At 41.2% G+C, this 576,716-nt stretch overlaps 19 protein-coding genes across 23 annotated transcripts; 8 read left to right on the top strand and 11 right to left on the bottom strand.

Moving 5' to 3' along the window:
- Positions 1-590: 590 nt before the first annotated feature.
- Positions 591-7,056, top strand: LOC121614414 (vimentin A2-like). The gene is made up of 9 exons (XM_041948257.1): positions 591-1,175; positions 1,587-1,647; positions 4,119-4,214; positions 4,492-4,656; positions 5,507-5,632; positions 5,878-6,098; positions 6,234-6,277; positions 6,371-6,456; positions 6,567-7,056. The coding sequence occupies exons 1-9, from the start codon at positions 649-651 to the stop codon at positions 6,606-6,608; spliced, it is 1,368 nt and encodes a 455-aa protein (XP_041804191.1). The 5' UTR covers positions 591-648; the 3' UTR covers positions 6,609-7,056.
- A 35,077-nt stretch (positions 7,057-42,133) lies between these two features.
- pde1cb (phosphodiesterase 1C, calmodulin-dependent b) lies at positions 42,134-107,748 on the top strand. Its single transcript, XM_041948256.1, has 17 exons — positions 42,134-42,254; positions 47,156-47,182; positions 89,332-89,445; positions 90,661-90,843; positions 92,033-92,099; positions 92,303-92,419; positions 92,950-93,090; positions 95,131-95,231; positions 95,851-95,979; positions 96,492-96,593; positions 100,355-100,475; positions 101,636-101,717; positions 102,643-102,763; positions 104,584-104,759; positions 106,205-106,438; positions 106,902-106,964; positions 107,516-107,748. Exons 1-17 carry the CDS (start codon positions 42,154-42,156, stop codon positions 107,530-107,532), a joined length of 1,896 nt encoding a protein of 631 aa, XP_041804190.1. The 5' UTR covers positions 42,134-42,153; the 3' UTR covers positions 107,533-107,748.
- Positions 107,749-126,951: 19,203 nt separating this feature from the next.
- Positions 126,952-127,953, top strand: neurod6b (neuronal differentiation 6b). Its single transcript, XM_041949783.1, has one exon. The coding sequence runs from the start codon at positions 126,952-126,954 to the stop codon at positions 127,951-127,953; it is 1,002 nt and encodes a 333-aa protein (XP_041805717.1).
- An 18,871-nt stretch (positions 127,954-146,824) lies between these two features.
- LOC121615418 (chemokine XC receptor 1-like) lies at positions 146,825-148,420 on the bottom strand. The gene is made up of 2 exons (XM_041949772.1): positions 148,317-148,420; positions 146,825-148,189 (listed from the first exon to the last, which is right to left on the bottom strand). Exon 2 carries the CDS (start codon positions 148,169-148,171, stop codon positions 147,155-147,157), a length of 1,017 nt encoding a protein of 338 aa, XP_041805706.1. The 5' UTR covers positions 148,172-148,189; positions 148,317-148,420; the 3' UTR covers positions 146,825-147,154.
- Positions 148,421-151,239: 2,819 nt separating this feature from the next.
- xcr1b.1 (chemokine (C motif) receptor 1b, duplicate 1) lies at positions 151,240-154,398 on the bottom strand. The gene is made up of 2 exons (XM_041949662.1): positions 154,347-154,398; positions 151,240-153,297 (listed from the first exon to the last, which is right to left on the bottom strand). The coding sequence occupies exons 1-2, from the start codon at positions 154,349-154,351 to the stop codon at positions 152,190-152,192; spliced, it is 1,113 nt and encodes a 370-aa protein (XP_041805596.1). The 5' UTR covers positions 154,352-154,398; the 3' UTR covers positions 151,240-152,189.
- A 2,113-nt stretch (positions 154,399-156,511) lies between these two features.
- LOC121615368 (FYVE and coiled-coil domain-containing protein 1-like) lies at positions 156,512-175,484 on the top strand. Of its 2 annotated transcripts, none has more exons than XM_041949702.1 (18): positions 156,512-156,573; positions 157,290-157,381; positions 157,714-157,820; positions 159,486-159,611; positions 161,610-161,716; positions 162,545-162,688; positions 163,883-163,979; positions 164,100-166,547; positions 167,264-167,356; positions 167,712-167,830; positions 168,072-168,239; positions 168,486-168,626; positions 169,830-170,038; positions 170,208-170,343; positions 170,886-170,990; positions 171,980-172,190; positions 172,674-172,783; positions 172,931-175,484. In XM_041949702.1, exons 2-18 carry the CDS (start codon positions 157,321-157,323, stop codon positions 173,004-173,006), a joined length of 4,458 nt encoding a protein of 1,485 aa, XP_041805636.1. In that variant the 5' UTR covers positions 156,512-156,573; positions 157,290-157,320; the 3' UTR covers positions 173,007-175,484. The 2 variants fall into 2 exon arrangements, with proteins under 2 accessions (XP_041805636.1, XP_041805637.1); XM_041949703.1 differs by lacking the exon at positions 156,512-156,573 and adding an exon at positions 156,651-156,780.
- Positions 175,485-215,225: 39,741 nt separating this feature from the next.
- On the top strand, positions 215,226-234,110 carry LOC121614664 (pituitary adenylate cyclase-activating polypeptide type I receptor-like). The gene is made up of 13 exons (XM_041948652.1): positions 215,226-215,267; positions 219,123-219,219; positions 223,635-223,745; positions 223,854-223,954; positions 224,039-224,136; positions 224,858-224,990; positions 226,358-226,511; positions 227,021-227,081; positions 227,769-227,838; positions 227,951-228,042; positions 231,588-231,717; positions 233,323-233,364; positions 233,907-234,110. Exons 1-13 carry the CDS (start codon positions 215,226-215,228, stop codon positions 234,108-234,110), a joined length of 1,335 nt encoding a protein of 444 aa, XP_041804586.1.
- A 7,585-nt stretch (positions 234,111-241,695) lies between these two features.
- LOC121614905 (vasoactive intestinal polypeptide receptor 1-like) lies at positions 241,696-270,502 on the bottom strand. The gene is made up of 13 exons (XM_041949002.1): positions 270,422-270,502; positions 269,548-269,656; positions 256,413-256,520; positions 254,364-254,464; positions 253,048-253,145; positions 252,207-252,339; positions 250,795-250,948; positions 247,877-247,937; positions 247,639-247,708; positions 247,183-247,277; positions 242,890-243,019; positions 242,085-242,126; positions 241,696-241,842 (listed from the first exon to the last, which is right to left on the bottom strand). Exons 1-13 carry the CDS (start codon positions 270,500-270,502, stop codon positions 241,696-241,698), a joined length of 1,329 nt encoding a protein of 442 aa, XP_041804936.1.
- A 6,649-nt stretch (positions 270,503-277,151) lies between these two features.
- LOC121614447 (elongation factor 1-delta-like) lies at positions 277,152-288,453 on the top strand. 4 transcript variants are annotated; one of them, XM_041948309.1, is made up of 10 exons: positions 277,196-277,252; positions 277,732-277,753; positions 278,794-278,829; positions 281,354-281,474; positions 283,892-283,948; positions 285,361-285,442; positions 285,537-285,631; positions 286,034-286,243; positions 286,572-286,766; positions 288,327-288,453. In XM_041948309.1, the coding sequence occupies exons 3-10, from the start codon at positions 278,816-278,818 to the stop codon at positions 288,363-288,365; spliced, it is 813 nt and encodes a 270-aa protein (XP_041804243.1). In that variant the 5' UTR covers positions 277,196-277,252; positions 277,732-277,753; positions 278,794-278,815; the 3' UTR covers positions 288,366-288,453. The 4 variants fall into 4 exon arrangements, with proteins under 4 accessions (XP_041804244.1, XP_041804246.1, XP_041804243.1 ...); XM_041948311.1 differs by lacking the exon at positions 283,892-283,948 and having other exon boundaries at positions 277,203-277,252; XM_041948310.1 differs by lacking the exons at positions 277,732-277,753; positions 278,794-278,829 and having other exon boundaries at positions 277,152-277,252.
- LOC121614445 (tripartite motif-containing protein 16-like protein) lies at positions 287,783-295,469 on the bottom strand. The gene is made up of 7 exons (XM_041948307.1): positions 294,872-295,469; positions 293,297-293,383; positions 292,964-293,197; positions 291,621-291,780; positions 291,475-291,525; positions 289,127-289,186; positions 287,783-289,044 (listed from the first exon to the last, which is right to left on the bottom strand). Exons 1-7 carry the CDS (start codon positions 295,451-295,453, stop codon positions 288,518-288,520), a joined length of 1,701 nt encoding a protein of 566 aa, XP_041804241.1. The 5' UTR covers positions 295,454-295,469; the 3' UTR covers positions 287,783-288,517.
- A 400-nt stretch (positions 295,470-295,869) lies between these two features.
- ftr67 (finTRIM family, member 67) lies at positions 295,870-301,218 on the bottom strand. Its single transcript, XM_041948308.1, has 7 exons — positions 300,546-301,218; positions 299,112-299,207; positions 298,688-298,921; positions 298,440-298,599; positions 298,248-298,349; positions 296,665-296,763; positions 295,870-296,344 (listed from the first exon to the last, which is right to left on the bottom strand). Exons 1-7 carry the CDS (start codon positions 301,140-301,142, stop codon positions 296,277-296,279), a joined length of 1,356 nt encoding a protein of 451 aa, XP_041804242.1. The 5' UTR covers positions 301,143-301,218; the 3' UTR covers positions 295,870-296,276.
- Positions 301,219-302,429: 1,211 nt separating this feature from the next.
- si:ch73-52e5.2 (protein THEM6) lies at positions 302,430-305,558 on the bottom strand. The gene is made up of 3 exons (XM_041948315.1): positions 305,489-305,558; positions 304,329-304,833; positions 302,430-303,722 (listed from the first exon to the last, which is right to left on the bottom strand). The coding sequence occupies exons 2-3, from the start codon at positions 304,827-304,829 to the stop codon at positions 303,615-303,617; spliced, it is 609 nt and encodes a 202-aa protein (XP_041804249.1). The 5' UTR covers positions 304,830-304,833; positions 305,489-305,558; the 3' UTR covers positions 302,430-303,614.
- A 568-nt stretch (positions 305,559-306,126) lies between these two features.
- On the bottom strand, positions 306,127-308,849 carry LOC121614448 (protein THEM6-like). The gene is made up of 3 exons (XM_041948314.1): positions 308,753-308,849; positions 306,923-307,430; positions 306,127-306,818 (listed from the first exon to the last, which is right to left on the bottom strand). Exons 2-3 carry the CDS (start codon positions 307,424-307,426, stop codon positions 306,711-306,713), a joined length of 612 nt encoding a protein of 203 aa, XP_041804248.1. The 5' UTR covers positions 307,427-307,430; positions 308,753-308,849; the 3' UTR covers positions 306,127-306,710.
- Positions 308,850-309,556: 707 nt separating this feature from the next.
- On the bottom strand, positions 309,557-321,576 carry LOC121614939. Its single transcript, XM_041949042.1, has 25 exons — positions 321,452-321,576; positions 320,375-320,504; positions 319,899-320,066; positions 319,620-319,757; positions 319,129-319,280; positions 318,377-318,480; positions 318,082-318,271; positions 317,668-317,799; positions 316,865-317,008; positions 316,587-316,722; positions 315,977-316,127; positions 315,397-315,539; positions 314,704-314,815; positions 313,799-313,862; positions 313,485-313,688; positions 313,239-313,384; positions 312,978-313,096; positions 312,484-312,605; positions 312,269-312,366; positions 311,943-312,079; positions 311,305-311,429; positions 311,033-311,178; positions 310,782-310,884; positions 310,533-310,669; positions 309,557-310,303 (listed from the first exon to the last, which is right to left on the bottom strand). Exons 1-25 carry the CDS (start codon positions 321,491-321,493, stop codon positions 310,168-310,170), a joined length of 3,279 nt encoding a protein of 1,092 aa, XP_041804976.1. The 5' UTR covers positions 321,494-321,576; the 3' UTR covers positions 309,557-310,167.
- A 1,453-nt stretch (positions 321,577-323,029) lies between these two features.
- On the bottom strand, positions 323,030-343,700 carry ccdc24 (coiled-coil domain containing 24). The gene is made up of 9 exons (XM_041949001.1): positions 343,652-343,700; positions 342,598-342,759; positions 338,143-338,330; positions 334,127-334,243; positions 333,938-334,042; positions 331,897-331,951; positions 324,574-324,631; positions 323,949-324,066; positions 323,030-323,171 (listed from the first exon to the last, which is right to left on the bottom strand). The coding sequence occupies exons 2-9, from the start codon at positions 342,745-342,747 to the stop codon at positions 323,030-323,032; spliced, it is 933 nt and encodes a 310-aa protein (XP_041804935.1). The 5' UTR covers positions 342,748-342,759; positions 343,652-343,700.
- Positions 343,701-344,152: 452 nt separating this feature from the next.
- On the top strand, positions 344,153-348,872 carry zgc:113531 (uncharacterized protein LOC541359 homolog). The gene is made up of 3 exons (XM_041949414.1): positions 344,153-344,636; positions 345,654-345,783; positions 345,987-348,872. The coding sequence occupies exons 1-3, from the start codon at positions 344,286-344,288 to the stop codon at positions 346,175-346,177; spliced, it is 672 nt and encodes a 223-aa protein (XP_041805348.1). The 5' UTR covers positions 344,153-344,285; the 3' UTR covers positions 346,178-348,872.
- A 4,956-nt stretch (positions 348,873-353,828) lies between these two features.
- On the bottom strand, positions 353,829-502,563 carry b4galt2 (UDP-Gal:betaGlcNAc beta 1,4- galactosyltransferase, polypeptide 2). The gene is made up of 7 exons (XM_041949589.1): positions 502,203-502,563; positions 441,662-441,780; positions 440,408-440,524; positions 388,154-388,341; positions 382,392-382,514; positions 362,971-363,075; positions 353,829-353,979 (listed from the first exon to the last, which is right to left on the bottom strand). Exons 1-7 carry the CDS (start codon positions 502,546-502,548, stop codon positions 353,829-353,831), a joined length of 1,149 nt encoding a protein of 382 aa, XP_041805523.1. The 5' UTR covers positions 502,549-502,563.
- Positions 502,564-526,495: 23,932 nt separating this feature from the next.
- Positions 526,496-537,778, bottom strand: atp6v0b (ATPase H+ transporting V0 subunit b). The gene is made up of 8 exons (XM_041949099.1): positions 537,534-537,778; positions 536,667-536,715; positions 535,137-535,220; positions 531,283-531,360; positions 530,632-530,701; positions 530,392-530,443; positions 528,868-529,058; positions 526,496-528,683 (listed from the first exon to the last, which is right to left on the bottom strand). The coding sequence occupies exons 1-8, from the start codon at positions 537,616-537,618 to the stop codon at positions 528,657-528,659; spliced, it is 636 nt and encodes a 211-aa protein (XP_041805033.1). The 5' UTR covers positions 537,619-537,778; the 3' UTR covers positions 526,496-528,656.
- A 17,447-nt stretch (positions 537,779-555,225) lies between these two features.
- On the top strand, positions 555,226-569,229 carry kiss1ra (KISS1 receptor a). Its single transcript, XM_041948299.1, has 5 exons — positions 555,226-555,877; positions 559,351-559,475; positions 566,805-566,940; positions 567,075-567,313; positions 567,967-569,229. Exons 1-5 carry the CDS (start codon positions 555,625-555,627, stop codon positions 568,345-568,347), a joined length of 1,134 nt encoding a protein of 377 aa, XP_041804233.1. The 5' UTR covers positions 555,226-555,624; the 3' UTR covers positions 568,348-569,229.
- Positions 569,230-576,716: the final 7,487 nt, after the last annotated feature.

Here is a 576,716-nt window from a genome sequence, read left to right as displayed (position 1 = left end):
AGAAAAACACCGATTAAATGCATCAGAAGAAGAAACTCTCAGCAATGCATCATGTCAAATCAGGATAGTGAGGATGAAATCTTTCTGCCTCGGGAATGTCACTTTATCACATCAAAAGCTTATAATCTTCTGTGTCTTGATAAATGCTGTGCTGCAGATCAGACCCACGTGCTACTTGTTCAGAGTTTCCCATTATTAATGGGCAGTTTTGGGCAAACATCCAAAAGAAATCCTCCAAACAACCATCATCTGCCCAATCTGCAACTCCTGACAGTCACGTGCTGTTTGTGCTTTAAGAACGTAATAACCCAAATGTGATTTGAGCTCGCGCACGTTGAGGTTTAGGGTCGAACATCAGGATGTCACTGATATGACAGAACACGTCAGATCTCACATTAACTTTACTGTGCGCAATGATAGTTTAACCCGCTCTCATCAAGGATCTGTTATGGACCTGAAAGGCAACCTTCGCGTGTTCCGCTCTCTGATTGGATTGCCATGGTGTCACTCAAGTCACCGTTGGTTCATTTGCATAAGGAGGAGACCATAAAAAGGTGACGTTTTCGGAAACGCCTTCCCAGGCGCACTCTGTCTATGCAGTCGGAACAGGAGCAACGCTGAGCTGTTGTCTGCAAAGATACGAGCAAGATGTCTTACAAATCAGCTCCACATTCCTCCTACAAAAAGATGTTTGGAGGGGAGAGAATCGCGGCCAGGACCAGCTACTCCAGCCGCCAGTTCTCCAGCCCTGTGCGCTCCTCCCGGGTAACCTACGGTCTGTCCTCCGCCCCGACCATCTACTCCGTGAAGACACAGAGGCTCCGGAGCAGCGCGGCTATGCCCCGGCTGGCCTCCGAGAACCTGGACTTCTCCTTGTCCGACGCCATAAACAGCGAGTTCATCACGAACCGCACCAACGAGAAGGCGCAGATGCAGTCGCTCAACGACCGCTTCGCCAGCTACATCGAGAAGGTCCGCTTCTTGGAGCAGCAGAACAAGATCCTGCTGGCGGAGCTGGAGCAGCTGCGGGGCAAAGGCACGTCCCGGGTCGGAGATCTGTACGAGGACGAGATGCGGGAGCTGAGGCGCCAGGTGGACCAGCTGACCAACGAGAAGGCCCGCGTGGAAGTTCACCGGGACAACCTGGCGGACGACATCGACAGGCTGAGAGAGAAGTAGGAGGCGTGGCGCGTCTCTGTGCTCTACTGTGGCATGATAAAGCTGATAGAGCTGTTGTGATGTTATGCAGGCCTATGAATGAGATCATATTATCAGAATGTACATGCCCTCTTGTTGTTCATAAACTTGTTGTATTGACTTCAGTGCAGGCCTGACTTGATTCAGTTTCTTCTCATGAATGCATGCCAGGCGCTGCGCAAAACCCGAGCTGGAAGTGCTGCTGCAGCTTTGTGTCTGAGTCAAGTTTATTTTACACTCAGATGCTTTCATGCGTGAAGAAGAAGTGGAGGCAGATAAAGGCAAACAGGGCCGGGGAGGCAGAAAAAAGGGGGTCGCAGCAGTTTTTAAGGTGGAAAACTCCCAGTGGCTGTCAAAATAAAATGCCTGCTTTTTGTCTGTCTTTGCAGGTTGCAGGATGAGATATCCCAGCGGGAGGATGCTGAGGGCAACATGCAGAGCTTCAGACAGGTACCGTATGATTCATGCAATGAAATAAACCCTTTTCACACTGTTGGCATCAAGTAAATTTCAGCCTGAGTATTTTATGCAACAGACTGCAAAGAGGGTGATAATAGAGGATGATCTTAGTTTTCAACAGCAGAAGATGCTGACGGCCCCTGAGCCCGTCACTGCCCCACCTCTTCTGCCATCCATGACTATGTAAGGGTTAAAAACCCTAAATTGACGACAAGTGATGTCAAAGTGATTAGATAAACCTTAATTATCTCTATGAGTCTCACTTCTCACAGTTACGTGGTGTGGCTGTCCCTTTAGGCTCGATCTAATTATTGCTCATGAGCTGCAGAGACAGGAATGCTCTCTTCTGATGGCACAACAGCAGATTCTAGCCATGATCCGAAATAGCTGTAGAGCAGAACTGACCCTGGCCTGGTACAAAAGGCCAAGTTGTGGCTGTTGAGTTAAATCAGGCCTGCAATGAGAGGAGATCTTTTTAAGTCTGACTGGTCACACTGAATGAGCTGGACACAAACGCAGTCCACAGTGTGGACCCAATGTGGTTATCAGAGCGAGAAGACAAGCCACCATGTGATCCGGCTGTCTCGGACCGGGAGGGCATCAGCACATAAGAATCTCCCTTGTTATGGGCTTGTCGATGATTGTTCTTTATCACTGGATTTCGTGGTGAATAATGAAGTGGTGGTGAGTCTTGCAAATAGTTTCAAATGGGTCTCATAGTCCCAAAAAACAGAACAAAAATAAGGTGCATATGCGTTGATGCAGACAGATACAGCCTTCTGTATGTATGTAAGAGCAAATTTAAATTCTCCAGCGATTATATGCTTTGTAGTGTGTGCACTTAGTCATCAATACATTGCATTATCATGACCTTGTCTATACTGCATGAATGGCAGGAAGGAAGTCCCTGTGGCCTGCCGTGGTGGCACTGAGACAACAATGCAGGGTCCACAGCAGGCTCTCGTTCAGTCAGGCAGACAGTCAGTCCTCCAGCCTCAGGCCTGTTTGGGAAACCCTGCTGAATAGCGCACTTTGTTTGTGGCATTAGAGCAGGGGCAAAGCTGCTTCATTTGCTGATACCTCAATTACCAGCCTGCCAACGCCCTGACAAAGCACAGCGATGTGGTGCCACAGCCAGTGTATATGCCGAAGAGAGCGAATGGAATTAAATAGAATATAGTAGGATGTTTTGAAACCAGTAACATATTTACACATTACAGTGATTTTTATTCATTAGAAAAAAATGCCTCATCCAATACAGTTAAGTTATGAAATGGTAAGATGAAATAAGAAGAATCAACTAAGGAATGATAATAAACCATGAAGTAACAGAGCTTCTAGTGGAATAACTATATTTCCTGTAGAGATTTTCAGGTTAAGAATGCAGTTAGGTAATAACAAATGGGATTAAGGACCTCTTGAACACGGCTTTGTGGTTGTGGGTGTTCTACAGTGCCCCCTTTATGAAATCAAATTCCTTTATAAAGGGATGGAAACAAGCTCACTGAACTTTGTTGAACCTTTTCCCCTATGTGTAAGGAAAGCCAGGCATGCCACTACAGAGTGTGATTTACTTGTTTTAGTGCACAGTAAGTGGCCTCAGACTCCATTTGCGAAACTCCATCCTGCAGATCTGCAGTGGTGGGAGGAGTCTTCCGATCCTGTCCTGAAGTAAAAGCAGAAATGCCTTTGTTTAAAAATACTCCTCTCTAAGTTAAAGTCCTGTATTCTTATTTAAGTAAAATAAGAAAAATTGTGCTTAAAGTATCAAACATAAAACTACTCATTATGCTGTAACACTCATTAGTGTTATGTTAAAAATGATATGTTGTATTATTATTACTTAATGTTGTAATTTGGCAGCAAAATGTATGTGTTTAAACACGACTGCATAGTATAATAGTAAAGCTCTGCCATATATTTTATGAGCTCATCATAAATTTGTCATGTAAAATCTGATAATTGATCAGCAAGTATAAATGTCAAATATTTGTAATGGAGTGAAAAGCCTAATTTCTCCCTCTGAAATCAAGTGGAGTAGAAGTATAAACCTTACATTAAAAACACAGGAGGAAAGGTCAAGTACTTCAAATCTGTACTTAAGTGCAGTTCTTGGTTAAATATACTTAATTACTTTCCAACACTGCCAATTCGCCTGTGATGCAGTCGAGGACTGTGGCCTAAAAGATGTTACAGTGTATAGAACACATGAAAATCACGAGAAAACACCTAATTATCACCTGCAATGAAACGTGTCATGTGTCTACACTTGATGTTTATTGGATGCATGTGTTCTTGACCTTGGCTCGCTACACAATAGGTCGTTTTGTGTACGTGGGTGTTGTGTGAGAGTGCCTGTACGGCATGTGAAGGAGCATTTGTTTCTATGTCAGCAAACACATAATGCACAATTCATGTCACCTTCACAAGTCACCTTATTAAGAGTCCTTGTTATGACACAGGATGTGGACAATGCTGCCCTCGCCAGACTGGACCTGGAGCGAAAAGTAGAGTCACTCCAGGATGAAATCAACTTCCTCAAGAAGCTGCATGATGAGGTAAGCTTCCTCTTTTTTTGCCTAACAAGGGAAAGACATCCTAAAAATGCTGGGCCATGATTTGAGCCATTTGTTAATGTGCCCAGAGATCTACATTAGTAGGGTTAAATGCATCAGAGCAATTTTAATACAGCCAGGAAAGTCATTGAAAAGTATATACAAGGACATTAAAATAAATTGTCTGTGCACTTGTAATAATATCCTCACTGTATGTCATCTGAGTAGGCAAAAAAATGAAAAGCAGATGTACATGCCAGTTCTATTGATTCTATTGCAGGAAATGCTGGAACTGCAGAACCAGATGCAGCAGCAGCAGCATGTCCAGGTGGACATGGAGATTGCTAAACCTGACCTGACAGCTGCTCTAAGGGACGTCCGTCTGCAGTATGAGAACCTGGCCTCCAAAAACATCCATGAGTCTGAGGAATGGTACAAATCCAAGGTAAAGATTTCCCATTAAGTTGAAGAGGTTTTAGGAGTTGTAGTCAAAAAACAAAGAAACAAGAAATGCAAAAGTGGCGAAGTAAATGGACGACAGCTTGAATATAATCACACATTCTTCTCATTCCAGATCCTTAAAATTTAAAGAGGCTATAATCAACATTTTTTATGATAACAACTGATCACATGAGTACTTGTATGTGAAAGTGATTACTGAGAGTGATGAGCCCGCAGGAAATTGTCTTTACAGTTTTGGTCCAGTGTTGTTTTCGGCTGCAGTAGGCAGCTGTTTAGTGGAAATGATCTAAAACCCGCTGTACACTACCAGCCCAGCAGTAAATGGCAGATAAAGTTAGCAACTCATAGTTAACATAGTGTATTGTTAAGAAGCTAAGGAGACTGAGATTTGCCTCAAGAGTTGGTGGAAACCAAAAACAGAGCTAAAAAGATAAGTGCATATTGGACTTTAGTTCATCAGGTGGCCAGAAACACAACTCTGAATGAATGATAATGTTGCAACCGGTAGGCAACTGTTTGCTTAAGTGATCTTAAACAGAAGCGTTATTTTTTCTTGAAAAGGCATTGAATCATCCGTCAGGATACTAAACAGCAGCGCAGTGATGTTGAATCTTTCCCTCTTCATGACCTTTAAAGAAGCATTAAAACAGCTTCCACCACCAAAATGTGGTGTACCATCTGAAAGTCTCTTTTGTGGCCACATCTTTCATAATTTACACGCTTCACGCTATCTGCCATACTCACTCTCCCTCAACCTCTGACTCATCATTTATTGAACAGTTGATTTCTCACTTCTTCCTCCCTCTCTCCATGTTTGTCACTACGGTTGCCAGTTTGCTGACCTCACCGAGGCCGCAGCCAGGAATAATGATGCTTTGAGAGTTGCCAAGCAAGAGTCCAATGACTATAGACGCCAAGTTCAGACACTTACCTGTGAGGTGGATGCCCTTAAAGGAACTGTGAGTATGCAACTTCAGGCATACACTGTAGTATACAAGATGATGATGCAATCGTTTTCTATAAATATAGCAAGAATCAAACAAATGGAGCACAAAAAGTTCAGAAAATAAGCTGCATTTGTTTGAACAATGACACAGCAAAGAGATTAATATCCACGGAGAGATAACTTTCACAGTTTTTAATTTGAAATGGGTTATTTTCATTGCCTAAGTGTCATTTTGTTCCCTCTTGGCTGCTGTCCCAGAATGAGTCCTTGGAGCGCCAGTTGAGAGAGGTGGAGGAGAACTTCTCCCTGGAGACGGGCGGTTACCAGGATACAATCGGACGTCTGGAGGAGGACATTCACAACATGAAGGACGAGATGGCACGTCACCTCCGGGAGTACCAGGACCTCCTAAATGTCAAGATGGCCCTGGACATCGAGATTGCCACCTACAGGAAGCTGCTGGAAGGAGAGGAGAGCAGGTAACAGATGATGAGCTTGTTAATGCTGCAGAAATCACATTGTCCAATTGATAGATGTGTATACTGTCCAAGAATTAATTAGATTCAATAAAGATGCAGGTAATAATTTGGGGGCTGTACTTTCTCAATCTTCAGAATCACCACCCCTCTGCCAAGCTTCTCATCTCTAAACCTGAGAGGTAACTGTCTGCATGTTGATGTCACACCAGGAATGTTAGTATTGCATGTTATATTGCTACTTTATAATACAACACACTGTTTTTCTTCCTTAGAAACAATGATTGATTCCAAACCTCATATTGAAACCACAACAACCAAGAAGGTTCTCATCAAGACCATTGAGACTAGGGATGGTCAGGTAGAATCCACTTCAAGTGATTTTCAATCAATGAAGTAATTTTCTGACGGTATTTTAAGCTCAGACGCACAACTCATCACCTTTTCTCTGTCCTCTAAAACCTTGTTCAGGTGATCAACGAGTCAACCCAGAACCACGATGACATGGAGTAATAATGTCTTTGTTTTTGCCAAACAACCAACAAAAGCAATATGAAGAAACACAATTCACTGGGGCTACAAGCAAGCAAACAAAACCAACGACACACAAAGAGCAATCAGCTTCAAAAAGTGCCTTTATACTGTGTGTGATGATTCAGTAAGCCTGTTAGTTGACACAGACTGTATTTTGCTTCCTCTCCTCTGCTGAAAGTATTATCTTTTGTCACATTTGTTTAGACACAATAATGAAATCAGCACAACATAGAAATCCTTATTGAGGTCTACAAAAATCTTTCTTTGTAACCAAAGTAGTACTTTTGATCAATACAGCATGCACGCTCCAGGAAACATGTATGCTAAAGATGTCACAATTGCCTGTACGCAGCAATAAACCATTAAGACCATAAATCAATACTGTGCATGAGGTGTAAATCCATTCTGGCAATAAAGTTGCATTAGGTCAAATGATTCCTCATATGAAATGGGAAATTGTCATCATTATGAGTACCGCATAAATTGAAAAAAGAAAACATTTGCGAGTCAGTGAATTGCTTAATCAGTCATAAAATCTTTGATTTTTCTCAATGAGCTAAAAACATGACATGAGATATGAGCTGTTTCAAGAAGCAGAACTGATCAGAGTAATGCTGTATTAATATAACAGTGATTTGAAAGCAGACACCAAAGACCATTATATCATTGTAAATGAGTCGATTCAGGCAGGGGTGAAGTCAGATGAGTAGTCCTACAATATGTCAGGCAAATTACATTGACAGGATGCTATCCATGTAGGCAAAGGGATTCAGGGCACATCTTCAGGACAAGGAGCTGTATGAGAGCCCTCAGATCAGCTCCCAGCTCACCACACCCTGCTGCCCTTAATGTTAGGACATTTATATACACATCAGAGACAAAATATTAGATACACCACACGATATAATCCAGAGCAACACCACCAGTAACTGTCACTCTTTACTGGAGTTAGGAATAAATAGAGTTAGTTGGACACAATGTCAACAAAATCTCAACACAAAGAGGCTTTTTAGCAGGGCTGCTGTCTCAGACTGCATTAGGTTGTACAGGTGTACCTAATAAACAATGTGTAGTGTCACACTTTTGGTTTTATAATAATACGCTACACTCAGTGGATCCATCAGCATCCGAGGTACATTCCTAAATAGAGTCGAGTCATATAAAGTACAGAGAATTAACAGTAGTATAATTACAATATGGAGAAATTACAATCTCAACTGGAGTAAGAGTAAAGAGTATATCAAGGCTTAATTGCTGCTGCTAAATGGACCTTGAGGTGAGTTCATTTTGTCGGCTGCTGTTTTCCAGGAGTGACCTTTAAAGTCTGCTTTTAAGCCAACAAGGATGAGTAAGTGTTCAGAGAAAAAGGAAATTTGGATAACTACAATTCCATGACCAATGCACAAACTCTATCTAATGATGACATGATTGTTACACAATTTTGAGATATTGTGCTACTTTATACCTCTACTCCACTTCATTTTAGTGTAAAATATTCTACTGTATTAGAATTTATATTATATTACCTGACAGCTAGAGTACCCTTTCATATCAAGATTTACATTTAAAACACAATCATTGTGCATTGAGAAGTTTCACCAACCAAAAGTATAGAAATTTGTTAAAATTAGCTCCACCTCAACCAGTTTGCAGTGTTTCCAATACATTTATGCATCAGTAATAATAATGAAGTACTAAAATACATTCATATTATTTTGAAATAAGCCATTCTGTTGCATAATGAGATCTATGTACTGGAAATAAGAAATGCTTTGGTCATAATCAGTATAAAAGTTGGAAATCCGTGGCTTGCTGATATAAGGGGACAGATGTTAATGCAGGTGTAACTAAAAAGTGATCCACAAATCAAACGCTCTGAATTCACTGAGAACCTGCTGTACTTGACTGCCATCTGTCGGTGATTAAGACAACTGTACTACCGCCAGTGGTGGTCATGTACTGTTGGATAGGCTGCGTTTGGTCAGAAGAAGCCAGTGGCTTCACTAAATCCCATTTCAATTTGACATCTAATTTGACCCAGGTCAAATCTCGCGATAGCTAATCCCGCATACGTTGAAACGTGATTTTAACAAAGGGATTCTGCGGGTATTTTTGATTATCATAAACAATACTAGACTAATTTAAATCAGTGCCGTTGTGTTTCTGCTCATTTTAATAATTCGGGACACTTGCCGGTTAATTAATGTCGCTTGTTTTCGCCGGTCTGCCCCGAGAGATCAGCCTGTTTGTCGACAGAGTAACTTTCTCCATGTGACGTGTCTGTCGGAGGAAACGCAAGTCGATGGTGATGCCGTTTAAACTGTTTTTCGGCTCTTTAATCGTTTTTGATATCTTGCTGTCGGTTAATTTAGCTAAAGATGAAGTTTCACGCTAACGGTTTGTGAGTGACAGAGGTGGGTTGTTTTTTTCAGCGCTTTGTTCTCCGGATTTGACGAGCCGAACAAACATGGAGTCAAGTTTCAACAGATTTTGAGTAAAATGAAAATCAGAGGAACTAATTAGGATTGAAGCGTTTAACCGTTTTGGGGATGGGCTCGGTGACTTCTGCTCTAACGAGGACAAGAAACGCTTTGGTGAAAGTGGGTTCCGAGCCGGAGAACCATGACTCGGAGAGGAGCCAGTCCGCTCCGGAGTCGGAGCGGGCTAGGAAGAAGAGCGCACGGTTCAACGTCTCGAGCCAAACCGGACGGCCGAGTTCCCGCCAGTCGCTGTCCGAGGTGCTGAGCAGACAAGACTCCGACGGAGCCAAACAAACTTCGAAGAAAAAGACTTCTGATGGCCAACAGAGCGGTGAGTTGAACAGCTGCAGTTAAAGTCTATACTTGAAGTTAAGTATCTTAAATCGTACTTAGTGACAGTATTTAACTACTTTACACTGTACTCATGCAGTTCATCTGTTTGACTGTGTTCGAGTTGATATAGTGTTTTGACATAGTGAATGACAATAACATTAGGCTATCACGATGATAGCCTAATGTTATATACCGTAGGTGTATAAAGCAAAGTCAAGAACTTCTTTTATTTGCCTCTTATGAAACGGAAATTCCCAGTTTGTGAACTCAGATACTTTATATTGCGCACCTCTGTGGTTCAGTTCATGGATTATCTGTAGATGAGAGCAACTGGTCACTTCAGAGGATTGCTGTGAATATGCCACACACAAAAAAAAGGTATTCACTGAATGAATGCAGAGCTCTTTGAAGACCAGCCTCAATGCAACATATCTCCACTACCAAAGCATCTGTTTGATGTTTGAGGTGTCCCTCAGACTGAAATAAACCAAATTACAGTCCCATTCATCTTAACAAATTCACATGTGACATGGCAATTTTGCAGACATTTGTTGTGTTGCTTTGATTGGAAATACATGGTACGAAGTTTATACTGAATCTGCATGGGTTGTCTGTTGAATACACACCAGAAATTAGGTGCTGGTCATAGTTATGACATATTTGAAAAAAGAAGACCACACACTAAGATCCAATGATTTAATTGTATTTTTTACTTTTTTGCAGATACATGGTACAATTTTTTTTAACACGTTTGTACTTACTGTGTGTGTACTTCACTTCATCCTGTTTATCTTCAACTCTCTCCACTGCTGCCACCTCTAGTTCCAACTCCCTACGTATCTGTCCCAGAGGAAAATGCCTCTCCATGGCTGGCTCCTAAAATACCATCTGTACTGTGGCGTTTCCATGACCGTATGACAGTGTAGACTCCCGTTGAGTTTCCTCCTCGGTCCCCTGTGATGTTCATGTGTGTTGAGGAGTCTCCTCCCTGACTGTACACTCATCTGCTTTCTCCTGAGGGACAAAGCACAGACACTTAGTGCCTGATCAGCTTACCCTGTCGGGTCCCTGTGTTAGACATCCCGGTGGTGAAGTGATCTCAACTGCTGCTTAGTTCTGAGGTTGCAGAGAACAGTTCGACATCAGCTGTAATAACTCTAGATCATGGCTTCTATCTGAGCTTCCATGCCAAATGGGACCACACATTCCAACAATTAAAACTGATGGATTGTTGTAAACAGTGTAAGGGCTGTGTCAGGAAATTGGGGACTTAGGGGAACTATGGGGTAGAACCCAAATGCAGACACACAAGGGGGCGCTTGATTCAAATGAATAAACAAAATTTTACACAAGACAAGAAAATCCAAGACAGCTAGAATTCAGGGGACTAATGACTTACGACACACAAGGGTAACAGAATTCAAACAACAATGACGCAACACAGGGAAAGACAACACATTAACACAAGACACATTATAGCTAGGGACAAGACTATGAATAACTATCAGCGAATAAGATAACGAACAGAAAACGCTGCCGAAGGAGGAAAACACAAAGGGCTATGAAACGGAACTGACCAACTGAAAGAACTAGATATGAAAAACTAACTCAAAATACACTCCTAGAAAACAGAGAAACAAGAATCTAAATAACAAAACTAGTCAAACAGAAAGTCACTCTTTAATGAGGAGAACAAATCTGTAATGCTATAACTTTGAAAGGAAAACAGAAACTAGATTATTAAAAGTTACAAACAAATATTACTCATGAAAGGACTATGGGCTGGAAACTCAACTAACATAAAACAAGGCATAACAGAACAAAGACAAGAACAAGGCAAAAAACAAACCTACGGGAACTGTGGCAAACAAAGGACAAAGACAAACCAAGGAGAAAATCACATAATTCATGGCGCGGACATGAACAAAGAAACACAACAAAGAACACTCACTTACATGGCTATGGCTAGGACTATGACTATGACTAGGGCAAGGTGACGTGGACAACAAGGTAGCGCAGACAACGACCCAACAAAGACTGGGGGGAAGACACAGACTTAAAAACACAAGGCAGGAACACTAATGACACACAGGTGAAACACATCAGACAATCACAAGGGTGGGAAAACACAGGAAGTAAAGTAAACCAAGACACATAACATGAACCTTCAAAATAAAACAGGATGTAAGAAAACCCAGACAAAGACAACACACAATGGGAAACTTAACAAAAACCAGGTGCAGAGCATGGGTCATGACAGGCTGTTTTAGCTGCCCAGAATACATGGGCAGTATAGCGGAAGCTTTATGGGGGATGTCTTATGGTCAGTCATACAATTAGGTGTAAATATGAGCTACCGGAGAGATTCTACAATAATAGTGATGGTGAAGAGCTGCAATTACCCTGCTGTTGATTGCAATACTGGCACAAGAGCTAGGTCACATTCAGAGTTTCCTGTGGCGTACAAGGAGCTGGAGTTGCTCTTGTAGCGTAGTCATAATAAATGGTATTTTAAGAGATAACGCGCTTACATGAGATATAGTGGAGTAAAATTATGTGACTGAAGTGTCACATAATTTTTAGGGGAAAGGTTGTACCACATCTGCAGTGTTGTAGGAAGAAATCATCATGAGACTTCATTCATAAATTTCTGATTCATGTAGTGTATGCATACGATGTGCAACTGTTTTTGAGTAGTTTAGAAAAACGATTTTGTGAAAATGAAATGTTCAACAAATAATATACTAATGCTAAAATCCAAAATAAATAAGTAAAAATAAAGCAGCCCAACAGCAGCACAGTCAAAAGTGTGGGAACGTTATTTATTTAGAAACACACACTTTCCCAAAAGCTCCATTTTGTTGTGGAAATTGATTTTTTAATTCTATATGCATCTTTTAACGTATTATCTTATACACTTACAACTACATTATAGTGGGTAAGAAACCATTTATTAAATACTTGGATGGTGCTTATCTTTATTTCTGCTAAATAGGGGGACATAAAGTAAAATGATAGCAACATTGTCTAAACTTTATTAAGTGATCAACCAGTGAATCTTCATGAGGATCCCAGGAAGGCAATTTACATCCTTGATCACTGAAGGAGACAATGTGTGAACAACCCTTCATAAATGTGTTCACATCTTTGGTAATAGATGGTTAGTGCTTTTGGAATGGCAGACTAATGTATATTGTCACTGTGTCTACTACTATATGATGATGCTTCATTAATAAATTAAGAGGCATCAGCTGGCTTACTGGCTGGAAATATGTTTTGTAATTGGATACCACAGTTGATCTTATGGGACTGTTAAAAGATAATAGAAGCGACACAAACCAATGAAAGATTAATGCGTTCAAAATGTATTAATACAACAAGCCAATTAAGAAGTCTGTTGATCAGTGGCTATAAGCTGGTTCAGAGCTGACTAAACAATTTGAGTGTGTAAATTTTAAATGCAGTTACTAATTAATCAAAATCATCATCATCATCATTCACAAAGCTCTTGATGAATAGTGTTTGGTGTACATGTATGAATCAGTGCGACATGACACATCAAAAGTTTAAATTTTAATGGACACAATACTCACATTTTCATATTATTCTTAAATGTCACATCCTGTGTGTAATGAAATCAAATCTTCTTTTATGGTAATACAAAGGCATGTTACTTTATCAGTAGCAAGAACCAAAACCAAGCTGTGAGACAACGAAACAATGGAAAATATGCTGTCCATCTATTCCTTCATCTTCACATCTCATCCTTTCATCTCTGTCTCACAATGGGAGGAGGACCTATAGACAGCAAGGACAAGATGCAGGTGAAGGAGGAGAGAAGGCATAAATACTGAACCAGAAAAAAAAAAAACCTCTAGTGTGTCTTTAGTGTAGATTTTGCCAACTCCTTGCATGTGAATAATCTTCATGTGTGACTAAAGTGCATTACAGGTTACATTCAATATCAGCATTTTGTGTCAGTTCAGGAAGAAGTGTGATGACCATGTAGCAGTAGGTGAGAAGTGGGTGTAGAAGTGAGCTCCTTCAACATGAGTGGCTCAAGTTCACATCAGATCATACCAGATCTGGCCATTGTTGACATTAGTTATATTCTTAACCTTGTAATGCAGCTGGATTCACAAGATCACAAGAATATCCGTCTTATCAGGCTTCAAGCTATTAAACAGCACCTTGTGATATAGTTGCCACAAAAAGTTATTGGATTAATAGCCAATTGAAAAATACTGGTACTGAACATTTTACAGATAACATTAAGAGCAAATTTGGTGGGACAACGCAATGTGACCTGGGCTCAGATGCTGGTGGTTTTACTGTTTTTTGCAGTTCTTTCTTTTTAATGTCAGAATCAGCAAATATGTTTTCATGTGTCTGAAAAATATGCTGCCAGTTGTTTGATATGAATGTTAGTTACATCTAGGTGTTTTGATATTGCACAATAGCTGTATATGAACATTTGGAAGGGGATAAGGTTTGTTGGTAAGAGATGATGATACTTTCCCATAGAGGCTGTGTATAGTTAAGGATATTACTGTCTTTGTATAAGCATTTTCATGATGCAAAGAAAAAAATGGCAACAGAGCACATGATTTACTGAAGTAGGTGTTGTTCTTACAATCAACGCCAATGACAAGTGTTAAGCTTTGGCGTCTGAGCTGTTACATTGCTGTGTGGCCTCTGTGACTAGTGTAATAATTTGCAGTCTGCTGTGACTCCAACACTACGTATGTGACATTTTCATAAAAAGAGCAGATTTGGTGTAGTTTCTGACTCCAAATAATAATGATTAGTTGCTAGGTTTACACCAATATAGATTCCAGTATTGGTCCCTTGTAGTGTTAAAAATACTCATTTTTAGGGAGGTGTCAGGTAAGTGGCAAAGGAGCAGCGTCAGTGGAGATATTTTCGGATAAGCAATGATGACAAAAGTAGAGCAGACTCTAAAGTATGCTCTGCTAAATTGTCAAGAGGAGGGGTGAAAAATAGCTCCATTAACAAGCAATTTAATAAAACATCTAAAGAACCAACACATTGCAGAGTTCAAGGAGTTTGCTAATGCTAGCATTGGGAAATGCAAATGTATGCTGCTAATCAAAAGGTTTATATTTGTTTGCCCTGCTGACCTAATCACTCACCCAACTGGTTTAGCTTGTTTGATCTGGAACCACGCTGGTGCAAAAATCATTAGCTAAACTTGTGCACTCTGTAACTGAAGACTTTTCTTCTCGGTGCAGCAGGATTCAGATGACAGTTCATGTAGCTCTCTGTTTTGTCAGCTCATTTCCCTCAGGTTTCCTACACTGGCTAACATTACCCTTAAAGGAGCCTCTAATGAGTATTTAGCAGGGGGAAAGGCAAGCTCCCTGGCACCGTGTGTGTCTTAATTACATGACTGTGTCACTGTGGTGACAGTGGTGTGGGGACTGACAAAGCGTGTATCGTTCCACAGTCTAGGGGAGACCTCTAATGAGCTTGTTTTTCTGTCTGATTGCGTAGTTGTTGTCTTGAATCATTTTGTGCTACTGGGACAGATTACACAATCAAAAAGCCCCAAAACTAATTTTATGTTTGATCAATTGCACGATGAAATGATGATGAAATGTCACTTATCTGTGTCCAGGAAATTTGGAATGTGTAGTTATTGTAGTGATTTTCATATGTATATTTGTTTTGATATTTTGGGATCAGTTTGGTGCAAGATGCTATTTCTAATCCCCCAAGTTAGTCCTCACCTCCCCTTTATCTTCACAACCAATTAATATCTATTGGTGATGGTCAGTCCTGGTGTTTGATGACTAGATCAAAGGTTGAGGGATACTCAGTGGACATACAGCAAAGGCAAGCAGGTGTGTGTTTGTGCCAACAATCCACTGCAGCATTGGTTTGTCAAAAAAACAACAGTAAGCTTACTTCTTAAACAGTAAAAAATGCTTTGCGACATTCTCATAATAGTTGTAACCTGTGCAAACATCTTATAAAAACGGAATTTGTTCTTTATATTTTGCATTATTCCAACAAGCACTGTCTGCACAGAGGTGAGGAAGAGGAGGTGAGTAGGTGAGGAAAACAGACACTTAAAATAACAGTAAAATAATTTGATTATAAATACTAGAAAAACCACACTACCATAATGAGTGCTATTTGCCATATTAACCCCTTCTCATGCTCTGAGTAATGTATGCAATATATGTCTGAAAGGTCTTCCTGTTGCCTAGTGACAGTGACGTCGCTATTGACCCTTGAAGAAAATGGATCTTGACAAGGACTCAACAGATGTATGGGTATAGAATGCACCTCTCAGCTGTTGTACTACATGCTCCTTTTGAAATGTGCTCTAGCATACATTCGATCATATGTTGTGTACTTTGCTTGACAGGCATGAACCAGAATTCTGGGGACACATTTGGTATCTGTATCAGCAGCCCGGAGTCACACCTTTCTTATTAAATAGGCTCAATTATGTGGGTTGGTGGTATTAAGATTTATTGAAAACGAGAAAAAGACATTAATTAAACAACGCATTGAAAACTAATATAATTGAAATAATGCATCAAATGAAATAGATTTTAACTTAAAATCACAATGCACGCACCATCTGTAAAAGTATTCTTGTTTGAAACAACTAGGGTCAAATTTAGCTGATAATAGAATTTAAATTGTGAATAAGATGACATTTTTTTCCACTTCTGTGTGATAATTCTGTAGCCAGCAGTTGGGTTTAGGTTAACGTTCTGTTGCTAGTAGCAACCACTACTGGCACAGTTCCATGGCAGTGGAGTCAAACTGACATTTTTAAATCCACCATTTTGTCAGAGCTGTGACCAAGCAAATATTGACAGAAATCCTTTATCTACACCCCAAACGCCCTTGTTGGAGCATAATCTGTAGGTGCTCTTTTTACATTAACTGTTGCTTGTTAATTTGTTACTGTTAGTGTACTGTGTAGTGCTTCCCGTGGGGAGTTACCGTTGTTGATGACACTTGTTTCTTTCTGGCATTAGGGGCAATGAAACAATTTTGCCAGCTAGTCTATGTGAATACAGTTTTCTTATTGTACTTATTTTTGACAATGGCTTTGGTTGAAGTGTTCTTTATGGTGTCTTTTTCTTGGTCTTTAACCAAATGAAAGTTGACCAATAGCATTTTCTCCTTCAAACTAGAGACCTAAAGGACTATGGTAAGGTTGTAATGTTTATTAGACCTTATTGCATGCCTCACTGGAATGAGCAAATAACTTACAGTTTTGCCAAAGGAAGACTGTGGGGTCATTTCACTACACAGGGTTTATCCACTGGGAACATGAATGTCCTCAGTTGTGCTTTTGGCTTCAGGGTGGTGCCAGAGGAAAGCTGATGAAATGTCAAAAAAAGGAAAGGGCTTATTCTGTGGGAAGCCAGAATGTACTCAGTAAGTTCCAGTGCAATCTGCCCATTACAATATCTTGTGCAATTTTGGACATTTTGACCTCATTGTAGCATTGAAGAAATGTCAGAGGGTCACCAAACACATCAGGAATAGTTGGAAAAAATCGTCTTGGAAATCTCACTCCATAATACCTTGTGTGTAAAGCTGACCATAGACCCATTGGTGATGCTTGACAAAAATCTCCTGCAATATCCAATATGGAAAGTGTTCATCCTTTGGGGAGTTTCCAATTAATGCAAAGGGAATTTTCCCACGAGACTGTGGTATCTCTTGCGTCCAGGTGAAATTATTAGCCTCATGGTGGCACTTGAGGAGAACTAGTGGGTTACCATATACATCAGGATTCATTATCCACTGTGCATGAATGTAAGAATCTTGCTCTTGACTAAAATGTTGCACAGACTGACAAACTGGCAGATTGCCAAACGCTTCCACCATCCTTACATTAGTACCTGTTGAGGCTTTTAACAGGATGTTCTGTGAAAAGCCTGCAATGCCACGGTTTACAAGGTAATACGTAAAGTTGCAGAACATCATGTAGCCTCATGAAAATAAAAGCAGGAGCATTTAACTCCTTCAGTTAAGTGTATTATGTAATCTCCTCTAATGTCTGTAACCCCAAATGCATTTGAGAGGAAGCTTTGAGCAAACTGCAGCAAGCTCTGACTCTTTAGCACTTGGCATGGGCAAGAGTACTCACATACTCAATTTCAGTGTACAGAGCAATCTCTCTCACACACACACCCACCCACCCACACACACATACACACACACACACACACACACACACACGCATAATGAACCTGTTCTATATAGAAAGTCAACATTATTTTGAGGGACACAGTGCTGTAGCTACTACCTAAGGATATCTGCACAGATACATAGTAAAAATGATAGAGCTGCCATTGTGGCAAACAACAAATATGAGAGGGAGGCTGAGTTTTTCTTGGGAGTACTTGAATACTCTGTAATAACTTCATGGAAGTACTCATATGGAAATTACTTCATACCCATCTCCGTTGAACACCTGCTCTCACATAATAAACGCTCAATGGAAATCTTGGAAAGCTTTAGCTTCTTCCTACTTCTTTTATTAATGTCCCGGGTAGTTACATTTTTTTAGACTATTTAAGGATGGCTTAAATAACAGTGACAGGACTACTACGACTGCAGTACTATGATGTTATCATTATTCATATTGACACAACTGTGGCCTCAACAGGATATTCATATTTAAATGTAGCAAACAAGGGCTTAAAAAGCACACTGTGACCAGTTTGAGCCTTTCAAACAAATAGTTACCTGGGAGTCTGCAGGCAAAAGGAAAGAATAATAAAGTTGCTATATTCCCACACATGCCCTCATTGACACAAAAGCTACCCTGGAGCAGATGGGCACTTGATGTTGCACAGTGAGAGTGTTGCAAAATTAGGAGCCTCACAAATTGCTACATACAATGTGAACTGGAGGCTGGGGAGAGCAGGGTGACAGAAGAAGGAGAGGGTAAAGAGCTCTTACTGTAGCTCGCAAAACAAAATGAGATGGAGTGTAATTATCTAACAAGTGTATAATGTGTCCGCTGGAACTGCACTGAGTGACTCAAACTGGCTCTGTTATAATTGGATAGATCTCCTGATGGTGATCGATTTCCTTTTCCTCAGACACTTTAACTACATCACTTAGAAATCATGCATTGATTGCCGTATTTAGTACTACTCTGTATGTCCTCATTTGTGTTGTCCATTGTCTTTTTTGACAAATCAAGGATAATTTAATAACTGGCGAATACTCACCCCTTGAGATTACATACTCATTTCAATGTTTAATCACTCACCAGAGTATGATTGTAATACAGATTTTTGAAGTAGGTGTCACCTACTGAGATTTGTAGCCACACAGACATCATGTACCATTTATTAACTGTTTATTAAACTGGGGACGTGTTAATGCTTCAAAATTCCCCACCTCTGTTATCACATTGCTTAGATTCTATGGCATGCCATGGAAGTAAATTACATGTTTTTTTTAATTTAACCTTACGATTCAAAATCCTAGTAGGAAAAATAGCCCACATTCAGAGAGGGAAAAAACAACAACAATTAAACAACAGTAAGGCTACAGCAACCATAAACAACAATAGGTAAATATAGTTAAATGATATAAGTTTACACTTCAGGAGTCAGCAAAACAGGTTTCTACCTAAAATTGAAACACAAATTAAAATTACTAAATGCATCATAAATCATTTACAAATTGAGACCAAATTGACAAAATAGACAGATGACCATAGGGCGGCAAAACATAATTAAATAAATAAATAAAACACAAAATCTTGATGAAGAAATTGAGATGTAGCTTGACATGTGACATGTGATATTTACCCATAATAATAATAATATTAACCTTGTCATATATTTCTTTAGAGAGATTGTCTGTATACACAAGTCAGATGGTGGGATATGAATAGAGGAGATGAATGTACCTTGTGTAATTGACCTTAGCTGTTATTAGTAAAGTAGCTCAATCAAAGAAGTGTAAAAAGATGGGAACAAACACAGACAACATACTTAGTCCAATATTAGATTACATAATGAGCAATTCTGCATAAAGTGTAAGGAAGCAAAGAGGTTTGATTTGCCTTCCTGTTCTCTGTAAATAGAGGAGTGAGCAATATAAACAGGGAATTAAACAGCCTAGAAGTGCACAAGTGATTTGAAGTGTGGAAATGACAAAAGACAGTGTGTCTTCTCATCTGTGTGTGCACATCTACTGAATTTAAGAGATGGTGTGAGGACAACTCAGAATCCTTCATAAAGAGCACTCACAGACAATAATCGGAGGAAAATTAAACATGAAAAATTCCATAGCTAAATGTCAGATGGTGCTAATAAGGGGAGCTTTTCATCCTTTGTTGATCTGGTATGTGCAGGTGTGTGTGTCCATGTGCATTGGTGGGGAGATGTGTGTTGGGTAAATGGAAGGTAGTTTAAATAAGCACGAAGGCAGGATTTTTCCCGGACGCTCAAAATAATGAAGAATGCAGTGTCCTTGCTCCAGTGTCATTTGCAGTAATGAACAGGCATTTAAAAGGGAAAAAAATGAATACATTTGAGGCAGTTTTTGCACCTCTTACAGACATAACCATTCAAGTGGGTACCACAGAGCTTGATTTTCTCTCTCAAAAGAACAAAATGTATGCCGTTAATGGGCTTCATCTTCCTGTACCTTAGTAAATAACATTGATTTAATGACTGGTTTTGACTCAATACACATAATTACTCTCTCGCTATCTCTCTTTCCACCTTGTTCTCTCCTCTCAGTGCTCCAGCATCAGTGTGTGGCAGAATATGACTTAAGAGTCCATTTTTGCTTGTTTGAATGTGTGAGAGCAAAACTAATATAGACTATGACAGGCCAGTGCTATACCAACTCTGAGCTTCCAGTGCTTTTGTTATAAATTCTTGACAGTAGGAGGAGTCACATTCATTTACAGACCTCTAGAGATGTCCTCTCCTCCCATCCACCACCGCCACCACCAGTGCCACCCACCACACACACCTACTGTACCTCTTGGGGAAGAGAGACGAGGAGAGAAAACGGGGAGGGAGGAGTGGAGGGAGAAAGAGAGAAGAAAAACAAATCAAGAGCTATAAGCTCACAAGCTGAAATGAGCTTGTTGAGGTGTGAGAAACGGGGAGACGGAGAGAAGAGATATGCATAGGAAAGACACAGGCGTGGAAAAGGACTTGAGAGAAATTCTTCAGCTCAGCGTCTGTAACGAGGAGTGGTGAGTCTTTGACAGTTCTCCACCAGCGCTCAGCACTAACCGGAGACAGAGGATTACATTTTTTTTTCTCTCCAGGAGGAGAGTTACCCAAACAAAGCTGAAACAAGACGCTACAACTGACAAGGGCAGTAAAACAGATTAAAAGACGCAAGGGTGACCGGAGGGTGCCGAAGCGATGGAAGCTAACTCCAAAAAACATCGATTTAGAAAGGGTCGGAGTGCCACCTTCAGCATTGACGGATTCAACATCACCATCGGTAAGAATTTGCAGGGTAGGCAGAGCAGGAGGAAAGGTTAAGTGCGTTTGCGTGTGAGCTAGAAGCACGAAAGTGTGTGTGACAGGAGCAGAATGCATATGTGTGAGAGAGTGTGAGGCAGAGCAATGAGGCGTTTGGCACCAACACAGTGACATCGTTAAACACATCACATTTCAGGCCTTCTGCACAACTCACCACATTAGTCCATTCGACTGAAGTTGATGCTTGCCTCTGTAATGCAACTACACCATGGAAACAAGAGGGCTTCACACAAAAGCTGTGTGCTGCTGACGTCACCATGAATTCATTCTATTGTCTTGACAACCAGAGTGTCGATGAACTTATTTGCCGCTTTCCTTGTTTTTTGTTGTAGCGCTTGTGAAAACTCTCAGGAGTGAGTGCCGAAACAGCGTCGACAACAGAGCGATGTGTTCTGTTCTGTGCTGGAGACCATAGACGAACTGTGTTCTCAAATGTGCTGTGTTTGTCTTACTCAGTCATGTTTGGTTGTAAAAGAGATAGTTTGCTTTAAACTTTCACTGTGAGTTTCACAGTAAAAGCGTCTTTGTTTACAAAAGAAAGCTTATTTTGAAAAACACTGACTAATTGAAAGTGTCAAGACTGTTAACATGAACATTTTGCTTTTGAACAAGGGCTTTCAAGTAATTCAATCACTTAAGGTGCAAAACTAGCTGCACTAATCAATCAGTGTTGTCACAGAAGAGGTTTTCCCACAGCTGACAGTTAACACCTGCTTACATCACAGGGTCGAGACCAGAAACCCAACAAGCTTCTAAGTTTTCAACCCCACAAATACAACTATCAACTCAAATATTGATTGATGTCAATTATGCTGACTCAATCTGGATGCAGTAGGGCTGGAAATGTATGGATGGTTATTGTTTATCATATCTCTTTCTCTGTTAACAGTGGGCTATGTGACTGTGTAGTGTGAAAGGGGTCACTGATAGAGACAATTGGACAGGGAATTGTCACCCAACTCTAGCTTCTCTCAGCTCATTGTTTTGGTTTCACAGCCTACAACTTTACCCTTTTGGTTCACTGTCACAGTTCTTATCAAACTTGTTTTCAGGTGTAGAAAGCAGCTGTTTTAAGTAAACCTGCACTGATAGAACCACTCAGACATAACTCCAAACAGCAGTCAACGTAAAGTGGTGAAATATTGAACATAGTGGAGCACTTAGCAGCTACAAAGCCATGCATTGATGGAGACAGAAACAGAATTAATAGGAATGAATGACTGTCACTTCAGATAAATGCCAATGTTAGTCCACATCTGCTGAACGTATAAAAATGCAACTGTTTACTAACTCAACTGCCACAACAACTTTTTACAGTGATTGTATATGCCTCCAAGTGACCAAAAAATGTATCCTGCTTTCATTGCCAGAGTGATTTTTTCCAGAATTACTTAAAAAAAAGAATCAAACATGATAATGCGAATTGAAAGAGATGTGCCTATCTCATTCAGCATCAAACCCCTTACATGTGCAAGAATTAACATGTTAAATGTATACTAATTAATAGTGAATATACATACTCATACAATATTTGCTAAAGTAGTTTGTCTTTGTCATGTATTAAGCTGATGTACACAGTAAGTGTTTATAATAGGATGCACACCAGGTACTGTATGCCTTCTGCTCATTAAATTTCTGTCAAGGGCCTCTTTTCTAGATGTTCCGATACAATTGTAAACTTAATACACCCAACTTTTACATATTGATCTGGTCAGTGCCCCCACACCACTGGAATTTAAGCAAGTGTCGTCATAGTGCATCTGTAAAGTTTCACGTGGATTGAACTGTATGTCTGTATGAATATTCACGTATATAATGTATACAAATACATTTATGAGAAGGGGAATGTGTCAGTGTCAAGGGTGTGAGGACACAAAAACAGGGAATAATTTCCAATTGTCTTTTTAAAAGCAGCCCTAAAAGATTTTATGATCCCACAGAAAATAGACTTTGGATTTTCCACTTGCATGAACACATCCTGTTACCTCTAAAACCCAGCCTCGATCACATGTGGCCCATATCACAGCCATACTGTCCACAAACATGGCAGTTGTCATGGTAACCTACAAGTGTCACAATCAATTGCTCACTAGGCCTTGGTTTCAGTCTGCACAGCGTTTTGCCAATCACCTCCTCTGAAGCGTGACTCCTAAGCGCTGGTACCTCATTGCCTGGCTGGACACCTTGTGTTCACTTCTCTATTAAATTCAGAGCCTCAACAGTAGCTGGCAGCCTCGGCTTGGCTTCCAACTGTGATGTTTAGTCATGAGTTTGGCTTGTTAGCTTTGTTATGTTTTTGTTGATGTTACAAAGGTCATATGGGGAATGGATGTGTCTGAATTTGTGTCTTTGTAATGACAAATACAGTTTTCACTTGGTGAAATGGTTTTGCTGGAAACAAGTGTATTAACTGACAAGCAATTTTGCCTCTTTCTTATGTAATATTTTCTAGCAAAGACTAGGCTTGACACATGATTGGTCTTTTCCCCAACACATCTCTCGAAACTTCTACAATAAATGTAAGATTATGAAGTAAATACACATTTGTGTAGTTATTTCTCCAACATGCCTCTCTTACGAAATAAGTATAAAAAATGGCTTGACTAAACATTCTATTATCTTCAGCAGTGTGTCTGAGTGCTTGTAAAACAAGCATATAATTTTGTTTTGAAACTTGAAACATGAATGTACTGCCCCTCTTCTCATTAGATACACATGATATGAGCATACTGTATGTAGATGTGTTATGACAAATAAAGCTTGGTAAGTTATAAAAAAAAGGCTTTGAGAATATTTGAAATGAAGCTCGGATTTTACTTTAGGGTGATGCATCTAATTAAGTATTACGAGAAACATTTGCTAAACGTAGTTGGCAAGGTGTTATGAGCATCACACCTCTTTCTCCACTTTTTTTTATCCCGATAGTTCATGAATTCTTCACTTGTAATTTTGTTTTTAGAGGTCTTCCAAAGGCAGCATTCTGCTAGTTTGTTTTAATTGTGCAATCCTACATTTTCCAGAATCCAGCCAGCAGCATCTTTCTGTTAGAACGTCTTTGCCTCATCAATGTCCTCATCAACTGCACACCCTCCGTTTGTAATGCAGACTTCCTTTTTCTCTTGTGCAAATCCTGTTGTTTAATGTTTTGTTAAAACACTGAAGCCATTATTAAACTGTTTTCATGCTGATTAATAGTCCCTGTTATAAACTGACTTACTGTGTAAAATTGGTAGAGTGCACCTTTTGTTAACAGACGAACATGAGACAACACTTAAATCTTTGTAATTAATGATTTTTGACGCTGTTACAAGTTGATCTTCATTAGTATTTTCAAAATCTGTGAACAGAGGTTATTCCAGGAGGGTGGTGTAGCAAACCATGAATCCTAAACTCTGAGTTGATTAAACCAGACAAGTTTTTGGTTTCTAAACAAGAATGTGTTCAATCAATTCTACATGGGTTCATTCTGACTAAAGCTTATCCTCTGTGAATGTTAAAACCATCGTCATTTGAGCACTCATAAAACAATTTGCCATATGAAAAGGGCAGAGCTTCCTCTTTCACTCCAGTTCAGCAACAAATATTAATGAATGCAGACAACACACACACAGTACATTTTTGAAAATAGTAGCACAGCAGCCTCAGGGAAAGTGAAGTTTGTGTGGAAAAACATCTGTTTCAACATCTAAGTTTACAGCACTAATCCTATAAAGTGTAGTCCACCCTGTCAGCATTCATCAGACTGAACATGCTGATGGTTAATTGGTGGGTTGAAATCAGAAAACATACTTCAGTCTCTGATCTGGCCCACAGTACAAAGGTTTGTGCCTGAAAATTAGGAGGCGACCCCCAATGTCACCCCTGACACAAGCTGAAGCCTTGGTCATACTAGTTTAAAGGCATCCCTGGTGGCACTGACAGCTCATCAGAGCCAGCATAAAACGTAGGTTTGTATTTATAATTAACGTTAACGTTATTACCAGCTCCCCCTTGGAACTTTGGCATCTAACCTCGTTCATCAGTTACTGATGGTTTAATTCACTCTACGTGGAAGTTCTGTGAGAAATCTGATTATTGTCATAAACCTAAATCAACAATATTGCTAATATTCATCACAGGATGATGACAAAGAGGCTATATGCTCTGCCAGTGGGAGAGATTTAATGAGACCTACAAACATACACATACATCTTCAGTATCTCATATTAAAACTTGCACGTCCATGTCCTCTAACACAGCATGGTTATCCATTATCAGGAGGAGGGGCATCACCCCACCTCCACTACACACAAGATGTTCAAGACATTATAAAAAAAATTATAAATGTAAAACTGCAGACTGAAATGATATAAAAAAAAGAACTCCACAACTACCTCGAGTTTAAATGAAGGTCATTCTTATCTGCTCCTGTGCTGCCTGTAAAGATTCATCCATAAAAACACATAAAAAAACACAATTTCCACATGGAGCACAATAGACTCCAGATCACAAAGACAAAACTAGAATTACAGCTACTGGAACGTGCATTGAAGGTGGGTGGGAGAGTGTGGCGGATTTTAATGACAGTCGCAGAATATGAAAGCATTTTGTCACTTAATATTCAGGAATAAAGAATTCCTAGAATGAATAAAATTAAATGAATTAGTCTTTATTTGAAGACAGCTGGTCCCATTAGAAAATGATTTTTGGAAAGTGTGTCTCAGATAGCTCTTTTATCTCAGAGGGGGGCATGCATCTTACACACTTTCCTTCAGCAAGGCCTGGCTCAAACAGTGGCAATGGCAGCTAGCAATGGCACTCAGGTGGCAGCTGCCACTGCTTGTGGCAGCTGTTTGTACAGTATAATACATTGATGATGAGATGACATATTAGGTGATGTTGCTGTTCTGACAGGCAGTTTTGAAGAATGCTGTTGTAAATTACTGACCTGAATGAATATGACACGTTGCCTATTTTTTTCTCCCTCTGTGCCAGCGTCAGCTGTGGCTGGAGGTTTTTGCGACATCCTTCTGTCCGTTCGGCCGCACTTCCTGATATCTCAGTAATTCCTCGAGGGAATTTCTTCAAATTTGGCACAAACGTCCACATGGACTCAGGGATGCACCAATTAGATTTTGGTGGTCAAAGGTCACTGTGACCTCATAAAAAAACATTTTTGGCCATAACTGAAGAATTCATACACTAATTATGACAAAATTTCACACAAAGGTCTCACAGGATAAAATGATGAAGTGATGATATTTTCTAAGCAAAAGGTCAAAGATCAGCTTCACTTTGACATCCTAATATTCTGCTAAAACACTTTTCTGGCCGTTGTTCAAGGCCATCACTCAGGAGCAGAAGGGGAGATTGTGATCATGTTTCACATTTGGTCAGATGCTGAATTGCTGACACTAATCTTGAGTGTCCACCTTAACACTGTGCTGATTGTATAGATCTTCTGTGCTGCCGGCTTGAAGATGTGTGCGAAGCATCCACCTTTCACAATTTGTAGCTTCTTTGCAGCAACATCCATATTTGAAGCACTGTAGTCCACCACAAGCTCATTGGTGTTGCTGATATTGAGGTTCAGGTGATTGTCGTTGCACCATGTGATGAAACTCTCTATCAGCCATCTCCACACCTTTGTAGAAATGGTCTCTGAGTGAAGACAGCGTGTTTCTCACTGGAAATTATTAACTGAAATCATACATGTCAGTGTAGTGATAATTTCACTTCGCCAAAAATTTCACTTGATACCTTTTATTAAATTCCCTCAAAGTCTACAAATATTATACACTGCTCACAAAAATTAAAGGAACACCTTTTTCATTGGCCCTGGCATGAATTGAATTAAACCTGTCTGATAATTTTCTGGTTGGTTAAGCAGCTGAGAGCCTCGTTAATCAATTTCAGCTGTATTGGTGTTCATGGAATAAACAACAGGTGCACTTCAGTGGCAACAATTAGAAAACCCTCAAAACAGGACTGGTTTTACATGTGGAGGTCATTTCAAGTTTCTCCCTCTTCATCTTTTTCGGCTGGTTTTCCACTCGTGCTGATTTTGGCTTGCGTAAATATCCCTACTGGCAGTATGAGGCGATTCCTTAACCCTACAGAAGTTGCACAGGTTGTCCAACTTCTCCAGGATGGCACATCCACCCGTGCTGCAGCAAGAAGGTTTAATGTGTCTCCCAGCACAATCTCCAGAACATGGAGGAGATTTCAGGAGACTGGTGGTTATTCTCGGAGAGCTGGACAGGGCCGTAGAAGGTCCTCAACCCCTCAGCAGGACTGATACCTGCTCCTTTGTGCAAGGCGGAACAGGCTGAGCACTGCTCGTGCCCTACAGAATGACCTCCAGAGGGCCACTGGTGTGAATGTCTCTACCCAAACAATCAGGAGCAGACTTCATGAAGGTGGCCTGAGGGCCCGACGTCCTGTAGTGGGCCCTGTGCTCACTGCCCAGCACCGTGGAGCTCGACTGGCATTTGCTCAAGAACACCAGAATTGGCAAGTCCGCCACTGGCGCCCTGTACTTTTCACAGACGAGAGCAGGTTCACCCTGAGCACCTGTGATAGACGTGAAAGAGTCTGGAGAAGACAAGGAGAACGCTATGCTGACTGCAACGTCGTTCAACATGACAGGTTTGGTGGTGGGTCAGTGATGGTCTGGGGAGGCATATCCATGGAGGGACGCACAGACCTCTACTGCCTAGGAAATGGTGCTCTGACTGCCATAAGGTATCGAGATGAAATCCTTGAACCCATTGTCAGACCCTACGCTGGTGCAGTAGGTCCTGGTTTCCTCCTAATGCACGACAATGCCCGGCCTCACGTGGCAAGAGTATGCAGGCAGTACCTGGAGGATGAAGGAATGGAAACAATTGAATGGCCTTCACGATCCCCTGACTTAAACCCAATAGAACATCTCTGGGACATTATGTTTCGGTCCATTAGGCGCCGCCAGGTTGCTCCTCAGACTGTACAACAGCTCAGGGATGCCCTCACACAGATCTGGGAGGAAATGCCACAAGACGCCATCCGTCGTCTCATTAGGTGCATGCCGCGACATTGTCAAGCATGCATACAAGCTCGTGGGGGCCACACAAGATACTGAAAAGCATTTTGAGTGGCAAAAATTAAGTTTTGGAAAAAATGGACTAGCCCTTAACATCTTCATTTCACTCTGATTTTACGGTGTCTACACAATTGCGCCCTCTGTAAGCTGAAAACTTTTATTTCCATTAAAAGACTTGGCATCCTTTTGTTCCTAAAACAGTGCCCTGTCATTATTGGTATAGATATCCAACTTCATATTTTGATCTGATGTATCTTATGTGTTTCTTTAAGGTGCTCCTTTAATTTTTGTGAGCAGTGTATAAGTCTAGATAGACATGTATGTAAACTGGAACTTGACTGGTTGGTGGAGGCAGACAACAGTAAAGCTTTAATTTTAGTTTTTGCTATCTCTTGGGTTAGCATCGGTCGATGTTCTGGCTCTTGAACTGCTCCACCTGTGAAAGAGCATAGTATGGTGGAGGAATACTGAGCAGGTAAAGCAGACTCTAACAGCAACTGGACATCATCGTCACTTGTTCTGTTGCATTTTGGATGCTTTAGGGCTTTTCAAAGTGAAACAATCCAATGTTCTTTCCTGTGCCATTGATTAACTCCTGTTGCTGACACCGACAGTTCAACATTTGACAGACACATTTTAAAGTTCTTCTTTAAATGTACCTCTGACAGGCACCTTATCATGTGCTATTCATGTGCTATTTAAAACAAATATATAGCCCAGTAGTTATGATAAAACAGCCACCCCTTGTCAATGACTGTCAGGTGCTGCACTCTTACACCCCCCCCCCCCCCCCCCCCCCCCTCATGATGAAAGGGTTTTGTTTCCTTGGGGTTGATATCTCTGTCAGGGCTCACAAATGACGTAATAATGTCACATGACCTCTCTGGGATGAGCATGAATATCTAGAGGTTGTGGAACTAAACTTTGAGCATGCAGATGGGGATGTCGATCCAGGATTTAGTCCTACTGTGGGCCAGGTCAAAGTCAGCGAAGTCGATAGGGGCGCTCTCTGTTACCAACTAGGAATCATCAAGCTCCTGTAATCATATAAGGGCCTGGTTTGTGGTCTCAAAAGTTAGTGATTGAAGGTGTGTACTGACCTTTAGTTATTCTTCTTTTGGTCCAAAGACAATTATTTCTGCTTTATCTTTGTTTAGCTGTCACATCCTGTAACTGAATTGTTTAATGCCCTTGCCGAGTGCTTGTATGGGTCCATAATCACCTGATATTGATATTGTCCCACAAATCTTCTGTATAATTATGGTGAGATACTTGTTGCATTCCATAATCTTCACCAGTGAGCGCATGTAGATGTTGAACATAAGAGGCCTGAGATTTGAGTCTTATGGGACTCTGTATGTAATTTTTATACGCTCAAATGGATAATTACTGACATAATGTCAATGCCCTTGAAATACCACTGTACCACTGCAAAGTTCCTGCTTTGGGGTTAATAATTTAATCAATTTGACCTAATCTATCATATCTTGTCTTAATGTTAGTAATACATTCTCAGGCAAGCAGGGTGACTGCTGTGGAGAATTGAATTGATAAATAATAATAATATCAATAATAATGATGTTGATAATTAGAGCCAGAATGAGCACCGTGGTGGAGTTGCTATTGATGGCCTAAACACTTCTATTTCAGTTTAAATCTTGCACTTAATGAAACAATTATTAATCACTATTACTTAAAATGATTTTGAAAATAACCACCATGAAACCACACCACCATGACACCAAACGACTGTTAGAGTTTCTAACTGTCTGTAGAAAACATTAAGGTCTAAAGTTTTTCTCTTCAATTCTTTACCGTCTGAGTTTGATAGCTCCAGCATCTAGTGGCCGATAGGAGAACTGCATCTTGAAGAACTTTGCCCTCAACATTCAGGTTGCTACTGTGAAATGTGGAGTGTAATCACAAATATTAGCCACAGCTCCTGCTCTTAACAAGCATTTCTGACCATGCTATCAGTGTGTTACAACAGAAACCAGTGCCAGCCGTTGTTCAGAGTCGGGCAGTGCAAGTGTTCAGGTGTGCATTTGTCTTTTATTTCAGACAGCAGTGGAACCCTGCAGAGCTCTCTGATGCTGTTTATCAGCCAGGTCAAGTTCAATGTTTAAGATGCCCTTCTGCATATAAATTTGTTTAAATCTACGAAAGTTTTGCATTCAACACCGCTGCTAGATGTGTTTGTATGTCACCACTCTCTATGAACTCTACAAACTGCATGCAGTGATTAGTGGACAGAGATTCCAGTAGTTTAACAGTGTTTGAAGTGTCAGCAGAGTTAATCAGTTAAAGCAGGCTTCAAGGCAATTCAAGGGTTTAATAAACGGCAAATGACCTTTCTGGCTCTGTTTGTACATATTTGCACAGGACTCAACTCTTTTGTTTGATTTCAATAAATAAAAAATATAGAAATGACCATGTAAAAAGAAATGAACAGCAAAGCCAGTGAGAGCAAGATGTGGAGAGTCTCATTAAAATCAATGGTGCTACATGTAGGATATATGTTTGTGTAATTATGCTTGTAACAGTCTGAGCTAATAACCTCAAAGGAATACGTTCTGAAACAAATATGGAGTCATGCAGAGGAAAATGCGGCTCTTTTATAGTTAGTTAGTACATAGACATCAATAGGTAGTGGATATCTGAAACAGTTTTGTATTCACTTGTCTAAGTGTCTAAATGTGTGTCATGAAACAGAAGTTACAGATAAAGTTAAAGTCAAAGTAATTTGTAACTAGTAAAGAGCTTCACATAAGCGTGTACATAAGTGGCATCACTTGATTCTCTTCCATCTGTTCTTGTTCCTCTAGTGGCAAATGAAGATGGGGACAGCGCCACGAGACCACAAGCCAGTTTTGCACGTAAGTGTCATGTTCACTTCATGTTAGGCATGCTTGATTATTGAATATATTACTTAATTGGTTAATTCAAATTAATTTCACCTGTCAGATCAAAGTTGTAAAGGGTAAGAGTTTTCATATCTCATTGAAGAAAGTTAATGAGATATTCGCTACTAAGTAAAACTCTAGTATTTGTAGTACTGTTGCTACGCTATGTAGTGTCTTCTTTTGAAAGATATACGTGCATTGACAACATACACCCACATGAGGGCAGCATTACAAAGGCACTCAATTCTCTAACCCCTTCTACCGAGATCCTGCATGAATGCTCTGTCTATTCTGTTTGTTGTTGTTTTATTCTTTTTTTTTATAAATGTGTAAATAATGTATACAAAGCACCACCTGGTAAACAAATAAAAGCTTGATTCATGGTACTATAAAAATACCACAAAGACTTTCTTTTTTTTTTTTTGAAGGCTCAAAGTCCCAGAGTGCTTTGTGGAATGCCATCACGGCGGGGATGGGGATCAAAGGCAAAGAGCAGAAGCCCCCCCTGAATGACCCACGAAGTCCTGAAGAGATTCTGGCTGACGATCTTCCTGCAGCTGATGAACCAGATGCCACAGAGAAAACAGCCATCAGGTTTGCTTCTGTCACAGAGCGAGAGAGAAACAAGAAGTTGGAGTTTGCTTTTTGTTGACTATCATGAAGTAAATCGTGTGTCAGGCTGCCGTGGGACATCACAGCCACGTCCAGCTCATTATCTTACAGAGGTGTAATTTACATACAATCGTTATTCCTTTTAGTATGTGGGAAGGAAACAAGGCAACATATAGAATGTGACATAACTGTGTGTTCATTTTGTGTTTTTGGACTGGTTGGTGTGAACTTGATTATTAAGTTTGCAAGATCTGAAGCAGATCCTCTCCTTGCTTTCTGTGGAGAGGATAAGCTTCTGTCTGACATTTACAGTCATGATACACACACATGCACACACGCACACATGCATACACATGCACACACGCACATTGCTAATTGCTATGTATGGCTGCTGACCTCAAGGGATGTGGGCATGATTGATTCCACCTTGATAACAAGGACTTCAAACCCCCATTAACATAATTTGTTGTCACTTTTAGAATATTGAACGTCTTTTAACGCCTGATTCCAATTAACCTTGACGGCTCTGGAGACTGTTACAAATGCCGCAGGTGGCAAGAAGTGAGCATTTGTCACAGGATACTCAAAGCGTGCCCATTACGTGATAACAAGCTTTTGATTGTATGCAAAATAGACAAGGAGTTATGGCAAGCTGATTTGGTTTTTTGTGTGTTTTACATACTCAGAGAGATTCACAGTTGATGGGGTGCTTGGTCAGAGATTGTGGAAAATCATATTCTCCTCCTCTCCTCTCCAGATCTCACTGTAGTAACACATGCTTCTTCTCTGCTGCTTCTCTATGCTATCTCAAATTACAGTGCTGTTGTTCTCTGCCATAGTCCTCCCCCCCAGAAAACAGCCCCTTTTTTTTCCAGAGTAGGCTAGTGACAGGGAGAAAGTGATTTTCCACTTGACTGGACACAGCCTGTTTCCTCATTTAAAAGCTACAGCCTAGATTTGAAAGAAAAACAAAGTCAGCACAGGGCAGCTAAAAGGACTCTCACCTTCCGTAGAGGAAACATTTCATTTGTCCATAGAGATAGTGGCTTGATTCCTGTGTCAAATATTAAGACATGTAGCTTTAATCAGGGTGGGGGAAAAATGCTAAGCATGAGCCAAATTCTGCTGAATCTTTGGCAGAGGCAAAACAATTTGCATAACTGTCTACTAGTGGGGGAATGATTAATTTCAGTAACACTAACAGTTTAAATAAAAGCAAAGTATGCTTCAAAAACACCCCACTTGTCAGTTTCTTGTTTATTAAAGTCATTTGACTTTAATAAACAAGATTGCACCTGGTGAATTTGTTCACATCTTTTGGTTTTGTTACATGCAATCCATATGATCCACACTCCTCAACAAGCAGCCCTCTTCTTCCTTACGTTTTTGTCTGGCAAGTCCCTCGAAGGTCAGCGGAAGTCTTTGGCCAACAGCAGCGGTTAATAGAGGGCAAATCCACAGGGAGTAACAGGGGTATACAACTGAATGACAAATGGTTAGATTATGGTACAAGGTGATTAAATGACCACGGAACTAGCCGTAATCCATAAAGTGATGTAACCAGCGTGTCACTTCCGAGGCCAGAGCTGGCTGTTATTCACCAGGCGATGATAATTAGATTTTATTGGAGAATGGAGAGGGATCACTTGATCTGCGGCGGGCAGGACAGGTGTGAGGGAGTTAAAGTCTACTGAGGTCTCTGTGAATATGGTGAAATTTAGAAGATTTTTATTGTGTTTTTAAAGCGTTCCACCATTTTAATTAAACTCAGTCAATTTCCCTTCAGGTATCCAAAAGGCAAATTGAATGTGCTTGACCGGTTGCAGTTTTCCAGCCGCCCCTCAGTTTACAAAGCTCCTTGATTATCTTTTTACCTTTTTTCTGGATAGTGTGTTTTAGATTGCTTCCTCTTTGTTTACCCCAAAGTCCCACATTTGCCACATGGAGCCATATTCAGCTTTGTATTGCCAGTTGCTACTGTAAGTTTACTAGTTGCTTTGTTGCAGATCAGTGGATCAACTGAAACTTAATGGTGGGCTTGGGGCCAAAAGAAAACACCTGTTGTGTTGTATTGTATTGTTGAGATGTAAAATGGTAGAAGGATCCCAAGTTCCCTTAATTGACTGACTGATTTACCTCAATAAAACTGCATAAATTGTGATTATATAATAGATTTTTTTTTTCACTAGAAACATTTGGTAGGCCAAATCGAACCTTGTGGCGGGCCAACTTTGGCCTGGGGGCCACACCTTGGGCAGCCCTGTTGTACAAGTTGTAACTCTAATGTTTGACTTCTGTCTTAATATATTTTTTGTACCCATTACCTCACTAGCTTCATCTTCACATTTCCCATTAGGCACTATAACATGTAGATGTTTTTTAAATTGTCTCCATTCTGCCTGCTGATGAACCAACATTTTGACTGTTCTCATTTTGATATCAGCATGTGATTTGAATGTAATATTGTCACCATCATTTCCGTCAGCACCCGCTTTTCATCCAGTTTGACTAGTTTGACTGTTTGATAGATTTTTGTTTCCGTTTAAAATTGCAGCTCTGCTGTAACAGCCAAACCCTTAAAGTGGCGAAACACAGAAAGCACAAAAAGCCATTAGGGTTATTTTCATTCTGGCCCCCAAGAGAAGGAGAAGTGAATGTATTGGGCAAGGACAATTTATTACTCATTAGTTAAAATTACCTTTTTATTAGAATTTAATTGCTGTTGTATACCACATCAGTGTATGTTCCATTGTGATTAAAGTCTAGGAACCATCAGCTTTTATCTAATTTGACTACCACGGACCATGGTAAAACTGAAATGTAAGCTGAACCTAGTAATTAATGTGTACTAACTTACTGATAATTAATGAGATGAAAAGCTCATCAATCTATTATGTGTTCCATGGTGACGTGCAATTTTTAAAAACTGCTCGAAATTTTGCAAGCAAGAATATTAAAAGAAAGTGTGTTTCTTTCCACCTGTGTTGTATGCAGTTTTAATTTCGAACAAAACAAAATAGGACAAAAACATTTGAGGACAAAACAGCCATTGTTGAAAGTGAGTATTCACTCACCACAAAACCGGTGTTTTTTTGGTTGTATACAGTAGCATCAAAGCTATCACACAAATAGACATGCAGGAACCAGACACGCTTCAATTCAAACGTTCATGCACACATGACTCAGACTCAGGCACTCTTCTGTGGTCAGCTGTGTGATTTATCTGCTGGTTAATTGGATGCTGTGTGCTGCTGTGAACTTTGCAGTTGATTAAGGCGGCTGTCTCCTCTGTGGCAGCCCACAGTTCTGGAGGCTGACCCCTCCTTTGGCTGCAACCGCAGGTTCACAGACCCCCACTGACATCTGCCGTGCAGCAACAACCTCCATCACTAGCCTCACTAGCCGGCTAATGAGCCTCCGCTGGCCAGTGTGACTGGAAGCACATGGGCAAATGGCAGAGCTATTCATCAGAATGATTGAGGCATGACCTCGCACTTATGATGTTAAGGAGCTGTATCACTGCTGCCTGCCACATGATGCCACATATTTCTGGATCAGACATTTATACACTTTGCTATTGTATATAAATGGGCAGTTTTTTCAGCAACAGATAATAAAGCTTGTATGTGCCAAACCCCTAATGACACGTTTGTCTAAAGTTCAGAGTTTTGCAGCATGAACTCCTGCTTCTGTAGGTTGGCGCATGGAGTATATAATGCTTCCAACCTTTGCTTTGATCAATATACGTATTCCCTTGCGTCCAGCCTACAACCTGTCACTAATAAAATGACTTGTTTTTGGTTATTGATAAAAGTACAGATCAACAGAAGCTAATGATAGTTTTTTGCAGCCTGGTTTAATCAGATATGACTTTGTAATTTATTATTATTTACAAATGCAAAGCTGAATGCAATACGGACGCGTTTCATTTTAGAAAGAAAATCAATTTGTAGTTCCAACGAAGGTGACATACAGACCAGATATTATAAAATGTTACTTTAGTGTTTTTCCAGAAGAACGGTTAAAATGTTCCCACTGACATCTGCTGTGATAACATCAGTCCATTTCCTTTGACTGCATTCACAAATAGGCTGAAACACATGAAGGGGATTTCTTTGAATCTGCCCTCAACTCCTGACCTCACTCAGTAACAGTGTATTCACTTTTCCCACACAGCCGCCTTTAGTACACTATGTGAATTGCAAACTGTTCACCCATGACGTGAATAGTCCCCTCTATGTGGGCTTTGCGCACATCTTATTGTCTGGTTAATATAGTAATAGGATCAGAGCAGTTACTGTCTGGGAGGCACTTTGGGGGGCCGGCAGAGTTTTTTGTCTGCTGGCATAAATTTGCTGTGATGTTTTTGTCACTTTGAGCTGTGTGAGTTACAGTGAGTGTGACATTTCCTGAGCCTTGACCCTGAAGTGAACTCTGGGGCAGAAAATCACTGTCTACTGTGGACTATTTTATGGTGGCCATATGTTGCTGGAGACACACGAGAGAATGAGATTTAACCATGTAGGAATGAACACTCATATCAACAAACTCCTGCTTTTGAATGTCTTTTGAAGATATTACAAAGCTAAAAACTTACTGTCCAAATCTGGAGTGTGACCACACTAGAATGGAACTTTTTTCCAGAAAACTAAAAAGTAACTTTGTCTTCTATGGGCTGGGAAATTTTCAGAACTGGATTATATCAAATATATTTGACAGAGTTAGAAGTAAACCTAAATAAAGCGATATTTTTAACATTCAGTTCAAATCAGACACACACAGAGGGGAGAGGAAGAGACACAAACGTTGTTAATCACAAAGCTAAAGACATTCACAGACTACAAGCTTAAAAAACAACATATGGAATTGTTAATACTGTAATCTTAAAGGACACACAATCTAAAAAGATATTGACCATGCCTAAAATATCTTTTGTGAAAGGGATTCTAGCACTGCCAATTGCAATAAAATGTGACAGCCAACTCCAGAGCTATTTACACCTTTAAGCTGCATTTAGCTTCTCGGTTGGGTTAGTCTGTATTTAGACTATATGGTTGCCTCCCAACGGCTCTCACTCACTAAGACAACCTGTCCTGGAACCATAAGAAGCATTTCCAGCTAACAAGCTCAGACAGACTACTCTAATCAACCTGTTCAGTGTGAATGGTAGATAGTAGAAGGAAACCAGGGGCCAATGAGGACAGTTGAGCATTTAGTAAACAAAAGTGACAGAATTTGTATACCAGAGCTAAAAAGCTTGTTTGTTTGTTTGCTTGACAAGTCATTGTAAAGGAACAATTACATGTTTCCAACACCAGTGTACATGCACCAGTAAAAGATTGTCAAGGTTAACACAAGAAATTGAGGACTTATTTCCATTGTGCTCCTTGTTGTATGTAGCATATAAAAGCACAAAAAACATTAGACAGAAAATAATTTGCCTCAAACATGGCTGGGTTTGTAGTCTGTTTAATACTATTATGAACCTTATTCCAACCCTGGGCACCCGTGTATGTAAGATTACTTTCACCCATCAGGCTACCAATTCTTACCAGTTTTGGATTTGCCACACTGGACCTGGTGTTGAACCTGTGAGCCTGTCTGGCTAGCGGGAAGACTTAATTAGGAGCTACACCACTTACATTTTTTGTGAACCTGACAGAGTTTTAGCTCTCACCCTGGACACCACAGGGAGCCAGTTAAGTTGCATGAACTTGTTCATCCCTTTGTGATCTCATGGGCCGAGACCTTAGACCACTCTGATCAATTTGCTCTGTGCCTGCCGAAGTAGGAGAAATCTAAATAGGTAGTTGTTTGTCCATAAATAGGCACCTGGTAAGCTGTTCGTATATGCCAGGCTTCTCTGAGGTTGCTATCAGGTCAACAGGGCTAAGAGTGTACAGCCATACAAGCAGCTGTGAGGCTGTACTTTGAACTTTTTCCTTGAGCTAAATGCTAACATCATTATGGTAAAAAGGCCACAGATTGAAATTTTGACCCGATGGTGGTGCTATGTCAGACCATCATCCTGATGTTCAGCCCACAAAGGATCATCAGAGTCTTGCAAATTCATCCTCTGGGAAACATGAATGCATGCATCAAATTAAGTGACAATCTGTCCTCTAGTTTTTGTGATCTATCAATCTATACCGTGACAGTGCTGGTCAGTATAGTTTTATTTTTTTCATATGAACAGAGATTTTTTTTTAAACAGTGGAAGGAATTTTTTTGAGAACAAAGGAGGAAAAAAAGGTTTAAAAAAAATACCCTGAACTAGACATTAGAGACTGGCAATACTGGACCCAGGTGTTCGCAGCCCCACCCACTACGTGTCTGAAAAAATAAGACAAGATTGAGACAGATTGACAGGACAGGGAAGGGCAGGGTTCGTCACAGCTGGAAAATAATTGTTTCATTACTGTAACAAAACCTCCTCACCTCGATCTTCAGTTTGGCTGTTGTACTATATGCATCACCTTTGACAATATAAGAATCTCTTTTGGGAATGAAGTAATTGGAAGTTTCTTCTCTGCAGTATTTTCCACCTCCATCACTCTGCAAATAAACGTAGCTTTATTTTTTCCCACCCATCCTTCTATACAATGCAAAAAGAAAAATGAAGTATAGATGGGAAATCATATTTTGTAATAGATGTCTTCACCAAAATGTGGTCATTACTGCAAAGGCGATTGCTATTTTGATGCATAGATATTCTGATCGACTTGCCTGGTAATTTAAATGAGATTTGAATTTTTCATGTACCTCCAAATGGCCAGGGCCGCTCATGTCCTGATTTCAATGTGTGAGCGTTGAAGGAGCTCGAGCACAGTGACAAGAATACCTTAGTAGAGAGTAATTTCCAGCAAGTCCCTCTGTCATAGTCATACGAATAATTTATTTTCCCAAGACTTGATTTATTAGGTCTTTTTCCTGAGCAGTTGTTGTGATAGTAATTAATCAGGAACACATTTTGATGATCATTATGTGAAGGGAAACACTCAGTTTTGGTTCTTGTGTTGGTCGATCATTCTTTAAATTGAATAACATGTTAGCTACGTGTGTAAACTCCATTCTGTTCCTTAATCACTCATTCAGACATTTATTGTTGTTGTGTAGCCTCCCCAAGGCAAAGCTTTTATTCACATTATGCTATATTTGCCTCTCCTCTTTTGAACTTGGTTTTAACATGTGACTATGTTATGAATTTTTGCATGCTTTGTGTGGACATGTTTCTGTTACAATTTGTCCTTCAGACCACTAATTACTCCCCCTTTTGCAGATTCTTTGGCAACAATGACACATAATTTAGAAATGAGCAATAAGCACAAGACCTATATGCATTCCTAATATGCATATAGGTTGTTGTATTTTCCCACTCACCATCTGCTGGTCCAAATAAGCCACATTGCCACAATTCCCGGGTGGTGTTTCATTCATCAGTTGACGATGTGGTTGAAAATATTCTCTGAGATTCCTTGGGTGCAAAGGCTTGGAACCACATCTCTCTCATCAAGACTACATTCTTGATCCTGCTATTTTGCACATTCTTTTTTCCCCTCAATAATATGGGATGCTATAAATATTTTCTCTTGATCTCTTTACAAATATTAAAGCTAGTTTATCTGTGATAATCAAAAGTCTTGGTATTGAAGTTGTCAAGGAAGATGGGGGCAATTCAGCAGGTATTCATATTTGCAATTGCACATCTCACAACATACTATAGTCCAGTGCCTAGAGCTTTCATTTAACATATGCTTTTAAACTGACTGTAGCTTAGTTACTATAACTGTAACTTTCTATCAACTGCAACAACTATCATAAAAAACCTTAATGCAGTGTTTTAGTTGGCCACATTCAAAGGTGGCGTGAAAAGCTTGCCATCACAGAAATAATAAGTATGAGATGATGATGTACTCTTTTATCTAATCTTTTTTCATATTGTCGTGCCCACTCTTTCACCTCCACATACCTGTCCAGTTTCAAAAATGCTGTTATTTATTTGCAATGACCAGTCTTTTCCTAACCTTAGCAGTACTGTAGTTGTCATGTGCAGGTACAGCAGGCGGTGAGAGTTTTAATGTTTTCTCATCTAATCCTGATGTTCTTGTGTGGTGTGTGATTGTGTGGAGATAATTGAAAAATGGCCTGTAGTGAGGAGAGCATGTCTTCTTCTCTTCCCATATCTAGCCTGTACCATCTGATTGTTGAGCCTTCCAATCAAAAGTCAACTCCTGTAAACTTGTAACTACTTCTTCTTCACTCAACACTCACTGTGTAGTTTTCCTTTTCTGAGTAAACACTCGATTCTGAGTGCAATGCTGCTTACATTGACCTTCCCAGTCCTTGCAGTGTTTTTTACAGAGCCTTTCTCACCAGGCTCAGCCTTGTTCAGTGTCACACTTACACGTAGAGTTGACACAGTACAGCAGGTCCCTGGGCTGTAAACCTGTGAACAGCAAGCAGTGAAATGTGAAGTTACTGTTTGGTTTCCCCTCAAGTTGACCTGTCAATTCTGCCTGTGGCTAGATCTCCTGGGGACCAGCATACGTCCACAAAAAGGGAGAAAAACATGGCGATGAAGAGTGGATTGAAGAAAGGCTGCCAGAAAGAGAAAAAACTGAAAGCCAAAGAAAGAGGGAGAAAGAGAAATGGATAAGTGCACCTTTGAAGAGAACATCAGCAGGCTTCATGGCACTCAGGCAGACGTCTCTCCTCCCTCCACATGGAGGACCCATCTCAGCAGATGAAAGCAGGGGCCTCTTTGAGGTGGCGCCCTAGCATTATCCCTGCATCCTGCATCAAGTAATTGAAAGACCTAAGAGTATGGTAGGGGGCTCAGATAAAGGGGGTCTGGGCCGAGTCATCCTTGCAAGTTTTGGGCTTGCAGAAAATGGGAAGACAGCTGTAAGTTCCCAATGGGCTTGGAGTTAGCTAAGGAGGATAAAAGGAGGAGAAAGCAGCAGGAAGTGCTCACAAAGTTATAGATATCACTATCATTCATGATATGGCAATACATTTTAATCTCTCTTGTCAGGTAGAGTGACAGGGAGCCCAAAATGTTGAAATCACTGTCATGGAAACACATTATGGTATATTATAGTAATCAAATCAGTCATTATTTGTATAGCACCTTTCATAGTGGTTATTGCAATTTAAATGCGTCTCAGGTTACGTTAATAATAACACACAGTGCATTAGAAATCTTAGCATTGTAAAAGAAAATGCCCAGACTAGAGAAAACTGCAGACACTACTGTATTCAATATGCAATTACTGATGCAGCTTTCATAATGAAGGGAATATAACACAAAATTTATGCAGGAATTGGTCGTGATGGCTTGTCCTGCTGCCGGTATCATACGACCGTCTTAAATAACTGACCAAATGAAGCAGAAAAGACATTTTTGCCTGTAAAAATGCAGAGGACAACACTGTTTCTTTTTTAAGCTGTAGTGTGTTGTGTATGTTATAGAGAGCAAGAAAAAGAGACAGAGAGAATAAAATGACATTTGGGGGGGATAAAGTATGGCACGGTCCTCGATGTGCTCAATGGATCAGAGTAATCTCAGTCAAATCAGTGTCAATACTCTGTCTGCACGCTATTTAATCCTCTCTGGCATGACATTTAATATGTTTTAAAGTAAATGTATTATCTACATTTCAGATGAATGCATTACGGATCTAAAGCTGCTGCAGTTTCGGGGGAATATTTTCATCACTCTGAATGCGGGTGTACACTGATGATTAAGTCTGTGCTTGTGTGATGACATAAACCTTCACATTCCTGATGAAATAAGCAAGCGTGTGTAAAAGTGGAAGGAAAAGCTGCGTCATTATTGGAGTGTCTCACGGCGAAAGGTCCCATTTTAATTCTTTTCTTTTTTCTTCGACCAGATATTTTCTTAGCAATGCAAGGCACTCACACCTCCGTCTTGTCTCTTCCTAAAGGTGTGCTCCTCTCCTTCCCCACTCATTTTCCTCCCTCACTCCCTCTGGTTTTCCAGTGGATGAAACAGAACATGGTTTCTCATTATCAGCCAGACTCCTCCCTCTCTTTGACTGGTGGCGTTTCTCCTCCCTCCCTCTTGTGTGGAGAGCTCGGCAGTGAGCGTTAATCCCGGATTGCGCTGCCCTGCCGTCTGCATCCCGTTGTTGCTGGGAGAGCATGGCACGGCTCCAGGACCCCTGTGCTCACACAGGAGAGAAGTGAACGAATGAGAGAGAGAGAGACAGAGAGAGAGAGAAGAGAGGGAGAAAGGAAAGAGGTACAGTTGGACTATTTCATGACTGTCACAGCTGCTTGAGCACTGCACTGCACTGAATGTTATTGAGTTTCAGTCACACACACACACACACACACACACACTCTCACATAAACAAGAGAGAACAGAGAGGAAAAGGAAGGATGACGACCGTTTTGTCGCAGCTGTGGGTGCAAATGTGAATGAAGAAAGAGGAAACCTCGGTCACGTCCTGGGTTCCACCACACCGCAACATCTCTCTGCTCTGCGTAGCGTCTTCCTCACCACTCACACTTGAGAGGGATTAAACTTTTTTTTTTTTTTTTTGATCTCTTGTTGGCACATCCTGAACTTTTTGAGCCTCTGACATGGAGTCTCCCACCAAAGAGATCGAGGAGTTTGAAAGCACGGCCCTGAAATACCTTCAGCCGGAACAGATTGAAAAGATTTGGCTCAGGCTTCGGGGACTGTGAGTATATACACTTACTGTTTTCAACAAGTGTGGATGAGGCAATGCTGTGTGTGTGTGTGTGTGTGTCTGTGTGAGTTACATCTGTGTTTTAATTAAAGTTTCATATTTACATGTGAAATCATTGCAATTATTTATGTGTAATAGTTTAATTTACACATGGGTTCTGATAAACAAACCATGTAGAAAGGATACAGGAAATAGCGTGAGCGTCATAATAAAAGCCTGGCTTTGTGCACTTCACACTGATTTTGTTTACAGCATGTGTAAGTTGAGATGTGGGTGTGTGTCAGCTTGTGCCACAGAGAAGGAACCAAGCCAAGGATAGACTGTATGATAGAAGTACAACAAAAACCCCTCACGAAGTATCAAACACACACACACACACACATAAACAGAGAGAGAGCGGGAGAGAGAGAAATTGGAATTACTCAAACAGCTCTGAGCTACTTCCTTTGAACAATTTTGAATGGTTTCTTTCCTTTATTGGACGACAAGGAAGAAAGGGAAAGTAATCAGAGCTTACACTTGCACCTTTACTGTATGCTTATTTAAGCCAAATGAAGTCCTTCTGTAACTCCCATGCAATTTTTTAGAAAGAAACAAGAACACGTCACCTGACATGCAACATACACCTGTTGTCCATGCAGAATTATGATGAAACAGGACTACAAATTTGGATTTGATTGACTGCATCGACATATTTTTGAGATATTGAAGCTGAAGGAAATTCCTCTCTGTCTGCTCACATATTTTGTCCTCTTATGCACTCATAATATTTCTCTTTAAATAATACAGAAGCCGAGCCTCGCATTTCTTATTTCTCCAAGTTCTTTTAGGGAGATATTTTTTTCTTAAACCCACCATACTACAATATCACTTTCTCTCATCCACCAATCAATCAACACTTCAGTGACCTTTTGCCCTGAGAAGAAAAGCCAGCACTCTGTGTATGCAAGATGAAGCAGGAATTATCCATTTTCACTTCGCATCCTTCCTACTCAGCAGGGGGAGGAGACAGCGGTGTTGCTAGGAGGGTTGTGTTAAGAAAAAAAATGTAATGTTACTGCTGGAGGTCTGAATGAAATGCAGCCTTCTCCTGCACCACAGACGACAACTGAGTGAATGAACTGTGCATGGGGCTGCAGTTCATCTATCATCTCTCCTCTGACATCACTCAGTTTTATTTTTAGTTATTTTCATGTCATGGTATTCCTATTGTTCCATGATTAGTCATTGTTTCCCTCTCTCTCCTGTGTCAGAAGCCCAATGCATGGGTCCAGCCACCGTCATCTTCTGCCACATTTAGTTTCCTCGGATGACTTCATTGTCACTTCCATTTGGTCACTGTCATAAATTCCCTATTATAACCATCTGTCTTTTTGGATATTTGATGGATAGGGAGTCAGAATGTTACAGGGGGCCGGACCTTTTTTTTTTTTTTACCGTCATGGCTTCGCTGCAGTCTGCTGGCTGCTCTGAGGGCTCCTGTTGCGTGTCAGAGATCACATTAGCCTTTAATCTCACAAAGAGCCTCCGTCTGAAGAGAGGGAGCTCCAACTGACAGGCAGCCCCCACAGATGATGATGCTTTGCACAGTGTATGTTGTGTGTTTAATGGGGAGGGATCGACACTATGCAGCCAATGTGTGTGTGTGTGTGTGTGTGTGTGTGTGTGTGTGTGATTGGGAAAGGTTGACTGTGCATGTGCTCGTACGGATGATATAGATTGCATGTGTCTGACAGCGTATATGGCGGCTTGGTGACATTTACTGTATGTGCTGCCAGCTTATCCCGGGAGATTTGTTTGGCAGCTGTATGATTTGTGTGTGTGAGTGTGTGTGTGCTTGATGGTTATCACAGCACTCTCTGGCACAGCGGACTCCACACAGTACACCAGTCATCCGTGGATGGACAGAGAGAGCATTTTCTTTGGACAGTTTTCCCTCTGCTCAACCTTCAGTGTCGCAGTCTAAAGCCTGGTGACATCCACTGATGAAAGCATAAACAGCGTGTTGTGTTTTATTACTTCCCTCTGACAAATGGCCCCTTTATGTTTTTGAATCAGTGAATGGATTCCATTGGATTTCCATTGATAAATTAGATCACTGCGGCAGACCCGACCTCTCTGTCACCCACTGATTAATGGAAATCAATGAATTATTTAATCACTTGATCAACAGTTCATCACAGAGAGCTCCCTTAAGGGAAGGACATCTTAGATTTGGCCCAAGGAGGATCAAGGTGGCCAGCTGACCGCTTTATGACACGATCTGATTTGTGAGGCACTGACTGAAACAAAATGAAAGTAATCCAAGAAAGCTGTGAGACATCCACACAGCTATTTGAAAATACCCTAAAAATGTGCTTTCACATGGTTACATTTTGCTTAATAACTTCTCTGTGACCTTCTGTAATTACAATAATTCTTGGAATTTCCATGACCCCATTCATCCCACATCCTCATTATGCCAAGGACATTGCATTAAAACCCTCTAATTAGGAGAAGCTCTGCGTTGTTGACACACACATTTGAATGTAAAGAAAGCTCAGTGATGGGGGGAGGGGCGAGAGGTAGGGTAGATAATAGGAGAGGAGGTGAGGAGAGTAGGAAATATCCATATCTCCCTGTTGGTTGTCCTTATTTATCTGTCCTTCATGTGCTTCTCTTAAAACTCTTCATGTATTTTAGATTTTAATGGCTTAATGGACCTCAAACGGTTGATTTAGTCATTTATTTGCTATTAATCTAAGCTCTTGACATTTCTTCACAGCGACTAACTTACTGAGCTTGCAGTTTCTTTATGCTGAGCTCAAGGAAAGATTGATACAGAAAATAACTGAGAAACAAATTAAGCTAAGTGCTGTGAATTCTGCCTGACTGGAATGCAAATGCACGTTTGTAGTCTAACGCCAGTGGGACCATCCTCCCCTCCACTTTGCTATTATGAGTGCTTTAAGTGTGTGTGTGTGTGTGTGTGTGTGTGTGTGTGTGTGTGTGTGCGTGAATTCAGCATTGAGAGTCACGCTGTGATCGCTTCATGGAGGTGTGGGTGTGTTTTTGGCTAAATGTTTAAGTTAGAGCAAGTGTGCTTTAATGTGTAGGCTCCTGGTCTGTGTGTGTGTAGTAGTGAAATAGGTGGGATGTCAGGGGTGGAGTGGTGTATATATGTGTGTGTGTGTTCGTGTCTGTGTGTGTGATTATGTGTGTGTTTTCGCATATCATTTCACTTCTCTTAAATCCCTGATCTGCATAAGTGATTGTGTGCATTTGCATTCTTCTGAGATTTAGTGTGAACACAACTAAACAATATGCCTGATGTTATCCACCTAAAACAGGAAAAGGAAACAACCACTGCTATCAAGGGAACTTATAATTGCTATAAATCCACACATTTGATCCAGTAGTATTCTCCTGGTGGCTTATTGTTATTTTTTGGGATAATGTCTGTTCTTGGAAGCACATTGGGTCTCATGCAAGAACATTTTCACATGCTCACAACTTACTTTGTTCTGTGAGGTTTGTTTCACCGAGTCGGATTCACCATGTGCTTAAAATCAAGGAAGGCCATCTGTGCAGAAGCAGGTGTGTGTTCATGACATTTGATCATTTGCATAATCAGCGCAAGGGTTGGGTATCAGTTGACTTTCATTCATTCCATTCATTGCAATTCTGCATATCGATTCTGGTTCTTACCGATTCCAAGTTTCAGTTCCAATATGGTATAAAAAAGGTCAATTATTGAGATGCTAGTTATGTTGTGTTACGTTTTGTGTAGTGCCTTCTGCACCTTTGCCTATAGGTGGCGCCATGTGTTTGTAAACTTAATTCTCTAGTTTGATTCAGTTAAACCCTTTTCCCTGTGTTTTTCATTTTGTTGATAGTACATTTTAATATCAGTGATCAAAAACTATTTCAGAACTATATGGAATTTGTAACTAAACACTAAAAATCTCTTGTTTGTACAAAATTCACATTTTTTTATGGGTACGTGATGGGACTGTTCCCACCCCCATTCAACGCCCATGATTGCTGTATAAGGCTAGCTGCTACACTCCATTTGTGGGCAACGTTTATTCACAAAATTGCTACCAAAGAGCAAAAAGAAGAATTTCACATTGCAAAGCTGTTGTAAATCAGCAGACAAAAAAACAAAAGCAAACTCAGTGCTTGTGACGTGTTATCTGAACAGAGCTGTACTGTCACTGAAATGAAGAATGAATGGTTTGACATAAAGTTAAATGTTAAAAATGTTTAAAAATGGATTAGCAAATGATGGGAGGTGTTAACAGGGATGTGAGGGAGGGGGACAAGAGAAAGATATACTGCAGGTGATGTTACACTCTCAGGTGCAACAGAGTATGATAGTGGACTACAGAGACCTGCATAAAGATCCTGAGGCAGCTGTGAGACGCAGAGAATTTTTTCAAACTACCAAACTCTATAAGTTGCTTTGCCAAAATATGCTAATGTATCATGAAAATGTAAAAAACCTCTCATAAAATTGGTAAGCTATTATGATGATCAGAATATTAAGTTTGCATAAAATTTTATTTGAGTTAAATATTTTGTTTTAGTTTATTTCAGTATCATGTTTTAACTCCAAATTCATTATCATTCTTAAGTCAAACAAGTGCCCCCCCATACAGGCAGAGTATCTGTACAACAGGTCTGGACCAACAAAGCATTTCATTCATGAGTAGGAGAAAATCACAAGAACAAGAACATTTTGATGAATCTGACAAAATTCTCTTAAATTGCTCACAGCGATCACTCGGAGCGAATCAGTTTGTGGTTCTTGCATGGTGCTCAATGTCTTTTATGTATCTTTCCATGTTCAAAAATAATCCAACATTTCAATCAATGCCTCACTATTCTCATCTTTGTTTTCTCCGTCGCAGGCGCAAGTACAAGAAGACGTCCCAGAGGTAAGACTTGCTGCTGGGACTCTGGAACTCTTCTTTCTTCTCCTCATCCCTCCCTCCTAGTCCCACCTCCTCTTCCTCCTCCTCTTCTCAAAATTTTGGATTTCCACTCTCCTACATCGCTGGACCTCATCCTGGTCCTACCTGTTTTTATGTTCTCATTATTGATTGTTGCTTCCTTGCAAAGCACTTTGTACCTCTGTTAAGAAATTGCAGTTTTGAATAAAATATTTTATTGTTATTGCTATTTTATCATTATTATTCTGTCTTTTCATCCACCTTCCTGAGGGTCATAGATCTTAGCTGATCAAGTCAAGCACACTTTGTCACACTTGTATGCATTCCCTCTTTCTATCACTTTCTGTCTTGTGTTGATTCAAGTGGCAACATCATCATTACCAGACAACTGGCAGCACAATGGACAGAAATTATGGGATGTTCCACGCATGTTGTCTTCTTTATTATGAAACTTTAATTTGTTTGGTTCTGTCAGAGATGCTCAGGGGAAATCAGGCCCTCTGCTGTTTTAACCGAGATGCAAGTGCATTTATTTACAAGCGTGAAAGCATGAATTAATTCATGCCACTGAATGAGTGGGTAAAACAGATTTAAGTATCATTTGACCATTTCTCGACCGGAAAAGGGTGGCTTGTCCCCTCCGGGTTGGAGGAGAGATCCTGCCTCAAGTGGAGGAGTTCAAGTATCTTGGGGTCTTGTTCAGGAGTGAGGGAAGGATGGAACGTGAGATTGACAGGCGGATCAGTGCGGCAGCTGCAGTAATGCGGTCGTTGTACCGGTCCGTCGTGGGGAAGAAGGAGCTGAGCCGAAAGGCAGTCTTACCAGTCAATCTACGTTCCCACCCTCACCTATGGTCACGAACTTTGGGTCATGACCGAAAGAACTTGGATACAAGCGGCTGAAATGAGTTTCCTCCGCAGGGTGGCGGGGCGCTCCCTTAGAGACAGGGTGAGGAGCTCTGTCACTCGGGAGGAGCTCAGAGTAGAGCCGCTGCTCCTCCACGTCGAGAGGAGCCAGCTGAGGTGCCTCGGGCATCTTTATCGGATGCCTCCTGGACGCCTTCCTGGGAGGGTGTTCCGGGCATGTCCCACCGGGAAGTGGCCCCGGGGAAGACCCAGGACACGCTGGAGGGACTATGTCACTCGGCTGGCCTGGGAACGCCTCGGGGTCCTCCTGGAAGAGCTGGAGGAAGTGTCTGGGGAGAGGGAAGTCTGGGCATCCCTGCTTAGACTGCTGCCCCCGCGACCCAGTCCCGGATAAGTGGAAGACAATGGATGGATGGAAGTATCATTTGAGATGTTTCTGCATTGATCTAAACTTGCAAACAGTATCCTTCATTATTCAGTTCATTTTCCCCTGTGATGATTTTTTTTCTGATGCAAGGAAGCCAAGAGACCTCGTAAAATTGTATAATGTCACATCTGGCCAGATGACACAGATAACGTTTGTGTTCCAATATTTTGAGTATGATCTGATTTTAAAATCAGCCAGGTGTTTAGTGGTAAGTGGTTAATCCTCCCACCACTATGCTCATATTCATACCCACTGGATGTCCAAGTCCTGTCAAAACCTTCACTTTCTGTATCTTCTCTAGACACACTCTGTCTCTGCCTCAAGGTTTAGTTTTAATAATTTTTTTAAAATGCACTCCAAGGATGGATCGTATTCAAGTTTCACAAAAACAGACAGACAACATAAGGGTGCCAAACATAAACTTAAACGTAATACTTTCATACACTGTTGGTAAGCTGGAACAAGAACTGACCTGAGTGTAATGTTTTGTTAGCAAACAGGTGCTGTAGTCTGCATTCAACATAGAACAGATTGAGATGTCAAGATCAAGATGAAATGGACAGTAGAGTGTAAAATGCATTCAATTTTTATAAAATCAAACAGGTACCTTTTGCTTTCCTCTGGGACAGAATTGAAACACCTAACTTTTCAATAGCAGGCAGGGTCCAAGGCAGGAGGGTAGAAAAGACCAAATCCCATGAAGAGACACAAAATTAACAACAGTTTGGTGTCTTTTGATACTTTCTGACTTTGCTTCCCTGTCCGTTGCATTCAATCCCCAGCCAATTTGGAATTTTTAGCAAACATCACTCAAGCAGGAGTATTTTGTGCATTTTTTGGGGACTAATTTTAGAAGTGGATTGATACAGCTGTGGTGCTTTAGTGAATATTTGCAGCAGTGGGATGGTGCATGTGGGACTGACTCAAAATAAACTACCGTGTCCATGTTCATCATGATGATGGAACATGTCACAACAGTGCGACTCATTGATGTTTTTTTAATAGTTTGGATAATCTGGACAACAATGGAACTCTATAGCAGAGAGGAGTACATTATATAAGGTTAAGGCAACATTGTTGTACTTGTTAGTGTTATCAATACATTGTTGGTTTAGGATTTTTTAACAGTAAGAAAAATACAGAATGATGAGCCTTATTCTTTGTGACATGGATGGTAAATGTGCCTAACAACACAAGAAGTACTCAGTTTTGATTTACTTCAGGGTTAAATTCTAGGATTCTTGTGAATACTCGTGTAGACAATTTCCCATTTCCAGAGAAATTTAGTTTCTAAAACATAACATGTAACAACTGTGTGCTGGTTTAACACACTGAAAGCTTACTGGCAAAATGTATCTAGCACTGATGAAAGACGCCATAATCGCTGAAGAATCCATCTCAAATCTCTCACCAAGTTAGTGAGAGCTTTCTGAGAGCTTTGCTTTTTAAGTTTGAGTAATCATTGACTTCATTTTCACTCTATTTTCCCCTACTGCTTCTCTGATGTTGGCCCTTTCGCTCCTCTTCCGATACTTTCATATATATTCCTTGCAGCTACAGTGCAGTTAAAGCTGCATACAAAGTTTATAGTATGTTCATTCTAATGATGATGAACATAAATAGCATTCTTTTGCCTTTATAATCATTAATATCACCAAATAATACACTGAAGTGATCATGTTGGAACCTACAGGTTTATGAATTATTATGAACAATGCATTTTGACTGTAGCTGAAGTTACACAAGTTAAAAAAAAAATGCAGTACTCAGGATTCCTGAGATAGCACGCCTCTGTTTACGGGATCGAAAAGTTCTCCTTTTCTGGACATATGTGAATCCCCAGTATACTTACTGCATCTTCCAACCAATTTTTCTCTCTGCTTTTCAAACACCAGCATCTTTGAATAACTAACATTGGAGACAGTTTATTAAAAAATCTTTGAATCAACAACTGGTCTGGTTACAATCCGGAGAATATATCAGCACAAGTTCTGTTAACTCAATGAAAAGGAAATTGTAATTGCTGCACGGATGAAGATCAGAACAAAAATAGGTTGCCAAAGCCCCACTCCTAATGCATGTTCATGGCATTTTCCTGTGAACTGTGGGACTGCCACACAGTTAGAGTAATTGAACGAAACTCTCCTCATGCTCCTTATTTGCACAGCGTGTGGTCGTTTGGGCTGGTATCGAGCTAGCGGTTGGAGACTCTCATTCTCTCTCTTCTCTCTATCACTGTCTCTCTGTCTCTCTCGTTCTCTCTGCTGGGTGGGTGAGTTCCTGTGTGGAGGAGCCAGGTGATTGACAGCTCCATATGTGTCTGTGTAATTACGGCCGGGCTAATTGGCAGAGAGGAACACTGGGACATTGTCATTACTGACACACCAGTACAACCCCTCACACAGGCAGATGGAGGGAGAGATAGCCCTCTTTACAGAGGGAGGGATGGAGGGATGCAGGAGAGGAGTGTTTGTTAGAGTGTGTGCGTGTGTGTTTCTACGGAAGGGGAGTTAAGAGAGATGGAAGAAAGGCTGTGAAGAAAGATCTGTAAAGGCTTTTGTTTGTGTGTTTAATGTGGGTTTGGTGGTGGCAGTCGGGAAACAGTTTGCCTGTTCCTATTTTGGTTATCGTTTTTTGATCACACGGTCACCATTGTGCTCTGCTCTTCTGTTTCAAAAATTGAGAATTTGCTAAGCCACACCCCCTTAGTTACTGTTGCTATGCCTGTCAAACTTTCCATTCTCCAACAGCACATATGCAGTTTACAAAGATAACGATGGCAGATTTAACCTTTGAAATTCATAGTCATTTTTGAAAGCATGGGTCCTTGATTTCAGACAGAAGTAAAGAAAAGCAGGCTTCTTGATTATACCCTGTGACTGTTAATTTTGCCAGCTGAAATGATAACCGTCACTTGCAGATTTTATCAGCTGTAGCTAGCTTGCTCAGAAGGATAACGTTAGCAATGTGCATTTAAAAAAAAAAAAAAAACGCTGTATGTATGCATATGATGGCTATATAGTACATCATGTACTGTACATCAGTTGTCCCCAACCTTTTTCACCGCGGACCAGTCAACGCTTAATGATTTTACCACGGCCCAGGAGGGGAGGGGGTGGATGAAGATTGTTTATATTGTAAATATAATAATAAACATAAATCCACTGTGTACTCGTATGCAACTTTATTAGCAGCGTCCTCGTAACATTGCATAATATTATGCAGTGTGGGCTTGGTGTGTGGGAATCACCTGTCACGATAAATCCATATTTCAAGTAGGACTCTTGGTCTTGTCTGTTAAAAGCTTTCTTTTTCTTGGGAGTCGTCGGCTCTTCTTCTGTCTCTTTCCAAAAGACGTCTGTTTTTCACTCATTTTGCTAGCTTGTGGGTTAAATTTGAGCGCTCAAGTGACCCAGATGTAACCGAGAGAATCCGGTCATTTTTCAAAGTAAAAGATTTTTCAAAATAAAAGATTGTTCAGACTAAGATAATAAATAAAATGGAAATTTAAAATTAGTTATTTCTTGTGCGGCCAGGTACCATTTGATCCACAGGTCGACTTGGGAGGACAGCTAGTTGTGCCCCAGGAAATAGTTTATAGTAATCTGAGGCCAGACATTGTCTTATGGTCCATGAGTAAAAAGACTGTGTATTTTATTGAGTTAACAGTCCCTTGGGAAAATTCAGTGGAGGCAGCTTATGAAAGGAAGAAGACTAAGTATGCAGATTTAAAGACAGAATCTGAGCAGAGGGGATGGAAGACCAGGGTCTGTCCGGTTGAAGTGGGGTGTAGAGGTTTTGTTGCAGGGTCAGCTGTTTCACTGTTGAGGGAGCTGGGAGTGCATGGGCAAAATTTAAGAAAGACAGTGAGGGAGATGTCAGATGAGGCTGCTAGGTCTAGTCAGTGGATATGGATCAGGAGAAATAATAGTAGTTGGGGGGTGAAATAGGGACAGTGGGGGGGCAGGCAGAGGACATGCATGCCTAACCCGGCAAGAGAAGAGGTTAAAGTCTGAACAAGACACCTCTCCTCTGCTCTGCTTTCCCCGCCCCATCTTCTCGCTCTGCCAATAGGAAGAGAACCAGGAAGTTTAGATAAGGTGGGGGTGTGGCCAGCTAGAGTCTCTCTTTGGGACCATGCGGCCTGTTCAGGTGAGTTTGCGTGGTAAGACACAGAGTTGGCTTGTTTTTTGATCTTTTTGGTTGTTTTCCTGTTTTGTCTGCTTCTTGAAGGAAATGTTAGGGTTTGTTTTCCTGCTCTGTTTGCTTTTTGAAGGAAATGGTAGGGTTTGCTGCTTCTTGAAGGAAATGTTAGAAGAGGCTGTTAAATCTAGTCTGTGGTTTAGGCCTCCACCTTCAGCACCTTCTAAATTTTCCACCCCCTACCCGAACAAGGGTCTGTATCCAATCCCTACTTTCATCTTTTGACTCTACCTCTTTATTTTCTATCCCCTACCCGAACCAGGGTTTGTATTCCCACCCCGCTTTTTCTTGGTGCAGTTGGTGAGAGGCAGGGGTAGATGATGGTAGTGTGGCAATCGGCAGTTACATGTGGCATCTAGGCCTGTGGTAGCATTGTAGCAGCTAACAATAGCTAAAGCGGTGAGAGTATGATAGTATCTTAGCAGTTAGTATTGGTAGCTAGCAATTAACATTAACAGTATAGGTGAATCTAGCGTTATTGTCTTCTTCTGTTCCTCTTAGCAGGTAGCGGTTAGCACATAACATTAGCTAAATGGTAGCATCGGAACGGTATTGTCTTCTTCTGTTCTTCCTAGCGGTTAGCAGTAGCATTAGCAATAGTTAAATGGTAGCATCGGTACTGGCCACTACCTGGAGCATCTCTGGGTCAGTTGAACGTGGCGGTGCTGTTTGGATTGTGTAGGAGCAGTGTGAACTGGCACTAGGGGGGGTGACTCTGGGACGCCGGAGTTCACTGCCTAACCTCCTGGAGGTGTAGTGGGACTAAGTAGGCGAAACACTGTTGAAGGGAGGTTTCCACCTGATGACCCCCAGAGACGTGTTAGGAATCACTGCTCTTTGGCAGGTATAGAGGCAGATTAGAGCTCCAAGGTTCTTCACTGAGAATGAATCCTCTTTTTGAGCACAAGTATCTTGTGTTTAAATTAACTTGTGCGGCCAGGTACCATTTGATCCACAGACCGGTACCGGTCCGTGGCCCGGGGGTTGGGGGCCACTGCTGTTCAGGATACCATGCAAAGAGTTTGGAGCTACAGTTGCATGTCCCAGAAAATAGTCAGCATCCACATAGAAGATGTGGCTATGCAGAAACATCATTATATGTACTATAAGAAGAAAATATATCACTATCATAACGAAAAATGTACTGAAAAATTAACCCTGTTGATGTACAGAGGTTGGATGCTCTAATGTTATAGTTTCAAAGAGTGTGTTGCCGTTTTACCTTTACAAGGGAAAAGGTTTTGAGGAGGACTTACTGATGTGTTTGGAAAATGTTTACATACTCCATTGTCTCCAGTATTGAGTTTGGGAGAAATTGGAGGTCAAACCTCCCTAAATTCATTAAAGAACAGGTTAAAGCCACTAATGTTACCTACTATCGTATAATCCAGGGCTTCTTACACAGTGGATGTGTGTCATGAGCAGGGCTTTTTTTTTACATAACCGTAAAATAGTGTAGTCCGCAAAGATATGCTTACTCCTGCCCTTAAAAGTAATGCTGGGTTAGGCTAGTTAGCCAGACATGCAAATGTTTGCAGTTTTTTGTTTTAAAGACTGAGAAAAAAGACACATCACAATGCTGCTTCAGCATGTGGAGAAATTCCAAAAATTGACAGACCTGCCATGCCCAGTTATGGTTGCTGAGCTGCGATTGGACAGTTGCTTTTCCAAGCAATTTTTTGGTTGATTCAAAATGTGTTACTTCTTTGACAAATCTCTGCTTGACGTCATGCTGCTGAATGTTCCGGAGAACAATTTCACTCTATTCACTTGACAAGAAAAAAACCCCCAGCAGTTTCTCTTGTGTTTACAAAAAAGTCATTGATCACCCAAGCACCACCACTTACAGCAATTATTCACAAACAAAGCAACAAGTAGATAGCTTGTGTGTCTCTTTGTATTCCCTGACAGGTGCTTGAATAATGCACTGAATGAAACATGCTTTTACTTTAGCCTGTAAATATGCTAAATTGGTCACTCCTTGTAGCCCATCTTTTAAAAGCTGTAAGTGTTTTGCCATCTGATCCAGGCAAGCCTCCAGCCTTAAATGGCCTGATGCAGTCTGCCCAGTGTGTGTGTTTTTGTGTCTCTGTCGTACCTCCGAGGACTGCTGTGTTTGTTGGGATTGCAGCCGAGGAAGCTATGCAGGGCTGCAGTTCATGTTTTCAGAAGCAGTGATGACTCAGGCCGCTCAGGCATCTACACCCTGGTCTCGTCCACTTTGCTCCAGTCTTCAGACACTCAATCTGTGTTTGTACGTTTGTGCAGGAAAGTATGGACATTTAGGGGCAGTGTCTCTGTGCTTATGTGGACAAGTCCACTTTTCATTTTTTGCGCTCTTTTGTCTGTGCTTGATCCTGTGGTGGTTCTGCACTTGGTGCAGAGCTACTTTTGAATCATTTTTGTTTGTGTCCAAATCTCAAGTCAATTGAGATAAGTCCAATTCAAGTCGAAAGTCTTGTCAGGTCCTTAAGGCCAAGTCCAGTTCAAGTTGCATGTTATCATATGTTAATAGTGTTTGTACAAAGCTCAGACTACCTTTCTTCAGTGCACTTGCATTAAAGAGATTTTTTTTCTATTCAAGTCAATTTATGTTTTAGGAAGTCAGGTCTCAATCCAAGTCAGGTCTTTTGTGCTGCTAGTCTGACTGAAGTCTCGACTCTAATTAGATTTCAAACCAAACTTTTTCTTTTTCATGTTATTTCTCTTATTAATTAGAAAATTATGTCCCCTTTTAATGGTGATTCCTATAGTGTTAGACTCATACATTTAAATTCGACTACTTTTTATTTAAATTTCTCCACTCCGTTGTATTCATGAAGGTGTGGAGTAGCTTTTACTTTATCACTTTGTGAAATAAGATTATTGAAACTGAATGAATAAAACATGAAATATAAATGAATAAATCCAAATGTTTATGTAATGTGAAAGATTTTCATTTCTTTAGTGTTTTTTGCTTTTTAGGCTGTGAGTAATCCATTGGGAGGACTAATGATCTCAGTTTTTCTAAAATCCTGGCAATGGATGTGGAAAATACAGCAGTGACCATTTATGCCCCCTCACCAGAGTCCCAGACAGTGTAACGTTACCAACACTTTTGTTAACTAGGACTGGCTCTCAGTGAATGGTCCATTTAAAATGTGTTACTCCTTTGACCATCCCTGCATAATCAGCAAAGGCATTGATCACCCATGCACCACCATTACAGTAATATTCACATACAAAGCAACAAGTTGATAGCGAGTGTGTCTTTTTGTTTTCCCTGACAGGTGTGTGAATAATAGGGCTGTCAAAACTGGACAGAAATTATGTTCAATTATTCCCTCTGAAAAAAAACACAGATTTTAGAAATAGGAACCATTGGATTTTTGCACTTAATGCCCATACCAATACAACTAGAGACACGTGTAGGTATGGACCCTACTTTCCCATGATTTTATGTCCAAGGGACTAATGGTGACAAGTTTTTCCAGTGTTGAGCGAGAGTGAGAGCGCCGCGGCCGGCAGACACGACACGGGCAGCGATATAATCCCTCCAGGCGCTTGCACGCCATTAATGCACAACAAGTGTTTGTTTTTGCCACTGACGGGCTCTGATTGTAATTCTATGTGTCTGACAACATTATAGAATTGATCTCTACAGAGATACGTTTTTGTAGAGAGTAAAATCCTTTTTTTTCAACCAGATACAGCCTCTATATCGCTTTTGCCAAAGCCACCAGACTCCATTTACAGAAACAGTAATTTTATCATTGTTAAACACACTTCAGTCAAGCTCACCAAACTCACCTTGGTTCATTTTTCACTGTTCCACCAATCACCACTGACTTGGGTTAAGGTGAAATAAACCCTTCATTCACTAAATCTGGAGAAGAGCGAGAGAGAGATGTCAACATCAGAGAAACAGTGAAAACAACGTGTACAGCCTGAATCTAACTGCAATTATTTTCTGACTTCTTACTAGATAACAGAAACTCTGGTTGTGTGACTCTTGTCCATCATGCAGTGCATTTAGTGCAGCAGCCGTCACCGCTGCTTTTTTTTCTCTTTGAACGTAGCTTGTTCGTTGACAGCCCTACTGAATACTGCACTAGTGAAACAGGCTTTTACTTAAGCCTGTAGATATGCTACAATGGTCCCTCCTTGTAGCCCAACGTTTAAAAGCTTCAAGTGTTTTGCCATCTGATCCAGGCAAGCCTCCAGCCTTAAAAGGCCTGATGTAGTCTGCCCAGTTGCCAACTTTGTTGAGTGTGTGTGTGTTTATGTGAGAGTTTTTGTGTCTCCATTCTCTCTCCAGGGCTGCTGTGTTTGTTAGGACTGCAGTTGTGGAAGCTATGCAGGGCTACAGTGCATGTTTGTCAGAGGCAGTAATGACTCAGGCTGCTCAGGCATCTACAGCCTGGTCTTGTCCATTTTGCTCCAGGCTTCAGGCACTGTGATGGTGTAAATATGTTTGTTTGTGCAAGAGGTTTTGAGATTTAGAGGCAGTGTCATTGTATTTGTTTGTATGTAGATGTTATATAGGTACCTCTTGACCCATGTAGTATACCATGATGGTAATTTAATTCCAGGAGAGACAGTTTGCGTGAAAATACCGTCAGAGGGAACAGTGAATGAAGAAAATCACCACATTGATAGAGAGAAAAAAAAGAGCAAAAGCAATGGCGGGGAGGACAGATATCGTCAGGCTGAGAGTCACGAGGGAAAATTGAACTCTTTGGTTAATGTCAGTAATCAGAGAGCAAATCTTCCAGGCATTGGCTGCCTTTCAAGAACAGCCCATTAGATGCCATTACCCAAGCCTCTCAATCTCTCTTTTCTGTGGTTTGGGGCCATTTGTCAGTCACCACAGCCACTGGGCTATTTATTGGAGATGATTCATTTGAGACAACAACGCAGCACTGTTATTGGTTTCACGTTTGGATTAGCTGGCTTCGGAACAAATACAATCACATCTGATAAAACAAACAAATAATCTGGCCTCCTGGGCAGGACCAGAAATTACAGTGGCAATAAAGATGATGATGTGCTCAGAAAATGAATAAAAAATTAAACACGATTCACACTGTTAATCAATTAAAAATAGTAATGCACAGATGTCACTTCACACGCACTTGGGGCAAGACTCATTTTAAACATCCGTTTATACTATGACACTTTGTTGAAAACAACTCTTACCAATGTTGCAGTTGTAATTAGTTGTAATACTTGCAGTCATAGAAAAGTAGCTTTTGCTTCAGAAGACATCTTCTGTTACACAAAACCAAAACGAAAACTCTTACTCTATTATATGTTCCTCTTTATGTAGCTTAGTGTAAGTCAATCAGGAAGGCTATCTTCATACTTGCTCTGCTTATTACTCTCTCGTTGTTTTCAGCTGACTGAGAGCATTCACTCTTTCAGTTAACCCAATCAGATTTGACCACGACCCATGTGAGCCAATCATCTCGCTGTTGTCAAACGTCCTTTCTCTGCCGCCAGTGTCACATCGATGCAACCCCCACTCACAACCCAGCGTCCATAAGTCCTTCAAAGTCCTACTCCACATCACATCCATCCATATTTTAGTCATTGCTCTTCACCCCTTCACCCCCACCACCAGTGTCTGGACTCCATCGGGGGGATATTCCTGTTCAGCTAATAGCATCACTGCCCCTTAAAATGATGGCATCATGACGGGGCCTAACGGCCTAACTCCTCACATATTTCTCCAACCTTTCCCTATTGTGTGCACTATATTAAATTAATTAATTTAATTACTTTTAAGCCTCTCTTTCAATTAAATCTCTCCTGAGTCAAAGATTTCTAAATGACATATTTTTATGTGTGAAGCTGTATGCCGAATAGCAGAAGAAAGAAAAGAAATATTAAGCCTTGATTTTATCCCAGTTAAAGACTTTTGTCCCTAATCTCTCAGACTTTCTCCAGCTAGCATTTAAGCGTTGTATCCACTAAATTTTTTCTATGCGAATAGCCAACTCAGTCTGCCTGCATCATCTATGTTTAGAAAACGGTCCTGCTTTTATCTCGCTTAACAAAGTATTGCACGGAGAGAAAGAAGTAGCATCATTACCAGTTAGAACTGATTATTTTACTAAATGTCCGTATAAGGAAATCTGATCATTTCCAAGAGGTAGTTGACCAGAAACGTTTTCTTATTTCACCATGCTGTGGCATCTGAAGAGTGAACTAGAGTAAACCAGACTGAATATCTACAGCAGCTTGGTCAGTGGAGCTGTTATGATATCAAACAGATGCGTCCATTCATTCCTCATTTCAGTCTGAGGGAGTTTAGACAGCTGAGAGAGTTCGAGACCTCAATTTCAGCCATTAATGGCTCACTGTTTCATCTGTAATTGTTTTGTAGTTGTGGTGATGAGTTGTGACCAGATTTGGGGTGTGTTTCCATGCCTGCCTCTGCAATGCAGCAGTAAATCTTGTTTTTAGATGTTTAATTATTATAAAACTATTCCTCTTGACTTCTAGTGGGTGGGCAAATGTGATTTTGTATTTCATTTTCGTGCTGTGGTTTCCAGCTCCCATACGCTGATGATTATGCCTCTCGTGCTGTTTCTTTTCTCCCTCCTTCTTTCTCCCTTCTCCCCATCTCCTCCTCTCTCCTACTACCTGATGATTAGAGGGGTAATTGCCCAGCTCAAACGAATCTCCAAGCATGGGCTAATTACATTCTTCACAACTGGTCTTTTTTTCCCCTTTTCCTTCTCCTCTGCTCCACATCAGGTGCTTGTTTCTTTTCGGAGGTAACCGCCTCAGTTCGCATGATTCACTCCGCATCACGGTTTTCTAAACCACGCAGGTGCTGAGAGAGTTTGAGCATCATTACACTTGCACAAACTAAAAACATAGGAGATGCGCATTCTCTAATATACAACACCTGCACACATGCAACTATTTCACAGACGTTTGCACACAAATGGGCAGCTGCCTGTATAAACTGATATGTGACGGATTTTCCATTCAGGCAAAACAATACATCTCAATATCTGCACACAATCAGGTAAGTCACTGACAAGTAGATTTTTTTTCTTTTCTCATCTTAAAGTGACATCACACGAGGCGTAGTGTATGCAGAAGTGCTGCATTTCCATTCTGCGGCAAAGGGCTTCCACACTGATTATTTTATCCCTCTTTGCCCACTTCAGAAGGACATTATTGAGCTAAGTGTATTGCTACTCTGAAGATTGATTACAAAGCCTTTATGATAGGCTTTTATCGTAAGTTGAGGCTACGGCTACGGTAGAGATGAGAACATAAACGTAACAGGCTTTCTTAGTGCCAGCCCAACTCACAAGGCTTCCCCTTCCTGCCGCTTGCAGCAGATAATATTGCAGATTTATGGTGCAGATTGTCTCCTTAATCTGGTTGTTTATATCCACCCTTCCTCCAACCCCCCCTCTCCATCCTCCACCTCTACCCTGGCCCCTGCAGGCTCTTTGTCCAAGGGGTATTACCCCAGGACAGAAGCAGGTAGAGATAGAGATAGAGACAGAGCAGGAACGGAACAGTTTGTGTATTTCAGAGAAAGAGGAAATATTTGGTCACACTGTGTGAGAATAAGGCTGTGAGCATCCTCTAGTGTTTTGTATGCTGAATGTGTGTGCTCATGTGTGATGTCTAGCCATCCAACCCTCTTTGTGTTTGAACGTGTGTGTGTGTGTGTATGATTATGTGTGAGTGCTACCTGTGTTTTTCTTTCCATTCAGCCATCTATCACTTCACCACATTCATCTCCAGCTAACCCTGTCATTGTGGTCCCAGTAGGAGCCATAGACCTCGCATATAGTCTATTCAAATACCCTCTGGCCCCAATGTGAAAGACCGTGTCTACAAAATGGGCTTTTCTAGCTAAAGCAGGAGCTGGATAATGTCAGAAAGAAAGCAGAGGATCGATCAAGGCAATGTTTTTGTGCTATAAGTGATCTTGCATGACCAGAACTTGGACAAAGTTAGATAAAAGCCTGGGTAGAGCCTCTGTCACTGAACGGGAGTAGAGGGTAGCGAGATGTATCGCAGAGAAACTCTGTTAATATACTGTAGCTCAAACTTGCTTTTCCAATAAGGTTGTGGTGACAAACAGAAAGTGTTTGCAGGGCTTTGACGAGAGACTGAGGTTACAGACTGTGGTTTCAGTTTAATGTTAATACACATTTTGTGTCACAAACAGATGTTGTATTGCAAGATCTAATATTTTGTCAGAAAACAAATGAAATATGTCACCAGTGAACACTTACTGATGTATCAACGTTTTGACAACTTCCTGTATATGCTAATGAGTTACAACATTTTCTAAGTATGTTTCCTCCATACAGTATTTGCTGTATTAGTCTGATATAATCAGAGTTTTTAGGAGACAGGGTTGCACTGAAGCAGTCATGTCCTGACACAGTACATCACAGGAGAATCTGGATGTGATGTCTACGGGTATGGTCTGTTAATTTGACATCGTTTTGAGGAATATTTGGTCTGGTGGCCAGTAGTTGCATATATTCATCAAATGCAGTATTGCCAGATGCTATGTTGTCCTGAAACTGGGGGTTGGAAAGTGTGGACGAGCAGTGTAATAAAATCAGACTTGTCAACATGCTAGTTTTTCCTGGCATTCTCCCATATTTTACCCTCCCACTGTCCTCCCGTTAGTATTTCCATTAAATCTCCTGTATTTTTAACCTTTTTAAACAGAAAAAAGTGGCGATGTTGACAAAAGGCACAACCACCGCATCCTCCTGTAACGCAGGTGGTAGTATGTAGAACATCAGCTGTAGCATCTAGTGATGAGAAGTCATGAAGACGAAGATACGGGCTGAACGTGAAAGGGAAGGCTGCAGCCTACCTGCCAAAAACTCTAGATGTTTGTGCAAGTATCTCAACACATGGGAGGAGGCTTATTCACACTTAATGAAGAGCAGCGTTGGTCACAGTCCAGCTTTTTGTAAAATATGCTGCACAGATTTTAGCGCATCAAGGATAACCGTCGAATCTGCCAAACATAAGCGCGCCAAAGAAGCGCAGAAACATGGTCTGCCAATGACTGTTTATACGATCTCTCCCATTTATTTTCAGAATCACCCTCTCTACCAGTTATCTCTCTTGCTAGTTGCCTCTCTAAATATCACAACTGAAGCATAATGTGTAAGTGATAAGTGCTGAATTTATCTGCCCTTTTGTGTTTTCATTTGTATAATGCAGGGATGCTCACAGCATTTTCCCTTCAATCAGGTGTCTGATTCTGACCACCTTATTGTAGTAATTAAAGTAGTAACTAATGTTAGTGAGCCCAGTCCTTGTTGCTCTGATGTTTTATAGCAAATGGTTGCCTTGTGGTGATTTTAGGATTCACTGTGTGTGCCCTTGTCTAAATGTAAGTGGTGGTGGCGGGACAACCCCTGGGCAGGGTGCCAGAAAATTTACCTTATTTTCAAATCCTAATGTTGACAGGTGTGAATAAAACTGAATGAACGATTTTCTGACACATTTACAGCCAAACTAAGACACTGAGTTTCAAATGTTGTGATATTTATTGCAGGGTTTGTTTTGTCTTCTACTTTAAACCAGCTATTTTTATGATAACAGTGTATCAAATTTGAAAGCAACTCTGATATGAAATGCTAATTTCTATTTTGCAGTGGTATGATGAAAAAAAGGAGGGGTGCACTAAGTCAGACACAGTATTTTGGTCTATATTAGCATAGAAAGGTTTTATCCTAATGGAGTAAATTGATTTTTTTTCCATATTCCTGGGTGATGCCTGGCCTTAAATTTCTACTGCCATCTAATTAAGATAAACCATTCAAGTCTTTGTATAATACTGTGCTTGGTTAGACTTTTATATGTGACATCGATGTGAATTATCGCTCCCCTGAAATAATTTGTCCTTGGAAAGTGCTTGAAAAGTCCTTGAAATGTAGCATTACAAAAGCGTGGCTATGATTTTTGAAGCTATTCTAAGAGGAATGCTGAGAATCACAGCAGTGACACAGTTAAGTCTCTGTTTTGTGTCACAGCTTTTTAATCGCTCTGTTGGACACGCTGGACTAAACATCCTTTCCAGAAAATAAACATTCAGCACGGGAGCTCACAGTTAGATCCATAAAGATTTCATGCTGCATGCCTCATGTGCTTCTGTCGCACATATTGTAAACTTCCTCGATCACGTTTAATCTAAGGCCTGACACATCAAGTTCAGACAGACGCATGTTAACACAGTAGGTCTAAGCTCTCCTGCCAAGTTTCACAGAGTTTTTCATTCTTGACTTGAATTATTGAACACAGAAAGCAGCAGAGTTACAGTGTGATGCATCACAACATGACACTGAAATGATTAGATCTTGCAATGCTGGAGGCTCTTACTTTTTTTTATGAATAATAATAATGAAATACAATATATGAATTATGCATACTCAGATACAGATTATTCTTTCAAAATGGAAAATGATTGCTTAACAACTTGTGGCTCATTCTGTCACTAAAAAAGCAGAATTTAAGAAACCAACTACAGGCACAGTATATACAGTTTTTGGAATAGTATTGAAGCTCAGATTTAGCTCACATTGAGCTGCAGGGGTCAAATTGTTGCATCATGATCTTTTGATGACTTTAAAATGGTTCAATTAGGTGAACATTTGCAAAACCTTAGCAATAGTAGTATATATAAGCAATTAAGAAATTCTTGACGACACACAATAATGTAGTTTTAAAAAAGCAGAGGACATTGTTCATGTTTATAGTGTATTTGCCAACAATAGTTATCTCCTCAGAACTTTTTAAAAATGAGATCAAAACTCATGACGACATCTCAGAACATTTATTCTTGACCTTGGAAATAAAGTTTAAAAGTTAGCAGATGTATTGTGGGACTTTTTAGGTTTGAACTACAGAACACAAATCTTTGAAAAAAATATAAATAGTAAATAGGTAAAAGCTTACCACGACTATAGCTCAACCAATCCTGTATTTTTGAGGCAGATACATAAATCGATATTTGGGAGTTGAAATGTATCTAAATCCAATTACAATATATCTGCTGATACTCATTTGAACATTAACACCCAACAAAACAATCACAATGCAGATCCAGATCCCTTAGATTTGGGTTTTGCCAGTGCTCTGTAAAGGACAAAACCCTGTTATGATGACACTGTTTTCTGAATGACCTCAGCACTAGTTTGGCATTTCTGTACTGCAGTTGTTACCTATAGGCTGACACATACACCGATACGTATGTATCTGCATTAAGCTAACACCTAGCAATACATCGTAGCGTGATATAGTTTGTTACAAACTCTATTTAAGCAACCGTTTGTATACTGCATATGAATGCTACACTGTGGGGGTTAAAAGAAAAGTGTTGCCAACAAGACAAGTAGTGGGATGGTACCATCGGGGGTTCTTCAGTCAGGCTTGGACTATAAAAAGTATTGTACTGTGACAAATACTACTTCAGTGCAGAATGAGTCATTATGTATTTTCTCCATTTGTATCCCCCTTTGTGAATGGACGCACGCACATCATGGGGCCAATGTATTATATGACGTACTATCGATTCTTTTTTTGTGTTCTACATGTGCAACCCCATTTACACACCCACAGACACAGAAAAAAAAGATATTGATAGAAGTACACACAAGTGTTTTGTTGAATTAATTATAATCTGATACTGACAGACCTAAAGATGGATGTTTTGAAGTCTTTAAGCACTGGTTGTGTCTAACTGAGACCTCTTTTCCCAGTCTGTCAATCTGATGTAAATAAGTGGCTTTTAGGGAAGCAGCAAAGACATGAAGATGGAGACAATCCTCTCATCTGCACACTGTTTGTTCCTCTGAACATAATGGAGCTTAATTGAGTCATAAAAGGAATGCTAAGTTTGGCAATCTTGGTTTTTGATGGGGACATTTTGGGTTTCTAGATGGATTGAAGGGTTTTGGTGGAGTCGCTTTTTTTCTACTTCTTTGTGGAATGTAAACCAAAGAAATAAAAAATATTGCAAAATGACCCTATAGCAGCTTTTTACGACCAAGACACAATAAGAGAACTGCCATTAAAACCATCTGTATCTGTCTAGCAGACTGTTTTGCATGGCACCACATCAACAACATTATTCTCAGAAATAACAGGAAAGTAATTTTCTATCTTTCAAGGTAAAAAGACTCAGGCAATGTCAAAAATGGTCTTGGCTTGCCTGTTGTAAAAAAATGTTTAATATTAGCTAAATCCAAACAGATCAAACACAATCAAGCTGATATCTCAGTGATCAACAGCCACTGCATAAGGACTTCTGTATACTACATGTATGCTTTATGAATTCCCAAAATCAAGCCTTTAAGGTGAAATGTTTCTTATTAAAACCAACTACTAAACGAGCTTCAGAGCTGCTGGAAGTCTTCATTTGCTGACATGTGTTCGATCTTTTTACATTTATGGTAAAGTGGAATTTTAGGTGCCATTTAATGTTTTTTAATTACATGTCGGGTAGTTTCTAGTGTGTGGGATATCTTCCAGAGTGTTTTCTAAAAGGAGTAAGTTAACATGCTGTTGGTATTGTCTTGGACCACAGTAAATGTCAGGAATTACTTTTTTTAGTGGTTTGTGTACCTGACACATTTATTGTTGTTTATTTACCTCAGCTGGTGATTTCCTGCATCACTGAGACTTGTTTTAGACACCCCCAGAGAAAGGACCTGAACTTATAGCTCTCCTTACCATAGTTGTGTTGTTGTGTGCTGTGTTTTCTTGAGGAAAGCTGAGTGATGAGTATCTTCCTGTGTGGTTACTAAATGAATCTAAGGATAACCAGCAGTGCAAACTCTAATGCACACGTAATTGATGGGTGTGAATGAGAACAAAGTCATCAATGGTCAAAAATGCTAATTTAACTACATTTATGAGCAGTGTACTTGTTACTGGAAAATAATAATTAGTTACAGTTACAAGGTACCTCATTAAAAAGTGACTAAATTACTCTATTCATTACTTCATCAAAAGTAAAGTGTTACTGTGATAAGTAAACTGCGATGGTTTTCGTTTGAATTGCTACCATTAGTAATAGGGCTGTGCGATATGATCTCATATCCCGATATCTAGATAACAAAGCAGGTTGCCATATACCACATTTTCTGTAAATTCAATCAATAAATAGTTAGATAAAATGACCACATGGAAAGGACTATTTTTTTGATTATATTTTGAATTAAATATCCGACAGATAAAAAAGTACTTACTTGTTTTTTCTTCTTTTATCTAGAGTCTTGCAAATTGTCAAATAAGTATGCAACAAAATGGAAAATATTAATATATAAAACACTTTTCAGCAAACAAAATAGTGCATCCTCTGAGGCTTTGTTTTGTGCACTCAACTTTGGTGGCTTCCATCCGTAGACTCTCTGTGTGCTATATGACTTGATTCTTGCGTAGGTGATAAAGAGGCCAGTGGTGTTTCTGCCTGATTTGATTTTGTGGTCCGTGTGCTGTCCATGCAGCAGAAGTAGCCTGTCTTTTAGAATGAGATCCTTGTTTTGTCTTGGCCGGTGTTTGTAATGTCTGTTCAGAACATGGTGGTTTATGTTGGTAATTGCGACTGGTGTGCTGGTTTATAGTTTTAACCATTAGTGAGGTGGCTGCTACATTTCTTGACCCCTGCTGTACTTTGTGATTTGGAGTTTGTCTCCCCTGTGTTGAATGTCTTTATAATCTACTCTAATGGGCTGTGTTTGTCTGCTGTCATGATTAAAGTGAAGCAACAAATCAATGCACATTTCAGTAATTGTTATTGCATTATTTAATTTGTGAAAAAAACTACTTGTGTTTCCACTTGCCGCCAAAAGTGGTGGATTTACAGTAACATGCTACTTTTTTAACACTACTCACAGAACTGCTTGTGAGCACTGACACTCTGTTTTATTTCTGGTTGCTGGTTTGCACTTTTTGGCTGAACTCAACACTATCGATGTCGTAATTTTAATATCTTGCTGTCTGTGAAACACAAGATACATCATGAAAAGCCATTTTTATGTGTTAAATATGTATATTACTGTGAGTTGAAAACTAAACTCTTAGATTTCACAAGAGCTATTACTGCTGAGGTATTTTACTCTCATTACGGGAAAAGAAATATGGTTTCTGAGGGAAAATGGTAAATACACGAATAATCTAACGATTTTGACTTTTTACAAGCTATTTGATTACAAATAGCATTAATTTACATGCTTTTCAGCATGGAAAGAGACACTTTATAAACAAAACTCAATTACCTTTCCCTCTTGTCTGTGGAACTGGCCATTGAGTTGAGAACTTGTAATAAAACCCTGTCCTTTCCAGCTTGTGGGGTGCAGTGGTGAACATTTAGTTGTACATAATACCCAAGGACATGTGAGCAACAACTCAATTCAAGGGGTGTCTTTTTATCGGTTTTTCAATGAATTCTAAAGCTCAGCATAAATTTGGTAACATTCATATTTTATCAGGGACAGTTATACACTGAAATGCCCATATGTGAGGCACTCCAACTGCATTGAATAATGGTTCGTTTGGAATAAAGGCTGTGGTTGCAAGGTCTTTTCTTTGTGTGTGTGTGGCCCTTTGCCAAATAAAGTGCACTCAGATGTCCTTGTTTGTCCAGAGGTTGAAGGACAGACCAGGGATGACCTCACTCACCACAGTGCACCACTTTTCAGCTTTTATTGATCGATGTGTGTGGTTGTGTGTAAATACGTGTGTGTGACGAGCACAAGGACACAGACAGCTGTGTTATCATGCCCCCCCTATCTTTCTTTATTTGTCATAGTCATTCCTTCTCTCTATTTGAGAATTGACCAGAATTATCTCTGCATGTGGTTTCAATAAGGATATCTTTTCTCTCGTAACACCATCAAGACAATCAATCTTCAGATGGTCTGACAGTGATACAGCCCTTGTTTCTTTGCTGGTACACCTGCTCCCATTGTCAAAATAACACTGAGGCAGCCATATTAGGCATATTACTATGTCTGGATTACTGATGCAATAACCTCTGATAGACTCAGAGCTTTATTCTTTATCTGTTGTTATGTTTGTGCTCTGGCTAAGAGTCAAACAGATGATCTAATTGAAAGTGCCATTTTATCTTCCTCTTCTGTTTCATTGAGTTAGCTCCCTGCCCTGTGTTTGTGTTTGTGTGTGTGTGTGTGTGTGTGTTTGTGTGTGTGTACTACTATTACTTACACTGTGGGGACATAACTCTATTTACACAGTCACATTGTCAGGACTCACCTTCCTTATGGGGACAAAACAAGTCCCCGTAACGTATATAATAAAATTCAGTGTGTGTGCGTGTTTGACCATTCAGTCTCCTATGACTGTCACCTATGAAGTCACCTATGCCATTGTTTTGCCTCAGGGATGTGACTACCTTTGCAGTACGCACAATTTATGTCAGCTCAGCCCCCTCTTTATCCATCAATAGCCTTCACATCTGCACTCATCAGGGCTTCTTGGTTTTTACTTGTCTACTACATGAGATTACAAAAACATACTTAAGTAATCCATGAAAGGACAGTCAAAGTCAGTCATGACAAAATTTCCCAAGCTGGACCCTCCCTGGAGTTCCACACAGCATTGTCTTATGTCACATATATTCCTCTGCTAAGGTTGTTGTTGTTACTGAGTTGTACATCCTGCACTGTGTACATTTCCAATCATACATGTCCAAATAAAGATACACTGGAAAAGCTTATAATTATGCACAAAGTATTTCAGATCAGCCTATTTCATTACTGTCATCAACCCTGTGTTTAGACCTCTTCAGTTTCTTAACGAGATTCTTAGCCTCGTTTTGCCCTTTGAGAGTATCACAGATTGATTGAAATTACTAAATATAATTATAGTGCATGGAGTTTATTGAAAACACAAGTTGAAAGGCCATATTTGTCAAGCAGCTGACATTTGAAGCCAGCATGTGCAAAGTTGCCACATTCTGCACATTCAGACATCAGCAGAAATGTTAAAACATCAGGTTCTGAGGTTGTTTCATCCTGTTGTTGTTGGTATGCAGGAAAAATGTCATCTGTACAGTACTGTGTTGTAACAGAATATTTTATATTATTTCAAACAGTGATGTACATTAGTTACACTACATTGGCACTGTAAAACTACCCCACCCCCACACACTCTTAGCAGTCATGAAAAGCTGAACATTTTCAAATGATTTGTATTTTTTTTTTCATTCATTAAATTAAATTTACAAGCATCTTCTCTTAATGTTGCTATTCACTTTGTCTGACTGCATTCATACTTTATTTATAAGTTTTGGGAAATCCAAGTGGTGTATGTTCTCCAAAAGTCTAAATGCATCCAATTAGTATGCAAGACGGATTGAAATTAGATTGAAAGATGCTGAGAGGGTGTAAATGCATCTGCCTCTCTTATACACTTACTGCACATAAGCGTTACTCCTCACATGTGGAACTACATCAGTAAGCCAAAGTGAAATGACACTGAAAATAGCTATGATTCTTCATGGCTCATTAACACGAAAGGAAAAAACACATCCAGCAACTTCAGCATGTAAGATCATATAGACGGCACAGCTTGCTGACTGGTGGAACCATTGAATGATCTGTATGGATTGGAGAGCACCGATCTTTGGAGGTGACCTACTGGCATGAAAGAGAGCTGTAAAGACAGCAAAACTACTGTCCATGCAATTCATTCATTGTAACCTAGCTAATACTACCTGATCTGTTATTGCTTTGTCTAACCTGCTAACAGAAGGTGTTTTTCTTCTGGCTTGGAGTTGGGCCGACCCTATTTTGCGCGTAGAATGGGAAAACCAAGATGGATTGCAATCAGATTTGTAATCTGGCTAACGAAGAGGCATATGTGACTAACTGTAAGTGAACATGTCTTAAATCTCATCTGGATTTTGTCTGTATACATGACAGGTGAAACTGGGGCCAGAGCTCCCCTGAGAAGCATTTAAATCAACATATAAATTAAACTTTATCTAGGCATGTGTGTTTTTATTGCATATTATTAGTATAATGCTATTTTAGGATGTTTGTAATACTATGTTAATAGGCTAAGTTCAATCCTGTGTTCATCTTTGTTGGGGCATCTGGCCTTGTAGCAGAGAGTGAGCACGAGTATGTGATGGAGACAGAGAGTGGAACCAGCAAAGATGATGAAAGTGTTGAGAGTCAGTATGGGACGTGAAGGCTGCTATCAGTGTGGTGTGAAGGATGAGGAGAGGACTGAGGAAGAAGAGTGAGGGGAATACTGAAGAATATTTGTCAGATGAACTGGGACCACGTCTCTGTTTTTTTAATATATAAAATACAGTAAACCTTTCTTTGTGTAGAGGCCAGAAAAGAAATATACACAGCACAGGCCTTTTTTTCTGGCAGTGAAAAAGACTTGTCAGGAGCAGACTATCACCCTTGAAGCTTTTGAGTCTCTCTGCCAAGCCAACAAATCCCTCCTCCAGGACTCCCAGAAACGGAGCAGAAATGAAATGCTTTCCCGACAATGAGGCCCTCACAGACAATAATGCCCTCCTCAGAGACAAAAATGCTCTTCAGAAATATATCAGTGGCAGTTCAGAGACAACCCAGGGTCAGAAAAACAACCTGGAGAAGACCTTTATAATGAAATTAAGTGTCTTTTGAAATGGTGGACATCAACAAAGTCCTCCTGGGAGGGAGGAGAAAAGCCCCATTAATTCATCATGGAACTCAAGGCCTGCAGGTCTTGAGCTGCAGTGATTTGTCCAAAAAGTAAGAAGTAGGTGGAGCTTGCTGTCCTCTGCGTAATGATATACAACATTGGAGAGCAGTACAGGAGAGAGGGTTGTCCGAAATCTCTCCATTTCTGGGATGTGAAGAGAAAACGGGGCATGAAAAAATGATGTGGCCTCCAAAAAAAGAGGTTGTCGAGGAGGATCAATAGGCAATGTGCCAATGCATGGAACAACCACAAGACGTTCAGGAGCTTAAAGGGATGATTGAAGCAGAAAATCACTTGAATAAGGAGTTGTGTGTCTAGGTCTCTGAGATAAAGGAAACTTTACCATGAGCTTGAAGAAGTCATAATGCTCAAAAGGCAGCTTAAGGAGGAAAATGAGATGAGTCATATTTTCTGTTCAAAAATAAAGGACCTCTATGCAAAATAGAGAGTTTCTGTGTTGTGAGAGAACAAATCTCAGATTGTGGAAGTCAGAGGAGGAGAATATAGATGCGCCTATAGATGGAAAAACGACAACAAGGAATTTGTGAGCTTTTGAGTCAGTATGCTTGAAGCAGAAGAGAGCCTGAGTAAAAAGTTGTAACTTGAGGCCTCTGAAATGATGCCAGCTGGAAGAAGTCAAGCTTCTTCAAGGCTTTGATGATCTGCCCAAGGAAGAGCTCTCAGCAAGGAGGTATCATCACAGAACCAAATGAAGTAATGTTCTCCATGCAAAAATGAAGGACTTCGAAGAGCAGTGCAGGGAAAAAATTGGTCCCTAAGGGGGTGAGGCCTTGAATCCTAAATTAGAGAAGACAGAGGAAGACGAAGGACTCTGTCAGCAGATTGCAGGGAACACCTATAATCAGATGGAAGACATTAGCGACAGCAAAATAGTCCTCAGGCTGGAAGAAATGTGTCAGTTTGTTCACAGGGGGATCAAGAAAAATCATGGAGGTGAGTCCCACAAGTGAGTGTCCAACAGGGATATCTGTACATCTGGGACTGGGCTATGAAACAAGGCCTCCATTACCAAATGTGATGCTGAGGAATGAAGGCTCAGGTGTTGAAATTACACATATTTATAAATGTTAGCCCCAAATGTTAGTCTATGTCTCCAGAGGCTACTGCCAAGCCACCAGGCACCTGTTAGCTCAGAAAAGGGGTTCACTCTCACTCCATTTTCTTTAAACACATTTTGGGGGAATTAAACTTCCATGCTTCAGGGAGTTGTCCTTGTCACAGTATGTTGGTTGCAATCATCAGTCCATCTTCAGTCATTATTATCATCATCTTTGGCAAAAAACGACAAAAAATCTTCAGTCTTCCATACAACATTTATGTCATGTGTGTTGTGTCTGTTTATTCAGTTTATTGTGTGCAAGGACACTCTTTCTCTTATACTAATGTTATTTTTTACTGTTTATTATATTACAGTGCAAGCACTGGGTAATCCAGCAATTGTTTTAGCAATTTTGGAACCATAAAGCAAAATGTCTTATGAGGTCAGAACATTAAAATGTCCCTAATTCTTCATCATTCACAGTAATAAAGAGTGTGAAGAGCAGTTCCAACCACAACAAATTGTGTCCACTATACTGTACATACAGTAAATGATAACAATATATTCCTCTAAAAACAGTATGCATTTCAGCTTTCATTAATCATTATGTACTTCATTCTCACATGTAACCTATTACTTTTGGTGTATCCCACCACCTTTTACAGAAACAGCCCTTTTGCAATGCACAGTAGATTTAATTTAATCTAATCTACAATTAACTGAGGAAATGACTTCACATCTGATTGCAATCTGCACAAAACACAAATCAATGGATGTCCTCTCTTTCACGTCGTCTGCCACCTTCCTCCATCTTTGTGATGGCTTTGTTCACGTTGTGCTTTGTGTTGCTTTACCTTATTTACTCCAAAGTCTTCAGCTGTAATTGGGTTTATTATAAATTCCTCTCCAACTCGTCATCCTTTTTTTTCACACCCCTCAATTGGGCCAGATTGGTTGTCATTGTTCAGAGATGTGAATTTGCTGTGCCCACATGGGCCTGGCAGATTGGAAAAAAAATCCACGTTAAAATCATTAGCCTAGCAGTAGCATTTGGCAATGACAACACCTGCTGCTGGCATCCAGTGTGATACGACCTAATCAGTGCTGGAAAGACTCCTAAAAATAACATCTGACTGTGAAACCAGACCGTTCCTGGGTTGATCTCTATTTTTAGATCATTAAGAAGTTTTAAGTGTTGCACAGCAATTACAGTAGATCTAATTGTAGAATGTGATTAAATTGTATTTGTGACTGGGGAGCTGCTTTTTTTAACCCAATTAGTTGCACAGTTTACCAACTCTATTCTGTTTTCAGCAACACCTTATTTAACATTCATGTCATTAAACACATTTGACTTTGGGTAGCTGCCTGATATTTCCACAGTTTTGTTTTACTTTTGGCCACTGAGCAGCATTAACGAAGCAGCTTGGGTTATGTGGTTTCCTCAAGGGCACCCTGATGACAGCCTGGGGAGAAGGAACCCCAACCCTTTCCCAACTGTGATTCATGAAGAGATGAATGGCGGGGATTTGAAGCAGTGAAACGTATGCTGTGAAAATAGCTTTTGCAAATGCTACCACTGCCTGCAGCTTCTCAACTTTATACCAGCGTATGTGTGTATTTTCTGTATGTGTGTGAGCATGTTTCTTTGTGGCTGACAGAGACAGACAGAAAGCCTTTCTTAATCTCTAGCCTGTATGACTCATCTGACATGGGAATTCAGCGACCTTTGAAAATCTGGTTTCACCTTATTAGATTGTTGTAAGTGAATTAGTGGCATTTAATGACATTATTATGAACTGGAAACATGGTGGACAACACTGAATAAGCTGAGAAAACATGACCACATGACTAAACCCAATTAACCAAGGACATAGAAGGCTCATTGCTTGCACTATGGCAAAAGTTAGAATGTTACCAAGAAAATATGTTAGATAGATGAAGTTTATAATTGCATTTTATACATTGTACTAAACGTTTATACAAGGTTTAAATAGCTTCCCTGCAAATCAAGAACATGTCTCTGTTATTTCCTCTTCTATATAACAAAGTGAGGATGCTGACTTTTTGCCCAGGACTTGTATCCTTTAGCCTCTGCCTTTTTAGCATCAATAGACACCACTGAATTATAATATACTGAATGAAGTGAGCTATCAAATTTTTTACCATTTTTTAGGATTTCCATTAGGGTCAGTGAGAAACATGGAAAAGTCAACAGGAGAATTCTCAACAAAAATTATGGAATTAATATTCGTGAGCTACCTAGCCACAGACAGCCAGTGACAGCTGTCATTTCAGCCAGCAAAATCAATAGTTATCAAATAAAAATTCTGCATTTTTCTATTTTGTATGAGGTCAAAGATCCATTGTTTTAAAAATGTCCACAAATTTCGAGTGGTAAAGTTGAGACTGCCAGCATTATGAACTGTATGCGTGGGATGCTGGTTCAGCATGCATGACAAGATTCTTAATGAAGGGTCAACTACACCGCGATCACTTATTCTGTTTTTTTTCTAATATAGACAGTACCATTTGGAAGGAAATAAATGTTTCTTGTTTTACAGTTTTCCGTGAAATTCCAGTTGACTGGTTAAAACATTTACTGTGTTAAATATAGCACTCATTTTAAGGCAACAAATGCCTTATGAGAGTGACAGCATAGAGTTTACTTGATGTCCACACATAATTTCTCTCCCTCTGTCTTCTATAGACCTGTGCTGGCCATGGGATGCATTTAATCTCTCAGATTACGTAACTCGTGCACCACTGCGATTATATTCCGACGCTGACACATGTCATGGTAGATAGCATGTTTAACAGGACAGCTAGTACTGTGGGTATGTTCACTGGAGAGAAATCAAAGAGGGGATTTTTATGTGAGATTAGGGACGCAATGATGTTTATTTTGTTTTACGGTGTTTCGCTTTAATACTTGAGTTTCATAGCTCTCAGAAACACAATTTGCAGGAATTTGTTTGAGCAATGGAGTGACATATTGTCAGTGCATTCAGAGTGCATACTGACTCATATGGTGCAAGGATAAGCTGTCATTATAGATTTAGTGGAAGATATACTATAGAGAGAAGAATACAGAATGTTCCATAAGTGTATATGTTTAGAATTTCCCCATGTGAATTGATGGAGTGGCAGGAGCTGCAGCTTGGTGAGGTCAATTAGTGCAGTTGGGTTGTTTCGTGCCAGGCCACTGAACCTTGATTGCACACCAAGGTTTCTGTAATTTTAAATATCTAACTGTCTGTTGCATTTTAACAAACTTGAGTTGCTGTGCAGTAGCGTGTTGAATGTTTGATAGAGCTGCTTCACTCTGCTGGCTTTGCTAATCATGTATAACAGAAGAATACAGGCATTTTATCTGGGTGCTGCGGCAGCATTCCCAGCTGTTTATGCAAATATGAACTACATGTTGCTTTGCTGTGGTTATTCTTCTCCCCACGCTTCCTGCAGACAAAAGTTTTAGGGTTTGGTGGAAAAAGATGAGACAGATAAAGTCTGTAAACTTGTGACTAATTTCTAAAGCATAGCACAGCATTTTAGGTGAGTTCCAACCTTTCAGGCAGCTACAGGTTTGAGTGCAGAGACATGACATTTCATTGAAGTATACAATCATACAGTAATTGTTGTGTAATATGTTTATTCTGATCATACTGCCATTGCATGGTGATGCAGGTGTGGACCGGGACTCTTGACTGTCTTTCTTGAAAGAAGGGCTACTGATCAGACCACAAACGTTTTTAATACAGGAAAGTTTATCTCATCTAATCTTAAAGTGCCAAATGCACTTTATCTTTATCACAATGTCAATGTTTTTTAATTGTTTGTCTTCAAGGGTTAATTCCTCACCACCGTACCTCTTGAATGCACAGAATTTTGGCAGCTGACTCACATTTGAGATGTCAAAGCTGCACTAAAACACCAAAAAAGTACAAGAACAAAGACATTGGGGGTAATTCTAAAAACTGATCTGGAAAATGGCAATAATGATGACCTGAAAACATGACATAGAGGCAGTTTATAGCGTCACAGGCTTGCAAATCTAAATTGGGTTTTATGTATGGAACACATTCATGTATGTTGAATAGTCCCTGGAAGTATTTCAAAATAAAAGGGAGCTGGACCAAAGGCTGCAAAAAGTATTCTGAGATGTAAGTCAGATAAGAGCTATACCATTAACTTGCATTAGTAGGAGTCTGAATACTGTTTATGGGTGAACCATACTGCACCTTTCTATTTAATAAATGGTCCACTTATTGAACGACGCTGTAAGAATGTCACATTTGTGCCTCTGGCAGCACAGGCCCTCTATTGCTGGTTCCTGTGGTGTGAAATAATAGATTTGTTACAGCAGATTTCAAAAACACGTATTCAAATCTTTCTCCATACTGGCAATTGAGGCCTAAAATGAAAGGCAGACAATAGTAAAGTCATTACTGAGTCCATTAAATCCTTAATTATGTGATCATGCAGTGGAGTCTGTGTTAGTGAGCTTATATTTTTACAGCAAGTTAATTTGGTTCCTTTTGACCTCCTCTTTCTTTCTACCCATTTTTCCTTTTTTGCTTATTAATGCCACTGAAAGGCAGTATCAATTAGCTATATCTGCTTTTTCAGGTTTCATGCGTGTTTGGTGACTTGTGTTAGTCTCACTGACACTTTGGCGGATTTCCTCTTGGGAAAGAGAGGAGATGCTTACTTGATTTTGTTATAACAATGTGATGTTTAGTTAGACTTTATTTGGACAGTCCAGAGCTGATTTTCAACCAGCTCTCTGCTGATGGAAAGTAAACTGTCAACAGGGTCACCTGTCAATCAGACCTTCCAAAAAAATAACGTTGATACATCTGTTTACTTAATATTTATTTATTTTTATTTTATTTTTTTTTATTTATTTAGGACAGTGCACATTGATGAACATTGCTGTAAATGTGCCAGTTTATAGCTGATCAGCTAATTTGCAACTGTAGTCCTTGGGCAGAATGTTAGTTGCCTAATAAAACAACATGGAAGTACACATTAAAAACATGGAAGTACACATTACATAAAAATACAATTACAAAATACACATTTTAAAATTACATTCACAAGCACACAATTTAATACAGTCCAACTTAACCAGATCCAGTGGTCTCAGTCTACTTAATGGACACACTTCTGGGCATCCTTTAACCAGTCTTTAAGCTTTGCTTTAAAAGAGGAATATGTAAGACATTCCCTTACTGTGGAGGGAAGACTGTTCCAGATGCCCCCCCCCCCAAGACAGACAACACATTTCTACCAAAGGTAGTACGTCTGGAAGGGATCTCTACGTCTCCTCTGTCGCAGGCCCTGGTGTTCATACCCCTGACAGTCCTGTTAACAATCCAATAATGTTTCTTTCAAAAAGTAATATGTTTTACTGATCAGTACTATTAAATTGAATTAAATAATTAAAAAACACATGTTTTTCGTTAATAAAATTGCTAATTGAAAAATTTTTAATGTCAGTTTTCTTACTCATGCAGTAGGTGAGATGAAATGAAAATTAATCAAACTCTGCTGATATCACTGTTCTAAATAAACGTAATTATAGGTGTATTTCTTATATTTAAAAATCTGTCCTTGGGATGAGGTGTGTCATTCTGCAGAAACATTGCTGATATTACCATCTCTCCTTCTTCACAATGTTAATTACACATTAACATGGCAGATTTACCATCCGTCTCACTCCCCTTGTCCTGTGCTCGAGCACAAACGGCACCTGTTGCTGATTGGCTGCAATGGTGCTGTGTGACTCGGTTTGAGCCACTCTGTTTGTTTCCCATTTACAGAGCCAGGGCTGTGTACAAAAAAATGATATTTTTTCAGAGCACACACAGGCAACTAGGGAACCATGAGGAGATATTCATTGAATTTTAAATTCAGAGAATATCAAAAATCTTTCTCCAGAATGACTCATTCCACCTTCAAGTATTTTCCAAGCAGGTGTTGCAAGAAAGTTTTCCTTCAGTAATGCCAGCAGTGTGCTGTATGACTTTCCTCTGACTGTTGGCCATGCTCTCATGTGCTCCTGGCAGTGTTGCACGCATAACTCTGTCACATGAGACCTAAATCTGCTGTTAAAATACAGACACAAAACACCCACATATAGAACACATGAGCAGTACACACTGAGGTACACAAAGTTGGATGTTTCTGTGACGCATTGGTGACCGTCATCGTGCTGTAATGCTCCTTGTCTGCAGACTGACTGTGTTCTGTTAAGCTGTTGGCTTTGTTTTATTTCCCTGCAGAACAACTGACTTCCCAGAACTCACAAATTGCTTACTGGGATTAAAGGAAATGTAGTTTGGAATTAGAAAGGCTTTTGATTTCTGCAGGCACAATACAAACACATACACACTTGCTCATTAACACACATACAGCAGAACAACCACTCACACATACTTAACACCCAGCACATTCATATTATATTTATTAGCCTCCCTAAGCTCTGGTCAAAACCTAATGTTCTCTCTCTATGTGATCAGTCTGCATGGAAGAAGAGGTTGCTATATTTTGCACTAAGAAGCCATCTTTTGTTCTGATGGTGATAAAAATTTAAAGTTTGATCATTAGGAATTTTTGTCTTTCTAACAGGCTTTGGTCTGGAGGATATTCTTACAACCAAGTCTCATACCTAAACAAGAACGCAGACCATTCTGCCATTAAATGGCATCATTACTTGCTTAATGTGATGCAAGTCCTGAAAAAAGGATGATGGGATGGGTGGTATCAGAGCAAAGGATCAATCAATCATCACCAAAGTCAAAAATTGTAATATACTGTTTATTACAACTTGGATCATATTCTTGTAGTTTTGGCCATTGTTCCTTTCGGTAATACAAAATTGCACTCAGGTGAAGAGCTGATATCTTGGAAAACAACAAAATTGCTAAAAGAAAATCCAATGCAGCAAGAAACACGAGCAGGAAGATGACCAGACAGGTTGCAGGTCAGCTGAACTTATTTTAAAGAGAAAATAAAGGCACCAGTTACAGTTTACAGACCTCCTGGTTCACCACTGACCTACCATCCATCTTGTAGTTGTATTCATTTACAGCTTTCCTCTGCTGTGGGGTGCACTCACGTCTGGTTTCACTTTCATAAAATGGCTTGGATAATTTGGCAAAACTTTTTTCGTTCACAAGTGTTTTTTTGCTCCATCCACCTTTATTGTAGCAACCTTGCTGTTTGCCCAGATCTCAACAATTACTCTGGATAATACAATGTTACAAGCCATAAGCCAGAGAAATAATCGCTGAAACTACAAAGATAACACCCAAGGGACTGAATTTGTTTCATTTTTGTCATGTTTTCGGGGAGCACAGTTTCCCTTTTTATCATCCAATGTGAAGAAAACCCTCTGTGGACACTGGTGATTACACTTGAATTAAGATTCTTGGGTTGCAGTATGAATTTGTGGTGCTTTATTTCACATTGAGCTTGGAAATACCTACAGAGTTGAGCGGGACAATAAAGGCCCATATGGCAAATGAATGCTCAATCTTTTAAAATGATGACTTGGCTGCTGGTAAATCAAACACCCACCCTTCACTGTTGCCAAATGGTCCGTCACCTCTCATTGAGTCATTGTGTGCAGGCTGGAATTTGCTGAAGCCAGCTTTCTCACAGCTTTATATCTTAATGTCCATATTTCTCTGACCATGGCCACATAAAAAGATGAGCACATGTGTCAAGTTTCAAATGCTCTGTAATGTTATTCTTTGTACTTAGTTAAAATGGTTGATGTTGCTGATAAAGTGCATGAGCAAAACACAGAGAAAAGACTGTTTTACATAACATTCACTTCCGCACACTAAATGCTATGCTTGCTACTACATGTATTAGTACAAAACTCCATCTCAAGTTCGCTCACTTCTCAGAAAGCATCCACCTCATAAAGCTGCCTAGAGCAATCTTTACCATGATTGGCTCCAAAAGACAACAACAAGCAAAAGGCTAAAATGCATTTGAACTTCATATTCAGATATATCAGGCTTTTGTAACCTGCCTGTTAGAGTCAAAAGACTTGTATCCAGTGCTCAAAAGAGAAACTTGAATTTCACTTTGGAGAAGAGAGAGAATTTACAACATGTGAATTAAGGTGCTGAACCGACCTTCTTTGTCCCTCACAATCCTCTTTAGGTAAGACTGATGCATTTTTTTACATGCAAGTCCTGCCTGGAGCATCTTTGAAACAAAGTTCAAACAACATGAAAGGCTTTAAAAAACCTTTATAGCCCTACATGGAGCAGAAAGGCGGTGGAGGTCAAATGATCACTTCTTAGTGTTTTAGCAATATCTCTGCACATTAGTAGTATGTATTGGTACATCGATCATTTGTATCTGCACACTAAATATCACTGGGTCAAAACAGAAGCATTGAAATACTGTGTTAACTTCACCCAGTACCCAAGACTCGAAAACCACACAAAACAATGGGTTGTTTTGACCCAGTGTTAATTCTGTTCTTATCTTTTCGTTGGCTTATTTCCCTGTTAAAATGCACTCTAACCTACTTGTTACACTTACATCTAACTATTAACTATGTATATCCTCTGCACTTATGTTTGTTGAGTGCTCATCATTTTGTACAACTAAAAATAAATTTGAAGAAGTTTTAAGGTTTTAGCTTGAGCCAGTTAATTTTTAGTGTGTGCAAGTTTTTAGTGATTCCAGCATTTTGGACATATGTAGTCTTTCTGTTTGTATCTTTGTTGCGTTAAACTGCTGAATTAATTTCACCTTCTACAGCATGAACAAAGGTTTTTGATTTGTTTTTTTTTTTATGTATTTTGTGCTTATAGCGATATTGGAGGGTTTTTTTTACTTCATCTTGTGAATTTGATTGGCAGACTTTGACATGAGTGGGCTGCATTCAGCCAACCACTGATCTTTTTTAAGGTTTCTTCTGTCCCCCGCCATTCTTGTCACATCTGTCACTTGCAACCTCCCACAGAAAAGGCTTTGTTTAGAACAGATATCAGAAGTTTTTAAAGGATTTACCAATCATTTTCACTGTTACCGTGCAGACCGCTTGCACAGTAACAGTATTTGGAATTTTAACTTGAGCCATCAGCAACAGCAGAAACCTTCAGCATGAGCCTGCTGTTGCTGCTCCCACCCAGAATTGAATGGCCACCAATGCGCAGTGTGGGTGTCACATTAACATTTGTATTTGCATACAATTTAGAAATTTAGCTCACGTTCCACAGCAACACAGAATGAGAGAGGAGGGAGGAGTCGAAGGACATTTTAACAGGACACATTAGCTTGGACTGTCTGTACCAGAGATGTTACGAAATCAGACAATACAATTTGCCCAGAATTATTTGTCAGAATTTGTCAAAAGCCCTGAGGGAACACATTGGTGTATTTCAAAGTAAATCATTTTTAGCTTGCTTTCATGTAAAACTAGACTGGTGTTTTGTTTCTGTTTCCCCATGTGAATGTATGCTTCACATTACTACTGAAAAGTGTTGAAAGGTTAATTTAATATGGTGTGGTAATGCAACTCAAAGTGTGGAATCACTTGAAATACCTACTGCTGACCTATGGTGCATTCATGTGCACATGACAGGATCTCAGTTTCAGACATCAGTGTGGACTGTTGAATGGCAAGCTATCTTGACAGAAAATCGAACCAAGAAGACACAGAAGGATGAAGCACTGACAGTGTAAAATTGAAAGTTTTTCTCATGACAAAGTGCTGGCGTTCTTGAAACTCATGACAGAGTGGAATGCCTTGGAGACAAAACTGCAATTCCAGGTCACATGCTGTATAAAAGAAGTGGACAAAGCCATGGTATCACCCATTGCTTTGTGGACCACTGTTTTAAAGCGTAAAGTTTAACATTTTGGCTGTCTCCATCTTGCTTTTTTGGATTTTTTTTTTTTTTTTTTTACCAGCCTGGTGGGGCCAGGTACCAGAAGCATTACAAATGCTAAATTACCAGCTAATGCCAGTTGAAAAGCTAATGCCAGCACCAGCTCGCTAGCTCGGTTAGTAAGGCCCATGCATAATTCACATCCCTTGTGAATCAGGATGCTAATTTTGGCCAGCGAATGGCTTAAACTAAAATCTACTTGCCAGAAAAATGAACAGCCGACTCCTTAGAGTGTCTTTTAGTACAACCAAATGCTAAACAAGACATTTTTAGGTGACCAAAATGTCCCAGTTAACTTTCATGAACTGAAAACACACTATGACAGGGTGAAAGTTCAAGGACAAAAACATGGCCAACAAACAAAAAGTACTTCACAGCTATTTAAATGTACACAGTGCCATGGAAACACATTGCTGGGCCTGTATCCTGATTTTCAAGCCATTGTGGTAGCGACGTGTTTATTTTACTATTTAAGGGACCATAATTTACAGAATGAAAAGAACATTGTATTGAAGAATACTTGAAATTAGCAATTGAGGCCATATTATTACATAAATTAGTAGAAAAAAGTGTCAGGTAGTAATTGAAGTGAGGAGAAGACAGTCTGACTTATTGTTGTAACCATTGCAATCACCCCTGCTTGCTATTAGAAAGAATGCAGGTTTAAGGCAATTCTGCATTTGCTTCACTTTTCAGACCTGGGAGTTCTGTCCCCTATACATACGTATATATATATATTTCAAATTAGGGCTGCAACAAATGATTGTTTTCATTATTGTTACTAACATCATTCATTTTGCCTTTTGTCTTTTTTGTCATTCAGTTTGTTCATTTGTTGAGGAAAACCGCTGAGTTAAATAGAGTATAATCGAAAGTTCACAACAGCCAATAGAAAACAGGTCTAACTGTTTTCTGTTGAACTGAGGCCAGCTAAAGATTAAACTGTGCCTCAGATTCCTGCTTCACCCCATCTGTCTTGCCAAAATGTGGATGTCCCAGGACTCTAGTATTTAATTGACGAGCCTATTCTCTGCTGCAGTCACAAATCATGGTCGAGACTGCGGAATATATGGTACCAAGGTTTAACTGAGTCATCTTGTTTTTCCAGGCCTAGTACCGCTTATCAGCCTAAAACCCGTGTGTTCCCTGAAAGCACGCTAATCTCCCTGGATGATTACATTGACCCCAGGCCATTGATTACACACCATCTAGGCGAGAATGGCATTGAAGCACAGGCAGTGATCAAATTTTGCATCCTGGCAGTGCTCTCATTCCCCACTGCTCGACCAGCTCCATTTATCCCCTACCCTGCTTTCTGCTGTGCAGAAAATGGGCTGTGACTGTTGCTGCAGCTTCTCAAAGCAGAAATGGGCATGTTTTTATTACGAATTAGGTTGGAATGGGATACATTTCATTTTTACATTTTTTTCCCAGTGGGTATGCAGGAATGTTTTTTTTTTTCACTTGACTGACAATGCACTTGTTTGAGGAAGGAGAAGGCTGTTGCTACGTTACCCTTTGCTGTTTGATTTCCCTTTTTTTCATGTTCATTTTATGGCCGTCACAACAGCTGTCAAGGGGTTGAGCATTGTCAAGCCCAACAGTACACTGCAGGGTGGCTCTAGTTTGACAGTCCGCTCCTTTCATTTTTTCTCCATTCTTCTCTCCGAGCAGGTCAGTCGAGGCCAAAGAGCCAGAGGCAATAAGAATAGAGGAGGGAATTGCTCTCAACCTGAATTCCAACTCTTAATCTCCTCTCTGTGCTCTCTGGTCACCCCTATAAGGGAAAGCAAATAAATCTCTTATCTTTACATATAGAGGCAGACAGCTGGAGGCTCATGTCTTTGCCTTGCTCTGTCAATGGCCTGTTTAACCGAGCAGCCACTGGAATTTGTCAAATCAGTGGGAAAAAAACATCCATGAGACACTTTAATTAAAGTTAAAAACAAACAATTAAAATTTAAGTTAAATTATTTACTTTTCCTAGCCTAAAATAATACTAAAATATTGCTAATAATAAAAATGCATTGGAAAATGTAGTTGCAACTATCAGCGCTACTTGCATTTCTCTTTAAAAGCACATAGTTGAAAAAGTCCTGAACTCTAATATTGCACCTGAAATAAAGGGAAAAGAAATGTGTGTGTTCTACAAAATATTGCTTTTCCAATCATAAGCAGTTTGCTTTTTTGGTTCTCATGTTCTTCTGAGTGCTTGTAACTCTTCTTATCTAAAAAGCTCTCCTACTCTGACCTCTGCAGTTGAAACACCTTTGAGAAAATTGTCCTAGTACACTTCCTAGCCAGCACAGACCCACTTAAGGGGTAAATACAAAACCAAAATGTCTGTGAAGACGTATTCAACATTGCGCTGCGCCCACCTACACATGTCAGGTCAAGCTTTACCAGCTGACCCTGCCTGGCTGCTGTATTGAGCTGTCAAACAGGATACATCACATAGCAAGTCTGAGAAGCACAGATCAAAAAGCCTGAACTCAAGCTATGGAGCTGCTAATGGCTGTGAACTGTCTCCTCTGCTTCTTCAATAAGCTCTTTGTCAAACTACGTAAGTTTGCAGATGACGCTGTATTGTTTAGACCGTGTCCAAACTAAAGGGCTTAGTGGCTGCAGGTTTTTGTTCCAACCAGTCAAGAGGTCACCTAATTTTCAACTGAAGACTGAGATCAGCTGATTAAATGAGCCCAGCCTGGTGAGCTCCTCCTTGGTTGGAATGAAAACCTGCAGCCACACAGCCCTGTATGGAATAGTTTCGATGTGGCTGTTGGAGACCCATTCAAAGTCGTTTCTTCCACCTGTCTTCCCCATAACTAATCTAACTTATCAGCCGGCTCTGTGGCATTATGTGCATCATCTAACGCAGGATCGGGGCACACCCACTCACAGAGGTTGTTGACTGAAACAAGACATGGGTTTGAGCAGCTTGTGTTTTGCGGCAGCTGCAATTTGTTTTTCTATGAAATATTTTTCAGATTTATATAACCCACAATCACGTTTGTCTCAGAGGGCTTTACAATCTGTTCAGAACATATGACACTCTCTATCTTTAGACTCTATTCTCACAAATGAATGTGCTAAAAATTGTTAAGATGATTGCAGATTTCAGGAGAAGTTCCACCTCCTCCATGCTTAACCTTTAAATGATACTCCATCCAAAAATCTTTCTTTGGTGTATCAAACTTTGCTATTTAACATAAAACATCAGTTTTTGAATTTAATCTTTCAGAGAGATTTCAGAGAGAGCAGCAAGTGTGATCAGCTTGAACATGTTGATTAGAATCTATTCAATCAGTGACCAGTATTTGCTGTAGCAAGAGCGTTCAGATGTCTGTAGACCACTTTTGTGCTCCCCTTCTGTATGCTCACTACATTTCAAACATTCATATTTTTGACATATTTTAAGATTTGCTTCTATGTACATTGGAAGTCACACGCAGTAGCAACACTGCCCAGTGCCTTCACCATATTTATCACTGCTGTCAACTATATCTCATGTATATGTATTAGCAATATTCTCTGTATAGTAGTTTGAGCAAAATGTATTTCAAGGCAATACCCTCTATATACACTTACTGTATGTTAATATCTTCTGTTTATACTTTTACACCCTCTAATGCCAATATTTACATTTAGATTTCCGCCTGCACTTTGCTACTCACCAGTATCACTGCTGCATAATTTTATCTGCCTCATTTGTACTTATCTAGTCTTGAATAGCCAGACCTTCACAGATCTCCACACTTTGTTTTAGAGCTGTGCCAGCCCTGGAGAAAGGTGTGGCCCTCACAAAATAGTGTTGGAGGGAACTTGTGTTCTGTCAAGGTAACTGGATGAAATGATAATAATGATGTAAATGTAATAGCTGTGAATATATTTGACTTGGCTTGTGTTGAACTGAACACAATACAGTAATGCTCGCTATAGAAATGAACAATCTGACTGGATAGATAGGTAAATGTAATTTGCTCTTACAATTGGATTGCCATATGTACTTTGTCAACAGCAATCCCCACCGATCGCTCCTGAAACATGGTGGTTTGCACAATGGCTCCCCATCTAATTTCTCTCTTTCGTTCCCCTTTAACTTCCTATGGAACACTTTGCAAACTACTTTTCGATTTGACTTTTTGAAGAGATTAAGATATTTTGCCTTGCATCAAGAGTGAGAAGTTGATATTGAAAGGATCTGAGAAAATGACTTCACTGCCTTACCACTAGATGTTGAGCCACAGCAAGCTGCAAGGCTGTTGCTTCTCCTCCACCCAAGCAGCTTTTTCTCTGGCTTAAACTGAATTTCCCAGTGGGCTCTGTGCCCAAGAGTTACTTGACCCTTGCTATTAAACCAGCATGCTGCCTCCCTTGGTAATGACAGCAGGTGAAATGAGCCAATTTGTTTTGGTTGGCAGAGACATTGATTTATTCAATGTTCTGGCACTCTTCTTGTCATCACAAGTCTTTGAATTTAGTCTTTTAAAAAAGCCCAGTGACTTCAATATGTTACAAAGTTTATTTTTTAATGGTTGTATCAGTTTTTCCCTTTTGTCCTGCAAAATGCAATGCACAAAGGGATGTAAGGACAAAAGAAAAGTCTTTTTTTTGTCTAAATTGCTTTTTCTTTCATCTCAACATTTAGAAAAAGCATGAATTCTCAAGATGAAGCCCTCGTGGATGCTCCATATCTGATAAATTATCTTTTGACTCAACAACAAAAACTGATTGTGCATTCAGTTTAGTCTATTGTTCATCAAGCAAAAGCAATAAGCCTGTGACAAAGCTTTTTTAGACAAGCAACATTTCTTTGCTTTCATGTGCTGTTGTCTTTTTAACATGGTCGGTCCAAATGAGCACAGTGTGCTTTGACCACTGCGATTCAAATTGTGAAGTCAAAGCAAATGACCAAGAGAACATACTTCAACATTGTATACTGAATTATAGTCTGACAAGGAGCTCTCTTGAAGGAGGTAGAGTATGATTTCTGTTCTTGTGTATTAGCAGGAAAGCTCTCTGGCACACAGCTGTTCTTAATAACTGTCATTAGTGCCAACCAAATCACATGTGCAGTGATTCTGGAGTTGCAGCTAACCCTTCATCCATTCATTTCCTTATGATTCTTAAAATAACTGTCAGTGGCGTCAGAGGGAGATTTCAGCACATGAAGCAGTTTCCTGCCGAGTTTTAGACCTCTACTCGATGTTTTTGTGTGAGTGGGCCCCAGTTTTGTTTTATGTCGTGAACAAGGACGTTTGTCTTATCTATTGTGTCACACTATTTCAGTGGTTGGAATACGGGGAGAAACATGAACATAACTTGTAAACATAACTTTTGCTCATCGGAAGAAAACTTGTAACGCATTCATCTTTCCCATGGATGTCAAATGTTTCTGTATTTCTTTTTGGCAACGCTGACGACATGGCTGCAGGATGGCAGTGTGTCATTGGCTGTTGTTTGGTCGGTCCACCACTCTGGTCCAGGCTGAAATCTATCAGATGGATTGCCATGAAAATTTGCACACATTCATGGTTCCCAGACAATGCATTTTTATGGCTTTGGTGATCCTTTCTGGACAACCGGGATAGATTGCTATCAAGCAAGCCTGCTGGAATTGAGAAAATGATGTGATTTAGTACTGTGTAAAGGTTGTTTCACTGCTACTCACTTAATACATTCAGACTCCAACCCCAAATTTTTCCAATAGAAAATAAATAAATTTTACGTAAAAACTTGCAACCGCTGTCAGAGAATGTAATCAATGAGATGCATCTGAAACCTCCTACTCTCCCACCTGTCTGCTTAATAATTCAGCAGCAAGCGTAGCCTCTGTGGGCATTGACTGTGAAGGGGAGTGTGTGACCTCCAGCACAGCAGCAGGAGGTATACTGCAAGAGGCTGCAGTGTGGAGAAATGATGTTGATGTTTAGTTGCTTTTCTCTTAAGTGCTATTTTTGGTGGGCTTTTGCCAGGGCTGGCAACATTTGGAATACACACGCTGATCTATAGCCGCAAGTGAATCAGTGCTGAAAAATGTAACACAGAAAAGATGGTGTTTGATCATGTCAGATATATTGCACTTTGATACTAGCCGGTTTGCAGTGTTGTATCGTTAAAATATTAAATGTATTCAGTTTTGCTGGAAGAATGTACATTATACATCTGATATTTTTCAGTTTTTGAATATACTACAATTTTGGATGATGGATGAAGTTTCCCATTATACTGCAATATGAACTATGCACAGAACACTTTGCAAACCCTACTGTTATATGTGATAATTAAATTGACTTTTTTCATCACACACAGTACCAGCTATGACCTATAAATTCCAGGCACCATGAAAGCTGTAATAACATAAAGCTCTTTACCGTCTTTGCAAATTACTGTTTAAGAACTCAAGATTACAGAAATCTGAACCAGTCAAGGGCAAAACAAGTGACACTGACCCAGTTATGGAGGAAATCTGAAAAATTGGACTTGTCGATGTGACAAAACCCACATAATAGGAGCACCTAACTGCAATATTAAAGCAGCTTTAATTTCAAATAGCCAAGACATGCAAATGAGTCAAAAAAGAGTCTCCAGACATCAAAGATCTGCAATTTTTAGAATGAATAGACCTTTCAAACAGCAGACGTTTTGACTTGTCGTAGCAGGGAAAGCACGGGTGGAACTAATGAGGTTAACGACGGCTTCGTTCCAGTGAAGTGGCCCAGTACCGAGCCAGCATGCGTAATACCAGAGCACTGGAGCTGACACATGTAGATGGAACGTAGTCATTATTAATGTTATTAATTATACCTGTGTTTGACAAGTCAGAAAGACTCTTATGAGAAAGGCTGGATACTATTATATATATGCCAATCAAGACACTTGAGAAGGAAACTAAGACTCCCATCAAAGCTTAAATGGACTAAAAGAAGAACAGAGTCTTCTTTTAAGGGAAATGGAAGTATGAAAACAAAGTGCAGATATAATCCCACCTTGACCCTACTATCTGATCCATAGTGACTCATTTTAGTTTTTGTGCCTTTATGTTTTTGTCCGTCTATCTGCATCCGAACTCAACATCTCATGAAAGTCATGAGGAAATTTCTTCACGTTTGGCACGAATGTCCACTGGATGAACTGATTAGATTTTAGTGGTCAAAGGTCGCTGTGACCTCATGAGACATGTTTTTGGTCATTACTCAAGAATTAATATGCTAATTATGACACACTTTCACATAAATGTCTCAGAACTTCACTGTGACATTACAATATCACAATTAAAGAAGGCGAGATTGTGACCATATTACACATTTGGTCAGATACTGAAAGTCTGACACTATCTTGAGTGTCCACCTTGAAACTGTGGTGATTGTATAGATCTTCTGTGCTGCCGGGTTCAAGATGTGTGTGAAGCATCCAACGTTCACAATTTGTAGCTTCTTTGCAGCAACATCCATATTCAAATATAGCATTGTTGTCCACCACAAGCTCATTGGTTTTGCAGATACTAGGTTCAGGTGACTGTCGTTGCACCATGTGATGAAGCTCTCTATCAGCCCTCTGTTCTCCTCTGGAAGAACAAGCCCTAAGGGAAGACAGCATGTTTCTCACTGGAAATTATTCACTGGAATCAAACATTAATAAACTGAAAGCTTCCATTACGCAAAAAATTACACTTGATATGTTTTAGTGAATTCCTTCAAAGTCTTTACTACATATATTGTATGAGTCCGGTCAGACATGTATGTAAACTGCAAGGTGACTGGTTGGTGGAGGCAAAGAATCATGAGGTGGTAATTCTAGTTTTACTGAAACAAAAAATGTGCCCACTGCAGCAGCAACCCGGAGCAGATTAATCCAATATCGGGTGCAATTAATTTATCATGTCAAGACGGCAGAGGACTAATCCCATTTGTTAAATGACTGTTGAATCTCTGTTTTAGATTAAGATGTCTGGTGAAGCAACTGGAGAGAGGAGAGGCGTCCCTCACTGACCTCAAGAAAAACCTTGAATATGCAGCGACGGTGCTGGAATCCGTTTACATCGAGGAGACAAGGTATGGAAACTGTTAGTCTCTACAGTGGAGCAAGCATTGATACATTTCATTTTTTGAAAACAATGGCACAGCACTGACAAAGGCGATGACTATCGTTAGTACGACAGTAGTACAGTAGTACTGTACTTGCTTACCATTACCTTTTCAGAAGCAAATATTGTACTTTTATTCCACTGCATTCTATCTTATAACTTACATCTGATATCTTATATTTCAGCTATACAGCTTTAAATAGATTAAACTACTACTATTAAGTAAACAGTTAAAATGCATCATATACATATACTTTTCTACTATAATATAATACACTGACTTCCTTCTGTGCTGAGTATAATATATATATTCTGAATATAATGGAGTATTTTTCACAGTGTGTTACTAGTTCTTTAAATTACCTTAATACTTATTCTGCAACTGAATGACATTTATGTGACGAATGTGGGGAGACAACAACTTCTCTTTCCTCAACAACAAAATAAAAACATTTAAAAAACATACAGTTTGTCAGTGCAAAGTCCAAATTGAAAACTGTTTTCCAATCAGCCGTCTTTGTGGTTGAATTTACACAATGAAACCTACTTGGACATGGTCAAGGAAAGATTGTTCTGGCAGGAACAGTAAAGCTATAGTTAAGTTTAGGGTATGTACAGGTGAAAATATTTCAGCAGTCGAATGCAGGTCCAGAATCTGAGATATGAACAGGCTTATGGAATTATGTAAGCCTCTCGTCATCTAGATCCCAGCAGATTAGGGTCAGCAATGGCATGACCACTCCAGGGTGGAGGATGATGAACTATCCAGTGCAGAATCCATGTAGGATGGTGATTATCAGTGTGATGTGAATGCTTTCTCTTTGCCATAAGAACATGTATTCAGTTCAGAGGGTGGAGACCAACAGGCTTTGCTCTTGATCCGCTGTACATGTCAACACAGCAGGGTAGCTGTAGAGAATTATATCACACAATTGGATTGGAATGCTCCCCATCATGTTGTTTCAAGAGGCCTCTGATTTTTTGATGTTACATAAGACGTTACATTATTTGATGGACAGCACTGGGATTTCAGTTTGATCCCCTGTGAAAGTAGATCTACAATAAAGAATAAATATTTTAGTAAGCCTTTAGTCCCTGCATCTGTTTGTTTTCCCTTCCTTTGCTGCTTTTCTATGTGTTTCTGTCTTTTGCCTTATATCCCTCCATTGTCCCCGTGTTTCAGGCGTTTGGTGGACACGGAGGATGAGCTCAGCGACATCCAGTCGGAGTCGGTGCCCTCAGAGGTGCGGGACTGGCTGGCCTCCACCTTCACCCGCCAGATGGGCCTGATGCTGCGACGCAATGAAGAGAAACCTCGTTTCCGCAGCATCGTCCACGCCGTCCAGGCTGGCATATTTGTTGAGAGGTAAACGTGTGTGTGTGATGCAAAAGCACACAGCCACACGTACATCCCGACAAGCGGTCACTTGTGTTAAATAATTCATGTGCATTGTCACCTTTATATTTCCTTCACTGAAGTTCTATCTGTCATTGGTCAACCCAAACACGTGTAGCCTGGAGCAACTTAAAGCAATGCTATCAACATCTTTAATTTGGCCTTGCGTAAAGGATGGGCAACCACATTCTTTCAGGTTTCAGTGCATTTTCTGCACGTACCCTGTACATTAGTGACATTTTGTAAAGTCTTTTGGAGTTTTCTGTATGCAATGCAATGTGTTGCATTTTATTGATGCCAATCCACCAATCATCCATCAATGTTGGCACAAAATGACTTGGTTTGCAAATTGGTACGGCCCCTTAAAATTTCAGTCTGTTGGAAATATGTGTGCATCCTCTGCGCTGTGACTCACTCACCTGAGTCGACCATACATCATCGCAGCCTTGGCAAGCCTGGCTAAGCACTGTCATCCAGAGAGTTGCAAACATCTCCCTCTCCAAGGCCGTGCTTTATCACACGCTAACATGCAACGCACATTTGTTCTAATCAGTAAGCCTCAAGGGACAATCTTTCTGAATTTGTTTTTACAAAGGGCAGTCTGCTCTTAGATATTTACAATGAAGAAATATTCGGAGAAGTGGAAGTTAAAATTAAGTTATGATGCATGAGGTGTCCACCATTTTAAACTTGGAAAAATGTCCTTTTCTCACAAAATGGCTAGCTTGATATTTAGTTGCATTTATGAACACTATTCTTAGACATTTAGTTTAAAAATAATGACATATTTTGTTGTATACTGCTGTGTTTTGGAGATGTTGAATGTTGTTCACCAACTTTGCTGCCTTCCAAGTGACACGTTAAGAATTCCAAAGCTTGTCTTGCATGTTGTGATTAAATTAATCTTTATTCCATCCCTCATATTTGACAAAGCCTGAAACCTTTTGCACCTGGAAAAAAAACAGATTTGCAGGTGCCGTTGCCTTTTCCCAGCTTAACCTTTTCGGCACAGTTTCATACTGAGTTGTGTTGATTCGAAGGTTTATAGCGAGTCTTGGTGGGGAACCTTCGAGGCTGTTGTTTGGGGGTTGGTGTGGTAACCTCTGGTGTTTACACTCAGCAGTGCTCTTCATTTGATGTTTTTATCTCATCCAAACAGGATGTACCGACGTACCTCCAATATGGTGGGACTCAGCTACCCCCCTTCTGTCATATCTGTGCTTAAGGTATTAACATGTGCACACACATCGTTGCAGTAGCACACAAATACGAAATAACAACTTTGTTCGCACGTATTCATGTTCCAAAATCAAGACTACACACCCTGAGGTATTTACAAGAAACTGACCTGCAGCACAATCCATCCTAACAGTTTCTTCTTTTGCAAGTTTTTCTTTGTCCTCATTTGAATTTTTTCTTCCCCACACAGAATGTTGACAAGTGGTCGTTTGACGTGTTCGCTCTCAATGAGGCCAGCGGGGACCATGCACTTAAATTCATATTCTACGAGTTGCTCACAAGATACGACCTAATTAGCCGTTTCAAGGTAAAGCCACAAAGATATAATGTACTGGCCATTGCTATAACTCCTGTTTGCGTTGTTAAAACGATGAGAAACTAAAAACATTCAGTGCAGATCATAATGACCTTCACAGTCCCCCTTCACTGTGCCTGATGTGATGGAAGTGAGCACACTCGCTTCTCTGCCTCTGAAGCGTGTTGTTGTATTCCAACAATAACCATAACATGAGGAGGGTTGGACATACTTCATCTCATCTGATGCTGGAGCTCATTTTCCACGTCGTCTTATAGCTGAGGACACCCCACTTGAAGTGACAGCAGCTGAGAGTAAATGACAGGGGCAATAAAGTGAAGCTCACATAAATATGTAATTGCAGTCTGCAGAAGCCTAAATCATTCACGATCCATGATTTTATGACATCGATTTCAGATACTGAGGGGACTGAAATTGTATGCGCTCATTATTTGAATCACCAGATAGCTTTTAAGAAGTTTCTTAATGTCTGCAGTGCTGTTTAGCTCGCAGTCATTCACTGTTGTTTCGTCTGCCGTCAGATCCCGATCTCTGCGGTGGTGTCATTCGTGGAGGCCCTAGAAGTGGGATACAGCAAACACAAAAACCCCTACCACAACCTGATGCACGCTGCTGATGTCACACAGACCGTACACTACTTGCTCCTCAAGACTGGCATGGTGGTGAGTAGGATCGACTGTAAGCCAACCTTTAAAAACCTACAAACGCCAGCTGAACATATAGTTGTTGGTTTGGTTCCAAGTACGTCAGCTTAGTCTATGTAATCAAGGCGAATTTATCTACATGGTATTCAAAACATCCATGTCAGCTGCTGTATGCCTGCCTAATTGTAGCTTTGCCCGACACGCAGCTGCTAAATATGGCTTTCTTTTTTCTTAAAGAATCCATGAGCCATTCTTTCATGGAAAAAACAAGACACATGAGGAAAATCACCCTTTAATCCTTTGCTCATAACGGGCTTGAGGACAAGAATAACTGTCAAAATGTGACTTAGTAATGTCTTAATATTGTCTGCAACATTTGAAGTCAAATGTTTTCTGTCTTCTCGACATCCTGTTGCTTCATTTTTAGTCTTCATATTTTAATGTTGCTTTTGTTTTGTTTTTTTTCCATCTGGTGACCTATATTTCACTCTTTCCCACTGGAGTGACTTTAGGGCATTTCTGATGCTGCATTCAAAACAAACAAACACCAGCCCCACTAAAGCCGAGTTCAAAGTCCCCAACCAGCCGACCAGCCGGCCGCCCCCGCTTCCAGTGTTTTTATTTAATCACCTTAATAAGGCGGCTGCGACAGCTGTCGACATGGTGTGTTTCTTTGGGCAGTGCCTTGTGGAGTAAAACCACATTACTGCAAGAACCAGGGGCTCCTGGGAGAGCAGGAGAACAGCATCTATCATTTTGCAGGCCCTCCAGACTCCATTAAATCAACAATCAACAGGTCATTCATAAAGCTGGCCCCATGAGGAAAATACTGAGGGATGGATCGGCCATCTTGCCCCTTACCTTCCCCTGTTCTTAATGACTCCCCCATCCCCCATTGTTGATTAGTCACCAATATCGACTGAGCTAAATCCCTCACTCGGTGTACGTGAGTGCACATCTCAGAGGAAAATGCCCACTCACAGGTGTGCAGACGCTGCATACACCGAAAAATAAAAGCACATACATGCACACACATGCAGGTACAATCCATATTATTCAGGAATGGTTGGGAAATATGCTTGATTTAATGCAGAGATATACCACTGTCAGGGTACGAATTTATACTCAATGACATTTGAAGGTTTTGTTAGCGTTGTTCTGTGGTTTAGATGCAACATGCACATCATTTCAACCTGTTTCATATGAGAAGTTGTGCCATAGACCTGCCATCAACCCCCGCATCAATGAAATGTTTGCAGGGAGGTTAACCAGCTGCTGGATGTACCTTCGTATTAACCATACAGACATAAGAGTGGTATTGATCTTTATCTTTCGACAAGAAAATTAATAAGCCTATTTCCCAAAATGAGAGAGAGCCGCAGCTGCTTTCACATCATCCTCTTCTTTGCTGTACTCATAAATCGTGACTAGAAGGGTCTAAACTCGACCTAAACCTTGTGGCAGCATTAACTCGTAATGAAATTAAAGATGGCATGACTTTCTCATTTATATTTAGTAACAGTGACAAACCAGACTGAGCCACTGTCTGAAAGGCAGAGAGTAAGGAGGAGTGTTAAAGTGACAGTTTAAAATGTGATTCTCCATAGGCCTTGTCTTATCTAAAGTTTCCTTTTTGCTTTGCTGACCTTTCCTCTATCTTCCCCTCCCCATTTGTCTCCTTTCATCCCTGACTGTAATGTATTCCTCATGCCAACAACCTCTCTCTGCATCTTTTGTATCACTTTTGTCCTCTACATGTTTATGACGGGATGAACCATTCCCTGCTTTCCCCCTTTTTCCATTCACTGGCTTCTCATTTCTCTTCTCTAATTTCTGTCCACTCTTTCCTCCTGTGTTCATTACTTTCCCTTCCATCTTCCCTGCTGATGTCTCTGTCTTTTCCATCTCATTGCTTCTCCTCCTCCACACTCTTTACTCCTCTATATATGTCTCAATATCCCCCTCCTCCTACCTTATCTTCAACCCCGTTTCCTCACACCCCACCTCTTCTCTTTCCCCCCATCTGCTCTTCTTCGTCTCCTCTTCCTTTGCATCCAGCATTGGCTGACTGAGCTGGAGATCTTTGCCATGATCTTTGCGGCGGCGGTGCACGACTACGAGCACACAGGGACCACAAACAACTTCCACATTCAGACAAGGTAATGGATCATAAAATCAAAAATGCATGGCACCGACTCACCCGATCAATGTTTTCATTTACAACAAGGGGGCTTTACATTGACACTGAGATCGCCTGCAGTGCAGTAATAACACTGAGGCAGGACGGGAGTCCAACAAGCTCCATCCCCTTTATAGCTAAGGGAGAGAACACATTGTGACAAAACTTTTTTGTTATAATTATAATTCGGAAAGTTACTTGTTTTGTTGACAAATGCTGTCTTTATACCCTTTATTATTCTTAAATTTATCTGTATTTTCATACTTTTCACCTTTTATTTACAGTAGAGGTAATACATAAACCTTTCCTTTCGTTTTGTTCTTCTTCATTTGATTTTTCAAACTCTCCTCCTTAATATTAAAATGAATAATTAAGACCATTTAAAGAACATGAATTATTCACATATTTAGGTTCAGGTTCAGGTTGCTTTCTATGTAAAGATGACAAGACAAAAGTAACAGGGCCTGATCACATTCATAATTAAATAAAATGTTTAAAATTAAACTGTAGCAATGTCAAGTTTTTCATTATTTCTCTTTAAGATGTTCTTTCCAGTATAAACCGATGAGACGCCATTGCTTTCTCTTTATCTTTGGCAGGTCGGACACAGCTATCCTGTACAATGACCGCTCAGTGCTGGAGAGTCACCATGTCAGCGCGGCCTACCGCCTACTGCAGGACGACGATGAGATGAACATCCTCTACAACCTCTCCAAGGATGACTGGCGGTCAGTGAGACAGATACATAGACAGACAATGAGGGAATATGAAAGATCTGAGTGACAGCAAAGGGAAAGAGATGTAATTGAGAACAGCTCGAGACAGGCAGAGAGGCGGACATGACAGGTGGAGACCAGGCAGGTCAAGTAGAACAGTTTCACGATGTACACTGAGTGTCACCTGTTCAAAGCCCAATGTGAACTCATCTCTCTTTGCTCCGTGGAGTGAAAATCAGAAAACTTGGATTACCTTCAAGGTCCAACAACTTTGTACTAAATGGAACTGTTATATGTGAAAGTACATTAAAGGAGACAGCAGCAGTCTGATTCCTCATGGCATAAGCTGGGACTTGTCAAAGCAGATATTATAAATAGCTCTCAAAACTGTGTTGGCTGCCTTCATTTACTTAAGGGACTTCCGAAATAAGTCGGCTTACATTACCCGAGAGTTTGACAGTTTATTATACAGAACATGGCTCATGCTTTCCTCTCCTTTTTTCCCCTCCTTTGTTTTCATCCAGGGAGCTGCGGGCTCTGGTGGTGGAGATGGTGCTGGCCACAGATATGTCCTGCCACTTCCAGCAGGTGAAGACCATGAAGAACTTCCTACAACAACCCGAGGGGTCAGTTGCCTTTTCTTTCATCACTGTTTACACTGCTCTCGCCCCAGCAATTTACATCTTCATTAACCCTGCCATCAGATCACTGTGTACTTACCACCCGCTGTTTACAACCCAATTAACCCTGCCCTGAAGGGCGTACTCATACAGTGGAGGAACACAGCAACCATTCATGTTTATATCAAGCGGACTGTTTGAAATAGACAAGGGAAGATGTCTGTTGCTCAGGTGTTGTTTATTCGAAGTGGTATTTTGTTAATAAATAGTACCAAATGTCATGCATCTCACAGTACAGGTATACAGTCGGTTATTACAAGAGAGTGTTTCTGTGCTGCAGCAAAGTTATGGCGCAGTCACACTGGCATTGGCATGGTGAAATTTATTTGCACACTGCGGTGAAAAACAGCCGGTGATGGCAGGTTTGCTGGCACGCTGTACACTGCTCCAGCTAAGACGACCACCGAGAAAACATTCCACAAACTATAACTACTAATGTACTTGCTAGTACTCCTGTTCTGCTGCACGTAGTCTACAATATATGCATGCAAACATAAAATAGCAGCTATAAATACCTTGTACTTATACTTACCACTTGCAGTCACTAGTAGTTCAGTACAGGCATTTCATTTTATTTAGAAAAAAAAAAAAACGCTGCAAAGCACAATAATTCATATGGGTGCTGGGCAAGTGCAGGAAATGTGAGAGGAATCACAAATGTAGAAGGGGATTGCTGCACAGTAGCTCAGCTCTGGACCAACCCAAAGCTTTTTGGTCGGACTAAAATGTACCATCAGTATGTATCTCTCTTCTTCTTCTTCTTCAGAAACTGAAGGTGTTTACGAGCGTTTACAGTTAAGACTTGAATCTGGGTTGTAAAGCATTTTTGCAATGATTCATTTCGGTAGTGTTTATTGAAAATGCTTGTTTTTTCACGATGGGACACTGTCCTCTGTCTAAATGGTTTGTGGCAGTCTGATGCTGGGTAACAGACTCAGACACTGAAGAATTCATGCTTAGAGAGAGTGCAGCTTGCTACATGTCTTTCTTTTTCAAATGTTTTCATTTGCTGTAGACAATTCAAAACATTTTTCATGAACAGTTGTGTCATCCACAGCTTCTCTAATTATGCTCCAACAGTACAAATAGACAAGCTGGCCAAAAAGAAGCCTTCTGACACCTTCCTCTCTGTCTGTCTATCGTGTGACCTTTTCCGTGCAGGTTATAGCAGACCCTCGAGAGTCTCACTTTGTGCAGAGGAGCTCAGCCAGATTAAAAATTAAGCATATCATATAAAGGTGATAAATTATTCTCAAATTCAGCAAGTCGGCCAAAGTTGAACTCCATGTAAGGAAGAGAAGGCCAGGTGTATGTGCAACAGGAAGCGAATGTGTTTCAGTCCAAAAACTCTTTGCTTTTTTTTTTTTGGTGCTGCACTCGAGATTGCAGCCAGAGCTTCCTTTTCACACATTTTAAGCACAGCACCCTCTACAATGTCAAAATGCAGACACAGAGCTGCCGTTCGCGAACAGAAACGAAAGAGCGCCATCAAGCACACTATCGTATGACGTGATGAGTCATCCCTGCTGATGTGGCTGCAACGCTGACACGAGAAGGCTGTAAGAAACTCGTTGACCTTCAGGCTATTCTTTTCACCGTGATGAAACGCAGGACTCGTCACGACTAGGAAACTGCTCTGAAAGCAGTGATATGTAGATAAGCAGCTTCCTGAGAACATGTGGAGGAATCAACAATATTATGCTTCCTATGTTTGTGAACATACCTCTGAAGCAAAGAGTGCTGCTGACTGGAAGGTAATCATCCGGCTACAGTATAGGGTACACACACATGCACATGAATGAGAGATTGCAGTCTGCAGGAAGCTGTAATGCTGAATAGACTCTAATGTGAAGTAATTTCAAACCAGTGTGCTCCAGGCCTGCTTAGAGTGCACTTTAAGACCCAATCTGCCACAAATGGATCGAGGGGAAACTTGAGCTAGTCTTTCTCACCTCTGTTTAACCTTGTGCTCTGTGTGTGTGTGTGTGTGTGCGTGTGTGTGTGTGTGTTTTCATTTGTGTGCCTGTTTTCCATATTGGTCTGCGTCTGTCCATTCATGCTTCAGTCCATTAAACATGATATTTTGATATGGTTATCAGGTGATATCTCAGACACCACGGATGTCTGATGAGGTGAGATGAAGCAGCTTCACACTGTGTCCCAGTGTAGAAAACCGATTAAGCTAATCGAGGCGGTCAGCTTTTTGGATGGAGGTGTTGCTCTGTTTTTAGGTGGCTGTGAATGTGTGTTGTTATCCACATGTTAAATGCACATGTTAATAGATGTCTATGTATATTTCAGCATCTGTTTCATTAACAATAGTGGTTTGACAGTTTGAGGGTGCCTCCATGAGTTCAGTGCCATCACAACACTTAAAGGATGTCTTACTGTCACAAACTTCCATTAAAAGACCAAAGCCAACAATGAATTGATCACAACAATACAATGCTAAGTATTGTCCTGTGTACCATAGAGCGTCATTGTTGGCTGGAAGCTATTAAAACACATCAGTGAGCCACAGTGTTGTACTGGCTGACATGTTTCTTTATTACCATGAACACAAACACTGTGTTTATTTTGAGTCAGTCCCACATATGCCGTCCTGCTGTTGGAAACATCCACTAACAAATGTGTATTAATCCCCTTCTGGAAATAATCCCCAACAAATGCACTATTTACTCCTGTTTGACTAACATTAGATTTAGGAAATTGCCAGCCCATTTAGAATAGAAACAGTATATTTGTGAGCCATTTGTAAAGGTTTGAAACTTCATTTGGAACCAATGGGCCCAGGATCCTGAGTGTCATAGACAGGGAAGGGAACAAACACATTGTTGGTTTTAGTATGAAAATATCACCAGCCTTACCCTTTAAATAGAAATTATTATGTTATGAGGGTACTTACACAGCTTGCACTTCTGACATCTATGCATATTTTGCAATTAAGCAACCTGCAGCAATGTTGACTTTATATTCTGTTGTCTGCTGCTATGCAGTCCATACTGTTAGGGACACATTTTTTGCTGTCCATACAAGCTATGAAGTGACCCCTCTCTAAAGCGATCCAATGTAGTGTATTGTGATGGGTCCTTGTCCTGCTGCACAAAAATACATTCCCAGATTCAGTTTAAGCTAAAACAAGGCTTCAGCATTTGTAAGCTGAATCAGGTTGATGTCCTTTCAACTACTGTGAAGTCTAAAAACATAGCTGTACAGCAGTTAATGGACTATTTTTTTACTAAGACACATTACAATGCCCAAAATGGATACATGTTTACCACAGTGGAAACCCTGAAACAAGGCAGTGTTGGTACCATACTGAGGACATATCAATGTCTATAAAACATGGACAACTTAATGTTTTATTGTGCTGTTTTGGACAGACATTTTCATTCACATATTTGCAGCCCTGCCACATTTTTTTTCCGTTGTTTTTATGACTGACCCTGACCTGTCTCCAGGGACACATGGAAATATTCCTGTCTCCTTCCCCTGACTGGTATTTTTCAATAACCTTGTTGCAGATTAGTCTAGACCTAACCTTAAATCTCTTGTCACCTTGATTGCACAAACCTTTCGGCTCACTTTAAAACAACTCTCAATAATTAAAGAGTGTGCAGGACCATTTAAGAAAACAACACAAGAAATCAGTGGTACTGTCTTACTGACTTCAGTTTTTAAAATTGTGGATCTGCTCTCTTTTGCAGCATTGACAAGCCCAAAGCCCTGTCCCTGCTGCTGCACACAGCAGACATCAGCCACCCGGCAAAAAGTTGGGACCTCCACCACCGCTGGACCACCTCCTTACTGGAGGAGTTCTTCAGACAGGTGAGTGGGTGTACCTGGCAGATCACAGTGTAAACCATGACTGACTGGTCCAGTGAAGATGTGAGGCTCAGATGCATGTAAAATGAACATGGCATGGTCACGTACACAAAGCTGCAATATATACTGTAGCTGGAAAACCTACATGGAATTCATACATTATTAATGTTGTTGTTGAAACATTTAATAGCTGTTTTCTGATCACTTTAAGGACTTTTCTACCATGTTGGCTCAAAAGCTGAGATTGCTGACCTTTAAATCACACTTGTGCATTTCCTGCTATGTGAAAATAAATACTCTACTGGACCAGCTGTGGAGTCTGGGGGGAACTGTTTTCCCAGGATTTCTTAGGCTTGCTAGTAGATCAAACACTTGGTTTGAAGTAGAGCTTATTCATATTTTCTCGCTGGTGTTAATGATTGTACTGCTTCTTGATTTGATGTCAACAGCAACAATTTATTTTCCTAATTTAGTCCCATTTCTTTCATACAGAACACCAAGACTAAAATAATAATGATATTAGTGAATGATTGTTTTAATATGGGGCTTTTTATATTAGTGAGATTTACAGTCATATTCATAAGTTTAATTGCAGGCAAGCTGCTCTTTGACATTTTTAAAAACGATGCCATGACAAAGTGCCCCGGCAGATTAAAATGCAGAACTTTACCTCTGTAATAAAACAATGCATTTGGCTATAAATAATAAATTGTGTATTTGTAAATGTCACCAAGAAAGACAGACGGTTAACTGGTTCCACATTGCTTTCATCTCTTCCATTATTAATCCACATTGTTGTCATTATCAGTGCTATTGTTATTGTGGCTGCTTTCACAAAGCCTTTGTCTCCTGGGATATGAATTGCCGTAAAATAGCTTCTCCAAAGAACATTGCCTCCCGACATCACATCTCATCTGTTTGTGACAAATCAACAGAGAAAATGAAACACATTTGTGGCCTGAAAGCACTCAGGGCGGGGGCCAGACAAATCCAAAACCTGTTGATAGAAGTGTGAGCTTATGGTGTACTGTATTGTGGTGTGTACGTGTGTTGTGAGTGTCAGTCAGTTGTGTGTGTGTGTGTGTATGCCTGGAGGGTGGGGTGCATTTTTGTAGAAGCCAGACAGAGAATGATTTTGATTGAGGAAGCTTCTGTATTTCCAGGGGGACAAAGAAGCAGAGCTCGGCCTGCCGTTCTCTCCACTCTGCGACCGAAAGTCCACAATGGTGGCACAGTCCCAGATCGGTGAGTGGCTCCTCCACCTGTACGTACACCACCTGCACAGTGGTGCGTGTCTGCTGCAGTATGAGTGTATCTGAGAAACAGGACAGCACCCAAGAGCTTCCTGAATTTATATTTATATACATTTATATCGACCTCTTAAATAACAAATTATGATGAAATTGGTTACTGTGTTTCACATGATTATGGTAGATTAACAGGGAGAATTAGACATGATGTGAAATGCTGTAATCTTTTTTCCTGCCTTATCTTATCTTTATCTTATCTTTTTGGTCAATTACACAGTCCTTTCAGGAGAAACAGTAAATGCAAATAAAAAATGGATTCAAAGGTTTTATTTTTTTATTCATTCATTCAATTAAAAAACATGCAGTGGAGGTGGCAGGACTTTTTCAGCCCTGAGCAATGTTTGCCTCTCAGGCTGTAAAAGCCCAAACGACCTCCGCCGAGAAGATTGGACAGCCTTTATGTTGCCTGAAAGGCCAAATCCAAAAGTCTGAACATGAATAGCTGTGAGCCCACGGTAATAATTGAAGGCACCCGAGATGAGCACATTTTATCTGTTCAGAGCTTCTCCCATCTGCATTTTGGCAGCTGGACAGACTAATGACACCCGGAGAGAGATTTTAGTGAGTAAATCAAACTGAGATTTTTAAAGTGATAAAAACAGGATTTTGAAAAGGGAGGGCATGGGACAAAAGGACGAACGGTTACATTACTCCATGGCTGACAGTCTTAGTACACTGACTTCTGTTTGTATCTCAGATCTGATCATTTCATAACATTTTGGAAATACCTGTGGTCTTATTTTCTAACCGTAATTTTAGAATTTACAGATTTACAATGATTGTTGTGGGCTTCATTTGTCAAAGATCAGATATGAATACGTATAGACAGACATTATGTTCTCTGATACCTTTGTCTCCAGGGTTTATAGACTTCATTGTGGTGCCCACCTTCACTGTGCTGACGGACATGATGGAGCGCATCGTCACGCCGCTTATCGACGAGGCTTCCCATTCAGGTTTTGCCGGCTTTAGGCGCTCAAGGTGAGCGGGAGCACTTTCTCTGGGAGAGGGTTTCATAATGAAAAGTCTCTGAATGACTGTATACTGCTGAGTAGCAGGACTGAGCAGATGGAAGTGGGTGATTGTATGTAAATTTTAATCCACCAGCCTGGTCAATCAAAGATGGAAAAATTTTCTGAGTAACTGCTCGCACATTGACGTGGTTAAGGCGCTCCTCTGCAACAGCAGCATATCTAATGGACACGTTGAGAGCAGCAGATGAGTCTTCCATGAGTAATCCATTTCTGTGCGTGGAAATGTCTCCACCTTTCATCAGGCAGAGCCACACACCTTGAAATTGAGATTTTAGAGATGCTAGTCAAGTTCGCCTATCTGTCCCAGATAAGGAATGGGCCTCAGTGCTGGATTGGCATACACAACGATTTTATCTCCACTGGCTTAATTAATTGGCCAAGTACTTGTCCTCCAGCCACATACTAAATCAGATATGTGCCAGACCACGAAACCAAACAAATAAAAAAGTACATTCCACACATATTTAAACTATGCTGAGAATGATCGTTTGAGTCTGTTAGTTGTTCAACTTTGTGTCCTTTAAAGTGAGCTTATTAGAAAACGAAGCAGTTCTTGGGGAGTCTGGCGCTGCGTCTTCCGGTGCACCTGCACATCAATATCAGCCTCCCCGTTCTCCTCAACAGCAGTCATTAGCATCACTCAGTGGGCCTCCAGTCGAAGCTAACCAAGTGGAAATCTCAGATAGTGCTGCCACTTGTGCAGTCTTCTTGTCTATGTACACACCTGCGTGCTTCTGTGTTTCCTTGGACTGTTTCTTTGCAGCGTTTATAGCTGCTCTCAATCATCTGTAACTGTGTCTGTGCTCTGTGTCTGCCTTTGGTTATCTACCTGTCTTTCTTTCTTTTTCTCCATTCAAGCTGCCTCTGCATTTGAAAGCTCATGTTTTTTTAGCCAAACTGGCGGCCTCGCAAAAGGGTGGAAATTCCAGTCTGAAATTAAACTATTTGATGGATTACTCTGAAATTGTGTACAGACATTCTTGGCATTCAGACAATATATCCCTCTGTGATCTACTGACTTTTCCCCTAGTGCCACCATGAGGACGACATTTGTGGTTTTGAGTAAAATATCTCTATGATCATTGGATTGATTGCCATGAAATTTGATACAGACATTCATGCCCCCATGTGATGAATTGGAATAACTTTTGTGATCTCTAAAAAGGGTAGTCCATCAATTTAATATTGCACTTCCACAGTACTGGGAGACTCACAACAGACACATTTGAAAAAGAATGGTCAAAACTGAGGCAGCAGAGGGCGAGATATTCTGACGTTTAGTCCCTAGTCTGACTCAAACTCAATAAACTCTGGATTTCCCATAATGCAACTTGACAGCATCTTTCATCAGACCACCCTGCCTCTTGAATGCCCACTTCTTTAACATCAGTTCTTAAAGCAGGCTTTCTGTTAAAACGCTTTGTAAAGCTCCCTCCAGAGCAGCAAAAGACATTATTCACACAGGCTGAGTAGTACTCTTAATGACAAATAAACTGTGCAAAATAGAGGGAGTGCCCCTTTAGCTTTTCATCTAGCGCCATCATCAGGTCAACATTTTAATTTGTCAAACACTTAAATTTATGTCCAAATACCTACAAAAAGAATGCAGTTACCATCAGCTGTTCTTTGGGTGTAATGCTGAGTAGCAAATGCTAGCATGTTAACATGCTGCACGGAGATGGTGAGCATAATAGGCATTATACCTGGCTGTACACGCTGCATCATGTTTGCTTTCAACTCTCTCTCTCTCTGCACTTTTCTGTCCAGTCTGAACAGTATTACCTCAGAGGAGGCCAAGAGGCACAGTGTGAAGAGCATGGGCTCTGACAGCAGCTCGTCAGGACAAAGCTCTCTGCTGACGGTGGACATAAAGAACTTCAAGGCCCTGTGGAATGAAGAGGTTTACCAGAACAGAGAGAGGTGGAAAGCGCAGGCCGGGAAAGGTACAGTGCATCCATACAACCCAAAGTGTAATACAGTAAAATGGAGGTGATTTGGAGACTCAGGGAACATAAATGCTCTGGTAAAACTGATCTGTCCAAACAGATCATGAGCTCCACCAGAATGGAAAAATTGGCTTGTAAAGCTGCAATGCTCTTAGCGTCTGCAATGCTCTTAGCTGACTCAGAAGGGGATTTCGACTGACCTGTATTAGTGTAGGATTTTATGGGATTCGCAGTGATCAGTATGTCCACATGGATCATTTTTTTATTTCAATATTTAACTAATCAAGTTGGTAGCACCCATTATAAGGGGTTTATAAACTAGCTTTACTTGTTGGTAATAGGCTATTAACTACTGTTTGTACATCAGTTATAATCCATTAATAAGAGCAACGTTTAGGTTGCCAGGTTGTGTAAAATTTCTTTGGTTGGTATTTGTCCTCCTCCTGCGTGACAATTTAACACCAGTTTGTCATTTACAGTTGCAGAGTTGATGGAATATTGTAAGAGGCATTTATATATTAATTATTGACATTTCTAACTGCAAACTTGGTGGCCTGTAAGTGAGGGACTACTGTATATTTATTAGCTGATTACCAGCAATGATTACCAAATTAAAAGGATAAACACCAACCAAAGGAATTTATTCATTATTGGCCATGCAAAAGTTTTGCCTAAGTCTTATTAACAGTCTATAAATCATTCGTAAATACTTTTTGATAATTAATAAATTCATAGATAACCAGTTACAACTTAGAATCCTTTTTTAAAGTGAGGCTTGTTAGAAAGATTATAGCCATCAAAGAGGCTAATAATTTGCAGCTATTATCCATATTTTGTGCTGGCAGTGGATATCATGACAATTTGTACGCTAAAGGTATCGCTTGTTGTCATCAACCCATAGAGAGTTAACAGCTCCCCTCAGCTCTACACAGCATTTTACTATCTTTCAGCTCATTATTTTGGTTTTCCAGCTCACAACTTTACTGTCTTGGTTCACTCACAAGTGGCTGGTGAACATACAGTAGTGTAGCTTTTAGCAGCTAAGGAGCTAGATGTTGGTGGAGAACCAAAAACAGAGCTACAAAAGAGTGATTATTCAACTTAACATTCATCAGGTGGACACAAACATGACTCCAGATGCATACTAATGTCGCTCAGTCACTACTGAATGTGTAAATAGGCAGCTGTTCCCTCACAAGTTTACTGTGTCAACTTAAAGGGTGATGAATGTGTTTGCAGCTTGTTTCAAGTTGCTAAAAGCTCAGTTAACACAGGTTTAAATCAACACTCAGAGAGGTTTGAGGTATCTGCCTCACAAATGGTCCAACGAGCTCCCTCAGCCTGTACTGGCTTTAAGTAAGAATCAAGTAGTGATGAATTAATGCACATGGACACACACTCACACTCATGCTAATCTGGCTCCACGCTCCATGTGACCTCAGAGGCGGAAGAGAGAGCTAAAAGGGAGGCGGAGGAGAAAGCCCAGCAGGAAGAGGCTATGGAGCCCCAAGAGGTCCACACAGAATCAGAACAGCCTGAACCAAAGGAGGACAAATTGGAGGGGGAGGCCCCCGAGTCAGCAGAGACCAGCAGACCACCAGACGGTGACACAGGGGAGACAGAGGAGGGAGCACAGCTTGGCTGCTCCACACATAAGAATCCTCTGCTGCAGAACGGTACAAAGCATGGCCTTGCTTTATAAGACATACGGTGTAATACATACAGTATACTGACATGTGAAGTAATTCTCCCCAGGCCCTCCTCATGGTCCTGTCTCAAGTCTTTTCATGATAGTATCAATGAAACAGTTAAAATTTCTGACATCTCCCAAACTTAAATGCCCATTTTACATGATAAATAATTCTGAGTTTCTTAATGAACAGCCCCTGAAAGGTCACGGCGGGATTTTTTTTCTGAAAAAATAAAAAGTAAAATTGATTCCAGTGGCGATCTCACATTTTTCTGTAGGTTAACAGTGTTTGCCTGCACATAGTGAGTTTGTAATGAGTCAGTAAGGCTGAATGTACAGACTGATACTTTAAATACTTTATTTTCTGGTTTGGATAGAGTGCATGTTTCCTACCACCACAATGTACCTGCGTCGATGTGACGAATAAATCAAATATTCTTACTGTGCAGGAGAGTTGTCTGAAGGGGCTGAATCTCCGGAGGGCGAAGAAAACAAGAATAAAGGAGTGGATGGTGAGTTTGTTCCTGCAGCCCACGGCTATCGACAAACAGAATCAAGTATCTGCACTGCCAGTTTATTAGGTACACCTAGTACCTAATAATGCTGACACAGTCCTATACATCAGTCCTGTCGTAAATCCTCTCCTGTGGTGCCGAAGAACTGTCCTGCTTATACAGAGAGGTCTGGCCAAGTGTATTTCATGTCTATATGAAAAAAAGTTTAAATCAGTATTTTGATTTGCCTTCCCTAAATCTTCTTTAGGATATGGAGAAATAGCATCTGCAAGGAACAACTACTTTGTTATAGGAGGAATACACTGTACTTTTTGTAGCTGTTGATTCAAAGACCGTTAAAGAATATTTTGAATCAGCTGAAGACGGCGTATTAATCATGTGACACAGGGGATTAGACTTTTTGTTACTTGATCTAAGGATTTAACAGAAATTACAATCCATAAGAATTTGCCATCCTCCAAGGAGATTTCCGCACAACAGATTATCAATTTGTTTTATATAATCTCACCTAAATTATTGATATCCCTGTATCTGTCTTCCCAAAACAGAGGAAGCCATGGAATAAACCAGCTGTCTTTCATCTTTGCTGCACTGCTGTCGACCTGAACCTGCATTTACCCAAAATGGGAGAACTCAGACTCACGCCAGAGGGAGGGCCATTAGCTGGACTGTGCTGCCCTCTACAGGACACCAAGAAACTGACAGCTTCACTTCCTTTTCTGTCTCCATGATCTTTTACTTTTCACCATGCTTGTACTCCCTCGCTCTTGTATGCAGAGCTCGCGGCTCTACCCACGTGCATTATTCCACCCTTCCTGCTTAAAGACGATACGTAAGAAGATTTAATGACCTTAAGATGACAGCTGCGATGGTGGGGATGAAGAGGAGCCTTTGAAAGACTGACACTGAAAATGTTGCTTTTCTTTTTTTTTTTTTTGTTCGCCAATCTTTTACTTCACTGTAAGTCGTATGCTTAACTCAGCCACAGACATGTAGCCATTGTACAAGTTCCACTTTTCGCTGCTGTGTTTTGCTTCTCTGTCAACACTCTTAATGACATTTTGGGATCGTCTGGCCACAGCGATTTATTTTGGTCTTTACCAAATAATACAAAAGTGCAGAATAGATGTCCAGTGAGAGTGACTTCTATAACTGCACAGTATGTGCAGCATATGAGTATGTGTGTATAGTACACTGGGGGTAAATTAACAGGTCTACAGCACCACTAATTTACTTGCAAGTACTCCTTAATCAAATCCTCACTATGTAGAAACCTTTTCCATGTGCTTCAGGGGCTCCTGTTGAGAGTCTCATATTTTTCCTGAAGCTACAACAACAACCAGTTTATCCCACCAGTTGTGGCTCATTTTTCCTCATTGACATGTTTACTTTCTTAGTGCTTTCCTCAGACATTGTGCAATTCTAAATGTGTTCCTTGCAGCAAGGTTTATATTGTTTTTTGTGTGTTTTAGTCCACTTTACTGTATATATTCAAAGTTTGTATATGTGTGGATCAGAGGAAGAGTAGAAACCCTGGTTCCACAATCCACCAACAGACGTTTTTTTGGTGGGGTAGGGGAATAGAAGATATCGTAGTAAAAAATGTCCAAGAATTAGAATGCAACTTTTGCATTTCAAACATATCACACACACAGTAATGCATTCAAGTCTTTGTAATATCTAAAAACATTTTGTTTACCTTTTTTTGTATTATTCTTATTTGTTTTGCATTCATTATGTCCTGTATGAATCATGCACTAGATGTGTCTAATATCCTCACACTGTACGTCATTTCTTCATCTAAAGACTTCTTCTCGATGCCTTCTTATATGTATTTAAGCTGTAGCAACAAGTCGACATTGTCGCTGAGAAAAATCCTATATATGTACGTTATTTTCTTTTGCAGTACAGTTATGTTACAGCACCTGCGAGGCTGTCGCCGTAATGTGTAATCTGCGTGTTTACAGTGTGCTCGTGCACCTATTAGCCAGTTGAATACATCAGGCTTTTGTGATGCATCCACGGCTATGAGTCCAAACTGTATCTGCTTCTTGGTTGTTTGCCAGGTTTTTAAGGCTTGTAATGTTGTGTATAGGAGATGCAAATATTGCTTACTGTGCATATGTAACATATTGAACCTCTGCAGTGCTGGTTCAGCTTTTACTATCTACTTAACACGTGTAATTGGAAGAAAAGCATTTTGGCAGTATTTGCATAATGATGATGTTTTCCCTTGATTTTGTTTTTCCTTATGTTCTCAGTTCTACTGGCATGAAAATCCCAAAATTTATTGTGCCAAGATTCTTGGCATATTCTTAGCAAATTTTAAAGGATATTGTACATGTGTATACTGGTACATATACTAATACATATAATATACAAGGGGTTCAAAAAGGGAATATAATTTAACACCTAAAATTTATATAAAACTGTAGGAATTATTTTTTGCATCTTTCTCCTAATACACACTCCCCGCTTTTATATTATAACAGGAACTTTAGTATCGCACTCAGATATAAAGCAGTTTCTCGCATAATGTAACCACATGCTACTTTCTACCTAAAAAATACAGTCAGTGGTTAGCAAGCCAGCTGGCTGAATGTGTGCCTATATCTGTACTTTCCATTTGACACCTTTCAGCTGTAGGAAAATAATATTGTGATGTCATGTGAAGCTGTGCTGATCCAGGTACAGCGCAACAAACCAGTCAATATCTTCCTACAATATTACTAAATAGTCTTGAGTAAAGACTTTTTAGACAAGTCTGTCTGTAAAGTCAGCAGTTTGATGTTGCAGAAGTATTCATAAGTATATGGTATATTTTATGGTATATTTTGCTCTTTTTCATTTAGAAAAACCTGTTTTATAGCTGTATAGCTTTTTTTGTTTTACTGTACCGTCTGTTCCTTTTTTGACTCTGAGGATGGATTGTCAAAAAGTACGTTTTCAACATGTAATGACATTACTTCTTTTTGTGTCTCCTCTCTGGTTTTATCGTACCTTGTGTGTCTGTTCCATTAGTTTTATTCCACCAGCTCTGAAGTCAGAAAAATTCAAGTGGCTCAAAACTGTAAATTTAAAGTGTACGGATCTTAGCAAATTAGATTTATAAATAGAACAAAAACAAATTGCATCCTCAAAATATCCTGCCTGATACTTGGTAAAGCAGAATATATTTTCTGTACCAAGGGACCAACACATGTACAGTCTTGTAGTTTGCTCTCTTTCACTTGCTACTGTAAGCCTACTGTATGAATATTTAACAGGAGTTTATACCAACCGTAATCAGAAACATAGCTGTATCTATGACATGTAAAGACTTCTAATCATGGTGTTTTGTAATGGTTACTATGGAGCAGATTATTTGTTGTTTGTTTCATGCTTTGTTTCCTTGTTTAGTCTCAATCACTCTATAATGACTGATCTCAAAACTGTTGTTGTGACTGAGGTCAGATGGATATAAAGCATCTGTGTGTGTGTGTGTGTGTGTGTATGTGTGTCTATGAGAAACTGCCGAAAAATACTATATGTGCATTTCTGATCTCCTCACTGTGACCCGCTCTATTGATGAGAGTGTGATGAGATGAGTGTGAGTGTGTGTGTGTGTGTGCGCGCGCGTGTGTGTGCTTGATAAAAGTGGACTGTTTAAAGCTGGTTTAACAACCCTCCAGAACCTGAAACATAATAATAAAAAATACTTTTCAGATAATCTTTTTTTTTCCACTTTAAAGATCCAGTTCTTGTGTGTTTTACACACTCAGTCAGGCTGATTCAACTGAATATGTTTACATATATGAAACAGTAGTAGACACATTATAGAGGTCGAATTATGAACAGTTTTGTTGGCCTAAATAGTGGGTGAAACGATTAAAAAACATAAAGGTGGGTAGTCAAATTAGCTGAGAGGAGTGAACCACCTCAGGTTTAAACTCCACTACATCCCTGAGCAGACAGAAGGACAGAAGAGTGTGTGGGTGTGGGTGTGTGTGGGTGTGTGCGTATGCATGTATGTGCATGCATGTGTGTGTCACTGTCCCATGCCGGCCAGGCGGCCGTGTGTGCCACCATGCTCTGTGACTGCACAGCCGTTTCAATAAATCTGGACTCAAAGGGCTCAGATCATGTGTGCCTGTTTTCATTTCTACAACAGCGCAGAGTATGACACATTTAAAGGGGCAGTCCGCCGCGTTTACGCTGAGACATCAGGGAGTCTGTGGAATTCAAAAGATGTAGCTGAGGGTCTAACATGAGAAGATTCAAGCAAGTTGTATCATGGGAGGTGCAGGATTACAGAAAAACTACTGGCCTGATTTTCACTGAACTTGGTGGGGGAGTGTAACACAGGCCATCAAATTTTGGAGTGGATTTGAATCACGGGGCGGATACACAAATTACTTCTGACTTTCATTAATACATCTTTAAATCCAATAGATTTTAATACAGTTGTAGAAAGACGCTGATTCATAACACAATCCATATCCAATCCCTTTTTCCTCAAACTAAAGTGTGGCTATTTATGGGAACATAAATATACACATATCATGCAACTAATTATACTCCTTCTCACACCCAAATGTGAATCATCTGCAATAAACTCCAGGAGAGATATTAAAGACAAAGGTCTGAACTTCATGCCTCAAGAGAACAAGTAATGATGTAAAAGCACATAATAAATGCTGAGATGATGAGGCTTCTATAAGACTCTCTTGTTTATAGAATATCAGGAAAAAGTTAAAGCTGTGTCTTAAAAAAAGGTGACCATATGAGCATCGAAACAGGCTGTTCTTTGCTGGGATTCCTCCCTCTGCTCATACTGACCGTGAAGGGATCTCATCCTGATGTGCTGCTGATGTAAGTGATCTACAGGCCACCTTCAGCAGTCAGAGAGAGTCGAATCAAGAGGATAACTTCCAAAGTTACAGTCTTTTTAACATAAAATCCCCTATTTGGAAAGACAAAAACAGTGAATTTTATTCTATGTATTTCAAACATGATGGGAGAAAGCAGACAATCTTCACATTTGAGGAACTAGAAACAGTTTGCCATTTCTTGCACAATATAAACGGCTGGAGTGCATATTGTGTATATTGTTAAAATGTGTGAAGAATGGAGGCCTCCTGTTGTTGTTTCAGCCCGTCTCTTATTTGTTCACCTGATGTTTCAGTCCTACCACCTGAAGGTCGTCAAAGCCAACTGGAAACACCTGAGCTGCACCAGCTCAGTCACTCACGTTCTCCTTCTCAGCTTTCATTCTCACCTTCATGCACACTAAAGCCAGCTGATGCACCCGCTCAGGTGTTCTTTTGCAGCTTTGTTATATCTGAAGTTGATTTTCCTGAATGCATGACTTTGCATAGTCTTTAAAACGGCTCATATCCATATAAACCTGCAAAACCTCAGGCTGCTCAAGTCCCCTGGAAGGACAATGTTGTACTCCAACTTTACAACATATACGACAAAATATAAACAGTATTAGATCAGATCAGATCAGATTAGCCTTTATTGTCTCTCTTAGGAGACACTTGTGTTGGGCATTCAAGAGACTCAGTCGACATAGCAGAGGTAATCAAACTAAGGTGAACATGCAGGACCAACCAGCTCTATAAACACCAAAACATACATATCAAACTATTGCACACATGCCCTATAACAAGATAGGCCCTACACTAACATATAGCACCTTCTGTTTGGTAACCTTCATCAACTCATGTTCTGTGTATGTACGTCCCTGAAAGTAAGCACCCAAACCTGTCAAAAAGAATGTGTAGTTTGTATGATATGATCCTTTTGAAATAAATTGCAGAAGATTTCTAAAATGCTTAGTTACAGCCAAAGCTTTACACCATGTATTGCTCATTAACTGCAACGTGAACATGTCTCCCAGCCAATAATCCACTAGATGTCTCTGTTAGACTTCAGATTGCACTGAAGCTCCACCAGCATCTCAGCCTCAGGGGCCCCGAGGCACTAAAAATGATCAACGTACGTGATGTATACCGTGACACTCTCCCAAGATAGTCAGTGTATAGCTCTTTATCCACCATATATGCAGCTCCACAAACATTAGACACAGAACGCATATTTATCACAAGCAGCATGCATATTCATGGGCAGGTTGATGGAGCTCGTGCAGGGATGTGTATGAGTTCTCACCACAGTGCTGAGTGCCGAAGCAGAAGGCGAATGTTAATTCAATTATACGGCAGCTGTTCCTTGGTGCCCATGGCCACTGTGTTTGCACTAGAACAGAAATCTTGTATTAGGTCCCTCGCCATAAAAGACCATTGCCAGGCTTGAGAATGGGGACTGCCTGTAACCAAAAGCCATCAACAGAATTGTAAAGAGGTTTTAATGCTCTTTTTTGGCATGATTGAAGAATTTGGTGAGGCTGCAAAGTAAGATTTGTGTTTGTGGGAGGGGGGTTGTTTTGTTTTGGGTCGCTGTTGATTTACGGAGCTTTTGTTTTTGGTCATTATTCTATTAAATAGTCAATCTGCTTGGAAGTAAAACATGAAAATGAGCCTCTGATATTAACTCCAGTCAAGGGTGGTTGGGTAGACGCACGCGTGTGTCCTGTGGTGGTCGCTCCATCTTACAGAACCCACACACATGAACTCTTGTTCTTTTTTTGTGTGTGTGCATGTGTGGATTAACACATGTATTCTGAGCATAAATAAGACAGCGTGTATGTCTACGTCTTCAATTGCTCCCATACATGCAAATGCGGTTTGTCCATGCATTTATGCGACTGTTGGTATTTGTGCTCCACCCCACCGCCTGTCCCAGGCTCAGGCTCAGCTCCAGTACTACTCGGCGGAGGAAGAGTAGGAGGAGGAGGAGGAGGGGGGAGGAGGACAAGGAGGAGGGTGTGAAGGCATCCGCCAGCCTGTCCCTTCATTACCCGGCTCCCTGAGACTCGCTCTGTGTGATTTAATCACATGGCCACTGGCGGGAACTGCTGCTCTGATGTTACCTGGACCTGCTAATAAGTTTGCTTTTCCTTCATCAAAAGGAAAGCAGCCACACCTGCGGGACGGATGCGCTCAGCTGTACATCATGTATGTATAATATATGCACGCATGCAAATGCGGAGGCACCCAAACACAAAAAAACTCCTGGCTGTCCTCCTATCACACACCGAAGGAGTGCAGAGGACAGAGGGGTGCAGCTAAAGATCATTTAATTGATTGATCTGCTGATTTCTTGATTAATTTCTTCCCCCTGTGTTCTATAAAATGACTATTTTCATTGTGGATTAATCTGCTGATTGTTTTATGCATTGATTAATTGTTTGGTTTAAAAGTTCTGAACAAAGACAGAAATGGAAAAATGGTTGACAATTATTTTTCCTGTTCATCAGCTAATTAATTAAGTGACTTGGTCCCGCTCTAAAGCAAAGACTGCGAATGAAATTGGACGTTGTCACACGGGGGCTTCAGGATGACTGGCCTGGTGGGAATCCACCCTCTAACCTAACCGGAGCCGACAACATGTTCCCACCACTTAACTTCACACGGCCACATCGTGCAGCATGTAAAGTAGACACTGCATATCAAGCTGTTTAATAAAAATTAAACCCCATCTATCCACTGGAAAGAGCACAGAGCTCTATTTAGAGTGACTGATCGAGAGCCCAGAATCAAAGGGCCCTGTGGCACGAGCTGCTAGTGTGTCTGGGAATTGGCCCAACTCTTAAAGAGCCAAGCTTCCCTCATCTTGACTGGGGGCCGACCCCCAGAATAGGAAGAAGCTATTTCTGCTGGCGGCCAAGTGGTTCCTCTCTGGAAGCCTGTCAGGTGAGGAGTCGTGGCTGCCAACTGTAAGCCCCTCAGGTGGGCACAGGGAGCAGGGTAGACCCCCATCCTGGCTCCAGCACGGTGGCACACAGCAGATGATGCAAAGGGCTTTGTTGAGCTCGCTGACGCCTCAGACAAAGATCTGCTGAGAAATCACTGCAGTTAACTCCACAGCGCCGATGGATTATGTGTCATTTAGATGGACCATGGTGTCTCACATTAATTATCAACTTCCAGTGGTCGAAAGTAACTGAGTATGTTTACTTGAAAAAATGCATCAAATTAATTGCAGCAGAACCAGTGATATCACCTTTTTTTTCTTATTCCAGGCCTCCTTCTTCTTCCTTGTCACAACCTGCTGCCTACGTTACCCACAATACCACTCACCCACCAGCAGTGTGAAAACACTCAACATCAAGTCCTGCCATCAAAACCCGACTATCAGAAGTACTCATTCTGCAGCAGAAAGACCCCTGTGACTAATACTACTGACATTATGGGATCACTAATATCGATGCTTCACTGTTTTAGCAGCCGGAATTTATTGTTATAGCTGGTGGAAGTGGAGATATTTCTAACTATTTTACACACAGTTTGCAGGTTTTATTCACTCGTTTCTAACCAAGTGGTCATGAATTGATTAATGGGAAAGAAAAGAAGAAAAAAAAGTTCTGCAGCACAAACTGCTATTGATTTTTGAGATATTACTCTAATCTTTGCTTTCTTAGATACTTTTATATACTGCTGTTATTTTTCAAACAAGTCATATGATCAGCTTCTAAACCATGATGCATCAGGCAGTAAAAAGCAACATAAAAGAGTTTTAAATGCAAATCAAATTGTTTAAAGAATTATTTTTGTCATGACCCGTGCTGTGCATGCCGGTTTTTTGTTAAGTTTCCCCTTGTGTGTTGTCTTTGTCTGGTTTTTGTCACATCCTGTTTTATTTTGAAGGTTTATGTTATGTTTCTTTGTTTACTTTACTTCCTGTGTTTTCCCGCCCTTCTGATTGTCTGATGTGTTTCACCTGTGTGTCATTAGTGGGCCCTCCTTGCGTATATAGGTCCGTGTCTTCCCCCCAGTCTTTGTCGGGTTGTTGTCTGTGCTTCTTTGCTGTCTGTGTTAGCCATAGCCCCTTGCCTAGACCTTATGCCACGTTCTTTGTAAGCGTTTTCCTTGGTGTTGTCTTTGTTCATGCCCGTGCCTCTGTTCATGTCTGTGTTATCCATTGGTTTGTCTGTGTTCATGTCCGTGCCTTGTTCCCTGTGAGTGTTTGTTTTTGTTATTTCTATAGTCTAGTTTTGTTTTGTTATTGCTAGTTATAGCCGATTTTCAGTTCTTTGTTAGATTGTCGTTTTGTTTTTATTTCATAGTAGTGTTTTCCTCTGTGTTTTCAGGAGTGATTTTTTTGTTTCTGTTAAGGTCTTTGTTAGCCGTTTGTTTCTTCCTCCTTCGGGAGTGTTTTCTGTTCTTTATGTTATACATTGATAGTTGTTCTTAGTCTTTTCCCCTGCTCCGTTGTGTTGCGTGTTTGTGTTAATTCTATGTTTCCCGGTGTTTTCTTCGTTCTCTGTGTGACCCCTCTTCATGTTTAAAAAATTTGTTTTATTTGAATCTGCGCCCACCTTCCTGACAATTTTCAAATTCACTTTTTCTTATTTTTAGTGCTGCAATCTGCTTCTGTTCTTCACTCATTTCTAGAACATTTTTAAAACCGGTTTAAAAACAGGTTGGAAATATTTTTTTATTTTAGTTTTTTTTTTTTCAACTACGAAGAACTATTACTTTTAAAAACTTCCATCATCTTCTCCTCGTGATGACAAACAGAAACAGAAGAAAATCTATTGGCTGCTGAAGATGTACCAAATAAACCATGAGAAGATGACTTATTTTCTTTGTTTTATTGGCTATTTTGAGCTGCCATTCATCATCATCATGCAGCACTTCCCCTTTGAATCATCCTCAAACCGATTTAACACCACAACACCATGTTGCTTGTTCTTGCTAAAACTGGCTAAACACAGATGGCATGGTGTCATATTGAGATATTTCCAGCATCGTTACAATGGAGTTTAATAGAGTGGAGAACTAGGTGGAGCTCCGCTGAACTGCCAGGGGTGAATTTACTCACTATCACTTCAGAGGTCCGTTTCACAAAGCAGGTTTACTGAAAACTCCGAGTATGTTAACCCTGAAATGAGGGAAACTCTGAGTTTTCCGTTTCACATAGGAAGGTAAGTCAAACCAGAGAAAGAGGGGTAACTCAAGCCTGTTTCACAGACAGAGGTAAGTTAAACTCTGAGTCAGTTACCGCAGTAACTGACTCTATGAAACTAACCTGGTCGGGACCAGGTTTTACTCAAGGAACCTCGAGTTTCTCTGTGTCTCCGCCCTCTTTCAACCACACATCGTATTTCATTTCCTCATTCATTCATTCAGTCGGCAGACGAGTTTTGCCATAGTTCTGCCGTCTGTTATTAAAAAAAATAATTAGAAATATCAGTCAGTGGAAGTCCATTAGGCACAGTAGGTGGTGACTTTTTTCGTTAACATGGCATGTTAACGTCTTTTGATCATGATCCCGTGGATGAAGGTGCAGCGATACTGCGCAGAAAATTAAATATTCGTCGGGAGATAGTTATCAGACCACGATGTTCTTGCTTTTCCAGACAGTTATCGGTGTTAGGCCACCACCCGTTCTTCGTGCATCTGCCTTCTTTCTGTTAGCTGAGTAAAAGTCTGTGTTAGTTTAAATATAGGCTTAATTATTTAACATAACACGATATAGATGAGAACACTTTTTTCATTTTTAAATTTTATTTCATTCGTTAACAAAAAACAAAACATTATATGAACACAATATAACCAATTTTACAATGAAAGGGAGCCACTTAATATTTACTTTACAAGGTAAAACATGATCAAAATGAGGTAGCTACCTCCATGAGATCATGCAGAGGTCTTACCTGTTTGAACCATGTTTTTATATTTCATTTTAAGCTGCTGCCAAGTGCGCTTCTCCCCCGCGGGATTGCACCTAAATGAAATAAATTAATAGGCAACCATTCAAGCAGTTTTGCCCTGTAATATTATTGTGATTTCAAAGGACTACATTTATACTCACGCATTGACCCGAGCAGCAATGTTCTCCCACGCCGTCTCCCTCTCCTTCGCAGCTGCAGCGGTGTTGGACTTCCGTCTAAAAACGTGTTCATATTCGCTGTATGAGCGCATTAAAATGTCTGATTTCCAGTGGCGTGAAGTACGCAGCCTTCCGCTTCCCCGTTGCCATGGTGACTCCTCAAATCGGGGTTCCATTGATGCTGTCTTTTTAAAGTTGCGGCGCACGCGCTTAACTCGAGGTGAACCTACTCTGAGCTAATCAAACTAACTCAAATCTGCTATTGTGGAATCGAAAACTCAGAGTTTCCTATCTCAGAGTAGATCAACTCAGAGTTCAGGGTTACACTCAGAGTTTGTTGAACCTGCTTTGTGAAACGGACCCCAGTTCTTCGTCTTTAATTTTCAGTTTCATTGAAAAACCTTTACAACCATGATTCTAAAGAAGTTGGGATGCTTTAACATGTAAATAAAAACAGTTTAACAAAGTGTTCCTGAGCCCATGTACTAACATCCTTTATACAATCATGTGTTCACAAAGTGGTGAACCTCACTCCATCCTTACTTGTGAACGACTGAGCCTTTCCAGGATGCTCCTTTCATACCCAATCATGATACTATCACCTGTTACCAATCAACCTGTTTACCTGTGGAATGTTCCAAACAGGTGTTTTTGGAGCGTTCCACAAATTTCCCAGTCTTTAGTTGCTCCTGTCCCAACTTGTTTGAAACGTGTTGCTGCATCAAATTCAGAATAAGCAGATATTTGCAAAAATCTATGAAGCTGAAGAGGGAGAACATTGAATATATTTTCTTTGTTCTGTTTTTGTTCAGCATGTGTCAAGACATTTGGTTTGATTTCAGTTAGGGTTGTAACTGCTCGGCATAAAATATTGTGACACTGTATCATAATACAGCTCAGACTCTGTGGTGCAGATTAGAGGGAATGTAAAAGAAAGAAATCCACCATGACCCTTCAGGCTCCGTCTGTTAAGTCTTATATCTGTTAAGTACTCTACAGTGGTGCACATAACTCGCCTTGCTCTCTCCAAACTTCAAAAATTCACCTGAGAATACATCTAAAGGTCACAGATTAACATTTTATTAGTTACATTATATAGTTACATAGAATAACATTTCTCCATTAACAACAATATTGGCCAATCAAACATGCAAACACACATGCCGTGTGGTAACAACAGCCATATTTCCACTGTTTACCTTGTGATCATTGTGACAAAAGTGAATTAACTGCTGCTGCTGTAACTTTACAGAGTTGTGAAACCGTATCAGAGATTTATAAACTCCTTTGCTACGTCTTAGAGTCAGATAAACTTTCAAACTCAGGGAGCTTAAAGAACACGCTCCCACCAAGGCAGCACCTTGCATTGATTTAACACAGAGCTGTTTTCAGCCTGAATGCAGAGCCTAATGAACTTTAGAGAAGCTGGTAGGTGTATTTTCTAACTTTGACTGACTCGCTAGTTTTCCCTCCTGCTTCCAGTCTTTATGCTAAGCTAAGATAGTCCCCTCCTGGCTCCAGCTCCAGATAAGAGCTCACTTATATAATGTTCAGTTAGTCCTTCAATAAAGGATACTGATTTACCAAATGTTTAGGATCGGGGTCAGACTTTGTTATGTCCACATGGGAGAAGAACAATCGTGATGGCTGAGGTTAGGATTAACTGTTACAGTACAGCAACGAAAACGGTTAGAAATCCTGTAAACTGACTCATGAACAGTCCAATATGAGGCCTATTTAAATTCAGCCCAGACTCAAACTGAAAAAAAAAGCTTTTTGTTGTGTTAATTGGTGAGATTTAGCTCGTGCTGGTAGGTGAAGGCGAGCTCATCAATAGCTCTTCTCTACTTCATTCAGCTTGTGACACAACAACATTATGGCCAGAAAAAACTGTTTTAGCCACTCATATAAATGACGTAAACCAGTGATAATTATAATAATAATAAGCCAGGATGCTGAAAACTCTTCTCATGCCACACTTTGGCTATGTTAAGAAGAAGTGGCTTCAAACACAGCAAGGCGACAGGGAGCTGAGGACAGCTGATGAGGGAAGAGGAAGAAAGACATCATATCAACACTGAAAGTGTCGATTAGGTGAGAAAACCACATTACAGCGCTGTCAATCATCTCGGCTTCATGCTTAGAGAGGCAAAAAAAAAAAAGCAGAGCTGCTATTAAAAATGCAGAAAAGTTGGCAAGTCAGTAGAATCACGTGCGTGAGAAAAACAACACTTTTGAAAACTTTGTTTCGTGAGTGTTTTGGTTCTTCTTTGGTTTTTGTTTGGTTTTCGCACAGCTTAAAACTAGAATTGACAGAGATTTCTGTTATGTAATATGTAGTATGTTACAGTAAGTAAAAAACAGATTAATAATAAGCTGCAGCCGACACCTTTCAGCCAATACTTGTTTGTTTTCATTTTCACTTAATACCTTATTGTTATTCATTTATTTTTACGCAATATTTTTGTAAAAATCTGCTTATTCTGAATTTGTTGCAGCGACACGTTTCAAACAAGTTGGTTCAGGAGCAACTAAAGACTGGGAAAATAGTGGAACGCTCCAAAAACACCTGTTTGGAACATTCTACAGGTAAACAGGTGGATTGGTAACAGGTGACAGTATCATGATTGGGTATGAAAGGAGCATCCTGGAAAGGCTCAGTCGCTCACAAGCGAGGATGGAGTGAGGTTCACCGCTTTGTGAATACATGATTGTATAAAGGATGTTAGTACATGGCGACACTTTGTTGACACAGTTTTTTTGCAGATGATTGAATTCTGTTTTTATTTTGGTTACACTCAGCGTCCCGACTTTTTTTTTGGACTCAGGGTTGTTTATATTAAGTGCAGGTTACTGTTGTCAGACACCACCTCCTCTGTTTTACACTGCAGGAAATAGAGTTTATCATACAAGTCGAGATGCGACTGTTACTTACATATAATACTTGGCACATTTTTATTTATCTTATCACTTTCTGAGTATAGAAGTGTCGCATTCAAGCACAACAGATTGCCACAGCCACTTTGAACGCGTGCGAACAGATTGTGCTTTGAAAGAGAAACGGGTGCCTCCAGCAACATTTCACGTCTGCATCCCATCGCTGTCTGAAAACGGGACTAACATCTTTACATTATACATCTTCAAAAACATATCCATTATTCATATGCCCATATTTTAATACTATTAGCACTTGCATGCCACCCACCTAAATACCTGTGTGTTTCTTATCAAAGGAGCGGTGACAGTCACAGTTACTGGTTGGGTGTGAAGAACTGAGCTGGGATTAAGAAAGTACTGCAGCAGCGGACCATCACACAAAATTAAATTTCATCTGTGAGGCGATTTTATGTCGGCGCGTTATAAAATCTCTAAACACAAATGTGCACAAGAGGAACTTTGCTTTTTATGTCTCACCGGAGTGTTTGTGTTGTTTGTACAGACACAAGCAACAAAGGAAAACACACTCACACACACACACACACACACAGAAAAACACAAACAGAGACAAACACACAGTGTTCCCACCTGTGTGGGTGGGAGGTGTGGCCGCTCAGCAGCTGAGTGGGGCAGCATATGGAGTTTCTAATTGGGTAGAACAGCACAGCTGGAGGACACCAGTCCAGGACCTGGCCTCTGGTAATCAGTCCCACAATCCTCAGCCCTCCTCTGCACATCCACCATGCTGCATGTGCACCTTTGCAGGGTGGAGGTTGTTGGATGTGCTTCTCTCCTGCCAGGATGAAACTTGTCCGGTAACAGTGTTTTGCAGCATGTTTTCGCTTTGAATCGAGGTCGTATTTAAAGATTTTTTAGCTCTTTTCAGACAGCACTTCCACCTTCCACCATGTCTTCCTCTCAGTGTGAATCCTCTCACTGTGAGACACTTCGGACAAAATCACCTGCCAAATCGAGTAATTTCCCATTGTCATCTTAATCTTAATCATCTTATTAAGAGCCTCCACACCGCTTATTGATTATCACAAAACACACAAACATAAATGTCTTGTTCCCAAACTCTGACTGTTTGCTCCATAATGAGTCCTGTTGGGTAAACTGTGTACATATAAAGTACTTAAAGTATGTTTCCTTCACATAAATCTGTGTACTCTGAGCTCTCACTGTGTTTTACAGATAAAAGGTCACTTGTGAAACATTGTAGAACTTTGAACATTTGTTGTTTCAATTCAAGTCAGTTTTGAAGTGCTTGGTCAATGATTTAATGCCCGTGTGTGCATTTTAACTGGACACTGTATTCTTTTTGCGGTGTGTGATCATTCAGCACCGTCTCCTAGAAACTATATGTATGTTTCTACATGTATGTCCTACTAATGTGGAACAGAAAATATGTTCACAAGCCACATGCATTATGTTTTTTTTCTTTACAACCCTGATATAGCTTGAAATTATTTATATACAACCAATATGCAACGTGTTGAAGGAAACATAACGACATTATCTATTGGCATAATGAGGAAGTAATGTTGTCAATAAACATATCCGACAAGTCAGTGCAACAGCAACACGTTCACTGACAACATAATTTATTTGATTCCCAAAAGTCGTACAGCACAGTGTCCACTTGTAGTGACGACAGCATCATAAAACATTGTGATGGGCATGTTTAGGCAACCAAAGCACTTTGGTTTAGTTTGAGGAATGATTGCGCTCAAGTTTCATATAGAAAAAGTCTGCAGTGACTTTAGACACAACATATTTATCATCATTTAACTGAAAACCACTAACTTTCCCTGGAATTAACCATAGGGCTAACCACAGACAGGATGCGAACCCCGAACCCTTCGTCCCGTCGTTAGCCCCCCATCGACCCGACCCTCTCATTCACTAATCTGGCAACCACAGCGTGAATAGAAAAACAGCTCATTGATATAGCAGATCCAAAAAATGAGAACATCTTTAATCATCTTTAATCAACTTACCTACCAAGCTGCAAAATGGTCTTCTGTTCTTCTTCTTTTATCTTTACGTTTAGAGTCTCCAGTGTAAAAGTCCTGGTCCACAGAGGACCCCTGCACCAGTCCAGGATGTGGGGACATTTTCCAGCCATGTTTGTGGCGACTAAACTGGGCATTTGAAGCCAAAACGTGATCTTTTCCAAACGCTGACTAGGTGGTTTTTGTGCACGAACATAACCAGAACTTAAACACAACGTTAACATAAATAATGAAGATGAAAACATAAAGAAATGTAAAGTTTCAACATATCTGTGGTTTGCAGAAACGTACAGTGCCAATATTCATTGTGGTGACGGGGCTGCCTGTGCAGTCCTCAACACAGCCTCAACTTCACTGAAGAAATGCTGCAGGTGAACATAATCCAGGCAGCTATTGTGTTTCATTTAAATTAACTAATTAGCAACATTTAAATGGAATTTTAGACAGGCTTTGTAATAGTCTGTTTTATTTTCTGCCCTCTCAGTCAGATCTCTCTTGTAAATCAGATTCAAAGAGACTTTTTCCTGGTTCAGTAACAAATATCAGAGATTTGGTAGCTATTTATCGTAAATAACCAGAACAAATCTGCAGACAACAGGTTTCCGATGTGAGATCAAGAGCCTGAAATGATTTAATAGGAGAACTATTGATGTGGGTACTGGGCATCAACGAGGACTCAAATTAAAGTACTTGCACTTGTATTTGGGAATGCTTAAGCACTCCCATGTTTGGCCTTTGTGTCTTCTCTTCACCTCAGTGGAAAGCAATGCAAAATAAATGGTTCTGTCTGTAGCGTTTTTCTGCCTCATATGGTTTTACTGAAGCAACGACCAACAAGACGTGACTCTAAAGCTGTGCAGGAAATGAGACTTTGGTCAGAATCACGCCGTACTACCACGCCATCACTGCATCCTCACCCACTTCCCTCCCGCACTCATCATCCAGGCACGAACTCCCCTTAACTGCTGACAGCAATTGAGAAACGCTTGCAACTCAGCGTACGATCAGCGGCGCCTTCATTTGCAGCTCAACACCACACAGCGTGCCTATAAAAGCTGATAATGTGATAATTAAAAGAGCTGACAGGCAAGAACTGTCAACGAGACCCCCTGATTTACCAACCTCTGCTATTTGTTGTACCTCTCAAATTACAATGCCTCCACCCTTGACGTATGACACATAACAAATCAATTGAAATAATTAACTGGGTTCGAATTGGTGTGAAAAAAAAAGTTAAGGAGTGTCAGTGGGGGACAGTTTTAATGAAACCGTCTCAAAATCACCACAAGATCGGATTAGGATCTGAATCGAGGATTTGTAGCAGACAAAAGATCACTGCCATGTCTCTGTCTCTCTCTCTTTCTTTCTCTCTCAACCACACCATGATTTATTACCTGAAAAGACAAGAGAACTAATTAGTGGAGTAATTAATTAATATAAATTTGCATATTTGCATTTGCAATTAGTGCAGTCAACTGATTAGTCTGAGATGGGGAGTTTGACTCATCAGATGCTCTGTGTGTGTGTGTGTGTGTGTGTGTGCGCGCGCTGGACCAGAACGATCAGCAGACCAGCTGAGGCATTTTTGGGGGACGTCAAAGATTGAAGGGACTGTTTATTTATTATTATTATTATTTCTCGTGTATTCTGCACGCGCACACACTCACCTGTGTGTGTGTGTGTGTGTGTGTGTTTGCTGCTCTGTCTCACGCACGTCAGGTTGAACGCGTGCACACTCGTCAGCGGGTGTCCGCGCTCACTTGTCGACCACACGCGCGGTCTTACCTTCGCGTGGTCGCCGTGCTCTGAGCTCACACTCGCGGTGTCGTGAACACGCTGGCGGGCGCGCGCTGCTGATCGATGTCTCCCAACAAAGAGATTGATAAGTCGCTTTAATTGATTCTCCTTGCAACAAGGTCATTCACAGGCACACGTGCGTGTTTGTGTGTGTGTGTGTGTGTGTGTGTGTGTGTGTGTGTGTTCCATATAACTGAGGAGTGCATACACCCATATCGAGCGCCAGCTGTGCCCCGGTGCGGAATTGGCAGCGTGCCACTGGGCCTTTTCCACGGGGTGTACTTAAAGTGTGCGGTCGTGAGGTACCAACACTGCGCACGCCCCCCTGGTCTGCTCACACCAGCCCCTGCATGAGAGCTGCCTGCTGGAATCTCTCTACCCAGTTTACACAGAGCTGCAACGATTAGCCGATTAATCGATAAGGTTATCGACAGTAAATTCATCCAAACTATTTTTGATTATCCATTAATCGTTTATGTCATTAATTAAGCAAACATTCTAAATGAACTCTCTGGTGCTCCTAAATGTGCTGATTTTCACTGTTTTAAAGTAAAAAATGTTTGGGTTTTGGGCTTTTGATTTGGTCAAAACAATACATTTTCAATCTTTTCTGGATTTTTTTTTTGACAAAACAGTTGATTAATGGAGAAAAGAATCTGCGGATGAATCAATAATAAAAATAAGTGTTAGCTGAATGTTGGGTATAGCTGTGCTTTGTCATTGTTTTGGTCCCACAGACCCAACATCTGCACTGTATGTAATAGTAATTGCAAAAAGAACCTTTTTTTCTTCCGACCTTATCAAAACCCAGGCAGTCCTCCAAATTAAACCAGAAAATAGGACACATGTCAGTGTTTCCTGAACTGACGCCATCGTCAGCAGGACCACAGCATTCATGGCTTCCAAAACCGCTGTTATCTGATCTATTGAACTGGTAACCTTTCCCTTTCTTACAAACTGGGCTGATGAACGTGACACAATACTGCATGAACATATATATATTCTGTTTGTGTGCAAAAAAAAAAAGTCATTCATAGACAAAGATATGTCCACTAGAGAACAAACATCACTCTGTTATGTATTTAATCTTGTTTTACAGCTGCGACCTCTGAGACCCCAAACAGACCTAATGAGTCATTTTGGCATCAAAATCACCTTTATGAGCATTTCTCATCAGATTTGTGAAAGTCCTGAAGTATCAAGATGAAGAAACAGAGTTCAGTGAGCTTTTTGAAGCTGACACAGCAGTATATATCTGTATCATTTAAATCCTCACGGTCCCAGCATGCCTTTTGTTTCCCTTATCTGTATCTAATTCAGTTATAATTGGTTTAATTTAATTAAAATTAATTATCTGGCTTTGAGTTTTAAGGGAGGTCTTTGTCAGGCTTGTGTGTGTGTGTGTGCGTGCGTGCGTGTGCGTGTGTGTGTTTGACTGTGCACGCCTTAAATCTTTCAGATTATTACTTTTGTGTGTGCAAATACTTGAAAACTTAGAGCTCGGAGTAGATTTAGGCCTATTCTCACATGAAATCTGTGTTTATGTCTCACCTGTTGAGGACGCCTGCAGACTCGCGCATCCCTCGTTTTTATTTTTCAGACAAAAAGACATTAATTCATCTTTCTTACACGCGGAGATGCAGATATTAGTTGTTATCCCTCTCCAGTCTGTGTTTTTGACGGTAAACGCGGGCCTCCCGGTGCCCATTACAGGAGCTGCCAGATGATCGGTACGGAATGGAGGTCCCGTGGGACGCTGAACACGTGGTCTCGGCTGCCACAAGACGTCAGCGGCAGATGGCATGGGTACCCGCTGTTGGCATGAGTGTCATTCCTCAAAGAGAGAGGGAAGGGGAAGAGAGAGCGAGGGAGAGGGAGAGCGAGGGGGAGAGAAGAGGAAGAAGAGGAGAGGAGCGCAGCAGAGAAGAGTTGGAGCCTTTTCGTCTTATTTGCGGTTTGCGGAGGAGAAGCTGCGGATTCAGAGGAGACATCAGGGGACATGCGAGGCGCACGCTGACAGAGGTGAGTGCTGCTGTATTACATGTTGACTTCTAGCCTTTCGGTTTATTGCTTACGATTTTGTGAAGCACTTTGGCTAAAAAAGAAGTCCAAAAACAACCAAGTTGAGTGTCTTTGAAAAGGTAGCAAGCGGTGACATTGGCCTTGCTGCTAATTTGTTCCTCCTCCTCTTAGGAGGACCCATGCATAAGGTAATTAACTGACAACCTTCAAGAGACGTTGGTCTTGCACTCTGTACTCATAGTTTATGTCTTTTTTGCTTTGGTTTTACAGGAAATATGTTGACACTGCCATTCGAGGAATCTCATATGATGTGTGAGCCGCGGTTCAGTGCCAATTATCCCCGCGAAAGCTTACCTGAGAGCCTGGAGCAGGAGCGACAGCACAACCCGGACAGATCCGGCTCAGACATGAGGGAGGCCGAGGACGACATCTCCGACAGAGAGGACGAACGGGAGGACGAGCAGGATGAGGACGGGCTTCCCAAAAAGCGGGGGCCCCGGAAAAAGAAGCACTGCAAGGAGCCGTTCGACAGGTCCAAAGTCCGGCGCCAGGAAGCCAACGCCCGAGAGCGCAACCGCATGCACGGCTTGAACGCCGCGCTGGAGAGCCTGCGCAAAGTTGTGCCGTGCTACTCCAAAACTCAAAAACTGTCCAAGATCGAGACCCTTAGACTGGCTAAAAATTACATCTGGGCCTTGTCAGAGACTCTGAGCGCGGGGAAGAGACCGGACCTCCTCGCCTTCGTACAGACTTTGTGCAAAGGATTATCTCAACCCACAACCAACTTGGTGGCCGGTTGTTTGCAGCTGAATGCGAGAAATTTCCTCACAGACCACAACGGGGAGGTCATGTTCTCTGGCAGATCGCCCTACGATGCCATGTACTCGTACCCAGCCTCAGACATGAACACACCCCCCGGCCACAGCGGGAGCAGCTTGGACGGCAGCGCCAAGCCGTTCAGACACTACAGCTACAGTGGCGCGTACGAGCCCTACTACGAGAACGCGTCCCCGGAGAACGTGAGCCCGCATTTCGACGGCCAGCTGAGCCCCCCGATGAACTTTAACGGGATTTTCTCCCTAAAACACGAAGATCCGCCAGACTACAGCAAAAGCAGCCACTATGGCATGCGCTACTGCACTGCGCCAGGGCGCACGGCTCTTGCGCATAACTCCATGTACCGAGTCTCCCCAGAGGCCCGTTTCCCCTACGATCTGCACGTCCGCAGCCAGTCCTTCCAAGCACAAGGGGAAGTTAATGGCTCTTTCCACAATTAATCAATCAGCTGGACAAAGTTCAAGTTTCAGAAGCGATGCAATTTCCCCCCGCAGATGTCGAGAGTGGAACGAAATGGACTCCAGACACGCCGATGCACTGCAAAAATGCCCATTTAACTAGTCATTTTGTGTTGAATGTTCAGTCTTGTTTTTCTTTGAGACATGATAAAAGTCTGCAAATTAGATATGACGATTTCACTTCTTGTTCCACAAATTTGTTTCGACAATAGGCAGAAAAAAAGACGAACAGGAAAGCGTTTTGCTTTGGAAACAAATGGAATGACTTCAGCCTAAACGCAGGTCTTCTGATTCATTAATAGAAATGTAGATTCAATGGCTCACTGCCACGTATTTGTTTCCAGTGGAAAACCACAAGTGAAGAATAATTCGCTCAAGATGCAGGTTTTGAGCAGACTGTTTACAGTTAAGGTGCACTACAGTATTAGTCAATGGCTGCACTGCAGATGTCGGTCATGATATGGGCCACATAAAGCTGATATAGTGGACAATTAATTCGATGCTTCTGGCTTATTAATAACAGCAGCCAGAAAACTGATTTTCGTGGCGAAATAGAATCAAATGAAACAACCGGGGAAGAAGAACCTGAATACGTTTCACTTCATCAGGGAAGTTTTGCTGAGACATGATTGGAGTTAAGAGATTCAGTCTGTTAGCAATAAAGGTCAATTGAGCTATGCAAGTCAGCCAAATGCAATCTTTGCTTAGAAAAAAAAATGATATATGTATATTTCCTCTGACGGGGCGTTTCTCATAATCTAATAGGGTATCTAATTAAAATCATGACAGTTACACAAAAGTAATTATTAAAAATAAATGTTTGGAGCCGTGCATGTGTGTAGGAGACCTGGTGACGATGAACTGGTCCTATAAATACAGGAAGTTGTGGGGAAAAAACTAAATGCATTTGTATTCGGAGTAAATAGTGTGGTAACGAGGTGGATGTAAATGATTATTGTATTTATTTATTTAAGCTTATTTATTATGAGTCCGTCAATTTGGATGTGGATAATATATTATAAAAAATATTGTGAAATTCAACAGTGTTACCTTTTATGTGAGTTTCCATACATTGAAAGTTTGTTTATGTTGCATTGTTGTATAGTTCACTGCAGCTGAAAGTCGAGGACTGGAAGGAAAATCAGTTTGTGTGAAAGGAACAAAACTATACGAATCCGAGACAACATGCCTTAAAAAAGAGATGATGACCATCAATATGCAACGAAATGACCGTTTTGGATAGTTTGATGTGAACTTTTTACACTTCCTTGTTCCTGCTGAGGAGCAGCTGTGATGCACTTCATGTATTTCTGCACAACGTTGGTGACTGTACTCATAAATTCTGTTGCTTTTGTAACTTTACCCGAATGGCGAATGATTATTGGACTTGATTTCTCACAACACACGCGCGGGCGTGCTCACGCACGCGCGCACACACACGCTCCCGAAAACTCGTTATGGATCGAAATATTCGTGAAGTAATGTGCTAATGTTTTGTGATGTGTTTTTGTCGCAATAAAATGAAGAGGCTGTAAGAGGCTTTATGTTGTAGCCCAGCTTCTCAGCTTTCTGTGGAAATGATCGACAGCAGGCGGAGGGCAATTAAAAAAAATAAATAAACGTTTAGAAAAATAAATCAAGATAAAAACGCCTCGGGCGTAATTTTATTTATTAATTCTGAGAGATTGAATCCTCTAATAATCTAACCTCCTCTGAGGTGGTGGTGACACAGGAAAGGCCTGTTTTTATCACAACCTTCAAGCGACAGAAGTTAAGTTTCAAACCACAAAAAAATCACTTGAATTATTCTAACGATTTAACTTCACCTAAATTCGCATTTTCAATAGAAGAGTTGAAGATTTAAAGCGGCGTAACTGCGAATCTGAACTCGTTGGTTTTCTTTCTTAATTCAACAGAGGCTTGTCGATATAATTTGATTTGATTTCAGCCGATCAGATGGCTGATTTGTGACAAAAATGCCCACGAGCTGTTGGATGTCAGCCAGGGAGCGCAGACAACTGATCCCAGTCCTCCCAGTTAGCAGGGAGGTGGAACTGGTAATCCCTGGAGATCTCCCATAAAAAATGGTGCCACCCTGGAAATGAACTAAAACAGAAGTCCGTTTCTTTTCTCACTGGTTTTAAAAATCCATTTGACTTTCACCCTAGACATTAGAATTAAATGATACGCACCTGTGCTACGTTTTATTTGTGAGGTTACTCACGGTTTTACTGACAGTCTATATGACATAAATTCATATAATCGGTGTTTTGTGGAGAAAAAAAACATTTATTTGTGTTTTAACTTTCACTGTTTAAACATACATATACATATATATGATCATGAAAACCTCTCGAAAACTGTAAAATTCATTCTTCTTTATCCAGACTGCGATCACTGGACAAGCTGAGTCAGTGTGGGAGCTTCAGTGCAGCAAAACAAGTCAAAATCCATGTTTATATGAAGAAAAATAGAAAAGATCAAGCTGTGAGGGATGGTTGGGAGCTTCCTGTAGAAAAATTAAATTAACCAGGAACAAAAAAAAAAAAAAAAAAAAACCTGTAAGGACAAGAAAAACCAGCCCAGCCTTTCAGCACCTGTCTGTGATGACCCCTGACTGGCCTCCTGAATGTTACCTGTTATGTGTGAAATATGTGACCTGCAGGTGTGTATTCACTGTGCAGAAAGCGGAGTCTATCTTCAGCAGTGACAAACACATGTATGACAGATATTCAGGAGCATGGAGAAAGATCCACCTATCAGCTGACAGTGTCATGTCTCTGCTAGAGGTGCTGCTCAGTGCAGAAACTTGTTTTCTCAGCAGGTGTGAAGCCAGCATTCATACATGACACAGATGAAACCATCATGAAATTCTTCTTCTCTTTAATTGTGTAGAAAGTCATTTCAGGGTCATCATACACTGCAATTATTACTTCTATTAAATCTCGCTGTATTTGCCACTTTGTTTGTATGGATGAAAATTAAATGAAGATCAGAGCTGTGCAAACATTTTGATAAAATACTAACTTAACTGTGAAAGGTTAGAAGAAGAAGAAGAAGAAGAAGAAGAGAAATAAAACCAGGAAGAAACAAATTAAGCCTGATGGAAGCTTTTTCATAGGACGAATGAGTCAGTTTTAACTGGTTCCTCAGAGGTGGCACACCAGACTATCATGTAAATTTCACACCATATTTTCTTCCTCTGTGGATGCAACTGCAACCATATTTCAAACTGTGCCGGGACTTGCATCGTGTTGGTTTAGATGATGAAATAAATGCTTCTGTTCTGGAAATATGTGGGACATTCAGCGGATCTTTGACATCACAAATTCAACTTGTTCCCCTTGAAAGAAAATAAGAAACATTACATTTTTTTTAAATGGCTTGTTTTCTTGCCCTCATTCCCTCACTCATCCTTCTCTTCCTCTGCGCCATCATAAAACTGGAAGACCCGGTTTCTGGTGGTCCCTTCGGGGCTCTAAAATCCCCTCTTTAGCCCAGCATCCTTCGCCACCGCCTTATTTATCTCATTCAGTAAAATTCTCACCTTGTCAGTCTTAATGTTTTCCTCCCAGGCTGTGTGTGTGTGTGTGTGTGTGTGTGTGAATATATGCATGCATGTGTGTGAAGGAGAGGTGCCTTCAAATCCCTCTCGGAGCCTCACAGCGAGGCTGGTGAGGGTGAGGAGGAGTTGAGAGGGGAGGAGGGGGAGGAGTGGGGTGTTTGACGCCCACAGGGTCCACGGGGCGGCGTGCAGCAGTTTAGCACGGGGTCAAACGTGTACACGTACCCCTACATTCATGCAGCTCATTAAGCTGTGTGGAGAGCGAGCGAGGGGGAGAAAGAAGTATAGGGAGAGAGAGAGAGGGAGCATATGGCCCGGCTCTGTGTGGGAGGTGAAGGACAGGAATGGAGAATATATATCTATAGAAGTGAATTTGCAGTCTGAGATGTGGTGTCATAATTAGTGCAAAACAAACACAATGTTTCTATAGGCATAAGTTGCAGAACGACAATAATCATCTCAGAAGTTGAGAAAAGTTTTCACCTGTAAGAGAAAGGCAGAAAAAAAACAAACCCATCTTTAGATTATTTTGTAATATATTATGGTAATTTATTGTAATCATGAGCCTTTTCCTACAATGTCTGAAAATCTGAGCACCAGTCAAGAAAAATGAAAATAATGTTCCCCGCCACGTCGGCAAGCATCCTCAAATTTCGTGCCATTCCCAAGCCCCAGATGGTGTGGGATGGGAAACGTTCCCCCATTAAATTCCTAATAATCATTTCTCCTGCGGAATCGGGGGTGGTGGCAGTGGGGTTGGAGGAGGGTGGGGTGCGAGTGTGTCTGCGTGTGTGTGTGTGTGTGTGTGTGTGTGTGTGTGTGGCTGGGAAGTGAGGATTGGGTTGGTGGGTGAGGGGAGTAGAGGGATTTGGTGTTTTAATTAGACAGATTTAAGGAGCTGAACCCCCCTCTCAAAGTGTGTGTGAGTGTGTGTGTGTGTGTGTGTGTGTGTGTGAAGAGACTCACTCAGATTCATTTGCCTTTATATTTCTGTGGGTGTGGGTGCACGTGTGAAAAAGTTACACATATGAGTAAAGGGGTGCATGTGTGTGCGTGCGTTGGATGTGTGTGTGTGTGCGTTGCAGGTCACGGCAGGGCTGAAGCTGCAGCAGAGGAGGCCTGACACTCCAGTACTTTGGGCCAGGATCTCATTAACGTGTCAGATTGGTGGATCAGTCTCTCTGGCAGGCTGCCCGGCCTCTCACAGGAAGTACTTTCTCTCTATCTGTGAACTTGGCACTGAAAGGTTAGACAGGGTGGGAGGGAGGGAGGTGAGGGGAATATATTGGCCTGAAGGCAAGAGGAGAGACATTAATTATAATATTTGGTTAGATTGGGTAAATATTGAGTGTAGGATTGTGGTTTAAGAGCTGCTTTTATCCATCAGGGAGTGGAAACTGATGAGTTATGAATTGTAGCGCTAAAAGACAGCACACCAACTCCTGCAGTTGCACTGTTTCGGAGGTGGAGATATGCTAAGTATGTGACAGGAGCATCTGTCACTACATCACCTTTGTGCTTTGTGCTCTTTGTCTAGGGGTACTCTGACTGGGTGTAGTGTGTGAGAAAGTGTGTGTGGCTACAATATAGAGTATAGTGTTTTGGAGCAGGTGGGAAGCATACAGGGGTGTGATCCTCTGACACCCCAGCAACACCCTATTTCAGGGCAGACTGAGAGACACGGGTGCTACTGGGTGAAGTGGTTTCAATCCCTTCGACTGTGAACACGAGCATCTGGTATGACTACGCTGTGGTGTGATATATACATATATGCATTATATACACACACACACACACACACACAACTATATATATATAATTAAATAGACTATATAGAAATAAATATAGATTTCTAGCAAATATTTAGGCTACTTCCATATCTTAGTGAGCAATGTGTTCATTTCACCAATAAATTGACGCAAGATGGATTGCTAGCTAGCTAGCTAGCTAATTTTGTCTAAGCTAATTTTCATGGCAGGGTTATTGACTTCAAATCCACACATTCTAAGTCCAAATTGAACCTGAATATCTCCCTTTTTGTTGGTGCATTTTTTTTGTTTGTTTTTTAAATGGCTACTTTCTGAGTTTCATTTCATGGATAATGCTGGTTTTATTCCTTTTTTCCTTAACTGGTTAGCAAATTAGCTTGTTTGCTAGCCAGAAAGGCCTACATTTTAACATTTATTCCACAGGTTCAAAGAACATACTGAACATGAAAAGCTCAAAAAGAAAAATATTAAAGCTGCTTTCAGCTAAGCGAACAAGAAGTGTTTGATTTCATTGATATATTCATGGTAGCTAGACAGTTATTTAGCTGAATAGCTGGATCGAGCTAGATAACTTGCTATATAGATGTAGGCCTACTCAAGGTTAACAACTTGGTTTATGTCTAATAGAATGTAGAAACTACCTTTTATTGTCACAGATATTTAAAAAAGCAGCTTTCACACTTTAGTTGACAATGAAGTGTTTAATTTAACGGATAGATGCCAACAACATTCCTGTCTATAGGCCTTGGTGATAACTAGCCAGTTAGCTAGAAATAAAAAACATTCAAGCTGCGCTCACAGCTTAGCAGTCAATTAAGTGTTTCATTAATAGTATGATGCTAGCTAGACGGCTATTGAACTGGATTGCTAGATTGAGCTAGATAGCGAACTATAAAGGCTACCACATATTGGAAGCTTTTGCTGCCTTTAGTGATAAATTGATGCAAACTAGACAGCTCAAAAACATGCATTAATTTGCCAGATTGATCCTTCATGACTTTCACAAATTTATGAGAAATGCTTACATGATTTTGAACTGAGGACACGTTTCATATGTCCACTCCAGGAAATAACACGTTAGGTATGTTTGGGTTGTCAGAAACACCAGGTGTAAACATGAATAAATTTTGTTTGTAAGAGGTCAAACGAGTTGGACCTCTCTGGGGTCCACCTGACTCCAAAAATAAGTAACGCCACGTTGTAGGCTGACTGCTGACAGCAGTGAATGACTTTATAGTTATTCACTTCCATATTTTGTCCGATTCAACAAATGTGCAAGCCAAGTTTGTGGCAATGAAAATTAAAGTTAGAAGAAAAGAAAAAGAATATTTAAGAGACTTCAATTCTTCTTCTTCTTATTATTATTATTATTGCACATCATTGCAGACAGATAGATAGATAGATAGATAGATAGATAGATAGATAGATAGATAGATAGATATCAGTACCTTTCTGTGGCTTCACTGACACTAATGTTATACCACCATCACCAACATTCCCATTTGGAAATGAGAAATCACCAACATTAAACATGTAAGAACAAGTAGGAACTTTCTCGGCTCATCTAGACTAATTATATAGCGCTTTGTGAGGAGTCATTAGGTACATAATTAACTATCTATTAGTATGGAGAAAGAATCCATTCATAATATCTATACTAAAAGGACTGACTGCTCTTTCTTAACTCATAACGTATTGTTTCATAATCACTCCGCCTTATGATTAATAAGAATCTTGATCTATCATTAAATATCACTCGTATAAATCAATTCAGATGAGGTAATAACTGTACTGACACCTTACACTGTACGCAATGAATGCAGAATTTAATAAGAAAATCTCATTTTGAAGTAGTTCTCTTCCCTGAGCAGGATAAAATTTGGTACACAAGCATCAGCTGGCAAAGAGCATCAACAAACAACAGTGTGCATCAGCAAAATCCAATTAATTTTTTTTTATGGAAGAGAATACTTTCTGTGCAGTTTTACATTGTAAGATGCACAAGCGGAGATCTTTTGTGGGGGTGATGACTGTGACGAATGTCCCGACCTGGCAGGAGAGTCATCTCATGGATGTATGATCTTTGTATGTAGAATATCTTTGCGTTTCTTTTTAGTATTCTAGTCCATTCTGCGCCATCACCAATCTGTCCCATACTGCCTTTCAAGCATTTCCTGTGGGACTCATGCTGTGTTCGTAAGGCCCCTCTCTCTAGCTCTCTCTCACACGCACACACACACACGCACACACACACACACACACACACACACATATTACACACACGCACAGACTTTGGTGACTGCAGAGGGAAGTGAGCTGTCTGTGGAGGGTTGGATTCTTGGTGTCGGTCCAAAAATGTGTCACTCGGGACACGCATGGCCTGCTGGAGGCAGGAATTCTGTCGCTAATGGGCCCCGCAGCCGTCGGCACCACCTGGGGATATGGGAGACGGGATGGATGGATGGGGGAGGATTGAGGAGGGAGAGAGAAGGGAGTGTATGCAGCACAATGTGTTAGTAACAAACACAAAAACCCTATCTATCTATCTATCTATCTATCTATCTATCTATCTATCTATCTATCTATCTATCTATCTATCTATCTATCTATCTATCTATCTTGCATCAATTTATCCATGAAATGAAACACTTTATTGTTCACTAAGCTGTGAAAGCAGCCTGGATATATGATTTTTTTCAAAATCTGCAGCAATAAAAAGGAGGGTTTCCAAATTCTATTAGACATAAACCAAGTGGTTTGCGTTCAATATGTTCTTTGAACTTGTGGAATTAATGCATTTAGAAGGAAAAGTCAACATTTTTCCCTGCCATGAAAGACAGCTTATAAAAAATGTGAAGGCATAAACAGGCAGGGCAGGTGTTGACGATGCAAATGAAACGGATGACAGATGGTGAGCCTCGCGATTGCTCACTGTGCAGATAATGGATGGAGGTAATCAAATTCCTCTGAGGCTTTGGGACTTTCTTCAGAACTTTCTCATCAATTGCACCATCAAACAGTACCGTCGTCAAATGCATCCCCCTCTGCCTCAAAAGAAGAGATACAAAGAAGTTACAAGATTTTATTTTCTGATAGACTTGGCCAAGTTCTGTAGCTAATGTTGTTGAAAATACACTTCTCTCTTAATGTTTGCGGGACTGACAGACAGAAGATCTATCTTAAAGGCACGATCCTGATCCCTTTGTTGCAAAGCCAGGTGTCGATTTATCATCATACATGTCTCTGGTAAAACAGGACGGTATATGTGGCTTAGCCGGGGATCAGAAAGCTAGTTTGAACAATAATGTGCTGCAGCTATTAGAAAAAAAGCAACAATCACATCAGCATGCCAACAAAGCCAGTCTGCAGGGGAGAATGTGCTGTTTCCATCAATACAAACCCTCCTTTCATGTTCTATGATCGAAGCCTCCACTGATTTATTCACTCCAGCCGTGAGAGTTGTTACTTCAGAAAGGAGGATCATGAAAACGAGCATCTGATGTGTATTTTTCATATTTCTCACTGGAGGGGAAGAAGCTGTAGTTCTGTAAATTTCCCCAACAGTGTGGTGACAGCCATTTGATTTTCATAGGGCCCAGTTTGAAGGTCAGTTTAATGGTCCATTTGTGTTTTGTATTCGTCTTGCTTCAGTGGAAGCTTCAAAACAAAGAGGGTCAGACAACGCAATAAATGGTATTTTTTTATGAGTAAAACATGTCATTAAAAATGCAATAAGTCTCTCAATAAGCTTGGAATCTTCTCCATCACCCAACTCGTTCTCCAAATAATCTATCAAGGCAGTTCTGGAGAAATTCATTTGCTAACTTGGCTTCACTGTTATCAGTATGGAAGACAAACACTGTTGTGTCAGACAGGACTTGAAAATGCCAATTCTGCATCTGAAAAGCATTTCCCTGTCACAACACTCAAGAGCGGCATATTACTGCAACAATTCTCTTTCACACTTTGAGCTATGATAACAGCTTCAAGTGTCAAACATATGTCTGCAGAAAAAAAGCGTAGGAGAAAGTATCACAGAGGCAAAGGGAAGAAGGTATGCTGAATATCACAAGTTTTTTATGTGTCAGGTGATGCTGTTTTTTTCATATTGAATAAATGTGATAATTGCTCCTCCAAAATCTCAGGACAGAGCACCATATTGGTTATGTTAAAGGTGCAAAAGCATTCACTTTGCATTCCTTTTTCTGTTCGTATAACAATGTTAAGGGTGCAGCAGTTTTCTGAAAGGCTGGTAAGTAACCTGCTGGGAAGTGTCTCTTTCTAACAGTGCTCAGTGGCACCTAATTGGAGGAAAAATCCATGATGACATTGAGAACCATATTGTTAGAGAAATATAATGCACAAGCTTAAAATAAGTTTTCCTGTTGTTCATTGCCCAACCAGATCAAGGGCGCATGCAGCCAAGTGAGTGTAATTAACTTTTTCCAACTCATTTGGATAATCTCTCCCTCAGTTACCTTAGCCTGTGTGAAATTCCCAATTAACTATATCCCAGCAAAATCACAAAACAACGCCATGTGAAATTTCTTAATGAATTCCTTTGTCTCTGACTGGCACAGATGAGGCATGAGAAAGGCACATGTACGGCGAGCGTATTAGTTAGGCGAGCCCATGTGATGGTGCCCGTTCACGGCTGACAGAGCGTTGGTATCCTCGGGCATGGCTGCCAAGCTGCCAGTCTGTGCCGTCACACCTTGCTGCCTTTAAAGATTGCCCTGCAGAGACGGGGAGGGGGTACGGAGGGCCTCACGTTTTTAACAACGCGCAGTCTGGCAACCCAGGAGGGTTTACGACTCAGGATCGGTGCCAAGAACTGCCCACCAGAGAGAAGGGGGGTTGAGGGGAGAGGGGGGGAGGTGGAGGATGCAAGGAGATATGGGTGTAGAGCGCAGACACAGAGTCAGGCCTCCATCAGTCACATTCACGCAAGGTATGTGTGTATGAATGTATGTATGTGCATTTATGAATGCTTCCTCTATATCAGTGTGAGTGTGTAAGAAGGCATGGGTCCAATATTGGGCGGTATATCCAACAAAACAGTATGTCAAATCGATTCATCAAGCTTTCTCTGTGACATGTTAAAGGAAAGAGAAAAGTGTGCACATATCATGTATCCCTCGCGTCATGCGCGCGCACACACACTCACACACACCCACACACACACCCACACACACACACACTTTGCCTTTTCTCAGTAATCCACACAAATGGCAGTGGATGGCAGAATGTAAATGAGCTGGTTATTACACAGCAACGTTCATCAAGCTGAGCTGGAAAGACTTCAATGGCCCTGATGAATATGCATGCAAATTTGTTAATTAAGTTAATTATTCTGCTGAAAATTCATTTGTCTTCCCAAGGACATTTCTGCGATGATTTTAACATGTTTCCACCATTAGTCATGCACGGTGCTATTGAAAATCACCTTTTGGAAAGTTGCGGCCAAAGAGGGGGATAGAACACCTACAAATGAGGAGGAGGAGGGACGAAGCAGGTAGAGGACATCAGATCAGGGGCGTGGAGTGTGGTTGGAGGTAGACGGCAGCTGGTGCAGCCTGAGGATAAGGAAGGGTAAGCCAAAAAGCATGGTCTGTAGGATATTAGCTCAGTGGGTAGAGTGCTGGAGAGTGAGTGCCAGAGCTGGGGGTCCAGTTCTCATTGGGACCATCCAAAAAATGTTTCATTCATAGGACTGTTAAGCACTTTGGAGTAAAACGTATGGTATGGTATGTGATATCATGTGATGTGAGATGATAAACTGGGGAGAGAAATATAACATCTGGTGTGGAGGTTATACTCTCACATGCAGTTTATGAGCTAAATAAATAAAGAAAATCTCCTTGGAAAACAGCTATTTTACTTTATTAGTAGCTTAATGTGTCATTATTTTTCTTAGATACATAAAGGCTTCAGGAGTAGAAAGTCAAAACATGAAGCGTGCAGGGGGTACTAACTGCGGTAGTATGTTTTATGTTCTATCTATCTATCTATCTATCTATCTATCTATCTATCTATCTATCTATCTATCTATCTATCTATCTATCTATCTATCTATCTATCTATCTATCTATCTATCTATCTATCTATCTATCTATCTATCTATCTATCTATCTATCTATCTATCTATCTATCTATCTATCATGCCAGTACAGCTAATATCTATCATTGGAGGCCTTATGTATAATTTCGGCCACATGAACTTCAGGTATATTTCCATCTTAAAATATCTACTGTAGTGCCACGTAATGCAATATTATGCTTCTGTGTTTTGTCTTGTTATGTAATTTTATGCTATGTTATGTCATGTCATGTTATGTTATAGTCTCAAGGGCCTTGTCCTTGTCCAGTCCTCCACAGTGCCATCAGTCATCAAAGTCATCAGAAAAAAGTTACAGAAAATACTTGTAAATGAGCAACATTAAAAGTGGAAGTTGCAAAGTGAGAGATGCTATAAAAAAGTAAAATAAATAAATAAAATAAAGATACAAAACAAGCCAGATGGGAAAAAATTAGCACGGAACATCAGGACGCACTGTTTGATACATCAAATGGCCAGTCTTACAAGAGGCACCTAAGCCTTTGCAGTAGGCCTAGTCTGAATATCCAGATGTTTGATTTGTTAATTAAGTCTCCATGGTAGTTAATCACTGTGTTTTCCTATCTGACAACAGCAGGTAAGTAGAGGAGGATGACCCTAAGATATAGAGAAATGATGGCGTGGGTATGCAGAGACAGGCAACATTTGTTCTATTTGGTGAGTGTTTGTGTCTGAAAACACACCGTCAGCTAAAAAAGTTGTTGACTCAAAAAGAAAAAAAAATTACAGCAGAGGCATGAAAATATATTCAAAGCAGTGCACCTCTTTAGCTCTTTGTAGGAACTAATACTCTTTTTTTTCCAAGAATGTCTTTATTATTTGTGCCTGATATATAGTGTTTCAGATTGTGATCAATAATGTGGCCCAGAAATACTGAAACAAACAGCATTATGCCAATGCCCATGTCCCCTCTAGTGGAGAAATGTAGCACTGCAGTGGCAAAATAAAGGCCAAGATGCAGCATGAGGGGCGCTTGTTTTTTTTGTTTGTTTTTTTTTAAATCTATTGTCAATCAAATGCACATTTTTTTAAGAATGAGCATGTCACCTTCCTGGATTCACGATTGAGCAAAAAAAAGACGTGTGTGTTCACATTTAAGTGTGAGGTAAAGGTGTCGAACGATTCAGGCGAACACTGAATCTCCATGATAAATTCAATTACAATGAGGTGCATTAGAGAAATGTCATACATGCCAGTGTATGTCATACAAGGATTAAGTCATCTATATTTGTTCACTAAAACAGTTGTTTGTAATAATCAGGCTGACACACTTAATCGATTTGCATGCATTTCCCTGACAGTCCAGATTAACAAGCGATGAGACTTTATTAGCAATATGCACAAAGCACACACACATTTACACATTTGCAAGGCATCAATTAAATCCACATATGCTTGGAGTAATTATCGTTATAGATAACTGAAATTAAAGGGGAGATATCGATGTGAAAAGGGAGGCTGATTTGCCCTGAAGAAAAGAAGAGCAGGGAGCGAATGTTAGGGCCAGGGAGGGCTAGTAGCAGAGACGACATAACAAAACAGCAACAGCTGTTTAGCTTGTGGCTAAAAACAGAATTGAACAACAACATCATTTGCTAAGAAAATGATCGAGGGAAAGAGATTCCGACTCCAAGATAAGAAATGGGACGCCTTATATTGTCTTTCTGAGCTCTGTGGGGTGAGTTTTCTACTATATTTGTCTTGTTTGATCTTCTCTCTGTGGTCTCTGATGTAAAGAATTTTAACAACAAACTTCCTGCATATTCTCTCATTTGCATATTAAAAGCAAAAATCCAAAAAACAAACTTTAGTCCATTACTCACCAGCTGACACGCCACAACAAGGTAGATTGGGATCTAACAGAGGTTTGATCACTTCCTCCTCCAAAAACTGAACACTCATTATTTGCTTTTACATGAGGACTCATTTGTGAGATAGCGGGATGGCTGTTCCCCAAACCGCATCACACAAGCGCGATGAAACGTCTCTGCTCATAGGTCGCTGGTATTCTGTGTTTCCTGATTGCATAAAGACACATTTCAGACTAAGTACAGGTCACTTTACATTGATTTGTCCATACAACTTTATGCAAATTGCAGTATCCAATGTTTTGCTGCTATTTCACGCACACAGATAAAATCCGGCACAAAATCCCCTCCCAGTGCCTGCCAGAGAATGTGTGAGCACACCCGTGACTGCTCTGCCCTTGACTTGTATCCATTCATCCAAGCGTGCTGGATGGTTTAGTTAATTAAGCTTAATCTACCCCCAGAGACAGATATGAGTGCTGTTACAGTGGCCCACTGAGCTGTCCCAATACACTCTTCTCTGGACCCCCCGTGGAGCCATCAGGCCTGCGCTACTCAGCCATGTTCAAGTACACGGGGCTCTGGAGAAACACATTACATATAATAGAGTTAAAAGATCTGGACCCTGGAAGAGAAAAAAACGGTTTGTGAAATATTTTGATTACTTAAATAACACGGCTAAATTGCTTTACGGTTGGAGCTTCTGGCTCGCATCATTTTAAAGAAAAGCGCATGGACGGTTGAGTTGGACACACTTGACTGCCTGTGATTTTTATCACAAACATGCAGTCTGTTGTATCATATTTTATTGATCCTGCTGCTGAGAGCTAATTTGTTTATTCTGTGTCACATAGACAAGGTCACTCCAGAGGGAAATACATCCATAACATATCGGCTGATATGTAAAAAAAAATGAAGGAGAGGAAATAAATTAAACAGATTTAGAATAACTTTATGTGCAGCTACAGTCGATGCACGAGGAACATTGCCTGGTTAATTGGTGCTTACACATATGAAGACAAAGACTAAACAGGTGGGGACAGAAATAAAGCATCTGATATACAGGTAATACAGCCTGATATACAATTTGCAAGCCAATACAAAGTCATGGGAATACATTTATTTCACTTTATAAGGCCAAATCTTTAATTTTTGGCATGGAAATGTAAGGTATATTTAAATAAATCTTTATTATAGATTAACAATACATACATCTTTGTGTAATTGATCAGATTTTAAAAACACAGGCTTGTTTAAGATAAAAATATGATTCAATCACAACATAACATCATTAACAGCGTACAGTAAATGTTAGATGATTAAAAAAGCTCTCCTTTTCCTTGGATGAAATATTATGCTTTTAATATTAGATATTATATTGTATATAGTATGCATGGTAGCAACAGCAGTCTCTCTTGAAGGTTGTGCCTTACTTGAAGGTTGATCTGTACTTGAAAGTTGTTCATCACTTGTAAATTGCACATTACTTGAAAGTAGTTCCTGTTCTTATTTTGCATGCCCTTGTGTGTCCACCTTTTTGAGCTGCTGGAACTGCAAATTTCTCCTTGGAGATAAATAAAGTATCTATCTATCTATCTATCTATCTATCTATCTATCTATCTATCTATCTATCTATCTATCTTGTAACACAGTCGCATTACAACTTAAATTGTCTACCCTGTACTTCAGCAGCCATAATCACATTAACATCATGGCATGGGATTAAAATGACTATTAAGCACAATAACCACAAATCACATGGTTTCATAATTATGATCATTTTCTCTTTTTTAACATGTATCTGAAGACACTGCCACCAGCCTTACCTCCATTCATTTTTGTTGCCATCTTGTGGGTTGAGTTGTTCAGTGCAGTAAAATCATCATAACAAGGTCATCTCAAGTATTGATTTTAGCAAGATTTACAGCTGTCACAGTGGTTTTAATTGGCCTAGATTGCATCGTTATGCTGCTGTTTTCTGTCATCACAACTTAACTTTTTTCTGCTTACTCAGCATTTCTTGATTGGATCAAGACACTCTTGCTCTTGCTTTGATTAACCAGATACTGGTTCTGCTGCTTTCTGTGGTGTCCTTCACCACGTCAGTTGTTTATCTCTAATAATGTATTAGATACACAGTTCATCAACTTTCCCATTTCTGCCTGCTCTCTGTTGTAATGATGATGTTAAATTCTTCCCCCGAACAATGATTATCCAACTAAATTTTAGCAGCCGTAAGCAAACCTTGGATTTAACCACATGTTTGGGACGTGAAAAACGGGTCCAATATTTACTCTGGTGACTGTAGGGCAAAAGAATCGGTCATAATCTGGCCTCATGTTCACTCCTCTCATTGGTTTAAATAGACTCAGGGCCTGATGCTAGCCTGCTAAAGGGGCGGGGCAGTGGTGACACCCATGTGACACAGATCCAGGAAATGACTCTGAGTGCACCATCTGCTTTCTGAACCATCTCTGAAAGCAGTCAGGCAGGGCTATGTTAGAATAAAATAACAATCATACATTTTACTTTTACTTAAAATACTTGAATTGGCCTAACAGTCAAATATCATCCACCCCACCAACACAGTCGTGAAGTTTGCGGACGACACTACAGTAGTGGGTCTCATCTCAGATAACAATGAGACCCACTACAGAGAGGAGATACACCAGCTTACCCAGTGGTGTTCAGCCAACAACCTGGTGCTGAACACAGGGAAGACCAAGGAGGTTGTTGTGGATTGGTGTCCAGAAAGACGGATCACGCCCCCCTCCTCATGGACGGAGAAGTGGTGGAGCGTGTGGACAACATCATGTTCCTGGGCCTCCACATCACATCTAATCTTTCCTGTTCCACGAATACCTCCCCCCTGGTGAAGAAGGCACAACAAAGGCTCTTCTTCCTCAGGAAACTGAAACGGGCTGGACTCTCCTCTCGGTTGCTCGTCAACTTCTACAGGGCCACAATTGAAAGCATCCTCTGCCTCAGTGTGACAGTGTGGTATGGCAGCTGCACGGCACAGGAAAGGAAACAACTGGCACGGGCGGTTAAAACTGCACAGGGCATCGTGGGCCGCCCCCTTCATGACCTAGACTCTAAATATGAAGGCCGGGTGAGGAAGAGGGCAAGATCGCCACGGACCCCAGCCATCCGGGCCCCAGACTGTTTGTACCGCTTCCATCAGGAAAGCGGTACAGGAACATCAGCACCACCACTAACAGACAGAGGGACAGCTTCTTCTCCAGAGCTGTCAGAGCTATCACCCCCAGCAGCCCCTCACTGGAGTGAGAGACTGTGAGAACTATGAGCCACTGCACACTGCACTTTACACCTTCACCTGCACCTTTTGTGTACTTAACATTTAAGTACACACATGCTTAACTAAATGGTCAGCTATTGCACTCAGCATATACATTTTAGTATATTTCAACTGCTGTTGGTACATTTCATTGTATATTTTATTGTTTATTGTTAAAATAGACAGTAGTCTTAGTATATTTTCATTTTTGGTATATTTTTATTGCATGTTGGTTTATTTTATTCTTGTATCTTAATTTTATTTTATAATCTTTCTTATCTTTCTTATTATCTTGTTTCTAACATGGGGGTTGCAATGCAAATTTAATTGACATTTCATGCTCAATGACAATAAAGGAATCTTGAATCTTGAATCTTGATCTACATGGCACAGGGAGATGCCTCCTGAACCTTTGTGCTCCACATATATGCAACAGTGGGTTCAGGCAGCAGTGGAAGTAAGGCAGAGTGTAAATGATGGCCTCTGCATCGTACATTGCCTGACTCCAATCAGCTGTGTTGTCCAGATCATCAATAATCACCGAAGACTGTATAAACAGTATGATGTTGTATGGTACAAAACAAAGGAAAAAAACAAGCCTCATGATGTCTGTTTGTTCTGCACTGTTTGATTATCCACATACCGACACAGCAGAATGTAATTATAATGCAGGTTATGAGAAAGAACAGGCCAATCTGCATGTAGATACAAAAGAGCAGAAGAGCAAATGACTATGGAGCAAATAAACACATTATATCACCATACACTTCAATGGCCTCACTGTTCACTAACACCATAATGCTTCCAGCAACACATACCGGCCATATCACAACGCTAGACATGAGGACACAGATTTTTTGGGTCGTTTGTGCAGACAAACGCGGAGCACAGAGCACAGCAACATAACGTCATGATAGTGAGGATCATGTTCAGCTGTTCAGCCCCAGAAAAGAAGCCCCAGTAAAAGGTTCCACAGGCCCAGTTACCCAACCATCCAGCCCTGTGGATGATTGCAGGCCCAAAAAGGCAGGGTCACAGTGAAGCAAAGGTCAGAAACTGTGAGCTGCAGAAGCAGGATGTCAGATGTGCTCTTCCAAGCTCGTTCCCTCAGAAGGGCCCACAGGCGGAAACTGCTTCCAGGCATGCTGATGCAGAGGATGAGGATGTAGCGCGCAGCATAGAATAGAGATTAGATGATGATTTCACATCCACGAGGCTGCCATAAGTATAAATAGTCGTCAGAATAGACACTGTTGATGTAGTCACTGTCGAGGGCCATTGTTTACTTATTGATATCTTATGAAGAAGTGACGATAGCTCTGATAAAGAAATGAGGATATGATGTTAATTCCTTATAATGCTGTGGAACACATTTTCCATTTATGCTCAACTCTCATATGAATTAGTGTATTACTGAATAAATACTGTATATGTCATGCTGTTTAAGACAGGACTCATAGAATAATTGTGGATATGGGATAAAAGTCATAAGATATTGACAGAAACTCTGAAAATATGGAATGAAATGTGTACTCAAAGCCAATAATGACACCTTACTGACATCATGTTTTGACTCAGATATGTAAATGACAACAAGTTTGCCTACCACACAGGTAATAAGAAGTTTACAGAGTATCTGAGTCATTGAGAAATGTGGTGGCAACAAAAGAATGATATGCTGGCTGATGTGTAATAATATAATAAACAACATTTATAATAAACTGAAACGATGCTTACTGTCAATGAAAAAAGCAGAACATTTCCCCAACCCCATGTCTCTGTTTTTATTGTTTTACTGTGATCAGCAAATAAAATTCTTGAATATTTTCTTTGTAAACTTGGACTTTCTCTCCAATAAAAGCTAATCCCCAGCAGACACCTCATTAACATACAGTCATACAGACAAGGATTATGTATTCAGCATATTCAATTCAATTTAATATTTAATTTATTCAGTCCATATTCTCAGAATTTGAATCAATATTCTTAAATTTATTTCTATAGTCTCATATTTTGATCCATATTCTTGATTTTTTATACCAAATTCTCAAGCTTCCGTATAATTATTGCACAATGTCCTAAAGTAAATAAATAAATGAATTTAAAAATGAATTATAAAAAACAAATAGGAAAGAAACTTACCTTGGTTGTGCACCGCAAGCGCTGCAGGCACTGCCGCCGATTTTCTCAGTCATTGTATTTTCATGCAGAAGTTTCATTCTATTTGTGACTTTTGCCAGAGAAAAGTACTTGTTCAGCAGAATTTAAAATCCAGACTGTCATGCCACAACAAGAAGTGAAAACATCTAAATTAGATTTCAGTTTAACTTTATTCAAAAATATTGCATGACCAGCACAGCAATGTTTATTCATAAGGTCTGAAAATGTGCAAAAGTGCATGTCCACACATCATCATACATATTGACATGTTTTAGATTTTTTTTTTTTTTTTTTTTTTTTACATATTCACCATTTACTGGGCACGTTTAAAAGAACATACATACAGGTAGACCAACACATTTTAAGGAACTGTGCAAAACTTAGAATGACAATTAAATAAATACAAACCGTATTGCCTAAAAGCATCTACAGCTCAAATAAATGTTTTGTCTGATGATTTAATGATTATTTGGAGGGTAGTTCCAACATAACAGCAGAGTTTTGAGCTGTAAAAGCTACATTCTGAACTACAGATGTGTTCTGCCCATTGCTCTTCTCTCTGTTCTTCCTCCTGCCATTCTCGCAGTGGAAAAGTTGCAAAAGAAGTCTTCGCAACCTTTGTGAGAGCATGTATAGCAGAGGGTTCATACAGCAGTGAGAAAAAGCAAGTATACGACAAATAGAATAGGCATTGAACAAGCGCTCTTTCGCATAACAGCCTACGGGTTCATACAAAGACATGACGACAAGTAAAATATTGTAAGGTCCCCAGCAGATGAAAAAGGCTGTGACAATGCATAAGACCGCCACTACAGTCCTGAGCCTCCTTCTGTTGGAAGTCTGCAGAACTGTCTTGAGGATGGCAGCATAGCAGAAAACAATGATGGCAAATGGGAGGAAGAAGAGCAGTGACACTTGGAGATAATATCCCAGGTTGACATCAGAGCCAACAGAGGGATCCTCACACTTGAAAAGATTGTTCCATTCGGTTTCCACCTTTACTTTGACAGCATCACTCACAGATGCAGCGATGCTGATGACCCAGGCTGCTGCACAGGTGCCCCCTGCACACCTCTGCCTCCTTGTAGGGTTTATCTGCCAGTTGTGTAGCACCACTGTTATGAAACGATCCACAGTCATGGCAGTCAGCAGAAGGACGCTACTGTACAAACCAACAATGTATGCCGCAGTCATTAATTTGCAGGCAAAGTTACCAAATACCCAGTGGTGCAGGTGATAGACGGCCCAGAATGGAAGTGTGACAGTGAAGACCAAATCAGAGAAGGCCAGGTTCAGAATGAACAGATTGGTGACATTTTTCAGGTTGTTGCCAATGAAAATAACACATAAGAGGAGAATGTTGCCTATAAGACTGAGGATGAAGATCAAAATGAAGATGGCACCACTGATGGTTTCGAAGTCAAACATCTGATCACAAAAATATACCACACCACCACTGTTGTTCACACCTGTGTCGCTCATTGTGGAGTTGTAGATTTTCTAGAAAAAATGAGCACAGAGCTGATAAATATAAAAATATAAGCAATTTTTCATTTTTAAAAAGGCAATTAAGTACTAGGTAGATTACCCTAAATAGCGCAAGTACAGAAAATACGAAGCAACTTACCCTGAACAACAGATCTAGCGTCTTGTGCTGACTCACACCACGGAGGAAAATGTTGGTATATATAGCAGCGAACTATGGTTCCTCTTTCTGTTTTACATTTTCCATCAGTGGTGCTGCTGAATTCAACATTTCTCAGAGGTTTGGCTTTTATGTTGAAACAGCAATGAGGGTTATCAGAGACACTCCCAAACTTAAGTCAAGTGATTTTTATTTTATTGCAGAGCATAGAAATGATGATTATGATGATTTTATCATGTGAAAATAACAAATAAATTCAAAAGAAAACTCCAGTCTTGAAAAGACAGCATGATTCTCATGAAATGGTGAGGGTGAAAATATAAAATAACTGATCCAAATGATTAAGATGACAAAGTGAGATGCAGATGCAGTCAAAGTGAATTATACAGTATACAGTTATATTATCTCTAATACATTGTTTAATCAGGGCATTCAAAAATATATACAAACTGAGACACAGATTTATTGGAAACTACAAAATGCCAGTTTTGTCAGCTTGAACCAGTCTGGCCACTTTGAAATGGTGACATTTTGGTAAACACTGCACTTGCTCAACATCTGCAGCACTGTCGTCACTGTCTGGGCATGTCTTTCACTTTCAACAACACGTCTCCCTTCACTCTATTTTGAATTATATCTAAAAAAAAAAAACTTCTACAGCTTTCCCTCATCTTATAATTCTGAGATTTGGATATTCAGGAAAGTTTGACAGCATAGTAGAATCCAGTATTGACACTTCTACAGCCAATTCAGCTACTTTAAAAAGGCCTAGAGTTTGTTTGTCTGGTGGTTTCGCTTACGAACATACGACTCTGAATGTAGCTATTGTAGGCAATTTAGTTTGTGTGAACACAAGGATACCAGTGGGGAATAATCGAATAATGTGTAAAGTCCACTCACTCCCCACTCCAACGCAAGCCTGCTTTCAGCCATTCACACAATGGTAGCTAGGCCACCTGCTCTTTACAAGCATATACACTCACACACCGATGTACTGCATCAGGAGCAATGTGGGGTTCAGTATCTTGCCCAAGGATACAAGACTAAAGCCAGAGATCGAACCACTGACCTTAGATAAGACGAACGCTCTACCTCCTGAGCCGCAGTCGTCTTCACAGCCTTTATTAACCTCAACTTCAGAGGGTACCGGGCCTGTATTTGAAGCAAGCTTATATTAGAAATTGACCTTTATTTCTTATTCTATCTGTTTGCAAAGTTTAACAAAGAGCAAATTAACAACAAATTGAATAACCAATTAAAAGCCCTCTTCCATTTCAGTGGACAGAATCTCCTCACTTCAGCTTTTTTTGTGAAATATTTTTGGGAACTGAAAAATTCACTGGGCATTACACAAAGACAGGACGGCAAGTAAAATATTGTAAGGTCCCCAGCAGATAAAGGAGGCTGTGACAATGCATTAGACCACCACTACAGTCCTGAGCCTCCTTCTGTTGGGTTCTGCAGAACTGTCTTGAGGATGGCAGCATAGCAGAAAACAAAGATGGCTGGTCTATTTTTTACTACGGTATTTCATACATAGCTGCTGCCGTTTAGTGGCGCTTGTATGTTCCTATAAAACACAGCTTGGCTGAGACTTTAACACACATGCGGAGGCTGAAACAAGACAATAATACTTTACGTTGAAAATCACATGATTATATTGTTGAACTTCTTAAAGTGATCGAAATGTACATTATGCCTAATTGGCATGCAGATTATATAACAGGCACCAGGAGCTTATCCACCTTGTGACAAAGGTGAGGGATCTCAGATTCTAATACTTAGCCAGAATCATAACGACCAAGATGTTGCCAAACAGACTGAGGATCACCAGTTTTTTAGCTACTTTCAGCTGTATCATCTACAAACTGGACACAACCAAACTGTGATGTTTGTGACAGATTTACGCCAAATAAGATGAAAAGAGAACAGGTGCATGTCCGATAGCTCTCGCCAGCTTTGACAAATCGATGTTTATGTCGTGGCTTGTTGCATTTGAAAGCTGTTTGAAAGTGATGTAAGTCAACTTTGCTGGTTTGTAATGGTGACGGCAGATGACAGGAGACGAGTCTTTTGTCAGTGGGATCTGATAGATAGCAGCATTACACACAGTGAAATAAGTGAAAATTTGTGAAATTGGACTATAGAGAACAAGCTATACATAATAAAATATCAAAAAAGCAAGCAGTAAAAATTATATACATAATAATATAATATCAAAAATAGCTATCAGTAGTAATAAAAAGTATTACACAAAAAAGAGTATATACAGCTAATGGCAGTGTGTAGAAAATAAAGTGACTGTAAATTATGACCTGAGATTTTATTTATTTATTTTTTTTTTTGCTGTTATTGTACAGTGTAATGGCATGTGGCAGGAAAGATTTACATGCCACATGCCACAAAAGGTGCTCCGCTGTCTGTCCACTGTGTGATGGAGAGGGTGCTGATCATTGTCCATGATAGATAACAGTTTATTCAGCGTCCTTCTCTCCACCACAGTCTCAAAAGACTAAAGTCTGAGTTCAAGTACAGAGCCAGCCTTCTTGATGATCTTATCAAGTCCGTTGGTGTCGTCAAAGAAGATGGCACTGGCAACAACAGACTGGTAGAAGATCTCCAACATTTTGCTGCACACGTTGAAGGATCTCAGCCTCCTCAGGAAGTAGAGTCTGCTCATCCCCTACTTGTACACAGTCTCTGTGTTGGATTTCCAGTCCAGTCTGTTGTCAATCACCACTGCAAGGTATTTGATTGAGTCTTTCCAGCTGCCTCTTTAGCTGGCCCTCAGTGGGGGAAGGGGAGGAGGAGGAGAAGGGGGGAGGGGGCAGATGGAGAGGTGATGTGCAGGAGAATGCTGGGGGGTGGTGCTAGCCATTTGGGACAGTGTGGATGTGTGGGAGGCAGGGGGCGTCTGAGAGGTGGCAGGAGGTGAGCTAAACCTGTTAAAAAACTGGTTTGCTCTGTCCAGGCTCCCTGATGTCTGCCTGTCCTTCCCCTTCATCCCTGTGATGTGCTTCATTCCCGTCCACACACCTCTCACACTGTAGTTGTCCTTGCATTTGTTGAGGACACTGTCGCTACAAACAGTGATACGCTGTCACCTGTCGTCGTGATGTACATGTTGTACCTCTGACAGCGAGCACATTTAGCTAACTTTACTGAGCTTCTGTGGTTTCTTCAGTGTGTCACCGGAGCAGGTTCATGGACTCCTCTGGAATATTTACATTGTTTTATTTATTTTAAGACTTCAGCACTGTCTTTATGAAAGAGACTCAGCTTTTTACAGCAGGAGGGACACTAATTTAGGACAGTACCATTTTTATGTTTACCTCCTAGTGGTTGCAGCTCGGGCATATTTTCACAGCCTAATCCTTTATTTTATGTTTTTTGGGCGCAGGTATATTCTCGACAGTTCAGGGATATGAGAAACAGTATTGATGCCATGAGGACATTTCTGAAATATCCAAAAGTAATTTTTTATTCTCTCTCATTATGATCCCTCATGCAGAATTTCCTGATTGCACTGCCTTTACCCTACTATGGCCTCCTCCTCATCAGTTGGAGATAATCAACTGCAGAGGATAATCAGAGATCTGCACGGTAATTAAGATGTTCACACTTACAATAAACACCATCTATTATTATATCTTAAAGTAAAGTGAGTTATCCACCTTCTTATTTTTTTCCTGATATGTATTTGGGGCTGCTCTTTATTTTGTCAGCCACTATTTGCCATTATTTGAGACTGGGCTTTTGTTTAACAGCCAGCTTTTGCTTGAGGAAACAGGGTATGTACACTATTACAGCTGGTTTTAGTATAAGTTCTCTTTCTCCTGATACAGACCCTTGAAGTTATGGTCTCGCTTTTGCTGTCTCTGTCATGTACAGTGAGAACTCTTCACCACTTGTTAATGACGTGATTGTGAGTCGGCTTCGTCGACTGCGGATGCTGTTATTGTTACCGCCCCAGCTCTTCAGCATTCTCTCTAAGTGGTTTTTGAACTTAACCCCCACAAACACATAAAACACAGGGTTGAGGCAGCAGTGTGAAAAGGCAAAAAGTCTGCTGATGTAAAAGGCGTAATCGAGTAGTTTTAATATTCCACAATTTCTGACCACATCGTCTGAGTCAGCAGGTGGTTGGGATTGGGACCAAAAATACAATGACTGTAGAAATATTACTATATTGTACGGTCCCCAGCCCATGAAGAAAACAACCATGAGAGTGAAAATGAGCTTTAAAGTTTTGTTCTTTCTTCTTTGGGCAGTGGGACGCAGCAGCCTGCACATGATCTGAGAATAGCAAAAAATGAATATCACTGAACTCAGTATGAAGAAGATATTTTGCTGGTAGATTCCCCATAATGTCCAGTATGAATCCACATTTTCGCAGCGGTTCTTGTCCAGGACTTTTGTGAAGATGGAGGCTGGAATGGCGGCCAACACACCAAATGCCCAAATGACCACAGATGCAAGGACACTGTAGAAGCCTTTGGTGGACACAATGTCAGACAGAGGATCCATGACAGCTACATAACGGTGAGCAGTCATCATGATGAGGAGTATACCACTGCTGTAGAAACCAACGTAGAAGACAAACGTGACAACTTTGCATGCAGGTTCCCCTAAAGTCCATCCATACATGTGGTAGTAGGCCCAGAAGGGCAGACATGCGGTGAAGAAGAGATCTGATACAGCCAGGTTCATGATGAAAGTGTTGGTGAGGGATCTCAGATTCTCATACTTAGCCAGAATCACAATGACCAAGATGTTGCCAAACAGACTGAGGATCACCACGCAGGAGAAGACCACTGGAGTCAAGGTCGCTCCAAACTGCACGGTGCTTCCTCTGTCGCACACTTCATCAATATACTCATAGTCATATTCATCGCTAGAGTTTTTATTGCTTGTGCTAGTAGTCGCTTCGATTAGCAAGTTTTCAGCTGCAGCCATTTTCCCTCTGCAAGAAGAGAAAGTGTACATTTTAAAAAAGGCTTAGAAGTGTTATATCAAACAGCTCAGATTACTCAGACGGAGATGATTTTAAACATGTTTTTCATCAATTTCTGTCACAACTTCAGCAGGTAACATGTCAATAACCCAATCTTGATATGTGACAACATTTTGTCTGGGACACGTTTAACCAAATTACAAAAAAATATTTGATCAACTTTACAGAATTTTACTTCACTTACTTATTGTGTTTTTTCAGCCATGTAGACAGCTTTACTTTTATTTCTATTATTTCTATTTAAGATATCATCTTTAAGATATCTGCCTCCAACACAGTGCAATAGAAGTGTTTAGATTTTCTTTTGTGGTGCTCAAAACTTTGAAAAAAAAAAGCTATATTGAAAAGCCCCGAAAACTTGCTCAAATAATTCTGCACAGCATTTATTATTTATGAATTAGTGAACAACATTCAAAGTTACAGTTTTGAAAATAACATTCATTATTTATTCAGAGATTAGCACTGATTTATTAAGATTGCACACGGGAGCTCTGTCAGTGTTTGCACCTTTGCGCTTCATCTGGACCTGTTCTGTCTGCTAACCTCGAAGACTCAGATCAGGAGCTTTTGGTCTGTGCACCATTGAACTCTGCTCTTCTCGGGAACTCTCTGTTGGTTTGCTTTCTGAACATTCATTAAAACACCACATACTTTTGTCTCCTGTCTCTGTCAGGGTCTGACATTAGAGTCTGTTAAAACCCCTTAAAACATAACAAACAATATCATTTAGAAAGTTTTCTTTGTATTGTTGTTGTTCTAGAAGGACTTTCTATTGAAACTGGATTGACTTTAAATGTTCCCGTCAATGTTTGTATCCTTTGCTTTAAAGCTAGCCTGTTAAAATTAGGAGATACAACATTATTTCTGTCTTCTTTTTTATTACACTGACTGCAACTGTTTCGTCATCAAATCCAAATTACAAATACTGCAGTAAAACAAGCAATTTTTACAAAAGACAAAACATTGTCGTCTTTAACTTAAGTCCTGCTGAGCCCTACCTCATGGGAGATCCTCACTGTCCCAAATCAGTGGTAGAGAAATGTGGAAACATATACTGAAGGTGCATATGACTGGAATTTGCTGCATGGTTTCTTTTATGGACCGCAAAGGTAAAGAGGAATCAAACTTTCTCATTTCATTGTTCTCATTTTCAGGTCGTCATACACACATCATCACATGTTCCCTTTTCATCACGAATACTTGTTTTTGATCTCCCAAGATCCTCTGATTTCCACTCTTATATCCATATTTTCACATAAAACAATCCAAAATTTGAATGGCTGGTTTAGTTCCTTCATAGGGACGAAGAAGAAGCCATGCTTCAGAATGTCCACATTATGTCTCTCATCCTCAGACGATGGTCTTGACCTCCCTAACATTCGAAAATACCAATTTTGTGCTCACCTGCACATTAAAGCAGAATGGGTGCATAATAACACATGTCTTTGGCTGTATATACAAAAGCTCCATGTCTAACTATTTATTAAAAACCATAAATCACGGAAGCTTGCATGTAATAATCCAATTACAGGCTGCCCTGTTAAAGCTTGGAGAATTATTGGAGGTTCAGAAGGTAGATGTCAGATCACTCCTGTCTTCACTCCAATATGTGATAACCCTGATTTCTTGCCAGGAATACAGGACAAAGGTTTCCGGGTTTGGGCAACTAAAGGGCTCTCTAATTTATATGACTTAGATGGGTCAGCTTTGAGGTTTTTCAGCCAACTGATTGAGAAATACAGTGTTCAAAATCAGGACTTTTTCCATTATCTGCGAATAAGGGATTTTATTGAGAAAAGTACTTCAATCCTTGCCAATCAAAATATCCCTCATTCTGAAAGGCAGCTTTTCTTACTACGGTTGGGCAATTCTATAAGCTCCTACTATAGCATCCTCAAACTGTACAGTACCACATGCACCTCCCACTTAAAGGAAACATGGGAAAGGGAACTCAATGTAAAGATCACAGATGACGAAGGGAGTGATGCTTGGGAGACTGAGAAAACCTTAAGTGTGTGTAACAGAGTAAAAGCAATTCAACTTAAGATTCTACACAGAGCTCACATATCTCCCTCCCAGCGTCACAAGTTTAACAGTGACTTTCCCTCAGTGTCCTAAGTGTAAAATAGAGGCTGGCAGTCTCACTCGTTGCTTGTGGCCCTTAGGAAAATTTTGCGATTCTGGCAAATTGTAGGTGAGGAAATTAATAAGGTTTTATCAATTAATGTGAATGTGAATCATTATGTATGTTACTTGGGAACCAAAAGGTCCTGTTACTGATATATATAAAACAAAACTCTACAAAATGTTAACATTCTGTGCAAGAAAGTCCTAATCTAAAACGTATTGTTATAAGGTCATACTTGAGTATCTTTAGATTATTTGACTTGTAGGTCGGATTGGATTGGATAAATGAGATAAGTAACCAGACATTGCTTAAACATATCATAATTGCACCATTATGTTAATCCTTCCTTAAATTTGACTGTAATTGCTCTTGCTATAGTTTCTAATTTCATTTCAAGTCTGATTTTTTATTATTATTATTTATATGTATTTAGATTTTTTTTGTTTGACAGTTCAGCTAATTCCATGACAAAGGCAAAGGCAGTTTTTTCTAGATCAGCTCTGGTCCGGGCCTCATGGAGAATGTAACATTTTTAGGAACTGTTGTTGTTAGTTGTTTTATTTTTTTTTTGTCAAGATTTTTAATGTATTAAACCAGTTAATATATATTTTTTAATTTGTATATTCAACTAGTTCTGTTTTAATTATTTAATGGAATTTGATTTTATTCTTAAAAACAGAACAATAAATTAAACATATTCATACACTTACAATAACATTAAGATAAAAAAAACATAAGACAGGAAAATATTAATTGATTAATTTTTTACTTTTTTGCGTATCACATAATGCATCTTGATTCCATTAGCTATTTATTAGTTAACTACATATATATATATATATATATATATACATATATATATATATATATATATATAGAGAGAGAGAGAGAGAGAGAGAGAGAGAGCGCATGACACACGTCTCAGCGTGTTGTTTGTATACCATTTGTCTCTCAACCAAACTAGGACGGAGTTCAGCTGTAGCAGGCGGCTATTTACCCATCAGCCTGTCCATCATCCATAGTGCCCGCCCCCAACGTTAGCTACTTTCAGCTGTATCATCTACAAACTGGACACTCTGGACAATTTTACACATCAAGTATGTCTGCTGTTTAAACTGTTTATTTAATACCGAAGCGTTTTACTTAATTTACAACCAAACTGTGATGTTTGTGACAGATTTACGCCAAATACGACCGGGAAATGAAGAGCTGAGAACAGGTGCATGTCCGATAGCTCTCGCCAGCTCTGACAAATCGATGTTTATGTCGCGGCTTGTTGCATTTGAAAGCTGTTTGAAAGTGATGTAAGTCAACTTTGCTGGTTTGTAATGGCGACGGCAGATGACAGGAGACGAGTCTTTTGTCAGTGGGATCTGTTGCGGACACTGTCGCTCCAAACAGTGATACGCTGTCACCTGTCGTCGTGATGTACATGTTGTACCTCTGACAGGGAGCACATTTAGCTAACTTTACTGAGCTTCTGTGGTTTCTTCAGTGTGTCACCGGAGCAGGTTCATGGACTCCTCTGGAATATTTACATTGTTTAATTGTTTTAAGACTTCAGCACTGTCTTTATGAAAGAGACTCAGCTTTTTACAGCAGGAGGGACACTAATTTAGGACAGTACCATTTTTATGTTTACCTCCTAGTGGTTGCAGCTTGGGCATATTTTCACAGCCACATCCTTTATGTTTTTGGGTGCAGGTGTATTCTCGACAGTTCAGGGATATGAGAAACAGTATTGATACCATGAGGACATTCCTGAAATATCCAAAAGTAATTTTATTCTCTCTTATTATGATCCCTCATGCAGAATTTCCTGATTGCACTGCCTTTACCCCACTATGGCCTCCTCCTCATCAGTTGGAGATAATCAACTGCAGAGGATAATCAGAGATCTGCACGGTAATTAAGATGTTCACACCTACAATAAACACCATCTATTATTATATCTTAAATTATATTGGTCTGTTTGTGCTATGCTGCACGTTATATTATGTGCTATTTGTGAAGCAGCCACATGTATGTTTGTGTACACAAGTGATGGACCGAACAGGAGATATAAAGGCAAGAACATCAGCTGTAGAATCTGCATACAGATCAGGCATAGATTTGCATCAAGTAATGTTTTGTGCCTGATGGAGATCAATAACTCATACAAATGTTGCCAAATTTACTGTTTAATTCATTTGATGTTTGTCTGTGCATGTGTTAATAATGTTGCTGCTGTTGTTTAGATGCTGTGTTAGAGTTGAGTAAAGAACACAAGGAGTGTGGTGAGCCCATAACTGATGACAGCGCCAACCTGCACAAGTTCTTTTATAAACTTGAATACCTGCTGCAGGTATGTTATTATATCAAAGCAGGTAACAGTGATTATAACAGTATTTCATCAAGACTTTTATTTCAAGTTTATCAGGGTGATCCAGCTTGAGTTAGAAAGTGTGCTCATGTAACTCTATAAAAGTTAGGACTTTTATATTTTCTTGTCTTTTGTTAAAATGTTTATTTTTCTTGTGAAGTACTGGAGAGTTATAACTTGTCAGGCCATTAAAATGAAACAACCTGAGAAGGGTACATCTTTTTTGGAGCTAATTGTCCAGATCTCAAACATATGCAACCCGTGACAAGATGATGTGACTAACTGTTGCTTCACTACAAAGTTAAAAAGATGAGAAACTAATGCTCAACACCAGTTATTCTGAATCTTTTAAAATGAAGCTCTAATGATCCCTTTTTACTGGTTGCATGTATCTGTAAATTGGGAGCAATTCCACCTAAGAGTGATTTTTTTTTTCTCTAAACCTCTGATATTGTTGTATTTGTTGGAGATCATAAAAGGTATTTTACAGGAAAACAACAAAATGTGACCCTTTGGGGGGTCTCAGCCCTCAGTGCTCTCTCAGTGAATCATAGCTCTTAAAGAGGGGTTGTCAAACTTCTTACTCAGAAGTCCACATCTGATGTTCAGTCAAGGTCAGAGGTCCAGCACGATTGGTGATGACAAAATAACATTTAATCCACAGCTCTTGTGATGGGCTAGCATGAAACCAGACAGATTCTTACAGCTACATTTATACAGTACTTATTGTGTACTAGAGAAAAAGAGACATCATTCTGTATGTGGCATTTAGGAGCTGATAGCAAATTCTCAGTAATTGATTTTGAATTGAATTAATGTGTGAATTGGGCAACAACGACACAACAATGCTCTCCAGCAGTTAACGTCGCCATGACAACAGTGTCAACAATAATGAAGTAAGCCACATTAAAACTGCGTTAACTTCATAACGTATTGTAGCCTATTTATAACACGAGGTATGGCAGGGGTCCTCAACTGCATTTGTACGAGGGCCAAAGTTTTTCTCAGCAGACACTTTAATTTAATATTATCGTTTCACTTTTTTTTACAAAATTAATGTTATTTTTATCACTCTATATCAGCGTGAACAAAATGCTAAAGAACATGTAAATGATTACTAGATACTTATCTAGACAATGAGTCCTCATCTTCAGCATCCCAGGAAGCAAACATAAATAATCTTGCCTCTTGCATCTAATAGACAAGTGCAGTGATTCTTGGCAGCTCCATAGTTATCTCCCATAGCCCGGCCAGGGACTGAGCTGGGAATGTCCAGCCTTTGAGCTGAGCGGTTTGATGGTGGGTCCACGTAGTAGAGAGGATGGAGTTGGACAATAATTTGTTACTGTGGAACGGGTGAACTATGAATTACGACAGTCACTAACAGAATGGACTGAGCCTTTCCCAATGATGGCTATGTTAGATGGGCGCATTTTCTAATTTCATTAATATTCTGCGGCCTGGATGTGACCGGTAGGCTGCCAATTGACAATATGAGCTAGGTGCGGATTCACCAGCCATTTATTCCGGACTTTGAGAACTTAATCCTCAGCAACAGACACCAGCATCAGGCAGACTTGTTGTACAATCCACGTTGCTGAGGACGTTGTTAGATAATGCAATAATAAGGTGATGTCTGTTTCTTAGTTTGACCAGAAAGAGAAGACAACCTTTCTTGGTCAGAGGAAAGACTACTGGGATTACTTCTGCGACTGCCTGATTAAGATCAAGGGAGCTAACGATGGCATCCGTTTTGTTAAGTCCATCCCTGAGGTAATCCTCTGCAGCACACACACAATCACTCTCTGTGCCTCGGCCCTGCCATGGCGTGCAACACACACAAATACCCGGTGACTGTATAACCATGACTAATCCTCTGCTCGGTCAGGTACAGTTAGACTCAGTGCTGCTAATTTACTTGCTGCCTTACAACCATACCTGCTTTGCTGTTTCTTCTTCACCTTCTGTCCTGGAAATTCACAGTGGTGAGCTTCATACTACAAAACTGTAGTTTAATTAGTCGCTGTTTGCTCCGTGTGTAATTCAACTTTCTGTGTGCTTGATATTGATTTTGTTAGCACTTAAAAAGCTCCATATGCCAGCCATGTTCTCTCTAATAGGCCTGCAGCTTAGTTATTTTCATTACCAATGAATAAGATGATTTTTTTACTGAATGAATTGTTTAGAAATGTAAGAAATGGTAAAACTAATGCCCAATTCATTACAATTTCTTAAGCCCAAAGGTGACATCTTCAAATTGTTTTACCTGACTGACAGTCCCTAAACCTAAAAGTATTCAAATTATTATCATATCTGACATATAAAATCAGCTGATCCTCATATTTTGAGCACCTAGAACCTAAATCTAAAAGAATCGAAAATCATAATATTTCCCAATTCCTTCTTCTTATTGCCTCAACATTTGAATGACAAGTCGTTACAGGTTTGCACTATTAAAAAGTAAGTAAGTAACTGATAATCTGATGTGAATCTTTACAGTGATTCTTTTAAAATGGAAATATGATTGTGTAATACCTGTTTCTCTGTCTACCAGCCTATTTTTTTGTTATTGCTGATTTATATTGTATAAAATTGCATGAGAATGCATATCCAGCACCCTGTTTTGGAAATGGATTGAGGACAGTTGCCTGTTGTAGTTTCTCAGAGCCAACGGAGATCTTATATCTTCAGATGTCTTGTTTTGTATGATTCATTCGATTCTTTCGATCAACTCTTCAGTTATTTGAATGGCTGTTTGGCTGTAGTGCAGTGCCATTGTTCTCGGCTGTATTCTAGCATAAGAGCACTAATTACAGAATATGTCCCTCTTCATAAGCAAAGCAGACCACATGTCTCATTTTATGCTAACTGACGCTCATTCATTAGCAAAACATATATGTGGTTTAAAGTTTCTTTTGGGATTTACAAAAGACAGTATTTTTTTCTTTAAAAGTTGTATAATGTAGTCAATTATTTAGAAATCTTTGCTAGTCCTACATAAAATATTACTTTTGCTCATCTTGTTTCTTGCCTGTCAGTCACTGACGTAAGTCTCCAGCTTGTGTCCTTATGGTAGATCTGTCTGTCAGTTGTCTTACTTAAATCCCCCCCATCTGCTAACGTAGTAGAGATGCTGGGCTTACAGGCGGACACTGTAGATTTATGCCTCGTCCACATGCACATGGATATTTGTTAAAACTTAGCTTTTTCTATGTATTTTGGCCTTTTGTCCAAACACAGACACAGTTTTAGGTCACTGTAAACAGAGCTCTTTCTGATACTCTGTTTGCAGTGTTGACATGTAGACAGGGAAAACAGAGTGACGACAGAGTGTGTGCCATTATTTTGTTTGTTCACCATGGTGAATGCGTCGTGTCTTCGCCATAGGAAGATCGGGTTGCAGGTATCCAGCTGGTAATAGCTTTTTTTTCAGGCTTCTGATTGAAAACTGAAACAACTATTTTGAATTCATTTGAGTCAGAATGTGATGGACAGTTGACAGTTCTGACATGTTATAGACAAAATAATAATGAACTAAGAGGGAAAATAATATACAGACTAATCAATAATGAAAGTTACCACAGTGTGCAAAGGTGTTATGAAAGCAAACAGTGGGCATTTTGAAGAATCAAATATAAAACATTTTTTGGTTTGTTTAACACGTTTTTGTTTAATGCAAAAACCATTGGATAAGAAGGTGTGACCAGACTTTTGACTGGTGCTCTATTTGATGCATGATACTTTAAAGTGGATATTTTTGTGTGTCTTCAGTTGAAGACATCGTTGGGAAAAGGAAGGGCGTTCATCCGCTACTCACTCGTTCACCAGCGTCTTGCCGACACACTGCAGCAGTGTCTGATAAACCAGAAGGTCACAAGGTCAGATGAACCCCCCCCAACACAAATACATATTCTCATATATTCTGAGCATATTTCTTCAATTTTGATGCCTTCAGGTTGCCTAGACATGTTCTGCGTCATTGAGACACTTTACGGTTTGACGTCGCTCTTTCACAGAAAGTCTTACTCACCCTTCCTGATTTTTGTGTTATTTCTGTTTTTTACAGAAACAGCCATAGCATCAGAATCAAATGTCGTCAAACCAAATGTCTGTTTTGTTTTTGATGTTTATTTGACCAGGATAATCTTTCATGGTTTACTTTTCTATTTCAAGAGAGTGTTGAGCAAAATGGGATAGAAGGCGAAGTTAAAATTAATTCAGTCACATACTGGAAATATGCTTATTTGCTCTCTTTCTACGAGTTAAATGAGAAATTCAGTGCTACTCTCATGTCTGTAAGGTAAATATGAGGCTACAAACAGCAGCTGGTTAGCTTAGCTTAGCATAAAGACTGGAAACAGGTGGAACCTACAAACACCTCTGCAGCTAAATCATGTTAACTTTTGGGACCTTTTTTAGATTTACTTTTAGATGTAGTGTCTTGATGAAAATGTAAATGAGTTTCAGTTTGTTTTTTTACTTGTATGACACAGCGAACATTAATTAACAGTGATGTTTACAGTATTGATAAAAATATGTCATCTCAAAAGTGAATTTGCACCCGTAGTCCTGACACAACTAAGAATGAGAAATAATTTTGTTAACGTTTTCTATGTAATAAAGTTAAAGGGAAAATAAGAGTGATGAGGACGTATGTCCTGTGTAACCTTTGACTGGTTCTTTTTGTTGGTATTCTTCTCATGCAGTGACTGGTATTATGCCCGGAGTCCTTTCCTCAAGTCTCACCTCACTGCTGACATAATCAACCATCTCTATGAGCTCAACCAGATCCAGTTTGATGTGGCAGCGAGAGGGTACGACCTCGATGCCGATTGGCCAAACTTTGCGAGGTAACCAATGCCTACAATTATCTGTTAACAGTTTTAAAGTCAGCAGTTTCCATCCTTTTGTTCAGGAAAAAACAAACTTGAATCTGGATGTTGTTTTGATGAAAAAGAGACCTCAGCAAAGAAATACAAGACTGTAGTTCTTGCGCCTCAGGGTTTGAAATCATTTGTAAATTGATCTGAGATAGACGTTAAGTAATTTGAAATGACACACCGGTTTAGTGCAGCAAATGTAAAACTGTGGGTATTTCACAACTTGCGGTATCACTTAATTATCTGATCACCCAGCAGCACGTTCACAGCTTTTTTTTTTTTTTCAGGTTGAGTGTGTGTAAATGTGTGTGTGAGAGCGTGAGAGTGCCGACAGTTTGTGAGCGTTGATCGTTGTTCCTCACGTCAGCACCTTTGCCAAACCTTTTCATTTCATTGTCATTAATTTGCAGTCTACAGGCAGTGGACACTGTTTATTAAAAGCATAATATGAGTTTTGCATCACATTACTGTCATTATTATATATTTAAATTTTACAAAACAATGCAGTGCAGCAACACCTACAACAGAATCTGTGGCTTTCAAGATTTCCTGAAAAAGGGTTCAATCACCACCTGTCACACACACTGTAAAATAAAGATGACCTAATTCCCCAATGCAGTATTTCTTTCGAGGCGTAATGTATAGGATTACATTAGATTGTGTAGATGCAGTATGTTTAATATCGTGTACTCGCCCTGGTTCTGCTTGTCATTTCCGACCAATAGGCTCAAATTATTTGAGGTAGCAAACACACAAACCCTCACACTGTGTTTTTTGTAACCTGAATTGTGACTGGATGGCTAAATGGAAACAGTTTCATCACAGTACCAGAGAAGAAATAGTTAACATATGACCACTTATGAAAACAACTGAGAAGTTGTACATTGTGACATACCATTGTAAATTTCAAAGAAGTAATTAATTGGCAGCATAAACTTGAGTAAAGACAAGTAAAAGTGCACAAGAGGTCAGTGGAAGTTGCAGAAATGTAAATTGTCAAAAATAATGCAAAGAAATTCTGAGAACGAAAAACGTGTATAGACTTCCCAGAATTATTTTTTGTAACCTTTTTCATAATTCCAGGTTCTTCTTTAAAAACTGAACTGTTTACCATTTATCAGTTGTTAAATGAACCTAAACTTTGGTATCTTTTTTATGTCAAAGGCGAACATTAGGCACTGCCTCTTCAGCTTTCCTGTGGAAGGCTCCCAGTCGCTGCTCCAGCATCAACAGTCTCGTTAGCAGCTATTCACACTCACAGGTACACACATGCTTATACACGCACTCGACACACACAGTCTCACTCAAATATTTGTGTAAATGTGACTGTTTGAACTTCAAAGCACCTGACAACAGCTCTCTTGTTCCGTGCACTGGCCAGGCGCATGAGTTTCTCCCAATCCCAGACTTGAGTCACAGTCTCCTTGGGGAACTGGGGGAACTGGGGGAACCCTCTCCTTGCAGCATTGCAGAGAACCTCCGCATTGAGCTCGACCAATCTGAGCTCAGACAACAAGAGCTTCTGGTACAGGTTCAGGAGTTAGGCAAAGAGGCTGCAGAGCTGAAGGACGTGGTTAAAGAACTTCAAGGCCAGCTATCAGCAGCTCAGAAGTCCTCTGGCCACTCCGTGTCCACAGCAACCCAAAGAAACCAAGAAGCAGATAATCAGGAGAGAGCAAATCACCTTCAAAGCTGTAGTGAAGCAAAAAACAGTGAACTTCAAGACAGGCTCGCAGCTGCTGAGAACAAAAATATGGAGCTCCTCTCTAAGTTGGATGAGGCTCTGAAAGAAAAGGGACAACAAACTGCAAGCTACTGCGACTCAGCCTGGAAAATCCAGGAACTCCTGGATAAACTCAAGACAGCAGAGGAGGAGAGGCTGGAAGCAAAGAGAGAGGCTGAGGACAGGGCCAGGCACTCTGAGCGTCTGTCCCAGCAACTGAAACTCAGGGAAGAAGAGTTGAGGAACAGTGAGGAGAAGCTGGCTGAAGTAAAAGCCGGAGCCCATGACGAACACGAAGAGGCACTAAAACGGCTGGAGGAGCTCCAAAGTGCAGTCAGTCGAATTCAAGGGGCACTGACTTTGAAAGAGAAGGAGACAGGGAACTTGAGAGCTCAGCTTCAGGATCTACAAGCATCCCTGGAGTGCAGAGAACGGCAGGCAGAGGAGCTTAGGAAAAGACTGCAGGAGGAGAGGGAGGAGGAAGAGCAGAGATGTAGCATGAGCAGTAGCCAGAATGAGGAACTCGAGATTCACCTCCTGGATGTAAGAAAAACTCTAAAAAACAGAGAGAAAGAGCTAGCTGTTAGTTCAGAGAGAATCAAGCATTTAGAGGAGCAGCTAGAGAAGCTAAACGTTGAGAAAGAAAGTCTGAGCTCTAGACTTGCTGATAATGAAGATGTTTCCTGTGATCAAAGCAAGAACCTTGAGGATTACAAAACACAATGCAGCAATCTCATGCAAATGAATGCTAAGCTACTCCAAACAGTCAAGAAGAGTGAAGGGAGCATTACAGAGCTGGCTGAGAGCAGGGAAGCCTTGTTAGACCAGCTCGCTTCTTTGAGGGCTTCTGAGAAGCACTTAAAAGGCAGAGTAGAGGCTGCAAAGATGTGTGTGGAAGATCGGGAGACGAAGCTTCTGGATGAAAACCTACATTTGGAGGAGATTTTCCAGAAGACACTCGTCCAGAAGGAAGTATCTGATTCTCAATTAAAGAAGCTTGAGCATGAGAACAAGGAGCTTCTTGAGGTTCAGTCCTCGTTAAAGAAACAGTTAGCCACAACTCAACAGGAACTGGACTCACTCACTGCCAAAGCTGCAAAGCTGGACAAGAACCTCATAGTGTCCCAAAGAAGCCAGGCGGAGCTACTTGAAAAACTCCAGGAAACTGAGGCTAAATTGAGAGACCAGACTGTTAAATGTGGGCTTTTGCAAGCTAGAGCAGAGGAGCTGAAGAGCAGGACTGGGGAGCTGCACGACGAAAAAGGAGCTGCAGAGAGCAATGAAAAAATGCAGAAGCTTCATGATGAGCATCAGACGTCCTCAATGGAAACCAAAGAGGCCCCATTGAGGCTGGTTATAGCTGAGGCTCAACTGGAACTCAATCTAAGGGAGGTGCACCGGCTCCGGGAGGAGGTGGTGGAGCTCAGGGCTCAACTTCTAGCAGGAACTGAGGAGAGGATGAAAGTTCAGGCACTGCAGGAGGTGACAGAGTCCTCCAGAGAGGACCTCCGTGTATTAGCAGAACAACTCAAAGCCCAGGTGGAGGAGCTGAATCGCCGGCATGTGGATGAGATTCTCCGATCCCGGGAGCGAGAGGAAGCTCTCATCCGTGAGCGTGACGGTGAGGCTCAGGCTCGGGGAGGTCTGGCTGCAGAGGTGACGGCCTCCAGAGAGGAGATCAACAAACTGAAGCTGCGTTATGAAGCCTTGTGTGTGGAGAACAGTGAATCCAAGGAGGCACTTCATAGGGCCAACACCGAAACAGCTGAACTCGGTGTGCATGTGTGTATGCTAACTGCTGAGAATGAAGAGGCTCGTCTCCGCTGGGAGGGCTTGTCAACAAGACTGCAAGAACTGGAGGAGGAGGCAACTCAGGAGGCAGATAGGCTGAATACCTGCATAGAGCAGCTGCGTCAGGAGAACCAGCAGCTGCTCGATCAGCTCCATAACGAGAAGAGTTTGTTGGCAGCCAAGCAGGAGCTGCAGGAAGAGCTGAGCAAAGCCCAACAGGAGGCCGAAGCTGTGCAGGAGACGAACAAGGAGGAGATTCAGGCACTCCGCTTCCAGCTCAGCAGCCAAGCCATGAGCCACAGCAGCCTGGTCCAGGTCAGTCACAAACAGTTCGGCTTAAGAAACATAGTATGTATCAGTGTTAACATGCACTACCCTCAACCAAGGCACTGGCTCCTCAGAGATGGGTTAAATGCAGAGAACAGATTTCACTACGTTATACTAAATATGATCGTATGTGACAATAAAGGAATCTTCTTCTTCCTCTTAACTAGCCCAATTACAGTTTGTCTTGTAAGCTGATTTCTTAAACTTTATGTAAACAAGAAACCTGTTTTCTCATAATTGAGCTAGGGCATTAGAGAAACCTGATTTCTCCTGTAGAACGCTTATTTTCTCTGCCATGCATATGAGTAACCTGGTTTGGCTTTATATGTATGTGCATGTGCATGATGTAAAGATGTCAGAAAAGGGAAGTAACAGAGAAGCTCTAGGAAAGGGGAAATCATTCCATGTGCTGGTGCAATCTCATTTTAAAAATAATTTTACCCGAAGTCAGACTGTAAGTGAAAGTAACATAAAGTAGCCTCTTGATGTCTAAATACACATTTTTAGAACTGAACATTCGAATGTGCAATTCAGACCTGACCTGCTACATGTGCACACTGGTTCAGTGAAGCTAGACTCTTCTCCACGTGCCTGCATATCCTGATTATTCTGGGCACCCTGGTTACTTAAGTGCATGTGAACATACTATTTGATTGTTTAATGTTAGGTGTTAATGTCATCTGTTGATGTGTACTTTCATCCAGACTGTGAATCAAGAGACACAGGAAGTGAAATTACAGCTGACCACCGAACAGGAGAAAGTAGTCTCCTTGGAGAACAAACTCAAACAGCTTGAGGTGAGAGCACTTACTGATTCCAGATCTGCCAAAATGTTTGGTACTCCATCATAAGCAAGTTATTCCAGCCTCGTGCCCAATCACCAAAGCAGTCAACAGGCTTTTTAAATCAGGAAGAATTGTTTTGCCTAAAAGTGGTTTAAAGCAAGGAAATGACACTGTTAAACTAACTGCTAAAGAAGGACAAAAATGCATATACATTATGTGCAGCTACATATTATATACTAGGATTGATAAATGAAAAATTCCAGTTACTTTGTGTATATCAGCAATTGAAGTAATCATAACATTATGGTCACAGGCATAATTCACAAAGAAGCAGAAATAATGCCTTGCTTTGCTGTGCCGACTGCAGGCTGAGAGTCAGAGATATTGCCAACAGATTGAGGAGAAAAACATCCAGATGGCCGAGTTTGAAAAGCTCATCCAGCAGAAAGAAGACGAGATAATCCATCTGAAAGGGAATTTATCAAGGTGAGATACTGTATTCATAAACACACATTCTGGACCAAATTAGAGCTCTGTGAAAAAACGTTTCTAATCTTGCGTTTTTGGATCAGAATGTGTGGGTTTTTTTATTTAGTGTGTCGGATCTGGGAATTTGGCACAGTTATTCTTACTGTTTTTAAAATTGAAGTCTGAAAATAACAACTGCGTGGACACAGCTTTTTTTTTTTGGACACAAATCAGCCTGTGTTTGTATGTGTGCATGCAGGTCTGAGGATGGTCTAGCAGCGGCTCAGCAGGCCTGTCAGGAGATGAGTGAAAATCTACGGAGAGTCACACAGGATAAACAGAGCTTTGATATTAGGACGGCTGCTGAACTTGATGATCTTTATCGCACCAAAATCAACTTGGAGGAAAGGCTTGTCGAACTTATCAGGTATAAACATGCTTCATATTACCTCAGATTTACTCTGATCTACCTCTTTATTCTGTCTTTGTTGTTCTTGTTAGTAAGGGTAATTTGATTTAAGAAGAAGAAGAAGGGTTGGGACAGGATGCCTAGATTAGTTCCCGAATGTAATTGGGTTTTGTTTTCAAGTGCCTACAAATAAGCCACCTACATCTGCAGTATACTATGTGATTTTATTGCATATACAAACATGCTTGATGGTGCTCTCTGCAGGGAGAAAGATGCACTGTGGCAGAAGACGGATGCCCTGGAGTTTGAGCAGAAACTACGGGATGAAGAGACGGAGAGGGACGTCAACTACTGCCTGGGTTGTCACAGTCAGTTCAGCTGGTGGCTCCGCAAGTACACCTGCAGGTCAGATGGTCCTCCGTATAATAAACAAATACACATGTCACGTTAACAGGAACACCTAATTTGTTCTGCAAAAGGCTGCCACTCACTCAAAACAGACAGTAAGTGTCCTTCACTGCCACAGAAATCATACTTCCCTTCACACTTCTTGTTCAGGTCGAGAAAGGAACTGAGGTCCAGTGACATTTTGTTCCACTTCCCTTCACATTTGGCCAGCCAAACTGAATGGTATCCATCAAACCAAGTCCAAATGTCGCTTCGCTGCTCTGAATTCAGGAACTGTGTTGCCTTCATGAAACTAACTCTCACTTTGTGATTGAGTAAAGACAGTACACGAATTACACCTGTGAACTGTTTTTACAACATGTGATACAAGTTGCACTAACATTTGAGGATGAACTTTAACTAATTGAATTTCAATTTATCTGTTACCAATCCCAGGTTCCTGAATGTATAAAACATTTATATTTGTCAGGTTATAACAGTTGATTCAAATATTTACACAGTGAGCATGTCGATGAACCGGTCTGACAGTTAGAACAGTTCATTAGAGAAGCAGTGTAATCGCTGCCTGTAACTTAATGCAACACTGAATCATTTGACAATATGTTGTATTTAGGTACAGTATTTCAATTGTGTGTGAAACCAACAACAAATGTATATAATGTGAGAATTTTTCATCCAATAATTGACAAAAAACTGTAAGATTGAATACAGCAGCCGTAATGATGAACAACATAGTGAAGATGTAGGCCTCACATTACAGCACGCCAGTTTGAGCCTCTTATTGCTTTGAGGCTTTATGAAGAAAAAAGTTGCTTTTGTCTTACACCGTTAAGCCATTCTGTGGCTGCAGTTAGTGACTTGTTGTCTCAGAACAGGAACTGTTGACGGTTCTTACGTCAAAGCTGACGTAAGAACCGTGGTTGCGGTTGTGATTTCTCAAGTTTGGGGCAGCTTTCTGCCAATTCTAATCACATTAAGCATCTTAAATGTGCTTTTATTAGAGGCAATTTCCTGACAAAAATAGCATTCATCTATCTTCTGATGTGCATCATGTGATCTTTTTATCTTTTCAAAGATAAAGGAGAACAACTCTGTTGCAATTGTTTTCAGATATTCTCAATTTAAAAATGAAAAAGCTTAATTTAGTTACATTCTGATTCCTTCTACCCTGTTAAAATCTACATTTCATTCTATTCCCAGACTGTGTGGGCGTCCCTTCTGCTACTACTGCTGCAGTAACACTGTGAGCACCCAGCAGGGCGGCAACAGAGAGCGCTGCTGCAGGGACTGCTACAACCAGCACAGTGCAGTAGTTGAGCGCCACCCACAGGAAGAAGTGTCTAACAGCACACCAGGGACACCCTTCAGTCGCTTGCTGCAGGCTGGGAGAGCTATGACTAGCGTTGCAGGTGACAAAACACATGCACACACACACACACACACACACACACACACACAGAAACTATTTTTACACTTCCTGTAGATTGGTGTGTGTTTTCACATACACACACAGTCCAGTAACAGTGGAGAATAAAATGCAAAATAAACATGTAGCTGATGTTTGTTTTCTTGGAGCAGATGAAGGTGACAAGCAGGATGATGGTGTTTTTGACATCATCACAGACGAGGAAGTGAGCGGGGTCTACGACAGTGACTCCATCTCTTTTGCCACCGCCTGCTCTCCTGGGCACGAACAGCAGGGGGCAGCACAATTGTAAGTATCTCACATGCATTCACTCCCAGGGGAGTCGAGAATGTGGTAGAGATTATAGACCACGACATGAGGGATTAATAGCAGCCACAGAAACAGATTTTCTGTTTACACATGCCACCTTCACCTTGCAATTCTGCAGGCCATCACAGTGAGACATTTTTACAGCAGTGAAATGAAAACTAGGTGCATGATCTTGAAAAAAGGAATGAAAATTAATTAGAATCACAACTTAGTTACATTTTCTTTCCAGGTGTAACAGTTTTCTATATACATTGCCAATATTTGCACTTGGCATTTCCTGTACAGCTGCATTATATGCATAGTTTCCTACTTTTAATACTATGTACGTTATTGTATGTGTACTGTATGAGCCATGTCCCCTTAGCCAGACAGTGCTGTTTGTCTGTTTCTGATTCACTTTATTTTATTCTGTACAACTTCTAATTGCAGGGAATGTAATTAGATCTTTTGACACTAAAAGTAATTCTTGACAAATGGATAGAAATTCTGTATAAATAGAAAATCTCCATCCCTCTTTGTAGAAACTGCAGTGCCAGTGCAGGAGACATCACATCAGAAGATGCTGAGGACCTCAGTGCTGCAGTACAGGATGCAGAGATCTGCCTACTAAAGTCTGGAGAGCTTACGTGAGTTTCACATGCAGTGAAAGTTACACTGGAAAAGCCTGAGTGTTAACATGTGAATGTGACATGGACAGTGTGCTTTAATGTTAGTTAGTACATGTCTATTGTAATTAGCAGCAGGTTGGTTTTGTGAGTATTGACAAAGCTCTAAGGCTTCAGTCAGCAGAAGCTCTAAATCCAAACCCCAAAACTAAAATATGTTGTGAATTTTGAAAGTGGGGATTGCTACTGCATATGTGACAAAACTTATATGAAGCTTTTTGATGCTCAGAGGGAGCTTCATGAAATCTAATAATGTACATCAAGTGATGTCCCTTGAGTTAGTGTCAGTTGGGGTTGAGAACAACAAATTTGAAAATGAAAAACCAGACCTCTGCAGCCCAGTTTTCCTCTTAGCTCGAGCTGCTACGACAATAACACACCTATTACTAGCATTACAGATTATTTTCTTGATTAATTGTTTTTTATCTATGAAATGCCAGAGAATGTTCCAAATGATCTTCACAATTTGCCAGAAGCCAAGGTGACGTCTTCAAATGTTGCATTTTAACACTCCAGGATGCAAAAATACTTGTTTTACTTTGGTGAAAGACAAATTACAGCAAATTATCATATCTTAGAAGCTACAACCATTAGATGTTTGGCATTTCTGCTTAAAGAATATCAAAAATCTAAATAGTTGGTGTGAATTGACTTAGTGATCAACTAATCTCAGCTTTACCAAGAAATATCAAATTGTGTAGAAAAGCAGCAGCTTGATTCCTTCAGTATATTCTAAAATGCCAACATGTTTGAGAGGTTAACCCTCTATTCATTCTATTCCCACAACACAATAACAAACAAGATGGAACTAAATTCATCAACCAAAAAAGATCTATTCAATCAAGAATTAAACAAAACTCCCAACTAAGATAAAGAGGAGAAAACGGATCAAACATAAGCCCAGCAATACTTGAACTGTCTTGGATGCCGTTTTATTCGCTGTGCTGTAGGCTCTCTGTCTCCTTCACGGTGGATGACATCTCAGGGTTTGGGGACAGCTCCCGAGAGCTCTTCATCAAGTCCAGCTGTTACAGCACCATCCCCATCACCATGAGCGCTCCTGGTCCCACGGTCACCTGGACGTTCACCTCTGAGCCGAAGAGCATCTCCTTCAGCGTGGTCTACAGGGAGAGCGCAGAGACTCCGCTGGAGCAGGCCAAGGTGAGACACCAGTGTATTTATAAAGGGAACATGTATACACGATACCGCCTCATAGTGACAGGCTCCGAAAGCTGGGTCCATTTTGATCCGACTCCAAGTTGGCAAAATGCTCGTTAAGCTCCAAAGAGCTTAATGAACTTTTCTCAAGTATTTTTCCTCTTTCCGACACTACTGGCGTCTGAAAAGAAAAAAAAAAAAGTGACATGTACAAACACATGCTAACAAGTTGTTAACAAAACTGATGGCCGAAAGCCTTAATTTAAACATTCCAAAGTGAGGATAAACGTCACCAAACAAACGCAAAATGCAGTTTTTATTAGAGGATTTAGGAATTTAAACCCCTTGCTTGAATATTTATCGACAAATCCAAAGCCGTAGCATGTTTGACCTGAGGATGACGAGGGCTCCGATTCTCTGCAGACATATTCTCAGCTATAGTTTTGAATGTCAAACAACTTGTCTATCCTGTCCATGCCTATCCAGGTCTTGATCCCACTGACTCGCTGTAACTCCCACAAAGAGACAATCCAGGGGGAGCTTAAAGTCAGAAACCCTGGAGAATACACACTCATCTTTGACAACTCTTTCTCAAGGTCAGTCGCTTGTTGTCTCACGTGAGGGCTTTGTGTGTTTGTTAAAAATCTGCACAAACCACTGTTTTTGCATGTACCTGAAAACTAGACAGGAAGGAGCAACAGCAAACATAAAGCAATTGTTCCTGTGTCTCTCCTGCTCTCCAGGTTCATCTCAAAGAAAGTGCTGTATCATGTGAGTCTAGACAAGCCTGTGATCTACGATGGAACCGACCTCCTCTGAACGTGACCGGAAGGAGGTGTAAAACTGACTTTCGAAACATGGGCGTATAAGCTTATGAGTTAGACACTACTGACGTTCAGCAACCTCATTGAAAGGTTATGGCATTTCAAAAACGTCTCTCTCAGCTACCTGCTTGATCACGAGCTGTTGTGCATCAGATGAATTATGATCATGAGAATGCTGAACAGACGCTGAAAACAGACAAGTAAAACGATGTTACACTACTGAATGTGAGCATGCACTACCTTTTATAAAAGCTTGACGTTGTAGTTTTAAGTGTAGCATTAAGGGTATCCAGCATCACTCCTTCTGTGGGTGATTGATGGATTATTGCATATTTAAATGTCAAGAACTTGTGTGCACATGCAGGTTTCTCAGATGTAGCTCCTGCATTTTTTTTTAGATGCAAAGCTGCATTTTCGCTTCAGCCTGATGTGCAGTTGGCTAAATCAAGGCTTGTTCTCATTAGTTTCCTCATCTCGAAAAGTGTCTTTTAAAATGGGAATAATGTGCTCTGTGCACAGTGACAGAAGTACGTTCCCACTCGGAGGGGGAGATATGGTTAAAATCCTCTGTCACGCTGTGTTTAATTTTATGTTGTGACATCAATATTTATCATGATAATAATAATTAAATAAATAATTAAATAAATAATAAATTAAAGATCAAAAGATCAATTGAGAAACGGTGTTGGATAAAAGAACCAGTCAGATGTCCATTTTTGATTTATCTGGGGAATTAAACATGTGACAAATCAAGGTACTTTATCACATTAATGCAAAAATATTGCCACAAATTATAACCTGCTTATTGGTATGCACCACATTACCTGCAATGGTGTAATATACCCAGAGATATTAAAAGGAGAGCTGCCACAGTACAAATAGTAAATTAAAGTCAAATCATTGCACAGTAGCTGTCTTATTATTCAGTATTTTTGTTTACACAAAGCAAATATTACATGAGTGAGACGTTACAGGAAGAAAACATTCAGAAATTTGTACAGAGTCAATTTTATTGTTTTAGTTGCTGAAACTACTTTAAGTTTGAAAACTAGACTCTGACCTTAACTGAATTTGTTGCTTAAACGTACCGTTAGCGAGCCATCGGACGTAACTGACTCTTTAAAATGGTGTGTTGACATTCTGCTGTTGTAGAATTAGCCTTCATTGGTCAAGACACTCATGTATCATCTGTGTCCAAAGCAAAGCTCAGATTCATTCCCACTTCACATACAGTTCAGTTTCTTCAAGATTGTTGCCTTTTCAGCTGTCAGACATGACAAGAATTAGCTTTGTTTTGTCACAGTCATAATGAAGCATAACAGGAAGAAACAGGACTTCTCCGAAAGCTGCGGTGAAACCTCCACATCATTCTGTGTTAACTGATTTTCAGGAAATACGCTTGAACTCGGTGCACTTCCTGATGATTGCAGCTGAAAAAAGAGGGTCAGGATTGATTTGCATGCAAACACTAAGAAATGTGCCCATTTCCGCATCTTAAAAGTCAAGGGTAAAAATAGGGAGCATATATCAAAATGTAAGTTTCAGTGCTTAAAATATATAGTTTTTGCTTTGAGCCTAACTTTATCACTCCTGTTTTGCAGATTTTTGCATTAAAGTTAGTGAAGCTGCAACAACATTTTGTCTTAAGCTACATGAAGCCTTTAGATGAGGAAGCGTTTGTTTTGGAAAAATGATACTACTTTTTATTTATAGAGTGCTTTTGTAGATGTAAAGAGATGTTTGTTCCTCAGTGCAGTCGTGTGCTGTTGCTGAATGAGTTCTGCTGTGTGTCAAACAGAAACAGGTTGAATCTCAGCATAAAGCCTTCAAACAATACAGGTCCAAAAATCACTTTTATACTTCAAGTTGTCTTATATGGACCTTTTATTTGAAGGCTTTCATGCTGAAGCTGACCTTTATTTCTCAGTCATTGGCTGTTTTTCGAGTGTCTTCACACTGGTCATTTGATTATACTGACTTGAATATGCTGCAACACTGCTTTGCTATTGACAAATTCTAACATGTCTTCCACTGTTTTAAAACCACTTTGTAACTTATATTTTGAACCTGACATGAGGAAGAAGACGAGTAAAAAGAATACAAATGACACTTTTTATACATATCTGAATAAGAAGAGTGATATATTGCCAAATATAATGGGGAAACATATTTGTCTACTTTATTGTTTCTGTTTAAAGGCATTGCAACATGAACGCTGTATAATGCACTTTTCAAAGGCTTTCTGTCAGTATGTATCCCATGAGCCTTTGTGCCAGTTAATGAATGTTTATTTTCTCATCTGTATCTAGTGAGTGTGTGACTGTAGATGTTTATTGCTGGATTTGTCAGAGGGAGGCTTTCACTCTCTGACTTAACCTGTAAATGACTGTTGACATGTTTTATTGAAATATAATTTACTGAAGATTTATAATAGAATTGATTTAAGATTGTGGAGAAATAAATAAGGATTGTGTGAAATCTTTATAGTGACTTCTGGTGAATTTACTGTAACCAGAAATGATGATGCTTTTGTCCTCATTTACGGTAATGGTCACTTCTCCCCATGCTAGAGCCATCAGGTCAAACTGTAATTTGTCCAATGCTCTAGTTTGTGACCAAATACCTGCAAAACATCCCCATCAGCCCAAGATGTACTTTTTGCTTGGTGTTAATTAGCAAATGCTAGCATGCTAACATGCTACACTTAGATGGTAAACATTATACCTGCTTCACATTAGCATGCTAGAGTTATCATTGTGAGCGCTTTGCAGTAGCATGCTGATGTTTGTTGACAATATAATTAGCTCAAAGCGCTGATGTGCCTTGTACTTGTAATTACAAGTTTCACTTGTACTTTCATTGCTAGTTAACCATTCTAGCAAAAATTAGTCTAAAATGCCTATCCAAGGCATACCCAAGGTAAACTGATTCTGCTGTTCTTGAACCATTTGAAGCACATGTTTTGAAAGGTGACACTCTGAACTTCTGAATCACTCTAAGTGCTACTGGCATTGAGTAATAGAAGTTTGAACACACTGAAGCATTTTTTTTTCCCCATTTCAATATTTTTTTTGCAAATAGGTAGCTGGAAAACACAATGGGACCACAGCATGAAGCCTCACCCTGATCCAAGTTCAATAAAAACTCACAACAATACCACAGAAAATGAATAGTATATTTTCATGTTTTCTCTCATAAAATGTTTAGGCATCCTCCAAAAATGCAATTTACTACATATTTATTAAAATAAATGTCTATATTCATATTTTGGGCATCTATATTCATATTCAAGGTATTTATACTTATATTGCCTACATACCTTTATATTGAGGCCATTTACTATATTTAGCCCTTCAAATTGTGTATAATATCCTATTACCACTGAAATCCTTGATTTGAGGTGCAGTAGCTGTAAATAACACACTAAAGTAGCTGGAATGTTCTGAATTTTACTGGCTATTTGAAGCGTCAGTCATCTTCATAATGGACTGTGATTGGCTCGATCCTCACGCAGACGAAGAGAAGGAGGGCCTTTGATCAACTCAAACTGTTTTTGGCTTCTCTGGTTGCTAGGTTTCATGGATCGTGATTGCTCAATTGAGGTGTCATTTTGAAGCCAGAGTAACTGGAGACTAATTTGAAGGAAGAGAACATCTTTCAGTGGATTATTATCATGTTTTGGACTAAATATTTTTACCGCAGTGGATCGTTTGGATCTTTGGCGATGTTACCAGACCCTTTTCGTCAGGGTGTTATCGATCTGTGGATCACTGAGAGAGGTAATAGGTGAGGTGCCTCACCGTCGATTTTAAAAACAGTTGTTTGTCAACTGCTGGTGTTATTGTGCCTGCTGTTGTGATTGAATCTTGTGGTTTGCATCAATTGATTGATGTGAATCTTAGCTTTGTAATGCTGTACATTATGAGTATAAATGTAGCCTTTGTGTCAATACACAGGAAGACAAATAAACAACAAGAAATGTTCCTGCATTTCCTGTAGGCCCACCGGTGGGCTGTCAGAACAGTGCGATCACAAGTAGAAAACAGAAGAACATTTTTAAGATTCAATAAGATTTGCCATGATCTTTCTGAAGATGTTTTCCCACTATCAGCATTTAAAAAAAAAATCTTTCTATTGTGCAGTGCATTGTGGGAGAAAAGTGCCCATCAACAGCAAAAATTGTCATTTTGTCCCTTTTCCAGTGTAAGGCTACATATTCAAACCCTGCTTGGATTTAGTTTGTTGTCAAGAATTTAGGACAAAGCTAATATTTGTTTTTTAAGCCTATTGACCATTATGTGTGTGTGTGTGTGTGTGTGTGTGTGTGTTTCTGAGTAGTCACGAGTGTATTGTGTGTGTGCACAAGGTATTGTTCTTGCAAGGTGTGTGAGAGATGGTGTTTATGTCGCAGAGGCCATTCTGTCTCTCAAGGTTAATGATCTCATTGTAAATCATGTCACATCCTCCTCCACCTCCTCCTCCATGACTCCTCTCTCCTCCGGCCTGCTGCCTTCACTGAATTTGTGACGTGCACTGTGGCTGTGCACATGTATGAACTTGTGTGCTTGTTGGGCATTGTTTAAAGGAGTGTGTGTGTGTGTGTGTGTGTGTGTGTGTCCATGTCCATGTATTACTCATCTGATTACACAGTTACATTGTGGGGACTCCCCTTACTTGTGAGGACAAAATGCAAGTCCTCATAATGTAAATCATTAAAATTTAATGATTAACATTATGAGGATGATTATGTGTGTGTAGACTTGGGTTAAGGTTAGGGTAAGGTTAGGTTTTGGCTAGGTTTAGGATAAGGTAAGGGTAAGGGTTGGTTTAGGCAAGTAATGGTTACGGTTATGGTTAGGGTAAGTCTCCAGGAAATTAATGTAAGTCTATGTAATGTCCCTAAAAGGATGATAAATGGAATAAATGGAAACTTAAAGTGTGTGTGTGTGTGTGTGTGTGTGTGTGTGTGTGTGTGTGTGTGTGTGTGTGTGCGCTGAATGCTAATACAGCACAGAATACATACATGTAATCAAGCCCCAGAGCCCCAGATGGGGATATACACAGTCATGCATTTGCAGTGGTAAATACAGTCTTGCTCATACATGTATAAAATACACTTTCCACCTTAAGAATTTTCCAGCTCACATGATGCTTCTCATATGTGGAAAAAAAATCCTACACGTATGCACCCGCCCACTCACACACGCATAAAATCAGACGAGGAACATGCCTTAACCTCTGTTGTCTATCTGACAGTTACACAGGAGTTCGCAGTACTTCTCAAACCATGCAACACAACTTGTCAGCATTCAACATCCTTTTCATAACAAAGAAAGGGAAACATTTTTATTATCTGTGGCTTGCAGCTTGTCAAAGTCTCCTGCTGTTCAAACAAAGGCAGTAAGACATCTCACAGCGTATCTCCTGAGAATCAAAGAGCGCAAAGTGTCAGCCACGTTGCATTTGTCCATGTTACCTGAAATGTGTCATGAATCATTTGTCTAAAGTCCTCTTGTGTGAAGCGACGTGCTCTTCAGTTTCACCCCTCTAGCAGATGAAATGTCTGTCAGCAGTTGAAGGGGACATAATGAAATAATCACAGTCACTAAAAGACAGATAATCAAGAAAAAGACATGAAGAAAAGTTAGTTTCCTCTTTTAGACTCCCATTAACCAAAATGAACAAATATAAAAACTCTTTCACATCTCAGCTACAGTAAACATGAGCACATAAACACGTTCATGGCCTGAATTTGAAATATTTTATGATTTTATATTTTTATTCATCGCATAACTCAGTTTTCAACAGTTTTAATTGTGTATACTTTAAACACATTTCGATATGTTTATGTGTTTTGTGTTTTTACTCTGTGCTTCTGTTTTACTGCTCTGCCACCAGCTGCCCTCTGGAGACAAACCAAGTGGCTGAACGGTGATTGAATGGAGGCATAAACAGCGACTACTAAATAATGAACAGTAAATACACACACTCAAGCAAAATATTCTTTAGGACAACCATATAAAAAGCAAACATGTAGAAAATGAAAACAGGCTTTCTTTCAAAACATCCACAAATTGAATTGTTGACACTTAATCCCTGAAAATGAAAGATAGCATAAAATAGCGTTAAAGGTTGTTCTGTCATTATATCTTTAAAGCTGTTTAAAATAGTTTTACCTTTTTGTGGACTAGCCATGGCTGGATTAGCATGCTAGTTGGCTATAGTGCATAAAGTAGCTATTGGTAAACATGTTTTCTGTACTATTACCTGCCATATATTGTTTATTTATTGGAAACTGAGCCTGGAGCTCTTTGGGACCCTGGAGGTTTGGGGCTGCGGGGCAGTTGCACGCAGGTAATCCTGAAACTTTATACCACTTTACTCCAGTGGATTACTGTTGAGGCTGCTGGCATGGCTGTGGTGAGGTTTACACACTCATGCACAATGATGTGGAGAGGCTTTTGAAAGATGCATTTGATTACCTGTCATCAGTGTTAAATGTGCAGCCACATTATATGTGTCCTTGGAAAACAACAAAAGCAGTGTCTCATTACACCTGACAATATAAACAAAGTGGAAAATACAGAAACTGAAATCAGTGAAGAGAAAGAGCTGCACATAAAGAATATGTTATTTGATTAAGGAGGAAAATGTGAACATTATACTCCCCAGCAACGAAACCCTTATAGTACGCAGATGAAAACAAAATAATGTGACTCTTGTGCAGAACTTCTAGTGCTGTAGGTTTGAGCATCTCCAAATCGCAACATCATGTCTCAGGAAGCCCGTTCTGTCCTGTAACTCTCCAAGTTTGAGAGCTTTCATCCTCTATTCAAGCTCTCCCCTCAGACACCTTAACATAATCTGTACCTGCGTGACACTGAATTATCATAACTGAATAAAGATGGGTCAGAGTGAGCTGGCAGCCTCTCTGTGTGCAGAGGCCACAACAGCACTGTGTCCCTGCAGTGTGTGCGTGTGTGTGTGTGTGCCCACACAGGCATGCTGGTTAGTGTTTGTGAGTGCGCTCCCATCTGTCCGCTCACTGTGTGTATTTATGTGTCTATGTGTGTGTTTCCTGTCTCAACAGTTTCTCTCCTCAGGCTCTGCAGCCCCCCGTAGCGATAATGGCAGGTCTTGTTGGCCCCTCTCAGACAGTTTGCTCCTGTCAAACATAGTTTCACCCTGACGGTTTCAGCTCCTGCTGCACTGGGACCCTCCATCACAAGCTGCAGGCCTGTCAGAGACTTTCCCCACACAGCAGCAGATCTTGTTTCCTCCACTGGACTCCCCGTCCATTATTTATTTCTTTATTTATTGCTGTCTCCACTTTCTCCTGATTCCTGTGTTCCCTTTGCCTCATGCTTGTTCATGATACTGTACATGAGTACATGCATTCACACAAAGATGGACGCTTGCTCTCTGTCCTTCTTTGAAGACTTTCATGCAACCAACCTAAACCTTTCACTATGAGGGACAGCAGTGAAAGAAGTATTCAGATCCTTTCCTTAAGCCTGCAAAACCTTTTTGGCCACATCTTAGACGAGATGGAAAGTCAACACTGATATACCATCACCTTTAAAGTTGATATGATGAATTATGATGAAAAACTAAGCAAGCGGTTGCTTATTTACGCATGCAGCTGTTTGACGTTATCATTCATTTGAAGTTGTGTTTCTGGCCACCGGATGAATGTAAGTCCGACATTCACTTTCTTTTAACTCTGTGTTTGGTCTCCACCTACTCCTGTTGGAAATATCTGGCTCTTTAGCTGCTAATGCTATGTTCACCTGCTAGTTGCTAACTGTGTCTGTTTGGTGCTGAGCAGGTATAGTGTACAGTGGATTTCCAGCTTCCTCTACAGCTATAAACATCGCATAAGTATTAATCAATCGATTATGTCAAAAGTAGAATAAGAAAGCTGCATTTCATTGAGTAACTGGTTGAAGTGGAGCTTTTAACTACTTCAGCTATGTTAATCCAGTGGCTCCCATATTAAAGGACCAGTGTGTTGGATTTAATAACTTTTAGCAGTGAGTTGCAGATTGCAACCAACTCCCTGAAGAAGCGTGTAAGAGAACCTACGGTTGCTGCAAAACTCACAAAAGATGCGAAAGATGCTTTCTAGAGCCAGTATTTGTTTTGTTCTTTCTGGGCCACTGTAGAAATATGGTGGCGCAATATGGGTGACTCTGTAGAAGAGGACCAGCTTCCTTCATAGATATAAAGAGATCAATGTAAGGTAACAAAAATAGGATTCTTATTTTCAGGTGATTGTACAGAATGAAAACATACATATGAATATTATATTCTGCTAATAGATGCCTCTAAATCTTAAACACTGGTCCTTTAAAGATTGTAAAATCTTAACATGCAGAGTAACTGCTGCTGTCAAATAAATGCAGTGGAGTAAAAAGCACAATATTTTCCTCTGCATTGTAGTAGAGTAGAAATACAAACTAAAACACAATGCAAATACTCAAGGAAAGTATCAATAACTCAACTGTAGTACACTACTTGAGTAAAAGTATTTAGTGATGACTCAAGTGTGAATACTGATGATGACCTCATCTCTGTGTTTCTCCTGCAGCAGTCACCAGCTGTATCCTCATTATTGCAGGTTTTTATCAGAGCAGTGTGACAAGCTTCTGCTGCCTTGAAATCTGTATTTCTTTGCCACAGGTATCAGATGAGGAGGTGATGTTTTTATCTCCCCCTTGGCTCTTTATGATCCATCGTGTCTGGGGTTTTGTTTCTCTTGTTACTTCCCTGCAGCATCTCAGCCGGCCTGTCGGCCTTGTCACGATGAATGTGGAAGCGTTAGAGGAGTCTGGGGGTATCGAGCCAACAGGGTGACCATTAACTGAAACAGATTCATGAAGAGATTCAGGAGAGAGTAAAAGTACGGAGGCCAAAAACGCCACATTTTTTTTAATGCCGACTTCCTTATCTTGAGACAGCAAAAGCTTGTATTCTCATCAAAACAGGCTTATTTCAAAAAAGCAAAAGGCCGATTTCTTGAGCTAGTGAGATAATAATGACTTCATAGGATTCATAAGAGTGGATGACATGCACACAGTGCTCAGTGTGGTGGGTAAAGCAAACCATGAATTTTTTATCAACTTTTGCCATTGTAAGAATGTTTTACCTACTGATTTGATATGAAGGTATTTACATTACATTATGGCTAATTATTGTAAGGTATAAGCTTACATACAGAGGTCCTCGCTGGCATAGGCGAACTGGACAAGAACCTCTGAGCCTGTCCTCACCAGTAAAACCGCTGTATGGGCCGAATTTGCGCAAGTTGGACCCATATTTATGTTACTCATTAGGTGGCGACCTCTAGTGGCCGTGGTAGTAATGAGCAAGGAAGAAGTCAGGTGACGTATAAAGAGCAAGAAAGTCTAGGTTTGGAGGAAAATGGGGTGGATGAATGGGCTACTTAAGCTACGTCATGTACATAACAGCAACATTCTTATTATAACCCATCTTCTCCTAAACCTTTCACGATGTAGCAATGTGAGGATGAGGTTCCTCGCTGGCTTTTTCTGGTACTCTCCACAGGTGATATATGGCATTTCTTGAGACATTGGCAAACAGCCTATTCAGACATTTAGGAGGGATGTGTTAGAGGCGACCCACATTGGTGAGTTTTGGAATGCTAAATGTAAAAAGTACGTGTGTAAGAAAGATCGAAGCACAGTCTGCATTGATCAATAATGAGCACTACCTCTGACAGTTTCATCTTAAATCAGTTTCCACTGCGTGTACAGACAGAATCCATACTTGCTGGCAGGGCACTCCCAATCTCTGGAAAAGGTTATAAGTAATAAGAGGAAACAACCGTTTGGTTTCTCATGATTGACTATCTCATCTCGAGATAACGAAATAATTAACTCTGGAACTGGAGATAACGGCATTAAGAAAATGATTGCACAGCACAGCCGGTCTGGCTTCTGTATAGAAGAGAGAAACAGACCAGTATCTGTGCAATGTATGTATATATGTGTCTTTACATGCAGTATTTCTTTGCTGACGTATGTGCAGCTGAGCCATATTTATTTCTTCTATTGAATCCTGCACTGATCCACCCACAGATCACCACCATCTTAAGTCACATATGGATAGAAAAGAGCAGAGGGGAGGGAGGAGGAGGGAAGAGGGGGCATAGTTGTTCATTACAGCCTTTCTTCTATCTCAGCTAGATTGTGAAATGGTTGCTTGATGGCCACTGTTTCCATGGCAACCCTGTTAGAGCAACCTCTGCCCACAACATCTCAAAAGATCAGAGATGTTATTTTTAAAGACAAGATGGTGTCTAAAAGCAAAAACTGACACACGCAGCGAGGGAGCGCAGCAGCACACATTCTTTTGGATGAAGTGCAGCGCGGAGGCCGCGGCATCTGCGTCTTTGCTGGGGACAACAGGCAGTGGAGACGCTGCATCTGCAGTGTTGTCACAGCTGTGGTGGTCCTGTCTCAGCTTTAAAAGCCCGTTCCTGAAAACGGACACTAAGTACAACTTGCCACTGTTTTAATAACAGTCTTTTCTTTACAGCATTTCATGACAATGCTTTAATGGCATGATGTCAAACGTATCAGATGACTTCACACTTTGCAGCCTCAAGTGGCACAAAGTGATAACTGTATCCGGTTTGAACCCGTTAAAGTTCGGCATTCATAGGTCTGGCAAATCTTTGTGGTCTCTTTTACTACCCCCTTGTGTTGTGTTCAGGCGGGTATTTTAATAAATTGGTTTAACTAAATGTTTGCTCAGAAAATCTGTACACAAACGGTCATTTAGTGCTGCTAAATGCTACGTTTGGCACATTAATTTACCGTCCGTGTCCTTATTTTCATGTGGGGTCACAAAAGATTGGAGCCTATCCCAGCATGCATTGTGTGGAAGTCAAGGAAACGCGGTGGTGAGGTCACCGCTCCATCTCTTTTGTCATTTTCTGCTGAATGTGAAGCAAAAATAAACACATTACCCTTCACGAGAAGGTTCACACAGTGATGGTGAGTGAAGTTACTATAACAAATACACCCAAGAGGAATTTGTGTATGATGGTCATGAATATAAAAGGGACACGACATAGTAGATAGTATATGATGTTTTTATATGGTGACATTATATATGACATTTTATTACTTCAACAAGCTCTTTCAGAAAAAAAAACGGGGCCACTGGAGCTGTTACCCAGCTGTCACCATAAAATTTCCATTTTATAGTACCTTATAGAGTTTTCGTCCATGCTGGATTACAGATCAGAATGAAAGTATTTATTTGATGCATTTTGTCTTCATCAGCAGTTGGCAGCAGAGAGGTGGCAGGAAAACTTGCCCGGCCGGACACAAAGTCAGGGACACTGCAGTCTGTGGTCGGCCTGAAAGTTGGGTTTCCAAAAATTAAGTGAAAAAAAAAAAAAGCAAAAAATGTTCCTTTCTCTGCTACTGCAGAAAACGTTTTACCTGGATCTTTATTAGTTTAGACTCATTAGCATTCCTTTATTTGAATGTGGTGTTGGTGCCATCCTTCTGTCCGGAGCTTTTGCCTTAAACATGCTACAGAATGTTGTTTTCTGGCTTCTCTCTTGCTCCTATATGTGCCTCATTTGATGTGGTCATGTGTCCATCGAATTGCCACTGTCTTGACATATTTTACCACGTACACTGAGGCAGAGCAGGACGTGGCAAAGTACCTCTCTGTGTCGCCTCCTCTCCTGTGTCTAGCCCTCCCCCTTGGTGAAGGGCTTCAATTGGGTATATACAGCAATTCCAATGTAGCGCTGCAGGCTCCTCGACGGACACACTTGCCAGCATGTGTTTCCATGGAGACGCAGTTTGTTCACGCGCCCCTGCAGCTTGTGTCATTGACTTCAATTAGTGCAGAAGGCCGCCTTGCCTGAGCACATACTTACACAGAGAGCCAGCCTCAAAGGGTTGGAGAAAATTGGCAGAGGAGATCTGAGAGCGTGGGATATGTCTGAGAGGACTTCAGGGCTACAGAAAGGCTTTGGGGTGTAATGGCATTCATTTAAATACTCTGAGATTGTCAAAACAAAACGTGTGACAGATGAATTCAAACTGAGACCTTTTCATGACATCAAGACGTGCTATGAAGCGACAATAATAAGATGAAACTCTTTGAGGGAATCATGTCTCCCTTAGATCACAACCTACAACCAAAACGCTGTAGTTTCTTGCTGCTACAACTTATTATGAGTTAAACCCCTCATTCTGAACTGTAAGTGACTGCTTCTCTGCTGCCACAATTATACAAATTAGACTTAAACATTTTTAATTTGTGCCCTGGTAGGAACGTCAGCTGTTCCTCTTTCTTAGCGAGTTTATTTAAGTTGGTTCAGCCGCTCGTGTCCTCCATAGATCTCACGCTGTTTTAATTTTATCATGTGTGTCTGATTGCCTGACCTAATTATGCTTTTCCAGCACATCTTAGCTCTGCTTTCACCAAAAGTGCTTACGATGTGTGCTGGCCATAAGCTGTGGCTGAGACCAAATACTAACCCAAACTCCAATAAGCGAGAACCCTTGATTAGAATAAGTGTGATCTTCCTGGATCTTATGGTCTTTATGTCTATTTTTTGATCTAATGAATAACATTTTAAATGCACAAATTTTTTCTTCTATGGACGTCAATTTCATCTAAGTTTGGTAAAGGTTTGGTCCTAATAATGAGCAGATATAATATTTACCATGTTCACCATCTTAGTAGCTCATTAGCATGCTAATATTATTAGAACTACGCACATAGTAGAGTTGAGGCGTCATTCTCTGGGTACCATGAATGCCTTCACCACATTTCAATGCAACGCATTCAATACTTGAAATATTTCAGGCGTACGTAGTGGTGGACTGACCGACAGTCAGTGCCATTCCTACAGCCATGCCGCTAGCCTGGCTAAGCCTTTTTGCAGCTTTAAAATGATCGTCATTGTTCCAGCTTTTCAGAACATGCAGTGAGTCTGTTCCAGGCTTGATTTCCCAGTAGGTGACTTGCATTTCCACATAGACAGACAAAAACACTGCTGGCAAAGTGATGGGATGTGCCTTTAAAGTGATTCAACCTTGACTTTCCCAGCTCATTACGAGCACACTCCCAGGCTGCATCTGTAATTACCGTGAACAGGTGCATCACTCAACCGCATTGCCGTGGAGTTAGAGATTTAATTTAGAGATGCTGCCCGGGATATTAACCCCTCTAATTACAACAGCGGGCTCCACGTTTAACCACAGGGATGAAACGTTGTGGACCTTTGAGCGAGGAAAAGCACACAATTATTTTCACTTTTGTTCTGGAGGGAGTCCAGGTGGGAAGGCTGCAGTGCTTACACAGAGGAGGCTTCCAAATTCAGCTCTTCTGTGACATCCTGTCATCAGAGAAGATGACTTGTTTTAGAGTGGATGCAAGTGAACAGGACGTCTTAGAATAAAAAATTTAAACATATGCTTGAGAGGCCACGTTGTTGCAGCATAAATACTAACTTTGGATTTGCTGGTCTGTGCATGTTCAGTTTGGTTTGCGCTGTTGCCTCACAGAGGGTTCTGGGTTGAACCCACCAGCCCACCTGGAGTGTGAATGTTCTCCCCGTGCCTTCCTGGGTTTTTTCTGAGTACTCCAGCTTCCAACAGTCCAAAGACGTATTGACCTGGGACTCTAAACTGCCTGTAAGTGTGAGTGACTCAGCAACTGACCTGTCCATGGTGTGCCCCACCACTCATCCAGTGTTGGCTGGAACTGACCCCAGCCCCTCGCAGGCCTCAAAGGATTACCGCTTGTACAACCCCATTTCTAAAAAAGTTGGGATGCTGTGTAAAACGTAAATAGAAACAGAATGTGATGATTTACAAAACATTGAAACCCCAAATTTAACTGAAAATAGCACATATCAAATGTTGAAACTGAGAAATGTAATTGTTTTTTGAAAATTATATCCCCATTTAGAATTTGATGCCAGAAACATGTTTCCAAAACAACTGGGACAGTGGCAACACAGGACTGGAAAAGCTGTGAAATGCTAAAAGAAAACAGCTGGTGGAGCATCTCACAGTTAATCAGGTTAACTGGCAACAGGTGAGAAACATGATCGGGTATAAAAAGAGTCTTTCTGAGGTAAAGATGGGGAGGGGTTCATCACTCTGTGACAGACTCTGCTGGCAAATAGTGCAACACTTTAAAAATAATGTTTCTTAATGCAAAACTGCAAAGAATTTGGGGATTTCATTGTCTACAGAACATAATGTCATTAAAAGATTTAGAGAATATGAAAAAATCTCTGTGTGCAAGAGACACGACCAAAAACCAGTATTAGATGGCGTGATCGTCAGACCCTCAGACGGCACTGCATTGAAAACAGACTACAGAGGTTCTGTAGGTGGACATCACTGCGTGGACTCATCAGGAACACATCCAGAAACCATCGGCTGTGAACACAGCTCATCGCTGCATCGCAAAATGAAACTCTACCATGCAAAGAGAAAACTGAATATAAACCAGATCTAGAAAAGCTACACCCTCCTCTGGTGCTGAGCTCATTTAAACGGACTTTTTGGAAACCGTGGACGCCGCGTCCTCCGGGCTAAAGGGGAGAGGGACCGTCCGGCTTGTTATCAGCACTCAATTCAAAAGCCAGCATCCATGATGTTATGGGGGTGCATTAGTGCACATGGCTTTGGTGGCCTGCACATCTGTGAAGGCACCATTAACGCTGAACCATATATACAGGTTTTGAAGCAATATATGCTGTGAAGTAGACAGCATTTTTGTTGTTGTTGTTGTTGTTTGTAAGGAATAAAAGAAAGAAGGACTCTCTTCTATCATTAGCTCTATTTATAAGTCAAATCTCATCAACAAAAAATCCAAGGAAAGGGCCACTACAGAAGCCGTGCTGATTGATTTCCAAGTGATCTGAGGACAATGACCACTAAGAACTGAAGATGCCAAAATTCAACAAAAAAGTCATTACAGTTTTTCTGCTACCCTGCCCCAAGGAACCCTGAAAGAATCCTTTGAAGTGTTTTGAAGCTGAATATATTCTACCTCTTGCACTCTCTTTCCATCTCTCCCTCTCTCACGCAGTCTCTGAACACTTCATTTCCTGTGCATCTGCGTCAGAATGTTTTTTTTTCCTCCATCAGAAAACAGAATAGGGTGACAGCTAGCCTGTGATCTTTTATTCATCCATTCGTCCTCCTCTCCTCACTCCTCGCCTCCGCACCAGGGAGCTCAGCATCTGACAGACCGCACTGAAAACCACCAGCTGGAGTGACAACGAGGGGAGAGGAGAGGAAAGGAGGAGGTAGGAAAGAAAAGCAGAGAGGATGTGTGTGTGTGTGTGTGTGTGTGTGTGTGTGTGCGTGTGTGTGTGTGTGTGTGTCAGAGGACAGGAGGGCAGTCAGGGGCACACTGGTCTGACAGCAGCCCGGCCCTCAGAGCAGAGCAGATGGTTCGGACACGACTGGCTGTGGCTGCAGATCAAAAGCTCAACACTCAAAAAGTCACGAGCTTTGAATAAAATGAACTTTCAAGTTTCACCTACCTTATTTTTCACCTCATTTTCCAGTGCCCTGAGTTTTTCATCAAGCTACGAGGTACCTAGCTGTATTTTTAGACCTTCGTGGCTTAGATAATACGATTTTGATAAGCAGGACTGAGAGTCTGCAGCCATGTTAGCCGCTTCTGTGAGGCGCTACCTGTTGCACACAGTGGTGCTTTGAGCTAAATGCTAACGTCAGCATGCTAGCTTGCTCACAATGACAATTCTAACCTGCTGATTTCATATTTACCATATTCACCATTTCAGTTTATGCTAACATTTGCTAATTAGCACTAACACAAAGAACAGCTGAGGCTGATGGGAATGTTTTTAGGTTTTCAGGTATTTGATCTTAAACCAAAATGTCGAGCGACCTGAAATCCAGCTCATTCTGATTACAGTAGCTAATGACGCCTGATCTGCGGTGTGTTGTCTCACGTCCTGTTATAAAAACAAAAAACATGTAGGTTACAACGTTTGACAAAAAGAAGACCTAAAATTTGAGAATTCATTGAGGCAAATTTGGTCAGAGGATGAATATTTTTGACTTTGGTGATCCTCTGATGCCTTGATTCCACCAGGCCAGTTTTGTTCCTTCCTCTGCATAGCCTCAGACCCCACTGGGAGCGTTTCAGAAGAATTTTAGAGCGTTTGGCCTGCCTGATTTCATTGACTTGCTCAGATTTTGTTGATTTGGTCATTTTTCCTTGATGTTTGTGCTTCTACCATGGGTAAGTAGGCTACATCCTTAAATGGTTTCTTTATTTGTCTGTACACGATGGGGAATCTGCACAGGGTGTTCTGATTTCCCACCAGGCTCAGTCTGCGCCGTGCATCCTAATGTGGCTTCCAACAAAAATAGACTTGTATGTGTATTTTAAGTGGAGCGCAGTGGAGAGATGCTCCTGAAACACGCCGTGGCGCTTGTGGTGGATTCAAAAGCGTTGTCTAGAACGGCCGCGATCAGCTCTGTCTGTCATCACAGCCAGGACGTGATGAAGCTGTGCCCGGTGGGGGACACTTGTCTCACTTGTGACCAAATAGCTGCAAAACTAATGACATTCACACCAGCCCCAGCTGCAGTTTGTATTCAGCGCTACTTAGCACTTAGCATACTGTTGTTAGTATTTAGCTCAAAGCGCCGCTGTGCATAGAGCCTCATAGAGCTGCTACTCAAGTACATGAACGAAGACGCTTTGGACACAAGATTGATTTTACATCTCGTTGCATTCTGGAGTCTGAGCGCTCCAGCTAGGGGCGCTGTAGCATGAAACAAGAGTGACCCCTTCTGTCACCTTTCACCCCATCATTCAGACAGGAATGCAATAGAAGATGTAATAACTGCTGTCATGGAAACGCTCTGATTAGCTCGATCTCACAGCAGACATTTGTTACCTGCACCAGTTAGCTGTGCATGAGACTGTTACACTAGCTGTCTGTAGAATAATATGTTTGAATGGTAGAATGATGGTGGTCTTAACTCAAGAACAACCAAAATTCTTTGTCGTGGCTTCAGGGCGTTGCAGGTTTGTCTCGAAAGCAACAAGAAAGTCACAAGAGCACGTGCTGATAGCAACTCAGAGCTTAACAGAGGAGGTAACTGCACTCGAAGCCCCTTTTGTGGTGATGTAGAAAACATGGATACTGTATTACTAATTCAGGGACATGTCACTGTTTAAGTCCAGAAACATGATGAGAAACAAGGTTAGAGGGCTGAGAAAGGCAGCCCCCACCTGTCAGTCACACACTGACCTCTTTCTGATATTTTACCTTCTTCAGCCACTCACCTCTCATCTGTGTGTGTCTTTATCTGTCAGTTTCGGTTTCTCTGACTTCAAACTTGTCTCTTCTCATCCCTTCATCGCCCCTTCGCCGAACTTTGCAGCCAACCAACCTGACAGGTGAGAGCTTTGCTAGTTTCTTCAGGTGCTCTGTCTCCTCTGTGTCACTGAAATGATGAAGGCCAGTCATCGCAGATATTTCCGGCCTTTTCCTTTCCCTCGAAGCGCACACACACACACACACACTTAGAGCTCCAAGTTACCATGGCAATCTGGTGATGAGGAGTTATGATTGAATGGCTGAGGTAGAAATGTACATGTGCTGTGATTGCCACGGTGTGCTGCAAAGCCACTGATTTGACTTTCACATCACAGACCTGCTGCAGTTGTCGCTATTTCTGGTGAATACTGAGCTGAAGTCATTTCAGACAGAACAATTCAACTAGCTTGGCTAGTGACTGTTGTGAATAGAGCAGCTGACAACATGGGAAAGACCATGTGACTGCTTGGAAAGACAGCTGACAGGAGGGAAAAGACCCCACAGGTGCTGGTATGGGCTAGCAACCCATGGCAGCAGTGGCAAGCCTTAACCTTGCTACAACCAGACTTAGCTACAACCAATATAAGGAAAATACCCCAAGAGTCAGCGAGAGCAGGGGTGGAAGATGACTCACAGGTGGATTGCATGGTAACGAACAGGATAAGGGATATGACTATGCCTTGGATACATGACTCAGTGAGGGATGGGGGCACGGACCCATCTCTTAGGGCCAGAGGTAGCAGTACTCAGGTGACAGGGAAGGCAACTAAGGAGAGCAAAAGTTGTGCAGCAGAGGATAAGAAGCTTCAAGTTTGCCCATGTGGCTGGCAGAAAATAACATCAATCCGAGGCCTTAGAACTCATCAGGGAAGGAGGAAGTGTTTAGCGGTGGAAGGGCAGAGTGGCCGCATCGACCAGTATTTCTTGAGAAGTCAGTCGAATCAGTCGGATGAAGTCCAGCGACAGGTAGAAAACCACAGTTCGCAGGATATCAGTAACACTATCCCTGGAGAGGAGGAGGTACGGAGAGGGGATGCAGTTGGTGTTGAGGGCAACAGGCCAACCAAGGAGAGAAGCATGGAGCAGAAAGCTAGAGTTAGGTGGCCGAGGGCTAATGATAGCAAAGAGTGGGAGGCAGTTGATAGAGATTTATCAGTCATATTAAGCAGGCTTAGAGGAGATGTAGTGGAGAAATTGGATAAAATTGGAGATGTGATCTACTCCTATGGTCGAGAGAGATTTGGGGTGCTTGTCAAAAGGAAAGGCAAGAGGGTGCAGGTCGGCAAGTCTAGGCGGCAAAGAGAAATAGAGAAGTTAGTAAAGGAAAGGAGGCAGTTAAGAAAGCAGTGGAGGAAGGCGACAGAAGAAGAAAGGGAGGGAATTAAGGTGTTGCAGGAGGAACTGAGAAGCAGGTTAGCAGTACTCAGAAGGGCAGAACACCTTAGGGAGAAGAGAAAGAAGAAGGAACGTGCAAGGTCAGCATTTTTTAGGAACCCCTTAAATTTTGTGAAAGGCTTGTTTAATCAAGAAAAAGGAGGGCAACTTAAGGCAACGAAATCAGAGATTGAACAGTATTTGAAGTCGACGTATTCAGATTCAAAGGAGAATAGGAACATAGGTCTTCCACCTGACATGCCACCATTAGGGGAAGTGGAGCAGGAGATGGATGTGAGCCCACCTAGGTGGAGAGAAGTGGTGGAGGTGGTTAGGCGTGCAAAGGCTTCTTCGGCCCCAGGGCCTAATGGAGTCCCCTACCGTGTCTATAAGAGTGCACCTGGCATCTTAAGGACACTATGGAGATACCTGAGAATAGTTTGGGAGAAACAAAGTATTCCAAGAGCATGGCGCAGGGCAGGAGGTGTCTTCATCCCTAAGGAGAAGGAGTCATCGGACCTTAGCCAGTTTCGGATGATTTCTCTCCTAAATGTTGAGGGAAAGATTTTCTTTAGTATCGTAGCACAGAGGCTGGCTAAATACTTAGAAAGGAATGGTATGATAGATACGACAGTGCAAAAAGCAGGGATACCAGGATTTGCGGGATGCTTAGAGCATACTGGCATGATTTGGCATCAGATTCAGACAGCTAAGAGGGAGAAAAGAGACTTGAATGTTGTATTTTTAGATCTGGCTAATGCGTTTGGGTCAGTGCCACATAACCTTATTTGGAGTTCCTTTGACTACTTTAAAGTGCCGGAGATAGTTGTTAACTTGGTGAAAGCATATTTCCAAGACATCAGACTGTGTGCAAGTATCGCAGAGCTCACAACAGGCTGGCAAAGATTGGAGGTTGGTATTATGGCAGGATGTACAGTGTCCCCGCTAGCTTTCACAATGGCTATGGAGGTAATTATTAGGGCTTCCAAGTGGGTCGTAGGTGGAGAGAGACGGCAGAATGGAATGCGTCTTCCACCAATTAGGGCTTATATGGATGATATGACACTGCTAACTTCAACAGTGCCATGTACAAGGAGGTTGTTAGATAAAGTCAATCAGAATCTCAAGTGGGCTAGTATGAAGATTAAGCCTAGTAAGTCAAGGAGTATTTCAATATACAGAGGGAAAGTAAGTGATAGAAAGTTTGCTATAGATGGTGAGGAAATCCCAACAATTAGGGAGAAATCAGTTAAGAGTCTAGGACGGTGGTACAATGTGGACTTGAATGATGTTGAACAGGTTGTGCAATTTAGAAAGGATGTTGCAGAAGGGCTGGAGAGAATAGATAAATCAGGGCTCCCAGGAAAACTGAGGTTGTGGTGCTTGCAGTTTGGCTTGTATCCTAGGTTAATGTGGCCAATGTCAGTATATGAAGTCCCATTATCTGTAGCAGAGAGAATGGAAAGGCTAGTTAGCTCTTATATTAGAAAATGGTTGGGTGCTCCCAGGTGCTTAAGCAATGTAGCTTTGTATGGGAAAGGAATGCTTCAGCTGCCAGTATCCAGTCTAACAGAGGAGTTTAAATGCACTAAGGTTAGGACAGAACTTTTATTATCTGGGAGTAAGGACATGTTAGTTAGCAATGTGGTTCCGAATCCTTCTGGGGGGAGGAAATGGAACCCAAGGGCAGCAGTGCAGGAGGCAGAGGCAGCTCTTAGGCATGCAGAAATAGTAGGAAATGTTCAATTTGGCCGGGGAGGCTTGGGGCTTGGCCCAGGCAAACCAGTGTGGAATAAAGCAGGTCTAAAGGAGAAAAGAAAGCTTGTAGTGGAACAGGTGCGTAGGCAGGAGGAGTTGTTAAGAGGGGCAAAAGCAGTTGGTCAAGCCAAACAGGGACAATGGTTGAATTGGGAAGGTGTTGAGAAGAGGAAACTTAGTTGGAGGGACCTGTGGAATATGGAGGAAGGCCGTATTAAATTTCTGATAGGGGCGACATACGATGTGTTGCCAACCCCGCAGAACCTAAGTCTCTGGGTACAGGGCGATCAATCGTGCCCACTCTGCTCAGGTACAGCAAGTTTAAAGCACATTTTGTCAGGTTGTAGAATTAGCTTATCACAAGGCCGGTATACATGGCGGCATAATCAGGTGCTGAGAAGCTTAGCCGCAGGCATTGAGGAGAGAAGGAAGCAGGTGAATTCTGGAAGTTCTAGAAAGGAGAGGTTAGATGTGCAGTTTGTTCGAGAGGGGGAGAAAAATAGAGCTGCTAAGTCAGGGAGAAAGCAGGTAGGTGGCTGCCTGGTAGGGGCTGATGGTTGGCAAATGCAGGTCGACTTGGGAGGAAAGCTAGTTGTGCCCCAGGAAATAGTTTATAGTAATCTGAGGCCAGACATTGTCTTATGGTCCATGAGTAAAAAGACTGTGTATTTTATTGAGTTAACAGTCCCTTGGGAAAATTCAGTGGAGGCAGCTTATGAAAGGAAGAAGACTAAGTATGCAGATTTAAAGACAGAATCTGAGCAGAGGGGATGGAAGACCAGGGTCTGTCCGGTTGAAGTGGGGTGTAGAGGTTTTGTTGCAGGGTCAGCTGTTTCACTGTTGAGGGAGCTGGGAGTGCATGGGCAAAATTTAAGAAAGACAGTGAGGGAGATGTCAGATGAGGCTGCTAGGTCTAGTCAGTGGATATGGATCAGGAGAAATAATAGTAGTTGGGGGGTGAAATAGGGACAGTGAGGGGGGGGGGGGGGGGGGGGGGGGGGGAGCAGGCAGAGGACATGCATGCCTAACCCGGCAAGAGAAGAGGTTAAAGTCTGATCAAGACACCTCTCCTCTGCTCTGCTTTCCCCGCCCCATCTCCTCGCTCTGCCAATAGGAAGAGAACCAGGAAGTTTAGATAAGGTGGGGGTGTGGCCAGCTAGAGTCTCTCTTTGGGACCATGCGGCCTGTTCAGGTGAGTTTGCGTGGTAAGACACAGAGTTGGCTTGTTTTTTGATCTTTTTGGTTGTTTTCCTGTTTTGTTTGCTTCTTGAAGGAAATGTTAGGGTTTGTTTTCCTGCTCTGTTTGCTTTTTGAAGGAAATGGTAGGGTTTGCTGCTTCTTGAAGGAAATGTTAGAAGAGGCTGTTAAATCTAGTCTGTGGTTTAGGCCTCCACCTTCAGCACCTTCTAAATTTTCCACCCCCTACCCGAACAAGGGTCTGTATCCAATCCCTACTTTCATCTTTTGACTCTACCTCTTTATTTTCTATCCCCTACCCGAACCAGGGTTTGTATTCCCACCCCGCTTTTTCTTGGTGCAGTTGGTGAGAGGCAGGGGTAGATGATGGTAGTGTGGCAATCGGCAGTTACATGTGGCATCTAGGCCTGTGGTAGCATTGTAGCAGCTAACAATAGCTAAAGCGGTGAGAGTATGATAGTATCTTAGCAGTTAGTATTGGTAGCTAGCAATTAACATTAACAGCATAGGTGAATCTAGCTTTATTGTCTTCTTCTGTTCCTCTTAGCAGGTAGCGGTTAGCACATAACATTAGCTAAATGGTAGCATCGGAACTGTATTGTCTTCTTCTGTTCTTCCTAGCGGTTAGCATTAGCATTAGCAATAGTTAAATGGTAGCATCGGTACTGGCCACTACCTGGAGCATCTCTGGGTCAGTTGAATGTGGCGGTGCTGTTTGGATTGTGTAGGAGCAGTGTGAACTGGCACTAGGGGGGGGTGACTCTGGGACGCCGGAGTTCACTGCCTAACCTCCTGGAGGTGTAGTGGGACTAAGTAGGCGAAACACTGTTGAAGGGAGGTTTCCACCTGATGACCCCCAGAGACGTGTTAGGAATCACTGCTCTTTGGCAGGTATAGAGGCAGATTAGAGCTCCAAGGTTCTTCACTGAGAATGAATCCTCTTTTTGAGCACAAGTATCTTGTGTTTAAATTAACAGCAGTGGATGTGGTGTCATTCAGGGTGCAATGTACTGTATGTACAATGTCTGTCAGTTCCCTCAATTTAGCTCAATTTAGTGTTTGTGAATAAGAGGCCTCGCACAGGAGCTTTGATTAGAGTCCCAGAATCACACACTGTGAAAATAAAATTGAAAACCCCCACTGTAAAAAGAGCCCCTGAAGGGTCATGGTTGCAATAACTTTTGTGTTACTTTGCATTAAATGTTCTCCAGTAAAACAAAGGTCTATGCAGGATAGTATATGTTTCTGTAAAAAAATACCCAGAGCAATAACTGCAGTCAGCAAAGCCAGCAGTCATTTAGTCCTTATTAAATTGCCGAATCTTTATGTGCACATGCGCGTGCTACAACGCCCACATTCCCATTGTTTGCTCCTAAATATTGGCACATTTCCTAAAGATCAGGCCACAACACTAAATATTTAGATGTGACACATTGTAAAGTTACAGATCAACAATGGGAAAATCCTTTTGATGCGTCTTTGTGCTGTTTCAGGTACCGATGAGAAAAATGTATTTACATTTTTATCAGATGCAAAAACATTGCACAGCAGTTTATAATTAGGTGTGAAATAACAGAGGTGGAATATAACTAGTTACATAAGATCCGTATTTGGTGCCTGTGGGTTTAAACTTGGAGTAACACAACTTTTCTCAACAGGTATTTTGAGCATTTAAATATCAGTGTTTACATCTAGGAAATCTTTGTGATCCACAAAACCAGTCCACGTTGAAGAAACTGCGCAAAACCTTCCCTTGTATGGAAAAGTATTCATATAGTATATATATCACATACATAGCATATTAGCATTAGCAAAAGAGATATTGTGAACTAATAGTGTTGCCCCCAGTGCCCTGTCTTTTACTGAAATAGAAGCATCACAGTGTGAGCACGGCATGGGTTCATTAGGCCCCAGTTCAAGATTTAATGAAGATTTAATGTATGCTGTGACAACACGTGTAAAGTAAACTGGGAATCCCTGAGTGATTTATAAGGTCACACACAGACACACACCTCTGTTCAGATTAACAGATTGCAGTACCTGTTTCTTACTTAGATATTGTCACACACACCTGTATATAATGCTAACAAACTCACTGCATGGATTGTGTGCTACATGCAAGGAAAGGAAAGACATCCTCTGACAGAAAGACAGAAAAGTTAAAAAGATGAAAACAAGACAACAAACTCAAGCTAAGGTAACAAATGTTGTGGTGATTTTGAGAAATCTAATCACATTCATCAATGATTTCTCTTGGACAATATTAATATTCCAAAGTGTGTGTTGTGAAGTTTAAGAGATGCAGTATATCAGTTTGTGTCAGTGTGTATTTGGCTGTCTGCACAAATCTGTGAGCATGAAAGTCATCTGAGGAAACCAACATTTTAAAACATGTTTCCTCTTTGTTTGTCCCCTTTTGTAATCCATGCATGCCATAAGTCTCTTGTACACTTGAGTGTGATCTTGTGTCAGGGATACACAGATGTGTTGCATTCAGGCTAATTACTGGCGTGTCTATATATACAGCCAAGTGTTGCTTCACTCTGTTTGCATTGTGTGCCTGAAGATGGTCTATGCTGAAGCGTGCATGAAAACAGTGCAGAATCTCTTTTTTGTATAAGATTGTCCTCTTGCACCTAAGAAAGCCTTCCAACCATGTAGGAAACGGATGCTTTAGCTTGTAGCATATAAATTAGCCATTTGTATTTGCTTTTGTCATATGATTGGTCAGAAATGGTGCAGTGAGCTTTCAATTCAAGCATTAAACCATATACTAATGTGTCTTACATGTATCTTTTTTAAAGAAATATTTCCTTGCAAAAACAGAGATGAGCCCATGTCGAGCACCTGGTGACTTGGGAGTTCAGCATCTGGCCAGGTTAAAGCAGTACTGGCTCACCTCGTCCACACCCTCAGCAGCCCATGTTTTACACAGGGAGGGAGGGAGGTAGAAAAAAGGCGTTCTAAGTTCAGGAAACGATGGAGTGAATTTAACATTTATTTTTCCTGCTGCTCTGTAGATATTCTCGCCACCTTTGTGACTTTATTTTCTTGGTGGATCTGGATGTTCCTGTCCTCCACAGCAGAAATCTTTAAATCTTCTGGTCACCTGTGCACTTTCACTACATGCTGCGTAGTATTTAAAACAATAGTGTGCTTATTATCGTATGTGCTCTTTGCTTTGTCTCAGCTCACCAGACTCCACGGCCGTCGCAGGCTGTCAACATTTCATGCTTTTTCGCATCGCTAAGCTTTCGAGCCACACGTCATGTCTTTTCTCCAACAATCCAAACCAAACATCTGTGTTTGTGTGTGTAGGAGGGAACTTCGCTTGTGTGCTGTTTTACTGTCTGATGGCTTTTGTGGTACATCTCTTTATGAAATAAAGATCTCTGCATGCCTAATAGTCTCTTCTCACGCAGGCTAATATCAGAGCTCCTTTCACAAACAACACTGTTATGTAACTCATTTGTTGTAGGATGTGCCAAATAAACAGGAGCGACCAATTTTCCAGTAGCACGAATTTTTGGATGTGTGTGCAGCTTATTATTTTCAGGCATGCAACAGTGCCCATAATTCTTGTTGTGTGTATTTATATGGTGTGTATCGGTGAATGACGAAAACAGCTAATCCAATGTTAAAGATGGTTTTGTCAGGCGGCTTCTTTCTGCAATTACTTTCAGTAAAACTCGGAATCAAGCATTTGAAATGATTCATGTAAAATTGTGTTTATTTGGGAAGCTGTAGGAGGCTCGTGTAGCTTGCACAGCCATTGATTTGTCCAAGTCTTCATTTCCCTGAATCTCTGTAGTGGAGATGGTGAGTACAGTTAGCACAACCCATAGAGCCATAATAGCCACATTTAAGTGAAATACGCTGGGTGTAAAAAATGGAATTATACTTTAACATTAAAATAGTTGTTTTTGCCATTCAGGGATTCATGCACATACACATAAATGCACTCAAAAATGCTCGCACTGTTGCATGCCTGCCAATAAATAGATGCACACACATCTAAATATGAAAAATGTTTCTGTCCATTTATTTTTCTATTAAAGCAAGAAAAAAGAATCTGCAGAACAAACAACTTAGGACTTAAATGATTAGTCATGCGAAGACGCTCTTGCTCTTATGCATTCTCACATTCTGCTTTTGCACGGCATTTTTTAACAGAGTCAAACAGAACAGCGGTTATCCTCTCTGTGAAAGCTGCTGCATCACTGTGCCTCCACGTTTGATCCCTGATCACCTCTGAGTTCATCTCTTCAGATCTCAACTGATCTGAGGGAAAATTTGATAGTAAAACCAACACATTGCATCTGCTTCCCCCATGCTGCCCACTTTACATGCATTTTAGCAGTCAGCCCGATTAGTATAAATTACAAGCAATTTCAAGTAATAGCTTCATTAAAGCAATGACCCAATCACTGTGAATTAAACAAATAAATGTGATAATTTGATCAAAGTGTTTACAAGGTTCACAGTAACCTGATTTCCCCAACACCAGTTCATTAATGTGGTTTAAGTCCAGAAGGTTTCATGGTGTGTTTAGATTCAAAAATGTGTTTACACATAATAAGTTTAACTGCTATTTTTACAGCCACTTTTGTCCCATCTGTGACCAAGCAAGTATTGACAAAACCTTTAATTTTGTTGTTGTTGGGGAATTATCAGTTCTTACTCTTTTCATCTGTTTTAGCTGTTGTGAGATTGTTGATTTGGGTTCCCTGTGCTTACTTTACTGCCAACCAACCACGCTAGCTATTAAGATAGCTGAGGCTAAGGTGTTGCTAATGTGCCATTCTAGGTATCTGCTAATCTAGCTACTGTTGCTACTAGCCACAGTTCATAGCTAGCCCCAGCTAGCTATTAAGCTAACTGAGACTAATGTGTTGCTAACGCAGCATTCTAGTTAACTGCTAATGTAGCTACTGTTGGGCTAACAGTTATGTGTTTTACTCATTCTACTATAGACTACTTAATTTTGTGGACTCCCAGCATGACGGACAATGTACCGTTAGCCAGCTAACTTGACCTCTTCTTTTATGAATCCAGTGTTAATTCTATCATCTTTTTCTAAGCTGAACCACTGAATTTGTTGTCCAGTACTGTTTTCACATGTTCTTACAGTTTGTCTTCAAACTTTTTTTTTTCAAGTTTTGTTTGAAAATGTGTTTCAATAGCGGCTAACCCTGCACCTACACTTGTAGTGAGGGAGGAAAAATGTTGTTGAGTTGCATCATGCGAAGTAAAGGATCCAGTGTTTTCTCTGGACTAATAGTTATGATATCTGACCATTATTTTTATTTTTAGCATCTGCCTCCTGAACGTCTGATGTTTTGATGCCTTTTCATGGTTTCACTGAGCTCATTGTTTGGTGACATCATCACTTATTAGCACTATACTGGGACCTTGTTTGAAGTAAATCAGCTTGCCAACCTCCTCTGTTGGCTGCAGTGGGATGATGGAGGATCTCTGTGTCTATAACTGCACTGAAACACCACTAAACTGATGTATTGCCACAGTCTGGAGGGCAGCTCACTTGACCTCAGTACTTTAATTCCCTCCTGTGCTGTCTACAGAAAACACGCTGGCAGTAAAAGGATGTGTGATTCTGAGTAGCCACATACTAATTTATTTTCCTTGCACCTCAACACTCCTTCGATGCTACCATATACTGTTGCATGTGGGGAAAAAAACGATGACTTCTGCTTTACCTTTGGAAGCTCCCAGCAGCAGAGATTTATGGAGCAAAGCAGCCTATTTGTCATGCCTGTAAACATCATGCTCCTTTTGTTTTCTTGTGCATTTAAAGAGGGTGAAACATGTTGACGTGTGTTTTCTCTTCCTAAAACGTAATGTCCTCCAGGTGGTGGAAGTGCCAGAACAAGAGAAAACTCTGCTTTGAATTCTGTTTGTGATTACAGAGTATTTATACAGACAAATCTAAAAGGCAGAGACCTGACATCGAAGTCTGTACATGTATAAAGCACTTCAGACTCCTTTGTCTCCATGACAACCGGGGTATGTGAGTGACAGACTGTGTGCTATTTAAAACCGCTTAGTGACTATTTTGTTACGCTTTAATTCTTAAGGATTGCAGCCGGCAAGCGTTATTTATACATTATTTAAAAAATAGCTTTATTTAAATTATGAAAAATGTAATTTGTTCCTACAAATTATAAATAGTATATATTCTAGTTTGAATAAGTTTATTAACACACATGGACATTCACTACAAATGACACAGTTTGCATGTTGAATGTGAGAGAAGCTAGTGGTCTGCAAACCAGCAGTGGTGGCACATGGAAAGCCTAATTTTTTCTGCTCCGCCAACAAAGTGACCAGCAGTGTTTGCCTTGAATAGACCAAACAAACAATCTTTCCACATTCCTCCCTGCTGCCACCAACATAATTATGGTTACTGAGTAAACAATAACATTCAACGATGCCTTTCACTGTGCACGTCACTCCATATTCAGCCTTTCTCTGTTGATTTCCAAAGAAGTCTCTGCCGTAATCCACCCAGATGACTGGCTTATGCTTTGCTTATTAGCAAAACTGGTTGATCTGTAATGAGCTTTCTGGTACTTAAAGGTGAGGTGAGCCATTCTGAAGCCGTGTTTACACAAATGTGTCCTGGGCCACTCTGAAGAACTGCTGACGTCCTCTGCGCAAGTGCACACAAAACACACTGACTTCCCTCTGGTTTGCGGTAATGCCAATAATGCACCAGGGCTCTCCTACCTGCCAAGAAAAGCAGCAGATGTTTGTGAACACACCATTCCAGCTGATTTCACCTTTGGATTAGTAACCACAATATGTCCAGACTCCCTTAAAAATTCTGCAATTTTAAGGTTGTTGAAATTTAACAAACTTTTTAAAAGGCTACAAGATCATTGTAAATCAGGAGATTACCAAAATAATCAGGATTCATCCATGTCTGTGCCAGATTTCATGGCAATTGATCCATTTGTTATACTGACTGACAGACAGATATTGCCATCCATAGAGCCACGCCACTAGCATGGCAAAGAATTTGTAGATGAAGACTGAGCAGTAGATCACCAACAAGCTACATTCAGCAAGTAGCCTCAGGAGATTCATGAGATCTCAGTCATCAGGGCAGGCCAAATGGTCACTGTAGCATATTGAAAGCTCCAGCTGCTCGAACAAAGCCTGGAGGTCATGCAGCTGGCTTCAACTTGCCTTATAATTAGTTGTCTAAAGCAGAATGACAGTCATTACTGCAGTGCACATGGCAACTATTGATCAACTGAGCAAGTACATAGTGATCATCGTGGCGGACCTTTGTTCATGGGCAGACGCAAAAATGTACAAAGAAACAGAAAAAAAAATCATTCTGCATCTACAGGTGCAACTTTACAGCTGACAAAAAGTGTGGAAATCCTGACACAGCTCACAGCAGAAACATGTTCCCGATTTACTCTCAGTGACTGTTGTCAGTGGCTATGAATGGCACTTGTTTCTGCACTCCGTCCCGATTCAGGTGCATTCAGAATAATTATTCAGTGGGAATTACCCGTAATTGTCTTTCTCACAACTTTAATGCGTGCAGGAGATACATAATGTTCCCAACAAAGCATTACATTCAGGCACAACCTGTGACACACCATTTGGAAGAGTTTGTGATGCTGTTGCCTGCCATCATTAGCAAGGCAATGACTAAGAAATGAAAGTCACAGTGGTGAAAACAAAGACATCAGTGCCACACTGTTTTGGAATAAACAGAGCCAAGTGGAATAGAAAATTAGAGCTACCAAATAGATTTGATTTCCAGTTTTCACATCTGCTGATTATTGCATGTTACAGCCATTTCCATGCCAATGTCCTGCTGCTTGTGTTTTCACCCTAAAACCTGTAGATATACAAAACAACTGTGTGTCTTATGTGCACTTGTGTGTGTTCCCGTGTCAGCATTTCGTGGAATATCACAGACACAATCAACCATAACCCCACTCATCTCTTTGATGGTGCACGCAATGTTTACAATAACAACAGTGTAGAGAAGCAGGACCTTGAGCCAATTAGTCCCCGATGTTGTAGTTTATGTATTTTGGCTTGTAAAAGCAACAGATCCGTGTGTTTTCATGAACTTGAGAAAACAAAGATGCATGCAAGTTTGCGTACGGTGGATGTGCAAAAGGCCAGAAATCTAAGCTTTTCTAACGAAGAATAATGTGGTGGAATTCAAAAGCCGATCATGAGTGAGTTCAAGAGGCATGTTATGGACTGATCCTAGACTTTTTGTCCTCAAAGTCAGTTTTAAAGTTAGAATCCTGAAGATTTTTTTGCTTGTTTTGGCAACACCCGTCATTACATAATAGCAAGTAGTGTGGAGACCTGGTCACAGCAGAAAGAGGCACAGTTAAATTCATCTGTGCATCTTTGTGAAATGTTTGCTTCTGGAAGGCGATGTAGTGTAGCGGATGGAGCTAACGGCTAACTTGCTTGCTGCCAGGGCTAGCACTAGTCAGTCACAACTGCTCGATATTCTCTTTATTCTGTCCTTACTGTTGACTCCCACCTGACGTTTTGTCCACCATTGCACAGCATTTCGTTCAACAAAAAGTGACTGAAGTGGAAAAATGAAGTGCTTTTGGCAAACTCATTAGCTAACTTGAAAGATGTATTTGTACAGAAGACTCCTTTTTAAAATTACTATTTCTATTGCTCTTTTGTGGAGCAGTTACTCTAACAGAGGAGCAAACCTGTGACAGCTCCTCTCCAGCTCTCCCCTCAGAGGTCAACAGCTTGCTATTGGTCAGCAGCACAAATGGAAGTTCATGCAAGTAGAGCTCAATGAGAAAAATTTGCCCCTAAAGCAAATCAAGTAATGCTGGCGATCCCATAAGATGAACTGAAGCTGCTGTTGAGATTTGAAATGCTGGTGTGAACGGGCCTTACTGCTCCCAGAGTCCTGTGGGCTGCAAACACTGGTAAGCCGCTATTTTGTCAGAGATACAACAGAAGGGAAAAAAAACTCATGCTGCTTTGATAGAGAAGTCAGTCAATAATCTGTCTTCTTCCATCATGCGATGAGCAACCATGATCTGATCTCATGCTGCGCATGGTGCAAGTAGTTTTCCACACAACAGCAGGTCGCAGTAAGAGGAGTTGGTTATCATGCGGAGGAGTTGGAGGAGTGCCGCCTGTCACCTGCAACTCTTCATTGAACAGCTGACTGTTAGCCCTAACCCTGATAAAAAGAATGTTTTTTTTTTAATAGATACATTTACAGTCAGTGCTAACCTCAGTGACAAATGCAATGCATTTCCTGTGACTGTGTCACAATAAAAGCCACCCCTCCATTTGAAAGCGTTTAATGTGATCTAGCAGCGGTTGGGAAACGCAAGTTTTGCGTCAGCAGCCACTGAATACATCTCTGTTACGTCTGTGGGAGATTGAACAGAGGAGCGGGGATAAAATTAAAAACACAGCACTGGGTTGTAAGATTTATGTCCCGTGAATGCCTCATGCATGGATCGGCACTCAAGTCCTGCAAGGGAATGGCGGACTCCGCCACTATTAAGAGAGGCAATGTAAGTATACTGAAAAGCTATTGATGAAAAAAGAATTAAAAATAGGATTTGTTTACATGAAAATCTTTAGGATTATAACTTTAAGAGCAGCGGGTCATAAATCGGAGGCTTCATGCCATTATTAAAAGAATAGAAAAAAGTGCTAATCTTTTTTAATCATCTGCTTTTATTTGTTAATTACTGGATCATTTTAAGCATTTCAGACCTTTATGAAGTGTTCAGTGGGGGATCATAAGTGTACATCATTGTGTTTTAAGGGGTCATGAGTCAGAAAGCTTGAGGAACAGTATTTACGTGCATGACTCATACGCAGTAGTTTGAAAAGGAGAAGATAAGTAGAGTGGAGCTCTCTGCATGTGTTTAATTTGTCTTCATGTGTAGAAATGTGCATGATGTGTCATCTGTTTCTTTACACTGATTTCTATATCTTTGTATTGTAGATACACGAATTATAACTGAGAAGTAAACATCACATCTTTTATCTGTCTTTATGTGCAACTGTTGCTTAGACTTGCAGCAGTAGAAAAGCCTGAACAGTCTATCTAGCAATGAATGCAGCAGAAGCATGCAGTCGAGCTCTCACACTCATACGCACTAAAATCTCCCCTACTGAGCCTTCTGATGCGTGATTTGTCATTCTCCTCTCCCACACTGGTGAAAGGACCTCGTGACGACATGTGTCATCCATTACAGAACATTTCGTTGAGCTGCTTTTCTCTTTCTCTGACAACCAGCAATTATATCAGCATGCTCTAAGAAGTCAGTCCACACAGCCAGACACACATTAAAGTCAGTCAAAAGCTTGTGAACAGACCTCTCAGGAACAGAATGGAGGTTCAGGCCCTATACTGCCATAATGACACTTTAAACATCATTAAAGTCTCTATGTGTTAAATATTTACCTCCAGCATATCATTCTCAAATTACTCCTAGAAGAAGAAATATATCACGCTGTTTTCCTCTGCAGCTAAAGCATTTGTTGGTGGCAAAGTAGCCCAGAGTAGCTTTGAGAAGCTTTCAAAAAGATATTGGCCAATTTATTCTTAACAAAAAGGGTCCAGTGTCACATGGTTGAGGTCTTTAGTTGGTCAGCGCTCATTCCTCGTGAAATTGAGGACACATTTCACATAAAACACGTTGCATCGGATCCTCCCTCCAACTCGCTGGCAGCTCCCCGCATGCATTTGTTTTTAAGTGCAAGGAAGAGGGCGAGAGCTCGTAACCGAGAAATGAGAATTTTCCATCAGCCTTTTGCTCGTCACCATCTGCCACTGCGAGAAAACATTAGCTCCTTCTGTGCTGGAAGATCAGCAGCCGTCCTCCTCTTCCTCCACCTCCTCCTTCATTTTTCTGGGCCATAAAGCGATCCAGCAGACTTCCTGTGAAATCTTAACCCGGTAGTACACAAAATGTAGTGGAAAGGCCGGTTGAAGCTGCCGATCTTCTTGGCGGGGACTTCTCTGTTTATGGTAATTATGTTAATTTGTCGAAATGAATGTTGGTAATGATTTTGATTTAAAATGCTACACACAGGACCTCAAATATTTAAAAACACACACATAATGACACTGAATGCAGAGCGTCTTGTACAACAGGTCAGCACTGAAGAAGGTTACCTCAGTTCAGACGTGAGGGAGGCTGATTGGCTCCCACAATGGGTTGGGTGGGTGCAGGTATTTAAACACCTTGACATCACCAATAGTGAGCGATCTTCTTCCTCGCTGCAATTTTCCGTGCACTGCTACTTGCACACGAGTTGGAGCACGAAACTGGTAGGAGGAATCTACATTGTCCCATGTGCATCCTTCTGCATGATAGATTTAAAAGCTCCTAAAATCTTTGCTCCATAGCACTGCTAGTGGTCAAAACACCACAGGGTGCCTTTTACGTGAGTAGCCTTTACTCGTTACACAGCTCGGCCTTGAGAGAATTAAAAAGCAATCACCGTTAACCTCTGCGGGTCTTCATCAGGGTTCAAAACTGGAGAAAACACCACCTGAACATTCCAAGGAGGGAGGAGATTCTTAAATGAGGATTAAAAGCTTTGAATGGGTGAAACCATTTCAGACCATTTATGCATTTTTAAACCTGCTGCAACGACATATCCAGGTCTGGATGTATGACTTGATATCAGATCCTTTTTCAATGTATGGGCAAATTCTGCACAATAATTTGACAACTATTGTTTTTTTTTTTTTTTGGCCAACATATCAGTTTCTTTCTTTTCTTTAACATCATGCACCTCCATCCAATCAGGACACCCTCTCTATTGAATGAATGACTGTAAAGATCAGAAAATTAAACAAAAAGGTCAAAATTGGTTGTTTTTTTTTATTGTCAATGCATGCAAAAGGTTTTTATTGTACTGTTCTTTATCAAAAGTAGTCGAATTACATGTTCATAGCACAACTTTACAGAACAAACTACCTAAAAGAAACCTAAGCTTTCCCCTCTGATAGTGTGGCTGGAGTAACGGAGGAAGGAATCTCGTCTTTTCACTTTTAAATCTTGCTTTTTTGGCATCTTCTGCGACACAGCCCTCCCTCCCTCCTCCTCTCTTCCTTTTCTACTGTGCACAGCTGATGGATTAATCCCCTGCAAGTGAGACACTCAGTGGGAGACAGATATGTGGGAGGGCACTGGAGAGGGAATGGGGGTTAGGATGAGTTCTTTCCTGGTCCCCCACAGCGTCCTCTTTGAGATGAGGTGGGTAGTGGGTTTAGCACTCAACCACTTGATGCCTCCCTCCCACATTCGGTCGAAGACGAGTCACCATGGCAATCCAGCAGTCTGATTGGTGCGTGATGGCAGAAGAGAGACAGACAGACAGAGAGGGGGAGATGTGTCCTGTGGAGAGCCTCATTGAGTGGCAGAGCAATGGAGCATACACACCTTCAAGAGACTGCGTTATATCAATAAAGCAACTGAGGCAGAAAACTCTTCATCTGATTGTGGGCTTGTTTTCAAATCCCTGTAGCTGAGCATAAAACACGGATTATTATTTGAATCGACTTTAATACTTAAATACTAGTGGTTTGCATCATTTCACACTGGGAGCTGACAAGTCCAGGGACTAGAAAAACAATCATTATATATAGCAAAACAGTAGGAAGGCTGACCAAGAGAAGGACTACTCAACCGTGTGCAATGGAGGGCCAAACACAGGCAGGTATTTATTAGCTGTTGACATGCGTTTTTATTACCTAATTCCTCCATATTTGACGTTTTCTGGGCTAGAGATTTTATTGGGGGACTTTTTCATGTGAAATTATAGCTGAAAGCACCGCTGACCTCATAAAATGTCTTGTGGAAGCAAAACAAGACTGTATGTATTTGAAGTTTGTAAGCACGCTGAATAGGTCATTGTAAAATATAACAGCTTCAATAGTCTATATATATATATATATATATATATATATATATATATATATGATCAATAAATTTGTCTTTCTGTCTGAATTTGTGAGTTTTGAATTTCACGTTGTACAACAAAAATACTTACATTTCACAATTAGGTATTAATTTGCTTGTAAGAATCAAATCTTCAGGGCCTTTCTTTGCCTCCACACTAGCTCGGTGAGAAAAGCATGACTTTGACAAATGCTATGTAAAGACACAGCGAGGTTGAAAACTCAGATAAAGGCATCTTATCCTTTCAAATGAAGAAGTGTTGAAACTTTATAGCCAGAAAATTTGCTTCACAAGCTTTTGGTAAAAATGCATCGCTGAACCTAAACTAAAGGCTGATCTTGGTGATCTGTACCAAGGTTGCAGTGTGAATGAACAAAAAAGATAGTATCCATTTAATTTATCCATATACTAGAAAGACATCTTCCCACCGGCTATGTTACACAAACTCTGCTGAAGTGTCCATTTGAATGTGTGAAGTCATCGACTGTAGTATTTGACTGTAATAAACCATGAATGCACACGACGCACAAACCTGTCGGGTTCTCGGGGTGGGGAGGCCATTAGATAGCCGGAAGGTTGCTGGTTTGACCTTTGACACTGACAGACATTTCAATTATGGTACCCACCATCAATGTCACAGTGTCCTTGAGTAAATGCCTGGGAGCCTAAATCGATTATTTTATGCTGTGAGCACAATGAAGACGCCGTCTGTGGAGATATTTCAGAAAACATCCAAATCCAGAAACGTGGTAATTTGAAGTTGTTCTCTCTTGGCATTCTGCTCACACGCAGTTGTAATTATCACAGCAGTATAAGACTGTATTCGCCTCACTGTCTAAAGCTCATAGAGAATTGGAAAGCCAAAACACAGCTGAGAGTTTTCCATGGAAACAAGGCTCAAACCATTGTCTTACCTGCTATTATGCCACAAAAATAGCTTGCAGATTGCTGACTGCGTTATAAGAGTTTTTTTTTTATTTCTCTCAATGGGAGCATATCCGTGGATGTCCTTGAGGCAGGTCCAGTAACACTGTTAAAATGTTCCGGGAATGGCAGGAAACATGCGTCACTGCCCGTCATCCAATCAGCCGTTTTCATTGAGCTTTTTTTCTCCAACATTTAATACATTTTGATGGGGCTGGTGTCTTCAGGGGAGTTTCTGTAGCCATACTCTCTGTTATGTTTTCTGAGAATATCCACATCGTGGCAGAGTTTAATACTTTTTATGCCTCATTGATTTATGGCCAACCCATCAAAAGGCCCCAGCTGGGTGATCAATCACTCCTGCACTCACAACACTAGTCTGCATATAGCTGCCACTGGAACTGGTCTAGCCTGAATCCAGGGGCAGGTTTAGAAACTGAACTAAGGGGGGCACAGACTGTAAGGGAGGGGCATGTTCATCAATCTTTACATTGTCAGTTGTTAATAAATTACCAACTTTAAATAAATGAATAAAAATAAACAATTCAAGGTAATCCAATAGCTAGATATTGAGATTACTTCCTGCTATTTGTAACTCGGATAACCTGCAGCCACAAACAGGCTATGAGGCAGAAAAAGGCCGACAGACACACAAAAGACCCCAAACAAGACAGCTGTGTTGTTTGCATCTCTTTGCAGATGTTCTGTGGCTGTTCATGGTCATTTTGAATCTCCTTACCCTAACCCTAATCCTAGTCATTTTCTGTCTCCTTGTCGTCATTTTTATCTATTTGTAGTTCTTCTTGTCTCTTTGTGATTGTCTTCAGTCTCTTTGCGGTTGTTTTTGTCTCTTTGCATACATTTGTTTTTCCTTTTTGTCTATTTGTGGACATTTTTTTGTCTCCGTGATTGGTTTGCATCAGCTTGTGGCCTTTTGTGTCTATTCGTGGTCGTTTTGCGTCTGTTTGTGGTCGCTTTGCATCTGTGTGTGATCATTTCACATCTCTTTGTGCTCGTTTTGCGTCCCTTTGTGCCTGTTCAGTAATATATAAAATGGCAGTCATTTTTATCTATTTGTAGTTCTTCTTTGCAGACGTTTTTTTTTTCCTTTTTGTCTATTTGTGGTCATTTTTTTTGTCTCCGTGATTGATTTGCATCAGCTTGTGGCCTTATGTGTCAATTTGTGGTCGTTTTGCATCTGTGTGATTGGGTTGCGCCACTTTGTGGTCGTTTTGCGTCTCTTTGTGGTCGTTTTGCGTCTGTTTGTGGTCGTTTTGCATCTGTGTGTGATCATTCCACATCTCTTTGTGCTCGTTTTGCGTCCCTTTGTGCCTGTTCAGTAATAGACGGCCTGTCCTGATCACAACAATCCTGTTGAGATCTAATTAAAGCAGCTTTATTCATTCGGACTGAGACTGTTGGTTTTTGTTTGGAGCCCGTTAATGCCCTGAGGCGATTATTTAGTCGCTGTCCGAGGTGCTGAAAGTAAACAGGCCAGCCAGCGGCCACAGGGGCCACAACAAATGACTTCCATGGGAATAAAGCTGCTGTTGGGACTAAAATGCCAGACTACAGCTTGACTAACCAGACTTTTCTGAGTTTCTGCGGAACACATGCGGGAAATCAGATGTTAAACTCTTGACTAAACGTGAGTCACAGGCACGATGGGGGCCGACGGTTCCTCACAAATTGCCCCCAGCAGCGAACCGGACCTTCATCCCCGAGGAGCGTCTGAGAGACGGAGAGTTAAACGAGAGAGTCTCTGTTGTGGAAGTCCCACGCATGTGACGCGAGGCTGCTTTCCTCCTTCCAGTGTTGAGACTTAAAAAAACACACACAGATACACAAAAACCTCTCTCCCCCTCCAGCTGCATTTGTAGACTAAACTGTTGTCTCACTTTGTTGCCTCTGTGTCTGACGAGGTGCGCGTCCCGAAGGAACCGACACTCTCCTCCTCCTCCTTCTCCTCCTCCTCCACCTCCTCCTCCACCTCGTCGTGGTGCCGCAGCAGCCAACGCGGCGAGTGCGTCCTGCAGCAGCAGCAGCAGCAGCAGCATCGACGGCACCTGTCGTTTTCAGACGAGCTGATGACCATTTTAGGAGTAAAACAAGGTATTCTACGAAAGCGTCCGCAGCCAGACTCAGCGGGGATCCGTGAATACCGATGGCTTCATGTGTAGATATTTGCGCCTCTGAAAATTACGCATCGGTAAGTTCCTTCCACTTGTTTTCCGCGCCGATTGCTGCGCGCTTTCACTCACATCTCGGGCTTTCGCTGCGGCTGATCAATTAAGAAGGCTTCCTCCGAACCCGAGGCTAGAAAAGCATCTTTTTTTTCCTGAAATGAGAGTAGGAGCGCCGGGGATGAATTTGGAGTAAGCGCTCAGCAAATAAGCCGTGGGTCGACGCTTTTCCTGCTGATGTTTTCCATGTGCAAAGCGAAGGTCACCCACATTCATTGATGAATTAAACGTTTACGAATGCGGAGAGAAAGGGGAAGGAGGCTGGGCAAAAATTAGCCTATTGATGCTGCACCACCAAGGGAAAAATCATTTGTCACTGATTGATGTAATTAAGACTGTTTTGCATGCTCTCCTCCCTCAGATGCGAACCGTTTGGCATCTCGCAAGCTGCAATTTAAAGAACAAGCGAAGAAGCAGCAGAGATAAACTGATCTTGCTGCGATGCAGCCTGCGTGGCCTCGTGATTATGGCACAGGAACATTAACTGAACCTATTAACAAAGCTGCCAAGAACTAATGATTTTGAATGGCTGCGCGATCGCTCACTGACAGACACGCAGTCCCCTGTTACGGCCATTAACAGCTTGTATTTGGGTTAAATGAAAGCGTTCTCCTGTCTTACTGGGATCGTTTCAAACTGGAAATGAATTATTAATGCACCACGGTGTTCAGAGGAATTCAGCACACACGAGGAGGAAGCTGATTTGTTCAGACAGATCTTTAAAATTCCCTTTACAATGGAGATAAATCATTGATTAGGGTGCATAGCTTGTTTCTCTGCATCTGTAGACACACGCACACACACACACACACACACACACACACACACACACACACACACTTAAAGTCTTGCAGGTGATTGACAACCTAGTGATACCTGTGCTAATTATAGTGGATGTGGTTCCCAATAGTCCTGTCAGCAGTTAGAATAATCTGTGTCTGGGGTGCATCTTGGCATCTTTTGGTCAAGTTCAACGCCTCACACTTGATCCCGCCTCTATTTATGCCTGGAAATCCTCATTAAAACTCATAGATCCTGTTCTGTAAGGTGTCTGGTCTGACTGGGATAATGTTATAGAATAAAAAGTGCAGCCAGTGCGTTTGGTTGCCGTCCACTCTCACCGGTACTGGTCTGAACACGGTTTGATTTCTCCCCACATTCCCATCACTACAAAGCCCCACAGATTCCTGAGTGACTCACATGTAGCCAGTGCCGGGCAAAGCAAAGACTCTGTTGCTCTCTTGCCCTCAGGGTAGTTCAATGTTTAGCCCTTCTGCTGTCTCCTGCACCAACACCAAAGCCACATGGATTTGTTCTAAGTACCAAGCTCTGTTTTTTTTTACTCCATTTGGCGCCTCCAGCAGCATGACTGCTGTGACATTTTGGGAGATGGAGAGAAATTGAGCTAATTGTCTGCCAAGTTGTCTTTGTGTTTCTCTCTCTGTGTCGTTCTTGTGGGTTTTTCTGTTTAAATGTGTATCCCGACTGTATGGTTTCAGCCCTGCTTCACACATGTTATCCCTCGCCTATATCTCCCGGTTTTTCCTCTGAGCACAGTCTGTCCTATTACTTGATAAAGCATCCGAGAGATGCTTTAGAGGTAATTGGATTCGGTACTAGAGGGAAGGGACACAGAGTGGAATTTGTCTGTGTGTGTGCATGAATTAGCTTAGGGAGTGGATGTCTGTGTGTGTGTGTCTGTGTCCATGTGCATGTGTGTGTTTATGTGTGGGTGTGTTCTTTCTTGCATTTGTGTGTTCTGTGTCTCTGCTGCTGCTGGTTTGCAGTGAATCATTGTGTTTTCAGGAAGCTGTGTGGATGAGTAAGACATGGAGGGAGGGGGTTTGTTAGGGGTGTTTTAAAGTCTGATATGAGGCACATAAATTTCATTGTCTTAAAGGAAATTTATGTGATCCTTCCAAATTTCTTGCCTTTCATAATCAATTTGTCCTTCATGAATAAAATCCTTTGTTTTGCTTTTCTGCTTGAACCTGAAATTCAGGCGATGACGTATCTGTTATGGTCGTGTATAAGCTTGGTGAAAAACAACAAATGTTGCCTCTGTGATTTGATAGAGGGTTTTTTTTATGAGTCTTCGATTCTGTTGGGATAATATAAGAAGTGATACATGCCCACTGGAGAGGTGTGTGTTTGTTTCTGTGTGTGAGTAGGCAGAGTGTTTGCCATCACTCAGTAAATATCAGTTTTTTTGTGTGTGTCTTACCAAACAAAAAGCTCTGTAATTATAATAAAGCTTAATTTAAATCTTATAATTGATGACAATGCAGTACAAACGTTTTGTGGCGCTGCAACTAACAATTATTGTCACTGGCATTTAGCTTTCTGATTTTTTTTTTAATTAATTGATTGCTTGTTTGGTCTATAAAATGTCAGCAAACAGTGAAAAAATGCAATATCCAAAATCCAAAAAGTTATTTTGTCGCACTCACCAAACTTATTTATTCTTATTTATTATCACATAAGACATTGAGAAGCAGCAAATTAGTACAAAAGCTTAAACGATTATTCGAGTATCAAAATAGTTCCTGATAGTTTTCCTGTCAGGTTGCTAATCAATTAATCAACTTATTGTTTCAGGCTCAGTTTTATCAAATTAGCTTCTTTTTCACCACTTTCACCAGCTAAACATTTGCAAAGACTTTATTTGATAAATGGTTTCTGAAAGTTTAACCATGATCATCAAGGATGCCTAAAACCAGGAGGCCTTAGTAAATTCACATATTTATTCTCATTGTGCTTCTCATCATGCACACATATACAGTATTTTAAGACCAGGCAAGCACATTTGAATAGCAAATGAGAAAAAGTGCTGTATGTAAGACATTAAAAGGCATTCAGGCGAGATATTAAAGAAACATGAGGCTAAATACAAACAGAAAAAGCCATATGAGCAGATGTGCATTGAAAAGATATATAGAGGTGCATAAAGAAATGAATTATCATGTGCTTGCATAAAGATGTTCATTCTAGAGGAAAATATATTAGCTATTTAGAAATGTAGACATCTGCTCTCGCATGCTGTGGTTGTGGAATCATTTGTAAAATACCTTTTTGGAAAACGTTTTTTCTTTATAATATGAATCCGCTCTATAAATTAATGCTTCAGGCAGCGTGCGGTGCCATTTTCAATTTCAGTCTCTTTATAGTAGTTTAACAAATTTAGCTCAAATTATATTTTAGTACATATTCTTTCAGCCTGCAGGAGTGTAGAGGCACTCTTCTGTGTCTCTCAAATTATCACCACTGAGCTGAAGTCTGTCTAAAAGCAATGTGTTTGATCTTTGGAAACCAGGAACTCCCTTTCAAAGGTTTAACATGATGAAAATATAAAGTTGCAAATTGTTTTGTTCCAGTGACTAACAGAGTAACTCAGACTGAAAGCTGCAGAGCTGTGATCGTGGAAGAGCTTTTTGTGCGTCCCTGCTTCTGGAAGAGAACAGTCTCATCCATTTTTCTCATAGACAACATCACATGATTTATCACTGGAGCACGTCTGCATCTTGGATCAGCATCAAACTTTCCTGACTGAATCATCAGAAAGATGAACAACTCTGTCAGAAAATATCTGTTCTTTTTAGAAAAATGTTGAACCTACAACCTACAAGCCCCAGGGTGCATTTCAGCAGGAAACATCCTGCATGTGTGCTGGGAAACTAAAGATTCTGGTGTTGAGAGAACTTAAATCACAATCTGCAGTTTAAATGAATTCAGTTTTAAATTCTGGATGAATTCAGCGACTGCGGCGGCATATTTTAAGTCTCTGACTTGCTTCATCTCCAGCGTATTGGCTGCAGAGGCTCATGGGTATTGGAGTTTTTTTTTCTGAGAAACAAAGATGACAAACATAAACCAGTAGAACTGTGCCATTACCCAAGAGAGCATTTCTATATTAAGCTACAGTGAGGATATTCTTTAAGGAATCATTTGAAATGTGAACACTTAATGGAGAAAAACACTCCTCTCACACAGCATCTCGAGAACTGCTACAGTTCACAACCATGCTCAAGTTTCCAAAGATATCAAGTAACAGTCAAGAAGAAGTGAACCAGCATATACCTGCATGTTGTTTTTCTTATTATGGTTCCCACTAATTGAACAAACTCATAGAAGTGATGCAATGACTGAACTCAATGACGATGCTCTCATGTTTCCTTGTTCTCTTACAGAACCTTTTCCCTCTGTGTGTTGTATTTCAGAGCCCTTGATGCTGAAGTGTGGTGACGCTGACGGGAGCAATTTCAGTGCATCCCTGTGAACACACACACACACACACACACACACACACACACACACACACACACACATTGTGGAGCCTTTTGGATGCAAGCGCTTCACAGGAAACAATGAGAGGCTACCTGCTGACTGCAATCCTTCTGCTGCCCTTGGTGAGTAGTTTATGTGCATGGATCTATGTACTGTGCACATGTGTAGGTGTGTGTGTGTGTATGCGCGCGGGAGCATCCAGCAATGTGTGAGCATATCCATGAATAAGGGAGTGAGTGTGCGCATACGTCTCCATCATCAGCCCCCTCTTTCTCGGCTGCAGATTTATTATTTTCGTACGCACGCTGTCGCGAGTGTGTTTGTGACAGGCGCTGGAAGCGTGGAAATCACCATATGCCGCATCAGCACATCAGCATACGTTGCAGGTCCTGGATCAGCACTGTGTTAAGGCGACTGGCTGCCTATTAGAACAATAACAGATGGCCCGGTTGACCAGTGAGCTGCCTATCCATCTGCTGTGACTCACTTTTATTAGCGGGTCTCATTGAAATGAAAAGCAGAATGGAAGAGTTGTGCAAGTTGTGTGGGAGGAAATCAGCACACTGATGCAGCACAGCAGCAGTTCCCTCCGTGAAGCTACACAGATGCAGTTGTTTTTTTTATATGTGAAAATAAATGTAGCACAATATGACTCTGACATCCTGGGTATCATCCTTTATCTGTGATTTTGAGGATGATTATGTCTTTATCCTTTAGTAATTGCCGTTAAAAATAACACCAGGTTTATGATGATTACTAGGGAGACTAAAATGAATGAAGTGTTCGTCCAGCATCTTTGCACAGTCTCAAAGTGACCCTCAGCGGCTGATGTGGCAGATACGTCTGTCGTGATGCACTTATTGTGTGTCAAATGGGTTTGTACAGTGGGCCAGTGGTCTGCGATTTCAAATTGGAGTTTTATTATCTGTGCTGCGTGGTGCTGTTGGAGCCACTGAGTTATCTGGCCCTGGAAAATAGCCTTGGGGAGGGAAACGTGGTTCTGCAGCTTCAAAATGGACGGCTTATCTGGACAGACATCCTTCCAAGGGTGAGGAGAGGAGAGGAGTGACTGGGAAAGGACAATAAGACGCACACTTCCATTGATCTGTCTCTGTTCTATGCAATGCTGTTGTGGTGCCTGTTTTAGGTTCGAGCTTTTTAAACCCTCAGCAGTCCTCAGTTAACCTGGATTGGTTTGGAAGAGGTCAGTAAATGCATCACTAAGCCTGAGTGTGAAATCCTTCCTGATTTACTGCACCATTAAAACTAAGATTGATACCACACTCATAAGCATCTGTTTGACATAAAGTTACTGTCAGGAGTTGGTTAGCCTAGCTTAGCATAAAAGGCTGGCAACAGAACCAGCCTACTAGCACCTTTAAAGCTTGCTAATTAAATTGGTATGTATCAAAAACAGCATGTAAAAATCACAGCTGGGGGTGTATGTGTGGGATGATATCCTGGTTGGGAACAGTAACCTCCTGGAGTTTCTGCTGGTTGCCTAGCATTTGGTCTCGGGCCTGCCAAGTCTAGCTCATAACCCCCTTGTGAAACAGCAAACTGTGGATTAACACTTTGATTTTTGTATGAATTAAGCCAGCGAGATATTATGTGCTAGTCTGAGAGCTTTGGACGGAGCCAGGCTAGTTTATTTTGAGTCTTCATGAGTATTCATACAGTTTGAGTGGGAAACGTTTGATTATGCTAATCTAAAAGACGCTATTTAGTCATTTACTTGAATGTTGTAAGCATAACCTTTTGTAGTTTGCAGTGTATCGTGTTGTTTGTGTAATCTAAAATGTACACAGTTTACATCAGTATTAAACAGCATTTTACCTTCCATCTATACAGGGTCATATATTAGCAAGCTAATGTTAGCTTTGTTAGCTAGCTACGCAACAGTTACACCTAGCAGTTGCTGTTACAGGTTTTAGTAGAACTAGCTAATCGTAGCTTGTTTTTAATTTACAAATGTGTGTGTGTGTGTGTGTGTGTGTGTGTGTGTGTGTGTGTGTGTAGTGGATGTAGGTCTAAATCCAAGCTTGAAATAACATATCTTTGCCAAATAAGAGTAAATACCAATTGTGATTACAGTAAAATAAATTGCAGTAAAATGAAAACAAAATACTATTCCAGCTCTGTGACATGTATAACCTGCTGTCCAGGATTCTATACAGATAAATGAATGAATAACACATCGAATCCTGTCATCTTTCAGGCCTGTCTGCACTCATGCCAAACAGATATTAGTCATCTGCATCCAATTATTTTTCATTTCTGGGAAGCCTTGCCTACAATATGTATTGGCTCCTAGCTGGTTACCTGCTGCTTAGCAACATGGATGCTTGCAACGGGTACAAAGAGCTGTTTCTTTCAAACATTGCCAGTGTCAGTTTTAATATCAAACACCACTGACAATATGAAAAAGTCAATCCTTTAATATCTTTTTTTGTTTTGTTTTGTTTTTAAGTCATCATGGGGAGGCAGAAGAAATTTCTGAACAGGACTCGACAGATGTTGTCTGGACATGAAATCGCACCAGAAACTAGATAGAAGATAGCTGCTCTAATGATGTTGCACATAATTCACGCAGTGTTTTAAAATTCTGCCCACGTGCAGGGTAATAAAGAAAGGAAGCGAACTGGGACATCTCAACAGTCGTTGATGCCCTATCTTATCTAGGCAGCGAGGCCTGAAGTGAATTCATATGGAGGGCAGAGAGGCAGAGTGATGAGTCAGCCATGGCTCAGAGGGCTGGGACATATTACACCTATCATTTCACAGTGAGAGTGAAGGAACGGTGGTGCAAGACAGCTAAGGGTGCAAAAAAAGAGATTGGCCTTAAGAGAGCGAGGGGGAGAGTTATAAAGACATGCAGTAACTCTACTACCTCTGGGTACATAGTTTCCTCTACTGCACTGTGGAACCAGACAACAGCTCCCTTATTCCAGCATGTTCTGGCTGGCTGGTTATAGTCACAGTCATATTGCATTTTGAGCATCTTTAGCATGTTGACATGTTTCCAAGTAATGCAAAATATGAAGAGGAAGACAAATTTAAAAGGGATTGGATAAATTTGCTGAGGGATTTGATCTGACCCTCCACTTACAACCTTGTTAAATCAGGACGTGGAGAACAAGAAAGATCAAATTAAGTGTTTTTAAAAAAAAGGTTTTGCAAGCATAATCAAAAAACACACACCTTCGAGCCATGATATCTCCCCGCTAGCTACTACAACCCGCATGGTAACATTCAGGAGCAATTTGATATGTTGGGAGGGGTAAGCGAATGTGTATTTCATGTATAGAGTGCAGGATGAGTCCTTAAATGTATTAAGAGGAATACTAGTATAAAAACAGGCTGCCCATACATGCTCTGACAAATGTCTGACAAATACAAACAGGTAGCTAAATAATTAATGCAGGGACGCAGGATAAGTTGGACTTTTCCCTCTGCATTCAATTATCTTTTGCCCACTTTGGGGCAACACATTTACATATTATGGCCCTATAAAGTTATTACAGTGAATATGTTAGTGAAAAGTTGCCAATTTACTCATCCAGCAAAGGCATTGGCATTTATTTCTAGTCACATTTTAATCTTATTTTATCTCTGTTTTGGCTGCCACCAAGTCTTGAGGGCAATATCTGTCTTTTTAGCTTGTAAAAGCTCCACTATGTTCACCTGCTGGTCACATTAGTCCCTGTAAATATCAGGACATTAACTTTTTCAGCAAAGCTCTACCCCCTCAAATCAGTGGGAAGAGCATGAGCAAAAACACACAAATATGGAAACGTTTAATCTTACATAACCTTTAAATTTTTGGCAAATGTGTTTATGTTGTTCCCCTTTGGCAAGAGCAAGAAACCATGTCAAACCGTGCCTTTACCGGTCTTCTCCGTGGTGTGTCTTCTCTGTGTATCAGTACATTGAATATTTTTTGTGACACTGTGTGTGTTTTGGTTTATGTTCGCCAGGTGGCCTCAGAGTCTGAGCACTGCATAATCAAGCGCGAACATGAGAAATGCATGGAGAGGATCATGCTGCACAACCCCAGCGATGACCTTGAATTAGGTAAGTGAGGATGTGTGCGTGTGCGTGTGTTCTCACATCCTTCTGTGTGCACAATTTGGCAGGAAGCAACTGGTTTTCATACCTCTGCTGCGACTGAATTGTTTGCAGTTTTGGCTTGCTCAGAAAGAGTCCTGTCTACTCTCAATTACATTTATATCTAACTAATTAGCAACAGCAAAGACGTTTTGTCACGCATCTCCTAAAAATCTTTCTGGGAACAAATAAAAAAACAGCCTTGTTTTTATACTCATTGATCTGGCTTTTTTCAGTTTATCCAATCAGTTTTGAAAAGGTCATAGAGGGATGTGTAAGGATGAAAGATGAGTGCAGTTTTCTATCGTGGTCATGTTACAAACACATCACCCTGAAAGGTTGCCATACAGCACAAACAACCATCCGGCGATATGTGCAGTTCACAAACCAAATGTCTGCGTGTGATGTCACGCTGAGCTACTTTCGCATTTTTCCCACATGTCCTTTTCCCAAAAAAAAAAAAAAAAACAAAGAAAAAACACGAAGCTTGGTATGTGATTCCTGGAAGCAATTATTTTCTTGGCTATGGACTGTGGGTTTTCATTAGCAACTGCTGCAGGCCCCCCGCTGCGCGAAATTTGCCCAACAGACTGCATCTCCCAGACTGCACTGTGACTCACGGCTTCGCTGACAGCCACCGACTCCTTAAAAAAAAACATGAAAAAAAGATTTAGAGGGTAAGATAGCAAGTTTAATAAGGAGAGGAGCTGTAAGTTCAGCTCGTTTTTCATCTGTAGGTCGGACCTGCAGTGCTCCTGTGTTCCACACAGCAAACTGCATGTGCTCTTTTAATGTGTGTTTTGAATTCAGAATGATTTTTAATGGACACTTTTCTATGCTGTTTCTTAGCATTTCCTGCGAAGTCGCTGCACAAATGACACTCGTGTTGACTTGGAACTATGGTATGAAAGATCAGAATGACATGCATTTGAGGTCCACAAGCACAAACTTCATGGTCGAAGCGTAAAGTTTTTCCTTGATATGTCTGCTGGAGTTTATTGCAATTAGTTGCATGTTATGTGTGTATTTACATTTCCATAGTCACACCTTAGTTTGAGAAAAAAGCATTGTTACAACTGTGGCGATGTTACCGCTGTATCAGTTCTCCCATGAAACCACTGAGTATCCATAACAATTGTTTTCTGTATGAAGTTTGAGGAACTACATGTGGAGGTTACCTCAGAGGGTCACTGGTTCCCACGAATGGGGATTTCTGATATAGAGTTCACTACCATCTTCTGGATTTTAAGATGTATGGCATTTATTCCAAATGCCCTGTTTTGCAATGATAATCTAGCAATAAAATAATTTGTGCATGGTGATTTGTAGTAACTCCAAAATGTAATAGTTTCTTCCTTAACCCATGCTTCACCCATTGACCGAGTATCATGGAAATTAGGGCAGTAGTTTCTGTTCCTGCAAAAAACAGACAAACAAATAAACCACAATGAAACCATAATCTCTAGTGAAAGTTATAACTTACATGCATGAATTGTTTTCAGTTCATTTTATGGTTAAAATCAGCCATTGTGTTGATATTTAATACCCTTTACATTGATTTGTACTAAGCAATCCATTTTCAGACCGTATAGCCACACATTTTGGCCTTCCTCAACCTTTTACTGTAACTTGTTTCCTGCTGTCCTTTTCAAAGGAACCATTCTGTGTTTCTGCTGACAGCAAATCGTTGGCAAGGAAATGAAAACGCCTGGTTTGCATAAATCTGACTTGGGGCCTTAGAAAAAGGGGAAAAAGGGGAAAAAGAAAAATGAGAACAGGGAAACAATAAATAAGTGAAAAGGAAAGAAGATAATTGGTGGTCGGTGACCTGGTCAGACGACTTTTCTTTTTTCTGATTTACCAGGATGCATTTCTAAAAGCATATTTCATGATTTATTTCTGGTCGTATTTTTAATTGAGGTACTCTGGCCTCAGATTAGTTTGCAGGCCATGTGAAATTGCTATATACTGATTTGCTGTCTGGTGCTGTAATCAGCATCCAGCTGAATTTAGCCAGTGCAAAGTGAATAGTTGTTAGAAAATGGCCTGTACAGTGTCTATTATTTCAGAACTAAATCATCTTCAGTCAATGGTTTCTCTAAAGCTAGATGAGAAGCATTTTTACACAGCACGTAACAGGACACTTAAATAACCTTTAGAGTGTACATTTAGAAATGACTAATCAGTTAATTAGTCCATAGGAAGCTTATCTGCAGCTATTTGCTCATTATTTTTCAAGCAAAAACACAAACAAATCTCTGGTTCCAGCTTCTCCAACATGAGCATTTGCTGCGTGTCCTTGTTTTATATCATTGTGCATAATGGGACTGTGTCCTTTGGACCTTTGGTGCAACACAAAAGAGACATTTGATATCACTTTGGCTTGTAGGAAGTCAAAATTACATTTTCCCGCTATTTTCTGACATTTTATAGACAAAACAATTGATCAATGAATTAAGAAAGAAAATCATGTTACAGAGTGACGAAAACAGTTGCAATCTGAAACAAATATTTCAGCTTGTCTGTATTTCTTTTAGCCATTTCTAAGGTTCTCACAGAAGCTATGGATCATATTCAGATGCAAATCTTTCCAGGAGCTTCACTACATGCTTTGCCTTTCAGACAGTGTTTAAAGTTTAATAAAGAATGACGAATGTATGCTCTCTGTGTGGTGAAATTAGCTCTGATCAGTATGCTGCCGCAGTTGCACCTCATGACTGAGAACAGAAAAAAAGAAAAAATCTCACCGAGTCATTCGATAAGATCTGCGTTAATGAGAAAAACGTCCGTACATGTTTGCATGCGCTCTGTACTATGCATATGCAGTACGTGTGTGGATACCATGCAGACCAGTGAAGGTTCAGTATGCTGTGGGATTTTGTGTGAGATAGCTGAGGGATGCAGACAGAGCGCTTTATTAAGCCGGTTACCTCTGCAGCTCAGTGCGGCTCATTTGGCTCAGATTTGCCCTTTAAAAGGTAATTGGCTTCGTGTCCGGCTCACCAGACAGAACCAAAACAGATTAGGGAGCCAAGCAGAATAGAGAAAGGTCTGCAAACACACACACACACACGCACACACACACACAAGGACATGTCCAGGAACACATGCACACACACAGATGCAACCACACTCAAAAACACACTCGAAGTGCATGCGGGTGAACGCACGTCCAGCACTATAAAACTACCCGAGCATAAACAACGCGGTAAAACCTGGAGAGATGGGGAAAGAGGAAGGGGAGGTGCTGACGATAAAGGATAGGGAAACAGAAAGACAGAGAGGCCTAAGAAACGAAAGCCGTGGGATCGGCACTAAAAATACAGGATGTGAGATTTATAGCGTGTATGAGTCAGGTAGTGATTTAGGCAGAAACAACACAAAGAAGAGTAGATGCAGCTGGGATAAGTAAGCTTTAGTTTCATCCAGTTTGGGACACCAGATGGGAGAACAGTATCAAAATTAATTAAAAAAAAAGGGTGAAATTGACTGTCAGATGTTGTTCCTCCTGCAGTAAATCCTACATATACCTAATCCTACCTATTTTGGAGGTTTGGTCAGGTTAAATCAATAACAGAACACAAGCTCGGCCTGTGTGTGTAATGTTACTTTAGCTTTCTGCTATCAGCTGAGAGCGTTACAGCAAGTTTCAGCTCATTGTTCGACTGTCCACTCTGTAAATTCACTGTTTTCAGCTGCAGCAGGCAGCCGTCCCCAGCACTTAAAAAAAAAAGAATCCTACATTCGCTCACCTCACTTTTATAGTTTCAGCTTGATTTTTTTGCAAAACCTGTTTGAATGGTGTCTCCTTACTGTCCACCTGCCAAAATGCAGAGGACAGAGGATGTGAGTTGTTAAAAAGTGTGAAAACTTCACTTATTTCTATCACAGCGCTCAGAACTATGAGCTCAATGCAGCAGCAAGTGGGGCCGCTGAGTCCTTGCAGACTTTTTGCCCTGGCTTTTGTCTCACAGGCTACACCACAGGCTGCTTATCTTATCAGTGAAGGTTGTTGGAGCTGTATGCAACCAAAACTACAAAAAAGAAGATAATAGAGGATAATAATTGAATGATAAGTGAATATTGGACAATGAATTGTTATAATGATCTGACTGCGATATATCAAGAGAGGTAATTAGTTTTGAAAGATGCCTCCACGTTAACAGTAGTTTTGTCCATGTGGGTGTAATGAAAATTCTACATATCTCGGAAATTAAACTCTATTACCTCCAATTCAATTACCTTAACTTGAATTTAATTCAGTTCAATTCTATTCAATTAGTGTCGATATCGTTTCATCAGCTTTATAACGGCAGAAATGCTGATAGGAGCTTTGCACTGACCTCACTGTGTTTCTGTTTATCTGCTCCTCTGCTCCACAGTGTGTCCGTGGATGTGGGATAACCTGACCTGCTGGCAGGCGGCCAGTGTCGGCGAAGTTGTGGTGGTCAACTGTCCAGAGCTCTTCCATGACTTCATGGGCCCTGATGATGGTGATTAACTGCGTTTTGCATTTGATTCGATCTCATTTGTGTTTTAAAAATTCGTTTCATTCTGTTCAATTCAGCCAAAGTCAATGAAGGTAATTTATTTACTTCCAGAGATGGGCAAGGTCAGTCGGAACTGTACCGAGGAAGGCTGGTCTGAACCGTTCCCTCACTATGTGGACGTCTGCTTCTTCTATGACAACACCACTAAACCTGTACGAACTCTTTCACCTCATCTGAATTTCCTGTTCCGTTTACGACACACACACACACGACTAACCCTCTGTCTCCAACATTAGGACATGTACTACGCCTCGGTCAAGGCCCTGTACACAGTTGGCTACAGCACGTCGCTGGTGTCTCTGACTACAGCCATGGCCATTCTCTGCCGATTCAGGTGAGCGTCGCAGTGTGGCTCCAGCGTCAGGTTTCTCAAAACTGGTGCTTGCTATAAAAAAAGGTCTCATAATGCTTCGACTTTCTTTAACCATTTGAGTCCTGTCAGAAAAAAGCCTGAATGGGTTCCTTGCTTGTGAGCAACTGAGCCTTTCCAGGATGCTCCTTTCATAGCCAATCATGATACTATCACCTGTTACCAATCAACCTGTTTACCTGTGGAATGTTCCAAACAAGTGTTTTTGGAGTGTTCCACAGTCTTTTGTTGCTCCTGTCCCAACTTGTCTGAAATGTGTTGTTGCATCAAATTCAGAACAAGCAGATATTTACAAAAATCAATGAAGCTGATGAGGTAAACATTTAATATATTGTCTTTGTGCTGTTTTTAGTTGAGTATATGTCAAGAAGGATTAGCAAATTATCACATTTTGTTTCATGTGTGTTTTACACAGTGTCCCAACTTTTCTGGAATCAGGGTTATATCAGAGTAGCCTAACTTATTCTGAAAATACTAATATATGGCATCCCTCGCTAAGGCATGCAGGATAGAGACTAAGCCTGCAAATAGCAAATAGCCTGGCTGTTTTTGCTTGAAAATCAAGCAGAAACAGCCAGGGGTGCGGGGTTAAACACATCCAGCTGCGGTAATTAATTTGCTTTGATGAACTCTTAAGAGTGAAAACAAGATAAGACGTGATGCATTTTCTCTCTCTTCTCTCCAGGAAGCTCCACTGCACCAGGAACTTCATTCACATGAACCTGTTTGTGTCTTTCATCCTGAGAGCCATCTCAGTCTTCATCAAGGACGGCGTGCTGTACGCTCAGGAGGACAGCGACCACTGCTTCGTACACACGGTCAGTCACAACAACGACTTCACACACTGTATAAAAATACATGACAGGAACAAACAGGAAAGAACACAAGCCTGTTTGGTTATTAATGAATGAAAACAATGAATGGGTTATTTTTAATTCACAAGGTTAATGATTTCATTAATTCAAATTTGAAGCATATGATTGCCAAATACTGCCTTTATTATTAAGTGATCCCTACCCTGCCAAAATAATCACTGGCAGGTTTTGAACCAGTGTAAGAAGTTCGGGAGTGTTGGCAGTAGCAAAGTGTTTTCAAGATTATCGGTTTAATCGCTTCCAGAGAGCTTCATGAAAGGATTTCATCGAAGTGCAGCCACTCATTTTGTAAAGGAAAGCACGCATGTAAAATATGATCAGGGCTGTTCTGTTTGAGATATGAAGACGGAGGGCTTGAAACACTTCTCCTCCAGTCTTTCCTGTTTGATATGCATCTTTGAAGGAACTTCAATCACATGCAAATTTAACAAAAAGCAAACACACTATTAGATGACTAATACTCCCTGATTACAAATGCAGAACAAGCTCTTAGCCTTTGTCTGGTAACAACACATTGCTCACTCTTGTAAAGCAGGCATGATAAATAAACCTAATTAGGTACGTTAATGGCTTCAGTAAGGCCAGTGGAAATCTTCTACCAGAGTCTCATTAACATATCAATGGGTACTTTGCCCTTTTTGTCAAACCCGCTGCTTTACCGTTGTTGCTATGGCGATCACAGGTCACCATCGTGGCATCGTTGTACCAGGAATCAGATCAGTGTTGTAATTGTTTGACCCCACTCAGAATATGGACTCTTTAATTACCGTGATGTCATTAGATAACAGTCCACCTGACATGTCGGCGGCCGTGAAAACACTTTTAATCCAAACATTTTGCTAAATGCTACATTTGTAAGGTAATTGCAGCGCGGCGCACTGTGGTGCAACCACGTCACCCCTGTGACAGCGATGTCTGTTTACACTGTGATTTACAGGAATGAGGACGTTTGTCACTCTGACATTTATTGTCTTGAGCTTTTAAAAGAAAGGCCGACCATTAATCACGCATTTTACATTTTGAGGCTACAACAAAACGCAGATAAAACGACCATGTGCAACAACAAGAGCACATTTAGATATACCTTGAATTTTAAAGCTTAACACATGGCTGATGGTACCTTAAATATATTTTTGTGTAATTGTACATGATATTGTTGCAGAATTGGCAATTGCTCCTAAGTGAGATGATCAGAAATCCAGAGTGCTTGAGATAACGATTGTTCAACATCAGCAGCGCAGATGTGAAATCACAGGTAAAAGATTACCCTCTGCCTTTCCTCTGCTAATGCACCGTGTTTCCCCGTGCAGGTGGCGTGTAAAGCAGTGATGGTTTTCTTCCATTACTGTGTCATGTCCAACTATTTCTGGCTCTTCATTGAAGGTCTGTATCTCTTCACTCTGCTGGTGGAGACTTTCTTCCCTGAGAGACGATACTTCTACTGGTACACCATTGTAGGATGGGGTGAGTATCCATCCCCTGAGCAGCAGTGTCATGAATGGTGGACAGTAGCACCTCCTGTTTTTACTTTAAAATCAACCATTTCTGACACAGTTTTGACTGTCAGAAGTCAGTTTACAGGCCTCTATGTTTAGAGGGACAGCGATAGGACGGTGAGATATACCAGATATTCTAAATTCTCATCACCCACACAGTATGTCTTTATTGTGGAGGGCTTGTTTGAACAGTTTTGGATTTATTTTTTAAGATTTCAGCCAAAACTTTCCAGTCCATGTTTTTAAATACCATAATAAGTAGCAATACCATCTTAAGACAAACATGTTCGAATTCTTCCTCTGTTGATTCTGATAACAGCTAGTAGCAGCCATCTTTTATGTGATCTTCAAATCAATAAACACAGTTTGAATATGAATCTGTTGTTACAGTGTATGTTGGCATTTCACAAAGCCCGACTGGACTAATGAGAAGTGATGTATTTTTCTCCGGTGCATTAATGATTACTGTCATTTCAGGAACTCCCACCATTTGCGTCACCGTCTGGGCAGTTCTGAGGCTCCACTTTCACGACACTGGGTATAACACCTCTTCCAACATGACATTCACCCCAGAAAAAGAAGAAATGCATGTTAGCCATTTTCACAGTGTGAAAGGCACTTGAGAAGTTGTGGAAAATTGCACGCAGAAGTCTGAAATTCATACTAAGATAACTCCTTGCAAATGTATCTGCTCTTCACCTGCTCACGATGCAATTTAATATGCAGCCGCAGTAATTTACGGGAATGGATGAGACCTGACAATGTCTCCAAAATCATTCCAGTCCAACCAGATGCTTTAAAACTGATAATGTGTTGCATGGGATTACTTTAAGGAAGCTACCGATATTTTAGCATGCAAAGTAAATCCTTTAGCGTGTTCGAGCTGTTTGACCAGCTCTTGTTTGCCTTTGCCTCCATCTTTAGATTTGATCACTTCTTGTGCACACTACATGATGTTAATATCTGAGTGTAAACAAACAACATTTAGAATTATTAGACTGATTATTCTGAGGAGGCTCAGTCAGAATTTGTATCCTCTTTTGTTCAGTCTGCTTCCATTTTAAATCCTCCACTCCTCTCTGACCCTCTCTCGAGCCATCTGTACTCAGCAAATGGCCACTTGATTGACGTATTTTATGGTGCTATGTGTTACCAAGTGCGGTGAGGAAGTGAAGGAGAGCATGCTGAATGATTATTGAAATGCACTGTTCTCCTCCTCCTCCAGATGCTGGGATACAAATGAGAACACTGCCCTCTGGTGGGTGATCAAAGGACCAGTCGTGGCCTCCATTATGGTACGACAGATGCTGATTTGTTCGTTCATTTATTTTTCCTGCTTAACTGACTGAAATGTAATTCCTCACGGCTTGTAGAGATTTATCTTATCTGTGATTTGTTTCTGCTCAGATTAATTTTGTCCTCTTCATTGGAATAATCATCATCCTGGTCCAGAAACTGCAGTCTCCTGATATCGGAGGGAACGAATCCAGCATTTATCTGTAAGTTACAGTCATCAAATACGCTGATGCCAGTGTACATGTCTTCAGAAAATACTGTGTGTGTGTGTGTGTGTGTGTGTGTGTGTGTGTGTGTGTGTGTGTGTGTGAAAAATATTGTCCATTAAAACAATAATGTGAATTAACATGATTTTAAAGACACATTCTGGCCATATTCTGTAGCTTTCTTATTGTCAACAAATGCCATGAGTATATCGACACCAAAACTGAATTGATCCCACTAACAAGTATTTGCCTGTGTAACCAAAGTCTGATATATCTTAATCCTCTGTGCCACAGAGCTTCGTTGTTTTCTAAAAAAAGAAAACTCTTAAAAACAATTCAGTGGGCGACTCTGTTGCGCTGGGTGACATGTTCCTTCATCACGATGAGCAGTGTAGTTTATTTTGAGTCGGTCCCACATACGCCATGCTGCTGCTGTAAATACTGGCTCGAGCAGCAAATGTTTATTCATCCGTGGCTGAAAATAGTCCCGAACAGATTCACTATTTCCTCCTGTATGAGTAACATGGTACAACTACTGAGCCTTTTTTTTTTTAAATGAAACTATATATTTGTGATTTTAAAGATTTACAGTCAGAATTAATGGCTGCGGGACTAAGAGAGGGTAGGTAAGTTGGAAAGCATTGATTGAAGGACTCAAACATTGTTGGTTTTTGACATTTTCATGAGGTTTGTTGACGATAAGAAAAAAATAAACTAACACAAGCTATTTCCTTTAATCAGACACTAGGTGAACTCTGGCCTGTCTTACCACCACTTTTTTGTGTGTGGTTCTGTGGCCATTGTCCCTTTAAATACATTATCTAATAATCACATCATTTTTTATTTCTATACTATTTTCCTTGAGGAGCCATGCATTTTATAAATGCCATAAATGTCTTCATATGAAATCTTTATCAATACCTCTGTTGTGTCGTCCCAGGCACTTTTCAAAATATGCTCATTTGTAGTACCTGTTGGCAGGAAGCTTGAGCCTCATTATGGAGTTGTACTGTAGCCAGACATCACTCCTGTTCTGCTCCCACAGGACGGTGTCTTGCGAGGCCCTGCAGATAATGTCATTCTCATCTGTTGCTTAGACCTGCGTGTGCGTGACCAAGTGTAAAGATGGCTGTGTGAGGCTGCGTGTGTGTGTGTTGTGTGAGACTGTGTGTCTGTGTCCCTAAAGACGTTGTCTTTGTTGTATTGTGTTGTCTTTGTGCTGTGTAGCAGCTGTGCTCAGAAATGCTTCAGTGAGCCCACACAGGCTGTTCAGCATTCGTGCAGGATGTCAGAGTTATCCACCATCACACTGTAAGTGTGTGTGTGTGTGTGTGTGTCTCCTGACATACATGTTTGTGCGTGTCTGTCTTGTGTCAACTGCATGTGTGTGTGTATGTGTGTCTGTGTGTTTTACACCAGGGGTTCTTAGAGGTTTTTTAATGGTCTGAACTCCCAAATGCATCCTCTCTCACACACACATACGTACATACTTCGGCACTTGTGAGGACTCTCATTGACATAATGCATCCCCTAGTCCAGGGCTGCCTCAAGTGGACCCTGCAGGCCAGAGTTGGCCCACCCAAAGCGTGTGCGTGCCAGATGTTTGTAAGAGAAAAAAGTGTAATTGATTCATTTATAATACAAACTGCCTTTTATACTGTTTTATCTTTTGTGAGGTACAGATGCTTTTTAAATATGTAGGATCCCTTATGAGTAATTGTTTCATAATCTGAGCATGGTGGGCAGTGAAATCTTGTGCAGGAAGTCAGTCAGTTAAGGGAACTTGGTATCCAGGTACCATTTTCCATCTAAACAATAAAAACAATACAAAACAAAACAATGGGTGTTTTGGCCCAGGCCAACCATTACCTCCCAGTTTTTGCCCTCCAAGGGAAAAAAATGCTGCCCTGCTCGAGCCCTTAACCTTAGCTACATGCTTAACACCAACCTTTCTTTCCTTGCCCTCTCAAAGCACACAAACACAGACATACACCGAATTTATTACATCTACTGAACTTCATCGGCCTGAAAATTAAAAAATGTGCCGGTTTTTAGATTTGGTTTAGTTGTTTCTCTAGTAGTAGCCGTGGAGAGACAGCAGCACATAGTGTTACATTCCCTTCTTGATCACAGTAGTGCTTGTACGATTTCTAACATCTCACGCTGAAAGACTTCAGAGTATAATGGTTTTGTTCTGCTCCTTAAGGACCCCTGGGGGTCACTGGACTGCACTATAGACACCCTGTGTTGCACATTTCTGTCTTCTGTTATTTGAAGGTGTTGTTTGTTGTGTGTTTCTGTGTATTTCCATTCCTTATGTGTATGTCAGACACTGTGTTTTGCTGCACGATACACACTGCAGAGATAAGGACAGAAATAAAACTATGTGAGTACGGGGATAGACTGCACTCGTCACCACTTATGTGTCTCAGACTCAATGTTGTGATGATCTTTACCTGAATATGGGTCAGTTCACTAAATCTAGCATGAGTCCTAAAGGATAAGAATAAGGCTGGAGTATTTCGGTCAAAAGACCAAAACCACAAGAAGAATCATTAAATACTTTCTGACTTCCTGACCCTGTCTGTGACACACATCCCATGCCCATTCATTCCTAATAAGGATGTAGTTCTTTAAAACTGGGTAACAAAGGCATAGTTTCATTTTAAAAAGTAATTTCCTTAAGAAGCTGTTCACTGCAGTTTTTAACAAACATCACTCAAACAAGGCTAACCAGTGCATTTGTTGTTAACTAGTATCAGCTGCGGATTAATACGTATTTGGTGTTCAAGTGAACATTTACAGCAGCAGGAAGGTGTATGTCAGAATTGACAAAATAATCTATAGTACCCTGGTTCATCATTGTGGTGGAAAAGGTTCATGTATTTGTTAAGAATAGTAATTGGACAACAATGGAGGACTGCTGCACACAGGAATATCCCACATTCCACCGTGTGCGGCTGCCTCGCATCCAGGCTGCGACATGGCTGCAGGGGCTGATTGTGGTCATTCTCTACAATGTTTGTTCAGAAGTGTCCCAGAAGTGACTCCCTGCTCCACTGAAAATACATGCCCTGGCTATTTTTGATGGGAGCTGGCCACACTTAGCAGATCACGCTGGGCAGGAAGTCAGACACAGGAATGGCGGAGAATCTAGTAAATTTTCAAAATAAAACCCCCAGTGCAGACTCCTATTGTTGGTTTTGCCCTTTTCATGGGATTTGTTGACAAAAAAATAAATAAGAAATATCCCCAGGCTTATCCTTAAATATGAATACTAAAAATAATCATATAATTTTGATTGAGTCTGTATTTTAAGAGAGATTAATTTAGTTAAAAATTTGCAGCTTGACTGAAAATTGAAAGCTGTGTGTAAGTGTCTCAACAGAACAGAAGTCAGAAAGTGTGTCTCGACGTTGCATCACTCGCTCTGTTCTTGCATCACATCCAGCCGACCAGAAGCAGTAAAACATGACTTTGATTTCTCTGTTTGACTTATACCTCAATCTTATTAAACCGTGTGTGTTTGTGTGTGCGTGTAGGCGTCTGGCCCGCTCCACCCTCCTGCTCATCCCCCTGTTTGGAATTCACTACACTGTGTTCGCCTTCTCACCTGAAGATGTCAGCAAGAGGGAGAGACTGGTCTTTGAGCTGGGACTGGGGTCCTTCCAGGTACGTTTTCACAGCTCCTCCAAAGTCTGCCTTGAATTAAAGAGAAATACCAGATGATGAATGAGAGAACGTAATAATATATAATAATGAATCATCTCAGTGTACAAAGACAAAAAGTGGCTCAAGTTTTTACTGGGAGCAATTGTGAAACTATGCAAACAATACTGGACAACTTTAGTAATAGTTATTACAAATAAGAAGATGATGAGATACCATAAACACGACCTAAAACAAAGCTACTGTGAATTAGCATAGCAACAAGGAAGCAACACAAAAGCGTAGACTAGCTGTCAAATCTGGGACATTGTCTCTAGTTTAAGGCAATAAGTAACTGTATAACCATGCACGTATCCCACCCCCGTAACACACAGTCAATACTTTACTCTGTGTGAGCGGTAAATTGCAGCAATTTCAGCTTTCAGACAGGTCCCCATTTCTGTTTTATGGCTGATATAAAGAGTGTAAAGAGTGACTTTGGATCTAGAAAATGTGATCCATTGCATTGTGTGATTGTTACAGGGAAACTTTAGCTGCTAAGCACAAGAGTACAACTACAAAGTGTAAAATTCATCAACCGTTAGCTGTATTAGTAATGCATTAGCCTCGGAGCTAATATGGTGGCTAGTGTAGTGGCTAGCTTAGTTATCAATTAAGTGATCACAGAACAACTAAATGAACAAATCACAAGAATACTCATGATACTTATGAATCTTATCATTTAGAGCCTATAGGGAGCAAATAGGAAGTAAATCTGGTCACAGATCAGAAAAAATGGCCAACGAAACAATGTCAGTTAAACTGTGGAAGTGTGCCAGCAGTGGTTGCTACTAGCAACAGACTGTTCATCTGAAAGCAGCTGGTGACAGAATACCAAACACAGATTACATGGAGACAAACTCAGATTACCGACTGATGCTTTTGTTTTGAAATGAAAGACAAGACACATGCTTAACCTCTATCTACACAGGCAAGAAGGTCAGAGAAATGTCAACATTTCCTGCTTTGTCTTATTTGTTAAAAAAAAATGAATATCTTTAAGTTTTGAACTGATGCTTTGCGTTGAAATTATGACAGGAATTTGAAACAATTTTTCTTTTTGTAAAATCTGGAAAAATTGCAGCCCATGCTTTTATTTTTGATATGCACCATCAAACTCTAAATCCTCTGCCTAAGGACACAGCTTTTGCAAATAACACACACAGTGACCACTGTATATGTGTATCAACGACTTCTGCAGCCATAGAAGACGTCACGGAACTATTTAGGGGAAACATAAACTTCCTCTTGAACAGCAGCGCTATATTCATATATTCCATCATAGAAAATGTTATAGAGCAGTAGACATGACATGCAGTTTACTGGTGACACATTACAGTGCCTGGATGCTAAACTTATCAAACAGTTATTTCTCTCTGCCTTTTCGAGCTGTCAGCACACATATTTCATGGCTGACCGTTTTCAAAGTTTATCCATGCCCACAGTCAGACTCTTCCTCGTGTGTCTTTGGCCGCTGCTGATAAGGATGCAGTTATTCTTTAAAAATGGAAGCCCGTTTCCACGTCAAGCTGTTTTTCACTTGTTTGTTGTCTCCATTCTCTCTCTCAGGGCTTTGTTGTGGCTGTCCTCTACTGTTTCCTCAATGGAGAGGTAAGCTTTTGTCCCTGTTCAGAAACGCAACACTGATACCAGAAATCGATGTGCATGGCACTTCAGCGTATTTTAGGATAGATATCGCTAATTATCGGTCATTCATTACCCAACACATGACTTTAGCCCCTCTATTTAGCATTTATGGTAATTGGACTGCATTTATATAACGCTTTATATTTTCCGCATTTATAGAGGATGTCATGCAATGTGCAAACCTGCTCATCAGGACTGATACAGCTCTGCAATGTGGGCATCAGTATCTTGCCCAAGGGCACTTCAGCATGGAGGCTGAAGGGGCCGGGGGTCGAACCACAGAGGAGCCGCTTTCTATATTTTAAACTCAAGATATATAAGCACTTAATTGTTTACACAACACAATATAATCCCTCATAAATCCTTCAGGGGAATTATACCTGTTGACAAATATCTTAATAAACACTTAATGCCTTGCCACACAACCTAAGTGTACTGTACCTTTCCATGGAGCTGGTGCAGCTTAAAGTACATTAAAAATGACCTTGTGAAGTTTCTCCCTGAAGGTGCAGTCGGAGATCAAGAGGAAATGGCGCAGCTGGACGGTGAACCGGTACTTTGCTGTGGACCTGAAGCAGCAAAGGCACCCTTCGTTGGCCAGCAGTGGCGTGAACGGCGGGACTCAGCTGTCGATCCTCAGCAAGAGCAGCTCCCAGATACGCATGTCCAGCCCGCTGGCGGAGAACGCCAACATCAGCCTCCCCACCTGAGCATCTGACTGGCAGGAGTCAACTTCAAGGTGCCGTTCCACTTAATGTACATCCTGACCAACCAGAACAGACCAAAGTGGCCCCTCACACCTCTTACGTTTGGCCTTTAGAAAATGGGGTATTTCTGAAAGCATTTACTATAGATTAGTAGAGGTGCACAGCTGGCTTTCATACTTTAAAATTTCATCTGACTATACAACATAATTGAATTTCTTTTGAGTATTTAAGTTGGCTCTGTAGATTGTGATCTTTTATGATTAATAGTTTTACAGACAACTCAAATTCCAATCCATTTATTAAAACATAAGAGATATTAAAAATTCCCATCCTACCAATCTTTTTATCTTAAATTTGGACCCTGTTATTGTTTTATTTATAAATAGTATCAATGTAGATTTGGGGCCAAAAACAGTGCTAGTTGTAGGGGGAAAAAAAGGCTAACATTAAATATATGGGGTCATATTTGGCTGTTGGTGTGTAAAGTAAATGTGCTTCAAAGTGCCATACAGGTTGTCTGACTGGATCTGATCTCACCACAGTCCAAAGTTAAATATCAACCAAACGCTGAACACCTCGCTTGTACAAATGCTCATTGTTTAAATGTTTCAGCTTGAATTTAAACATTTTTCTACAATCAGCCGTAAGTACAGAGTATGTCAAAGCATATTTTGAAAAGAAAAAGAAAAAAACTCATGGACTTTGTAAATAGTTACTTTTGGTGTCGAGATCAGAATTTCTTTCTTTCGCATAATGCAGTAATGTAATGACCTTTTCAAACAAAAGGAACTGGAGCCCAAATCTGTAGACTTCATCACACATCCTGAGGACCCAGAAGACCCTGCCCACTATATTCTGAACTATTTGTTTGTATGAAGAAACACACACACATTCACACACACACACACACACACGCAAACACACACAGAGTATATATAAGAGCTTAGTGCCAAAATGAGTGAGTATTATAGGGCAGTGGTTCCCAACCTGAAGGTCACAGGATGAATCAGAGAAGTCGTGAGATGTCAGATACAGCAAGTTGGGAACAATATTTTTCTGTTTCGTGTCTTCAGGCTTCTAAGAATATTCAAATAAAGCATCCGAGAAGGTAAAATCACACTTATGTTTAAGTCCTCACAGGTCGTAGAAATGTGTAGCTTTTGATTTTGTGTTGTTTTAAAGGGTCACAAGACAGGAAAGGTTGGGAACCACTGCTGTAGAGGATAGCCAGTACCTGAGGAAATACAAATTTTAATAAAAAAAAATAAAAAATGTACTCTCTGAACTGATTTGTTCTCACAGCTAGTGTCAGTGGAGAGCCTTTAGTTGCGGTACAGTACTCTCCTCCAGTTGATTTCCCCTTTCACAGACTTGTCAGTCATGTCCTTGCAGACTGTGAACATAAACAGTACATGTGCCATTTAGTGGATGCTTTTATCCAAAGCTCCTCGTAGTGCCATGAATTCATATGTGCAGCATTTTATTATAGGCACTGAGAATCAAACCCTCGACATGCTCGCGAAGATAAAGATGGCCTCTTTTCTCTGAGCCTCAACCCGTCACGCCGCGTGCCATATATTTGATTTCTGTTCAATGAATCATCTCCTATACTCACATTCCAAAGTGCCTAGTCAGTCACAAATAGCTCTCACTTTCATTTACAGGACAATGAACAGACATGTTAAAGGTGTAGAAAGAATGTACAGAGTTGGTGTTTTGTTGTGGGTCACTTTGTAAAGTTATGCTTTTTTCAATGTGTGCTGCAAGAAAAGAAAACAAATGTTCTGCTCATTTTTTGGTGAAATTCTTCTCTTCTTCTCTTTCTCTTTTTAATAACTTACACCTTGAGTGAAGCAAGTCCTGCTGTTTTTTTTCCCCTTTTTAACCATGATTTGTCAAGACCTGAGTTATAGCTCTCCATTATCGCTTCTTTATTAAACCTCATGGTTACAATAATCATCTCTTCCAAATGATCCAGTCCATTTCAATTCAGCACCGACGCCGAACACATAAATGGCTTCAAAATAGAAACAATACACGTTGTTGCATTCAACGCAAAACACTTTAATGTGACAGCTCTTGACAATCGCAAAGTTTTGCCCATTTTCACTTTCTCTCTTTTAGTTTGTGCACAAAACAAACTGACAAACAACAGTCCTGGTGGGGAAATTAAACCACTCTGATTCCAAAGAAGCTGGAATGCAGTGTAAAACATGCATAACAACAGAATGCAATGATTTGCAAGTCCTTTTCAAGAGATATTTAATGTTAAAACTGCTAAACCTTATTATCTTTTTGTAAATATACATTCATTGTGAATTTTCAGGCATCAAATGCATTCTGTTTTGATCTACGTTTCACACACCGTCCCAACTTCTCTGGACTCTGGATTCTCAGATGAAACGTATGGAATGATATGTACAGGAGGGTTTATCCACAATATTTACTCAAGATATTTATTTTTTGTACATCATCTGAGTGGATTGAAAGAATGTAGTATCTTTAAACAATGAATTCATGGTATTGTTGAACAGATAAGAATGTATATTTATTTTCCATAAAGCAGTGCCATGTGAAATGACTCAATGTACAGTATACATGCTTTCTTATGTGTGTAGTTTAGTTGTATGCCATATGTATGATTTCATTACATTGATTGATGTTGCTTTTTTTGGTCAGAGTGCCATAAATGTCGTGCCATGGTGGGAGATGTGTGGCACAATGTGTAATTTCTGATTTGAAAGAAAACAAAAACACTTACAGGAAACTGCTGTCCAAAGCTGCACAGCTTATTGTGAGAGATAAAACAGATTTAACCTCTAAAAAAATCAAAATAATACAGACAACACATACAGACTACTGAAGAGATGCATCTGTGTTATGCATCTGCTTGGCTGCTTCTGGACGAAACAGTGAGACACAACACTATTATCAAGGGAGCCACAACCAGAAGCAGAAAAAAATAGCATTTTTAATTAGGAAGGGTTTAGAAGGTGGAACAAGTGCGACAGATAAAACACAAAGTGTGTACGAGGGTGTGATAAAAACCACTCCGCTGCTTACGTGTTCTATCACCAGCCGTCACTCTGAGTCTGAATCGGCTCAGATGGAAACGACCATGTCTCAAAGCTGTTACTGTCTGTGAAAAGAGGAGTAGAAAAACTCCTTTCTTGACCATGTCTGTGCTGTATCTTTGTCTACCACAAGGTGGCAACCAAGTGTTAGAATTTCAGTTTGATAGTTTCACAGAGAGGGGGAATTTTGACTGGCAATGATTTGCTTTTTGAGCCTTGTACTTTGGATTTTCGGATGAAATAGGAGTAGGGCTGAGCATCGAGGCACCTGTATGCCACATGCTTAACATTGTTCACATCTACTGTTTGTGATTATTGTTTTTTTTACACAAATGAGAAAACAAGCCTACAAATTAGATTTTTCTAAATGAGGCCTGATGTGTAACACTTTAACAGCTATGTTGGTGATTTTGTTATAGTGCCCCCTCTCAATCCTAAAATTTTCTTCCTGCTCACTTTAGTTTCAAAACAAACTGTGAACTCTGTGAATTTCAATGCATTTACTGATGGGAGGACATTTGCACTTAGTCCTACAACATTTGCACTTAGTCCTACAACAAAATCAGGCAGTGTAACTTTTGGCCTAATTTTAGCTAAAGCTGACCACACCTCTCTTCACACACACCTATTCTTAAAGTTAATTTAGCATTATGATAACACACAAATCTTTAAATATGTGTCAAAGAAAAGCCTGTGACATGTTTTCCTAAAGCAATAGTCTGACATTCTGAGAAATATATTCACTTCTCTACGAGAGTAACATGAGAAGATTGATACCATGTCTGTATACTAAATGTGACGCTACAGGCAGCTGCCATTTAGTTGAGCTTAGCACAAAGACTGGAAGCAGGAGGGAACAGCTACCCTGGATCTGAATTTCATTTACACATATAATTAATCAATTACTTTCTACTAACTAATATCTACTAGCTAGTGGTTTCCCCCCAGCTAGTAGATAAAACAGCTAGCTAGTAGGGAGGCTAACTACAGCAATAGCTAACTTATATCCACTAGCTATCTATTCCCAACTAGTCGTTAGATAAAACACTCAGCTAGTAGATATTAGCTACCTATGAGCGATCTTATATCATCTAGCTAGCTATTCCTACCTAGCAATCAGTTTAAACACCCAAACTAGCAGATATTAGCCAATGAATAGCTATCTTATATCTACTAGCTAGCTATTCCCACCTAGCAATTACTTTAAACACCCAGCTAGCAGATATTAGCCAACAAATAGCTATCTTATAGCCAATAGCTAGCTCCACCTAGCAATTACTTTAAACACCCAGCTAGCAGATATTAGCCAACGAATAGCTATCTTATCTACTAACTAGCTGTTTCCACCTAGCAATTACTTTAAACACCCAGCTAGCAGATATTAGCCAACGAATAGCTATCTTATATCTACTAGCTAGCTCCACCTAGCAATTACTTTAAACACCCAGCTAGCAGATATTAGCCAACGAATAGCTATCTTATCTACTAACTAGCTGTTTCCACCTAGCAATTACTTTAATCACCCAGCTAGCAGATATTAGCCAACGAATAACTATCTTATATCTACTAGCTAGCTCCACCTAGCAATTACTTTAAACACCCAGCTAGCAGATATTAGCCAACGAATAGCTATCTTTTATACACTGGCTAGCTGTTTAAACATCTCCAGTCCTTGTGGTATCAACATTCTCATTTACTCTCAACAAGAAAGCTAATTTCTCTGTTTCTCAAAATATCAAACTATTTTTACTTTTATGTAGCTATTGTCAATGTGGCAAATGTCTGTGTTTAGATGCCTTTTCTTTGACGGTTGTGTGTGTTGAGCCAGTTTTATCAAGTGTTGAGTGTATGTGTGTGAGCTCTGTTGATTGCCAATGAATTTTTGAATGTACCGATGTTGCTCAGCTGCTATTAAATGTCTCCTGCTTTGAATTTGCCATGGTGTACAAATGATGTCTTTTCTTGATCATATATACAGTACACAGGTATGTGTATTTTTGGCACACAGGTGGACCCCTTGACAAAGACCTGTAATGTTTGTGACCGTGTTTTTGTATGTTTATGTTTATGTAGCTGTTTTCAGAGTGTGTGTGAGTGTGTTGGAAAGTTGGAGAGAGTGTATTCTGTACGCATGTGTATGTAATGACAAGCATTCATGAGGATATAAGTAACTTAAATGTCAAAAGAATATCTATAAACGCTCATACATTATGTTCTACCTGTGGCAGTGTGTTATGTGTAACATGCGTTCTGGTGTCCAACATTCATGTCCAAGGTTGTGTAAATTTGACTGAAAAATAAATCTATCTGTGGTAATTTGTTGAATTTTGTGGACAGTGTGTTCATTTCACTCAGCTGGCCCATCTATCCATTGGTTCTCTTTCCTAATGTTTCAATAAGTTCTGGGGACCAAAAAAATCCAAATCAATGTACATACAAACAGATCATGAATAATAATTTGCCTCATTCGCACTATCTGGAAATTGATTTTACAATATGGTGGTGAAATTTATTACTAATTAACAGGCCTATACACTAGTCAAATACAAAAACAGAGCTGTTAATACCACAGAAGTTTCATTTATTACTGTGCTTTTCCCTACACAGGCCAACCTTTAGATCCACAAGAACAACAACGGAAATACAATATATTCAGTTTGAAATAAAGTACACATTTAATCATGATGTGTACTGACAATGATGGTCAAAGTGCTTAATGGTACAGTACAGTGGATTATTCATGGTCTATAAAAAAAATCATATACCTCGGATGCAGTGATTTGAATTTTTCTCCAACATTGTCATCAAAATGCGAGGAACTTGCACATGGATGAAAATCTGACCATAAAGATGCAAAATGGTACTCAGATCTCAAGTTCTCTTAATTGACCAACGTTGTACGCAGTGTGCCACTTTACTCGCTGCTCAGATTATGAAAAAATAATAATAATTAGAAATTCTACACATTGAAAGAGCATTTTTACCTAAAAAAAATCAAACAGCATAGACAGCGATTTATATTACACTGTTTTAAAACTGATTTTCTTTATTGTTTGATAGAAACATCTGACGAGCCAAACTGAACCTCATTGTGGGCCAGTTTTGGCCCATGGGCCCCCCTTTGGGTAGCTGTGGTCTGGTTTTATACAGTACCATTTTGAAGCCATTTTACCATGTTAATGTCTCCTGTAGTGCAACGAATGTACCAAAAAATATAGGATTATCAGATTTGGCAACAACATAAAAAAACAAGCTTTTAAATATTCACAAACTGTGTTTGAAAGGTGGCTCATGACAGCAGACGGCTCCTCGAAATATGAATGTCTTTCCAGACGTGACGTACCAATATATGGCAGCTTCACACACAAGCAAACACACAACATTAAATACATTCACTCAGGTTCCTCTGGATCTTCCAACTGGTTCTCATTCTCAGAGCGTCAAATACCGACGCTTTGTCACGCCCCTCACCATCTCATAGAGACGCACAAGGCGCCCTTCAGCATCTGTGTGACAGACACCGGGCTTTCAACTAACTAAACCCATCCATGGCAATATTAGACGCTGAGAGCAACTGCTCCATCCGTCCAACATGTTCAAGCACAAGGTTTAGGCACCGAAACTACTTAGGTACACCAAAAGATTCTTCACTTTTGGTTTCTCACGGGACACGAACCTCGGTCTCCAGGGTGAAAGTGGGTGAAAGTCTTTCTTGCTCGTTATACTACGTCACCTTGCTGATATTATATTATGAATATCGCTGCGGATGGGCTTACAGTTAGTTGATAGCCCTAAAAAAGGGCACCTACCTTGTGTGTCTGTGTGAGAGGCTGAGGAGCTTGAAAAAATGTCCCTGGGAATGAGACCAGGCTCGATCTTCATGATTTAAAATTTCTCTCTAGCAGCAGGTGAATTGGTGCACAGGGTTTGGTTCAGATCAGTCCTGCACTAATGTTCAGCCAGCGCCGAAATAGCGTTGATGCTTCTGCACAGTGCGTCACAAAACAAACTGACAAGTTAGGCTCATTTCACATAATTTAGCAAAGTTCAAACATCCACTGTTTCCACAGCTGTCTCTATATAATCCCTCAATATTTGCTCATTTTTGTGATTATGCAGTCAAAACTGTACAAACACAACCATGTGAAACCATCCTCCAACAAGCTCCGGGTCAGCTCCGTCTCCACCGTCTAATGCTTCCACAGTGTCATTATGGCATCCTTACAAATCAAGCACCGGTGTTCCTTTACTTTTTACTATTTTTGGCTGCAGCAATCATAGAAGAAGGACCACAACCATCATGGAGGAAGGACCACACTGATTAGGCTCATAACAGGATGATGTAATGCATCCTGACACAACATTTCCTCAATCACTAATCAGTGTTCATTAAGGTCTTCTCACAGAGGTGTTGTTGAATTAATGTCACCAGCAGGTTGAGCTTTGAGGGCTGTCTCTGATATTTTGCTTGACATTCTCACAACAAACTTTCTCTCATGGACAGTCTCTTCAAATCATACTGAAGAGATGTTACCGCTGGAAGGAGGCCGGCCGAGCCCTCTGTGGGCTCTAATTGTGATCTGAGTGATACTTCGCTTGGCTGGGGTGAGGTGATTTTGACTGTGGCACTTCCTCAGCCATCTCCGCAGCTCTGCTTGGACCTGCGGGCAAACGGATTTGTGCAGAGCTGTACTGGAGGCAGAAATGTGCGCAATTCAAACGTTTCTGACTTCGCTGCCCCCGGTGGTGGTATCAGAAAAGACACCCTGGCTGATAACTTGCTGTAAAACTTGTTGGAAACTGCAGATGCTACATCTTTAAGCAGCTGGCTTTTGACTCCCTCTGCTGAGAATGAATAAATGTTTGGCTTTGAACCACCAAACCCTCACCTCCATTCACTTACCTCTCCATTCATGAAACAGTAAAGCAGCGCCACCACAAAACCCTGCAACACAAGAGACATAGTGACTGATTTACAATCATAGCTGTCTAATCTCAAATGCACACTCCACTTAAACAACTCCAGAAAATGCCGACTGTAGGCATAGACCGCTTTAAGGTGGGTTGGGTGTACATTTCTCAGATAATGCGATTTTTGAAAATCACTACTTAATTAGTAAGTAGTAATTATTAATTTATATTACGTTTCATGTTAATCTCTTATTTGCATCAGTTTAATTTGGCATGTTTTATGTCTGGCGAGCAGATTAGCCAGCCCATAAGGCCCTTAGCTCCTCAGTCAATACACAGTGACCAACATATGACCTTTCTCTTATTCTAATTTTGGTAAGTCATGAATATATAAAGGCAGAGCAGATATCCAACTGCCACATCCCAGATTAGAGTCTGGTCATTCTCATTCATTCATTTCCCGCCATCTCTCTACTGTCAACCCTTTAACAAAGGTGTTAAAAAGAATTTGAATTCCAAAGACTTTTTTCAGGGAACACATTTTTACATGTCACATGGTTAAAAGCAGATGCAAATGATACACTTAATGATGTCAGGTCTGAGACAATGACCAGAACAAATCCATCATCAATGTGATTATTGACAGCTGTGCTTTTCCTACAGTGACAAGTCAAAATGTCTGCCATGAAAAAGAGCACCCTGCTGTGAATAATTCATCTTTGGTAGCTTTTTGTGATCTGTCTCAATGTGGTTTTAAATCTAGACTGTTGTTTGGCTCCCTGGCTGTTGTTTTATACCTGAAAGGATCCGAGCCCCAGCTCGATGTACAGTCTGGCTGCCACACCGGTGTTCTCAGGCAGGAAGGCAAATACTGTGTAGTGCATCCCGAACAGAGGGATGAGGAACAAGGTGGATTTAGCCAGCCTCCTGGGGGAAACAAATAACAGAGGAATGAAAAGCTACACGTCAGTCTAGGTAATGTGAAGGCAGAACCTTGTGCTAATCCGTGATAAAGTCCCTGAAAACACTTTTTCTCAATCAGCTTCTTAGTCTGAGCAATGGGTCCTACAAGAACACTTGCCAGAATAGGAACAGTTAGGGCTGTTTCACATGAGACATTTCTGTCTTTTGTTTGTTTAATCTGTGCTCTTTCTTGGTGTTTTGAAGTGTGTGGAGCCATGCATCAATCAGAGTTTAGCAACTTGGAATCAAAATGTTTGTTCATGTTTCCAGGCCATTGTCAATCAAATCTGATTTTACTTTACTTATTTACATTTAAAGTTACCTAGAGGGCCAATATCCAGCAGCGTTTAAGTAAGAAAATCAGAAAATATAGGGGTAATCATGACCTTTCAAAGTTTGAAACATTCACCTTTATCAGTGTCAGTCTAATTAGTGTTTTAGCTTTAAATGCCAGACTCCAACAGCAAAATGCAAATTCTGCCAAGTTAGACCGGATGTGGTTGATACCGAATCTTCATTAATCATACTGACCTATAAAACAACACTGTCATCAGGCCTATCAGTGGAATAGATTTAAATGTCAAAATACAAAACCCTGACGCATTGTGCTGAAAGCTTTGTTCAAATCAGGGATGTCTAAATATCGTGCAAATGTTACTTGATTGTGGTGACGTTGCATTGTTGCATCAATCTGCTGCAAGGTATGTGGTTTGGAAAAAAAAAAACTCCACCTCTGCGATACATCCCAAAAATCCCCAAATCACAACTGATCAGCACCCCTACTCATGTGTCTGCTTATGCTCATTTGAGGAAGACAGTGAGGGAGATGTCAGATGAGGCTGCTAGGTCTAGTCAGTGGATATGGATTAGGAGAAATAATAGTAGTTGGGGGGTGAAATAAAGGCAGTGAGAGGGTAGGGGGAGGCAGAGGACATGCATGCCTAATCTGGCAGGAGAAGAGGTTAAAGTCTGAACAAGACACCTCTCCTCTGCTCTGCTTTCTCCGCCCCATCTTCTCGCTCTCCCAATAGGAAGAGATCCAGGAAGAGGAAGTGTAGATAAGGTGGGGGTGTGGCCAGCTAAAGTCTCTCTTTGGGACCATGTGGCCTGTTCAGGTGAGTTTGCGTTGTAAGATACAAAGTTGACTTTTTTTTTTTTTTTTTTTTGTTCTTTTTTGGTTGTTTTCCTGTTTTGTTTGTTTCTTGAAGGAAATGTTAGGGTTTGTTGCTTCTTGAAGGGAATGTTAGAAGAGGCTGCTAAATCTAGTCTGTGGATTAGACCTCCACCTTCAGCACCCTCTAAACTTTCTACCCCCTATCCGAACCAGGGTTTGCATCCCCACACCCCGCTTTTATTGGTGCAGTTGGTGAGAGGCAGGTAGATGATGGTAGTGCGGCACTTGGCAGTTACATGTGGCATCTAGGCCTGTGGTAGCATTGTAGCAGTTATCAATAGCTAAACGGTAGTATGATAGTATCTTAGCAGTTAGCATTGGCATCTAGCAGTTAACATTAACAGCATAGGTGAATCTAGCTGTATTGTCCTCTTCTGTTCTTATTAGCGGTTAGCGGTTAGCATTTAGCATTACCTAAATGGTAGCATCGGTACTGTATTGTCTTCTTCTGTTCTTCTTAGCAGTTAGCGGTTAGCATTAGCATTAGCACTAGCATTAGCTAAATGGTAGCATCGGTACTGACCACTATCTGGAGATTCTCCTAAACAGGCCTGGGTCAGCTGAACGTGGCAGTGCTGTTTGGATTGTGTAGGAGCAGTGTGAACTGGCACTAGGGGGGGTGACTCTGGGACGCCGGAGTTCACCGCCTAGCCTCCTGGTTGTGTAGTGGGACTAAGTAGGCGAAACACTGTTGAAGGGAGGTATCCACCTGATGACCCCCCGGAGACGTGTTAGGAATCACTGCTCTTTGGCATGAATAGAGGCAGATTAGGGGTCCAAGGTTCTTCACTGAGAATGAATCCTCTTTTTGAGCACAAGTATCTTGTGTTTAAATTAAAATACGTGTCCACACATATCTAATAGCCAGATCCATCACAGCCAAGTCAAAACATAATCTACGACAGATCAATAAACAGCAGTTTGTCTAACCCTAGCAGAGATGTCTGCACATTGTCTTGTTCTGTCATGATTATGTCAGATTCAAAGCATGTAGGGCGCTACAATAGTCACCTGAATATTCTCAAAAACCAAAATAATCATTGTGAGAAGAAATAACATCACTGCCTCAGCTGCTGAAAGATTAAAGAGAAAAAAAGCATCAGGTTATAATAGGATTGTGTTTGTCTTTTGTCACACCTGGGATTTATGCCTTTGTGCTCACGTCACAGATCCGTCTGAATCAGATTGGAGTTCGTGAGACAGAGATGAAGCTTCTGAAAGTGTGAAACCTTCATTGAACCGGTGGAACAATCCCGGAACAATCCTGTCGCACGGTGATAGAGGAGACATCTATTTCTGGTATCTGGTGCTATTTTTACGTGCTGCTCTCATTCTAAATTAATTCAGCTGAGCTGGAATCTGCACCACCCAAATGTCAAAAGGAAGGAGGGATTCATTCTGCTAGAGCAGGATTTTCTCTCACAGCAGATTCATGGACGCAGCATTTTCTCTCTTAAACGGAGAAGAAGAGTTCAGCATTTTATCAAGGGATTTCATCGATTCACTCTCCTTTCCCTGTTCATAGAAAACTCCTCAAAGAAACTGCCATCCACTTCCAAAATTTCTCACTAAGCAGTTTTACCTCAACACTGAATAGCTGCTTCATAGTTTAAAAGAAGCACTTGAAAGACTTAACTTTGTCTCCAAGTGTATTGAATGGAGAAAAGGAGCCTCGACACTTCCAGTGCAAGTAAATGTAATTTGCCCTAATCCTTCTTTTCTCCATGCTAGCTGCTCCATGAGGCTGTGCTAAGGCACAGATCTTTTAGCCAAATGCTAACATCAGCATGCTAACCGGCACCCATAATGCTAATTCGCGCACAGTGACAATGTTTACCATGCATAGCATCATAGAGTAGCATGCTTACATTTCCTAATTAACTCAATGTGCACCTGAAGCTATTTAATGTATTCTGTTAGAAACCAAAGTAAATAAATCATCTTAATTGGCAACATTGGCATGATGTTGCCAAGCTTATCTTAGCTTAAACGGCTACACATAATTAATGGAAATCCAGCCAATAGTCAGTCTAGACCAAGGTGGTGGATGGTAGATTTCATGTTTGTGGCTTCATTTTCTGTGTGTCATGAGTGTCATACAGAGCTAGTGCTAGTTGAATTTGCTCCAAAATCTAATCTAATTTGCATATCATATCTGAACATAATCTGAACATCATAGTCAGGTGGTGTCTTCTCTCAGGACCTCTAAAAGGTCAAAGGATCAAATTAAATCCAGATTTTTTCGCTTTTTCCAAAACTATTATTACTGAACTATTTTCACTTTTGATAGCTGTTTAAAAACAGGAACTTCACAGGTTAATTGAAAGACTCAATATGTATCTAAAATAACTACATACAAATATGTGTAATATGGGATTCATCAGTAAGTGGTATTGTGCCATACAAATCTCCTCCACCACTGTAAACTCCCCACAAAATTACTTAATCCTTTCATACAGAAACTATTATCCACGGCATATGATGAATTATTCCTTATTCATAGTTTCTTCAACAGGTCGTGTATTAAAACCCTCTTAGTTCCAAATTATTGAAATGCCACAGAGAACTGGAGGTGAAGTAAAATGAACATCTTATATGAAGCAGAGCTCTGAAGACGCGCCTGCATTAGCTGACTGGCATCAACAGCTTCTTTCATCCGTCACAATCAGTGGCCTATTCCTCAGCTGTCTGGCTACCTGCTGGGAGGAAACATCCAATCTTATTATCAGCTGCACGAGGCAGCCTTTATAGCCTGACACTTCTCACTAGTTTCGTGGAGGCTGATACAGGCTCTTGTCGACACCATGCTGATGCTGCTCCCTCCATCATCCCGAACCCTTCTTACCTTTCTATTGTGTTGAAGCTTTTGGTATTGCTGCCACTTAGAAGGTAAATTCTGATGAGGAATACTTTTCAGGTAAAAGTCCAGCTGTGTTTGTAAGTTGTGACTCACATAAAATGTCCAGTGTCATTGTTCCCAGCCATGGCTGAAGATTTAAGCTTTTGAACTAGAATCCGGATCACGTTGATGAAGATGACTATGTTGACCTGGCAGGGATATGTACACACACATATACACAATTATCCAATGTCAAAATTCACACATTCACACAAAACATACAATATTTTAATGAGTACAACTATGTAAACCTGCCACCATCCCACTTTAACAAACCAAACTTTAATACTGCTTGTGTTAAATTGGACATTTATGAACACAACAGGTATCAACAATTGACTTTTGGCTAAACCCCTCACCAAAATGATGATTTTTCAGTGTGCATGAGGCTAAGAGATATACATTGTGAAATAAACTGTTGTAGGGTGGTGTCTTTTTATTTAGCTTCTCCAAAAACAAAAACAACAGAGCTGAGGTGCAAGAAATGGATTGAACAGTGTGTGCACTCACCAGCAACGAGGCCGTTATTGGTCCTTTAATGATCCACCAAATACCAACATTATCTGTGTCATCCCAGCAACTGCAATGAAAGACGGATTGAATTTAGCATTAATATGATGTTACGCTCAAATCAAAAAGGAATTACTACTAATACTGCTGTTGAACATGCTGTGGTACAATGTTATCACAGCAGAGAAGCTATGAGATACAGTGAGATGCTTTTTGCACATCCTGTGGTACATCGTACCCTCTGTCATCGTAGAAGAATCTGGTCAAAACCCAAAGTATAAGAACTGTTGACGGGAGCCCTGCAACATAAGAGCAGAGATTAATTATTAATGCGTTTTGTTACTGTCAAGTAAAATTAATCTGAACGACACTCGAGCCCCGACACATGTTTACTGCATATTTCATGAACATGTTGGACATATAAAACATTGTGCCTTACTCTGTGTATCAAATTAATCTGTCTCCCCCTTGCCAGAAGAAGAAACAGACATGGGATAAAAGCAGGAAACAGGAGAGATAGCGAGATAGAACAAACCGGAAAGGAGCTGATAAGACACATCAGAGCCACTCTGGATATTGAGTGAGCACCACACACACACACACACACAAACTCAGGGTTGCAACAACACAGATCCTCAGGACTGAGAGGTGCAGATTTGTTGTGTTTGAATCAGGTTTGAATGTGATTTGTTGGCTGAATGGAGAATGTTGTGTAATACAGTAACTTTAACCACTGGCAGTTGAACTGAGCATGTACAATGTGTATTTGGCTTTATTAGTGTCATTAGAAAGTTAATTATGACAAAAAGGACAGGGCTATAAGCGTCATATGAAAAACACAATTTCCTTCCTCCCTTCATCATCCCTCTTCATTAGCAGCTACAGTCCAAGAGTTGTTATCTAAACCCTGTATGAAAACAAACTACAGTCTACAGCAATGCTGGCAGCTCTGTGAGGCTGCACTTGGGAACAGTGGTGCTTTGAATAATAGACTGAATGCTAATTTCAGCAACAACAATGCTAACATGCTGATGGTTTAGAAGATACTTAAGCTCCACTGTTAATATGTTTCTTAATGCTAAGCTAATATGGCTACCATGTTCAACCTATTAGCTTAGCATGTTAGCATGCTATTTAGTCATAAACGTTAATGGTGCTAGATGAAAAGTCATAGGATGACCAAAGTTATCAGGATTCATCCTTGGACAACATGGATATCTGTATTAAATTTCATGACTGTCAATCCAATGGAGACATTTCACTAAAAACCACAAATGTCACCCTCATGGTGGCACTAGATGAAAAGTCAGGGGATCGCCCATGATCCACAGAGGGATTCATCTTCTGTGGATCATGAATTTCTGTACAAAACTTCGTGGCAGATTTTGATCTGGACCGAAGTGAGGTATGGCTTTGACCTACAGTATGTTGTCTGTCAATTGAATTCAATTAACTTTATTGTATAGTTTGATTTCTCCAATAGCGCCACTAAAAACTGCTAACAAAGCCTTCAAATTTGAATGATCGTGTCTGCCTGAATTCTGGGGAACCAGCTATTCCTTAATGAGACTGTTGGCAACTGTTTCAGCCGATTCTTAGAGCCCCGAGGGTCTGCTCCCATGGACAGAGGGGGATTTAAGCATCCGTCCGACCTGCCACAAGTTCCATCTCTCTCCTTATCACAAATGCTCCTGCAGCCGTCTGACTTGTCTCGACACTGGCCGAGCATTACAAGGTCATTGCGACTCCTCCAATAAGCAGAATGGAGAATAAAAAGCTCTGTGCAGCTCCTAGAAATTTTGTTTCGCCAGATAAAGGCTAAAGGTTTCAGGGAATGAAAGTCCTCAGCCTGTAGTTGCTTGACTGTATTGTAACATTGTGGTGAAAGGAGTGAAATGATAAAGAGGCTGTGGAGCTTCACCAGAAACACTTGTGAGAACAGGCTTAAACAGGAAAATATACAGCAAACACGCAACAAAAAAAAAGACAATGGGATGGGAATACTATGGAAATCAGTTGACTGAGAAACACAGGATAACACAGAGGGAAAGCACTTAAAACATCCGCAAAGAGCTCAGGGGAAAACAAAGGGAGAGAGGAGGAAACAAGAGAAGTGCAGCCACAATCGCTGCTCACACACTGCTAATGTGAAAATCAAATGCTTCCCCTTTTTCCTGGGAATAGATTTCCAACCCAAACGTGAATATGTTGTGTATTAACAAGAGGTATAGAAAATAAAAGGAAAACCTCACCGCATCATTCAATGTACTGTAGCACAACACCAAAAACAACAGGTTCAGAAATAATGAGGCGATGCAAACTGACACGAAGCGGCATCCGTGTGAGTCAAAAACTGTTTGCTGAGTGTATCCAGGGGCCTCATGAATCTACCTCATAAACGTGCAGAAAGAACCAGAGTTTGTGGCGTGTTCGAGTTCAGTCAGAGGCCGAGCTGAACACAGACACACAGAAACACTCCCCGACGGTCGAGCTCATTCACTGTTTGGAGCAAATAAATGCAAACAGCCCAGCGGTCAGATTTGTGTTAATGACAAGAGGCATAAATTTGCTGAGCTTTCTGTCTGAACACATCATTCTATGTGATTTAGAAATGATCCCCCATGTCTGTGTTTCTTGCTGCATTTTTGCACGTGATAATCAAAGTCTGACATTTTCCCCCAGATATGACATCAAGGCTCAGCGTAACATCCACTTACTGAATGAGCTTCCTAAATCTGCACCCAAAATGCAATCAAAACTTTAATTAAGTTAATTAAGTTAATTTCAAAAGCAGCATCCATAATTCTCAATGGGAAAAGAGGCAGAAAAAAAGTTGGAAAAAGATGGAACTAATATTTTCACATGCCATCCGTGTTTGGTGAGATATTGAAGGTATTTCTACTGTACAAATTAAGGACATCACAGATTATCATGAGATTAAGATTACAAGCATTACAAGTTACAAGAGGTCCCCAGGTAATGCTAGTCCTGTGCGAATACGTCTTTAAAAATCCCCCACTGAAAGCTTGGCCTCCAAAAACTGCACTCAGTCTTGCTACTGAGTCGTTACCACCCCCTAATTTTAATTTACCAAGTGAGAATTTACCGCGAGAGGCTCGCCATCCTCACACGACGTCGGCAGTCGTCCCTACTCACCCCACCCAATCAGGATGTACCACCAGAAGTATTTCCGCTGAGAGACGAAGGTCAGGGCCAGCAGGGTCTGCAGATACATGCCCTCCACCAGCAGCCAGAAGTAATTGGCCAGGATGCTGAACTGGAAGAAAGCCACGGCTGACTTGCACGCCGTCTAGAGAGGACACAACAAAGCAAAGCGATTTAACAGCGAGCCGATTCAGATCCAGATGACTCGTTAAGAACTTTTTCTCATCTGTCAAAGAAGAAGATGACACGTAGAGATTAAAGTAGTTTTATTTTAAATTCTTTCTGTGCCGCAGCAAAGGCATTAATGATATCCTGACATGTCCTTTTCATACCACATTCTCCTATGAACATGAAGCAGTATTTATTTTATATTTACTGTTGCTCTGATGTTTGCATCCTGAAATGGCATCATACTCGCCTTTCCCGATTTGAGACTAGACCAGACTTTTCAACTTTCTAACAATCTTGCCTTCACGTTCGTGACCATGCATTTTCTCAGATGTGTTTTTAAACAGTTCGTTTAGCTTAAGATGTAGAAGATGTCGGAGAATTCTCTCAACCCAGACATGGTTCTCAGTGGACGACAGTCAAAAGCAAATCTGCTGTTTGTCTTCACATTTCCTCACAAGTGCATGAATGCGCTTCAACCTGCATCACTGCAGCAGCTGCAGCACAAACGCGAGCGCACGAAGAGCTTTTCTTCGTAGCTCATGACTTGAGAGGCTCTGGTGAAGCATTTGAAAGGGCGTGATTGCTATGTGTGTCTGCAAAGGGAAATAAAAGTTTTTGACAAGGGTGCAACTCCTGAAGCAATTTCCTCAATTTCTCTGATTCTTTGTACACAAACAAATTCCATCGAACACGAGTCCGAATGCTTGAAAGTCTTTTGTATAAGCACGAGACAAAATATTTTCAGTAATTTAGAAGCTTATTCTTCCAGTTCTGATTCACTGGTTCCATCAGGATCCCTGGTCCTTTCAGACGTCTTTGTTGTTGCTCTGATTTCTGTTCAAATATAAGTCAACTTAAAAAGCAAAGCCCTAGAAGTTTAGGGCATTATTATTATACATATGTTAAAATAATCTAATAATAAAATTACATTATTTTCTTATGAAATGTCCTTGAATGTCAGACCACTGTTAAGAGAAAATACATTTGAAGAGTTATTCTGGTGGAATGCATAAAAAATGAAACTTGAAAACTTCAGCTGTTGCTAAAACAATTCATCGTCGACTAATGAAAGGATTATGCTGAGAAATGACAGGCGCCCTTCATCGGTTTGCCACGTGTCTTCCCCTCTCTCGAGCCTCTTTCCTGTCCCTGTCCATCGTTAATTGGATCACAACGCAGATGTGGAAATCTGCGTCTCGATGGGAGCACCGTAGACTGATTAGCCCGCTCACCGTGGACACGGAGCAGTGGTCCAGGGTCTCATCAGCAAACAGCACAGTGTCCTTAATGAAAACAGCGGAGGCTCTCAGGACGAAGGAGGAGAACAGGTTGATGTGGATGTAGTTTCTGGTGCAGTGGAACTTTCTGAAAGGAGCAAACAAAGACGGGAACACACACACACACAAACAGCACTCTAGTCTATATCAGCCTCTTAAAGCTCCATTAGAATGCAGACCCACTGATGCCAGTTTTCGCCACTTCACCACTCACAACCTAGCCAGTAGCTTGCTGGTTAGAAAACATATATTATTATGTATGCTACGCTGCTTTTACCTTTAATTTTCTGTGCGTTCGCCACTTTAATACCATTTCATATTGTGCAATCATGTTATTGACTGTTGGGAAATATTTTGGGTTTATTTTTTCCAAGTGCAATTTTAACATTGGAAGTTTCCTGGGTAAAGGACTGTAAATAGAACAGAGTATTATCCACTGAACAGCTTCTTTGACATTTATGCTTCATGAAAAACTCACACACCGCATGCTTCGTATGTAAATCAGTAATTCATTAGACAATCAGAAGAAGAACAACTGCATGAATTTGCATGTGCATGTCCTCTGTATATAACCGAAGCTTTGCTGGTGAACAGTCAATCATCTGAATATCCGGACATTTGTATGTGTGTGACACATCTTTACACAATCGTCTCTAAAATAGCTTCTGCAGTCTCACTCCCCACCACTCTAAACACTCCTGTCAGGGCTTGTCATTCCAGAAATGTTGGGCGAGGGAGCATCCTAGCTGTTGTCCCTTTATGACCCTCTGTGTATCTAGGACAGTGTGTGTCTAACCTGAAGGCTGTAAACACCACGATGGCTGTAATGAGGGAGATGAGCGACGTGGCGTAGCCCACAGTGTAAACCTGTCTGAACATAGAGAGGTAACTCGTCTGGAGAGAGAGAAACAGAGAAAAATGGAGTAAACATCACCTGTGAAAATAGTCTGAAACTGTGTATCTGAATGGACTGATCGCTATGATTACAGGTATGTTTTCATTACTATAATCAATAAATAAAACTCTGGGAATGGAAACTGATGAAAAGTTCACTACAATTAAACCGAAAGATAAAAAAAAAAAAAAAAATCCTTACGTTTATGCTAATTGTGCTGCTTTAATTAAGTTTTATATTGTTTTATCAAACAGATTTGAGACTGTTACCCCAATTCAATTGTTAAACTTATTCTAAATACAAAAGTATCATAAATACATGTTGTCTTCACAGTAAAGGCAGCTAATGATTATATGATAATGCAACCAATATGTATAATACTCGAAACAGCTACACTATTCATACACAAGATGGCAGAACGGGTGACAAATATGCCTACTCAGCGGGGGTCAGTGCAGTGTTAAAGGGCTAAATAAATAGTGGGCTTGTGTAGGATAATTTGTATGGAATAAAAAAAACTATAAACATGCATGCTTTTTTAATTTTGGTTTTTACAGAATTTCTAAATGTCGCAAATCAATTGAGGCAACACCCTGGTAACACTGTACACTCATGCAGCAGCGTTAGATCGGAGGTGGTTTATCACAATACTGACGAATGTATGATTCCAGTGTATCGTTTCCAGTAAGAAACCTGCTGTCCTCACTTAGAGACAATTTTTCCAGAGGAGCACAGAGGATGATAGAGAGCTTCATCACATGGTGCAACAACAATCAACAACACTCCCACTTCACCAATCCAATGAGCTTGTGGTGGACTACAGTGCTTCAACTATGGATGTTGAAGCATTGTAGTCCACCGCAACCAAATTTGAAGAAATTCCCACAAGGTGTCCGTGAGATATGGCGTTCACAAAACATAATACATCCAACCAAGGCTTTTGGAGGCTTAACAAAGAAGATGGAGGGACCATAGCGGGTAGAGTGCAGGTGGTCAGAGTAATCAAATTCAAGAAAAATGTAATTTTTCGTCCACAGTTTAAACCTTTAACGCGAAACTGGTGGGGTCTTTGATGTTTCCCGGTAAAAGTGGCACCTGCACTAAACCTGCAAATAGGTCTGAACTGAAAAGGAAGCGGCAAGGGAGGAAGAGTGGGGAGGAAGCAGAAACAATATGAAAATTGCTCTGATTGGCACGATTACAACATATCTGCATACCTCTGATTCAGGCTCGCTGTCATCACTGAAAGCACAGGCCTCCTCGTAGGGCGGATACATTTCTGACCAACCATCTGCGGTGCAGTTCCTGTAAACAAACCCTGACGGGGGAGCAGACGGCAGGAATTCAGACTGGTTTCAAGTGTTTCCACCATCGCAAACATTTTCCCAAGATTCCATGCAACCTATTTAGAAGCTCAACCTATTTGCTAATTGTTACGTTCTTCTTGATCTTCTCTGTGGCTTCATCGAGACTCTGGTTCCTTTTGTAAAAGCATAAGTTGAGTTCCCGAGATCCCAAAAGGTTTGTTGTGTTTTGCACATTTACTGAAGCGCTGTAGTTATTAGTTACTACAGTGAGGAGGCCATTAATTCCTGATAACGGACACCTTGAAGGGCATTAGCCCACTTGTACCCAGAAAACAATTAACAACATTCATTTAGATTTTCATTGTTTTTTCAGAATCCATAACTCCGTTTCCCTGGTAACACCTGAGGGTTTGACTAATACCTGGAAAAATCATTACCATCCTATTCAGTTCTAATACAATGACAAATATTGCTCACTCCTGGTGGTTCGATCCCTGGCCTTGGCCGCCTGAATCCCGATGCTGTGCCTACATGTGAATGTCTTAATGCTGTGATGCTGTTCCTGTTGCTATGGTTACTCGTTTTAGATACACAGCCTGCACATTAATTTAAAACTATGAAGAGACAAGCAGGGACGCACTGATGGACACCCCGCAGCCAATCAGAACTGAGTATCAGCCTAGACAATGGTAAAAAGATTAATATTTTACAAAGCTATTTATATCACGCTATAAAGTGCCTCATATTCTAAATTACATACTGCAGCTACATTGTTATGGAAAGCTGTCATCCCGGTGCACTTGAATATCGGCACATTAGGGTCGCCTCACTGACATTTCCTCTCTTGGACCATTTTCGCTCCATTAGTGCTTTCAGTCAGAAAACATCTGACGCTTTCGTGTCCTTGTTCAAGTCCACTGGCGTTTAGTCCTGGTTAGCGTCCATTTGGAAGCAGCGGGTGTCAGGAGAAGGTTGTCAGCTGGCTCGCTCCCTGCACTGCTGTGTTTGTGGGACCGTACATGAAATGTGTTCGCCACTGGAAGCACGCGCAGGCGTGAGCCGGGCCGCTTGAACAAAGACACACAGAAGTGCAAACAGGCCGACCGCACGGCTGAAAGCAAAGATTCTGGCCTGTTTGAGCAAAATGCAATTCAGACCATAATGAGCCAGCATCAAGGTTAGGAGGACAGGACGTCATTCCCTAATGGTCCTGGTCCTATCTCACGTAATGAAGCTTTCATAATGAAACTCCTATCCTGACAACAGAGTCAGACACTTTTTTCATTTGTGTCTGGTTGCCTAAACTGAAAAACAAAGGTTCCAAATAAAAAAAAAAATACTAGTTGTCCTATAAACACTAATTTACAGATGAAACAATTAATAATTGATTAAGAACGACTTATATATACATAGAATACATACATATACATATTCCAACCTTTGATCATTTTGTGAAAAGAATGAATAAATTGATATATACCAGCAATAAATGTATGTTTTCTCCTAGTAACTCTTAATATAAAACCTCCGAAAAACGTTAACTCTTATATTATCAAACCTTGAGAACATCTTTCTTGTGTCATCAGCACTATCTTTCTGGCAACACAAATCCTACAACAGCCCCGAGAGGATGTCAGACTGTGACGTATGAAGCCTGCAGACGAGATTTAACGTCATGTCTCCTGCCAGAAACTTCCCAAAGCATATTATATATTCCTGCCAACAAACAAACATGAATAATTCATTCTGTGCTCCTTCATCAGGGTGACTCTAGCCTGTATTAGTGCTGCGGATTATACAGTACAGACAAATAAAGTTAGCAGTAGAGTCACAGTGCACCAGCAGATAATGGGACTTTTGCATTATTTTGTGTATTTTAACTAGGCTATTGATCAGATGGAAGGAATTGAGGCATTCTTTACTGTGCTTGTTAAGACTGGGATTAACATGGAAAGCAACCTTGATTGCTGGAGAAATGCTGGAAGACTTCAGAGCAGGACACGTTGACCACCTGCCCGACTTCAGCTCTCAGCCAGCATCCGATATCGTCCCACTCTGTTTTACATCCTGTAGGCACAGACAGAGGGAGGAGGAGGGGCAGTCGATAAGTGTGCGAGAGGAAACACTGGAAATTGCACCTGGCTGAGGTGGAAAAATCGGTGCAAGATGCAGCAAAAGCATCAGATCTGTGTGGACAGATGAGGAGAACGTAACTTTCCTCAAATAAACAAAAGAAACAAACATAAACGGCACATTTACTGCAGGTTCTCTACATTGTTTTCTTACAATAGAGGTTTGACTGGCGCTCTTTTAATTACGTCATCTCACACTCTTCTGCAATAGTTCTGCAGTAAACTCCTAATATTTCGATAAAAGTAGTGCAGCATGCTATAGGAGACATGTTTCTAGCCACTCGACTAATTAATTCTGGTAATTCACTCACCTTTTAGGGCTACACTAGTCTTGCTATGCTCAATTTGCCACTCAGTTGTTCGGTTTTACTCTTTGTTACTTCTGACCATGTTTGCTGAAAATGACTTCATATCATGTTATAAAACCGCTCAGCTAAACCACGCAGTTTATAAGCAGCCAGAAAAACCACAACAATGAGTTAGTTGGTGCTAAAAGCTGTTCATTCTCAGTGGGGTTGCACTAAAAGCTTTTGGCACGGAGCAAAATGTCAGCTTGATTCAATGTAAATATCAAAAATCTGGGTTAAGGCAGGTTTTGTTCAACTTCAGATTAACATTGCAAGAGTTAACAAATAAAAAACATAGAAACTTGAATTGTGGCCATATTTCATTGTGTAAAACTGAATATGGATCAGTTGTTATTCCAAAGACCTTTTAGTTATTCAAGATGTTTGTGTGTTTTTCTCTAGGCAGATCTACCCGTTCACAGCAGCCACTACAACAATCACAACTGTTATTTATTTATTGTTTGCATCATTTCTTGCGTTTGGCTTCTGTCATATTTAATTCCTGAAGAGCTCTGTCGGTCCTGTATCATCACATCGGTCAATTAGTTGCGTCCGCTGGACTGAAGCTGTCACACACGCTTCACACATGAGGACGTCATGGTGACATGAAAACAAGAGGCATCCAAGTCTCTGTTTTCTGACATGTTGTGTTGTCTGTGGAGAGCAGTGTCTGTCAGTCGGTTCACCACTTTGGTCCCTAACACAAATAACTTGACATTCTCGTGACATTCATGGTTCCCACAGGATGGATGGTTTTTGGTGATCTCCTGACTTTAGCACGCTTCCATAAGGTTTGCAATTGTAGTTGTGTAACAGTTGTAGTCAGTGAACTGTTTCAAAAACTATTGGATAGATGAATGCAATTTGTTTCAAGTGTTCACAACCTCCTCTGGATGAATTGTACCTGTGGTGAGCACCTGAATTGTCATCTAGCACCTACATCATCTTGTCCAAAAATATGCTTGACTCACTTTGGTTTGTGCACAAATACCTGACATGAACAACATCAACATCGGCTGTGCTTTGTGTTTACTGCTGCTCAGCAAATGTTAGCATGCTAACATGCTAAACAAAGATGTTGAATATGGTATACATTATGCCTGCTAAACATCAACATGTTGCATTTTTGTTGCTATCTTGCTGCCGTTAGCATTTAGCTCAATGCACTGGACTAAGTACAGCCTCTCAGAGCTGCTAGCATGGCTGCAGACTCTAAGACTAGTTTGAAAAGTTTTGTGTTTTCTTCAGAGCACACGTGTGTTGGTTTTACTTAGTGTTTTGCACATCAGAACAACCCCTGGATGACCAAAAGAACATTTTCCGCTTATAATTCCAATTTATACATTAAGATAAGCGGCTGAATTGCGTCCAAATATCACTAAAAGCAATACTATTTGTGCGTCAGTCAAGTGCTTCTGACAGTGTTCCTGAAACACTCTGTGAATTTTAAAATGTCCTGCTCTCCAGCAAAAGAATGAGCGTCACATACTTCCCGCTGTTCTACTTATTGTGAAAATACTTGAAACGTTTAGTCCCACCTGAGGCCTTCAGCAAATTCACCCCCACCAACCACAGAAACTACAGTGCACACAGGTGACCTGATTACTTAGTCACACATTTCCTGTCATCTAGCCAAAAGATGATATTTCTATGAATCCTGCCCAACTAAATCTATACCAGTGCATAAAACCAGCAGACAGGTCTTTTCCACAGCCCTTGTCTTGTTTCTGTAAATGGATTGCGGTGAAAGCTTTTGCTTTATGTCATACACACCATGTTTTTCCATCTACTGTCCAGAGTTCAGATAAATCTGCGGTTACTTACCAGTACATAATGGACTAATTCACATATAAATGAGGACACGGTCTCAGGAGGCAAAGTGACAGTGAGTGGTTTGACAGGAGTGTACAAATTAATGGGCTAAGTATGTAACAACACTCTGACACATATAAATCACTGCAGTGCATCTGTCAGCCATCTCCATCCACAGCGGACGAACCTCAGCAGCTGTGATGAATTCAAGAAAAAAAAAAGAAAAGGCAACACGAGGATTTTTTTCAAGTGAGACCAAAACAAATGTCAAATACATTTTCAGGAGGAAATCTCTTCTCGAAGAAAAGTTTAAACTCCTCAGGCACTGTAAGTTTCGAGGAAAATGTTTCAAAGAGCCAGGAGGTTTCTGACTAAAACATAAACACAGTGTGCCTGTAAGTAAAACCAGGATTATTATTCTTACTCTCTTTTTAATCTCAGCAGGATGTCCATGAAACACATTTTGTGCTGAGGCGGAATCACTTATTTCCTCAAGTTCATTCATCCATATGTTTAACTTTTTCGTAATTAAATTGTGGCAAAATAAAATTAAAAAAAAACACAGCCAATAATATCACTTGCTGTAATATTTCAGCCCTTTTCATGCACATTTGATGATGGGATGTGACTCATCTGGAAGGAGTTTTTCAGCCACACTAGCAGATCTGTGAGGCTCATTGCACAATAAAGGTCTTCGACAACCTCCTAGTTATCATGTTGTGAGCATGAAAGTGACAGTATTGCATTGTTTGTTTCTGTGAGAATGGAAGGTCAATACGCTAAATAATTTCTGAGTTATTATTATATCATATATAGTGATTTGGTGCAAAAACAAGCTAGATGTAAGAAACTCAGCCTACATTTTTCAAGCCGCACTGCTAGCCTCGGAATGGTTTTAGGATGTTGGTCAGTCCCCCATTTTGGTCCAGATTCATATAACTCATCAGCTATCATCAACTGTATTTTGTTAGCATGCTAAAATGCTAAAGTAAGATCGTAAACATCACATGCTAAACACTTGCATGCTAGCACTGTGAGCATGTTAGCTGAAAGCACCACTGTGCTGAGGCTGAGTGCAGCCTCGCAGAGCCGCTAGCATGGCGGAGGTTGATGGGAAGGTCATTAGCTTTGAACGTATGAGCTCACAAAGAAAAATACTGGACAGACTCAAATGTTGACCTCACGGTGGAGCTAGATGGACAGTCAGAGGACCACCAAAGTTATCCATCCATCCATCCATCCATTGTCTTCCGCTTATCCGGGGCCGGGTCGCGGGGGCAGCAGTCTAAGCAGGGATGCCCAGACTTCCCTCTCCCCAGACACGTCCTCCAGCTCTTCCGGGAGGACCCCGAGGCGTTCCCAGGCCAGCCGAGTGACATAGTCCCTCCAGCGTGTCCTGGGTCTTTCCCGGGGCCTCTTCCTGGTGGGACATGCCCGGAACACCCTCCCAGAAAGGCGTCCAGGAGGCATCCGATAAAGATGCCCGAGCCACCTCAGCTGGCTCCTCTCGACGTGGAGGAGCAGCGGCTCTACTCTGAGCTCCTCCCGAGTGACAGAGCTCCTCACCCTGTCTCTAAGGGAGCGCCCCGCCACCCTGCGGAGGAAACTCATTTCAGCCGCTTGTATCCGAGATCTTGTTCTTTCGGTCATGACCCAAAGTTCATGACCATAGGTGAGGGTAGGAACGTAGATTGACCGGTAAATAGAGAGCTTTGCCTTTCGGCTCAGCTCCTTCTTCACCACGACGGACCGGTACAACGACCGCACTACTGCAGCTGCCACACCGATCCGCCTGTCAATCTCACGTTCCATCCTTCCCTTACTCGTGAACAAGACCCCAAGATACTTAAACTCCTCCACTTGAGGCAGGATCTCTCCTCCAACCCGGAGAGGGCAAGCCACCCTTTTCCGGTCGAGAACCATGGCCTCGGACTTGGAGGTGCTGATTCTCATCCCAGCCGCTTCGCACTCGGCTGCAAACCGCCCCAACACATGCTGGAGGTCCTGGTTCGAAGAGGCCAACAGGACAACATCATCCGCAAAAAGCAGAGATGAAATCCTGTGGTCCCCAAACCAGACTCCCTCCGGCCCTTGGCTGCGCCTAGAAATTCTGTCCATAAAAATAATGAACAGAACCGGTGACAAAGGGCAGCCCTGCCGGAGGCGATTCATACTCTGGAAACCATGAATGTCTGTACAAAATGTTGTGTTCATCCCTTTCATCTGCTAATCATTGGTAAATCACACTGGATGATTGATGCTACAGTAAAAGTCAGATCGCTGAAGACATTAGGATTCAGCCTCTGGGAACTGTGAATCTCTGTTTCATGTTAATCCATCTCATTGTTGTTGAATTTTTTCACATTATACCCACGGGATGGGAGTCAATTTCACTATTAATCACCAGACGGGGTTGAACAGGAATCATAATAATAATAGGTCAGTTTTTATATAGAGATATGCAATTGATTTATGAAAAAATGCATTTTCCCTATTTTGAACATAGTGATTGTCCTTCTGTTGTGCTGCAGCCGCCTGACCAGTGCATGATGCATGTGTGGACTGTGGACTGAAGAAGAATGGTGCAGCCACCAAAATTCAAATGTCAACAGTGGAATCAGAGTCAGATTCAGGGAAGACAGAGCGGCGACTTGCAAACAGCAGCAAGCATCTGTCTAGGTGAAATATCAATTTTCTCTCTGTGCCTGATTTCATTTGGACAAAGTCACTGCATCTAATCCATTATCCACCCCTTCTTCTGTGTTTCTCTATCTCACAACACCAACCACCTGCATCCAATCAGGTAGTCTGATGAAAATGATATCACCTCCAACGTAATCCAGGGAAACAATAGTGAGGCAGCGTCGCGTGTTTATCCACAGAGGACCTGGAGGTTCGATGATTCACGTCAGCGTCTCCTCTGTCAGGCTGACTCAGACAGACAATCCTGAAGCCAGGATCCAGGAGGGGCAGAGGGACTGTATTCAAAACGCACTTTCAGTTCTCAGGTCTGCCATTACAGTGAGTGTTTGCTCAGTGAGTTGCTGTCTCAGGGGTGGTGCTATGAATAGTGAGGCTTTTACACTGCAGGTGACTCAAGCACCAAACATGTCACAACCTCATATTTTACTCTACAATGCTTTACTCAGAGGATTTATTGTTATTTATTCATGGGTGTTTGTATTTGTTAGCATGGCTGCTGCTGCAGCACATTTACTTTACTGCTACATGCATAGTTCATGTAAAAATAAGTGAACAATTTTCTGCAGTTTTTATAAAATTAATGTTACTTCTGAAAATAATTATTTATTTAAACACTTCCAGTTCTCACATCCTTCCACGGGTTTAATGCTCCCAAGATGATTTATAGGTTTATGTAATTCTTTGTAGAACTGTAGATGGCTGCATTTATTTTTCTTATAATACCCTTATTGGTAACTATATATGTATGTGTAAATATTTTTTTTTTTAGTTAAGAAGTTTTAAAAGTAATCAAATAGGAATGAATTGTATTCATACCTCTGCAAATGTATACAGTGCAAACTCAACTGATATGTCAGTATTATAAAAAATAAGCAGAAGTGCACACACACACAGTATTGATGAAGTGAAGCTCAGTATGATGGCATCTACAATTTATGAGCTATAACGACTTATCTTCCACTGTGGTCTATGGAGCCCCATTGTATTCATAATGCAGCACCTGTATACAATTTTAACTGCACAGGTATTTCAAAATACTATTAAAATTGTATTTCACGATCATTAACTGTATTTAAACTGGTTATGATGGCATGTACAGTTTGAATTTGAGTATAAGTCAGCGTGTGAGTATTGTTCATTTTGCACTGCAGCCCAATGCAAGTGTGTTGTACAGCCCCCTTTCATCCCCACTGCATCCAACGTTCAGCTGACACATTCAGTGAAATTCACATTTATTAGATGAGAAAAATCATCATCAAAATTATGCAAATCAGCATCATCAGTCGATCAGTGTGCACAGCATTCACACGCATACTTTCATTCATTCTTTCTGTGTTTTTGTTTTTAATATTTCTACCTTTGGCTCATGTCTTTTCATATTTATTATCCAGCTCTTGTGAGAAACATTATAATTTCATTTATTTGTATGGCATATATGCTATTGTTGTTAGTACTGTAGTTGTATCACTAATTGTTACATTGAAAAGTTTTGGCTTGATTACCAAAGTAGTGATAATCAGTTGTACATGCTATCACTCTGCCAGGGGGAGAAAAACGTCTTCAGTCTGCACAAGAAAAACAAATTGTTTCTCTGCTTGTTCCAGTTTGTCTCTGTAGACCACGCAGATGCTGCATCATATAATAGAAAATAAATTATTTGTTTGTCGGAGCCAGAGCAGTGTGAAATTGAAGTATGAAATATTTACAGAAATTTAAAGTATTTGGGGGCCACAAATGTAATTTTAGAAAAGAGGAATATGGATGACTTGTACACTAATAGACAATTTTTACACAAGTTAAAGCAGGAGAAGAGCAGGTGCAATTAATAATGTAACTGCATTACACTGAGGTCTATCAGTTGCTGGGAAATGATCGCTGGCTGACTACAGGACACTTGAATTGAATTACACTCCCATTTTTCCTGCTATGAAAAGGTAAAACTATCTTCTATGAAAAAGGTTGATTCCTGTCACCTTTAGTGGGATAACTCGAAACTCCTGTTTCCATGTCTACACTAAGCTAAACAAGCTAAATCTAAATAAGACTTCCTCTCTGTTGTGGGCCTCCATGCACACTAAGCCACAATTAATCACATCCCAAACAACAATGCATCTCAAACAGCCCCCTGTCAAGTTCATACTGTTGTAATGGGAGGAAATCCATTGTGGGTAAGACGATTAAAACTGGCAGTGAAGTGCAAGCTTGAAAATAAAGGCTGTGGAGAAGCTTGCAGTTAAGGATCTGTTGGGCTTTAGCTTAGGAAGAGGTACAGACTCTTTCTACAGTGACTAATTGGCTGTGTTGAGCTAATTGATACAAGGGATTAAGAGATTTAATTCTCCAATATTGTGGTTTCTTATTTCACTGGTTAATGCCAAAATTTGATGTTGGCCTCTAAATTTTAGATTTGGTGAGAGGGGAAACATCTTTTTAAGCATGTTGCATGTGGGAGGCTCATCTTCAGGTTCATACAGAACCAGGTCGTATTTCAGTCTTCCCAGAGAGGCGGTGGCACGTTTGTGGGCCATTTGGTGGGTGGAAGAGACAAAAACAAAGAGCAGTGTTATTTGTACAGACCCAGCTGCAGAATTAATGAATGAAGGCGAACCCAATTTAATTACTGAGCTGAACCATCGGCGCCTGGCAGGTTGTAGGGTTGAATTAGCTCATGTTGGAACAAAGCAGCAGATTATTTCATTAAAAGTTAAAAAGTTTTAGCTCCTTCAGGGAGGTCTGATGTTGAGGTGGCTGAGGAAGTGGGACAAAGTGAAGCACACACCGTCCTGTTATGTGTTAGGGAGTGTTGCCATGTATGATACCCATAAGACACGCTGGATGCTGCACACAGGCAGGAAAAGTAGTGAAGGTGAAGGACGCCAAACTGGGACATTGTTGCTTCTCTGGAGAGTTGTCACACACTGACGTTAAGAATTAGGGCAGCGGCATATCCCGACATGTTGACAGCACGTGGGCTCAGTAAACAATAATATATGTGGGTGTTTTGAAGTGCACCATCTGTGTGTGTTGGCCTTAATTTTAAGAACAAAGCTGATGAGTTCTAGCTGGTTTTCTGCCATTTTCGCTGCAATATTAAAATTATGTCGTGAGGAAGATTTTGTTCTGTCTACAATTGGTGCTGGATGCCAGCAAAATGCTGCTTTAGCATCTAAGTTGCAAGAAATTACAACCCCAGGTCCAAAAAAGTTGGGATGCTGTGTAAAAAATAAACAGAATGTGATCATTTGCTAATCCATCTTGACATATACTCAACTGAAAACAGCACAAAGACAATATATTAAATGTTTTACCTCATCAGTGTCATTTTTTGTAAATATCTGCTTGTTCTGAATTTGATGCAGCAACACGTTTCAAACAAGTTGTGACAGGAGCAACAAAAGACTGGGAAAGTTGTAGAACGCTCCAAAAACACCTGTTTGGATCATTCCACAGGTAAACAGGTTGATTGGTAACAGGTGATAGTATCATGATTGGCTATGAAAGGAGCATCCTGGAAAGGCTCGGTTGTTCACTATGGAGCGAGGTTCAACACTTTGTGAACACATGATTGGATAAATGATGTTACTACATGGACTCAGGAGCACTTTGTGAAACTGTTGTCAGTGAACACAGTTTGTTTGCAGATGAAAACATTGTTTTTATTTGTTTTACGCATCGTCCCGACTTTTTTGGAGTCGTGGTTGTAAGATGAAGATGAAGATATTGATGATTTAGCGTTTTAATAATGTCGGTGTGTTGGTCACAGCACTTGAACAACTGTTGGATGGATCGTCATGAAATTTGTGACTCATGCTCATGTATAAGTATGTATAATCTAGACTTTTAACATCAAGACTTTTAATGTTAACTTGTCCTCTAGAGGGCAAGCCATCAAAACTAAAGACATTTACATCAGCATGTAAAGGCTGCAGTATACTCTACCAGAACCATAATTCAATTCGTAGTACAGTACTTTTCGTCACTTTTCATATGTCCGTGTATGGACTGTTCTCCAGGAGAGACTGTGTGAAAAAGTGTGGCCACTTAGCATAACCAGGCCCTCAGCATTGTCACTGTGTGAGCATGTTCGTGTGCTGACGTTAGCAGCCTCACAGAGCTGCTAGCGTGGCTTTAGGCTATTTGCCTTGTTTCTCATTGTTTCGGTGTTTCGGTGTGGACAGAAAACAGAAAAACACCTGAAAATGCTGCCGGAGACACTAGCCTTTTGTCCCAGTCAGGTCCTTTGCATGAATCTGAACCAAAGTTTATATCTAGGTTGTTTACTTGAAGCTGTTTGTTGGATTGCTCTTACAGTGGTGGAATAATATTCCCATAAGGGAGTTCCCGCTCCAAGATCCTTAAATTCAGATCTCTGGATTTGAGTCATGCAGACACTGAGAGGGATGTGACAGCTGGTGATTATGAAAAGGTTTCATTTTTAGCCTGAGATTAGAGATTCTGAAGAAAGAGGCACAATTATATGATCTATGTTAAAAGAAACATTTGTCCCCATTCATGCACATAACAAAGCCACAGTGAGCGCAGTGAAAAGCATGAATTATGGAAACTTACACTGGGACTGACTTCTTTGTGTTTGGGCTTATCAGAGGGGGGGTCGAACCACCATGTGGGGAAAACCATAATGTTATATTTGCTGGTGTGTCCAACTGTCAGAGTCATGATAAGAGGGGGGTGATTAATTTCAAACATTTCTTCTCAGATCGACTAAAAGGTTTTGTCATCCGCTGAAAAGTTCTCTATCCCTGGGCCTTTGTTAACAGACAGCTGTGGTGCAGACTGTATTTAGCCACTTGAATGTTTTTCAGGATCAATAATGACATGTGAAATTACTTTGGACAGTGAGTGAGTGCTACCAGAGCGACCCTGAGGGACGAGCTGGATGACATCTGAGCAGACTTCTCAGTTTAGTGTTAATTTGATGTCTAATGTACATCTGGGTGGGTTTTTCCAGAAAGAGTGTAATTTGTTTGGGCTTAATATGTTTGAAGCAGCTTTATTTTGAAACTATATGAAATATATACATAACGTAAATATAATGATGTGCTTCAAGAGAACTTCCTGGGTGGAAAGTGTTTTTTTAACTGCTTACACCCAGAGTAATGATGCAAAAAACATTTTTTAGCAGTGTAAAATCCATAAAAACCTTCAGTATTCAAACTGCAACACTGGGCTTATCTTTAGATAATTAATTATTGAGAAACTGCTGAATCAGCACATAATCAAGCCAGGGCTGATTTATTTGGGTAATCAATTCATCAGTTAATTAGCACAATAATATTTTAGTATTAAAAGCAGTGTAAAAACATTTAATGAATGGTTTATAATATGCTATACTGCAATTAAATATGATTACAAGGTACTTTTCACTGATTATGAATGTTGAACAATGACAATGTAATATAACTCAGTTGTAACTATATGAAATATTTCCTAATGAGAAGTTATAGCTGTATAAAACTGAACATTAAGAAATACTTAAAATGGCCATATATCTATTTATAACAGCATTATAATGTGTTACACAATTTATTATATTTTTACATGCTGCTTATTAGTGATGAACAGTTGCTCTAGCTGCTCTGTACTCAATTCTTTGAGATAAATGTCGGCATGGCACAATGTTCAGAGTGACAATGCTCACCATATTTATTATTAAATTAGCACGTTAGTATGCTAAAGTGTGCTAATCAGCATTAAACACAAAGCACAGCTGAGGATCATAAACCAAACTAGTTGGCAGATTGAAATTTGGCCAGGTGAAGGCACTCAATGAAAGGTCAGGGCAACGCTGAAGTCACAGGGATTCATCCACTTTGATGTTATTATAACCTGAAAATGGAAATGTTAAAGTTCATCACTCTCGCGGAGGGGAGCTGTCAGAGAGTTGTTATTCTGGGGCAGTTTCTGATGAAGTGGAGAACAGCCCGGCTTCAGTGACGCAGTGGCTTATGGAGACATGCAGCGTGGCCCTCTGGGAGACGCCAGGTTCATTAGTATATAATGAAGTCAATGAGTCAGACTGGAAGGACACGCAGGTGAAGCCTCACCAGGAGGAAGCACAAGTGTCACTGTGGGTATTAGATTCGTGTGATGAAGCCTACATGGTGGAATAATGCACACACACACATTATAGATTTCAGTCATCCTCTGCACTCTCTGCACAAGGAAATTAAAGTGAAATTAAAGTGGTGTCACACAGTTGTCCTGCTGCTACGAGTGCAATAACTTTGAATTTATTCAGCTCATCTACCTGAGTAGAAATAGTTACAAAAATACTTCATTACAATTAAAAGTCCTTCAGTTCAGATTTATTAACAAAATGTGTGGTATAAGTGAGAGTACTAATTTTGCAGAATGGCTCCTGTCATTGCTGTGTTATTATATAAATTTGATCATTATTATTCATCCCTAAACATGCGAGCAGTACTTTTCAACTGATTTGTTTGCTAGCAAAGTTCTTGACATTGGAGGAATTATAACAAGAGGCGTGAAATAAATGTGGTGGAGTGAAAAAAGGAGGAATAACATGCAGATAATCAAGTACTGCACAAATACCTCAAAACTGGATCGACGTTCATCACTATTGTAGTTATCTGTGTTTCAGCAAAATACTTTTGCAGCTACTGTTTATGTTTTTTGTATGTACTACCTCTATTTTTTACTAGCCATGCTTGTTGCAGTATTCACAATGAATAGTATGCAGTATTCTAGGTTCTAGGTTTATTCTAGGTAAGTACATTTACTCAAGAACTGTACTTGTGTATAATTTTGAGGTGAACAAAAAGAGGACTTTAACCCAGGAGACTTGACTTGTTTTAACATATTTAACTTTATTTCATTAATGACGTTAAGATAATTATTTCAACCCTTATTTACTCTTATTTACTATTGTTGCCTAGTTTTAACCAAACTACAACCGTTCATGTTTGTTACCATGACAACAAAGGTCACCTGACTATGGATCCCACTAACAAAAGTTAATGAGAATTGGTGATGGCGTATGGCCTGCATGCGAAGCTGGACTTGTGCACTGCATGTTTGAGAGTGGTGAGTCGTGTTATTCAACACAGATTGAAACATGTTAGAACAAATTAGACCTCAATCACAGTTTTACCAGCTGAAGTCCAAACACACACTTCTTACTATGATCAAACTCCACTGGATAATATCACCATCTGCTTTCTATTGCAGCTAACCTTCCACCACCCACTCATCCACCTCCAGTACAAGCAAAAAGACTCATTTTGGTCAATCTGGTCATTCATAAAAAAAAAAAGAAAGGGCCTCTTGCAGAGCTGAACAAAATAGACATATATACAACAGAAAATTAATTATCCACTATTTTGACACATTTTTTCAAGCTAAAATGTCAAACATTCACTGGTTCCTGCTTTTCTTTGACATAAGTGATGATTAAGTGAATGTGTGGGGATTTTTGACTGACAGTCTGGCAAAACAGGTAATCTGAAGACGTCATCTCACCTGAAACCTTTTGATGGGCAGTTTTTACTATTTTATTGATTAATTGATAAAAATCAGTTATCATTTGTAGCTCTCCAGCAAACAAGGTAAAAAGCAGATGAAGGCAGAGTAAACAACTGAAACCTAAAAACTGAGGTTTAAGGTGAATTATTTGGTAACAGTAGCTTTCATTTAAACCTTAAAAGCTTTCTGTAAAGTCAATCTGGACTTTTAATGAAGGATTCCTAAATATTTTGACCTCTGTCAGCCAATGAAGTCATGTGAGGGTTTTTATGGTCATATTTGACATCTTAATGTCTAGTGTGATTCATCGGAGGGTCAACACGTGATCTGAGCTGCAAATGTTGTTCAAAATACCGCAAAAATAAAATCACAGAGGAAAAACGAGCAACTGACAGGCGGACAAAACTCTTCAAAGAAAGTTTAACCTGCATCATTTCCCTTGACTCCTGCCTTTGCGCGCGCTTTACTCCCCAGCACATCTCCAGACTCGTCCTTTTTGTACTTTAGCCCACATTCCCGTCTAATAATAATAATAATAATAAAAGCTCCAAAGACAAAGTGTGTGCCGGTGTGCGGCAGCATCACACTTGAACCCACCGCTGCGCTCGGTCTGGTTCTGTGCCTCGCTCCTCCTCGTCTGGCTGCAAACCTTCCGAGCCCTCAGGTGCTCAGATATGATGGCGCAGTCCGGGTGAATCGCCTCGGCCTGAAAGTGAGAGAGAGCTCAGTTTACCCACAGCAGTGCAGACGCGCGCGGCGCAAAGCCGACGAGCTGCGCTCGCTCGCCTGGAGGAGCAGTTGCGCGTGAGCGGGTGCAGCAGGAGAAGGAAACAGTCCAGTGAACACACACCATCAACAGACGGACACACACACCTCTTTGGACAGATCACTTGGGTTTTTGTCACCGGTCAGGGTGGAAGCATTTTCAGCACATAATATCACAGAAGAAGTCGAAATTAATGTAAACATGTTTAATTTCCCTGCAAATTAAAACTCTTTCGGTTCACATTTTGCTCTCAAATTAATAAAATTATTGATAATAACTGAAATAATTTATTTCAATATACTTTTTGCACATTCACGTTCAAGCCTTGCAGACGACACCTGATCCAGTCGCGCTCTCACTCTTTCGAGCATCTCACTCCTGTTCTGCCTCTTCATTTTGCCTTTGACTGATACCAGATGCATGGCCCTGATGATGCAGGTCGCGAGACTTGATAACCACTAATTAGCGCCAGCAGCTTAATGAGGACATTTGCTGTCCAAGTGCAAAGAGCCAGTGAAGGACAGGGATAATAATGGTAGCAGCAGCGCTGCACGAGAAAAATGTCACATAGGATTTAATTTAGCCAATCGCTTCCTAATTAGCGGCTTTTGTCGAGTGTAATATTCAGAAAAGAGTCAACTTGAGCTGCACTTTGAATGAGAGTATTTTGTTTCCATGATGAAGGAATAGAAACGTGTCACTCACTATAGGACTGTACCACAGATGAAGACAGAAGAAGAGGAGTATAAATTTCTCCTGTCGTCCCGGCAGCCGCTTACAACACATGCCCGTGTTGTTATCCGTCTGCTTTGTATCCCTCATCGGATGACGAAGATGATGATGATGACGATGGTGGTGGTCCGCGCGCGAATCCAGGTTATTTGTTCCTCTGCTGCTCTTAAACACTCACTTCTTCTTTATAGCCTCGCTGTGAAAATATCAATCTGAAATAGATGAATCCTCACTCACCCCGCGAGCTGCAAAGTTGTGAGAGTGAAGAGCTGCTGTCACACATCTGCTCTCTCTCTCTCTTTCTCTCTGTGTGTGTGTCTTTCTCCCGTTTTCCCTCTCTCCCTCTCTCTCTCCTTCCCTCTCCCCCTCTCTCTCCCTCTCTCTACCCACTTTCACTTTCTCCCTCTCCCTCTCTCCCTCTCCCTCTCCTTCTCCCTCTCTCTCTCCCTCTCTCCCTCTCTCTTTCCCTCTCCCTCTCTCTCTCCCTTCCCCCTCCCTCTCTCTTCCCCCTTTCACTCTCTCCCCCTCTCTCTCCTTCTCCTTCTCTTTCTCTCACTCTCTCTCTCTCCCTCTCCCTCTCTCTACTCCCCTTTCACCCCCCCCCCCCCTCTCTCTCTCTCTCTCTCTGTCAGGTGAGTGAATATCTCCATTCAGACAGATGACAGTGGAGACAGGTGATAAAACAAACAGCCAGTGGGTAAATTTCAAGTCACAAAATGAAAATGTATTTAGCAAATGTTACTGCCTGTCAGATGCCTGTATGTCTCCAACAAAACCTTCATTTGTAGACTCCCTGAGAGGCAAATGATTTCATATTTGCATTACAACCAGTGGTGGAACTGGTTCGCCTAAACCATCAAAATGCTTCTTACAAAAGAGCCATTTTCATGCTTAATGTGTACTTTGATTTGCTAATTCTCTGCTTTTACTTAAGTACACTCTAACAGGTAATAGCTATGCTTACTCAAATCATAATACTGTACTTTACTTATCTGCCCCTATCCTGTTGATTTAACTCATGGAATGTAAGTATGTACTCATTTTTCCTTAAGATTTTGAATGCAGGACTTCAACTTGTAAGGAGTATTTTTACACTGTTATATTCTGTTTTTCTTAAGTAAAGTAGTTGTACATTACATGGTGCTCGTTAACAAGGCATGGATTACCAACAGTGCAAAGCAGGTAACTGTCCCAGTGTGATTGAGTCACTGACAAAAAAATAATCACCCTCGTTTTAACGTCAGTCATATCAAATCAAAATGAGAAACACTTGTAGATTCAAGCTCCTTACATGAATTAGCCAATCAAAAGGAAATTAGGTGGCAGCTGTTTGGAAAGTCAATTAATTTTTGAAGCAAAGATGCCAAATATCTTGATGTTCCAGCTTCTTAGATGTTCACTCCTTTTCTTCATCATACATGATGGTAAATGGAATATTTTGGGTTCTAAACTTTGAACAAAACAAAAGATGATGTCGCCTTGTGCTCTAGCATATTGTGATGGGCATTTATCACTGTTTGCTGATGTTTTATACAGGTAACACACACTGAACAGAGGGTGGTTAGAGGGTCGATCCAGGTCCAGCATTTTTAAAATTTTGAGTTATAAATTAGTCTGGCAAGATATCCATTGATGATACGGTCCTCAAGGTTGGTCCGGCTTTATCACCACCTGGTGTGTGATTGCTTTACCTGATGAAAGACCAACAAAGAGGCGACAGAGGTAAAAGATCTGAAGCTGATTAGTCTGGCTTTCTATTTGATGATCCGTTCTTAATCTCGAGGCCCTGTGTTGTAGAGTAACCCAGTGTCAAATCTCATTTTTAAACGTTAATGAGCTCAGCTGAGATGGGCTCAAATGGTGTATATTCCGACTTTAATTTACATTTAATCAAGTAACCACACAGAAAACCTGGGGCTATATAATAGTACAGCATATTGTATACAAGACAGCGAGGAATGGGTGGTTAGAAGGGGCCCAGATGCTCATCTTTGCCCCTTTATGCAGGTCAATCTGACCATGGCACTACTGTGAAAAGGAACACTGCTACAGTAAAGACCTATGAACAAGACGTAGGAACGATTAGAGTGAGCAGATTCATTTATATCAAGCATAAAATGACAGTAAAAAGTGAGTGAGACTGCAAAACTGCACCAGATGAGGATGCTTCCTGCTTTCCATGTCATGACAGAAAGAGAAATAGGATCAAGATAGGTACAAGATAAAGTAAGAAAATATCTTCTGTCGTGTGAATATATATTTAATTAGAAGCTACATGAGCTTTCGTGGACCAGCTGTCAGACGTCTGTCAGTGTAAAAGTACTTATACCAAACTGTGGAAACTCCACTACAAGTAAAAGTCATGCATATAAGTAAGTATTGTCAGAAAGTATTCTTTCTGCAGAAGAGTGATGCTTTACTATCACATCTGATGTTTGTGAATTAAAGTTACTGCTGTTTTAATGTACATGTTGATAAATATTCTACTTCATATATATCCTGTTGGGTAGTTTAATCTCTAGCAAGGCAACGTTGTCCTGAAAGAACAACGTATCTCTATGATGATGCATTTTCCAGCGAGTCCAGGAGTTAATTTTAGTTTATTTGTAGTTTAGGAACAATTAATCTTTCAGTTTCTCCTAAAAAAATAAAATTCCAACACCATAAAGCAACTAGCAACTGAGGCTGTCAGACAAAATACCACTGACCACTGATGTGTAGCAAAGTAGAAGTTGCATACAATGGAAATACTCAAGTACAAGTACTTTGAATCTGTACATATGTGCATTACTTCAGTGAATGTACTTGGTTACATTCTACGTCTGGGTATATAACTAAAGGACAGGTTTTGGTTTCCTTGCCAGAGGAGGGATACTGCTGTCAGTAACATCTGAAAACACAGGTGATGCAGTAGTTAAAAGCCAGTCACATGCATTATGATTAAGACAGTGGCTAAAATCTGCAGAACGCTGTTCCCACCTTGGTGTCTTTGAAGAAATATGTTCCGATGTTGCTCCACTGGAGCTGGTGTATGGGCTGTAACTCGCAAATGGGGCCACGTGAGACCGTTTCCAGGTGTGAATGTGGAGCAGGCCAGTGCTACAAAAGCAAAAACCCTCCCTACAGACCAAGAACACAGGACTCAACCTTCTGCTTAGTGACTCATTTACAGGAACATTTAACGTCAGGTGTTCGGCGAAAGCTCCTCACCAACAGCAGAAGAATATGATGCTTGTCACTCGTGTAAATCTGTGTCCCAGCGGCTTCGGAAATAATTAAAAACAAACCTCTTGGTATACAAGCTAGCATGTTATCAGGTTTCCGTAATCATTGTAGCACAGGCTTCCCATAAAGCTAGTCCTAAATCACTGTGACCCATTCACAAACACTGGTTCACAAAGGAATTGTGTGACAGCACTGACGCCAAGTATTGACGCTGTTGGCTAATGGCTTATTTATCAAACATATCGGCTGTTTGCATTTAAAAAAGGTTTTGCATTTCCTATTTGATCACTGGTTTCAATTCTGTGGCGCAGGGATCTATCTGTCTGTCGAGTGTTTGTATCCTACTCAAGCTTGAGCCAGCTGTACTGTAACATGTCAGAGCTGAAGCTGAGAAAAGCAAAGGACAGATGAAGCCAGTGATCATCTGCAGCTCAGGATTATTTTCATTATCGATTCATCCACTGATTCTTTTCTTGATTATCAGTTTGGTCTATTGAATGTCAGCACCTAGCAAAAAAAACAAAACAAAAACATTTCCTGAGCCCATCGTGGCTTCATAAAATGTTACTAATACATTGTTTTGTTAGATCTAAAGTCCAAAAGTGAAAGATATTTGGTTTCACTGTCATACAAGACAAAAAAACATAAAATATTCACATTTGAGAATCTGGATTAATTGACTGATAGAAGATCGGTACTATAGCATCTAAGGGGTTTCATTTGCAAAAAGAGGTATCTCTGTTTCGATTTATTTTCTTAAATCTTGGGGGTTTTTTGTGCACTTCAGGGAATATCAGTCAAACTGGTGTTAGCTTTGGGCTTTTGGCTTTAATGGATAGTGACATCTGAAAGGACACAAGAAAGTGGGAAGAGAGAAGGGATGACAAAAAAGGGGACTGGAATGGGACCTGGACCACCGCAGTAAGGACTCAACCTTAATGCACAGACTGGTGTTTGTTCATTCGTTTGAAGGCTTTTATCTGTTTTTGCAAATCAAGTCTTCACATATTCTACTTTATGCAATTATGCAAATAGAACCTTTCAGCAAGATGTAAATAAAGTGTCATAGCTGTGTGTTTGTCCTGCCATTCATATTCTTCTTCCTGACAGATTTTTGGCTCAACAGAGCCACAGCCCTAAAACCCAGCACAGGCCATGTCAATGCCTCAAGACAAATTTATAGTGAAAGGTCTTGCTGAAAGAGGAATGTCACTCAATTTCAGCAGTCACGTGTATTTTCCCTGAGGCTCAGACACAGGTCAGGCAGTAGTTGTAAATGTGTGTCTTCTTTTCCTGAGGCTGGGGAGCTGACCATTACATTTTGGGATGTAAAATGTGGCTCTGCTCTGTGCTAATATGAACACAAATGTGTTAGTATTAGTATGTTCTTGCAGTCAAATTGGGTTTAAATTCTGGTTTGAACTTGCTAGCAATGCATGACCATGAATTTATTTGGTTTGACAACTCAGCTTAGCATCTGATGGCTCCACAAAGTGAGCGTCAGTGGAGCAGATGCTAATTTTACAGCCCAAAGACTTCACAAATTCTAGGTTTCTCTCCCTTTAGAGAGTGTGCATTCTTGAAATAAGACGCATTCATCTTTGATGTTAAAACCATTTATTGCAACACAGATGTGCACTTATATTTGTGGAGATGGCTTTGCAACATACAGAACAGATCCCAGGAGACACAAACTGTATTATTGAGATATGGGACTTACATGATGCAAAAATAAAGAAATCGGATCAGTACTGTATATAATATGAAATTAGGGCAGGAAAAGGCTGGATGACAGAGGAATAAATCAGCCAATCAGTGAGAGTCCTGTTGTTGAACTACTTCCAAGAACACATAAGGTGAAAAGAAGGATATTTAACACATTTTTATGATGTGGATTTGTCAGTTTTGCCCAGGAGTAGATCTCCTGTAAAGGATTCATCATACATTGAACTGCAGTGTACTGATGCCTTACCTAAAGCCTTGGTTTTCATTTTAGGATCTGTCACAAGTTGAAGAGAAAAGAAAATGAAAGTTTTAAATTATTTGTTGACCAGAGTGGTTGAATGTGAATAAGAGGCTGTGGGACTATGTGATGTCCTCATGATAGATGCTTCATTTTGCACAAGTCAGATGAGAAGACTCTGCCGTATCCTTGTAACAGGAGGTCATCTAAAGCTGGCTTCTAGATTTCTGTCAGATTTCTGAAGATGTCAGCTCATCCATCTCTGTTTCACAGGAAGACATCAGAGCTCATGCTTCTCATTCTGAAATATGCATCCATCACATTTCCTTTTAGGCTTTCACATTGTCCATATACATATAAAGATTAGGAAACAGCTGCCAGCTCGGCAGTTCATTACCCGCCGTGAATTCAGTTACAGCCCTGACAAACACACTTTGGTTTTGTGTAGCTGCAGTCTTTTGCAATGTACTGACTAAAGTGTGAGGCCAATATGCTGTGGAGCTGTGAAAAATCTTAGTTGATGGTAACATGTTGTTTTATAACCTTCCTCCTATACTTTGTACTGGAACTGCTGTACAACAATGTCCCTCTGTATAAATAACAATAATATTAATAATCACCATCATATTTTTGTCTTTTATTATATTTGCATATTATTTATTATTGTTTATGACTATCTACAACTCAGTTCACTCATTCTACATAATAAAAAGGATAGATTTGTAATTGTTAACCTGTAAATGTGCAAACAGCAGTAAAAATAACCACTACTAGTAGTAGTACTATTGCTACCACTTCTGTCATTATTGTCATTATCAATAATAATAATAATAATAATAATAATGATAATAATAATACATGTACACATTTGAAGTAAATCTACCAAAGCCACACTGCAAACTACCTAAATTGAAAATATATGAATCCAAATAATTTCATACTGGTCAATACGAAACATTGTTAATAATATTCAGTTGTGTAGTTTTTCTACAGGATTAATGTCAGTTTAAATTGGCTCGATTAGTCTGCCCTCTGCAGGACAAGGGAGGGATATTGTTAGTCTCTACGAGGAATTTAACACCTGAACTAAAGTCTTTAGTATTTCGACCAGTTTCATGCTCAGAGATGTACTGACAGAGGTCCGTTTATCGAACTGGAAAAGTAAAGACTAAAACAAAACTTTGACACTGTTCAAATTAAACATATGAAAATCACATGTACGTATGCCCCAAAGCCTGTCAACACATGAACGTAACCAGTCACAGCCCCCCCGGTGGCTGCCGGTCTCCTGGAATCATGGGAAATGATGTCTTCAGCAAAAAAGGATCATACCAATCGTAAAATACAATGTAAATAGAAGCATAAACATACATTCCCTTTACTTTTTAGGACTTACAGAAAACAACTTGTTCTTTTGTGTGTTTTGCTGTTATTATTAGTTCCATAAATGTTTAGTAAACGCGGAAACCGTTGATAAAGTCATCGTCCCTCCCCCCCGTGTCACTGAAGAATACAGGCGACCCGGCGTTGCTCGTCCTCTTCTCCCGTCGGATTACAGCCGAGGCAGCACGCGAAGTGGCCGTTACCGAGCAATAAAACGTCGAATTAACACACGAGTAAGTGCAGAAAAGTTGTATTTTTACGACCTGGAACACGACAAAAAGTGTGCTGTTTGTAAAACCCATGAACTGCTTTGAATTTTTAGTTTTCAAGCGCCACGTGGTCAACGGAACTACTAGTTGCTGAAGCTGTCAAAAAAAAAACTAATGCAACTAACCTAACTTTAGCTAGTGTCTGGGTGAGGAGGTAACGGATGAAATACAACCCGAATCTCCGCTGTCACTTTAACTGCGCCGTTTGTCTGATTTGTAAAGGAAATTATACATAATGTCTCACTTACTTCACATTCTGAAGTGACAAATGTTGGCCAATTGTACAGTTATGTCGCCCAGTTATAATATTCAGATAACTTAATAATGCTTTGACGTTAGCATTCCTCATACGGAATAAATTGTTGCCCTGCGCTTGTTTATCACTGTGGTTTGTAGTATATGAGAGTTTTCACATTGTCTCTTATGTCTATGTTGTGCATTAGCTTCCCATTCCAGTTACCAAAGGTGAGTGTTGATGTTAAAAAGCTGCGTTTCATCTGATACCCTAACACATGCACTGTTGTATTGCTATTTTATGGTGTAGTGGAAGTATTTCACACTCAGTTGCCAGCATATTATTAGATAACTTACACCTAGTCAGCACTAGTGCAGTCTAATGCAGCAGATCTGCAGTAAATCCTGCCTCCATGAAGGATAGAATGTTGAGTTTTTGTTGAACCTGTTTTCGAGAGGCATTGCTTAAACTGTATGGTCGTTTTAGGTTGAAATTTGTGTTGCTGTTGAACTGTATTGTGTTTTACTGAGAGGTAATGTGTATGAAGTAGGGTTGCAACTATCTTACTTTCTGAAATGGTTAATCTTTTTGTTTATAAAATTACAGAAATGTGTCAAATGTCCATCACAATTCCCAGAGCCAAAGGTGACATTCAGATTGCTTGTTTTGTCCAACAGTCCAAAACTCAAAGACACTGCGTTTACACTGATTTAAAACTGAATGAATGCATGCATGCATGTGTTTGGCATTGACCCAGATAATTAATTTTCTATTGATGGACTGGTTGTTTCAGCTTTAATATGGAGGACAAAATATTAGAAACTCTTCTCAGATTAACACGTTGCAGTTCAACAGTGGAAAAACCTCACTCTTAAATGAGCATTAAGTTGAATTATCATCTCTTTATAACAGTTCCTCAGGAAGGTAGAAATTATTACCAGACTGTTTTGTTAATCTGCATTAGGTTTAGCTAGGTGTACCTCATAAACTGGCAACTGAGAGTACATATCTGCACTAACAGTGCTTGCAAGTTAGTTATTTTTTGTTGTTGTGTTTTTATTGGATTATTTTCTTATGTGGTTAGCTATTATTTATTTAATGCATGTAAATGTAAATTATGTCTTTTGGTGATGCTGTTTGCCTGCTAATTTAAATGCAGTGCTGCTATCAGGAACATTTGGATTGTCTTTAATGAAACAACTTTGATTGCAACATAACTCAAATTTATGTGATTTATTTTGAATTATTTAAGTATTCCGTTCCACAATAGGTAGCGTACATTATCCTGCAGCATGCCAAAACAAAGGTGAGCCAGACAGTGTTGCATGTTGGTTTTTTGGATGGTTCAAAAGAAACATCTTGACACATTTAATGCATAAAAACAGTGCTTCCTCGTTATTTGGACACAGCTACTGCTGTGTTTTAAAGTATAGCCTAGTGTTGCACCACACCTGCTATTATCTGGGTGTAATTCACCCTGTTTGTTTCAAGTTAAAATTGCAGTGCTTCCCAGTACAAAATACTTTTTCTCCATTGATTTGAAATGAATATGGAGGAAGCACTGTAAATGCATCCTAACTCAAATGTTTGCCATTTTCACCTGTCATTTGTGTTAGACACATCACATTTTGTATGGTTTGTTTTGATTTTGCATTGTGAAAGGCCAGTGCGAGATTAATCATTGAACTGTGATAACTTTTTGGGGGCAGAGCACCAACAAATGAGGCATTCTCGGGTTAATTCTTCTGTTTTCATAAATCTTAAGCTCATTCTGAACTCTAGCTGTCGTGGAGATTTTTAAGCTGTTCGGTCAGTCCATCATCTCTTGCCCTCAAAACCACATTTACATCGCACATCAGCTGTTTTATGAGCTTTCTTTGCATCTCACCAGCGAAGTTCTGTGATACTAACTTCACATTGAACTAATTGCTCCAGCTTCCACCTGTTGCTTCTTTTCTCTCCCTTATAAACCTGACACAAAAGTGAGTAGAGAAGAGACCCCTTTAAAAGAAAAATGGATCAGTCATTGCCAAACCGTCAGCAAGGAGGACCCTCTCAGCATGCGGCCTTCAAACAGGGTAATGTTCCCACCAAGGGGAGAGGCATCATCAGCGGAGACAAAGTCCAGCTTGGGAGGCTGCGCCAACGCACACGTTTGTCCCAGTCGGAGAGCCAGAGTTCTGGGGCTGAAGAGGAGTGCTTGAGCACCTCCATGGAAGCCAACGGCTCCTACAGTCAAAGCCCCATCCTCCAGGGCATGCAAGCAGAGGGAATCTGGCACCAACGCAGTGCCTATGAACAGGCAGAGAGTAATTACCAACGGCGGCTCACTTCTAATGGCAATGGACCGCTGTCATCCTCTCCAAGGAGTCCAAACACCAGAGGCACCTTGAGCTTCCAGTCCAGACGCGCCCATAGTCAACAGCAGGATCAGGGGCACCTCGTCACCACTGTAAAGGCCTCTGGTACCCCCCACCGTCAGTACAGTAGAGGCCGCAATCGCACCTCCTCTGAGACCGAGCAGGGGGGCAAAGGCAGCAGGGGGCCGACCCAGAGGAAGAGAGGCCTGTCTGAGACGGAAAGCAGGCCCAGACGGGACAAGTATGGCACCTCTCACACAGGGAATGGGAGAGACATGATGTGTGTTTTGGGTTTATTTAACTACAATGATTTTTTTTCTTTTATTTGTTGTCTGTCTGCATTTTTGTATGGGCTTTTTCATTTACGCTTGTGTATTTTGTATAATATGTTTGATATGCAGGTTTATAGATGAGCCTTTATTTTGATTTTTTGTTTATGCCACATTCAGACTGACTTAAAATGAAGTAGCACCCTCATTTATTTAAATGGGGTCAATCCCTTAAGGCAGCAGTGGTGCCAACACAGAACTGAACCTTGCTGAGCTGTTTCCGCAGTGCAGTGCAACATCATCGCAAGGTGCTATGAAGGCCGGTCGACTAGGTGCACAAACACTCCTGCAAGGTTGCTTTGTAGTGTGATTGTTGTATTTTTACTGTTTATCTCGCAATTATTGTGGCGAAACATAAAATTATTTTCCCCATTATAACTTTGAGTTGTAACATGCTGTCTCACAGTATTCCTGTGCAGTGTTTTGGCATCTGATAGGCCTTTAACATGTACTGATACTTGAAACAATATGCTCCCGTCCATGCAGCCCCTTGCATTCTTTTAATGGCCACTGAGTCTGGTATTGTGTCAGTATCACATAAGTATTGGTGTACGACATGCAGCCATGTACTGTCATGTATAGTTAACTGGATCTGTGTTTGATGTTTTGATGACCTCTGCTGTCACTAAGGGCGGGGGTGGTGTGGGGGGTGGCACAGTGACCTACCTTTTGTTCAATAATCCAGACTTTGCAGACCAGGCAACTGTGTTTCACTGGCAGAGGAATGTGTAGAGGCCTGTTTGCTGCAGCAACCTGTCAGCAAAATGAGAACAGAGATGAAGCATATATGCAATAGTTCACCCCCTTTTCCACCCATTAATGCTACTTTTTATTTCACAGAAACTGACGCCTGTTATTCTGCCATTAATTCACTGCATACGTGATAAAAACTGTCTGTTACGCTTTGTTTTGTCTCTCCCTATTCCACCCACAACTCCACCTGTGGCTCTGCATGATGTTGTAACCTGTAATATACATTGTCCTGGTCAAGCATCTAATTAAGCCATGTTCTGTCACTCATTTTTTGTCACTGATTGTGCTGGCTGTAACAACTAAATACCTGGTCTTGGCTGCTAGTAGATAAGCTGTTGGCTGCAGAGAGTCATCTTATTTCTGCTGAATTTCTGACTTCTCTTCTCAGTAACATGAGTGGACTGCAGTGCCTCGCCTCAGAGAAGATCTGGTTTGACAAACACTGCTTCGATGAGGCAGAGAAGCGCTTCTACGAGGGAGCCAATGGACCCTCCACTCAGCAGCAACAGGTAGAACAAACACATTTTGTTAAAATCCCCAAAATTCTACTTCTTTTGGAAGCTTTACTGTGTATGTAGCCAAATCTTTTGCCTAAGACCTTGTTTAATACATATCAGCATGATTATTCTAAGAAATTCTTGAGACGACCTTTATATCCAAACCTCTTGTCTCTTGCTGGCATCTTTTGAAGTTCCTTTCGTCTCCAGCCTGACACCCCTTCAGCCCATGCTGCCCTGTCAGTCACCAGCCTGTTAGATTAAGCAATAGTTACATCATCGGCAGTCACAGCCCGGAGCAGCTGTGTGCATGTGAGTTAAGCCACTCGATTTAGAAGTGGCTCGCCCTAGTGAGAGAGAGGTCAGGTGGTTTGGCAGCTGTCTCTGCTTCTCAGGCCGTCCAGGGCGGCAGCGGCTCGGAGAGTTTCTACACTGGCCTGAGAAACAATGGAGAGACTAAAGTATGATCACTTCCAGGTCCTAGAGTCATTTCACCCAAATCACAAAAAGCCACATGTCCTCACTCACCCTTTGTGATGTCAGGCAATGCAGATGGTTTTATTTGCTGAGGCTTTTGAGATATAAGCCTGTGCTGCTCCACAAATACAATAGAAACTTTACAGAAACAATGTCCCGGTTACTCAGGATAATCCATAGATCATTCTGTCAGGTTTTAAATTCACTGGGCCTGTTTGTTAGGTTGAAGGTTTCAGTACAGCAGGGAAAGTGGGAAAAGGACAGCTGCCCCATGAGAGTTGTAGGTCAGGTTGTCATCCTGGGTTTGTGTACCCTCATGTATGCTGCCAAAATGTGTGTAACCTTGAAACACAACTAAATAACCCCACGGCTCACATTTATTTGCTTTTGATTGACTGCTCGTCCTCTGAATGTATTCACAAGGGTCTTGTTTAAAAAATTTCATCCTAATTGTTGGGTGTCTGGGCTGTCCTGCTTTGGTCTGTTTTGCATGCTGCTTTCTGTCTTTGTCACTGCTCCTGCTCCATCACTGCTTTACCCACATATACCTGCAGGAGAGAGAAGTTAATGCCATCCTGCAGGACATTGCTAAATCCCGACAGGATATCCAGCATTCACTAAATGAAGTGAGTACTGTACTACAAAAGAGCCACAGGCCCACCCCCTGTAGTGGCAGGACTGTACTCACTAATGTCCCGTACCAGCCACCCTAAAACAGGGGAATAGCTGCTTAAATGACACATGACGACTAAAGTATTGACTGAAAGTTTCTGGGGCGTTTTGTCTTGTTGCTGTCCCAGAATGCCTTTAGCCTGCATTTGAGAAGAAAAGTGCTATGTTCATACTGCATTTTCTGTTAAAAGATGCTTATTCCCCCCTTTTCACCTCTGCTTGCTTCTCCCATAATCTTCACTGCAATCTGTCAGTAAGATGCTTATATGTTTGTCTTAACATCAGTGGAATATGCTGATTTGTTAGCAATGTGAGTGTGGTCAGTTTTGCATAAACAAGTGTCCGGTGGAAAAATCTGCTTTTCTCATCAGTAGCTACTTAAAAGTTAGGTTTAAAGGATGGGTTCACATTTTGGTTTATCTAAAAAAAAGATTGGAATGCCTCTAATGTACACTGAAAGCATCATTGGTAGCTGTAATTGTTCCTCCTGTCCACACTGGCTGCAAAGAGATCCTTTCTTCAAGCTATTTCACCCCAGGCAACTGATGTTAAAATCCACAGTCCTTGCCTTGTGCAAAAATACACGCAAAAGCTTATTTGATGCTTCAGCAGCCTGAATTTGACAAGTCATTGTCATTGTTTTTGTAGTGCAAAATTCCTCCTTTGAGTTACTCTCTGTTGTGTCTCAGCAAGCAAACACAAGGATGGAGTTTAATACTTAAAAGACTAACCCTGACAACACCCACTCAATTAGGGCAACTCATGATAGCTTCGGCTGAACCTTTAGAAGTAATCTTTGCATGGAAAGTGCACTGTGGGTGTACCCCAACTCCTACACTGAAATTGCTTCAGGAAGTGATCTCTTTGCTGTCAGTATGGGCAGGAAGAACAATTAGAGTGATTAATGACTTAATATATCTCACAGTATGCAGGTGTTATATTATAGGCTTATGATGGACTTGAAAAATGTGAACATGACAGAGGTGATGTACAGCCCATGCAGTAAAGCTTTGGTAAAACAGGTTAAAAAGCTCTATAGAACTGCAGGATTGGTTGATATTTCCCATTTTGGCACTACTAGTCAATCGATCTTGTGTTGATATGAAAGGTTTTAAAACAAAGTTTCATCCTTTTTCTCTAACAATATTGACGTCATTTCTGTCCTGTTGCTGCAACTTCAGAGTCATCAGTATGTGTAGTTTTCTACCTACATCCCCTCCTTTTCTTTTTGTCTTCGTGTTTTCCTCCCTTACCTTCACCTTATACATCACTGGGTGCAGGTGAAAACGGTCCTGCAGCAGGCCAAAGGGCGGCAGCAGAAACGGCAGCACAGAAACGTAAGTCCTCCTCGTCCAGCTTTGCTGCTCAGGCCTGTCGCGTGCAAGGCTGAGACAGACAGCCGGGGTGTGTAGCTGCTGCCTGAAGTGAAGTGTGCTACTGTCATCACAGCACTGAGATGCCTCATCCTGTACCACCGTCTCACCATCCTGCATCTTTTTTTGAGAGGTCACATGCCACCACTAACTGATTCAGAATGTATCATTTGGGGGAAAATACAGTCTTGATGATTTCACGAGATATTATGATCATGATTATCAAATACTATTAAAATGCTAATTTTAATATTTCATTTCCATATCTTCCATCTTGAAAGCTTTATCCTCATTTACAGTTTACATGTTGTGTAATTTCTATGATCAGTAATTGATTAAAAGTAAAGGAATAGTTAGACATTTTGGGAAATACACTTATTTGCATTGTGTCTTGGAGCTGCATCAGAAGATTGATGCTACTCTCATATCTGTCCTAGCTTAGCACAAAGACTGGAAACAGGGAAACAACTAGTCTGTCTCTGTCCAGACGTATTAAAAACAAAAGAAAAGAGTTTCCATTTTTTGCCCCTGTTTTCAGCTAAACTTATATTTAAAACACAAATACAGAAGTGGTATTGATCCTCTCATCTGTTGCATGTTTGGATTTTTTCATGTTGGAGGCTACAGTACGGCACTTTATTTACTCAGGCTAAAGTAAAGTATGTGAGAATGATTGTCCATGGCATGCGAGAGTTTGCTGTGAGTTTGATTATCTGTAGCTTGTGAGCAAATCAAGTGCCAGTGGCCACTGCCTCACAGAACAACACAACATAAGTGACTTTGTGGACTGTTTAAAGCCACCTTCCTGATACTCAGGTACTCGTCGTGTGGAGTAAGTACATTTGAGGTACTTGTACTTAAGATGACTACTTGCATTTTCTGCTACTTTATACTATTTACTTAACTACATATCAGAAGCAGAAGAACTTTTTACTAAAGGTTACGAGTTAAGTTACTAACTAGTTACTTCATCAGATGTCAGATTAACAATACAATTTGTTTGCAAATACATTTCTCCCAAAATGTCAAGCTATTCCCTTTACTATTAAAAACAATTGTGGGTTAAAAATGAAAGTTCTCATGAAGCTGTGTCTGCCTGCGTTCTGACATTGTAAACATGTAAGCTTCTTTATTGGGGATCGTGGGAGTTTATTAACATCAACATTGTGTGTGTGACATGTATCCCAATCATTGTTGTGTAATAGATTTTTAGCCTTGCATGTTTTTGGTTGTTTTTTTTTTTTTCTTCCTGCTTGCCTCTTCCCCTCAGGCATGGATTGGATCTCAACCTGGATGATGGCGTACTTGCTTTGTTCCCATTTGAACCCTGACCTGCTACATGACACATGCTAATTAATGCGCTTGTCTTTCCACAGTCATCCTCACATGCAGGAGGAGACCAGGAGCTGGTTTCACGAATGAAGAGCCTGGAACTGGAGAACCAGACTTTGCACAAAGGTGTGTTTGTGTGTGTGTTGAGTTTTTTCATGTCTTTGAGCTTTTGCTTACTTGGCCACAGTAACCTGACTTTCTTAATGTGTTTGCTTGTTAGTGGTGGAGGAAATGAGAGCAGCCCTGCAGAAGCTGGAGTCCAGAGTGGTGGTGCTGGAAAAGTCCCCTGCACCTGCAGCCGTCTCACATGCACAGGTAGACGACTAAGACTTTATCTAACATATACACGTAGTAATAACATCCTGTATGAAAGATGTCTAAAAGAAGCAAGACAGCCATGTCTCTGAACGAGTTTTGAATATGTCATCAACTTTGCTGCATGTTTTAAAACTTTTATCTGCTTTTGTTATTTTGTTGTTTGTTACATTTATGATTTTACTACATTGAACTGTTTTGTATTGGGGGAAGACTGTATAGGCTCTTTGGCTTCCTTCCCCCTCTGCAGTTATCTATTTATGCTCTATTATTGTATGTCTTTTACCTTGTTGTTTTAATTGTGTTAAGAGATTAAAAAGAGATGAAGGTAAATCCTCATAGGAAAATGTTCTCTAAACAGCTCACACTCAGTTATTTATCCTTTTCCATTGTCTTCATCAGGCTGCTCCAGTCAAGGCTGCGCCCGTCAAACAGGTGGAAAATGGTGATGATGATGATGACGACGACGATGATGTAGATTTGTTTGGCAGTGATGAGGATGATGAGGAGGCAGCCCGCATCAAGCAGGAGCGTATTGATGCCTATGCAGCCAAGAAGTCCAAGAAACCTGCCCTCATTGCAAAGTCATCAATCCTGTTGGACGTCAAGCCTGTATGTATCCTCCTAAACTGCATCACATAGCTCATATGCTAGTTCCATTGTAGTTATGTTCTCATAGAGGGAACCTGCAGTTATATAAAAATAAATAATTTATTAAATCCCCAGGCCATGAATTGGTTTTGGAAAAGGTGAAGAAAAAGTTTGAATGTTAAATTACTTTGTAATTAATAGAGTTACTTAAATATTTCAAAATCATTCAGCCAAAATGAAAACCAATGCATTAAAGCAACTCGCCAACAAAATAGTTAAACTAGTATGAAGTATGTTGTGTCATATCTGATTAAAGCTGATGTCTGTCTGTCCTCTATGTTCCCTTTAGTGGGACGATGAGACTGATATGGCGAAGCTGGAGGAGTGTGTGCGCTCGGTGCAGATGGACGGGCTCCTGTGGGGAGCAGCCAAACTGCTGCCAGTTGGCTACGGCATCAAGAAGCTGCAGATCAACTGCGTGGTTGAAGATGACAAAGTTGGCACAGACATCCTGGAAGAGGAGATCACAAAGTTTGAGGACTTTGTAAGTAACAATCACTTTCATGTAATTTAACGGTCTGGAAGTGGTATCTTGCCATGCAGATTGATAGTTTTGATTGTGTCTGCTAAGGTTTTTAAGACGTGTGTTTCACTTTTCTGCCTCCACCTCAACACTACAGAGCTGTATTTAATTTGTGGTGCTCACAAAATTGGAGAATTGCAGTACAAGATTCAACAGCAAAATCTCCTTCCAGAATCAGTGTCAGTCAGCATGTTTATATTCATACAAGAAGCCGGGGTTACTCAGTGAAATCAGATTAGACAGGTAAACTGACAGCACTTGTAGCTGCACTGTAGCCTGGTTATTGTAAATCGGTGTATACATGCAACATGTCAGTGATTAGTTCCTCCTCTGACCTTATGTTGGCATGGTTTCATTATTTTAATTGCAGTAGTGATAGGAAAGGTGCTTCCTGACGTGTTCAGTTGTGGAAACTAACATTTTGACTTCTAGTGGCTACTTTGTGTTTGTTTCAGTGTTAGTCTTAAATTGGAATTAAGAGTTCATGCTACGTTATCTTTAGTTAGTTAGTACGTTATCTTTTTCATCCAGCAGCTCTGCTGTCAGTATTACTTACTTCCCCTGTGTGAAGCCGTTGTCCGGTACATGCATACTTGTAGAAAGCTGAAACCCTGTTACCCATATATACAGCCAAGAAATGGGCATTCTGCAGGACAAATCAGGTTTTCATTATGTTTAAAAAAGCAGACTGCAACCAGTTTATCTCACTGAATAGGTCCTATGAAAAATGTTTAGTGTGTTTGTGGACTTACTCTGAAATAACAGGGAATGACAAGTAATTTTCCAATGCAGTGAAGCACCACAGATTAAATTATTTTCCCCTCCACTATATTCAAGTATTCCAAATCCTAAACCTTTGCCAGCTTAAACAAAATTATCTGCATTGTTAGAAACTAATAGAGGTGAGCTTTGTGATTTGAGTGAACCAAACTTTAATAACTCAGAAGAAAAATCTGCTTCCACAAAAAAAGGGAGAATTCATGTACCAAAAGCTTTAATCAAGATAATTGTTTTTGCTAAGTATAGTTCTTCACTTTCAGGTAAAGAGTTGAATAAAATCAATACTGTGATGGCTGTCCATTAAATGTAAGGACACTGGCCATTAACTTAACTTTTTTTGTTTAACACAAAAAAACTGGCAATGTGAAACAGCCATCATAATTCACCCATCAGCACTAAGTTTATGTCTGAATATTTCTCTTTAAGACAGCAAATTGATGTTTTTACTCTTAGATCTACAAAACAAAATGTGATAATTAGTGATCTTCAGAGGTGCAGGTAGCTGGATTTTGTCACCTCTGGGCAGACCATTTCCAGTCTTTGTGCTAAGCTAACTATCTGCTGCCTTAGAATAGATGTAAAAGTGCAGTTGACCTCAAAATCTCTGCTAGAAAGTGAATGATCTTATTTCTTAAAATGTCAAACTTTATAAACATTGTCATAGTCTTTAAAATGCAGTGCTTTAAAATAGTTGCTGTGATGCACAGTAAATCCTTATATCCATTTTTTGTTCCTTTACAGGTCCAGAGTGTAGATGTTGCTGCCTTCAATAAGATCTAAGCTCCACCAGCTCGCTACCTGGTCAGCCAAAGTGTCGCTGCTACTCCCGGCTTTCACGGTTATTAAAATGCTAAGTTTTGAGCACAAATCTCAACGTCTCAGTTTCATTTTTAACCCCTATGCTTAAAAAGGTAACTTAAGAACTGTTATTCTTAAAGAGAGCAAAGCTTCAAAGAAGAGCCCAAGCCCACCCAAAATCCTGGGTATATGGGCTGAGTGAATGTAGTCTTGACTTTATGGATTAAAACCATTGAATCAGAAACATTATAGAAAGACAAAGTCCCACCCCTGAAGTCCAGATACACTCCTATCCTGCTGCAGCAGGAAGCAGCAATGGTCACACTCTCCTTATTGTGCTGAAACGAACAGCCGGAGTAAGAGCAGTCCAGGCTCCAGGATTTGGAGTTGTGTCCAAGCTTGCAGTCGCTCCCTCCTCCATTCCTGTTCATGTTTTTGTAGCAGACACCAATGGAGACTCCACCAGTACCAGCCCACTCTACCTCCCAGTAGCAGCGTCCAGCCATCCCAGCTCTGCACAGCACCTGAGCCCAGCTGGAGAAACGAGACGGGTGGTCCGGGTAGGGCTGTGGCTCCAAGCGTGTGGTCACCCCTCTTCCACCATCAGAGAAGCTTAGATAAGGGTTGGCTGTGTTCGGGTCCAGGGTTATATCATTGTAATCTGGACGCATAGGACACACGTTAGATACCAAGCAGAAGTCACTGGTTTCATCAAGATAGAGTTTTCAAGTAATTGTACTCACATTGTAGAAAATCCGCTCTTGTCTTTGGCTCTGGGTTGTAGGGTCCGTCACTGCCTTTTGCTGTTAGATACATGTAGGGGGTGACAGGTATTAATCAAAACAGAGTAACAAAGTGGAAGGAGCCACTTCAGACGCCACTGGTTCTGGAAGGAACGTGTATATATAACAATATATCGATATGTCTATGTAAAATTTTTAAGCCTAACCTCTGTACAATAATAGAATAGATATCTATATATAGATATCGATATTCTATATCTATATATAGATTTCTATACATAGATTTCTATAAATAAATATCTATACATAGATATCTATAGATAACGATATCTATATATAGACATCTATAAATAGATATCTGTGTAGATAGTTCTATTTATGGATATTGTTATCTATAAATAGATATCTTTATATAGATATCGATATCTATATATATCGATATTCTTTATGTACAGATATCTATACATAGATATCTATGTATAGATATCGTTATCTATTTATGGATATACTATCTATAGATATCTATATATAGAAATCCATAAATACAAATCTATAAATAGATATCCATAAATTGATATCTATTTATAGATATCTATATATAGTATATCCATAAATAGATATCTATATATAGATAGATATCTATTTATGGATATCGTTATCAATAAATAGATATCTATTTATAGACATCTATAGATAGACATCGCTATCTATTTATGGATATTGTATCTATAGATATCTATCTATAGATATCTATATAAATAGATATTTATCTAGATATCTATAGATAGATATCTATAAATAGATACTATATATAGATATCTATATATAGAAATCTATTTATAGATATACTATATATAGATATCCTATATATAGATATCTATAAATAGATATCTATTTATAGATATTGTTATCTATTTATGAATATCGTTATCTATAAATAGATATCTATTTATAGACATCGTTATCTATTATGGATATTGTTATCTATTTATAGATATCTATAAATAGATATCTATAAATAGATACATTGGAATATAAATAGATATCTATAAATAGATATCTATAAATAGATACATTGGAATATAAATAGATATCTATAAATAGATATCTATAAATAGATATAGATATCTATATAATCTATATAAATAGATATGTATATATAGATATCTATAGATATCTATTTATAGATAACAATATCTGTATATAGATATCTATAAATAGATATCTATTTATAGATATCTATAAATAGATAACAATATCCATAAGTAGATAACGATGTCTATAAATAGATATCTATTTATAGATATCTATTTATAGATAACGACATCCATAAATAGATAACGATATCTATCTATAGATATCTATCTATAGATATCTATAAATAGATATGTGTGTGTGTGTGTGTCAAATTTTTAAGCCTAACCTCTGTACAGAAATAGGTTGAGGTAGACACTGACTTCGTCTCCCAAGGTGCATTTCACCAATGGGGAAGTTGAAATAATATGAAATGAAACGGAGTTGAAGTATAATCCCTTCTGGAATCAGTGGCTCCTCACACACGTTCTGGCATAGTGCTTAATCAAGCTTAGAATGAGAATGGTGGCAGATTTATCGCTTGAAATTTGTTGCAATTTTTTAAACATTGGTTATTTGACTTGAGACAGAGTAAACCAGACATTTACTCAACTGTAGCCTAACTTGTTGGCTCAATTAAGTTGAAGTTATCTCTAAATGGTTTAAAATGCCAGGTCCATCTACGTTTTATTGGGACTGGCTTTAAGAATCTTGTAAAAGGGAACTTAAATACACACTTGATGACTACATATACATGACAACATGCTGAAACACTGAAGCTAAACTTGCATAATTTCTTACCTTCATTATTTCTATGTCCTGTAACATACACTGCATTTGTCTGACAGCTTTAGTTACTATTTATTTTTCGGATTAAAATGTCATACTTTTACTTGTAATAGAGTATTTTCACAATGCAGTATTACTACTTTTACTAAAGGCCTGTAATATCTATATTAAGGTCTAACTGCATCTAAATAGCATTGTTCTTATATTGCAGTGGAGATAATATTATAGTGTAGCAGAGAGCCACAGGCCAGTTTCTACATGGTGAGTAAATACCAAACATGTGCTAGTAGTGAACTTTAGTGAGCTTTTTTTAAGCATAACCTGCTCAGTTACTACCTGTCCTTGCAGCTCACCGTAGTGGATAAAGCTTGGCAGACAGACTTGCTGGTCCGTAGTTACAGTTGCTAAGCTATGATTGGACAGTCGCTGTCCAGGAGGCAGGGTTAGGTAAGCTGTCAAAGTGACCAGTAATTTAACTCACACACCTTTAGTCTTTTCAGAGGTAACTTGATTGCTGGTTTCCTTCAGGGAAATTGCTAGAAATGCAGACAAGCAAATAGTCAGTATTTACTGTTCGCAGTTTAAAAACAAAAAAAATCATCTTCATGGTAATCTTGTAGAGGAGACATACCCTTATCAGAGATCCTGCTGAATTCTCTTTCAAGTGTTTCATCCAGACTGTCTTTGAGATCAGCCAGGGCTCCCCTCATGCTTTTATACATCAAATAAGGAAGTGCATCAGCGTTGGGCATCTCCACAGTCTTTGAAGGGAAGTGAAGAGACTTGCACTTCTGCAGTGACACAACACAACCAAATTAGCAGTATTTGAATGCAAATGCAACAACTAGCAAATCCGGAAGTATTCACTTTGTGGGTCTGAAACCATACATCAAGTTCACGTTGCAGGTAAACTAACACTGAAAGGGTCAGTCAGGAAGCATGAAGAATATTAACGAGAAAATAAATGAAAATGTAAAAGGTAAATAAAATATATCCACTGCACACGGGTACACACCTTGATAAAACAACGTTGTCCATTCTATTTAATGTATCTGAACTTCAATACACCAACAGATCTTTGTCAATTACAATATTGTCTCATTACTGTGAAAGAAATGTCTGACATAATCAATACCTCGGTGGTTTAAAATCAGGTTTTAGTGTAAAAAAACCAGGCTGCCAGATTTAAGTTCATCTGGTAGCCTTTCATACAATACTTCATTAAGACCTGTCGTTAAAACAGATCCACTATTAGAGCTGGGAGCCAGGTGCCACTGCAGGTGCCATATATCCAAATAAGTGTATGATTGTGAATGACATTAAGCCGCCACTCCTTGTTTTGGAATTTAGCGCTTTAAAAGGTGTTTTATTTCCTCACATTTTCATCTTACTCTTGACTTTAGTGTAAAGAAATAAAAGTTAGGGGGTTAGGGTTATTTGAAAAACCTTTTCTTAGTATTTATATTTAGTAAATGTTTTAAATCCAGCATTGTTTACATCCATGTTTGCTAGCACTGTTCTTCCGGTCTTTGTTGGTGCATTGCTGCATATCTCTCCTGCAGGACTGTGAGCTCTTTTTTGTTTGTATTTATTTCCATTTCAGTCGGTCTTGTATTAATTAAGCTGTAGTTGTGCATTGTGAATATATTAGATTGTTGTTCATTTTAATTCTTTTCATTCCAGGTGCTTCTAGAGATGTTAGAAAATCAACTTTAAAACAAATTAGAATCACACATTTTTGCAGAATAGTAAGGGCAAAATTTTACAAAGGACAATAATGCAGTTTTGAGGGTGAATCCTCGTCTCTGGTTGACTGTTCCTGCTCTGAGAGCACATATGTTTAACCATGTGATCGACTGACAGCTTTTCTTGAAGGTGAGTAGGAGTCAAGTCACTTTAAAATATTTCTCAGGTAATAAAGGTGTGGCTGGACTAGCCCATTCTCGCATTACTGAGTTCTGTGTTGTTCCATACCTGAAGGAAGTGGATGTGGTCCTCGGCATGAGACAGCTTCTCAAGCTCAGCATCGGCCCTCCTGAACTCGACTGTCTCCCTCTGTATCTTCTCCAGCAGCTCCTCGGCCTGATCGAGGGCTGCTCTCTCCTGGACTCTGAACAGCTCCTTCAGCTCGCAGCTTTGTTTCTCTATGGAGCGGATCAGCTTGGAGAAAATCCTCTCACTCTCCTCCACCGCTGCTTCTGTGGAGTGCTGCGGAGGATAAGGTTTTCTCTTTTTGGTCTCCAGGAGTCATGAACACCACACCTTTATGCGTCAACAACATCTCTGAAGCTTTGAAAAAAATCTCACCTTGATGTATCTGACAACATATCTAAGTTCCTTCTCCGTGTCCTTCAATCTCTGCCCAGACTTCAAACAGGTTTCTTGGAGTTTTTTCTGAGAGAATACAAAAGATGAATATCACACACTGCAGTCCCTGAGGCCGCTCACTCGAATATTTCCTCCACGCTTGACTTTCAAGATGGAAAGTTTTGATTTACAATCAAAGGGTTGGATAGAACTAGGAGGCCTTTGGTCTATCAATCTAAACTTCTCAGTCAGATCAGAGCACAAGAGATGGCTGCAAGACCAGGGCACATTTTATACTCTCTGTGTTCAATATTTGAAATGCCTTAGTTTTTACACCGGGCGATAAAGACATATCCTTCATCATATACAAATTAGGCCCATTTATCAACACATCACCAGCTGGACCTGCAGCAGAGGCTGCGACACACAGCTCATGGAGGCAATTAGGTGCTTAAAAAACCCTCAAACTCTGACTAGCGTAATTTGTTAAACAATCCCTGCTGGATAGATGCCCACAGCTCTCAATCTTAACCATTTACAGCAAATAACACAGAAATGGTAAATGTAGATGGAAGTCAACACAGGGCAGGATGATGTCACAGAAAACACTGTTAAGGCTCAAGTGTTCATGTCACATCAGAGTTATCATACTTGTAAACAGCATTCATGTCACCATCCTACTCATCAATGCAGTGGGAAACTTGTTTTTTTCCCCCTGAAAGCTTGACTATAGCCAACTTGGCATCTGTTATTTGGGGAAATGCACTTGTTCGCCCTTTTTTGGAGAGCCACACGAGGAGAATGACACCTTTCCTCTGCTTGCACACTACATATAAGGCTACAGAAGGCAGTTAGCTTAGCTTAGCATAAAGACTGGAAATGGGGGAAACAAACAAATCCAACAACAAGTGCTTCTAAAGCTCACTAACTAAACATATATCTTGGTCATTTAATTTAGTTACAAAAATCTGAGAATAAAAGCGACATTTTACCAGTTTACAGGAGATTTTGTCCCGGACTATTTCTTGGCTGGGAACAGTAAACTTCCTGGGGTCTCCGCTGGTTGCCTGGCAACTGTTTCCCTGTTTTCTTTGTGCTAAGCTAACTGGACTGGCTGTAGATTTATGTTCTGCGGACAGATGTGAGAGTGGCCTTAATGATCTCATGTGACTCGCTGACAGAAAGCGAAGTTTGACGTTTTATAATAACGCCAAAAGTTTCCTTTAAGAAACCAAAGTGCCTGAAAACCAAACACGTTAATCACACGTTAGCCAAGTTAGCTGGTTGTTCAGGATGAACAAACCCAAACGTGATGTATTAAGTGTCATGCTGTCGACTCACTGAACACAATATATGCAAGTCATACATATCCACAACGCAACATTACAGAAAACATGACTGTCAACCTGCTGCTAACTCTAAAATCACAAACACACATTAAAGAAAAACTTGCATGATGTACTTTATATATGTAATTTTAAAAAGCACTAATATAAATTAAGTTATACGATGATTTAACTGCAAATGAAGCTGTTCGGTCCGTGAATAATGTGCATGTGAGGACAGCCTGCCCACCTGCTGTGCCGCCCTCTCGTCCAGCAGCAGCACGGCGTCGTGGCTCTTGTGTCGCTCTCTCACGCACTGGGAGCAGACGTACTGCTGGTCGGTGCGGCAGAACAGCCTCAGGGACTTGTCGTGGTGCGGACACAGCTTCTCCCTCGGCTGCTCTGAAGCTGGGGTCAGCCTGTGGGCCTTGCCGTGAAAGCGTTTGTCGTGGGCTTTCAGGTGAGCCGCGCAGTAGGACTCGGAGCAGACCGGGCAGGATTTCACCGCTTTGCTCTTCCTCCCCGTGCACACGCCGCATTTCACTTCTTCCGCTTTGTGCTGATCTGCAGCTTGAAGTCCGGACTGCTGAAACTTCTCCAGCACCTCACCCAGCACTGTGTTTCTACTCAGCAGGGGTCTCGGATTGAACACCTGCCTGCACTGGGGGCAGCTGTACTGGCCTTTCTGCTTGGCCCTGTTCCAGTAGTCCTCAATGCAGTCCAGGCAGTAGCTGTGTCCGCAGGGGATCGTCACCGGGTCTCTTAAAACCTCCAGACACACCGAACAGCAAAACTGGTCTTGTTCGACAGAAATGGTCGCCGCTGCTGCCATTTCCTACTCAATCTGAACAGAAACTGGAGGGGACAAAGATGGGCGTGGCTGACAGGTGTGCTCATAAGCCGCCAATCACAGCCGGCAACCCAACAAAAAGGCAGTCCCAGATAAAGCAGGAAAGGGCAAATAGCAAACCGCCTCTCCTAAATATAGCACACAGGTGGATGCACTGACCTGTGAGAGTGTTTTTTACAGGTAACATTTCACACAAAGGCGCTGCAGCTGCGGCACCTGTTATTCCACGTCCGCATCCAACACTTATACCTGGATTTGTTTGGAGTACAATGCAATGTAAGCCGGCAAATAAACACCACCCTCGAGGAAGTCTGTTTGATTGTACAAGTTTGTTTGCTTTTTAATGTCAGCATGTCAATACAATATATTATCACACATATCTGTAAAGCAAAATTATTATTTTGTAAATTTGGTTTTTAAAATAAGAAACTTATAAAAGCATAAACCATGTAAAAAAAAAAAACGCTAAAAACTCTCTAGATTTCAAGTTAACTTCAAATTGCAAATACTGAAATAAGATGTAGTGAGTTCAGTCCTGTTTGTGCTGCTTAATACTTAAAGTAAATGCACTGTCAGTGAGGTCGTCTGTGGCACTTTGAAATTCTTTCCTCGTCTCTGTTCGTTCCTGCACTATAATGCAAGATGCAACTATAGCGGATTTGCTGAAAACCAATCGATTAAATTAAAGCCAAGAGATGAATTGCTGAATGTGCAGCGCAGATCTTTGAGAGGAGGAGAGGGGACTGAGGTATAATGATATTCGGGCCGTGCGGGTGCATTTGAAGGGCTGATGTCCACTGCAGGTCTATTTCCTCCTGGGGTGAGCGCGTCGCTGAAGGTGCCTCTGTCTGGATCCCGATGAAAGTTTGGATCCTGAGCGCACAAGAGGAGGAAATATTAGTCTGCAGCTGCCCGAGGTGACAGAAACAAGGAGGACGTGTGAGCTCACACGTGTTCCTGGACCTGATCTGTACCGACAGATCATAAGCAGACACATTTTAACAGTAAGATGCAATGCTGTGAATGGACATTTCAACTTCACTTGTTATATTACTACAAATAAAACCACACACACACACTAGTGATCAGCTTAAAATTGCATAAACAACAGTACCTGAGTGCTCATGTAAAATGGTCTCTGCACACTGTTTAATGCTGAAATGCGTTTAATTTTTGATATTGGCTCTATTTACCAAATGTTGATAGGGCAAAGGTGGGCACAGCTGGTCCTGGAGTGAGGAAAGGGTTGAGGGGGCTCACGGGACTTTGGTCCAGGCCAGGTGGAGGGATCACTGCAAGCACAAAGAGAGCAAACACTGGTTCTGCAGGGTCTCAGCTGTCCAGACTATCAGAATGTGCAGCAGCCTCTTCCTTCCACTTGTGCCGATTCAGTAAAGTCTACTATAAACAAACAAGTTGACAAAGCTGTTTGTGCTGCATGATAATGTGGTGAGGATGAGATGCACAGAAACAGGGTGTCTGCAGGGTTCAGCGAGTTAGATTTAGGACTTTTTATATCACGTTGAACGAAGTCCAGTATGAAAAACATCGATGTGAACCAGCACAGATGAGAAGGCCTGGAATTATTGATGAAGTGCATTAGATTTATTGATACTCGTACCACATTTTGTCAGTTCTTCACAGCTGTTTACAAAAATCATTCCTAATAATATCATCAAACACAAAGTGTCCTTAAAACGAAGATTAGGGCTCCTCATGTTTGCTGTCATGATAATAATTGTTCAGCACATCTCAAATTAAAATGTTCTGAGTGAAATTCAAACACGATTGAATCGAAGTTTGAAATAGATCTTAATCTGTGCAATGATGTTTCCAAGTCAATGCATGACAGGTTTTATTTAGCAGCTTTTTCATCCCTTCGCAGTGTCATCGCTTACCACGACCAGAAACGGATCCACAAACTGATTCCTTCAAGCTAGTTTTCAAAACTTGTCAACAGGTAGAACATGCAGAACATGCTGCCCAGGTGTCTCACATTCAGAGATCCAGACTCAGTCGATCTGAACAAATTAACATTTCATTTTTGTTTATTTTGTTATTTGTTGTTTTGTTTTCTGCGTATTCTCTTGCTGAATTGTTTGTGTATTTTATAAGTCGGTCTAGGTGTTCGGGGTTATAAATTTAGGCTATGTGTATGAACACTCTGTGTAGTAATGAACATTAGATGAATAAATAAATACATTTTATGAGAGGGTAAACCCTGCAGCCTGATATTCAAACTGAAACTTTATTTTGCTACCAACTGATAAATAACTTCAATAAATAACTTTAAACAGAAAATCCATCTGCAGTTTTTGATGATTGATTCATTGTTTTATTCATTTTTCAGGCAAAAACTGCCAAACCTTCTCTTGTTTTATATAAGTGTGAATTTAATATATTTGGGTTTTGGACTGTTGATCAGACAAAACAGCCAATTTGAAGAAACTGTGATGGACATTTTCGGCTATTTTATGTTATAAACAAGTGAATCAATTAATTGAAAATAACAATCTGAAGATTAATCAATAATTAAAACAATCGCTAGTTGCAGCTCGACGGTGGATTGGACGAGAAAACCTGCCGCCAAAAACACGGTACAGCTTATATAAATCCTACAAAGTCAAACAGCACGTCTTTAAAAGTGATTGAAGATTAATTTACATTCACATTCGGTTGGTGAATGCGTTCTTTTTAAACACCTGTAACTAAAACTCTCATTTTGTCATCATGCAAATCACGTAAAAAAGGAGCACGAGCAGGTTTCCAGACTCACCGGGTGTTGCTTCCATGTGCGCGGCTGCTTGGCCTTCACTGGGCTGTGTTGTGTTCAGCTGTCCAGCAGCATTTGGAGGACCTACAATGACTACATCTCTCACTGCATGAGAGAGAAATCACACGAACAAGAGTCACCAGAAGAATCTGTGTACGATCAAAACGCCGATTTGGAAGAAGTCTTTGTATCTACCTTTCTCGTAGATGCAGACAAATCCTTCCTGGCAGACCTCCTGCAGCAGTCCTTTAAAATCCGACACAGCCGTCATCACCGGGCCAAAGGTGAGTTTGGGGTCGACGGTGACTGAAGGCAAAGCTGACAGCGCGGGTGGAGCACGGAGAGACTGACAACTCTAGAGTGACAAACCAAGAGGGGCCGACAGTCTGAGCTGCGTTCGGGCCGTGTTGTTGCTGAAATCTGAAGAATGTGAGCGGCGTTACCTGGAGGAAATGGACGTGGTCCTCGGTGCGGGAGAGCTTGTCCAGTTCAGCCTCATTCATCTTCAGCTCTGAGATCTCCTTCTGGATCTCCACCAGCTGCTGCTCGGCGTGACCGACCGCCGTCTTTTCCTGGGCTTTGATCAGCTCTCTCACCTCAAAGCGCTTCAGCTCGATGGAGCGAATCAGCTCGGTGAAGACGGCGTCGCTCTCCTCGGCCGCGGCCCGAGCAGAGCGCTGCGGGGAGGCAAAAAGACACACACTGCTGCTACAACAGGGCGTTTCATTGGGTTTGGCAGTTTTAAAGGAGATAAAATGGTCGTTTATGAGCCGTTTACAGGACTCTGGAAGAGGCGACACATTTTTAGCATCTCTGTAGTGATATACTGCATTTATATATTAACCCAAACTGGGCGTTGGCTCTTACAGTGAGAGAGAAGATGGCCTGTCTCAGCTCCTGAGCCTCCTTTTCCCTCTGATGAATTCTCTGCTGAGAGCTCTGCTTCAGGTCGCCGAGCTGCCACTGAGGAAAAATATTAGAAAAAACAGAAATTTAAGTTACTTTTACTTCAAGGCGATCTGAGCATCTTTATGGTTACATTAATCTGGTTTCATTTATTGTGTCCATCATCTGCTTAACACAATGTTCCTCACTTAAACTTAATGGGAAACTCTCAGCTGCTCCATCCCTTAAAGGTGTGAAATAGGTTGTTTAAAACCACATTTCCGATTCCTGAAACCTTTCTTCTGTTTTGTGGAAATCTATCTCAATCAGACAACGTCTACGTAAAAAAACAAACAAACACTGTATTTAAACTAGAGCTGTCCTATCTAGTCTGGTGCACATGAACTGATGAAGCCTGCTCGGATGAGAGGCGAAACGTCTTCTAAGACAAACTGACGAGGTCCAGTTGCGAACGACTGAATGCCCTAAAACTGTATTTAAATCTATCAAATCTGGATTAGATCAACATGAAGATGTTCAAGACTGTTTAAAACCCTTTTATCGATCTGTGAATCATTTATTTGTGAACGCTTCTCTTCTTTTTTTTCTCCAGCCAGACCATATTAGACCAGATTATATCATCAGTCTTTTATTACTCATGTATTAATATAAAACAGGATCTTACTGTTGTCGTCGGCTAAGGTGGGAACAATTTCTACCTACTCTGTATGTGACTGCTGCTAATGCTTAACGATTAATTTCCTGACTGATTGACTGGTCTGTAAAAATGTAGGAAATAGTGAGAAATTCCGCCACAAATAGCCAGAACCCAAAGTGACACCTTCACAAAGCTTGTTTTGTCCAAACAACAGTGCAAACCTCCAAATTATGAAAAAATAAAGTCAAAATATTAAAATAATTCAAAGGAAAAGCAACAAATCCATACATTTTACACATTAGAACCATGACATTTTTTGCTTAAAAAAGCTCCTTAGTTAAAGTTAATTTTCTGTCAGTCAACTAATCAGTTAGCAAACTAATCACTGTAAGGATTGATCAATTAGTTGTCAGTTACTTTGTCAACTATGCTGACAATCAACTAATCTTTTTTTTTTTTTTAAATAAAATTCTCTGATTCCAGCTTCTTAAATGTGAATACTCTCTGGTTTCTTCACTCCTCTATGACAGTAAAGACATTTGAGAACTTCATCTTGGGCTTTGGGAAACAATGAGGGACGTTTTTCGCCACTTTTCACATGTTATAGATCAAACAACTTATCGATCAATCAGTCGACATGAATACAGTTGTTAGTTACACTAGTACTTAAGTGCAGTACTTAGTTACATTCCACCTCGGCGTTACAGTGCTGTCGCTGATCAGCAGCCTTGTCTCGACTCAATCAGATGATTGATTACCTGCTTCTGCTGTATTTCGGCCTCCGCCAGCACCGTGTCGTGTCCCTTGTGCTCGTCGGTCAGACACAGGTAACAGATGCACTGCTTGTCGGTGCGACAGTACACCTCCAGCAGCTTGTCGTGCCGGGCACAGATCGTCTCTTGGAGTTTTTTGGAGGCCGGCACCAGCTTGTGTTTCTTGAAGGCAGCAGACTCGTAGTGAGGCTGGATGTGCTGGTCGCAGTAGGAGGCCAGACACACCAGACAGGATTTCACAGCTTTGTTTTTCCTCCCGGTGCAGACGTCGCACTCCACGTCGTCGGCCTCGGCAAAACTGTGGCTGGACGGCGTCGTGGCCTCTTGGAGTCCAGTCTTTCTGAACCTCTCCACCACGTCGGCCAACATGGTGTTTCTGGCGAGTAGCGGCCTCGGGTTGAAGTTCTGCCTACATTGAGGGCAGACGAAGACCCCCAGGTAGTCGTCCTGGTCCCAGTAGTTCTGTATACACCCGGAGCAATAGCTGTGTCCACACGGGATGGTCACAGGGTCCTTCAGCACGTCCAAACATATCGAGCAGTTGAACTGGTCCTTGTCCAGGACCAATCCGGCCTGGGCCATCGTCGGAAACGCAGAAGAAGTTGTCGAAAATGAGCGTAAAACACAGGAATGTGACAGAGAGACAGCTGCTGCTTTGTTTACAGGAAGTAAAAGGGAAGGGGCGTGGCCAGAGAGACTTCACCGGAAGTTGAAGCAGGGAGTTTAATCTTTAAAAAATACATTTCAAAATAATGTAAATTAAATGGTAAAACGTATTTAATGACCATTCTCGCTAAATAAGGCAATAAAAAGGTTTTAAAATTAAGTGTTGTTTTATGAAGACTATTAATTTGTTGTTTTGTTTTAATGTATGTTTTATGACATGTATACCTCATACAGAACTGGAAGAATTATCGATCCTATCCTGAAGCCAAAGTAGAGACACCTAATGTAAAATAATAAACAAGAAAAAAAGAGGAAAAAAAAAGACTCAATTACAAGTAAAAATCTGCATCCAAAATGAATACAGAGCAAAATGTACAAAAACTAATAAATCAAAGTGTGTTATCAAAACACGCAAGACACTGCTACCGATGTATTAACATGTAAACATTATCTTTATGTTGTAAGTAGCTATAATGGAACTAATTTTAACTACTTTATATATAAGTACTACATTTTTTTAAAAGTACTACATATACATGTTCACTCTATAGACGTTATACAACATCCTGTGCTGAAATTTAATTCAACACTATAAATTCAATGACAGTGTAATAAAAAAGTACAGGTCAAACAGGTCAAAAGGGGAATTTGTGCTTCTTTTGTAGTTAAGATTCGGGGAGGTGTCGCTTTTAATTTGAAGGATTTGGATGTATCGTCGTAGTTGTATTCACACATAAACAAAAGCAGTATGATCACCCAAATGTACTGAGGTCATTAAGCAGCAGATGTACTCCTGTCAGACACACATATTAATATAATATTACGTTTTACTGGATTTTCATTATTGATGCATTTACATGTAATCATTTGTAATGTAGCTGATTGAGGTCCAGCTAATTTAACACACTTTGGGGTAGTTAGAACATTTTTTTTCAAAGTAAAACCTTAATGTGTAAATTGCAATAATAACTAAAGCAGTCAGATGAATATTGTGTCAAAGTACCTCTTTAAGGTAGGCGAGTAGGGATATAAGGTAGCAGAAAAAGCAAAGTTGACTCTGCTGGTTACATATTCAATAGCAACGCTGAGCTGTAAATAATCAGTGAGGTACAAATACTGGTCTTCAATACAGGACAACATTGCATTAGCTCAGGCTGAGCAACAAGCACTTAACAGGCAAGCTCAACTGGCCAAAAACAGTTTCCAAAGCACTTTTAATTCAAAATGCCTTTACATAGATGACAAGCACAATAAATAAAGTTTGGTACATAAATGAATTTCAATAAATCATAAATAATATAAGTGGAAAATAAAAGGACAATGTACATCTTCAAACTTAAATCAATTGAACAGGATACGTTTATCAGTGCATTAACATAGCTGGTTAGACATACATCCTTGGAAATAGATTTTATGTCCCTCCACATACAGAACAATACATTACTTTGGTCACAAAGTAAAGCTGTGATGCATTAAAGGGAAGGTTCCAGATTTCAAAACCAAACATCTGTGTTGATCGTGCGTTGCAAGTTTTGAAAAGTTGCCAGCAACCTCATATTAGCATTTGTTTATTACGCCTGTTTGGACGCTTTCTCGTAATATTACATGCAATTACAATCAAGAAGCCCACCCCTTAAATGCATGTATTATAAATTAGGACAAAGAACAATACTGTGCTGATAAAGGACCCTTCATAATCAAATATTCCCTTTTCAGATTGTTAACCGGAATTCAGTCTGTCTACGCACTAGGGTTACACTTTGTGCAAAATGCTGATGGAAAGATTGAAACAATTATCAGTACATGTTCATAATGTCCATTCAAGTATTTCATCACTCCTACATTTTTGTGTAAAAAGTTATAGTTCTCTGAAATTGTAATTGTAAACTACGACTAATCAAGAGAAACAGGCACAAAACAATTCTTCTGTTTGTTTCAAAACATGCATTGATGTCAGGGGAAGATTATTTTTTTTCTCCACATGCTTATCTGAGGATTTTGCTAAATGAAGATGTCTAAAGCCAGTCTATTCACAGTCAAGTGCTGAATAAGATGCTAGGATAAAGCTACGCTCTTGTTTCGCTTTCTTCTGAGAGAACAACTTTCAATGTGACCCCAATGTATACAGTAGAGTGTGTTTTTTAAAACATGGAATACCTTACAGTTCAAGTTTTCATATTCAGCTGTCCCAAGTTCAGCATTTCTGTTCACATCATACAAAAATACACAGCAGGTAGGATCAACCCCAAAACAGAGATAAATGGAATCCTGTAAGTCAACTAAAAGCTCTCTACAATGTTTAACTGTTTGTGTGCATGTATGTATATTGTATATGTGCGTGCAATGCAAATGATATGTGGGTCTACACTCATGATACATGGTGTGGCTTTACTTGTTCTTCTCTTCCAGTCCACTCTCTGCTCTCAGGGCCTGGCTGCTGGCCGAGATGAAGCTAATCCAGTGTTTGAGGTCCTCAGGGAACTCGGGGCACTCGATCTGCACACAAACACAAAATTAACAGAGTGCCGAAGCACAATAACGCCACAGTGTAGTGCTGAAACTATTAGTCAACTGACAGGCAGTTAATTGACAACAATATTGATAATCAATTTTTTTTTCTTTTTTAAAGAAAAAATGCAGGATATTTCCATGTTCCAGCTTCACAGTATTCACAGGATTCAATGCTTTTGTTTTTCTTGTGTGATAGAAAACTGACAATTTTGGAGTGCTGATTATACATAAAGAACCATTAAAGTCATCAACTTGGGTTTTACAAACTTGTGAATGACATTTTTCAACACATTTTAAACTGAACGATAGAGCTGAAAAGATCAGTTGATCAATCAGGCAGTTGATGGATGGAAAAATAAATGGCAGCTATTTTAATCAATTATTCTTTTATGTAATTTTTCAAACAAAAATGCAAATATCTGATACCATCACCTTGGGCTTGAAGAAACCGTAAAGGTCATTTTTTTTTTTAGTATCATATGACACCATAATTCATGGAGTTAATGATAAGCAGATTCATCAATAATGAAAGCAATCGACAGCTGCAATTCTACCAACGTCATACCAGTGCTTTCTCCATCTATTCCTCACCTTCCTTTTGCAGACAAACTCGATGATGCTCTCTGGGCTGCAGCGCACCACATTCTGCCTGCAGAGCATGACTGCAGAGACAAAACCATCTTTCTTGGACACAAAGCGCTGCTCCAAGTAAAACGCCTTCTCATCCCATCCCACTACTTTGGTCCGAATCTCAAAAGCCTCGCGGAAGGCCAGGGAGCGCCGGTACCGGATGGTGGAGGCCCCTACCACCATTTTGGCCCCGAGTTTACGCGAGGCCATGAACAGCCCATTTCGCATGTAGTGGTGGAAACGGGCAAAGTCACACTCCCTTAGATATCGGGAGTTGTTCATGTGGCCCATGTAGTCCAAATCATGGGGAAGGACCATGCCATCAATGCTTTGCTCAGCTAGAATGTCCCATATTCGGGGCTGGAACCACGCCTGTATGAACACCTGGGCCCCGCGTAGGAAGTACCATACATCCAGACTGCAGAAAAGCAGGAGGAGGGCACCCAGCACCAGCAGCAACATCTCTCTGGAACAACAGTCCAAATATTAATGGCAAGAACCAAAACTGATACATTTCATAAATGAATGGATGGATGGATGGATAGATAGATAGATGGATATATAGATAGATAGATAGATGGATATATAGATAGATAGATGGATAGATGGATAGATTATTATATACTATACATATTACAATGGCATTTCTAACTTAAACAGCTGAATTTAAGACACTCTACAGCAATTTCCTTTAAAAATGCTTACATGAAGGAGTGTGTATTTTCTAAATTCATGAACACACTCAATATTTAATCAAATGCTCCTTTGACCTCAACAATGTCAGTGCAGGCGGTTAGAAAAGCATGAGGTTAGCGTTTCTATCACTCGTTAACTGAATATTAAAGCTGAAAATACGGACGTAGCATATTCTGACAGTCATCTACTTCAACCTTGAGGGGACCAGGAAGCTAAATCTGCTGCATTCAAATGAACGCGGCGCAACCTGCTGTGACAGCCAAATCTGTTAGCTTAGCTGTTAGCTACCAGTAGTTAGTGGCCTTGGCAGAGTAAAGACCGTACTCTTGGTGCGTGAAGTAGCTATTCAGAAGTTTTTCAATGTTGACATTTAAACAACACCCACATATACGGCAGGATTATCTTTTTATGGCTGTAAAACTTACTGTGCGTCCAGAAGAGAGTGCTACCATGGGATGCGATGTAACTTGCAGGAACCGGTAGAATGAATGAACATGACTTCCGGGTGTGACGACCCGTCATTCTTCTTCTTTGAGGTTTACCGGCAGCTAGGATCCTCAATGTGCCATTACTACCACCTTCTGGAGTCAGTTAACTCATACAGTCCTTATAACCTCATATTTTTTATTTCCTCCTCTATTTCTCACAATACACACACCCTACTTACTTACTAATTTAATGTACATTTCTCTCCTTTATCCACTGACCCTTGTGCTGCTCACTCCCCCTCATTTTGAAAGTTTGACCAGGATATCAGTCCATTTATTGTCATTTTATGTCACAAGGATGCATAAAGATTCTTATCTTTATGCTTGTCTTACACTGCATACTTGTCTTATTGATACAGTGTGAGTTTAATTTGTATTTTCTGTTGTTGTGTTAATGAAGAAACCACTTTGTGACAGCTAATGGAGAACCAATAAAGAATGTAATGAAGTTGTAGCCCCTACAAAGTACAGGCTGAGTCTGTGTTTTGTTTGATGTGCTCCAAATCTATCTAGCACCTTTTCGGTTCCCACAATGGCAAAATATAATATACATGAAGCTGAATTCAAGCAAACCATTCAAATATAAAAGACTATTTTAATGTCATCAATTCTAGTTTCTGCTACATTAATATGTAAAAGTTCTGTATGAGTACCGTAACTTAAAATAATTAAGTGCTCAGCTAGAAGTTGCCTCACTCTGCCCCCAGCAGTTGGTGTCAGTTGAACACCAATTACATTTTCTTTATATAGCACCAAATCACAACCAACGTTGTCTCAGGACACTTTACATTTAGAGCAGGTAGTAGTGAGGGACATAGTGAGGGCATAAAAGTGTGTAAACAGTACTTGAAAATATATTTGTTTTATTGCTGCCATAATACAAGATGATACATTGTGTAGTTTCATATTACTTTCCCACTGCGGAATAAGTAGTCTGTTTTCAGCCTGGCCAAACAATGTAGTGTCTTAGTTCTTCCAGTGTTAACATATGTAAGTAATGGGGTCTTCAGAAGCTTGTTTTCAGAAGTGTAGGCACAAGTGTCTTCAAGTCTTTGACGACAGATGTCTCTCTCACAGGGCGTTTTAATCCTGAGCTGGTAAATTAGATGGCGTAAAAAAAAAAAAAAGTCTTAATAGTTGCCCATGCAATTATTTTGCCTTATTTGTTCTTCTCGTCGAGTCCACTCTCAGCCCTGAGGGCCTGGCTGCTGGCGGAGATGAAGTTGACCCAGTGCTGAAGGTCCTCTGGAAACTCAGGGCACTCCACCTACAAGGAGCAAACCATAAACTCAATGTCCATCCATCATCAAAAGGCCTTTTTTATTAACTTCCAGAGTAAAATCCGCACGTGTTGAAACATCCGTTCCTTACCTTCCGCTTACACAGGTGCAGCATGATCTTGTCTGGGCTACAGCGTATGATAGTCTGCTTGCAATACATGACAGCACACACCAAGCCGTCTTTCGTTGACACAAATCTCTGCTCCAGGAAAAAGGCTTTGTCATCCCAAGAGACGATGCGACTCCGCAGCTCGTACCCCTCACCGATACACAGAGCCCTGCGGTAACGGATGGTGGTGGCGCCCACTACCATCGAAGCTCCGAGTGCCCGCAGCGCCTTGAACACACCGTTACGCATGTAGAGAGAGAAGCGGGCAAAGTCACACTCCCGGAGGTAACGAGCATTGTTCATGTGACACATGTCGATGTCGTGGGGAGTGACCCGGCCTGTAAGGGTCTGCTCTGCTGTGATATCCCAGACTGGAGGCTGGAACCAGGCCCGGAGAATCGTGACAGCTGCCCGCAGGAAGTACCACACATCCAGACTGCAGAAGAGAGCCAGCAAGGCTGCGAGCACCCACAGCACCCACCACATCTCTCTAGGGTATGGACAAACAGTACACAAGGAGAGAAGGCGGTGGGGTTACTGTGATGTGTAGATGTAACTAAAGAAGGCAAGGCGAAGTAGATATAATGGTGGAACAAAAAGTTATTTAACAAATGCAGAAAAAAACCCAAAACAAGGAAAGGAGTGAAAATGACTTCATTATTTTTCTGCTTGTTCTCATTGTATTGCTACTTTTCATTAAAAAAAAGGGACAAACTAATTACTTCTGCCCAATTTGCATTATTCCATGCTTTAACTTTTATTACTTTATGGTGTGTTGCTTTACTTGCAGCTTTAATTAAAGATTTCTACAGCTAACAGGCAATTCTGTGCCTCTTATGAGTAAGATAAATTAATTCACCCAAATTAGGCTCAAATTACAGAATTTGTGCCGGAGAAAACAGTAGCTCTTAAATTCATCCTCATATTGCATTTTTATGTTATAGCAAAGAATATTCTGACTGGCTCAGAGGAACAAATAACAATCAGAGGCTCTGTATCTGCTTGAAAATCACTTCAGTGCTGAGAAGACCACAGTGGCTGATGTTTGCAGAGGCCAAATGTTGTAAAGGCAACATTTCTCTCATGGGTTTTTCATGTCGTTAGTGGCAAAAGTGAGAAGAAAGTGTCGACATTAACCACCAACACCTGCAGCATGTTGTCGTGTGTTTTAACGTTAATGGGTTTGATCCAGGGTGCGTTCACGAGGCCCATTCTGGAGACGACTCTCCATCATTTCACACTGCAAACACACCGAATGTGATTCAATGCGACTGTTTCAAAACAAGGTTCAGGACACCTGTGAACTGATTGATGAGCAGGTGAGAACAGGTTCGGCAGGAAAAGCAGGATGCAAAAACTGTATGTCCCAACTTCGCAAGCTAGCTCAGAGTAAATGAAAAGATTAGCACTTTTTACCGCTGTCTTTACCAAGGCTAACGGTAGGCTAACGGACATAAGAGCTAACACTGTCACATAAAATCGAGAGGTTAAAACGACTGATATGGAAATCAGTGCCATGACCGCAGAGCTAATAAACAACTAATGAGCTCGTTTAGTCTAGTTAGCGCTACAGTCCTGAGAGTATTTTTTGTCAAAAATGCAATTCACAAAAGTTGAAAATACCGTCTTAACATTTTGTGATTTGAAATTTAAGCTAACGTGACCATTACCGCTGGTGGGTCTGAGGTAAAACTAACTCACGTTACCTGTTGAGGTAAGTTAGTGACCACAGTTCACAGACTAACTTTACGGCGAACATCAACAAACAGATAAAATACAGATATTGACAATTTAAACTCCTCTGACACTCACCTGTTGTTTGGTTCCTCCTGTTTCCACCGAAATTCACCGAGCGGACTTCACTCTGTCCATACACTCGAGTCAGCGCCAGTCAAGCAAGAAGTTTAAATACACGTTTAAATCACTTCCGGCTACAGCCTTCAAAATAAAACCACCACTGACGAAGACGTTTTCGACATTCACTCAGCACACGGACATGAAGTGATGTGATTTATTTTTTTTTTTATTTATTAAGGAATCCGCTTTTAATGTTGTAAAATTGCTCTTTAATTTTTTGTGCTGGCCTACAATGCATTAATCCCCCCCCTAAACTTATGTAAACTTCATTTGAGGACAAGGACAAGAGTGATTTACTTCCTCCTTTATTTGGTGTGAGTGGATCACATGGATCCCTCTCCGGCGCGTGCACAGGAAATCTGGAAGTGACGTAGGACAGAATGGGCGGCGATGATTGGTCATATGGCATAGATGTACTCAGAGGTAATCTAGTAATACTTAACACACAATATTTACATTACATATATACAATATTGCACAATATTTATCTGTTTTAGTTTTAGACACTTTACAAATTACGAGCTGCTGCTTTCCTTTTAACAACTTGCAACAATTTTGAGGTTTAACTACAACAGCAATTGGCTGCTAACACGTGACTGCATCAGAGGTAATCTAATGATACTGTATAGAACTGTCACAGGGGACATTTTTCTACACTAAGTACTATTTGGAAAAGAATCATTAAATAAATGTCAAACTCGAAGCTTTTACCTTCATTATGTTTTATCCTTGACAGCACTGATTACCAGCCAGGAGACACCCGATTTGTAATAACCTTTATTAGCATTACATAAATCTATCCATCCAGACGATTTCCATTTGCAAACCTTACAAAATGCATCATGCAAATTAAAGTTGTATATTGTACGTGCAATTTTAATTACTTTGCAGCATTAGAAGATTAAAAAAAATGAAATTTGACAACAAATCTGCTGTGAATCATGTTATTGAGAAAATATTTGTCTTTAAAAGTCTTCACAGATTTGAGTTGCTCCCTTCACTTAGAAAGATCAGGCTGAAGGACGCCTGCATAAAAATCCCACTGATTGTATGAATATACATCATCTTTAACACGGATGACTTAAAGACGTCAAACAAAGAAGACCATCACTGTTCTTTTAAAGCAGAGGTGATGTCAAGGAGAAAAGAGCGAAGAGCAAACTTCACTTGTTCATTCAGTAAATAAAAACATAGACTTCATTATGATCATCACGCAGGTCGAACATATATAATACCTTCAGAAACTCGAAGAAGAACAACAAACGCAGACTTTGAAAGGCATGTTATGACAGACTGAAAGGAAAGTTTTGTTCCCAGTATGAACAGCATTTACCCAACAATGAATGTGGTGTATTTAACTTGCTTTAACTCTAAAGTTGCTCGAATTCACTTGATTTAATTTGACGAGAACGCTGATCCATCACCATTCTCTTCATGTCATGGTCTGCTGTGATGTCGGTCATGTCTAGCTCGTGTCCCGGGCCGGCCAGCGGCTCATACTGGTGCCTGTGAAAGAGCATAAGGTCAATTGGGAAAATACATGGCGATGCAGCCGATGTTTCACTTTTCTGGGGGCGATTAAGGGTTTCAGACTCCCTTGATGCATTAGCAACAGGAAACTGTGATCAGAGATTAACGTGTCTGTCTTTATTTCTACAGCAGCCCTGGGACCAAGCAGTGACAATAAAGCAAACAACAGAGTTTCAGTAATTTATCCAGCAGTAAATGCACTCACAGCTTCAGGTGTTCTTCAATGGCCTTGCGCTCATACACGGTGCCGTATACTGTTTTCACAGGATCAATAAACATCTTCTTGGTGAGTGGACAGATCAGGTGTTGGGGTGTAAACTGTGGCACAGGGTCCACCAATTTCTTTAAATCAAACAACGTAGAAAATAAACATCATGTTAATGTAAAGCACCAAACACGTACTGTAAACAAGGTGATATCCACCACTTATTTGCATATATCACAGCTCATTTACTTTCTCCATGTCATCCAGTGAGCTTCCTGCTGTTTCCTCCGTCTGTCTCTCGGCTTCTCGTTCATACGTCTCACGGCTCGTCAGGAATTCCTCTGCCAAAATGCTTCAAAAGACAAACATTCACACGCCAAGTCAAATAGGTGATATTTTTCAGCGCGTTTATGTGATTCTCGCAACACATTCGCAAACCTTAGCATTAGAAAAGCAGTAAAATTCTGCAAAATTGCGATGTGTGTGTGTGTGTGTGTCACCTGTCCAGCGGATCATCAGGCTCAGGGATGATAAGCAGTCCATACACAGCCTCTAAGATCTCCCTCATGGTGATGTGGGCGTTGTAGTTGCGGTCAAATATGTTGTGGCAGATGCGTCCCACACTGTTCACGTTGCAGTGGTACACCTGTCACCATGTTAAGAGCAACGACATGTACATGCTAACATAGCATTGTTAGTAATGCATACTTTCATGAATGCAACGTGTGTGTCTCTACATAGGTTTTCAGTTGTTTGTATTTTGGCAGGATACTCGTGTGACAAAGCGGACGAGTGGAGGCTTCACTGGGTAGTCGGGCCCAAACTGGCAGTACAGCTCAAACACTCCTTTCTCATATGGTGTGTTGGGAGGACCTTCCATGAGAATCCTCCAGAACGCTGTAAAGAGGAGAAAAAATTAGAAACCTGTTGCTGCAGATTAGTCAGCTGCACATCCACGATGCAAATCTCCCGTTCCACCATAGGGGTGCATGAAAGAAAAGAAATGTCACACTGAGCCCGAGCCGAAGAAAAGGCCTTTCTCTGGAAAGTGGCTCCAAGTTGTGCCGAGGCTTGAAGGCAGCGATGAGGGCACTGAAATGTGGTGCACATCCACATCTTGCTGACAAAATCAGGTGTGCTTTATTCAGGCTCAAGAATTTTAATCATCCACTATCTGATGAACAGGAAAAGAGTCCGGAGCACAGGAATGTGGCACATGCTATTGCTAACACACAGGCTGAAAAGTCCAGTCGTCCACTTGATACAAGAAGTTATTGATATGAAAAGAAATGTAGCATGAGTCTTCATATGGCTACATGCTTAAGCGAGTGCTGTGTTAGCCTTAATGCTTGCAGACAGAAAAACAATACGAGCACGCATTAGACCAAAATATGAGAACATGTCACTCACTGAAGTCTGGCTCTGATGGGAAGACTCTGATGAAGGGATGAGGGTCACAATGCAGGCTCCTCAGCTCCTCCAGGATACGTTTGTCCTTCTCCAGAAACGCCCCCTGTCTTAACCTCGGCATCTTCTTCTTCAGAGTACTATTCAGAAATATCATTAATGGAAATAAATGACACGCAAACACTTCACGCAATCGAATTATTACTGTGTGAGTCTTGGGGCTAAGAGGCTAACCACCTCTCGTTTGACCAAAGAGGCTGTTTCTAAATGACTTTCCCATCATCCTCAGCTGTACTTTGCACTTTGCTTCTACACCACCTCTCACTCACCTTTCTGTCACGGTCACTTTGCTGTTTATCTGGCTTGGCAGGGACGTCTCTGGAAATTCGTCGTACCCGTGAGTAGCGAAGATGCTGGACAAAATATGCTATAAAATGACGGCAGCAAATGAACAAGCACATCACGGCACGGTGGGAAGTTGGCGTGTTTCATTTCACATTTTCACGTCCAACAGAATGGTGGACAATGATATGCAACAACTGACCTCAGTGATGGACGACGGGTCAAGTTTTTCCTTGAGTGTCCTCTCCTCCAAAGACAGAACGGTCTCAATCTCAAAGAGCTTCAGACCCTCTTTAGGTGTCTGCGGTTTGAAACAGCAACCACCTGGAATCAAGATGGATGAGTGGGGGAGAGATTAACAAGAGTCTGAATAAAGCACGATCAAAGCAGTTGTGTCAAACCATCTGGTGTCAAATACACGAACAGGTACTGGACAGATGGACAGGTACAGAAATATATGACCTGAGTATAAAACCACATTCGCTGTGACCCCCAGAAAAAAACAGGTGTCACCAAATTACCCAGGATTGAAATCTTCAAGATGAGTTGGATGAGATGAGATCTCTTAAATTTCATCAAATATCATCACAGAGCATTTGCAGAATGTTTGATGGCATTTTATTGCATGCATAAAAATATTGCACGCATGATTGAATAAATATATCACAGGGAAGCCATCTTTCAAAGACGCTACACCTGTTGCATTGCTGATTCCATGCAGCATGCTGTTCTCCACATTTCCAAGAAGGATTGAGTCCACGATGATGTCAGCTTTTAGCAGTCTGGCTGTTACAGCAACTGGCTCTATGGAAGATCTATGGGAAGAGTTCAGATTATGACGTCAGGTCACTTAAAATCATTTGAAGTCATTGTTACTCACAGTGAGACGTTCAACATACCAACAGGTCGAGTACAAACAAGGAACCATAACTAATTTAAACAGAGAAAGAAGTTTACCCAGAATCATCTCCATCGGTGAGACACATGATGCGAAGTCGACAGTCTGGAAACCTCGTCTTCACCTTTTCAAGCTCGGACGCTCCACGTCGCAGGGCGTCGTACAACAGAGTGCATCCACTCGCCTCCAGGTTACGAATGTGTTCCTACAAATGCAAAAAAATAACGTTATATTACTGCGATACACCCAGATGCACATTTTACTAAAAATAAAAGGCAGGACAGATCTGACAGGTGTGATTTTACCTTGAACTTTTCCAGATTTTCAGTAAACGTGTGGAGGGTTTTCACCATGGAGTCGAACTTCACGAGGCCAATGACATGGTGGAAATCGTAAGCCATGCTCCTTGTTGCAAAGTTGTCGAAGAGCTCTTTCACCACATTAATTTTCTTTATGTCCGCGCTCCCATAGCACTCCTCTTCCATGGAGGAGCTCGTATCTATGAGCACCTGATGAAAATTCAAGTCAGGAATAATCAGACTGTGAATTTGCGCTACTGCTGATTTAGTAGAAACTTCTTTACATCCCATATTCTTCAGAAGAAATGATCCCGTGTTACCAGTATTGCTTCTTTTGGACTCCTGGTTGTGACAAGTGTTCGGTCATCTCTATGGTCTCCAGTCCTGTGTTAAAAGTCAAAAATGTAACATCAGCAAAAATGTGCATAAAAGAAAACACATCAGCTGCAACATCGAATGCACACACATACAATATTCACACAGTTCACTGCTGCTGCGTCTGCCACTTATCTGCTGTATCAAACAGCAGGGGTTGACTAGCACTCAAAATAAAAACGGTAGAAACAACAACAAAAAACAGGAAAGTACATGTACGTGAACACAGAAATGATAAAAGAGGTCCACACAGGCGCTAATAAAAACTTTACTGGAGGACTTTGGTTTCGACTTTAGTAAAAACAAGACACGTTTCTCTTCATTTAAAATGTAAAAAATACATTAAAAAGTGAAGAATTTACATTTTCAGTTCAATATAAGGAACAGCATAAACACAAAAGGCTGGAGGACAGATGCTAAAGCACCACATTGTGAGAGATTTAGGAGGAACAGCAGGTAAAATGTTAGCACTCTGCTCGTCTGATGCAAAGCTGTTATTCACCAAAATACACATGCTGCAACTGATAAACCTTTGTGTCTTGATTGCCTCCACGTTGGCTGTTTCTATAGAGCTCATGCAGTCCTTTCATTTTTTTTTTTAGGTTTACCTTGAAAACTGCTTCTGTAAAAAGAAGCAGGATTAAACATTTCAGAATAGCATGCATGAGTTTAAAAATGTGTTGGATTATTTAACAAAGATATGATTGAACGAGTTGGGTGTGGGTGCCGGAATGTTGGTGCACAGTGATCTCAGGCATCAGAAGACAGGAATTGAAAGGCAAAAAAAATGCACCTGCAGACTGCATTACCTGCTAGGAAACATGAGGCGGAGGGTACTGTAAGTCCTTACCTGGCTGCCAGCAGATTCACATCCACAGATTTTTCTTTGCCATCCAAACAATCATGTACTTTGATCATATCAGGAGATCCTTTTTCTTTGTGCAAACACACGCCAAGGTTATCTGACAAAAAAACAAAACAATTTACATTACATTCAAAATTCTACTCCAGTAAAAGCACATAATTATTATCAGCAAAATGTACTGAAAGTATTTAAAGTACAACCGTGAATCCCAAAAAACTTTGGATGCTGTGTAAAAACATAAATAAAACAGAATGCGATGACTTGCTCATCCTTTTTCAACTGAAAACAGTACAAAGACAATATGTTTAATGTTTGAATGTTTTTGTAAATATATGAATGTGAACTCTGTATTTGATGCCATCAACACATTTCAAACAAGATGGGACAGGAGCAACACGGGTTAAATTTTAAAGTTCCGATGAAATGAAATGTTTTTTAATCTTGTGCAACAAGATCAAAAATAATACCCTTTTGGGATTTCAGGGCCTCATTCTGTTAGTTCTGTTGCAAGTCACAGCTTTTATCAGCCACATGACTGAAAACACCTGTATGCATACAAGCAGCGATGCAGCATAATGTGCACTGTGCGACGTCAGTGTGTTAACCCTTAATGTGCCAATTCCATTAGAAACACACGTGTGAGAAATGACCCATCCAGATTGTGAATCCATGCAATACCTTCACTGAGCAGGACAAGGCGTGACTCGCACTGTCCGAGCTCCTTCAAATGTAGAGGTGGGGTCACGTTGAGGTATTGATTGGAGGGAGATTTTAATTCTTCCACCATACTTCCAAAGGTCTTCTCCAGGTTTATCTGAAAGCTGTCATTTCATTGTACAGGTTAGTAAAAAAAACAAGGTTTAAGTCCAAATCAAAACCTTTGTTGGATGGAACAGGTAACACATTCACCATTCTGCTACCTGTCAGAGAGAGATGGCTGCACACAGGATGGCGCCATAGAGCAAGTCAAATCAGCAGTTCACAAGGTTTCATCTTTTGGGAAGTGAGACTTTATCAATAGGCGACAGAATTAGCAAATTCAGTAGAATCACTAAACTTTAATTTAGCTTTTTATCATCGCTATGCTCCTGCTGCGTCTCATCTTTTTGTGTGAGGGTACATGCACGGCACCACTTACACTGGTGTATATTAAATATTCTGGCTCATCTGCACAGACACTACAAGGAATAAAATAGAGCAAAAACAGAAAACAGCATCTCATTCAATTTAGGAACAGTAAAACTTTGATCATACACACTTCTGACCAGTCGTCTTGTCATGATGAATCCACAGAGGATACGTTCGGATGGATGGAGGCAGACTCAGCAGGATTTTCTCAATGTCGTCGGCTCGCTTTAATGATGTCTGTCGCAAAACCTCCTCGGTGCAATTTGGAATTTTCTCTCCATCTAAACGAAAGGATAGATGTGAAGCTGATGGCATGTATAAATACTAGTGCAGAATTTCCATACAGTTGGGGGGGCCCATGCAACTATAATCTGAATGTTTGATGCAGACAATAGGGGTGATTTCATACAACCCTACAAGACTGTACAACAACTTTCACTTGGTTTGATGCAGTGAGTGTGAGTATGACTCCTAATCTAAGTCGCTCACTGCAGCTGCTTCTTTTACTGGACTCCATATCTTGCTGCATAGAACATTTTTAGCTAAATTACAGCAGTTAGACACTAGTCTCATCAACAAGTTGTTACAAATAAAAGTGAAAAAAGGGGAGCAGATCATTAACGACGGGGCAGCTATCCCCACTGTCCTCTTTCTACTACTACGACGTGTCTCTTCAAATGTAAAAATGTGTTAGATATCAGGTAGAAAAGTTACATCTAACGCCCATGTTTTAGTTTAACCTTTGATTTTCTGGAGAACGTATGCTCGTTCAAAGGCACCAGGTACTCCAGGTACTCGGACCGGTTCACAGAAACGGCCGCCATCTTCAGACGTGAGAGTAATGGGTGCATAGCTCTCATGGTCTGATGTCTGTTTCTGTCAAAATAAGGCAAAGTGGAAGAGGTCATTACTGAAGTGGTCAACCACTGAATTTACCTCAATGCATTCATAAAAACATTCAAGTCATGTATCACCTATTAGCTCGAAGTAAGCCAGTCAACCCTCAGTATCGTCATACCTTTGCCTCTGATGCTAGGTGGGCCCAGCAGGACAGTGAATTCTCAAAGACGTCCAGGTCCTCAATGAGCTTCTCCCCGCGCTGTGTTCCACGTTGAGGCAAAAGCTCTCTGAAGAGTATGTACAAGCCTTCAACAACTGCAATCTACAATAAAAACAAGCACCTCTGAAGAAATGGGTCCAAGTATACATGCCTGTGTAAAGGTTCAGGTCACCCAAATTATAGGAAAACATCTTCCAGGAACAATGCAGATCTGCTGCTGTGACCAATGCAACCAAGATGGCCTGAATTTAGCTTGTAGTGCTAAAAGCGGTGAAAATGGCATTTGGAGAAAGTTCAAAATATTATCAGAATTATTAGATAATGCAGCTTCAGTTTGTCACAGGATACTGATGGTTTGATGAGAACCACTTGTGTTTTTTAAGATGATGCCGATGCAAAACTGCACTTTGTAAATTTTATGTTTGAGAGCAGATGCTGAAAAAATCTCTCACACAAAGAAAAAACTGAGACATAATTACATGAAGGCACTTACATAACACTGAAAAGACAAAACCTAATGGTGCCTAAGTGGCTGAGTTTGCTGTGAAAGGATTGTGAGCTCACACAGGTTGGTGTTATTACTGAAGGTGACATGTGAACTGGATTCAGTTACTTTTGTACTATCTTGCTTGGAAGATTAGACTGACTCTACCTTCTGCAGAGCTTGATTATAATATCATCAAAATGCAATGCAGCACATGCGAACACCTACGTCAAACAGTACCCTGCAAAAGGTATTAAAGGCAGCTCGTGTTGTTTACCTTCTGATTCCTGGTTAATATTTCATTCCTGCAGAGTAACTGATGCAAACTTTGAGCGAGAGGGTGACATCCAGTCAGTTTTCGTATGTAGGAAATCAATTTCTTCAGCTGCTCTGTTGTGTAAAGATGTTCCTAGAAGAAAGAAATAATGTAAAATGTATGATCTGTGACATAATACAGTGCAGTTGTGCTTATGCATAGGGATGTAGTGCCAATGGAAAGGCGGTCTGACAGCCAGATAAAGTACTAATAATCTAGATATTGTGTACACTTAAAAAGTCAAAATGTTAGTAAATATTAAATATTCACTGCTTCCCATCTATGTGTGTGTGCAGTCGTAATGTTATATAATGGAACACAGAGTGCCATAAAATAGAGCGCAGTACTGATGACGTCCAATGAAATAAAACTCACAAGAACATAAAGTGAAGACAAGAACACACTGATTCCTTTCTGGGTTTGCTGGACTGAAGGTGCAACATCATTAATGAAGAACGTGTCATTGTGCGGAGTCTCATCAGAAAACGTGGACAGAGAGAAGGAAACTGTTGACCCTTCAGAGATTCCACAGCTTTGCAGGTTGTCACCACCACAGTGTTGATCTCTGCAAATATAATGAGCACAGGAGAGAACAGAAGAACTGCGTGAGAAAAGAAATCTGCATCAACAAGGCAAAATATCAGTGCTAGGTACGATTATTGTGAATTACTTGTAATAAAGGACGTGTGCTGGGATCCCACTTTCGTTTGCCAGCTTCAGTCTCAGACTGGTTATGGTGTCACTTGCCAAATTCACCATCACCTCAAAGTCTCCCTGTATGTAATAAGTAAATTAAAACTATTTTTAGGAACGGATTCATTTCAAATAATCACCGCAAAACAAGGCAATCCCCAAAGAGGTTCATGAACAATAAACACTGCCATCTTGGATCCCTGTCTGCAGTCGCTGAAAGACGACCTTTAAATGTATTTCTTCAATTCAAAAATTAGATTTTTGTTGATTGGAAATGTTCATTAAGTGGTTTCGCTTCTAAAAAGTTCTGATTGTTACATTTAACAAGGACAAGTGGAAGCTCCCTGATTATAAAAAGCTAAAGTATTTATGAGAACTTCCAACATGAGAAAAGAGTGCATCATCTCAATAATCCACAATATTAAAATATGTAAACATATGAGCACTTCCTGCCTTTGGAAGAACACTACGCTTGAAACATATTGCCAACCAAGGTTCTTCCCAGAGATTTGGTGTTTTTCCGTTCTGCTGTGATCAGAGCAGACCAGACATCACTGGTGACAGTTAGATGTCTTGTTAACGCAGTAATGGATTGACAAATCTTTTAAAGGACATTTTGTAAAGCAGGGCAATAAATCAAACATATTCAGCTTAAAATACAATAATATCCATCTATCGGTTACCAATATCATCATTAGTTGTATCATGACCAGTACAGTTAAGACGCACCTTGAGCATGATGTGGCATCGAACCATGTTGTCTCCGCAGGTTTCACCAACCTCTCGCTTTGGTCCCTGAGGAGCCTGTTTCAGGTTTTCCTTCGGTGTGAAGATGGCATAAATCACATCTCCACTCTGAATATGTCTGTCTTTCAAAGACCCTGTAAGAGGAGACAACAGTTTGTCAGAACAGTTTCGTATTTACACATGCAGCAGTTACGGAGCAACGTTATTGTTCACTGGGAGTCACGCTTCTTTCCACCAGGTCTCCACCAACTTCTGCCCCCAAACACTACAACAGTTTTTAAACATGTTTGATTTTCTCTTGGCAAAAAACTGACTGCTTATGGTTGGGCGCCTTCGAGACAGTGGAAGAGCAGCATCTAATGAGATCACGTTAGATGCTGAGGGATAAAGTTGCTGATCAGCAGCCGCAAACAAAAAGAAAAGTAATCTTTGCGACATGAAATTTAACATCTAGTACGTCCAGGTCTGCTCACATGTGTTGAAGAAGGGATCATCTGTCAGGGGCATCCCATCGATTGTGTAGAGACAGACTCCTTTGGAATTGCCAACACTTTCAAGATGTCCGATCCTTAACATCAGGTCCTCGACTGTGTTCTGCGCTGGATCTATATCTGTGCGTTCAGAAGAACTCTGTTAGGCTGTTCAGCTGTACGAGCATGTCTGCTTACACACTGATCACTGCAACACAATCGTCACATCTTATTTACAAAGAAAGTACGATCAGCAAGTCAGTCAAGATGCGTTCCTCTTACCTTTAATGAGTTTCGGTTGAGGACATTTAGGGTATGTGTACTGCAGACAGAACGGCTCCAGTGATTTCTGAACAGGCGTCACAGTTTGAACTTGGCGCTCTGGAGCTCTGAGTCTCAGAATGAAGTTTTTCATAGCTGCAAAACGATTCTTCTCCACATGACTTAAACCTGGAAAAACGCAGGCGCAAAAGTGCTATTTGAGAAATTAATATTTTATAACACAGAGGACATTTAACTCAGAATGGCTTGTGTGTTGATCAGCTGAATTATTGATTTACATTACAGTAAAAGCAAAACATTTTACAATGGTATCTATTACATTAGTGCTGTATTGGATTGGATCATCATGTACGTGCTTTCTATTTTCCTGGTCACCCAGGGCTTTTGGCCTTGTATGAAACCAAGTAAATTACACATTCAGGCTAAAAACAGTAAACTTTGTACAGTCTTTGGTTTTAAGTTGAAGTTCATCTCACCAATGGCGTTTAGATCTTCATCGGTTATGCCATCCATGAAATCTCTTTCATCCTTTACACCCAACTGGAAAAACTGGTTGTAGTAAGATTCCAGTCTGAACTGCTCGAGTATGTTGAATATTGCACCCATCTAAAATAAAGACATCAAGACACTTAATTTACACATCAAAATCTGTACAATATGGCAAAGAACAGAACAATTTTGACATTATTATTGTAGTTATAATATTTGTTCAATTTGTTCCAATTTCAAGCTGCATGTATAAAAAATGTTGACTCTAGCCACGGGCATTAAGATCCTGCTCATGTTTTATGTGGAAAAACATCTTTTGCATTACAGCTAATAAACGACAAAGTCTGAGTGGACTAAGGGTGGTGTTCGATTAGGCAGGGAGTTAAACATATTTACTCCAGTCTGAAGGCTGGAGCTGTGAGGTGGATCATTAACATACTTGCACTTTTGATAAAAATGTGAATAAAATAACACCTTTAGGCTGCAAAAACCTTGCATTAAATGTCAACGTGCACACTAGTAGAACAGCAGCAGGACACTGAGCCCTGATGTCCAAACCAACAATAAGTACAATTTCTTTCAAAAACAGTATTTTCTAAAGGTATTTTTTGCAGCCTGTGCATGCAACTGATTATCAATTAGAAATGCACCCTAGCCTTCCTCAGGATAGCCTTAACAAACGCCAAAACTAAGTACTGAAGCTCTGAAAACTTCTTGCATCACTGTCCAAGGTAAAACAGTAGAATACTAGTAGGACTGCACACTATTTTCTTGAAAAGTGGCAAGTGGCAAGTTAAAAGCTGTACGAACTAGAAAACTGAGGACATAATTCTTCTTCTAGTTACACAAATGTCCCAGCATGAGCCTGAACGAACAGCTACAGTATGGAGAAACTGACTTGTTTTGATAGCATGCGTGCAGAAAACAAAAGAAACACCTCAAAAAAAACCCCAGCAGGTTCGAGTCATTTGGAGAAAAGACACAGAGTCTGTTCTGGCAATGAAGCGCAATCTAAGCAAATCTAAAGCACTAGAAAAAGAATAAGCAAATGAGAGCGATCATACCTCGTCAAGTATCAGAGATCTTGCGAAACTGTTGTTTAGCATGTTTCGAGTCGCTGGAGGGTGTGGCCTGTGGAAAACGAAACTAATGAAAACGAAACTTCATGGCGCGACAGTATCAAACATCTGGACATCTCACGTTGTCTTTCAGCAAATTAAACGTTGTTGGACCCTGGGCTGCTTCGCTTCGTTTTCACTCCCGTTATTTACAGGCTTATGGCAGACTCACTACATGTCTACACATGCAATCTCTTGTTATTAATATTTATTATTTTCAGGATCAGTCAGGTAACTGCAGGATGCATGTTCTGTGGCAGTTTATGAGCTGCATCAGTAATCAAACTCAGTGTGCTGCCATAGTCCCCTGGTCACTTCTTATATGTGTGTTTACATTTAGAGCTTGAATGCAGCCAATAATATAATGGAAACAGCCTAAGTTTTGCTCCCTCTGGTACATTTTCCTGTTTGTCGGCACTATTTGAACCTCTGACTTTAGACAGGTGCCTAAACTGAGGGAGCATAATGAAGTAATCCCATTTACAGGTAGGTAAAGACAACATACACCTAAAGATAGACCTGTGATTCATCTACACAGGTGTGTGCTCACTGACTCCTCCTGTTATCCACCTGTTAGGCTAGTAGGACAAACACCTCCATGGCTGTTATTAGTACATACATGTAAAGTCTTGTGTCTGAACAGTAACTAGAACACATTTACTTTGTGGTTTGTGGAGTTATTTCTGTTTTTCATGAAAGCAGGGCTGTGCCGGCTCTTACCTTCTTAACAACACACATTTTTCTTTTCTTTTCTGCTTTATTGTGACAGTGACAGCTGGAGAGAGACAGAGAGAGGGGGGAGAGCATGCAGCAGAGTGCTGGAATCAAACCCTGATCGCTGCTGGAAGGTCTCAGCCTTGATACATGGCACACGCTCCACCAGGTGAGCTTCCACCCCATAACATTTTTCAAACAAATAATCACTGCACCCAAGTCATTTTCATTGCCTGTTGATAACAGAGAGTTTGTCCTGCGAGGACCAGACACAGCCCCTGTGTGGTAGCACTGCTTTCTGTATGATGTGAGGAGCGGTCTGTCAAACGGAGGCCACTAAGCTTGGCTGCTGGGTGACATCCTTCCCTAGATGACCATTTTTATTTCTATCAGTTCCACTGTTGTTGTTCCTGCTGCCTACACAAGAATGAAACCTCTCAGAAGTACTCTTCCTTGTGTCATTATCTGCCAGCACTGTTGTTGACACTAAACCACCTGCACAGGTACCACTTTGTGTCGTTGATTTCTCCTTCGTTGACATAAAGTGGTCAGTGCTATTGCTGCTGTAACTGCCTGCAACACAGTGAGGGGATGTGGCGGTAGTATTGATGTTTCTTGACCTCCAGGCTGGGCTGCTTTTCCTCTGTGGTGACAAATCACTCTTTCTGCCCGGGCTGTAAATACTGCGATGGATGGTCGAGACTCCTGGAGGTTTTATTTCAAAACTAGGACTAGAAGTTGGGGTCCTGCAGTGAAGATCAGCACTATCTGGCTCTGAGGACCGACTGCGGTGGTGTGTTGCTTTAGCCATTATCTGGTCACTGCCAGGCCCTGGAAGTGAAGTGGCGAAGTGGCTGTTTGCATGCCCAGAAGGGGTGATCCTGTTGCAAATAGGTGTTTGTGTTTTCCTCGGTCCACTGGAGTCTGACGTGCTCTTTTGCTGTCCGTGAGTCTGAGACAGCGAAGAACTATGAATTAGTTTAACTGACGCAGCGGTCTTGCCAGGAGGAGCGCTGAACGGCGGCCTGGGTTGGCACAGACGAGGAGGTGGATGTGGTCTTAGGGCTGATGTAGTGCTTAAAGCTTGCAGAGTCTCCTCAGAAACCCTGTGTCCTGCTGACAGTCTGGAGGAAAGGAATCAGATAGAGAAACAAAAGTACAGCAAAAAATAGTTTGTTTTAGAAATAAAGAGCAACATCATGCTTGAAAAAGCTCGAATGGAATGAGAAGTCACAAATTACCAGTAATTATGAAGCAGCTACTTAAGGTATCAACTGTACAGTGTGAGAGTGATGCACTCCCCCTGCTGGTCATAATACACATCTGTTCTAATTGTAATGTGCGTTACGTAGTTTCTGGGAAACAATCTGCTCAGGCCTGATTGGAAATCTTACAGTATACAGAGGGGGCAGGAACACTTTCTCTGTCTCTCATCCTGGCCATGGCTCTTTTATTAGTTATTTGTTTGTTTGGGGTGATGGGTCCAGTGTTTAAGCGGCTTTGCATCCATTAGGTTTAGTTTCTTTTGGTTCAGGTTAGGTGGAGCACCCAGGTTTGACGGCCCATTGCGTGATCGACCTGAGAGGCTTCCTTTTCTTTTGTGAAGTCCTGTAGTTTCCCTTTCATCACAGCTGTATTAATTTGGGGTTGTATAAAAAAATATTTCCACTGTTGTAAATGGTGCCCTGTTAAAGCATCTCTGGGGGTCGTAGCAGCAAAACACACTAACCTGAACCTGTTTTTCAGTTCCTTCAAAGGGAGAGGGGAGGACGCTGGCGGTGAAGCAGCAAACGAAGACGGGTAGAGCTCCAAGTCCACCTGAATAGCTCCTCTGAGCTCTTTCAGCTCTGCACACACACAAATACAACAGTGCTGAGATTTGTAAAAAGTCTGAAAAAATACTGAAACCACCTCCCTGAAGTATGATTGAAACACACTGTTAGATACTTAAGTACAGAAAACCATCAAAAGATAACAATCATCTTGTGCATGAGGAAAAGAAAGTGCTCGTTTTTGAGTTCTGAAAATTAACTCAATAACTGTTTTAACCAGACTGCTCTCTAATGTACTCCAATTAGTTTCACTGTCATTTGGCCCGGAGTGGATGGATTTGGCTGGAGTCCTCAATTGCTCTTTTTTCATTCATAAATATGTTTTGGAATTAGTTCTACCAGCTAATGGAGGGTGTGCAAAACGATCAGCATTCCCGTTTCATCTGTAAATTTATTCTCTGAGCTGAAGATTAAATGGGTCGTACGAGATGAGGAGAGCTCTCTCCTCACTCAGACCGTGTGTGGAACAATAAGTTGCCATTAGATGGCAGCAAACACCAAACAGTTGGTACGCGGACTCACCGGCAAGTGTCGGTTCTGGTCTATCACGCTGACTCCGACACTTTTGTCTTATATTTCCCTGCAAGAAACACGACACAGAACACAGAGTGACAGAGCTTATGTTCCTCATGCAGCTTTATTGTACTTAACATAATACTACGACACAAACTAGGACACATTCAGTGTAGAGACAGCAGTGGAAGTGGGAGATGGTAAATGTGTTGAACATGTTCAAGAAGGTTTGAGCCTTTGGAAATAGCAAGGGAACAAGGAAAATGGGTAAAAATAACAGCAGGGAAAGGAATGTGTGTGTGAGTGTGTGCGTGTGCGTGTGTGTGTGTGTGTGTGTGTGTGTGTGTGTGCGTGCGTGTGTGTGACCACTAAACGATTGAGCAGCAGTGTTCCATCATAATTTGGCCTCAAATATCTATATACATAGCAAATGAAAACCATAGTGCTGTGTGTGTGTGTGTGTATGTGTGTGTGTGTGTGTCGATTTCCATAGATGGCAAAACCAACCAGCTGACTGAAAAGTGTGTCTCATGTGTTTGCTATTCGAGTGACTGACAGCTTCCTTTCCTTATTTCACACCAGCACAAACACTAATGAGTAATAGTCTTTATAGCAACCACGTGGACAATGGACTACAGTATATAATCCATTACATAAACAAACACACACACACACACACACACACACAAACATATCCACAGGCCTGGAGACTGACAGCTAAAACATATATTTTTGGTGTATTTTCCCAGAGGGATTTAAACCCAAACCTCCTTGTGTTGTGTTTCAGAGATGCAGACGAAGTATGTGTGGCATCTCTGACAGTGAAAGTGAAATCCAAAACAGCTCTAAAGCACACACACACACACACACACACACACACACACACACACACACACACACACTCCGAAAATAGGCTTTGTGGTCCATGTGGGGTTTGAACCTATTACCATGGCGCTGACTTTCTGATATTTTAGGAGAGTCTGCATGTTACTGTCATCATTCTTAGACATGAATCTTAGAAAGCTAAATCCATCTCTGCACAGCCAACATACACAGCATCTCCACAACCAGAACCAGAAGCAGGAGAACAAGGGTCACCATTCCTGCTACAAAAATCCAGCTGAAACCAGCTACTGATGGCTGCCGTCTTTTCTTCATCCTAGGTGATGGCTCTGCTGTCGAGACGCCTGATCCAGCTGGTCTACCAGTAAAACCCTACAAAATCTACTGGTCTAACCAGTTGGCCAGAATATGATAATTGAGATGTTTTATTTGGCGGGGTCAGTGCAGGCAGGTCATGCCTTGATCATCACCTTGACCAACATCAGGCCACCTCTGCCCAGTTTAGACCAGCAAAAGACCACCAAAACCAGACCTTCCCTGATGACTGCAGTGACAAGCTCCTCACCCACAGCAAACATCACAGTATGAGGAATGTTTTGCTGCTGCTGCACTGACAAAGCACAGCTGATAATATCATTATCAACTGGAAAAGCTAGCCCCTGTCTATAGCTGAGACTGAAGTAGCCTTGAAAGTCTAAACCCCTCTCATCTGCAACCTTTAGCCAAATTAAAGGAAAAGCCTGAATAAATGAGTGGAGAAAGACATCAAATGCAGATGCTTCCACACCAGCACTGCGTGCTACAATTAAGCAAACATCCAATCAAATCAAGCTCTGTAGTGAGTCTAAAAATGCTGTGCAGACCCAGTGGATTCTGGTCTTGTATCAAGATGGGAAGAGGAAAAGATGTAAGTGACTTTGAAAGAGGGTTCACTGTTGGGGCACAGATGTCAGGAGCTGCAGTCACAAAGACTGCTGAGCTGGCTGGTGCTCAATAGTGATTAAAGCAACATCTGCATTTAGATCTATGGGAAACACATCAGTGACGACCGTGATGCTTACGCGTTAGTGGGATATGTGAGGAGAAACAAGAGCAACTCTTCCTCAGGTGACTAGAGAGCGATATAATTGTAGGGGTGCAGAGCATAAACCCCTCATTACAAAGTCAAATGCACATTTGAGAGTTCAGTGGCGAAAAAAAACACAGGAACTGCTCTACAGAGATGTGGAAAAAAGTGATCTGGTCAGATGAGTCATCCTTCAGTGGACGAGTGCATCTGTGGCGTACACCATGAGAAGGCCTGAATGCTCGACCCCTCCAGTAAGGGGATCTGGTGGCTCTAATATACTGTGGGGCACACTGTGCTGCCATAGTTTGGATCCACTTGTCCTCTTAGAGGGAATGAGTGGTACCTTCATCCTGTGATGAAACATTTCTATCCAGATGGGAGTGGTCTCTTTTAGGGTGACAATGCCCCCAACCACAGGGAACGAGGGGTCATGATGGTTTGATGTGAATCATATGCTATGGCCTTCACAGTCAACAGGTCTAGAGATTCTGGACCAACGTGTTAGACAGCGCTCTCCACCACCATTGTCAAAACGCCAGATGAGGTAATATGTTTTGGAAGAACGGTGTCCATCACTCCAGTAGAGTTCCACAGACTTGAGGCTGTTCTGGCAGCATGTGGTGGCCTAACACTTTAATAAGACACTTTATGCTGGTTTTTCCTTTAATTAGTCACCCACCTGCACACAGAGCACCACCTGGATATTGGCAGAAAGCTTACTGGAATAACTTTCAGTGGAAAACTCACCTTCAGCAAAACCAGTACAAGCCAAAATGACCTTAACTTGTGGGAGGGTCAACATGCAGTGTCCACTACACTGGTTTAGAAAATATCCAGTTATTGACAGTAACAGAGAATGAACATGTAAAGCTGCAGTAACAGTGCAGCCTCTACTTTAGAGGCCAGGATATTTGAGAAAGAATTTCTGCATAGTTTCCACAGCTTGAGGGTGATGGGGTACCAGCATTTTCTCAATCTGGACCAAGTCGTTATATGAGCCTCCCTCCTGCTAAGAGAAAATGGGTCATTAAAGGTTGTGTTTAGGATCAATTCATGATAGGCTGCTACACTAAAAGGCAATTTGATCACACCACATCGAGCCTCTAAATGCCTGATTTGGATTTAATAGCCGAATACTATATAATTTAATCAATAGCAATCTCAGCTGCGTTAAACGTGTTGATGATGAGAAAGTCACGACCATCCTTAAGCAAGACACTCAACAGCATCCGGACTTAAAATAATGTACAGTACAACTTATGTAGCTGCAAACACTGTTAAATTTGTGGCATTAGACAAACTTTGCTCCCATTTTCATTCATTCATTCAGACATTTACCAGCAAAGACAACAAAAAATTCCAAAGATATAGCTAATTACGACAGGTCTTGACATACACAAAGCAGATGTTGGAGGCACAATGAGTAGGATTTCCCTAAAAAACAACATATAGACTTATACAGAATCTCTCACAACCGTCACTTATGACCCACAAGAAGTGTGTGGCAGTGTCTGCATCTGTACCCCATCGTCTGCCTGTATTTTCTTCTCCATCTGATCTAGACCAACATCAGATTGCCTACCAGACAAACAGATCGACTGAGGACGCCATCTGCGCTCTCTCACCTGGAAAAACCTGCGTCAGGTTGCTCTTTGTTGACTACAGCTCAGTGTTAAATACAACAACGACAAACTCGATGCACTAGGACTAACTCCCTCCATATGCAACTGCTGCTGTAATGGCAGCTAGCAGTGAGGTTGCAAATTGCTACCAACTGAATACACCTCCAACAGATCCCCCCCAAATCTTCCACAATGGTCCTTCAAGTTTGTAGATGTTATCACAGTCACTGGGCTCATATAAGCTGCATACAGGGAGGAGGTTCAGAACCTGACAACATGGTAAGCGAACAACAACCTGGTATTAAACATCAGTAAGACAGAGGAGATTGTCGTGGATGTTAGGACGCCCAAGAAGATCACGCACAGTCTGTACCGACTGTACAACCACAGAGGACCGCTCCTGATTGCAACACTTCAGCAGAGGTGGGTAAGGCACAGCAATGCCTTTATTTTCTGAGGAGGCTAAGGAGAGCGAACCTCCCTCAAAAGCTACTTGTCATCTTTTACAGATGCACCACAGACAGCATCCTAACAAACATGCATGACAGTCTGGTACAGCAGCTGCACCAAAGCTGACAAAAAAAAGCCCTCCAGCGTGTTGTGAAAACAGCACAGGACATCGTCGGCACTGAGCTGCCATAACTAGATCCTCACAGCACTCGCTGTGTGAGGAGGGCTAAAAAAATCATGAAAGAAATGACACATCCTGGACACCATCTGTCTAAGCTCCTCCCATCAGGCAGGTGCTTCAGATCAATCCGCAAAAGCACAAACAGACAGAAAAACAGCTTTTTCCCCAAAGCTGTGGCACTATTGAACTCATCTCCGCAGTCTGACAAGACCAATGAGCTGTCATCATTGGTGCATGTGCAATATTTACTTAAATGTCACTTTAAGCTGCTGAATGTGTGCAATATTACCCCCTGCAACATTCAACACCCACATACACCATCACCTCATACCTGCCATACTGCACCTTATACTGTACTTTTTCTGCAGAATGCTTTCCCACCTTTGCTAGTTGTGTTTTATTGTTAACTGTATTTTATACAGTTAATACAATACTAATATATTGTCTCAGCAGGTGCGGCTAAATGAAGGCGAGGCTAAAAACTGCAAGTTTCGTGTTACAGTAGAAACTAATATTCACAAGATCCTTAGGGCTGAGTACAACATCCTCCCTTCCAAGCACTGATGAGTTATCACTGCAGCAAATAAAGAGAGTGCACAATAAGCTTGAGCTGTAAGAGCACAGCACCATCGCAGCCACGACCTCACCCCACCTGCTCTGCCCTTAAGGACACAATTCATTTACAGGGAAAGTGCCACATTTCTGCTTTACTGCGGGATCCTTTTCAGAAAGACTCTAAAGTTCCACTACAGATAGCTTAACTCTCAGGTCTTTAAGACTTGCCTGATGACACGATATCTTTGCAGTGGGATCTTCACGTCACTACGACTATTTGAATAAGCAGGTCTTCGTGCAGCAGGCACAATGCTTCTTGTTGCTCAAACAGTTTTTGTTCGTAACAAACACCCGAAACACAGACTTTGAGAGACCATTGTCATTCACTTTTCTTCTTTTTTTTCAACTTGTTTTCCAGACGAACTGGCAATGGGACATTTCCGGGCAGACACACACACACACACACACACACACACACACACACACACACACACACACACACACACACAAGAGGCTACAGAGAGATAACTTCCATCTGGTCTGCACAGAAGTCCCACATCTGGCCTCTAACTAACTCACTCTCTGGATCTCTCACAATGCCAGACAAGAATGACAGTGTGGCCCGGCTGTAGGCGTGCATGTGTGTTTCTTTGTTTGTGTGTGTGTCTAAATGTAGTAATTTGAATGATTGGAGAGAGATCGATCTTACTCAGCACTGCAAAGCTCTTGGCCAGACAGATGGAAAAAAACAAGCTTAGACTGAGCCTTTTCCTGTGTGTGCATGTGTTTGTGTGGAAACCTTGGCAGCATTTCAGTGCAGGTTTACCTGAGGGAGGCCAAACTTTTCTTTTTCAAAGTTGAGGAAATCAGTACAGCATCTTTTAAAAAATCCAAAATCAAAATTGTGTGGAATGCATTATCTGCATCATTATACAATATTATGGTTATGTATATGTGGTGCCAATTGCATTAAACTACTAGCCCATGTTGTCTGGGTAAACTTTGTTCAAATCTGAGTAAAATTTCACAGAATTAAAAGAAGTCAGGCCAAGTTTGGGTTAATGTTTACACAATGATGCATAAGACAGCTCGAATATTTCCTTTTTGAGCAATGGTGCAACTGCAATGAACACTAGAACAAGTAAGAGAATACACAGTACGTGATATCGTGCAATGATTTGTTTCTATAAGTAAAGAAACGTTAGGGACATTTAAGGGTAAAAAAATTATATAGTACAAATACTGTAATATGAATAGGCCATCCCGTCTTTCAAGTACAGCATAGAATCATAACTCAGGATGCTTTCAAGCTTATATTAGACAGACTCTGATTGTAAAGTGTCACAGCTGTATCAATACAGAAAATCAATATTTTGGTTTTGGCCTCATTTCCTATAAGGAAATGAGGGGGGATTAAGGGGAAAAACTGAGGAAGGGGAGAAGCCTCCGAGGAACTCACTTAAAACACTTTTACACCAAAATTAGTGCATGTATGCAGGTTTCTAAACTTGGGTAAACCAGCTAAAGATAGACTCCATTTCCACTGCCAGTAGACGAGTTCGCCTTTCTGTTTTATTTCTGGTGTGACACGTTCAATGTCAGGAATGCGTCAGAAAACAGGGAACAGTACAAAGCAACATGGAGGCCAGTAACAATATTACAGCAGTTACTTGTTTATTTCCTATATGAGATGATGACATTGAGAATGGAGTGCAACGAGTTGGCAATTCTGTCTGATATCAGGCAACATCCGGAACTTTAACGCTCGTTATCTTCATGTTGGAAAAGGGATGGAGGAAGGAAAGGGAGGGATGGAGTGTGATGGAGGCAGAGCAACAGAAGCCTCTGAGGAGAGTTGAGGGGGGATTAAGGGGAAAAACTGAGGAAGGGGAGAAGCCTCCGAGGAACTCACTTAAAACACTTTTACACCAAAATTAGTGCATGTATGCAGGTTTCTAAACTTGGGTAAACCAGCTAAAGATAGACTCCATTTCCACTGCCAGTAGACGAGTTCGCCTTTCTGTTTTATTTCTGGTGTGACACGTTCAATGTCAGGAATGCGTCAGAAAACAGGGAACAGTACAAAGCAACATGGAGGCCAGTAACAATATTACAGCAGTTACTTGTTTATTTCCTATATGAGATGATGACATTGAGAATGGAGTGCAACGAGTTGGCAATTCTGTCTGATATCAGGCAACATCCGGAACTTTAACGCTCGTTATCTTCATGTTGGAAAAGGGGCGAAAATGAGCGCGTCCACCTGGGTGTCACGTTTCCATGACTGCCAGTCAGAGCTGGCACCCGTAACTACTGCAGAGTCATTTGACCCAGGAATGAATGCTGATTGTACCCTTTCCCACTGCAGACAAAAGCCAGATGTTGGTGGGTGTTAGTGGGTTTTTTTCCCAGTTGGAAAGAGGCTTTAGACTTCACAGAGCACATGTGAATTATGTTATTTACAATAACAAATTCATCAGACCACAAAGGAAAAACACATACACAATGTGCATTTCCTGATTGTAGGATTTGGATCACTCTCTTGCACTGGCAGCTGAAAAACAAAGAAGATTCATTTGGCGGTTGGCTATTTTCCAACTTGTTCTTCTTACCTTTAAATGCTTTACCAGCCTGTTCAGCGCTTCACATTCCTCCTTTATGACAGACCTAGAGAGACAGACAGACAGACACATAGATTTATGTTTATCATCACCACTCCAGTTGTTTTCATTAAAGAACTATTGAGCCAAGAAATAAAATCGAAGTCAAAGTGGAAACTTGACAGTCACAACAGGCACACGCAGCCAAACACCTTAAACTCTGAGGTTTCTTTTTATAACAGCTTTGGTTTGTTTTCCAAAATGCACAAAAAATGTATGTATTTTTAACATTGAATATCCATTTTAGGAGTTTGATCAATTCCGACAGTCACATGTGACGTTTGCTAAAAGTTAGAGGTTTGCACAGCAGTTAAATCTGTGAGCAGGCTATAAGACATATAACACTGGACACTGTACTGTTTTCAAAATGTTGGGAGGCACACTGTGCCACGGATTGATAATGAAACCCATCACACAACAGAATGGGTGCACTTGCATCTGCTCAAAGTTTATCCTCTACAGTTTTCAGAAGGGTACTGAGGATACAGTGTCCTATTTTCCTTTTCCCTCCGTCTCTCTCCCCCTCCACACTTTCTCCTTCTCTGGTTACATAACCATAGTAGACTTTATTCACTTCTTTCAGATGAAAAAGAAACTTCTGCCTGCTCTGGGATCCATTTTCTGACAATGGGGCCTTTTGTTCTGGTCGAGTCAGGAAATGGGAGCGAGAGGGAGAGAAAGAGGGAGAGAAAGAAAGGGAGAGAGAAAGGGGGAGCCTTTTCTTCCAGGGTAGCCCCAGTGACTGTACTGCCCTGTGGGCCTCAAAGTGAGGGATGGAGGAAGGAAAGGGAGGGATGGAGTGTGATGGAGGCAGAGCAACAGAAGCCTCTGAGGAGAGTTGAGGGGGGATTAAGGGGAAAAACTGAGGAAGGGGAGAAGCCTCCGAGGAACTCACTTAAAACACTTTTACACCAAAATTAGTGCATGTATGCAGGTTTCTAAACTTGGGTAAACCAGCTAAAGATAGACTCCATTTCCACTGCCAGTAGACGAGTTCGCCTTTCTGTTTTATTTCTGGTGTGACACGTTCAATGTCAGGAATGCGTCAGAAAACAGGGAACAGTACAAAGCAACATGGAGGCCAGTAACAATATTACAGCAGTTACTTGTTTATTTCCTATATGAGATGATGACATTGAGAATGGAGTGCAACGAGTTGGCAATTCTGTCTGATATCAGGCAACATCCGGAACTTTAACGCTCGTTATCTTCATGTTGGAAAAGGGGCGAAAATGAGCGCGTCCACCTGGGTGTCACGTTTCCATGACTGCCAGTCAGAGCTGGCACCCGTAACTACTGCAGAGTCATTTGACCCAGGAATGAATGCTGATTGTACCCTTTCCCACTGCAGACAAAAGCCAGATGTTGGTGGGTGTTAGTGGGTTTTTTTCCCAGTTGGAAAGAGGCTTTAGACTTCACAGAGCACATGTGAATTATGTTATTTACAATAACAAATTCATCAGACCACAAAGGAAAAACACATACACAATGTGCATGATGTGTCTTTGCTAATTACAATTACAAATCTGACATGTTTCTTTTATTGCATCAGTGTGGCCAGAGTTTCTCAATCTGTATACACTGTCTGTTGATCCTCTGTGCTGGTGGGGGTCGGGACCATGCAAGCGTGCCCAAGAAAATCAAATTTACAGGATGGCAGGGTTATAAAAGTAGTAGATAATACAGGGTGACAAGAAGAGTTCGGCCGTTATATACTGTAACTTATTGGCATCTTATTTCAGAATATATCATGATGACTGTGCATGTTGCCCAGTAGGTCACAAGAAATCGCAGCACAGAACTGACAAACTAGATTTGAGGTAATTAAGAAAGAATGTCTCCATCACATAATTTGACCACCACTGGTAAGTTGGTTTGTCCATTCCAAAACGTTCCGCTTTAAACACCCAAATTTCGATAGCAGTATCAGTCTCAAAAAGCCAGCATTGGTCTGGCTGTAGTGAGGTTGGGAGCACTGCTCTGTGCAACTCACTTGAGGCGATCCACCACTTTGTCAATGTCAGTGACATTCAGCTTGACCCTCATTGCCTCAATCTCATCTTCAGCGTTGGACTGGACTGAACAGTGAGAGCTTGGTCTGGAGGAGAGGAGATAAAAAAAGTATGAGAAGAGTGGACGAAAGAAGATTAAACCAGGTTCTGTTTTTATCAGAGTTACTTACCTGCTTCCAGCATCAGCATCTTCTGGGTTGGTGCAGTTTCTATAACAGCTGTCAAGGTGACCCAGAGCGTAGTCCACCGTCTCAGGTTTGTACCGAAACATGAGCTCCTCAACATCTCTATCACAACAACAGACGAAGAAAGACTCTTTTTATAAGTCAGTTTATTGTATCTGCAGCTCTTTCAGAGTTTATAAGAATGGCTTTTCAGCAGTGCTGGAGGAGTTTATTCGAGCTAAGAGCAGCTGAAAGTACTGATATCTTTAAAAATAAACTAATAACATAAACTAACATGTATGAAAAGTGCATGCAAATTAATTGACTGACTGAATTACTGATAGCCTGAGCACAAGTCACACCCTTTCTTTATGCAGGATGATCTGATGGTGCTTTCATTACCATAAAGGCTATACAACATGTGAATTTACGAGAACTTTAATATCAGAAATGGGCTCATTTTACAATATCTGGAATGATAATCTGAAGCAAAGACAGATCTCAGGAAGGGAAAGATAAGCAGCTTCAACATTAGATTTTCTGAATGACCTGTGGGAGAAAACAGCCTAGTCAGTTCTGCTAAACCTTATAGTCCGCAACGTGAGGGGAAATGCGTCTTTTCAAGCCACTCAGATAATGACGTGTGTGTGTGTGTGGCTCGGTGGATGACTAGGACATCAGGACCACACAGGAGGAGGCCAATAAGATAAATCAGTTGACTTTTACAAGATACACACCCACCACACACCCTCATACAAATGGTTCAAATCACAGGAAAAACCTGGTATGGGAGTGAGAGCTATTTTTACGCCCTCCTGCTGATGTCGCTTTAAGTAAATCAGTTAGTTAGGCTTTTGCTACAAATATAGGAAAGTGTTCTTGGCAACATGGCTGGTAAATTAGGTTAATACACATACACACAAAAAAATAATTTCCGGGGGAAAGTATGCGAGAGAAAGATGCTGGTCTGCGTCTTGATGCTTTGGCAATATTTTCCCAATTTCCATGCCAACAGAGCATATTAAATTGAACTAAATTGACAAACAGAGGGTTGTGGAGCATTATTAACTGGAAGTGTTATTAGGAGCAAGTGTGTTTGGTTTACTCCTGAAAGCCATTCAGTGGATATACACTTGGGACTTAATCTAATTCAACGATCAAAGGCCTGGAACACGCACACACAAAAAAGACACACAGTACCACGTATCAAGGTCAGCAAATATACCAAACCCAACTTCAAAGAGGACAAGCGATTTGTGCTGGCGCAGTCTGTGTGGCACAAATACTCTTTTGGTAGTGTTCCTATACAGCCAATAACAGCAGGATATATTTCTCCCTCTGAATGGCACTTTTTCTAATCCATTTACATTGCAGCTGAAGCACTTTACGAGTGACTTGTGATGTGTGAGCAAGCGAGGCTTCAGTTGGCATCTTGCTCAGTGACATTTTAATAAGGCACAGTGCTGTTGTGGGCATCAGACCTGTGGCCTTCTGAATATGGGACTGTCAGCTTAAACATCAGGCCAAGTGTCATCCTGATTTAAAAGAAACTCCTGCAAGATTACTTCAAAATAAGTCCCTGACAAGTGAGCTCTTAAAACAAGCACCAGTCTTACATTACACTTATTATATTTGTTTTGATGCATGAACTGTCTTAGGTATGGCTGGGGACTGCACTGAGGGAGGTCTTAAATTTGGAGTTGAAGTGAAAACACACACAACAATGCTGCAACAGATTACAGCTCGCACTGTGCCTCTAGGGATGGCAACATTATCTGTCAGTCCACCACTTTGGTCCAAATTGATACGTCTCAAAAACTATTGGATGGATTTACGCAATTTTGTACGGCTGTACTTAGTGTTTAGCGCTAATAAGAACCATTAGCATGCTAACACACTAGATGTGAACATGGCGAACATTATACCTTTTAAGCATCAGCATGTTAGTATTGACACTGTGAGTATGATAGCTTCATGGATGTTGGTTAGCATGCAGATGTTAGTGTTTAGTTCAAAGCATTATGCCTAATTAAGCCTCTCAGATGAGCTAGCATGGCTGTAGAGTCTTGGTGTTGTTTGTTTAGGAAGGGGATGGAAAGGGTTACATGAGGCGTCAATGCATAAATGCAATACATTTGTAATTTTGTTAAAAATGAAGGAAGACTCTACATAATAGGTGAAGATCAAATCAGTGGTTTCAAACAGAGGACCTGGGATAACGTCAATTACAAGACAATAAAAAAAAAAAACTAAAACCACTAAAAAGTTGCCTGCTGCTTAACGTTTAACGACACAACACAATGGGCACAGAAAAAAGAAAATCACAATAAAAAGGACGCCAACAAATTGACAGGCAATAAATGGTTTGTGACAAAAACAGAGAACAATCCATCTTATGTTGGGGGCGACATTCCTGGCAGCAGCGAGCTAGTTGCTGGGATAGTAACCAGCTCATACATACGTGGACTCTCACACACTCACACACACTCGTACATCCTCACAAACAAATTGCAATTCTACAGCCTAATTTATGTAACATAATGCCAGCCAACAGTTTTTACGACATTCTTATTAATACATGTCATTAAATTGCCACAAGCTCATCGGTGACCTGAGTTGTATGATTAGCTGTAGAAACTAAAAACCAAACAGCCATTAGAAAGTATTAGCACTTCTTGAGGAGCTTATAACTCTCTGGTGGCTGTGCATCATAAAAAACAGATACATAGTACCAAGGGTCATTACGTTCTCCCTGTGAGCATTTCACTGAATGGGGTCAGTTAGTATTTTTGTACACAAACTCGTAACAAATTTAAGATGAGTATTGATAATACATAAAGCTAGCAGCTCCAATGAAGCTAGCAGTGACTGGATCTTTAAAATCAAGGCTAGTTGCCATCTGGTGTGGAATGCATGGAAGTCTCCCTCCTATAATTGTCCTATTGTTCCACAATTCACATCCCAGTTTGCAACATCCCTGCACCAAAAACCTTTGTTCCTCCGCTTTCCATCCCATCTGTAACTGACGAGGGGACACAATATAGCATTTTATGGCACTCTTTGTTAGGGGAAAAATGACGCAGAGAGTGTGAGAGCAGGGTCTTAACCTACTGCCTACTTTGTCCATACCATCTGTGTGTTGCTTGGTTTAAATCTCTTTTTACAGAAAGAACTAACAGATTAGATCAAGAAAGGACGTGCATTTATTTAATATTGTAGTAAAAAATCCAAATTTTGACTGTTTAGACATTTGGAACTAAACTGCATTATCAAGCCTGCAGCTGTCAAACTGCTGTCAAAGATTTTAATTCAAACAGAGTGTTGAAAAAGTTAATTTCCTGGAGACTCAAAAACACAATTTCATCAAATTCAGATAACGACTGACAGACAAATTGTGTGTGAGAATATTTTTTTAAGGAGTGTAATCTGCAGCGGGGTAAAACTGGGGATAGACACACTAAACTAAAGATGCTTGGTGTGTTTCTAAGGATGGCTTCCGTATTCCCTGTCAAAAGTGGTGGATTATAATGCTTGCATTATGGATTCCTGGGATTTATTTAGTTTGTAAAATGACTTTTTCGCCAAGATGACTAATCTAACCCCTCGCTGTCCGACAAAAAGCTGCACACATAATACATCATAATTAGCAACTATGATGTAAAAGTGTGTTTTTTAACAAAATATAGATAATGGTTTCAATGTTTGTGTATTTATTCTAGACATTTCTTCTTGTAATGTATTATGACTCTGGAAAAAATGTTTTTGTATCCTATTTTTACTGTGTTCATACACTCACATTTCACAGTAAATAACAAAAAGACATAATTTGTGTTGTGTTGCTTCTAAATCAAATCAGATCCTATTGGTATCACTGGCATTATGAGTACAGTTTCTTTCTTAATCCTGTTGTAAGTAGGAATAAATTCAGACTCATTATGTTTTGGGCCCAAAAAAACAGAACTTTTCAATCATTCTTTAACAATGTACACAGTGGACTTTTATGTGTGGGATCTTATACCTACCTCCCCCTCTGGCTGGCTCTCTCTCTGAGGGTCTGTAGTAACATCTTGACCTCGGCTCTCACCAGCTCTTTGACTGCAGGGGGGTCAGCCAGAGGGGAGGCCTGCTGCCGTGGAAGCGGGGTCCCTGCCCTGCTGCTGCCGTTGTTTCCTTGCTGGCTCTCCTGCCACATCTTGTGCCACAGCTCCGCCTGCAAACAACATTATTACCATTAATGAAGACAACCAGGAGTTCTGCATACAATAATAATAATATCTCATCGTAACAGTATATTTACAAGACGTGCTTTACAGACTTCCTCTGTGAGTCAGGTGACACGTTTCTGCCCTAAGTGATGGAAGCGATAAATGAAAATATTCTGAAAACTCAATATGATTTACTGAGTCACTCTTTTAAAGCAGAGTGGACAGTCCACATGCAATATGCTGCAAGCAGTGATCCAGACATCCGTCATCCAGTGACTGCCCCTGACAGCCTCCCTGACTGAGGATGATAGCGGGACTTTTCAAGTCTCAGGGAAGGCGGTGGAGGATTATCTTATTTCTTTCGAGTCTCAGTGAGGCCAAAATGTGACTATAATCTGTGAAAAAGCAATTATACCGTGAGTGTACCGGTGCATACTCAGCAGTGCAGGTAGGTGCAGGATTCCTCTTTAATGGGGCACCTAAATTCAGCACTACACTATAAAGGCATTCTGGCCTGGAGAACTAGAGCTCAATATCTTCTGTTTTAATTTTTCCAAACAAAAAAGAAAAGTATGAATTTTTCTGTCTGGTGAAAGTATTTGGGTTGAAAATATCAATGATACAAAAAGCTGAGTAAAAATGTTAAGACCACCAGTTTGCAGTGCAAACGCAGGCATTAAACTGTCATCTAGCTCAACTGTCCTCTTCACTTTCTATTGGTGAAAACATTTTCAGGGCTGTCCTTGGCAAAAGGTGACACTGTTTAACTGCTGTAAACACTGACTATGGTCTTCATGTAACAGGAAGCAATTGAAAATATAAACAGTGAGCCTTACTTATATGTCTGTTAGACACAGTTTTCATGCACAACGCTGAATCCCAAAACGTTGGGATGCTGTGTAAGCCAGAAATACAACAGAACGTGAAATTTGCTAATCCTTTTTATTTTTTTTGGAAATATTTGCTTATTCTGTATTTGATGCAGCAATACTTTTCAAAAAAGTTGGAGCAACAGGAGCAACAAAAAACTGGGAGAGTTGTGGAACACTCCAAAAACACCTGTTTGGAACATTCCACAGGTAAACAGGTTGATTGGTAACAGGTGATAGCATCAAGTAAACACTTCATGTGCAAATGATTGTATTCTGTTTTATTTAGGTTTTACACAGCATCCCAACTTCTTTGGAATCAGGCAGTTCCATATCTTGCTTTCACTATGTCCCAATATATTATCTCGACAACTAAATAACATGTACATGGAGCACAGACAGCATGATTAAGTTTAGATTGGACATGTCATTACACAAACATTGGTCGTTAGTCTGCTGCAGGACCAGGCAGCTTTTTAGTAAATTTCCTAGGATTATCACTGCAGATCAAGGCTTGTTAAGTGACAAAAAAATGTAGAAAAGGTCAGTATTTATGCATGACTTCCTCTGTGAGTCAGTCGAAGGGTTGAGCACCCAGGACCGTAGTTGAACTTTTACACTCAGCAGCCGAAAAATCCCCATAATTTAACGATAATGTAGCAGCAAAAGAAAAACAAATTAATAAATCATTGTGGGTTAAAAAAGAAATTATGTGATAAATATGTGTGTGTGAAGGCTTGTGTGCGTATGTGTCTCAGGGAAGTCTGGATACAATTAACACCTCTGCACCTGTTGCCTGCCAATCACGTCTGTCACGTTGCAGTCAAAGACTTCACTTCAAACGAACACACTGGAGGACACTAAACACTCCGCTTCTGGTCTTTGCATGTGTGTCGGCGTGTGCGTGGGCGCAGACACTCACATACCAGCATGTACGTCCACAGCCCCTTTCACTCACAGCGGCTTCCTCTGTCTGTCTTTGGGTGTTGAGGTGTTTATTAACAGGATTCATGGCTCATTGGCTAACAAGGTGTTCCAGGATCTTTTTCCCTCCCTCCCTCTGCTGGGAGACAGTTGATCTCATCCAGGAGCTATTTTTAAGGGAGCGTTATTGAAACCTGTCAGTTAAAAACGCACTAGGAGGCTTTATATTGAATTATTTAACACCTTATTTAAATTGGGGTTTAGAATACATTTAACTTAAAGGGCTCATTTCCATTCAGAGTAGAGAGTGTAGAGGGAGGTACAGAGAGATTGCGGCCTTGCAGGGAGACTTGAAAAGAGAGGCTAATGCTCCCTCTGATCTAACCGCTGGAGACAATGGAGACCTTGATGGAGGGAGGAATGGCGGTATTGAGGAATGGAGGAGTCGCCTGCAGATCGACTATTACTTTTCACAGAGGCTCACTGAGGGCTGGAATTCATTACATGGCAGCAAGAGAGGCAGGCAGCAACAGAGGAGAGAAAAAACAGGAAGAGAAAGACACAGAGATAGGCAGACACAAGCAGCGACAAAAAAGAGAGGAGTAAGTGATCCACCCTGCAGTAAAAGTAATAACCGAAGGAAACCTGCATGCACTCGTCTGAGGGTTGAATAAGGCACTCTGTGCTTTGTTTTGTTTTTTTTTTCCTCTGGAAATTTCTTAAAGCGCTCAGCCTAAGTCTTTCTTTCCGTCTGAGGGCTTTATGCCCAGCCACTGCATACACCCGAGCTGTAGGTGAAAAAAACTTCAGAGCAATACTCAAAGTCACACACACGGCGCACACACTCACACGCACATCCATTTCCTCTGCGCAGACACATGCACAATGGAGTCAAAGAATATGTGTCGCTAACGGTTTTATCAACAGTTGAGGATTAGCCTCTTTAACCCTGTTATAACGACCCCCTGACTCACTAAGCTCACTGGGCCTCTTTCTGTGTGTGTGTGTCTGTGTGTGTGTGTCTGTGTGTGTGTGTGTGTGTGTTCAGATAGGAGTGTCTGTAAATGAACTGAATTTACTCTCCATCATTTTGGTTTGATTTAAGGTTTATTGCATCCTTAAACAGTGCTTTGAATGCATTTTTTGTGACGTTCAAAGACATTTAATTTCACCACTTAACCGTGAATTGGATGTGTCTTCAGCGTGCTTCCATGTAAAATGTGTTGTGTAGTTGTCACATGCGGTTTTTCCATGTTAACTGTCACAGCAATAATGTGTGGTCTGGAACTGAGACAGACATGTGTTTTTCTGCAGCGGCTGGCCTGTTGGTTCAGTGCAGGCTGATAACATCTACAGATGGAGAGATTTCAACACTGAACAACACACAGCACAAGAAAAAGAGAAGATGGCGGAGTGTACAAGAGGAGAAAAACAAAGAATGTGACGTGGTATGAGACATAAAACAGCAAATTCAGAGATTTTTATATCCTACAGAAAGTGCTGATCAGAGGAATGCTTTGTGTCTGTGTGAAATCTACAGCGACAGACTTGGTCTTAAGTGCACACGGAATGACCTCTCTTATGTAATTCAGCTTGAGAGGAATGTTCTCTCAGTAGATGAGGCAGTCTTTCTTCACATTTGGCTTTAAGGTCATCAAAGCACCATAATACCCTGAGTTTCATTTACTGCTCAAATGATTAGCTGGCTGATCAACCAGTCAATCTACAAAATGTTTTCTCTCTTTTATATTACTACGAATTGAATGTTTTTAGGGCATTTCGTCATTTCATCTTGAAGATTCATTTTAAAATAGTCAAAATAGGCTCCATGTCCGAATCTTATTAAACTATGCAAGCTACAGCAATTACTATAAGTCCAGTTTTGTGCGACCACACTTAAGGAGTTTTGGATCACTTAGACTTTTCTCAGCATGTAACACTCCACCTTAGCTGTGGAGTTTTCTCATCGATCCTGCGAGTTTTTCTTGGTAGAGGCCTTTTTTTGTGCTTTCCACGCAAGTGGCTTTGGGGCCAAGAGTTGAGCTGGCCTTGAGTAAATATTGATGTCTGTCTGGCTCATATTTGGACTTCACTGCAGCGCAGTGCCAGTTAACCCACATTTCACTTTTTTAAGGAGGACTGGGAATTGTAATTAATGAGTGAATGCAGCCAAACTAACCGACTCGTACACAACCTGACACCACAGTTCATAAATTGTTTGGGCAGGAATGCTTAGCTGGGCAAATTTTTTGACTCAGCCTGAAACCAAGCTCAAAAGGAAATTCTTGTAAATGGTGCGATGGTATTCTTGTGAATCCTACCAGAAACAGACCCAGCTCCTGAATTCTTTTCAACGAATGAAACAGCGAGGGTAAAACAAGCTTTATCGGCCAAATTTAAGAGAAACTAAAATGTCAAGCATGTAGCAATATTTTGACAGAAGCAATAAGAAGCTTTGCAGTCATAACAACCCTCTTACCTCAGAGTGCACCTCTGTATACATGTCAATCAGGGAGTGGCCCAGTGCTGCACGGATCTTTGGCAGCTCTGACCCAGTTACATGTTCAGTGATCAGGCTCCACAGAGACTGGCTGGGGCACCAGAGCTGGTTTCCATCAGAACACTGCATAAGGTTGGCAATCTAGGGGTGAAGAAATGGAAAGAATCTACAAGAACATAACAATACACAGCATAACTAGGAGAGGTTAACAAGAATGACAGTACACCAGTGGTGGATTAAGGACCTGGCTGAAGTACATTTTTAAGGAACTTGAGTGTTCTTCATGTAGTATTTTCATGTTATGTTGCCTTATATTTAAACTCATTACATTTCAATGGGGAGTATAGTGCTTTATACTTCGCAACATCTTTTTAACAGCTTGTGTTACCTGCTAACCTGGAGTTGAATTACTGATTATGATATTCCATCCAAAAAATGTTTAAGAAATAAACTATGCAACAGTACATAAAGTCACTGAAAACTATGACTGTAACTAATGGCTATTTCAACTATCCTGATTATTGTTTTGTCTTTAAAATGCCAGAATACATATGTCTGATATATTTTTCCTACAGCCCTTGGTGATGTATTTAGGCAGCTTGTTTCATTCAAATAGCTGTCCAAAACCCAAATTTATTCAGATTACTCTTATATAATGTATGACAAAAAGGCAGAATTTGGATACTGCAAATTCTGTGCATTTATACTTGAAAAATATCTAAAATGGTTAATTGATTATCAGCATAGTAACTTAATTTTCTGTAGATCACCGTATCGAAAAATCGAGTAATTGTTGCAGCTCTACTCAGTAGTAGTAGTAGCAGTAAATAGTCTCTGATTCAGTGCAGCAAGGCTAATGTTAGCTAGCTACCTGTCTGACCACCTGTGGAATAAAAATCCAACATTTGATAAAAGCGAAGAGTTCACGGTGTATATTTTAAGCACTGATGGTAAAACGATAAAACTGCTTGTGCAAGACAAAAAGTTGATAAAACTGCGTTAACTACGCTGCTACAGAGAAGCAGGGGCTCACCTTAAACGGTTTCTTGTATGCAGCAAGGCTATGGTATCCAGGGCAAACATCCCGGTTGCTATGGGGAGATATCGCGAGATCGTTCAGAAACATCAACGGTAGCTTTCTAGAAATCTAAATATAGGCCTTTTATTTCACTGACAGACGGTTCACCTTTGAGTTAAATAAAAACGAAACCGCAAAACATGTCAAGCAAAATGCCGCAATGCAACACAGTGGCTAAGTACCTACTTTGTGTTTCAGAGATTAAAGTAATTACACACGAGACCACCTGCGCTCCAGTAAAAGTCTGCACTAATATACTTCAATATGGTAAACTGGGGGAGGGACAGGCTGCATCCGAGACTGGCGTTTGAACTCTTAGAGAGGCAGTGAATGTAACTTTCCCTCTTTATGCCCCCAACCTCCACCCCCTTCCGGGCTCCGTGCAGAAGTGTGTGCAGCCCCAGTAGACCGCTGAGGAGCCAGAACAGCGCCAAGGGTTTTTTTTTCCGCGTGCAGTAACAATGTAATAAAACTTTTCGTAAACTTGGGTAATCTGTGTACCAAATCCCATCTGGACTACAGTGGATGTTTCAACCCACTAAGGTGCTTGTTAACTTTTTGGTGAGCAAGGTGAAGCAAATAAATCATCATGGTTTTCAGTGAGCGTCTTTCCTTGGAGCGCAGAGTACGCACGGTCGTCTTGGCACTGCTGCTTTGCGCACAGGCCGTATTGGGCTTCTCAGTGGCCGGACAGCAGGAAATCACCTGCGAGGACAACGGCAGCATATACTTCGTGGGGGAATGGTATTTTCTGGACTCCGATCATTGCACCCAGTGTGTGTGCACCGCCGGGGGCTCCGCGTGTTCCCGCACTGGGTGCACCTCTCTCCCGGCGGCGTGCATCCATGTCAGCCACTACCCCACCGACTGCTGCCCCAGGTGCGAGAAGATCGGGTGCGAGTACCGAGGAGTGGTGTATGAACTGGGGCAGAACTTCCAGGTGAGCCTGAAAGCAATGACACATGATAACTTGCAAAGATGGGATACACGGTGACGGTTTCCAGCGTGGATGGAAACTGCATGGCTCTATAGATACTCCTGTTATTGTAAGGCCTCCAAAAATGCTTGAAACAGTCCAAGAGGCTAAACTCACTCTTTCCACGAATTGCACACAAGTCATGTCCACAGGAAGGCCATAACCTGTCATTAGAGGGTCATTAGCCGACATAGTTTCATTCTAAGGGGCCACAAGTCAAAAAAGGTTACTGATGTGAAAATGGTGTAGTTTTGCTATCATTTGTGCTGCTTCCCAACTTTCATTACAGTTAATCTTATTAGTTTTGCAATGGTAGTTAACAATACAGAAGTAGTAAGTGCAGGTCTACACATTACCACTAATCTCTAATGTCAATCAATGTCAATGTGTTTTTAGGAATAGTTTAAATGTCACTGCAAAGCTTTAAACTACAGTGTATTTATAAAGACTAAAAGGATTCTGACAGACACCAAGAACTTCAGGGTTTGTTCTGCAGAAAGGTGAGCTTTGGATAACGTGCAGAACCTAGATTTTACTAACTAAAGTGTCCGTCACACAGACATCACAGACACAAAGGTGAGCGGCAGCTTCATGCTGTTTATGTGTAAAACTCAGGTCTCTTGGTCTGCTTCGTGGAGGTTTCACTCTTTTCTGCGACCTCTGTGTCATTCAAATGTGTAGCCGTGCAAAAGCATATTTTTTTAAATGAAGCTGACACCCATGAAACACTTTCTCTAAGCTTGTGTGTTATAAATGTGTGAGGTCAAGCCTGTGTACATCTTTTTCTCTGTGTGTCCTTCCAAAACTGTGAACCAGTGAATTCCAGAATGGTATGTAACTGGAGTTTGCAGCAGGGAATTGGAGGTAAATAGCGCCCCCTTTTGAAATGGCATGAGGAGGGCTTGGTGAGGGGCGCTGCTTGGAAATCTGATCCGTGTTGAGCCTCATGCTGTTTGTGTATGTGTGTGTGCGGTTTCTCAGCCATCAGAATGTGAGCAGTGCACTTGTGACAGTGATGGCATCGCCCGCTGTCTAGTTGCAGATTGTGCCCCTCCACCATGTGTCAACCCCGTCTACCAGCCCGGGAAATGCTGCCCTGAATGCAAGGACGGTGAGTTGAACATAGCAAAAAAATGGGGCCAGCAGGAGGTTTGTCTTCTCTGTTGTATGAGCATCACTGTGGCAATAATGTGTTTGATCATTTGCATGCAGCGAGGAGTGTGCATGCACATTGCTCTCCACTCTATGTGCCTCCCTGGGTGTAGTATCCGTCAGCTGCACCTACACTTACCTCTGTTACTCATCTCCCTCCAGGTCCTAACTGCTACGTTAATGCGTCACGCAGCCAGGTGATTCCCGCTGGAGAGCCCACCTGGGTCGACTCCTGCACCAAGTGCCGTTGTCATGATGGCCAGGACGCCGGCTACTGGGAGGGAAACCGTCTCGCCACCTGTTCCCGCCTCAAAAACTGCACGCCTGAACAGCCGTCCACCCAGAAAAACTGATTCACTCCGTCAGCAGAGAAACAGCTGTTACTCTAACATACAATCCCTGATGACTTACTGTCTCTTCATCTTCCATCTCGAAGAACATGCTGAGCCTCCTGTGCATGTCAACGGTAGAGCCAGACATCAAGGATAATCTGCCACCTCCAAAACTGTTTCAAGCTGAACAAGGACCAAAGAAATCATTTTAAAAAAGCCAAAAGCCATCAGAACAGATCAGCTGCCACCCCACAAGCACTTTTCACCCATGATTTCTGCAGTACTGATGAGACCCACCGAGTGTGACACTTTGGTGGACAAGGCTGGCCCATTATCAGGCCTGAGCTGCACATTACAAACAAGGTTGAATTTCAAGGCTGATTTACAGACCAGTCAAAGCTGCAGCTTCACTGCATATCAGTGGGTTTTCGCAATTTGTTTTTTTAAAGAAATCATCCACAGTGCAAAATCAACAAAGCCTTTGCATTATCGTATAACGCTGTAGTCCTGTTGTGCTCAGTGTCAGTATCTGAATGTAAGACCTTTATTATGTTCGTTGATTTTGTGCTGCCACAGTTCAAATTTTTACATAAAGTTGTGTTTAATCAAGTTACCACAAACTTACTGAGGCGCAGAAACCCTCTGGTCAGGTAGTTTTACTGTATGCCAGCACAGAAGCACTGGTTGGTACATACATAATGCATAGCGGGTGATTGGTGGACGATCAATAGGGGCCCAACAGCAAATGTTTTACACTGTGGACCCCTATGGTTAACATGGCCATATGTAAAGAATAACTTTATATATAAGACTTTATCCCACCAGCTGAGAGGATGAATTCCTTGAAAACCAATGAAAACAGGATTAAAACTATCTCTATTTAATAACGCGGATTGCAGCAGTGATGTAAAGATAAGATGTTTGATTTGTGGAGCCTCAAACGCCCTCAAACCTTGTGCGGAACATCTGTACTCCTACAGAAAAATCCATAGTTTAAGAAATCTGTCAGGAACTACAGAAAACAAACCTTTAAAAGGTGACCACATTCCAGATATTCACCCTTTTATTTTTCATCTGCCCGTTTCTTCAGAAAGTTTGATTTCGATTACGTGTTGAGTGACAGATACTAGCAAGCTTATAGAAGCTTTTTTTTTTTTTTTAATTTCCAAGCACTTGCTTTGGTAAACGACTAGCGACATAACAAAGCCAGCGATGTTATTGGATGATGAAAAATTGTAATTGACCTGTCACGGTTTGATGCAGCACCCAAATGCATGCACAGCTGTGATGCAATTTAGACTAGGAAATGGCTCAGAAAAGCAATTAACAATTTGTAACTGTTCTATAAATCCTGCAGTTCAGCTTCCATGCTAATCGAAGTATAATGTATGAGACTATGGCCTAACACAGGACTGTACAGTAGATGTAGACGCGGGTGATATTTGAAAACAGGGGGAACATTGTTTGTTCATGTACACTGTAGAGCCGGAACAACAATCTGTCATTTACTGCGTTATTAATTCTCCACAAGGCAGAATGTGCAGCCTCTCGTAGAGAAAGCCCTCCGCCTCGTCATTTCCACTGTCATCAAAGCAGACAGCTGTCATTCACTTTCTTCTGAGTGATCTTCAGTGTATGATGAAATGTAGCATGATGCGTCTTTCTATACAGGGTTATATGCAGCACATGTTCTATTATTTGTCATAATCTACCACTTTAATCATGAGGGACCTTTGAATGAAAACCAAAAATAATCTTGTGCTTATATGTTTATGTGCAGTGTTGGAGCCTGTGATAGCATTTACTTTACTGCATATTTAAAGCTCCCAAGCTGCAGCTGCATGACGTATATCACTGCAACTGACAACTTTCCCTGCTTTAATTCTCCCTGAAAAGCTTCTTTATGCAAGGTTTGGGATTAAGTTTAAACTTTTAGGGTTTTGAACACCTTTAGGATCTCATTTTTATCAGGATACTTTAGGAATAAATACGCTGTATTTACGACATCTTCTAAGAAGGAGACTGAATAAGATCTGAAAGCTCTTCTCCCGCAGCCATCATCTTAATTCCTGAATAATCAGAAAGAAACGAGGTTTAATGAATAGTATGACACTTTGTGAAATATGCAGAGTTAGACGAGAAGTTCGATATTTCCGTCATACCTTTTCACTAAATATGAAGCTACAGCCAGCAGACTTTTAGCTACGCTTAGCATAACGACTAAAAGCAGGAAGAATCAGCTAGCCTGGTGCTATCCAAAGCTACCAACATCCACCAACAAGCACCTCTGAAGCTCACTAATAACACATGATATCTCATTTATTTAAAATCTGTACAGTCGACACTGGCTTTTACACTCTGGTTCATGTTATTATGTATTATATATAGATTGTATGGATTAAACAAACGAGACATATCATAAAGTGAGCTTCAGAGGCATTGATAGGTGGGTTTTGTTACCTTTGGCCATACCCAGGCTCACTGTTTCCCGATTTACAGTCTTTATGCTGTTAGCTTGTCTTCTCAACCAACTATTGGCAAAGAAGCCAAATATGTCAAACAATTCCTTTAAGTGGAGTTTTGGTATACTTACAATAAAAGGGAACTGGTTTGAATAACATGCACAGACCATGTCGTGTGTCATGCTGATAATATACCCCGGCTTTACGAAAACATCTTGTAAAATATTTCAAAATTAAACACCTTTTCAAGTCTGTTGAAAATCTGTCACTTCGTGTTTCCTCCTGAGTTGCGTCTCTTCACTTTCTGTGAGCAATTTGCAGTTTTTGTGAGCAGTCTGGCTCCACTCTGAGCGGATGCCACCCTGATTTCCCTGCAGAGCTTTTCTGCTGACAGTTTGGGATGAGCTCTCCCCGCAAAACAATAAAAGAAGTAGAAAGTAAAAGAGAGGCAAAGAGATACCTTTACTTTGTAGCATTAAATATGTGTTTATACTGTTGGGGAGGTGGAAGGAAGGACAGAAACGAGAAAGAAGTCAAGATGAATGTAATCCACAAGGTGTTACAGAGCATTTTAGTCCAGCGGCTCACTGGGGCCATACAGAACAACAGAAACAGATTTATGTGGGTTGTCAACAGGAAACAGGGTCGACAAAAACTGCCGATATTGCATTGAAAAGCTTTGGGATTACCGCAGTCTGCAGGTGAAAACTAATTTCTTATGAAGTTTCTGAGTTCGACTCCTTCAGTGACCTGAGAGAGAAACCAATCACACACACAGCAAACAACTGACAACACCATCATATAATCTTTAACCCTCAGATTTATTGATTGTATAGAAAAAGTAGGTTTGATATGACATAATGCATTCTATATAAGATATAACATTTTCAACATTCAATGTACAAAAAAACCATAGCTAGAGATACAGTAAATGTTTAAAAATGCCCAACAGGCCCGAAAGTCCCGTCTGTTCCCCGCAGCAGGCGAGCAAAAACCGTATTCAAGGAAACGTTTCAAACACTCAACCACCTGAGGTTCGCTTGACAACAGCTTCAAAAGTCCAATAAGAAACATCAAACGCTCCTCACGGTTGTTCTTATTCACAAGTAAAGGAAACGTTTCAAATACTGTTTCTGCTGACGTCTCTGTTGCTGATCTTTACATCTATATCCCGACTTACTGTTTATACACACTGGGGCCATGTCTCTCTTGCTATATCTTTCATTTTTTTATAACTGTCGCTCCTTTTCTTCATGTTACTGACCTCATAAAAGGTTGCCTGTTATTTGTCAGAGTAGCCTTGACGAAGACAGCATTTTAAAGGGGCACTCCGCAGATTTACTGGTCATGAGGAGGGTGACTGTAACCTGTAAATACAGCTGTATCATGTCTTCTGTGACCTTGAAGGGAGCTTTGAAAGAAAGTTTCTGTTATTACCAGTTTTAATTACTTTGACTGATGACTCTAAATACGACAGCACCCATGAGCCTCAGCTGTCATTGCAATGGAGAAAGCAGTCACAGCTCTCCATCACTCCTTTGTTGAATGTGTGAACAAAACACGGCACTACAGTTGGCAAATTTGGCAAAAGGAGTTATGTTAGTAAAGGAGTTAGCATCCGCCCACTGTCAGCAATGTAACAGAACAGTTAAGGGCTGTGATTGGATGTTTTCTGTGAAACGCACCATGGGAGTTGTAGTTAATTTTTCCACACATGTATTCATGTACAAAAGTTTGTATCTGACTTTTTATCAAAAAAAATCCAGTATTTTCTGACACAGTTGAACTGTGGGTTTTGTAATACTGGAAGAAGTTATAAGAAATTGAAAACTCTTTTACTTTTACTTCAGCAAACTCCCCAGGTGCATTATGGGAAATGTAGGATCCAGTGTTTTTGGATCTTGTCTTGCACTAAGGACTAAAAATCAGGCTATCTCAGCTTCTGCTGCTTCAATTTTAGATTTTCTTTTATTTAATGTATCTCTCAGAAGTCATGTTATATAATTAAGACACTAAACCACAGGAGTGCCCCTTTAATACTGTAAGAATAGGAAAAAATCCAAACAACAGCTGTCATTTTATCTGTTGTGTACTGATTACAAAGATTTCAAATCAGGTGAATTAGAGGCTAAACATGAAGACATCAATTTAGGAAAAAAACTGCATTATAAACTGAACTGAAACCAACACCTCATATCCCACTTGAAAACAGTGACTTTAAAGCAGGATATGGGGCAGAGCTGTAATATTGCACAGGGTAAGCTGTAAACAGTATAGAGAAGGTGCCCGGCGAGGACACCTACCCGGAGAGTTCTGCACTCAAATATCAAAACACAGAGAAGAGAAATGGTGAAATGGAAAAGATAAAGTGTGGGGAGAGAATGAGAAAAGGGGGATTCTCACATGGGTATGTGTACTGAGAGGGAAAGACTAAAAAGAAAAATAAAGATACAGTAAGTGGCACAGATTCAGAGACACAAAGAGAGGCCCTGTCGATATCTATTGAAAGGAGAAGCACTCTTGTGAGACACAGCTGTGCCTGAAGTGGGCCCACCACAGAGCACAACAGAGTGCCATTGACACACACAGCCTGGACTGGCAGAGTAAGAAAGAAAAAGGCAATGAAAGAGGAGATAATGCAAAGAAAAAAGGGAAGACAGTGTGAATGAATGGGCGTTTGTGTGTGGCAGGGAGAGTGTGCTGCAGAGAGGAGGTATTATACCATCCAACAGGCTCGAGGCGAAGATAACGGAGAGCCAAACAGATGGGAACATTTTTGCCAAGGCTGACCAAAGAAGAGGCCAACAATACGCAGTTTTCACCAAAATAAAAGCCCCGGATTGTTCCGGGTGACGCACAGTTAAACGTTATCTGTCTGTTTAAAATTTCAGACACAGGTGGATATATTTTGTACAGGTGTTTTCATGATCTTGACTGAAACCGAAGCAAATATACATCTTCATCGACAGCCTTTAAAGGAAAAATAACCTTCCCTGCCCCTTCGTATATGTAACGTCTGAAGGCATCGGTTTGGTGTTTAGGCGTCAGCTGTAACAGCATCAACAGTAGAGACGAGGAAAAATAAAACAAAGGAAGAAGAGTGGCTTACGGAGGCATGATCAAAGATTTTGTTGGCTCCTTTTCCACACAGGGAAAGTTATGAAACTCATATGAGACAAAAAAAAGTTTTAAAATTAAAACAATAATAAAAAAAGGTAACTCTGACTGTTTGATTAATTCATGAAATCTGAAAAGTGTGATAAAACAGACGCAGAGCTGACAGCTGATGAGAAAATCTGAAGCAGCAGTAGAGATGTCAGTCAAACCGCTCAAACCATAACTTCTCATTACTGCCTTAAAATTCACAATTTCCACCAGCAGGAGACCTTCGCATTACAATTTCCTCTTTCCGGATATGATGGTCTTTTTCACAAAGATGCAAAGAAAAAGATAACAGAGAGAAAAAATGGCATAGTAACAGTTTCAAATGAGTTTTAATTAACTGTGATACTTTAAAAAATTCGGACTTCCAGGTTACACTGTAGGCTAAAAAAACGACCTCCAAAATTCATCACGGTTCGCCGAGCCTTGTCTGTAGCCATCGTAAAAGTTACAAGAGCTTTTGTATCCACGATGCTTTTTCCTATACAACATGAGCGATGACTTTATCCTGACAGCTCATACCTGATCTTTAACCCCTTTGTGCACCATATACATCCAGAAAATATGGCAAATGTCCAGTTTTCTAATGAGGAAAGCAGATTTCTACTTCATCAAACCTGTTACGTTAAGAAATATGAGTGTACCTCAAGCTATTTGCATGTTGTAGAGACATAAATGTACCTTTAAAGTACAGTTTACCAAAATAAACCTCTATCTTTCTGCAAGTGGAGCGAAATAAACCTAAGTTCCAGGAACCTAATCTCCAATATGTGCCACACGGGGTTACAATCATGACTGAGCTGTCAGTATATATCTGCCTTGTTGTCTTCAGTTCCTCGATTTCATTTCAAACGCGTTCCCAAGGCAGTTCCACCACACTGCATTCAGCGCTGGAGAAACCTTTTCACATCTTCAATATGTTTACTCTTGTTGCAAAACTTTCCAGCTGCTCTGATAAATCCGTTTCTGTTTCCAGAGTTGTCATGTTTGTATATATATATATATATATATAAAAAGAGAACAAAAAGAGAGTTCTCAGGAGTTTGTCGCTGCTGACGAACATGTTTTATCAGCGTGTCCCAGCACTGTTCGAGTCTTCTGCGGCAGATGCAGGCACAATACACATTCATTAATTGATATCGGAGGATTTGATTGAGTAATTAGATCCAAACAGGTGACCCCCTCGCAAAAATGCCACTATTACACCGTCTTTAAGCATCATTTGTCGAGATGAGAGAGAGATTTCTTTGATATGCAGTCCATCAGATTCAATTCCATGGATCGTCGCTGCGTGTCACCGTATTCACTTCATGTTGCAGGTTGCTTCTGATGGAAATCAGCACTCTCTTCACCGTCACTGTGAATGCTTGGAAAGTAACACTTCTGATGGTCTTTGTAAGATGTGTTGTCCACCAGGTTTGTTATTTTCCTGATATTTCATTTCCAAACCATTTCTCTTGTCTTTGCATCCATGTAAAAAGCCACTTCATTTTGTTTCTGTTTCCTCGATCAAATATTCCAAGAAATCCCACTCGATGCTGCCCGGCATTTCAGTTCCACATGAAACTTTCCAACAATAGCACGCGTCAATACCCTCTGTCGATATGCCACCGGACGCCCTCCAGACTACAAACGATTGTTAATCAAAGTGTCAGTTTCCAAGTTTGACGGCAAACTTTGGTCAGCCACTGATACTTGAGCTTTTGGTCCACACTCTTTCACTCTGAAGTCACTGATTGGTAAAGGTAGGAGGTGTGAAGCCACTGGCTGCTTGAAAAATTTGCAGGAGGAAAGAGCCTGAGTCCTGGTTACAGAAATGGCTGAAATCTACAAAAGAAAAAAAACAAAATAAGCATAGAGAGAGAGAGAGAGAGGGGTAAAGAGGCAGAAAGAGACCATGATGTGCTTGTGGCTTTTTCCTCTTTCACTCCCACATCTGTCCAGATGTTCAAGATATGTGTTCTCTTCATCTCCTTCCCATGAGCTGCCTTCTTCTCGTCTTTTCCCCTCAAGTCATCGTGAGTCGACTCCCTCGTCTTCCTCTCTCTCTAGCCCTTGAAAGGCCGGGGCGGTGGTTTGCCGATCTCCACGGAGATATTTGTGTACAGAGGATACCTCTTGACCTGAACCAGTCTGTACGTCAGAGAGCTGATGCCGTCCTTCTTCATCGTGTTCTTCGTGTTCTGTATTTTATTAAATCTGGAGGGTGAAAGACAAAGAAAGCCAGAGAGAGGAGGGAGGGAGGGAGGGGAAGATGGACCAGAGGTAAAGAGAAATGAAGAAAATTTGATTAAAAACAATACTGCCACAGCTTCAAAGTAAAACCTTGATTTTTACATGAACTTCCTTGTATCAGTGGATGTTCGTGTGCGTCTATGTGGGTGTATAAATGTGTTGGGCACAGGAAGGTCTGGGTTGTTGTGCATGCAGATTACACTTCAGGAAAGAAAAAAGAAAAAAGAAATAAGGATATGAAATACGGAGAAGAGCAGCCTTTCTGGTTTATGATGCCTTAAAACACAACAGAACAGCTTCTACTGCTGCACAATGTTTGTTTCCTGTTGCATATGTCTGCCAGTTTAACAAGAAAAAAAGCAAAGATTAAAGGGAAATCTTGATATCTTTCCACTTTTGTTAATGATCTAGTGACACCTCAAATTTATGAGCAACCCATCGCAAGACTCCCAGTGACTCCTGGGAACCACTGAAATAGAGCACACCTTCTTTGTCGTGCAGGTGCACATGGGAAATGGAATGGAAATGGTGAATTTCCCAAGGTCTGAACACAGAGAGAGTGACTCTCACAGCAAACCAACACAAAACACACACACAGCTTGAGAATAAATCAATGCAGAAATCAGTCAGGAAATCAAAGTAATTTAACTACATGCTCAAACGTGTCCTTAGAAAGTTCCAAAACTCCATTTACAGCATGACTGCTAATATCTAAATCCACATTTAAACCCACAGGATGTAAAGAGCCTGATGTTTGTATTGATTAAAGGACTCTTTTTTCTAAGCCCTCCCTCTAGGTAATTGTACAGCTCCAAACAGAGACAAGAAACTGCTCTGTTGGACTGTACACATCCAGTTTCCTTTACTATGAAGATCTTGGCCAACAGGTGGTGCTATTGCATCGTACCTAGACTCAGTGAAAAGTATTATATATATATATATATATATATATATATCACATCCGCCTTGATATGTTTGAATTATGCTGGAATCTCCTTCCCCATTGGCTGTGATTCAAGGGTTACATCAGAATCTGCTCTTACGTTAGAATCTGCTCTGATTTTAGTAAAAAAAAATATTCACACAGTGTGTCAGGCCGCTACACAGTGCTGCTGCTGCGCTTCGGCTCAGCTTGTGATGCAACCTCTGGCTTTAAAATGGATCCAAAACACAAACTCTCCTGTCACTCTCGTAGTAGTATCAGTTTTTGCAGCCAGTCAGGATGGAAATTAGGCCACGGTGTGCGAGTGTCTAACAGCGTGTTTACAACACTCTTGTCTTAAAAGCTTTTTTTTTTTTTTTACTGTCTGTGAACAGAGAAAAAGCTGATGTGTGCAAACGCTCAGCCTTTTGAAAAGACAGCGGCGACTGACTCCAACAGAAGACGCTTTCTTAATGATATGCTTGGACGTGCAACTGGAGTTGACACTTCAGTCCGACATGGACCACTGAGTCCACAGAGCCTTGTCAGAACTGACTAGTGAGGATCTCTGTCCTCCCTCTGCGTCGCTTTCTCCTCCTCGCAAATCAAATCAAAAAACAGCTTTATTGGCATGAATGGTAGCAGGAAAAATGTTGTCAGGGATCTTTCCAGAGAACATTATAATAAAATAGGATATAAATAGTATTACGTGCTCTCTGATTTCTACCAAGGATTGACACCTCAATCTAAAAGGAAGGGGAATTAGTTTAAGAGAAAGGGTGCAAGGAAAGGAAGTAGAGGAGAGGAGAGAAGGCAGGTGGAGAGTGACAGATGGAGGGAGCAAGATATACCGATATTAAAAAATTAAGTGAATAAGACCTCAGGGGAAAAAATAGAAATCTTTCGATGAATCTTGCCGAGATTAAAAGCAATAAACTAATCCCTGCATACATACAGAGAATATCAGATGCATGCACGCTCAGTCTGTGGGCCACAGAGTGCATCATCTCCAAAACTATTAGTCTGACTTTTATTTTAGAGGGCGAGACAAAGACAGTCCTCCTTACATATTCATTAGCCTGATTTCCAGGCTGAGTCCTAACTGGGCTAAGTAAAACTCTATTTTAATTCCACCGAGGGTCTCAAGGGAAAACATTTCTGGTTTAGGATCTCAACAATAGCTTGCCATGCCAGCTACAGGGGGGTATTTATTTCTGGTGTCATGTATTTTGAGCTGGCCCACTTGACCCTGTTGTAGAGAAATGTCTCCATGGAACAGTTCAGCATTTTGGGAAACACGTTTAATCATTTTTCTTACCTTAGACAAGTAGATTGATACCGTTGTATGCTAAATATAATGCTATTATGAGCAGCTGGTTAACTTAACTTAGCACAAAGACTGGGAAAAGGGGGAAACAGGTAAGGTAAGAAAATCTGCCTACCAGCACCTCTAAAGCCCATGGTTTACATGTTATATCTTGTTTGTTTAATCCGTTCAAAAACGAAAGATTTTGAAAACCACATTGAGGGATGTTTTGAACCTCTCTAGCTCGTTGTGCCAGGTCGTCACCCCCGCTTTGCAGGTCGTAGCGGCCTGTGGATTCTCTCCTGTTCTTTACACCTGTGTGCTGGTGCACCTGTGCTCTTGACTGGGACCAGTAACTTTCTGGGAGAAACAACAAAGTAATCCAGCACATGCACTAACCCCCCTGTTCACACTTTTTGTACGGATTAAACAAATGAGATATGTTAACTAGTGAGAGCTAGAGGGGCTGGTGGGCAGATGCTGTTATGGGTAAACTCTATTTCCAGTCTTTATGCTAAGTTAAGATAACTGGCTGCTTGCAGTACAGTCATATTTACCGTACAGACATGAGCATGGTATCAATCTACTCATCTGACTCTCCGTAAGCAAGTGACTATTACCCAAAATGTCAAACTACGCCTTTAAGGGACTGTTGAAATAAGACTAAATTGTGTTTATGGTGAATACATTTTAACATAGGCCAGTCACACACACACACACATACATGCACACAAACACGCATACACATACACATACACCCTCTATCTGCACTGTCCCAGGATGATAACATATGAATAGAATATTGAACAATGTTACTCGGAGACTAGTTCATTTGCAATGCATGAAGCGCCTTTGCAAGACAAAATGTGTGTGTATGTGGGTGTGTGTGTGTGTGTGTGTGTGTGTGTGTGTGCGCGCGCAAACCGATACTTGAGGCTGGTGATGAATGTGCCTCTTTCTTACTTCCGCTGGCCCAATATCTCATTGCTATGCCTAACCAGCATCTCCCAAAAAGGCTGAGAGAATGGACTCCTGTGTGAGAGTGTGTGCATGTCTGAGTGACTGTGTGTGTGTGTGTGTGTGTGTGTGTGTGTGTGTGCGTGTGTGTGTGTGTCTGGGAATGCAGAGGAGATAGTAAACATTCATCAAACAGAAGAGACAACGCTTCCCTTGGTAAACGCTGGACATTACGCAGGTACTCCAGATAAACTCTCCCAAAAGGCTCAATCATTAATCTGAATCCAAACAGAAAGGCAACCCTGCACCTGAAGACAAAGAGCGGAAACAAAAGCACAGTTTATCTGTATAATTGAGTGACAGACCAGTGTGTTCAGCCCGAGTAGTAAAACTGGGTTTTGTAAAGGTATTTCTCAAAGACAAATGGTGGTTGTTGGCTGTTGCTGCAGATGTGAGCGGTTTCAGCTTCACTTTCATTCATAAAACTGCGATCACACACTGTGTGGAAGCATTTGTTTGGAAGGTGGAGCAGTGAAGTTAGTCCCGGGTACTTTACCAGCCACTTAATTGCTGTGCAAGTCATAAATATTCATCTAGATCGAGAGCCAAGGTGTAGCTATGCATCTTGGCGAGTCACGGTGAATAATTTATGATGCCATGATGCCTAATCTGATGGAGTGATCATCTGACATCTGATCTCGGCAGAATGCGGACCTGTATCTGGAGTTCTTTAGGGAAAAGAAAGCGGTTAAAGGCATTTTTCTTATTGGAAATCCAACTTTTCAAATTCTAATAAAAGCTCATGAGAGGCAGCCTTCCTCTCTCTATAAACTGACAGTAGCCAGCCCGCTTTAAAATGTCTCTCTGTTTATGAGGTTTGGTGTTGGGCGGCAGCGTCGGCTGATCAGCCCGTCTTTCCACTGCTTCGCTCCAGACTGATACATCTCAACATCTGCTGGATAGACTGGCGTGAAATGTGCTCCTCAGATGATGAATGCGTATCACTTGATCTGCCGGCTAAGCCCAAACTTGACATCCCCTGTCTCTTTAAACGATTTAAAACTCAGGATAATGGAAGAGGTCGCTGCTCGCACAGTTGTTTCAACAAACAAAAATGAAATGTATCTGTGTTGCACGGCTGTCATTGTGACTTGTTGCACTGTTTATGTGCTTGATGCTGCTATTTGGTCTTGGCTCAGTCTCACTCACAAAAGAGGTTTTAATCTCTATGTGGCTTCCTAGTTAAATAAAGGTCATCTCCTGACTTCGGCCTCAGCTGTGCTTTGTGTTTCGCGTTAATTAGCAAAAGTGCATGCAGATGTTAGCATGTAGCTCAAAGCACTGCTTGCTAAAGTGAGATACCCCGCTCACTGCTGGTAACCAAACAACTCCTGCCGTTACACTTTTTTTGTGTGACTTTTTCAGTCACACAAAACACCAGATGACTTGACAGACGGGGGGTTTCACGCTGAAAGAAATTTAACACCTCCTTGCGCAGATGAAAAGCGATTAATTAAAATGTTCTGAGATACAGAGAGAGTAAGGTAAGAACCAAACCCCTCTCCCCTCCCACCCACACTGCATGAATTGCGCCATGAGGTGGCCATCCCTCCTTTCACAACCTCCTGATTATTCTGAGGCGCCACGCTTGAGTTAAGTCCAAATGTCACTTCTTTTCAAAAGATCCTTTAAGCCGAAACCTCAGAGACGCTATAACGAGTGTCCAGAAGGGCTGTAAAAAATGACGTTGGCGCCGACTAATACGCCGCTATTTTCTCCTCTCGCTACAGTTATGAATAATGTATCGTCCCCAAATAAATAGCGTCCCTGTTGGTGTCACCTCTTATTGAGGAAGTCTGGTCCACGGACCGGAGAGGGAGCACAGAGCGATGAGCGAGACGAGGGAGGAAAACGGGAATTGAGTATCAAGCAGACACACACAGATCGACCTAAACTCAGACACACACACACTTTCTTTCAGTCTAGTGCTTGATTTATTGATTTTGATGAAGGCAACTAGACTAGTCTGACCTGGCCGCCCCCTTCTCTATTGGTGTCATTTCAGCAGGCAATTACTGAGGGATGGCTGAATCTTTCTCTCTTTAACACACACACACACACACACACACACACACACACACACACACACACACACACACACACACACACACACACACGCACGCACACACGATGACTGATGACATATTATGCAGGCCTGGTTATTTCACACATCTCTACATTTAAGTTATTGCTGCCATTTTCCAGTGCAGATTGTTAGTTTTAAAGTTAAACCACTTCTCAGTGGATGTCTGACATCTAGTTTGTTGCCGTACAAAAACTTTCATTTCTTTTCAGCTGGTGTCACAGGCTCCACTTTTGGCTATTTTGCCTCGCGTGCAGACGTGTGTAACAGGTGATTTTGACTTATCAAGTTCTTAAAAGTTCAATAAAGACTTTATTAACGGCAAGATCAGGAGGTGAGCGAGGCTTTTTTTCTCCTCAAGTCGTTCAACAAATTTTGTTCCAAACATATTTTTCATCCTCCTTTTTCTGCAAACAGGTTTCAAGTCTCTGTGGCACTCAGCAGGTAATTAAAAAAAGCTTCCTCTCAGTTGACGTCACAGGCTCCACTTTTGGCTAATTTTGGCTAATCCTCCCACACCTGTATAAGTGGGTGGATTTTATCTTTGAGGAGAGCTCACTATATGTCATCACATTAACAGCAGCCAATGAAAGGTACGAATGTAAGGCCAGGATGTGAGCTTAGATGCAACACTTCATATTTTACCCTCTTTTCAGATAAACAAGTTGCCACCTGCGTCTTACAATATCCATTAGCATTGCTAAAGAAGTGAAGCAGAATAATCACTGAAGGTGTTACATCATATCCTCGCCGTTAAAAAGCTTTAATTTCTCACATCGGGGATAAAAATGCTGGGATCAGACTCTTTAAATCATAAAAGCACAGCTGAACAATGAGGTTTGAGCATCACCTCAGCTATTTATTACACCAACTTTGAACTTATGAGCCTTCGGCAGCGTGGTAATGAATGAATGATGTGCTTTCATAGGAGTTCACACGCAGGTGCACGAGAGTAAGAAATAAACACAATCAAGTGAAGCCATTAAGTGTGATTTGGTTGCTTTTTAAAAGTCAAGATGGGTAATAAAAGCACTGAAGGAGCTGCTGTGATTTCTTTTTTAAAATAAAAAATCCAGCAACAAATTAAACTAAATTTTCGAAAGTTTTAAGTTCAATAACAAAAAAAAAAAAATCTGATTTGAAAAACAGAAATTCTTGTAAGTACTTTTCTCGCTCCCTTTATGTTTAGACTGAACTTCTTGAAATGCTCAAACCAAATAGAATATTTTATCAAACGCGTGATATATTATGTATCAGAGACTCAGACAACATACATACTGCGGCTATATGCAAAATTCAAATCAAGCACATCACAGTTTGTTGGGCTGTCACGTCTCTCTCTCGCCGGCTGCGTTTTTAATCTTCTTATAAACCAATTTAGGAGCCACATCTAAACTAGACCTCAGCGGCAAACCCTGACGTAGTTCCTGTCAGAACGCTGTGATATAATAATGTCGCATGAGATCAAACTAAAACAATACTGGAACAGGGAACAGAGTTCACTATATCTTCATTCTGGCCCAGCCACAGGAGCTATCGATTTTTGTGTTGAGAGGCATCGCTGCCCGGCCCATCCAGGCGTGAAAACGGGGGCTCTTAGAGGAGAATAAACAGTGATAATCCACGTTTAAGCAGCTTAATGTGAGGTGCAATACTCCTGGTGATTAATGTGTCTAGAAGGGCTCATCTCTGCATGTTGGGTCTCATTCATCAAGCCATAAAATAACACACTTATAAGGGAAGCATTTTTACACGTTCGTCTGAAAAGCAATTTAAATGGCTACAGCAAAAAGAGCAACATTTAAAGCCCCTGCGCCTCTGAAAAGCAATTTTTGGTTTATTAAAAATGTTTTGTCCTTTTCATTTTAGTTAGTGACCAGGATGACCAAGCTGGGGACTTGCTCGTCTGCTAATTTCACACAAGACTCATCACGAATCATCTAATGACGTTGCATCAAACCACGACGACGCATTCAGTAGTTTCAGTATCAAGTTGCATATTAGCCGAAACTGAATTTTAATAAATGCTGTGAGGACCAGAAGTGCTTATGCCATCTTTGAAATGCATGTGTCTTATTTATGAAACAAGTCCTCGTGTCTTCATGCATTTCAATCGCTTCTTGCATGAATCTTTTAACATCCTGTGATGAGTGAAATGTTTTGTCAGTTATAGGAAATATGTTTCTCTCCTAAAACAGAAAAAGTACCTGACATACTGTAAGACCAGATTTAGTGCTTTTTTTCTGGCATCATGGTCCCATTTTCTTTGTCTCGGTCGGATAAATAGTTGCTAGACATATATCAGGGGCTCTAGCTTCCACTGACGACACCGAGGCCCTTGGGAGTTTGGAGGGCAGCTTCAGACCCAGAACCTTCTGGGTTTTTTTTAGATAATTCAAAGCTAACACGTGGTTAGTATTTTATAGGCTGATTCCACAATGTCAGAGTAAATACATAAAGGATTCAGGTTTTCTCCACCAGAAGATATTCCTGGCAGCGTGGGGAAGACAATGAAACATGGCAAATAAGACGTACAGAAAATATAACGGAACACTTAGCAGAATAAATAAATTATCGAAAAACTAAATAATGTATAATTTTAGAGACTTGTGACGACTGTGGGGTTGCAGTGCGTTTCTCTCGTGTATCCTGTTAATAATAAAGTCTGACAGGAGAGACGCAAACAGAAAAAGACAAAGGAATATTTTTGATTCAAGAGATTGTTGGTCTATTAAAACCATGAATGTTCAAAAGAAAGGAGTAAAAGTAAGAGTAACTCAACACCCGGCTGAAAAGCAGTGTTTTGCTGCCCTCTCTGGTTTAAAGTTTCACCTCTGACCACCTCCAGTGTCACCAATGGTTGTGGTCAGCAATGTGCTTTGTTGCACCTGTAACCACACCCAGCAGTGATGTCACTGGGTGCTGGAGAACACCTGTGCACTGCAGCAAGGAAGGACTAAAGGACTATTTCTGATTTTACAAGAGTTACTGTTCAATGAAACTTTCATAATGTCTCATGTGTACCAACATTTCCCTCAGCAAGTAACAACTGCGCCCCCAACTCTCAACTCTCAATCTCACCAGCTAATGAAGTGGTTTGAAAAGATGCATGTATAATAATACACTCAATATCAGAAATAACACATGATTAATTAATCCTTTCTCTTGCAGCTTCTCCTGAGGAGCCGCTCAGTGGACAGCAGGAGTGCTGGACTAACAGCAGGCAGCTCTCAGCCTTTGAACAATGTGAGGGAAACACGAAATTCCACCAAAACAAGACAATGTTCGTCATTACGGCATCACTGATTAAAGGTAAGAATATTTTTTAACATGTAATTCCAGCTAAAGTGGACAGAATGAAGGCAGATAGTGTGGATGACAGAGGACAGAGGACTGCTGGCCTTATATCGCCTTACTCGTGTTTCAGTGTGTTGCTCTGTAACTAACACTAATTAAAAGGACATGTTATTGATAGCGTGCCCTTTGCAGCCCCACATAATCATAATTCTCTCAGATGGAGATGAAAAAGTTGGAAAGAAACATCTGAACTGTGTAGCCGTGAGACAAAAGCAGCGCGATCGATCCAAACGGGAGGCCGGAGAACGAGTCCGGACAATGATGCAGTACCTCTGCGGGTTGGGCTCGTTGTGTTTGTCTCTCTCGTGTTTAATCATTCTGTAGCGGCCGATGCGAACGTCTGGCCTGGACACCTTCATCCCGTTCAGAGTGATTCTGCAACACACAAAGATACAATATCTGTTAGAGAGAGAGAAGGAAGCAAATAAAGACAGAGGCAGGGCCGAAAAGAAGCAGGATAAGACAAGGAAGACAAGAGAGGGAGTGCACCTGAGGCTTCATGAAGAAATGAAGTGGGGCTGAAACTAATTATTATTTTCATTATCCGTTAATCTGTTTTTGTCATCCACTGATTATTCATTTAGCATAGAAAATGTCACAAAACAGAGAAAAATTACCATCACCCAGACATATTTTCATTATCGATTAATCTGTCAATTATTTTTTCTATTGACTGATCAAGCGTTTGGTCTACAAAGTGTCAGCATACAGTAAAAATGCCTGATATAAACATCTAAACCTAAGATGATGTCAAAAACCCCAAAACAATCAGGCTGCTGTCACATAAAACACCCCGAAAAACCTGCATATCGTCACAATTTGGAAGCAGGAAACAACTTTTTAACGACTAATCTGTTAACAAAATAGCTGCTTAACGATGTTCTCTCAACAGACTAATCGATTAATTGATTTCAGCTATACAGCTTTAATTTGATTGTTTTGTCTGTCCAACAGATCAAAAACCCAAAAGTGTTTAATTAGTACAGCGCTGAAAAAACGAGGAAATCTTTACATGAGAAGCAGGAGCCAAATATTTTGTGCTTCCATTATTTTCCATTGGAGACAGCAGCTGCGCTCTCGGTACATGCAGGAGACATTTTGGTGAACGTTAGGCTGATTTTCTCTAACCAGCTTTACCAGTCAAACCTCAAAAATGCTGACTTTCAGTATGGACAGGAGGAATTTTGTATTTAGACATATTAAAGCAAGATAAATCCAAACCTATCACTTAGTTGTTATGGTGGAAGCAGATATAACTGAACAGAGCAGCAGATCTCTACCCATTAACACCAAAATATTCTTCTCCAGTTAGCTCGTGGTATTTCTTCACTCTGGGCTCTCGGGGCATATCATAATCCCCCTAAACGCAGCACAAATGAACAAATGAACAAACAAACAGAGACCCCCTCGGCCTCAACTGAACCACCTCAGCTCAAGTCAGAGATGTTTATGACCCCAGGGAAACAAATTCAGGAGGTGTGAACTTTGTGGACACCAGCTGGTGGAAAACACTGGTATTTACAGCGTGATTCAGTTTAAACAAAGCATGAGATCACAACTTTGAGACTCTGAGTGGTAACGTTGTATTACCGCGGTGATGCAATACAAGTGCAAACCTGCAGAGAGATTTGTATCTAATGCAACAACAAATGGAGTGTGGGCTACACAAACAACAGATTTGTTCCACATAAATCCTGATTTAAACCCGGAGGTTGACAGAGGCATTGATATTCATACCTGCAATGATATAAAGGATTGTATAAGTGTGTCCTGAATGAGCAATTTTTATTTGTCACAACGCTCTGATTCGTGCAGTCTCGCTGTCTTAAAAAGCATCCATGCCTGATATTGCTCCTCCGCGACTGCTCATCCCCTCTACACTTCCAGGGCCTCCTCTTGTCTCTTAACTCATCACTTCCTCCTTCTTCTCCCAACTTCCTTTTTTTTACCTAATTTTGTCTCATTCCCGCCTCTTTTTCAATCTGCTTATTTCCCTTCTCCACTTTTCCACCTATTATTGCTCCTCAAGGCTGATGCCAGTGTTCGTACAGTGCATGTTTAACAAAGGTTGATTCATTACAGAGCAATAAATGCAACTTCAATTTATGAATAAAATGTGGGAAAATATCATGTTTCATTTTTATGCAGCTGATGTGAAGGAGCAACTTCTATTGCCAAGCTTTATCATTTTAAAGGAATAGTTCAACTTTTGGTAAACTGGCATACTTGTTTGCTTCCCAGAGAAACAGATGTTTCATGTGTTGCATTAAGTAGGAAAAAAAAAAAGTGTAGGCACCAAAACCGGTGTTTACTCTGCACATTAGCCACATTAGCAGATGTACCAAGTGATTGTCCCAAAATCACTAATTATTCTTATATGTTTATGTGAGATACAATGAGACACAACGTCTCAATTAGCTAGCTTTAGAGATGATAGCAGCGCTAGCTAATTCCCCTTGCTTCCTCTGTTTGCGCTAAGCTATGCTAATCATCTCCTGCCTTAAAGCACAATCATGAGAGTGGTATTAGCAAGAGGGCAAAAGAAACTTTAAGCACAAATAATCCCAAAATGTAGAACTACAGCTTTAGAGGTGCCGGTAGACGTGTCTTTTAATGCCAAACAGAGCAAGGCTAGCTAGTTTGGCTTTATGTCCACACGTTATGCTAGGCTAAGTTAACCACCTGCTGCCACTAGCTCCATATTGTGCAGACATGTGAGTAGTATTGATCTTCTATTCTAGCTCTCATTAAGAAAGCAAATAAACATATTTTCCAAAGTGTCAAACTATTCCACTAATTAGTCAGCTGTAGAGGTGACATAATTTCTGAACTTTTTCAGAGTCACCTATGCAGTTTCCTTCTTCCTCAAGTAACTATGCTAAACTAGCCTATATTGGTTTATTGGTCTAATTATTCCATTGCTCCTTCACTTCTACTCTGCTCTTCTCCTCCATCTCTTTACGTATCCCCTCCTTCATATTCTTTTCACCTCACCTCCCCTTGATGCTTTTCTCTTCACGGCTTGCTTCTTTTCACCTCCTCCTCCTCCTTTCCTTTCTTTATCTCTCAGCTTGTCTCTCCTTCTCCCTCTGTTCTCCGCTCCTCTCTTTTCCCCCCTTCCCCTTTCATTTTTCTCCTCTCCTCTCCTTCAGAGACCAGCGAAATGTAAATAACCCAGAATGTTGCCCTGTGCCATCAAAAGCACATCAACTCATAAGAGGGGAAACCCAAACTCCATCAAAACAACCCTCCCATAAATAAATTCATTGGAAAACCAAACAACACAGCTTTGTCTCTTTCTCTGTCTCTCTTAAGTCTCAGTGACTTTGCTGACTTGGCACACATGCATAGATGATTGCCTTTGTCAGTGTGTCTGTGTGCGCACATATGAGCATGCATGCATGCATTTGCATAATTTACAGATTTATTATGGTGCAAATAATGTGAAAGGGCGAGGGTGAGCAAGACAGTCCTTTCCTTCTCTTCCACAGATTTTTCAGTGCAGTAAGCTTAGTTTATACATTATGCACAGTTATGCATCTTTAAAGTAATCTTCTTTGTGCCTGTTGCCCTGCAGAGTCCGTAAGGCTTGACTGTGGTGATATCAGCTAGAAATGTGAATCTCTCCTTCTTCACATGTTCCAGCATGAATCTTAATACATTATCTGGAGAATTTCAGATTCAATTCCTGATATATATTGTACAGCAGATTAAAATGTGTTTGTTGTTTGCTGAAAGAACAACTTGTTTTTGGCTATGCAGTGGTGGTAGCAGATCCATTATTCAAGTAAAAGTACCAATACCACAATGTAAAAATACTCTGTATGTACAAGTAAAAGTCCAGTATTTAAAGTCCTTTTTAAGGAAAAGTACTAATAGTAATATTGATGCACCACTGTATAAACAGCATTTTACTGTTGTAGCTGGTTGAGGTGGGACTAGTTTATAGTATATATATATACACATTTGGGAAGTGTCACTTCGGTGGAAAAGCTAACAACTCATAGACATCTGAAATGTGGAGGGACCCCGAGTTTATAATATTATCATATATGTACTCCTTTTATGTAAAAATGCTGTCTGTAAATTAATGATATCTGTCAGAAAGATGTAGTGGAATAAAACGTAGTCATAGCTAGACCTAGCGTCCCACTTGGTTTTAGCTCTGTGCGAGCGCTGGAGAAAGGTGTGGTTGAGCTCATTATCGTTCAGAGTATTGGGGGAAAACAAAATAAACTCTGGCTTGTTTGTATTTCTTGAAACCAATGACAATAGTCTTTGGCGGCGCTGAGCACAGGCTGCAGCAATGCTGCTCTTGCAAACGGTAACATGCACTAGCTGGCCAATGGCAGGCTTATATTCACAGCCAATTCCCTGTGAGTCAGAATTATGTAAATAGTACAATATATAAGTCAGTGGAGTGGATGTACAGTATAAAATGGAAAATAATGGAAATACTCAAGTGAAGTACCTTAAAATTGTACAAAAGCACAAAAAAGTACAGTACTTGATTAAATGTATCTTCTACAAATTAGAAAATAAATGAATCTATATGTATCTCATAAATTTTATATTTCAGCAAAATGGTAACATTGGGAGAAATAAGAACATTTGTCCAAACAAGAGAGACAGGACAAAACAATGCAACTTTTGTGCTTGTGGTTCTGTTTGTGGTCGACTTTGCTGGAGCTGATGTATAGCCAATTAACTGACGTACAGCAAAGCATTAAATACATCACTCTGCAACCAAATGTGAAGTGTGCAGAAGGTGAGTGAGTTATGAGTCACGGTGTACAGATGGCATGAGTGGAGTCTGACAGTTTGAAAAAGGTGTGAATCAGTGCATGAAGACTTCCATGTGTTAAGTTTGTGCTTTAAAGTTTTAATCTCTAAAGTACTCTTCCAATGATCACAATTTAAAGCCGCTTTGATCAATATTTGTATGTTAATAATGCATGAAATGACAGTGTGTAATGTGGAGGGGGCTCATTGTCATGAACCCACAGAGAATTATTACCTGACTCTGCAGTTCGCTTCACTCTACAGAGACTTTTACCTTCTTTCAGCTCAGTGTTTTGGTTTTTAGACCACAACTTTATTATCATGGTTCAGTCTCATCAGCCTTGTTTGGAGCACCAGCAAACATTTGATAAACCGGCTGCAGTCTACCTGTCAGGCACCAAGCGAAAGACTGACGAAGTTAATTAGTTAGTTAACTAGCTGGTGAAGAAAGTGGAGCATTTAATGGCCAGATATTTATCTCTCTCAGGAGTTGGTGGAGACTACAAACAAAACTAAAAGAACACAAACACGACTCCAAATGAATGATGATGTTGCTCTGTATTGGCTAGATGTGTAAATAAACAGCTGCTTGCTAACGCCATCGATTTGCAGCTTGTGGTGCTGCCCCCAAGTGGCCAAGACACATAAATGAATGCAGGCTTAAACCATTAGATCAGGCATGTCCAAACTATTCCATAACAGGCTGTGTGGCTGCGGGTTTTTGTTGCAACCAGTCAAGAGGTCACCTAATTATCAGCTGAAGACTGAGATCAGCTGATTAGATGAGTCCAGCCTGGCTTACTCCTCCTTGGTTGGAATGAAGACCTGCAGCCACACGGCCCTTTATGGAATAGTTTGGACATGCCTGCATTAGATCCAACACACATTTAAAACAAAAAAGTTAAGCGAAGCAGCCAAACTTTTGCACCGGCTGAGCAGGTTTAACTGTAACGAATGAGCCGCCATGTTTGAACACCCCATCTGTTGTTTACCCCGTCTAAATGTTGTTGCTGGATTTACTTGAGCTTTAAGGTAAGTCACAGCAGAAATTGGTATCAGGGAGACTCAGACTTCTAATCCAAACGTGCAGGTGAAAGAAAACAAGGCGTTAACAATCTGTTTGTGTGGTGAAATGATTTGAAGCAGTTTCGAGCCTGCGTGGCCACACTTTAGTGTTCGGATGCTAAAGCTTCCGAGGTGACAGACGGTCAACTAGACTGTAACACTTCAAGTGTCGTCAAACATACACAATCAGGTAAATAAGAGAGTGGAAGCAGTTTACCGGCTCCTCAAACATCAGTTGAGTGTGTTTGCTTGTGTAAAAGATTATCAGCGCTTTCTTGAAATCTGTAGCTTTTGCTGCGTCCTTGTATCTCTGTTAACTTCCCTGTCTGCTTTCAAGAAATCCTCTTTGAAAGTCTCATAAAACAGCCTCTGAGGGTGGGCTGGCTCTCCAGCTCATCACCTGTCAATATGAATCCATGCATGATGATTAAATGCCGGCCCAAGATTCCTGCACACAAAAGGAAAGCGCGCGCACACACACAGCTCTTAATATCCCACACGTATGCACGCTCCAACACTATTTGATAAATGAAGCCCAGGGTTGTTCGGCCTAATAGCTGTGACCTTGGAGGGTTGTGTGTGTGTGTGTGTGTGTTTTTGCAAGCGTGCTTTTGCGTATGCATATGTGTGTCAGCTTTAACGAACTGTGTAGTAACTAATCAACGGGCTTCTCTTCATTCCCGAATCGTGCCCTTGAACCAAAACAAAACGTCAGCTGGAGCGCCGACACACAAACACTCCAGCGACACATCAGTACAGTCATTATTTTTCACTACTCTGACAGGCAGTCGGCAGTAACGTGGCGTGACAGCGTAGCGTGGACGTTACATAAGGGGAAGGACACTGAGGATACAGTGGAGCTGCAGCATGGAAAGCTCCAGCGCTCCCTGTGTGATGTATATAATCCGGAGCAGACACATTCGACAGACCCCTCCGCTGAAACACAGCAGGTGGGTGGCTGCTGCAAAATTCCCCACTGTGTGAGACCTTTAAGCATTTTCTGACTTCTCTTCTTTTTTTTTTTTTTTTGTTGGCGAGTCAAGTAAAAACGATTGGGAACAGCAGGGTAACAACAGTGGAGGCACAAGTAGACCACTCCGCTTTCAGAGACTGGGTCAGGATTAGATGTCGGCGCCATAGCAAGACGAAAGCGACCGCCTCTGATTTCTCGCCAAGTCAAATTGCGAATGCAAACCGAATATTTCACACTGCTGCCGCCTCACAAAACATTCAGCGGGTGAAGCGCAGGGTGGCTGTTATTGTGAAGTTACTGGAAATTCAATGGACTGAACTCTTTGAGCTTTATATAAAGCAATATTATCCTGATTGAGCTGTTCCTCTGGTCAGCCGAGGAGTAAAAGGCTCCATATAAACGCTAATACAGCTGGAGCGAATCCATTAGACATTATAGCCGACTTAACTAATGGCGGCACAAAGTCCAGGGTCCAAGTCTTTATCCAGACCACTTAAAAATGTTCCTCGAATCTTATTAAACTGCTGATATCATATCTCCAAGCGTATTGCGGAAGTCATTTCATGCAGCCGCTGTTTAAAAGGCGGCGTAGCAGCTCATTTCCAGCTCTTCATGATAATAAGCGAGGATGACCTTTCCGGACGCAAGAGTTTTCTGTACATTTAAAAGGCAGCAACAGAGCATCTCGAGATCTGCTGAAAAGAGCCACCTCTATCCTTCTGTCATAGCCGACACACAAGTCACAGAGAAGTTAAAAAGCGGAGTTATGAGTACTTTACATCTATCACAGAGACACGAGACGGGTGAATAAAACGGTTTGGAGTAACGTAAACAATGAATCACTTTGAAATGAATGAGTCCGACTCTAATATTTGCTGAACTGGACCGTATCCTTTTCAAAGCTCCCTGCTAAACACTCTGGGATGCTTCTTTACCCAGTTCTCTCCCTCGCAACTGACCATCAGCCGTTTCTCTCTCCAGTACAATAAAACACAACATAACAGGCTTCATCAGAGATAAAACTCTGGACTTATTGACAACGTTGTCCCTGGAGTTTACACAGTCTACCAACCTTTATTAAGACGGAGGCAAGATTTCAGCGTCTGACAGGAAGATACATTTAGGAAGTAAGAACTGGACAACTGACTTACTGAAGAAAAACTGTAATAAAATCTAAAACAATCAGACAACAAATAGAAATCCTACCATAAGAAAGACAACAGTTGTGAACCAAGTGCGAGAAACAATATCAAGAAAATTGGCAGGAAATGTATCTGAGTTTATGGATTTTGTCCTGTTGTTCGATAAATAACACAATTACCTGTGACATTTTCACATTGGTTTCAGCAAATGTTAATCTTTTTTTAATAAATCCTAAAGCAGAAATCCCACAAATGTCACGTACTTACTGTCATCTGGTGAGGACGCAGATTGTTTACCCTGTGAGGTTGCTGGATTCGCGAGATCACAAGATCAAATAAGATCATGCAAGAATTCATCTCAGATCAGGCGACAATCCAATCCAACTCGGCGGGCTTCAGGTTAGACGCACGCGGAGAAACCACTGGTCGTTCGGACCAGTCGGTGTTCAAGGAGGAAGCTCGACTGTTCGTTGAAAAACAACAATGGCGTCTCATCGACATCAGTTATATCAGAACTGGAGGATGTTTCTTCATTGGAAGAAGAGCAAAGAACGGCACTGAAGCCGTCAACCGATCATGATGCTATCACCTGTTAGCAATCAACCTGTTTACCTGTGGAATGATCCAAACAGGTGTTTTCCCTCTCCCTCCTCCTCTCCTGTCCCAACTTGTTTGAAACATTTTGCTGCATCAAATTCAGAATAAGCAGATATTTACAAAAATCAATGACGAAGATGAGGCAAAACATTAAATATATTGTCTTTGCACTGTTTTCAACTGAGTATATGTGAAAAAGGATGAGCAAATGATCACATTCTGTTTATTCATGTTTTCCACAGTGTCCCAACTTCTTTTGAATCACAGTTGTACATGAGGGATTCACAGGAAACAATGCAGCACATGAAGCCAGTGTACTTCATTCTATCTTCATTCATTCTATCTGCTGATATCAGCCTCACTGTTTGCTGTTCGCTCTCCTAACACTGCATCAGAGCTGTATTACCATTAACTGCTAATGCAAACCGAACGTTTCACACAGCAGCTGCTTCACATTAATAACATTCAACAGGTGAAACCCAACGGGCTTTTATTGTGAAGGGCTCGCAGGGAACACAGTGCTATTTGTCGCAACTGAAATCTTAAATCTTTACGACAATTTTATTCTGACTGAACTGTTGCTCTGGGCACTCGTGGAATAAAAAGCTCCATATAAACGCAGCTACAGATGGACTCCTGGAGCGAATCCACTAAACATTACGGTCTATTTAACTTACAGAGGCACCTTGTCCATTTGAAAAGCCGCTAAGTTGGAGAAGCAGAGTGGACTGTCCAGCTTTTCTCTCTCCTTAGAAAAATATCTGCCTGCTAATATGATCCACCATGAAAAGTTTCATTTGTAGCCTGAGGCAGACGAGGACTGTGTGTGTGTGTGTGTGTGTGTGTGTGTGTGTGTGTGTGTGTGTGTGCATTAAAGAACGTTATTATAGCAGCTTGGACAACGGTCTTCACACACACACACACCCACACACTCCCAGACCATGGGCCTATTTGATTGGATTAATCAGGAATTTCTCCAGCTCTCCTCATCTATTCCCACCAGTGGAGTTAATTGCATTAGAGCAATGGAGTGGAGGAGAATTGGGAGCTAAGTGTGATGTCCTGCCTCACTTCCCCTCTGCCTGCAGAAATGAGATGGGAGAGGAAGAGGAGTAGGAGGAGTGGGTGGCGATGATGGCGGCGCGTGGAGGGCTGGGAGATGCGCGGCGGTGAGAAGGTAATAGAAAAGCGAAGGTGTGTGGGTGCGAACGAGAGACGATTTTTATCTCAGCAGGAGCTCATCTGGGTGCTGCATGAGAGAAAAACTCTCAGTTGGCCTTTTGTCTTTTTCATACACAAACCGAAAGACTGCACACTTTAAAAAAATGTGTAGTTTAATGACACGGTATCCTGTTGAAATGACTGAAACAAAACAAACCACTTTCAGACGCGCGAGCCAAACTATGACCTCCATATCAAATCATCTGAAAGCTAATAAAGAAAAATCAGTGTAATATCAGAAAAAGTACAGATCCCTGAAGGGCAAATATATTTCAGAAGGAAGTGGGGAAAAGAGAGCCTGTTGTTTTTTTAGCAAAGGTTAAGTTTCGGTTAACGCGGACGCTTTTAAGCTAAAATTTCTTTCATTTTGATGCTAAGTTTTACATTTTCAAGTCAGTTTAAAGTTGTGGGGATGATGATTTAACACACTGTAACACTGTGATCACCTTTAAAGCAGCTCAAAACTCACCCGTTATAACTTTTTATTTGTGAAGTCTGCTTTTGAAAGCTGGTATATAAACAAATCTACTTTCTTTAAATCTGAACGACTCACATCTTATTCTTGCTGCTGCTGCTGGGTCCTTGTCACAAAGTCCTCGCCAATACCCGATTTCGCATGATTTATGTTAACTCATTTGTTTTTTTTCCCTTCCTTAAAAAGAGTAAATCCCTCGCATAATCCTCCTTCGTCACTTGAATTCCTCTTCCTGACAGTCGCATTGTGAGATGTGTGCCTGGATATAAAGGCAGGGGAGTTTTTCAGCAAATAAAACGGTGAGAAAGATGAGTTTTGGACAGTTTCTGCTCCACTGCTTCCTTGCGCGTGGATTTCCTGCATCAGCAGCTGCTGACGGTGGCCATTCTGCTGGACCATACCTTCCTCTCAATGCTTCATTTCTCTCACCCTCCCTCCCTCCCTCCTGCTCTTCCTCCCATCCCCAATCCACTCCCTGCACTTGCTTCTCATTTCCCCTCGGAGCATCTTCCTCCTTTCCTGTCAATCCCTCGCCGTGTTTCTATTTGTGCATCCCTCAGTATTGCGGCGCCTGTAACACATTACTGTAATCCCATTACATTAGTCTGGAACGCAGTAATGTAACGTGCCGCCTCCGGCAGCAGTGAGGCTGACTCCTCTGCTTCCCTCAGGTCCGACACTGAAGTCATTCAGTGTTTGAAGTCGGGGTCAGAGATGAACCGATTCCCAATTCCCCACATTAAGACCATATTGATGAGATTCAACACAGCCAGGGCGTCCAGTGCTGCCGTGGAGAGTCTCTTCAGCCTGTCTGAGGTCCTCTGACAAACGTTCTGAGAGACTGGAAAGTCATGGTTTGGGTGCTTAAATGCTGCTCACGTGCCATTTAAACCTTTTAAATCTGTCAGCATCTATCGCTGTTAGGAAGGCCAGCTTTTTTTATAATATTTTTATCTATTGCTATATCATTCTGAGGCAATTAATGTTTGAACTGGCCAATGTTAGGAAGGTCAAGTCGTTTATATATCTTTTACATATTGATGTGGTTTATCTTGAGGCAGTTATAACTGCTGGTGCTGCCTTGATTCTCCTATACATGCAGCCGAGCCTCTACAACATTTTCCTGTGAAGTTCTCTCTAGCCTGATTTTGACCAACTTTGCGGTATTACTTTATTAAAGAGCATAAAAGAAAGAGCTTGCGTATGTCCTCCTCATTAGGACAGGGATTTATGCTGATAGCGGGCATATGTAAGGTCGAATGTTACTTTGTATATGTGACAAGAGTGACAGGAGTAAAAGTGTAACACACGCATCATCAACCCAGTTCACTTTTCTCAAGACATGCTAAAGAAAAATCTGTTCTCAATTATACATTAAAAGAACGGATGAACTCACACCTTTTCTGCTGGTGTTTTCTTCTACTCCCTCCTCCACCCTGACGCCAACCCCTGCTGTAGTTACTTGTTTGCACGAACCAATACTCAAACTATGTTAATACTTTCAAACTAATTCAAGACGATTTCAGTGAATGTGTCTTTCTTGTCTGTTAAACGTTTCGTCACAGAAATGAAAGGATGTGGTTGTCTTTGCAACAGCGTCACCAACAATAATACCACTTACACAAGTCTTTTTAACATCCCTCCAGCACACAGAAGCTTCCTCTGATCTGACACGCATTGTGGGGCCAGACCAATAACTTCATGGACCGAGAGCAAAATCTTAGCATCAGTTCTGTAATGAACAGGCAGCCAGCGGAGATGTTGACGGCTGCATTTGGAATAAACTGAAGCTGGTGAATAGATTTTCTGTGAAAACCAGTAAAAAGGGTGTGATAGTAATCTGGTAATGTAGTCTGCTGATGACAAAGGCACGCACAAGCTTTCAGAATCCGACTGAGGTAGAGAGCAATACATTTTTATAACATTCCTGAGAGGATGGAGGATTATTTTTTGATGCTGCTGATGTGTAAAGAAAAATTCAGGTCAGCATCAATAATAACTGCTCGGCCTTCGACTTGGTCAGTGGTCCTGTGGACTGGGAGTCCAGACGGGCACAGACCTTCTGCCTCTGAGCCTTCACCCCCCAACACTGCGATTTGAGAGCAACAGTGAAGCAGCGAGCAGCGCCACCTTCATGCTTCAGCAGCCTTTCAACAACATGTCTGGTGGCCAGATCAACCAGGAGACAACATTTGTTTTCCATTATGAACCCTATTTTTTCTTTTGCTTTGCAGAGGATCATACAGAACGCTCATTAAAATATGACCTGATCAATGATGGACCCGCCTCACGCTCACCTCTGCTGCACATTCGCACATTCGCACTCCTGTTTGCCGCGGCTGCCTCCTCCTTCGCATCAATCCCACTCCTATATCGAGGAGGTGCGCTCTGCTGTGTCACGCTGACTTCTGCTCCGTGACTGTCCTGTTGAAAGTGTCACATCATGAGGGAAACGCGCCTGCTTGCTCTGAGTTGACCTGCGGGTTGTTCTGCTGCCAGGCCTTGTGGACCTTCCTTCTAATTTGTCCACGAAGCACATTAAAAAGAAGAGGTTTTAATGGCCGATCGGACTGAATTACAGCTTGCTCACCGGGTTTGGCAAACCAAGCAGTTCTTGTGCTTGAAGGTGATGGAAGTTGCTGAAAGGCTATTAAATCACTTTTAAATCACTTGTCGAATAACTCAGAAGTTATTCTGAATATGTAGAAGAACTCTCTCTATCTATCTATCTATCTATCTATCTATCTATCTATCTATCTATCTATCTATCTATCTATCTATCTATCTATCTATCTGTCTATCTATCTGTCTATCTATCTATTTTGCCATTTAGGAGGAAGACATGATAGCTAAGAGGAGCTATGCAGCTCTGTTTATGATTTTACATGCAGGCGAGAGGAATATTTGTTATCAAGCTGTCAATGTACTGTATTCTTTGCTTCCTGGGGCCACTGCTGAATAAATGAATGGAAAAAGAAAGTAAATAAATCTGCTTTTCACATGAAGACATGCTGAAATGAATAAATGCTTTTTGAATCTCAATTGAAGAATTCAAGGTATAGCATTCCTGAGGTATGAGACAGTTTGTTTTTTTTTTTGTCAAGGAGTTCAAGGTAAAAAAAAAAAGGTCAGAATAGTTTTTGGACTCCCAGACAGACGATCCAAGTGAGGAAAGAAAAACAAAAAATAAGAAACACGCCGACTACGTTCTCAGCTCTGCAAACTGTGGCCTACTGTGGTCAGGAGGGTTTGCCTGTCAGGCTTCAGAAAGTCAGAAAAGTTTGTTCCAATTCAATACCAAGTAAAACCAAGGCCAGAATCACCAATAGCAGCACTGTTTACATGGCTGATATACTATCATGTATTATGACTTTAATGCATCATTAATAGACTTCTGAATCCATTTTTATTTCTACCTTTTTCTGTACTCTCCCTCTCGCAAATCCCTAGTTTCAGGGTTACAGTTGAAATATGGCCTTGTACAGATTTTTTCAAACACTCCACACTTGTAAATAGAAAGAGAACAAGAAACATGTTGGACAAAACAAAAGACGAACAATAGAGTGAAAGCACTCGCTTGTGTTTGCCGACCTGAACCGAGGCCGGAGACTTCCGCAACCTGGAAGAGTGATTGAACTCGTCAAAGACTTGGCATTCTCTGAGTGTTAAGCCCAAAAATATCCTGACTCGTACACCACTGTGAAGACTTCACAGAGACACGTGCAGCCCTTGTGCTGCTGTGGCTGCATGTGCACACGATGCTGGCTCAGGCTCTGTTGAAAGCCACCGCTGGGAGGTTTAGAGGGAAGAAGGGGAAAGGGCAAGGAAAAAAGAGAGGGAGGAGAAAGAGGAGAGCGTGTGTGTGTGTGTGTGTGTGTGTGTGTGTGTGTTGAGGGCTGGTCTACCATGCAAGCCCCGGGGACAGGTACAGTCTTTGCCCAAGGCTACTGATGCTGGTTCAGAGAGGGTGAGAGGATGGTGAGGAAGTAAACCTCTCCTCTCCCTCTCCTGTAACATCCACTGACTTTTTTAGACAGGGTTGGGAGGGGGCAAGCGGCACTGGCAGTTGTGTAAGTGGCATGTGTCCTCCTCGCCACGGGCTCGGGCCACGCTGAGAAGGAGGGACAGCTCGGTCCCCCGGGCCGGCATTACACGAGCAGGACCCATTTCAAGCAGCGGCCGTGCCATGGTCTGTGGCATCAAAACCAGCATAAAAAAGGAAATCGCCGGAGGCCAGCAAGAGGGCGAGATAGGAAAAGAGACGTGGAGAGTTAGCGGGGCAGAGGAGAGGGGAAAAAAGAGTGAGGGAGGAGTGCTGAAGTGCAGAGTAAGAGAGCAATTTAGCCATGTAGTTGATGCTTCTTTAGCCAGTTTTCAAAGAACGAGCAGATGGAGGTTCGGTGTCGCGTTCAAAGACACTTTGACTGGACACCAGGCTGATGGACACATTGGCCGTTTACACGGTTCAAACCTGTGAACTTTCCTACCTTTTAAAGACAGAGGGAAAAAACAAGGGGCAGATTTCACAGGCGTCACGCGCTCTGATCTGTGCTGCTGTTCTTTCATCTCTCCGTCCCCGCACTCTCATCCTCCAGTCGTTTCATTGAGCCGACTGGGCTGTTAGTTCACTCAGCTGGAGACGCCTTCCTCCCCTCTGCACGCAAACGCAGCTTTCATTATTAGAGCCATTTCTGCATCAGATCTCAGAAGAATGGTGCTTTGAGTTTCAAAAATAAATTAATAATAAGCTAAATGTGCCTCTAAAGGACCTGGCAAAGGGAAGGATTAGAACTCTACCTGTATGGTTTGCACAGCACTGCTTTGAGCTAACAATGAAAAAGCTTGTTGGCATGCTAGAATTTGATAATTTGCACAAACGACGAATTGACACATTGCAGATTTGGTCATAAAACAAAGTATTGAAGATTTAAGATTTTGACCTGATGGTGGCACCAGAGGAAATGTCAGATGATGCCCAAAGGTTTTACAATTCATCCTCCTGGCACCTGAATCGCTGCACCAAATTTCATAGCAATCAATCCCAGAGATGTTGACATATTTCTGTGCGGACCGAGAAGTCCACAAAAATTCAATTTTAAGATTTTACATGAGAAAAGTGAGTAGGAGACTATTTTTCTTGCTTGAATAGCCTCGGCTACATCCACACACTGTGTTTCATCAACAGCTTGTCCAAGTGTATTTTCAAGGGCATTTCCCTTTTGATTGCTCTATGAAAGGCTTAAAAACAAGCCAGCCCTGAAAAGCGAAGGTGGAGGAGGGAAGAGAAAAGCAAGACAAAACCTTCATGCTTAGCTTTACTCGCTTGTTTCTGCCAATGATTTCTCACATTAATTTATTATAAGATTGACTTTGGGATTTTAACAGCCTCAGTTTGAGCATGAACAGAAAAACAGAGAAGAAAATAGTACTGACTATAATCTGTTAGTTTAAACAGAGGGAGATTTATGCTCAGCTCTTTATTGTACTTCATTCATGCATTTACATATGACAATTATCGAATCTCTAAAATGATGCTTCAAACCAACTTCTCTCTGTTATTTACAAAAAAAAAACTTCCACCAACAGACACTTAAACCAGCTGCAGGGTCGCTTAAAGGTGTGTCGAGTAATTTTGGACCACTAGGGGGCAAATACACAAAAAAGACACATCTGTGAGGTAACAACTTAGACTTCCTGCTGACACAGAACAACACCCCATTTGGAGTGATCACCTGATGAATGTACGACAAACACTAACTGGTATTTTACCTCACAGCTGTCTGAGCTCTTGGGGCAGTTTTATGTGGAACGAACGGTTGATGATAGGTGTGTCGTCCAACTGAAGTAATTAAAGATATTCCAAAGTAAGGTGTCAATTTTCTTAGGATTTACTGTTTACTTCAACAAAAAGCATGAATTTTTGACCACGAAATACTCACAGCCTGCAGGCTTGTAGCTCGCTCTTGCAGAAGTCGGCACTTACAGTCGACTCGGATTCACAATCTAAGAGTGGATTTCAACAGTGACCCAGATTCACGTTAAAAAAGTATCAAGATGTCCAAAGAAACTTCTCAAACAACTCCTGCAGAACAGCCCGCTTCCCTCCCTCCCCGCTGTCCATCTGTATTCTCAATATGCTGCAAGCACACAACACAGTTAGCTACTCACCTTTGTTGCACCCAAGCTTGTTTGCTGATGGTGGTTGCAAATACAACTTTTTTTTTTTTTTTTTGGGTGTACCAACTTTTCTCTCAAGTTGCATCTACTGTAGTTCTACTTTGGTTGGCGAATTTCTGCCTTTGATCTTGTTGCATTAGGGTTTTAAGTAAAAATGGGGATAACAAGTGGTTGCAGAGTTGAGAGTTTGCTGCTGCTGTTCTTTTTACTCAAAATGCAAGATGCTTGAGTTGCATCGTGGTCTATTGAGGCTACTGACCTGTGAGTATCCCTGACTGGCTTAAAGAAAGCCTCTGTAAGTTTTGAAAGAAGAAATAGCACATAATTCATCTTACAAACAACGAGACAAAGTCATAAGTAAAATGTGCCTTTGCCCAATATAATACACTTTGCAGCTACAGCCTTACGTCTCTGGTTATGGCCAGCCGATTATGGAGGCTAATGTTAGTTAGCTTTAGTTAGACAACTTTAGGTATATATTGCAGCTCTGTAACTGATATTGCATGCTGAAAATATGACTTTTGGTGAGGTTATGCTATAACTCAACATGTGACAGATACAATTTCAAAAATAAAACAGTGGGCAAACATGCTGGATCTCACCGGGGAGCACATTTGTTCCAGAAAATAAAATGCTCTAATGACAATGCTTGTTTTAATTTTAAACAGGTTTTTTGTATGAGTTTTGCCTTTATTAGATAGTATACAGTCATAATGATAATGCTAATGATGATAACAATAGATTTCTGGAAGTATAGTTCCCATGAAGCTTTTGGGGATGTAAACAGTGCGTGAAATATTGCCATGGATTCAGTAACTCACACTGTGGGCCACAACTTAAGCCCTATTTTTTAGCCTGTCTTTGTTTACATTTTGTCAAGTTGCCATTAAAGTATGCCGAATTAGCTATTTGAAGCTCCTGTTTGCTATGTGCCCAAAGACGTTCAGATAACCATCACTGGATTACTTTGATACTGAAGAAAACTTAAAAACGTGGTGATTCTCAGGCAAGTTCTGATATTATGAGGAGTGTCTTTTTTCTACGACTTACAAGTGTAACTAAGGACATTTATACATGACGAACACCTGAGATAACATCATTGAAAAGTCTAAGTCTTAATGAATCTAAAAACATGTGTATGACAGTTTAAAAACCTCTGGTATTGAGCGAAGAGCTGCCAGAAAAGGAGGGAGAGAGGGTGGCGGTCCTGGATGGACTCAGTCCAGGGACATACTGCACTGCAGTGACTATATAGATGAAACTTTAAACCTCCATGCCCACCAGGAAGCCCCACTGATATCATTAGAGCACCTGTGCCCCAGCAATCTTGGGAAATTAAGGGAAATTCAATTAGCCATTATGCTGTAACTGCCACATGTGGCCAGAGAGTCTACTGTTCAGCAAAATTACATTACAGAGTCTCACTTTAAGTACAAACTGCTACAAAGGAAGGAAAAGCTACAAACTCTCGCTCTTTGATTCAGCTATGCTGGAAATATCTCAAGAGGACGTCATTTTGTTTACATTTCGCACCTTATTCAAGAAATATAAAATTTGTTGGAATCTGCAGTGACAGGCTTCTCCTTCGGGGTTTACCTTTTCTATTCAAGGATGAAACTTTCAAAGTAGACTCTTGAACGTATGTATAGACGCTATGCATTAAGATAAATCTGAATTACAGAAGTCAACGTCTGAACGATTCCTGTTTTATTCTTCACTGGGATTTTAATGATCTTCCCGTCACTTCACATTGCATAACAGCTGAAACAGCTCAGTTCGACTGCAGGAAATATCTCCGGGGAAATCTACTGCAGCTATCATCCAATAACGTAGTTAGAGTTTAAACTTTATCTGTCATCCGTAGGCTCATAATTGCACACACACACACACACACACACACACACACACACAAACACACACGCAGACACAGACATAGAAACACACTCATACACACACACCATGGCCATTCGGTAAACCAGGCATAGATCTCTTTTATCACATCTTGCCAGACGCTGACAAACAACTGTAATCTCCTGAATACTGTGCTGACTGACACAGTCCGTCCTCAAAACACCAATTTCCAAATGCTCTATTTTCAGTTTTCTTATAATGCTATTACACCGAAAGGAGAAAGATAAGCTTCACAGTGTGAGAGCGACAGCGGGACACACACACATGCAGGAAGAGAAGAAAGAAAAACAGACAGAAAAACAAAGAATAGAGATACAATAAAGATGGAGGTCGCATTTTGTCTGTGAAGAGCCGCCCCGCTGTGTGTATGCCTTTATAATTAGTGTACTCGAGCACAGTTGTTTGAATGCAAATGTATCTTCTGGTGTGACTAAAATTACATTTCGTACGAAACAAATTCAAGGCAGCAACCGACAATTTGTTCGCCTGCTCGCCACCTCAAACGTTTATCGCGGCGATGCGAAGCGGACGCCTTCAGTTGGCTGATGTGGCTGACAGGTAGCATGTGTAACAGAGCGCTTCAGGGGAATGTAGGGAAAACATCAGCTGTGATTAAGGTGCAACGCAAAGGCGGTTTCATCATTTCTATGGTAAATGATTTGTTTAGTAGTCAGATCATCAGTTCACCAGGCAATTAAACAATTTTCAGTCCAAACATCAATCTGAGTGGAACATAAATTAAAGCAATCACCCTGTAAGTGGTTCAATGCAGTGAAGCAGTCTTAAGTCCTCTTTCTGTCTTCCTGTCAAACAGATATTCTTCCCCTGGATTTGATCAGCTCACTTCCACAGTAATATTATTAGTGAACTTGAGCGAGTCATTAAAAGCTGAGCGAAGTGCTTCAAAAGGTTAATTTATTTGCTAATATTTCTCCTTCTCTGAACAATTACAATAAATCACCCACTCCATGAAGAACTCCAGTGCCACTTTCCGCTGAGAGACTTGATTCAACCACATTTCACTGCTTCAGTCTCCAGTAGAGGCTGGAATCACGTGCATATTTGTGTGCGCGCGAATGTGTGGGACTGCGTGTATCTGTGCATGTGTTGCAGTTGGTGGTCTGACAAGGATTTTATTCCAAACAGACTACTGAACATAACCCTGACAGCTGCTATATTACTGTTTTTTTCCTGTGGGCTGCAGTCAAATTCTAATCTTCACAAGTAATTTAGTCCAGTTTGGGATTTATAATTTCCCTTATAGCAAATTAAAAAGTGGTCACATTTTATTGGTGAAGTGATCATGAAATCAGAGGCAGCAGCTCATGCTCCGTCCTTCCGCTGTTACCTGTTGTAGATGTCGTCGTCCTCCCCTCCCCAGCCCCAGTACTCGTTGGGGAAGCCGTTGATCTTCAGGAACTGTTTTTTACTGAGGCCTGAAACTCCTCCAAAGTAGCCTGCATAGGGCAGCCTGCAGGAGGGGAGAGAGGATGAGATGAGGGAGGGAAGCAGTGGAGGACAAAGCATCACAATAAATTAGAATTCCCCGAGCAAACAAAACCGTTCATACAGGAGGAAGAGTGGCAGCACCAACTCACTGCTCTGCTGGATGTCAGCAGCTTCTGTGTCAAAGGATTGAGTTTCACAGAAGCCTGCCAAATTTCTTCATTGCACAAAGTGATGACAACATTTATAGTAAGATATTAGCATTAATACAATTTTACAAAGACAAGAACACTGATTTTTTTAAAACGCAAGATGGAGCAAATTTAACATTCACTTAACTGATTTCACAAATCGAGTGCGACCAGTGGAGGAAGTTGGGTTTGACTTGGGGTTTGAAGTCTGTGCTCATGTAGTGACAGACAGGAGGATCTTCTCAAACCTCACTTCATGACATGACATCAAATAAACACAGCAACCCACTCAGATTATAGCTCATAAGAACAATGACTTTGTTTCAATTTCCAAGTGTCCATGAATTGTGGACAGTTTCAAATGCATCACGTGATGCTTTTGGAGGACTTCTGGCCAAGTGTTTTAGGCAATCAGATCTTTTCTTAATGTAGTTTATGGGTGCCTTTTTAGAGTAAATGGATAATCCATGTCCATATATAATCCACTGAAGACACATGAAGTGACCGGGTATAAAGAGGGGCCATACTGCAGTATTTAGACGTACTGTAAGCCTCTGATGCTGATAAGCATTGGCTGCTTATTAAGCCAAGTTACCTCGTTAAGCTTGAATCCTAGAAAATCTTTCATGACAAGTTTCCTACGTGCAAACGTGAAATGTCAGACAGCACTAAATTTAATTTCATAAGTGTCCCGACATGAAGCCTGTGACCCTAGAATTAGAGCTGAGAGGAGAATAAATGAGGAAAGCAGAGGAAAAGAGAAGACGGGAACAAAGGACATGAAGAGAGGAGAGAAAAGAAAAGAAAAATGAATATAAGGGAAGACAGATGGTCAGAAAGAACCAGACAATAAATGATGGAGGAGGGTCTGTGTCCCGTTCATGAAGGTACCAGCCGTGTGTGTGTGTGTGTGTGTGTGTGTGTGTGTGTGTGTGTGTGTGTGTGTGTGTTTCCTTAAAACTCGTGAAACTGGTGGAGTGGGACGGACGTCAGCTGCAAGTGTCATGACAGCCGCCTGGAGTCTAGCCAGAGGGTGATGCATGTGTGTTTCTGTGTGTGTGTGTGTGTGTGTACATGTGCGTACATTCTGTACAGTATGTGTTGTCAAACTTATGACAGCTCCCTGTTGAAAGATGACAAGCAGAAACTAATGAGACCGTATGTTTCTGCACAAGTGAGGTGCGGAGTGTGTGTGTGTGTGTGTGTGTGTGCGCTTGAGCTTAAAATGGACACATGCTAAGAGAGGGGAAGAAGAGGAGCGAAATAGGGAGAGAGACCGTGAAGAGCTTGCATGTTTTTCTTGAGAACTGAGTTCAAATTCTTTTATTAAGCCTCGCTTGAAGGAGAATAAACAAAACTCTTATATCTAACATCTTCAACAGCTGTGACTCCGTAATCTCATATTTTGGCAATAATGTTATGATGTCAATTTAGGAACAAAAAACACATTTTACTTGTTTTATTCTATATAATAATTATCTTTCCTCACCTTTTATGTATTTTGCACCACCATCCTTCAGTTTTAATATTTTCTCTCTTGCGAATGACAGACATGGGTCAAAGGTGACCTCGGCTGCTCTGGTTTACTTGTTTACAGGCAGCAGTGACGGGGGAGATGGCACATAAACAAACACCTGGGGCAGGTGTATAAGTGGCATTAGGTTTGTAATTAAAGATCAAGCTATCCCAGGATTGTAACATTAACAGCTCTGAAAACAAATTTTCTCAATCAGCTTCACACACAATTTTATGGCAAAGTTGGAGCAGTTTTTGTTATTCCACATGACAAATTTCGGTATTTGTGGTTTTGTTTGCGTTCTCACTTGTTGGAAGTGGGCGTGGCTCAGTTTGAAACACGTGACATGTACTTTCATACACCAATCAGCATTTAGCAACCTTTGAATCAAAATCTGATGACAGTACAGCACTGTCAATCAACTCAAACTGAGCCACACCCACACAGTCCTGACCAAGCACACACAGCTTTTGAGTGTTAAATCTTCACTGGGGAGCTTTTGTCTCCCCCTTCTGGCAGTCAGAGTATTTAATTAACCGTAGCCTACCCTGACTGTATGGTTGCTGGCACCAGATTTAAAAACTCAGGTAAACTGTGAAATACAGAGAGATTTACCTGATGGTGATTTAATTAGCATTATGTGAACTCGTTTGGCAAGGGATTGAACATAAAGGACATTTACTTATATGTAAAAGTCCAACACGGCAGGTTTAAATTCATAATCATGCAGAATGGATGGATATAGACATTGAAAAAGTTTTCATGGTCTTAATCTGTGAAATTCTAATGGTGAAGATACACCTCAGTTTAAGTCTCTCCTTAAACTCCATCAAAGAAGTTCAACACCAAGTGTTTGCATCACATTTTCTAACTTTTTCTCATCTTTTATTGGTGCATTGTCACCTTTTGCTAATCAGATTATTTATATTTATATTATATTACTTTCTACCCCCTACCCAAACCAGGGTTTGCATCCCCACACCCCGCTTTTAATGGTGCAGTTGGTGAGAGGCAGGGGTAGATGATGGTAGTGCGGCACTTGGCAGTTACATGGGGCCTCTAGGCCTGTGGTAGCATTGTAGCAGCTAACAATAGCTAAAGCGGTGGTAGTATGATAGTATCTTAGCATTGGCATCTAGCACTTAACATTAACAGTATAGGTGAATCTAGCTGTATTGTCTTCTTCTGTTCTTCTTAACAGTTAGCAGTTAGCATTTAGCATTATCATTAGCTAAATGGTAGCATCGGAACTGTATTGTCTTCTTCTGTTCTTCTTAGCAGTTAGCGGTTAGCATTAGCATTAGCTAAATGGTAGCATCGGTACTGGCACTACCTGGAGCATCTCCTAAACAGGCCTGGGTCAGTTGAACGTTGCAGTGCTGTTTGGATTGTGTAGGAGCAGTGTGAACTGGCACTAGGGGGGGTGACTCTGGGAGTTCACCGCCTCGCCTCCTGGAGGTGTCGTGGGACTAAGTAGGTGAAACACCATTGAAGGGAGGTTTCCACCTGATGACCCCCAGAGACGTGTTAGGAATCACTGCTCTTTGGCATGTATAGAGGCAGATTAGGGGTCCAAGGTTCTTCACTGAGAATGAATCCTCTTTTTGAGCACAAGTATCTTGTGTTTAAATTAACTTCCCATATTGCCTGTCTTTAATTTTCTTAAAACTGACAGGACACGTTGACCCGTAAGTCACTGAAAACCGTGCCAGCGTTAGGTCATGACCAGGCATAATTGTGCTCTCCATTAATGTGTAAATGTGCTCTCACACTGTGCCTCCCCAGAGGACGAGTATTCAAACATCCACAAAATTCGGCACAATAGAATGGTAATATAATTCAATAAATTGCATAAAATCCTTTGAGAGACTGTAATTTGCGGAATGTTTTGGAAAGAGCCGTGTTGTGAAATGGACTTCAAGGTGACCCTTTCTGCTCAGAGAGCTGCTAGGTGGTGTGAGGTGCTAAGGTAATGGAATAGCACTTAATGTGACCTGACTTTCACTGGCAATGTTTTCACCATTTATCAAAAAACTTCCAGCGCCTTTACGCTGGAGAGCAGCGGAGGTTGAATGACTCAGCTAGAACACAAAATGTTCTCTCGCCTTCATGATGCCTCAATCAAATTCCATTTCATTAGCTGTTTGTTTCTTGCTCAGTGATGGTTGCCCTTTAATTTAGACGCTTCCTACGTGCTAAAACTCTGAGGACTGAATATAAAAAGTTGGTAAGCCGACTCAGATCACTTTGACCTTGGGAACCAATTTTCTACAATGATCTGATTTTTATATCAGCAAATAACTACAATCAGTTCTGTGACCTTCCACTCACTCAGACCACAAGGCTTTACATTTACTTTTTCTCAATTTTCTATGAGCCAAAATAAATAAGTAAATAAATAAAACTCTGGTGAAACTATTGAAAGTCTTTACTGATTCATTGCTAATAAGAAATGTTGGGTAACCCTGCTTACCACCTGGAACAGCACTTGTTGCCAGATAGCATTAGCTTATTGAGCACTATATCAGGGACCTGCTGGAGGGTTTTCAGTAGGATAACTCTTGTGGACCGACAGCTCTTGGATGGGTAGGTCACATTTACTGGCCACGTTCGAGCCATTAATCAATGCTTCCAGTGCTTTTAGATAATTAAGGGCAAGGTGTGGTGTCATTATGTGAAAAGACACAACTAAAGCAAGACCCAAGCACTGAACGCAGGCCGTGGACTGCGGAGCTCATCTGGCCACATAGCACTTTGAGAACATGCTTGAGAATTGACCAGATGGGACATTCTAGAGATTTCCACTCCATACTGCAGATCCCTGCTATTTTCAGGGTTATTCCTTAGTTTTAAACAGGCATCAGAGAGGGGCGCACCTCTCTCACAAAGGCTCCTTTCAACATATTTCCTAATTCAGGTCTCTTAGTAGTTTTCTCCTCCATCTGAGAGTTTTAAGCTTCATGGTGCTGGCTATTAGAGATTTTCTGCTTTGTGACTGTTGTTTAGTTGGGTTTTTATCTTTTTCCCGGCTCCAAATTTTGCTTGTTTTTTCTGTCTCTGTTAAGTCCTTCGAGGCTTCTTGGTGGGATGACTGCTGATCCCACCACGCATGAAGCCAACATGAGTGACATCTGATGCTGAACACACAAAAGCAAGTCGAAAGGGTTTTTAATTTAGATTCTTTAGTTAAATCAGTTTATCATATTTCTGACTTTACAGTATACACAGACTTTTTCCTACTCTATGCGTATTGCAACTAACATTTTTTTTCATTTTCGATTAATCTGCTCATTGTTTTTCAGATTAATCGATTCATTGTTTGGTCTACAAAGCATCAGAAAACAGTGAATGTAAGTAGATGTCATCAATTTGCTACAAACACCAACACATCAAAACCCAAAGATATTCATCTTCCTATCCCCTAAGTCAAAGAAAAGCAGTGGATTATAACAACTCAACAGGTTTGAACTCCAAATTGATTGCCATTTTTGTTTGAAAAAGTCCAAAAATTATTGATCATTAAAATCACTGCAGAGTATTTTTCTGTCAGTTCCTTCATTGCCTCAATGCAACTATTTCTTTATTTTTAACTCTATATGTTTCTTTGTACGGTGTGTTTTTACTGTGAGCCTTAACGTTTTTTCTGAATCAGTGCCTCACTGGTAAAAATACTGGAATAAAGGATGTCTTGTACAGCTTGTTCATGCTGCAGCAACATTAGCTGCAGTAGACTGCTCAGCAAATGTCTGCATACAGGTTGGTCCAGTATTCAAACACTAACAAGGCTTTCAAAGTATAATGAGATTTAGTCCAATACTGAAAATTGTCTGCCAAAACAAAGACAGTAAGCCATCTCTTTGTTTGTTAGGCAGCCAATTGTAAATTATATTCTACATATTTGCATTTCACAAAAGAGATGAGCTCAAACAAAAACTAGAAACTAGACTTTGACCTCACCTGAAGCCAAACTTGTCCATGGCGATGGCGAAGTGTCTCGGCTGGTCGTAGCAGTGGTAGAGGTTGCGGTCATCCATTGGGATCAGGTCCACGTCGCTAAAGATGAAGCAGTCATACTCTGCGTCCTTCAGAGCCTCCGTGTAGCCAACGTTCAACAGCTTGGCACGGTTGAAAGTGTCCTCACCCAACTGCAAGAAAACACACAAGAGAGATCATTATGTCATGATGGCATGATCATAATGGGGACCAATACAAGAGTTAAAGACAGCGCTAAAAGAAGAACAGGAGAATGAATACAAAACATATACATCATTGCATTTTCATTATTCTTCCATACTGTAAAATGCAACTCAAAGCGGGATAGAGTTGTGTACAAGTCAACTGCAATTATGAATTAGGCTTTTATGTGTTTGTAGATGGTAAAAACAATCATGCTGAACTGCTACAGGCACTGTTACCATAAGCAAAGAGAAAATGAGTCAGACCGAGCCAAATGAGGTCGGGCTCACATCAAAGGTGTTTTTTCTATACTAGTCCAGAATGAATGTGTTTACTGACCCCAAGAAAAGATCAGTTGCCTGAAACAGTGAAACACATCTGCTTCCGAGCCTCTGTCTGGCTTCAGTTTAACACTTTACAGACAAACTCCAGTATTTTCAACCGCTTTTTGTATCTGTTTACCCCTGTTCAAGTAGAATTATGTTATATACAAAATGATAAAAAAGGTTAATAACTGGAGATGAATAGGTGACGTTAGTTTGCAATCTACCGACGAAGCTACCTCTTTGGTTAGCTAGCGGCCTAGAAAGTAGATTCCCTTGCAGCTAGCATAAAGCTAAGTCAGGGGAGTGATTTCTGTATTTACTTATGTTTGGACTCTGGCATTTTAAAGGATTTATTTAATTTGAATTTATCTAGAGAGAAAGAAGACATGTTTTGCTGCAAAACTGTGTTTCCCAAATCTCTATAACAAAGGGGGTAAGAGTCAAGTTAGCATGACCCATAGTCAGTGGCCACAATTAAAATAGGTTGAACAAATTTTACCGATATAAAAATATATTTTTGAACCGTTTATCAGTTGATCTCTGTTGAAACAGAATCATGCTTTATTTACAAAATCTAATAAATGTTTATGGTGGTAGACTGCAGGTGGCTAGGTAGCGTGCTAGCTAGCTATCAACAACTGACTGGTGGACCTGTCAGTAGATCTCTATGCAGTTAGCAAAAATAGCTAATACAGAGGGCTACTTTGTGTTTACCTATCTTTGGAATTAGAGACAATCCCCAGGACTAGAAAAGCATCCACTTCAGCAATTTAGTAACATTTTATACAATTGCAATGACAACTAACAACTTACAGTTTAGCTAGCTAGCTAGCAACTATCCATAAACACGAGTGAATGACATGTTTCCTCATCCACATCATTGATTAAACTGATCAGGGGCCAAATAATGACGGCTTTTAGTGTTATTTAAATTATTAGATTATTTTATGATATCTCATATTTTAAGACACATCAAGTGATGACATGTAAATGGGTTCAGTAACAATTTTTGCTACAGACCCAGCTTGAAAAATAACGTAATATTCCTTTGACACAGCCAAACACGTTATGACCAGCTAAAGAGACGCTTCAGAGCATCACTGAACATCAATATTTAGTGTGTGTAGAGCTAGTCTGTATTGCAGGATGAACTGTGTGTATTGACCCCATGAGAGACGGCTGCTGCAGTGAATTACATCTGTTTTTCAGTCTCTGCATGGCTCAAGTTCAACACTTGAGGCTAAGATGAATGCATTCTTGCCAAGCAGCACAGCGGTGTAAGATAGTCGAGGTTAATATATATGACAGTTATAAATTCAATAATGCGCAAGGTACTGTAAGTCTCTGTCTGCAGAGCCCTTGTGCAACAGCTTGGCTTGGTAACATCCAAGTCCTTGTCAAGCAGCAGAGAGGTCAGTGAGCAAGGAGTGAAGCTTCAGTGCAACCTGGCACTCTCTGGCAGACACTTTTCTGACGCATGTTGACAGCTCATCCTCTTCGAAACATTCCCTGAATCTTTTCTACTTTTCATGACAAGTGCAGAGAAAAGGCCCAGGAAGCGGATAGAGATGCAGAGACGTCCCGTCCAGGAGGGAGATAAAATTCAAACCGTTTGTACTGCCAGCACCTGATACATGCATTAACAGAATGAGTCATCAGGATGACCCCCCCACCCCCAGGAAACACTTTTATTCACTTACTGTACAACTTCTCCATTAGTAGTACAAATAGCCTCATGTCCCTGAGCAAGTGCAAGAGCAATCTTTATATGCATTGTAGCACCAACTAAAGCCCTACTTGTGTGAGCCACTTCCTCTGCCCATACAGATTAGAGCTAAAACAATTAGTCAATCAAGTAAAAGAAAAAAAATAAGCAGTGGATTAATTAGTGATGAAAGTATCCATTACTTGCGCCCTCTCCCCAAATATAAGAACTGTTTTATTTACAGGGAACAAACAAATAGCAAAAGTAGCATGACACCGTTTTACTATACTTGCAATAGAAAAACAGAATGTAAGTAGGTCCTTCTCTCCTATTGTTTGTTGGACTGGCTGTATACATACATAAAATTTTATTCATTCACTTAGTGTTACATGTAAGTTTCCTTTCCTGATGAGAGTATGGCAAGCATCAAATAAATCTACCATATTTACACTGCAAAATTAGCTTTTTGAGTTATGATGACTGTAAGGCTGACTTTCATGCAAATCTGACAAGTGTCATACTGTTAAGTCCTTATGCAAAATCTCTAAAATGTGAGGGGCCCCACATGACAAGATTACATTTGTTTATGTAAATGAGACTGGTCCCCGCGCGAAGCTTCATTCCTCATATCATAAAAAAGTGCTTCCCTGTTGGATGAATGCCTCAGACTCTACAGTATGTAGCAGAACAATGAACCACCGTTAGAAATTTGCTGCAGTCACGTATTCCTCGGCCATTAGGGAAAACCACCCACTTTTCACAGCACAGACAATCTCCGAGATGATTAATGCATCTGCTGCCTGTCCTTACTTCTGTTCAAGATACACTTCTTTTCTTTCTATTTTAACTTTTTTTTTGAGAAACTTCCATACTGGTGCATTATCTGTTCGGACCAACCGTGAATCAAGTACAATGCGTAATCCCCCTGGTAAGCTCACTAATACCTGAGATTTGAGCACATAATCCCCTGTGCAGGTAACAAAAAATCTATTGTTACAAATCCAGCGGGGCTTCAAATATCAGCTAAAGTGGTCTTCTGTCTGTTTTTAACAACAGCCTGTTCAATAGGTTGGAACAACATTATTTCAAGTAAGGAGACCAAAATATGATCGATGTCAGCCCAGAAACTAAAGAAAACAAGATCAGCAGCTGATACTTCTGAACAAAAAAGTGAACTAAATCTTCAAAAATGATTGCATTATAATTACCACAATATTCAGTGGTCCTTGGGACCTGGACCAAAACATGTGCTGCAGTGTCAAAAAGTTATGCAAATTCTGACATGCTGTTATTTGGTAATAGACACATATATTTAAGAGGAAAAGCTTTGAAAGTGAAAAGTTCTCACTTTATTTTATCACTTTTGTTCTGTGTTTTTGTCAACACTGTCATTGACGTCAAAAGTGATACATTTAGAAAACCAGTCGAGGACCCCTTTGCCACTTCCTGTTTGTTTACAGTGAATGAACAGCACTTTGGTGATGGCAGGTTTTGGCAATTTTTTGGATTTGACACGTAATGTATTATTAATTGAAGATTTAACATATAATTTGCAGCAGCACTCTCTTTTCCAAATTAACACAAGCATTTTGTGAGTTTGACGCAACACAAATCTGCAGAAGTCGGTAACTCTGATAGAAAAGGTCCACTGAGAGCACTGAAAACTTACAATACTGGTGCCACAAAAAAACGTTCTAGCTTCACAGATGAATTAATAGCAACTGAGAGCGTCTGGCTATAACATCATCAATAACATCAGCAACAAAATCAATTCTCAATTTTCCAGAACACACAATAACATCAGACATGACCTCCAAAGAAAAATGACAAAAGTCATTCCAGCGAATTCCCCAAGATGACGTATGTCTAGGTTCAAGTGAGAAAACTCTCCATGCTCTCCATCACCCTCCATCAGTCCCAAATCTTGTTATAGCAACCATAACAAAGTGCTTATTGTATCCCCTGACTGTTGTCTAAACAAGTCATTTTAGTGCTTAAAATGATCCAAATATTAACCGTGAAAGCAGCTGATGGGCATCAGATCTGTGCTAGAGGGCACGAACAAGCAACATATTTAGTGGTTTAATGTAGAGGACCTCTTGTAATATCACCTAATAGCAAAATGTTGTAATATTATACTGTATGACAACACATATCTGGACATTGCTTTTCTGATCATGGCTTTTACATAGTTTCTATAATTCAGCCTTTAAATGTTTGATTTTCCTGCCTTCCACATACACCACCTGATGTTTCTGCAAGAAGTTCAAAGAGTGTCATCACAGAAAGTCTTTTCAAAAGCTCCGTCTGTGCTGCGAGCTATGATCAATACAGACACAGATTCTAATTATCTTGAAAACATACTCCTTTGTTTGTGTGATTGAGAGACAGAATGAGAAATAAAATGAAGGACAGAAACAGAGAATCAGCGAGACAGAGAGGAAGAGAATCTCGACTGTGCAGCTCACTGCAGATGAGATGATGCATCTTTACAAAAACCAAGGCCTCCTTTTTGTGCTCCTAACCTCATTAAGCATCATTGTGGTCATTGTATATTATTTCAGAAAGACATCCGTGTGTAAACCTCCCAGCATCTCAGCTTTATGGCGCTCTACATCTTTCCTAATCACTTCCTGCCATGAGCGAGTTCACATCGCTTGCAGGATGTGAGGTAAGCTGACACCCATTATCTCGGACAGGCCATTTAAGTAGTGTGGATATAAAGAGGCAATGGGTTGATGGATAGAGTGGTTTGCAGGACTGTAAGAGTGTGGGTGGTGTTTTTGATGCCTTGATCAGATTTTTTTGCTGAATTTTGTAGTACACTATTTAAACTGAACATTGATATATACTCAGTTTTGTTCCGTTACAGACTAAAATGCAAAAATGCAACACTTTATATGTCACAATGTAAACTGGCAAGAAGCCACACAGAAGAGGAAGGCGCAGTCTTCCTCATCTCCCACCACTCCATTGTTGAGATTTTTCAATATTGGTTGTTTTATTTTGTTGACGCAGTGTTTTCTGTGGACTCATTTTCCCCTGCTGCCGGCTGCATTTTCCTTTTTTTTTGTCCTCCTGCTTTAGGGCTCTTGTTTGCTAACCAAAATCCGTCCCCATTTTTTCTCACCCACAATGCACTGGAAGGAGCTGCTCAGCCACAATTTGCCTACAGAGGCCCACAGGGGACAGTGAAACCATTCACGTGTGAATATTTGACAAATCAACAAATTACATGTTGACAGGGTGAAACGCGGAGAGGGTAGTCCGATTCAGCAGAGGGCGATTTTTTGGCTCCTCATTTGCAATTTCACAGGCATCTTTTAACTTTCAAGGACATTTCTGCTCCATTAATTTTTGATCAGGCTGTATATCAGTGTGCATATGCATGCGAAGATGTGGTCTCAGCCTTGTATAAATGAGTTTGCTGACAAGTGTGACAAGCACGCATGTGTCGGAAATATGGTTTCTTTGAGCTCACAGCTATTTGGAGGAAATACCATTAAAAATGTGGACAACAAGATCTCGAGACAGACATTCATGGGTTGGTTTCGTTTTGCAAGCCGCCCCATGCTGCAGGAATGCGCCTTAAATTAAATGTTGGACGGGACCGTTTGAATTCAGACAATAGTCTCCAAACTAAATGCTTTCATTAGCTCATTGTGCAGTAATTAGTATTTTAATAATAGAAATAATCATAAGCTTATATTTTACATTAAATTTAATTCAATTACACAACAGATGCTTTTGTCCAAAGTGATTTACAGTGAGTTCATTCAACCAAAAACTAGACGTGACCACAATGAGCCATTGATCCCTTAATTTTGTTTTGTAAAATTTTGGTCTCTACCAACTCCTGAGGGAAATATCTGGCTCTTAAACCGCTAAATGCTCCACTATGTTCAGCCGCTAACTTTGTCTGTCTGCTGTTTGGTGAGCAGGTAGCGTACATTTTTGCTGAGAACCGCTGCCTGTTCCAGTTGAAAATGAGGCTGATTAGAGCTGTGACAATAATCCAGAGCACTTAAGCTGCCATATCAAAACACAGTCTGAGATCTTATTACTGATTCTGGGTAATTTTAACACTTGAAACTAGAATTATAAAGCTGTTAGATCAACACTGACAAGTGTAAAAGTGCTTCGTCAAAGTCAGAATTTCTTTGTATCTAGACAAATGTCTAATTTCTATTCTGGCTGCACCACTGTGGGTTCTTTGAGACTAAATATTTGATTTGTTTGAAAGATCTTGGTAAGTGAAAATTTTCCGGTCCTGCTGGCAGATGATTTTGCTTATTGCAAGTAATATTTCCCTGGTTGACTGATTTTTTTGTTTGTTTTTGAGAGCTGAGCTTTTTGCAGTATGGTCATCTGACCCATTGTTAGGATAAAAATATTGATTTAAGTAGCTTTGAAAAGAAGGATGTCTAGATACACAAGATTACAGACAGACCTTTGCACCAGCACAATAAATGACAACCAATACATCGCAGGTGGTTGATAACTGGGATTAAGTGCAGGCAGCAGCTGGGAAAGGAGAACTCTGATGTGGATCTCTGGCTTAAGAAAATACAGGTGGGGTAATTGAGTGGAGAGCACTCATCATCTGCCGTCGAGGTGTCCAGTTGCTCCACTGCTTCAGCTCAATGACTGACAGCAGGAAACTGTGGCTGTAACCCTCCCTGTTGTGGTCGTTGGCAGCTCCTGTAATGTGCTCAACAGTGTGTGTGAGGAAGAGCACAGCTGAAAGAAATGTGGGATTTGGAAATGAGATTCGAACCATCTGGAGCTGGTTATCAACTTCAGTGGAATCGATAATTAACAAGCCTGAAGATAAAACTGGTTATAAAAAAAAAAGAAAAAGAAAAAAACTGCCAACAGATTTTCAGAGTTCATCTGAAATATTCATGACATCGATATCTCAGCTGTCTTGGAGGCTCAATGTGCTCTTGAAACTTTTTCAAAAAGGTTTCCTGAGTGTGAGAAATCCCTCTGCACACACCTGTCGAATGTGATGGAAGGTGGAAGTCACTTTCGCAGCAAAGCAGAGATGTGTAAATTGTGGTTATAGCGTCTGGCAAACATGTTGCTCACCTAGGCTCAGGGAAACAGAGGCATAAATCTGAAACTCCTCTCACCGCCCGATGGGAAGTTCTGACAAAGTTCGCCTACTCCTACTCCTGGCAAGGTCGTTGCAGATGAGAGTCTAAGGGGAAGTCAAGGGTTGCACCTTGAGAACAGTTGCTCAGGAAGCATCCAGAGGGCCTCTGGATGAGAGGTGAACCATCTTCCAGGATCTAAAGTGAGTGCAGTTGCCCTTGACTTCGGATGTCTAGCTTTAACATGCTCTGGATCATTTTCACACACAAAGTGAGAAATGCTCATTAGAAGCTATTGTGAGTTCTAAACCAAGCAGACAAGCTACAGCGGCTCAGCGTAGCATCACCATCATATCGTCAAGAATATGATTATCGCAGAAATACCCTGAAACATTGTGGTATATTCTTTTCGGGCCATATCGCCCACCCCCAACCACAACAAGGCTACGCTGTCTGTATGAGTAAGCACTAACAGACTGTCCTACACAACCTTGTTCCTGCACTATGAGCTCCAGCTTCAGCTCCAGCTGGGCTGACCTGGTACCTACTATCTGATTGACACACGTCTGCAGTATCTCGTCAAGCTCAACGTGCTCATAAGGATCATGCGATATAATCAAAAGGTCCAGAACAACCACTAAATGGACAAGATTGTTCCGTCAGCTACCTGAAACGCATTTTTTTTGGCATTTCCGTATCATGTATCAGCTGACACCACCGGTCGGGCTTGAATTCAAACCTTTTGTATTCAAACTCAAATCAATACAGAGGGGAAATATGGTGTCAAATTCAGAGGTGGGACAATTAGATTAGATTAAAAGGCCTTCAGAGAAACAAAATCAAAGAAAGAAAGCACGGAAATATACATTTAAATTTCCTGCATCCAATTTAGCTTTTTAAACTTTGCTCACATCTTTCGTTCTCGCCTCATCTTTCGACTTCTCCTCACCTCCCAGGGTGTGAAGTAAATCTTCTGCCACCCCCCCCTCCTCCCTGCATTCATGTCATCACTTACATTTACTGTCTATGTGCTCCTCCTTGTGCTTCTTGCTCTTTCTGTCTCTGGCAGAGCTTCCCTGGTGTCTCTGCAGTAATCTGGTCAGTGTCAGTCTCTGTCTGTCTCGACATGCCCCCTGAAAACCAATTAACCCTATCAACCATATCTGTGCATCACCACATAAATCCATCTCTGCTTCCTCTGTGAGCCTGTGTGTGTGATGAAGATCAACATATAACTGTCTCCCATGTTTGGTCACTGTACACACACGCACGCGCATTCCCAGCATACCTGGACTGTTGCCATGGAGATGGATTAAGGCCCAGCCACTGCCCTGCCTGAATGATTGTCACCTCACAGCGAGTTGGTGTGTGTGTGTTTGAATGTAATGCGCGTATGTCGGTGCACAAATTTCCGTGTGTGTGTGTGTGACAGGATTTATCAATCCTCTGCAGACAGAGGGGGGCGGGGCCACTCATCCTATCGTTTGGCGGGTCAGTCGGTGCAGGGAAAGAGACACAGAGAGGAAGAGAGATTCCACCTTATCTCACTTAATGGAGATTGACTTGAGTGCGTGCACGGCTTCCTGCGTGTGCGCATTAGCATGTGTGTCGGGGAGGAACAGGAACTGACCTCTGCCAAACAGCAACTGTTCAATCATAGCTGAGCAAATGTGAAACTGCAGAGAGAGGTGAATGAGGCAAAACTCAACATACATTAAAAGGTATGAAAGGTATAAACCACTCAGACTGTGTCTTTTGGAAAAAGCCTTTCAGACGAAACAACAGAGTAGGCCGATTTAACATATATAACTATATTTTCATGAGAATGTGGTTTAAAGTTTGTCGGGGCAGCATGGGCTTAAAGCCACGCTCCAGGCTGGGCTACTTCCTGTTTCCAGTGTACTTTCTTTCTCAAACAGAAAACCACGGTGTAGTTAATACTAATCATTACTAATCCATTACCATGCCAAACAGACCTGTCAATCAACATCACCAGCATGGATATTAGAATGGCTAGCAGTGGTGGTCAGCGAGCTAACCCAGTAGCACAGTACACACCCACTGAGCCAAGGAAGGAGTCAGAGCTCAGCGACTGTTTTCTGGTTTCTCTCTGAGGTCCTCTAGCTGCTCCACCTTAACTCTGAGCGATTTACAGAGTTCTCTGATGAAAGGGTAGCTTTACTTGTTGTCAAAGTAACCGCTAGCTGCTGCTAACTATGGCTGCAGTTAGCTAGGCAGCTTTTTTAGCCATGCAGCTATTAGCTCAGAGCACCAGGAAAGTGTCTGTGTTTACAAGTTCGAGACAAAAATGAATGAGCACAACTCTCCCAGCTGAAGATTAATTATTTTTTTGACAAATTATTTATTTTTACAAAAACATTCAGCTAGCAGTGTGGCTAATCAACATTGTCAGGAAATGGCAAAACACGCTGGAGCGAGGCTTTCATTAGCGAGCTAGCGCTAGCCGAAAAAGATCTGCTAGCAACAGTGGTTCAGATGGCAAATCAACAGTTGCCAGCTGCCATTGACTTTGTAAATACGAGCAGTGTAAGATTGTTCCTGACAGGATGGCGACATTAAAGAGAGAGGTGAACTGGAATAAGAAGCAGATGAATGAGAAACAGGGGAAGAGCACTGCTGCGTTCGTCACAGCCTGTGTGAACATTTGTGACTAAATGCGCTCGACCATGCGTTCTTAATAAAAGATGATGATCCCTTCATTCCACCGCCACCTGGGAAACAGGAGGCTCATCAAAGCTTGATTAGATGCTGCAGTCAACCATGCACACACAAACACACACAAACACACGGCGGGCTACGTATATCTAATTCATAAACTTACAGTCTTCAATCATATTCGCAGCAGCGCGCTTCCTGCTTTATGAGAGCTCGGGCACAGACCACAAAGAGCGAGGAGGAAAGAGCGTGACGGAGCTGGCGTGGGGCCAGAATAGCTAATTTACTGTAATGACTTTCTGGCAGTCCGGACACAGAGGAGCTCCCAAATAAAGCCAAGGCCAGGCCGCAACGGGCAATTCAATTACCATTTTCCTGCTCTGTGTAGTCGATAGACGCAGATATGGGCAACATCAACACAACAGCCGGTGATGATATGCTACTCTGCCGGGCTGAAACGATGAAGCAAGTCATTTGTTGTGAGTAAATAAGTACAGGACAGCACTTCAATATCAACTGTGCTGCAACTTTTGTTTTATTGCAGCGATCTGTACGGAGGTGTCCGTACGGAAATAAAAACAGTATGAACACTGTGTTCTTTTCTTATTCCATTTATTGTGTGGAGGATTCAGAGCTGAATTAAAAATAGTGGAAGAGAAGATATTAACATTAAATATGAAGTGCAAAAGGAGTGAGGAAAATCGCAATTATTATGCCCTCCGTGTGATACACTGACACATACAGTAAACGTAATGGTTTTATTCCTAATTAAAGGTTTTACTGATTCGAAAGGTTCACTGGAAAGGCCAAACAGTCCTGAGAGACCAAAGCTGAACTAACTCTGAAAACTAAAATCTCAACGTACAGCACGATGTACTGTACCGCCCTATTTTACACAGACGAGTCAAACCACACCAGGTCGTTTTTAACATTTACAAGACATTCAAAGATCAAACAGCCGTACAAATGCTCTCCACCACTACCATACCTACGTGCATTATGCTAAATAATCAAATTCGAAATGCATCAACACTACAGCACATTTTAAGGCTGTGAAGCAAAATGTTGAACAATGTCGCCTATGTGGCCAAACTCTATGTTGGGTTTTTATGTAATTAATGCAAACACAAGTTAGTAATGCATTTCTCAATTAAGTTCCCATAAGATTTTTTATATCACAACATGCAGTGATACATTAATTTACATAAATCAGCATCTCCCACACCTACATCACATATATATTCAGTATCAGCTTGTGCCAGCTCTCCATGTACACCGAGTGAAATATTCACTCATGTTTTTTTTATAGCTGCACCATCCTGTCAAATGCAAAAACTCCAGATACTGTTTTATACACATTTCCCAAAACATCAGTATCTTAAGAAATGTTAATGGGATCTCCACTAGAAAATTAAAATAACATTCTGTGCAATATTGGCCCAGTGGAAATTGTGGTTTCTGGCTGAACAATACTATCTTTTCATTATATTACTGCCCTTGCTGTGTTTGTTTAGCATCCAGGTCCCTCTATATTTAAACTGGGTACATTTAAGCATTAGGCTAGGTGCCTCGAAGGCTTGATTTATTTTTGCTGCAGCCACTGAGAAAATAGGCTGCAAACTTGGACAATGTGTGGAAACCCAAAAGGTGTGTTGCAGAGACGGGGCCAGCAAACGGTACAGAGAGAGTACTGTGTGGTGCTGGATCAGAGTGACAAACCAGAGTACAGTTAACAGCACCCTGACATGACAGCATCAGTCAGAGAGAGAGAGTAGCATTGAACTGGATATATCAACGCGACATCTTAAGCCAAAGAGAAAGAGGGTGAGAAATAGAAAGAAACAAAAACAGACTGTACAAAAAACTGACTGAAATGCAAAAATAAAGGTTGGTGGTGAGAGAAAGAGGGAAGGAAAAAGATGATGATGATGGTGATGATGATGATGATAATGACAGAGTAGCTGCCAAGAGAAATGACAGCAAAGGTTAGAGCTGCCCTGTAGGAGTTGGCCGGCATGTGTCACTCAGAGAAAAAGCAGACTCATACAGAGAACACACACACACACACACACACACACACACACACACACACACTGTACTTAAGAGCTGCAACCTGACATGTAGAGAGCCTGGCATGCCAAAAGGGAACGGCAGGGAGGTGAAGGGCAGGGAATCAAACCCACCTGACATTTTGACAAATACGAGGCCAGATGGTTGCTGCGGCCTGTTGCTTTGACCTGCTGTGCCAGACCCGCTCTCGCAGACATATGGGGCTCTGGTTGTGACAAAAACAACTGTGATGCAGTAAAAACCAAAAGGGGGACGCTCTCCAGAGGGAGACGTGACTCGCTCCCTCTCTCAGGCATCACAGCCATAGCGTGCCTCGCATCTGACCTCACTGGCATCAAGGGCACTTGGTGCACACCAACTCTAACACTCAGGAAATTATGTTCCTCCAAAGCACCTTTGTTGCACTGTTGGACATCAGGCTCAGAGCAGCACTGACTCACACTTAGTTCTAACATTAAGCTTAATGGTCAATAAGATAAAAATATAGAGATGCATGCACAATGAAAACATATTACATATCCACAAAGGGAAAGAAGGTAAGATGGAGCAGTTACTAGTATGTACTCCAAGTATGTTATGAGCCACCAATTTTTAGATATATGTCCGCACCAAAAAAGCTAAATGTCAAACAATTTCAAATATCTCTTGGCTGAAGTAGAAAATGTGATTTTATCTAGGCTATTATAGACATCTTAAAGCTGGTTCCTGTGCTTTTACTGTACACAAAGCACTCGTGTAGATTATTCTGTCGATTATCTGTTCCATGAATGGTTTCATCTATTAAGTGGCAAAAAACAGTGAAAAATGCAAAATGCAAATTGCTATTTTAATTCAAAACCCAAAGAATTCAATTCACAATAATATATAACAGAGAAAAGCAGCAAAGCTTCACATTTGTGAGGCTGGAAATAGCAAATGTTTGGGCCTTTTGCTTTATAAATGACTTAAATGGTGATTAAATTTCTGTCGGTCTCCTAAACAATTAACTGACTAACGATAAATCAAACCTGCATCCCTTTTCACTCCTCACTATGTGTGTTTCTACATTTACAAGGAGTACAAATAACAAACCTCTAATGTTCTCCAACAGTTTACGTGACTTTATGTCAAGTAACACTTTGTTTATGTTTATATCTGTGATCTGTGAGGGGAATAAAAAGGAGGGATCCCAGCCAGACGCTCAATATCTTCTCCTCCACACACACGTGTCCACATCGCTTTTTTCAGGGTAGTTAAAAAGCAGCAAAAAATATTAAACTCAAGGTCTGACTCGCTCCTTCCACAATGCTTAGCAAAGCTGTTTTCTCACGTCCCTCAAAAAATAAATAGGGGCAAACTCTGTTTTTTGCCGTGAAGACTCGTTAATATTTCAGTGCTATTATTCATGTCGTGCTGCTATTCGCTGACCCTGCTGCCGCTCCTGAAATGCCCAAAATGACCCCAGGGTGGTGTGCTGTAAAGCAAGTTCAACACAGCCGGGCTTTCTTTGTGTGAGCTGGCTCGACAAAACCCAAAACCCCAGTCAGACATTACGGTGTACGGTCTTTGACTCTTTTTCTGCACAAAATGGACCAATTGCGTGCCGCCCACTTATGTCAAGAGGGACAGGTCGTTATAATGGAGAGCTGTGAAGAATATAACTAGGTGATTACCGCTAAAATCAATGCTGTTGCTGAAAATAAGGCAAAAGAGGAGTGCTGGCAGAAACCTGCTGGTCATGTAAATCAGTATAAAACCACTCAGTGCCTCCTGTTTATTTCTGACATGACAACTGCACATTCTCAAGCTTTTGAACTTTAAACTTGACACAGCACATTTAAACAATATACTACAGACCTGCATTTAGGTCTGACGCTGTCCTCTAATGAAGGATCCTCGGAAATCACTTTAGTTTTTGGCCAAATCAAAGTGACATGGATTCTACTGATACACACCAATTTTCTAATTGTTTTTCAATTAGCTGCAATGCCAGCAGCGTAAAGACCTGACAGGAAAACAGGAACAAGCAGAAAAACTGAAGCAAACAGGGAAAAATGATTATGCTGCATCACCAACTGAATGCATGGAGGTTCCACAATGCGATGCTTGGAGGTTGCACTGCTGTATTTACACGGCTTCATTCAGTGACATTACTGACGTACAGCTCAGCAAGTTTGCACAGAACGTCTCCCCTCAGCTTAAAATCTAAATCGCTCATTGAGAGCATCATCAGGAAAGGGATTATTGAAAGGGTGGAGCTTTTTATAGTGTATCTACATCTGAAACTCTGCATATAACCTCCTCTGGAGCAGGTTAGGTGTGCAGCATAAGTTACCATGGCAAAGTAGCAGGATAAAGAGACCAGTCCTATCTAATCTTAGCTAGACTTACTGTATCTTAGAAAGTCTTTTATTATTTTACATCACCTTAATGGTTGATAAAAAAAAAAAATGTTGCACATGTGTGAGGCTAATTTATCCATTAAAAACCACAAATGGCATCTTATTGCATGATGATGCACCTAAAGCACGCAGCCCAAAGGCATAACCTCTATGATTCTCATATCGTGCCTTCTGTCTCTCCTGCTGTGGACTTAATTTTACCCTCTCCTGCTTTTACCTCCTCTTTATGCCAAGTAAGACAAACATTCGCACAGGAACAAGCACACAACGGCTGCGTTACACCGTGCACGTCCCTCAGACCTACAGCTCGATACAGTCAGATGACTCATCCTTTCACATTACCCATCAGGACCAATATGGGACACCATCTGCCTCGCCCTAATAATGACACAGCGCTCTCCAATTTCCCTATCACTCTGAGATATCGCTCGGCCGGTGTGGGTGTTTAGAGAGCGCTTGAGTTTGAGCTCAAGTAAATGAAGAATGAGTTATTCCCCAGTCTCGCAGGAAGAATCTGGAAACTTTCCTCTTAGTGTCTGGACTGAGATGCAGAAATATGACGAGCTAATAATGATGTCATGATTCATTTCCTGACATCTGCTGAGTTTCAAAACTTTAACGGAGCCGAGAGGAAATGTAAGAAGTGTGTCTTTAAAGCTCTACTCATCAATACTTGTATATAACAAAACCCACAGAGATTCATCACCTGACTGAGTTCACTGCAGCTCTATGGAGCTTATTAGCCTCTTTCAGCTCGTTGTTTTGGTTTAACAGCCTGCAGATTTACTATATGGCTGACCAGAGCCACTCTCATTAGGTTGCTTTCCAGCAGCGCACATCTGTTTTTTGGGAAACAAGCTCAGATAAATCAGCTCTCAGTTCTTGCCCAGAGTCAGATGGCTGACAGACAAAGTTAGCGATTAGCTGCTGAAGAAACAGTGCTGGGAAAGTACAATTTGTTTGGGCTTGTACCAGTTTCAAGCAGGGTGTCCCAAGTCTTGACAAATATCTGTAAAACACTAAAATGCTACCAAATTGTCCGCAAAATTTTGCACCACCTTTAAGAAAATTATTGTTTTTCAGTGCCTACACAGACTAACGCTAACACCCTGATTCATAAAGTACCCAGCAACGAAAATGCTGCATTCATGGCATGGTTCAAACGCTGAAATAATCATTCCCCATCCAGATGATAGCGCCTGTGGTGCATGCATAAGCGCTTGCATGGGTGCATGCATGAATATGCTCTACACTTAAGGGAGCTGGTTATGGTCACCCTATAGGAAAGCTGTTTTAATGTGATCATATTCAAAATATAAAATCATTATGACATTCTATGACAGGCAGAGACTCGACTCCATGGATGCTAATGTTGTTCTGTGTCTGCTGAATATTTGCTAACACATTTGCCTTATAAACTGTATGTGTCAGTTTTACATGTTTGCTAGCTTGTTGTTGAATTTTTGTCTGCTTTCCATTTGGGGGCAACAGAAAAAGCTAAAAAACATGACATTAGCATAGTGTCTCTTTATTTAGCTAACACTTATTAGCAAAAAGCTCTGTTTTGGTCTCCACCAACCACCAGTATCTGGCTCGTTAGCTGCTAAATGCTAAAGTACTTCCACTTGCTAACCGCTAATTTTGTCTGTTGCTAACCTCGCCTTTTTTATGCGTTTCATGCTTTTTGTTGTTTTTTTTCCGCTTGAAATTTCTCCCTGCTGCAAAGGTTGATGAGAGCAGTGAGACCAAAACAGTGAAGCTGATCGGAGTAAAACCAAAACAACAAACTGAAAGATGCTAAAATGCTCTGTAGAGCTCAGGTAGAGCCAGGTTCAGTGGGTTCATCTCTACCAGTGACCCTTGTCATATTATCTGTCATTTGATCCATTGCTGATATGATAAAATATTCATTAGTTTGTTTCTCAGTACATCCCAACATGACATTTGTAATTACATGTTTTATTTATTGATCAAGCCTGTGCGATGGGGAAAGACCGCATGTCTTGAGCCTGAGTCTCTGAAGCAGGACTTTTTTCCTCAGACTACCTTGGGGCTTCTCTCCACATGCATCTCAAACTTCTTTGATTTTTACAAAGTCGCATAATGAGAAACCATCCAGTGAGACGAAACCCTGTGAAGCAGGAAGCTCTTCATTTTAGTCAGTGAGAGGACCCAATATTTGACATTTAGTCTCGCCCCAAGACTCGAGCTTTGGAGGTCTTTGGTGGTCATCCGGCGGGATTCTGTCCCGTGAAAATGTTCTGTTGTCAGAGAGGAGGCAGACCGAGCAGTGAGAAATCCCACCTCCCACTGAGAATCATGACTGTGAAGAAACTCAACAAACATGAAAAACAAAAACACCTGATTTACTGGCACAGAGACAGCGAAGGAAAATTACATCAGCTCATAAAGATGCTGATAAGGCCACATGTATTTACCATATTACTCCACTTCTTTCCTTTCCTTCCCTTTCATCTACCTTTCTTCACCTCCTTGCTTCCTTCCTTATTTCTTTTCTTCTTTGACCCTTCATTACTTCCTCCTTTCAGTCTTTTCTTCCTGTCTCTCCTTCCTTCCATTCTTCTTCATTTCCTTAATTATTTCCTTCTTTCATTTGATCTTCTTGTTCTTCAATTCTTCCTTCTTTATTTTCTTAACTCCTTTTATTACATCCTTTGCTTCCTTCTTTCTTTCTTTCATCCATCCATCTCTCTCTATTTCTTTTTTCTTTCTATTCCTCACATTCTTCCTTTATTTTCTTCTTTGCTTCCTTCTTTCTTTTCTTACTGGTGTTTCTTTCTTTCCTTTCCTTCCTTCCTTAGTTTTTCTTCCTTACTGCCTTCATTCCTTCTTTATTTATTTCATTTGTCTGCTTCTTTCTTTCTTTCTGTTCTTCCATCTGTATTTCCTTCATTCATCCTTTCTTTCCTTCCAACCTTTCCTTTCTTCTTTATTGCCTGTCCTAATGTTGGGCTAACACTATTGTCCTGGGTCAAGAGCTAAAGCATTTCACATCACACCATCTTCAATGATGGCAATGCTTCATCAGACAATTAGATTTTGTCCTCTGCTTCATTACTAAGACAGCACATATTTTTTCTTTTTTTTTACTTGAAGTCATTAACAGCATTGTCTCTTCAATCTTTTTCAATCTTAAAAAGCGTGAAACTGTTTGACATTCCCGGCTGCTTCCGAGCTGATGTTTGACAGCCAACCTATGACGTATTTCAGAAACATTTAAGTTTATTATTTTTACTTGAAGCTAGAGCAAGTTGCAGCACTTCTAGACTTCTAGATCGAATTAAGCTTACATCGGCTGTTCTGCCGTCAAGAGGGTGTAAGGACAAGTGTGAGGATCTAATCAAAGCCGATAGCTGTCCAAGGAGGATTTATTAATTAGTATGTTGGTGTGAAAGGAGGGAAGCATGGAGAGCCTGGGAGTTGTCAAGGTTTTTTGGTAACATGGCTGCAGTGTGCTGCGGCATGAATACCAATCAGTTCTAATTAAAGTTATTCAAGTCATAGCAGCTTCTTCATATGTCTCCTCTACCTTCCTTTCTCACCTTTCTTCTTTTATAACCTAACATCCAGTGATTAGAAAACTATTTACTTCACTTATTATCAGCACGCCATTGGCTCCAAAGAAGCTCCTCATGGGTGAAGACACATAAATCAGACTTTTAAAACAAACGTGCAGGGGATGTGCTCTGAGGAGATAGGCAGAATGATCTATTGGGATGTTAAAGCTGCTCCATATTATTCATAGCCATGTATCGCTGGGGTCAACAACATGGCCGCTCTGGGAATGAGAGGTCTAAAAGCGCAGTATGATTCGAGATAAATTTCACAGCCTTCAGCTTAATCTCTTCCAAGTGAATTTATGTGCCATATGTTAACTTGACATCTGCAGAAGGCCAAGAGGTCCATAAACTTTGTTGGCATGGATCTGTAACCCCAGCTTGAAGACACCACTAGAGTATTTCTTATGATATGGAGCATGCATGCTGGATGATAAAGTTACATACCCAAGATAGCTTCAGCTGAATAATCTGGTCTACTTGTTTAGCTTATAAATTCCCTCTTTTATCCTCTGTGTACTTTCCACACAGCAGCCCTCCGCTGGTAGACCTGAGCACTGCTTGACATTCTTTCAATACCAGTGACAATAAAAATATAATTTTTTTCTACCGATACCAAAACACACTTACTTTCTGATGGCATTTTTTTTCTTTTCATTTCATTGTCAAACAAAACATCTTCTTAAACACAATTTACACCAAAGAGTCTGCAGCCACGCTAGAAGCTGTGTGAGGCTATACTTAGTGCAATCCTTTGAGGTAAATGCTACCATCAGCATACTAATGCTAATGCTAACATACTTACAATGAAAATGCAACATGTTTATGTTTAGCAAGTAATGTTTACCATCATGTTTGACTGAACATTTGCTAAATATACATTTGTTTTAAGATGAAAAGTTAAGGAAACGCCAATGTTAGAGATGCCTCTAGGCATTCAGGGGATCATCTTTTGGGAAACACATTTTCATGGCAATCCACCTGATAGTTAGAGATAGAGATATTTCAGCCTGGACCAACCAACGGCCCAAAAAAGCAGAATTTCTATACCTATAGCAGGCATGTCAAACTGATTCCACAAAGGGCTGTGTGGCTGCAGGTTTTCGTTCCAACCAAGGAGGAGCACACCAGGCTGGAATCAATTAGTCAGCTGATCTCAGTCTTCAGCTTATAAGTAATGATCCCTTGATGTTGATTGGTTGGCCTGGTGTGCTCCTCTTTGGTTGGAACGAAAACCTGCAGCCACACGGCCCTTTATGGAATCAGTTTGACATATGTGACCTATAGACATGCCGCTAGTCTGGTAAGAAATCAGTAAACAAGGTCAACAATGTAGCCAGCTAGTTAGTGCCAACGATAATTAAAAGTCCTCAATCAAGCTTCAACACCCAGCTGGTAACTGTTGTATATGAGCCACAGTCTCATTGCTGGGTCACAAATAGCACAGCCGCGTTCTCTATTCAAAGTATAGAATACCCTGCTGGGTAGTATCTGCCTGTAAACTTTTACAGAAAACACCAAGAGGTTTTATTTGTGTTTTGGACTTGCAGTGAAACCTGGCCACAAAAAAAGAAGGCAGTCAGAGGAGAAGAATAATCTATTTTGATGTGTTTTGTACTGAGTCACAGGCCACAACCTTTGGCTCATAACTGGATGGAAGCATGTTGTTTTGTCATCCAATGAAGCAATATGCCCGCGATGTGCCCTTGCTGTAGCTGAGCACAGAGCTGAGATAGGAGACAGAGTGGAGATAAGGAGTTTTCAGACTGAGCACTGCAAGGATAGAGCCCCACGAGGCACGTAAGCCCAGAATGTGGCCAGTCAGCTTACGGCGCAGCAGGAACGGTGTGTGCTTATGGTTAGATGTGTACGCGTTTGTGTATTACAGGTAATGATGCAGCACAAATAAGAAGATGGGTTCCATCATCATAGAGTAACAGTAACAACCAGCCATAAACCACAACAGCAAAACTCAGAGAAAATAAACAGGAAGCTGGTCCTGTTAATAAGCTTTGCAATTAAACTTAACATGCTACTTGTAGGAGTTTCTCATGAACAATGCTGTGAAGGATGTTGTGACATAAATATGCCGCAAACTACTGCAGAGGCTGGTTTCTGAAAGAGTACATACATTATTTGTAAAAACAAAAAGAGTCCTTGTCATTGGAAGGCATTACAAGAATCAATATAATATGCAACTGAGACAACAGAAATACTGGCCCATTTTTTTTGTTTGTCTGCGTTTGTATCTGCTTGATAATAAGACACCTTTGTCGAGTACTTGAAAGATTTTTAATAATGTCTGATTAAAGACTGGCCAGTTGGAAAAGAAAGAAAGATTAATCACTGGTGCATACAGTGGATACAAAAAGCACCCCCATGTGGCCACTAAAGCAGTTTATAGTTCAACTCCTAAACTGAACGACACAGTCGAAGCCAACTTTGTTATCTGCTGCAGTACGTCCATAAAATACAGTTTGTGTAACAGCCCCAAAACATTTGCTAGATTTTTTGTGCTCTTTTACCAAATTCTATCGGCCTGGCCTATGGGATATACCACTCTCACACTGCACAACTGCAACCAAGCCCTCATTTACATTTGTATCAACATGTGATCTGTATTTACATGACATTTGATTCGCCAGCGTTATCTCAATTCTGCCCACAGTGTGAAGCTACTTCCTGTAGCTTTTGCAGTTTGAGCTGGTAGGATGAGACGGAGTAGGGCAACACCTTAACTTAACTCAAGAATGTGCGTGCACTTACACCCGGCTGGTTTTTGACCAGATGTATTCCGATCGTGCTCCGATCATGTGTTCCGCGGGCATTTACACCCAGCTTTTCTGTATCCAGATTGACTGTCCACAAACATCCATTCGGCATGACTGTGTGATTAAAACACACATGATTTTAAGTGTTTTAATGTACATCAAGAATAAAAAGAATCGAAACACTTCCTTTGATTCGGCTAATATATTTAGAGAACTGTACCACCTCGCAGTAACAGGGCTACACGCTGAGTGCTTTCAAGTTAAGAAATGAGCTGCAGGTTAAACCACCACCATAAACCACGGCAACAGTCCTTCCAAGAATGAAACAAGGAGAGGAGAGAGAGTGTGTGAGTAAGATGAGTATTGCTGGCAGCACTATAAACTTTCATTAAGCTCTTTAATTCATAATACTTTCCCCCCTGAGCCTCTTTATTTTTTAACACCTGACATAATGCTTGGAAGTTATGCATGAGGAATAACTTTGACAAATAAGAAGTTTTCTAATGATGCAACTTGCGAGTCTAGACAGCACGACAACGGTGCATGTTCTCCTTCAGCGCGTCTTTGGTGATATAAACGGGTTTCTTTTAGCATATTTTCTTCTGCAAACTCAACATTTGGACTCACAACCATTTTTCTGATGCATTTTTTAACGTGCAGCAGACTGGCAACCTGTAAGCAGAGCTCATGTGATATCGCATGACAACGACATATGCATCATTCATGCATCAGACTTACATTGTTTTCTGTCAGCAACAACTATATTTATACAGAGGACTAACTGCAGCATAAGCTTCTCACTTTCTCAGCATCTTATATGAAGAAATGTACTTGCATTCAGCTTCCTTTGAAGTACTTAATACACTTAATAAATATGCAGACTTGCACTTCTCAAAACACCCACTAAACTTTAATTCAGCAACACGTACAAAGCACTTTTCACATGCTCAGAGAAGTCTGATGTTTTTCTTTCCCACCTTGTATAATCAGCTCATATCATCTGCCAGTTTAGAGAGCAGTGATTTAACGATGTAGATGATGGAAATCAACTTTTATGATTGGCAGGTGGTCAAACAAGTTAAGATGAGCGAGAGAGAGTGAGAGTGAGAGACTTGACATGCCGTGAAATGCAAATAAGCAATGGATGGACTTTAATCGGCAGGTTCATAAGATCATTTAGCCCCACTGATCACAGAATATTGACCATATTTTCTCAAAGGACAGGTTCACACAGGAAGGCAGGTGTTGAAGGATGGAAGCAGAAGGAGGGAAGCTGCTGCTCAAAGACGTTTTGATGGTTGAAAGACGGTGGTGAGGCTAAAAGACGCTCCGACAGCAGCTCAACGCTATCAAACAGGAATAAAACGTACTCAGCTCAGAGCTGACAGGGCGCTGATGGAGAGTTTGTTCTGGGACAGGAATACCTGTGACAAGAGAAGCAACTACCTGGCACAGACTTCCTTTTTAAAATGTGCTGAAATGAATACGCCAAGTCCAATGAGTTGTCAAGCCTGCGTGTTAATGTCACGTGATTATATGATCCAGTATGTTAGTCCGCTTTCATGGTATTACACATGCTTACTTCATACTTACTATGCAGATGATCCATATGCACTGTTAGCTGTTTTAACATGCCATTTCATCTTTTTGCTTACATTTAATGCATAATTTTGCTTCCTCGACAGCCTTTTCATTTCATCCTGACCTGCGAGGCACCTTGTACAGTCTGTGTCAGTTCGAGCCCTGTAATTCATCACTGGTCATCTGACGTGAAACAGCGACGACAGAGATATCACCGCCGATGACGTTTTACAGGTACACGTGATGGATTAGTGGGGTGGGTGTTGTAAATATCCACAGCTGTGAGTAATGGCCTCTGGTGCTGCTGGAGACAGTGTGCCAACTTGTTGAGACACTGTAAATTATGTAAATCATATTCAAGAACGAGGCTCTTGTGATTTAAAAATTACACTCGTGAAATGAGCGATTTTGATATTAAGACAGCAAATTGTTCAGGCCTGCATTTGTCTGTTAATATGAGAATATTATTTAGTACTTTTGGCAGAGAGTCCTGCACACTGCTCATCACTTGTACATTTCGGTCCTCAGGCCCACAAAATGTGAAAATAAAGAGGGATCATGGGTTGCATTTATGCATAGACGGTACAGGTGCTGATCCTGTCCGTGCTGTTGGATTGTCATACTGACCAATGAGATACAAGATCAAGTTGTAGCGAGTTGTAGCAAGAAAGAGAAGAAACATCTTTTTCTAATATTTCTTACAGCATTTAGGTGTCAGAAACTGTTGGCCTGTCTGCCTTCAATCACCATCTGAAAACTTTATTGATGTCGGACAAACACACAAAATTTATGGATCAATAAGATGATTATTCATGATAAAGCTTGAGGGCCATACAAATGATGGGAGTTTCCCAAGAGAAAGAAGAAAAGGGTGGTGGGAGATGACCTTGAAATATGTAAGAAAGCAGGGAAATGCCAAAACTGTATCTGACTTGACAGAGCCATTACTTTCCCAACTTCCTTGGGTTTTGAAGGCAAACACACACACACACACACACACACACACACACACACACACACACAAAACAAAATGCTCGTCAGTTTCATTTGGTCCAGCACAATAGCTCTAAGGCTTGATTACAAAGTCTGTAATGGCAGATTGATAATTTATGCCGAAAATGCAGCAGAGACTCAATTTTATGTTCTGACAGAAAGACACTCAAAGGAGCTTTACAGTGCAATAACAAAGGCTATTATAACAATCAGCACCTTCTCTGAGTGTCTGGAGACTGAATACTGTTATGAAAGACATGCTGCCGTGATGGACGATTAAACGAAAAGTAAGGATAACATCACTGTCAGCTTATTTACAGACAGAGTACATCTAAACCGAATGAGGTCTGTTCATATTAAAGGCCTGCAACAACGCTCCTTAGCTAATCTTCTGGTGTAAGAAGAAACTATATGAAGAATCGCTGTAGAGACAGACAAGGGAGAAAAAAAAGAAAACAGGTATAAAAACACACACATTTAATCCAACATGTTCAATCAACACCTTTCTGCCGCTGCCTCAACAAAAACTAATTATTGCGGGGTGATTGTTTTGGACTGCGTTTCACTGTGCAGGTGTCACTGTGTCCGCCCCCCTGCTGGAGATGGAATAAAGCATCCAGCACGTTGGCAGCAGCACAGGTTGGTGTGTGAGCTTCACCTTCACTCATGGAAAGATAATCAACCCACTGGAGTGTTTAATCTCAAATATGTGTGCTGAACCATAAACCACTCGGCACAGCCGCTCCGCACTGCACAGAGGCAGGGCTGGACGTATTTCAGTCCCTGACAGGCGAGCACATCTCCTCTGTCTTGAGCTGATGCGCCGCCGCTCCAAAGGGAGTGCCCCCTTCTGATCCGATTCACACAAGGCCGACTGTACTGCGATGCTTTACATTTCAGCTACGACTCCTCGTGAGATGATGGAATTGTTTCGGCTGGCGGCTACATTTGGCTGCTGGAGGATTGTTCAGTCAAGTGCCTCGGTTGGAGTTTGAACTCCAGCTGTCAGCACCAGTTTACCGACCCAGTGGTGGAGGCTGTGGTGGAAGAAAATGTTATCCATGCGGGGGAGAACGGAGGGCTTAGCTTGAAGTCTGAGGGAGAGCAGGAGGGAACGGATGATCGGAAAAAGGAGGCAGGAATGGAGGAATGAATGGGAGCACATAGATGTAACTCCAACAACACACTCCTCGGAATTTATAAACAGTGAACGCTGATCTGAGACGTATATGGGTTTATGGGTCAAGGCAGAAAAACACTCCACACTGTCTGTCACAATCCTAAGAATTTAGTTGGAAATGTCAAGAAATAACAGCATGAAGTGCTACAACAAACACTCGGCTAGAACGTCCCTATGAGGTGTGTGGGACTTTATGCCTGCAATTTTTCTGAGGAAATTGTCTAAGAAAGTGATTCATATTTGGACAGAATACTATTTGTTGCAAGTACAAAAGCTATTGGGACAAACTGGGGGAAAAACAGCTCCTCCGCCACATGAAGCACCACTACAAGAAAAAGCGGGAAAAATGGACAATGTTCAAGACTCAAAGTGGCAACAGCGGAGCTGAGAAACAAATGGATCCACTAACAGGACTGGGAAATACCCGTTTTATTATTATTTAACGTTGTAAATCTCTTGCCAATAAAGATTTGAGTTTCAAAAAGAATCTTGTTAACACCTGGATTTGGATACACACCAGAAACTAATCACTTGTCCCACGGCTAATGACTTTACTTTCTGCTAAATTTCATTGCAACCATCTTTTTGGAACATCTTCCCTGCTGGCAGATAAAGAAAACACTGCTGAAAACGCAGCGTAATAATAAACAACAAGACTAAGAGCTTACGGCCATGCAAGCAGCTCTGCGAGGTTGCATTCAGGCACAGTTGTGCTTTGAGTACAACGCTAATGTCAGCATGCTAACAGCCTCACAGTGACAATGCTAACATGATGATGTTTAGCAGGTGTGACATCTCGCCATCTTATTTTGCCTGATAACATTTGCTAATTAGCACTAAACACAAAGTCCAGCTGAGGTCGAGGGAAATGCGATTACTTTTTCAGGTATTTGGCCAGAAACCAAAAGTATCTGATGAATCGAAATTCGGACCTTATGATGGGGCTGAATGGAAAGACATAGACATTCACGTTTGTGTCAAATTTAAAGGAAATTAATTCAATAATTATTAAGACTTAAATCTAACTAAAAAACACATTCGTCAACCTGAGTGTGACGAAACAGTCAGGGAATTACCAAAGTGAGCAGGATTCATCCTCTGTGGACCCAGAAAAATGTCATGACAATCCATTGAATAGTTGTTTATGTCAAACCGGTGGACCAACTGACCGGCCGTGGCTAAAAAGCCAATGGCTCAACATTCCACCATATTTGGCCCCAAACACACCCTCCTTGTAATGATGCAGCAAAATCATTTGAGTAAATTTGTTGATAGTTTGATCAGGTCCCTCTCAAAAAAAAAAAAAAGCTCTCTGAGTGAACAAATCCAATGAACACTTTTCAGATATGTCTTTGAAAAATAAGCTCAAATTTACACCTAACATATTCAGGTTCATTTTGCTGTTCTTTGTAACAAGCCTGTCCTTACACACACCGCAGCTTCTCTTTGTTATTGACAGACAGAAGCTGCTTCAATGCCACTAAGCTTTGTGGTTTTTAAAGGTGTCTCCTTAAGCCTCCGCCTATCTGCTGTCCTCATTATACCCTCTCTATATGATAAGCCAAATAGGACTGAGCCACCGCTGTGAGATACTGAAGGCTATTTGACAAAAGGTTATTTTAAGATAAATGTCACTATTCCCCGTTGGTCGTACAAAATCTGGTGCAAATTTCCTGCCTTATAGCAGTGACAAGAGAGAGGCAGAAGGCTCTCATGCTGCATATCACAAATATTCAGCACTAACAGAGCTTTAATATTTTGTTGTTAGTACCCAGCAGGGAAGCATAAAGTGGAACACAACAGAGATAACCAGTTTGAAATTAAATTTTGAAAGTAATCAATACACAAAAACAAGCTCTGATTGGAAAACGTAAACCCTGCTTCATGCTTCTCGTCATCCGACAGTCAGCTATATATTCTCGTGCTTTGCTGTCTCATATGTAAATCCACCAAATGTGAGTCAATTAATAATTCACAAGCAAGTCATTGAGGTCAGTCGCCCCTATGTTTTCCAGCCAGTTTTACACCTGGTGAGTGATTGTTGAGGAAGTCCATGTTATTAAGCTCTACGCAGGAAATTAGAGCAACGGTCCCAGTAGGGTTGGAGTCTTGGAATGTGATCAGGATGCCATAAGAAATTTGTTTGCAACCATCTGCCTGCTCTTGTCTCAATATGTTCAAAAGTGGGCAGAGAGGAAATTCTACCCATTCACAGCCAAAGAAATCCCAAATAATATCAGACTGATGGCGATAACGTACCTCCAAGTGATGCATTTACTGGTTTCAAAGCAAATTACTAGCAGAGAGAACATCTTGAGGTTTTTGTGTTGTGTTCATGGAGCTATAGAGAACAACACTCTTAATGCAAAGTCATTTGTAGGGTGGTGTCTCTTCTTTTTAGCCTCATAAAAACCAAAAATACAATAGCAAACTCATAACGAATGGATTAAAAGGTGTGATCATCTGCTCCACCTTAAGCTGCTAATGTTAGCATACCCTGCTAACTATCTTACAAACTTACTGTAATTACCTTGCCTTATATTTGAAACCAAGGAGCATATTGTTAGCTAAGTACACTATTTCTGGACTGGCACATCCACTGTGCGGGAGCAAAGATACACCGATATCAGAGTTTAGGCTAACGTTAGCGGCTCTCTCAAAGAGCTAGCTAGTTAGTTCATGCAAGCTAGTTAACTACATTAGCTAAAATCTGCTAGCGACAGTCAAAACATTGATAGCTGTCAGTTAGAAATGAGAAACTTTTTTTCAAAAGTTACTCCTTTAAGTGTTACTCTGCCACAATTATTGTAAACCGCAAACATTACAGAATGGAAACCTCGACAGGCATAGCGACAGTAACTAAGGGGGGTGGGGCTTAGCCAATGGTGAACTGAACAGAAACCCAGCGGTTTGTGCTTTAACCTGCAACCTCTGGAGATCTGCAACAGCTACAAGCTTTCAAGCGGAGAGTAAGAGCAGCAAAATAGGAACACCAGAATCACGTTCAAGCTAATCTTTCAAATGGAGATTTGACCCACTTTGTACAAGTACACTTCCCATCTGCTGGAGACCAAGAATGTATATCCGGAGAGATCAATTTCATTTATGTTAAGAACTGTCTAAAATGTGCACACTTCACTAATTTAATCCATGTTTTAATGATGGGGCATTCCTTCTCAGGGTACAAAGTGTTTTATAGCAGGAGACACCTCTGAAACTTCTAATTAACAGTCCAATTAGCTTTCACCATGAAATTATAATGAAAACCAATCTCCGGAAGAAATTTAATCAGAACTAAGATAAAACCCCTTTTAAACCCGACACTGATGTTTCGCTCGCAGAAAGTTTGCTACAGTGGATTATAAGGGATTTGATTTAATATCTTTGTTTTGGATTTAGAGGATCAGAATTGGTTTGATCATAAGGGGATTAGAGTGAATTAGTTAATCTTTGTAGTAGAACCTTATTTTTAGCCACATGCTGGGAACGTCTATGAATTTCAATATCGGGCACAGGTTTGAAAGCTGAATACTGCACAGCTCAGTATCACTTTTATTATATCATCCTGATCTAAAGCACTTTGGATACATTGCATGTGACTGTTCTTTCCCTCTCTGATATGCTGCTTTGCTTCATCATCTGTCCGCTCACAGTAGCCTGGCAACAGGCCGTCACTGGTCTCAAATCCTTGGAATAATATGCAAGGGCCCTCGGTGATATGATGTGACCTCGGGTCAGTTTATAATTAAACCCCAACAGAAGCTGCCCTCCATTCTGCAACGTTTTAAAGGTCATACATATGATGGGGTGAAAAAAAAAAGAAAAAAGAGGGAAGAGGGATGGTGGAGGAAAAAGGCAATATCCCACTGAGCAGGCGAACACAGCCTGTGACCTCCCTTTCCCCAGTGCACATTTACCACAAATTAAGATCTTTCAGAGGAATGTACAGTACAAAGCATTGATGGCTCGGGGAAATGGGAGTACTGTAAGGCAACGTTAAGCTGTCTTCATCTGAAATTAACTTTCAATGTGTCTCGCTGATCTCAGTTTCCAACCGTTTGATTTTCTCCTCCTCACATGTTTCAAATGCCTGATATTAAAATTAAAAACTGATTATTTAAAATATGAAGAGCTCCGAAAATTAATAACTGAGCATGTCCTGAAACTCAACTTTGTATCCTCCGTTGAGCGTTTAAGTTGTTTATTTTCTAAAGGTTGGTGTGAGTGTGTGTGTGTGCAAAACCGCAGCATATGAACGTTAGACTTTTTTGCCTTGAGCGCTGTTTGTCTTGCTTCTATGCAACAATCGAAATTATGTACAATATAAAACTTTCCTCCAAAGAGCTTTACCATTTGTGCATATGTCTAGACAACAGTATGTCACTGGGATCCATTTAAAGACCCAGTAAACCTTCAACGTGCTTTTAAAGTGCTACAACATCTCTTAAGAAAGGGGTATAATGCACCAGTAATGTTTGGCACCTGTTACTGAGTCTGCGAAGGAGAAGAGTTGTACAATAATTATTTTCCCTGAGAGATCAAAGAGGCTTTGTGAAGATCTGATAATCTCTTATGGTTTTGTCATGTTGGGAACAGACTAGTACACCGAATAAGACAACGGACTTATTGTGTTTCATCGAGCTTAGTTGGATGGATGGAGTTGTGAGAAATAGTGCGATTTTCACATGACTGGTCGTATTCTGTCTTTTCTATTCAGTGGTTTACTGTGCAATATTGCAATTGTATTTTTAAACTCTTGTAACTTCCACCCAATAATCAGAAAGCACTCCTCCGCCTCCATATATGATAACACATCACATTCAGGAAGTAGTGACACTATTTCATATGACTTCTGCATTTAAATGATTGTATAGGTCTTGTTTGGTGTTGAGAATAAACAACATACATCAGGAGATTTCTTTTTAGTTTGTTTCTAGTGACAGGGGTAGGTGTCGTAGGTGCGTGAGGTCCCAGTGGTAATCAACACTCAGGACCCACGTGACCCAGGGTTGTGCTGACCAAAGTGTTACAACCAGAAAAAGGTTCATGCATGAAGGACAAATCTATTATGTTTACCTGACAACTATTTAAAAATTCTGCTAACACTGCACCAGAGCTGGAGGCAGGACCATTTGTATCAGGACTATTATTTCTAAGGGATAAGGCAACATTTAACTGACGTTACATTAGTACATGCATTAGTCACTAGATGAAGGAAATGTGCCAACCAAGGCAAGCAGCAGCCAGACACTCGGATTCATAGACTACCGCTTAAAAGTTTGAGGTCGGACGGGAAATTTCATGTTTTCCAGGAAACATCAAGCTACCAAATGAGTTGCAAAATGAATCGAAAGTCTAGCCATGGACAAGGTTAGAAATAATTATTTTTACAAAGAATAATTTTGTCCTTCAAACTTTGCGTTTGTCAAAGAATCAGCAATTACAACCTTGCAGACCTTCGGCCTTCTAGCTGCCAACCTGTTGTGGTAATCTGAAGAAATTTCACTCCATGCTTCTTTAGGCATCTCCTACACGCTGGATTGGCTTGATGGGTATGTCTTACATACCATATGTACGCCCCCCCAACAGCTCAATAAACAGCGCTGGCCACTCCATTACAGACAGAACAGCAGCTGACTGCTCCACCCTAAACAGTTCATATGTAGTATGCAGCTGTGCTTTGGCTCATTGTCCTGTCGTAGAAGGCAGCTTGGCTCCAACCAAGCGCTGTCCACAGGGTATGGCATGCTGTTACAAAATGACACTCGTCCTTCTTCCAGATCCCTTTTACCCTGTACAAATCTCCCACTCGACCATCAACAACAACAAGCACAATCATACCATCACACTTCCTCCGCCATGCTTGATGGACGGCTTCAAGCGCCCCGCCGACATCTTTCTGTTTGTTCTGTTTCTTGCAAATTCCTCAAACCTCAAACTTAGATTTGCCTGTCCAAAACACTTTTTTCCAGTCTTCCTCTGTCTCTGGGTTTGTGTTCTTTTGCCCGTCCTAATTGGCCAGTCTCAGATATGGTTTTCTTTGCTTCCCTGCCTGGAAGTCCAGCATCCTGGAGTCAGCTCTCCACTGTTGACGTTGAGATTGGTCTTCTGCGGGTACAATTTAATGAAGCTGCAAGTTGAGGACCTGTGACGCGTCTGTTTCTCAAACTAGAGACTCTGATGTACTTGTCCTCTTGCTCAGTTGTGCACCAGGGCCTCCCACTTCTCTTCCTATTCTGGTTAGAGCCGGTTTGCATTGTTCTGTAAAGGGAGTAGTACACACCGTATGAGAGCTCCGGTCTCTCTGCAGTTTGTTGCACGGAATAGCCGTCATTTCTCAGAACAAGAATAGACTGATGAGTTTAAGAAGAGAGGTTTTTTTTCAGCCATTTTGAGACAATAATTGAACCCACAAATGCTGATGCACCAGATATTCAACTAGCCTAAAAACGCCAATTTTATTCTTTAACCAGCACAACAGTTTGCAGTGGTACTAACACAATTGTTCAAGGTTTTTCCATTGATCAATTAGCTTTCAAATATGATAAACCCGGATTAGCTAACACAATGTGTCATTGGAACTCAGGAATGGAAAATCAACTGCATTTATTTAGACTACTACACGCTGACCACTCAAAGCATGTTACAGCACATGCTGCATTCGCCCATTCACACACAGCATTGGAATCTGGGATTAAGCGTCTCGTCCGAGCACACTTCAACATGTGGACCGAAGGAGCCGGAAATTGAACCACAGACCTTCTGATTGGTGGACGACTCGCTCTACCTCCCGAGCCACGGCTGCATGGAGTGATGGTGGCTGAAAACAGGCCGATATACTGTAGATTTTCCATTAAAATACGTCTAGAGTATATTTCTGATCTATTAAAATTTTGTTTTAATTGAAAACATTGCGCTTTTATTTAAAAATAAGAACAGTTTGAATGGTACATATATATATATATATATAGGCTTATGTAGACCTTGATATGTTATGTTATTTCTCTTTGTTTTAATACATAGTTTGTTAAAAAGCAAATTTTTATGGACTCATGGCACAGTCAGGTGGTTCTTCAGGCTCTGTGCGGTCTCTCCTCAGCCTGGTAATCCATCATGTAGGAGGACGAGGGAGAATGACCATGATTCCCCGAATTACCTCCCCTCCAACACACACACACATTTGCCTGAGTCATCAGCAGCCACCACACACTCTCTGGGAGATGCCAGGTGGTGGAGAGTGAGGGGAAAGACAAAGGGAGGTAGGACAGGGAACAGGGGAGAGAGCGTGGAGAAAAGTACAGAAAGAGAGAAACAGACATCGGGGATAGAAAAACAAAGACAAAAGGCAGGAGGAAGAGCCGGGTGTGAGGCTAGACAGAGATACACTAGCCTATTACACACAATAGTCAGGGTTGAATGCCTGCTTCCTTAGAGACAGACAAACTGTCTGCAAGTTCCTGAAGTAAACATCCTCCCACCAATCCAGACTCACTCACACACAACCACATAAGAGCTTTTGTTCTTCATGTATAAAGTGCACATCTCGGGGACATTACGTCTCAGCATGTATTATGACTTTATGAGGTAGAGGGTGAATGAAATGGCATCACTGAGGTCAAGGTGATCGCCCTAACTTAATCCCCATTAGCCCTGACGCATTTCCACTCCTTTTATTTCCAGCTGCCGAGTCAGATGTCTCTGAGCTGTGGCCTTTCTAGTCTGTAAGTAAGCATGTGTGTGTTTGTCGGGTCAAACACGACAAAGTCCTCCACCAAAGAACAGCAAAAGTCCAAAAACAAAACTCGAAAGACTCTTTAAAAAACTAATTTTGAATGTTTGTCCCCATTTTTTTTTTTCATTTCACAGCCAGTGTGAAGAGGAGGAAGACTTACTGTGACGTGCAAACATTCCGGACACACAAAGTCTGCACGCTGCGTTTGTTTGATACTCTTCTTCTAATGACTTCGACCACGAGGTTTGGTTAGTTAGAATGAGAGCAAGCACACAGAGAGGTGAAGTCCCTCTCCTCCTGTGGACACATGGATGCTTTTTGTCATAAAGATGGTAAGGTACCGTTTAATTATTATTATTATTATTATTATTATTATTATTATTATTATTAATATTTTAGTGAACTACAATCCTTGTCTTGCACAATATACATCACCAGTGCCAACATGGCCTCACCTTGACTCATCTCACCTGGAAAAAGCATTAGAAGTGGTCAAAATCATTACAAGTCTCGCCATGATGAGTGTGCGGCTATGAGAAAGGAGAGTTAGTTGTTTCCGTAATGCCGGGATCAGATTACATGTTTTTTTTCTCGCTGACTATGGTCACTGTGTCAGATTGAATGATCACAGTGCCATAAACTCTTTGGTCAGGTGACTGGCAAGACTACAGGTATGACCCTGGCCAATCACAGCGTGTCTTATTTCACAATCACGCACCAGTTCAGCACCAGTCATCTGGGAGGCGGGTGAAGCAACTGTCAGTCAAACTGACAGAAGCTTGTGCGTGATGGTGGCGATCTCATGTACCGAAGGAAAAGAAAGTTCCTCGAGGGAACGTCAGACAGGCCACAGCTCAACAAACTTTTCCTCTCTTTCGTTGTCCCACCTGACAGCAGCAACCTCAGCGTCCCTCCTGTGGCGGTCCAGTGGAAGGAAAGGAACTTGGCCTTTCTATTCCTACTCCATTCAGAACCCTGTGATTTATTAGTGCAGTAGTCGACAGTAAGGATTATTCAACCGGCTGTGCTGAAACTAAAATGCTAACCAGTTATTAGTCTGTGGCCCGGCAGTGATACGATGATCATCTTTGCCTCTTTGCTCTGTTTTTTTGTGCTCATTCTGTTGCTAGTAGCAACCACAGCAGTTCCAGTTTAACTGACGTTGTTTCATCCACCATGTTGTCTTCATCTACACCCCAAATGTCCTTGTTGGAGAATTATCTGTATTATAGCTGCTATTTATTTTTCTGCCATCACTTCACTGCTAACCCAGCTAGCCATTGTACAAGCTGCTTGCGGCTAATGCGTTGCTAATACAACCATCTGTACAATGGTTCTTTAATGTCGGACTGCTGATGTATTTAACTCCTGACTTTTAGTCTTGTGGATTCTGTACGTACAGTATGTTCACTAAATGATGTTAATTATTCGTAATTAGTATTTCTGTGAATCCAGTTTCCTTTTTTTCCAGTAAAAACCTCAAATGCCAGCAGCTGCCCTCAACCTTTACAGGAAGTGTGTTTACCTCGCTGCAGAGCTGTGCACCTACACAGACAGTGAGGGCGGCAGGTTAATAGTACGTCAGCAGTAATACACAACAAGGAACCCGCAGACATGAACATAACAGGTGAGACAGAGGCAAAGCACAACATGACCTGAATCAAAGCAGTGTTTCATGAGGTGAGACATCAGGCTGCTCGAGCCAGACAGCTGAATGCTGTACATTTTGCAGCAAATACATTGCAAAGCATGACATAAAAGGACGTTTCTTTTGCCATTAAAGCAGCAGTTTCCTTGATTTAATACAGTGTCATATATTTGTGACTTCAAGCAGAAGTTGTGTTATATATGAAGCCACTTAGAGTTTAAAACACAGTTTTTCTTATCTGGTTTGCAGTTGTGATTTGGAAGATGCTATTATTTTGAAGTGCGGGGTTCTACAATGTCCTCTGTGTCTTCTACTTTAATGCACCCTCTCTATTTTCATGTCTGCTTGCTGCATTACTTGTCTTTCAAACCAGTTGTTTAAGTTTGTATAGTCTGTGCAAGGTAGAGGGTAAAGAGCATTTTATAAACCGATCCAACAAAGCTGCAAACTAGGATTCTGCAGATAAAAACACCTTCTGTCACAATTTTATGCTGGAACCTCAGCTGAAAAAACCTGATCAAAGATCAATTTAACAGTTAGAAACACTGGCCGCACGTGTGCATGTGACGCAAAATCAGGCTTATTCTGTAAAATCTCAAGCAATCCGTTGTCCTGTTCAAACCACAAGCAGACCCTACATACAGAACTCTACATCTACAGATTTATTCACGCAGCAACCGAAAGCAGAAATAACTAGCAAAAATAACTCAAACAATTTTGTCTTTACTTGCTCAGTGTCTCTCCTCGCCGAGTGGAAATCAAAGTCAGTCGTCAACTTCTCTTCTAACTCCCGCTATTCAAAACCATACCACTGAGAAAAAAGGATGCAGAAATACTGCAAAAAAAAAAAGAGACAGAATGGCGTCTTTCACAGAGCGAAGGTCATGTCAGATATCTTGACAGCAGGCTCTTCCCTCCCGACGCTCGGTACAATCCCCCTCATTGTTTCATTCTTCAAAAGGAAGCTTTTGCTGCAGCTCCGAGCAGAACGGCCTCTCCTGCTGAGACCTTGAGAAGAACAATATCAGATTCATTTTGCCAAATCAATATGTATTATTTCCAAAGATGTGTTGGCTGCTATTGACAAACATTTTTTTTTTTCTCACGCATTTAATATGGTGCTTTATCCCTGCTCATATCCTCCCGGTTCCCTCATCACGATGTCGAACGCCTTTTCTCATTTCACAGAGATTCTCTGACGGCTCGGCTGCCGACACAAAGGCAAAGATAAACAAGTTGAAGGTCAGTGCACTCAGAGGGACTGCCTCTATATTGCCTGGTATAACACCTGCGATCACACCACATCCCGCGACCCATCATGCGGACACTGCATTATTGGTCGCTTTAACATCCATCATCAGAAATGGAAACAGCGCTGTCCTTGACGTCAAAATAGAACTTTTTTTTTGCTATGCAGAATGTCAGTCAGATGATGGGGGGCCGGCCGACGCTGCATGGAAGACGTGAAACCTTTGAGGGATTTGCAGGTTGTCTGACAAGTACAACTTTCTGGTAACACTTTATATGTACACACATTCACCGTTAACTAGTTGCTTATTAGCATACATATTAGCAGCATATTGGCGCCTCATTAGTCATTATAAAGCACTTATTAATACCTTATTCTGGGTGTTAGGGTTATTAAGATCGTAATTCATCAACAATAACTTCCTTACTCACAAAGTTAACTGTGAGACATAAGAATGCAGAAAACATTGCTACAGTGAAAGTAAGACAATTGAGGAGTTAGACAATCAGGTTGGAAACAAACCTCCGTCCATCATCCGACCCACTGTGCTCACTGTACGTGTTCATTTCTGGTGGTCACTTTCAGTTTAATCTCCAAATGAAAGTGAATCTGACTTGTTTGCAACTTGTTGTCAAACAGATGCAAAAGAGCAAACTTAACAGAAGGAGCTGTAGTTTGATGTAAAGCAGGCATCGGGTACAGGTCTTGTTCATTAAAGCGTTAAAAAAAAACCCCACCAGATTTGACCTTCATTAGGGTTCAAATGTGGATTTACAACTTTTTGGACCTGGAACCTGTGTGTCAGTCTGGCTGCTCATTTCATCATAATTGCTGGAAATGACGGTCAAAACTACAAAACTGGGACTTGAGTAATAATCAAGTGGTTTAATATCTTGGCAAAACTCTGCAGGTATTTAATGCAATTATTGGAAACAGACTGAACCATTCATCTCACCATGTTTAGATTCTGTGACAACAAAACCACTTAAAACATTTGTCAAAATCTCATTCGTATGCAGATGAGCTTCATTTCCTCGTGGGCTCTTCCTCTATTCGACTAGTGATTAATATCACAATGTCGTGACTTTATCTCATTAACACAGGATCAAACAAACAAATATGCGCCGATCAAATGCCAACAAATTCACGACGAAAACGCTGCTGGTACGGCGAACTGCTCTTCCTCAGGATTCTGTTGTGTGGTTCTGAGCCTCATCTGGCGAGCTGAAGCACAACACCATCACACAGATGAGATGCTGTGGTCTGCAGAACTTAATGTGCTCGAGAACTGGGATCACACACACACACACACACACACACACATTCTCAAAACCAGCGACAGTGCTGACGAAGGACTGTCTGGGAACGAGAGAGAGAAAAAACTAAGGGAGACAGAATTGAAAGTTACAGGAAGTCTCTCTTATCCTCATCTTGCTTTGGAATCACACTGCAGCCATTAAGAGGAGAGGACAATAAACGAGAAGCATTTTGGGGCAATTTTCGCAACAATTACGACGAGCAGTATTTTCTTTTTGCCATCCCACTTTTGTGCTTTATAGCTCACCGCAGTATGTTTTACACAATGATCTTGTCCCTGCTGGTAATCTCTAATACTGCTGACATTATTATAACCCATCTCCAGTGCAGCCTCGTTTCTTCTTGCCCCCGGCAGGCTCAAAGGATTGCAGAATGAAACAAAGGCAGGAGACAGAGAGGTAACTAAACAAGGGATGCTCGCCTTTATAACGGAGGGCACTGGCAGGCGTGCGGGCTGAATATTAAACTACATTTGTGTTGATTATGTGCATTGAAATGTTCCCCCCGTTCTCATCTGTTCCGTTGTATCTCTCCATTTATGGTACCTGAGATTAGCATGTGTGCCATATCAACAGTGCTTCACCGTTATTACATTCACACTGCACATTAATATTGATTTCCTGTGCCCACACTGAAATCAGATTGCCGCTCATGTCTCCGCCACAATAACAGTATCATTTAAATCCCGTACAGAGTCCTCACAGAGCCACGTCGTCTTCTTTGGCTCTGGAGGAGGTTTATCAAGTCTGAGAGAATAAATACAGTAGCTCCGGCTGTGAGGTTTTGAACAGAAAGCCTGGGGGGCGCGGTGTTGTGACCATCCCAGGGCTGATATCAAACAAGCACAGTATTTAAAGTAGACAACAGATGTTGCTGTTCCGTAATACTGTTGCTCACGCTTGCTTTTTGCAAAAGCAGAGCTAACACCAAGCATAACCGGCTAATCTCATCCATAAATGGAGAGTAAAGTCCCTCCCAGCTCATTCAGTGAGGGGTCACCGGGGGGCTGGAACTCATCCCGGCACACACTGGTCTGGAGGCGGGGCACACTCTGGACCGTTCGCCAGCCCATCAAACAGGTGACACATACAACTATTCACTTTAGAGCCTGTTAACCTCTGCTTCATGTCTGAGGCAAAGGGAGGAACATCCAAACTCAGACGTTTCGCTTCACACATTCATCTTCATTAACAGTGAATCCACAGATTGCTTTCTCAAGAAACTGACTCTCTTTAAAATGTCAGATATAGGTGAAAAGTGTCCCAGAGACAGTATTCAAAGTGCTTGTTTTCTCTGTCCAACAGTTTTTAGATATAACAAAGAAAAGCAGCAAATCTCAACGCAGGAGAAGCTGGAACCAGAGAACATTTAGCAATTTTGACTCAAACAATTTATTGGTGATCAAAGTAGCCCAGTCATCTTCAAGACTGACAGCTTGTTCAGACTCAGACCCAGAGCTCAGACCAGCTCTAACCACTCGACCTCCAAAACCACTAAGTTCAAAATAAGAAGCTAATTTGTAAGGCGATCCCACATCTACGAGCATTTCTACAAACACAGTGGCCCAGCTAAGAAACAGTCTGTATTTTTTAATTTGTTTAAATTTCCTTTCAGGCAAAGGAAGTAGGTTTCTCTTCTCTCGCAGCCTTTTGTGAGAAAGAGGGCAAGAAAACATAAATTTGTTGACTTTTCTCGCAGGAGTCACAGCCGAGGTACAGCCGAGGTACCGGGGGAGGGCAGGTGAGGACCGAGCGGGTTTGAATCAGAGTGACATTTCCAGGTCGTTTTAACGAGGGCTTGTCAAGGTGGTTAGAGGGTTTCATACAGCTGTTCTCAGCTCTCTGAATAGCAAGGTCGTCAAGTTTGGCTGTTTGGCTGACAGCACGAGAGGGAAGTGTGAAGAGTGAAGGGCCGCTGTCCAAATACCACAACACTGCCGGAGGAAGGAGGGGAAAAAAAAGGAGGAAACGGTCACACCCTCAGCTGATTTATTAATTCAACCCTTTCTAATGCATGCGTTCTGATCGGTCATATCGACTTTAAATATCTATTTTACATTCAGACAACACCAGACATCACTGTGGTGTTTAAATGAATCCTCAGATGAAGCACCAACATGCTGATCCTGCACAAGAAGATGACACATGTATCTCTTGTTGACATGTTGCATCAGTGTCTATATTTACATTCACTGCACAGCGTGTGTGTGTGTGTGTGAGGGGGGGGGGGGGGGGGGGGGGGGGCTATCCAAACCTGCCACAGAAAAGCTGGTCTATACTCTAAATATTGGTTTGCGTCAGATCCTCCACATCTCATGTTTGCACATCTCCTTCGTTGTTTACTCTCGGGTCGATGTGGAGGGTTTCGTATTTGTTTTGTATACTCGCTGCAGCTCTCTGCGGCGATAAAGTTGACTGGAACTTCAACTGAGAACAAACGTGAGACAAAACTCCATCAGTGGAACGAGAGCCGGCGTGAGCGAGGAGCGTGTTTGTCTTCTCTCCCGCTCTCTCTCGCTGCCTCGACAGCTCCGCGTTAACGGCCGCGTGATTGAAGGGGAAGCCGAGAGAAGAAAGGTGTGCTAAATTATGCATCACTGAAGTGCTGACATGTCAAATCACTGTTGTGCCATGCTTCAAATTATGACTGTGCACTTTTGCCCGAGTAAACACTTAACAAAGCTTAAGTTTTCCATTTTTGAGGCGAGGAGCACCAGCATGTGAAAAAAGACGCATGTGTATACTGAGAACGTCAAACGTGTGGGACAGACATCACTACTGCGGTTGATGCTGCTAAGTTTAAACTATTTTTTTCAGGATTTTGATCTAAAAGTAATAATAATAATAATAATAGGAGTCCTGTTTTCTTCTGTGCTGATCAAACTTTGATGATTTAGGCTTTAGATGAGGCAATTTTCCATGAAATGGCTTGACAAAACCCTGAAATACTCTGGCATACAGATGATCAAAAACTGGAATGGCTGTTTAATTCTGATGTGTTTAACTTTGCCAACTCTGCCTCGAAGGACGGCGAGATAAACTACTTCATCAGTATTTACTCTGAACTCTCTGTTTGCCAGTGATTTATGAATGTTATTGCAGACATTAAAAGTCTGAAGATACGATTGTGAAAGATGTTCGAGTTGGCTTTTTGTGGTTTTCCTGAGGTATTGTCTCCACAGTACGCACGAGACAGTAATAAAACTTCATTCATTCAACTAAAGTAAAACTTAACTTTAGAGAAATAATTCACTTAAAACAAACAGATTAAAATTGTATTCATTGTAGTCATTTTGATTAAAACTAATTCTTTCTATGGACTGTATCTGCATTAATGTGGGTAGATACTTTGTGCTTTAATCAATCATGCTGTAATAACTGCACATTTTAATCTACTGTTCTGCAGAAATGTTTGGCTCTAATGCTCACACTGTGCGGACAAATCGAGTGGTCACAACACTGAACAGAACCTCAGAAACCCCTGATGGTTTAAGTACAGTGGCGATTCAAATAAAGTTTATTCAAACAAGGCGTCCTCAATGATGTTTACAAAAACAGAGAAAGGGAACGCTACTTTGTGCAATTCAACTCTGAACATAAGAAGAAAATAACAATAACAGAGCCAGAGATGTCTGGAAGATGCAGACTGTCTGTTCTGTAAAAACTTAAAAAATACTCCTCTGATAACACTAAAACAAGCTAATTACAGTTTAGATCTTTCCACCGCAGCCATGTGGTTAACTGGATGCTCAGACTTAGGACAGCTGATGTCATATCAGATCCAACCAATCGCCCAAGAGCAGAAATTCTAAATGAGTCCGGACTGACCAATCCAGGAAGAAAATCCTTCTTAATCCATATAGTGTCAGAGCAACTTCAGGTTTACTTGTTTTTAAGAACCGAGTTTAAAAAAGTCAGACAGACTTGTAGCATATGGAACAACTTTCCTGTCAGGCAGTTGTTCGATACCACTGTGTTGCTGGAGTTCTGACCTCCTCAAACTTTCTCCATGCACCATGGAGGTGAAGCTGGGCCAGAAATCCCCACTCTGCTTCCAAAAAAAGAGCTTCTGGATAAAGGTCACGCGGTTTTATCTCACTGTAGGTGTTGGATATCTGGACCTGAAGCTGTGTAGACATCCCCCATCTTGCTGCTCTTACTGTACCTCCGAAAACAAGTGCTCTAAAAAGTTTACTACAATGCAATTAGACGCTGGAAGTAGTTTAACTTTAAAACAAACAAAAAAAAGGACTAAAGGTTTGAATCGCTGTGAGAGGAGACGAGGAATTTACAGCTCAATCTATAATTCATCACAGCCCAGGCTAATGCGCTTTGCACCTGGGAGTCAAAGGGGTCTAAGGGCACGGAGCGAATGCGAACATTGTTTTACAGTATAGCCCCTCCACAAAACAGCAACAACGCTCCAGCAAACACTGTGACATGCGGTTGAAGAGGGGACGAGGTGGAGGAGGAGAAGGAGGAGGACAGGAACAGAGTTGTTGCTCATCAGATCAATATCCTATTCCATGGTCAACTGCACAAAAACTCCCTCATTTTCTTTTCTCTCCTTTAACATTTTCAATTTCTGGCAGCAGAAGGTAGAAAGGGCATTAACCATGCATGGGCTCGACTGGTGCTGAAAGCGAAGGAGAGAGGAGAGGAGGCTGAAAGCTGGGAGGGAAAAAAACGAAGGCCTGGCGCAGCCTTTTCTTTATTCTAAGAGGTTTATGTCTAAATATCTCACCCAGGCCTGCACCCGTTCTGAGTAGATAAGAAAATAATGAACGTTATAATTAAATATGCTTTGTTCCGTCTATCACCTGAATAAAAAAATTGCTAATACCGACGAAAGATAAAGAGTAGCATGGATTGAATATTCTCTGCCGCTGAATGGATCTTCCTATCGCGCTCTTTCTATACATCAAACTCTTTACCAAATTCACAAACACAAAGGCCTGCAGCTTTGTGCTTCGCTATAGGGTCACTAATTTCAGGCCCCGGCGCAGTGTGAGGTCCTCACGCTCTTCATATAATCTCCAGAGGCTTCTTCACACCAGATAAAATAAGCTCTAAACTGATCTGGCTCGTCTGGAAAGTTCAGTTTCAGAGCTGCAACATTCCAGCAAAGCTGATGATTTACATAATGAAAAAACTGTCTTATCATGTTATTACTTTATAAAAGTTCTAAGTCTAAATAAATTTGTAAAGAGTTATGTCTGTCACTTTTTTTGCTGGAGTGAGGAAAAAGAATATTTGCAGTTTTGTGGTTACAAAACCATCAAAACGACTTCAACAAATATCACTACACCTCTGGTTGTGTCTGATGATAACAAAGTGAAATAAAGTCCAATTCATTGACCATTAGTTTGACTTTATGCGATTTTATGTTTCATACGGATGCCAAACAAATATTCTTACTTTACACTATGATGCTGATTTCCTCCATATCACCAACCTGCAATCTAATATTTAAATGTAAAGCCGACACTTACTATTCTACTGTTCCTCTGTCATCTTAAATACTGTGATAAATGTTTTAAAAGTGCTCATAATGTCAAGCACTCACCTTTTTTTCTTCGTTGAAAGTGGAAAACAATTGTTTGGATGAAGCATAAAATCCTGAAGTGAAAAGATGTAGAAACCAGTAACAGCAGCAGTAATGTTGCTGCTATGCTGTGACAGACAGATGTTGGAGCTGAAACAGTTAATAGATTAAGCTGACTGACTGAAATATAATCAATTATTTTGATAATTGATTGGGCTGTAGGTTGGACATCAACTTGCATGCAACTGGAGCACCAACAGTTTGGTCAGAGACTTGGTTGTGCGATGCAGGTAGTGGCTAATTTAGCCTCAAGCGGAGTCGCAGAGGTCTGGTAACCTCTCGTCTTTCGATTTGACGTCTCTTGAGGTGATTAAACTGACTTTGATGCGTGAAATCTGTGGAGTTCCCCTTTAAGAAACCATGAAGGACACTGTTCGCTAATTCTGACACTTTAAAGAACCAAAGATTGACCGATTCCAATATGAAAGTAATTGTTAGCTGCAGCCCTGACTGATATGCTGCACTGCGGGTCTGATTCAAATGGCTCCAGTTTGTTCATCTCTCTTTTGCACCACCATAGGACAGCATGCTAATCGTTCCCGCATGACAGCACCGATCAGATAGCAACCATCTCCGCAGAGACATTTCACCTGAAATAAACAAAAACTTTGACAGGCTTCAAAGAAAAAGTAAAGAGAGGAAGGAAAAAATGAAAAGTGATTGATGATTATGGAGAAATGCCTTTACGGTAAGTGGCATTTTTTCATTAGTTTGGTTTGTTGGCAGTAAAAGAGCCTGGACTCTTGAAATCTGATGAATGAGCGAATCAGGAAAAGCAACAAAGAGAGTGCAACAAAGGTCAAGCAGAAAAATTGAGAGGTGAGACACACACACAGACACACACACACACACACTGTCTAGCCATTCCTTGACCAATGAACTTCACGGTTTGCCTTAATGTGACCTTCAACATAAAGCCCAAACAAATAAAGACAGAAGCACACAGAGCTTAATCCATCCTGATCTCCTGGCGTCCACTCAGTGCCGGACACTGCTGGAGCTGGAGTGCAGACGTGAATAAGAAGAGCAAAGTGTGTAAAGGCTGACTGGATTCTCCTCCCTCCACCACACAACCTGAGACTCCAGACAGATGCAGAGGAGTTACTGGAAAGTCAGAGAGTGTGTGTGTGTGTGTGTGTGTGTGTGTGTGTGTGTGCGTGTGAGGGGTTGGAGGGCTGGCAGAAGGAGAGAGGGAGTAGCGGGTCATATCTTGGTGGATTAGTGCTGCAGACGCCGCAGATTTTGTGGCATTTGCGCACCAGCAGAAGCTTATACTGTTGTGTGTGTTGACACCAGATGTCAGTATGTTGCATTTTATCCTGCTTTCCCTTTTGTCCTCTCGGTTTTCTGCTAAAGCAAATAATTATTTATTATTTTGAACATAAAATACGATGCATTTCTCATGGAACCGGAGATGTCTCCTTTTTTACTCCACACAATCTTCTTCCCTGGCACCAACATTACCCACAATGCATCTCAGCTGTCGACAGTTTGGTCAGAGATTCCGGTGTGTTATGCTAGTAGCGGCAAATACAGCATCGAGCCACTAGCTTCAAACGCTCAATCCACTGAGAAATGGACACATTTCATATTTAGAAACTGTGTCTTTAAAGCTGACCAATCAGAGCAGGCTGGGCTTTTTGGTAGGGGGGCCTTAAAGAGACAGGCAGTTAAACAGAGCGTTTCAGACAGAGGCTGAATACAGGCGCTACAGTGGACAGTAAAGCATGAATAATGTTTTTTTTTAACATTAAAGCATGTTAACATTTTCTAGTAGACACCCCCCAGAAAAAAGTATGAATCTGAAAATGAGCATAATATTGGACCTTTAAAGGGTCGGGCAGGTCAGGGAATTAAAATCCTCCTACGGAAAACCTGTGTGTGCAGAAAGACTACATGCAAGTGAACAAGCATTTCTCAAACATGACAAGTTCACGGCTCATGTAAATGTAGATCAGATGAGCGGGAGGAATGTGCACTTTCCTCTCAGCATGCAAACCAGAAGGAAATTACATATTGGGATTGGAGAAAGTAGGCTGACATCTACAAGCTGCTTGGCTTTGTCCAACCAATAGTCCAACATGTCCAAGACATTCAGTGCTAAAGAAAACCTGCAAAGCAGCAAATCCTCACATTTGAGATTTGACTAGAACCAGAATTTTTAATAGATTTTTTGCCTCCATCAGCATTCAAAATGTACAAATTGAGAAAATTCAAATGTGAATTTCTATGTTCTCAGGCTTCAGTATATGATGGGATGCAAAGTAGGTCACAGGCAGGAAATATGAATAATTGTTGATTGAAAAGACCTCAGAGACATTTCCCCTCTAAACTCCTCAGATTTAATTAATAACTATTGGAGGCTGAAAGAGGGAAAAGTATTGAATATTTCTCCAACAGGCGAGGAGGTCCAAAAGATAAATACAAATTTATGAGGCAGAGATTTGCTTCTTTTTTATCTCGTGACTCTTTGAGGGGCCCGACTACTTGGTTAGGAGGCACTACATTAAACTACCTCACTGTATATAAAGTAGTTAAAACTCACTCCACCTCCACCAGCTACAGCAGTAAAATGCTGCTTACATTAGTATTTATTACTCAATGTCATATATGAGAATATATCAGTCACAGGGACCATTTTACTACAGAACCACTACTTCTGCTTTTAATACTTTAAGTATATCCGGACCGGCAGAAAAATGTGGGTGTGGTGGAGTATTCCCTCCCCCTCCATTAGCTGGCTGATGTGCCCTTGAGCAAGGCCCAATATGCTCCCCGGGCGCTTGATTGCAGCCCACTTCTCCTGTGTGTGTTTCACTGCATGGTGCATGTTTGCATGTGTGTGTGTTTTCCCAGTAATGGGTTAAATGCAGAGAATAATTTCCCAGTCTTGGGATCAATAAAGTAAAAACAAAAAAAAAAATGCTACAGATTATTTCCTGAAGTAAAGGATCTGTGTACTTCTTCCACCACTGCACAGATATGAGGGGAGAAACAACAAAAAGCTGAGTACAATGTGGCTTGTGCCTTATAGTCTTCCCCTATAGCTGCAGTGTATTAGATGTTATAAATCAATAATGATAGCCAGCCTCGGATGGACGATGAGCTCCCATAAAAATCGTAACAGCAGATGGCTCTTCTTTCTTCATTACTTCTGTCACTCACCTCCCTCCCTCCGTGTTTCTCACCTGCTTTTTTGTTCTTTTCGTCCCTCGCTCTGGGCTTTCCTCCAGTTTACATGATGAGCTGACGGCCAACAAACAAACGTTGGCCCCGGTCCTCGGCAGCCAGAGAGGACACAGAGCAGCAGGGCAGAACAGCAAGGTTGCTGTATAACTTTCCGCATGATCCCTCTGCAACGCCTACTCACCGTACCTCACCAGCAGCACCGCTTTTCAGAGCGAGATGATAGCTGCTTAAAAATGTCCGCTTGAAGAAAAACAGCGGCAGCAGGACGGCGCAGCGAGCAGAGGAAGCAGCCTTCGACCTGAAGCCATGCCCGCACGAATTCAGCCAGTTTTAATAGGAAACGACAAGCAGTTTGCGGTGCTTTTTAGTAGCTCAGACTGGGATGCGACCTTTGACCTGTGCCCTTATTCAGAAATCATTACTATCATGCTATTTCCTGGTATACACAAGAAAGTGCCAAGAGCCTTAATGACAGACAGAAAATCAATGGGCAACTATTTTGCTAAGCGAATAACGGTTTCAAGCCATGGTGCATTCTGGGTGAGGTTTTGTAGTCAGTCATTTTTAGGGAAAACATGCCCAAAAATTGTTGGTTTCAGCTTCTTAAACATGAGGATTTAAAGCTTTTCTTTGTCTTGTTTCTGTGGTCTGCACATTTGAAGATGCTACCTTGAGCTCTGGGAAACTGCCACAGAAACTGCCACATTCACTGAAGAAGATATGGCTGAAAGCTTCGGAAAAAGATCGTAAGTAAAGCTTAGGTTAGGAACAGTTTACCACAGAATTCAATCTCAAAGCACTGAAGTGACTCTCCGGTTAAGAAAAACCAGCATTAGATATAAATGACCATTATATTCTAAAGACCACCAGCTGCTGTTGCTATACAGTCTTCTGATCAGCTGGGGGAAATATTGTCTATAAGTTTCAGTCCATTTAAAGACTCTGTGATTGAAATGTAAATGTGTGAAGCTCAAAACTGTTTTTTTTTTTAAAGTTCTATAAGGACAGGGTCTGACTGGGATAATGATTCAGGCTAAGAATCCACCATCAGCCTGCACCCATTCATAACAGACCACACAGACTGCAGCCGGAATATTTTTTCCATTTACTGTTTATGCCATTATTCCCCCATCTTTTTGTTTTATTACTGCACAAAAAAAGCTTTAAATGCATTCAGAATAGTTATACAAGAGTTATGCAACAGCAATCAAGGCTACAGGGATGAATATTTATCTGTGTAATTTGGCAATAAGTTTCCATTTCTGCGTGTCCGTGACATCATGTGGACGCCGTGTTGACACATGTGCGATCAATCGCATGTGATCACCGGCAGAAATCACACCATCAGGTTAAAAGCAGCCTGGGTGTAGCTCTGTCTCTGACTCTTATAGTATCAGGTGTCCAATATGTGTCAGCTTGCTGCAATTTTCACACTCCTTAGGCAGGCTTGAACATACTTGGACAGGCCGTTGATGTTTGTACCTGTATGTGTGGGAAACACTGACATTCATTTGTGAATGTGTGTGTTCATGCATGTGTGTCTTTGCATGTTTAAAGGTGTCCCCAAAGCATTTGCTTTTATCAGCAAGGCCCCCCCACAAAACGACTGTTTTGACTCTGAGGACGTGACAGCCACAATCTGTTAGCGAGGATGAGACTGGAGGGGGGAAATTATCACCGCTCACCACCCCCGCGACGATCCCCCTCCAGCAGCTGTGTTAAAAAGGTTCCAGACTTTCACCCATTTAACACTCGAGCAAGCACGACGGAAAAGTGCTCTCTGTCGTCCTCTCGGAAAGTGGCGCCGGGTGTAAAGGATTAATCGGCCATCATGCCAGATGTATCAGGACTTCCTGTCATCAAAATCCCACCTCTGTCGCTTTGATTCGACTCCTCTCAATCTGCTGACTCCATCCTCTTTGTAGTCTACCTGCTTCAAGGCCTGTTTCTGGGACTTCCTGCCTGACCTCTCGAAAGGAAATCCACATAGGTTTTAGGATTTGAAAGACATTAACAGTGAAGAAAACACAAGGAAATGCAAAGATAATTGGACATTTTTAAAGCATGCCCCTAAGTTTTGTTTGTTTTTTAAGGAAACAGACCTGCCTGAGGGTACAGACTGGGAAACATATTCATTTTTCTAATTTGGGGAGGAAGCTTCTGGCCAGAGTTCAATTCTCACATAAATACTGGGTATAAAAGTGCAGCAGCAGTGCTCAGATTTGGAGCTAATTGCAACATTACACAATGATAATATTAGATGAGCAACTGCTGAATAAAAAATGTATAACCTCAAGATGCCCTTCCTTACCAATTAGGATAAAATCTAAATTTCAATCAAGGAGAAACCAAAAGTTTTACACCCTTAAGCAGTTGCTGATGAGTCAGTACTTTTGGAAACAGTCTAGAACAGTTTTAAAGATCAGTCCATTATGACTGGTACCAGAGGTGAAGCAGATTCCTCCAGCTGTTATATTTTAAAGCCCCACTGAATTTCACATTTCACGTCGATGACGTATGACGACAGTTGCAGCTGCGTTAGATAAGCTAGTAGCTCCAGCTGGGAGACGAGGGCGGCAAGCACTAGCTCAATTAGCTTTATTAGGCTAACAAATAAACAGCTCTGTTAAATGCCACAATCGCATTAAAACAAGTAAAATATCTGCCACGAATATGTAAACACCAACACTCCCCCGCTGCTTCAAGCTCCCAGTTTGAGTCAGCTAATAGGACTGCTAACGGCACGGCTAACTGAGCTAGCTAGCCACCGGCAGCCACAGTTAACAGGAGTTGTTCTTTGTCTCTGTGTGTGAACTGTACTGGGTTAGCCCACTGACTGCTATCTCATTTAATTGACATTGACACATACACTAGGCTTACCTCCAACTATTAACCACCACCCTATTTCCTTTTCAAGAACGCTAACTGTAAACAGGAAGTAGCGCTGGCTGGGGAGCGGGGCTGGAAATCACTGGAAATCTTTGGGTCAGTTCAGAGCTCACCCAAAAACAGGAGGCAGGAATTAACCTCACTACAACATGCACCTGCATAGCAGCTTACAAGAGAGAATATATCTGGTTTTCAGATGCATTTAAAAATACACGAGAGTAATTTCCACTTCAAACAAAGCCCTCTCTGAACTTCTAAATCATTGAGTGGTGAAAAATTTGTGATGGTTTTGCAGATAATTACAGCCAGGCGGTGGATGAGTATCTGTTTGAAGTGCAGGTGGAAGAGCTGAAGATGCAGCAGCAGCTCTACTGTCGTCGCTGTCGACTGTAAAATCATATCACTTCACGGTGTGACGTTACATTAAGACCTCTGTGGGCAGAAAGAACACAACAGGAGAGCCAGAGTCTGGGGCAACTCGCTCAATGAGCAGGCTGTCCTTCAGCTGGAGGACGGAGGATTTCACCTCCTGTGCCGGAAGTCCTTATCCTATAACTGTCCTTGCTTCTGAATGAAATGAAATTGATGCTTTTCAGCTCAACACAATTTCGTGATTTCCAGGGACAAAAGCAAGAAGTGGGCTTTCACATATGGTTCATCCAAACTACCATGTTTTCAATAATTCTTTTAGTGTGAGAGGCTGAACAGCCTTTTTGAAAAAGACTTTGATTAATGTTTAAATGCTTAAAGTTGTATTTTTTCAGTTTCAATATCTTGCATTTGTTTGTTTTACTGTTTTTCTCTTATCGTATTTGTTCCTTGCCTGGATTTATTGAATTACAGTGCAAACGTTGTTTTTTCCACATAAAGCACACACTTTGTTTTGAAAGCTGCTAAATGAAGTTTATCACAGTTATCATTTTTATTATTCATTTTCACTTTTGTAGAACTTCCAAAGTTCAAACTGATTTGAGACAAGTGGGAAATGGGTGAAATGAACGTAGCTCCAGTCATAGTCAATGATGGAAGAAGTATTCAGAGCCTTTACTTTAAGTCAAAATACTAACACTACATTGTGACGATACTCCACAAGTCAAAGTCCTGCATTCAAAACCTTAATTAAGTAAAGATATGTAAGTCGGTACATAAAGTACTCACTGTGCATTAAAATGCTCCCTGACAGTGTTTTACTTTTATATATGATGTTGCCGCATCAATATCACTGCTGCAATAATGTGTATGTTGCATTTTAATGCTGTAGATGTTTAAGGTTCAGCTCATTTTGACTTCTTCACATACTGTTAGGTAGTTAAATCTACAGCAATGCATCATATTCTATAAGATCATCATATGTTTGTAGCATTGTGAGAACCACGTATCTCTAAAAAGTCAACTTTTCTCATACATTGATGATGCATTTGCCAGCTAATACACGTTTTTGTTTATTTAGCTAAAGAGGTAGAAGAATTTCCTCAACCCATAAAGGAAAAAGGTTCACATTAAAAAAAAAAATCACAAAATAATGAGATACATGGTTTTCTCTGGACAGGAAGGGCATGAAAAACTGTAATCTGAAAAGTAGCTACTAACTGAAGCTGTCAGACAAATGCGGTGGAGTAAACAGTATAGTAGAAGTATAACGTTGCATAAAATACTTAAGTACTTCAGATTTCTACTTGGGTAAACGTACTTAGTTACATTCTGGCGCTGGTCATATATTCGATGAAAAATACATGTACGTGTGAAGACGTCTGAGCGAGCTCCGCTCCCTCCGGATGAAACTGAATTTGACGTTAAATAGAAAAAGCCCACTCTGAGAGAAAAGACAGGAAAGTGAAGGTTAGCTAAAAAATGCCACAAATGTTGCGCCCACTCTAACGGCTCTGCACACCCTGCTTACCCTCGCTAACAGCTTCACATTTGACTTAGAAAGACTGAGAGACGCTCGGAGAGGAGATGCGTGTTTATGTGTGTAAAAGTGTAAAAGTGAGACCGAGAGAGTAAGACACTGGAACATAGCCATATCAAGAGCAGAGCACAGCAGGGCAGGCGGAACCAAAGGTCTGTTCCACAGGGGGAGTGATTAAGGCGTTGCGCATGGCCCACAGGGGAGAGAAAGGGCAGAAAGAAGAGCTCATTACCCATAATGTAGGAGAAGAACTCTCACCCAAAGCAGTGTGGAAGACGCGCACACACTCTCTCGCAACATTGCTTAGAAAATCAAGCTCCTTGTGCTTCAGCTGAACTGAGAGCGGTGAAAGTAAATATGCTGCTGATTTACTCTGCAGATGGGTTTTTGTCAGCGGATGAGACAGTCGATGAAGTTGGGGATGGGAAAAGAGGGCTTTAGGGGTTTGAGCACCTGCAAATTGACTTGTTCTCAGCTTCGACGCGCAATAATAGACGTTTTCCACCATAATAATGATTTGAAATACCTGATGTTGGAAACGGCGTTTTAATTATTCTTTCACTACTCAGAACCTAACCTGAGCTGACAGATCTAGTTCACGTCTAGTTCTCATCATACAGTAATTTGAACTTGCAATAAGATATTCCTACAGCCTTGGCCTGTTTATCATCAAACTGAGGTCTTTGCAAGCAATGATTATTCATATTTCCTGCCTATGACCTACTTTGCATGCGATCACACACTGGAGCTTGAGAAAGTAGAAATTTTCTCAATTTGAACATTTTGAATGCTGATGGAGGCAAAAAATCTATTAAAAATTCTGGCTCTAGTCAAATCTCAAATGTGAGGATTTGCTGCTTTGCAGTTTTTCTTTAGCACTGAATGTCTTGGACATGTTGGACTCTTGGTTGGATAAAACAAGCAGCTTGTAGATGTCAGCCTACTTTCTCCAATCACAATATGTAATTTCCTTCTGGTTTGCATGCTGAGAGGAAGGTGCACATTCCTCCCGCTCATCTGATCTACATTTACATGAGCCGTGAACTTGTCATGTTTGAGAAATGCTTGTTCACTTGCATGTGGTCTTTCTGTTCACACAGGTTTTCCGTAGGGGGATTTTAATTCCCTGACCTGCCCGGCTCTTTAAAGGTCCAATATTATGCTCATTTTCAGATTGATATTTTTATTTTAAGTAAAAAAGTTTGCATGCATGTTTACATGTTTACATTCAAAAACACATTGTTCTCATATAGTCCACTGCTGCAGCACCTGTATTCACCCTCTGTCTGAAACGCTCTGATTTCCTGCCTGCCTCTTTAAGGCCTTCTACTAAAAAGCCCAGTCTGCTCTGATTGCTTTTTCTGGCTGGCCGGTAGTGGGCAGGGCTTATCAATTAACTCAGACACTCAGGTGTAATATTGCCACATACAGGTCACATCATGGTTACTGTAATATCCTGAGTTTCCTTTCTCATTTTCTTTAAAAGCTCCTTATTATTCAACTTGGTGTTTACTCATATGGAAGTGCCTGAAAACTGAACAAATATGGATGTCTCACATCAGCCAAGGACCAAGTTCAACATAATTAAACCAAAATTGAATGCATATGGAGGTATATTGTCACTGCAGCAATATTCCACCCTCACATAACACACTCCAACCATCTTGATGATGTGAACACAAGTCTTTAATGTGGGAATCTGCTTCATCCATCCTATATGACTTAAGCACAGCATTAGAGCTGCTGTGAAACAGCACTGGGACGTCCACTTTGCTGAGCTACAGTTGGACTGAGAGGGAGCCTGCTCCTGTTTGCCCACTTGTCTCTTAGTGAGAACTGTTAAGGCTTTACCCTCGAGACTGTTTCCTTTTTAGACCAACCACAAAGAACAAAACTTGAACAAGAACGTGTTTGACGTACGTCACCGGGCCGGCTGCTTGTGCAGCCCGCGCTCGAGCTAGTCGCCAGAGGCCGACTCGAGCCTCCGCTCTCTTTCTTTTAGTCCTCACCATTTCTTTTCACATGCAAACTTTATATAACGAATAGCTGATGTATATAAAGGCTACAGCCAGAGGATCCTGGCCTGGAAACTGGCCTTACTTTGCAGTATACGTGCATTCAGGACCCCCTGCCTGACCTACCTGGTTGATGATGTAGATGCCGTAGTCAATCCTCTGCCGCCTGAGGATTGGGTGGAGGTAGTGGAGCCAGTACTTTAGGTGATTTTCTCTGTGACGGAACGGGATGATGATGGCCACCTAAACAACAGGGACAGTTTCAGTCGGTAGTTTGTTTGTATTCAACGGGAACATTTACAGTAAAGCTCCACCATATTTCTATTGGATGGAGAACCATTCAAAAGCAGAATTAAATCAATGCTGGCAGAGAAAACAAGACACAAGTCTAACGAGTCAAGGGGCACAGTCTGAAGTCTTTCTCTTTCAGATCTCCAAAGAGTGTTTGTTTCGGTAATTATGCTTAAATGAGCTTTGTCTCATCCTACGGTGAACTGTTCTGCACCAGAAAGCCACTTCCGTTGACAGTCCCCCTGGTTAATGTCACAGTGTACATAAAGTTGGTTCTCATTCATTACGAATGAAGCAGCTCGATGAAGAAGCTCTAAATGACTCTGCAGATCTGAGGCCGTCCTGTATGTCTGTGCTTTAGGTGAGTCGCTCTCAGCTATACAAGCAGCCCAAGGCTGAACTGATATTACCGTGTAAATTCATGGTAATTTTGCTCTCAGATGAAGACTGGCAGCAAACTGACCTTGGTTTCTGTATAGTTAGGATTTGTGATGGGTGCGCCTATTTAGTTTTATCTTTGCTGTGAACTGAGGCACCCTGACCCAAGTGAAGTGTTGTGTAGAGAAAGACTTCAAACACTTAAACAGACTCATCTTCTTTTTTTTTTTTTTGGACCAAATATGATGCTGCATGCACTGTGAGACTAGTGTTTGAAGCCGCCTGCCAGACTGCTATTCTGCACAGGCTTCTGCTTTGCCTTTCTAAATTTAATCTGATACCGAGAGAAAATATGGAAGCCCAATTCAAACAGATCAAAAGTAAGATGTGCTAAAATAAAACGTGAGAACTTTTCTGAGCGAGTCAGGCGAGTGAGACAGTAAGTCAAAATTTTAACCTTGTTACTCGCCATTTCGATTGAGTAACTTCTTGATTCACTAGCTCATTAATCTGACTCATTATCTTTGGTGCAATAATTAATAACTTTTCATATCCCATGATTTTGACTCACCATGAAAATATGTGTATCATGCATAACTTGTTGCTCTTTATTTCTTATGCTGGCAGATATGGGCCCCCATTATAAAAAGTGTGAGACTGCATAATTTAATTAAAATATGTGAAGTACAGACTGTCAGACATATAACAGACCTTCCATCTAGGCCGACAGTCAGGAGGCGTGTAGCGGCCTCCCTCCGTCACATTGGGGTTTTCTTTCTGCACTCGTTCCATCGTCATCTGGGAGCTGAACTCAATCAACAAACGCCCCACTGAGGAAATGAGGAAAGAGGGAAGAGTTAGCGAGATGAAGAGGATAACGGAGGATAAGACAGAAGTGGAAAGAGAAAACATGACAGGGAGAAAGAGAGCAAGAGAGGGAGTGAGGGACAGAGAGAGAGAGCTTTTAGCTTCAAAGCAATACTCTACGTGTATCAAAGCAATGTGTGCAGAAATAATGGTTTCAAGGGAAACGCTCTGCATAATGCAGCATTTAATAAGATGCACAGGCTTTGGAAAACATATATTCCTAAAAAATAAACAAAGACTTTGAAGTCAGTCAGTGTAAACACAACATGAAAGGTAATTACGCTGCTCGGTGATGAAGCCGCACCATATGCTGTATCATTACAAATCCATCCATCGCTCCTTTGAATACCGGTGGATCAAATGCTGTCCAAGGACGTGTGTTTGTGTGCATGAGATCGCGGGTTCAGGCTAATTTAAAAGAAGGGTTGGCTTTAAATCTGTAGGCCGGATGGTAAGTACAGACCCCGGTTCGGAGAGCCAGGATCATTAAAATATATGAGCAAGCTTCGCTGTTTGGGCTCAAACCAAAGCCCTGCAACCATAACCCTCATTTTAACAAGCCAGACTCTGAGCACTCATTCTGTGGCAAAATGCTACACTTCAGAGTGTGTGAAACACAACACGTTAGTTAATTCACCAAGCATCACAGCTTTGAAAGAAAAATGAATTAAATGATGTATTGCTCACTGTGTGCAGTCAGTAATTTCGGATGGACACAGACAAACTGTATCACCCTGCTTCCAAGCAAACACTGACACCACAAAGACACATTTCAAAGATCTTCTCTTCTTCTCGACAAATTCCATGAAAAGAATAACAGCAGCAATTAAGTGGACCTCTAAAAAAGTGTTTGTGTATTCAAAGTCTGATATATCTTAATCCTCCATTTTTATCCAGAATCCATCAGTGAGCCACGCTGTTGCTCTGGGCGACATGTTCATTCACTGAGTCAGTCTCACACACAGTTGTGCTGCACTGAATACCAGCTGCTTGTATTGCCTTTTCTGTAAAGTTGGAAAAATTGCCAGATAACACAGATATCATCGACAATGTGTGTGTGTGTGTGGGTGTTTGGGGGACGTTCAGACACTGTTTGATGATCCAACACTCTTTCTTACTTGTGCCTTCAGTGCCACAGACGAGGTTTCATCCTTCAAGCTTTTCTGCCCTTAATTATCTTAATAAGATGTTAGAACTGACTGAGATTTTATTGCGAGTTCTGAGTAACTCAGAGACTCAAACTGGAGCTTCCAGAGTCATAAACCTGCTTGATCAACACTGACAAGTACAAAACTGCTTCGTTGATGTCAGAATTTTTATGTATCTATACAAATGCACTTGTTTTTAGCCTGGCTGCACTATTTTTACGATAACTGTGGGTTCTCTGAGAGTAGATGTATAAATATATAATAAAATCTGGGTAAGAGAAATGTCCCTGTCCTATCAGCAGCTAATTTTGATTATTTTACGTGACATCTCTCCATTTTTTTTCCTTGTTTTTTAAAGCTGGGTTTTTACAGTGTATGAGAGCAGCGTACTGCAGAGAAGAGAGAGCGAGACGATAATCCATTTAGCATTGACGTATGAGTTTTGTGTTGAGAGGTCTCTTCCGATCAACGCTGCGCAGGCAAGGCGCGTGATCGATGCCAACAAGGTTACGTGTTCATAACACACCTCTTAATCATACCACAAGAGCTGAATGCAAATAGTCCCAGCAGCCCTTCTCCCCTGACCACTTCTGCCCATCACCCTTCATCCTCCGCTTCTTTTATCCTCTTCCTCTCTCACACTAATGAGACAGTGAGTGGAACAGTGTTTTCTTGTGTCGGGATGCTGCTTAGTTAGCGCGGCAAAAGAGACGCAACGGCAGAAAATGCAGGTTCCTGCACAAACAGATGCTATTTTTAGATCACATGTTGTGTTGTTGTTGTTTCTGGACATTAAAATGATTTAATTAGTTAATGTAGTTATCTTTGAGCACCAGGTAAGCAGTGCAGTTACTTTTTTTTTGCCGCATTTAAATTCAAACAAATAACCCACTTCCGAGACCTGATTTATGCTTTATTTAGGCCAAGTCTCAGATCCAGTACCAGGCAATGAAAGCATTGTGTGTTTTTAGTGCACTGTGTCTCTGTGGCAGACAGTTCTCTCTGACTATAATACCACTGTGTGTTCAGTTTAGTAGCTGTACTGTATACACTGGGTTTTCTGGAATCACAAAGTGCTGTGTTTAGTGTACGAACAGCCCTTGTCGAGGGTGAAAAACTATGCTTGCAGAGAAGCCGCCGTCCAAACAAGTATGCAGCAACACGGCTGCGCTAAAATCTAACATGTGGCCCAAACGCGAATCGAGCGCCGTCAGAGCTCTGACATCTAATACTTGAGGGTTAGTTTTGAAGGAATAGTTCAGCTTCCTCACTTTCTTGCCAAGAGTTCAGATAAAAAGACTGATACCACTCGCAGGTCTGTGCATTCAGTGTGGAGCTAAAGCCAGGAGCTTAGCTTAGCACAAAGCCTGGAAGCAGGGGGCAACAGCTAGCCCCGCTCTGTCCAAGGTTCAAAAGTACTTAAAAGACAGGACCAGCACCCCTTAAGGTCTATAAATTACACATATCTTGTTGCTTAATATACACATGAATAGAAATACAGAAGCAACTATTTGTGGTTTTAGGAGCAGAAACTTCCAACCAAGCTGTCAGGCCAACGACTGGAGACGCATCACAGAAGAGCTGGATGGATGGATTTAACTGTTGTTTGTGAAGATAACTACAGCACATAACTACCAGTAAAACCACAAAATGTTATTTTTCTATTGTCCTTTTGAAAGCTGTTTTTCCTGCTTCCAGGCCCGATGCTAATCTCAGCTAATGCAGCCATGGAAGTGCTTTTCATTTTCTCATCTTTTGGCAAGACATAAGAGCACTTCTCATTAGAATAAACTACGCGGACTTCCGGTGACGTCATGACCAAGGCAAGAGCCTGATTTCAGAGCTCCCGAGGAGAGTCTTGATACACTAGCCAAAACATTATTACTACTCTCTTTTCAAATAAAAAATAGATATATAAACTCATCATTATGGCGAGCCTTCGAAAAGAAACGGAAAAAAAATCCAACAAACCACCGAAAACGCCTAAAGATCAGCCGACTGACCCTGGGCTTAGCGAAGACAGCATGGCTGCAGTGTTAGCAGAATTACGCACATTAAGGCACGAGCACGCTGAAGCCTCAAAGGACACCAAAGAATCCCTAACAAGGGTGGAAACTGCTCTTAGTGAGGTGGCAGACAGAACTACACAACTCGAACAACGAATGACAGACTACGAAGAGAGAATAGGTGAGGCGGAAGAAAAAACTCAAAGAAACGAAAGGGCCCTCCGATATCTGCTACACCGAGAAGCTAGCATGGCTGCCAAGTGTGAGGATCTTGAGTCAAGAGCGAGAAGGAATAACCTACGCATCTATGGTGTGAAAGAGGATGAAGAAATTAACAGCAACATGTTGGATTTCATCAGTGACCTTATCCGAACATCACTTGCGCTGCCTGGGGACTTGAACCTAAACATAGTGAGGGCACACCGCTCGCTAACTATGAAACCGAGAGACCCGAAGAATCCACCCCGGTCCATCATCGTTCGATTTCTGGACTACAGGGTCAAGGAGATGGTAATTCAAGAAGCATGGAAACGTCGCGGAGGAGTAACACACAACGATCAGAAGATTTTCTTTGACCAAGATTACACCGCTGACATTCAGAAGAAACGCAAACACGTTAGGGATGTGATTAGACAACTGAAAGAGAAGAACATCAAAGCACAATCGCCATTCCCAGCAAAGCTAAAAATCCATCTAGACTCTGGCGTGAAGACCTTCGCAACCCTCGGAGATGCAGCCGAAACTCTCAAGAACCTGGGTATCCATGTCGAGCGGGACGAACGGGAAACTCTTCTCACTGAACTTCTACAGAACAACTGGACTGCTACAGCACATAAGCACAACGTGATGACCAACGCAGACCTGAAGAGCCTACTCCATAAAGACTAACGCTCCTAAGCTTAACCTACCAGGTGCCGTAAGTGAATATCGGTTCCTATTTCAGGCATAGCAGTTAGGCTATTATGTTTTTGTAATGGTGAGATGGACATGTTCTGGCTAGTACATACAATGAAAACGAGGTAAAATATGTAAGAATAGACTCTCCTCACCGGAGGAGTTTTTTCTGTTTCTTTTCCCCTATTTATTTTCGACTTTTTGGCGACTCTGCCCATTGGCTATAACAAAGACGTTTGACTTGCATATAGCCTCACGCACAGGGTGCACACCCCCGGAGAGACCAGTCACAGCTCTCTGTCCTTGTTGAGACTGATGTGTTTAAAATCAGTCGGGTTTTTTGGAAGTCAGTTCTTTCTTCCTGTTGACAGTGTGTTCTTGTTCTTTAGTTTGCTTAAATTTACATGTCAGTTGTATACTTGCAGTCATATTCAGTGCATTATTATATGTCAGAAATGGGGATGTTCATTTCAAGGATATGAAGGGATACAGTCATCAATATGGATAAATTAAATATAGTCAGTTACAATGTCCGTGGTTTAAACCATCCTATAAAACGAAAAAAAATATTCAATCAGTTGAAAAAAACACATTGCTCAATTGCTATGCTACAAGAGACTCACTTAAGTGATAGTGAACATCTGAAACTAAGAAGGGAATGGGTGAACCTAGTATACAGCGCGTCACATGGAAGAAAAAGAGGGGTGGCCATTTTAATAAATAGAACTTTGGCTTTCAGTACTGAAAAGGTGATACAGGATAATTTAGGAAGATTTGTAATGGTAGTGGGAAGTGTGGGAGAACTTGAGTTTTCAATTATAAATGTCTATGCTCCAAATGAGCATGATCCAAGTTTTTTCAAGGAGCTGGCAAACACTGTAACAGCTAATTCCAAAGGAATGTTGATCATAGGAGGAGACTTTAATGCAATTCAAGATGGAAGGATGGATAGGACGCCAATGGAAAGAGGGCCTACAAGCCCTAAAACGCATATGATAAATAATTTCATGTCTGAATTGGGACTTGTTGACCCTTGGAGAGTTAAAAATCCCAAAGTGAAAGACTTCAGCTTCTTTTCCAATGTGCACAACAGTTATTCCAGAATTGATTTTTTCTGCATCTCCCCACATCATATGTATAAGGTAATTGATTGTCATATTGAACCCATAACTCTAAGTGACCATGCTCCCATCATGTTGACATTACACTTAGGAACACTTTCTTTTTTTAAGTATTGGAGAATGAATGTATCATTACTGAATAATACAGAAACTGTTGAAGAACTGAGGCAACATTTAAAAGAATATTTTGAGTTAAACGATAACGGAGAAGTCAATCCTGCAATATTATGGGAGGGTGCAAAAGTAGTTATGAGAGGGAAGATAATACAGATTTCATCCAAACTGAAGAGAATGCGAATGGAGGAACAGCTGGTCCTAGAAAATAAAATAAAATTGTTAGAGGAACAACACAAAGGTGTAGGTTCAACAGAGGCTACTATTACTGAGCTTAAAGAAGCAAGAAAAGCTTTAGACAAATTGTTATCATTGAAGGCAGAAGGAGCTCTAAGATTCACAAAACAAAGATACTATGAGAATGGAAACAGAGCTAGCCGTCTCCTAGCTTTTCAACTTCGTAAAGCTCAGGCTAATCGAACAGTTGCTAAAGTAATCCATCCAAAAAATGGTAAAATAGTATCACACCCTAAAGAAGTTGTAGAGGCATTTGCAACATTCTATCATAACTTATACACAGAACCAAGGTCACAAATGACAACTGATAACACTAACATCTTCCTTAAAAAACTAAAGCTCCCCACACTATCGCAGGAGGCTGCATCACAAATGATATCACCTATAGCGGAAGCTGAAATAAGAAATGCAATAAAGAAATTAAAAAATAATAAATCTCCAGGAGTTGACGGTCTTCCTGGAGAATTTTATAAGTGCTTTATAAATGACCTGGCGCCAGTACTAACTGAGGTGTTCAGATATGCTCTCTCCAAGAGTGACCCTCCTGAGACCTGGTCACAAGCTATTATATCTGTGATACATAAGGAAGGAAAAGATCCAACACTATGTGAAGGATACAGACCCATTAGCCTGTTGTGTAATGATCAGAAACTGTTGACAAGTATTTTAGCGCAAAGAGTTCAAAGACACATTGGATCACTTATTAAATCAGACCAAACAGGGTTTATTCCATGCAGACAGGGTGCTAATAATATTAGGAGAACTCTAAATGTGATTACCTGTGCAAAGAAAAATAAACAGACATCAATGCTTATAAGCTTTGATGCACAGAAGGCATTTGACACTGTGAATTGGGAGTTTCTGTTCAGGACACTATCAGAGATGGGCTTTAACTCAAAATTTATAAGATGGATGACAACTATTTATAAGCGGCCAAAAGCACGAGTTAGAGTGAATGGATGCTGCTCTGAATTTTTTGATTTACAGCGAGGAGTGAGACAGGGAGACTGTCTTAGCCCCCTACTTTTTGCTATAAACATTGAACCCTTAGCTGCAGCTATTAGACAGAATGAGAAAATAAAAGGGATATTGGATATGGGAAACACAGAACATAAAATATCACTATATGCCGATGACATTTTAACCTATATAAGTGATCCTAATGTCTCTGTACCTGCTCTAATGAACACTCTTAAAGAGTATGGTGAACTCTCTGGATATCAAATTAATGAATCCAAATCTGAAGCTATGATGTTAAAGGGGCAGTGGCCAACGCAATTAACAGGAAGACTTCAATTTCGACGGGCACAAAGATTCAGATACTTAGGAATAATTCTTACCACAGACCTATCACAACTTTTCACAGCTAACTATGGGAAGTTGATGAATAATATAAAAGCAGATCTTATAAGATGGGAAATATTGCCACTTTCTTTATTGGGAAGAGTGGAGACTATTAGGATGAACATCCTCCCTAGACTGCTCTTTCTCTTCCAGTCTTTGCCTATTCTTGTCCCCTCAGCTACCTTTAATACTATAGAAAGATGGATTTCTAAATTCTTATGGCAAAGTAAACCACCAAGACTTAAGTTTAGAAGACTACTATGTACAAAAATCAACGGAGGCCTGAACTTACCTAATTTAAAACAATATTATTGGGCCGCCCAGCTGCGAGCTATGGCTTCTTGGGTAACTCAGGAAAATGATACTGTTTGGGTAGGAATGGAACAGTCTGAATGCCTAGATATCTCATTGAATTCTCTCCCATTCCTTAACTTAGATACCGATAGGATGAAAAAGCTTACAAACATATGGGTCAAAAATACTTTAAGAGTATGGTCTACTGTAAGAAAAAAAATGCATCTACCTATGACCATATCTAGGGTGATACGCATAGCTAAAAATACTGATTTCATTCCAGCAACAATTGATAAAGGTTTTGAAAGATGGAAAGACAAGGGCTTAACAATTTTGGACCAGCTATTTGAAGGAACTGTTTTAAGGCCATTTGAACAACTTAAAGAAAAATATGATTTAGCAAATGAAGACTTTTTCAGATTTTTACAAATAAGAGATTACCTAAAGAAACATAAAGAATGGGAAAAGCTTTGTTCCCTACCATCTAAAATAGAACATCTTTTTGTTTTATTCATTCAAGGTGCAGTAACAAAAAAAATTATATCATACTTATATAAGGCACTACAAGAAGATCTAGGTGACAACAATTTGGATATAAAAGAAAAGTGGGAACTGGAGATGAATACAATAATATCTGATAAACAATGGGAGACTTCATTTGAACAGGGTCATAAAGTAACACATAGTCCCAGTTGGAGGGAATATGGTTGGAAGTTAAAAGTGAGGTATTTCAGAACACCACTTGTTACATCAAAGTGGAGTAACACTCCACCTGAGTGCTGGAGGGGCTGTGGCTTACTGGGGGACCACACGCATATATTCTGGGACTGTCCAGTACTATCAGAATATTGGAAAAATATACAAAAAGAAATAAAACAATGCTTAGCTATTGACCTACCAATGGAACCATTAAATTTTTTACTGGGCATAATGCCTGAGGATTCCCTGGAAGATAGCCAGACAAAACTGTTAAGGACATTGCTCCTAATTGCAAATAAAGTTTTAACGGCCTCCTGGTTGAAGCCGCAGCCCCCCACAATAGCCCAATGGAGGGATAGAGTCCAAGAGGTGTATCAGATGGAATATACCACTGCAGTTTTACATCTAAAATCAGAAATATTCATCAATAGTTGGACTCCAGTTGCGTTGCATCTTCACCTAGTATAGTGTATGTATGTATGTGTGTATGTATGTTTGTGTATATGTGCATATACATATATTTTCTTCATTTTATTTTATTTCATGTTTGTTTGTTGTGTTTCCCTTGTAATCTGAACTATACTATTTCATGATGTTGTTTATTATTGCCTGGGTAATTGATCCTTGTAAACCATATCTTCAAACCATGGACTTTTTGAACATGCTGACATATTTTTCTACCTAAGGTAATGTAAGAATTAGTTTTGATGCACTGTAAGACTGATATGAAAACAAAATAAAAAGAAGTTCCAAAAAAAAAAGAATAAACTACGCATTACTTCAAATACTAAATAAATACTTCAAACTGATGTCAAAACACCTCATCACTGCAGTGCAATGCAGATGCTTGACTGATCAGCCGCACAGGAAGTGATGCACTTTACTCACTCACGTGCTGTTTCGATTGGAAAAGATGGCGACAGGTAGAGGGCAGAAAGCTCCCAAAGAGTCCGGTGATGTGAGTACAGGAAGCTTTTAAAATAGACCCTGACATCATCCTGTTTTGCTCTGACACAGAAGACATGAATAATACAAAGTGTGTGTGTGTGTGTGTGTGTGTGTGTGTGTGTGTGTGTGTGTTAGTACATACTGTAAAACAGGGAGAAAAAGAAGGGAGAATTTGGGTTTGAGCTACTGTTGGTGGTGGAAGAAGTGATAAATGAGAGTTGTAATGTGTGCTATTATGCACACATATAATATCTCATGCTTATCTTTGTGGTGATATTACAGTAATACATTATAATCATGCTGCTTGATCGCTCTATCTGGGACATCCACTGCACTTTGGGGGATACATCACTGCTTTGTCTGCAAATGTACACTATACGCAGGCATCTTCACACACACACACACACACACACACACAAAGTATACACACTAAGATCCCCCCTCCACAATAATAATGAACCAGATCTCTGAGCTATTAGGTTAGTAGCGCATGTACTGACACAATACACTGGGAGCAGACCTGAGGCAGTAAGCGCGCACACACACACACACACACACACACACACACACACACACACACACACACACACAGCGAGGTCGGCCTATTTGAGGCTGGGATTCAGCCCGGGTCAGACTTGACAATAGGAAACAGAAATAGGAGGAAAATGGCGGCACGCAAGTGTTTTTGTTGGTTGGAGGGTTTCTGAGGCTAGGCTTCCATTCCCACATTTTTCTCTCTTCCTCTTCTTGCCTGCAATCTTGACTATGAAGTCATCAAGTCAACGACTGGCCAGCATCAGCATTAAGATTCTACACATTAGGCTTCATTTTACAGGAAATGTGAGAAAAAAAATCAGGCATCATCTTGTTAATGACTGTATTTACAGTGATTATCAAAAAAAGAGAAATTATGTCTTTTCAGTGACTGCAATAAAATCCCTAATTTCTCACCACTACAACGTCTCCATGCACAATAACTAAAAACTGAATTATCACCAGAAAGCTTCTTCCTATACAAGAGCTCAAAACTCAATAAAAAGAAGAAAAAAAGGTGATTTCATTTGGCGGCCCGTGACAGACAGACAACCACTGAACAACTTCCTCTGACTCCAAAACTCCACGACGTGTCCTCACAGAGACTCTGGTCAGGCCATCTGACCACAGGAACTGCACGACAGGCCGGCTGTGAATCAGCAGAGACTTTTTGTGCCTTTGCGTTACTTAAGCGACAACTGAAGCAGTGCCAGGGTCAGATTTCAGGGAGAAATTCTGAGTTTATAATTGAGTTTGGTTCTTTGGCTTGAGGGCGAGCGAATAAATGGAAAGAAAGAAAAAAAGGGGAAGAAAAAAGAGGAGAAAGAAAAGTGAAAGGAGAGAGAGAGGGAGCGGGAGATTGTTCCTCTCCTCCTGCCTCCCACTGACACAGACTCTGTGACAATAGAGACTTTCAGCTCTCTGAATCTTATTAGCCTGTCCACTCCCTCCCTCTCCTCTTTCTCTCTCTCTTTCAATCATTTACAAGTGCCTCTACCAACTATGGACTGTAATTGCTATTCCTCCAGAGATGAGGAGAAAGAGGGATAAAGAGAAGGAGGTAGAGGAGGACAAAGAAAAGGAGATGTGATGGAGGGAGGGAATGAGAGGGAAGAAAAAGTCATGAAAACGCCTTTCACAAAGCTCACTTTGTTTTTTGTCCTGATGTAGTCGTCCTCCTCCTGTCCTCCTCACTGTTGATCTATCCTCTGAAAACCATTCGTGGTAAAGGCTGTGTTCTACTATGTGTCTGCATGCAAGTGTGTAAATTTAGTGGATCAGAGGATTATTGGTATCTAAGAGTCTCCTCGGAACGCAAATCATCCAGTCATCTGTTTGTGTGGGTGTTCATTAGCGCACAACACCCACTGCGTGTGTGTGTGTGTGTGTGTGTACGAGGAAAGAGGAGATAAAGGGTTAACAGTGGTGCGTGCACAGCTCACGAAAGGCCGCCGATAACGCTGCGACATCCACGAACTGGCGGCTTTGTTGTCACAAGCCTTGTTGCTGCAAAATGAAATCCAGATGATGAAAAGGAAACATGATTTACACAAAGAGGATAATGCGAACTGGTCATCTTGGGATTAAAAAGGTTGCTGTTGTGCAGTTTCCTTGAGAGCACAGCAGAGACAATTTTTCAAAAATAGTTCAATTGAATCTTTAAGGGATAATAACATCCCTTAATCTCTTGCAGGGAAATGAGCAGAAATCAGACGGCTCCTTGTAAGGTAAGAAAACTTGTGGTGACCTTGAAAAATGGTAAAAAGTAATGGCAACAGAGATGATGTGACGTACACCTCCTACATGTCAAGAGATAAGAAACAGAGTTGCAAAGTAGGACGATTATTTCTGCATAGATCATGCTCAGTGACTGACAGCTGGAGCACTTCCGACGTTTGGATTGCATGACTTCCTCTCCATTTATTCATTAAAAAAAGGCAAAAACACTGTCAACCAGAAGAAGAAGTCGAGCGCGGCTCCCAAGGGGCATTACAGTAAGGAACAAGCTTAAAATCCTGCCTCATGTGCCGCTAACAGCGAGTGGAGCCTGAAAGTTATGGTTCGTAGCAACGTGGTTCACTCACAGGTTTCAATCAACTCGTTTTGGAATTGTGAATTTTTATTTCCTGCTTTCTCCTCTGCAGCAGTTGATGCTGAGTTCATCATTGTGTTTAGTTATCTGCCAACAAAACTGATATAAAAAACTTTTCTCACAAACAAAGTTGACTACAAAGTAAATTCAAAGTATTGGAAACACTGGATACCATTAAAGTAAAACTTAAAGGTGTAATGTGTAAGAATTGGCCACCTATTGAAGGTGCTCCAAACAAACAGGGGGCAGCATATCACCAGAACAATGGCTGCCCACCATATTTGCTGCTGTAGCTATGTTTGGCTGTAGCTACTAGCAGCCATTAGCTAGTGAGCTCAGGGACCAAACAGAGTCGGTTCTTGTTGGAACAGTGGAAAGACAAACCAAGACGTTTCTGCTGAGTTTTACTCTGTTTCTGTCGAGTTTGAACGAAGCGCATTTCACGACGAGTTAGCAAAGCAGTTAAGCTCGTCTTAGCGCAGTAAAAAAGAGAAACTTGAACTCAGAAGGTGTACGGTTGTATTTTTCTGTTTTATCAGGAGAATATGTCTCAGAATATTTCCTTTATTGACATTTACTGAGTTTATTTTGTTTTTTCATTAGACTGAAAAGCTGAGAGAGTGCTTCTGAAATGTATTGCTTCTTGAGGCATTACGACACAGGATGGGCTGAGGCTAGCTGGTTAGCATGCTAACTTCAGTAGATAGCTCTGCAACGCAAACATAAACATAGAACTGTTATTTCCTCAAATTATGTTGAACTTTAGTTTTGAAGTGTTTCAAATATTACAGACATGTTACATATTGCACATTTAACGTGAGGAAAATTACTTCCAGAACCAGAAGCTAATACTAGCTACTAACTGTTACATCTGACTGAAGTGAAAACAGCAGCAACAGTATTACATACAACAACAGTAAGTACTGTATAAATAAAATTATATTAAAGAATTTTAGAAGTTCTCACTGGTTTGTATGTAACTATGATCAAAATGTTACTGAGACTTTAACATGAAGTCATTTCCTCTTGGATTTACTTTGATTCCATGTTCAGATCACGTTGGCAGCAATGAACAGAGCGACTAACAGTCTGTGATCTCTGAGGCAAAGTACAACAAACAACCTGTGGGTACACAAACAAGTAAACAGGAAATGTAATCAATGAGTGCGAGTTTCAAGCAAGCTGATGAAAATAATTATAGCATGAAACACTTCAGATGCGAGTACAGCCGCATTTCTTACGTCAAGTAACAGGACTGTCATGAGCGGTTATTTAAGTCCTACTTAATGCTGCATTCAGAACCAGCGCTGTGGATCGTTACCCAAGCAAGCAAGGCAAAAAGCACTTAATGGCTCGGATCCATGTGCACAGTATGTTCACCGACGTGTTTTTGTTCAGAGACGGAAGAGGTTGGAGGTAGGGGGCATGAAACAGATGGAGAACGCGGGTAACACAACATCGTATCCTGGCACGAGAAACAGGGCGTGCGAGAGAGAAAGAGGAAAAAGGCGGCACCAGAAAGAACAGAGCGAGAAAAAAAAGCATGAAAGAAGGAAGAGTGATACTATTTTAGAGATGGAGGGACAGCAGAGGGAGAATAAACAGGGAGAAACAGAAAGAGAGAGGGACGAAACAGCTGAGGGAGAATAACAACAGAAACAGGAATGGAAGCGTGGATGACAGATAGTGTGAGGCTGCGAGCTGAATTCCATGGCAACACGACACCTGCGAAATGAAGGTGCTGTTCCACGACTCTGCAGTGCTGTTAATGTAACTGTTTGCTTTGTAGCGCACGGTGTCATCCACGCAGAATACCCAGAGAAATTTAGATTGATGTTACACGTAAACCAGTGCAGAACAAATGATGACGAGCGCCGTCGCCTCAATAGCTTCACAGATGCAACACATTCAAAACAGCCATTAATTTCCTGCACCATCAAACTATTTCTGCAGGGTTCAAGTTAAATGTGAGTTGTTGTTTTTTTTAATAACACAGGAAATGCAATTAATTCCTCTTTCATGGTCATACTAGCCAAAGTATGAAAGCATGGTGGAACACCAGCAGGGAGTAATTTATCATTACAGAACTTTTTTTTTTTTTCAGTAGTTCCCGGCAGTATCAAATAATATTTTCTAATGAAATAATTCATTCGATTACGAGACCAAGACCTGGATTCAAATGATGGATGGATCAACCAATGAAAAACGATTGCTTCACTTAAATGAATCCGTTTTTCGCTAAAATCGAAAACATGCCCTATTGTATCTGAGACGATGAGCTCCCTGTGGCTAGCAGTGAATGCCGCAGGTCAGATTGTGCCTGAAATGTGCACAGTCCCCCGCTAAAACAACCCCACAGCTGATCTCTCGTATGTCCCACAGTCACAACTACAACTAAAAGCTGACAGAGCCTTTGCAGTTGCAGTTAGACATTAAATGTGCCCCCTCCATCTCTGTTTTTAATCCAGGATAAAGATACATTTTTATTCACTGGCATTTTTGGCCCACTAATCTTTCAATCTGCTGTCAAGTCTATTATTCCGTATTTTGTCCCATGTTATTTGTTGTTGTTGCCATGTTTGTTTGTTTTTGAACTTTCAACTTTAGATTTTAATGTTTTTTTATAAAGCATTTTGGTCATGTTAAGCTTTGTTTAAATGTGCTCTGGAAATAACATTAACTTACTGACTCACTTTCAATTCACAAGTATGTATGCCACATTGTATATAAATTAACTTTAAGACTTTAAATACCTTCTAAGGCCTTTTATTCCCTCTTTTTTAAGGTTTTTTCACAACCTGCAGATACCCTGTAGTTGTGTCTCAATTCCATAATGCATACTAACTATAACCACCTGCGACTATATGGTACATTTACATTGAGAAAATCGACAAAAGTTTACTCAGGTGGTGCCAAGATGGAGAATAAATTCACTTGAGATTTGAGTGTGATATTGATGGATGTTATTGTCTACAACGCTATTAATTTAGGAAGTGGAGGACCTGCTCACAGCTGGAAATAAAAACAAACTGCAGATGGTGCAGAGACACCTCCAGGAAAACCTTTGTCACAACATTTTGCTTTGTCTTCGTGTAAATTAAAAATCTAAATCTATCACGATTGTGTGATTCCTGCAAATCACTCACATGGCACACTGTTAGTTTATGTTCATAGAAACAGTCCCAGTGAAAGTCAATGTGTTGATTTCAGTCTATTTCTCTTGGTGTCCTGGGATGGATTTCATTTGCCTCTGACAAGAAAACTTCCTCACAGAAAAAGAAGAGCAGAAAAAAAAAATCATGTTTTTAATCACATGGACCGTTGTTCAGTTAAGAAAACAGACAATTATGCGAACGTAAGCCTTGATTATCATCATCCTATTAATCTGGAATTAACCTATTCCAAGTAATCTAGGGACAGCAGCCATAGTAAAGCTGTGTTTTGTGCTGGCTCTGACAACCATACAAACTTCTGTGTATTTCCCTAGACACTATTTTTGGCGTGATTTGGACTGTTCTCCCTATTACATGATATCAAATCTGCATGATTGGCAGAGGAGACAACACTAGCATGCCAGCATGTGTCTGTGTGTGCGTTGAAGTGTGTGTGTGTGTGTGAGCATGTGTGCGTTTGGCGGTGCAGCTACAGGTCTCCCTGCCACTGTCCAGCTGGCACACTGATGTCGTAGTTGGCACATATGCTGACACACACGCGCACTCACACACATTGCAAACTCTATTCCCGGAAGAATCAGTATCCCGAAACCGCCGTAGCCAAGCGCATGAAGACTCCAAGGTCACGAAGCTGTCAGAGCACCGCGTGGTTTTGCGCGGCCGTGCTGGACAAACATGAAACGGTGCAGGGAGTTGGGTTCAGGCTGCCAGAGGATTACAATGTAGACTCAACTTTTCATGGTGCCAGGACACTTCAGCCAGAAATAACACCGCAGAATATATTCATCACTGGTCCAGAACTGTGTCACATTTCAGAAGTAAGAAAGTCAAGCAGCATGAGGCCATTTCAATATCCAGTATATCATCATCTTTGTGAATTTGACCTGAGCTGAAAATGTCCTTTATGTGTGTGCAGACAGAGAGGAATACTGAACTGTGCCTCATAAAGGCTAACATTCAGCTATAATGGTACAATACCAGTTACCTTAGCAGAAAAAGTGTGTGGTAAAGGCAAACTTTAGCAATGTTCACTGTTGCTCACAAATGCTTGTGCTAGGTTAAAATGGTACAATGTGAGGTACTCTGACAGCTTTGTTGATCATAGAGGCTAATGCTGAGCTAAAACGATTCACTGTCAGTTCCGTTAGCTGCTTTGTTGATCATAAAGACTTACAACAAGCTTAAATGAAATGCTAGTGATGCTAGCTGCCACCTTCACTGCTCATAAAGGCTAATTCTAAACTAAAATGATTCAATATCAGTTTTGTAAGCTGCTAACTTTATCTATGCAAAGACAGACAAGATAAAATGAAACATTAACTGCCACTGTTGTTGCTCATAAATGCTTATGCTAAGCTTAAATGATCGCATCTCAGTTACACTAGCTGCTTTGTTGATCACAAAAGCCTAATGCTAAGCTAAAACCATACAATGTCAGTTATGTTAGCTGCTTTGCTGATCATAAAGGGTTACAACAAGTTTAAATGAAATGAAATAATTTTAGCTGTTGCTCAAAGTGGACAATGCTAAGCTAAATTGTACTATGTGAGCTATGTAAGCAGATTTGTTAATTGTGAAAAGCTAACATTGCTAAGTGCAATCTTTGTTGCTCACAAATGCTAATGCTAAGCTAAGATTATGCAAGGTCAGTTTTGTTCACTGTTTTGTTAATCAAAAAGGTTACAATCAAGCTTAAATCTAGGCTTAAAGGCTACAGTTTCAGTTATGTTCTTGATCGTTTAAACCTAACAATAAGCTTCAATGAAATGTCAATAATGGTAGCTGCTTGCTTTGTGGCCCAAAGCAGACAATGCTAATCTGAAATGGAACAACGTCCGTTACATTAGCAGCTGAACTGAACACATTGTATGATGCTAGTTAGCATGTACCTCAAGTTCTTTGACACGCAGCACTCTTAAGCTCCAAGTGGAAGAGAGAATGATAATTTATTGTGTGTAAATATATTTCCTTGTTTATCAGAGCCATCTGGGAGAATGGCCCACACATATTACAATATACATCTCAGGAGACACGCAGGAGCTGTTTTTAGACTAATTGAGGTCATAAACAATTAAACCTTTAGGATCAGATGTCAAAATCCTAAAATTACTTTCTGTTTACTAGAAAACTGGATGAACTATTTATCCTACAAACATGAATTTACCGGCGAGTGTATCATCTGTGCTTGACTGGGAAAGCCTACAAGTAATGGCACAAACAGAGGCAGAAAAACTAAATACTGGGAGAAGTGCATGTCAAGCATATATTTCTGGCAGAAGTGAACCTGACATTTGACATTTCTGACGGCTGTACCTTTGACACTTCTTGCATGTATGTGTGCATCTGCATGTGTCTGCACACACACAGAGACACACACGCACACGTAAAGACACACATAAACCCATCTGAGAGCATCAGTGTCAGTGTATCAGTGTCCCTCTGTTCACGCCCCGTCTTGATCTTCCTCCGCTTTAATCGCCTTTCCGTCTTTTCTCCGCGGAATTTCTTTCTTCTGCCCGTCACCATTAAAGACTATCCAAATAGTCTGAGTGTGTGCGGACGCAAATGCTGAACACACACGGACATTAGACACGCGTCCCAGCAGGCCCGAATTCGTGAGGGAGACGTAGCTCGGAAATTAATTCAAAGCGGTCCTGCCGAGGTGGCAAGAAGAAGGCAGTGGACGGACAACTAGAAGAAGAGAGAGGAGAGAGGATTAAAAGGAAGGGGGTTTGATCATTTGGGGGCAGCTCAGGAGTTCAGAAATGTTAGGAGAGCATTTAGTGAGCCAGGCAACAAATATTTCCAGAGCTAAAAGTGCCAGTGGAGGGATGGTATAATCAGAGTAACATGGTCTCTGATTTTGATCTTCTTAAAAGCCTCGCAAGATGGGGCAGAGAAGGATGACTGAAGCATAAGGTGCCACAGTAATCAAAGAGGGTGGATATAAAAGGCACAGATGACTTTCTTAACGCGCACAAAGAGACAGTGAGACTGAGATGTGCGAGTGTGAGATGTGTGGTGCTATGCTTTGAATGAAGATGAATTATGTAAGCATTGACGGCCCAAAAACTGATGGAATCCTCATTAAAAATGGAGCTAAGTCCTGAAATTGGGTGTATCCCTCCATTAAATCACCACCGACACAAAAAACTCTCCTTCACTGCAGCAAACAACTTAATTTGACCTCTGAAGTGCTTGCACAGTGGCTCATTGTTTAATGATTTTGCACTCCGTTGTAATTACATTGAGTGTAAAATGACTTAATGACTGTGAGGGTAAAGTGCAGTCTATATGTTTTAATTCGAGAGCCTTGCAGCTACAAGATATGAACAGAACAGCAACAGTGTTTTTCAACCCTCCACCATATGGCCTCCTATTTTTCTTCTTTTTTTTCTTTTTTTTTGCTACTTAGCTCAATTAGGGAAACAAGCAAAGAAAAACTGAAGTCATCCATGCCTGTCTCAAAACTCGTGGCTACTGTAGCAGCAGCAGCACAGTGGATCAGAAGCAGCTTGATAAGTCAGACCCTCGTTTACCCCACAGTGCATCACTATAATTAGGAGCCACACAGAGTCACGGATGAATCCTCACAGTAAATAACAGAAATAGTACATTTTCTGAATAACCAAAACAATTATGATTTCAACTGTGCTGTGTGTATTTGCCAGATATTTCACGAAGTTCCATGTTAACATTAGTCCTGCTATCATCACATGGTTTGTAGAAGAAACAGCACAGTAGCATTGCAGTAGCTCTGCTAGCAGAGAAGGTGCTTGCGATGGTTCTTTGCTTTAGAAGAGCAGGTTTAAAGGTGTTGAAGAGGCGCTGGTTTGCAGGTAATGGTTTTTCTGCACAAGAGGTCTTTCAGATGTGTTTTTCAGCCGTCCACATCTGATGGGACACATGTACTCGCATTCAATCAATCCAGCACTACACAGGTCGTATATGGCCCCAATATAATGGGACGCTGTGTAAAACATAAATAAACCAGAAATTCCTCATCCACTTTGACATAAACTCAATTGAAAACAGCACAAAGACAATATTTAATGTTTGACCTCATCAGCTTCATTGATTTTGGTAAATATCTGCTTATTCTGAATTTGATGCAGCAACACATTTCAAGCATCAAAAGACTGGGAAAGTTGTGGAACGCTCCAAAAACACCTGTTTGGAACATTCCACAGGTAAACAGGTGGATTGGTAACAGGTGATAGTATCATGATTGGGTATGAAAGGAGCATCCTGGAAAGGCTCAGTCGTTCACAAGCGAGGATGGAGGGAGGTTCACTACTTTGTGAACACATGATTGTATAAAGGATGTTACTGCATGAGCTCAGGAACACTTTGGTAAACATAGTTCGTTTGTAAATGATTTCATTCTGTTTTTATTTGCATTTCACACAGCATCCCATTTTTTCCGTCGAAACTGTGCGCTGGCTTTTTATTGAGAGTCCAAATTCTAAATGTTAAAAAAGTATGCACTATATAAAATGTCCCAGAATGGAACCAAAAACTGACAAGCCCCCTACTTTCTTTTTTCCCATGATGCAGCGGGTCACATTTCAGAGACGGGAAAATTACAGTTCTACGACTCCACAGCTGTCAGTGATGAAACAACGATGTGACACGACTGTCAAAAAATCTCAATTTATAGCCGACCACAGAGTAAACTACCGAGCATTTACAGTAAAGGCGGTGGTGAATGAGTGAACGAGGGAGTCATTCTGCACACAGTCGCTGCTGAGAAACCAGCACCAGCCTCACAAAGAATAAAAAACAAAACAATGTCATGCACTCTCTTCTTCTACTTCACAATACTTGTTAGCCAAAGCTAAAATCTGTAAGGAAATCTTGTAAAGAAGAGTTTAATTAGCTCTAACAACAATGTACATGACAGGTCTATCTGACCAGACCATTATAATGACTTATGCATTACTTTTCTGGGCTACATTTACTGACAAAAGCTGTTAATGTGGGTGGCTTCACTTTAGCTATTATATTCTGCTGCTCAAACACATGCATTGGCAGAAGCTTTTATCAAAAGCAATGTAAAAATGAGGAAGAATCCAAGCCAACGTAAGTTAAATAGCAGCATCATACGTGCAAATGTTGTTAAATACCAAGTCTTAATCTGTACTTTCTTTGAAAGAGATGTGGCAATCAGATCTAGGTCAGTGTGCCCAAAGTAATAAGAGCACGGACCGGAATAAAGAAAATATGAATACAATAAGTAATAAGCTCCCTTCATAATGGGAATTAACCTAAGAGGCTAATGAGTTTAAATGAGTCAACTACAACAGACAATGTTATTTAAGCAGAGCTGCAGGTTAGAGAGACAGGAAGAGACAGAGAGATCCACCAGCAGACAGAGCGGCTGCAGACATCCTGAGGTCTGAAGGAACATGGTAGATGATTTAGAGACGAAGTGAAAGAGAGACAGAGATGCTTTCAATCTCTCCGCCTGGTGGTGTTTGGCCGGCCAGCAGCCCTGACAGGCAGGTACAGACATCCCCACACCTGAGGTCTCTCCCGCTCTCCTTTTAAAGGGCCAGACTTTTCAGATAAAACAAGGTCTGCAGTCCAGAAAAGGAGAATTAGAGGTTTTTCTCTTATTCAGCTGCAGCGTACCTGCATACGTTAATGATTCATGCCTTGAGCTTCGGCTTAAATCAGCACTCAGCAGCTGCTGTTAAAAGACGTTTGCATTTGACCTGACAGCACAATTGGAATTTGCTTTTTCATTTTTTCTTTTTTTTTTTGCAATAGTTCTGCATTTATATTAGTAAAAATAAAAATGAAGAAATTTCTCTTCCATAACCTTTTCTGGTTCAGGAAATCACAATTTTCATTGCTTTAGCAGCTGCTTCTGTGCCCTGCAAATGAACAATGAAAAATGACACTAACCTGCATTCAAAAAGCAATACAGTGCGCACACACACACACACACACACACACACACACACACACACACACACAAAACAGGAAAGAACGTGGAATTCAGAGTTCGCTTACGCTAACACAAAGAGATATGATGCTCGTATGTGTGTGTGTGTGTGTATACATGTCCACAGCTGATGATGATATCTATCTGAAGGGATGAGAACAGACAGCAAAGTGTGATTCCTTTCAATCTTGACAAAATGCACACCTTCGCCAATTCAATTACAGATATACTGTATATATATACACACACACAGGAACACACACACACACACAAATGTACAGAGACTGAACCGCTCAATAGCAATATATCATAGCCTTCATAACAAATCAGCTCTTTTCACCTCTTGCTCTTGTAAGTTCTTGTTCTAGCAATCACTGATTCCGCAGAACAAGACGGAGTACGAAAATAAAAAAAACATGGTAGGGCGATCTCACAGGACCGCCTAAAGGAAAAATACTGCAATAAAAAGATAATGAATGTACAAGTCGGCATTAATACAAACGTGGTCTCAAGTAAAGAGAGAGGGTTTATAGTTCCACTAAAAGTAACGCATGTGCGAATAAAAAGTGAAATAACCATGTTTCAATTGGCTTCCTCATTAATAGGAAATAGAGGGTCGTTCAAGAGCTAATTACTATTTAACATTTATGATATTGGATTATGACAGTGGGCAATCTCAATTTGTGTGGTGTCAGCGAATGTTGGCCACATTTCATACTTTTATTGTCTCTCAAGATTAGAGAGACGCACCCAAGTTAAAACAAATTGGCTTTTTTGATTGTTAGACTCTTGCAATGATTTTAATCACATTTGGGGAACTGCTAGGCTGCTTTGAGTGCATGGAAACACCATATTTTTAGCCACACTAGCGGCATGGCTGTCGGCAGGGTAACGATGGTCTTTGAGCTGTTCGATCAATTGGTTGGTCTGTCCGCCACCTTGGCACAGACTGAAATATCTCAATAACTACAGGACTGCCATGATACTAAATGCATATACAGACAATCACACTCCCTAGAAGGTGCAGCCCACTAACTCTAGTTATCCCCTCACCTTTCCTCATGTGCTTTAATTAATTAATCAATTAATTGAATTTACTTAATTTTTCCCAGAGGATGAGTGACAAAAACCCTTGGCTTTTTATCAAACACCATCATCAGGTTAAAATGTCAACATCTCCAAAACCAATGACATTTCTACCCACCTCTGCTTTGCTAATTAGCTTTATGTTACATGCTAATTAGCAATTATTAGCATTTCTTAGTTAGCCATGTCACTTTGGGCATCTTAGCATACTGATGTGAGTATTTAGCATAGAGAACTGTGCAGCCTCCCAGAGCTGCAACAACAGACTGGGAAAGTTGCAGAATGCCACAGGTGCAAAAACACCTGTTTGGAACATTCCACAGGTGATAGTATCATGATTGGGTATGAAAGGAGCATCCTGGAAAGGCTCAGTGGTTCACAAGCGAGGATGGAGCGAGGTTCACCACTTTGTGAACACATGATTGTATTCTGGGCTCGGCAACACTTTGTAAGACTCTTGTAGGTCCCAGCTTCCGTGGAATCAGGGGTTTTATATAACATACAACATACATGACATAATTATACTTATGTTCAGTTCAGCATTACAGAAGAAAAAGTGCAGAAACACACACACACACACACACACACACACACACACACACACACACACACAGACGGTCTGACTTTGGCTGTGGCTCAAATGGGAGCTGATTTAACTGATGTAACTGCAGTTTTGCTTTTCTGCTGGGTTGAAACCCCTGGCAACCCAACTCGATCCGTCTCCAAAGACACAGTGACAGATCCGATTTCAACAGAGTGCTCTGAAAGAATAAAAGGGAAGAGGAGAACGCTAGAGGGAGGAGGAGGAGGTGAAAGGAGGAGAAATAGAAAGCTGAGGAAAGTGGGAGAGAATAATGAACTGAGGGGAAGATATCAAGTGAGGCCCAAGGAGAAACTAAAGCATGCAGAAGCAGAGAGAGAGAGAAAATGAATGGAGAGAAAAGAGAGAGACCGGGAGAGACGGACAGAGATAGAGGTAGAGAGAGAATGCATGGAGGAGGAGGAGAGAGGAAGGACAGAAGGCTTCTTTTGTTTCCTCTCCATCAGCAGCTGTCCTCTCCTCCCTGCTCAACATGCTCTTTCATCTCCAGCCATGCAGAGATAAAGAGAGAGGAACAGAGAGGAGAGAAGAGGAGAGGACAATGCTACTGATCATCAGCATCTCTCAAAGTAATCTGATCTCTCCCTCCCTCCCTCCCTCCCTCTTTCTCTCTTCCTCCCTGTTGTGCAGCAGCTACCATGATGTCACAGCGTCACTCATCCCATGAACCTGCCAAACATGGTCAACATGTGAATAAGACAAAGTCCTCCTAGTTTTCGTGCATTTACGCGTCCTACAGCAGAATGCATGAGGGTAGAGGATGCACATGTGGACCCATGAAGGACAAACTTGGACAAATTCTTTCATTAAAGTAACTGAAACGTCTTTGCTCCGAAGCAGCAACGACAGAAGGGCTACTGTCGCTCTTTCAGTGCAGAGCTTTAATCTTGTTCCTCCCTCTTGAGAAACTGTAACAGCACTATGCACACTGATCCTCCCAGTCGTCTGCAAAATCTCCTTATTGCCTGGACAGTGTTGGCTACTGCAAAACTTGGTTAAGGTGAGAGAAGGATCCCGGCTTGGGTCGAATATTGACAGTCTCGCTCCCCTCCCTCGTTCCATGTGGCTGACGACATTTTCAAATATTTTAACCAAGACAGCGACTTTTTTCGGACCTTAACAAGCGCTTTGAGGAGCCTGAACAGGTACACAACATAACGTAGCAGCGCGCTCAGTCTGAACATGCAACAGCTTGCAGCCACGTTCAATATCAACATTTACTTGCTACGTTGATTTAAAAAAGCATAACCCATGTGACGCTGAATTAGCAACTTTGCTAATGCAATGATTGCATTTTTTAATCAGCGTTGTACTAATTCTCCTTTTTCTGATGTGTTTAAAATTGCACATTTAGATGGAAACATACAGTCACAGCAGCAACAATCACGCAACAAACAAGCCGTAAACACAACACCGGCAGATTATCCACACCAAGCTCACGTGGCAAACTTGTTAGCAAAGACACGGCAGAATTGGAGCAACCTTAGCATTCAATTGTTAGCATTAGCATTTGAAGTTGCTATATATAATATAAATCTAATTTTCGCTCTCCTTTTAGCTCTGTTTTTGGTCTTCACCAACTCCTAAATGAAATATCAGGCTCTGCAGCTGCTGATCACTCTGTTATGTCCACCAGCTAGTCTCTCACTGCGTCCGTCCGCCCGCTGGCGGGTGCTAAGCCAATAGCGTACAGAGGATTGAGAAAAAACAGCTGCCTGCTGCGTCTAAAAACGAGGCTGAGGAGAGCGATGAGAACCAACACGGCAAAGCTGAGAGCTGTAAAACAATGAGCCGTAGAGCTGCAGAGCTGGGCGATAATTCTCTGCGGGTTCGTCACCATGAGCGACACCTTTCGCAGCACATGCAGTCACTCCAGCCATTGTTAGTGTAGGAATATTGATTAGAGCAGCTTAAAGTTAGAATTTACTCCCCCTTTCTTCTCTATTTGAGGACCAGGATTTTATAGCTGCAAAGGCTACATAAATAAAAAAAAAGGCTGCATTCCTGCTTTGCGATTCAGACAAGTGGGGTGCATATCTTCCATAAAACATCTCGCCTCACGTGGCTTTCAGTGATGTATAAAAAAATGACTGTATCGAGCAAGAAATCATCGTGAATATATTTGGAAGGGGATAAAATATTCATCATCGTTGTGCCGCGGCTACGGCGAGAGAGCAGGAGGACACGGTGACGGGAGGAGAAGAAAGTGAGAAATAGTGAAATATTGAGAGGAGAGGAGAGGAGGGCGACAGAAGCACCAGCACTCCTCGTGGTGAACCGGCTTTCTGCCCCCTGCTCGGCGAGCTACACTTGCTCCTCTCATCCACAACAAAGCCTGCAGGTCTCGGGTCTCTCTTGTTTGCACAAAACCTGCATTCAGATACACAGTGTGAAGGTTTGTTTATCTCAGACTTTACTCCTTTTGTTTCGTCTTCTTCCCTCTCATGATCGTGATGAAATATTCATAGTGTTTCTTGTACTTCCCTCTAATACTTTTCTCAGTAAATGCGTACAGCATTTTGGGCTGACAAAACGCGTTTTTTGCTGCTGAAAAAACAAACAAAACAAGATAGCATACATGCAAAATGTAATTTAAATTTCTTTGAATAGACTAAAACTCATGATGCCTGGTTTCATTAATTTACAGGCACTTCATAACAAAGGATATGAAAACTCAAAGCAAGCGTGACTAAAAAAGGATGACATTCTTTGTATTGCAGCATATTTTCAGAGGACTGGTCAGCTGAGATTTGTAAGAAAAAGACTTCCCATTGTTGCATGAAATATGTCAGCCAGCTGCATGAAAGCGAGATGAGTAAGAAGGAAAATCTGAATGTGATATATTGCCCGACATTTGCTGACGCAGGTGTTATAGGGCCGATATTCAAATGCCAGCCTGCCACATGCGGCTGCTGGGATGCATCACGCTGTCCGAGTCCTGAACAAATATTGTCCCGCCGCAGCCTCCTGCTGTCTTTTCACAGCATTTCTAGTTTGTCATGAGGCATTTTTTTACAATGTGCCTTCAGCTTAAATGGGGGTCAGTGCCTGCTCTAAAGCACAGCAATAAAATAAAAAAAAAACAACCCGAGTATGAGGGTGTTGCACGACACAGATACAAAATTTCTGCAGCTACAAACGCAACCAAGAGGATTTCATCACTTTACAAACAATCGGCAGGGAAACATCTGCAGACGGGATGGAAATGTGACCGCTGATGCGAAGAAAGAAAAAAAAAAATCTAAAGCTAGAGCTGGAGGTTTGAGGAAAACAGATGCCAGACATGTGCAGGGGTTGGTAAAGGGGCATCACTCTTTGTCTGCTAAGCCATGCAAACAGGGAACACAGACTGTTTATGACAGCACAAGCTCCACATTAGCATAGCACTGTGAGACTTGATAAGCTACGTGGCAGACGCCGGCTGCATCGCAGATGATGGATGGACGGAGAATGAGAGTGGCAGGAGGGGGAAACGAAGGCGAAAGGGAATTAGAGAGGGCAACTTTCTTTTTTCTTGAAACCCCTCGCACAGAACAGCACACGTAACCGCAGGGTGTGCGTCTGAGCCGTGACCAGTTCGAAGAAAGATTTCATAATTTCCTTCGAGTGACTGAAGGCTTGAAGAGGCGATCTATACTCGGGGTGGTTTTGGCTGTGATTTTGCGCTGGCCCGCTGCGAGACAGAAATCTCCCTGCGCTGAGCAATTACAGCAGTAATTCAGCTGTATCTGCCCCTGTGCTAAACCACGATGAGAATATCTCTCATTACATTGACAGTTTTAATCATGATGTTCAAAACTCATACAGTCACAAATTGGAACTCCTCCACAGATAATGGCCTCAATAATGGTGCAATTCAGCCCTGAGACGCACTTTCATTAGGGGCTGTAACTTACATAAAAACTCTTGTGACCATTGCAAAAAGTACTATAGAGCTATATGATGCATGCTGGGAAATGTGGAAAAACAAAAACTGAAGCGTACATATCTGAGCCTTGCTGGAAGAAAGCGAGACAGCAAAAAATATGAAGATAATTCTTCATGATAACGCAGCCTCCAGGACGCCATAAACTACACAGACGGATAGTTCATCGAAAGGTATTTAAGATTAAGAAAGTTAATTCATGTAAGAGTTTGAAGGTTCTTCAGATGCTCAAACAGTTTATAATGCTAATCTGGGAAGCTATCACATTAACAATATGTCTCTCCTCTGGATGACTGTCAGGTAATAACAGTAGAAAACGCTGTTCGTGTTTGAAGGATCAATATTACTTCATTTCTACTTGTGACCCTTTACATGAAAAGTGCACTATGTCTTGATTGATGCAGCAGTGGACATGAAACCACTGTTAGATGCTACATGTAGCTATAAGATAAGATAAGATAATACTTCATTGATCCCACACTGGGGAAATTTGGTTGTTACAGACAGAAAGAATAAAAAGGAGGGAGGTAGAAAAGAACAAATAGCCAATAAAAAGGCTACAAAATAAAATCAACTATATAAATGTACATTATATATAAAAAAAGAATATAAAAATAATATTGCCTTGTGAAGGACAGTACAATTAATCAACTTCCAGCTATTACAGCAGTCTTACAAATTAATTTTTTGCCTCGACAAGCCATCCCGGCTTCTTGACTCCGCAGTTTAACAACTTTTTTTTTTTCTAAGTAGCTAAATTATTGCTCAGAACTGCATCCAACTGGCTTCTTTTCTGCCAAAGATGCTGGCAGAAGTGACCGTTTTATCGCAGCGAAAATCTGGCTGTGGGATTTCATGGCCCAACTGCGCGGATCACATCCATGGCACCGTCTCCGGTGTTCTTATTTGTTCTGCTGCTTCAGTCAAAAACAGAGCTCAAGTGCTTAATTGCTCTGCCGCTTGAATTTTTCTCCCTCTCCGCTGATCAGCGATGGCAGAGCCGTTCTCTGGAGGTCAAGTTTTATTACAATATCAAAGCCGATCCGCGGAGGAGGACATTTTTCTAGCTTTCTGTTGCATTTGGGTTGCGAGCTGCTCTAAATGAAAATCTGGGCTTTCTGTTTCGAATGAATACTGTCCATGAATAAAAGCTCATGTGGCTCTTGGTTTTCAGATTGAATTGGGTGAAACTCCCGCAGTTTCGAGAATAGAGTTGAACTCAGTGGTTCGCACTTTTTGTCTCTCATCTTGCCTGAGTAACACACCATGCCCCCTCTCAGCGGTGCAGACAGTCTGTACTGTTTTCCAACCAGAGAGATCCCTTTTAGAAGATCACTACTTAACATGACATCCTTGTGTAACAGCAGGGTAGCAGAGAGGAAAACTGACTCTGAGTGTGACTACATTTCTTTTTTTTTTTTTTTACTTCGCAGAGAAACGAACAGAAACATCGCGGACTTCATTCAGCATTTCAGCTTATTTAAACTTCAATTATAAATAAATTCCTTCTCTTGACGAGAATGAAAAGCCACAGCGTTCAAACTGCTGCGTCTCATGAATTCCTGTATAATTCTTCATCAGGATGTGTGAGATTGAAAGAGTCAGCCGCTAATAATGATAAAGTAACTTCAGAACTTTTTCAGCCTGGTTCATTTCAGACGCCTGTTGAGCACAACAGTGCAACAATTAGAGGAGTCAGACTTCATTAATTAGGAGTCACGGCAGCGTGATGGAATCCCTCCTCTAGGTCATTATAACCAGTCTGAAATATATCTCAATATTTAATATTAACCAGTTCATAACACATTTAACCCTCAAATTCACACCAAACCTCCATCTGATCAGTCCACAGTGACTTTGAATCTTTGTGGCAATGTCACTGTTGGACAAACTGTCTATTATAAACTAATGCTATCGTTTAGTATAGAGTCCTTTACTACAGTAAACAGAAAGAAAATGACTTATTTTGCCTGCTAGTGAATGTTATATTTCCTTCAGGGGTTGGTAGAGACCAAGAACGGAGCGAAAAGGAGACTGAATATCAGACTGATATGTATAATAACGGCCAGAAACATGCCTCGAAATGAATTATAATGTTGCTCCTGGAATTAATTCAAATTAATCTGTGACGATGTGTGATCACACACACACACACACGCACGCACACACACACACACACACACACTTGGTGAAACTAAATGCAAACTCCGCCCGGTGTCATTCCAACTAACTCCACCCGCAGCAATATTAGACGCCCAGAGCAATAAAGAGCAATTAGCTTTGCCCATAAAGATCAGCAGTTAAAGGCTGTTTAATCACCACTCAAATAGATCAAATTCAATATTTCTCGCTTAGATGTTAAAAAGATTTGGGAATGCTTTGGCATTAAGTAAACATGCAAGTATTGTGTGTGCATGTTAGGCTTACGGTTTGATCCTTTTCTTTTCTTGCTTTTCTCTCTGTGTAACTGCTAAACGTCTCGCTGAGATTGCACGCCTCTCTCTCCGAAGGGAAAATGGAAACAAGACGGCATAAAAACAGCATTACGACAACAGACAAAATGCAGACGCTATAAAGGGGCAGAGATAGCTGTCACACAAGACACAAAGGAGCAGAGAGAGTAAATTAAGTATACTGAAGACACACAGCTGAGACAGAAACCATGAAGTCACATTAGTACAGTTTATTTCTTCCTTTGTGCTTCAGTCCTTTGTATCCTCCTTAACTAATGTGTCCCTTAATCATCTTTTCTGTCCTTATCCAACCCTCCCCGGCTCTCCTTACATTTTCCTCCTCCTCCTTCTTCCCTCTCTGTTTCCTCTCCTTGTACCCTCACTCGCTCCTTCCCCACTAGCAAGGCTGCTCATGCCTGGGAGCTAGAAGCCAAGCCTAATTAATAATTAGTGAGGCTTCTTCGTAAAGTTGGAAAAGTTTAAAACACGTTCCTGTTTTTTTCAGATCAAAATAAATAAACATAAACAGACTCTTGGCTGTCCTGCTTTCAGCAAAGAAACAGCAAAGATCTTCCCCTTTTTGAAAATGTAAACCAAAATCATTTTCTAGCCGGAAACGTCGTCAGTTTTATTTCCATGATTTATGTGCTGCTATAACTTAAACCTGCACTGTGGAGCTTTCTTCTTTTTGTGTTCTTGTTTTACATGCAGTGTGTCCTTCTTTAAATATTTTACATGCTGTATTGATTACAGCTTCGTCCACGGGCGGGCAGTCTTCTTCGTCACTGACTTCGTCGGTGCATTGAGCCATCGATCAGCAGAACAGCATGACACCGGCAGCAGGAATGCGCCGCGCCGCTCAGGTGATCACATGGATATGCTTCCTATAAACAAAACGGGATCCCGCTTTTAAAAACGTTGCTCGCGTGATCATAAAGTCACCAGGATACCTTTAAAAAGAAGCAACAAATAATCACAACATCTGCTCCAGTTTAGGGCTGCAACTTATTGTTTTCCTTATTGATTATTTCTCGATTGATCATTTAGTCCATAAAATGTTAGAAACTAGTGAAATTAGGACAACCCCCTCCACCAACCAGTGAAGCTGCTCTTTACATCCAAGTCTGCCCAGACTCTTATATGTTGTGAAGACTTTGAAGGAATTTAATAAAAGTTATTAAAGTGTCCTTTTTGGTGAAATGGAAGTTTTCACTATACTGACTGAATGCATGATTCCAGTGAGAAACACGCTGTCTTCACTCAGAGACCATTTCTACAGAGGAGAACAGAGGACTGAGAGCTTCATCACATGCAACAACAATCACCTGAAGCTCAATATCAGCAGAACCAATGAGCTTGTGGTGGACGACAGTGCTTCAAATATGGATGTTGCTGCAAAGAAGCTACAAATTGTGAAAGGTGGATGCTTCGCACACATCTTCAAGCCGGCAGCACAGAAGATCTATACAATCACCACAGTGTCAAGGTGGACACTCAAGATTAGTGTCAGCAATTCAGCATCTGACCAAATGTGAACATTCTGCCTTCTGTTCCTGCGTGATGGTGTTGAATAAGAAGAGTGCTTCTGTAGAACATCGTGATGTCACGGCGAAGCTGATCTTTGACCCTCCGGATATAAAATGTGGTCACTTCATTTTATCCAGTGAGACATTTGTGTGTCATAACTCGTGCATGAATTCTGGAGCTCTGCTGTGTTTTGTGAGGTCACAGCGACCTTTGACCATCCTTCAGTCTCGGTGGATGTTTGCGCAGATGTGATGAAGCTCCCTCGAGGCTTTCTAAGAGGCCGAGGTGACGCTTTTCCAAAGCATGAAGATCAACTGACGGTCATGTATGACAAAGACAAACAGCAAAATGTCACATTTAGGAAGCTGAAACTGGAGAATGTTTGACTTTTATTATTGAAAAATGATTATGAAAATAAGTGCAGATTTTCTGTCAATGAACAAATTGTTGCAGCTCCCCTCCAGTATCTAAGTATTTGTGGCAGTATTTAAGTCCACACACATAAAATACTGCAGCTGGAAATTAACTTTTGACAATTTTACAGTAAATGTGACAAATGATGGGAGAAGAAATTCAAAACCAGTCAGAAGTTAAGAACTACAGCTCTCTATTTATTAGGCTGTAGGAGAACACAAATAGCAACGAGCAAGAAGCACGCCGCCTCTGACAGAAGAGTCAGGGCTCAGGAACAACAGTACTGAGCACACAGATGGTTGAGTCCCAGTCCAAATGCTGCGAGGCTGGTCCAGAATCGCAGCCTAATTGGGGCAGAGGAAAACAGGATCACTTCCAACCCCGACAGTTTTGGCCCCGGTGTGGACAAGTCCCAAACGCCAAAGTGTGGGCCTAAATGTCATACATTCAATTCAATTCAATTAGAATATAACTGCTCTGCTTGTTAATCTCTGTCCGGTGACGTGTAAATAAACCAGAGCTTCGTCGGCCTGCATGTAAGAGCTTTTCAGCTCTTCAGACAACGCACGGGCCAATCATTGTAAAGGACACGTTATTATATATTTTCCTTATTGTCAACAATGTGTTATTCTGCCTCTCCGTTCATTCTGACTTCCTGCATGTGGATCTTTGTATCCAGACAAATGTTTTTAGTCTTGCAGCACTACTTTTAAGATAACTGTGGGTTCTTTGAAACTAGCTGCTTTTACTTGTTTTAAAATCTTGGTGAGTGAAATTTCCTTTTCCTGCTGGCAGATAATTTCACACTTCCTCTATTTTACTGCTTTTTCTCAGCTGGGAATTGTAGTTATTAGCAAACTTTATTCAAACAGGAGTAAATTGTGGATTTGTCTGGGACTATTTTCAGCCACGGATTAATACATGTTTCTTGATCTAGATCTAGGCCTGTGGTAGCATTGTAGCCGCTAATAATAGTTAAAGCGGTGGTAGTATGATAGTATCTTAGCAGTTAGTATTGGCATCTAGCAGTTAACATTAGCCGTACAGGTGAATCTAGCTTTATTGTCTTCTTCTGTTCCTCTTAGCAGGTGGCGGTTAGCACTTAACATTAGCTAAATGGTAGCATGGGAACTGTATTGTCTTCTTCTGTTCTTCTTAGCGGTTAGCATTAGCATTAGCTAAATGGTAGCATCGGTACTGGCCACTACCTGGAGCATCTCTGGGTCAGTTGAACGTGGCGGTGCTGTTTGGATTGTGTAGGAGCAATGTGAACTGGCACTAGGGGGGGTGACTCTGGGACGCCGGAGTTCACCGCCTAGCCTCCTGGAGGTTCCGTGGGACTAAGTAGGCGAAACACTGTTGAAGGGAGGTTTCCACCTGATGACCCCCAGAGACGTGTTAGGAATCACTGCTCTTTGGCATGTATAGAGGCAGATTAGGGGTCCAAAGTTCTTCACTGAGAATGAATCCTCTTTTTGAGCACAAGTATCTTGTGTTTAAATTAACTAGCCACGGATTAATACATGTTTCTTGTAAAATGCTGAATGGACTTCACTTATAAAGCACATTTCTACCTACACGGTAAGTAATCTTGCCTCTAATCCACAGAGATAGCTAACGTTCATGGCAGCAGGATGGTGTGTGTGTGTGTTATCCACCCAAAATAATCTACACTGTGCATGTAGGAGTTGCTACATTATCCTCTGTTTATTACTGTCTGAAAAACAATGCAGGTCTATGAAATGAATGATCAGCTACAGTGTGTCAGAGTTTGACTACACAAGCAATAAATGGTTAAGCTGGATCCATTCATTGATGTTTTAGTCATTATAAGAAAAACAGAGAATATCACCAGGACCACCCTTTAACATCAACTACAGACCCTGTAGGCTTGACAGGAACTAACAGCAAAATACTGAAGAGGAAGTGTGCTGCTGATGCTGCTGCAGGTTTGGAGCTGCCATCGAGACACTTTTTCATTCTGTCTTCTGCTTCTAGTCGGCCGTTACTGATTGCTGCAGCCACTGATTGTTCAGGGAAGGTTTCCAGGGAGTTTTTTTCCCCCGTGGCACAGACCCACTACATGTGAAAGCGTATGCATGCTTTGCATTTGTGCAGCATGCTGTATGTGTGCATGAGTGTGTGTGTGTGTGTGTGTGTGTGTGCCAGTGTGTGAAAGCCAGAGAGAGAGGGAAAGATAAAGGCATCCCACAGTTCAAAGCAGTGACCTAAATACAGGTACCATGATAATGTACTATACTGGATCTTCTCTCAATAGCCTGAAAAACAGCCATTGAAATGCACCAAATTTGGAGCCATTTCCTTTGGACCCAGTGCTCCTCAGTCTTGAGTGTATTTCGCAGTGGCGCCTGTTCTCCAAACACTTTGGTGTTCAGTGTTTTTCATTTTGCAGTATCTTTATTTAGAGATGACGACAGAAAAATCTTAGGTACAATGCCACAGGGAGCGCGCTCAAATGTGTAAACACATGACACGTCCGTGGAGAAAAACTACAGCTAAAAACAAAAAACAAGAACTACAACATGTTTATCACGTCTTATACCAACTTGCATTACGTGTGAAGCTAAAATCTGCCAAACCCTTCTGTCAATAGACGGATCTATATATATAAAGCACAATGAGAGACGTAGGACGAGGTGACAAATCACCACTTAAGCTTCTGCTGCCTGCCCACACTGCACAACAATGCAGACCTGGCCATATGTGAAAACCAGAGAACGCCATGACAACAGTCGGGAAAATATGCCGCCTTTTAAATCCTTGCCAAGCGTATGAAATGTAAAGTAAGAATATCTCAAACACCTCATGCAGTGCTGACCTTTTTACTTTCTCTTTAGGTTGAGACACATTCATGGAAAACAAAGTGTAACTAAACTGTGTTCTAACTGCGAGCATAGCAAGGCAAATCTGAGACTGACAGCGGCAGGAGTTTCAGCAAATGCCCAAAAATAACAAGTGACAAATCCCTCTGGTGGAGGTTGGAATTATGACTCCGATTCATAGCGAGAGAGCCATGATGTCCGCACAGGGAAGAGGTCGAACGAGTGGATGCCTCAACATGTCGGACTTTGGCAGACGTCGCCCAGACCGATGTTCATGTTCATTCATGTTCGGCCATTTTAACCCTCATCAAGTTGTCTTTGCGTGGAAATCCAATTAAATCTTAACCACAGAGGTGTCAGATCAGAAAACTGTTCTGATTTTCCAACAGTGATTTGTTTGTTTCCAACAGTCTTGGAAGGCGCGAACGAGATGTCCTGCCGAGGGACTCCTAAAAACAACATATTTTGTTGTTTCATTTGGAGGACTTGTAGAAACTGCTTGTTTGCCATCTATTAAAAAACATTCAGAAAAAGTTGCTCATTCTTGATTTTTAATTTCCAGTAATCAAGCACATGGCCATGTGTACACAGAAACGTTTCCCTTGATCTTTTCTTCCTTAGCAGAGATCAACAAGATCTATAGCAGCATCACTGATCGACCACAATAATCAATATGTTGGGAGACAGCTGGGCAGCAGCACAGGCTAATTAGCTACTGAGAAATAAAATGTACTCATTGGATGAAGTATGTAAGTTCTGCCGCTGTGGATCTCTCAGCCAAAACAATGAAAAGAAAGATGTAGATTGATGACGCTGTGAAGGAGAGAGGTGTTGTCATTGTTTGACCAAATCTATCAGACGGGACGAGATAAATTTCATTCACGTTCATTTGGTCACATTCATCGACCTTCTTCCTCACTCTCTGTAGTGTCATCTCACCATCAGACTGCAGTCAGACAGTGCTTGACCACATGAGCACAGCAGTACATGTGAGGACGCACTGTGACCCGATTGGCCGGACGTTGAACACAGGTGTAAATGCGACTACGTCTTAAGACTGGTCGCAGCACATCAAACGTTTGATGGTGCGTGTGATGGAATTTTTTCATGTTTCTATACTTTTCTATTTTGTTTTCCTAGTTTATATAGTTGATCTGTAGTCTTAGCTGTTTTACTGTTATACTGACTAGAGGATGTTCTGGTGGATTTGTTGTTGTAACCTACTGCAATTAACTCCCAGGGGTGCCAAAGTAAATGACCTGATGTTATCACACCTAACTGTAAAGTCCTGAGAACAGGACATTATCAAGTTTTATTGCAGACGACTGTTTTTCTGTTGCCATCTGTTAAACCAGTTCTGTTAAGACCAAAGGCATGTCAGACTATAAGAATGGGGTGAAAACATCTGATCACTGAGCACAACTCTGAACTGCTTACTGCCGTGTGGTTCTGTGGCTGTGTCTCCTCTCTATAGAGATTAAACGCTTCGTGCACGTTACTTGCTTTCCAGAGTGGTTTGTTTGGCTCTCTATAGGCAGACCGGGAAATTTTTCCACAGCAGTGCGTCAGCAGTCTTCATCTGCGAAGGTCCCCATCACGATCCGCTTCCACCAGCCTCGACTGTGTTCCTGCATCCAGACCCCGTCCTCTGGACGGCGGTGGCATGGACCGCAGCTGAAATACAAACAGCTGCACAAAACAGCTTCTCCTCCGCTTTCATCTTGTTGTGGAAGACGGCTTCTTCCACCGACAACAGGGCAGCTTCGCTGATGGCTGCCATCTTTATCTGTTTTTGTATTTTTGTTGATTCTTTTGGCCCCAAGCAAATGAGAGGAGGGTGTAAGAAAGGAGAAGAACAAGAACAAAGAACTAGACAGAGCAAACAGACACATGTCAATGTGGACACTGGAGCCTCATACCAATGCAAATGCAATGCAGTCAGGTGAACTCACATCAGCATACAACCTGAATACAGGATGCATTTTAATGTCAGGTGTAAAGACGGTGATATAGACGCCACTCTGCGCTGAACATGACTTGACCTGCATAGAAAAACAAACAACAGGCTGTACACTGTGAGTAAGAGGAGAAGTAGTTCTAGTAAACCAAAGGCAGTGCAGAAAAAAAAAACTTCACTATGCGCCCTTTAACTATAATTACCTCCTGACTGGTGAACTATACTTGAAGTTAACAAGCTCTGGCAATACGCCGCTACATTGCGCAGCACATCATCTTTGTGTGTGCGTTTACATGCCTTCATAAATCTCCTCTCCGCTTTGATTTGGATGAAAGCAAAGGAACGAGGACTGTTTACCCAAAATATTGTTTGGCAGCGTTCAGCTCTCAAGCAAACGTGCAAACAAACACAAGCACTCCTGGATTTTGTGCTGAGCGTTTGAATAAAACAAACACAAGTAAACTAGCACATTTCTGAAAATGACACGTGTGACTTGGTTCTGATAATAATACAGCACTTTTTCGATGTTTCGTATCCATTAAGAGGTTGTGAAAACAGTTAAAACAGGAAATTAAACCCATTTAAACAAAAACGCCATATCAAGCAGGATAATAACATAAAAGACATAATTATAATAACTTCTGTCCAACAAATCTCTCACGGATCTCTCTGAAATTTGTTTCCTCACCACCTTCTATCCTCCGACCACTCTAACACACACTCATCTCACCCACGAGTCAGCTGAATTTTAAAAGGATCATTGAAAGAGACGGCCTTAACAGGGAGCCTGGAGGGTGCCAACAAATCCTTTAAATGTGCTTAGTTTAACAGATGCCCAGTGCATCAAGCGTTTATACATAAATAAACTCTTAATCGATGCTCTGTGCTGTCTGTGGAAGGATAATGTGAGGATCCATCCCTGCAATCATCCAGGCATGATGCGAGATAACCTAAGACTCCTGATTTCCACCGAGAGGTGAAGCTGTTTCCATGGAATGAACGCACCAAGCAAACGTTTCTGAGAGCGTCTTTGTGTGAAAATCATCCTCGCGGAGCTGAATTAGTGCCTCAGCTGTGAAAGACTGAACGCACGGGTGTGGCATGATGCTCGTGGGAAGGACGGAGAAACCACGATCTCGACTTTTAATATGCAAACATGAAAACCTGCCCCAAATCATGTCTGTGACAGTGTTTGAACAGCAGTGGCTCACAGGAACAAACAGAACTTCCATGAGACCCAGATGCACAGTCTGCACGACTGAATCAGGCTCGACCAATAAGCAATAAACCGTATACATGCTCCTTAATGTGCAATTTCACAGCGTTCTGCACAATTTGCTTCCACAAATTTATGACTTAAATGACTTAAATTTGGCTCCAAATTTGATAAATTATTCTCATCTATTCTATGGGTATTAGAGCTGAAATACAATTTATTAATATTCTATAAGTGCATTCATCTTGTTTTGTCTCCTTTTTGTGTGTTTTGTTTGTTTCTTTTAATGTACGACACCATTAAAACTATTTGATCGACAGAAAATGAATCAGTTCTTTATTGTTTATTATTCTCTGTTAATGACTTCGTCGTTTGCTGGCTTCTCAAATATGAGGATTTGCTGCTTTTCTTTATCTTCTTTGTCAGTAAACTGAGTTTATTTAAGTTTCTGGATGTTGGTTGGACAACATGAACAGTTTGCACACTTCGACTTGGCCTCTGGAAGTTGTGAAGGGCAATTTTCACAATTGTCTGACATTTTAAAGGCAAAATGCTTAATCAAGAAACTAATTGACGGATTAATGGATAATAAAAATAATAGATAGTTGCAGTCAAAATGGTCTTTCAGTGACACAACAGCACTACTGGAGTTGGTGTCAGACACAATGAGTTTTAAGTGAGTAAATTATTATTATTTTCTTTCATTGAACTCAAAGACTAAAACAAAGATCAAATGCTCTTTCTCAAAAAACTTAAAGGTGGATCTTTGGCTTTCAGGATGAAATCCCTCCATGTATCACACCGCCGCCTCGCTCAACAAATATTTGTCCATTTCTCATACTTTCTGTTCCTAACAAAAGGTCAGATTTCAAACTTAAAATTTCTGCTGTCATCCGAGGCTTTAGGAAGCTATTTCTGTATTGCACGCTTTAAGCTTCATCAGTTCTAATCAACTCAAATGCCAGGCCGACCGGACCTGCCGCCTCGCACACCAGCCTGCTCTGCGCCTGATGCCCAACATTTTAAAGTGATAACAACAACCCCCGGCTGTCAGGCGTGTTATGGGCTAATTTCAGATTAAACAATGCTGCACATGTCAGAGGCAACTGTCAAGCAACAGTGGCTGATCATCCACAGGGAACATGAAGGCTTTACACAACAAAAAAAAAGAGGGAAAACAAGGCATGAAGCACAGCGGGAGGGAAACTGAATTTTGCCGGCAGGAGGACGGCAGGCGTAAGAGGTTTAGGAGACAGTTGGGAGGCAATCTCTCTAGCTAGCTATTTTCTGACAGCTGACAGAGGGAATGTAAGTCGGTGACACAACTGCACTGCATTAGCAATTTTAGGTATCAGCTGAGGTCATTTGTATGCACAGTGATGGTATCTTAAATGCAAAGAGATTAGACGTCACGGCAAAATGTGTCCACATGACAGCTACTGATCAAAGATTTCAGGACCAGTATGCGACACATGAAGCTTTACTATGTTTTTTTTTTATCTCTGAGATCACTGGTTGGTTATGGGAGCTCTAATTCACTCTGACATATCCATACAAAGCATGGTCAGATGATGTCATTATGATGAAATGCGCCCAATGCAGATCGTCTTTCCAAACCGGAGCGTGAAGGGCAAAGGCAGTTTTAATTTCCCCTGTTAGGAGATCAGATGTGATAAGACGAGAGCACATGTTGCTGTAAAAGCTGCTGTATTGATTAGTTCTTGACAGCCTGCAGTTATTAAAAGTACAACATGTCAAATGTTGCTCCAAACAGATAGGGGCAGCATATCACCAGAGTAACTGTTAACTGCTGCTCATATAGTCTCTGTTGTAGCTACTAGCTGCTATTAGCTCGTTAGCTCAGTTAGCCATGCAGCTAGTGGGCCTGTTAGCTGACTGGAGTGGAGCAATCTGAAGTGTTGAAATGAGTTAAGAAACCGATCGAAAGAAAATTACAGTTTCTATGTATTTTAGTTCCTGCATTATTCAAAACTAAATGTGTGATATGAAAGAAACTAAATGAAGACGTGAAACAGGAAAAAGAAGACTAAAAGTCTACAGCCAAGCTAACGGCTCTGTGAGGTTCCACAGAAGTGCTTTGAGCTAAAAGCCAACATGCTCACAATGACAATGCTAACATGCTGATGATTAGCATGCAATGTTCACCATCTTAGACACACACAGTGTGTTAGCATGCTAACATTTGCTAATTAGCACTGAGCACAAAGTCCAGCTGAGGCTGATGGGAATGTCATTACTTTTGCACATATTTGTTTGTAAACTAAAGAACTGGACAAATTTTGACTCAGTGACGATGCCAGATGAAAAGTTAAGGTATCACCACAACTCAAATGTAATGTACCTGTACCTGAACACCAAAGAGCAGCTGCTGGACCGAATGTGTATGACTCTGGGAGGCCGAGTCTCTGAGGAGATCTTTTTTGGACGCATGACGACCGGAGCTCAGGACGACCTCCAAAAGGTCACCCAGAGCGCCTACGCACAGATCGTTCAATTTGGGATGAATGTGAAGGTGGGTCAGGTTTCCTTCGACCTCCCCCGGCAGGGTGAGATGGTTCTGGAGAAACCGTACAGCGAAGCTACGGCCCGTCTCATCGACACCGAGGTTCGAAGCCTCATCAGGGAGGCGTACCAGAGAACCCCCCGACTGCTGAGAGCCGAAGTGGAGAAGGTGGCACTGCGGCTGCTCGAGAAGGAGGTTCTGGATAAGAACGACATGGTGGAACTGCTGGGCAAACGTCCTTTTTGCAGAGAAGTCGACATATGTAATGTAAACGTAAATTTAAAAATCGATCTGATCTTTTTTTCAAAGTCTGGACCAAAGTGGTGGACCAACAGCCAGTCCAACACTGTAATCACTAAAGCCACAGCAGTAGCATGACTAAACAACCTGTCATGAACTGTACGTTGCGTTTTACCACTTTCTGCCATGGTCAGAGGCCAGAAACTGGAGCAAAGTAAGCACTTTAAGAAGAAGAACAAGTTTGGGCAACATAAAGTAACATCAATAAGAAGAATGATGAAGGCCGAGCCGCCAACCACCAGCAGATAAATAATAATAATGGGCAGCAGCTCTACTCTCTGGGATGTCAGACAGGACAAGTTAGTACTTGGCTCTTTACTGAATACATGTGATTAGACATGATGGATCGATGCTGCATACCTTCTACTGTAAGAACCAGAGAAAAGCTGATGGTCAGTAAATTAATGAATGAAGGAAAAGCAGAATGTGAAGTTTTATGATCCAGAGACCAAACTTTTAAATAACAACCACCTGAACCGGCAGTCTACAGTAACTCAGGGGAACTACCTGGATTGTTCAGTGCATTGATTTCCCACCGTGTCTAAGTGAGTTAGTGTGTGTGTGTGTGTGTGTGTGTGTGTGTCTGTGGAGAGAAAGAAGGCTGTATCTAACGGCCTACATGAACTCTTCACAGGTAATTGAAGCGAGATTGAGGAGTTGTAATTGGAACTCGGAGTGTCTGTCTGAAGCTTTCACACACGCACACACTCACACACACACACACGCACACTCACTCACACAGAGCAGGACAGGCGAGGTGAGAGGGCAACAATCTCAGGTGGCTCTGCTCTGTGCTCAGGGGTTTCGCTTTTGTCTGAAAATTGAACAGCACCAAAATTCCTCTTCTCTAAATTTAGCTGAACTGACAGAAATCTGTGAGTGTGTGTGTCAAGATCGCTCAAATATGTGCATGTTACTTTGTGTGTTTATACCAGAGCTTCAACGTGCACGAGATTGTTTTTGTGCAACAAAATACAGTACATCAGGCTGTGTGTGTGTGTGTGTGTTTGGGTGACTGACAGCGCGGTCAATGAGCCTGTCTCTAGAGGAAGCGGTGACTGTGCTCTTATATAAAGAGCTGCTGTGTGGAAGCGGTACAGTAAAGAGGCACTTGTGCAGTATTCTTTCACTGATAATGATCACTGTTGACTCTGAAATGTTTTATATAGAATAAAGATCAGATCGCTGTAATGCACAACAATGGGAAACGTTGGAGCAGGCACAATGAACTGGTTTTATGAGGAGCTGCAGCCACCTTCCTCAGAGTTTCATTCATTTGTGCTGATCAGATTTGGGAACTTTAGAGCCATGAGAACTTCTTTTACTCTTACAAATTTGGAAATGGTTCAAATTCAGCACTCGACCCAAATTCTGGCACGTACACAAACACATGTAAAACCGTCTTTCTACAGATGCTGTGTGTGTGAAGACGTGGAGGGGCATATAAGGAAAAGGTCAGCTGCAGGGATGCACTGATCCGATTCGCCAAATCTGTTTCAGCACCGTAACTGACCTTTGAAGTGGCTCATATATCTGCCGTGACGTCCCCATTAAATACAGTTTCTCTGTTAATGTGATAAAAATTCCAGCCAGTTACACTGATTTACCGTAGTCACAGTGGGCTGCTGACTCAGATCCCCCCACCTCATGTTAACTTACATAAAAGTGGTTCCAGTGAGTGTCAGGCAGTGTGGTTTATGTATTTGAAATTCTTGGAAAAATATCAGCAGATCCGAAGAGCTATCAGGAGAGGAAAAGTTGGGTCGGTCAGACCCGGTTTTAGCATTTTCACCACACTGGAAGATGCACTTTTGAAGGGAGTGCACGGCAGGAATTTATGTGTCGCTTTCAGGCTAAAAACAAATGACACGCTGGCGTTAAGGACGCAACACCACAGATCGATAATACACAGTTATATAGTTATGATAAAGCTGACAAACGGTGAGCTGCATAAAGTTAATGACACATTTTATTCCCCATTTGAGGTGATGCAGCGCTGTTAAAGTACATGCTTTCAGTTGAAGGATGGTGTTTTTTGGCCTGTATAGCTCTTTTTATTCATGAGCCTTCATTCAAAGACAGCCAGACGTATTAACACGGACTGAAACTCCACTCAGATATAAATTAATAAAATACAAAAATTCTTGATCTGCAATGACTTGCTCAAAACCGTATGCGCCGTACATAAACACCACTTTCCTCCTGACACCCCTGCTTATCTGTCAAGTTCTTCTTCCAGCTTTTTTATATTGCAGTATATCTTTATGGGGATTTAGCTGTGACTCCCTGGGGTGCTAAATTACTGTTAGGTTGCATGGTGTGCATGATTAGCTGAAGGAATGTAAGTACATCAGGGCGTGATTCATCAAACCTGCTTCCTGTCTCCGTGCTGCCGTCTCAGAGCCTAAAGGAGGACATGTAACGGTTCACGTGGCGTGGATTAAATTATCTTCCATTTGAGGAACAGCTGACTCTTACACCATCAGCGTTTTATCATCTCACAACCACAGCGAGCCGCACCAAGCCGACACATCACGATACCTGATGTGTCTGTTTTGCTTTCTCTTCTCGCAAGTATTACACGACCAATTTGGTGCCACGACTGATTGAGTCCAAATGAAACCAGACGACCAGAACTAGTATGATTCACGCAAACCCTCCGAGTCTCCAACCAGCGTCTTCCTCCTCCTTCCATGCACCCACATTCTTGCTCCTGACGCTTCCTCCCTGCTTCCTGCGCCGTCTTTGACTCACACAACTTTGACTGCCGTCCAGCTAATTTGCCAGACGTCTGTCGACCCGTTGAGTAAATCTCAAGCCTTCAAAGCGAACGGCGATGACACATCAAACAATGGCCTCCCCGTCCAAATATTTGCAGAGCGCGTTAAGTAAATCACCGTTCATCCACTTTCCTTGCCTGGGCATTGTGTGAGTCACCTAATAGCCTGAATAGAGGTGTTAGCTGATGCACTGGCCTGATCCATTGAGATGAATCACCAGATGGCACCACAAGAGGGAAGGTAAAACACTCACATATTCAAAATTGGGAAAAGTTCTTAACTAAAAGATCGAGCACGGTGCCAAAGCAACTGCATAGAGGCAAAATTTCATCTGTACTGACTAAATTGTTGATATCACTGTGACAAAAGTCCAATTAAAACTTTTCTTGGCTCTAGTGTACGCTCTGCTTCATTTCATATGTAGTACAGCTCCTCATTATGGATGGAAAATGGCTACTCATGAATATTAAGGCCAACTAGTTATCAATTAAAACAAATATCTACTTAGCTCATTATCTGTGCGTCTGTGTGTGTGTGTCCTCCTGACCCTCTAAATGGATCTATTCTTCCCATGGAGGATGTGGCTTCTCCACAGACACGACGCCGCTGCCTCTGGAATAATAAACGCTCCTTCTATCCGCCCTCCTCTTCATTTCCCAACTTCTTCTCACGATCCCCCTCTCTGCTCATCCTCCCTGCCACCTCCTCTATTTATCTTTAATCTGTTCATCATCAGCTCATCTCTCTCCTCCAGCCCTCCTCTACTTACCTTACCCTCGTTTTGGGCTCCCCCCTCTCATTGGTTCTGTCTCTTCCTCCTCCATCGCCCATTCCCCCGTGGTGAATTATTAACCAGAGAGGTCTTTACTCTTCGTTACGCGTAACATGAGACAGGAGGCACTAAATGACACGATATATCATCTAATCTCATGTACCACGGCCAGTTACATTGGACAGAAAGCAGAGAAGCGCGCCCGAACTAAAGACACCGAAACAGCACGCTACACTACAGTGCCAAAACATCAAAACTGTCTACATTTAGATCAGATTTATTTGCGCTACAGTCCAAGTGGATATCTGGGACTCTTGATCTTGTTAAGGTATTTGGAAATATGACAGTTTATTAAAAAGTTCATAAAGCACTAGTTCATAGTGTGTTCATGCGGAGCCATCGCAGCACAGGGGTCACGGTCCAGTGCACACAGCCACACGCAGACCACACAGTACGAAGACTAATGTTCAGTATATCTATGATTAAAAGTGTTTAGAAACCCGATTCCAAAAAAGTTGGGACACTGTGTGAAATGGAAATAAAAACAGAATGCAATCATCTGCAAACAAACTGTGTTGATTGACAACAGTTTCACAAAGTCCATCCTCGCTTGTGAACGACTGAGCCTTTCCAGGATGCTCCTTTCATACCTAATGATGATACTATCACCTGTTACCAATCAACCTGTTAACCTGTGGAATATTCCAAACAGGTGTTTTTGGATCATTCCACATCTTTCCCAGTCTTTAGGTGCTCCTGTCACAACTTGCTTGAAATTGCATCTCAATTTGAACTTGCATCAAATTCAGAATAAGCAGATATTTACAAAAATCTATGAAGCTAATGAGGTCAAACATTAAATATATTCTCATTGTGCTGTTTTCAATTGAGTATATGTGAAAAAGGATTAGCAGGTCATCACATTCGGTTTTATTTATGTTTTACACAGTGTTCCAACTTTTTTGGAATCAGGGTTGTGCCATTTTTGCCAGTAGGTAAAATGCTTCCTCGTCAAACTTGCACCGAACTGTGATTCCTAAACCAGGGTCTGAACCAAACTGTGCCTTCTGTGTACCATTACACCCCGGGTGGTTATGGTAATATACTCATCAAAGTAATTACTTGGATCTGGGATCCGGGAAGAGACAGGGATTAGACTGAGGGTCCCACAGACCAACGAGCCAATCATCAACAAGAAGCCATTCGCAGTTGGCTTAGTCACAGACTCATTCAATGGCCACACACCAGTCGCAATTACAATTGTGCAGGTTTGTGGTTGCAGTCTTGTGTGTGTGTGTGTTTGCAGAGGCGCAAGAACCGTGTCGCAGACTTTGTCACACCAAGAGCCGCCAGACCTACACACACTTTTATTTACCAATCCTTATATAGATATAATATATATATAATATAAAAACAAAAAGTTGTCATAGAAAGTGCTGAAGGTCTGAAGGGAATTTTACAGAGCTACAATGTTTGCAGTGGGTGATAGTAACACAATGCAACACCACACCACACAGGACAAAAATAGAGTAAGTAGGATGAGGTGACATTTCTATTCAAATGTGAATTCTTTAGTAGATCCTTTTCCCCGCGATACAGGAGCAAGAGCTCATCCCATTCATTCAAATTCCAAATATATCCAAACCCCTTATTTGTAGTCCAATGATGCACCACAACTAGTAATAATCCTTTTAACTAATCCACATCAAATCTCTCACAATGCTAATCCGTTAGGCATGATGGTCCACGGCAGCCATTCATCTGTAAACACTTCTCACTGTGCTCCGGCATGCATAATTAAATTGTAATGGTGATTTGTTGTATTGCGTGGCTTGGCAGTGGCTTAACTATTTATGTGCTGAGGGTTCACACTCGTTCTTAACAGGGCGGGACGCGGCAGCGTTGAACATTATGTACAAGACGAGCCTGAGGTGACTGAGGATGGGGAAAATGAAAATTACAACATGCCAAATAAAAAAAAAATGTCTGAATGAAATATATATGTAATAAACATATACAGATAGAGGACAGAGGAGTTAGATGGATGAAAAGGCAAGAAACCACAATACAGATGTTACTATAAAGAAATGGCAGACTGGTAATTTCTTAAACTTAAACACAATCTCTCTTTTCTTGTTTTGTATCATAAGATCTTAACACTAGAGGGTTTTCAAAGAGACAAACCACAGACACAACAACAGATTTAACCAATTTCTAATATTTGTTTGTACTAAAACTTTTTCAGAGACGTGATTCCAGGGACTCTCACAAAAACCAACAATCATGGAGAAGGAGCGCCATCGCCAGCTGGTTGCACTTATGTGCAAACATTTTGCAGCACGAGCTGGAGGTGAGCAACAGCAACATCTGGTTGGTGACCTATGTTGTAAGCAGGCAAAATGCAAAAAACCTTTAGTGCCAAAATCACTACTTTTTCCACCAAAGTCTCCACGAGAGGGGGCAGTAATTACTCTGACGACTGCTGGAGGAAAAACAACCAGAAATGCTATTTTTCTCGCTGAGATGCGTTCCTCCATTTCTTTGCTTTTTCCAGCATATTGTCTTATATCTTGACAGCTTGCTGTTCATTTCTTACACATGCTAGTGCCTCATTCAATGCAAGACTCTTGGCTCAATGGCCATGGTGAACCCAAGTAGCGATCATCACGGATGAAAGGTGAAACCAACGCAGGAGTGCCTTGAGATGTGCTTGTGGGATGTACGATGATGTTTTGTTCCGACAATCTTAATATTAATCAGAGCTGCTGAGTATGAAAATGATGTGACTCGTACGCCTTGGCCTTCAGAATTATCACATCTTAGCCCAGTTTAACATCTATTAGATATTCAAACTTGCAGCTATAGGGCAGCTAATTTACTGATGTCATCAGAGGTGAAGCTGCCACAAAATAAGGAAAAATAGTGTTTTGTTTGTGTGATGCTGTAAACCAGCTGCTTTTGTTTCTTCCGTACATGCTGCTCTAAATGGCTCACACAGGCTCCACTCTCATTCTGAAGTGCGCTGAGTGCTGATTGAATAGAAATAGATGTTACATTAAGTCAAAAAGCACATTCTTGAGCTATCCTAGTTTTTGAAAACGTCTTGAACGGTGACACCGGAGCATCACGCTGACTCAAAAAATGAATTCTGTGGAACGTGAAACAAACACAAAACCCGCCTGTCCTCACACCCAAATGAGCTGATGCCGCTTCGCCCTGTCTAACCGCTTTCCTCCAATAAAAGGACGGTTAGGTTTACATCATATCAGAGATATTGATAAATCCTGGAAGCCTGTTCAGGGTTATATAACCAGTGCAGTGCAGTTTTCACCACAGACAGCGTGAAACACTCCGTCGTTACTGTGGGAGCTTTACATTACAAAGGGGCTGCACATTAAAGCAGCAACCCTCGGCACCACTAATGAATATATGCAAAGCATTGTGATGTTCAAGACACGGCGATTCCCTCGCTGAAAACGCTGAGATCCACCTACTTAGACACATTAAAAGCTAACCTCGCAGCGTGGTGAATATGACAAAGTGTCAGCCCACTCACAGCATTCATCGTCTCTGTAAACTACAGTAACTGCACGACAGCGCAGGGGATTCAGCAACATGGCTTGATGTGATTGATCCGAGCACTGAGCAGCTGAGTTTTGGCCTTTGAAACGTTGCTTCTTTCCTGCTGGCAGCGAGCCTGCTCTTTAAGATCATGCTAATCAAACCAGGTTGAGGCTGGTGCATATGTGTGTGTGTGTGTGTGTCTACATACACTATGGAGCAGATGCATATGTTGGCGTTTTATGCATATTACATAATATGATGGGAATATGATTATATTTGCCGGCAACTGATCATAAACAAAAGTATTGGACAAATGAAAATTTTGACCAGATCATGCTGCTGGATAAAAAGGATCACCAATTCATCCTGAGGGGGGCATGAAGGTGCGCATCAGGCTTCACGGCAATCTTTCCAATAGTTTCCAAATCGCTTCAAGGATCAACAAAGTCATGAGGGTCATCCTCTTGGGACCATGAATACAGGAACCAAACTTCAAGGCAATCCATCCAGCAGTTGTTGATTGACGACACTGCCGTCCCTCGAGCCTTCAAGCTCTCTTAAGCGTAGCAAAATAAACAGACATCAACAACACTTAGCGGCTATGACATTATCTCCACACAGCCTGCTGAGATTTCACGGTTTGACGAGAGTTGCAGCTGTTGCATGACCCAAAAGTTACATCATCTTTTTCGAAATACAATCGTCGGCTGTTAATAGCGGCCCTAATGCACAAACCCTCTCCCACCACCCGCTGAGAGCAACAGAGGAGTGTTGCTACGGATTTGGGGAAACCTCATCAGCACATGACAACAGGAGCAGGAGGATGGATAGCATAATATTTCCACATATTTCAGATTACAGCCACTGAACTTTTTGTCATATTTCTGACCCAGCCAAACGACCTCTGCTAATATGACCTCAGCCCGGCAGCGAGTCTAAACATTTAAGTGCTGAGGAGGAGAACTCCTGGATGATACATAGCTAATGACCTATACTCCATATCTCCATCCTCTTTCCACACAACTTCCAGACGATTCTTTGCCTGACGCCAGTGATTACTCTCATCCCTGATTAGTGGTCTAATTAATGGAGTCGGCTACGACCGGCTCCCGCATCAACTCATAAAAGCTCTTAAACATCAACACCAACTTTGTAGGCTAATCAAGAAAGCTAAAGGTCAGCTAATTTAGTTTTATAATCAGAAGCTGCTACAATATGGAGAAGCAATATGTGTGTAGCCATGAGTATGATAGATACTCGGTGTTTGTGACAACACATCAGATTACTGTAAACAAACTGTAATGCAGCTTTTGCCGCTCCCTCTCTGCCTCTCTCACCCAGTCAGACAATTTCTGCATATTTGAGCAGAGTGAAACTTACTAGAAATCCAAGAGAACAGTGGTTGTGTATGTTCTGCCCAAACTTTAATGCCACACGAACACAAGACTGTAGAAACTGTCTTCTCTATGATGAGCACTTGATTTTGCAGCCCAGTCAGACGCCACTGCGTGCAACAGACCCATCGATCCATTGGAGGATATCGTGTCAGTGTCGTGTTTTCCCTCGCCAAGGCGTGAAAAGAGCAGAGGGGCGAGGTGGCTCACACACAGGTCTTTCACACAGGAGAGCAGGGATGGATTCCTGTGTCAATGTCGATCGTTTTAAGGAAGTAGCTGTTTCAGGCCTAACTAAGATCTAAACCTAACCAAACTACTACCATCACCTGAAATGTTTCTGAGCAAGCTTTATTTTGAAAGTCTAACCGGATGTTGCATATATCTTGTTGCTGGCTTTACGGTAGAATAAGAACGTGTTCTTTTCATGCCTCAGCGAGGTGAAACCGCCACAGTGGGCCGGCGGGTCTGCGAGGCATCAAAGTGTTGTGTGTTTAGCAGAATATTGTGGACATGGAGTCTTTGAGGGCACGGCACAGTGAGGAGTAACCTCAGACAACCTCAGAGTCATGAACTGGGAAACGCTGCAGAAAACACTGCGGGAAACGCTCTCAAACGAGCATCCGCATCCACCCACAAAACCCATCCTTTGATATGTAGAAAACCATATCAAACAGTCACAGTTCAGCGCCAGATGTTACTGATGAAGAGAGGATAACACAACAAAACGTTTACAGACAAAGCGGCAAGATTAAGTGTATTCAAAGATGTCAGCATGCAGACAAAATGTGGTTAATTTATGAGTCTGATGTTGAAAGACGCTATTGTCTCGACTGCAATTGTCAATGCAATGCTAACCAGAAATAGAAGCATTATGTAATATGGAATCAGGGCAAAGCTATTGAGTCCTGTTTGATGGCTAAGAAATGATATCATGTGTAATGATTTCAATGTTAAAATCAACTGCTGTAAACTGTAAGCTTGTCACCAAACCAGACATAGTACCACAGCGCTGCAGTGCTGTGTAGTACTGCAGGTCATTATCAGGTCATCAAATATTGTCCCCATTCTATTCTCTCCCTGACCAATCAGATAAACTTCCTGCATTAGCAGGTTGAAGGATTGTCCCATATACAGATGTCAGCAAATCCCTTTGATCTTCTCATGCCACCCATTGTTAACTGCACATAAACACACACACAAGCACAGATACATCTGGACAAGAAAGCAGGTCTCACAATACAACCAATAAATCATCACGAAAGAGTTCAGATGCACAGCATCTTCCAAACAACAACTATTGATAATCACTGGGCTCAAAGGAACACAGGCCTTTTCCACCTAAAACAATCCCCTTTGTCGTTGTTAGGGTGAAAACACGCAAAACTGCAAAGCGGCTTTTTGTTTCAAGGTGCCTGACGAGCAAAATGCAAGACTTCAGAAAACAAAGTGAAGATTTCAGAGATAACACTAAAAAAAGCAATTAAAACAATCAAAACGCACGCAAAACAATTTTCCTCACAAAAAAAAGGTGCCTGATCTGATAACTCAAATGTAGAAAATAGGGAGCGCTCATTTTTCCTGTGTGCGCCGTTATAACCTGGTTCCACCTGCCCTCTTTCAGGGATTTATTACAAAACCGCACAATATTTTTTCTTTTTTATTTATTCTTGCTGATTTGCACCGGCAGACCACCCACACCTCCCCTGTGCAATGTGTGCAGCAGGAGGCCGACTTTATCTCTGTTCCTCTCTTTCTTTCCCCCGCGATGTTTCAACAAACAGAAAACCCAACAAAATGCAATAAGAGAGGAAAGAAAAAACAAAAAGGTGGTTATGTGACTCCTGAAATCAAACTTCCTCCCCGTCCACATGCAGCTGCCTCACCCTGACCCTGCATGTGCTGCTGCTGCCCTGGCAACAGCCATCACCGCCCTCCCTGCGGCATCGTGCAGGTTTACACTCGCTGTGAACACCAGCATGTTTTGATTCTCTCAAGTTTTAAAACAACATCTGCAGAATTCAGTTGGAAATAACATTAAAAATTCTACATTGATAAGACTATTTGGATGTTGTGCTGTATGAATGAGGTGGGAAGCCTGACTGTGTGTTAGCTTTACTGCGCGCCGCCACGCAGGTACTATCTATGGAAATGTCATCCCCATCCTATATTCACTGCAGCCGCCTTTTCTATTCCGTATATTTGTTTTTTGAAACGTTGCCAATTTTTTATTTATTTGTCTCCTCAAATGTTGATGTGTTTTACATTGAAAGGCTACAGGAGTTGTTTTTGTATCCTCAAAATCTCGTCTCCTTGTTTTCTCATGGCTGTACCCGACGATGTGTTCGGGGTGTGTGTGTGTGTGTGTGTTCATGTGAGAGAGAAAGCGACAGTGTTTTGCCAGATGACATCAGCGTGGAGGCAGTGTGTTTTGTCATTTATCATCTGGAGAGCTTGCTTGTTAGGGCACACACATCTTAAAAGTCAATCTGAACCGGTAGGACCGAGATGAGAGGGGGCGTTTTATTACCCCATCGAGACGGCAAACACACGCAGCAGAAGACAGTAGGATCTGTACAGACAGACATACAGCGGCAGCAACACATTTGGGATGCGCACACGGCGGCTCGTAGGGACGGACGAGAACACGTCCTCCACATAAACAATACAGATGAATCACCTTCTTCAAATTGAGGATTTTTTTTGAGGATTTTTTTTAGGGTGATGACGTCATAAAATATGACAACAGACATTCAAAGCTCAATAGGATGTATTTTTGGATTCTTTGGTGGGTGTTACACATTTACACACAGCAGCAAGGAAGGGTCTCTGATTAAAAAGAATTTTTCATCCATTTAAATGACGATTAGAGCTACAACAATTGGTCAATTGATCGATTAGCTGATCGAAGAAAATTCATTTCCGACTATTTTTAATCAATTAAAAGTTTCTGTCATTTTTCAAGCAAGCATGATGAATATTTGCAGGTTCCTGCTTCTTAAATGTGAGGATTTGCTGCTTTTCTTTGTCATTTATCAGGGTAAATGACGTCACTTTGGGCTGTGGGAAACTGTGATGAACACTGTTCACAATTTTTCAGCATTTTGTACTAAATTATTAATAGGTTAATTGAGAAAATAATCGGTAGATTAAGCCAAAAATTAAATAATAGTTAGTTGCAGCCCCAATAAGGATTAAAGGACACAATCTGTTTTATAATGTCTCCTTATGCTGGTATCCACTGGTGGCACCGCTGGGTTTTTCCACTGGTGTTCATTTGAACACAAGAAAAGGACAAATGCATATACGAACAATTCCTCTAAATCATATGACATAATAATAACACATCACATGTGCACGTCCGCTAACACGACACACAGAACTGTCGGCCTCGGAACAATCAGCTCCACTCAAGCACCAAGTGACCACTTCAGACCAAGTCCTGAAGGTGTCCTTTCCCGCCTCACATCGCATTTCGTGAATCCACACGGTGTTGGTGAGACCCCCCCTTCTGCCAGACAGCGAGACGAGGCTGAGTTGATACGGGATCACTGTGCGATGACAGAGCAGTGAGACGGGAACAGTGAGTGAGATGACGTGGCGTTTCACCTTTTGTAACGGTCGAGTTGCGGCTCATATTTCACTGGAGGAAAAGCGCAGCCGTTGCTAACGCTGCTTGTGCGCCTTCAGTTTCTAAACGAGGACAATGGAGAACTTTGCAGAGGGGATAAATGTTTTGCAAAGAAAAAGAAGGGAAAAGAAAGCAGCACGCAGCAACCAAACACCCAGACAGATTGATGAAAAGACAGGCCAGTTAATTAAATCGTCGCCGGCACACGTGGATGGAAACCGACACACACAGCAGAACAGTGCTGAGGAAAGACGTGAATGGCACTGAGGAAGGCAAGCAGGGCCATTTTAATGAAGTTATGGCAGCCATTATGTTGTCAAGAGCCCTTTGCCTCCGCGGCCGTGGCGGCGGAGGCTTCCTCGCCGTGTGGGAGTGCATAGCAATGTGTTTCTAAAGGGAACAACCTTGTTTATTGGCTTGACTGAAAGCAGCGAGGAAAATGGGCTGTTTTCCTCTCTCACCGGACTGATGTTATTTCTTGCTTAATAAACACGGCGGCAGGCATGAATTCTTGGCTATTTCAGCTTACGTTCGTAGTTTACCAGATTTTTACAGCGTGAGGCAGAATATCGGGGGAACAGGTTATTTGTGGCACAGACACTGTGTGTACTGCACAGTAACACGTGAATTAGCCGCGTAGCCGTTTCTGGAAAATGAAGCAGAAAAGATCAGTCGCGTGTTTATTAAATGACAAGAGGAGAAGCTGAAGAAGCCTGTAATAAAACATGTTGCATTTGTTATTTCAACTTTCATCAACTATTGACGACTATTGAAGCCTCGTGGAATGCAATGATTCACTTCTGATATAATTTTTGTCTTCATCGGCGCTCATGAAGGGATGCCTGTGGCCGCCAGCACATCTCTTCTTTTAACACATATAAACATGAACGGCGCTTCCACATCTAACCGGTTCGCCGTTGTTTAAACAGACTCTGGTGTGTTTTCCCGTCTGGTCCGCCTTGTTCAGGCTCCCGTTGGGAGCGTTTGTCAATCAAACCCTGCTGCCGGCAGGATTCGATTATTGGCTGGTTGGTTTACTGGTAGTGTGAAAACAAAGCAGACAAAACCATGTGTCAAGAAACTGATCTCCTAATGCATGCAGGCGATGCACGCTGTACATTCATGCGAGATCATGTGGTAACCATGGTAACATGCGTGCACACACATCAGGAAGTGGAAATGTGATGTACTGGCTTCGTGCCCCATGTAGTTTAGAGGCTCCTTGTCAAGCAAGGGACCACACAGCAATTATCTGACCTGTGATGGTAAGGTTTGTTGCTTGCAGCATCTATAGATGGTAACCTCAGTGTGGTTACGGTTCGGGAAGAGCTTGGCTGTGGTTAATAAAAAAGCTGAGTCAGGACATATATATATATATATTTATAAATGCACTTCCTGCTTTGGATGCAGATCACGGGGTGCAAAATATGAACATAAACTCCTTTGATACTTCTCTGCTCTGCTTTTCTGTCCTGTTATCTACCAGTTGTGAGTTCTAGTTGCGGCTAATAATGCTCAATTATTTCTTAGTGCGCTCTTGGCAGCAGGGAAGATTAATACAAACATAAGGTGCAGTAAAACGCTGCTTCACTTGCCGTCAGTCACTAGTGCTGATATCTGACAGCGCTCAATGACGCAGTCTGCTGTCGGTCCATAAGACTTCATGTTTGAAGCTCTTGATTTGTTTGCAGTCAGTCAGCGGGAGCATGAAACACACCGCATCCGACTTCATGCTCATTTTTCAGCGTTTTCCTTGTTTGGAATTTGTGAGGAAATACTTTTTCAAAATAAACCACCAGCCACCTTTTTACAGATACAAACTATAACCACATACGGCAGCACGCCTGAGCCAACACTGGGCATTGTTCTGAAGCTGAGCAGCCCGATTTAAACCATTTATTAAAAATGTAGGAGGCAGGTCATAAAACATGCTGTGCAACAAATTCACCGTTCGCTGAGCACTTGGAAGGTGAAGGTCTGAGGAGGGGAGCGCCTCCCTGGACTCGGCCCCGGCTTTAAAAGACGTTTTAACAGTTAATTTCACATTCTGCCAGGAGGCGGTGGAGGAGGTGAAATGGTTCAGGCTCTCATGATGGTCTGGCCCTCGGAGGACACACATGTAGAGTTCAGGTTAAGAGGGACATGCCACTTCATCCAAATTACTCTCTGGCCATGAATAAAAGAAGACTACACCTCTCTGGTCCAAAAGTGGATGAATCGTCTGCAAAAAGCATCTACAAACTGTATCTGCATGTGTATTTGTACGTGTTTTTAAGAACGTTAACACGTGCTGTGGAACTCGACATTTTTAGCTTAGCTTGAGCATAACGCCTTGTTACAACTGCAGAGATGTTGCAGTTAGAGCTGTTCTCCAATGAAACCACCGAGCGCTCCGTTAACGACTGCTTTCTGCATGAAGTCTGAGCGACCTCATGTGCATCCTTCAGAGGATCCTTGCTACCTGTGAAGGAGAAATGTGACATACAGTCATCGTATTTCTCCAACTGGAGAAAGAGTGATTAAGCATCAAGCACCTAATGGATTGAAATCATCCTGATAGGATGAAAACTCATCTTACATTCATCTTTTCATAACACAAAACTAATATCTGTCAGTTAAGGAAAGTGGCCTCGAGGGTGGAAGTAACAAACACAAAGTGAAGAAAATGAAAGTGATGAAGATGCTTGTGAAATGAACGGCAGAAGCGGTGAAGTGCATGTGAATGGCTGACTGACCGTTACTCCCACCACTCAGAAAAAAATGATTCATGTAACTGCAAAATTGAATGTGTCCTTCCTCGGCCTGTGCTACACCCTTCCACCAAGTTTCATGAAAACCATGCCTGCAGCTTTCACCTCGTTGGCGGCGGTGATGACAATTAACAACTAGCTCAACTTGCGTCGCACGACTCCGAAAACAAACCCAGCCAAGACAAAGCCGATAAATCTTTGCTCCAACCCTCACAGGAGTCGCACGGCGGACAGTGACTGAATGAATGAGATACAAGCGGCCGAGATGAGCTCTCTGGAGACCTCGCCCCGACTGCTCTCGCGCTTCATGATAGATGAGCGGCTCGGCGATGCGGCAGGATCTCAGCGCTGAGCCCGCGCTTCTTCGCGGCACCTCTTTTGTATGGGAGAGGCGAGTCGCTGTTGGGCTGGGGCGGACCCACGCCGCAGCGCAGGAATTATAACTTCGAGCTGCTCTGCTCGAGAGGGGTGCTTGGGCTGCTCTGCTTGATCTGTGGCCGCCAGAATAAGGAACTCCAAAATTGATTATTTTTCTGCGTTTTTTGTGGTTATTGGGACTGAATACGTTGGGGGACAGTGGGCTATGAAGTCCACTCATGCGAGGACAGAGAGAGGAGGCAGAGAGTAAGGAACAACAGTGGATGACAACACCAAAATGTCACATTTCACCATGTACAGTAAAGAAGAGCAGGAAACACGAGGGAGAGAAGTTAAAAACATTACTCCTACAGAAAGCTAATGATACTCATGTTTATTGGATGCCACAGTTGCAGCCATTGTTGAGGACATCCTTGACTGTGCATATGTACAAGTCTGATAATTACACACTGTCATGGAGATAATGCAGGAGAAATTCACACGCATGCACGCAGATGTTTCTGGTTGCATGTTTGTTGGAACAAAACTTTTTCTCTGCTCACTCATTATATTCGTGTCCTGCTGGAAAAGGACGGCTCAGGTGCATCCTGCTCCGAGTCGAACATCCGCAGTTCTGTACGCCGCAAGAAGACACTCAATTCTTGCTAATTACATTTGATTGGGGAAACCCCCTGTAGAGCGCCCAATTAAAACAAGGCCTGGAAAACAGCTTTTAACCTCCCGCTGAGCTGCATGTGTGTGTGTGTGTGAGTGCTCAAGCGTCCGCCGCCGCGTGCGTAGGAGGAAGTGATTAATAGCAAGAATAAATAACAGGGTTCAAGCTTGAGAAGAATTCACACGCAAACACAAGGATGTGTGAGCGAGCACCGGCTACAAGATCACAGATGCAACACCTGCTGTTAATTTGAGGCCGGTCCCACATCAAATAATTCACAGGTAACAGCGGTAAAAGGCTTCCAAAGGTCAGCGATAACACACAGGAACAAAAGAGAGGAGTCATCCAATGCTGGAAAATAAGAAAAACATGTGCACGAATACAGGAACTGCACAAAGAGCACAGGTGTCATAACACAGAAGTGCACTGAACATGTGTTCCTCCCACTAGTCTGAGTCAACATCATATCCATTATTATGACGAGTCAGCACAGGAAATAAACATCTTACACAGAGCGGCAGGCGGGATGTGCAGAGCTGCACTGAATCTGGATTAGAGGCGTGCTCATCACTGCCGCTCTGCTTGCTTTGGATAAACTCGTAGATTTCTGATTCTGCCTCTTCGTGTTTGCGATGCGCGATCGTGCACCTGCATTAGCGTGCATTGGCGGAGCTTTACCATCGACACGCAACGTCTCCGATAAGTTAAATGTCAAACTCCATCGCGGCAGGAAGTAAGAGCGGGAGGCGGTGAACAATATGGCTCAGCTCATTTAAAGTAAACGTTTTGATAAAAAACCCAGATATAATTCAGGCGTTTGTTTAGAAAATTATTATATCAGCCTCTTAAGGTTGCCCTGTAAAACACAGAATATTGCACAAACTGCCAAAATGTGGATGCAGTTTATTGAAATCAGGGTTTTCCCTACAATCAGACGTTTTATTCCAACACCATGGAGGAGTGTTGCCTGAACGTTCGTCAGACCCACTTACCTGCTGTGTCTGAGCTGCATTTGGAGGCTATCCTGTTAAATATGATGCTGGGTTACAAATTCAATGACATTATCATCGATTAATCGAGTCATTGTCAAAATGTCAAATATTGGAAATTAGTAAAAGAAAATCTCCAACGTAATTTCCCAGATCTCAGATTGACATATTCAAATTGGATGTTTTGCCAAACCAGCTGACCAGAACCCAAATATATTTATTTTACTGTCACAGAAGACAAAGAAATCCAGCAAATATTCACATTTGAGGAGCTGGCAATTACGTTTGCACCACAAGGCGATTAGTAAAACAAATTAGCAGAATATGAAACATACTTTAAAGAGAACCACGTCGAAATAAAACTATAAAAACACGTTTTCAACTCACATTCACAATTCCACAGGGAAAAGACGTAGCTTTTCAACGACGACTTTGACATTGTTTGGCATTTTTTTGATGAACATCCGATTTGCATAGCCCACATGCTAGTTCGCACACACACACACACACACACACACACACAGGATATAAACTGTGGATGCTCGCCACTCATACAGGCAGCACCTGTCAGCTGGTGTTCTGGGACAGCCAAGGGCTTGTTTGTTTCTCTCTCTCTCTCTCTCTCTCTCTCTCTCTTTCTATGTGTGTGTGTGTGTGTGTGTGTGTGTGTACCTCTATCCAAGGTCCCTCCCCTTTTCCCCCCAGCACCCCCTCACCTCTCCACCTGCTGTTCCTTCATTCACTCCATCCCGCCTCTCTGTCTGCCTCACTTCATACCGACCATCATACCCATCATACCACCATCCTGTCTCTCTCTCTCTCTCTGTCTCTCTCTGTCTCTCTCTCTCTCTCTGTCTCTCTCTCTCTCTCTCTGTCTCTCTCTCTCTCTCTCTCTCTGTCTCTCTCTCTCTCTCTCTGTGCACCTGTGACTGAAAAACAGACTCGCTCAGTCTTTCTCTGCCTTCCTGCTCATTACAGCCCCCAGGCAGCCACTCCATCACAGAGAAAAGGCAGAGATAAGCTACAAGAGTACACCTGTGCCTGGTATGAATGCCAAATCTAGAGTCAGTGACAGCCAATTCCAGGCCAAATAATGGAATCAGCGAACCTCAGCGTCAGACAAATCAACCTGACGGCTTTATCTCCCACTCCCAATTTCAAAGCACGTAACAAACCTCGTTATATCATATTATTAAAAAACTGGGGGGAAATGTTGACACTAACATAATGCCGGTTGCGAGGGATAAAGTTTACAAAGCTCATTTACAGATGGAACAGGTGGGAGCCAATAAGGAAGGATATTTTCATTTCATCAGCAAAGTGCTGCTGAGTCTTACCTGACAAAAGGATAATAGATCAGTTATATCAACAACCACATGCAGCATTAATACGATTTATATGAGTGACAGTTTCTTAATTAATGAGTGGATGCCAGAAAGAAAGACTGGATTCATCGTGTGGATGGAAATCTATGTAACATCAAATATGCATGTCAAATCAAATCAGCTCGGCGACAACACCGAAGACGAAAGCAAACAAAAGGGAACTTTCCAGACGGCGAGGGTGCGATAAGAGCCGACGGGGGGGGGGGCTGTGATCATAAAATAGCGATTAGAAAATTTGAACAGAGCATTTATTTATTTGCTTTTACTCATTAAGCGTTAGAGCACCTGAGAGGGAAATCTGGGTGAGATAACCAGAGCCGAGGTTATTGACAACTGGAGTGGGAGCCTGCAGGCGAAGGCAACCCCAGCGTCCCTGACTCACACCTGACCTGATCTAGTTTGACATCTTTGGATGGATTTGCTTTCTTACTTCTCAAAGTCACTAATCAATGTTTAATTTCTACGCCAAAGTGTAAACACAAGAAGCTGTCATCTTCGTGCTAAGCTACGCTAACTGGCACCTGATTGCAGCTTCATATTTACCAAGGAGATAGAGGATAATGGTATTCGCAAAAAGGCGAACACGTGTGTTTCCCAAATTCTGGGACTATTCCTTTCAAGCTGATTACAGCAGGGGTTTTTTTTTAGCCTCGTTGGTAACAGGATCGGTTGATCAGAGAGATCAGAGATCACCAGTCAGTGAAATAAAGACAGCAGGAGTTAGTTCCTCCTGCCTGAGCTTTATTATCTCTGAGTATTAATGGTAGAGAGCTGGAGAGAGATGATGGTGTGTGTCTGCGTGTGTATGTGTGTGTGTGTGTGTGTGTGTGTGTGAGATAACGTTTGTGTCCACTATGTAATTATAAATTTAGTAAACCCGAGGCTCAGTGTGACTCAATCAACCTCTGATTTGTTGGGTGGATGGATACTGATGATAATGAGATGTGTGTGTGTGTGTGTGTGTGTGTGCGCGCGCGGGCACAAGCAAAGAGTGTGTGCGTAGGTTCTCATACAAATGTGCAGGGGAGCTGTACATGCGTACGTTCCACCTTGTTTCCCAAGCTATGTACTGTATGACAAGTGTGTGCGTGTGCGTGTGTGCGTGTGTGCACGTGTGCGTGTGTGTCTGCCACTGCTAGTTCATTAGAAAGCTTTTCGCTGATGAGGGCAATTCATACCGAGCTAAAAACAACAAGCCTGTACAATTCCATGGTGCATTTATGGTGATGATGTATGGATTTTTTTCCCCTCAATACACAAAGAGGATTATGGGATTTGTATCTATCCCGTATCTATAGTAACACAGATTTTTGTTGTAAAACACTGAATGATTAACTTTGTTTGTTTATACACAAGATGTTTACAACCAGCCTCTAATTTGCTCTAAGCTTCTTAATTTACTTATTTTTACATCTGTGTTTGTTTAAGGCACAAAAGAAATATTCTGAAAGTGAGTACCTGAGCTGCTGTGTGTGTTTCTGTACACGTGTGCATGAATCTCTGCTAATGGTTCCACTGTGAGTCTATAAGGTCGAAAAACCACTGTGTAAATCGTTGACATTAAATCCATTTTATGTTGCAGACTGACCCGGAAAAACAAAATTATGGCTACACTTGCTCTCCCGCTAATTGGAATAAGACTGGAGATGCATTTATTTACTGAATTTAAAATAGTACCCTGCAGCTTCCAGCTACAATCAGTTCTACAGTTCTCCGCTTCCCTTTTCATTACACTAATCAATGATGTACAAATCCTCCGTTATCGGGCATACAGAACGTACAGGCACGAACAACAAATACAACGAGCCGCCTGGACAAACAAATCTAGCACATAAATCATCAGAAAAGGTGATGAAGCAAGATGGGAAGTGAACACTAAACTCTCATTTCAAGCTCACTCATTCAGATCAAAAAGTTTTTGTGACTTCATAAGCTCTAATAAGCTATAATAGGAGCTCACAGTGCATAATAGTGCAGGATAGCTGTTTAAAATGACACGACAGCCCAAAAATAATTTACTCTGAGCACAAGACACAGCGGAAAACCCAGTTTTTGTCAATGTGGATTGACAGAAACTTAAGTCGAGTCAGGCTCGACTTAAACAATAAAACCTTTTTAAGCTTGGGGGACAGTTCACAATTTTAATCAATTTTCTTCCTGCAAAATGCAGAAAAGCTAAACCATGAATGCAACATGATGCCTTTTAATGACTTCATTAGCAGACCTGCACCACCTGCAAGGCTGTCATGAGCATTAATTAAAAAAAACATGTCGCCCCGTACAGCTGCGGACTGTCAGTACTTCGAGCCGAGCACGCATATCCACTTTAATAATCAGCTGCAGCACAGATAGAGCAGCAAAGCCTGCAAACGTCTGCTCAAGCCATTTGAGTGTCGGCAACACAGCAGCCCAGCGTCTGCAGACTGCTGGCTAGCTAGCGTTAGCTTGCTGGCTACATGGCAGGGACAGACTGGATGCAGAGCCAGCTAGCCGTGCCTGAAGTCATGTAGCCTGCTATCATCTGCATTACTCTTTGACTCAAAGTGTGTTATAATAACTCAATTTTCATAATGTAGACATTTTACACATCAAACAAACAAAAAATGAAAATCAACAACTCAATATATGACTCTTTCTTAACAGCAGTTGAAAATGGTGGTGATAGTGAAAAGGTACCCAGTACTCACCGAGGCCGGGTGGATTCTCCGGGCACGGCGGCAGCGGTTTGGGGGAAGGTGTCTGATTGGTCTCGGGCTGCACGCTCGGCACCAGCTCGCCCGTGGATAGGTAGCTGGCTAGCGTCGCGTTGGGCCTGGAAAGGTTGTAATAGTAAAAATGATGTCCGTTCCCCGCAGCTCCGCTGACATTATTCCTGGACCCGTTGCGGCCGTTGTTGAATCGGCTGAAGAGGTCGAAGCGCTGCGAGTAGACGTCAAAGTACAGGATCATCATGATGAGGAAGTGGAGCAGGCAGAGCAGCAGGACGCCTTTACAGATGCGCTCCAGAGTCCGGCCCAACATCAGCCGGGTCATGGCCGAGGAAGATGACCGTCCTGCGACGGCCAGCCACGACAACGCTGGCGCGGCTACAGGCATGCACTCATCGCAGTAGCCATGTTGGGAATTTCAGCTGCTATTAGATCTCTGATAAGGACATGTGGTTGTCTGACACCCGGCTATCTGACTTCTGCAGGGGTCATGGGGACATTAATGAGGAAAGGGGGGCAACGCAGTCAGCTACACCTAAAGCCTGAGTTGCCAGCTTGTTTCTGGGGCGTCCACAGATTCCCTGCATGACAAAAAAACTAAAATGTTCTAATCAGCCTCAGTCCCTGAACCCTCTAATGTACTGCACTGTAGATATAGCAAATAAGTACTAATGTGATCTAACACATAAGGCCCCGATTTCAGATTAGACTTTGCTGATATGGGCATGTGATCATATGTTGAGTCGCCGCTGCAGCCCTGCGGTATCCCAGTGTCAGCCAGTCCGTTCAGTCCGGGTCAGTCCACCAACACTTAAACGTCAAATCAATGAGTGATCCCAGTGATGGCACACAACTGGAAACTGCTAACATTCATCAGTGTGAGTAGATGACCAGCTGAGGCCTCAGTCGAGATGTCCTCTCCTTATGGCATCAGGTCTGAGCTTGTCCATTGGTGATTGATCAGATATTTCCCCCTTTGCTGTTCATCTTAAACCAGGAAAGTCTCGAGCACCTGGAGGAAAAAAAAGAGACAAAAGCGATTTAATTCCATCAATTCATCAAACATTCAACTAAAGCGATGGCTGCGTGCTGTTAAACCGTGTTAACGTTTTGACTGCTTACTTAAACCGATGCAGGTGAAGTGCCATTAATCATCGCCGTGCATTTGCGTTCAATGCAGTGACTTATTGCATTACTCGCTGTATAAAATCAAACCAAACATCATTGATCTTCCTCTGGCAATTTAAGAGTATTCAGTGACCTTGCGCTTATTCGATATGCCTGCTTGAATAGCGCTGAAATAAATGCAGAAGTTCAGTCGCAGTAGAAAAAGACGCAGACGCAAGGGAGTAATGACAGAAACGCAGTCGACAACAAAAGCATCTACGGACGCGGATGAAGAAAAAGCTGTGGCTGAGGCCGTTCGGCCAAATTGACACGCCAAGGCAATTTTCCAGTCAAGTGGTTTAAAAAGCATTTATGATGGAGTGAGGAGGCAAGTGGGAATACACAATGCCGCCAACATACGAGCAAAGGAGGGGCGGAGGCGGCACTCAGGACTCTGCCACAGGCCACGCTTGCCGTAGGTTTAAGGTTTTTCCAATCAACGCAAGGAAAGATCAAGATGAGCTTGAAGTAGACGATAAAAAGCCGACCGACACGAGATTTCCTGATGGAGACCCGACAGCGTCAGACAGAGTGATACATGATGAAATACTAATGCTGGTAATTGGAAAAGGTTGGATGCCTAATGTACAGTGGCAGCTCAGATGTCAGACGGCTCAAAACATTTCGCATTTCTGGAAACTGGCTGTTCCATGAGCCAGACTCAGACTGGATGAGCGGAAGAGACACAAGCTTTTAGCGTCTTTAATCAGAGACTGCTTACCGTCATGCCTTTTAATGTCTCAATGATGTTAAACAGAATTTAGCATCAAATCTCAATTCTTTTTGGTACCAACAGAAATTCGTCTGGAGCTTTTAATTCCTTCTAGTAACAAAAGCTGGCATTAAATGTCTGATTCATGGCTCCCCCGTATTTATTCACTCATCAGGAAGCTTCTGATTTAAATAAAAATCTAATATCCAACTTTGAGATCCCAAAAAAGTGAGGTTTCCAGTTTCAATTAAGGATGCATTTGTTAAAGCCAGATGTAATATTAGTTGGGGTTAGCTATAACTATTAAGAGATGTAAGAGATCTGAGTACTGAGTTGAAAAATGAGGTGTAAACATCACAAAATTTTTTGCTTTGTACTTTAAAAATGGAGATGAAAAATCTAAAAAGTTGGTGCATTCGACGTTTTGTGCTTACAGTGATTTATATTTGCAGATTTCTCTATCCTCTGAGTGTAAACACAGAATTCTGCACAAAAAGTATTTTAATAAGATGATGATCATGATCAGGAACGGCTGGTATAAATGGACTAACAGGGCTCAGCCCTCCCAAGCTAGCGCACAAAAGATGAGAAAATTATTTTTTAAAGAACTTACAACAGATTATTTTGAGTTTAGGTGAAACCAAAGGTAGCACCAACACCAATCAGTCAAAAGAAAAACATAGAACATCTCTAAATTCATTCATTTCTTTCTTGTAAGTGATTGACAGGTGTCATGCCACGCCCCTGTAATTTACTGATCATTTGGGCTAACTTCAGTCAGCCCGCAGGCCGCTCACTTTTGACCAATAGCAGCGAGTTGACGCAGTGCTGCTGCTATTTGTGCCAGAGTTGGGAAGGAGGGAGAAAAAGTTCAGCTATGGCGGGCGTTGGCATCAACGAGGTGGATTATTTGCTTTCTCGTCCATTTTCCTCAATGTCTTTGGAGGAAAAGCTGGAAGTTAAGAGACTGGGATCACATCAACCAGACGATGTGAAGAGAATTGAAGGGTGAGCTGATTGTGATGTGCAGCAACACGGAGTTTGGGGGTTAAAGTCGGCTTTGAGGATGCTGACGGAGAACAACCTTCAGAGCACTTTTTCTGAGTCACAGAAATTAACACAAATAGCCGTCACAACTCCGATGACATCGGCAGAGTCAGAGAGGTGTTTCAGTACGCTCCAGAGGATTAAAGCATTTCTCTGAAGTACGATAGGGCAGGACAGATTGAATGCATGTGCCGTGCTGTCTATTGAGAGGGACTTCATCCAAAAATTCCCAGACTTCAATGACATGATTAACCTGTTTGCATCCCAGGAAGGCCGTCGATGTGAGCTTCTTTTCAAATACGGTAGGCCCATGTAGACCCGTTGGAGGACACGTTGTTACTGAGGTTATCTGTTGTACTGAGGGCGTGTTTGGCACAACATGTCGCCAAACAGCTGTAATAAAACAGTTGCAGCAGGCTATCTGTGGGCAGTCGTTGCAGTTGGAACACGTTTTGTGTAGTGCGTATCTGTGTGTGTGTGTGTGAGTGAGAGAGAGAGAGAGAGGGAAAGAAAGAGATGATGTCGAGCACTAAAAAAATATAATGTACCTGTAATTGATGTAACTGTGTGTATCATAGGTGATGTTGCTTTTGCAACTGATCATGATGTTTTTCCCATTCCTAGCGCTATGTGTCTACGGGTCACATGACTGATTAATGAACTGTATATAACGAAACCAGAACCAGTTTCAAACAATCAAACCAGCTCACGTTCCTTTGGTGTCTGAATTTGTTTTGGAAAATACCAAAATGTGGCACAAAGTGTAACTCTTCAGCTGTCCGTTAACCTCCAAACCCAGCACAGTAAAAAGCAGGATAAGCTAAGCGTGCGTTTGAGCGGTGAGGTGAGTCGCCGCGTTGCTTGCTGAGGCAGGTGGAGGGAAAACGCAGCAAACTGAAGCACGCTGGGCGACAGAGCGGCTGCCCGTCCGGAAAGTTGGCCGCCTCTCGCTGCGTTCTGACTTTCGTCTGTGGGCAGCGAAGTCAAGGCTGCCAAGACTGAGCCTCGAGGGGTGTGTGCGTGTGTGCATCTCGCCAGCTAATGAGATGGATTTCTGCTGACCGAAGGACCCGGACACCGCACGCCAGTCGCACCATAATGCCTGTGCGGGTCAGGATTTATTTCTCGGCCGTGCTGCTCCTCAGTGACTGAGCAGGCTGGCGTGTAATGTATCAGTGGTGAATTTTTCAACATGTGGGGAAGCAGTCAGACAGATAATCAGTAAGACAGACACGAGGGTCCTGCCCTGTTTTCTGCTTCAACTGCAGAGCTCGGGGGCGAGCCGGTTGCCCTCGGTGACCAACAGGTGCCGAACCATGTGACGGTGTGGCGCGGGAAGAAATAAATCCGCGGACAAGATGGAGAAGCTGTTTTGCTCCGCACGACCAGCTGCGCAGGAACTATCAGAGATCAATGTAGATACAACACGCGCCAACGCCTTTCCCCTCGTGTGGGGCAGGAAAGCGAAGCCCACGAGGGCTAAATCCATCTGCACCACGGCCTCTTTATTTGCTGACATTTCGCTCAACTGGCTTTTCTCAAGACAACAAGCACTGTCTTGGGATTCTGCTTATTTATTTATTTTTTGGTCCTGAAAAAGGTCAGCGGGCCGAAACAAAAGACTATAAAGCGGTGCAGGGGAAATCTCTGTCTCTCACCTCGCTCTAACGCTCCTGTCTCCCTTTATTGTCTTCCTCCCTGCGGGACACCTCACAGGGTTTGTGTACGAGGCGGTGCTGAGCGCTCACTTTCAACTTAATAAGTAAATGTCACCTGGGGAGAAGCGACAAAATCAGGAAGCAGTCTTTGAAGCCTCTAAGTTGCAGTGAGATGGGGAGGAAGATCAAGGGAAGAAGAGAGAGATGGCCACAGCGACAGAGGGAAACAGAGCCGCCTTTATGTAACCAGTTTATTCAGGGCCCTGCAACTCCCTGTTTAACAGCAGCAGTAAATTTCATTACACTCCTCCATCGTGTGGTGTCTGCCAAGGAACACACAGAGAAATGAAGTGATGCAGGGTGAGTAACAACCGCTTGTTTCCATTAAGTTTTCCAAGGCTGTCTCTGAATGAGACGGCGCAGTCCAGATGAGGACAAGACGACAGGGGTGACAAACAAAAACAATGATGGGTATGGCTAAAGGTGTGAAAGGTACAACCAAAACCAATCAAGGACACAATACTGAGCTCCAGGCCTCTGTTTCACCAAACTTAAACCACAGCTACGTCTCGCTGTGGTCCAATCTTTGTCATCTGTAAGCATTTCAGCGTTTCCTACTCGCTAATCTCCGTGCAGGAAGTGCAGCCTCCGTCACGGAGGTCAACAGCCGCGCTAACTCGTTGTTCAGAAAATTGTGAAAAACGATGTCGTCAAAGTGAACTTGCGGGACCAAGAGGTGAGGGTAACACCTCGCCAGGGCAAGCAACACCTTTTTAAAACACCGTTCATGAGCACGTTTTAAAATAAATTCTTTTCAATTGAATTTCAGTGATGCTCTTGAAAACCAGCTTGAAAGGAAAAGTTTGACATTTTGGGGAAACCAGTGATTTGCCTTCTTGCCGAGAGCTAGACATGAATTCTAAGATAGCTTAGCTTAGCATGAAGACACACACACATATACACACACACACACAAAGGGAGGAGTTTGTCACCCACTGGGAGGAAGCTGACGTACTTTAGTCAAACATCAATGAAAATCGTGCTTGTTGTAAAACGTGGCGAACTGATTTTAGTGGATCACATGCAGGGAAAAGCAACAAATCTTCCAACCACAAGAGGTGCAGAAACACGCTGTGCCAATGACTGTTTTTATATGATCTCTGCCATCCATTTTCATAATCACCCTCTCCTAACAACTGTCTCTGTTGCCAGTAGCCCCCCTCAAAATCACAACCGAAGCACAACGTGTAAGTGATGTGTACAAATCCTATAAGTGACACATATTTAAACTAAGTGCTGGATTTATCTCCGTTTTATCTCTGTTTTCATGGACCCGATCCTTGCTGCGCTCATGTGTTAAAGCACGTGGCTGCCTCGCGGTGATTTCAGGATTCACCGTGTGTGCCCCTGTATAAATGTAGGTGGGGTGGTCTACAGTGGTGAGGGTGGTGGGACGGCCGAAGAGGGGAACATTTCCCCGATTTTCAAATCACAATGTTGACAGCAACACAGCAATCTGACAAATAGCGTTTATCATTATTATTAAATGTCATCACACAGCAGTGACATAAAAAAGATACACGACGATGATCAAATAAAATATTGGAAAATTAATGAGACGAGAAGTTTTGCATTTTTATTTTGGGTATTATTATTCTTTGTTAGGGGTTAACTCTATCTCTTGCCTGCTTATACCTAACAAGGTGTGAGCTAATTTGAGTTTAACGTTCATGTTTTGAATGGGTACGGCACCAGTATAAATCAATGACAATGTTCAGTAATTTCTGGTTTAAAAATATCGAACATTCGGTGGTTGCAGCTTGTAACTTGCACTTTGACTATCTTTGAGATTTTAGACTGAATAAGACATTTGAAAACATCACTGCTGGCTCTGGTAAATTACGATTTTCTACCTCTCTCTTCACTCCCACAATTTTATGCCCGTAATCTTTCTGACAGGTTTTCAGTGCTGAAAAGAAATATTGCTGACTGTGTGTTGGACGTAATAACCCCGCTTCCACTTCTCTCCAAAGTCCAAGTTCTAAGGCAACTCCAAGGCAAGTTTACATAAGAGCTGGGTACAAAATAAAAGAGCAGAGCACCACTTCAACCAGAATTTAAGATGTTGACTCGCCCAAACTAAAGCTTTTCATAGAACATTAAAACACACGGGATCAGCTGACCTCAGAAAGACGGGAAGAGAACAGAGACAGAGAACAGACAGTCATTCCATTCAATTCGCAAAGTTAGAGTAAATTTATTCTAACTACAGGCCCAATGAGCTCTTTGAACTCCTAATATAAATATGGACTGCTGCCCTCATGGAACACTTTCATACTGTACGTACATTCAGTGCCACATTTATCACAACATATACAGTATAAACACTGGTGTAGAGACACCAACACGGAGTCAGAGGGGAAACAGATGCATCTGCATATATAAGGAAACTGGTTTCCTGTTGGAAATTGACACTTTTATGGACTTGGATTCATATTTTCAGATGCACTTTCAATAAAAACCTCTCAACACCTGTTCTGGGGTTTGTTGCCATCAGCTGCAACAGGACAGATTGTACATTTCTAAAAAACGTTCTCCTCGCGCTGCACTGTATCTGTCACCAGAAATTAAACAGCGTGATAAAGAAGCACCAGACTGTCGCTGGAACAGGACGTTAGGACATGTGACACAAACTACCATGCCCACTCGCCAACCGGCGGGTTGAAATGTTGTTTTCGTGGTTAGGCGAATCGAGTGCGGATAATTATGGAGATCTCTTAAAGCCAGAAGCCAGAGAACTGAGCTTTGAAATGTAGATCAGTGGCTTCCAAACTTTCTCAAATCATGGCACGTGTTTGAAAGAATGTGTGAAAACCTCATGTGAGAATGTACAATCTAAATGCTGCCTCTTTTTTTTGAAAGATGAAACAGTTTTTTTTTATTAAAAATCCACAATTAAAAACACCAAAGTATAATTTCCTGATAAAATTAGCTGCTTTTCTCATAGCTCTCATTAGCGATAACTCCCAATTTACGAACAGAAAATGCCCTTCAAATGTTAAAATTCTGTTTATTTATTTATTTATTGCCTGATTCATCCTTTAAGGTGCAGCTCTGAAATTTACATTTTAATAACACTGCAGGGCTTAGTTGTAGTACTGTGGTTTCTGGCTTCGCTAGAGAGTTGTTCATGTATACAATTACAGATGTGGCTCTCACAGACCCGAATAATAGCTTACAGTACAGGAATCCCTGACCTAAGTGGAATTTTATGTGATTTCAGCGGCAGAGGTCACACAAGAATACCGATCTTTGATGAACTAGAAGGAGATAAGGCATGTGCATGATTCAGTGTGTTCAAACCAATCTGCCTCAAAGTGCAGCCAGTCTGATCAAGGCACTGAGTTGCAGCACACAGGGTCAGCTGAACATCAGCAGGCGTTAAAGGAGCTCTTTAAGCTACTGTACGTGCTCAATCATTTCTGGTCCTGTCACATAAACGTAACGGATGCCTCGCTTTCACACTTAACACACGCGCACGTATCAAAAAGCGCATTCGGATGAAGTGCCAACTAAAGCTCGCAGAACGTCTGCAACATCTGTATCTTAAAATTTTAATTGGGTGCCAGACGGGTGGCCAGACTGGTAATTTGTGAGGGTACATAATTCATCGAGTCTAGGTCGAGCATATGCTGGAGGGATATGCTGTGGCTGAACTGGGCTGTTACTCTGAAGGGACAACTCGAAACAAACACACACACAAAAAACCCTTCTTACATTGAGACTTCTGTTACACATCAATGATTTTTATCCTAAAAACAAGTGTTGTGTCCTGTTTTTTGGAGCTTTGAGTTAGAGCCCACATTTACAGCAATAACGGACAATCATCCCCGTGTGCTGTGATGTGGTTTTGTTTAAGGTTTACAGCAGCGAGTGCAGAGCTGCTCTGGAGACTTTTAACCCTCCGCTGTGAACCACTGCTCAGCTACACTGGAACATCTGTGGGCTGAGTTCAGGTCCAGCTGCGGATACGTGAGGGCCAAAGGGTCAAAAGCAGGATATTTTAACTGGTGATGGCAACCTTTCATTCTCGGGTTGCCAAGTTGGGTCAAATCACTCGACAGCAGAGCTCAGATTCAGGACTTTTTAAGTGCAAATGAAAAGGCTTCTATACATTTACATCGGCTCATACTGCACAGCGGTTTGTCCAGTCCACTCCACCGACTGCTTTCACTACGCAGCCCGCTCTCTTCACCTCTTTTTCAAACCAAGCAACTGATCAGATATCTATAATGCAGCCATGCTACACATGCTCCTCAAGGGAATCACCTCAACGTATTTCTCAATTATGTTTGCAAGATGCATCATTAATGTGTGCGTCTAGAAAAGTGGCCGCAGCTGATCTGTTCTGAGAAAAGATGACTTTAATACAGCAGATCAATGGAACAAAAATAAATACACTGTTGCTGTATATGACAGCTGTCCTGCCAGCTGGTCTCAATATGATAGATCAGGGCTGCAGCGAACAATTTCCTCTTCAATTAAGCTTTTTATTATTTTCTTGGTTAATCAAGTAGTTTGTAAAGTAAGTCTTAAAATAGCTTAAATAAAATTCGCACACAAGATCCCAAGGCAAACGTTCAATTCTCCAAACAGCATTTTTATCTGAATAAAAGTTCAAAATCAATTTTATATTCAGTCATGTGTCATAGACGACAAAGAAAATCGGCTCATATTCACAACAAAAAAAAAACTGTATAAAAATGTATCAATTATCAAAATTGTTGGTGATCAATTTTCTGTCTAATAATTGTTTCAGCTCTAGAACAGACAGCAAATGTGAAAATTAGCTACATTATGTATTGCTGTTGGCAATGCTGCAACAGAGACACATCAGATCAGTTATGTAAAAGGAAACGCATCAGCACTTTTGGTCTAGAGGTCAGTTCAGTTACTAGAAACAAAGTTTCATTTTCTTTAATATCTGAGAGAATCAGTCATACGTGTATGTGTCTGATTTTCACTGCAGTGAACATGTTTGCATGTTCATCATGAGAAACATCTGTCGCGTATACACACATTATACTGCTGTTTCCTTCACTCCAGGTTCTACCTGTTCTCACAGCTGTTCCTCCCTCCTCTGATTGCTTCAGGCTGCCTTCCTACAGCACCGGGTGAGTCTCAGCCAGGCAACACAACAGGCGCCACAGCAACGCACCATCCAGCACCGTAACCTTCTCTGAGAATTAATGAAATGAAGTTTTAGCTTTGTTTCAGGTACAAAACAGCACCGCCGGAGCCGTTAGGAGAGCAGTGTCGTGCACAAGGGCACCACCGCAGGTCGCCCTGATGAAGCACATGGCAGGAGATCAAAGAGGGATGAAAGGAAGGGGAGTGGAGCGTCAGGTTGAGTGAAAGCTGCAAATGAACTCTGAAAACGTCAATCCATAACTGCAGAGAGGACGCACCAATGACGGGCTGATTGAACGTAGAAGTAATACAGCTGTATTGCCCTGAGCCCACTCCTCCAGGCTCTGGATTTCTATCCATTTGAGCACATGAGCACATCAACCAAAGGAAGAATATGAGACTGTACACAGGCTTTAATTTTCCCGTCAGTGGCATCATCATTGATCATTTATAATAAGGTTTAATGCCACAGAGCAGAAGGCAGTCGTTTCCCAGCAGCACTGAGAGATGTTTCACCACTGCACGCACACACACACACACACACACACACATACACACACAGTCTCCCGCCTTGTGTGTTTCCAGCAGATGTTCTCAGCAGAGCCCTCAGGCTACAAGCCTTGTTTTGTTTATTTTATACACTCATCTTAACCAACTGATGCGGAAGACAACAGACAGTCTCGACAGCCACTTCTGACCACTTGTATTATCTTTTTGAAGCTGCATTAATCAATATTTCTATATTAGCAGTGGGTCATGCGAGTACTTGTATGCGAAAGGTGTCACTATTGACGTAAAGTTACAGGGAATTATCAACTAATAATTAAGGAATAGTTTAACATTTTAGGAAATATGCTTATTTGCTTTCATGCAGAGAGTCTGACGAGAAGATTGATGTATTTTTATGTCTGTGTGTTAGAGGTGCAGCATACAGTTTGGATCACATTGCAGTTTTAGGTCAAGAATTGGAACATTTTTTTCAGATTTGCAAACAAAAAAAGGGGTTCAGGGTTTAATTCCATTTTAAAATACACTACTCTGATGTCTGTCTGTAGTCATCACTCTGTAGTCAGTTCAGTGTCCCACCATTTGATTGGTTGCACATCACAGGTAATAAATCAACACCTATCGACAAAGAGACTGGAGCTGCTCTGGTGAGCGAGCCAAGCTGCGTTTCAAAGGAAAGGCAGCAGATATGACCAGTAAACATCACAATCTCATGAGTTGTTTCTGTGATGAAGCGTGCCAAGTTTCCCAGTTACACCACTGAAAACACCCAAAGTCACAAAGGATTTCACTCAATGGAGGTGAAAGCGATGGATTTTAAATCAGTCGCTGCTCCCTAACCCAATCACTGAGTTTCAGAGAAAAGCACGCCACACATCTGTCTAGTCTATGAGTGCAGAACCACCACAACTGTCTGTTAAATATGAAACTTGGCCAGGCACAGCAACTTCCTGGAGTCTCCTCTGGTTGCCTGGCAACTGCTCAGAGCCAAGAAACTGTCATAACCCATAAAACAGCGAAATGTCATCTTCACTTTGTTTTATGTGGAGATTAAACAAAAGAGACAAAACATTAGCTGGTAGTTTTAGAGGGGCTGGTAGCTTTGGAGGGGCTGGAAGCTTCAGAGGGGCTGGTAGCTGGGCCGGATGGTATACTGGTTTCGTCACCAGTGTCACGTTCTGCCATGCTAATTTCTTCTTACTTCTTTGTTGGCTGGAAGAACCAAGAAAAAAGTCTTCATCTCCTCCTACCATCAGAGGAAGAAGGGACCCAGTGGATTAACTTGCTGGGAAAGTCCCCACAACAACAACTGTCATGTTAACAGTTATAACGTTATATGTGCGCTAATTATTTCACTTCTTATTTACTGCTTTTAGGGCAAATACAGAGCAAATACAGAGCAGGATTCGCTTCTAAAACTAAGCTCAACGATGGATCGATACCAACTTAAGTCTTAGAATCTGTAAGTTTTGCCATTTTATATTGGTTTACTGTTTATTCTGCTGGTTAGCTTCTTGAATTTGGCGTTAGCACATTCCACAGCTAAAGTGGCTTGCAGCATCTATTGTAGACACACGCTTCGAGCAGTGTTGGGGTATTTAATATTGAGGGACAGTCAAGATAAACTGTGTGCTCCTCATTTGAATCCAGTTAATTAACCAGAGTAGTAGTTTTAAAACAGCTGTTTTAACGAAAATGCTCTAAAAACCACTTCACACGACCTGTCGACTAGCGACTAGCACAGCCCCATTGCAGCTAAAGAGCCAAATATTTCCCTCAGGAGTTGGTGGAGACCAAACACAGAGCTAACAGCAGGGTGAGGATTGGACTTTTAGTCACCAGGTAGCTATGTTGTTCCATATCATCTAATAGTTTGCAACACTGATAAGGTGATAATATGTTGGTGTTGTGCTCACAGCTCGTTTCAGCTGCCCCAAAGTGGCAGGAAAAAGCAACCATTGCAGGCTAAAACAATATGACTAATATTTCTTCATATTTTGACTGTAAAAAGCTGCTTAAAAGTAAAAAAAAAGAAAGATATCTTATAAAAAATAACTGGATGTGAAAGCAACATCTTTAGCTGGATGAAGATCACAGCCACAGCAACTCTCTCTCTTTCTGTCTTTTCCTCCTTCACTCTCTCTCTCGGTCTCTTGAGCCCCGGGCCTCTTGCGTTTTAACCTACAACCCAGCCCTCCCGGTCTTATCAAAAATGCATTAGCCATGCTGCACTTGATAGTATGGAGCCTCAGAGCTCTCTCATGGCTCCAGCACATCTTGCTGTAGGCAAGTTCATCTCCCACAAACCAACCGGTGCACAGTGGGATGAGCAGAAGTTATCTTTGGCTTGGCACCGCCAGCCGCAACAGTCTGCGTCTCATGTATTAGGAAAAAGTAGCAAAATCTACATTCGCTGCACACAAAAAGAGGTCACTTAAAAAGCAGCATGTCTCACAAAATTACACTTTTTGCACTTATTTATCTCTATTTTTTTTTTTTTTACATGTAGTCAGAAGTATTGCAGGCCATCGTAAGTCTGCAAAACATCATTTTTCAACACTCCAAATCAATTTTCAAAGAAAACCACAGTCTAGCCGTGCCTGCGCGGAAGATTATATCCCCCCGGCTGAAAGCACAAACGAATGAGTGATATCATAAAAATGTAGAGAGAGACGAGGGAGGGGGAGACAGGATGGCAACAGAGAGGCAGAGACAGAGCACACTACACACTGTCATTATGAAGGATCTGGGTCACGTCACTAAGAAGCGGGGCATGATGGTAACAATATTGTGCAGGAGTTAAGAAAATGACCTACTGTCATGTTGTGCCATCGTCTGCGTTTCAGCCCGGATCCACAATAAATGATACAATCTAATCTTGTGCTACGATCAAAGCTGATAAACTATTCAAACATATCAGACACGTCGATATAATCTCGCTCACACATTCTCTCTGCCTTCAAAATAAAGCTGCAACAATTAGTCGCATCACCGCTTAACCCGTCAGAGGATCAACAGAAAATAACCAGAAACGATTCTGATAACTGATTCATCTTTTTTTGAAGTAAAAATGTTTTCTTAAATATGGTTATTTGGTGGTTTTCTTTGTCTTCCAGATATAAAGAGAATATTTTTGGATTTGGATTGTTGGTTAGAGAAAACAAGGCGATTAATAATGTCGTCTTTGTGATGGGCTTTTCTCATTTTTGGACATTTTACAAACCAAATGCTGACTCAATCAATAAAGAAAATAATCCATTTCAGTTCGAGGTTGTCTGAATTTGCTCGTGTAAGATGTGTTATGAGTAAAACAGTAAAAACACACCATTTTTATCACTACATCAGAATGTTACCGTTCAATTTAAAGACATCTGTTGGGAGCTGAGGGACATATTTTCAATCTATCAGCTAATTTTGAGCTATTGTGTCAAAATCCAACTTGTTTTCTGCTCATCGGTGTGTCATCAGTGAAACATGCTGCAGCCGTGTGTTATGTAAGGATACACCCATGAAAGCCCGCGATCACCTGTATCAGAGGACCACTGTGTCCGTCCGGTCCCATCACACATCACCCAGTCGCTGTGTCTGAGAGCGCCGATGAATCCACGGGGTCGCTTCTCCTTCAGTCGTGCTGAACACGTGGTGGCGCGTCACGGATGAATCAGCCACTCAGCTCCACTCCACCACAACACACTGACCTTTCGGTGTTCATTAACTGACTGGATGCAGCTGTTTACCGAGCTCATCCCTCATCCGAACGGAAAAAATGTCAGTGTTACAGCGAGTGACGCAAGAAACAAACAGACTGTCTTCATAGCTGTTCGATGGATTATATGAGAAATTTAAACATCAATAAATCAGATTAATTTCATGGCGTTAGTATAATTAGTCAGTGCATGAGGCTGCTGCCCTGACTTTACTGGATTTGTCTAGACAGAGAGATTTTGAGAGCCATCAGTATTGACTGATGAATCCATCCCATCTGCATCATTTTTAATTGACGAGGAAGTGGCGCCACTTAATATTATGTCTTTTTAAATGAATTCATATGGAGGCTCAAATTTCATCCACGCGTGTTGGCTTTTTTTTGCCAATTTTTCTGTCAATATTTTCTTGGCTTTAGCTTAGCAAAATTAGCTCACTCTTCTTAAACCAGCCAACAAAGCTCCAGTTTGCTTGCTGGTGACACGTCTCTTGGGTTCCAACCAAGGACCATTGTAACTTATAATAAAAACAATAATTATAATTATTATTATTAATCATTATTATTAATCATTATTTTTGTTGTTATTATTATCATAATTAGTATTATTATCATAATTATTATTATTATAACAATTTCAGACGATTAACATACGGTGAAAATCTCATACCATTGCAACCCTACATGTCACAAGTGCTGGATTGCAAATCATCAATCAACAATAAACAGCAATTTTGATAATTGATTAATAGTTTAGGTCATTAATCACATGCTGCCAAACACTGACTGGTTCATTCTGTACTGCAGGATAGCAGCTAGCTGCTAACTTTACTCCACATTTATTGTAAATCTGCTTTTTGCCACAAAAGCGGGACAGGTTGCAGTTTGTTGTGACAAAGTTTCTCCTAACTGAATAAAAAGTAAAATACAAAACTTGCTGCATGTCTGATCGGCTTCAGCAAAGCCACTCAGGAAACCTTGAGGGAGCCTGCAGCAGAAAGTCGTCTCATGGTAACCTTTGATTTCTCCCACAAGATGGATCTGATAACTCAAGGCCAAAGTGTAGATTACATGATCGATACCCAGTATCTCTGCCAGAGGTGCATGCCAAAATCATGTGTCTGAACTGCCTGAAGGTGGGATTGACGCTGTGTTTGCACTGAGGCCGGTTTATACTCACTGTGCTTCATGATTTGTACTGTGTGCGGGTGCCACTTTCATGGTTGTTTGTTGATGCAAATGCAATATATAGACCGCGGTTTTTCCATACAAATAAGAAACACAGAGAGAGGAAGGCAGGGAGCACATTTTGCCACTGAAAGAGAGAGTAAAGAGCAAATAAATAGCGGGAAAAAGGGGCAGTGAAGCCTGGAGAAGAGTGGTAAATGAGAGCAAGTCTGACCTCTGGCCTCCTCCGCTGTCATCCTGCGCTTACAAACACACAGAGAGGAGAGGAACGGCCAATTCTGCCCTGTCTGTCTATCTGTCTGTCTGGCTGGTTGTCTATTTCACCAGCTGCAATAATAACTGTTGCTGGCAAATGTAATTACACTAATGATCATTCGTGAATTCAGCCCAACTACATAACAAAAACTCTCTCGCGCTCGTCTGTACGACTGTTCACAACAAAACCTCAAACAAGTGTTGATTGCGACGTGTTTGATTTTGAACTGTTAAACCTTGAAGATTGAATATTTGTTCCCAAAGACGAAAGAAAAGCAGCTTTTGTGTGCCTGGCATCGCTTCAGTTGAGCAGTTTGCATCTTGTGGTCCTGTTGGGTGATTAAAAAGAAAGACTGAGAGTCGGGAAGTCTGACAGGTATCTGGCATTTTGAGATCATCGCCATCGGCCCGCGCTCATGAGGCCAATTAAACAAAAAAAATGTCTGCAGACGCATCAGAGACGATGCACATTTATTACTTTCAAATATTTTTCTGTTTTCTGTGTTCAAGTGAATAATACATTAGTGTTAAATAAATGCTCACGAGGACTAACAACAAAGCGCTGCTGGCTGTTAATGCGTGCATTTATTATTCTTTTAGTTACTAAGTTTACAAATTTTCTTCCCCTCTCAGAAACCAGGAGATGCTGCTGACTGCTGATCAATGCTGTTGTTAAGCTCACTAAAACTTTTTTCCTTTAAGAAGTTTACTTTTTGACTACCTGTGGACGTTTATTTAGCTGATACATTTTTTTAAGGTAAAATAAGCGTAGACGACAGAGTGCAGATCTACTTAAGCAGCGACAATGCAGACAATAATATTTGTGTTAAATAAATGCTAATTTGTCCTGCAATTGAGTCTCATTTGTTGTTACTAGTCTTCTTAAATTGCAGCATTTTAGCAGACGCCATAAAACAACAACATGATATCGACACTAGTTATCTGCACCCGTATCAGTCGACCATTACTAATGACGGCGCTAGAGGAAAAGTCAGGGAATCGCCAAAGTCAGCGACTTTTCATCCCCAGAGAATAAATCCTACGAGTTTTCAGCCTGGATCAAAGAAACTGCCATCCCTAGCATGGCTAAAATGTGATCACATTAACAGGTGGAAACATTACATCTTACTAAGCCTCCCTCTCTATTTACTACCTGTCATTTCATTTCCGACAATGGAACAAAAAAAAAAAAGGAGAGTTCACGGCATGTTCACCGCCACTGCTTCGTAAAATTACAGTAATGTGACACCACACCTGTCAGTGAAAACGACGATGATTCATAAGGATGTGAAACCTTAATTTGCTGCTCAGTTAACTATTTGTTGTTTCTTATGTAAGGAGGAGTGAGCGACGGATCGGTCTGTACTGTTATCAGATTATTGTGACAGACAAATTATACCTAGTGAAGCCTGTGGGCCTTTGCTGCAGCTACAAAGACATGACGCTAAAAACAGAACTGAGCAGAAAAGAAAAGAGCAAACTAAGAAAAGAGAGTAAAAGCAGAACTAATCAGAGCAAAACTCCAGTGTTCTCTATGCTCAGCCCTTCTCCGCTCAGCTCAGCCCGTGCAGATATTAAATTTCCTCTCAGCTGCCTCTGATCTGAAGGAGGTTGGACTGTTTAAAAGTCTGATATCACGTCGCCTCCCTCCTCCTCTTTCCTTCCCGCTTTCTCTCATCGAAGAACAAGTGCCCCGCTTTGTTTTAAGGGTCCCGCTCCCTCTCACGTTTCCCGCAAATTTGTTTAAGGCGGACAAAACTGACAAGAAACAGATGAAGTCAATGAGACGTTGCAGCACGGAGAGGTATTTGATGGCTCTCCCGACAGTATTATCGCGTTGAGTCAGACGCTGAAAGCCATTCGAGGAATTCTCCTCCTGTTTCTCAGCATGCAGGCTGCCTTCGCCTTATGCAAATACAACAAAGTCCCGTCTGTAGCTACACAGATCCACAGACTACAGTGGAAACATCATCATCCCTCTCTCTCGCTCTGCCTCTGTCCTCTTTCTCGATGTCTCCCTCCCTCGCTCTCTGATCCAGCTGCTCATTTGGCAACGGAGCAAAGAAATAAATGAAGTGCTTCGGCGGAAGGAAGGCTTCACTGGGAGGAGGATTGTGGGTAGAGGGAGTGAGTTGAGGATTTGGTGAGGGGTTTTAGAGACAGTTTATTTAAATGAGCGTCTTTTTTGGCCAAGGGGGGGGGGGCTAAACACATCAGTGGCACATTAGGCTTAAGGGCACTACTGTCCAATTACGCTTTCAATGTCTGTCGGGTTAATCAACCTGTGTCCTTCGATGTTATTTCTTTTCTTTCTTTTTTTTGTTACCCTATTAAGCGAGTAGCTGAAGTGTGTGAGAAAGAAAGTAATGTGCAATGAAACAGTGATTTAAAAAATCCTGTTACTAACTAGTAGGCTAGTCTGTAGTTCTCCCCATTTACACCACGTTTGATCTGTAGCTGACAGGCTGTTGTTCAGGCTTTACTTATTGTTCCTTTGTCATAAAACTCACTATTTAGCACAATAATATCTTGCTGATTTAATATGTACAAAAGTGTAAAATGCCTTTCTGCCAGACAACGTCAAAAAGTCAGGTGACGTGGTATAAAGAGTGACAAAATCCACGTAGTGAGGAGGTCAGAGTGGATCAAATGCAGGACTTTGACCCAGGAGACTGTTGTTTGTGTCCCATGTGAAAGAAGTCAACAATGACTTATTATTTCAACCCAAACCACGACCGTTTCAGAACATTCAAACGTGCATTAGAGGGGCTTTCTGCCAGAAGGGCCTAAAGGCAAACTTCTCTCACACACCCTGAAGTAATGGCGGCGGCCCACAGGTGTTTTCCACTTCTTGGCTGATTAGACCTCTCGTCAGGTTGACGCCTATGGTAGGAATTACTCTATCACATAATAACAGTGGCAACAGAGTGAATTATGGGCATTTGCTGATACAGAGTCTGTTCCAATCCAATTATTGTGTGTGGGATTTATGAGGATCTATTGGCAGAAATTATGCACAATAGTCATAGTTATGTTATCATGAGTGTATAATAATCACCAGAAAATAAGAATCATTGTGTTTTCGTCAACTTAGAATGAGCTCTTTATATCTAAAGAGGGCGTGGGTCCTCTTCCACTAACTCCACCATGTTGCACCGACATGTTTCTACAGGAGCCCAGACAGGACAAACCAAACACTGGCTCCTGAGAGATCCAAACACAGTGGAGATCAATAAAGAAAGAACTGGAGTTTGATCACTGATACTGATACTTCAGATCACGTTGGGACATCACGAAATAGAAAAGAATCGAATACTGCTGTCATGAACTGAAGCTGGTAAATACCTAAAGTAAAAAAATCTAGACAACAAAAGACATTTATACACATACTCATGCACAGAACACACGCAGACACACGAGCGCATACACACACACACACAGAAATTTAATGATTTACATTATGGGGACCTACATGTTGGTGAGTCCCCACGATGTGACTGTGTAAACAGATTTATGTCCCCACACACACACACACACACACAGTTCCCATGACAACAAATCCCAACACAAAACAATGAGAAGGCTCTGCACTGTCAGGGCCGGTAAGGTGAGGAAAATGAGCGAACCTGAGGAAACCAATGTGAAACTTGCTGTTTGCTCTTCACAGCTTTACCTCGCTGAGCCTCATGAAAGATGGCAGCAAGTTCATCTACAGCTGTACTTTCGTCTGAACAGAGGAGACTGACCGCAGAGGACCCGATCATAGTATTTACACAAAGCTGATCCAAACACTCACAACAGTGGCAGCCAGGCTACAGCACACTGGAGGCTGCTTTTGGCTGGAAAACATTTTTACAGAGTGTCCAGACTTATAAAGATATATTAACCCTCAGTCAGAGCTCATGGAACAGCACAGATTTAGGTTTATAAAAAATATCACTGGGACATGCCTCTGCTTAGAAATCTGTACCCCTGAAATGGAAAGACATTTTTATTCCAGCTCTTTGTAAGTTCAAAATGAGCTAAAATTAGCCAAGTTATTAATTTAAGTTTTCACTAAATGAAAGCAGAACACGAGCTGTTTCTAATGTGTGATCAGCTGCTACTAAATATTTGCCAGATGTAACTGTCGTGTAGCTAACTGACAAAGCTAACGTTAACTTACTAATACACAGTATGACCCACTTGAAGAGCAATGTGAAATACGGTCGGCTTTTTGACGTGACACTTGATCAAACTGCTGTTTAATAATCATGTCAGCAGGGAAGTTTTATATCATGATTCACAAAAATCACACACTACACCTAAAACTCCAAAACATTATGCTAATAGCGTTAAGCTAAATAACAGCTAGCATAGCCAGATATTTCACGTTCATTCTAAAATGCACATATATAACTAAATCTGACATATTTCACCTCGTACCCATATTTAAATTATAAAAAGTCATATTTATATTACAAAGAATTGGCAGTTTAATATATTGCTACACCCCTAAAAACAGCTTTATGACAGTTTCTGATGCTAACATCAATGGCTCCCAATGTTTTTCCATAATGGGCCCTTTTACTTCTATCAATGAGTAAACTGACAGAGTGACATATTTTATGGCTATTTCATATTATATTCAATGCATAACAATAACAGTACAGAACAACAGATAAACTGTACAATTATCCAAAATAGTGAACACAATAACTGCAGGATGTTTATATAAAACAAGTGATGTGGATCAATTTGGAGCAGATAATTTCCTCTGAATATTGCACCAGAGGTAAGTTTTCCTGATATTTTTAGGAACTTTGGACACAATTCTCTGTCTGTACTATGTTTTTTTTTTTTAATCAATCATATATACTTAGGCTTCTTTTTTGACAAAGTCAGCGTTTTCTTGTCCCTGACGCTTGGTCATTTATTCTATTAGCTCTCTTTTGGCTGCGTACTTTTCTGATGCAGGATGAGGCCGTTTAGCAGAGAGTGACAAGCTTGGGCGACCCCCAGTGGGAGTCAGGACCCCCAGGTTGGGAACCAGTGGCTGGGGTGACTTCCTGTGTACTTAACAAATGTTTCCTAGCAACGTCCCAAGAATTTGGGAATGACTTTAAACACTAGTTTAACAACGAAGGTGGTGCAACTCCAACTGAACGCGTGCCCCTCTGGTTCCTGGAGAGCCTTATTAACCACAAAGCCCACCCTGCCACCTACGTCTGTCTGTATTTAAAACAGCAAAAGGTTCACCTCATGTGTGGATCTTTTGGGTACATTTATTTGCGACCACTAGCCAGGCAAGTCTGGTGAATGCATATCAGTGTGAAGCCTTTGCTGGAGCGCGTATGGAACAAGCTCTTTTTTTTTTAAAGGACACATCATGCAATAAGCAATGATCAGAAAATAGTTACACCTGTATGCCTGCAGGAAGAACCTACCACACACACACACACAACATAAAAGATTAAATAAATTAAAGCACCACCCTGCCACCTGTAATTACACAGCCTGATGCCACCACCACCTCTCCGCTATCTGATCAGCCTCGAGTCAAGTCAGAGATAACACAGGTTTTCACAGCAGATGGCCATACGATGCTTCTGCAATAACACCGCACATGAGTGAACTTAACTAGACCAAGAGATCTGCTTCAGTATACTGACGCTAAAACAATGCCCACTCAAGGTCCACTTACCTGCTCGTTCTGGAGCTTCTGACTCCATCACGTCAAAAAAAAAGAAAAAAAATCCACCCTTTCGTCATTTTGTCTTGTCGTAGTAAGAAAATGAGAAGACAAAGCTCCTAAACGTTAAGGATGGCTCCGTAAGTCAAGACAGCGTGACAGTGAGCCAGCTGCGCAACACCAGGAGCCTGAAACCGGAGCAGCTGAATGGAATTCAGCCGTCATAATATAATTCACGCCTGTGCTTCTCCTACTGTGACATGTCGAAACGTCTTCGGTGAAAATCGGTGCCTGGCAGCTGGGCAGACAGGATCCACGGTTGAGGACAACGTGATTCAGTCGAAAGCTCCGGAACAAGCAAACAACTGGGCCACGGGCTGAGATTGTTTTTATCAGGTGGAAAAACTTTCTTCCAGGCTGTATTGATGCACACACGACTACACAGAGGTAAAGTTAAGTACTACTCATTACTTCATCTTCTGCCTCTCTCTTGTCTCGTGTCATATTTTCAGGATTTGGACCGCTGATCGGACAAAACAAGCAATCAAATAACATCACCTTGGACCAAAACAATGGTTCTGTTGCAGCCACACTCCTGTGGGTGACTCCTACGCCATAAATATGAGCACAGAAATTGTGCTCACACTGAAGCACAATTCAGCATCTCACTAAATAGCTGCCCAAGATATAAAACGCAGCCTTGCCGTGACAGCATCAAGAGGAACATTTAAACTGGAGGAAACTCACAGCACCAAAGGGCGAGGTAGTTCCAGTCCACTTGCTACTATAGCCTCCACAGCAGTGGCCCCGAAGAGATACAGTGTCATGAATGAGAGCGATGTCGGACTGGATTACGGTCTAGCTACAGAGCTTCTGTGTAAACGCCTGGTCAGGTTAAGCATCAAGATGAAGACGCCCTGACCACCTCCTCGTCATCCTCTTCCTCTCTCTCATTTGTGTGTGAGGCTGCCTGTGCACTCACTGTGCCGTGTGACCAGACCATAAGACAGGAGATGCAGTGGCCCATACACTTTGCATCCTTTCTATAAAATTGGGGAAATTAGTGGAAGCAATTTCAGGCAGGTGCTGTTAAAGAAAAGAAAACGCCAGGTTGAAGCTTCCCCTCAGATGACTGTACGCCGGGATGGTTCAAGTACTGTAGGAGAACAGTGCAGGGAGGCTGATGGAGCCTAGTATGGCGGGTGGAAAGATGCTGCTAGTTTGTGGAAATGTGCATGATAACAAAAGAGGGTGGGGGGGGGGCAGTGCGTGCGATGATATCAACATAATATCCACATCTTAAATAAAAGCAGAAGGTTGAAGGATGGCTGGGGGAGGACAAGTGTGGAGGAAACAAAGGGAAGCGTGCGATGCTGGAGGAAACAATGCGTCCCGGGAAGCAGAGACAGAGCACCTACCTTGATGTTGTCAGGCGACCACTTCTATCTCAGCATCTTCTTTCCTGGAGCGCCACTGATTTCACTCCTCCGAGGCAAACGCTCACATCATAAGCTGCCAATGAGCATTTCGCTGCTAGAAATGTTGCTTGATAAAGACAAAAAACTAAGAGCTAGAGGCTCGGCTCAGCTCAGCTCGCTCCGCTCGCGGGGATAACTATACTCCTTCCACAGACAGGCTATTATGCGTGCTCCTCCTCAGGAAAAACAGCCTCATGTTGTGTAGCATTACGCTAGCCAAACGGCTAACGTAACCCGCAACCATAATCTACCGCAAACCGGCGAGCAGGGAGACGCCATCCTTGTGATTTTCCGTCATCCCGCTGTGTTTTGGTGAGCAGGATAAGAAAGCATTAAAAAGGATGCTCTCAGGCTGAGGCAGCGAGCAGGTCCCTTCGCTCCTGCTGCCTACGGAAGCCCGGATGGTCCACAAGCTCGCTCTCTTTTTATTCTGCTCGTCTGATCACTTGGTAACCTACTTTACTCAGAAATCGACACAGGGACGTGATGATATGACTGTTAAATAATAACTCTGTATTTTTATTTATATTGGGCTTCATAAAAGATGTTACAAAAGTGTTTCACAAGCAAAAAAAGACAAAAATGTCTCCACATTATAGTTTTTGTTTCACCTCAGAAGGTCTTTTTTTAACCATTGATGACCATATTTAATATTTTTGCTCTCACTCTTTGTTTTGTCGCTCCCTTTACTCAGTTGTCTGACAATAACATTCACAAATATCACTTACAGTGCTCCAAAAGGCAAGGTAAGTACAAATTTGTCCAAACATACAGATATAAACAGGCCAACTCCACCTTACAGGTGTTCTTTAACCTCAGATAAATGTAATACTATTTTTTTGTATTTTAAACTGGCTTGGGCTTATGTGTCATTTTGTACTTGCTCATTTTTACTCAGTTAGGTTTAGTAAGCCGCTTTTTTTTCCTACTTGTTTTTCATGGTCATTAACATTAGATTATATATACATATATATGTTAGATTAGATTGCATGGTGTCTTTAAAGTGGGAATAAGCCATTCGGCATTTGGTGTTCATCTAAACCTCTTTACAACATCTGGCATCAAAATTAAACAGTTTGATTATACAGAAAGAACACATGCTGACTCTTATAATCTTATCATTTTTATTTAAATGCAGATGGACTTCTTGCAGCATTTTGCCTTTTTTGTGCCGATGGCCATATTTTAAAGGATTGCTGTAAGAGCTGTCCCCTCTTACTCAATTACACCACATATCAGTTAACAACAAAGACACCACTAATGTATTTATGTATTGAATTTGTTTACTAGATTCTAGATAATATTTATATTAGATTTAGTTGATTCAGTATGGTCTCTGTAAAATAGGGATGAGAGATTTGGCCGTATTGTACAATTTCGCAAAAACATCTGGCTTCACAATATTCACAAATATGGTCTTAATTATCAGATGTTATGAGATCTTGTGCAGTCAACTGTAGAGTTAGTAGATACTAACAGGATATATGAGCCTCATTGTTTCCTCCACTGGCTTTTCAGTGAGTGCCACACCAGTTTAATCAGCAGGACAGATGTTGTGGTTTTCTGCTCCATCTAGTGGAAGCAGGCAAACACTGCAGGAAGCAAGACGAGCTTGCGTGACCACGGTCAAACACCCAGCACGGTTTACTGAAAGGGTTGATGGATATAAATCAGAGACAAATCCAAAGATCTTGATTGGACCATTTTATTTTCTCAAGGACATTTATGAATCCAGAAGGATGATCTGTGTTTTGCTATTATCATACACAATTTCAAAAACAATGAGTTACTCTCTGATCACCATCACATCAACATAATGCACACACGGTACCAACTACAGTCACTGAAAGCCTGGGGTTTGGTACAGAGCCTGGTTGACCAAAGGAATCACGAAGTTACAGCCTTCTTTTATTGTAAAACCATCACAGGGGCAAAGGCGATCTTGCTTAGACACCTTTGGGAGGCCAGGTCTGGATATATTACACAAAATCCAATTTCCACAAGTAAAGATTCAATGTTTAAACTCATTCACAACTCCACAAGCGGGTTGGAGGAAAAATTGCAGAAAAGATTTCAGACAACTCCCAATCAGCCGTGGTCTTAACTTGTGGAATGACACATCGAGAACAAAAAAGTGTCACCAAATGTGCACTCGGTGCCCTCATCAAGTTGATTCTTCTGTCAGCTGGCAGCCAACGGTTCAGAGGAATTATCCGTTTAGCCAGATTTACAAGTCAGCATCAATAGGAAACAGCTGAACCGCCGCGTGGCGCCGGGCTGATAGAAAGTACATGCTTTGATGACAAAGATTTAATGATGGCTTTGTTGTGATGGAGCAGGAGTCTAACTTTGTCATTCAAATTGCACTCTACCCAAACACAAGAAAAAGCTTCGCGCACACGTTAAGCTTCTTTCAGGAATGTTAGAAAATAATTTGGGAACGCAGACTTAAACATGTTAAGATGGACATTCAGAACAAGACGGTTTAATAAAAACTAAAGAAACATGAGGAATTGTAAAATCTGCCTTGAAGTTATAAAGTTGTGTGATTCTGGAATGAAGCCAAAAGGTTTTAACGAGAGTTTTTGGAGTCAGACCACCTGAGACTCCAGACCAGAAGACCAATCTATACATAATCATGTCCCCTTTCAGACCTCCAGTACATGGTAATGGTGATGCTACAGCAAACAGTTACTATTGAGTGTAAGGTAATACTAGTAACTGAGGTGCTCTCTAAAATAAACTTCCTAAGACAATAAGGTTGAAGAGTGACTTGAGAAAGAGGACAGAAATGTTGTTCACCTGTGACCCGACACATTTTAAGGTTTTAGCTTCATGCTAAGGTCACAAATTGGACAAGGGGCCTCTTAAAAAGAAAAGTATTCTTTCAGCTTCCTTCTGGCCAACACTGGGGAAAAAAAAAAAAAACATTTTCATGTCCAATTCATCCTTGCACAAACTACTGAAAAGGATCACAACCAGGTTAAAACTCTGAGGGGAGAAGCCTGAGCGTAGCTGGCTCATTGAAATTTAGATGTCGTAGTTTCAGAACGCTTTCAGGAAGAAAGGAAATGAATGACAGAATGGCATATTTAGAGCAGATCTGCTGCTATGATGGCCTCCCAAAGAGCATGTCCAACCGTCGAGCGACCTCACTAATGATTCCAGATCAGTACGCTAATTCAGAACTTCACAGATTCTCTGTCACTTCTACAGCACGAGGCCGAACAAATACTGTATTTGGGCCACAGCGTGGATTAAGGACCACTTGCTTATTAGCAAAGAACAGTTACAAAAACAAAAGAAGTGACAGACCAGGCTACAGTAATAAACACAACGGTAAACAACCTCATGCTTCACAGGAAAAAAGAAAAAAAAAAAAAAAAATCACGTTTCCAGCATACACACACACACACGCACACACACAAATATTTTCAAACAGTGTTAATTTTTAACTCATCGTTCATCCAAGAGTGGTCAGAGAAAATCATGCGGCTATCCTTAAATTCTGTGACGGACAAGAGTGAAATTCTTCACAACACGTGCCTTCTCTTTGCACTGCTCATCAAGCTGAACGGTCAGAGAGACGCAGCGGTGACTCATTTATTTCAGGTGCAAAAACGCACAGAAACACTGAAATCTGGAGATTTTTTCCCAGTTTTCATCTTCGACATTCGTGTTTCTCTCTAGACGAGACAGTAGGGGTGTGCAGTGTGTGCGCCACTCTCGCATGAATGATGGTTAAAAACAACACCAGGCAAATAGAGACATTTAAATAATTTACGATGTATTTACACAATAATCCATCTTATTTTCCAGCAGTGTCTTTTTATCCTCGCAGCGTGTGAATGCATCTTCTAGTCACCCATCTTTACTTTCGACGTCTGAGGGAGAAAAACAGAAACCGGTTATTACAGAGTTTCAGATGCAGAAACAGGTTGAATCATCACATCTCTGCAACAAAGATCCATCGCGACTTTTGTGAAAATAATTAGGATCTCTGCAATGACATTTCTCAAGAAGTCTGTAACAGTGGGCAACAACCAAAGGACAGCCTGTCTCATTCACCTGCAGAATGGCTACGATGACACCAAACAGGCCAATTGCACTGCCAAAGATTTCCACAATGAGGATCTTCACGAAAAGGCTGGCGTTCTGGGCGTCTGCCAACGCTGCGCCGCTGCCCACGATGCCGACACAGATCCCACAGAAGAGGTTGGAAAAGCCCACGGTCAGACCAGCTCCAAACATGGAGTAACCTAGAAGAACAGAAATGAGCTGAGCCAAAGACTAATCCATGTGGGCCTGGCCCCCGAAAATGTAATTCCCTGTCATGGTTCGGAAATTTGACAGTGAGAATCGATGATAATTAGGGGTGCACGATAGTTATCAGGCCGATAACAGGAAATTATGATGTCATTCCGATAAATCCAATATCATGACGAACAGCCCCGATAACATATGTGTTTTTGTCAGCACGGCAGTGCCTCGCTCCCACTATGAGACCCGAATGGCCTGCAGTGAATGTTGCGTTCCTGTGACGTTGGCATAATCAGAAAAACTCTTTGTCACTGGGAAAAATCAGGAACACCCCCTCATGCCAGAAAACAACTCGTTAACTCGGTCATAATCTTGGTAGTTGCTGACTTGAATTAACATTTGTAGCATTTTTACACGTTACACATAAGGAATAGAAACATGAACTTAAATAGGCCGAAAGAACGACTACCAAACGAGGGAACGGGGGAATGTACGTTACACCTTGAATGCAGCATGCGGCACAGCGTGCTTATGAAAACAGAGTTCAGACTTCTTCAAAGTTTCCGAAGAAGACTGTTCGCTGTTTATTCGTAACAAATGATCCAAGCGAGTTCCACGAGGAGGGAGAAATTGCATGAGTTTTAACACCTCAAACCTGGTCAGCCACCTGAAACATAACCACGCTTTGACGGAGTATGGAAAAGCGTATGAGGACGGCCGGCCTGCTAAAGACGCTAACGTTAGCAAGGCAGCCGCAAAGAAGCCACCGGGACTGACACTCGTCGGCGAGGCTTTCAAAAAATCCAAGAAATTTGCCAAAGAAGACCCACTGGCTAAGGTTATTGAATATTGAAGCGTAGCAACTGCCTCTCACTGTGCACCGCTGGTTTTGGTTTTGTTTGTGGTATTGATGTCATGATGTTAGGTATATGTGTGTGTTATCGGTTATCGGTATTGGTTTTAAAAAACAGTTATCGTGCATCCCTAATGATAATTAATTTGAAGGAATTAATACATATTTTAACCAAACAGTAAAAGATCATGCCAGTCGATGTTTAAGCCACATGCTTCAATATTCATTTATTTGCCAAAACACTTTTTATCGACACACCAAGTTTTTATGGAAATGTGGCCTGTTCCATCCACACCTGTGCAAACTGAAATTTCTCATTTTAAAACACACACAAAACAAAAAACACATCTATTACCTATATTAAATTCATAGGCGTTTAAAAAAAAGACAAAAATGCACCCTGGATACAGCGATTTGTGTGCTGTTCAGTGCCATTTCATTTTAAAACTGTTCAGGGCGCTTCATGTCCGTTTTCTTACCAGCTTGGTAGTTCCTTGCTCCGATGGTTTCAGGGGTTGTTCCACTGAAGTTCTATAGGATGAAGGAGATTATTTTTAGAACCAAATAACCATCATTGCTCTGTTGTCAAGTCATTAAACTTGTTATTTTTGTTCCGTATGTATAATGCTTTTATTTCTGGCTGTGCTGCTCCCTGTACAGTGATCCTGTTTCTAAAGACAAATTGATGATCGTGAACAATAAGTATGCTCGTTGCTCACCTCAGCCATGTTGCTGATCACAATGGCCATGATGATGCCGTAGATCGCCACAGCTTCACAGAAGATGATGCTGGAGGGAGAAATAAAAAACAAAGTAAGAGAAGTGATCGCTACAAAGTGCTGTTCAAGACCAACAGTAACAAACTGCGGTCACGGTTGATTGGTGGAACTGTAATTCACCGGCGACTCTGACAGGCACTCGTGGATGCTCATTCATTGACTACAAAGTGTTGGGAAGCCGACTGAGAGCAGGACTCAGGATTATGTAGATGCATGACAATCGTATAAAGCCGCAGCTCAACTCTGAGACTCTGCATCGTCTCCAAACATTTTTTGACCGTATTTCAGTCTTCAGGTTCAAAACGAACACAAAAATATGACTTTTAAACTACCTTTATTGTTTAGCCTCAATATTCAACTATGTTCAGTTGGAAAATACTATGCAGCTGAGCCTATGAGTGACGAAGGAAGGAAGGACTTTACTAATACTAATAATAAGAATACTAATCCCACAGGGGGAGAGTGCAGTGATGCAGCAGTTACTTCACATCAATCGTGAAGAACAAATAATTTAATAAAACATGAAAAAATACAAAAATAGAGGCGAATCTGACAGAATGAAGCTGAACATTTCAGTCCTCGCACGCCTACCTGACCAAATTCTTGGTTTTGATTCGTGGAGCCTTGACACCACCACCAATGATGCTCGAGCCGGTGATGTAGATCCCCCTGGAAACAGAAACAACAATGAGCACAACGTCTAAAGCACAACAGACAGCGACCAAGTGATAAGAAAGGATTAAGAGGAAGAACGACGAACCCAAACAACTCATTCATCTATATTTATTCTTTGACCACTATTCGAGAAAACGCTCATGACAAATCAGGTTGCAGTTAATTTTCGATCTGCAAACTACTTACTTTTGCAGGTAGCAAAAAATTGTTTGTGATTCCTGTTGTGTAATCTAAGCATAATTATCTGATAAAATAGAGAAATTAAAATCCCCTCTTTACAGTCTGATCAGAGGCATTCCTCCTCTGTTGTCATCAATGAACATTGTCCACAAGAACACCACCAGTTGCCGTTTACTCGTGGACGCGCAGCCGTTCGTTGTTGTTTTGGCCAGCTGTCACAGTGTGATGTCAGTGTGTGATGTCACAGTGTGTGATGTCACCGTGTGTGATGTCACCGTGTGTGATGTCACCGTGTGATGTGATGTCAGTGTGTGATGTCAGTGTGTGATGTCAGTGTGTGATGTCAGTGTGTGATGTCACCGTGTGTGATGTCACCGTGTGTGATGTCAGTGTGTGATGTCAGTGTGTGATGTCACCGTGTGATGACACCGTGTGATGTGATGTCACAGTGTGATGTCACAGTGTGATGTCAGTGTGTGATGTCACAGTGTGTGATGTCACCGTGTGTGATGTCACCGTGTGTGATGTCACCGTGTGTGATGTCACCGTGTGATGTGATGTCAGTGTGTGATGTCAGTGTGTGATGTCAGTGTGTGATGTCAGTGTGTGATGTCAGTGTGTGATGTCACCGTGTGATGTGATGTCACAGTGTGATGTCACAGTGTGATGTGACAGTGTGTGATGTGACAGTGTGTGATGACACATATGTGTTTTTGTCAGCACGGCAGTGCCTCGCTCCCACTATGAGACCGTAATGGCCTGCAGTGAATGCTGCGTTCAAGTGATGTTGGCATAATCAGAAAAACTCTCTCACTGGGAAAAATCAAGAATACCCCCTCATGCCAGAAAACAACTCGTTAACTCGGTCATAATTTTGCTAGTTGCTGACTTGAATTAACATTTGCAGTATTTTTTTCACATGTTACACACAAAAAATAGAAACATGAACTTAAATAGGCCGAAAGAACGACTGGCAAACGAGGGAACGGGGGAATGTACGTTACACCTTGAATGCAGCATGCGGCACAGCGTGCTTATGAAAACAGAGTTCAGACTTCTTCAAAGTTTCCGAAGAAGATTGTTCGCTGGTTATTCGTAACAAATGATCCAAGCGAGTTCCACTAGGAGCGAGAAATTGCACGAGCTTTAATACCTGATCAGTCACCTGAAACATAACCACCGCTTTGACGGAGTTTGGAAAGCGTATGAGGACGCCCGGCCTGCTAAAGACGCTAACGTTAGCAAGGCAACCGCAAAGAAGCCACCGGGACTTACGCGTCGGTGAGGCTTTCGAAAAGTCCAAGAAATTTGCCAAAGATGACCCACAGGCTCAGGTTATTGAAGATTTAATCATGGACATGATGGTGCTTGACTTACTATGGACTGCCTTTTTTCAGTTTGTTTACATAGATAAGTCTAAGTAAGGGATCATGTATCTTCCTTCAGGATGACATAGAAGCCCGACGCGACGCTTCTCCGTAGGAAACTGCTCACTATACGTTATCCCGCTTAGAACACGGCTTATTACTAAAGCATTCAATAGTGTGACACAAAATACTGATTAAAACATATTTTATTGATTTAAAATGAGTCTACTCTTGCCTGTCACCGCTCTCACTGCGCAGCGGCTCTGAAAGAAAACACGTACGTTGCGTAGCAACCGCCTCTCACTTTGCGCAGGCCGGCAAGCAGGAAAACTTATTTCTTTACAGATATTCAGCGAAATCATGTCAAATGATGTCAAGTGATGGGATATCCCAGACCTGAGAGAGACGTAGCTGGAGACAGAGTTTGGTTTACCGCTATTTTTTCGGACTGATGTTAAAAAGTCCTGCATCAGCTGATTTCTGCTTTCAGCGTCAAATCTGTCTCCAGTTTTGTCTCCACTCAGCAGTCTTTTAGCAGACCAATCGTACATGCTGTGTTTCTTTTGGTGTTTTTTTCGTGTCTGTCTGCTTCAATCTGGTCAATCTCTGCGTCCTCAAGTCTTTTGTGTCTTAATATCGCTCCTGCTGTAGGTCGCGCGTTGTTCTTTACTTTTCTCGTCTTTTTTGCAGGGGACATCATTCTCCAGCCAAGTGTTTGGTCCTCTCCAAACAAATTAAAAATAATGTACGGAAAATGCTCCATATTATGCCACTCAAATAAGCTGGCGATTTGTAATTGAGCTTGGTACATTAAGGGATTGCCCCTTTAGTCTGACTGTTAGGAACGCTACTGAATTTTCGCGATTGACCAATCAGAATTAAGTATTTAAGAGCATAGTCTTTTAACGTCTGTCAGTACAATATGCACTGTGCATTATTTTTGTTGTCATTGAGGAATGCACTTTTTCAGTTTGTTTAAATAGAAATGTTTGAATCTAACTTGTGCCAGTGCATTAATTTTCTATGTATATATATATTTTTTGTAAACTTCTGGAATACACTTTTTCAGTTTGTAATCCTGATGCATGTATTTGCATCATTTCAAGTGGCCTTTATTTTTTATATCAGTAAGTAATGCACCTTATTTAAATTGATGTGAGATATCAAATAGGTTTGTTTGATAGTTTTAAGAACATGTTTGAGAGGCTTACCAATAGTTTTTCATTGGAAAAATAAATATCTCTTCATTTAAAGAGTCAAAACTGTTTTTGGTTTTGTTCATGGTATTGATGTCATGATGTTAGGTATATGTGTGTGTTATCGGTTATCGTTATCGGCCTTTAGGAGCTGAAAGTTATCGGTTATTGGTATCGGTTTTAAAAAACAGTTATCGTGCATCCCTATCCACAATGTCCATTGATTCAACATGTAGATCAGAGATGCAGTGTAATCCAGCTACATTATATTTAGTCACTATATAGATACAACATGTCTGGGCCTCGACACAACAAGCCAACAGCAGCTGAGCGGTGCAGTGAGCCATGAGTGGCTGCAGTTTTTGCTGTGTGTCCTGCACCACTGGCTTTAACTGGCCCTTATATGCAGTTGTTCGGCTAGTTGACTCTACATCAACAGAAGTCTGTCAGAAAGAGCTCTCTGACTGGCTGGTGGACCAATGATTTCACTCATTTATAGTGCAGCTCCTCTATATATTTTAAATCTCTGGACATTTGTTTTGTTTGTCTCTCTGCGATATTCTCTGGAGGACAGCTGGTGAGGGTGCGTGCATCTTGGCAGTTTGCAGACCTTCGTCTATAGACTTCATAGTGTGTTCAAGAGCAACACAGGACGTAAGCATGAGGCTATGTATCAGTCAAGCTTTGTCCAAGGTAGTTCTTTTTAAGTCACCTTAGTTTGTCCAGACAACACCAAGTCAATTTGGAAAGTGTTTCATTTGTTATCATGTACTCTGAGGGAAACGCACATTATATCTTATAATTCACTGATTAATTTCAGAACATTAAGGGAAGCACAACATCCAGGAGACATGCAACACTGTTCCTGTTGTGTTAAGAGTAAGATTTTCCAGTTCCACATTTACACATGATCTATTTTGAGTGTTTCAAGAAAGAGGAAAATATTCTATGAAAGACCAAGTCTCACCATCCGTGTCTTACACATTCGAAATACCGCTTTAAAGTGTGCTCCTTGTTAGGTACTCACCAGGCTGCCCCCACCACAGACAGAGAGATGGCCAAGCCAATGCCCAGACTGGCCCACATGAAAGGAGAAGTCTCTGTCAGGAACCTGCGAGCAAACCAAGTACAGCTGATGAAGACGTGTGTGCGAGCAGCAAAACATTAATATCATCATTTGTTGTGATGTCAGTTGTTGTCAAAGTGGTAAAGAGGTCTTCCTAGTGCTTTGCAGCCACCTTACAGTTCATTTAAATGTTATAAATGGCACTCCAAGATAGAATCAAAAGTGTACAACATCTACCATATCTTTCCACAAAATAACCACAACAATGTTGCTGCTGCCATTAGCCGAATAAGAGGGCCAACACAATGAGTAAGTACAGAAGTACAGAACAACCAAAATGGATTTTGGAAAGTTAAATGTAGATTTAGTGACAAATGCAAAGCTTTATTCTATTGGTTACTCAGGCACAATGGTTAAATCACCTTAAAATGGCCAACATACATACAATATTAACTGTAAAAATATATGAAATGCTCTGGTCATTAAATTTTGTTATTATTTAAAATGCTACAGCAGAAATGGGCCAATCAGAATTTGAATAATAAATTTAAGCAAGTAAAATGTTTGAGATAAGTCTCTGGATAATAAACAAATAAATAATAAAAAACTGTTGACTTTTGAATAGGGATGCATGATAATATATACCCGCATTTGCCAGACGGCCATCATGATAACAGGCATAATAATGTTAATTCCATTACAGGAGAGACCTGACGCTCTTTAAAACTAGGTTGAAATTGAAGTGTATACATGGGCATCTACATCGGCCACTAAAGTGTTGTGCATCCCTACTTCTGAACAGCCATGTGAAGACAGACGTGAATCTGCCGCAGCACTGCGGTGTACTGGACGGCCTGAAATTAGTGTTTGTTGCAAGGCAGTACAGCAGTATTCTTAAAATTGTGCAATCTAGGAAACGTCAGTGTAGTTTTGTTAGAGAAATGCTGTCTGTTTGGTACAACTTTTAAACAGCCCCAAATTTCAACATCTACTCTCTGCAAGGAAACTCGATGCCCGGCTCGATGAGGCTCAAAGCACTCAACTGAAAATTGGTCTGACTTCAAATTAGGGTTACAACTAATAATGCTTTGAATTATCAATTAATCTGACAGTTAATTTCCTATTAAATCCATTATTTTTTTCATTCATAAATGACAATGACATGACAAAAAGCTGCAAATCCTCTCATTTGAGAAGCTTTAAGTATGTAAAACAATAACAAAGTAGCTGCCAATTACAACATCCTCCATTCAACTTGTCAATCAATTGAATACCTATTGCAACTCTGCAACAAATCAAGCCACAAAAATCAGCAGAAAATCTCATCTTGCCAGCTGTTTTATTCTGACAGGTGACAGGGTGATGACTTGGAGCTTGGGTAGTTCTGTTTGGGCCAGTATTTAAGTGCACAATTCAATATTGGTTTGTTGTCAGTTAGCCCATTCTAATTCAATAATCTGCAGATAGTAGCTTTGTGCCAGGATTGCTTACCATGCCACATCAAAGCGGAATCCAAGGTCAAATATGGTATAGCAGATACCTGCGGAAATAAAAAAAATCATCAAATTATATGTGAGCTTGGTGTATGTGAGAAAGCCCTTCAGTATAGACATTTGCAGTACGTTACTGCATTTATAAGCGTTTTCCCTGAACTATGTGTGAAACATTGTCACATTTATGTGCTAAAGTCGTGGAAAGAAGTTCTAACTTTAGTGTGATAGCTCACTCTCACGTGAAAACTGCTGCACTTCCTGTTTGAGACCGCTTCAGATCCGCACACGACCAGTTAACTTGCTAACGTTAGCTAGGCCAAATTAAATGATTAAATTAAATCAACAACGGCAACACGGGATCCCATCACAACATCCACCAGAGAAAGTCTAAAACTAGTCAACATAAATACAACACTGTTGTCTATCGTTTGAACCCCTGACAGCTGTTAAGCTTAGGCTATCTGACATTAGCGTAAAGCAAGGAAACGCTAACGTTAGCGAACTGCTAACTTGGATTGTAAAATCAGATCTTACATGTAACTATAGCCATGAAATTTTGACATTACTCAGCAACACATTTTGCTTTGGCGTCGGTGGGGTATTCATTACTGTCATGCATGAATAGTCGTATTTCCAACAGGCAAATTAATGTACTAACAGTAGCTAGCAAACAAAATGGAAACAGCCGCAACCGCTCGAGTCCCATGATTTAGTCAGGTCCCGAATCATAGCTGTCAAATGCATCAATTGCCACGAAGAAAGGACGACTGACTATACTGGCATTGTTGCATAAATCTAAGAAATAGATTATCTAATTTACTAATTCCAATATTCTAACAAATTTATAAGGAAAATATAATCTTACCGACGATCAGTATGGTACTCCAGAAGGCCAAAGTGACCCCCGTATACAGAATAGCGTGTCCGTTCATCATCCACTCTAGCAGCATCTATCCGGCGGTCAAACCTGCTGGATCAGCGAGATCTTTTTGGCTCAAATTAAAAATTTGACGCCAGTAACGCTACGATAACGAAATGATGCTGCTTAAAGACGCGCTATCAGTCGATGGAGGAGAAGGAGCATCAAAAGCAGAAGCTGGCTGATGTCAGCTGATCCAGCTTGACTAGCATGTGACCGGAGACTGGAGGGAGGCGTTCGGTTATGTTTCTTCTTCACCTTGTTGAAACGATTTTACACCGACGGCGTCAAAAAAAATCTTAATCTGTTACCACAGAGTGTAACAACAACTTGGTTTAGGATCTACGATGCAATATACACAGAATTAGAAAGGTTTGCAGCTAAGTCGTTAGAGACGTGAGTATTGTAGCCGAATGCGTCCTAGGAGGCTGCGTTCCACCTGACCTGCCTGCAGCGCCTGTTGTGGGCGCTAGATGTCACTCTTGTTCTTGTGTATCAGTCACGACTATATTATATTTAAAAAAGGCTTTTCTGTTGATTAAATCCCTCTTAAACGTTCACAAATGTCCACAAATAAGCACTATCAGCTCTGTTTTTTGTGTGCAATCACAAATGTTCACCCTAAAAATACATTGTGGAACAACAAAAACATCACTTAGAAAAACAAGTCTTATTTATTTACTTGTTTGTTTATTTCTAAATGTACCAGAAGTTAACACTGGGAAAACAGTTGTCAGGTTATTAGGTAAGAATGGATAAGACGTTATTCTATACAATTCAATTAGAATTCAGACCAAAAGAGCATGCTATTGTGTGTGATGCAGCATTTAAGGGTGTTTTATGTACTTTGAAGAGATTATGGTGATGAAGACCTGTGTGCTGATTTAAAGGATTTTTTCCCATGTTTTGTAAATTAAGCTTGATGATAAGATCAAGTACTTTCTCGAAGAAGTTTGTGATCAGTGCAACCAAAAATACGGCAGTTTTGAAACGTGGTGGCACTTAATATGTAGATACCCAATGATCCACCAGGGGGAGTCATTTCCTTAATATCCTTCCGTGAGGTTTTCCCTCATTCAATTGCAAATTGATGAGTTCAAAATATCTGAGTCAACGTGAACTGTCTAATGTGTGTTTTTATGACAAAAACATCCAAAATCAAGTCAACAATCCAGCACTCTGACTTTTCCTCTTCATTAATTTCACCACAGGCTTTCTGCCGGTGCGTCTTGCGGCCCCATTTTCATCTTATAACTCTCTGCGGCAGGTTTCACCTCTGAGGCCACAGAAGCTATTAATCTGAAAAGATGATCAGTTTTCTCTTTTATGCATCGCAGATGAAAAATGATTTAATGAGAACTGATTGGCCCCTGAAGGTCCTGAAGGCTTTTCTATTCACACCAACTCGGCGATAGATTTTGTCCTTCATCAAAGGACCAAATAACCAAACGTCCAAAATCATCACACTTTATGTGTCTTTTCACACCTGCATCTTTTGATCTCTCAGCAGAAATCCAAGAATCACAGGATCACAGACACTGACTGAACCCTCCAGAGGTAGATCAGAAATGGTGAAATTCCCCTTTACAATATGTTAATCAGATCTAGGAACAGCTTTATCAGCAGATATGAGACAAGGTTTTGTGCTCTGCATCATTGATGAGAGACTCTAGAAGAAAGGGAAAAGGTTACGCAATCCAGGTTTGAATTATTTTTCCCAACTTTCTATCTGTCATTGACTGAAGTGAAGAATTGTTTCATGTTAAAATCCACTTGACAGTGTTTGTATGTACCTTTAATGTATATGTCAAGGGAATGCTGGTTGCCTTTGGGTCAAGGCTGTTGTGCACAAAACAGCATCAGTCTTTGAATGCAGGTGCTTAAATCCCAAAGGTGCTGGTTGGACCACCCTGGATCTGAATCTGCATGTTGTGACACAACAGGAAGAACATTATTATCACAGAGCTTACACCTTAAATATGGTGCAAAGTACTGAAGTGCCAAATGTGGTAGGAAACATTCAAAATAAAAAGCATATTTTTGATGTAAGTCACACTTAACTTGAAGGCACGTTCTTCTACATTTACAAACTAACTAAAAGTCTAAAAAAGTCTTCGTTCAGCTGAAGGAAATAAAAAAACATTCATAAGTCTTCTATTGATATGAGAATCTGACTCTTTTGTTGCCTAAGAAACATTCTTTTCATGCAGCCGTTCTGCAGAAAAGGTCTTTTTCTATGCTCATTAGCAGTTGTTGAAATGGTGAACATACTTGACTCCGTGTTTATTTACAACAGTTGACATTTTGTCCATCTAACCTGTGGCTTTTCTTCTCGCACCCAACAGCCTCTCTGCTCTTAACTTGGCTGTCGGTCTGCATCGTACCGGATGGAGGAAAAACAAGTAGCCAAAAAAATGGCCCGTATTTTAAGCGTGCCTGCCCTTTGTACAATGTCTGATTCCTCTCATAATCTCCAGTCATAACTCAGGCCAAACAACGGCACATCCCTCCATGCCCTCCAGCTCACCGCCATTGGGGATCAGGACTTTGGCTGCTCACTGTCTGAGGAGTGCACTGTGACAGACCACCTGACAGGAGCTCAGTCACTCTGTTAAAGCCAGCAGAGAAAACCGTCCTCAACCAAAGGGCATTTTTCGTGAAATAATATAATTCCTGTTCTACTCGCCATCTGGTCACCCAGAAATTAAGATACTAATTTAAATTTTTCTAAATCAAGCATAAAAACTGGATTAAGATCCCAGGAACCATGTCGAATGTTTGGTATGCTCGTCCTTCCAACAAGCTATTTTATTTCCTTCTGGTACAATTGATCGGCTCTGGTCAGGTTTGTTCCCTCTCTTTCTCAATAGCTCTTCCAGACATGCTTGTTATAAAGGTCTGTATAAATAATTGAACTTGAACTAAATGTCAGCGAAGCAAATATTTCCCAGAGGAATCAATTTAAAAGCAGTGGAAATCAATAAATAAACTAAATAGGCTGCTTAATTTAATGTCTCAGGCTCAGGAATGAAAGATCCAAGCTGAGCACTGGTACGTACACACACTATCAGCATTCAGAAACATGTCACCAGCAGGCGAAGGGCTATCAAGTCCTGTGCAGCGTTTTACATTAAAGTCGTCTGGCCATTGCTTATGAAACACATGCTCAAAATGCTTATTTGATGCTGCTTGTGCACTCTTCAGTTGTGACACCTGGCGACAGGGGTGGTATGTGACGTCTGCTTGTATGTGCATTTTTTTTTAAATGCTGACTCTTTATCTTTAGCAGAAGTCTGAGAGGAGCCTTGCTTTCCCTGCTGATTGTCTCAACCCTGTTAGATATTTCTTTGATCCAGCACCCGTCCTATTCTGTGTTTTTTTTTATTGTTTCTTAACAAAAGGAGATCTACCATCAAAATATAACTTTTAAATAATATTATAAACAATGCGTCCTTGATTTCTATCAGAAGCAGACTGAAGAAGACTTCTCTAGCCGCCGACCATTGATTTTCCGGAGTGAAATTACAACTGTCACTGCAGATTTTAGTCAGCTGCAGCCAGCTATCTAATTACGCTAACCCTTTCCAGCTATATGCCCTTTTCAAAATGAGACCCATATGCTGTAAACAGGCCTTAAATATGCACCTACTGGCTTGAAGTTAGCTAATGAAATTCTCCTTGGCATTGGAAGTAATGCTTGCTTGCTACTGATGATAGTAAGCTAGTTAGCTAGACATGCTAACATGTGCAACTCTCGTTGGAACACACCATATGAGCCATTCTTTACAGCTTTGCTCTTGTGTTTATGCTCATCAGCTAGTTGCTAACTTTGCCTTTCAACAGTGCTGCTGAAAACCAAAAGAATGAGCTGAAAGATGCTACATGTGTAGCTTCATAGAGCTAAAGGGGGGACCTGCAGAGCCAGGTCACAGCTCTCTGTTGGTTCATCACCTTCATCATCCCTTGTTTATATAAAAATACTGATTGCAGCTGCTTTAATGCTTACAATCAAAATGAGAATACCTCTGTGCATGAAGAAAGAAGCAGTTTTATGAGTTTGGTGTGACTGGCCTGCACAGACCCTGACCTCAACCCCATCCAGTACTTGTGGGATCAACTGGACTGTGAGCCAGGAGCAAATCACTCACCAGCACTCATCAACATATTAACACCCATGATACAGAAAAGAAATGTTCAGCAGTCATGTAGGTGCAACGCTCAGGTGTCCACATGCCTTTGGCCATGAGGTGTAGAGCATGCATTGATTTCTGTAAACCACAGAGCTGATTCTTATTCATAATGCAAACCTATTGAACAATGGTTGCGCATGCCTTACTGAGCATTACATAAAAACAGAACATTAGTTTAATTTCAGAACTGACCTTATCAACGCTAATGTTAATGCATGCAGCTTAAAATGCATTTCATTCTCCTAAATGACAAGAACTCATTCAGGGCACATTTCCCCACATCAATAGCCCCAAGGCCTTTGTGTCAATGAATGTGTTTACATGCACACAGTATCCCGCTAAATGGGCCCAAACCAAGGCAGGCCGTTATTCTTTATTTGTTGTGCTGCTTGTATGCACCCTCATGGGCCCTGTCACAAATATAAATAGAATTATCTAAACATTGCCATGGAAACAGAAGATGCAGACTTTATGATAGGAAACATGTGCATGGGATGAGGTGCATACGTTCATCAGCGCCCAAGGTTATATGAGGTATGAGGTACAAAACACACACTTTCATCACTTTAAAAACATATACTGTTTAGTATTGTGGTAACATATTCTCTCTTTTCTCATCATTTTATCTTTTTCCATTCAGTTTTCTCTTTTCAGTTGAAGAAGTTGATGGTAGAAAACAGAACACAACAACATCCCAAAATGGTCACAGTGACCTGTGGGCATTTCATTCACACACGCTACGTTCACAGTCCTCTGAGTAATGCCCTTCTCATTATGTTAGGAGAAAGCACGCTGTGTCCTCACAAACGTCCCCTCTTAAGATGCTAACCAAAGCCAAGGGTTAATAAAACAGACAAGACTGAAAACATCATGTTCCGTTCAAAATCGTCAGGTTAAAGCCCCGTCACTATTCTCCGAGATACGAACGAATTAACGCCTTTTTGAGATGCTACACTGAAAGCGAAGATACAAACTCCTGACTAAGAAACATATTTTAGTGCTATAATATGAATGCATGTGCTAGAATATGAATTCTTCATACAAAACATGAATGTCACAGGTGTTCATAATTTCCCTTTCTCCCCCTGAGAGATGTGTGTTTGGGATATAAGACGCTAGTCATGCAATTAGGCTCTAATAAGGAGGTGAGCGGTCATACAAACTGTTATGTACTGTGTTGTACATTTGAACATACAGTGAGTCCTCCGGGCTCAGCTCTGTATATCTCATCAGTGAGTCGATAATAGTGTGTGTGGATGCTACAAATGCTGCTACCCTTTGCAAAGTGAATAAAGCATCCATCCACCTCCAACCACACAAATTAACAGTCTTTAGAAAAGTACATTGAGTCTCAACAATAGCTAGGAATAGCCAGAAAAATTAGTGGCCGGCTTTATCAACTGTGCTCACATAAGCTTTTGTTGAATTTGTAGACTCACTCTGGTCAACTCAGGCTCTTCTGTTAATTTTTCCTGCCTCTACCGAGGTAAACACACGACAGAATGAGATGTGCTTTTTAATTTTTACCCAGAAAGCTCTATTGGGTGAAGCAGCATTATGGACGGTGAATTTCTTACCAATAATGCAGCTGCCTTTCTCCTGGCCAATCATGCTTTCTCCTCCGAGAAAAGATGAAAAAGTAGGACTGACCCCTTCACTGGAGTCCAAGCCAAGACAAGTTCAAGTCAGAGCATGTTGAGATCAAGTCGAGACTGAGTGTAAAAATCAATAATAACAATAATGGAAAAAGATGGATTCTTTTAAGGTGGAAAAGTTTGAATTGTGAACAGGAAAATTTTAACACTCTTGGAGACACACTTATCTGAACATTATAATCCAGAAAGTACACACATGTGGAATACTTATTGCCACAATTGAAACAATTAAAGTTGGGGAATCCAGCAAGATATCTTAATCCAAAAAGCACTTTGAAAAAGCTGTTTGAAGGATGAAGGTAACAGCAGACAAAACACACAAAAACTCTCAATCACCGACTGCTCCTACTACACAAGTCACTGAAGCATTATTGAGATAATACATATATAAAAATATATTAGATGTACCTCCTCTTAAAATAAGGACTGTAGCTGCGAATGTAGGGTAAAATGTGCTCATCATCACTTAAGCAACATTTTTAACAAATATCCCACTGAGTATAATCTATAAACCAGCTTTAACCATTTGTTAGTATAATCAACCAATACTTTAATGAATAACACGCTGTGTATAATTCATGAATCTTTTCCAACACTTGGAATAATCAACCACGCCCTCCCTTCGGGTTGGATACCATTTCTCAATGTATCATCTACCTGGGTGCTGGTGTTTTGGAACAGCGGGCAGAAAGAACCTAATGGTATTGATCGGTCTCGGCTGGGCAGCCTAATGTTGGTGTCGCAATGATCCAGGTTTTACTCATCATAATCGGGTAATCTTTTGCATCCGTGTCAATCCACGTTTCTGGCCAGGTAGGCCTGTGTATTACCATAGCGACATAAAGATAGTGTACTTTAGACTCCTCTCTACTTGCTCCGCCTTCATCTTGACATCATGTCAGTCATATTTCATAATGTAAACCTGTCGTAAAGTGAATGCTGCAAACAGAGATAACACTGCAGGCATAAATACAGACAAACATTCTAACTGAGAGAGCAATCAGATCCGTTTTACTGCAAAATTTGAGATAAAAGGACAAAACCTTAATCACACCAGACGAGAAATTGACTTGGCACAATCTATTATCAGTCTTCCCTCCGTCCGTGGTCGTCTCATCAGTCATGATTGATTTCAATAGACCTGATGAGCCGAAGTCGAGCTTTCAGCCTCCAGTAGCTGATGAGGGGCAGAAACGCTGCTGAGCCGGTGATCATTCAGGGCGATCATTAACTTCTGTTCTCAAAGAAGAAGAAGTACTGATCAGAAATGGGCTGACTTGTGACTGGACTCGGGTCATTCCAAGACAGGACAGCTTTGGAGAGAACTGGAGAGCTATTTAATCCTTCTTTAACATAATATATAATAAGCTATTTATATGCATATTTCAGCATACATGAGCCTGTGAGGGTTGAAGGCCTCCTATTTGTTGTGTTAAGTGGATAGGCCAAACATTGCAGGGCATTAATGCAGCTAGAGAGGCAATTATCAGAATTAAAGGAAGTCTTTTTTTCATGATACAGTGAGCTGATGAAAGCAAAGCATAAACCAAACATATATGCAAATATTTCAGTCGCATATGGCAAGTCGACCTGGAACATTGAAATAAAATGGAAATAAGAACACAGACAATAAAATTTTAATATATAAATAATGCACACACATTGTGCCGTGGACGTGCTTGGCAGACTTCAGTAAGTTACAATTGTTCTACAGATAAAGACGAAGCCCCCCAACTCCACCCCTCTGACCATGAAGTTTGAAGCATACTGATGCTATTAGTTATCTAAGTGCTGACTAAGAGATCTAAGTACTGACGTCTTTGTGTTTGGTCTATTTCGGTAAAATTTACATTTGAATGGGTGATTCATCTCTTCTTGCGTGTCGACGGGAACATAATAAATGTTGAGCTGCAGAAGACGTGAGACAGACAGTCTCAGCGAGGCTTTGTTGAAACCACTGTCTCATTTAGAAACCTTGACTTGATCCTGTTTACAAACAGCAAAGCGCCTCACCAGGTTCTGGCTGACAGTGAAACACGAAGCAGCAAACGGCTCAAGGAATAATCCAGAGAACATGATTTATTTGTAAAGTCTGAATCAGATAATCACATTTTCTTGAGACCTAATGACAGAAGATTATCTCTGAACATGTTCGCTCCAGCAAATCAGTGGTTACTTCAACTCCAGAGGGGCAAACTAATCTACAAAAACCCATCTTATCTTTCTTTTTTTAAAAGCTAGGGGCCATTAATTCATTATTTTCATTAGACCTTTGCCTTGAGTTAAAGAAGAAAACCCACAACAGATAATATCCTAACATTCTGATTTGACCATCCATAATGACAGCCCACACAAAAGGAGCTGGGAGCCATTTTCTTCCGCTGTAAGCCTGAAAACAAGCTGGACTTTCTGCACCCCAGCCATGTGCATTGTGTAAGTAGGCACCGGCCCAATCATTCAACAAATCTTCAGCATCCTCCGCCTTTACAAAACAACCCAGGCTATTTCTGTCCAGCCTCGGACGGTGCAGTGGTGCCGACTGGAATTCAATTCTTGCCTCTGATGCAGACAGTGGAGCCTCCAGCTCACCTGCTCATCTCTCACTGCTACCGAAGGACAATTTAGGCTCTTGTCTTACATCTCTTTGTGCAAAGATCGGCTGATTATGTAACTGATTACCTGCTTCCGTCTTCCATCCATCACGCCACTGAGTTTCTATAGATCACATTTTTACATGCTGTAGCGTGTGACATCCAGTCAGTAGGAGGTAACAATGACAGACACCTATTTCCCCTTTATTGTCAATCTTTATTGTCAATCCAACGATCGTTAGGTGACTTTTTTTTAGTTCATCTGTTAAATGTAGGATTGGTGGGTTGATCCTCAGATCTCTCCACATGTTGAAGTGTCCTTGATTGAGACTCTGAGCCCCAAATTGCTCCTGGTGGCCAGGCCAGCGACAGTGTGTGTGTGTGTGTGAGTGTGTGTGAAGGTGAATGAATGCCACATTTGTGAAGCACTGAGGTTGAAAAGCGTCCATTTATGGTATTTTTTTTGCAAAACTGTGTGTGTATGCATGCCTGAGTGTTTGTGTGCTAGTTGAAGGGTGGATGTGGTCCAGAAACTGATGCTATCATGGACAGCAGATGCACACGCACACCTGTTAATAATGTTAATTGCCTTCCCACATAGACAATCAAGTTCACACCTCTGCAGCCACCAGAATGCAGAAAGTATAACTGGGATTCAAACCACTGTTTTTTCTTTTTTAATTTGTGCCCTCTAGTGGTCACTCTGGTGGCTAAATGCAGCTTTACATTTCATTCATTTAGATTAAACACTTTAATTAATGACTGACTTCAAAAAGAAACTGAAATTATCCTTCCCTTTTGCCTTGGGACACATTTATAGCCAGAGCAAGATATCAGCTATCTTTCTTTCTCTATATATATATTTATAGAAACAGCATTTAGGCCTTGAGCTTCAGTGTGGGTGTTTCCCATGACAGTGGTTGAGTGACATCTGGGAGCCAGCATTGCCGGGCGATCCATCAGATAGGCTTGTTGTAGCTCAGGTAGAAGAGGAAGTTGCCCATTAACTGGTTGTTATTTTGACCCCTGGCTCCTTCTGTCAAAGTGTCCTTGAACGAGACACCGAACCCTAAATCGCTTCAGTGTGTGTGTATCTGGGGAAAAATGTGCGTCACAAGCGTCTTCCAAATGAATGCAGTGTAGACTGAGGTGTCCCGTGCGGATCAGAAAGGACTACTATTAGCGATAAGAAAGCTTTCTTTATTTCAGACGTCTGGTGCTGCAGCACTACCATCCTTATGGCCAAAAAACTGGATCAGGACATCCATCAGTATAAGCAATGTAAAACAGCCTTCAAACAGTACCGATGCCAAGCCCAAACTGGTTCAGATTCAAGTATTATTCTTTAAACTGCCTCCTAGGCTTCTGATTCTGAAGTGATTTAACAAAAAGTGTATATATATATATAATCTGTTGTATATATTATTGTTATATTTTAGACCCTGGCCACCAGATATAGATATACACAGATATTGTTGGCTGAACCCAACATCAAAACATAATACTTACACTTGCCTTTATGCATCCACACATTTACTGTGCATGTCACATCTCCCACTCTGTCACGCACGTGTTCTCCCACATAGACATTTTCCTTCTGGAAGCTCATTTCATGCGAGGACCTTGCGCCTCCTCCTCCAGTCTAACAGAAACAGTCCTCTGGGATTGGCGTAAAAGGTCATCATGAATGCACAAACACACATGAGACACTTCACACAATGTGAGCGTCTTAAAATTCCCCACACGACATATTTTCATTATTCTTCCCCTACTACGAGTGGGTGCCAGTATGAGTGCATATGCGCCGTACGTGTGTGTGTGTACTGATGGAGAATCCAAATCAAGGCTGTTGGATGGATCTGAAGATGCCCTCCTCATATTCTGGTGTGCGTGGGGAAGTCAGAGTTTTGGATTATACACGAAACCTTCTCAGACACAGTTGGAGGCTGTGCTGCAGTAAAGTTAACATTAAAACTTCCTGATGTCTTGTTGCTCTTGGCTCTTGCGGATTAGAGGCCCAGACATTTTGCATGTGTTCAATTTCTGTTTGACCTCAACATAAAGTGGTTTAGATCATTTGGCTAAATTGTTGGCTTGTTTGCAACCTGACCCCATCAGACATTAATGTAACGTGTTGCCATGTACCCAGACCTCAGCAAATACTCTGGAGAGAAAAATGTTTTCATAACTGCTAGAATTGCTGGCCAAAACAACAAAAATGAGACCCAACAGAAACTGTTCTGTAAGGCTTCCAGGGGTGGAACGATGACGCATGACTGGATGTTAGTCAATCTGCAGAAAATTAAACAAATAATAATAATCAGTTCAATGTTTCAATCAGCAGAATAGCCAAAGATCATCTGGTTCTTGCTCCACTGTGAGGGTCTGCTGCTTTTGGACTGTAGGTTGGACAAAAGACCTTTGAAGACGTCACCTTGGGTTATGGAAAACAATTTTCTGATGTTTAATGGACCAAATAATGAACCATTTAACCAAGAAAATAATCATCAGGTTAATTGACTATTAAAATAACTATTAGCTGCAGGTGTAGAGACTGCTGATATTTATTTCCCATAAGACCAAATAGAACTGTGCTTCTCTTGGCTGGTCTGCAAGAACCTTTTGTTAATACACAAACTTCCGTAGTCCTCTTGGTAAATGTAATTCACATCACTGTGGTTATGGAAAAAATTTCATGTAAGCATTCATTACTTTGAGCTGGGTTTTGCTTGGGATGCTTGACTGCTGAATGTCATCACAATCTCTCAATTTTAAAGCTAAGCTTAACTGATTTTTTTGGCCACTTGGGGGCAGCAGAGTAAGCTGACACGGGGTTCACCTACTCTTCGTTTCCTGTATCATTATTATTTATCTGGAGTTGTGTTTCTGGTCACCTGGTAAATTTAAATCCAGTAAGAATTCTTCTTTTTTTGAGCCTGTTTTTGGTCACCACCCACTCCTGGGAGAATTATGAGGGTCTTCAGCTGCTAAATGCTCCACCATGCTCACCAGCGAGTCGTTAACTTTCGCTGTCTGCCGTTTGGCGCTGGACGTGTTGGCGCCGTCGGTTCACAGCCATTTTCCCGCTGTCAACCGCTATGGAAACGATGCTGATGTGAGCGGTGAGAGTGAGACAAAACTGTAAAGTTGTGAGACACAAAATCAGTGAACACAAAGATGGTAAAGTGTTCTGTAGAGCTGAGGGGAAGTGCACTGATAATTCTCTGTGGGTTTGCCGCTACAAGTGACCCCTTTCACACAAAGTCATTTCACCCATTTGTAATGTAGAAATATGATATGAAAGTAAATTAACATGAAACTTTAATTAAAGACCCACCAATAATTTATGAGTAGATATTTCTTCTTCACTCTGACAGTCAGATGTTCTGACTGAAGGTTCAACAACACAGGTAAAAACAAAATATCAATGCATCCTGAGGCATTAACTCACACTGTTCCCACACGCTGGTAAAATGCCAACAAAATGGATTAATGGTAGAAATTCAAATTCAGACTTACACCTTGTACGGTTTTGCACTGCATGTGCTTTAGACATCGAGCCAACTCCAGTTTTTGATCCTGAACCTGAATCTTTATCTGCAGGCTGCTGGTGTTTCTCTGCTCACGAACAAATCCCCACTTCTGAAACAACCCACCAAGCTTTCAGCCAGGTTCCTCCTCTCTTCCGTCTTCCTCTCCTCTCGTACTCTGTTTCTCTCTTTCCCGCTGTCTCTGTTTACTCATTCCCTCTCCATTTCTTCCTCTGTGTCTTCTATTGATGGGTCCTAAAGTTCAGGTCCTCAGTCCTCAGAATGCCAAATAGTTTCTTAGCTGTCCCGCCATTCAGCTGAGAGCCTCCACGGAAACACACAAATCAATACACTGAGTCTGCTTCTGACTTTTACTGAACATGCATTGAATGAGTTGAAATCAGTAGTAATGCAATGCTGCTGACTTGCTACTTGCACGAGGATGAGCCTGAATCAACACTGTCTTACAAGTTGCAACACCAAATATGTTCTTAAGGAAAACACACAATGAAGTTGATTACATTTTCTGTTAAGATAACTAGAAATTGCCATAGAAAGTATCTGGCAGGAGGTAAAATGTTGATACCAAACAACAAACAGCAACATTTCCCTTGTTTTCTGCCAAAATATCACATCTTGCGGTATAATACATTATTAAACTTTTTTATGGTTATGTTTAGGCAGTCATGGCTGGTTCAGGGCGAGCCCTGAAGCTACAGACACACTGGATCCAATGATAAGTGTCAAGTCCACGAATCCTATTCATTTTCTATGGAGAGCAAGAGATCACGCGGTGAATGATGGAGACGGAGCGTTGACGGACCAGTCGCCGCATCTGAACCTTCACACTAACTCTTCGTATGAAGGTGGGGCAGTACCTAAATGCAGCGCTTCATTCACGCACAAAAAATGCTGCCTCTGAACGTAACGCAGTCAGTGATATACATTTGTCAATGCATCTTAATTGGGAAATTAATTAACATATAATGTAATTTCTAGTAGACAGGTTTGGTGGGAATGTCTGTAGTCTGACTCCCCAGATGTTGACTGTGGGTACCATTTTGAAAAGCTCAGTCTCTATGGGAAACAACATCAATGGCCTCTGAGCTAACTCCGTGCTAGGGATTTAGCCATTTTAATGCCAGGGGTCACCTCCCCAAACGTTCCACCAAACCAGTTTCCCCTGACATTGTTTTGCAAGGGCGCCCTACCGGCATCCTGAGCCATCCAAGATGATTGCGATCGACAAGCCAGAGTGTTTTCTTCCCCCTCTACCAGAATAATAACGGGTTCAGCCAGACCAGACCAGCACTGACACAGCGCCGTGGAGATAGATCTGTATCTCCACGGCGCTGTAACCTTGTGATGCTTACTTTTTTCTATTTTGCAATTTTTTATTATCATTTTTCAAATGAGTATTTGTGCCTTCTACCTTCTTCCAATTTCTCATTTAACTGCTTCTTAATTAAGTTTGTTCTGTTTGTGTGTGGAGTTGAGTTTTCAAGCAAACACTGCACACATCCTGCAAACAGCTTCACTTCTGTCTAACACAGTCTAAGGAATTGATTTTCTGATGGGAACATGAATCCATCTTTAGAGGCACGACAGCAGTACTTTTCCCCATCACAGCTTCAACAAAAGGACGGAACGACTGTTTTTCTCTGAACCTATAATCATGTCGCTCTTCTGCACAGATATGTAGGACAAACTGAGACTGAGAAGTCAACCTCAAAAGCACACTTTGCTCACTCTGCAGTCAGTCATAACTCTACGCAAGCAGTGATTTATAGGTGCATTATTGCACTTAATCAAGAGGAAATTATAAAAAATGTGCGTTACTCTCCTCTGTCACACAGTGCAAGTAATTAGTCATAAACTGTTGTTGAGCAGTACGCGAAACACCCACCTGATCTTATGAGAGGCTCCACTTCACCCGTGACTGTCTGGTCTCATTATCCATACAGCAGATAACTGCCACTCTAACATGATTGCTTTTGTTTTTCCATGAAAACAAGCTGCTTGAAACAAGTTCTTTGTTTTGAGCGACGCGTTAGCAAATGGAAAAAATAATAATATTTAACCTTGGCATGACAAACTGAGCTCTGAGTGAAATCACTGTACCAAAGTACAACATCGGCCTTTTTGTAGGTGTGCAGAGGACGTTAAGGAAAAAAAAAAAGACCTTTTTAGAAATGTTGCCTGAACAACACTGTTTAGGTGTGCCAGTGATGGGGTCCTGGCGTTGGTTCTGTCATGGATTGATTCTTTCTGACAGCATTAATACAGCCTTTAGCTGTAGTTTCAGATGAAGGCAAAGCAACAAACGACACCCTTGAGGTGTAAAATCTGAATATACTCAGTTGTAGAGGACGCAGGATTCAAGACCGATGCTCACACTCCTGAGAAAAGTTGGTCTTCTGTTGATAATTTTTGCTGCTTTCTTACAGAAAACATGGCGCCGACTAAATGTGTGATGACAATCAGAAAGAGTGACTGAATGTCGTCAGACCAGGCAGACCTCTGGGCTGAAAACCGGTCGGACACGGCTCAGCTTTGGTTAATCTGGGTTTCTATTATGTTTAGGAATTTAATTTGATATAATTGCCATCTAAACGTCAAACATAGGACAGAATGAAAGAAAAAGACCAACGAATGAATGTGTAGAGAGAACTGAATCTTTGCTTTATTTTGTACTTGTAATTCTCAGTTTTGATATTGCTTTTGCAGTCTGGATTCTTGAACCATAACAACCAGTAATTAACATGCCAGCAATTTTACATGAAGGGTCAAATGTTCAGTGGACCACAGGCGCATCTCCTGTACAGAAAACTAATTAATGACCACATGCAAACGTTGAGTGCTTTAATTCCTACACCAAAAATTACAGCACACTGAACCACTCATTTTACCATGACACCCCATGACAGGCGGAATCAGGATTTGCCCCTTTGGAGTCCTTTGAAAGGCTTCTTAAAACAGTTATGGATTCCAAGAACATTAATACACATAGACTTACAGTAGATATTATTGTGAAACACTTGCACAAACATCTGCATCAAAAGTGTCCAATTTTACTCTACATTACAAGAACATGATGGACCTGTCAGCCAATCAGAACCCAGAATCTGGATACATATTGATGTGTAGGAGCTTAGAAGGAGGTTTAGGCCTCTGCTGCTTCCTGCATCACCTTCAAGGCCAAAATGCGCAGGTAAGGATGGTGGATGTTAGAGACTTAGTGTGAGATTCAACAGGGACCTCCTCGTGGAGGCTCAGCCGCCCTGAAGCTGCAGTCTCTGCATAAATTCTTTCTTTTTTTAGTTCAGTGCGTCCTGACCAAGGAAAAAATTCCACACAGTTACCTTTAAGTTCGGTCTGCTCTGTTTTGACTCTGAAAAGAGGAGTAAACATGCTGCCATATGGACTGACTGGAAGCTAATTGATTGTTGACTGCTACCCTGCATCATCAGAAATCCATGGAACTGCAGGGAGACTGACAGCAAGTCATGCATCGCTTCAGCAAACCTTTTGTGTTTATTTATGTTCTCCGGTGTTTGCTTTTACATGTGATCAAGTTGGGTCTGAAAATACCCTTAGACAGGGGAACAGTGGCTGCAATTAAACCTGTGCGAAAAGGCAAAGACCAGTTGACCAGAGGACTGCACGCTGTGTCTCTAATCTTTAAGGGTGTTTGGAGACGTGCAGGGAGCTGTCATAAGGCACCACCACTTCCTGAGGGCCTGAAGTCGCTGTCAGTCAAGACCCCTTACATGCTGATTCTGGCTCCTACAACGAGGCTGAGAGCTGAGACCGTCTCTGTCCGTCACAGCTTGTACAGGTTCCTGCCTGAAGGTGCATTAATAATTCATTGGGTGGACATCTCTCATCCCACATATGAGACAGCGCCTACCCTCCTCCCTTGGCTTTGCATCTGGCGGTCTGGCATAAGTCACTCTCCTTCCCACTTGTTAGGTTTTAGAATCTTGCAAGGCAGTGAGCTCGTAGCATCTGTGGCCTTGGCTCGAGGCAGCAGAACTTGCATCTGGCAGTACACACTGGCCTCGTAGTCTGCGCATTTGCATTGGGCAGCAGCCCTGCTGGCATACACGCTGGGGTTTTCTTTGGAGGGCTCGTTAGCATTGTATGTTTGGCTTGTTTGGGTGAGGTTATCGCTGGTAGCCATTGTCCCACTTGCAGTAAAGTTTAGCATATCACCCTTTTTATATACTTGACTGCTTAACTGAACACTAAGTGAACACCAGCTAAGAATCGCCAGTGAGTGTAAACTGCAGGTCATTGGTTGACCAACATAAGGTTAATGAAGAGGCATTTGCACACAAATAAATTTTTCATGACTGCTGGAAATCAAATAGTAAATATCAAAATACCCACACATTAGTTTTTTGAGGCCAATTCTTTCATTCTATGTAGTCATGATTGGCATTTTGGCCATAGACGATCATTTTCAAGTCCAACATACACCTTTGAGGAGTGTTTCTGTGCCACACACCGACGTTTATGGATACATGTAGTTTTGAAATTAACCAGGGTTAAATCTAGGATGTAACCTGACAATGATACAGCTGCTATTTCCTGTCTACACTTTCTCTGTGTGGAGGTATGTTAACCGCGTGAGCCGCAGGGCTTAATGTTATTGTCATTCCCTTTGGAACAGAATGAGAATGTATATATATATATATATATATATATATAGAGAGAGAGAGAGAGAGAGAAATAGAGAGGAAGAGAGGAAGAGAGAGAGAAAGAGAGAGAGAGAGAAATAGAAAGAGAGGAAGCGAGAGAGAAAGTGAGAGAGAGTGAGTGTGTTTTTTGGGCAAATTGGTACAAAAAGATGGATTGAGGGATAACGTTGCTAGGAGACCCTGACATTAGCTATTTATCCCAGAATCATGCTGTAGCCCACGTGCATTCAGACTCGCTGTGTGTGTGTGTGTGTGTGTGTGTGTGTGTGTGTGCCTCCCCTCCCCACTGCGTCCTTGCGTCCTTGCTCTTTCTCGTACTATAAAGCCGTCAGCATCTCCTTCGCTCTCTGCTCTCTCCAGCTCCCTCAAAGTCAAGGCTGTTCTCGCCGAAACACCGGTCAACTCAGCCGTGCTGGAAGAACGAACAACGGATGATGCTCGAGGTTTTTCTTTTCTTTTTTTTTTTCTCACTACAAAGCATGTTGTCTACTTTTGTCAAGGCTGTAGAGCAAATATCAACTCCCACACAAGCCGAGGTCCTCTTTGAATCAAGTGACTCTTCTGTTCTCCATAACAAAAAACCCTGAATGGAAGGTTAAGACACGGAGGGAAAAAAATTCTTGAACCTCGCTACGGAGAGTGGAAAAAAGAGAAGTGAAAAAGGAAAGGGAGCTGCGAATGCGGGGGATTGTTTACCTTTGGGTATTTGATGAGCGAGCTCGTAGAAGACATTTGTCTGCCTCTCAGCACACACTCTGCTCCTTGTGAACAAATCCCCTTGGCTGCCTGGAGGCACAGCATGCCGTAAAGCTCTGAGGCGCGATGTCGTGGCACTTTTTATTCAACCTGATCTGCACAAAAGAAGCACTTCCTCCTCTTCTGCTCACCCGCTGTTCCTGCGTGTCCTCCTCACATGAACACATCTAACTTCTCCCTTATTACGTTCCTGCTCTGGGCTGCAATGAAAGGAGTGCTGCTTCACAACTTGGGGGATCTTTGTCCCATCTGTGCCACTTTCCGCTCTGTCTCCTCCATCGCTCCACCTTTCCATTCACCTTGCAAACTTTTCCCCGCTCGCTTTCAATCCTCCATTTCTGTCCTTCCCAAATTCAGTTTTTCCTCAGACAGGCTCGCCTCCATCGTCAGCTCTGCCTTCCTCGCACCTCTGTTCGCCGCTCATTACTGCACCTGCCCTCTCCTCTCTGTCCATTTACACCTCTCCATACTTCTGCTTTTAACCCGAGGGCACCCAGAAGGCTGAAAGTCTCACATAAACCCATACTGTACGTTCGCTCACTTCCTCTATACCTCTCACAATCCGTCCTCAGCACTTTTCCTCTCACCAACTACCCTTCCCGTCCTGCCACGATGTTCTCCACCGAGGAGCCCTGGAACTCCACCGAGCAGGTCTGGATCAACGGCTCCGAGGCAAACTTCTCTCTGGGAAGACGCAGGGACGGTGAGGAGGACGAAGGAGAGCAGCACCCCTTCCTCACGGACGCCTGGCTGGTCCCCCTCTTCTTTGCCCTCATCATGCTGGTCGGACTGGTGGGCAACTCTCTGGTTATTTATGTCATTTCCAAACACAGGCAGATGAGGACGGCAACCAACTTCTACATCGGTAAGCCAGCGTTTCTGGTATTTCTCAGTTCTGGCGGTTTGATATGAACAGATGCAAAAGCAGATTCAAACAGTCTTGGAGATCAATGAGCTAGAATCTGTACTTTATCATGAACTCCCAGTGCGTCAACTTCAAATGTATCATATAGCTATTTGATGCATGTCTCTGTCTCTTTCATCTATCCTGTAACGCTTCATTCCATGCCAACAGCACGCTCAAAAGAGCTTCAGGGGTTTTAAGGCAGCTCAGTGTAAGTCCACTCACCGTCCATTTGCCCAGTTGACATGTGTCTGTGCACAAGAATGTCTATGTTGATTACAGGCTTCACTTCCACCAGAGGAGGAGACAGGTAGTCAGACGTGTCCTGAATTGAAACTGAAGTCAGGAAATTAAATAAACAGAAGAAATAATTATCTGCTGGAGGCGTTTGCAATAATTAATATATGCAAGTAACCAATTTTTATAGCTCAAGAGTTCAGTGCTTCTAAATGCGTTTATTTGCAGATGTTGGCTACTGTGCAGGTACTTCTGAGGGGATTTCAGGGCAATAAAGTAAGAGTTTACATCCAACTGTAACCCCCAAATGTAACTAAATATCCTGGAAATCCTCAAAAGAAAGTGCCGATTCATGCACATTTCCATCTACTTCTGTTTAACGATAATTAGGAGTTGAGTAAACAGGTGGTGGTGCTAATTCTCCTGCCAGGTGCCACTATTAACTATTGAAGAGGAAGAGGGTGCAACAAGATAATTACAAGAGCACCAGTCAAAGCTCCAATGATGAAACTTTGCATTTATGTTTGTGTCATGTAGTCATCTGAGGAATACTACAGTCTCCTCATCGCTCCACGCTGATCTGATGCTTTCGTCTCTTCAATGGAAGCCTGAGTGAGGTCACATGCTTCGTGGGAATCATTGTTTTCACTGCTCTTCTTTCACTGTAACAAGAAAAGAAGAGAAGCCACAGGAGCGTGTTTTCTAACCTTTTTTAACCAGGATAGGTCCCACTTCAATTTGAGATTTAGATGAAGAATCAAAGAAGCCCTGGCTAAGACAGGCAGCAGCACAAAATAATCAATCATGCAACTGCCTTGTGTCTGCTTGGTTCTCAGAGCACATTGACGTGAAACCTGGGTGATTGATTTTTGTTGTTGAAGTCAATTACAGCTTGTCTGGTAGAGCTGTGATGTCACCTGTCACTTGAAAAGAATTGCAAAGGTGATTAATTAACTGAGATGAAGTCCAGAGAAGATAAGAATTAACATAATGAAAAATCCATGTCTCCAAACGAGGCAAAGCAGTAAATGCATTTCTGTGATTTACTGTAGAAATCATTTGTGTCTGTGTTTGCATGATACACCGTGTTTGCAGCAAGAATTTGATCAGGATGGATGTATAATATCCCAAGGCCACAGCGATGAAACTGTTTAATATTCAGCAACATTAGATTAGCCCCTGCACCATCTGCCCGCCCTTCAATATAATGGTCCTTCCACTATAATGCAATTTGATCAGTAAAACAAAGTGGAAACTGTGTGACATATTTGTCGGAGTGACAGTTTAAAGAGGAAAAAGGAAAACGAGATCAGAGGCAGCTGAGATTACCACCGCGAGCACTCTGCTTAAACAAGAATTTCATACAGAGGTAATAGGGAGGCAGTGTGAATTTAAATGAAGTACTTTAGCTTAGTTTTTTATAAGCGTGTAGGTGTACTGTGTGACCTGTCAGTCAAACAGTTGTGGGTTTGTTTCTAAAAGCACCTAAACAGCAATTCATCACACAAACAGACGCAGATTCTGAAGCAGTCTCTTAATACTTGACGTCAGTTGCACTAGCCACCAGCAGTCCTGCAGGGGACAGAAACAATTCAATCAACACTGTGTCCACAAAACTAAACATTAAAACCTTCAGGAAGGTAATGTTTGCTGCATGGGAGTTGCTCTGGATTGCGGTAGATTGTGCAGGTGTTGCCTGTTGTTCTGTCAACTCCTGGTGCATCTCGACACTGTGGAGAGGAGTCGCTGATTTTAAACATTATGTATGAAGTTGATAAAATCTCAGGATGTTGTGTTTATTTTTCACCCCTGTGGTGCACAAGGAGCAGGCAGATCAGTGTTTACTGAGGATCTAGCAAGACCCTGATATTGCATACATGTGACAATCAGCACAATCTAAACTGGATGTGGCGTAGCAACCCGTTCTCAATCCCACGTCCTCAAATGCCAGTGTTTTGTCACGCCCCTTGGCGACGCACACGATAGGCTAACCGTTTGCATGAAACAGCCGTCAGAAAGGAACCAACCAAACACTGGCTGTAGAGAGCACCTTTTGTGTTTTTCACATTGTTAGCGGTTATCGTAGGGGAGAGTGAGACGAGGAGTGTTCAGTTGGTTGCAATCTGCAACCTCACAGCTAGATGTCACTAAATCCTATACACACTAAATTTGGCTTTTAACAATTTGTGGAGGCACAGACAAAAAAAACAAACAAACAGAAAATCCCATTTGAGAATTTTTGGTATATTTGACTTTATTAAAATATAAACAGATTATTTTTTTAATGCATCAACTTTTAATTGCTTTAGCTCTAATGTGATACAGTTAAGCATGCACATACTGTAAATGCAGTATAACAATACAGCATACCAATTTTTCTAAGTTTATTGAAAGTATATCGACTTTTAGGCTGGTTATTACTGAGGATGGTGGTTAGTGTCGGGAATGTGGGGTTTCAGGGGAACAAAGGGTGAACCCAAATGCAGACACAAGGGGGCGCTGGTTCAATTTAACAAATTTATTTAACTAAAGGAAACCAAAAAACAAAACTCAGGGAAGAAAGAAACTCAGGGAAGAAAGAAACTCAGGGAAACATCGAACAAACACATGGAACGTGGACAAAGACAACACTAGAAAAACACTAACATGGCTTGACAGTGACAACCTTAGAATTACACTTACATGGACTGTGGCAAGGCTAGGGAACATAGACAATACTAAAGACGCTAGACAAACATTTGCAAGAACGTGGCAAAGACAAGAACAAAGACAACACCAAGAAAAACTCACATGAAACATGGCGCAAACATGAACAAAGATAATTTTATTTATTTATTTTATTTTATTTACTTTATTGATCCCAAGACTGGGAAATTATTCACTGCATTTCACCCATCTCTGTTTTGAAGAAACACACACATGCAACATGCAGTGAACCACACACAGGAGCAGTGGGCTGCAATCAAGCGCCCGGGGAGCATATTGGGGGGTTAAGTGCCTTGCTCAGGGGCACATCAGCCAGCTAATGGAGGGGGAGGGAATACTCCACCACACCCAAATTTTCTGCCAGTCCGGTGGGGGAATCGAACCGGCGACCGTCCGATCACAAGCTGATTCACACAAGGACCAAAGTCATATTTGCATATTTATAAAGCACCTTCCACTGACGTCCTGCATGCTGTTTTCTCTCTGTGCAGCAAACCTGGCTGCCACTGACATCATCTTCTTGGTGTGCTGCGTCCCCTTCACTGCCACCCTCTATCCTCTCCCTGGATGGATCTTTGGCAACTTCATGTGCAAGTTTGTTGCCTTTCTTCAGCAGGTAAAAATGCGACTCATGTTTTTCAGTCTTATCACAATCACATCATGTCTTCATGTGCCTTCAGAGAAGTGCTTTTTCAATGTGCTTTCTATGACAGGTACTGAAAAAAACATTGGTCAAACATGTTGGATTTGCTCTTGAATGAAATTTCTGAACAATTCAGTGATGACATTTAGGACCTTGGTACAATCAAATGCTCTTTACCAAGAGCAGCCAAATGTCTACTGTTTTCATAACTCAATTGTGTGTGTGTCATAGAAACTATAACATTTTTAATTCACTCCAGGAGGCCACAGCCTTTCCTTTTACAAGATGACAGTGGAGAACTGTCTCAAGAAAGCTTCGATCAAAAAGAGCCACTGTTGCCTTCATTTCTAATTTTTTCAAAAGAATAAGTTTCAGTCACACAGTTGACATTAAATAGCAGTGGATTCATCAAAGTATAGCTCAAAGTAACACAAGAGGATGTTGAAGCAACAGTCAAACTCCAACAGACAGTTTCTGTTTTTAATTATTCTTCTTACGTTTTGCCTTTGATGGACAGGAGAGGGGTGTATATCGTCATCAGACGCAGCTGACAAGCATTAAACTCTCTACACATGGTGTCGTGGTGGGTTGCTGGTGTTGAGCCTTGTGGCAGTGCAAATGCAGATGTTGTGCACCTCTTGGATTTTATGTCCTCAGTTCAGTTCCAGCTTTGACCTTGTTCGTCTGACTAAGTTACGCAATTGCAGCTTTGTGATGTTACCTGAAAGCAACCCATGATGGACAAATAACTAATTGCATATGAGCAGTTTTTAATCTTTTTGGCCACTTGCAGACAGCACGATATGCCACAAACACTGCACTGACATGTGCAACTTAGTTCATATTGCAAACTTTGCATCATATGCTTCCAGCAGACAAAGAGGAAGGACAGAGGAGCAGAACAGCGTAGGCGAGCAGACAAGATGATTTCATTGATTTATTGATGAACGGCAGCTTACAGGTTCAGGTTAAAACTCAGGTGCCAGAAGCTGGAGACCAAAATCATAAAGCAAGGAAGCAACTTAGACAACCTGACAGAGAATGAGTGGGAATAGGTTGGTTAAGTGTCTGCAGGGTTGACGAGGAAATGAGATGCAGGTGGGCGGGGAAGAGGAGGGAAGTGGGACCGGGGTCACATCCCAATTCTCTTAAATTGCATCCACTTGTCCTTTCCTTGCGTGGTTTCCGCAAGGAGAGAACAAACAAGGAAATATGTTTTAAGAGGACTGAGACGTGCTTTCCTCTGAAGCGTCACTTAAAGCGACGTCTGTTTCCGATGACGGCGGCATGCCTGGATCTGCTGCCACAACACCCTCCACCCTCAATACTCCGTTTAGACACATTCACTTATATTTATATTATTAGAAAAAAGGCTCCAGCTCTAGCAAATCAGTATGTAGCACTTTCATTAACGTACATGAGAATTATTGACTTTATTCTTGGCTGGATGCCTCTTCCCGGTGGTCATTTCCTGACCTGTGTCTTCTTTCCCTGTTCAATGAGACACATTTCAGAGCTGTCAGTGAAGAAAAGCCTACAAGCCATGAAACACATTATTTCACTCAGATAACACGCAGAACAAGTGACGAGAGGCCAGTGTGTTTGGTTTATATATCAGTGACAGTTCTGAAAACATAACGTCAAAGTTTCCGATGTGAAGTTTAATAAATAACAGAGTGCTGTTCGACACATGCTCGGAGGCTGCTGTTAGTGAGATTTGTAACATAACAAAACAGGTTGTGGATTAAATAAATTCAACTGAATCATCATGGATTCCGATATTCTTGTATTATTGCTTATTATTGTCTAGCGTTAGGCACGTCTGAATTACAGCCATTCATTGCAGGATACATACACTTAAACAGTTTCTCCATCTCGTTCAAATGTGGCAGCTCAGTTGAAAGACTTGAAGGATGCACTCATGTATCCTTGCTTATGGCTGCTCTGAGATCCATCCTCACTCTTCGCTCCTCGGAGCAGAACCAGCAGAATGGCGGACCAGAAGAACTTCCGGTTCGAGAGAATTGAGATGTACCCATAGCACCCTTTCCTGGTTTGTGACGAAGCAGATAGTAACCACTGACACTCTCCTTGCCGCTTTATGCACTTTGCTCTGCACGCCACCCTGCACTGACAGAATATACCGTAAATGATGAGTCCAACACAGCCTTGAACACAACTCCCCCAGTCAGTGAAGTTATTACATGTACAAATTTTCTTCCTTAAAAGAATGCATCACCAAGGGGAAACCAAGCGAAGGCCACAACCTGTTGGCTCCATGCAACTTATTCAAAGAGGACAGTCAATTAAAATGCACATATATGCACAGTGTGTGACAATGAGTGGGCGAGGGTTTAGATCTTAAAAGGCCACGATTCTGTGCTACACTGTAATTACACTAAACGACGCACTAATAACTGTAGTCTACTCTAAAAATATGGTCAATCAACACCCAGACCCCGACAGCTTGAAAAGGCTTTACTGTCACCCAGGGTCTAAAAGAGGCGGGGGGAGATTGCCATCCTCTTAAGTTAATAAATAGTCTGTCTAGTGATGCAAAATCTAGATCAGGGCTTCTCAAAACACGGACCTGGCTCTGCATCCGCACTGAACGGCAAGTCATTCTGGACCCTGCCCACTTCTGCTGGCCCCGTCCAGCCCGCCAACGCTTCCCATCCAGCCTGTAGAATAATGATGAATGAATCTGTCTGAGTCAGAAATAAATATAGACTGACTGTCTGAGCCGTGTCTGCCTGGTTTCATGCTGGCCCAGTCACACGGCATGTGACGGTATTTTGCTTTCATCAATTGTTCCGGACTTCTGACCTCGAATAAAAGTCATATGCGGACCTCTGAGCGAGAAGTTTGAGCAGTTCTAGACCAAAACTGTCCCAGGGAGAAAAAAAGAATATATAAATAAATTTAAATATGTGGTGAATTTAATGAATTTTATTTGGAGATTGGGTTCAGTACTTCGTTCACTGTGAAGCTCGAAAGGACGAGGAGGAGGAGACGATGTGTCAGGCTTTAAAAAAAGGAGATATTTTCTTTTGAATGCGTGAAGACAAGATTTAAATGACTAATTTGAGCATGAAAGAGTGAGATGTCAGTCTAAGAGGCAGGCCAAGAACACATGCAGGGAGAAGCTATCAGCGTTTTTAATTGAAAACACGGAGACGTGATTTATTTTATCCATCTGAACATGAAGCAGTACCTGTCTGTGAGCTTTTGGAGAAACGACGACTCCTGAGGATGACGATTAAGCTTGAACCTTCTCCTCAGGAAAACTCAAAAAAAGCAATCACCTGTCAGGCAGGCCTCTACGGTGGCTTTGCTCATTTTTCATTCTTTTTCAGAACGTCCATTTTCCCTGTCTTTCATCATCCAACCCTGCATGTGCGTCAAAGCATTCGAATCACTTTCTGTGAATGGAGACCTGCCACCATTTATTATTACACGTACATGAGAGATGACCCAGCATGGTACAACTGATTGCACCAAAGCAGAGAATGACCACTGACCTGATACGACTATTGATGAAGACTTAGCAATTATTCATTTTACACTCACTTTCTCCTTTTCAAGCTCTTATAGTTTCATTATCTCAACTGCTGAGAGACAGAACAATATCATGTGACACAGCGTAAATCCTTGCAGGGCTGGAGTGGACGAAGCTGGTTAAAGATGTAAATGCACCCGCAGCAAAAAATCTGAGAGCTGAATAGAAACACGGAAGTGACTGAAAACTGAGGTTTTCCTTCATTCATTGTGAGAAAAGACAAATCCGTCCACACAAATTCATCATGAAAATGCAAAAACACAATTATAACGCTGTAAAGAGCATGCCAGACTGACAGGTGGTGATATAACCCCAACCCTTACTCTTGCTCTGTTGGCCAATCAGAAGACTGGAAAAATTGGTGGGCTCCAAGACTGGCGATGTTAGTGGTGTGGTCTGTATCAGGGCAGTGCTCTCAAGAGCACATTCTTATGCCTTTGTTCCTCAATAGAGTGGAAGATTAACTGTTTATTTATGTGTAAAGATAGAAGTCCTGTTAGCAAGATTAACACCAACACTGGAGAAGGAAGCCTGTGCACGCAACAGTATATCCGATATACAGTATCTGAGTGTGAGCGTTTGAGAAGAAGCAGAGCAAATCTAGGTGTAAGCAGGGGCTGTTTGGTAGGGTTTTGAGGGAAAGCATTACAAAATCTGAATGTAACATCAGTGAGTCATGCTCTCAAATTGAAGGACCACACTCTTGAATAAAGATAAGACAAAAGCCCCTGATCCAGGCACATTTTCTAATATTCATGAAACCTGGGGGACAGACTTGTGTTTTTAATGAGCCTGTGGCCCGTCCTCCAAACAGAGTTTACTTTTATATCTGCTTCTGGTGAGAAGCTCAATTAACAGGTTTTAAAGTTCATGTGGGGTGTAATGAATATTGCAGCCTCTAGGGGGGACTAATGGGGCTTTGCGCCTTGAGCCGTGCAACTTTAGACTGAAACTGCTGCACACACCGGTTAACGTTGTTAGATTTCATCCTGCTCATGTAAGCAAGCACTGTTTAAATCACACTTTCTTTCTGTTATTCCGTCTTCCTCATTTTGGTGCAAATTAACTGATGACAAGAAAAAAAGAGCTTAAGATTTTCTCTACAATACAAAAAGAGAATACATGAGAACATTGTTTCTCATATATGTAAAGTTTTATTTTTGGTGTGCACTGAGTAGGAGAACTCAGGCAGCAAATACTGTACATCCCTTTGAAAGTGAGGCGATACATTTCTCCTTATTCCGTTTCTTTATCTCATCACCTTATTGGGCGACCTTCCACCTTCAGCGAATGAATTTCAGACAGAGAGTTCTACTTTTCACACCTCTTCCGTCCTCTTCTCTATTCTTAGAGGTTTCTCTTTGCAGCTCCACAGTCTGGGTCACTGGTGCTGTCTCGAGGAATCATGGAAGTTACTGTGAGAGGTGGTGATTTTAAAGAAAGAGAGAGTGACAGCTCCCCTCCAACCTGTGTCTGAATTTCACGCCAGGAAAATCTGAGTTAGAGCTCTAGGTAGAAAAATGCCCACTAGCAACATTCGACTTTATGATATATTTCCTTTTAATGAATATTTAAAGTGATTGCATGAATAAATTAGGCTTCTCTTCAAAGCAACATGATAAACTACATTCATCTTTATTATTTTTGATGTTGATGATAAAGAATTGTACCTTGGCCTGTTTTTGAATAAAAGATACCATAGATTATGGGCTGCATATGGAGAGTCTTGAATGGTAACTATAATCAACTAAGACTAAATGGCTGAGTATGTTATCGCTGGCCTTTTTTGTTCCCGACCTCATAACAGAAGATGAAAAGATTGATGCAGCTCTTCTGCTTGTATGCTAAAGACAACGTTACAGCCAGCAGATGGCTAGCTGAATCAAACATGAATTATTTTCACTGCCTTGAACTCTCCCACCCGAGCCTTCAAAGACACAATCACGCCCTGTTTTTTTAGGAGGGGTGTGTAACATAAAATCCACCCTTTGTAAAACATAATCCAATCCGTCCTCATCTCACTGTAGGAACCGAGAAGAAACAGAGATGGTCTAAATTTGTTCTCTTTGCAGTGTCCAGGCCCTTTCTTTTGATTACACATTAGCGTTGAAGATAACAGGGTAGAGTGTTCTTAATGCACCAGGCGTCTTAAAAATTGAGCCCACTTCCTCAGTGGCCCCGATACTGAACTCATCGTGACCCCTTTCTGTCTCTCTCATCATCTTCTTTGAAACGCTGGTGTGCTGCTCCAAACCTCAGGAGGGTAATGGGTGCTGGCATCACAGTCACAGATAAGAGGCGGAGAGAGAGAATGGGAAGAGGCGCTGGCAGACACATAGACAAAAGGGGGATGGAATTAAATCCTATTTGGAAAAGAGCGTGGAGGGAACTTCTGACCCCTCATTTCTCGCCATACGTGTATGTAAAGAAAATATCAAAGAGACTCTCTTGTCAGGGTGTTTTTTTTAATAGAACGCAAGAACTGTGAGATTTGAGTAAAATGTTTTTATCAGCAGGTGGACTGATTTCTACTGCAAAAAAAATTCCAAGCTTTGCCTTGAATTAGCATTCTTTTGATGTGCCAGACTTTAATTGACTCAGGCATCAATGAAGCCTAAAAATGACATTGAATGATTTCATAGTTCTGATGCTAATTAAAAAATACTTACGCAGCCTCCTCTCTGCTTTCTCTCTTCCTGCTCCTCTGTATGTTTCCCCTCCTGCGCTCTCCTCAGCTGAAAAGCACAAGGGCCCATTTGAAAAAGTTGGAGAGCGAGTCTGAATCGTCTTGAGGGACAAAAAAAGAAGAGCTGCTTGAACTTCCCCTTTGCTTCTAAATGAAGGCTGCACTGTGCGAGCAGATTCACAGGACAGCATTGGCGGGGTGGTGGCCAACTTCTGTTCCAATTAGTGCCACCCAAACAATATGAGAGGATCTCATTAGTTTGTGATTGGCTGTCTGACAGAGCAGCTGCCTTTAATGGCCTATTTTTTCATCTTGTAAAAATTTATCATTTGTAGCTTTGAGCATGTAGCTCTAGAAATAATCACTGACACTTTACATCTGTAGAACAACTTATAAAATGTCCACATGCTTTTTAAACAGAGCAGAGGGAGAGAAGATGAATGCATATGAAACTGATAATTCAAGAGACGGTTTGGTACTAAATTATGCCTGGAGAAAATCAAGCCTCTCATTCCCACAGTGTCAGATATTGACATTTTGTCACGCCCCTCAGCATTGCATGTGAAAAAATGACATGTCAGCACAAGCTGCCCTTTTCCATCTTTAAGCTTACCCCAATGTAAACCCAACATTAGATGCTCAGAGCGACTTCTTCACCCACAGAACCAAGAGTCTCCAATGTTTTCCTGAACCTAACCAATTTTGATGCCTAGACCAAACCAAACTGCAAGTGTTCACAACTGCAATGTCAGCCACGTGTTGGAAAGGCTCTCTGGCAGGAAGGCTGCCTTTTGCTTCGTTATGAGACTAAGAAACCAGCAGCGTCGGCGTTGGGATGACGAGGTGTTGAGATAAACACCACAGCAGTGACCATGTGGGCACAACACTCTTATTTAGTCACAACTTACTTGTTAGAGCTAGTCCTTGGATGAATATACAATGTCTCTGTATCTGTGTATCTGTATTCCTTCCCCCTCTGTATGAAGGCAACATATCATCAGATCTTCTGTTTGCACTTTTACACAACAACATGTATCTGTTTCGCTGTCTCTCCCAGGTGACAGTCCAAGCCACCTGTATCACTCTGACAGCCATGAGTGGCGATCGCTGTTACGTCACGGTCTACCCTCTGAAATCTCTCCGCCACCGCACCCCGAGAGTCGCCATGATCGTCAGCGTCTGCATTTGGATTGGTGCGTCCTGCTCGTTTGATGAAAATAGTTACATTTAATCTTTAATTGAGTCAACGAAAAAATTAGGAGCAATTGAACGTAAAAATTTGAATTGCTTGAATTACTTTATCTAACACAGTCCTTGTCCTGATCAGGCTCCTTCATCCTGTCCACCCCGATTTTAATGTACCAGCGTATAGAGGAGGGTTACTGGTACGGCCCCAGGCAGTACTGCATGGAGAGATTCCCCTCTAAGACACATGAGAGGGCTTTCATCCTCTACCAGTTCATTGCTGCCTACCTGCTGCCTGTCCTCACTATTTCCTTCTGCTACACTCTGATGGTGAAGAGGGTGGGCCAGCCCACTGTGGAACCTGTAGATAACAACTATCAGGTACGGACAAGGTTGGCTTTGCTTCGTTTTGTGCTTACTTGTAATTGCATGACTTCTAATTAAAAGTGAAAAAGATATCACCCTGCTTTTAATGTTAGCCACCTTTGGAAATGGTTTTATTTTAAAGCACCTTTCTTTTAAAGTGATTGTTGTGCAAAAACAAAGGATCAGTGGAAAAAGTGTCACTCATAATAACGAACCCTCAGAGAATTATCGGCCAGCTTTGCAGTTCCCTTTAGTACTATGGAGCTTTTCAGCATCTTAAGTTCATTTTTTAGTGTTTATTGCCTGAACCGTCACAGTTTTGGTTGATGCTCACTGCTCTTGTAGTGTGTTTCAGCTGCAGCAGGTAGCAGTGGGTAGTTGAGCTGTTTCACTGAAAACAGCAACCTACTGCAGCTGAAACACTGCATTAAGCAGAAAATGAGGAAGATATTTCCCACAGGAGTTGGTGGAGACCAAAACCACAGCTAAAAGAGAGGGAATATTAGACTTATACTCTTATTTAATGTCAGAAGAGTGTCCATTCAGTCCAGTAATACGTGGATAGTTTAGAATAGCCGTCCAGTGGTCAACTTTGTGTAAATAACACATGCCGAAAATACGCTTCGCTTTCAGTCTGAACACTCCTCCTGTCATCTTCTCCTCCTCAGGTCAACCTCCTGTCTGAGAGAACAATCAGTATCAGGAGCAAAGTGTCCAAGATGGTGGTGGTAATCGTCCTCCTGTTCGCCATCTGCTGGGGTCCCATCCAGATCTTTGTCCTCTTCCAGTCTTTCTATCCAAACTACCGGCCCAACTACGCCACATACAAGATCAAGACGTGGGCCAACTGCATGTCCTACGCCAACTCTTCGGTCAACCCCATAGTTTATGGTTTCATGGGAGCCACCTTTCAAAAGTCCTTCAGGAAAACCTTCCCATTCCTGTTCAAGCACAAGGTCAGAGATAGCAGCATGGCTTCGAGGACTGCCAACGCTGAGATCAAGTTTGTCGCTGCAGAGGAAGGCAACAATAATAATGCCTTGAATTGAATCTGACAATTAAAAATGGAAAGAATGAGATTATTGTTTGCACCCAAGGCAATCGCTGAGGGAAGAAATTAAAATGATGAACATTTCCCTGCCCTGGGTTCATTGTGTGAAAGTCTTAATAGAGCAACTAAATGAATTCAAAAGGACAGACTGTCTGTTTGGCAGACACGTTTATGTCAATGAACACAACTAATTAATGAATTGATGTGGGCAAACACAGACTCAAAATACGGATGGACACAAACAGTGTTTGGCACAGTCTGTTACCTACTCCACAGCCAAGGCTGGGCGGCGTTGGCACATGCTGTAATGTCATCCGTCGAGGTGCCAAACAGAAATAACAGAAGACGGCCGAGCACAGCTGATGACGAAAGAGGAAGATTTTGCATGAAAGCTGCAGGTGTGAGTCCTGATCCCTGTCAGATCATGGCTGACAAGGCTGGCAGCTTTGGTAGAAACCAGTCAGCATTTGGACAACTACCACAGATACCATGTATTCTAAAACACACGAGAATATGGTATTTTTGGAGTGACTGAAGGCTGAATGTGCAGTTTGAATGGACAATTGATGCCTATGGTTCATTTGTGTGGCTGACATTTGTTCCTATCACTGGAGAGAAAGAGAATAATTCAACTAGCGATACTTTCTGTGTTTGTTGTGGGAAGCAGCTGACGCGATTTCCCTTTTTAAAGGATAGTTTTACTTTTTGGTTTGACATATGCCTTTTGTGCTTTTCTGCAGAGAGTAATATGAGACCTGACTGCTGTCATGTCTGACATGAACCTGATTAGCTTAGCTTGGCATGAAGACTTATAGCAGGGCTAGCCAAACAGCTAGCAAAAAAAAAAAAAAAAAATACAACAGCACCTTTAAAACTAAAAGTACCAAACACACATAAATAACAAACAACATACAGTGTGTAAATCAATGAGCTTTAAGGTACAGACACTGGATTCGTTGATGGATGTCAAGCTGATGGATCCTAATTATTTTCTATGGAGAGCAGAAGATCTGGCCAAGCAGTGCATGATGGATACGACATGGATCAGTCGCCATATCTGAATTTGCATCATCCTCAACTCATGTAAATGAGTGATTCTGTCTGTACCTTTAAAAGTGTTGGTATGTATATTCTTAACTTTAACATAGACAAGCTGGCTAATTCCCCCTTTTTCCAGCCTTTATGCTAAGATAAGCTTTTAGCCTTAGCTATGTACGTATTCTGTATTTATGTCTTATTGGTGTTAATTAATAATTAATAATTATGAGTTTCCAACATGTAAATAGTGTTCATGTCAAATTTCAAGCTGCAGTAAGACTGGGAAACCTCACCGCCAAAATCTGCTGCTAAATGTAATTTAAATTGAATGTATCTGGTGTTATATTGTCAGTTCACAGTATTTGTAATTCTCAAACTCTGTAATCAGATGACTCTCATTGGTTGTCTTTAAGATCTGTTGTATGTATTTATATGGTCATGTTTTCATCCCCAGTAATTTTAGGCCAATTTTGCAAATGCTTCTCTGGTGTCATAGTTTATAATTGAGACGCTGCCAAAAGCCTGAAAAATAGGAACAGGAAGCGTTTTCCATTCCTTTTTTTTTTTTTTTTTTTTTTTTTTTGTTCTCACATTTAACCAGCTGTGAAGCAGTGCACTCAGGATAACACAGGGTTAAAGTGGTGTTTTTCTGTTTTGGTGGGAATCCAAAGAAACAAAGCCAGCATCCAGTTGAATGGCGGCGTCTCTGCTGCCAAAGGATGATGAGTGGGAGCTGGCTGAAGCAGGGGTTATGACCGGTGAAGCACAGACTTTGTTTACATTTCTTTTGTGTTGCACACACCAGCATTCACACCTCCCTCAATACATGTGCACATGCAGGAACACGCACGCACATACACAGGCATGCACGACTTTCACCTGGTGCATCCAGGTGTTGTTTATTGAAACGCCATTTGTGACATCATCTTGTACGATCTTGTCGGACAGATCGTTCCAAATGGTGGACGTGACCCCGTATGGCCTGTGCCCTGCATTTTGAGGGAGAACCTGTTCAGAGCACAGCTGTCAGCGATGGAAATGCAGCCTTGCATTGTTGCTAAATGTACAAATACTCTGTCAGCCCTGGAGTCCTTCTCTACCCATCCCACACAGTGACATTCAAAATCAGAATGGCCCATAGAAAGTCTGCTAATGCACTTCTCATTTGAATTGTAGATATTGCAGCACTTCCTGTCTTCGGGGCTCCATTTGAATTACATCAAAGTGTCTTGAAAGGAAAATCAACAGGGCTGCCATAATAACCCATAAATAGATAACAAAAAGGTGATCAAGGGTCGTCATTAGGTGACATAACATTTTGCAAACAGAAGTGGACAAGCCTCCAGCTATGGCAACCTTTATGTGTAACGTGTTCAGTATTAGATACTAATAAATGCATCCCTGAGCACATAGCACAACGTACACCCCCATCCACACAAATTAACAAGCTTTTACTCTTACTGAAAAAGCACCTTTGATTTAATACAAGTGGTTTTGAGTTGATCTGTTCTAGCAGGGAGTGCTTAGACCTCCATCTATAAGTCCAGCTATAATTAGAAATGTATAAAAGGCAGTCAGCTAAAAGAAATGTCACCAAGTTTCATCAGCGGATTCAGCATGAAATTAATGACATGCTACAAAGGGTTTATTTCTATTGCAGTGCCACATTAGAAGTGTCTCAACATGTTTCATTAATGCTAATGACTGCTTATTGCTGTTTGATGAGTGCAAATTGTGCTGCATTTTATCCATTAGGACCGAGGTCGTCAACGACATGTGTGTTTTCTGCTTTACATGATGTATTCTCTTGTATCTACGCCTTTTCTGAGATTATGATTCTACTACATGTCGGTTCTTTCGGGTTGTTCGTCTGTTGTTTCAGTTAAACTTCAATCTTGAACAGTAAAACAGACTATTCAGTTTTTGGGGAAATCAAACCAAGAAGGTCACTGTAGGTAAAATGACAAATGACTTGAGCGGTGGGCATGATTTGATCATTTCTCAGGATTGGGAGAAATCATGTCTGCGGTAAAATTATGTCAAATTTATGAATAGTGGGAATAATGTAATGTAACTATTTGACTCATCATTATGTTGGTGCCAATCATGTATTATCCTACAAATTGAGGTTTAGATAGAGCCCTGCATAGCGTCATATTAGCTGAATCAATGCTCGACATTTGCACTGGGAATCATCTGGAGAGCATGTTTTTGTTTTTTGTTGGCAATTAAAGTAAAAAATTGGCTTGTCTGCTTACTGACTTTCTTAATGAGTAAATTATTAAATACTACTCAGAAAATCAAAAACAACTGTCTGCAGAATGACTCAAGGGCAAATACAGAAGAAATTAATGCAGAGATCCTTTCAGATTAGCTTTTATGCTAATGCTAGTTACTGGTATGTAATAGGACCTTACTGACAAGTTAATCATAATCAGAAAAATAGAAAATGTTCAAAAGACAATAGATAGGAAACGAAATGTACCTTATTTTGATAACATTTCTATGTAGAGATACAGGTAATGGGTTTCAAAATAAAAGCTGATACATGAGATACAACAAGACAGTCGCAAGGTGTAACAATAAAAGTGAAAAAAAAATTGAAATGCCATGCCATGTTGGCCAATCAGAAGCCTGAAAAAAAAAAACTCCTACTGGTAGGCCACCTGCAACTAAAGGTCTAATCCTGTTATGGCGAAGGTGTGACCTGCCAAAAACTCTGTGTCCGCTGTCCACACGGCAACACTGCGAAGAGAGTTTCTAAAAGCCTTCATCCTGTAAGGGAGTCCTCCAAAAGCTCCGTTTTCAGGGACCTAAAACTGTGTTTGTGTGAACCAAAGGCGAAAACACACAGATGTATGTACGTGTGGACCAGGCATAGGCGCTTATTTTTTAGCAGAACACGCTGCGGTGCTTTTGATAGAATTAAAAGCGCCGTCTGGAATGGCCACGATCAGCTCCTGCGACCCTGTGATTTAAAAAAAAAGAAGGATGACATGAAGTGCACAACAGATGAAGAGCTGTTCTGAAAGGCAAACGCTGCACACATCCTTGTCAGCTCAGCAGCATTAGACGGTCAGCTGTTGAGTGCAGAGCAGCCTGCAGAAGATGAAGAGAAGCTTTATCTTCAACTGTCATCAACACAAATCACGGTAGACGTGTGCATTTTATTTTTTTCACTTTGTGCTCTTTCAGCTTTCATAAGCCGTCCTATAGCAACTAACAGAAAACATAACAAAAGATCAGTCCTCATTACTGATTCATATGTTCAAAAAACCACAGTGAAGCAACAACAACCATGACTCACGTTCCTGAACAGACCTGCTCTCGCTTTGCACCGATGTACTTGCTGAAGATGACATTGGTGATAATAGTGAGTCTAAACTGCAGTTTAACTGTAGCTCTGAAAAGCACATAAACAGTTCAGATGACTTTTACGTCATTCAGGGCCAAGTCGAGCCAAATAAAAGCTGCGGCAATGTGGGAGGCTTGATTCACTAAAAATGTTCAAGCATGTAACACAGGGGCTCCAGGGTGCTCATGCACACTCGTTGTACTCAGTGTGTTGCAGCTTGTGTGCTCCTCTATGACACATCTCTTAATGTTAGCCATTATGCATTCACCCTGTGTACTGTAGAGTCTCTTTTTTGGATACTGCAGCCTATTGAACATGTACATTCTGAGCAAAACCTCCCGAATGTATTGGAGATTTGAGCTTGAATGAAGGAAATCATTACCATGGTGATGTGTTGTGTGCAATTAATGTCCAGCTGTATGTACAGTACATTCAGTGTATATAAGTAGAAACAGAAGTGGTCTATTTTGGTCTAATGATACTCCTCACTTTGCCACTTTCATGCTGTATCAGTGTTATCTTAATTGCCAGTTCACAGATTTTTAACTCATGTTCACACAAACGTCCGAGTACTAATTAAGACATGGAAACTCCAATAATATGGCTTGCTGCTTAATAATACAGAAGTGAAGAGGTGAAAACCCAACAAACACGGATGCCTCACATCAGCTAAAATCTGTTGTTCATGGTAAGTAAAGCCAAATTTAATGGATAAAGCAACCCAAGCTCCAGAGTAAACAGGAAAAAGACACCGAACCTGGAACTTTTTCTCTCGTTAGGCTTTTTAATCCATAAATACCCCAGAAATGTCCCTGTTTGCTTTTCCAATCACCACCATAGTTTTTAGCATTTTAGAGACACCAGGTTAGCTGCAACTCCTTCACCAAACACAACATCTGGACAAAGTTAAATGTCAGTTATCAATATTTACTCACACTTAGTCGCATTTGGACGAGGCTCTTTCCCCCTTAAAAGCGTGACTGTGTTATCTTGATGGAGGAAAGATGGAGGAAAGGTCCCAGATGTGACAGCACTGTCCAGCAACGCTCCGTGGTTACAGTGAGGAGATAAAGGTGTTTCAAATCAACCATAATAGCATCATTTTGCCAACTCTGGTAAAGACAAAGCTCATGCAAATAATTAAAGGATGCTCAGTTAGAAAGGTAAGAAGTCAGACTTTCCTTTTACAACTTTGAATCAGCTAAGAACATTATGAAGTCATTTTTATTAGAAGGCATCTACATTATTGCACAAGGAATAAAAATTCAATGATAAAACAGTCACATGCTTAATTTGTACTTTTACTTTTATGCACATTTTCCTGATTATACCTACATACTTTTACTTACTATGAGTGAGATTTTCAGTGCAGGACTGTGTAAGGGAGTTTGCCTCCTCCATCAAAGACTTCTTACATTTTAAGGAGGCTGAGTAGTTGAGACTCTTAATCGAGTGCTTACACTATCTTCTATCCGCAGTCTCTTGCTGTTCAGTAAAGATTCAGGTCATTCTCTCTTGGTTGAACCACTTTCTTTTCTTCGGCACATCAAGCACACTGCAAGAACAAACGGAGCCAAGCCTCGTTAAATAAATGAAGAGAAAGCAACACAGTGGATGAACGAGTTTTTGCATTGATTGTCTAACAGCCAAATATATACAATCAGTTTTGCTCCTTTCGAGCCTTGCAGTGCAGCGCCTGGACGGCTCTACGACGTCAGTAACTGGTCTTTTCTCCAAACCCACAAGCTCTTTATTGAACTCAACATTGCTCTCCTTTCTTAAAAATCAACACAGCATCTTTAGTGATAAGTTTAGACCTTAGATGAAGTACTTTTGTTAACTTTTACTGTTCATTAACAGCACCATTGTGACAGTGCTTGAGAGAGACGCTCAAATTGTCTCCCTACAATTGGTTAATTAGATTAGACTCCTCTAAAATGTGTATGACCTTTTTATGTTTTGGCATCAGCCCTGTAGAGTCAGGTTGTTTTTTCCCCTCTCTCTCTGCAGCACAATGAGTGGAGGTGGGTGGCCACTGTCCTCTGATTTCAACCGCTGATTTAGATCATGGCTCTGACATCTGTTGACCCACAGCTTCCTCACAGATAATCACTCATCAGCATCGTTGCTCTCCCTGCTCCTCCTGCCCACACTTGTTGCCTGGACGTCTCAGGCTCTGACAGACAAATAGCACCTTTCCTCTTTCTGTGGGCTTCATTTCAGCTGAGATATCTCACCTGTTGTCTCCCTCTCGGCTAACCTGGCAGCACCTCTTGAGGCAAGCAGGAAGAAAATAGATAATGTTGATCTTTAAGGTACATCAATTTAAAACCTTTAAAGTGTTTATCTGTCTGTTGGGAAAACACTTCAGAGGACGATGTTGTGTTTTAGCCATTAGACTCTTGAGATCTCATAAGCCTCCTCATCTCGATGCAACGCAAACTGTTCTACATGATAAATGATTTCACCTGGCTGAATGTGCGGCACTCACAGGAAATTAATCTTCAGATTAGAAAATGTAACAACAACAACAATAATGAAAAATGTTCTGGAGAAACGCCGAGAGAGATGCGTGGGCTGCTATTTACCATCCTGTTTAAAGCCCCACCACTTGACAGTAAACCGGAGGTGTAATAGAGTATAAGAATTCATTGAAATGTCACTCTGACACAGCCATTTTTTTCTTTGCCAGTGCCTGCTGGTAAATAGAGCTGTATTTGTGCCAAATGGGTTTAAGGGCTCATTTTGTGAGCTGGTCAAAACAGGTCCGCCATCACTCACTGAGGGGCACACACACAATCAGTCAAGTTCAGACCCTCGTGGCGTCTGACTTTGACTATCTTGATGATACGGCCCTCCTGAGGAACGAAAAATCGAGTTGTCTGTTCAAAGAAACCGCCTCAGAACTTCGGGACTCGAGCATTTTCCTCACCGTCATCTGTATAAAGTGAAAGCAATTACCTGAAATTACTGCCATTACTTGGGTTGTCCAGTAATGGTTTTCCCCTCGTGGCTCATTATCTCAAGAAGACTTTAAGGCATCAGTCATTTTGTGACAGCATTTTCAGTCTTTGTTCAACACACCTTCATGCATACACACCTGCATTCACATGCAGACTAAAGCCAAGTAAACTGAGGCTTTGTGCCAATCTTTGTATAAAATACTGTGTCAGTTTGCCCTGGCATGTTCCAGTACTGACGTGTCGGCTACTCTGACAAGATAAATATGGGTCTTGTTGACGGCAGATCAAACCAGCAGTTTGATGGCAGTAAACTGTAGGTGTTTCCATAATCACTGCTCCTCCCTGTGGGCAGATAAAAAACTGCAATTGGTTTCCACACAGAACAGCCAAGAACCCAGCAGGAACCCAGCAGGGATCTGCTATAGATCTGTACAGGCCCTGTGATGGACCAGCTGGCTATTCTTCATGGCTTTGTTCCTCAGTGGCTGAACAGTTTGGTTGCCCATGACAAAAATAACATATGACATGAAATGATTGTCTTTGGCTTAGGTTTAGGCAACAAAAGCATGAGGAAGAAGATTTTGGAAAGACTTTGGGTTAAAATAAGTATCTTACTGTTACTTTGTCCTTCACACAGGACATGAACAGCAGTCTCCTGGGTGAAAGTCCTGTGTGTGTTTGATTCATCCATCCGCCCCACCTTCCTCCATATGTGGACTTTTTTGCTCTTTATACCGTTATAATTACTACAGCCACAAGCAGCCTAACAATGAACTTGGAAAGTCGGCCTATATGGTGAATTTTACGGTGCGGGCGTGCTCTGTTTCTTATGAGGCTCAGTGTGCCTGAAAGGTGATTTACAACTGTTTTTATATGCATTTTAAAATTGTGCAAAACATAACCTGATGTGAAATCCTGGAAATTACAATTTATATATATTATATCAAAAAAGTTTTTACGCTGAGACAGAGACAAACAAACATAGCTGCCATTATTCCATCAGATTTCTAC

The sequence above is a fragment of the Chelmon rostratus genome, chromosome 12 (genome assembly GCF_017976325.1).
Source record: "Chelmon rostratus isolate fCheRos1 chromosome 12, fCheRos1.pri, whole genome shotgun sequence".
In the NCBI taxonomy this organism is placed as follows: Eukaryota; Metazoa; Chordata; class Actinopteri; order Chaetodontiformes; family Chaetodontidae; genus Chelmon; species Chelmon rostratus.
The sequence above is the reverse complement of the archived record's forward strand: the minus strand, read 5'-3'. Positions and strand labels throughout refer to the sequence as shown.

Bases quoted from the DNA above. Each gene is read 5' to 3' on its own strand.
- LOC121614414 (XM_041948257.1), top strand. From the start codon at position 649: ATGTCTTACAAATCAGCTCCACATTCCTCCTACAAAAAGATGTTTGGA. The intron at 1,176-1,586 runs GTAGGAGGCGTG...CTGTCTTTGCAG, and splicing joins ATCGACAGGCTGAGAGAGAA to GTTGCAGGATGAGATATCCC. The intron at 6,099-6,233 runs GTAACAGATGAT...CTCAATCTTCAG, and splicing joins CTGGAAGGAGAGGAGAGCAG to AATCACCACCCCTCTGCCAA.
- pde1cb (XM_041948256.1), top strand. From the start codon at position 42,154: ATGGAGTCTCCCACCAAAGAGATCGAGGAGTTTGAAAGCACGGCCCTG. The intron at 42,255-47,155 runs GTGAGTATATAC...TCTCCGTCGCAG, and splicing joins TGGCTCAGGCTTCGGGGACT to GCGCAAGTACAAGAAGACGT. The intron at 96,594-100,354 runs GTCAGTTGCCTT...TCTCTTTTGCAG, and splicing joins TTCCTACAACAACCCGAGGG to CATTGACAAGCCCAAAGCCC.
- neurod6b (XM_041949783.1), top strand. From the start codon at position 126,952: ATGTTGACACTGCCATTCGAGGAATCTCATATGATGTGTGAGCCGCGG.
- LOC121615418 (XM_041949772.1), bottom strand. From the start codon at position 148,171: ATGAGCGACACAGGTGTGAACAACAGTGGTGGTGTGGTATATTTTTGT.
- LOC121615368 (XM_041949702.1), top strand. From the start codon at position 157,321: ATGGCCTCCTCCTCATCAGTTGGAGATAATCAACTGCAGAGGATAATC. The intron at 166,548-167,263 runs GTCAGTCACAAA...ACTTTCATCCAG, and splicing joins GCCACAGCAGCCTGGTCCAG to ACTGTGAATCAAGAGACACA. The intron at 168,627-169,829 runs GTCAGATGGTCC...TTCTATTCCCAG, and splicing joins CTCCGCAAGTACACCTGCAG to ACTGTGTGGGCGTCCCTTCT.
- LOC121614664 (XM_041948652.1), top strand. From the start codon at position 215,226: ATGAGAGGCTACCTGCTGACTGCAATCCTTCTGCTGCCCTTG. The intron at 224,991-226,357 runs GTCAGTCACAAC...TTCCCCGTGCAG, and splicing joins ACCACTGCTTCGTACACACG to GTGGCGTGTAAAGCAGTGAT. The intron at 231,718-233,322 runs GTACGTTTTCAC...TCTCTCTCTCAG, and splicing joins TGGGACTGGGGTCCTTCCAG to GGCTTTGTTGTGGCTGTCCT.
- LOC121614905 (XM_041949002.1), bottom strand. From the start codon at position 270,502: ATGTGTTGTAAGCGGCTGCCGGGACGACAGGAGAAATTTATACTCCTC. The intron at 247,709-247,876 runs GTACGATGTACC...CTTTCATTGCAG, and splicing joins TTCTTCTACGATGACAGAGG to TTGCTGGGATGACACAGATA. The intron at 243,020-247,182 runs GTGAGTCACAAC...TGTTTCCCCCAG, and splicing joins AATGACACTGGACATTTTAT to GAGGCTGGCTAAATCCACCT.
- LOC121614447 (XM_041948309.1), top strand. The intron at 281,475-283,891 runs GTAGAACAAACA...CACTGGGTGCAG, and splicing joins CCTCCACTCAGCAGCAACAG to GTGAAAACGGTCCTGCAGCA. The intron at 285,443-285,536 runs GTGTGTTTGTGT...TTTGCTTGTTAG, and splicing joins GAACCAGACTTTGCACAAAG to TGGTGGAGGAAATGAGAGCA.
- LOC121614445 (XM_041948307.1), bottom strand. From the start codon at position 295,453: ATGGCAGCAGCGGCGACCATTTCTGTCGAACAAGACCAGTTTTGCTGT. The intron at 291,781-292,963 runs GTATGGAACAAC...GTGTCACTGCAG, and splicing joins ACCACATCCACTTCCTTCAG to AAGTGCAAGTCTCTTCACTT. The intron at 289,045-289,126 runs GTGAGTACAATT...CTATGCGTCCAG, and splicing joins AAGAGCGGATTTTCTACAAT to ATTACAATGATATAACCCTG.
- ftr67 (XM_041948308.1), bottom strand. From the start codon at position 301,142: ATGGCCCAGGCCGGATTGGTCCTGGACAAGGACCAGTTCAACTGCTCG. The intron at 298,600-298,687 runs GTAACGCCGCTC...TTGTCACTCTAG, and splicing joins ACCACGTCCATTTCCTCCAG to AGTTGTCAGTCTCTCCGTGC. The intron at 296,764-298,247 runs GTGAGTCTGGAA...TTGTGCTTGCAG, and splicing joins GCACATGGAAGCAACACCCG to TGATCCCTCCACCTGGCCTG.
- si:ch73-52e5.2 (XM_041948315.1), bottom strand. From the start codon at position 304,829: ATGTTGCTGCTGGTGCTGGGTGCCCTCCTCCTGCTTTTCTGCAGTCTG. The intron at 303,723-304,328 runs GTGAGGAATAGA...GTTTGTGTGCAG, and splicing joins AGTTTGTCTGCAAAAGGAAG to ATCGAGTGCCCCGAGTTCCC.
- LOC121614448 (XM_041948314.1), bottom strand. From the start codon at position 307,426: ATGTGGTGGGTGCTGTGGGTGCTCGCAGCCTTGCTGGCTCTCTTCTGC. The intron at 306,819-306,922 runs GTAAGGAACGGA...TGCTCCTTGTAG, and splicing joins TGCACCTGTGTAAGCGGAAG to GTGGAGTGCCCTGAGTTTCC.
- LOC121614939 (XM_041949042.1), bottom strand. From the start codon at position 321,493: ATGCTAAACAACAGTTTCGCAAGATCTCTGATACTTGACGAG. The intron at 317,800-318,081 runs GTGAGTTTTATT...TCTTTCTTCTAG, and splicing joins TGTCTTCACTTTATGTTCTT to GAACATCTTTACACAACAGA. The intron at 316,723-316,864 runs GTATGACGATAC...TTATTTTGACAG, and splicing joins ACCTAGCATCAGAGGCAAAG to AAACAGACATCAGACCATGA.
- ccdc24 (XM_041949001.1), bottom strand. From the start codon at position 342,747: ATGCAGTGTTCTGATGGAAACCAGCTCTGGTGCCCCAGCCAGTCTCTG. The intron at 338,331-342,597 runs GTAAGAGGGTTG...TGTTGTTTGCAG, and splicing joins ATACAGAGGTGCACTCTGAG to GCGGAGCTGTGGCACAAGAT. The intron at 324,632-331,896 runs GTAAGAAGAACA...TGTTTCTTGCAG, and splicing joins GGCTGGTAAAGCATTTAAAG to GGAAATATAAGACAAAAGTG.
- zgc:113531 (XM_041949414.1), top strand. From the start codon at position 344,286: ATGGTTTTCAGTGAGCGTCTTTCCTTGGAGCGCAGAGTACGCACGGTC. The intron at 344,637-345,653 runs GTGAGCCTGAAA...GCGGTTTCTCAG, and splicing joins AACTGGGGCAGAACTTCCAG to CCATCAGAATGTGAGCAGTG. The intron at 345,784-345,986 runs GTGAGTTGAACA...ATCTCCCTCCAG, and splicing joins CTGCCCTGAATGCAAGGACG to GTCCTAACTGCTACGTTAAT.
- b4galt2 (XM_041949589.1), bottom strand. From the start codon at position 502,548: ATGACCCGGCTGATGTTGGGCCGGACTCTGGAGCGCATCTGTAAAGGC. The intron at 363,076-382,391 runs GTAACAGCGGAA...TGTGTGTTGCAG, and splicing joins GACGACGACATCTACAACAG to AATCACTCTGAACGGGATGA. The intron at 353,980-362,970 runs GTACTGCATCAT...TTCACCCTCCAG, and splicing joins AACGAGCCCAACCCGCAGAG to ATTTAATAAAATACAGAACA.
- atp6v0b (XM_041949099.1), bottom strand. From the start codon at position 537,618: ATGCTGCTAGAGTGGATGATGAACGGACACGCTATTCTGTATACGGGG. The intron at 530,444-530,631 runs GTGAGCAACGAG...TTCATCCTATAG, and splicing joins TGATCAGCAACATGGCTGAG to AACTTCAGTGGAACAACCCC. The intron at 528,684-528,867 runs GTGAATGAGACA...TTTCTCCCTCAG, and splicing joins TCATCGTAGCCATTCTGCAG to ACGTCGAAAGTAAAGATGGG.
- kiss1ra (XM_041948299.1), top strand. From the start codon at position 555,625: ATGTTCTCCACCGAGGAGCCCTGGAACTCCACCGAGCAGGTCTGGATC. The intron at 555,878-559,350 runs GTAAGCCAGCGT...CTCTCTGTGCAG, and splicing joins GGCAACCAACTTCTACATCG to CAAACCTGGCTGCCACTGAC. The intron at 567,314-567,966 runs GTACGGACAAGG...TCTCCTCCTCAG, and splicing joins CTGTAGATAACAACTATCAG to GTCAACCTCCTGTCTGAGAG.